The following is a 435,389-nucleotide window of genomic DNA, read 5'->3' as shown; positions in this document are numbered from 1 at the left end:
TTTCATTGTACTTTTCTTAAAAGTAAACTTAAAATCTTGTCTCACCTCATAGAAAGACATACTGTTCAAAATCAACTAAAATCCTGCTTCGAGTTAGCATACTAAGCAGACATTTTGTAGAAAAAAAGGTCAGATGTAATTTTCAAAAATTGTAAAGCAAAATTAAATGTAAAAAATGCGAATAAAAAAATACAAAGCCTTTAAAAAACAAAGTACGCAAATTATTCGGTCTATCAAATTTCACATTTTGGGCAAATAACAAAAAATGAATGACATATTTCAAAAGTCAAAAATTGCATCCTATTAGCTGTAAACGGTGTCAAATGTATGATGGCGTTCATTCAGTGTGTGCGTTTAGAAGCATTCCATATTTCAATGCAGAGAAAAAACATGTTTCGTGCTTGTGGCACTGAAATGTGATGTACAGTATTGGGGTGGGGCGGTACCTCTGCAGTGAGGCCAGGCCATCCGTTCCTATGCAGCATGGGCTCAGGGTGACCTCTACCATTGACAGCCCCTCAGGACCAAACAGATGCAGCCAAGGAGCGAAGATACGCTTCACTGCTGCAGAGGTAAAGCAGAAGGGGTCAACAAATGAAGGACTGTGGCACACCAACGTGAAACAGACGTGAGAGCCAAGCGTGCCTCTGCTGTCTTAATCTCCATGCTGCATAGTCAGCGTTCTGTGAAAAGCTTATTAGAAAGTTGTGTGATGAAATTGACTCGTTGCCAAAGAGAGCCCTCTCTGCTGACGCTGGCATGGAAACAGGAGTTCAGAATAGTCACAAAGAGATATCATCAAAAATAGGATTCCCCTGCTGATTTAGTCATTTTACTACGTTTTACCCACTGGAACACAAACTGGGTGTCATCAGCACCCTACAACACAGAGCTGATAATGTTCTCACCGGCCCACAGGCCGAACAGAATGAGCATTAGCACCTAAGGCATGCCCTCAAACCTGTGGTTACCCCAGCTGGTTATTTGAAAAAAGTCCATCTCGTTCCAGAAAGACGCAAAGCAAGGTGGATGAGGAAGAAGAGAGAAGCAGGCTCATTACCAGTTTTACTTTTACATGACTTTTTCTTTTAACAAGCACTGCATACCAGTATGCTTCAAACCTGGTAACACTTTGAGACAGAGGTTGGTACACTCCGAAGACAGGACACCACATGCCCATTAAAACAATCTGGTGTATGCTGTCCAGTGCAGTGACCGATGCACCCATTTTTACATTGGGGAAACCAAGCAGCCACTGAGCATGTCACAACACAGACGGACGGGCTAACTCTTCCGATCTACCTGCACCTCAAAGAGAAAGAGTACTCTTCTAAGAAAGAAATGTAGGCGTTCTGGACAGAGAAGACAGACCTTGGGGTGCTTCACTGGAAAAAGACTGAGAACCACTGGTTTAAAGGATGGCTGCACAGTAAACTACACATAATACAATGGACTATTACCCCATCTACTGGTAAAGATGAAAACAGACTATGTGAAAGTGGAAATTAGTAGAAAAACAAATGCTTGGGGCTGGTTTCTTATCATTTTTACATGGAAATTGGGCTTGCAGCATATGTTCATACCAACAAGGTTACAAGCTTGTCTGCTTTGATAGATTTCAGATGGAGAGGATTACACACAGTGCTGACTATGCAGGTATCATTGATGACTTGATTTAAAATGCATTTAATGGCCGCCGTGTTCCAGAGTTCCATGTCAGTCTTATCAAAATTAATGTTTTTACTGGCTGCCTGACACCCAGAAAGGGCCAGACGACCACTGACCTGGCAGACTTTGTGGAAAATGTGAGACTTTTGGCTAGGGAACATTAAAAAACTGCCGATGTCCACAAACTCAGGCACACCATTACTAACTATAGTGCTAGTTTGAGTATTTTCTGTATGCAGTGTTGACTGGTTTACTTCTATGGCGTTAACATTTATCAACCCAAAGGAAGTGATAGTAGAGGAAGGGAATAAAGTCAACCCTCCCTCTCGCCAACGCCAGGATCTCTGTCCTGCTTAGATAAGCCTCTCCTGGAGCTCATTTCAAGCAGAAAAGCAGGAAACGTGACAGCTGAGTTTTTCCGCTTCCATAAACAAGACAAGCCGCCAGAGTTTAGCCGCCAGTCCGCCTCTGGGCCGGGTCTCTCGGAGGGAGGCTGACTGACACACATGGAGAGAGAGCGAGAGAGTGAGGGGAGGAGAGAAGAAAGGGAGAGAACAGGAAAGAAGGTCTGCAGAAAGACAGGAAAATCCATTAAGATATAAAAAAAATAGACTAGAAGTTGGGGGGAGAGAAGCACTCAGATGACACTGCAGGCAAAGTCATGGCTGTAAACAACACTAATTTCTTCATGGAAATACTTCAGTCATTTGATGCTGGTGAGTTTTCTACAGTAAACGTTTCTTATCTTTCAGCAGCTCTTTTCCATGGGCTCTCTGAGGGGTATAAATGACAAGAAATATGAGAAACTGCCTCCATTTTTTTACCAGGTAAACATGGAAATGATAATAACAGGTGATTTTTAAACTTAAGTCCACTTTCTGCTTCCTCAGAAGCTGAAAAGGTTTCACTTTAACACTGGAATGCATTGACGAGAAATTGTTTAGTTTTCATAGACATCAGACATCCCAAGCGGGATTTAACCACCGGGTTCTTTCTGCGGTCTCGACCCAAAAGCAACGAAAACAAGTTTGGCTTATTTTCACTGGAGGATTTAAATGCAACCAGTTTGTTGCTGTGGCGGCCTTGGGTGTGCTGCCAGAAATTTTGGGCCCCGTGAAAAAAAAAATCACATTGGGACCCCCCAGGAAGCTGTAGTCGCCACTTCTCTAGTTTTGGAGGGGCCATTGGGAACTTTTCCCCCCTACACAGCGCCCCTGCTGAGGCCTAAATGTCAAAATGACAGGAAGATGCTGTTAGCAATCCTCCAATGTTTTGGATCATTTTCACTTGGATTGGAGTTCATATTTTTCTATTTGTGCTTTTAAAATGCTTGATGGGGAACCACTCCCCTCTTCACTGCCCTAAAGCGCTCCTGAAGATTAAAGCATTCATAAAGAAATCATTCCTCTGGACTCTGTAGAGGAAGTGGGGGAGAGAAGGATGTTGGCTAAGCTGACATCCATCATGGACAACACCTCTCACCCCCTACATGACACTGTGGGTTCCCTTAGCAGCAGACTGTTGCACCCACGGTATAAGAAAGAGAGGTTCCGCAGGTCCTTCATACCATTCATATCAGGCTCTACAACACCTGCACCACCTGAACCGTGTTGTAGTCACTATGTATTCTTTACTTGCGTATCTTGCTTGCTGCTGTAACAAGTGAATTTCCCTGCTGTGGGATTAATAAAGTACTATACATATATACATACATTTTATGGAAAGATCATGTAATTGTTGCACAGAGAGCTTCCAGTGGTGCAGCAGCTTGAGAAAAATAATGAAGAGCTACATGTTAAAAGCAAAGTGGGTCAATTTTTAGTTCTCACCGTGAGAAAGGAGAAAAAAACTTGATGAGTTAGTTAATGTAGAAGGATTTAGGCAGACTCTATTGAGCAGACTCACTGTCCCATACTTTGAACACCCCTGATCTAAATGTCTTCTTTCGTAGTGCCCCTGATCATAGCTTTCTGTGTTTCCATGGCGGTGGGCCTGGTCTTGGGCGCCCTGGTCTACGTGATCCTCACATGGTTTTCCCGACGCAGAGCAGGCTCTGCCAGCATCACGCGCACACCCCCTCGCCAGTCACGTACCGCCCCAAGAAACCACCCGGGGTTCAACCGCAGCAGCAGCCACGACCGGCGAAGCAACAACAGCCTGGTCAGCGCCGCTTTCACCTTCCACCGCCAGACCTCCACCCCGGATTCCCTCGACCCGCTGGGGTATAAGTCAAGCTTCAGGGCCTCCACCTTCCATCCGCTCCTTCACTGCAGCCAAATTGCCCGGGAGGCGGAGGAAGGGAGTCAGACATCGTTGCCTCGCACCCCCATCATGACAACCGCCGCCGACTCAGCTCATACAGCTGCCACCCCACCCCGACGCCACTCCTTTTGGGGGGACAGCGGCGTCGGGGGTTTCCAGGCTACACAGACCCCGCCTCCTGCTTACGAGAGCATCATTAGGGCATATCAGGAGACTCATACCTAGGATGCCAATGGAATGGAGTCCAAAGACTAAAGCTGCTGGTCATACTGTAGCAAAAAATATATATTTAAACAAGCATGACCTGAATGTTACTCATATCTTAAGTAAAAATAACAGTTTTACAATTAAAATTGTCACCCGGGGCTTAATAAACAATCCTGTCCCTTTTGATAATTTAAAAATGCTTGGGAAAAAAGCAGCATGAAAGACTTTTGGAGTTTGCGCTGTTCGGAGCCCAGAGGTTATGGTGTGACTGTAGCTTTGTAATAAACGTAAGCATCCAAAGTATGACAATGTGTATATATTCACATTTTGCATCCTCAATCCGGACCAACTTTGCAGAGCAGAATGCCATTTGTCCCTGAATTAATTCTGATTGTATAATAACAGCTACAAATAATAATGTAGGTTTTTACTTACATGAGGCAAATTAAGTTACTAATTGGGTATGCTGAAGACAAGCATTCGGCTATGTAAAGCAATTTTTTATATAAATACAAAAAAATATGCACAAAATGGCGTTGTCTGATCGCAAATATTTATGTAACTATAAACTTCAATATTTACATGGCAGCCGCAAGTTCACGTGAGAGGCGTGGATTCCACCGATGACGTAGATTCCGTGCGACACCTTCTGCAAAAACACAGCGCCGCATTAGTGGGCGAAACTCTTTCGACTTTTTAGAACTCGTCAAGGCAGAAATCGAGGAAATTTGGCAGTTTGACATCAAAAGAGTAAGTAAGCAACTAGATGAAGTAAACAAACTTGGCATTGAGGAGACTGTCAGACGCGTAGACGCCTTTTAAAGGTCGCTGGCAGGCAAGTTGGATTAGCTCTGTTGGTGTTTAACGCTCGACTATGGGAACGCAGGCTCGTTTTTTCGGTGACCTATTATCTTATTTGAAGGGCTACTCTAGGGATTGATTAGCCACTAGCTGTAGCTACATTTGGTGTTTTGGTTGGGTGTCTCATCCACGCTAGCCTCCTAATGCGAGGCTGTGTTAGCTGTGTATGCCTGTGGGGATAACTGCCACTCTCGCTTCGTCTTTCATTTCATTCTGTTACTTCATCTTCGAATACTGAGGATTCACGCTTGCAAACATAGCGCATCGCAGTTTTAGTAGCTAGGAGCTTTAGCGTAATCACAGAGGAGATTTAGCACAGGACGTTCGTTTTAGGACAATCATTTGAATAATCACAGGTTAGATCGATCGAAAAATCGATTTTGTCGCTACCGTATTTTTGTGTGTCACATTTTGCTAAATTGCTGAATTGTTCATTCGGTGATCTTGAAACATCCAGTAGTCTCGCCCACCGCTCTGGTTTGTGTGTTATTTTTATCCCAAGGGGACAGACAGGAGAAGATGTCTGCACCTGCCCTGTGTTTGATCCGCTGTAGGAGACTGAGTACAGTTGTGGTGCCCGGTCTCAACAAGGTGCTACGGTGGAAGGATTTAAGTGAGTTGTACATCCCCACTGTATTCCAACAGTGTGTTTTTTAGCTTTAGACAACCACGTGAGATTGTTTTTCTGCTGACATCTAGGGAAGGTTGCCAAGGTAACAGGCGCAGTCGTGTTCGGGTAAGTCACCAGTGAAACTTTGACTTGGGGACTGCCTCAATGACCGTGTGTCGTCATCACGCTTCTGCAGAGGCTGCCTTTTTATCACATACGAGGTGGCGGCCCTGGACAAAGCTGTGACCATTGACACGAGTGCCATTCTTCAGGAGAAGTACAAGTCGTACATTTATCTACGAGCCGGTCCCTCGGACGAAAAGGACAACCTCGCTGCAGGTACAGGATCAAAAACGTTTATCATGACATCACAGTGCAGAATCCAGTCCACGTGTAAATATTAGCACCACCAAAACAAACAGTATCATTTGAACTTTCTATCGGTTCAACACAAACTGCGATACGGCTTCCATTATGCTCTTACATTAAAAAATGCTGACGGCTTGATTGTCTCTTTCTTGGGTGTGCACAAAGTTGATTCCTGCTTTGTCCGGGTGCTCTGTGACATCTTCTGCCATCACTTCCTGTCTTTCTTCCTTCCTCTTTCACTGTCTTTCCTGCCACTAGTCAAGGTCAGCTAGGATGAAGTCAACCACCCCCTCTCATGTCAACACATACCAGCTGACATCATTTCAGTTATTATCATGTATACGTCCTCATAAGTTATCTCTTTTTGCGACGTGGCATATTTTCCAGGGCTCACCCACAAGACAAGGAGGGAACTTCATAAAGCAGCGAGACGGTTTCTAGAAATATCCTCACGGCTTCTGCTCCAGTCGTTAGACGGTAAGAAACAGCATGAATGAAACGACAACTTCCCCTGATGCATCCCGGGCTGAATATACCTGATTTATTCATTTTTAAAACGTGTGCATTCTTTTGTCAAGGCTAAAGGAAGGACCTGCTTTCCACACACGCATCCTGTTCTGTGATATGCACTCACCAGCCACAACATTTGGTACAGTGGATCCCCGCACAGTCGCAATCCGGCATTTGTGACCCTGTAAATTTGTGGCTTTTTGGTCAAACAATTCATTTTTTTAATGTCTTGCCCCAAAAGTAGTCTATTTTTTTCTGCAAAAAAAACACATCTCATTCATCCTAATTGAGTAAAAATGTATAAATGCTGCACGTGACATGTAAAATGGACAGCATACATGTACCAGCCCACGATTCGTACATGTTTTTTCACTAAGCGTTGAGACGTCCCCCTTTACATGGGGCAAAGCAAAAGTGAAACTTTCTCTGACATAGTCACAGCGAAAAAAACATCTTGGGGTGGGGGAGCCATGTGTCAAAAATCGTCATTTTTATGGGCATCTCAATTACGTGCGTTGTTTTGCCATTCGCCGCTAAGCCTGCTGTGGAACGGCCGGGGATCTACTGTATCCGTCTAATTCAAGAGCTTCATCATAAAATGCAGCTTTACAAAGATGTTACATTTTTTATATTTAAAAAAGTATAGCAACATTCAGCAATAGTGCATTTTTTATGTACGTAGAGAAGCTGAACATGTGCATTTTTTTTCCATCTTTAAAAAAAAAAACTAGCTGCCAAGTCCATGACACAAAGTCTGCTTCCACAAGGTTTGTAAACTTGTGTGTGGTTCTGTAGCTTCTGTAGGGTCCATGGGTAGAGTAGCAGATGCACTTCATCAAACAAAGAAAGTGGCACATAGTTGTAGATATGTACTGTGTTTGTTAGTGGTGTCACAAGCGAGATTAAAACATGACAAGATTTCTCGTGTCTGGTGGAAAGTAGGCCTGGGACGATAATAAACAAATTTATCACACGATAAATGTAAATGAATTTGATCATTTTGCCGGCCCCCAGTATATACTGGGGTCTGTTTTCCTCGTCTCCCGCCGCCAAGCGGGCAGGAAGAGGGTTCAGCACATTGGCGTGTTTGTTCCACAGAACAACGGCATGAACGAAGTGAGCCCTGTAGTCGGTCATAGAGCCTCGGCGTGTGGAGGCGGGGCCACTAGCATACACAGAGAGTGCAGAAGAGTGGAATGTAGTAGAAATTAAATTGGTAGATCGCAATATATTGTCTAGATTTTCAATATTTTCTCATTGTACTTTTCTTTAACGTAATGTTAAAATCTCGTTTCGTTCCCAATCTCGTGTATCGTCTCGTCTCGTGAACCGAGTGTGTCGCGACACCCCTAGTATTTCTGTATTTCTGTTTTCTTATAGAGCGGCTCAGTCATGTGGATGCAGACCCGCATGAGGTGGCGCTATGGGTCCTACTAAAAAGGACACAATCCGACAATCGGTCTGTCAGAATACAAGCTGTGAAGGAACTTGCAGAGAATCAGCACTGGCACGGTATAACAACGGGCATTATTCACCTAAACGACACAGACGTGAGTTGAATGTAATGTCAACCATGCAGACTACCAGTATCAGACCGCGGCCCAGGTTATAGACCAGAGAACCGCAGTGGGCCTTGCTCGGACTCCACGGGTGGACGTGCGATTCTTCCTGCCTCCGCCTGCACTTCCTGACCTTGATGATGTAAGTGCCGCCATGAAATAGTATCAGCCGGACTCTTAATTAAGACCAGCCGACCATTTGTCCTTAACTTCACAGGGCTTCTCAGCAGAGGACGGTTTGAGGCAGCTGCTGGCCTCTCTGCCGCAGTCTGAGGTGGACAAGTGTGTTCAGTATTTCACGTCGCTGGCCCTCAGAGAAAGCACCCAGTCGTTAGCAGCACAGCGGGTAAAGAGGACATGAAACGGCGTGACAGAAGCGATATCTTGTTTATCCTCAGCTCATCAGATGCTTTGTTGCAGGGCGGTCTGTGGTGCTTTGGTGGCAACGGGCTGCCCTACGCCCAAAGTCTCACCTCTGTCCCCTCTGAGAAGGTGGAGTCCTTCTGCCTACAGGCCCTAGTCCAGCACTCCAAGGTCAGATCAACGGAACGACCCGAATTAGGTAACCACATCAGGTATTAACATTGGCTTCATGCCCTGCAGGTTCAGAGCCACTGTGACCACATAGTGTCCAACGGGGGTCTCCTGCTCCTCCAGAGAGTTTACCAGCTCAGGAGAGACTCCCAGAAGATTCAGAGGAACATTGTGCGAATCATCGGGAACCTGGCGCTCAATGACAGCGTTCACAAGGCCATCGTTCAGTCGGGTAAATCTCTTGCGTCAAATTGTACCATAGCGCTTATGTTTTGAAGCTTTTCTGTCAAATGATTAATTTTTTTAATCAGATTAATCACAGTTTTCAAAAGAATTAATCACCATTTGCAACTATGCCTGAAATATGCCCGTGTTTACTGTCTTTTGTTAAAAGAAAGATAAATGACAGGACAAGATCATATAGGGCCCTATGATTTCGGAAACAGGATTGCGGAAATGGCCAAAAAAAAAGGAATCAATGGTTAGACGGGGAATCTCGTGGAAACTGATATAATGTCAGTGAAATGCTGTCATCATGTGGAGAAGGAACGTTTGTGGGGGGAAGTATTTCCCTGGCGGACTGCTCAATCGAGGCTGAATCTCGTCACAAACACTGACCCGCCCCCCTCCCGAACTACATGTCGAAACGGCAGCCTAAAACACCGGAGAAAGTTGACGAAAAAGCTTTGAAACTCCTCCCTTAGGGAGAATGAATGGAAGCTAGCTGGGTTAGCTTCGTTGAGCAGCGCATGCTAGTCGGCTCAGGCCGTGTGAGTGTTGTTAACGTAAGCAGGCCGACGATGTCCGCTTGCGTATCATTAAAAAAACTCTTCCGTTAAGAACGTAAATGGAATTGCACTGGTGACTACGTCTTCCTTAACCACAAGCACGGGCATTGCGGTTTATAATGCCATTTTGTTTTGACCGACCTCAAGGGTGGGTGTCGGTCCTGGCCGAGGTGGTGCAGTCTCCTCACGTCATGCAGGCGTCCCATGCAGCCCGCGCCCTCGCCAACCTGGACAGGGAGACGGTGAAAGAGAAGTACCAAGACGGGGTCTACGTCCTCCACCCGCAAACACGTGGCAAGTAGGAGAAAACACTTTGGTCGCTCTTACTGTTTTTTTGTTGTTTTTTTTTTATTTTCAAACCAACTCTTTGACTTCAATTGCAGCCAGCCAATTAAAGCAGACGTGCTGTTCATCCACGGTATCCTGGGGGCAGCCTTTAAGACATGGCGCCAGAGGGACAGAAGTGTGTTAGAGGAAGGGAACAATACAGACTGCGGGGATGATTACACTGAGTGTTGGCCAAAGGTAAGTTGCCATACGACTCCCGTGTGTCCTGTTGGTGATGATTGTTTGCTCATTGTCCTTTCATTGACAGTCATGGTTAGCTGCTGATTGTCCTCATCTGAGGGTGTTATCTGTGGAATATGATAGCCACCTCAGTGACTGGATGGCCAAGTGTCCCGCCGAGAATCAAAGGTCAGGAATACTTTACTATGAGTGCATCACATGACCTGTGTATAGTGGTGTCAATGCTGCGTCATACTCTTCAGTTTAAAAAAAACAACAAAAAAACACTATTTGAAGAAACACAGTAGCTGATTGTTTTCATACTTTTCTCTCCGCAGGAAGTCCTTGGCCAGCAGGAGTCGAGAGCTGCTCAAGAAGCTAAAGATGGCGGGGGTTGGTGACCGGCCGGTGGTCTGGGTAGCTCACAGTATGGGAGGTATGCCGCGTCTTTGTGAGGCTTGTGTTCCAACTACATCCATGTTTGACATGTTTCTTCATTTTCCTGTAAGGCTTGCTTGTGAAAAAAATGCTGATTGATGCCTCTGAGGACCCAGATATGCAGGAGCTGCTCAAGAACACCAAGGGCATTTTGTTCTACAGCGTCCCTCATCACGGCACCTTTATGGCAGAATACTCTGTAAATGTCCGATATCTCCTCTTCCCCTCCATCGAAGTCAGAGAGCTTTGCAAAGGTTAGCAATTAAAGTCCGAAGTTTATGTAAATGTTCTTACGACGCATGCGACAAATTGATGTGCTTTAATTAAGACTCGCCAGCACTGCGTGACCTTAATGAGAACTTCTTGAACATGGCCAAAGAGGAAGAAATCAAGGTACTAAGCTTTGCAGAGACGCTGCCCACAAACATCGGCCCTATGATCAAGATACTGGTGGTGCCAGCACAGTCGGCAAGTAAGTAAGACGGGCGTGCATTCAAGTCAACAAAACAGACTCCTCCTAACCTTGCCCGGGTTCTGGTTGCAGATATCGGCATCGGGGACCTGATTGAAGTGGATGTGGATCATCTGAGCATCTGCAAGCCAGAGAAGAAGGAGTCATTCTTGTACAAACGCAGCCTTCAGTTCATCCGGGAAACACTGCAGAGCGCCATCGGCCATTGACGACCACTGTTAGCATAGAACAAACATACTTGAACCAGCATCCTTGCCACACATTTTCATAAATAACCACAAATGTCATCATAGTGTCATGATAATTAACATGACTAACCAGTGAAGAGTTGCTAGTTGTAATAGTAGAAAACTGGATGCTTATCTCTCACTAATTTAATATTTGAAAGTTGATCATTACACTTTGCGTAAACGGTGTGCACCTGATTTTATTTTTTCCATCTAAATTAGACCTACCAGCTTATTTAACACCAAAAGTATTATTATTATAACATTGATGTACCTCGCAGTGTTTCAGATCAAAGTTACAGATTTGAATTTTATTTGTGTATTTATGCTTTTTATTGTTTCCTAACATCGTCTCTCAATTGATGCCTGACTACTGAATGGAATTATCTGTTTTTTGGTCATACATTTCACAAGATGACAATAAAATGTTTTGGGCTGGAGGCCTCATTTGAGTCTTTGTTTTTGTATTTTTTTTTTTATGAAATTATCAATAAATTGGCCATTGGCGGACCTGGCTACCAGCTAGGGTTACGTGTTAGCTCTTTATAGTGTATTTCTTGACAAGTCAAAGCAGAAGTGCACTCTTAATTTATTTGCTTGTCACAAGTAAATTCCCACGTTTTGGTTTACAATTTTAAAACACTGACATCACGTATTTTTCTCTAAACTTACCTCTTGACAAATGACTGTGTCATGCGTCAATAAACACCCACATACAGAAGCGCATGCGCAATAGAGCACGTAGCCAATTGCCCCTCAACAGACGCCGTACGTCAACATCAAAATGCAGCAGACAAGCTAGCGTTACCGCGTATTCGATGATTATAGTCTGGGTTGGTCAAGTACATCAGTTTCAATCAATCAAGAACTTTTGTTGCTATAGTTAGTTGATGTGCTGGTGCTAAACATTAAAATATCGAGGTAAATGTTTTAAATCCGGAGTAACATCCAGTGGCTAACACTAGCTTTGTATCGTTATGGAGCTACATTGTCGAACTAGGTTCACGTGCACTGTCAGTTTTTGTGTATGTGCTGTCTTTGTGCTGAATGCATGCTATATTTCTAATTGAATATTATATTTTTGTCTAACAGGTCACTTCAATGATCTTCCAAGTTAGCCAGTCAACATGGTCAACGTGCACAAAGGTGTCCTTGTTGAATGGTAAAAACAACACCTGTCAAAATGTTGTCTTTGTGAGCATTTTGTTTTTTAAATCCAACATATATTTAACCTTCCTTACCCAGCGACCCAGCCATGAAACAGTTCCTCTTGTACCTGGATGAAACCATGGCCCTGGGGAAGAAGTTTATCTTGAAGGACTTGGATGACACACACGTGTTCATCCTGGCAGAGGTGGTCCAAACCCTGCAGGAGCGAGTGGGAGAGCTGATGGACCACAACTCGTTTCCCATCACCCAGAAATGAGACTTTTTTTTATTTTTTAAAGACACATCCTCTTTGTTTTGAGCTTCTGAGTATTTTCTGCTTAGTTTATCTTGATAAGTAGACCCATACCTCTTTCTCTTTGCATCATTAAAATGGTGAAATGAACATTATCCTTTTTCTATGCCGCTTAACTGTCCTCTTTGGGGTCACAGGTAAACTGGAGCCTATCCCAGCTGTCTTTGGGCAGGAGGTGGGGTACACCCTGGACTGGTCACCTGTCAATCATAGGGCACATACATATAGACAAACAACCTTATATTCATTCACACCAATGTACAATTTAGAGTTTCCTATTAAACTAACACGCTTGTTTTTGGTACATAGAAGGAAGTACCTGGAGAAAACCCGCACATGGGGAGAACAAATGCCAGACTTGCTCCAACAGAGACGCGAATCCGAACCTCTCATATAATGTATATAATTACACACAAGAGCACAAAAAGGAAAAAAAATAGGCCTGTAGTGAAGGACGGGGGTGATAACTTTTTCAAGGAATATATTAGGTATGGGGTCTAAAGGTGAGATTGAACGATGTATTTAAATCAAATCGAAGACATACTTGTCAATTTAACAAGAAAACTGCACGGCAGCGAAAATGGCACCACTTGTCGACAAATACTTCAGTTATATTAATCACGAAAGTTAACGTAGTGTGCACAGCGTTTACGTGGTCGACATCGGCGGATATAAGTATTGATGACGTCGATATTAGTCAATTAGTTCGACGCTTCCCCTTGATTACATTATATTGATGACTCATACATTAAATGAGGCGAAGTAACGTCATTTCAACTGATTTAACGGACACGTATTTGCTACATTCGGTGACACAATGTAAGCTTTGTTTAACATAATCGATTCGATGCGAATGGTTTTATTGTGATATTTATACTTTTATTGTGTGGAAACCATACCGGAAGTTTTGCTCTCTAGTTGCGCTACTTCTTTCTTTGCACACCATGGACGAAATCGCAGAAGATGAAGTGAGTGACATATATTGATACAGTATAACTTATTTGCAATTACACTTGTGCTACTGTCTATTTATAACCTCCATTGCCTCAAACCGAGAGCGAAAAGTGTTTTTCCACAGTGAACGCCAACAAATGAAACGATGGTTACTGCACTCTTTAATTCTGTCTCACCAACAGACTACTTTTGTCGTGGAAGACGTGACCAAGCTAATAAAAGACGTAAGTGGGATAAAATAAAATGTCCAAAAATACAATCAAGTAACAATCTTATTGGGTTTTGTTGCTATGCTACAAGCTAACCGGTAGCTATCTCGTGTTTAGCTAGGTCTAGGTTGCTAGGATACGGTAACCACGAACGGTTACTACGTGAACGCAATTGGCTATTGAATTAAAAAAAAACGCGTGAAAGTGGTTGAATTCGTAATTAAAAGTACATTTTGGACTACAAGTGTGTGTTGTCGTGCTGTAGTCCATAGAAACAGTCATTGGAGGACACACATATCAACACATCAGAGTGAATCAGTGGAGCACCGGTATCGTGGAGCAGTGCCTCAGTCAGCTCTGCAAGCTTGGAAAGCCCTTCAAATACATCGGTTTGTGCTTTAAAATAAATCACCTTATGGCTTCGGTGCTATTTTAAAGACAATTGGTGTTATTTTCTTTGAAGTCACCTGTGTCATCATGCAAAACAACGGGGCGGGTCTGCAGACGGCCAGCTCGTGCTTCTGGGACAACTCAACTGACGGTACATTATTGTTTCCATTACGTTATACTTTACTGTAATGGGGGATTATAGTTGCCTAATGCGCATCTTGTCTTTTTTGGCAGGAAGCTGTGCGGTGAAATGGGAGAACAAGTCCATGTGCTGCATTGTCAGTGTTTTTGGCTTGGCTATCTAAAAAAACAATGTTTGGCCATATTGGCTATATTACCATTTTTGTGTCATGTGTAATCAAATATAATTCTATCAGTTAAAAAAAAAGCTTAATGTGCAGGTTTTATCCAATTTATTTGAAACACACCAGGACCCACAAGCTCATGAAACCACCCAAGGCTACACTCACACTGAAATACCTGTACATGTTCAATAAATTGACTCCTAAAAAGGAAGTTTGAGTATGTCAAGGGAAGGCACCACGTTGATGTGCCTTCGTAAACGTCTGACAAAACAAAGGGTGGTAAATGTTTGGCATGTTGGTGCAAGGAGAGGAATATGTTTATATTGAATAGAAAGGCAAAGATGTCTGGCCAGTGGTTTAACCATAATTATGTTCAACATGATACTTCAGTAGTAGATACAAATCCTGTACAGTATGAAATGTTTTCTAACAAATAAATAATAAAGCCTCCACAAGTGCAATTACAAAAAATGTGTTCACAGAAAGACACATCCGATTCTGCCACCACATTGTCATTTTTAAAAAAACATCAAGCGCAAATGTGGCTTATAAATGGAGCTTTGGCACTTGACATGATTTACAGTTCAGATGTGGCCGCTGCTTTTTAATCCCAACCATCAAAGTGCTTTGGTCAAACTTGGCAGCAGCTTGGAATGACCGACAGTACGGAGATATCAGTAGTTTAACAGAAAGGCATAACTACAGATTGGCTGTACAAGTACATGAAGGGAAAAGCAATTCCCAGGTTAATATTAGCAATTTTCCCCTTCCTTTGAAGGTTTTTTGAGTGTTTCAGAGGAGAATTGGGGCCACAGAGAGAAACAAACAGAACACTCCTGATTTTGCATTTTGAAGCTCTACTTAGTGCAAAATGTAAATTCTTCCAATTTTTCAACTGGTCTTCAAATCTTGATGAGGAGTGTATTAAATAAAATAAATAATAATAATGCTAATTTTTTGAGAATACAATTCATATTCTGAATACTACAATTTACAAACAGCAATAAAATTGTAATATAATAATAATGTGATATTCTGTCAAAAGTGTGATACATTTTGCAAGAATATAGCTGTAAGATTACAAAAAATGTTTACGTGGTTGAAGTGAAATAAAATATTAAACCTGTCTTCCATGAAAAATTGGTTTTGAACAATAATTTAATTTTCCCTTTCGAGTGCGGCGCTATTACTCCATGGCGATGAAGAAATGCTGGTTGTGCATGGAAAGAAAAGTACGTTTTGAGTGGTGGCACGCCACCGTTTCCAGTGAAATGACAGTACATTCTGGAGAAGTGGTCCTTTTTTTAAAAAATAAATTCATATACACTTGCAGTGTATAATTTGGAAAATACGTCTTATTTACACAAACGACAAATTCTTCGGTGCGTTTTCCAGCCAAGTCCAATCAGTCACTGTCGCTCTCGTCGTGGAAGTTGGTGGTTGCTTTAATTGCACGTCCATTTTGTAAAGCCATTTCCTCATAATCGCTCCTTTAAAAAAAAAAAAAAAAAAGGACAAAGAAACATTCGTCGTGTTGACATTGCTGCCCACTAAAGCAGGAAATTGACTGAACACGTACCCATATATTACGTCATCGTCCGAGTCGTTCAGCATGGAGAAAGCGGGATTATCCTTCAACTGGGAGTCTGACAGAACACATGCATCTATCAACAGCGCACTACTACGGTGGACTTGAAGTGGTGGGATACAACTTACCATAAAGGGCATTGTTGGAGGGAGAGTAGACGAACGCTAAAGTGTACAAGTAAAAGTTGAGGAGGCCGTAAAAGGACAAAAACTCGGCTGGTAAGTCTGGAGTTAAGGATGCCTTGCTACTAAAGATAAACAGTGCACATTCAAAGTACATCTTGAGGCTGTTTATTATGCACAAGTGACTTTTTAAGTGATGTTCTCGTGGAGAAAAATCTCTCCAACACGTGTTTGCGCCGCTTTTGAGCGGAGGCTTCACTGCACATCTTTAAAAAAGGCTGGCGCTCTGCTAACTATCAGAAGCCGGGAGCTGTAAGCTTGATCGTCTTCTTCAGCGAATCAGCTAACCTAGCAAGACGTTGCTGTTAAAGTGCGAGTGTAATGTTAGCACTACGCTAGTGTCTTGTGTCCTGCTGTCCCACTCCTTAATGTTATGTTGTTGTATGCGAAACATGGCATCTGTTACTTTGGACTAGTCTAGATTTACGGTGTACACGTAAAACGTGGATTAAGTGCACAATCACACTTCTTGCAGAAACACACACACACAGACACACATGCAGGCATGGACAAACACAGCTCATTAGCATTAAAGCTACAGACATACAAATCAGCATGTTAGCGCAGTCTAAATTCCGGCATCAACACACTTCCAATACACCGTTGTGTGAAAAAACAGCATAAAGGGCGGCCTTTAAAAGGATATAGTTTTGATAGTTGGTGGACAACTCAGCCACAAAGTTGTCCTGGAGCGCCTTGGCACCAAACCTCAAGTAGAGAATGACCAAGCTGGGATACAAACGGGAAAAGTAAGGGCATTCCAGCCTATTCTGATGAGCACTTTTAAGGTTGCAGCATTTGCATTATAACACACCTGATGGCGAGCACCACTGATGTCAGCGCGGTCAAAAACTTGAGCCGCAGATCTACACAGAAGTTACACAGTCCAACATTTTACACAAAAATAAACCGAGAACGTTGCACAAACATTTACTTAGCATACCTAATGTTACGTAAGGAGAAGGAATAATGCTGCTGTTGTGACATCATTTCAACTTGCAAGAAACGTTTGTTCTGGCAATCACGTCCATTACTGACACCAAGTGGCCAATGTAGAATACTACAGTCACAATTAGAATGCTTCTTCTGCCGTGTATTTGTGTTTTAGTTCACCCATCCATCTTCTATGCCGCTATATCCTTACTAGGGTCGCGGGGGTGTGCTGGAACCTATCCCAGCTAACTTGGGGCACATATAGTCATTGGGGACAATTTAGAGTCACCAATTAACCCAGCATACATGTTTGGGAGAAAAGCCAAGCACGGGGAGAACATGCATGTGAGATGAGAACATGAACTGAGATTCGAACCCAGACCTCCCAGATCCCCTGCCTGTGTGGCCAACATGCTAACCACTAGGCCACCGTGCGGCCCTTTAGTCATTTTTATGCTTGGAAATGCTTAATTTAGGCCAAGAATATGTAGAATTTGCTTATATGTGTCGGGGTTTGGTTGTTTTTACTAATAATAGGCCGTATTCAACCACAAAAAAGCAACTATTTATTAATTCACATTTGAAAAAGCGCGATAGACCAAGGGCGCAATGTTCAAACTGCAATGTAGCAAAGGACAGCTGTATTTCCATTGTTGCTATTATAGCATTAGAGTTAAAAAGAGGTGTGGCCATGCGTGATACCTGAGTAGGGCATGTTCTTGAGTTCCGAACAAGCTCTGACAATGAGGAAGACCAAGTAGAGGACGTACAGGACGACCACGATCAGGAAGAACACCTTCATGCTCTGTAGAGTCGATGAAACAACTTTCATTTGTGGCATCATGACAACCGCTGACCTCAAACAGACGCTCACCTGAAAGTTGTGTATGTCCACTTTATACTGGTAGGTGGGGTCTTGGAGTTCATTGACCCTAGAAGGGGAAGAGCCGGTATCGTCACTGCTAGTATGATTCACCGGCGACAGCTCAAGAGGACAAACTCACGTCTGCCATATGCCCAATATGACGGCTGAGAGCCACAAAAGGCCCACGATGACCAGCTTCAGCAGGTAGAACGTGAGGCATCTCCTCTCGCCCTATGGAATCAAATCACACACACACACACACACACACGTTAAACTGGGTTGTAATGAAGCCGTTGATGAGCAGCGATAACACACCAACACATGTTTAGAATTAATAGAAGCACAGTTGAATTAAACAATAGAAGCACTGTTGCTTGAACTTTGTACAGACAGGTTGCTTGTCTTCATCTGTCAGCTGCAGCTTGCTTCACTTACAAAGCACACACACACACACACTTTACTTTTATGCTATTGTAAAATTATATTTACATTATTGTATTTTTACATGTATGCTGTAATTTTATATATTTTTTTTACTTAATGTAAATATATTTAAATAAGTAAAAATTGTAATATATAAAAAATATTTTTACAATATAAAAAAATGTAATTTATAAAACATATTTTTACAATAATTTTATTAACATTTACCGTTGTTTACGCTAAATAATATAGTAATATATTAAAGTAAAAACAAAATGAATATTACTAACAAAAAAACTGTGATGTAGACTGACACGACGGAACCAGATAGAACAGGGCCGCACCATTGATCCATGTAGGGGAGCGGTCCCACCCCTGCTAGGGTGGAACCCGAGTGTAGGATATTGCTTGGACTCTTATGGTGGATGGGTTTAAGCCTCAGCACTGACCTTTGTGACATTTTCCAGACAATTGCTTCTTTAAAGATTGAAAATACAGAAAAGTGTGTTCAACTGATCTCCGTCCATCCATTTTCTATGCCGCTTATCCTCACTAGGGTCGTGGGGGTATGCTGGAGCCCATCCCAGCTGACTTCGGGCAAGAGGCGGCGTACAACCTGGACGGGTCGCCAGCCAATCACAGGAATGTGGGAGGAAACCGGAGTACCCGGAGAAAACGCGCACGCACGGGGAGAACGTGCAAACTCCACACAGAGATGCCCAAGCGGAGATTTCGAACCCAGGTCTTGGCGATCTCCTGACTGCGTGGCCAACATGCTAACCACTCGGCCACCGTGCAGCTCCTCGACCGCCCCCCTCCAGATAAACAAAGTGGAAACGTTTCCTACCTGAACGCGGATGCCGTGGTAGACGCAGAGCCAGAAGAGCAGCAGGGCGCATAGGAAGAGAGCCTGAAAGAAGTCATCCAGCATCCCAGGAAACCAGCTGTTCACCAGGAAGGATAATGGAAAAAATGGATCTGCATGACAAAATAAAAACATGATCGTACGTCACTGTTCATTTTGACATACTTGACCTCATGGACAAAAAAAACTAAAACTCAGCAAATGTGGAAAAATAAAGCAAAAAGGCATAATGTCACTTTAAAAAAAAGCTAAAATGTTCACACTAATAACTAATAAAAACACAAAGATTTGTCTTTGAAAATATGTATAATGTTGTTTTTTTATTATAGTGTGTGTGTATATATATATTTTATTACAACTATCCAAGGATCGCTTTGATGGAAATAGATAAACAAGCAGACGAGAAAAATACTATTATTATTATTATTATTATTATTATATATCATCATAACAGTGTTTTATTTGGTCTCAAAAGATGTTGACAATAATGTCTTTGAGCATCGTCTTGAGCATTTGTGGGACAACGACACCTGCTTTGTTTGATGTGCTTGCCTGGTTACTATTTTAATTTCCAAAGCAGCCCATTCAGGCAGCAAGCCCAAATAAATTGCTCCCCTGGCTAATATACACGTACTGTATATTGCTTCAAGACGCACGCAACATATAGTAACCTTACCAAAACCAAAATGGAGGGCGATATAAATGAATGCGGATTACCGTTGTACAGCAGCAGCAGAGGCAGTAGGATGGCCATCCACTTCTGCTCAATGCCCCAATCCCTCATGGAAAACTTTCTCAATGAGTGCGCAAAAAGACACTGGAAGAAGAAAGGCTCGTGTTAGAACCACCGCCTTTAATCCTGCTTGAAGGTATGAGGGTGCTTGAGGTAATGTCAAACCAGCTTCATTACCAAACGCACTTACCGTAACCACAAATGTCAACACCACGAAGACAAAGCGGAACCAGATCTCCACTTGGGAAAAGGTGGGATTGTAGGTTTTCCACTAGACACACATGTTACTTGTTCATCGCAAAGCAGGGCTCAAACGTATCGACAGATTGTGTGTGCACTTACCACAAAGTTGACCTTAAGATTGTAAGTGATGTTTTCAAGGCCCTTGAAGCCGACCTTGACCTTGTACTGGTTGTAGTTCAGGAAGCCCAGATGCAGCACGATGATCTCGTCACACTTCTCGCCGCAGTGTAGCGTTCTTGATTTGCTGTGCATGTTGTTGATGCGCATGACGCTGGCGTCCTGCACCACCCCCTTCAGCTCCACGTTGATCTCAAAAGGCTGCTGGAAGTCGCCCACTGCCACAGAAACAACAGCAAGCAGGTCATTCTCCGTGTCAGGGCTTTTGTGAAGCGTGTTGTTGCTACGGTTTCTTTTGATGTACTCTTACCATTAATGTGTTCAGCCTGCATCACACAAGTGAGCCACAGCTGCTGATGATACGTGGTTAGAGGCGGGGAATGTAAGTTGAAAGGCCCAGTCTGCAAAAAATGACATTACTACATGTACTTGAAATAATAGATGAATAAAACATTACTTAATACATTGGAATAGTATGTGGGCGTATTAGGGCCACACAAAAAAAAAATCATAACACCACAAAGAAAATTGTCACTGCGATAACATAATAAGCTCAAAAGAAGAAGGAGAAATGTGTGATATTACAAAAACGTCCAAATGTTACAAGAAAAAGAAGTTGTAATGTTGGAAGGAAAAAAACCCTGTGCTTTCATGAGGAAAAAGTCTGAATTTTATACGGCAAATGTCACATTTTTAAAGTCATACTAACATCATGAGGAACTAAGTGATATTTTTGCAAAAATAAAGTTGTGATGCAAGAAAAACAAAAACCAATGAGAAATAAAAGCAACAATTTCAGGGGGGAAAAGTCATAATACATTGAAGAAAAAGTCAAATTTATACAATTACAAGTAAAGATATTTTGAAAATCTTATGCGCATATGTGCCCTGCGATTGACTGGTGGCCAGTCCAGGGTGTACCCCGCCTCTCGCCCGAAGTCAGCTGGGATAGGCTCCGGCATACCCGCGACCCGAGTGAGGATAAGCGGCAGAGCAAATGAATGGATGGATGGATCTTATGAGCAAAAAGTCACAATTTTACACAAAAAAAGTAACATTATGAGAAAAGGTTGTAATTTAAGTGGACTTGTATGAACTTCAATTTGTGATAGCAGGACATAAACATAACTGTGCTTGTACAAACAAATGGGTGTCATGCTTTTTGGTAAATAACTATCAAAAGAAAACAAGGTCCACACGGCTGAAAAACAGAAGTCCCCCCCCAAAAGTCATAACCACACTGAACTCCAAAATGCACAGATGCCACCGCCCTCCCCTTGCCCCCCCACACACACGTTCTTCCCTCTATCTACAAATGTGCAATACCAAATATGACTGAAACACATCATACCACTACTTATATTCATTAACATATCACCCCAATCTTACCTTTCTGAACTAATATTTTATTGTACAGGTATGCTGTAAATGTGTACATAAAGTGTACGGTGTATATATTTTTTTCTACATTTTTATCCATCCATCCATCCATCCATCTTCTTCCCCTGATCTGAGATCGGGTTGCGGGCGCAGCAGCCTAAGCAGGGAAGCCCAGACTTCCCTCTTCCAGCTACTTTGTCCAGCTCCTCCTGGCAGATTCCGAGGTGTTCCCAGGCAAGTTGAGAGACATAGTCTCTCCAACGTGTTCTGGGTCTTCCCCGAGGTCTCCTACCGATCGGACGTGCCATGAACATCTCCCCAGGGAGGCGTCCGGGAGGCATCCTAACCAGATGCCTGAGCCACCTCATCTGGCTCCTCTCAATGCAGAGGAGCAGCAGTTCTACTCCGAGTTTCTTCCGGATGACAGTGCTTCTCACCCCATCTCTAAGGGACAAGCCCAGCCACACTACAGAGAAAACTCGTTTCGGCCGCTTGTACCCACAACCTTGTCCTTTCAGTCACTAGCCAAAGCTCACGACCATACAGTAGGTGAGGGTAGGAATGTAGATTGACCGGCAAATTGAGAGCTTTGGCTTTCAGCTCAGCTCCCTCTTCACCATAACGGACCGATGCAGAGTCTGCATCACTGCAGACGGCGCACCAATTCGCCTGTCACTCTCGCGTTCCATTCTACATTTTTACCTTTACATACGTGTCTGCACAGAGAAGGAGCTGCTTCAAATCTCATTGTACATGTGTATAGTGACATTAAATGGCATTCTATACCATTCTATATTGTAATTTAACAACCACCACAATGGTTTGAACAAGTGTAGATTTTTTATAGACCTTCTCATCTTACCTTAACTGAGACGTTCTTGGCAACGAACTGCACCTGCTCAGCAAGAATCTTGGGACCTAACAAGAAGTCATGCAAGAAGCAGCAAAGACAAGTTCATATTAGATCACCAACATGACAACCAACTATTAGCATGCGTTGCTGAACTATGGATGCAGGCAGTTTTATCACTCTCTACCTCTGTATGTTGTTAACTCAGCACTGTTGCTGCATTGTCATTCAGTACAATACCCTTACCTGCAATTCCAATGAAGACTGTGAGGCCGAAACAAGCGAGGAACACCACGAACACCAACACAAAATGCCTTTTAGACAGAGTGTACAGACGCATGGGCGCCAATCTATGTGGGGATAGATGTTATACAAATGATTCAACTTATTAAAACTACAAGAAACGGTCAACCTTGGTTAACAGAGAGCACCAGTAGCCTGTAAACGCCAGGTACAATACAGGCATGTCGACATACATTAGCTTACACGTTAGCTTCCGCTAAAAGTAGCATATGGCATAGTTGTCACGCTTACTATTCATACATTTAATGTGTGTCCGCTTAATAAATTCAACACTTACGGCTCCATTTATCCAGTTTGAACGGCCGTTTCGGCGGTGAGAAAAGCACTTGTGACAACATCCGCGAACTGCAACACGGAAGTTCAACGTCATCAAAGGGGGTGGGGTGACCGGGAGAGAATTTCGCGCATGCCTAATACAATGAAATGGCCACCAGTGATCTCGGCTCTTTTTAGAGAGATCGGTCTTTTGTCTCGGCTCACTAAAAGAACCGGCTCTTTCGGATCCCAAGTGGCTCCCCGTTTTTTTATGTTGTCTTAAATTAATTTATTACCAAATTATGTGTAATGTGTAAAATTAATTACTAATGTAAAAATACATGATATCAAATGTTCATTATTATTTAAATAGATTTATTTAAACCTCAATGAACAGCTCCAAATATACATTAAGTTACATTATAAAATACAACCCATCTCAATAGACAAATTAGGTCAAAATAGGTTCAATATTCTCATGCAAATTTCTCACGAAGTATAGCTCTAAGACCACCACAGCGTGTTTAACCCCGCCCAGAGACGCAGCCATACATTTTGACCAATGACATTCGCCTTTAAAAGAACAAAAGGAGAGGAAAAAACTAATCGGCTCCCATTTGGCACCGAACGACGCGAAGGGCTCCGGCCGCTCATCTCAAAGAGCCGGCTCTTACAGCCGATTCTTTCACGACCGACACGTCACTAATGGCCACCATTTGATTTGGGCTTTTTTTAATTCTAGCGCAGTGACTGGTGATCGTATAATGACGTAAAAAGGTTTTATTCTATTTCGAAAAAAATATGTAAATGTATATTTTGTGGTCCAGCACACACTTGGTAGGTACAAAATGAATTACTGGGCCTGTATTTTGTATTAAAAAGGATAAACTGTACAACACTTGACATTCATTTTATGGTCTGTCAACAGAGTTTTATTTCCTTTTTTCGATCGTGTTTTGTTGAATAATACTCTATTAAAACAACCTGGGGACAAATACCAATACATAAATGAAATATATGAGCTAAATAGCGAAATGGCATTGTGTGTGAGAAGGTGGCGCACCTGTAAAACCGATCATCTCGATAAGGTGTCAGGTCCTCCTTGAGCTCGTTGTAAGCCTCCTGTACTTTCCTGCAGAACTGTTTCAGCTCGCTATAAAGGGGATTTTCCAAGTAGTCAGTGGTGTCCATTATTCCACCGTGTCGAGTGAATGACAGAAATAAAAATGGCGATGGGAGATTGGGAGGGAAACAAGCAGCAGACACAGGAAAAAGCACAAGGACAACAAAATGGTTCGTCTGCAGTGCTGGGTTGTTGAATTGAGAGTGCAGCCAAAGCGGTTTTGTTGTGTGTCTGTTCAATGGTGGAGGAGAGAAAGGGAGGGGGAAAACAATTAGATCAAGTGCGGGCGGAAGCTAATCTACAAGAAAGGTCACGTGACAAGAGTTCAGCACGGCGGACAGAGGAATAACTGCTTCTGATGACGCCACCGGCCTCCCTGACACCTTTGCTTGAAAAAAAAAAGTTCCTAAAAACATTTTTTCAAATCACCTCTGGGCGTCCAAAAAAGTAAAAAAAAAAAAAAAAAACTCAAAAAAATCGAAAAATAATATTAAAAAAATAGGACCAATAATTTTGCTTAAAAAAGACAACTCACATGAAACCTGTATGCTTCCATTATTTTTAGCTCTTGATCCCCGGGTGCCACGAGACGATAGACGAGATTGGGTCTACGAGAACGGGATGAGACAAGATTTTAACTTTACTTTTAAGGAAAGTGCAATGAAAAAATATGACAAATTGCAGTCCACTAACATAATTTCTACTACGTTACTCTCATCTGCACTGTGTGTATGCTAGCGGCCCTGCCTCCATCCACCGAGACAAAGTATGACTGACAAAAGGGCTCACTCCGTTCATGCTGTTGTTCTATGGAACAAAGGTGCCAAGGTGCTAAAACCAATGCACAGAGTTTCAATGCACTGTTTCAAAGGAAAAGAGATGCACATCCAAATAGCAATATATTAAGACTGGCAAAAATATCGAGTTCATTTTCATTTATTGTGTGATTAATTAATTTATTATCGTCCCAAGCCCAGTGCCCAAGAGACATTTTTTTTCCTGAACGAGAGCTCTTGTCATACGAGATCGTGACACCCCTGGGATTCACACATTTACAGTATAAATTATATTCACTCAATGAAACAAAAAGCCATTTGTGCCTGCTTGATGTAAAGTAAACATTTCCATGTTGAGAAGACAATAAACTTTTTTTGGCAACAAAGATGTTTTATTTCAAAAGATGCGTGACATATACAATTATAAAATAATTTACATGGCATGCCTTACTAATTAATCCATTCACTAAAACGTTCAGTCACCAAATGATACTTGTCTTTTTCTTCCTAACATCTACAAATACAAAGCACATTTTTTCTAAAGAAAAGCCAAATTCTGCAGTATCTACATCAGGCTTTATGAGTTCATAGAGGCAGTTCTGAACTTGGAACTCAGTGGCTTGCACTTTGTGAACGTGTGACAATGATGAATGTGTCAGAAGCCTCAACACTGATGGGATTGGCGCACAAATGCACACACATCTCGACAGAAATACGCTACGTTACTAGTCTACACGTCCTCATTCGCGTCTTATTCCGCCCCAAACGTCACAAACCCACAAAAACCCCACCTAACAATTTGGGCAACACTTGAAACAAAAACAAAACAAAAAAACACACAGCAAAATGTTCAGAAAACTCCACAATATACAGTATGTATAGATACTATATCCCCTTTTGAAAATAATCTCATAAATAAAATGTACAGCAAGTTGAGATGCTGAACCTAACAAGAAATGTCAAAGTGGGTGGGTGGGGGTGGGGAGGTAACAAAGGATTACTTTCTCCTGGGGAAAATATTGCACAATTAACACAAAAAGATGGATTCTATACCATGCAATTTTTTTTGTCTTGACAAATCACAATAAGATGGTAAAATTCTTACCAATTCATAGAGCAAAATGTTCAAAAGTTCGTTTTTATAACCTCTTTTTTTTCTTTTTGTAAGTAGTGTTTTGGCACACAAATTGATCCTATGATGTCTGAAGCAACCGTACTGAATAACACAACTCACTGGCTTCATCCTTCATTAGAGTTATGACTTGAAAGGAAATCAAGCAAAAGATGATTTCTGTGTGTTTTTGTCTCTTGAAAACAGCATTAACGCGTTTGAAACACAGTGGTGACAGAAATGTCTGTCAGAGTCACCCGAGTCACTTTAAAACTCACTTTCACATGATATGTTTCTTATGCTAGGTGCTTGTGAAATGGTGTTAAGAGAAACACTTACAAAAATATTTCCCGGCACCTTGTTTCGGTGCGGCGCAGGCCCCTAACTTTGCACTTCACAGAAGTGACAAGAGGTGGCTGAAAACTCCAAACCTAGTTTGCACTTGCACGCATTTTGTCCCCGCAGTGGTACTCAAGTTTTGCGTAAATTGGTTGTAAACAGGTGTGAAGTATGTGCAAAGTGGGTGGGGCTCTTTTCAAGTAATTCTCAAGTAATTTCGGTAGCCTCTTGGATCTTCCTTGTGAATTTCTGTTAACAACTGATCATAATGCCCAAAGCCATGTCTCCTAGTCAGCAATTCCCTCTCCCACACTGTCTGTGCCTTCTTCTTGCTCTTTCCGGTTCAGTTGTGACATAATATACACTTACCTTCCCTTCCTGCAATGAGAGCTTCTTCTCTAGAGTTCATCATCTTGTAGGTCCCTTGCAAATGGAGCAATTAATGAAGCTGGGGTGATGCCTGCTGTTGCGCGAACAAGGTGGGAACAAATAATGCCACAACTGCGGGAAGTGGTGGTGACAACAATGTGCGTCCTGCGTACTACGTCGTACACTAATCGTAAACAGTACTTTGCTTAGGTGTAAATACTCTAAGTCATGCGGGAGGGTGGCATTTCGCCAAAAGGGAGTAAACCGGTCTTCAACCTTCTCAGGTGTGCCATACAAATGACATTGCCACGGCGAACTGCGGGACAATGCGAAGACAAAACGTGTGCAAGTGTAAACACCGCTTTGGATGGTTGGACGACGTAGTGATGTCACAATTCAGCCAACAATCTCCCAAATTAAAGCAGGTACGTGGTGATTATATTAACGCAAACACGGAGGGAAATTCATGTGAATGCACAGTACACATGTGTAACACATTTAACGCTCCTGCAAAGTGAGAAAGTGAGCAAAAGGAATGGCAAGAGAGCAAAACGTACACGTCCCTTCAACCTTCCAAAGGGAATATTAAAACTAAAAGCAAAAGCTGTGTCATATAGTGGTGAGTGTTTGTACAGCAATGGATTTGAGTGCCCAGTAGTACCTGTGTGCTCTGGAATAATAATAAAAAAACAACTCAAATCACCAGAGTGTGGTTTTCAAGTATTACTGCTGCTCCTTTTTTTTAGTCATTTTCAAACTGCACCTGATAAGTTCCTCTCCTCTCAGCTCATCTAAAAGCATCTACGACCTAAAGCAGCGTTTTATTTGCATGATGATCTCCGAAGCGCAGCTCCGCGTTGCAAAGGGGGCACCTCCGGCCGGCGATCACAAGCGACGCTCGTGGCACCGGCTAAAGTGGCAGCATCGTGTAGTGCAGCGGGATTGTATCCTCTCCTTGCCGTATGAACCCCCGACTCGAGTCTTCTCTGCAAAGTCAGCCCGTGTCGCTATTAAAATAAACACTCTGACCTCTCATTTGAGGCGTTGCGTGACATTCGCCAGAGCCACTGCGAAGGCTTGCACAGCAGAGAAGGGATACTGAAAGTCCAGGATGTAGGCGTTGCCATCGATCCGGCCAAACTGCATCACCTTAAAAAAAAAAAAAAAAAAAAAAAAAAAAAACAAGAGCAAAAATTGTATCACGGTTGACAAGAGAGCTTTTGCCAGTTTCATCGAACACATGCAGCAGAACTTGTTAAGTCCTTTGGAGTAAAAAAAGGTGACTTAAGTTGCTTGTACAGTTAACATCAAATGATGATTACGCTTTTTTTACATTTACAGTACTTCTTATGATAAAAATGTTTTTCCTCAGAGGTTCCACTGTACCAGAGTGTGCATTTACCTAAACCACAAGTGGAGAAGAGGCTGCTATTTCCTGAATTTGATAACTTTGCATTTTTGTCATTTAAATAATGACTTAGAGTGTATGAGAAAGTGGGAAAGAAAAGGTCCTGCTTCACTGTCAGTAAGGCAGGTGCAACACGCATGCGTTTCACACCAAGGGCTGAGTAGCACAAGCAACAATGTAACACGCATGCAGAGGTAGATAAAGCTGCTGGATGCTGACCACTCAGAATGCTTCAACTGCAGCGACAGTCATCTTGTGGAGTTAATGAAGGAGGTTGCCTAAAGCCACATCTCTTAAATAAGAAACTCAGTGGTTAATTGGCGTATTTACCGCACAGTCATCCCTCGTTAATCGTGGTTAATTGGTTCCAGACCTGACCGCGCTAAGTGAATTTTAGCAATGTAGGATTCAATATTAATAAATGGAATGTAGAACATAGAAGACCTGTTTGTGACTTTCTAAATGCAATCTTTGCCATTATCAGAGCCCTGTAGACATGACCTAACACTTCTAAGTCACCTTTACACTCCTATTATTCCTTGTTTACACCACAATGCTGAACTGTAATGTGCAGGCTATGGGATCAATGCAGGGACACAAGAGACTTTAAACATTAGCAAGTTATTCTAAACTTCAGGAAGGGTTTCAAACAGTCATATGGTATGCAGTGATCTTTCTTACCTGTCTGCCCTCGAGTTCAATCTGAAAGTTTTTGGCAGACTCCTGTGTGACGCGCCCACCGAAGTCCAGCTGGTACACCTGCGTGGCCTCATTCCACAGTGGCTGCTTGTTAGCCATGACGTACACAAAGCCCTGGCTGCCCAGCCCTCGGTCCTCCTTCTCGTTGGCCTTTCGACACTTCATCTCGTCCAGCTCGCTGGCCGCCCTCAGGTTCCTCTTACTCTTCCAGCCTTTCTTTCCGCTCTGGCACTGGTTGAGCAGCTCGTCCCCGCTGATGAACAGCTCCGGCTCACTTTCGGAGCTGTCCTGGAACTCGCTGTTGGCCGTGGCCTTGCTCAGCTTCTTTGCCTTCAGCTGCTCCTTCGGTCCCTTAAGCTTCTTCTTGTCCCTCCCTCCTAGGCGAGGACTGGAGATGAGGGAGTTGAAATCCCCCAGAGCCCTGCCCTCCTTTTTGGACTTGCTCCCTTCAGCCAGAGGTGGCACGTTCGCCTCCTCGGCCCGACCATCTGGCCTCTTGCGGTTTTTCTTGCTGAGCTTCTCGGAGCGGGATGGCACGGGGCTCTCAGCTAAGGACAGCACCTCCTGGTAACCTTCCACAGCTTCTGCCATGGCTTCCTGCAATCCTGCATGGTTCTGCAGTTCTGTATGTGGTGGTGGAGGGGGCGGCGGTGGTGGGGGAGGAGGTGGAGGAGGTGGCGAGAGGACATTTTTGTCTACAATCATATGGGAAGCTTTGGGTGGCAGGGGCACAGCAGGACTGGCAATAGGAGGGCATGGGTTATATGTACCCCACGGTGTGTGGAGGGCAATGGGAGGAATGGGAAGCCCAGCACAAGCACTTCCTCCGGGGTACATAGGCGGCAGCGGGCAGCAGGCCAGGTTGGTTAGATTTGCATGGTAACCAGCGGGTAAGAGGACAGTTGCATCCTGCTGTGAAAGAGAAACAGGTGCCACCACTTCCTTTGGGGAGGAGCAGGGGCGCGGCGACCCCAGGATGGGCTGAAGCTGGGCTCCAGGGTAGGCAGTGACTGGTGGGTACTGGAGAGAAATTTGGTAACCTGCTGCAGCAGCGGCAGCTTGAAAAGAGGCAGCAGCACTGGGGGCTGTTGGGGACTTTGGAGACAGAACAAAAGGCAGCCTGGAGACATCCAAGTGCTGGTTCGGGCTAAGAATAAGCGGAGGTGGTTTGTGTGGTCCTGGGTGGCTGGTGGGGTTAAGCGTTGCGGTCCGTTCCTGAGGCACCCACACCTCCTCTGTGGCAGATGGGTCCCACTGATAGGGAGGTGGGCGTTTGACAACCAGCCCTGATGTGTCAGCTCCTACAGCCAAATGCCTCAGCGACTGATTCAGTGCTTCATCCTCAGTAAACGCTGAATTAACATAATCAACACGTTCTCTGTTGCCACCCCCTCCTCCTGCTGCTGCTGCTCCTGCAGTTCCAGATGCTTCAAGTGAGCTCAGCAGGCTGTAAGAGGACTGGGAGGCCAGAGGGATGGCACTGTTGGAGTGAACGATAACTGTGCTATGTGGTGCTCCATTCCCTGGAGGAAAATCTTGTCTGATGATAGTCCCCCCTGCTATTCCATTGGCGCTCCCTGGGGATGTGACTCCAACACTGGACCCACTGCTACACTGGCTACAGGTGTATAAGGCTGTTTGCACCCTCTGCTGGTAGGAGGCTGCTAGTGCACTATTATTTTTAGCTTTAGGCGGCAGCGGTCTAGGCGGGTCCATCATTTGGGACACTTTGAGGTTTGCCTCCCGGCTGTTCCTCCTGAGAGTGGCGTGGATGAGACTACTGTCAAGCTTCTGTCCAGGATTCCTCCCACCATTCTGATTGGCCGGGTCCGGATACGGGGGAGGGTCTCCACTTGGTATGGAGTAGCGAGGTGCGGTGAGTCTGTTGAGGGTGGCCGAGCTGTAGGGCAGCTGGATCTTTTTGCCTTCTGCTGATGCTGTGGATGAGGATGAGCTGACCCTGAGAGTGGATGAGCTGCCGGGTCCCTGCAGGTTGTAAACATTCTGATTGCAGACAAGACGCGTTCGTGGACGGCAAACCTCTTCCACGTTCCCACTGCTGTCAAAGGTCGTTATCCTCTCATAGCCCAGTGGCGTTGGATACTGCCCTTGCGGCTGACCAGGGGGATAATGTGGGAAGTCCCCCTTCTTTGCACAAACATCACCAGGAGGGGGGGTTCCAGTGGAGGCCCCGACTGTTCCCGATGAAGCATTTGAGGCGGACATGGAAGCAGCAGCTGCTGCTGCTGCTGCTGCAGCCGCCGCCACAGCTGCAGCCACAGTTCCAGGATAAGGAGGAGGTGGATTCATCTTGCTGAGCTCTAGCGGTGCACTGAACACCACTGTGTCCCCCTCGGCCAGCTGCGGACCTGAACGTGACGTCTTTATTTTCAAAAGGGTCTCATGTTCACCCTCGACGCCCCTATCAAGGACCAAATCGGGAGGTGGGTGAGGGATCTGAATCTGCAATGCGCCCGGCGGAAGCATGGCTGCTGCTGATGACTGTCCTGAAGACATGGAGGAAACTGGGATTTGAATGTGAAGCTGCTGCTGAAGTTGATGGTGGTGGTGCTGCTGCTGTTGTTGCATTTGCTGTGATTGCTGCTGTTGATGCATTTGTTGCTGTTGCAGCTGCTGTTGTATTTGTTGTTGCTGTATGTGCTGCTGAAGCTGCTGCTGCTGCATGTGTTGGAGCTGCTGCTGTAGGTGCTGATGCTGTTGTAACTGTTGCTGCTGCTGTTGGACCATCTGTTGCTGCTGCTGCTGCTGCTGTTGGACCATTTGCTGTTGTTGTTGTTGTTGTTGTTGTTGTTGTTGCTGCTGCTGCTGCTGCTGCTGCTGGAGTATCTGTTGTTGCTGCTGCTGCTGCTGGAGTATCTGTTGTTGGTGTTGTTGCTGCTGTAACTGTTGTTGATGGTGCTGTAGTTGCTGATGGTGTTGTAGTTGTTGTAACTGCTGCTGCTGCTGTTGCTGCTGATGAGAGTGTGAAGGTCCTACAGTGAGGCGACCCATGTCCAGCCCTCCAAAGATGACCTGACCCGGACTGGAGTATCGGGTGGGAACTGTGTACTGGGCCGTAACCGTGGTGTCTTGGCTTTGGTCTGGACCAGCAGAAGCAGTAGCAGCAGCCCCTGGGGAGGTGGCTGTGGGGTTTGTTAGAACATCCAGCTGCACATTTTGGTTGGCTAGTAGGGATTGGACCAGACCAATGTTTTGGGCGGGTGACATGGCCTGGGCGGGACTGTGGATGGGTGCAATGGGGATGTTGACGGTGCAGGGCGGGTTGTCATCGGCGCCACCAGCTGGGCCAGTGACTGGCAGGTCATCTTCATCTTCGCTGAAGACGTTGGGGCTGAAGACGGGCAGATTGATGTACTCCATGGAGATCTTGCGCACCTCCGGCAGGTAGATTGTCATCTGTCTGGGCTGCAGGTGAAGGAGGCTGGTTTTGTAGATGACTGAGGAGAGAGAAGTGTAAAGTCAAAGGAAGTCAGAAGAACAGCGACCATTCAAACATCTGAATGAGTAACCAACGAACGATAACTAACGTACCTGCACCAAGGTTTGTCGGCAAGAAGGCAGCGAGCCCAACAATCTTGAATTTTGTCCCCCAAATATTTGATGTGACCTGAGCAAGGTAGTTTTGCTGAAATATATGAATTAAAATGCAATGATTAAAAATACAAAAAGGTACAGAACAGATGACAAGGTTCCACGTTGTAACAATATCAAGGTTCATTTGAATTTTGTGAACTGATTTTTTTTTTTTTACATGAAATTATGTTGACAATGTTGATGAACAAAAATGAATAAGCAAGTGTGGGAGTTTTAAAACCCTGTTTATTAAAATTTGGTTTGTTAAAATACAATGATTGAAAATTAAAATTCAGCTTATGAAAATTCAGTTCATAAAAATTCAGTGTAAATAACTTTAATGCTTTGAAACTCACAGATACTCTGCACTGTTTTTTGTCGAAGTGTCACGTGACTACACGCTTTACACCTCATTTTCTGGCTCTGAGACATGATCAGTTGCTTCAGCCTTAATTTACCGAAAGTGTATCGGTGACTTTTAAAACATCAGATTTATTTGCACTGATGTTTTTTTACAGTGAATTTTTATAAATGGAATTTTAAAACACCATACGCTGGCACACTAAATTTGAAAACATTGTATTCGAATTAACTGATGTTGTGCTGGCACATTTTTATTCAATGAAATTTTGGGCAGAATTTCAAGTAAAAAAATTTGCTTCACAAAATTCAAACACAAAAAAATGCCTTTCAAAAATGTTTCAGTGTCTAAAAGACACTTTGGGACTGAAGAAACAGATGAACTTTCATATAACGGCAACAAAGGAAAGCTGTACACCGGGAAGAACAAATACCTGAGTAATGTCATCTAAAGGAAATTCTCTCCGCGTCAGACTGGGCGATCCGATGGAAGGTTTTCGTATGGGTAACCGGGGTGACCTGGACACCTCCTGGGCGGCACGGGACAGTTTGGGCGATTTCCTGGGATCAATGTTGATTCTGTTGGTAAAGGGACAAACTAAGTCTCTACAGAGAAGGTAGCAAAATGGGGGAGGGAAAGATGGTTTAGGCATGCAGTGAAGCACAAAACATGTGAGTTGTGTTATGATCAAAGCAAATGACAAATTACGATTGTTAACAACGGGAAACAATTGTTGTGCTACAAAGTCACTGCCCTGCTTACCTGGGCAGCTTGGGGGACTTGCTACCCCTGGATATTTTTGGAGACTTTTTGCCCACCCAGTCGTCACTGAGCTCGATGTCACTGGAGTCTGAGCAATTGCAGCTGTCAATCATTGCAGATATCAGACTGCTGCCATAGATCTCATCTGAGGCGAGAGAAGGAACAGTTGCTCGGTACGCGCAGGTGACTCTGTAGTTGTAACCAGTGAGTGTATTTATGGCTATATTGTTTACAAAAACACTGATTTAGCACATTTACTAGCACATACACATAACACAAGTTTTACCTGCTTTTCCATCCATCTTGGGGTCCATAATGACAAACTCTGGACGCAATTTACTTATCCGCCGGCCTTTAAGGATTGGCACCAGACCCCCTAAATACTCCAGGTATAGAGTGTAGCAGGGACCCCCGACCTCTGGGTTATCCTCTGTACGCTTCATTGTACAGTGCAGACGCTCGTTGCCTGCTGTCGGGTAGCTCACAAAGTCACGCATGTTGTTGGGATCAGGGATGGGTGGCTAGGGGGGCGGAATGACAGCATATGCATGTGTTATATTCGTGTATGATGTAAATGACTTCAGTAATGAAAACATTTTCTGTCTTGCCTTGATTGTGGGGGCGAAAGCGGCAGTGACGTAAGAACAGAGGCGTGACGGCATGGTGAGCTTGGCTACGTCTTTCTCCTCCTTCACTGCTGTGGCGATGCCCTGCTGGCAGAGGAGCTGCAGGCTGGCAACACGGTGCTCCACGCGCACAACGTAGAGCGCCGGTCCGCACGCTAGGAAAAGACGGGAGTCCCGGTGGCCCCAGCAAAGGGTAGTGATGGAGCGCTGCGGGGAAACGGACAAGTTGCACTCGAGTGAGATTACGCTGCCTGGAGGAGTTGCCATATTGTGGATTTAGCTCGACTTCCCACGATGTCATCTACTCAACTAGCTCCAACAATGAATTCCACACAATCAACCGAACTGCACCTGTGCTGGTGTTTCCAGTGTGTAGATGTGTTCACCCCGGACGTTAAAAAACTTAACAATAGCATTCCTGGTGGGGGGAGGACAAGAGGGGTCGGGGGAGAGGAGCATCTTCTCCATGCCGGCTACTGAAAGAAGGTCCCCCTGCGAGCACCACTGGACGACCACATCTGCAGAGCAGAGGTTTGATGTTTTACAGACAATACGGTTGCGTAAATGACAACTGCCAAGTTGAGCGAGAGAAAGCCTGGATTACCTTTCAGGCCGGTGCGGATAAGGGTGGGTGAGAGGTCATCGTAGTTGTTCATCAGGCTAATGTCTCCAGAGGTGAAGCTGACCGTCAGCAGAGGTTTGTGGCTGTGCACTGAAATGACAACAGAAAGAAAAGCAATAAAATACACTCAAGATAACACTGCTGCATTTGTAGCTGCAGTCGCCTATAAAACCTGCAAACACTTCATAGTAAAACTCCATGTGCTCCTGCAGAGGCCATGAAATCAAGCATCATGGAAATGCATGTGTTGTACTGAACAGTGCATTGATTAAAAATGATCATCATGCATCATAATAGAGAACATCTGGCAGGTGGAGAGGTAGAAGACAGCCTAGCGTCAGCTTTAGACATCATGTCCAGCTCGGCCAATCAATTGTTATTGACTGATTATGTCGTGAGTTAGGGTATAATCTGGGATCCAGCAAAGGCAAGCACTTTTCAGCTGGGAGATCATTTGGCTCAATGTGGTCAGTGTGAGATGCTCACCAGTGCAACGCGATTCAGGGTTTTAACCTTTAACCTAATGATGCCTAATGCAATCCAGACAGCTCTCATGCCCATGGAATAAGTGCAATAAAAAGGGGTGGGGTGAGCTGACACATGGTCGCACACCTGCTTTCCTCCTCCCCTGCAAATGAAACAGCTGGACAAGTATACATCACTGTTCCCTGCAAACATGGCAGCCATTGTGGTTTCTTGGAGCAGCGCACCTTGCTGCGGTGAATATTCGTCCGAATCTGTGTCGCTCTCACTGCTGTCCTCCACCAGGAAGCTGGGGTAGTTCCAGGACATGCTGACGATGCCATCCGACTCATGCAGCAGAATGTGGGCCAGCATGCGGCCGTGGCAGTCCATCACTATCACCTGTCCATCGGCGGTGCCAAACAAAACCTTGCGCAGGAAAGGTAAAAAGGCTAGAATACAGAAACAAGAGAGAGGGATCGATGTGTGTCGTACCTGCTGGTCATCAGGAGTCCAGATACCGCAGGTGATTTGGCTCTCCAGATTGATCTCAGAAGACCAGTGCCTCTGCCCGCTGACTGAGCCCACCAGGACGAAGCCATCGCGGTAGGAGATGAGCGCCTGAGTGCCATCGTGTGACCATGTGAAGTCACTCACCTACAGTACAAAGCCACCCACAAACAGGACCATAATCACTCATATTTGTTTTACATCAGACTGGGTTTAGTTTTATACAAATACAGTCGTCACTCGCCACTTTGCGGTTCAAACATCACGCTCACACTATTTGGTTGTTTTTCTAAAATTAATAAATGGTTGCTGTTTTGTGGTTGACTACAGCCTACGAACAGTCAAACAATACGCATATTAAGCACATTTTATGTATTCTTGGCCTAAATTAAGCATTTTCAACCACAAAAATGACTAAAGGAACTAAAATACTAACAGTTTAAGGGATTAAAGGACGAACTGTAGTCTACACTGGCCACTAGGTGTCACTAGTAACACCATTGTTGTTGATCTCCTTCAACTAAATGGCTTATTTTCTCTAATTATATCTACTATGTTGGGTAATATTATTATAAAAATGACTATTATTATTCTATTCTATTGTTATTCTATGTCTAGAGGGCTTTAATAATATTAAAAACTGTATGTTGTAAACAGGTTTTGTATGCTCTAACTACAAAAATATTTGCTTTATAAAGAAGGAATCCTACTTCGCGGAAATTCATTTATCGTAGTCGGGTCTGGAACCAATAAACCACGATAAACGACGGATTACTGAACATGTAATGTCACAAAAATGTAATTCTAACTCCTATATATGCTATAATTTATTAGAATTGGTTTACCTGAACTGCAACTTTTTTTTTTTTATTTGAACAATGATTTTGGAGTGCATGAGAAAGTGAAAAGGAAAGTATAGCTGCACAACACATACTCCACAACACATCAGCAACAGAATGCTGCTGATGAGTTCATTGTAAACAACAGTATGATGTGTGTAACGCCAACCGCTGAGGAATAGCATTACTAACATTTTAAAGTGCATCCAGAGGGAAATAAAGCTGCTAGATGCTTACTACTTGTGATATTTTAAATGCACCTTTTGCTATCTTCATACCAAAATTACATCGGGAGGTTGCCGACAGTCATGGCAGTTAATACCAATGTTTTTTAACCAGGCGCTAATAGAGATCCTGGCAGTCATTTGCTTTTGTAGACCACGCATCTGGCGACTACAGGAGACTGAGTGGTTCACTGAATAGAGGTGTTTCGAGCATTTACAGGAAATTATTACAGAAACATCAAAGGCACAAATGTCAGGCCCAAAGTGGCTTTAGGTTGTAAGGAGAAGCAAAGCCTCCAGGGGCCACTAATGAGGCATGTTCATAAACCCAGCATCACGTCATCTTCAGTGTCAGTGTCAGTGCAAAGTATCTGTCTATCCAATGAAAAATAGGATCTTACCTGAGCTCCACGATCATTGACCAGCTCCACAGACCAGCGGCCCTCATACTGGATCCAAACAAAGATGCCTCCATCTGTATCACAGGTGGCCAGCTTCTGGAAGGGCTCGTTCCATCGCACCAGGACCACCTTAAAACACAAGCACACCAACACACAAAATGAAGGGGCTTCAAGGACAAAATGTCTTTCTTTCTCAGGTTGTTCCATACATCCAGCTGCAGGGAGCTACCAGTGGCCGCATTAGCAATGAGCTAAATCTAGCAAATGACTCTACTGTACAGCATATCATTGAGTGGGTTAACCTCATTTTGAGAAACCCTCAAAGGAGCTATAATCATTTGATATACAGTATTACTGACAGGAGAACTGCTTGAGGAACGTTTCATACTTGCACATGCAAGTACAGGAACACAATGGTGATTGTGGCCATTGAGCAGTGTGGATCATCTTAATCCATTAACACATCACAATCTCCAAGATCCTCAGTCTTTTCTTTCTGTGTGTGTGTGTGTGTGTGTGTGTGTGTGTATCTGTCTGGTCTTCTGTAGCGTGACTCAGCCTATTCCCAGAGGAATAATCCTAAGAAGGGAGCAGCTCTGCTCTCACTGAGCGGAGCAGCACGTGGGCTGGACATGCTCAAAGGAACAACACAGGGCAGGTTTTAGCTGGGCTTACAGTACACTTTCTGAGGGGGGACTCGTGAATGACCCGGCAACAGCGGCTACATTTCCATTTACCATGCCATCTCACCCGCAAACGCAACCTGATCTTTCTCCACTAGGACGGTTGTAGGTTTAAATCAAATCGAGCCCCAACCAGTTTATCTAATAATATATGTCTGCCTGCATGGAACACTTATTTTAACAGAATAGGTGACAGTCTGCCTCCTGGGTATTGTTTAATGAGGATCAAGACTGGTGCTGTGCTACACTGATTACTCTTCAGGGAAAGGGTCTAGCCTTGGTCACCGCAGAGGGACAGCATGTCGCAAATATTGCGTGCATGAATACACAATCAACAACAAGTCTCAATCATAATAATACTGAATGGCTCATTGCTCTCCTGGTGTTTGTTGAACCCACTGCTTAACAAACATATACCGTATTCTCCTGATGGTGAAGTCTGTGAAAAAACTCTGACTGACTCTGACTATTTAACATCATTAGATTATCTGTTTTCACCTGTATTTACGGTTAAAACAATGCAGTGAAAACACAATTATAAAACAAGTATCTCTCACCAAACCTGAAGGAAACTTACATTTTAGTCAAATAATTGCCATTAAAAAGGTATAAAATCTCTCACAAGCAAAAGCAACATGATTTGCCTCTACCTGCGCTGTCTGAGAAAAAAACCTCAAGTCCACTTTATGATGGTTTTGAGAAATTAACGTTAAAATAATGAGATTCTCTCTGTTCTCTTGCATTTACTGTTAAACAATGCAGTGAAAACATGCTAACATCACAAAACAAACCTCTCCATTGGTCACCAAAACTGAAGGAAACTTACATTTTTAGTAAAATAATTGCCATTAAAAGGTATAAAATCAGTCACTTTGTAAAGCAATGAAAACATGCTAACAACACATTATAAAATAAAAAGTATCTCCACTGGCCTCCGCAACTGAATGAACCTCACGTTCTTATGTAAATAACGGCCATTAAAGACATAAATATTGGTCACAATCAGGTGGCTAAATTAGTCATTTATCAATTATTTCAATGAAATGCTTTGATGACGTTGTGAGAGGTAAGGATGTCCTTATACCTTTCAGCCCGTTGTTCCAAACTAAAAGACATATAAACAGGAGACTTGAATTACAAATCTCCTGACCATGTAAGGTATATCATAAGAAACAACCATGCATTTATTTACACACACACTGTATGTCCAAGTGGCAACCAAAACAACACTAAATACTACATTGTGTGTGCACATGTCATGTCCTGCACCGGCATCTGCACAGAGGTGACAATAATCCATGCACGTGAGTGTAAATTTAGCAGGGGTGTGGAGATTAGTTAGCGCGAGCTGGTCCGGCATCCATCCCCTCCCAGCGAGGGAGACAGCCGAGCACCTCGCCGTGACACAGCGAGAGCTGGGAGATCAGACGTCACATGGCAACAGACGGGATAAGAGGAATAAGAAGCCTTGGGACAAGACTGAGGGGATCATGGGCAGAGGAGCCGCATGTACACGAGTAGACTAAAGGTTAGCAATTATCATCTGCATCATAACTACAAAAGTCTGACCAAAAAGTGTTGAACAAAAACATTATTTAATACATATTCCATCTATGAACCAAAATCTAATAAATAAGAGGATGCTTGAGGGCTGTGATCCCTTTAATCTGTGGCCAGTGCTTAGCCATTAATAATTCCTACTTGGAAACTGTTGGCACCATCTTTTAATGTGTGTGTGTGTGTGTGTGTGTGTGTGTGTGTGCGTGTGTGTGTGTGTGTGTGTGATGCTTTTTGTCAATTTGCTCCATCTAAGGCCGGCAGCTACGCTGACCCCAGCAACTTAAAAGAGGAGGCCAAATCAAACGAAGGGGCAGCTTTAGGGGCTGTGGTGCAGTCAGCAGAAGTGAAAGGACATTGTGCAGGGGGGCCGCGTCACATTGGCAGGAGGACGCAGGTCCAATGGCGACACGGGCCGCTGGCATGAAGCATGAACACAATGAATAAACTCAGCTATGAATATAAATTTGAGGATTTAAGATTAAGATTGTTTTATTAGAAAGTGAAGAGCAGCTAAGTGAGATAGGGTTCCCTGACTTGGAGAAAATATTAATCCTTCTTTCAGTGACACATTTGCTCCTAAAAAATGTTCACTTCCCAAAACTGCAATAAAAATGTTATATACGGTATTATATATTAATTAGGGGATGCCCAATATTGTTTTTCAAGTTTCAAAACTCTGCAGTGATATGAACAAGCCCCGGCGCCATAGAGATGCTGGCATTTCAGGTGGCTGATAAGGTTTATGTTTTGAAGCACCGCGTTTTTTTTCCCCTCATCGAGGAATGCTTCCAGAGCATTTTGAACATCTGGCAAAATGTCTTCCTCTGAAGCAGTGAGACGTCCCACACGATGGACGCCACCATTGTTTACAAGTGAGTGAGGTGAAGTTGCAACAGGCCATTTGCAGCATGTCACATAAAAGGAGCGCTTGATTTGCTCACGCTAACCCACCTACAGCACAGTACGGATAATGTTGTTTTTTTGTTTTTGTTTTTTTATCGGTTTTTGAAGCCTTTTTTTTTTCTATGGTATCGAATATAACGGTATGACATCACAATTGCTCATATCGGCCCGTTAATTCACCCTGAGATATACATATCAAATAGCTATTTTTAACCCTTTAAAGGCCAGTGTGTTTACTCTTACATCTATCCATCAATAGAGACACACACTTATTTCAGAAACAAGGCACCTTTTCGGAAAACAGTAATAAAGTGTGAAGTTTTGCTGCATGCTTTGAATGGGGAAAAAATAGGCCCATCTGGTGGACAAATATAAACATTTTTAATTGAAAGCCAGTCCAATCATAAAGGATTTGCATTAGGTTATGTTAAGATAAATGTATAACCAAAATGGCATGTTCAATGGTTTAGAAATCACTTGGCTCTCGCACCCATCGTTTAGGATAAAGATTGTAATGTGAAGTCTAACCGGATGCTGTAAGGGTGACAAGGAGGTGGTCGATCGACAGTCTTGGCTCTCGCAACCATCACTTAGAGGATAAAGTTCAGATTTAACGTCTAAACGGACGTTGTAAGGATAGCAAGGAGGTGGTCGATCAACCATCTCTCTTCAGTGCAAATACAAAACAGGCTACTGTCGGCCGAACCGCACCAAAACAACCTCAGCAAACTGAACTGTCCTCTGGGCACGCAGCCACACGCGCAGCCAGGACACATGTCACGTTCACAGATGGTCGGAAACCACAAAACTCTTTAACGCAACAGTACACATAACTGCCAGGTTGAAAAGCAATATCTACTGCCAGACAATCCGGTGTTGACAGTCTCCGATATTTATCTGTCACGCAGAATGAATAGGCTCTTCGAGACTGCACACTGTCAGGGGAGAAAGAAAAAAGCATCGAGCCGGCTTGTCAAATGAAGCGTTGCTCTATTTCGAATCACATCCCAGAGGGAATATTTTGTAGCATCGCAAGAGTGTAAAAATATCTCACGTTTTAAGTGCGGTACAACTGACGGAAAGTCAACATGCAAGTTGTTCATTAGACGTGACATTAAGAAAACATGCGGCTCGCGGCACATTTAGTTGAAGGGTAGGTCCAAATACTTCCGTCCCTTTCTAATTATCGCTGACCTAGGCAAATCACCACACAGGAGGAAACGGCCTATGACGGGTGTAGACCAGGCAATGGTGACATCATCTCATCTGGAGAGGACCATGGCAGGTATCAGACAAGGTCCATAACATGAGATGGTGGTGTGGGATGCGTCCAACAATGTTCCATCCCATGTCAATGAGGAGCCCCCCCCAACATGCTAACACTGTTGCTGTGCCTTAGCTATAATACAGCGATGCTGAAATTAGCTTTTCAATGCAAGGTGGTATTAACCTATTATGCAGCGTGACTATTTGTCCGCTGATTGATGTTTTTTGAGACACTTATCAGTGTGAAAACATTTTAGGTGAGATGATCACCTTTGTCTGAGACCCACTATTGGTTTGGTGAAACATTCATTCAATTTGTGAAAATGCAATAAAAAAAAACTAAACATTTGTATGTTTTTTCAGCAGCTAGCCCATATCACACATGGAGTTTGAAAACCACTGGATTTAGACTTGGATTGGAGTTTGGACTGGATTAAGCTACAGACCTTGAAGGTTCATAAAAACAGTTTGTGATTTGTGAAACCTTTATTCTATTTGAGAAAATGCAATGAAGGCACATGTATACGTTTTTTTCAGCATCTACATCATATTAGACCTGGTCCATTTTGAAAACCACTGGACCTAGGCTTCTCAAATCTGGACTAGATTCATGAAGACTCATAAAAATAGTTTCTGGTTTGTGAAAGCTTCATTCTATTTGTGAAAATGCGATAAGGCACATCTATGTGTTTTTTCAGCATGTAGGCCAGAGTAGACCTGGTCCAGTTTACAAACCACTGGCCATAGACTACTCAAATCTGGCCTGGATTAATGTATAGACCCCAAAGGCTCATAAAAACACAGTTTCTGATTTATGAAACTTTTATTCTATTTGTGAAAATGCTATAAAGGTGCATTTCTCGATGTTTTCAGCCTGTAGACCAAATTAGACCAGGTGCTGATCAAAAACCACTCCACCTAGACTTCTCAGATCTGGACTGGATCAATCTACAGACCCCGATGGTTCATAAAAACACAGTTTCTGATTTGTGAAACCTTTATTCTATTTCAGAAAATGCAATAAAGGCACATTCATGTGTTTTTCAGCATCTATACCATATTAGACCTGGTCCTCTTCGAAAACCACTGAACCTAGACTTTTCAAATCTGGACTAGATGAATCTACATACCCTGAAGATTCATAAAAACGCAAATTTCTGACTTGCAAAACCTTCATTCTATATGTGAAAATGCAATGAAGGCACATTCGTGTGTTTTTCAGCATCTACAGTAGACCGTATTAGACTAGGTGCTGTTCTAAAACCACCAGATCTAGACTTCTCAAATCTGTACTGGATTAAGCGATAAACCTCAAAGGTTCATAAAAACACAGTTTCTGATTTGTGAAACCTTTATTCTAGATTGAGTGGTTTTCAAACAGCACCAGGTCCAAAATGGGCTAGCTGCTGGAAAAAAGCGTGTAGTGGGTGTCAGGCAAAAGTAATGGCTTACCTACAATGTTTCCACACTGAGAAGTTGTCACAAAAAAAAGACAAACAGTCGCACTGCATATTAGATTAGTACCAAATTAAATTGATTGGGAGGCTGGCGAATCGGAAGCTAACTTCAGTGTCATTATAAAACACCACAATCTCCACATTGCTCCATTGGTCGGTTTTCTTACTGGACTCCATAAATCGGATTGGCTTGAAACTGCCACAATATACAGAAATATAAACACCAAACAGTCACTCATAATCTCCTTTCTGCAACAATTCCAGTGAGTATAAATGATAGTAAATATGTTGCATCTTACCTCACTATTGTGCCCTCTGAGGTTGAAGTTGACCCTCTGCGGGGTGGGCCGTTCCCGCCTGCAGTGGCTGGATGTAAACGTGACCCCGACGACTCCTCGGCCGTTTCCGGTGGCGAGCCAACCCTCCTCGTAGTAGCGCTTTCGGCACACGGGTTTCTCCTTCTCGCTTTTCGGCACTCGGCCTTTCCACGACAAGCACAGGATGTTGGAGTCGCTGCAGAGGACCGGGCCGTGCTCCACGGAGGCGAACATCCTTGCGGCGTAGGGTTTGTGATGCTTTTGAGGTCCCCCCTGTTAAAAGGCGCCACTCCTGTGCTGTGGTTACAGGTTTGATGATGGTTGTGAGACCGACATGGTGCATAGTATCTGCTGTTCCGTGGACATCAGTGAAATCTCTTTTAAGGATACAATTAACGTCATAAAAGTGGAGAAACAAGTGTTGCAAAGGCACTAGTCATATTTGATGGAATGGACCGATACAGTCAGTTGCCTCCTTTTAGAAAGTCACATCCAGGAACAAAACTGCAAATGCATCCACTCAACATGTCCTGCAGCTTCCAGACGATGACAGCGTCGGTTCTGTGCAGTTCAGCGTGTTGTCGTCGTGCTCTGTCCTCATCATCATCCAATCCTGGCTGTGAGTGTGAGAGGAGGAGCAGGGACTCCTCTCCATCAACTGTAATCCTGCAGGAGAACCGCCTCTCCTTGTAACGCCATAACGCCGGCAAACCTCAGGCATCCCACTGGGGGTGAGGAAAATATTTTTTTAAAAATCACTACACGGCTTTTAACTTAGCAAATCTCATAAATAAACACTGACATAAACACAGCAAAACGCCATTTCCAACTCCTTGTTTATAAATATTAATAACCTGGCCTGAATTACCCCTCATTGCCACTATTACTCACGTCTCCATGGGCAGCCACTTTATAGTTGGAGGACTATTCTGCTCAGCGGAAGGATATTTAACGAACAACTGAATTATTTAACACACATGTATCATTTTAGCACTGTTTAATTAGTGCGTCCCCTTGCGGCTAAAGCATGATAAAACTGGAGGTAAACAAGATGCAACAAGAATAGAAAAATGCAACTAATAATAACGATAATAAAAGTGGTCACTATGGAGATAGACAAATGTTAACAACCAATCAAGGCGCAACAAAGATGTTGACAGTCATATGCCAATACTCGACCCACTGTATCTGAAAATAATCGAAATTTGCATCGATCTAAATAATAGGTTACCTCCTCCACCGGTTACCGTAATAAAGACACATGTAGACAAAACCAAACCAGTATAATAAGACAAATGATGCTAAAACCGTATTGAAAGGGGCTACATGGCTAGCATTACAGCGCCGCATACCATCAGAAAACGTCTGGACAAAAAAACAAAAAACCTTTTTATTACAAAGATGGTGATGCTGCAGATAAAGTGTTTGCAGCTTTGCAGTCCTCATGATCAACAACAAAAACAAAACAATGCAAAAAACAAGGCGGCTAATCGACCGGCTAACGTTAGCTGACCCAGAACCAACACAGGCGGCGACTACGGGCTGTCCATCCGCTGCTGGCACTCGTCGCTACCCGGCTACAGCTAGCATGACAGTCGACTACTTATATGGCCTTTTTAACCATAACAGTGTAGCTACTTTGGAATAGATCAACACCAGTGGCCTATCGGGATGAGTGTTAGGTTTCTGGGTCAAATTTACTGTGAATTAAACAATGGAGACATCGGCAGTGAGAGGGGATCTTACCTCGGTTTGAAGGCTGCTCTGTTGTTGCTGTACCTGCAGTCACTCAGCTACACTGCAGGGCCCCGACAGCTGGGTCACGTGATGGTCATGTGACGAGCACTCGCCAGCTCCCTACCATCCTTCAAATAACAAGAATTCAAACTGTAAACTATTTCATTGATCATATCATATTTGTGGTAGTACAGCAATTTCCCTGCGTTACTTAGTATTTAATACCACATCAACGCAGTTGTTATGGTCCCTCCAGGACGGAAGAGGCAATAGAGCAACCATACCACTTCCGGTTTCACAACCTACCCTCTCTAAACATGGCTGCCTCCATGGCGCTCCGAAGAGAATTTTGCTCCCTAACAAGGATATTGAGTGGAATATCCAGTTCGGTAATGCTTAATGACTGCTTTTACATGTTATGTGACAGAAAGGAGTTTAAAAAAGAAAAGGATGCTTTTGTATTGTTGAACTAGAAAACGCAGTGATGTTAGCCGTAGCTTCCGAGTCATTTTAATTACCTTACCAGCTATTTGCATGTTTGCTTTGTAGGTACCACCCGTTCTGGGCTCTTGTGCAGCCCCTAAGAAATGCTTTGCAAAGCGGTAGGTAGCTGTTTTTGTCTTCTAACAATCGTAGCTTATCAGCATTATGTAATAGCTTAGCATAAAATAATTAAAATATCTGCAGGTCTCCACTTCCTTTGACCCAAGGCCCATCCTTCCACACAGCAGCAGCAGCACTGTCATCAACAGTGTCATCACCAGTCAGTTGTATTATTTGAATCGATTATTTGAATTGAAATGTAAACCCATATTCTTTCAGTGATCACAAACATTTCCTTTCAGATCACCATCACAGACCAGCCTGACACACTTTTCCAGAAGGTGACAGTGTTGGTTAAAGGTCATGATTGGGCCGTCTTGGATAGCTACGAGTACTTTGCTACCATGGCAGCGAAAGAGCTGGGCATCACCGTCAGCAACGTGTGGGTCTTTGTTAAAGGACCTCTTGATGTATTTCAGTTTTGGCATCATGGTAAACATGGGACTAAGTCCGTGTTCCCTCTGCTCCAGCTTTGAGCCCCCCAAGGACATAGAGAGGCTTACAGTCCTGAAGTCAGTTCACATCTTTAAAAAACACAGGGTCCAGTATGAGATGAGGACACACTACAGATGCATTGAGGTGAGATCACTGTGTCTCACAGATCCACAAGTATCATTAACTTCTTTAATTAAGGCATAGGCTTTGTGGGCAGTTGTCTCATCTAACAGGCTCCACAGCACAGGTGTATCTGGAGTACATCCAGAGGAACCTTCCCGAAAGTATCGCCATGCAGGTGACAAAGGTGAGCGTCTGTACCAGAAATACGTTGGCACAATGAAGCGTTCTCTTGCCTCATGATTTGGCTTCTTGTTGTGAAGATTGCTATGGAGAAAGTTCCAGATCATATCACTGAGCCAATGTGGAAAGATGAGCCCACAGAGGAAGCCCAGAAGCAGCCCAGCCAATAGTATACAATACGTATTGTCCAATAGAAGGACCTTTATTGTGTCAGTATATGTTTCTTTAATAATAAAACCTTCAAATTTTGACAATATGTCTTGTCTTGGATTATATTGTCACATTGTAAAAAAACAAACATAAAACACAAGACCAGCACACATTGGTTCTTGGCAACATTTTATTGAGCTATTCAAATACAAGATCATACCGTGTTTCCTCATGTGCAAAGGCCAGGTTTTATTTACTCAACTGCCTATGGTGCACGTGTTATGCGTGGTTCTAATTTTGTTTAGAGTGATATCAATGTTCCAGTAAGTCATTACAGGCCTGCATGGCATCTTCATAGTGTGGCCACCATATTGAGGAAATACAGTAAAGAGGAGACTCACCATTGTCAGTGAAGGGCTGCACTGCAGACGTCACGCTGCAGTTGGAGAGCTGTGAAGAAGGAAGGCCTGTGATCCAGGGCCGGGGAGATTAACTGTACTGTGTGCCTCCCTCCCCTTTCAGGAGACAACAACAGTCAGTCATGTTAGCAACAAGTGCAGGCAGAATGGACTGAAGGCGCAGCACGAAAAAGGTGTAGAAAGATGGAGAAAGGAGCACGGTGGGAGAGGTTGCAGCAGCTGATTGTGGCTATGGGACAGTGTCACACTTATCAAAGGTCTTATTTTGGAAGCAGCACAGCATAAATAATAACAGTAGCAATCCATATGCAGCTTTTAAATAAAGCATATTATGTATAAATATTATGTACATTAAAAGGCAAGAGATTCAACATTTAGTTTGGGTTCAAAAAAACATTTTATGTGGGATAACTGCATTCACCACTTTTTCCAATCACTAATTTACGCATACAAGATGCATTTTTGTTTCTCAGCACGCCTAAAACAACATTACATGCCAATGAATGCTTTCAATGATGTCATATACATAACCAGTTCTATTTGAACTATTATGCAAAGCTCTAGTGTGATTTACACGTTAGAAATGACAATGACTTGGTTATGAAAATGTGCTGACAAGTCAGGATTTGTTTGTGAATGAACCAAAAAGAGAAGTGGTTTCTTTTTAGTTTTATTTCTTTTCTTAAGTTGACAAAAGTTACGCTGTTAATTACAGTGGAACAAACGTTTTCACTTCAGAAAAAAGGAGAATAACTGTCACTATTTCTTCATTTACCACTACACAGTACTGTGTTGAAGACAAACAATGTTCCAAACAGTAATATTCGTTAAATAGTTGCACAAGAATAACGTTATCATCTCAAGAATACTAGACAAGTGGAGTACTGCTTGGTGAAGCTATATTACAAAAAAAAGATATCCCTAGGTAACAGAAAGTAGGGTTAGGAGGTCTAAACTGGCTCACAGGAAGTCAACATTGATCAGAACTTTCCGTCCTTTAAGGACGTGTGCATCACATTACATTAAATAAGATGCGAGGCATTGCATGTGTCCTCACTTTTCACATTACTACTCACTTGTAAAAAAAAAATAAAATAAAATAATAATAATAATAATAATCAAACTCTTTTTTTTTTTTTAAATAATCAATCAAGTTTTGAACTTTTTTCTTGAATAAGAAGAAATGGTCTTTTTAGTACTGTTTATAGGGCAGGCTGTACTAAAAGCGGCGGCCACCAGGGGGCCCCGGCCACCTCTGGCCTCTGCCAGGTGGAGGGTGAGGCGGAGGAGACACCGGTCCATTGTGGTAGCTGTGCAAAAGGATAAAATCACACATTGGATCCTCACCAGTAGAGAGCGCTCTCTCATCAGAGCAGCCAAGTCAAGTGGTCTCCAAGCTTACTATTCTAAAAAGGCAGGTATTTGTATGATAAAACAGAGGAATCGTTTTGGGACTGTCTTCAAAAGTTGGATTGACAAATAAAACAACACAATCAATTAAGAAGTGCAGGACAGAAGAAGCCAAGCTACAATAATGAGAGGGGAAAAGCTGCGCAGCGGTGTGACATTCTTCCCACTCACCCACTCAGCACTTACCCTCTTGGACCTCTGGGGTGGAAGTGACGCGGGGGCCCGGGGACTGGCATGCCACGGCCTCTGGGGTGTGGAAGACGCCCTCTAAAAGCCGGGTGACCTGGCGGTGGTAGTGGAGGAGGACCATGTCTACAGAGAGGCACAAGCAAAACTGAAACTTCCTATTCACTCTGTAGTCATTTGGGCATTGGTATGATAAGGCTACCTGGGCATGGGCGGGAAGGGCCCTGTGAGGTGCATGGGGGGAGGTGGAGGACCCATGCCTATTGGTCCATACCTACCTCGATGACCTCTGGGGTCAGGGTAAGGTCGCATTCTCCCCATTCCTCTGCAAATGAAAGGCAGGAATTATATGACACATGAGCATCAGACAACAAAGAACTTCTAATGAAAACAGAATCTGCAAAACATCTTCTCCGAGAGCGGCACTATTCACCTGGTGGCCCGTGGCCCAACTCCAGCCATTAGATAATAGCAAACTGGGCCACAGGTCGATTCAGTTTGGATTTCTTTTTAAATCCAGAAAAATTGAATACCATTTTTACCCCCTTTTACATTGACAAATGACAGTGTTCCCTCGTTTATCACAGGGCATAGGTTCCCGCAATAGCCCGCAATAAGTGAAATCTGCAAAGTAGCCAACTTTATTTGTTTACATTTATCATATACTGTATATTTTAAGGCTGTAAAACCCCTCACAGTGCACTTTATAAACTTTTCTCAGACAGGAATGAACATTTTCTCCCATTTTAAAACACCCAAAGTTCAAATTTAGTTTGAATTTTAACAATCAATCTACTAGACTGGACACAGTAAGTTATTAAGCAACTCCCCATATTCGCTGCTCTGACCGTGCTTCGTCCTGGCGCCGTTCGGCTGTAGCATTTTTGTATCCTTGTTAAAACATACTGCCCCTGTTGTCGTCCTCCTCCTCGCCCTACTCCTTGAACTGAAGATTCATTTAGTCAGGTTAGCAGATCATGCAGTTTGCTAGTGACGGCAAACTGGGCATACAGAAACCAAGGTTTGGCTGTACGTGAAATATGTCTGAAATAATTATACAAATTTGTTAACCAAAATATTGCTGAAGCACTTTCCTTTTAATTTTTCGTGTTGAACTCACCTCATACACCCCAAAATAATCTATATTAAGTCTGTATCAAGTCTTGATATAGACAATTTTGACTGTTGTCTCCTATGTTAAATAGACCATCTATGTTTGTGGACAGGACAATCACTACCTTGTGTTTTTTACACAGTCACACACTTGTAAAAAGAAGTAAACTGCTGTATAATATGGCTAAAATACAAAGTCATGCTACAATAACTTACCGTTTGTGTGTGTTTATAAGCAAAGTTCATTCCACAATACCTCATGGGGGAAAAGCCGTTCATCACTCCATCTTTGATTGTACCCCTCCCGTGAACAGGTGGCCCGACAACTTTCATCATGCCGCGTCCTCCTCCTCGACTCATTCGGCCCCCTCGACCATGACCTCGGAAACCTCGGCCCCTGCGTAAACAAGCGGTATGCGACTCGGTGTATTGCTGAAACAAGAATGAAATGCTGCAAAGGGACCATCCTACCAACCTGAATTTGTTGGTCAGTCTCTCAGAATCCCCCTTAGGAGCTGTCTTCGAGATGTCTGCCGCCTTCTCTTGAGTGTCTCCATCCATCTGACATTCATATGCAGTTCATTAGACTGACAAACACAATGCTAACACAATTGTTTTACATGACCCGGTGAAATCTGATGTAATTAACATGAAAAGCTTCCTTTCATCGGCACAGTGGCGCTTCCGAATGTGACCCAATGTTGTTCAAATGTCGCTTAGTTGTCGGAAACATGAACACCCCCGGCTCTGCATTCGCCGAATGACTGCATTGTTCCGCCGCAGGGTGTCAAGACTACAAGGCGGCGTTGAAGGTGACAAGTTTGCTGTATGACTACGGTATGACAGCATGACACGTTCTACCGCATTGTTGATGGTGGGAATGAAGGTGAAAGGTAAAAAAAAAAAAAACAAATCTAGGTGAAGCATAAATAAGCATCACAACAAACTTTTTACTCAGTATGCAGCCACAGTTGTTAACTGGTGTTAATTCAACATTATGCAGACGTTGTAGAGAGATGTTGATTGCAATGCATTGTTATTAATCCGCTTTTTGAGGATGTGTATATCATTAAGGACACATTGCCTGCCTGCAAGACCCAGTTATATGTATAATAGGCCTACTTGTCCTGTGGCAGTCAGCCAGTACTGTTACACATCTAAGTATTAAGGCAGTTAGCTAAGTGCACGCTGTTAGACGCCATATGAGACACATTACACATTACATTCACACACTGCTTACTTACTACTAAGTCATGGATGGCATTGGATTAAACACGAACGTAAAATTAAAGATGAAATATCGTTGTAACGCAACACTGTGGCAAACAGGGATTCGTCGAATACACTTTTGGATTACCATGAGGCGGATCCGTCTAATTCCTGGCCTCAATCAACACAAAATGGACAGCAGTTCGCCAAAATAACTGGTACGAGTCCCATTCAGACTTCCACTGAACCTTTCGTAAGTTAAATTGTGGTTAGAAGTGTAGCTCAAACGTGCATAAATTCTGGAATTCAACTCAATTTAGCGATTTGGGTTGATCGTTTGATGGACGGGAAACGACTTACAGTGGCTGGTGGCGAACAGACGAGGTAGAGCCAAAAATAGAGCAATATAGTTAGATGTGCCACTTGCTATGGAAAAATATAATATATTTTAGAAAATATAAAATGCACTAAAAATATCCGGCTTTTGGTTTGGCCCTTTGACGTTTGCACTGGCAGTTTCGTCACACTAGATGCGCTTTGAAATTTGGACCGTCTGGTGAAGAACTGCCACGCCCACCAGACAGTATTCTTAAACGTGATTGGATAAGCCTTCAACACCTACACTCTGTTTTGTTTACGCTCGCCTTGTGATTGGAGGAGCCGACTGACGAACCGACTGTAGTTCTTCAAACACAGATAGTTTATTCATTTCAAATATACTAAGTAAAAGAAACAGTGAAAAGGTGAAACAACTTATGTTTAATTTTGCACAAACGGGGAAGAAAAACGATGTCATATGAAAAACAGCACAAATACTGATTGACAGCATAATACGCCACAATAAAGTTATCCAGCTACTCAGGCCACAGACAAATACAAGAGCATTTCACCATAACGTCTCTGACTGAATTGCTTTGGTCAGTAATGAGCTAAAACAAACGAAAAATACAGGCTTCGTACCAAATATCCTCCAATACAAAATAATAAGTGCCCTAATATTTACACCATGGGCAGAAATAGCAAAATCACCAAGCAGAATTATTAATTTAACATGTAAAGCTCGTCGGAAATATAAAGCAAGCACTCAGTCCAAGATGACCTGCGTAAATGGGGACTTTTTACGCATGGCTCAGGATGTCCGAGAGCTTGTTGATGTACTCAATGGTGTACTTGAGGGTTTGGATTTTGGTCAGAGGTTGCCCCCTCTTGGTGTAGTCCGGCGGCAGGTAGTACCGGAGCTGGTGCAAAGCCTCTGCGAGACTCCTCATCCTCATCTTCTCCCTCTCGCTCGCCTTCATGCGTCTCTTGGTGGACATCTTGGACTTGTTCTGCCGCTGAGCCTTTGGGTCGCATGACGACCTTCGCCCCGGGAACACGTAGGCGAGGTCTTGGATCTCCTGATGGCCGCTGGAGAACATCTCCGGCGAAGAGCACACGGAGTCCATTGAGGAAGACTCCGGTGAGGAGGACTGGAGCTGCTCCTCCACAAAAGCTCCATCACTGACCTTCCACTCGGCGAGGATTTTGGACGTTATAGAATCGACGTCCATTGTAGGAAAATATCCCGGGATCCAGAGATGATGACAGCAGGCAAGATTCTCTCAATGATTTTTTTTTAGGCGAGAGACTTTTTTATACGTGGTGGAATCTCCGGAGGTTTATGGGTTCACAGCTAAGGCGGAAAAAAAAGTTCAAAGAAAACCACAAGTGGCAAAATGCGACCTTCCAGAAGGACGTCGTTCGTTATCACTGAGGTGTGAATAAGGTTAAATAGACGGATAATGCGATAGAAAGAAAAATAATTAGATTCCCTTTGTGGGAGATGACTCTTTAAAGTCTGCACGACGACAATTATCAGTTTGATGTGAGCTGTCTAATGAAGGTGCAATGAGACCCCAGCACCTCTGCAGGCAAAAGGTAAAAAAACATAGCTAAAGCAAAATTTACAAACAACCAAAATTGACATATATTTAGTTACTTCATGTCAACCTTATAATCACACATAAATAAATCCCAAACTAAAATAACCTGAGACAATTGAAACAATAACATTGTTAGTATTTAATCTAATTCCAGTAGATATACTGTAAGTGTATCAAACCTTTATTTATGTATTTCATTATCTATTTATTGATTTCATGACAACCATAGTGCAAAACGTATCGTGCAGCTTGAAAAGAGCCAGTACAACAGATAAAGTCAAAATACAACTGAACAAAAATCAATCAAATTTGCAGTGATGTTGATCAATATTTATTCATTTCATCACCCATTTATTTATTTTCTAACAACCATATAATTGGACATATCATGCTGCCGGAAAATGATGAAATAGATACATGAAATGAAAATAAAGTTGTTATTTTAATCTATAGTTATTTTTATATTTATTTCAGGACAAACATAATGCCTAACCAAAACTAAAATAATTTAAAATTGCATTCATATGGATTAAAATGTATTTATTTCCCCACCTATTTATTTATTTCATGGCAACCATATAATCAAACATATCGTGCTGCCTAAAAAAATGTGTCCATCTGAAATTGAACCTTCGCTTTTTATTGATTTGTTTAATAAACTGATATAAAAGATGGACAACTACAACAAAATACATGGCACTGTTGAAGAGGCATTATTGCTATTCTTGTTAACACATCTCACGCAGAACTGCTCTGTATTTTGTTGTGCAAGAATTTCTAATATTTTGTCCCACTCATGCAGTAAAATAAGGCTACCGACAACTGCAAAAAGTACGCCGTGTTATTGCTGAAGTACCAACATCTGACAGCAATTCTCCATGTTTTGAGTGTTGTCAAAGCACTTTGGGTGTGTTTATTATTAAAAGAAAAACACGCCTATACAAGTCTAGCAAGCAGTGAAGAGTTGTTATTTGGCCAAGAGGATGCAGCTGTCACCAAGCTCATGTCAGACCTTTCATGTCTGAGAAGGTGTGTAAGCCCTCACTCATGATCAAGGGGGGGACCAATACCGGTGGGGTTGTAAAAAAAAAAGCCACGTGCAGCGTCCTCTTGGGGAAGAACTGCCAAAATAATGTGTGTCAAATGATGTGAAATGGCTCTTGTGGTATGTTATTAAAACACGGTGCAACACAAGCTGCACAATCTAATGAGATCCGAGAGCAGTATATGAAAATCATAATAATGCTCAGGTGTCAAGGAGCCTGGAATATAACAGTATGTTTCCTATTGGGCTTTGCTTGCCATCTTACTGAGAGCTGTTTCTACTATTGTGGTTCCCTCAGCACCTCTACATAGGACGCAGTACAGACTGCAAGCAGGATAACAAACATTGTTAATCAATACCTCAGTGTCCATTACAACGGAGCATTATCACCTCATGTTTGTTAGGACTATGCAAAAACTATTTTACAGTGGAGGGGTGGGGCACAGGCCAAAGAAGAAGACAATTAATGGTGAAGAAACCAAAACGGTATACAGAATATTAAGGATTCCCCCCCCTGCTTTTGTACACATTGTGACAGAGCTCATGAGTTTTAATGACATCTCCATTATTATGGTGTATTCTGTAAAACTGCTCATTTGAATAGATATTTACACGAAATCTTTCACACGTTTGTGTGTGTTTTTATATGGGATGTGTGCTTGAAATTAAGTTTTTGTTGTTGTTGTAATTATCAGGTCTTCAAAGCTACATACTGTAAATAGAGCTCACAGGTACTTCATGCCAAAATGTCAAAAATAATTGAAATAATTTGTCAATTTACTAATGAATTTAAGGGGGGGGAGATAAAGCCATTATTGATTTCATTAATACAGCTCCATATTTAATTCTAATAATTTTTGCTGTTATTGTAGAGCCTTTCCCCCCAAATTTCTCAGTAACTAATGTATGAATTTCCAGTACTACATTCTAAATGATCAACTTGTCAATGAAGTATTGAATAAATATGAACTAAAAAATATATATTTCATGAACACTGCTCCATCCAAAATTATAGTGATTGTTGTTTTTATTATTATTATTTTTATTATTATTATTATTATTATTATTATTATTATTATAGTGCATTTAGCGCTATTTGCAAGTGTATGTATCTCTTGGACAAAATTCGGGCATATGCATCCTTGTAAAGGGGGGGGGGGGGGGGGGGGGGGTAATTCAATGTCATGTGACCGCACAGGTGTACCTAATATTGTTTGCAGTGAGTACGTTGAATTACGATGAAGCTTCCGTCCTGCATCCTGCTTTTGTCACTGCATGAACTTGAGCCTGAGTCTTTCTGCCAGCGGCAAAGGGCTGTCCCCCCCACAGACGACGGAATCGTCGCTGTCCAACACAGCGATGGGGGACGCCGGGGCGGAAGGGAACACGTCATCGAGAACAGCTGCTTCTACCGGGGAACCGCTTTCAGCGTTTACTGGATTCTCGAAGCTCCGCACACATTTGGAGGATTGGCCGCTGCCATCGCTGGGTTTCGGTGGTCCGCCAATAGGTTTCAGAGGGACACCTGATGGGATCCTTCTCTTGAGCTTGTGTAAGGGCTTTGTGGTTCTCCAAGTTGTCGTCGGCTGGTTCTCAGTGTCGCTGTCATCGCTGGATGGACACACGCTCACGCAAACGCTCTTCTTGGAGGTCATGTTTCTGTCTTTGCCACCATGACACGGATCAGAGTGGCACCTCTGTGGTTTCCACACAAATTTAGACTTGTGAGGAGGTCTTTTGTTCACCTTCGTCTGGCATTGTGCTGCTGGCTTGGCTGACGGAGCAGCTTCATCTGCCTCTATTTTGCTAGAAGATGGCTTCTCTGATGTCTTGCTGCCATCACTATCTTTAGGACTGTGTGCATTTAGTTTGAAAGCGGACATATGAGAGGGAATGCGCTCGATGTCGTCTAGTTGCTTCGAGACGATTTCCATGGTTTTGGTGGCATGCCTCAAGAGTAGCCTCTCCCTGAGAGGACACTCACTGAAACACCGCTCTGGCTGAGGTTCTGAGGTTTTCTCCTCGACGTCGTCAATGGTGGTTTTAGGCGGCGGGGTGGACGTGAAGGACAACGCATCCCAGTCGATGTCACTCAGGTGGAGAGCTTCGATAACGGCGGAGGCAGACGGCAAGGAGTCACCATGCGGCTTATTGCCTACAGGTGTGTTCAAAACCACCACTTCCTGTGTGTTTGGAGTCACGGCAGTTGGTGTTCGCTTTTCCGGAGAGCAGCTTTGGAGGCTCATTTGTGCCATGAGGTCCAAAACATCATCAGGTCCATCTGATGTCTTGTCCTTTTTCCTCACTGGTTTTCGTTCTGAAAGAAGAGACAGGGAGAGCATTTTACAGTCATCCCTCGTTAATTGCAGTTAATTGGTTCCAGACTCGACTGCAAAACGCGAGGATTCCTTCTTTATAAATGAAATATCTTCATATTTATAGCATAAAAAACCTGTTTACAATCTTCTAAATATGTTTTTTAACATTATTAGATCCGTCTAGACATGAAATAACACCCATGTAGTCACCTTTACATTCGTACTACCCAGTATAACCACAGTATATCAGGGAAAATACAATAGAAAAGCAAACGTGGGTACACTATAAAGTAGTCCGTGTGCAGCTTGTTTAGCATTATAGATTGACTGTCCACTGAAAATGACAATACAAATGAGTAACAATTAATCACTCGTTGTAGGAGCTGCACGAGTGCTGCGGTTCATCGAGTGTTTCATTTCTACGGTGCTGCTTCCTACTCTTATCATCGGGCTGCTAGCTCTGCTTCAAACGGGGAAATGAAGCGCTCCGGCTGTGACACACACAAGGTGGCCCAAAAGCAAGCACATGTTAGGCGAGACGGAAAGACACCTCGTGGCGGCAACCAGCCCTTTGATGTGGATCGGCCGAGCTGTCAAGCTAACATGATCAGGTGTCAGAGCGGCTGTAATCGCCTCGTTTGCGAAAACAAGTCAAAGCGCCAGGTGCCTTTGATCACCACGGAAGCTTGTGTATTAGGGGGTGCAAGGCCTCCCGTTTTTGCTCATATTCCAACAACAAAATACTATATTTTCATTTAATATGAGCATCGGTGTGGTCTTACTCTTTGTCTTGTTTTCTTCAGCTAAGGCTTTGTCCTTCAAGTAGCTCTCCACCACCTCAGGGAAGGCCACACAGAAGAGGGACTGCTCCTCCACTGACCTCACCTCGTGCTCATCCTCCGCCGGCCCATCCTCAGGAAAAACGTAATGATCTGCAGAAGGTGCACCAAGGCCACAGACAATTTGTTGTTTCACCATCTTGTTTTGTGAACGCGCAATTTAACACCGTCGTCAAACAACTAGATGCCTGTGTTGTCCAGCAAAAATACAGTTTAACAGTTTATAATAACAACAACAACAACAACTAAAATAAAATATTTAATTAAAAAAAACAATTTGAAAGCTAATTTGCCAATTTTTTTATATTACATACTATATTATGCTTTTGTTTCAATTCTGGGCAGCTAGCATATTAGCATTAGCATTTAGCCTTGAGATAACTGGTACAAGTGTGTCTTCAAAAAGTAAAAATACCCACAACCAGTACAGAAGATAAACAACACAGCCTCTTATATGATCAACTTTTGTTATTATGGTGAACGTTTTTGTTACTTTATCAACAAGGGCAGCTTTCTAGATGTTAACTGTGTCCATTTTTATGTGCTAAGCTCAGGCTAACTAGGCTAACTTGCCTCAGCATTCACATAACCTTTCCTCCGTTCCGCTTGTTCAAACAATCATTTATGCCTTTTATTCACTTTTACTTTATCCGTAATTTTCTTGTCAAATGCTTGGTACCTAATGTTTACTGTTATTCTTCTTAAAAATGATCAGTTAAGCATTTTTTCCTTAAATTAAAACCATTATTCCTTAAATAAAAAAAATAAAGAAAATATATACATAAATAAAATACTAACAAACATGCGCATTATATTTGATATAATATCTACAACATTTTAAAATAAATTTGAAATGTAAGAAAAATAAATGGAAACGTGGTGCAATAAAAGCCTATTAAAAGTTCTGCTGCTAACAGTAAAAATACATCCAACTGACTAGATTTTAAAATAGTATTTAAAATTTAATAACAATAATAATATCTATTGCGCGAACAGTCAGACTTTTTAACATTCAAACAAATTAATGAATTAACCAAAAAAAAGCGCTAATCCCTAATAATTCATATTGATCCTGGTCATTCAATTTTTTTTTTCAAATGGAAAACAAATAAACAGCGCTCACGTTCTCGCGGATAATCGTGCGAGAAGACCTTGTTAGTGAGCTAGACTCGAATATGACAGATTTCCCAGCCCGGGAAGGAAGCCGCTTTAGCACCTAGCGGCTGTTGTGAGCGATCCATCACCTCTGAAGCGCACCTCACAGCCAGTCACTAACAACCGGGTGACGAGCACCCCGCACCCCAACCTCTGCACCACGCAGCAGGCCTGTCACTCAAGCCCAGAGGATGTTTGTGTTGGAACTTGCCTGGCGTTTTCCAGAGGACTTCGAAGCAAGGGACCGAGTTTCTCACGCGTGGTTTCAATATTCTTTTTATAGGAGTGGAGAGAAAAGGTTTTTTTTTTTAAATAAATAAAAAAAACTGAATTCTCTATAAATTAGAATTAAATATAAAAGCAGTACCGAATGGGCTGCATTTGTGATGACATCGTTCTCCCGCCCGTCCTGTTCATCAGCTCTGCATAAGTCATCAGAGCCAAAACCTTTTTACTGGTGTAGTGCTTCGGCCACTCCATCTTGTCATGTGCAAATTTCTACAAACGGAAACACACCTTTCACATAAACACCCCAACACTGAAGTGGAGCTGTGTGCTGCACAAATGACCTGCAATGAGAGCATATTTGGCTGCCTCCTCTTGAACTTGGCAACGGGTTTGTCCTTACAAATCAAAAACTCGTTGATAATCTGCAGGGAAATTGTGATAAATGTTTAACAGCGGGTCAACAGGTGTAATCACGTGAGCTTTTGCCGTACCTCTGTAAATGGGAACTCTTGACTTGCCAGTGTTTTCCTGAAATAACACCAGAAATAATGTTTACGTTAAATAGCTGAGACGACAAGTCAGACCAGGGGTGTCCAAACTCTTTCCAGTGAGGGCCACACAGTGAAAAATGAAAGGCTGCAAGGGCCACTTTGATATTTTGGAAAGCAACACACGTAGATAACAGGAGGTGGCGCGGGTCGTCCAGAAACCAGGAGGTTGGCGGTTCGATCCTCGCTCCCTTCAGTGTCTGGTGCCTGTGCAAGACACTTCACCCACCTTGAATGAATGCTCGGTCGTGGTCGGAGAGGCCGGAGGCACGAATTGGCAGCCACCAGACTACCCCCGGGGCAGCTGTGGCTACAGATGTAGATGACTTTAGTCTCATCATATTCTAACTTTTTCCCCAACCTAATTTTCACAAAATTACAACTTAATTCTTTGTTGTGTGTTTCCCATAATAGTCCGGCTTTTAAAAAATAGCAAATGTGAATATATTTTTAATATTGCAACTCTATGGTTTTAAAATGACATTTTTCAAAATTGCAACTTTTTTCCTTGTGAGAATATTACGTTTTTTCTCGTCATATTGTGGCTTTATTCTCGTAAAATTACAGAGGTTTTTTCTCATTTCTGCTGGGTTTTTTTCCGATTGTCCACGTATTTCAATGTTCTTGTCAATTTTCTTCTCGTAATATTATTACTTTATTCCCGTAATGTAAAAATTTTACCCCTGATTTACAATATTAAAAATATCCTAATATTACAACTTACAATTTTAACTTTTATTAGACTGTAAAATTACTGTAAAATGACGACTTTTTCTCGTTAGAGTCCAACTTTTTTTAATTAACATTTTGACTTTATTCTTGTAAAATTACTGCAGAGTTTTCAATTTTTGATATTCTTTTTTAGTTTTCTTGTCAAATTATATTTTTAAAATGTTCCACGGGCCATTCAAAAATAGCCCCTGTGCTGCATTTTGGACACCCCTGATTTAGACGCTAAAAATGACAACAAAACTGCCAACAAAGTCACACACCTTTTTATATTTGTCTCGACGGACTGGACTTGGCGCGCCAGCTCGGACGGGTGCCAGTCACATGGACACTGGTAGTCGAAATCTCGAGGTTGGCAGAATCGGTGACTGTCACAAAGCGTGCAGCCGCTGCGTTCGTGCGCCTTGGCGGAGCCTGAAACAGAAAATATGTCTATGCAGAAAAATAGACAACTGGAGGTTGAATATTTTTGTTGTTACATGATGTGACTTAAAGCGCTGATATTACACTTTTATGGCAGTTAAGAACCATGAACGTGGTGCTGAGGAGTGTGTTTGGGTTTTTTTAAGTTATATTTGGTCTTTTTAGATAGCCGTTAGCTTATTTTTCAAACATTGCCCGTACAGGTAATAAAGACTTCACAGATTATTGCTACCATAATGGATCTCAATGGGAAAAAACTGCTTTTAAACCAGAGGTCAACCATTGTGTTGGACTCCGCTGTCGACTCAGTTTCAATACACATGCTCTAGACACCCACCTCCTTGTGTCCTCCCCCCTTACCTGGGCTACAAACGCAGGTCAAAGTTCAAAGCGGGGGAACCACTCACCCGGATGTCGACATATGTGGCAGTGAGGAACCTTCTTCACAACTGCTTGAGACACGCACGCCACCTCGTCCTTCCACAGCGTGAACCTGAGAGAATCATCACATGGAACATCATCACACTATCCTGTTTTTTTCTCCTTATAAGTTTTTTTTTTTTTTTTTTTTTACCTCTGCAGAAGTGTTTGTCCTTTCAGTGTCTGGATGAGCTTTAGAGCTTGCTCCTTACCAACTCCAGGGATTCCCTTACAGAATAACAAATGCCCACTGCTCGTTTATTTATATCATCAGAATAAATGATGAAGGTTCACTCCATACCTTGGGAATATAATCACATCCAAGGAGGATTGCCAGACCAACCAGGTTCTCCCTGGAGAGATGCACCTCTGACTGGACACGTGAGGTCTTGTAACAGTCCACCTGGGGGTCCTGCAGGGCACAAACACAAACATTTTCAGTGGTTATTATGTACATGCATTGCGTCAGATGTGCGTGCATACTTTAGAGCTCATATTGAAGTTTCTGTAGACGGTCCGTGCGCCATACAAGAAGACGTCTCCATCATTGGTGATGCAACCGTCCACCAGTCCATGTGAGTCCAGGTACGCACACATGGCCTCAGCCTCCCCTGCAGCTGTCACCCATGGCACACCCAGATAGTCCAACATCTCTGCACACTGGACAGGAAGGAAAACGGCTAGTTGTGTGCATATATGACAAGCACTGCTGACAGAGACCAACCTCTCTCAGCACGGCCTTAAAGCGCCCCCTGCTGGTGTTTGAGGAGCATTTGGGAGCACCTTTTTTGGGCCCTCCAAATCGGTTTGCAGTCCTCTGGCTCATGGTTTCGGCTTTCAGTTCAGGGGCCTCTCCTTCCATGACGAAGACAAGTTTCACTCCCATAAGAGTAAGGGAAGAGACCCGAAAAAACAGATTCCTACACACGCAACAGCAGCGTTACCATACAGAGGCGTTTCTAATATTATGGTTAGCTGCATGGAAACACACTTCTCCTCAACTGCAAACGTACTGCACTGTGCATATATCTCCAAATAAATGACCGGTGAGTGTGTTACCTTAGATGTGGCTTGGTGACTCTGCCCATCATTGCTTGGACGTGCTGGGCCTCACAGATCCATAAACTGAGGTCGACTGCTAGTGTCCTTCCGCTCAAACTGTACAATGGCACCGACTCCCGAACCGGTTCGATGATGGACCATAAGTCGTGCACACCCATGACTGCACAGTTATCTGCTTTATTTGCGGCAAATGAGCGACAAAGGTGACAGCGACACAACACATAACACAACAATGGGACGGTTTTTTCAAACGAAGCCGCCCTTTTGGCTGCGAACGATTTCGTTAACAGTCTCACCAACACTCTTTCCTTGTAGTGGCCTAAACGTTCTACAATTTGTAAATAAGTTATTTTGTCAGTAAAAATAAAATGACAACATCATGTAAAGCTAAAATATAATGCACATATGTAAAATAGTAAAACATTAATTTTCAAATTGATAAATAAAAAAGCCTGAGCAAAATCGGACGCAGCCAGTCTAGTTGTAATGACGTCATATTCAGGCGCCGTCAAATGCTTGTTGTCGTGGATACAAGGCTGCTGTTGATATATGCTGGGTTTCTGTTGAATTAGAAATTCGAATTTCACAAGTTCTGCTTGTGAAAAGCAAGTAAAGCATTTTATTAACTCCAGGATAGCAGAGATAGTTTGATAAACACATAAACACCATCTTTAAACAGAAATGGCTGGCTCAAGTCCAAACAGTAAGTGAAAGCTGCTGCGCAAACATGTTGTTTTCTTACCACTATTGACTTTTGGAGTGTCACCAAATGTGTTTTGTCATATAAGCATATATAAAAAATACTTGTGCAAATTCACCTAATGTGTTTGGTACATTTGAGAAAGTGTTATATTTCATATCATAGCATAAAGAATACAAGACATTGAATGTATGTATCCATACAGAATATTAAAATAAATCAAAATTAATTAATTAAAATTACTTTAATTGAATAAATTAATAATTAATTTGCGTAAAGTAAATTTAGTTTACACCCTGAAGTATATATCGAGGTAGCAGGGTGATTTACAATATAGCCAAACCAATATAGAACAACAGAAAAAGAGAGGACAGAAAATATGTGAAAATGGAATTTTAAACAATAAAAAAAAAGTAAAACAATAAAAACATTCAAACAAATGATTATTGAGAACTACTATAAGAATGAAATCTTTGAAGTATCGAAAGTCTCCATATTTTGATTTGAGAATCCAAGAGCTGGTATTGGCAGTGTCGGTCTTTCAGTGTCGATCCACACATCACCAGGGAACATTCCTTTTTTCCAGGCATGGACCCAAAGCCGCACATAGAAATCGTTGGCTTGATTAAAGAACCACATTTTCATGTTGCCAAGAGCATCACAGAGGTAAATCATTATTTATTTGTTTGTCTAATTATCATTGTTGTGGAATTTTTTGACTGTGTGTGTGTGTGTGTGTGTGTGTGTGTGTGTTTTTTAAACTATAACAGGGACTGATACAGAAGTTTCCTCGTGAGTTTACGGAGCCAACAATTCGCCCGCTGCTTGAATTTGACTGGCATGCCTATCTGAGCAACCAGAAGAGGGTACGTGTAGAGAAAAACTTTTTGTGTAAATTGTTACACAATTTCTGTAGCTGCACCTTTATCTAGATCTGCACCAAAAAGTCAATTTCCTACCCCTCTACAAAGTTCTGTCCTACTGTAATGGTGAATGCTGCAAATAATGTCATCCAAATCACCTTCAAGTACACCTAAAGCATCCAAACATCAATAGAACTTCCTACTGATGATGTCAACCCACCTTTTGTTGATGTGAAGGAGATGCGTGGCGAAGTATGGGAGTTCTCCAGCGGTGTCATGTGCTTCCTGGATGGACATTTCATCGGGGATGAGGGCGCTCTCGCCACTTGGGCCGAGAACCAGTGGGGCTTCACCTGCATAGAGCCACAGGCTTCCTGTGTGGGCGAACACTACCTAAAACACCTCCAGTCAACCGGGGCAAGTCTCCGCCAAGTCTACTGCATCTGTGAACGAGTTCATGAAATACCGTAATGAATCATCTGGAGGTAAATGTCATGCCAAGAAAGTATATTTCTTGTGTTTTCTCCTTCCGTTTTCAGCATAGGTTCGTCTTCATGGACATTGAGATTGGAGGAGAGGCAGTGGGGAGGTTGTTGTTTGAGGTGAATCATTCCGATTCATGTCTTTTAGCGAGCGTGATGTGCCTCACCGTACCTTGTCCTCACTCTTGTGCAGCTCTTCTCAGATGTATGCCCAAAGACGTCATGGAACTTTGAGGCCCTCTGCACAGGAGAGCGAGGCCTTTCGCCCAACGGCCACCCGCTCTGCTACAAGGGCTCCCTGTTTCATCGCGTGGTGCCCAACGGCTGGGTGCAAGGCGGAGGTCATCATAATAAATAAATACAAAATGAAATAAGACATTTCAGATGATTTTTGGGATCACTTCCACACTGACTGGGGTACAACATGGGAATTCTTAAAGCTGGAAACTCCTTGGCAAATAATTAGGGGAATATGGGGAAAACTTGGAAATGTGCAAACATTGCAGGTTTGTCCTGCGGGGAATTTAAACTTACCTTGTACTATAATATCAGGTAGAACCATTTTATGCAAATTTAATAGATTGTTTGCATTTAAAAAGATCCCTTTGACGGTGTTTTGCAAGGCACCATCTTTTTTTATTATATATTTTTCATGTATCATTCTGCTGCACGTGTCAGAACGCCGCAGTGCAGTTTAACATTCCTACAGACAGTAACAGTCCATTTTCGATGCGCGCCTTGTATTGGATTGTGTGGGTGTACCTAATGCTGTGGCCAGTCATAGCATCATTATCCTGCAGGGTTTTCAATGAGGATTTTTTTTTTCAATTTTATTTTGGCAGATATTTCTCCAGAACGGAGAGGAAATGGAGGGGAGTCCATCTATGGACCAACCTTTGAAGGTAAGGAGTGGAGCAGTTGTGCAGCGTTATTGCTATACCCACCACATGTCTGCTTTCAGATGAGAGCTTTGCTGTCTCCCACACAAAGCGGGGAACTCTTGGAATGGCCAATAAGGGCCCTCACAGCAATGGCTCCCAGTTCTACATCACCCTGCAGGCCACATTTTGGATGGACAGGACTTATGTTCCTTTTGGGTTTGTATTATAACTAAATGATGACATCTTGCATATACAGTATATATTTCACATATATACTTACACTGTGCATATTTTTCGCAAATTCTAGTCAAGTGGTTGAGGGTGTGGACGTCCTCAAGAGAATAGAAGAGACCCCGACTATCAATCAAAGACCCAAGCATGAATGTACAGTGGTGAACTGTGGGGTATTTAAGGTATAGCTTCTGTTATATTAAAAACACAAATAAAATGTATTGATAAAATAAAGAAGAAACAAAAAACAATGTTGTGACAAATAAATGTGTTTGTTTTTATTTTAAGATGTTCCTTGGTGGCCTTATTTAACTACAGACAGTATATGGGGGAAGCTCTTTCTAACACATTTTTACCCAAACACATTCAATCCAGTGCAGGGGTTTCAAAATTTGCAGCCCAGTGGCCATTGGTGGCCCGCGGCTCTCTTTTCATTGGCAAAAATGGGAAAATAGAGCAAAAAGGCACAATGCAAAGAGAAAAACTCAATACTAAGCTGATACTAATAATTAATAATGTTAATTTGTTGATCATGATTATAATCTGAATGAAACACAGGACAAATATTTAAGGAAAAGTTTGTATCGGCACGCTTATTTGTGAACAATTTAACAATGTTCAATACAACAATTTAAGACAATGGAACAAAAGCAACAAAATAATAGAATTACTCTCCTATCAAATTTATTGCATGCACATTTTTGAGTAAAATAAAGTCAATCATGCAAAAATAAGTAAAAATTACTATTGGCTGCCAAATCCTTGACTTTTTGCCCCCAGAACCCTCCTGTGTCCAAGGATTTATTCCCCCAGTATGGAAACAATATAGCAATGTACACCTAGGTACAATATATCGGAATAACACAACTAAAACACATATTTGTGAAAATAAGCATAGAAGATAACTCCAACATATCGGTCACAGCAAGCTTGTTTCGTCCCGATACCGATAATGCCCTAGTATCGACAGTATTTCTATCTGTATTGATCTGCCCATCTATACCCATCATTTCCAGTGCGGCTGCCGCAGTTGACGTTGCACAAGTCACCTCCCTCCCCCGCCCCTCTCTTAAAAGAGGTGTCACATGACCTGTCAAGTAGGAAGTGTCTAGTTTAGCCCTCCAGCACACAAACGCAAGACGAAGGAAGGAGCCCAGAAATCATCACCGTCTTCGTGTCGTCGTTTTTCCCCGGTAGAGATTGATATATTTCGCCGTTTCGAATTGAAGTCGCTCAATTAATCGTCCGCAGTCATGAACGGGAAGGTGTTTTTTTTCTTCGCCGCAGCCTTGGCTTTGATTGGCGCATCTGCCGCGTCAGACTCAGGTAAGTTTGCCAGCTAGTGCTGCTAGCAGCTAGCTTGAGTAGCCGTGTCACTCCTTGTAGAGATACATCACCACGAGGTATGAATTACGAGTCAAAAATGTTTTTACGGTCAAAATGTGTGGACATTAAATGTTTAACTTAATATTTTAGCTGTTGTCACTCCTTCATACTCCCATTGGCGGATTCATTACCACGCTGGCGGGTGAGGCGGCTTTTGCCTGAGGCAGCTGCGTTAGCTTTAGCCTGCTAGCAGCAAACTGAATGACACGGTATGACATATTTGAAATAATGCCCACGGTTGACCTTAACTGAAACATTGGACACAATAAGTAATCGTTGTGTAAAGCAAATTGCCCTCTAATGCACTGATTTGGTGGCAAGAGCATTTTTGAGCGTAGTTGTAAAATTATTTTTTTGTTTAAATAATACACCCATCCATCTTATGTAAAGCTTGTCCTCACATTGGTGAGCTGGAGCCTATTCCAGCTGACTTAGGTGACGGGAAAGACCATACACTGGTTGCCAGTTAACCACTCACACCTATAAGCAATTAGGCTCCAATTAACCCGACTTGCATGTTTTGGTTTGTGAAAGGAAGTGTACCCATAGAAGCACATGCGTCTTCCGTTTCCAATGGAAATTTGTTAAATCAATTCTAATGTGTTTGCAGATGGATGTCTTGCCCTCTCATGTGCTGCTTGTGAAAGCACGAGTGACTGCCGATGGGCCAACTGCACATCATGTGAGTATCTGTCCCTAAATACATGTCAGGTATGTGCAGAAACAGGCACAGGTTGGGCTTTGTGAGGCCTAAATTGTGCGAAGTTGACTCATGATTCCTGGGGAATGGAGGGAATGTATGGAAGGCGCTGCTGACTCCCATCTGATGTTCGAGCGACGTTTGCAAAACAACATAAAAAAAAAATGGGGGTGTGAAGCGGGAGAGGTTGTAAGGATGTTGCAATTGCAACCTACATTTCAACATTGTGTTACAGGTGATAAAGTAAATAGCTAGTAGGTTTTATTAGCTTGGAAAACCTGAAGCTCATTATCAGTATCACCAAATGGGGTCACATGGTTTGTGCATGAAGCCTGATGAACTCTTGTGAATTTGACGGAACGCGTACACCAGAGGAAGCGAGGCCATCTGTGGCAGGAAGCCTGCCTTATCTTCACGCTGTGGACCAGAGAAGAAGGAAGTAGAAACAGCATTAGCGAAAGAAAAGCGCAAGCTCATATGATCCGGTCATCCTGAGCGGTTTGAAATCCTGACACTGTTTCTGTGCTGAGGTTCACAATCGGCTTACTCGAATAAGACAAAGGTGGGCGGTGATCTCTTACGGTAGCTGACCAGTTTGACAACTTATCTGATGCTCAAACAGGTGTAGCCTCTGTTAAAATGTTGCATTTTAATGCTAAAAAGGTTGTCCTGTTCCTTTTTTTTTTTTTTTTTTTTTTTTTTTTTTTTTTTTACTCTTATAAGGTGACTTATCAGGACAGAAAAGGTGGAAGGCAGTGAAACCTTTTAAAATGGAACACAATCCTTTCCAGAATATTGGTTTGACCGCTGATGAATTTGGATTTTGACAAATGATTGTTCAGTGGTTGACTATGGACTATTATTAGTCAGATAACATTGAAAGAGAAGTCATGGGTAGTATTCTGGTCACTAGGTGTCAGTAATGTTACATTGATGATACATTACCTTACATTACATTACCTTTACATGTAAGTCAGCCATGGCATGTCCCACATGACTTGGTGAAAAAACGTTCTCCTGTTCCGTGTGGAAGTGCTAAGTTTTGGGGTTCTTACTATGACCTTCCTCGCCACTCTGAAACCCTTTTAAGTTTAGAATAAATAAACTGGGTGCTAACTAGTTAGCTCGGTATCTTGCTGTGCTTAAAGCGGCGGCCATCTGTGTCCCTGTGCAGTGGAGTTGGGCAATGTGGCATAAACAAAGAATAATAGGTGTGTAAAGATGATTCTGGGGTGTTATTTCATGTCTACAGGGTTCTAATAATGGTAAAAACATATTTAGAAAGTCATAAACAGATTTTCTATGCTCTAACTACAAAAATGTTCCATTTATTCATAGTGAATCCTACTTTGTGGAAATTCACTTATCACGGGCGGGTCTGGAAGCAATTTACCGCGATAAACGAGGGACGACCTTAGAGGTTTTTTTGATGTGGCAGTTTTACATTTGTCATGGAAATGCTCACACACACACACACACACACACACACACACACACACAAACAACAAGCATTTTCCCTTCAGCCAAAGCCTCTTTCCGGTTGGAAAATAGATTACTTCTTTGTTTTTTTTGAGCTCAGCAAAAAACTGCCAGTGTCAGTTTGGGCCAGTAGAGATGGCTTGTTGAAACTACACATTAAGCTAATGCCCTGCTACATTGTCATCGCTTCATTTATCTTTTGATGTAGTGATTTTATGTAAACAGCCCTTTGGCATCAGAAGTGACTATGCCGAGCTCAGCAACTCGGCTTGTTGGCACAGGCTATGTCTCCCGTGACGAAGCATCACTGCTCTGATTGCTGATGTTTGTAGGCCGAGACACCTGAGACCTCATATCTGTACTTTATGTAAGCTAACGTCAAATGTATGAGAGCTCGCACCACCTTTTGCAGCTGCCTGTTAGAAAGCGGCCCTCTTGACCAAGTGTGTGTGTGGGGAACCCATCCACCCTCACTCTGCCAAGTCCCCCCACCCTGAAAGGTGTGGAAAAATAGTTCAACCAGCATGTTAAAATTCTTCAGAAGGTAATTGCGTAACTAACCCACAGACAATAAGCGGGGTAAAACATTCCGTCTCATAAGGTGTCCCTTTTGTAAGGCAAATGCAAGCTGCTTTGTGCGTACTGGGGGTCAGCAGAGTGAAACAAGCGTTAAACGGTCTGCATGTCGTCGTTTTTGTGCATGCATTTTCAAGGTTTGGCTCGAAAGATCAACTCCACTTTGTGGTTGGTTATGATTCTTAAAATGGGAATTGATACTTGACCCCAAATGTGTTGGTAAAAAATGTGCAAAGAGGGTGAGTTTAAACCATTGACAGTGAAGACAATGCATGATATGCTGCTGGATACACGGCATCACAGGATGTTTGTAATGATTTATTTTGTTTTCCTTTTTTGTTAAACCACTGATATTTCTCCATTCTTAGTACCCAATATTCCTCCTTGGGTGATCAGCGAACCTTTAATAGACTTGACATTAGCAACATTCAAAAAGGGCGTTACAAGTGATCTGGTCTACCTGGATAGATTTGGAAAAAAATAAGACACAAATATAGGAACTACCATGCTATCGATACAGATGGATCAAAAGATCACAATAAAGTAGGATCAGCCTGTATTAGTGGCACAATAAAAGAACAGGTTAGATTACCAGACAGTGCTTCCATATACACTGCCCAGTTGTTGGCTTTGAAAATGGCTTTGGGTAGAATACAAAACACTGACTGAAAACAATTTGTTATTTTCACGGACTCTCTATCTAGTCTAATGGCTTTACAATGTAGAGATCTTAAACATCCCTATATTGTGCAGTTTCTAGAATCATTATACAAAGTCGGTGTATTATCTAAACTGGTATTTTTTGTTTGGATACCGAGCCACATAGGTATCAAAGGGAATGAAAAAGCTGATATGTTAGCAAAAGAGGCACTTAATATGGCTGTAACAGAAATGAAGATTCCCTATACAGACTTAAAACCAAAGATGAATGAATACATAAAAATAAAGTGGCAAACGTCATGGGATTTAAATCCCGGTAACAAACTCTACCAACATCAGCCTATAATTGAACCACGTACTACAATCCCGTTAGCTAAGCGACGGGAAGACGCTGTGCTAACTCGTATTCGAATTGGTCATTCTCGCTTATCACACTCCTATTTACTTGCAGCAGAAAATCCTCCCCGTTGTATATCATGTAACAGTACACTCTCAGTTAAACATATCCTTCTTGAATGCATTGAGTTTGCTCACATCCGTGTCAATTTTTATAATGTACCTGATCTGAAAACCTTGTTCAGCGAAGTTCCGCGATCATGCATCATAGAGTTTCTTAAAGAAATAAATCTTTTTATTAGGTTTTAGATAATGGAAACAGGCCCCTTGGCAGGCCATTTAATAATAATAATAATAATAATAATAATGGCAAAACATTCTAGTTAAAACTAGTGTCCGTGTGGCAACACGTAATGACTTCTTAACACAACTGCGAGAGTGAAAGAAGCACAGAAAGCAACCTGCAGGCAACATTTGGAGGCTCCTTGCATTCATCCTCATGTCAGGTCATACATGACACCAGGACCACAAAATATATCTGCCTGACAAAATGTTACACGAGTCGCTAAATCATTTATGAACCCCTTTGGTGAGAGAAAAGACCGGGCGGTATGCAGCCTCTCCTGGAGCTGTAAATTATGGGCAGCCATCTGGTGGGAGCAATTAGGTTTGCTTGTTAAGAGCGTAACAAGGAAAGGCGGCAGCAAAGGGACATATTGTATATGACTGTTATCCAACATTCTACAAAACAGACTTCAAAATGCTGTTCTGTAATGCTGTGGTTGGATATCTGGGTTCACATTTATTGGGGCTTTACTGTTTTTAAAGAAAGTGTCTCAAGGAATATATATAATATGTATACTGAAGGAAAGATGATGTAAAAAGGAGCCACAGTCACAAGGTGCCATCAGTTATGACTCACTAGGTGTCAAACAATCACACAATCAGTTTGTACCAGAATGATAATCATGGGTTAACTACTTCAACATGGGGAATGCGCCTGTTTTCATGTCATACACAAAAAAAATATGAGCAGTTCTGTGCCACTGCCTTGACTTCCTGTTATTCAGGGCAGGGAGGATTTATGATGGGGCAAAGTCCCATGTCATAGTTAATTAGTAATTTGATTGACCACGCAGAATAGCGTTCACTGGAACTGTTAACAAAAGAAAACAAAATGTTTACGTAAGCGGCAGTTTCTGCAATCGGCAGCGAGCGCTTTGACGACAACCAGGATCTCTGTCCTCGCTGCAAGGATACTTTGTAAAATCAACATGAAGCACGAATACATACTGTGAAAATATATTCTTCTGCATTTCAGCATCCCTGGGTTGCCACAATATTACTCTTGTGGAAGCAAACGACACCTGTAGCAACGCCAGCTGCTCTGGTAGGTTCCTTAAGGTTATATTACATTTATGCTCTTTCTGGACTTTCTCGATAATATATGCTTCCAAAGCAACATTTTTTTTATACTTTGCATCAATAATGTGAATCTTTTAAATCACACACTGCCTCTTCTGAGGTGTGGTAAGAGTGTATTTGATTGTGTAACCATTATTTCACATTCTAAGCTGTTGTTCAGGAGTCACATGCATACTGCTACGCTTTTAACATGTTAGCTCTTTGGGCTCTCTGTCTTCTCTGTGGTCTCTAACCAACTGGGAACTGACAAGCGTGGGAGTGTTATTTTTTTTTTGTGGGCATATCCTTGTGGTTTCAAAGGCTTTCTCCGTTTTAAACCCTTGTCTTGGTGATGGTTCCCTGTCCAGCTGTTGTGACGTCAACAGTCCAGACTGCCATTCCCTCATCCGTTGCCTCTACCACTGCCATCCCCCACACCTCTGTTGTTCCCACCTATAACAGCAGCAGCCCTCTGCCCACCACAGGTAAACCCCTGACTAAAAGCCGCAACCCCCTTCCTGCTGTCTGCATTCTGCTCCCTTATGGTGCCTTCAAACTTTCTTGGCAGTATTCTTCAGTAGTTTAGTATTCTGACTTTTTGATAGGAAGTAAGGGTTTACGTTTTCTATTTCAAAATACAGTGGGAACTCTAAAGTTGAACGCCCCTTCTGAAACTTTAGCTCATTGGTCCCCAAAAGCCACAAGTTTCGATTTTTTTTTTTTTACTTTAATGTGTACCAGTGATGGCAAAGAGGACATTGGTGTTTCTGTCCACAATACATTGACAATATTAAAAGAAGCACAAGGGACTGTAGACCAAAAACCAACAGATGCGTGTCAGACTGGCTGCCTGTAGGAATGTAAATCCCTTTTGTCATAGACGATTCTAATCTAGATCTACGATGGTTTGCGATATGATTTTAAAAACACGGTATACTTTAAAAACGAAACATTCAATACAGTGTACTGTACAAACTATACGATTAGATTCTACGGTTAATGTTGGTTGATGTAGACATTAATCTTACGTTATAAAATAAAGGTTGAAAGGGTCTCCAAAGTTCATCACTATTAGAGCTGTCAACTATTTGTGCTTTGTTTATGACCGGCAACCTTTCAGTTGGACACTGCTTTATTTACCAAGCACATCTCCACTCAGACAGTCCTTACGCTATTTTGTGGACATATGTCATTACATAAAGGGATAAAGTCTGAATTCAACAGTTGTTATAAAAAAAAACAACAAAAAAACAGAGTTGAAGCAAATATTCTTTGACCGTTCGTGAGCTACTCAAAATGAGCTGGTGAGATGGGAGACCCTTGTTATGGACACGCTATGTGTTTATGTTCATTAAACAATGACACACAAATGGTGTTTTGAGGACAAGACATCATTTGTGTCATGACAACAAGAGCAAAATTGCTCAGTGACACTAGAAGGTTAGTATGTACACCATGTACAGTACATCATAGCTACTTCCTCCTGGGACAAAAACGAGCTCCAAACTAACCACATAGCATGTTTGTTTTAAAAACAAAATGTCACTGGTAAAAAAAAAAAAAAAAAGACATTTGGAGTCCGAAGACGAGAAGCGAAGCGGATAAATCTCGCTAGCTAGTTGCCGCCATTGAGAGACTAAAGTTGACTCTCACGGCAATAAGGGACGGTGTGTCCCTTCTTGGCTCAATACGGGTGTTGGCAACCCTACGTGACCCAGCACACATGTGGGGTTTGCCACTGCACACCGATTTGCTTTAAAGGCATATGCTGATCATGTGTTTTTTACGGAAACCTGCCGAGACTAATCGGTGGCCAATCGATCAGAGCATCCCTACAAAAGACATTCTAAACTTTAGGGTGTTTTTTTTGGGGGGGGGGTTCTCTGACGCGTTACATTTTTCTCGGTGACTAGCACGCTTGCTGATATTTACATCCATTCTCGTCTTCAGTCATGGCGAGCTATAGAGCATGCGAGACGATCCTTTCTGCGGCAGCCCAGGTTCTCGCGTTGCTTGAAAGACGCCGTGTCAACTGATTGCGTCTCTCGCGATGCCCAGCGCAAGTCTCCACAGTCGGTTAATCTAAGGATTTATGGCTGATTCTGCTGCTACGAGTTGCATCGGTTTTATGGTTCACAACCCTACTGCCCTTTGTATCAATCAAGTGACAAACGTTCCACATCAGAGTTTCCACTGCACAGTCAAAAGTGTCTGTTTTGTGGGTTGCTGACGTTTATCAACATATCTAGAGGATAATGAACATTGCTTGAACCATATCAAGTGGTGGAAAGGCTAACTGTCACTGTGACTTAGCTACAGACAACACAACCAACATTCCCACTGCTGCTCCAACGCCCAATGTTAACACCTCCACCACCGCCATTGTGTCTACTGCGTCCTCTAATTCAAGTAAGTGTCTTTTGCTCATTCTGGTGCTCCATCCTGCACGATATACAAAGACCGACATTATCTGCTCTGTTTTTATTCCAGGCACCATCCATACTAGCGCCACCCCGGTCACATCCTCTCCCGCTCCCCATAAGAACTCAACCTTCGATGCCGCCAGCTTCATCGGCGGCATCGTGCTGGTGCTGGGCCTCCAGGCCGTCATCTTCTTTCTGTACAAGTTCTGCAAGTCCAAGGACCGCAACTACCACACCCTTTGAAACCGCACCGCACATTCAAGGTCCACAATCTCTCAGCTAATAATACCCCACATAGCAAATCTGTTCCATACCTTTCTCCCCCATCGTGATGGACTCAAACAGTGTTTCCAAACATCTACATCTTTGTGCAACTCTTGCTTTCCGACATCGGTCAGTATCAAGACACCCATGCATGCTTTGTTTGGGTGATTGCACATCTCATCAGGTATTATCTGATAGATATACTACATATACAGCAGCTTTGATTTGGAACCACTGTTTGATTTCTCAATGTGACAGCAATGGTTGAGCTTCGCGTTTAGCCAGTTGACTCCGGGCTTGATTATTCCCGCCCCCTTACACAGTTTTGTCTTGTATATGTTGGTGATAGATTATATAAAAGAGGATATCATCCCCACGAGGGGTTACAATCAACACACTTAAAAAGCCATCGATGAGGCGAGTGGCTCCTCTCTAGGAGGGCTGTAGATTTTCAGTTTTTGTGGTTGACTTTCTGGGCAAAGATCACCCAAAACGAGTTCTAAAGATAACGCTGCCTAAGGAGCAGTTTGATGCAATAAAACATCAAGTCCATTTCCTGTCTTATCACCTGGTTTGGTCGTCAAGGTAGTCTCTAAAGATTGTACAGTATTTTTAGGAATCTAGCGAATGTGCTCCATGTATAGAAGAAGACAAATGGAAGCGGCGTGCACTTTTCCTTGGTGTGGTAGTAGGTGGTAATAGGTGTTAAGTGCCTTTTAATGTCCAGTGTGGTTTAAGTGAGGGAAGGTGATTGTATTTCTACCTGATGGAGGCCTGAGTGTAATTAATTGTATCCCAGCTGGACTGAAGACCCTTAGTTAATGAAGACCATAGAACATAAGAAGCTTTAGCATTCAAGGCGTAGGAGTGTTAGTCATATTTAACATCTAGTTTAAGTCCCCCCCCCGGGTGCATGCATGGTCTTCTCACTCTGTCGCCTTCCAATGTGGGAGGCTTTAATAGTAAAACACTTGAGTATCGACAGGGTTTGAGTTACATTAAGGAAAAAAAACTAGTTGTAAGTGAGAGGTTGGCTGCTGCTGCGTGATTTTCATTTGGTCTCTACCCTGTGCTAATTAGTGTCTGGAATTGTAGCTGTGAAGTTCAGGGAAGGCTTAATGAAGGAGCATTGATCTGCATTTTTGCTTGTCATTTCATTGTTTTTGTTCAACCCCCACAAACACTTTGTTTTGCATGCTGGATGCATCGTTCATTCTGACACTTGCCGTTAAGCCTGAAATTATTCATACTGGGCTAATTTTGAGTTAAAATACATTTTTGGGACATGAGAAAATGTTCAAGACTAAGTTGCTTAGGGATGTAAAATATTTCCCATTTTCATTTTTTTGGTTTTGCTTTTTGATAAGTTCCACATCTAAATTATTCCTACCCTTTTATATCTGATTATTCTCAATCTGTAGTTGATTAGAATGGTCTCATGTACCTTTTAAATAAGTCATGTTTTGAAATGTACTGCACATAATGTAATGATAAAGAACACAGAAGCCAGGGATTTAGTACAGCAAACATGGATGAAAAGGCCATTTGTGCTTGCTTGATCATCACTAAAACAGATGACAGCATTGTAATGGACGACAAACATTTTACCTAAATCCAGATTTTTATGATGTTACAATTTACTAGCCTTTAAGAAGTGAAATATACCCATTCAATGAAAAAAAAAAAAAAAAAATCACTTTAGCTCCAGTTGTTTTTTTGTTTTGTTTTTTTCCAGTTTATGAATGACTTGTAGCTTAATTGTACATGCGCCTATGGATTTCACACTCTGAAAAACCACTTAAGTCGTAAGAATGCCTTGAAACAGCAAGCTGTACACCCAAATCCCTCCGTTTTGGCATGGAACGCAAGCGCTGCACTGACCAGCTTTGTTTGTACCAGTAGTACACGTGTTTGTATGGTTCTGCCAGGAAAAACTAACTAAAAAGCTTGTGTGTGTAGAATATTAACCCATCTGAATGATATTTTATGATAGTTATAACCTGGTGGCATTAGGCTACAGCCCAAAGACACACGCCTTAGCCGTGCCTCATTTCTGCTCATTCAGTGGCCAGATTTAGAGAAGTATTTGTTGACCGGTCACCATGCAGTTGCTGCATTCCTATGGAAAAAAAAAAAAAAAACCCATCACATGTTGCTGTCTGGCATCCAACACATGTTCATTGTGTGCTTCATACTCAGTCACCTGCGCATCTTCAGGAAAAGTGCCTTATTATTCAGTTCCATGTTGGTTTGTACAGCTCCATGGCTCTTCATAGACATGATAACCAGTACTTTCAAACCCATTTAGGTAGCGGTAGTGTGATTTTGTTTGCTCTGTCACGCCCAGCCTTAACTTTGAAATCATCTGCATGATTGTGAATGCAACTCACCTTGTTTAAATGCTGCTACAATGGCTGCCAAGAGCCACTGGGTGGGTGCCCACTAAAATATCTCCTCCAATCAATCAGTGGCCACTTTTTCTTTGTATTTTTTTTAATAGTGTAACTCATTTTGTCCCATCCAAAGTCACCAAGCGGTACGGTTTGGATTAGGTTTGCGTTTCCAGGATTGTCAACGCTCTTGCGTGTCTAGCTCCGCCCACGGCAAGCATTCTAAAGATGGATGATTTATGTTAGCTGTCTTATAAATATAAACGCGTTCCGAACCGATCAAAGCCCTTTTTCCACCAAGCAGAATGGTTCGGATCAGGTTTCCCCTAGATGGCGCTAGCTGTGCGAGCTATGGAGTGCGTGACTCCAATTTATGAAATCTATAAAATAAGTTTTGTTTTGTTTTGTTTTTTTGGGGGGGGGGGGTTCTTTCTATTCAGTTAATGGTGATGTAAAATAAAGTAACCTAACAACCAATCAGCACAGCATTGTGTCTAGCTCCGCACTCGACAAGCATTCAATGATAAATGGAAATAAAGAGCGTACCGAAACGTACCACTCGGTACAAAGTTGAATAACATGGGACAGAATGACTTCTCAAGCTTTAAGAAAAAAAAAAAATCAAACACTCCTGCCCCTTTCAGTCCAAATGCTTGCATGGCTTGATCTCTCTGACACACACACACACACACACAGACAGACAGACAGACAGGAGTGCCATCCGTTTGTTGCATTGCCTTATCAAAGCCATCAGTGAGTCATCTTGGTACGATTCTTTATGGCTTCACCCTGCTACGTAGAAATAAGCTCTTTTGTTGTCTTTCTCTCTCTCTCTCTCTCTCTCCATGTGTTTGCATTGTTTTCTAGTGTTGCCTTAAGTTCCAGCCTGTTGACCCAATAAAGTTTGTTCAATGAATTTACCTAGTCAGTCTTTCACATCGCAAGGTTAGCGAACAAGCTTTCCTCGCCATAGTTACAGTTGAGAGGCTAGTTGCCTGGATGACAAAAGGTATCGAAAGATGATCTTTGACTAGTGTCTGAAGTAGGTCCTTTTTAAAAACAGCAGTGTTATGTCACATACAGCCCGTCGCTACATCGCGGTTTTCAAAAAATAAATGGTCGCTCTTTCATGGTTGACTATGACCTATTAGGAGTCAGAAGATGTAGAACAACAAGTTCTATGTAGTATTGTGGTCACTAGGTATCAGTAATGTTATGAGACTTGATGTTAGATTATATTACTGAGCCAGCAGAGCTGAGACAACATGCCATGGCTGAGAGAGTGGGGGGAAAAAGGTTCTCTCATTCAGTGTGGAAGTAGTTTGGCTGCTTTGTCCTTCATCCTCACTCTGTTTGAAACACTTTCTTAAAGGGACAGTTAGGATTTTTTGACATGAAGTTGTCATCAAGAGCGATTTACCCCCCCGCTTCGTCCCATGAGCAGAGTTCTGGTCGGATTTCGGTGATGAGGAACGTAGTTCCAGTTAGTTGGTGGGGCCACTTAAGTAAAGAGTTTGGCTTCTCAAAACCATATGCGTTCAAAAGAGTAATACATTTGCATCATAAAAATGCTACTTCACTTGCAGTAAAGTATCGCAGTCGGGTCTGAAACAAATTAGCTGCGATAAAGGAGGGATTGCTGTAAAGATACTGTAGTGATGGATGAAACACTCTTCAGACTCCTTCTCAGATATGTGAAATTGTGCAAATGTAACCGTGATGTTCCACAAGGTAACTTGTTAAACATGTAAGAAACAAACCATAACTTGGAGGTAGCCGCTTAGCCGTAGCTTTACCAACTATTAAGCATTTGTTGCATTGTTTCCCAAAAAGGAAGCGCGCAGTTTCCAGGGTCACACAAGCAAAGCGTCTGCTGAGACGGCAAAAACAAAGTGAGCACGTGCTCAAGAGCCTCAGTGACCGCATTCTCTTGACTGCTTGTTTGTCCGGTTGGCCCACACACAAAAAAAAAAACCCTCATCCAAAACATCCGTCCATGAATGAGCCACAAAGATGTTAATTACTGCACAGCATAATCCTGAAATGGGACTGTTTTTGGTTACTTGGCTACACAAAAGGGGCAGAATATTACAACTTTCAGCATGACCCAGTGAGTATGTGTCCGTGCTGAAGCCGCTCGGCTCAACTAACCTGATTTGTGCATCCAGTCATTCGGTGTAATCTAATACGGGAGCAGAGAGAAACAATGCATCAGGCTCACACCCCTCTTTTCCCTTTTCTCTGTCCTGACCACAGAAACAAGTCAACTAGAAATGGGTCGCTGAAGACATTTGTCATGACACTGGGCCAGCACTGCCATCTGGCGGCATTGCCTCATATTGTGACTAATAATTATCAACAGTGGCAAAAATGTGTCGAAAATAAACTTTATTAAAATGGTAGAATACATAATGTACACAGATTATCTCAAATGTCATACCACAACCTCACAAAAGGTAAAACAGATTTAAAAACACGATTCAATGTAGTCATCCTTGGGGGAAAAACATCAAACCTCCCAGGAGATGTCGTCTTGTTTTAGGCTGTTGCGCAACTTCTGTGACTCTCTGAGAATTTGCAGGTTTTTTTGAGCGCCGACACATTGCTTGTCCTGCTGCTTATTCGGGATCGGAGAAGATGCCGACAGCCTGATCCCTTTTGGCTTCGCAGCCATCTTGTTGGCGCTCGGCTGCTGGGTCAGAATGTGGACCTGTGGAGCGCAATGAGGACGGGAACATAAGATGCTGCAGTTAGGCCTGTCATGATAAATTATGCTGGACGATAATTGTCCTACGGATGATGGCCAATAAATGATAACATGACTGTAATAATGACAATGTTAGTATATCAAAAACAAAGCATTTATTTACAATTAGATTTTTTTATATATAAATGTATCTTTTTATTTTCATTGCGCTTGAACATTTCCCGCGACCTGGTGGTCGGGGACCCCTGCCTTACAGCATGCTTGGGGATATGATGCCCATTTGTAAATACTGTAAGAATACCACTTTTATACAATTGGGTCCTTTACTTCAGAATGCAAGATTGTGTCCGTCAACAAATGTAACCATTGAATCATATTGTTTGTACACCGTATCGAATCGTTCTGTTTTTAAAATATATCGTTTTTGAATCGTATCAAGATGCATGTCGTAATTTCCCAGAGATTTACATCCCTACTGATTGATGAAAATGTCTGTGCGATTGAGTTAACTATGAACAAAATGCGATTATTCACGAAGTATTTTGACAGCCCTAACAATACAATATATACTGTAGTTTTATTTTTACCTTCTTGTTGCCTTATCTTTGCTGATTGTATGAGAAAAGTCACATGGCTGTGCTACCTTACAGTGAGGCTCATTTGTACCGAAGTTGAAATGACCAAATAGGGGCAACATGCAGGCAATATAGTTTATAAATTCAGGTTTTAATAATAAAATCCTGCATTGTGTGAGTGATGTTTTACAGACCGTCTGCTGGTGTTTCCGTAGTTTGCTGATCTGCGCTCCCTTTTTGTCCATTCTATCCACCAAAGCTTCCAGCTCTCTCTGCAGGTCCCGCCTCTGCTCACACTGCCGGGTGGCATCAATTTGATGCACCAGCTCCTGATGTTCACTGCCACACAAACACACGCACACGCTAAGCATCACAAAATATGACAACAGAATCCCCCCCTACTCACAAGCCCATCTGTCCCAGCTCGTCCTGCAGGGCCAAGAGCAGGTCCGACAGCGAGCCCAGCGACTGATCTTGGTGTTCCAGCTCTCCGTCGCACCGGGCAGGAGTTGTGCGAACGTCCATTTGGAGGCTCTTCCTTGCTCCGCAGCCTGACCGGTGCAGGGCGCTGACTCTCTGGCACAGCTGAGGCTGGTGGTGTTTCATCATGTGTAGAATACTTTGCACGTTGGCGTGGACAGAGTGGCTTGGGCTTGTTGACTGTCAGGAAAATGCAATGAATCCAAATATGAATGACACCGAATTCTTGAATAACGTGAACGTGAGAGTTGGCGTCTTACCGTCCCTGCTACAAAAGGGATTCTTTTATGCCTTGGTGACGTCATCTCATTATGTCTGGGGGTTTTCTGAGACACACACAAAAAAGCTTTATCTCAACAAAGTATTTAAAAAAAAAAGAAATTACAGGAAAGACGTTTTAAGGTTCAAAACATTACCACTGTGACTTTCTTTGTGGTCGTTTGTGGCTTTGCCTGCTGGGAAGCTTGTGAAGACAACCGGAGGCTGAGGTCCAGCTCTCTCTGCAGCTGAGGATGCACAGGTTAAGGTTTTTTTTTTATTTGTATTTATTTATTTTTTTAAATACGAAAGAGACTACTTGAGATCATTTTCATCAAACTGTAAACAACAATACACTGGCTCCATCTAGTAGTACATGACGATGTCACATTTGTTTTGAGATGAAGCTTAAATATGAATATTCGAGACACATACAGGTACATATGAAATAATTGTACGAAAACAAATGCATTAGCCAAAGATTTACTACATTTGATGAACTACATTGGAGCCCTTCTATGTCGTCAAATTTGAGACCCAAGGGCCCATTTCTATGAAAAATGGGTCCGTTTATGTTAACATGCTGTAATATTGTCAACTTCTTCATTATTGCTAGGCAATGTGAAACGACAACAGCAACATAACTGCAGTCGAGTTCAGTGGCGTCCAAAGTGCAGCCCGCAGCTGTTTTTTTGTTGTTTTTTTTATACGCCCCATGGCACGGCACATTCTAAAAATATAATTTAGAAAGAAAACAAAACTCAGCCAAAATTTAAGTAAAAGCAGCAATTTAAAACAAAAAGTATTAAGAAAAAAAATCTAATGAGAAAAAGTCATAATTCAACAAGAATAACGTCATAATTGCAAGTGAAAGTGCAAGCAATGGCTAGTTTCGAATACCCAAACAGGTTTGAAATTATGGAGGAGATGGAGGTGGTAAAAATACTTTTGTCGTGGTATTTGACATAAATATTTTGAAAAGCATTGCTTTATACACTACAGATACATTTTTAGCAAGTTAGCCAAGTAAAAGCACCATTTTGATGGTGTACTGACCTGGCCCGCTTTCTCCTGGACAAGTTTGCGCTCGTGTTCCTCCTTTAGGAGCCTCTGCTCCAGAACGGCAAGCTTCATCTGCCGAAAAGATCACAGCAAACACAAACTAAAGCTAACAAACTAAGAACTAAAAGATGAAATAAGAAGACTTACCTCCGACATGTTCTGGGTCCTGCTCAATTTGAGACACTCCGATTCCAGTTTCTCGAGCTTTTCCCGCTGAATTTGGTCATCCAAGCTGCTCGGCCACTCCTGCCGCTGTTGCGGAAAAGCCGAGGAGAGGAAAACATCACTGGACACTTCATTATTTCATTCATTATTATTCTTTACACTGTCTTTTCCTCAGTCCTTCATGTTCAATGTACAATACTTGCAACTCATGTTAATATCGGTCATATTTTATGGTGCTAAACTGTGGAAGTTGGTTTAAATGTGTATTTCTTAGTATGACAATAAAGCTAGACGTTTTTTCCCCTGAAGGAATACTACAATCCATCAAAACAGAGCATTATTATCTTTGTCTGACAGCTACTGGATCTTATATTGTGTTTGTTCTCTAGTTTATACCTCATTCTCCATGATTGGAGTGCCCTTCTCCTTCCTCGCAGTTTCCACCATCCTCATGATGTGGTCCAGCTGCTTCTCCAGCATCTTACAGCGAGACTCTGCAGACTGCAGCTTGGAGTCCAGCTCTGCAATCAACACCAAAATCTTACCATCGATGATGCCAACGCCTATTTGCCACTTTTTGGACTACTGATTGTATACATGTATGTACCTCTCCTGTTTGCGGCGTCTTGGCTAGTTGATGTTTGGCTGTCACATGATGTCGTCGTGACAGGCTGATGCTCCTCAGCATCCTGTAATAACGGTGGTTGGCTCTTCTCTGATTGTGCCCGTTCCTTCTCAAGCCGTCTGATTTTCTCCTGGAGGGTCCTCAGTGCATTCTCGACAGCTGTAGTGAGAGAGAAAGGAATAGAATGTGAGATCATATACAAGTATTTTACAGTGCCAAAAAACAACTTCAATAGCACCATACCCTTTCTGTCAATATTCCTTTTGGTTTGTGGATGTGCAGGACTGTCCGTCGGTAGCCCTACACCTTTGGAGGAGGGCTGTGCTTCTGCGGGAATTGGTAGTATCTTGTCTGGAGGCTGGTGATAGCTCCCGATGTAACTGTTTTTGGAGGGTGAGTCTAAAAGCTAAAGAAAAGAAGGTCACATTGGGATCGCAGCTACACATGACGTCCATTTGGTGTTTAACAACATGTGTATATCTATATGTACGTATAAATCAATGCTACAAGCTAAAGGTATAAAATATCAATCTTAGCACAATTTCCAGTGCCCTTCTCCTATTAAAAACTTCAAAATGTCCCAAATTCCCAGTTTTCCTGAAAGTAGCATTACAGACCACCGACAATCACAAGGAAGTTACTACACAAGGCCGCGGGTACTTGTCGTAAAGGAACGACAAATAAAACCGCTTTATTCAAACACGGTAACAATTTTACGTGTTAGATACAAGTTAAACTAGCGAGAGTTCGGATAACTTAAAGCTAATTAATGCAAAGCGTCGTAAAGCCACAGCTAATAAACAGCTAGCAGCACTCCTAGCCAAACGGCTACTTTCGAAACGTTACCTGATCGTGGCAAAACTCCATTCTGTAACATTACGAGTTATTCCCGAGTAGACGTTTTCATTTAATGCTCTTGAGCGACAGGATTGGTCGCAATCGATGTTTTTATTGCATTTTTTGTGCATCAACAGATGTTTTGACAGCGGTCCAAATGAAGTGTCCGGGCAGTTTAAATTTCCCTCTCTTTTGGAGGCTTATGATTCTGCACACTGGTTCCGCCGTCGCTAGTACTGTGTGACTCTGGTGGATTACTGTACTCTCTTAAAGGATGTCACGTCACTATCTCGTAAATATTCCTCCATAGAAACGCAGTCTTCACTCATGTCTCTTGGCAGAATATTTTATTATTAATATACAAGTCAAAGGTTGCACTCTGATCCTTGACTGAAATTTGGTACCTGGCAAATAGAACTAAAAATGCCAAGCATACATTTTACGTATGTTTAAAAAATAATGTACAATCTTGCAAAAATGTTTATAGTGCATAGGGGCTATGGCCAGCACTGTATTAACATATATAAAAGCTACATTATATGTGATTGGAAAATGGTTATTTGTGTTAGCACATCATAATATTCAAGCCTCTTTCCCATGTTGTCATCATGTGTATCCTTTCAGCATGACGTTTTGGCAGCTCACATAAATAGCAATGACGTTATTTAAACAAAACAACCCCGAGGAGGAGGGGGGTGTTTCATACCGCCCCTTTTTCTTCTGTGCTTTTCCTCTTATTTGTGATAAACAAGACGAAGGTGGGCGTGGTGCATGATGGGAGTAGTAGTTTCTAAAACGCCAACCTGAAGCCAAACAAATGTTAGGCTGGTTTAAGAGAACTGTACTACCCATAAAGCATTCCTCTGAATGCTCGTTAACATCCATGCTAACCAATCACGTACCAGAGCCATCACTGCCCCGCCCTTGAATAAAAAAACGCTTATCCCATTGGCCGATTGCCGCTATCAATCATTTGTTTACCATGTATTTGCTGCCTCCTTCTGATATTACTGTGAGCGGAGGTAGACTGGTCACTGCTGTCTGTGGAAAGGTGTCCCGTTGCAAAGACCAGTACCGAAGAATGTGAATAAAGTAAGTATTCTCCTCAGCTTTCCTTTTTCTGTCACACTTTGAAAGCGTTAGACGTCTTGTCAGCTCTACTGTTTTACTTGTACTGTGGCAATAAGGGGATTGAATGGAGCTGAGTGACAGGCTTCCTAAATTGTGCACTTTAAAAAAATCACATTTTAGCTTTCAAACTTGTGATTTACGAACACGACAGTTGGCAGGAACATTTGTAATGACGTGGGAAATCCTTGTCATTAAAAAAAAGCATACTTATTGTTAAAATAGCGGCAGGCAAGTATCAAGATGGTGCAGGAAGACTGGTAAACAATGTCCAGCATGATGTTGGTTTAAATCCCTCGCAAGTGGCGTCTAGCAGGTTTTAGAGGTCATTATAGATGATGTTATCTGACATGCATGTGGCCATATTTTTCAACATTATTGAGAAAGGTTGAAACGATGCAGTCCAGAGATTCCTTTGGATGAATTCCAACGCTATTGATGTAGCCCAATGTAATGCTCGGGACCCAAACCTGGCCAGCGGGCTCAAGTTTAATGTGTCGCCAATTGTGAACAAATGGCTAAATAGATAAATAAATAAATGAAAACGGAAGTGATATGTTTACGCTGGTGAAGGATCTCCATATGGCTGGAGCACTTTGTTGTTTTTAAGAACTTACTGCAACAATGCTAGTGAAACATCTCCTAAATCAATGATTCTCAACTGGTGGGTTGCGACCCAAAAGTGGGTGGTGCAGACTTTTTTGGTGGGTTGCGAGATTTTGCCTAAAATCTAATGAACCGGTGTCCGTGAATGCACCTTTTGTTCTTGTCTGGGCCATTGACTTGCTACGTTGCCACGAGGTGAATGCCATGTTTATGGGCGACTATGTCAAGCGGGAGAGGGAGGGGAAGGACATCGAGTGGGGACTCAACGTGCCGTCCGTCCGACACACAGCTCCAGATATCTGCTGGAGAAGAGCGCGCCATAAAGAGAGAGACAGCATCTCACCACTGCAGCTCATGTTGTGTTGCAAACACTCCCTTTAATTATTTGAGGTCAAACATTTCGGAAATTTGGGTCACCACTTGTCATTGAGGGGTGATGGTGGGTCCCGCAGCCAAACCAGTTGAGAACCACTGCCCTAAATGACAGGAGTGCTATTGTTTTTAAGGACCTACTGCATAAAACGCTAGCCAGAGATCCTCCAAGTCAGTAGTTTTCAACTGGTTAACAAAGAGCAGCGACTGAAATTGTGGACATTTTTCAATTCAAATTTCTCAAATGTCTCATAGTTAATTAAAAGACAGTGCAGTTTGAATTTGAGGTTGTGCATAATGAATTAGATGGCGGGCTGTGTAGCGTGTGGGGACGAGTAGCTACGACAAGGTTACCCAGCATGCCTTGCGGCTTGTCGATGTGGGTATAGCTTTGCATGTGTGTTTGTGTGTAAGCGTTTTTTGATACCCGCATAGTCCGTGTGGTGCAGTTGCGTTCTGTGATATTCTATATGGCAAGAGTGCACTGGTGCTTTTAGGAATCTGTATCACAAATGTAAGTTTCTCCCAAGCTTTGGACTGCATTTGTAGGCCGGTCTGATGTGCCGGATGAGTAGTCCTAGCTCTGTTCTTTGCAAACATAATACTTTCTAGCATTGATAATAAACGTGCAGTGTAACTCTTCATGGTTTCCTCCTGTGCTAATATTTGCCTAGCTTCGTTGTACATCAACAACACATCATCAGTCCCATATCAAAAGATGGAAGCACAAGACCAGGAGTCTCTGGCCAGGTGGGACGGGCTGGGTAGCCGCGACGTCAGCTCCAGGACGGCCGCCATGGAGTACATCCGCCAGGATGTGATGAGGAAAGTCGAAGCTATCGGGCCAATACCACCTTCACCCTCTCCAGCACCGTCTGAGTGCGTCCCTGGGAGCGACCTGAACGTCATCCTGGCCCATCTGCTCATGCTCACCAAACGGTGTCCTTTTGAAGATGTGAAGGAGAGATGCGTTCGACTTCTACAAGCTGTCCAGGTAGGAGAGTTTGATTATTCATGACAATAAGCCCCTTTTTGACAAAGCACCTTTATTGTAGTGCTTTTGGTATTGATCTTCTGCCATCTGCTGCCTCCTCATAAGCGTTGAGTCAAGTGGATTTCCATCAATGATGCCACCCCTCGACTCCCTATTGCCACTTTTTCTCATCCAAAACCAGGTACTTTGAGGTACTATTTCTAGTACCTGGTTCAGCAGAGGTTCTAAGCCTGCTAAACTGATAGCATGCGGTCCTTCAGATTTGTCATTGTCACGTGGTTTTATGTCTGTCGCTTTAATGATAACGAGCTGTGTTTGTAGCGCTACCATATATCACATGCTGTGCAACAACGCAGCATGAAGGAGTTGGACAGCACTCAAATGTTAGCACAGTGCTAACATTGCACTCACATTTTAACAGCAACGTCATGCTAGGTTAGCCTGAAGAAAAAACAAACGATGCACTGCTCCCACGTCTATACTGACGGACAGTTGGCAGAGTGCCAGGCCGCATTTTAAGATGTGTAGCGAAGCCTGGGGGAGGGAGTTTTGCCTCGAAAAGCCTCAAAGTCAAAACCCGGCGTCTTCTCTCAAAAGTTGAGCACACAAGTGAGTGAGATGATCGCTTTTTGTCACGGTTGGTGCTCATAAACTGGCGGTAGAGACGCATATCACTGTACTTTTGCATAAGAGGGGACCTTTAGGTCTTGTGTTACATAACATGGAGCGCCAACAGCACAATTTGTGAGTCACAGAGAAAATGTTCCGTAACGCTTGAAAATATTCCATAACGCTCGGCATCATCGGACATTTACAAAGTGATTTAGTGTATGTTTAACTTTGCTGGAAGCCGAGTGCAGTCGGTTTAGTCATTTAGTCCTAACCCCTTCTAAAATGAGTCTCACTACAGTATTTTGTTTATGAGATGGATAGATAACATTAATCATTTTAACCTATTCAACCTGAGGCCTTTCAACAGCAAACAAAGCACATGTGACATGTTGTTATTGCGAGGCTGCAAACAGTTTGATGCTGGCATTAATTCCGGTTTTGCGGAAGTGTTTTCGGAAGGTGGAGGATAGGGGCAGAGAGGCGGCGAGAGATGAAAGAGGGAGAAAGCTGCTTTGCTGGGTTTTAGTCGTGCACCATAGTACACACCGTCTGGTATTTTTGAATTATGCTAAGCTGTATTTGCCCAGGGCTTGCCAGAGACTGCTGTTATGAGCTGCCTCTGTTGCATCTGATGGCTAGCGGTCTTGCAGTCGACTCCCCGACCCCCCTGTCTCAACTCTCACACATACAAACATTTCTCATAATTGTCAGAAATGGAAGTGGGCTTTTAGGGAGGATGGAGGGAAGGGGGGCAGGGTTTTTTGTGTGCCTTAGACAGACTTTAAGGTCAGTCAGCTCCTCTGAAAATACACACAGCCTTCCTCCCTCTTTAAGAGAAACGTGTCCTGCTTTGGAACAATCATGTCTACTAGGGGTGTCACGAGATGATACACAAGATTGGGTCTGCCAGAACAAGACAAGACAAGATTCTAACATTGCGTTTTAGAAAAGTACAATGAAAAACTATCAAAAATATATGACAGTATATTGCAATTTACTAATTGAATTTGTTACGCTCTTCTGCACTCCGTGTGTATGCTGGCGGCCCCGCCTACACCCACCGAGACAAAGCGACTGTATGACTGGCAAAAGGGCTCACTCCGTTCATGCCATTGTTCTATGGAACAAACGCGCCAAGGTGCTGAAACCACTGCACAGAGTGAACCCTCTTCCTGCCTGTTTGCAGGCGAGAGACGAAGAAAACAGACACACATGCACACGGCAATATATTGAGGCCGGCAAAATGATCCAGTTCATTTTCATTTATTGTGTGATGAATTAATGAATTTCGTCCCAGGCCTCGTGCCCACGGGACATTACTTTTCTGAATGAGAAATCCTATCATGTTTAATTTGGTTAGGTCTTGTGACACACCTAATGTGTACATCTGTAAGAGTCGTACTTTGCTCTTGTCATATAGATCTTTGGCTAGCTTTTTTGGAGCGGGTCCTTAGGTCACGTTGTGTACCTTTTTAATGCCGAGTATGTCACTGTACCAGCTGTTGGAGAAGTCCTGTTTGTGCTGTTATGGTGCCCCAATAATGCTGAGTCCTGTGGGTTAAGGGTTATAAGGTCTGAAAATAGGCTTCTGTGTGCACAGGGTGGGGTCAGGTTCCCATGGGCTGTCCTTGTGTGTGGTGGTGGTGGTTGGGGGGGGGGGGGGGGGGGGGGGGGGTGAACAAGGGTCAAAAAATGGCAAGTGTGTGCATTTCTGCAAGTTTTGTCAACACGGGGTCAGAGTGTCATAGATTGAATGCAAATAGGCACCAGGATTACCGGGGAGCACGGCCACGGCAAACACATCCAAAACACACACACACACACACACACACATACAAATGAACAGAGACAATCGCTGGGATTTGTGTGGGTCTACGACGGGGGCGAGCAGACTCCATCACCCGGTCAACATATTCCCGGGCTGGATGAAAGGAGTCCAGTCTCGGGCTACTTGACAGGGACAGAGAGTGGGTGCTTTGTGTTATGTAATTGCAACATAGTGTTAGTCCTTTGCTCGCACTTGAATTAGCTCTCAAACGCCTTATTCATTTTGCACGCTGGATAACTGCAACTCCAACATCCTACTTCATTAGTGCCAAAACCCATAAAAGTCACGTGTCTATTTTTCTCTTTAGACAAACATCACCTCTGGGCGAGAGTTGAAGATGTCAGAGTCGTACGATGCGCTTCATTAGTGAACACTTACTTATTGGCTTAATGGTAGCCATTTAGCATGACTCAGCAACCGCCGCAATAAACACTTATGTGTCATTAATTAAGTGGAATGGCTTCCTCAGATAGAGACGTCCGGAATAACCTAGAACACGTGAGAGGCTACAGTGTTCTCCACTTATGGCGTTTTTTTGTCAGGATGCACTTCCTAGCCAGTATTTACCTAATTCACAGTACCTGTTTTTTTTAACAAGACACCACTTTTTCCCGTTCTTTGTATCTTGGGTCTCATTTTAGAATCAAGGACTAAACTAGATTCCTTGACCATGAAAACATAGCGTTAGCAATTGGATTCATAATGATATCAATATCAGTTCAGTAGTTATTCACAAAAAACGCATTTTGGCATTGGCGATTGGTTTTCTTCAGGATCTGACTCCCTGGCTTCTGGAGATACAACAAACCCAGATTGCACAGTGTGTTGGCGATATATAATGGTGTTTGTTGCATCTTTATAGCGTCATTTTTTGTCTTCCTGTGGTGAAAATTCCAAAGGCGCCCTATATTTTCATATTCTGGATTATAGAATCTGGTATGATTCCGTTATGTGGATCAGTCTTTGATATTGTACAACCTGTTGGAAACTTGTCCTGTGTTTCTTTCCCAAGTTTTGTGGAGTTATATTCACAAATGCTGAAAATGGTCCTGTCTCGCAATATTAAAGAATCCTTTCAAAAATTCCTGGATCCAGACAGTGATCCGCATCATCCCAAAAATGTAAGCACTTCTTCCATATCCCATTTCCGACAACTCTTGACACAAACAAACACATAAACGCCGGCAAAAACAAGCTTCTTTGAGCGAATACCCATAAAATGTAGTTTGCTTGTGTTTTTGTATGAATCCCTGCTAAATGGTGCTGAGAGCAGGCTGTGTGATTCCCTGAGCTTCGTGTGACGTGTTTGCGTCAAGGCCGCATAAACAAACATGACGCTCAGACTTGTGGAGGGACGCAATATTACTTTGTTCTGTCCATCGTGACTCTGCAGCAATTCGGAGAATCGGGGTGCTTTTATTCGCTCTGTCATAGTGTCAGGAATGTTTTGTCTTGATGGGTTTTGGAAGCTTTTGTGCTTGGATGTGTTGCTGTTGTCACTGTGCTTTTTTGTGCATGTTTATTGCCATCCTCTATAGAGCGGTGCTGCTTTACTGAGTAAACACAGAGGGAGAGCGGAGTGGGGGGGAACCCATGGAGAGCCAGAGCCTTGTGGTCTGCACAGATCTGCTTGGATTAGACCAGATCTCAGCGAGGGAACGTCGGAAACGGGTCATACAAATTGTACGGGGGGGGGAGAGAAAGCTCCAGAAGCAGCAGGCGCTGACCTTTGGCACAGTGACGGTACAGTCCAATGCTGTGTGGATCTAGAGAGTGTGAGAGACACAGAGCGGTGGATTTACAGCTGGTGTGTGTGTGTGTGTGTGTGTTGGCAGCTGTGGGACGTTGTGGTCTGCATGACCCTCCATGTTGCCGTCAATGTAGCACAGCTGCTTCATGTCTTCAAGTTGCTATTGTACAAGTGTGCTTGTAACTTTTGCAGCTTTTTAAAGTGTTACTTTCCAACAAACACCATCATGGGAATAGAAATAATCTGTTCCAGGGTCTAACTGTCACCTGTATTAACTGCACAGGCCAAGCTCTGTAGGGCCCAATGAACTCCGTTTGATTTTTTCCCCAATTGTTTTTTTAATTGTTGTTGTTTTAATTGTTTTTTATTTTACCAGCATAGAGTGTGCACATTTGAGACAGTAAATAATGTCCGTTAATTCAATGTGGAAATCCTTGCTATAACGCGCGTGCTTGTGGTTAAGGAAGACAAAGTCACCAATGCAACTCCAACTGCGTTATTAAAGCAACACCCCTATTTTGCTTACACAGTTAGGCAGTATGTGGCGATTTTGAAGGCCGGAAGTGTGTTTTGTGCATGTGTGTGTGGAATGTCTGTTGACGGTTAAGACGAGCTGGGAGCAAGAATAAACATGCCTCTTGTCCTTATTTCACTCAGAACTTGCACGACGTCAGCATCGTCGGCATAGTGAAATGCTCGCTTGCATGAACAAGTGGTCAAACACAGCACTGTGTAAACACACTCATACAGCCTGATTCTCACACACACACACAGCCACACTAGCATGCTCTGCTAAACTAAGCTAACCCCCTAGCTTCCATTCGCGCGCCGTAAGAGAGGAATTTCACTTTTTTTTTTTTGCCAACTTTTGCCGGTGTTGCAGGTCGATGTTTTGACTCGTTTAGTTTGGGAGGGGACGGGCTGGCATTTGTGATGAGACTCGGGGAAAATACTCCGCCACACAAACATTCCGTCTCCTCATGATGACAGCATTTCATTCACATTTTGTTCCGCGATTCCGTTTACACAGAAATCAGAGGGCCCTATTTTAGTAATGTTTTGACATAAACATACGCATGTAAAACACAAAAAAGGCTAATCTCTGTAAAATAAAACGAAATAAATTGACTCACCTTGTTGACAATCCATGGCTAGGGAGGTGAGTCTTTTCACATAAAAAACGAAACTCTGCGGACTTTTTGTGTTATTACAGTATTTACGACTCCGTATTGTACTGAGCAACCAAGGGAAAGGTGCGTATTAATCGATATATTGGATCTGTTCCAATAAAATATAATGACTCACTGTTGGGACATGGCTCTCTTCCCATAATGGCTCAACACAGCTGACTTTTTTTGTTATTATCAACTATTATTGACCGCCATGTTGTACTGAGCAGCCAGGGCAGAGGTGCATGTAGTCATCACATCTCCCTTTTTTTCCATCCAGTGCCCAAGCCAAAGAAAAAGCGGAATAAGCTTGTAGAGGTAAATCGTCTCGATGCTCACTAAACTGAAGTTTCACGAGATTTGCTGACATGAAGTGTTTTTTTCTAGGAATAATACGTTTATTTCAAAGCATGTGTAACACCCTAGAGAGGGAGCCGACACCCCAGACAGACCCCCCCTCCCAACCCACCCTCAAAGCCAGCGCAACATGCTTTGGCTGGAGACTAGATACAGGGGGCGAAGGGGGGGCATGTGGGATGTGTGCAACTAGGTCACTGTCAATCCGGTCAGCCTCAATAAATTACTTTCTTTTTGCTTTTAATGGTGATTGCAATATAAACCAGTACACATTTTTGCACCCAATTTCTTTAAACAACTACATCTTCTACTTAACAATGTAAAAAAAAAAAAGCTGCATTATCCCTGCACAGACGGAGGGACGGGCTCACGTCGGGGTTGGGGATTTTGCAGAGTGTAAGCAGTCGTCATGGTACCAGTGGCATGAGGTGCATTGGTGAGGAGGGGGTTGGTTGGTTGGCTGGCACTGGTACTTGAGGGTGGAGGAGGATGTGAGTATTTCTCACCACGCTGTTCAGGAATCAATGGAGAAGAGAAGCACGAGGAAATAGAATGTTGGCAAGGGAAGTGGAAGGAATCGGGGGCAAGGATGGTCTACCTTGTGATCAGAATGAATACATTGCAGTGTAAGATTAAGAGTTCAACGTCTCACAGGTGCCATCCAGGTACTTTATTTTACTTTTATAATACAGTTGTCCCTCGACACTTCACACTTCGAATTTGCGGTTTCACTTTACCATGTTTTTTCACAAATATATGAATAAATAAATCAAGCTGTTTTGTGGTTGAATGCAGCCTGTTATTAATAAAAAATATTATTAATAAAAATGTATTTTTTTGCCTAAATTAAGCATTTTCGAGCACAAACATGACTAAATGAACTAAAATACAAACACAAGGCATTCACAAGACGCATTCACAGACGTTGATGAAATGTAGTATTCTGCAGCGGTCACTAGGTGTCAGTAGTTTGGACTGTAATGTTCGAGGAGACCCACAAGGATAGGATTTGATCGCCGGAGCAACAGTGATCTCGCAACAGGCGCAGTAATCTAATAAAAGCACAGGCCACCTTTTGTTGCCGTAACCCACACAGAGCTGAACCTCAACTCGCTTTTATAATGTTAAAACCCGTATTTAGAAGGTCATAAACAGGTTTTGTATACCTTAAGTGCGAAAATATTCCGTTTATAAATAAGGAATCCTACTTTGCGGACTTATCACGGTCGGGTCTAGAGCCAATTAACGACAATAAATGAGAGGTACTTATTGAATTACCATTTTTCATTCAATATCATGGAAGAATATATAAAGAGAAGCATAATGAAACAAAAATAAAGCGTTTATTGAGCAGTCTATAAATAAAGCGTTGCCACGAGGTGACAGCAGTACTCTGCCAACACCTTCCTCTCCTTCCTCCATTTCGTGTCTCATGTGCCATCAAATTACTTTGTACTTTATTGTCATTTTATTAGACTTCTTCTTGTACTTACACAGAATCAGTCAAAGGTTTGGATACCATTTTTCATTCACTATCATGGAAGATTGCATAAAGAGAAGCGTCAACAAACTAAAAGTAAAGCTTGTCAATCTCTGATCCAGCAATATCTACAGAACGCGGTAACCCCCTTCAAAAAAACAGCCCCCATCATGTTTCTCAGGTGTCATCACAATGCTTTTACTTTGTTTTAGTTGTATCATGCTACACTTCACACTTTTATCCTTCAATATCATGCAAAAGTGTCCTCAAGCCTTTTGGTTTTTATACCTATGAGATGCGCCCAGGTGACCTCTCCATTACACGTCTCTCAAGCGCCATCAAAGTAGTTTTACTGCAGTTTAGTTTTATTGTATTTCTTTTTCTATTCATGCAGAACCAGTCTACATCTTTTCATGCAAAAGTATGTCTACCTTTGTGCAAACTGCTTGTCTGTGAAGCCCGTAACAAAAGTGTCACGATGGGGATGGTCGGAACAAAACAATTTGCTAAAACGTTATCCACAATCAGATGTCATTGTTCTGTCTCAGGAGGAGGTGAGAGCAGGCCCCGCAGCATCAACAAGCCTCTCTGATGTTTACACAGCAAAACCCGCCAGATGAAATTACATTCCAAAAATGATTTGTCATCGCCCCCTAATGCCTCCCGAGCGAACGCGTCTCCTGAGAATGCGTTAAATCCTCCCTTCTGTTGCTTCAGCGCCGCCAGTGGAAACCAAGCTGGTGCAATCATAAATCAGTTGATGGTGTTACTTTTTACGGTGCGACGCATTTAACATGCGGAGCCGTTCCAGGCAGGCTCACCTTCAGGCATCACCATTTTTATTCAGCTTTTATAGACACCCTCCTTTTTTATTTGTTTTATTTTAACAACGTAACATTTCGACCTGTCATCGCATGAAAACCGCAGGAGTAATAAATAACATAAATGATGGCGGGATTTAAGAGCTCCACTTCCAGGGCTTTGGCAAGCATTAGCGACATGCTTTATTGGGATACTAATGGAATGGAGCCATTATTAATGTTGTTAATCACACCCGTGCTTTGCTTGCCTTGATGATTGATGGTTAGAATCATAAGACAAGTGGTCAGTGACAATTAGTCCCGCTCGTGCTGTCCTGCAGAGACATTTTGCTTGGTGGTGGCCATGTTTTTCAACCAATCTTGCTGAAATTTTACACACATGTGCTTGACGTGTGCCATTCGGATAAACGCCCTACAGTGAATGGGCGTTTTGTAGAGCTCGTTGAGCTGCCAAACTGACCCAAAGTGTGGGCTTTAATAACGGCACCGAAAGTGAAGAAACGCTGACCAACACTGGCTGCATGCCCCGTCCAAGCCACTTAAACGCCGCAACCGTCATCAAGGCTAATGATGGCTGATTTGAGCATGTGAAAGGATCTGCTCCTATGAGATGGACAGTGATAAATAAGCAGCATGGTGGTCTCATTGTTGAGACGTTGTCCTCCCAATGAGCCTGTCTCTCCCTTCTTTGCAGCACCCCTTGTGTGTTGTGCATACTGTATTTGATCTTTTTCTTACTGTATCTTATATGTCCATTTCATGTGTCCTGTGTAGAGTGAATAACGTAGGTTCTAATTTAGCTATGAACCCTAAAACCTGACTTAAGAACAGAACTCGCGCGTAGCCCGAGGACCTTCTGTCGAGGCCTCTAAACAGACTTGCACTTCTCAACTGTAGGGGGACCCCTGGAGCAAAACAATGTCATTGTACACGTGCAATGTGGTTTTGAGAGTACTGTTTTTGCATGTATTCAAAGGTGGAAGGATCAACTACGCCACCGGCCAAAAGTAGCTTAACCCTTCCTAGGTCATTGAAATACTTGCAAATGCACAATAGACAGAAATAATGTTTTTTTTGTATATGGTACGTACAGTATTGTATTTGTGATGGGTACACAGACGATGCAGTGCACAGGTAGGCCACAGGAGGGCGCGCTAAGCCAGCCTGCTGCCTCCTGTTTGCTCGATGGGGGTGGGAATTTTCCATGCAACAGAGCTGAATGCTTGTCATGCTGCACATGATTTTCCTTTTGCCCTGGTCACTGGGATGTCATCCAGCTTGTGTGTACTTGTGTGTGTTTGTGCGGTTAGTAATTGCTGTGTGTGTGTGTGTGTGTCTGTGTGTGTGTGTGTGTGTGTGTGTGTGTGTGTGTGTTTACATGTTCTGGGAGATTTATAACAGGGAGCATGCAGGATTTACAGGCATCTGCGCGGATCAAGTCACAAAAGCTCGTCAGGTGGCTGCAGTCCAGGCCTGCACCCCCTATTAGCATACAAACCACACCAGCTCAACACTCAGCTTAACCGGCCGGATGCAGACAACCAAAATGTTAGGAACACAAGCTCGTTCTCCTCAGATCAGGCAATATTGTGCAACTCTTGCAGTTTATCCCTTTTCGGAAATGTTTACTCCCTTTTTCGATACTTAAGCCGTCACCTGATGCGTTGCTTCCCGTTCACTTGCAGTGTGTGCGTGGGTGTGCGTGTGCTTGCGTGTGTGTTTGCCCATCGCGAGCTTTGTCTTAGGCTGGGCTCCCATGTTGTTTCAAACGTGTGTGGTATTGTTTCAGCGGCAGTGCCGCGCTGCTATTGTCCTCTCCTCTCATGTGCATGTACGCTTGTTTATGTTACAGGCCCGTTTGTCAGAAGGGGCGACAGATTCGCGCTACGGGGGGCGGGCTGTGTTCCCACAGTCGTTCACCTCCGACCTCGACTCTTGCGGAGATGAAGCTTGTTCAAGTGTGCATGTGTGTGCGTGTGTGTCTGTGGCAGAGAGGGTGTATGCGTTTGTGTGACTGACTTCTGAATTCCACGTGTAATTGTATCATTGCTGGTGATACAGTAGTTGCATTCCTACACACTGTAAGCTAATTGCAGCATACATGTAAGTATAGTGGTGACATAATAGAACTCATTCCCACATAAGAGAAAAGGCATGTGGGAAATGGAAGACACAAGCAGATTTGCAGGCAGAATTAGGTTGAAAAAAGCACAGAAATGAGGTTATCGTTATAAATGTGGAGACCAAACTTACACAAAATACTGTAACTGTTTTAGAGAGCACAGGCGTCAAACTCAAGGCCCAGGGGCCGGATTTGGCCCGCCGTAGCATTTGATGTGGCCCGTGAAAGCCTGGAAGCCCGTCAAGTAGATACTTATTTTATTTTATTAATATTATTTAAAAAAAATATTTGTAAATACATACAGTATATGTATTTTTTAAAAACTTTATTTGTTTGACTTTTTAATACATGTATATTATATTTTTCTATTATTTTGTTTTTTATATTACAAAAAATCAAATTTTATATGTTATTGTTTTTACTTATGTAAATATATTGTATATTAATTCAACAATAATTTTAAATTATATATTTTTTTAATCAGTCTTTGTTGGTGCCAATTTTGACAGAAAAGTCATTTTTGTTGTTGTCCACTCCAATTTAAAAAGATTATTTTGTATTATTTATTAATGAATAATTAATATTATTATTATTATTATTATTATTATTATTGAAATGATATGATAAACGTATATTCAAAGTGAAAATGATAATAATCAAATTTGTCATATTACCACGAGGAGATTACAGGTGGCCCCGTGAGGGTCACCATAACTGCGATGTGGCCCACGTTGAAAACGAGTTTGAGGCCCCTGCGTTCGAGGTTAATTGAGTAATTGGTGCATTTACAGTATACAGTGCTGCACTAAAGCATGGTGGATGATAACCCTGACCGACTAGCCACTGTCGCCCATGTTTAACTCTAGCCTGTTATTATATTGGACCACACGTGTTTAACCTGACAGCGGACGGGTGCACAAAAGAGGAAATGCTGACTCGCTTCCCTTTTTTCTCGGGCGACAGTTCAACGTATTTTAATAGCTGGACCGAAACGGAAACTTGGTGCAAATCAAGTTCACTGCCTTGTTGGGGTTTTTTTTCCTCCGCACATTTTGATTTTGACCTCATGTCTCGGCTCATTTTTAATCGGAAGAGCTCCACTGTTTCATCGTGCTGCCGTCCACCACCCGTTCCAGGTTTCTTGGACGTCCCGTTGCGGCCGCACATTCCTCCAGCGCATTACAGCACGACTTTAGAGTGTCTCGTGTCTGCATTCCGCATGAGCGTTGTTGTCGTGCTTTGCTGACATGTTTTGCAGGAATCAGGGAGGCCACACAATGCCAGGCTGTCACTGAACAAGTAGCTTTTAGTGTGTAAACTCTGCTCTCGTGGCATGGTGTCATCTTGTCCACTAGAATCTGTTTTATTTATCTCACATATTGACAACTTTTTTTTTTAAAACAAGTCTTCAGTGCATAATTCTGCTAGATGTACAATTTTGTTTTGCCTCCTGTTTTTCTGTCCCACTTCTATCTCAGCAGTGACAAGGAAGCTGAATCAGCATTTACATTCCATCACCTCGGTACTGCGGATGACGAAGATTCCTCACGTTGTTTGATTTTAGCGGCTACCGAGGTGTTATCTTTCAACGGAATGTTTGCAAGTGAAGGATTTCCTTTATTCCTAGTTAAAAAGTTAACTCCTGATAGATACGCTGTGCTGTTTGACCATATTAGCGTGTTTTTCAACAATGATAAATAAGTGCGCGAGGTCCCACAATAGCGTATTGGAAGGGTGTCGGCTGAAATCTAGCCTTGATGCTGGAATTTACACCATTTTTAAGTGCTCCTAGTAAACCCTACTGCAGGGGTGTCCAAACGTTTTCCAGCGAGGGCCACATACTGCAAAATGAAAGGACAGAAGGGCCTCTTGGATATTTTGTAAGATATGCTAAGAAGTTCTATACATTTCAAGAAAACAATGCATCTCAGCTTTGTGATTTCGGTGAAAAAGCTTATCGTTAGTATGAACTTCCGTCTTTGCTTTTTTTTCCCATTTTTGCTGTTTTCTTCTGAAATAATCTTCATAATTTTTTTTCATAATATTATGACTTTATTCTCATAATGTTCTAGCTTTTCCCAAGCCTAATTTTTCCAAAAATACCGCTATATTTCATCTCTTTGTCTCAGAAATTACGACATTGACAAAATAACAGAATTTTTCTTGAATATTTCAACTCTATGCTACTAAAATGACATTATTTTTCCTCAAAATATGACCTTAAAGTTTATTTTCATAATCTTTTTCTCGTCAGTATTTTCACTTTATTCTTGTAAAATCACAGCCGTTTTTATTTGATTTCCTGCTGTGTAAACTTTCTTTTTGTACATTTTCGTCTTGTAATTATGACTTTATTTTTTTATATTTTCACTTTATTCTCATAACATTCTGACTTTTTTTCTGCAACCTGATAAAAAAAAAATACTATTTTACTGTTTCTCATAATATTACGACTAAAAAAAAAAAAGTTTTTTCTTTTAATATTTCAACTTTATGCTACTAAAAAGTTACCATGTAGTCACCTTTACACTTGTATTATTACCCAATATAGTAGATAACAGAAAATAAGACATAAATATGGCGTCACATAGACTCACATGTTAACATTGGGAGAGTTCCTTGTTTTTTTTCTGCGCAGTGTACTTGTGCGGTGGCTATTGTTTCATACGTATTTGTATTTTCGTTCATTCAGTCATTTTTATGCTTGAAAATGCTTACTTTAGGCCAAGAATGTGTAAAATGCGTTAAATATGCATATTTCTTGACAAATAATAGGCTGTAGTCAACCATGAAATTGCGATAATGGATTTAATGAATTTAATTTGAAAACCGCTAAGTGGTGCGGGACGACTATAGTGCACTGTATCCACTTTTTACATCTACGTTACACACTGAAACTCTGCCATATATCACATACAACAACATGACATCAAGGAGTGGGACAGGAGGACACAAACGTTAGCAACACTAGCATGGCTGTGGGAGCTACGGTGCTAACATTACACTCACATTTTAACAGCAGCGTCACGCTGGCAAGAAAAACACAATGATCAAACTTCAAGCTCCCGCGTGTGTAGCTGGCTGACGGATATTTGGCAGAGCTGCGCGTTTTATTTTCAGACGTGTGGTGAAGCCTGGGAAAGCATGTTGTTTTGTTCACAAAAGCGTTTGAGTGCCCGTTCTCTCAAAATAATCTAATATAGTTTTCTCACGTTTTGTGCTCATAAACAGGCTGTACTGTTCGAACGTCATTTAAAAAGTCGCGTTTGCACAATGGTGGACGTGTAAATAAGATGCAATGCTGCACAACAGCATTTCCAGCTTACTGTGACCTAACCGCTTGTCCGTGCTGGTGGCGATTACCAATATGAGCCCCTCCAAATCCCAATTGTAATCTCTTGAGGCCAAAGAGCGCATTAGACAGAGATCCAAGTATGAGCAAGGAGTTGGAAACAATGGCGTCTATTGTTAAAAGAAAGCAAACAAACAACTTCTCGGTAGTGTAAAAGATTGAGCAAAAGAGAAGATCTGCATTTACTGAGTCTTTTCCAAACGTTTGAATTACGAGTGGTGAAACTTGGCGGTACTCTTATGGGAGTCATTTCTAAGCCACGGGGAGATGGATGAGACGGGGAACCTTTTTCTGCATGCTTTGTGACTAGTCGGTGCTGGCGGCTTGCCACGCCTGGCCTGTTCCTCTGTATAGCTTCCTCAGGAAAGCAGGCACGCACAGGCTGGCAGACAACCAAACACAAAATATACACTCGTCACCCAGTCAGCTCGTTTTCAGTAGGATTTTCTTAACTTCCAGCCTTGATATCGCCTCAGGATCGCCATCATCTCGCTGCCAAAGTGGCAAAGGCCCCATTGGCTCACTTGTCGTCGTTCGACGTCAGGAAGGCGCGGAGTGGAAGGAAGGAACTCTACAAGCGCCTCCTTGTCATATTTACTTCATGCGACATCAGAAGGGAAAAGCAAACACGGTCAGTGAATTATGTAACCAGTCCACGTCCAGGCAACAAGTCAAAGACGATTCATCAGAAACAGAAATGGGTCAATTCCTTGCAAATCATTTTTTTCAACCGAGTGTTTCTGTCTTCATTGGCCATCTGGTATTTGCTTATCTTTCAGGAGGCTTTGCTTATTTTGCTTTGCAGTGTCCCTTGGCCGAAATTCAAGACGGCTCTGTTTGTTTGCCTTTTGTATCCTGTGTGCATTGCGATCTAAAGCAAGAATCGTGGTCATGCGCTATGCGACGTTGTATTTATAGCAGAATGTTAATATTTGCCTCCATTTTTTCAAACCACAAATCGCTCTTTTTTAGCCGAGAAAGCACACCTATAAATCTGCGCAATGAAGAAACACAATAATGAATGAAGTACTAACAGAGGAGATGATAAGCTTACTTTTTGACCAAAATTAAGCATTTTCAAGCATAAAAATGGCAAAACTAACTAACTAGATGAAGTAAAACACAAACACAAGGCAGAAGAAGCATTGAAGTTGTGAATGTAGTACTCTACATTGGCCACTAGGTGTCAGTAGTTGTTTGTGTCAGACAGGCACCAGCTGTGATCGCCAGAACAGGCATTTATTGCAGGTTTAAATGACCTCACAACAGGCACAATAATCATAACATAATCATCATCATAATAACACGGGTTACTGTTGACTGTGACGCACATGAGCAGGAGGCTTAAACAGCTTATTTACGCTTATTTTGTCTACTATATTGGGTAATACATGTCAAGTAAAGCCATTTAAAGCCGCCGTTGCAATACATTGATGAGACAAGAGCCACGGCAGGAAGTACGCTGTCCAGAAAAAAACAACAAGGAACTGCTAACATGTGAGTCTGTTATATTGTTTATGTCTAATATGTCTTATTTTCTCTGATTATACCTACTATATTGCGTGATACAAATGTAAATATAGGTGCTATTTCAGGTCTAGATGGCTCTAATAATGCTAAAAGCCATAGTTACCAGATCGTAAATAGTTTTTTTAAATAGTTATGAAACTATTCCATTTATTAATATTGAATCATACTTTGCAGAAATTCACTTATCGCGGTGGTGTCTGGAACCAATGAACCGTCATGAACCTTTGCCCACATTGGAACACGGGTCAGCAGGACGTCTTTGTACGTAGGTGAAGAAGGGCCAAAGAAAAGTAGGTTTTGTTGAATCAAGGAACCTCTGTGAAATGCCACACTCATCCGTGCATTTGGCAGGTGTGTAAAGGTGACAATCCCGCCGCTCAACGCTAACATTCTGTCATGGCTTCCCCCGCGTCTTCTCTCCCCCTGTGTGTGATGCTTTCACTCAACTTTGTGTAGGAAAAAACCCAGAACATTTTGATGCACTTCCATTTGAAAACGAGGGGGTGTTTGTAGTCCAGCGGTACCTCTGTTTTTATTATTAATTTGCTCCGGAAGGTTTGACGAGAACTGAAACATGCGAAAACTGACGCAATTTTCCCACAGGAAATAATGTAATTCCGATTCATTTGTTCCAGACACTCAAAAATATTAACAAAGATTTTTATAGGGAATAATTACTGCTTTTGCATGCAGAAAACAATGTGCAATAATTATAAAAGACGAAGGGTGGAACTTATTGTTAATGTGGGCTTCCCTGTATATTCTGGAGAGATTGAATTCAATTCTGTTTCTCACCTTAATCAGTGATAAATGTCTTTGACCCCGTGGCAGGTTATTTAGCACTCACACTCAATACCAAATGCACAGACACTGAGTCAGCAACGCGTAGAGGGTTTTGATTGGGGCAAACGGACTAGTTTGTTCCATGCAATACTATACGAAATCCAGACAGTGTATGAAAACCGAGGCAACATTTTGGCCGAAAACCGAGGCGTAACTGTACCTGGTTTCAAGCAGGCCGAGTGTGACGTGAACCATTTCTGACCAGTCATCGCTAGGCCAGATTTGTAACATTGTGACATTTGAGTCGGTGAGAAATGACCTAAATAAACACTAAAACATTAAGAAGCCCTCGTTGGACTCCATTGTGGTTGCTGGTGCCCCTTCCTCATTCCAAATCATTGCAGGTCTGTCACTGTGTCACTGTTGAGATATATTTTATTGCGGCACGGCTCAGGTGGTGGAGTGGTCGTCTCCCGTCCATCCTCCGTTCTCCAGTGATCATGTGGAAGTATCCTTGGGCAAGATACTCAACCCCCAGGTGCTCCTGATGCTGCGCCATCAGTAGGTAAATGTGCTAACAGTGTCAAAGCGCTTTGAGTGCTTTGGAGGTGGAAAAGCGCTGTACAAGCGAAAGACCATTTACCATTTTAACATTGGCTTACCCTGTTGGCGTGCCTTCACTCTGGACGCTTCAATGTTAGACTCCACAGTCTCCACTTTTACTGCAAAGCTCCATTTGTCTCCTCTTGGATAAAAATGGTCTCCTTATGCGGATTAGTGAATACACAAAGCCCTCGGAAGCCTCTACAGTGGAACCCCGGTTAGCGCGGAAGACGGAAACCACGAGTTACCTCGCCCATCTATGGTGTCATCAGCACTTGACTCTCAAAAATGTTAAAGCGAAACACGTGTTTCTAGTTTTACGTGCATAAAGCAATTCTACATGCATATAAATGGCAAACGAAAGGGATGAATAAACATTCAAGGCTACTTTTACCTTCACTGAAGACGTGGCGGTTCAAAGACACGATGTGAAGCGTGATGAGATCTACCGCCGCCACCGTCCACTCGTCAGTCACGTCAAGAATCACGTCTTCAGTGAAGGTAAAAGTAACCTTAAATGTTCATTTATCCCTTTCATTCATCGTTTACATGCATTTTCAATCGTTTTCTGCATGTAAAACTACAAAACCATGTTGTGCGTGAACATTTTCGACTTTCTGGAACGGCTTTCGGTTGACGTCCGTTTCGCTTAGAGTCTGACCTCCTGGAACGAATTAATGACGCCAACCGAGGTTCCACTGTGACTTTTTTTTTTTTTTTTGCAGGTTCCTGCTGTACTAGCGGGTATTGTCCCGTGGAGACGTGGCATTACGAGTGTTCCGCCACCTGCCCGTCTAGTAGGGCGGATTCGACCACTTTTCAGAATTATTGTTAACTTTAGTGGCGTTTTGTGCTCTTGATTTGAGAAATAAACACTGGATTTGTTGCTCAAGAGAGGGAAAAACAAACTATGAATGTTTTCTTTGTTTTGGACTCTGTGGTGGAGGCCTATGATGCATGGTTTTTTTGTTTTGTTTCCAGGGATGTTCAGAAACTTCGCAGAACTCGAAAAAAAAAGTGAACGCTGCTCTGGTGCTGTGTTGTTTACTGGCCTCATTGCCAAGCCTCCACACCCTGTGACCAGCATTAATCAGCATGTGTGTGCATGCGTGTCTGAGAATCAGAGTGGGGGGGGGTGTGTGGGGTGTTTATGTGAGAAGAAACAAAGTGCGGTCTGTGTGTGTGTGTTTCTTTTTGGGGGTGGGGGGGATTGAAAGATAGATAGTGATAAAGGGCATGTGAATGTTGAGCATGTTGTGTACTTCGGTGTGCACACAGCAGCCGAGCACACACACTTGTGAAATTGAGATCAGCCCCCACCTAATTGTGGGCGAGCACTCCGAGCCTATTAATGCCTGACGTCCTCTTTACTTCCCCCGTCCATCACTGTGACGACTCGCAGAAAACAGAGAAGGCAGCAAAACAACAACTGCCGTTGAACCAGAGCATCGGCTGCCGCAACTAGACGCTCTCATTGGCTCCCGTGCACCGCCGGGCCGAGCTGCCATTGGCGGAGGGGGGACACACCTCTAGAATCTGTTTATGTGCAGCCTGAAAGCAAGGAGGCGCGGTTTAAGGAAGCAGATTCAGCAGGGTGGAGGGGGGAGAAAATCTCTGGAAAACATTCATTGGAGCTTGTTCAAAAACTTCTAGGAAATCTGGGGTGTTTATTTGCTTGTGTGTGTGTGTGTGTGGTTTTAAAATCACAGCCTAATTTAGTCATGAGCCAGAAAGAAACAACACCTTTTTTCCTCCGTGTTCCATCAGTGAGACCTGTCTTTGCATGTTTGTCACACACACACACGCACACACACACACAAGAAGGTCGCTTTGAAGCATGCAGCAGTCGTTTGTCTCATGTGACATACGGCGAGGCATCACTTCAGTTACAGTAGACGGGGTCCGTTTGACGAGCCCCGTTGTTCTCTCGTCGCAGACGCCATGGGGGAAGTGGGAGCCTCTGTCTTTAGATGCACAAAGCTGTTATGCAAAATGTTTTAACCATTTTCTAACAGTCATACAGCCGTCCCTCGTTTATCGCGGTTAAGTTAAGTCAGTTTCCTTATTTACGAATGGAGTGTTTTCGTAGTTATGGCGTAAAAAAACCTGTTTGCGATCTTCTAAATGTGGTTTTTAACATTGTTAGAGCCCTTTAGACTCCAAATAACACCCATATAGTCACCGTTACATTTGTGTTACCCAGTATACTCGATACAGAGAAAATAGGACATATTAACTTAGTACGTTAGCAGTTTTTTGTTTTTTCTGAACAGCGCACTTCCTGCGGTGGCTATTGTCTCATCACTGTATTGTGATGGCGGCTTTAAATAGCTTTACACTTGTATTACCCAATTTAGTAGACATAACGAGAGTAAGTGAGCCATTTAAGACATAAATAAACCTCCTGCTCACGTGTGTCAGTGAATGTATTCCCTTTGGGACCTTAGTGGCAGGGGGACAGATGTCTGGAGGACAGGAAGTGATGTCGGAGGTTTGGAGTTGAGTTTTAGCTTGTCGAGGGTTATGGCCCCAACAGTAGCCCGTGTTATTATTATTATTATTATTATTATTATTATTGTGCCTGTTGTGGGATCATTTAAAGCATAATCATAAATGGCCGTTGTGGGATCACGTTTGGTCATGCAACAAATACTGACACCCAGTGGCCAATGTAGAATACTACATTCACAATTAGAATGCTTCTCCTGCCTTATATTTATATTTTACTTCATTTAGTTAGTTCACTTGGCCATTTTTGTGCTTAAATGCTTAATTTAGGCCAAGAATAAATACAATTTGCTTAAAGATGCGTTTTTTTTAAAAAACTAATAATAGGCTTCAACCACGAAACAGCGACCATTTATTAATACATTTCGGAAAAAACGCAATAGAAAGAGGGCGTGATGTTCAAACCGCAATGTAGAGATGGACGACTGTGTTCATACTGCGTGTTTATGAGCAGCGAACCTTGCAAACATCTATCATCTCCCTCACTTGTTTGCTCCACTTTTGATACAAGAGGCACTCACTCAAAAGGTTGCTTTTTGAAGTTTCATCTTTTCATGATGTCATGAAAGGGAAACCTTTTTCCGCAGGCTTCGCTACACATCTTAAAATCAAGCCTTGTGCTCTGCCAACGATCCATCTGTCAGCTGCAGATACCGTGTCAAAAGAACAGTGTAGCATTGCTCCGTCATCTGCTCCTCGTTATCCAGATCCTCATCCTGAGCCGTTAGAGAAGGTGATTGCTTCTGACCACTTACTCACTCACTGTCTTGCAGCGTTGTGTAACAAAGGAGTGCAGGGCTGGTGAGGGGCGCAGCTGATATGACATGTTGTTGCATCGAAGGTCCATCCCCCTTTTTCTACACAGCACAATTGTGTCCTTATGTCACATTTATTTGCATTCTGCTGTTGCGCACATCCGCTCTCTTATTGACATTAGCTCATGGCCATGGTCCATGCTTTACCCCTTCTGAATAAACACAGCGTAGAAATAAATATTTTATATATATATTTACAAAAAACCTTCTTAGCTCATTCAATCCCAGCCATTTTTCAAAAGACAACCCTTCCAGTAGCGGCCATTTTAGATGATTTTGACAGATTTTTCAAGCCACACAGAATATTGGGTTCTATGGCTATCAAAACATGGAACCTACCAAAAGAAAGATCAGACTCTCATCTTTCATCAGGGAAAAGTGTGTCTCTGCCTTTTTCCATTCTTTAGTAATCAGCAGTAGAACATAGGCAAGTTTCAGGCAAATATCAGCTCCTAACAAGAAAAGGGAGGAAAAACAGCTTTTTGTGAAGAGATACATTTCAAGCATAACGTTCACTTTGACACAATTTATTTGCTTTTTTGACAGCTCAAATACCTAAACAACTATACCACATCATAAACACAAAAAGGGGTCGTTTTACATCAAAATAGCAATTTATTTACAAATATAACACCATGAACTATTTGCAATTTTCATATTTGGAACTAAACTGTGTGTGTGCACGCGTGTGTGCATATGTGAAAATTTCCCTACAGTGCGTAACCTTCTGCACACTACACTCCTCCATGCTCTCCTCCTTCCTCGTTGCTGTCGAGTGTGTTTTTACATGCAAAAGATCCATGCCGAGCTCTAATCGAACGCACTTCCGCCACCTTGTGGCCATTTTTATGGCTTAAAACTGCTCTAACATTGAGATCTTTTCGTCATCACCTCTTTTTGCCTCTCGCGCAAAAATACGTTTGGGATTGAATGAGTTAAAAGTTTAATTGTAGCTTGTTAGATGTTGTAGATGCTGCCAGAGGCTTTCCAGTTGGAACCATGGGAAAGCTTGTGATCTTACAGCTCTACAGTAGGATGCTTCATGGATGTAGAGCAGGGTTTTCCCAAACGTTCCTGTCTAAAATACAGTAAATCATATTCATTATGACCAGAACATTGACATATGCAGACAAGCTACCATTACTTTATGGAGGGCAGTTTTGTACAAATAACTAAATAAATACAAATAAAAAGGCTTCGCAGCACATCTTAAAGCAAAGCCAGCTGCCAGCTATCTGTCCATCAGCTGCAAGCATAGGAGCCGTGATTTTGATCATTTTGTTTTGCTTCAGCAAATAGGCCAAACTAGCATCATCGCCTGTCCAATGTGACTGCAATGTCTGCAATGTTAGCCACTTAGGAGCAGGATCAATAGACTGATCAGGAGAGCGAGCTCTGTCCTTGACGGTCCTCTGGACTCCGTGGAGGAAGTGGGGGAGAGAAGGATGTTGGCTAAGCTGACATCCATCATGGACAACACCTCTCACCCCCTACATGACACTGTGGGTTCCCTTAGCAGCAGACTGTTGCACCCACGGTATAAGAAAGAGAGGTTCCGCAGGTCCTTCATACCATTCATATCAGGCTCTACAACACCTGCACCACCTGAACCGTGTTGTAGTCACTATGTATTCTTTACTTGCGTATCTTGCTTGCTGCTGTAACAAGTGAATTTCCCTGCTGTGGGATTAATAAAGTACTATACATACATTATCGGCCGCATGCCATTATCGTATAATACCATAAGTTGCACTGCGATTCAAGCCTTTAGAAGTAAAGACTACTTGATCAATTTTTTTAGTTAAGGGCAAGCTTATTGTGACATAACTAATAATGACATGCACTATTTTGTTCAGAAAGCCAAATCCAGGATGTAGCATGAAGTGAACTGATGAGTAAACAAGTAATATCATGTGCTTCTGTGTGTTTGCTCATCACCCCCCCGCAGTATACTGCTGCCGACAGACGTTGTATAACTCTCTGTCTCTCATTTCCACGCAAGCGATACATTCTATATACTGTAAACACGTACAGTACATAGAGGAAGCGTTGTCTGCCTCGCCACTAGGGGGGGTTTCATCCTGTAAATAAAAGATCTGCCCTTCTCATGATTGTTTGATATTTACACGTACTGTAGAACCTACGAGAACATTCCTGCCATCTCGGTCGCCATGCTCAAAGTTTATGGCTGTTAACAGAGGGATGTATCCATACAGGTGCATACGCAAACACGCTTACATAAGATCAATTGCAAGATGCTGCCAAATCTCTCCCATATGTGTGCAATGGAAAAGGACTGTTGTAATCAAAGCAGTGGTGTGTGCAGCAGTGTGTGTGTGTGTTGGGAGAGGTTTCTGTTGGCTGGAGCCCACTGGTTCAAACTAGTTTTGTGTGTTATTGTGGGCTACGCGGCTGCAGTCTTGCCACACAAAGCCACATAAAATAACAGACGTGTTTTTGTGTGGCGTGAAGGGTAATAGAGCATATGGAGAGAACACCACTGATGTTTTGTGAGGTTGACACACAAAAAAAAATAAAGGTATGAGGGTAAAGTTTTGTGTGGCAGGAAACAAAACCTGCCGTGCATAACCCCGCAGAGGAAGTACATCGAGTGAGTAAGGGGTCGTCCGGGCCCACTAGGAAACTTCCTAGAGCGGCTACTGCAGTATATTTCAATTTTGAATATTTGATTAGGACAGCTTGCAAGCATTAATGTACGGTAATCCCTCGCCACATCGTGGTTTAAATTTCGCAGCTTCACTCTGTCATGGTTTTAATTTTATTAAGTGATTCATTAATTTGATAGTAATTCTGGGTGAAAAATGTGTATTCTGCATGGTCACATTTTGATAAAAGTTTCAAGTGACCACTGATAAATAGGTACGTAATCATCCTACATACATATTTCTTATTCCACTGATAGATAGGTAAGTAATCATCCTAAGTATTTCTTATTCCAGTCTGATGTTGGCATCCTTCCCTTTGAATGGGTTGAATATGAGCTTCACTTTTTTTGTGCACTCACGATGGCTATGGTCTGCATATTAATTTAATACCAAAGTTTATCAAGGAAATCTTCAAGATTAAACACTCTTAATGCGCAAAATAATCACAGAAGTACTTATTTGTTCATGCGATGCACACAGAGCAATGAGCAACTTCATGCTCTGTCTCCTTTCTGCTCCGTTCTCCTCCTCCTCTCAGGCACACTCGGAATTGTGAGCCTTAGGCGCTCATTGTTTTTCACTTTTATCCACGCACCCGCATGGCAATTAGTGTGCCCCTGTGGGTACACGTACCCCACTTTGGGAACCTAGGCCCTAGGGAATACATTTACAGCAACACACACGAGCACGAGTCTCTACTTTTGTCTGAAATGTTTTATGTTCTGTTATTATGTCTACCATATTGGGTAATACGAGTGCATTTCATGTCTAACAATGTTAAAAAACTAATTTAGACTGTCGAAAACAGGTTTTTTATGCTCTAACTGCGAAAATGTTCCATTTTATAAATAAGAAATCCTAATTTGCGGAAATTGCCTCTGCTAAGTTTTGCTTGATGGTGACCATGTTTTTCAACCAATGTTGCTCAAATACTTGCTCACATACTTGTGCCCGTTAGTCCCCTAAAGAGGTGTGCCAAGTTCCGGCTAAACACCCTAAATTTACAGTATAACGGGCACAGAGAGCATTGAGCTGTGTGAGAAGTTTCAAGGCAGTCTAGCGAGGTTTAATAACGGCAAACAGGCAACACAGTCGGGGTGCATGTTTTGACAGATGTTCATCCTATTGCGTGCAGTGTTTCAGTCGCAGAAGCTTTAGCTGATTGCATGACGTTAGTGTTGGGCGTCCAAAGTGTGGCCCGAGGGCTGTTTTCGGTCTGCAGATTGTTTTTCTTTTTACTGGCCCTCGGCTTATTTTGAAAATTAAAAGAATTCCTTATCAGTATGGCGTATTATTAGATACTGCACTAATAACTATTTGTTTTGTCACCTATAACACAGATCGGTATCGTAATTGCAGCACATTTTTCACTTCAAACAATTTCCTGGAAAGCTTGACAGGCAAGAAAGGGTGCTGTTAACCTCAAACCTACGGCAAACAGACGGGAAGGGAATAAACAAGGTCCACACGAAACGACTGTAACTCACACAAGTCTGTTTAATGCAGCATTCTGGAATGAAACATACTTTGTGGCTTTTGCACTAGCTGTTACAGATCCAATGTACTGCCTCAAACTTGAAAGCTGGTCTTTTCCTGCACAGATTCAGTGTTTTCCTCCGCTCCTTCTCACGTGCACTCGTGGTCATTTGAGCTCAACGCACCCCCACTGACAAGGTGGACTTGTTGTTGTCGGCAGCTGACAGAGGGCTTTCCTGTCCAATCGGCCCAAACGCTGAGGTAGCAGACCTGTGGTGGTGAGAGAGAGAGAGAGAGAGAGGGACAAACATAGGCGAGGGTTTGGGCCTATGAGTGGGGTGACTACAGTGGCCAGGTTGGTGGGGCGGGGGGAGGCAGGAAATGGACATGGGAGATGGGTAAAGGACCATACACCTTTTCCCCTGCTCACCCGCTGGTGGGTATACTTTAGTTTTACATGCAAACGTGCCAATAGCATACCACACAGTATATCACATAAGCATGGGCCTTCACTTTCATAGTGTAGAAACGGCATGATGTTTTTCATGCCGTGGTATACGGTGTTTCCTCGCTCTTTTGCCGATTTGCTGTTTCGCAGAATTTTTTGAGTGCTTCTTTTTTTTGTTTTTATTGCAGTGTGTGAACGCTGTTGCAGGCCGAGCCTGGCCCTTTTAAGAAGAGTTGCATGGTGGGAAGTTAGGTGTCTCTCGTCCCTCGCTCGTCCGTTTGCGCTGCCTGATTGGCTGATTGATTGACAATCTCCTTCGTGCCGCCCTGCGTGTCTCCTGTGTCATCGCTGGCTTGCTTGCTTGCTAGCTTGTAAATAAATCTTCGGTTCGAAGGATGGCAGCAATATGTTTTAACAAGGATACAAAAATGCTACAGCACAGCGGAGCGGCGGCAGGACGAAAAGGCTCGGTCACAGGAGAAAAATACGCGTGAGTGAGTTAATAATTTCTTGTGCCCTACCTGCAGGTTGATCATTAAAAGTCAAACAAGGGTTTGAACTTCTTTGAGAGAAATGTGATAAAATGTTAATGCTTGTCAGAGAAAAGTGTATAAAGTGTATGGTGAGGAGTTTTACAGCCTTAAAGCATATATAATCATTGTAAAAAAATGTCGGCTACTTGGCAGCTTTCAGTTATTGCGGGCTATTTTGGGAACCTATTCCTCGCGATAAACGAGGGAACACTGTACCTTGAAACCGGTAACCGGCCCATGCCGAACCACACACAACAATGCAACGTCGGCTGGGGAAAAACAACATGACCAAACTTACAGCCCTCACATTTGTAGTCGACTGACGGATAGTTGGCATAGATGCAGGCTTGATTTTAACATGTGTAGCAAAGCCTCAGAAAATTGAAAAGCGAGTTTTTCTCTCAAAAGTGGAGCAAACAAGTGAGGGAGATGATAGATTTTCTTAGATTTGGTGCTCATAAACAAGCTTTAGGGAGACTGTTACTGTAAACATCATTAAAAAGTCACTTTTGCATTAAGTTCTCTTATAAATGTGTGTTTTTTTGTTATATAGGTTTTATAAACATTCTAGCTGTCTTCTCAGGATTTAACATGTTGAGGTGTAATCTGCTGAGGGGTCATGTGCTTCCAACCCCCAACAACGCACATAACGTACCTTGTCCCTGTGGTGTTATGTAACCCTTGGGGTGAAACTGACGGCTAGCGGGGCGGTTATTTCTGTACTCTTAACACTCATGTGAGACATTCTGCACGGACCTCTGGTTCTGTTTTCCCATCCCGACGCACACATGAGTGCAGCGAAACCATCTCAAACAATGACAATGAAAACACCCTGATGCTCGACACGGCGGTGGGAACAGCTAAAGGTTCTGGAAAGAGGAAAAGGGATGGATAAGAAAGTCTTTAAGATTAATTACTGGGAAGTAGTCACAGTGGGGGGGGGATTTTATGCATTGCAGGATTTTTCCTTCTCACTAACTGATACAGAGCAGACAGAAACTGTTTGGAGCAGAGCAAGCTAGAGTCACAACATGAACAATTATGTTCTTATATCCAACTGCAGCCATGACAGCCTCTGCTTTGATCTTTTCAAGCTCGCAGATAAGCTTCGTGCCTCAGCACATCTCAACCTCGTCCATACCTTGATCTTCTTAAAGGATACTAATGAGTGCAGCCATTATTCCACACCACAGTTTTAGCAATTTGGAGCCTGACAAGTGAGATTTCTGCAGATCTGCCTCACATAGTCAGCGAGGAAGACACTGGCTGAAGATAGTAAGCGTGCATTTACATCTGATGTGACAGATGTGAGGTACGGCTCGAGAGTTGGGGGGGAAAAAAAACGCACATAACACAATGAAACACAGAGCGATAGCGGTTTGTGTGGGAGTGGTTGTTTTTGGCACATTGCCTTTGCAGCTGTTCTAGACAAGGCAAAACTCACTCTGAGCTTTTTTTAACATGCTTTAAGGTGTGTTTTTGAAATACACATTTAAATACACTCGGTCATGACAAAGACGCTGTAATAAAAGTCGCTAAAATACTCATTTTTGAACAGTCATACTCATTTTTTTAGCCACTATTGTAATATCTTCTTTCACTGTTACGCTTATTTTGTGTGTAACGTCAATGTAAGGCTTCACCGTAGCTTAAAACATGGACATCTCCACACGGTGGACGGAAATAATGAGAAAGCCGGAAAATGTAAAAGGACTGTTAACAATAGTCACAGATCTCCTACATGACAGGAGCACTTTGCTGTTTTTCAGGACCTACTGCAAAATTGCTGGACAGAGATCTTCTGTATGACAGGAGCGCTCTGCTGTTTTTAACGACATACTGCCAAAACACTAATAGAAGATTTTCTTTATGACAGAAGCACTATGCTGTTTTTAAGGACTTACTGCCCCAAACACATTCCCTATATGACAGGCGCGCTGTGTTGTTTTTAATAACCTACAGAAAAAACGCTCGTCATCGATCCTCTATGACAGGAGCACTGCTGTTTTTAACACGCTACAGTCAAAACAGCAGTTACCGATCCTCCATACGTGACGAGAGTGCTCTGCTGTTTTTAATGACACACAAAAACAGACGCTGGCCTGAGGGGACTCTGTTCTGTTGACACTGAATTCCGAAGACAAAGGGGAATATTGGACGCAGCTATGGCAACACGCCTATTAACATGCCTGCACCCTGCCTCAACCCACGGCAAGCCTGCTCATTTACCCTGTGTGTGTGTGCGTGCGCGCATGTGTGTGTGTCAACATTTGTACCCCACAGGTTTTTGACGAGGATCATTGCTCAGCTGTACGTACTGTAAATATGTCCTCCTCAAGCTTTTGACTTCTACTGTACTTCCATTTTCAACGCTGACGCACACGTGATGAAGAGAAGAAGACCTCACATGACCTTTACAGTCTTGTGAAGACTTTTCTCCCCATTCATCCGTCTTCGACTATCAACTTAACATTTTAGCATTCACATAATATTGACTCAATGTTAAATTTGGTCGTCTCCACTGTCAACAAGCTGTTGCAATTGTTTGCAAAGCATACAGAAAATCAGGCATGTGCACACAAGCCACAGTTTATCTCCTGCATTTACGTCTCTATTTTTAAGTCTCTTTTACACCTTCAGTAAATCGACGTGTGACTTTTTGGCCTCACGCGGCTCCAATGAGTGTTTTCCTCTCAGATTCACCCTTCATTGCACACTTTCAATTTGGAAATTATGTATGGTATTGATATTGCAAGCCTTTTTTTGTTTATTTTTTGTCATTTTTCATTATTATCACTTTTATAATTTGCAAATAATTGAATATTTATAGTAAATATATATAATAATTTAATATTATTAAATAAATAAAATATTTTTTTAAATTCATCAGTGACCGACTAAAGAAGTGATGGAACTATTTTATTATTGTTTTTTTCCCCATGACATGATTATTACCTTTGACTGATTGGCTAGGAGAAATCACATGATTCTACCTTTGTAGTGAGGCATATGGGGTTTATCAACTCTAAAAACGTTGTAATGTGTCAAAAGTTGAAATGAATGGCCACATGATAAAAGTACAGTATGTCATAGCCACTGAAGAATTGGACGAGTGTGTGTGCGTCCTGTCCGTCCTCTTTTCCTGTCTGCTTCCTGTTCATATGCAGGGGTGTGTTCCTTTGACTTCCTCCCCCTGGCTGCAATCGGGCTCAGGCTTCCTACGTGTCTTCCATCTCGGGGAGGAAATCGTTTTCTTTGTTCGCTTTGCGGCACCAGGAATACGGCGCGGACTGGATTTCGCCGCGTCCCCGCCGTGTTTTGGTGTAAACGTAGAGCCGTCTGACGCCTCTGAGGTCACAGATTGATAACAAAGAGACAGCGTGTGACTTTCCCACACTACGCTGTCTGTCCCCGATCACTTTGATTCGTCTTTATCTTTTCTTCTACTACCCGTCTGTCGTCACCTGAGCAGACTTTGCCCTGCGTCAGCCAAGCCAAGAGGTCACATGACACTTCAACAAACTTGTTATTGTTGTCCTTATTAGCTTTGATGATGTTTTTTGTTTGTTTTTTTACAACATTTCACTCAAGATTTTTGTTGTTTTGACTCTTGCGTGCATGTTTAGCTGCTTATTTGAGTAGCAAAATCCCATTGGGCTGTTACGTAATCTGCATAGAAAACGACACATGTTGTTCGTCACTTTAAAGCACTGCTGCATGAAATGATACAATCACACTCATTGTCTTCTCCATTCTTTTATATAGCCTGTGCCTCGTACGTCCTACCTCGACAGTAGCCTGGTGTGGAGTCTGATGACAAATGACTAATCTTGCAAGATTATCTCAAGGGTGAGAGCGGAGGCTGAATCACTCTTACATCGCTCTGGTCAGCGTCACTCTATCTTGTTCACCTGGAAGGTTGCTGGTCTCTGGCTGAGCTAAAGAGATGGACTATTTCTCCGTGTATACAGCGTTGTCATAGCAACCAGTGCTGGGGGAAAAAGGCGTCCACTGCTCTTGAGAGCCACTTTAACACAGAAACACACAGCGAGAACTGCTTAATTTAGGTCACAAGTGATGCCCTGCATGGTGTTGTTGATAAAAGCGCTGAGATTCAGTCCAAAATGCAAAAGTCAGGGCGTAATAGAAACAGAAACGGGGCAAAACAAGACCGGAAGAAGTAAGTTCAGTGTGTTTCTGAATGTGATTTCAGCAAAAGCTGGCCACCTTTTACTGAGGAATTTTCACACACATGATTAAAACAACAGGCTAATCCCAAGCCTGGTTTTTTGACTCGATTATTATAAAACGCCCACCCTACCACCATTACTGAACCAAAACAATGCAGATTACATCAGCTCTCCTTATCAAATGTCTCATTTGCACACTGTGAGGCAAACATTGGCCCGAGGGTCAGTTTACACGCGTCTGAAGAAAGATAAAAGCGATGTTGTTGTGGCAGCTCGTATACAGAACAACAGCCTATTGACAGAATTCTGTATGTAAAAAGTACGCAGCCTGGACATGGATGAGTAAGTTACGTTGTGGTATGCTTAAAACGCACTGTAGGGTTTCTACGCAAAATGCTATCTACTGCCAACTAGTGGCCCGGCATGCAGGTCGTTTTTACAACTCTCTGAATGATGTTGCAACAGCATCATGTGTCCCTAGAGCATCAAACTCAAACAAATCTATCATTTCCCTTAATTGTTTGCTCCGCTTTAGGGAGAAGAGGCGCTCAGAGGCTTGAGACTTGCAAAACACTGACTTTGTCCCACCTCTGGCAAAGACTGTAGGCAAACATAGCATGGTGTGTTCGCACTGTAGCTCACATACAGTAGCTATGCTAGTCTTGCGAGCGCTTGCGTCCTCTTGTTGCACTCCTTAATGTTAAGTTGTCGTGTGTTATATGTGGCATCTTTTATGTTGGACAAGCACTGAGTTCCAGTGCGTAGTAAAAAGTGGATAAAGTGCACAACAGCGACACACTCAACATACACAGCTCATTAGCATTAAAGCTACAAACACACAAAACAATGTGCTCCCTGTCAGGCCTACTAAACGCACTTTAAACGGTCTAAATTCCAGCATCAAGGCTAGATTTTGGACAACACACGTCCAGTACACTCTTGGGGGACCTAATCCTTACTTACTATAAATTGGAGCGACATAGTACAGTACGGGACCAGGAATAACTTGGTAATGGTTTTACATGTAAGAGTAAAAGACTGGCTCTGCATTCACAGTGGGAATGTTGGCTAGCGAGACCGATCGATCAGGAGAAAAGACGCAAATATGAGGGCAGTGACCTTATTCAGCTGGAGAAAGTCACTACGGACTTGCTGGGTTTGCTTCACAGCGGGGGGGTCTGCTGGCAAAGCCATATAGACGGAGGAGTAAAGCGCGGGGGGGTTGTTTTCCACAGTCTGCTGTCCATTCATGCTGTGTGTCTGTACGCTGTTAATATGTAGAGCAGCCATGCAAAGCCTTTACACTTTTTTTCTCAGCCAGCTGACACATTTGGAGTTTGAGCCGTAGCATCTGTTGCTTTGAGGGGGCCTGCTATTTATCAAAGGGGGGCTCCATAGGGAGAGAAACATGGCGTCCTATATAGGTTACCCCTCCTTGCTAAACCCTCCCTCCATCTGAAGACATGTTATTCAGGGCTGTGTGGGATAGGGGTTAACTGATGGTGGAAGGGGGGAAACTAAAGATGGGATGTGGCCTACAGTATTTTTCCTCAGACTTTCTATACACGACGTCAGGTTTTTTTCTTTGTGCAAAGACTTGGCACTCAATATTGTTTTTCACGTCTGTTCAAATAGTTGAGCGCTGAGAGGCGGACTCGCCTCAGAGCTTTTTAGGAATCCAGCCGCATGTTCTTAGAAATGCTGTCAGGGAGAGAAGGAGCAATGCGTAATGCTGGCTATCACTGCTATGCTGTAGCTCAGGGGTGTCCAAAGTGCGGGCCGAGGGCCGTTTGCATCACGTGGCTTGTTTTTCATTGGCCCGCGGCACAAAGTACAAATCAAATTAAACACCAACCCCAAAAAACCCCAACATGAATTGGATAAATAGAGCAAAAACGCAGAATGTAAAGACAAAAAGGTGAAACGTTGATACTAATAACTAATAATAATGCAAATCTTTACCTGAAATATATTTTTTACAAAAAATTATGATTATTACCTTTTACTGATTGGCTAGGACAATAAAAAAAACATTTTTGACAAAAAATTGGAACTTTAAAAAACTTAAAAGATGGAGTTTTTACAAAGAAACTTTTTACATTTTGAAAAATACATTTGTCCCAAAAAAATGTGAAATTTGTATCAAAAATATGATTTTGTAATTTTTTTATTAATTAAATTTTTTAAAACAAAAAATACAATTTAAAATGTATTTTTTTATTTTCTTTTTACAAAAAATGTAAAAAACCAAATAAAAATGTTTTTTTAAATACATTTTTGCCATATAAAAAAAGATATATATATATATATATATATAATATATGTGTGTGTGTGTGTGTGTGTATATATATATATATATGTATATGTATATGTATATGTATATATATGTATATGTGTATATATATATGTATATACTGTATATATATATATGTATATATATATATATATGTATATATATATATATATATATAAATATATATACATATACATACATACATATATATACATATACATACATATATATATATATGTATATGTATATATACTGTATATATATGTATATGTATATGTATGTATATATATGTATATGTATATGTATATGTGTTTATATATATATATATATATATATATATATATATATATATATATATATATATATGTATATATATGTATATGTATATGTGTGTGTGTGTGTGTGTGTAGCTATAAAACGGCTTTATTGGACCACATCCCCCCAGGAGAAACAAGCTTGCATAACATGAATAAGTGTTAGTATTTTGGGCAGCAGTTGTCTCTCACCTTTTTGGCCAAATTTGCACACCCGTGCGGAACCCGAGATGCCCCCCTCGCGATTTAGCTCGTGCGTCAGCGGGCCCCTCAGGCGTGCTGTCAATCCCACTTTGACGACATTCTTTCCCTACTGTCCCATTGACAAAAACAAGCATCGGATAGCTCGTGGGCGGCCATGAAAAGAAACAAATGAATCCAGAGGAGGAGCTGAAATGGATAAGTATTGATTGGCATAAGCAGATTGGCAGAAGACTCCTGAGGGTAATACCTGACTGGATGGACGACTTCTTCCGGAGAGGAAAAAATAGCATACGTATGAACTCACCATTCTGTCCATGAACTGCTGCACGCTCAGGAGAGAAAATGTGACAAAAGATGCAGCTCTACGGTGCTCTACTCCGACTAATACACCTCATGGGGGCGCTGTCAGATTGACTTGAAGTTTCTCACACAGCTCAACAAAGCGCCCACTGTAACTCTAACGCAGCGGCGTCCAAACGTTTTCCACCGAGCGCCGCATACTGAAAATCAAAAAATGCGGGGGTGCACTTTGACATTTTAATGTATTTTTTATGTATTTAAAGACAAATCTTTGTTTTATTATTAGTATTAGTTTTAGTATTAGTTATATCTCTTTACGTTTTGCCTTTTTGCTCTATTTTTCCCATTTTTACGGGGGTTTTTGTTGTAATTTTATTTCTACAAGGTTCCGCAGGCCAATTAAAAAAAAAAAAAAAAACAAGCTACAAGCCGCACTTTGGACACTTTGGTGTTTTTAAACCAGATCACCAGAATATTTGGGACACACCTTTTAGGAGACTGACAAGCACGTGTGTAAAATATGAGCAAGATTGCTTGAAAAACATGGCCGCCATCAAGCAAAAGGTACTTTGGGATTTAGCAACTAAGCGTCCATAAGTCATTGACCATTTATCTAATGATCATAAAACCTACATGTGTGCTAGCATGTTTTCCCAAGCATCTTCAGCACAACCCCTAGGGGGCACCGCAAATGTCACCTGACATGACTGGAACTCACACAAACATGTTTTCATGACGGAGGCCCACCACTGCATACACAATGGATCCATTCATGCAAAGATGTTTTGTGCACTTAACGTCTTTTTGCATGCACACAGCCTGTAACCCCATCTCCTGGCCAGTCGCCGATGATATACCGTAGAAAATAGATGTTTGGGTTGTACGTCACACTATTAGCAGTGGTTAGCTTCTTATTACACTTGTATGACAGTCACAAATGTTACTTAATTGATTGTACAGGCAATGTTCTGTAGGTTTTATGAGGGGTACAGTTTGGCTTTGGAACAGATGATTTGAATTTACATGATTATTTTTCAGTGGTTAACTTCTTTGTACACTTGTATGACAGTCACAAACATCAAAATCTTACTTCATTGCAGAGTGTAGCCTCATGAGGAGCAATGCAAGGTAACAGTGGAAATGAAATTAGTCCATTGCAATGTATGTTGTTTCTAGATTTTTTTCACTGTACTTTTCTTAGAAGTAATGTTGTAATCTCGTCTCGTGCATCGTCTCGTCTCGTGACACACCTGTTAAAGGCGCATCTGTGATGGAAATCACCTCCCTTATTAGCCCTCTGTCATTTGTAGTTTAATGCAATGTTTCCATGTCACGCTAGTCACGGTGGTTCACTTTTATTTTTTTACACTTGTATGAAGGTCATGAATGTCCAAATGTTACTTTAAAGCTTTCATGATGGAGACACTTTGACTTTAGAACAGATGATTTCTATTGACATTATCATTTCTTTTACACTTGAAGAATGTTTTAATAAGGGTACAGGTTGTATGACCGTGACAGATGATTCCTATCTCCATGGTTTCCTGTGGGGAAAAAAGTATTTGGGATCCGAACAATTTGACAGTTTATCTTCTCCCTACATGACTACTTTTTTGTATGACGTTTTACAATACGGTTATGATTACGTTTGTCTAGAGGTTAGTTTTCGTCCCCTGCTAGTCCGCCATTGAAGACATCCGCGCTGAGAGGTAACGGCAGGTCAACAGGATATGAAACCTTCCTTTCTTGTTTTTTCCCCCACTTGTCTTCATGTCAAAAGTGACCTTTCCTCCACTTTTCCTCCTTTTCCAGCACTAAAAGCGCCTCTGGCATGCATGTTTTCACTGTGTTTACCCATGCCTGTGTTTGCTATTGTGGCTTTGGTTTGGACTGCTGGTGAACGAGAGACGCGTTCCGGTCTTGTCCATTCCTGGAGGATCAGTGTCTAGCTCATTGGTTTTATGGGCTATGGCTGAGTCATTGCCGTGTATTTGGTGAAAGGTGGAGCTCTCCCTTCTACCAACGCCTACCCCCCCCTCCCCAGCTGATGTTAGTGGAAGGGAAGATGACCATCTGCTGCCCCAGTTGCCCAGTGACTGGACAGCAGCCTTCCTTTATGGCACAGTTCCACCGTCCATTGTCTGCCTGAGACAACTCTGTGTGTACGTGTTCTTCCATGAGGAATTGTGCACTTGCCTTTCTTCCTGCATCTGTGAAGTTTGAGCATCCACCTGAAGGAGAGCCAAGTATTGTGCGAAGCCTTCCTTTGGGAGTCCCGCAGAGAACGCACGTTGTAGCGCAGGCTTGGTGTGTTTATTAAAGATGTAAAGGCCACAGAGCACAAAGCTTCCCCTGCAGACACACATGCCCGTATTGTGAAGAATGGTACCGACTCAGTTGAAGACAAATATCATACGTGGATCCCGTGTACCTTGTACATCCCTGCTAGGACTCCCCTCGTCCATTATAGACCCTTTCAGGCCACCATAGTTCTCCTGCGTCTGTTGACGTGGAGACATCATGTTGCTCTGTGGCCTCTGTCCAATTACAGGACGTACACAAACAATGCGAATGTCAGTCTTGGAAGGAAAAAATGAGCGCGGCTCAGGCCTCTACTGCCATAATTGGACAGACAGGGACTCTTAAACGGGTTGACGCCATTAAGTTGCCCATTGCAACTACGAAAGCAAATTTGTTATATTATATCATTAATATTATTCAATTCCTAAGATTATATTAAAACACAATTACGAGCACTATTAATTTTACTACTACTATTATATGCAATAGTAAAAAATGATGAAAATTAATAATAATAGTACAAAATAAGAATCTAATAAGAATTGTTGAATTATAATGTGTAAAATACATCAATTGCAGGCCTATGCAGTGTATGACATATTTATTTCATATTTATAAGGAGAGATACATGTCCAGTGTCCCATTGGGTTAATTACCCGTGCCTAAAAAAAATGTCATTTATAGAGAATATAATTATTGTAGAATAGGCACAGTAAAGACGTAATGCGTGGTTCTTCTGTTTATACCTAAAAATAGTAACAGTAATCATATACATTTAAAAAGATCCTTCTATATCCATTCATCCATCCATTTTCTATCCCGCTTGTCCTCGTTAGGCTTACGGGTAAGCTGGAGCCTATACCAGCTGACATCTCTTTTCTTTATTGTTTCATCTAAGAGATGCAAAATTTCCTTTTTAGGGAATCATTTTGCAACACATGAGCTCCTCTATCAACACAACAACAACAAAACTGCATGTCAGCCTTCTGTGCAGTCATCATTTTTAGCACTTGCGTCCAAGCTATCTGATGAAGATCACATGCATGTTTTTATGGAGAAAAGCCTCATTGTTGACCACAGGGTAAATGGACTCTCATGTGTTCACCCTGTCGGATAGATTCAGATGGTTGTTGTCATGGCCGTGAATGCTGAACATGAGGGAGTTTTGGTGCAGGGCCTTATTATTTTTGCTGTGTGACAGAAATCTGCTTTAGTAAACTATGATCCCCTTTTCCACTTAAACAGTGGGGCCCACACCACGCCGTGGCCGCCACTAATCCCATTATCAGCTGACTCGGCTGCATTGGAGCCGCTCAAATACTTCATCTTCTGTAATGTGTGCGTGTGCGTGTGCATGTGTGCGTGTGTGTGTGCTCTCAGGTGAGTGGGCCCAAAAAGGTAATCTAGTGTACAGAGTCATTGATTTTTCCCGCTGCGCAGGAAGTGGCTGGTTATTGATTCTCTGGGACAATGATGTCACTCGAGGCGGCGCTGGCTGTTTACTTATCCATGATAAGGCAGCAGGCGCTTTCTCCCTGCGCAACGCTGCTCAAATAATCCTCGCTCTCTCCGTCCTGCCACCTTTTATCACTTCTCTCATTACTCTTTCCACCTGCTGTCTTTTCATCACCACCAGTATTCTCTTTAAACCCCCCCCAGCCTGTACTCATGATCTGTGACATAATCACCGCCATAATGTAGCGTGTCAGTTCTCCTCTTTAGCCAAATTAGTAGGCCACAACAAATAACGGAATTCAAAATAATCTGTTCCCGAGTCAAACTGGGGCCATCATACAGGCTTTTGTTGTTCATTTACCCTTTCATACAAGTGTAAAACAAAGCCCTGTATTATAAGCCTAGATAAAACTCAAATAAAACACAGTTACTCAGCATTTCAATGACACATGGCGAACACGGAAGCAAGGAGAGTATAAAGACTACTGTATAAAGAGACTAAATAAAACAAAAACAAAATGCAGCAGCCTACCAGAAAAGTCATTCACCGCCATCCTCCTCCTCCTCCTGGGAACTAAAACCACTCAAGTCGTCTTCTTCATCATCACAATTGAACAGCCTCATAATTCCTTCATCACACACTTTGTCAGCCTCTCTTTCACTCTTTTGTTGTTGCACTATGTGTCACTTTTGTCACGAGCCATTAGCCATTTAGCTTGAGCGACAGCTCTTCATCACGCAGTAGTCCAGCCTTTCGAAACCCAGTGACAGTATGTGTAGTGCTTTCCTACGTCACAATAATTCTGTGTTTGTCAGCGCTTTTTGAGTTGAGCTTTTATGCGTCTTTTTAGCCATATTCTCCCCCAAATTACAAACCGGTGGCGTTGGGCTTTGGAGGTTCCACTGTTACTATCCTAATTTGTTTCCTTCCTCATTGCCATGTAAGTGCATCGATATGCACAGTCACTTCCGAGGGATACTGACTCAGTGGCAACTTAGCTGAGATTGCAGAATCGTCGCTTTAAATGGGCTCATCGTTTTATTCACCATGACGTCAGTGCAAAGCAGACTTCCTCATTGAGTTTGATGTGTTAAAGGCCCCATATTACAGTACAAAGTATAGTTTTGTGTGCCTGTAGCGTTAATGGTAATCAACTGCGTTGGCAGAGCTCCAGGCCTTAATTTAAGACATGTAGCAAAGCCTGAGGAAGGAGGGTTTTTTTCCATCAAAAAGGCACTTTTGCGTAACTGGGCCGCAAATGACTTTAGCGTGACGATTTTGCAGCGCCAGCCAAAGAATGACCTCACACTCTTGCTTGTTTACACGAAGCCGGCTGTAACACCACTGCTTGACAGCATGGCGGCGTTCCGTAACAGGCTTTAAGGCCATTTATTCTATACGTATAGATGTAGGAGCGGGACGTAGTACCCCGCCTTCATCCGTAAACTACTTCTTGGAGCTCCACATGAAAGATGCTCGGCGCGGGGGGTGGCGGCGGGGAGGGTTGTCCTTTTCTTGGTCCTGCAGGTTTGTAATAGATTAACCACAGTGCAAATATGTCTGACACTACCTGTGGCATTAAACAGAGACACACACTCTGCTGTCAGGGTTATTAGGTCCACGGGTGGTTTCTAAAGGTCAAGAATCTGCTACAAAGAAACCGTTTGTGAAATTGTTAAAAAAAAAAAAATAAATAGCAGTAGGTGTCCTGCCTGTAGATGGTAATGGCATGTTTAAGATATTCAAATGCTAATAATTGGCTTGGTGAGACATGTGCGTGAGTGACGTGCGTAGGCGAAGGGAGATATTGTGTCCAGCTAAGCATTTTCTACATTTGTCCACCGCGTGATCTCATGTCATGTGCTCGTGTTGTCATATTTGAGGAACTCTCCTGGGGTGCAGTCTCCAGAGGCCTGCAGCACGCGTATTTGTGTTTGTGTGTCTACTTGTTGCGCACAGCCAGTCCGGTGCGGGTGGCTTTGCGGGCCTCGCCGCCGTGGATGATGTCTCGTCTGTGGCACGAGCACGCCTGAGTGGTTCACCAAATGTTTAAATGCCCAAGAGAAGCCAGGGAATGCATCGTAATGTGTGCATGCGTGTTGCTCGGTTAGCTTGTAGGACCGCTTGTGTTGCTAAAAATGAAACAGGCGCTACCAGGATGGAACATTGGCCCGTATTGTCGCACTGCATCATCCGGAACTGTCATCAGTAGCACGCCCAGCGGAGCCGCGATTGCCTGCAAAACATGTATTCATGTGGGAGACGGCCACATCAGGGTGGAGAGTAAAAGCTACGTCAACAACTGCAGCTTCATTCAGAAAAACAAGCGGTATTATTATTGCTGGAAATGTTGCACATCGCAAACAACAACGGTGGCAATGAGCGGAGAGGACGGGTCCGATCGAGTTTCCCTCTAATCACGCTTGTCATAACAGATGAAAAATTAATAGGCCGCCCGCCGCATGACGTCACACTCCAATGAGGTCCTGTCTGAACGTTTTTGTCCTGCCATTCAGCACTGGAGCTCATTGCCTTTTAATGACGAAATCAGACACTGGGGGCAGCGATTAGGCCGTATCACTTCCTCACCCACCACCACCCAAAATCTCCAACAGTGTTGTAGTGTTGCAGTTGTGTTCATCTCAATGGAGGTTGAACAGATACACCAGGGGTGTCTAAAGGGTGGCCCGGGGCCACTTGCGGCCCGCAGCTGTTTTTTTTTTTTTTTTATTATTATTATTAGCCCACGGCACATTCTGAAAATATAATTTAACAAGAAAACTAAAAAAAAAATACATTTAAAAATCAATGAAGTCAAAATATTAAAATAAAAATGTGTCAAGTCGTAATTTTAAGAGAATGACAAAAAATAATGTCATGATAGTGGCATAAAGTTGAAATATATAATGAGAAAAAATACATATTTTTTTTAAAGAAATTCTAGTATGAGAAGCAAACAAAACAAAATAAAGCCTCAATTTTTGGAAAATGTATACAAGAATCAAGTCAAAATATGATGGGAATAAAGTCGTAATTACGAGAAGAAAATTTTATAGAAGAAAGCTTGAAATAGTTGGAAAATGTAAAAAAAACCAAAAAAAAACCCAGCAGCCACAATAGCAGAAAAAAAAAAGCTGGAATTTTATGAGAATAAAATCAAAATATCAAGAGAGAAGTTGTATTCTGACAAGAAAAAAACAATTTTACGACAATAAACTTGTAATATTACGATGAAAAATAATTTCATTTTAGAAGCGTTTTTTCAGTCGTTAATATTATTGACAAACAAAATAAAGTTGTAATTTTTGAAAAATTAGGTTGGGAGAAAAAAAGTTAGAATGTGGGAATAAAGTCGAAATATGATGAAAAAGAGCAAAGCGGGTGATCCTAATAACAGGCTTTTTCACCTAAAGCACAAAGCTGAGATGCTGATTGTTTTTCTTGAAGTATATCAAGTGTAACTTCTTCGCATATCTACCTGTGTTGCCACTACAAAGTATGGAAGCGGCCCTCGCATCCTTGTGAATGCACACCTCGCCTTTCAACGTGTGTTTTCATTCCAGTGTGTATTCAAGCTCTACATTGACTACTCTGAAGTTCATGTCTGTGCTATTGTGCCTTCAGATACAGTACAGTATATTAAAATGATTTCTGAAATGTCAGATACTGTGAATGGATGGTGCATGAGAAGACATGCACCATGCACCGGAGGAAGAGTCTATTTGAAGGCTTGTGATCTTTCCTGATGTGTTACATCAGACTTTATCAGGGTCTGTTGTGGTCTGCGGTTTTAAGCTGGTACTCTTCATTCTGGATCAGTGCTCTCCGGAATGTCACCTCTTCTGTTACATAAGGGGTGGACCCTCAGACAAGTTCCGCCTTGCAATGATAGAAGACATTTAGGAATCTGATGTTAAAATCACTGTAAATGTTTTTTTTATGTTTTAAATAATACTTGTGCGTGAATATGACATATCCGAGGTTGCAGCTCCAGATTAAAAAAAAAAAAAAGAGGACACATCTTAAAGCCCGGGCATATGCGATATATGGCATCTATTTAGTTTGAAACAGCGTATATTTAGAAGGATGACGTGCACAACGGGGCTTCTTGGAGACAGAGTGGACAAACACAGCTCATTAGCATGAAAGCCACCGACGACGACACGGCGTGTTCCCAGCAGGGCTTACCAAAAGCACTTTTATTTTTCATTTGAATTCATCAACAACTATTTTGGTCATCGATTCATCGTTTTTTCATTGAAACATGTAAATAGCCTCTGATTTCAGCCTCTCGTATGTGAAATATTTTTCAATTTCCTCAGTCATCCATGAAAGCAGACCTATTATCTTTGTGTTTTAGCCAAAATCCCACATATCAGCTTTGACTTAGGAAAACAGTGATGGGTGATATGTTGCGGCCCCCAAGCGCGAACTGCAGGTGTTTGCCTCATGTTCATTTGCTCCATCTACAGCCTAACCCATCAATCCATTCATTGAAACAGCAAGCTTCAGATTTATCGACTAAGAAAATGGTCATGATTGTATTTTTGTGTGCATTTATTGTTTTACTGAAGCTAGTTGGCAAACATTTACATTTTATATTATTTGACAATATTTTAACAGAATATTCAAGCAGCAGCCTGGCGATTGTGCACCTATTTGGTCTGTCAGTTCACATCTGCTACTGTATGCCTAAATAGAGAGGCTGAAATTAAAAATGTGTTGTTGTTTCTTTTAATCCGATTAATCGGTTCTTAAAATAATCGTTAGTTGCAGCCCGACACACGTCCAATACGTGGCACCTCTGAGACTTATTTAAAGAAGTGTTGGAAAAAACTATAATGTGAAAAATCTCTTCTCACCCATAAGACAACTTTTTCAAATGAACCGTTGCAGCTTCTATTGCCTTGCTGCGTATCGTGGACATTTTCATCACCAGTTTTGCGTGGTGACTCATCATGCCATCATGACAGAGAAACTGTTAAGGGTCACCAGCTTTTTGTGTGTGGCGTTGGGTGGACGGTGCCCGTGCACAATCATCGGCTGATCAACAACATTTTGGCAAGCCTCCTCGTGGAGATGAGTCATTTTGGATCAGTCAGCAGAGCCAAGAGAGAGAAAGGAAAGGGAAAAACAGCTGCTCATGCCAGGAGTTGCACACCAGCGTCAGAATGAAGCTGTTTACTTTGGGCTTGTCCGAGACCCTTTGCTGATATGAGGTCAGCTTTGTAAACCTCGTGTTTTTGGACGTAGTCGAGATAAGCTTGGCCTAGATTTGCAAGAGCTTGGCGTTATCTCTTTGGGGTTTCTTCATCGATCCCCTTCACAAAGGAGCCTGACATTTGCGGCTAAAGTTAGTAAGGGATGGTTTTGGTGTTTTCTGCTTTTCTTTCTCTTGGAGTCTGTTGTATTGTGACAGCTGCCCTGCCTCTGTTGGAATAACATCCCCGGGAACTCGCTCTTCCTCACATGCACATGGAGTTTGCAGGCCAACGCCTTTCCCCCCTTGATTGTAATGCTCCGCATGTTTCGATTATTTAGGAAATCAACTATGCAGGTTGACGCCTGCAAGAATAAAGCCATAAAAGAAAGCTTATCTTTTGTCCCGGTTAGATCAGCAGGTTTTCTATGTGCTCCCTGAGGCCTCTGAAGTTCCTTTGCATTTCGTGGAAACTTGGGAACGCCGCTTCCTCCCAGTGTTGCTGCATATCGGCCCGGGACTCGCTGGATTCGGGGGGGGCGCTGGGGTCCACACCTCGCTGCTCAGGAAAGTTGGCCTCACTCTGATAGCATGCCAGAAAACACACGGATCAAAGAGAAGACAACGGGGGGGGTGAAAGGGTTACAAAAGTGTCACCCGATTGCCAACACTGCATTTTCCCACACTGGTGGTCTCACATTGTAGCAAGCATTTCATTACACTACTGTATATCGGGGGTCGGCAACCTTTCCTATCAAAAGAGGCATTCCCCCACCCCCCCACCCCTTTACTAGACAAAAATAGTCTGGAGCCTCAAACGTAACACGAGTTTTAGTGTTTCTTTTTTCATTTTACCCATTAGAACAACAGAACACAGCAAACAGAAGTGCAGTGCAGGCCCTTTTGAGTCCTTCCCATATTGCTATTTGTAAAAATTAAAATAATAAATAATAAAATCAAATAAAATAATAGAAAAATGAGTGTTCTCATCTGTTTAATGTGACTTTCATTTGTGACGCTCAATGCTGATCTTCCCGATGTCGGGGCAGTGAATATTGATGACATTTTTTTCTTTTTTTAAATGTATTTATGGTTAGCTTTTTAAAAATTCAATGTTAAACTTCTAAGATCCAAGATATAAAATAAACCAAAGTAAACTAATTTCCGTGAAAAATCACGAGATCTGCATATGCCGATAAATGCGTTATAATGCCGATAATGCCGATACCTGCAGCCATCCTTTGGTGCAGTGCAGTGTCTTGACCTACCTAACGTCTTTGGCAGCGTCGTCCTCCCACTTTTCCCACAATAACAATCTTGTCTGCCGTGTGGAGCGTCTAACACCACATGCCACGGGGTGCAACGTTAAAAACCTTTAATACGGCATTTAAAGAACAAACAATTGATGGAGCGTAGTGAGTTTTCGAGTTTTTCATGGTGTGATCATCAGTCATATGGCCGCTAATGTAGTCGTGTGGCTAACACTCGCTCGTATGCATGTGACGGTCAGAAGGCTAAGCTAATAACCCCAAAGATCAGCCTGGAAGTTGCACTCTCACATCAAGTCTCCTCTGCAACTTTCACCAGTGATATACGGTATGTCCTCTTCAAAAAGTAAGCCAAATATGTTTTTGACCAAATGAAGGTATTTTATGCTATCATACAGTATACCCAGTAGCAGGGGTGCAGCCAGGAATTCTGGGTCCCATGGAGGAAAAAAAATCACATTTCCCCCCTCTTTACTAATAAAATTTGTCATTAATTAACAATTACCTATTTTTGGGGTCCCCTGGCAGTCAAGGGACCTTGGAATTGTCCTGAGTTTTCCACTTTATACATGAATACATTGAAAAATGTCTAATTATGGTTTTAGTCTTCGAACACGCTGCTGTCATGCAAACAAACGAACAAAACGGTGCAGTTTTGGGGGGGGGGGTAGTTTGGCACAAACAGCACAAGGGTGCAGGTTGAGGCCTGCAAGAATGAGCAGGTAAGGGTTAATCCTCTGGTGCAACTGTAGAGTCTGCAAAAAACAAGCACAACAAGGGAAACCGCGTCTCCTGTTGGTTTTGCTGCATTCTGTAGCTTGTTTGACAAATCCACCACTAAAATGTTCAATTTTCTATGAAACCCGCAAACCTCATTAGGCTGCGCTGTGAACTTCATACCTCTGCAGAACTTTTTTTCTTCCTTTTAGAGAAACAAGAGAGTGAGCGAGTGAGTGATTGAGAGAGCGGACGACATTGGTTCCTCTCGGTGTTGTCCTGCCCTGTGATTGGTAGAAGCCTGTTGCTGGGCTTGTGTCGAGTTTCCAGAGTTTTTCTTGCTTCCTCTTCGCCAGGCACCCATAGGTCAGGTTTGAACTGGTCTGGTGGACTTCTGCCACTTGTTGAACATCTCAGGGAAAGAAGAAGAGGGGGAGAAACCCTGCAGCATTCTCACTGCTTGACAAAACAAAAGGCGAGACACGTGCAGAGTTTTTGCTGGTTTGGCAGTGTGTCTTCACTTTTGTTTTTCTTGTTACTCGAGTCATCTTCCCGGCTGTCTGTTATTAATTACCATGTTACGCGTACGTCAACTAAATACATCTGTTGTCGTGTTTCGGCTATAAAAGTTGTCTTTTCGCACCTTGTTATAGCGAGTGATGCTATGCAGGCAATGCAGTTGCTATAAAAAGTTATTGTATTCTATTAAATAATTACATTGCAGTTGTCCATCGCGGTTCAAACATTGCTCGCTCACTATCGAGTTTTTTAAAAAAGTAATTAATTAATAAATGCTGTTTTGTGGTTGCCTGTGGCCTATTGTTAGTCCAAAAAATGCATATTTACACAAGTAACACTCGTAACACTTGATCGCCAAAGACAGGCTTTTATTATTTTAGAATTTTATCTCGCAACAGGCACAATAAATAACATAATAATAATAACAGTCATTATCATAATAACGTAATAACACAGGCTACTGTTGTGGCCGTACTCCAGCTAAAACTCAACTCTGAATCCCTGATGATCCCTGATTTATTGAAACACACACGAGCACGAGGCTAATCTATTATTGAAACTACTCGTGACATTTTTCACGTTATTTTCTGAAACAACAATGACAACAATGCATTCTGTTATTTGTGTTGGTGTGGCGTCTGAGGCATCATTTTTGTTTTAACCATTAACCATTTCACTGACATTAAAAATGCCCATGGCAATTAAATAATAAATAGGGATTATAAAGTGGGCCACTTCACGTAATGGCGTTTTTTAGATGTCATAGTTTGACACTTTTGAACGACTGCGGTGTTACTTTGCCTTGCAAGCAGGGCAGTCACAGGTTTGTGATTGCCGTTGTGAGTCCACATCTTCTACTATTCTACCATATTGCTGGACCAGCCAGGTCCACCTTATGCGGCGTCAATCCTTGCGTTACACTTCTGAGTTTTGTGCAACGCGTATTTGTTCATTCAGTTGTACTTCACAGTTGTTCCCTACGCCTACTTTAAGTACTGTTGGCCGATGGTACGTCAAAACAAAGCTTTGCAATGACACTGTGACCTCTAATCGGACTCGTTTACATGGCGTCACATCTCCAGGCCGCCGCCGCTTTGGCTCTTCACGTCCAACGACATCTACATGTGTCCCAGCAGGTGTGATGTTTGAACTTTGGATCAGCTTGTTTGAACATTGCCACACAAGACGTAGCTCGTGCTTTAGATCAATAGACGGACAATAGTTGTTCTGTTCTAAGCAGCGCTGTGCCTTGGAGGACACAAGTACAGTACATTCTGGCTGTTCTTGTAGCTCTTCTACCTGTTTGACATCTTTATGGGCGTATCAATTACTCACAGTACTATAGAAATGACTATAGAGTAGTCAGTGTGCAGCTTGTGTGCTGTACATTTACTATCCACTGAAAATGACAAAGCCATTTTGTCTAAACAGCTGGCAACACAAGCGAGGATAATCGTGTCTCCGGGTGCACGAGTGCTGCTGGGCACTGGGTGGGGGCTGCGGTTCATTGATCAAATCCAGCATGAACTGCGACATTGCTGAAGCGGACCTCGGGAAAGTGGGCTGCGTGAAGTAGCCAAGTATGACTCCAGAGCAGAACAGGAGTCTACTGAGTACATAAAGTTAGGAGTGTACCATAAAGTATGTGAAGACCAGGGCTGTCTTCGACTAGGGATTTTCATAGCCGGGTTTGATTAGTTAGATTTTGTCCATAGTCGACCCCTAGTCAAATATTGCTAAAACAACCATGGCATGTCCATTTCAGCCATGCCAGCATGTGAAAGGTAATGTAATGTAGCGCCGAATGACCACAATACTACATAGAACTTTTCCTTCAATATTTGTGACTAATAAAAGGCCATAGTCAACCAGGAAACAGCCATCATTTATTAATTAATCATTTAAAAAAAAAAACACGATATAGTGAGGGAGCGCTATTTGAGCCGCAATACAGCGAGGAACGGCTGTACACACGTAGAGTACGCACAATCACATTCAGAGCATCCCCATACGCTTGACTGTGGTTAACTTCCTTTTACGCTTTTACAGTTTAGAGTGTTTCAAAGCTTGAGTGTTTTTGTAATGTCTGTACATATACTGTACAGTACTATTAAGGGTGCTTGACTTATTTTCACACTTGTAAGGATGGGAAAACGTTAAAAAGTTCCTGTACTGGAAATGGGCACGTTTTGACCCGGGAAGAGAGTGTTAGTTTAGTTTGTTAGTGATTGTTGTTGACTATAGTTTGGCAACTAATTCGATGAATTTCTCGTGCTTTGTGTAACACACTCCACATGCTGCATTATTTATATTTCTGTCCAAAGCACGAGCTTGTTTTGTGCGGCTTGTTTACAACATCTGGTTTGCATGTGGCGAGCAAGCCAACAAGCCGCCTGCAAGAAGCGTGTGGCTGAGCTCTCAGAGGTGAAGAAGCGTCCCAATCGCTGAAACAACAGTCCAGCAGTCTCGCCCCCGTGGAATCATCAATGCGTGCACCCTCACAATAGCGTCCGTGAAGCCAGACTCCCGAGACTAAGCATTTTTTTTTTTTATGTGAAAGGGTGTTTGCTGTATCGTAAGCCCCAACGCTGACTAGCTCTCTTCTGCAGCTTTGCTGAGCCATGGGAGTGCTGACTCCAGCCCTGGGAACGTGTTTACCTCTGCCCTGCACCCCACCCTGTGGCAACAGGAGTTTAGAAGGGGTTGGTGTGTGTGTGTTTGGGGGGGGGGATCCATGACGGCTGGCTCGATCCACACAATGAACCTGCTGAACACTGTCAGATGTAGCGATCCATGCAGTTGCTTGCCAAACTGGCCGGGCAGGCTCAAAGTGCACGGAGCGGAGCTGCTCGTTGCACCAAATATAGCTTGTTTGTCTGCTTCTTTATTGGGTGACCCTTCACCCCTTCACGAACTTGTTGTTGCACACGCTCTTTTTGCTATTGTGCACCATATGGAGGTTTGTTCCTCATGTCAGCGCCGTCCAAGCCGCAGGGGAAACTACGCCGCTGCTTCCAAAACTGTTTGCCACCAAAAATCTGTGGCGATATGCTGTGCCTCGCTCCTAGTATTATAATTGACCTTCTCGCTGTGTGATAAAGCTGTAATGCAGTGTGCCAGTGTTATTGTCAGGCTGGGATAAACAAAGCCATAAGAGCTGGCCTCCTTATCGCTTACTCCCCGCCCCACCACCACCACCACCACCTCCTGGCTCTGAAAGGAGTCCTTCAGCTGCCTGATTAGTGGAAGGATGACATTATCTGCAGTCTGAGAGGCTGCCATGCACTCTGAAGTGGCCCACCGGTGGCAGGCAAGCAGACCTATTCTTTCTAGATTATTGCCCCAATTCATATAAATGAGGGCTTCTTGCAAGGCAAAGACTTCACACTGTTCTCTTAAAGTGATCCCTTCTACCTTGATTTGATTATTGATGACTATGATCGGCTTTTAATTAATGGCCGCAGACACAATGACCGCAGATTCAATCATGATGAATGGCAGCAGCGAACAAAAGAAGCAGAGAGAAGTGATGATGTTTTCTTTAAGGGGGGCTTGTCCTTTCCGCTCACGTTTTCGCCCCCTCCTTCCTCTTTCCTCACGCTTAGGTCCGCCCCTCCATAGCTCATCACAGGCAATTGGTCAGCGCGAGCGCGTTTTCGCCCCATGATTGGTCGCTGCGTGTGTCAATCGAACGAGCCTCGACTTATTTACCGAATGTATGCGCTAAGGGGGGCCAGGACTGGATTGCCTGTGCTGCTGCTGCTGCAACAACAGCAACAGCTGACGAGCAGGGCACTTAAACGCAGCGCCTCCAGGAACAAAGAAGGGGAACATTCTGGATCTTTTTTTCCTGAAGTAACGTTCGAACGAAGCAAAAGTGCAGCCAGGACACGACATGAGGCACGCAGTGTCACCGTCGGAGAACGTGGAGAATTGTTCGCTGGCGGTGACAGACTTGTTCAAGATATGTGCCCATTGTGAACGTCTTAGCAAAAAGGTAAGAAAAGCGTGCAATTCGGCGTGCAAACTCCACAAAATGTTACCTCGAAGCCTTCTGCCCGGGTTTCGAGTAGTGTCAGTTGATGGATGCTTTGAGGAGACCGTTTTTCCTTCGAGTGAATGAGCTGCAGTGCAGTCTTTTGTCCGGACTTGTTTGTCAGGCAAGTTTTGGGGCAACCCCCCCATTCGGACAGTACGCCGTCCATACGTTGAACAACCCACCATTCATTGTCACGGTCATTGTTTCATCGTTAATTGGGTTGTCAGAGCTCATTTAACAACATTTCTTGTTCATCTCATTCATCTATTTGGTGCCCAAGCCTGCAGAGTGGACATGTCCGGACACGACAAAACTGTCCCTTTTGAGGTCCCTTGTAAAACGAAGTGACACGGTTTATCCTAAATAATAAAGTCACACAAATTTTGGTCAAGTTTCATACAATTAAGCACCCTCGAGCCTTGTAAATTGATGAAAAGGTTACGATCGACTAAAATGAATCACGTATTGCCTGCAGAGTGGACATGTCCAGGCATGACAAAAAAACTGTCATTTTATTAGGTTGCACTTAATACCCTTGGGCCCCAAAATGGTCCATGTGAAATAAAAATAACCAATTCCTTGTCAAGTTTCGTACAATTAGCCCCTATATTGACAACCAAAACAGTCAATTACGCAAGAATGTACATGTTTGGAAGGGAAGGGTTCATAGATATTTTAAGGGCTTCGCTTTTTAACCCTTTAGGCCCTTTTAAAATGAAGTTAAACTTGTTGTCCTTCGGTCCCCAAACGACCTCTCTCATAAAAGTGCGTCTTGCATTAGAGAGGATTACGTAATTTGAAAAATAGAAAGAAATCCTGGTGAAGTGTCGTACATTTAAACACACTACAGTAAAGACTTCTAATTAATGCTAAGGTTATGATCAACTCAAAGGAATCAACTGGTCGTTTATCGCTTGACATGACAAAACCTTTATTTTATTTTGTCCTAAAGCGGCCCCTCCGCCCCTCCTCATAATGGTGCACCTTGCATTAGAGGGAATCATGGAATGTACTGTACATCATCACAAACATATTAAACCTCTATCTTTTTTTTTTTTTTTTTTTTGTCTTGCAGGATTTAGGAGTACGGATCCCAAGACCTCTCGGGAACGGACCTAGCAGATTTATCCCTGAAAAAGAGGTACGGTCATGCCCTAATGTGTAAAAAAGAAAAAGAAAATGAAGTGTAATTCTTGGGTTTATGCTGTGATTGTTTCCCTCCCCTAAAGATTCTCCAAGTCAGTAAAGTGGACACCAGGACACAGTCGATATTTGAGGATGCGTTCGCCGCCCTCGGTCGCCTTGACAACATCTCCTTGGTGATGGGCTTCCACCCGCAGTACCTGGAGAGCTTCCTGCGGACGCAGCACTACCTGCTACAGATGGACGGGCCGCTGTCGCTGCACTACCGCCACTATATCGGCATCATGGTACGACCCCAGCCCTCCTCTTTGTGACCCTCCTTGAGACCGGCATCTGATGGTCGTGCTGTTTTTTTTTGTTGTTGTTGTTGTTGTTTTTAATAAACCCAGGCGGCGGCTCGACACCAGTGCTCGTACTTGGTCAATCTGCACGTGAACGACTTCCTCCAGGTCGGAGGAGACCCCAAGTGGCTCAACGGGCTGGACGAAGCCCCGCAGAAGCTGCAGCAGCTGGGAGAGATCAACAAAATCCTGGCCCACCGTCCTTGGCTGCTCACCAAGGAGCACATCGAGGTGAGAAAATGGCTACAGTCTGGCCCGCGAGGTGTTAAAGTTCTTGTGTAACAGCTGAGATCATGGCTAGGGTGTTACAGTGAAGGTCAGATAAAGGGTAGCTTTAAAATATTCATATTCTTGCCTACTTAGGTGTCATATTTTTAACTTTCCTTGTTTTCCAGGGTCTCCTGAAGGCAGAGGAGCACAGCTGGTCCCTGGCGGAGCTCATCCATGCCGTGGTCCTCCTCACACACTACCACTCCCTGGCCTCCTTCACTTTCGGCTGCGGCATCATGCCAGAGATCCACTGCGACGGCGGCCATACCTTCAGACCCCCCTCCCTTAGCCAGTACTGTGTATGCGACATCGCCAACGGCAACAACCACGGCAATCATCATGACGTTCTCGGCAGCCAGGTGAGGTCACTATATCGCTATCAATAACGGTGTGGCGACCTAAAGGCGGGTCAGACCAGCACGAGAGCTTTGTAGCGGTTGCGATGCACGAAAATGAAAGTACAAGTAAATGGAATGCATTTTGGGGGGTTAAAATGTAGAATTTGCAAGTATTTTAAATGTGAGTGCGCTCTCAAGGGTACCATTTTTACATTATATTACTTTTTTTTTTTGGCCCTTTGCCCACATGCAAAATACATTTTAAGTAGCTGAATGACCTTTTCCCGTTTAACATGTACATCAGTGGTTCTCAACACATCAAAAATATTTTTCTTGGCAAGTACCACTGTTTTTTCATTTGGATTTCTACAGTTATTTAATGTGTTTGTCTCCAAATATAATCCTATGTTCATGTTCCGGAGTGCACCACTAGATGGCGCCCGCTTACCATCAGTTTGAGAATCGGTGTTGTAGATGTCCAAACATGACTTCTCCACTTCCTCATTGAACAGCGTCTATTGCAGACATGACTTTGTTAGCGCCAACTGTTGTTTTGACACGTGCTTGACAGCCTCCACATTTGTGTTTTTCATATCATAAATGGTTCTGCTTTGCCTAATTGAGTCAACTGTTATTGTGCCTTTTCCCAGAGACAACTTTTTCCAGGCTTTTGATTGGCTAGAATAGCCTTTTGTTTAGCACTTATAATTATCCATTCAAAAATACTTTTAAAGAAAGCATTTTGTTTCTGGACAAATGTGCTTTTTTATGGAAATGGCTGAAAAGGCCTTATGGTTAAGATTATATGTGAGGTTTTTAATCATCTTTTTACGTGGATGTGAAAATGTGTGCTCAGGAGGTGTGCGGCGAGGTGGAGGTGCTGATGGAGCGCATGAAGCAGCTGCAGGAGTGCCGTGACGACGAGGAGGCCAGCCAGGAGGAGATGGCCACTCGCTTTGAGCGTGAGAAGACCGAGAGCATGCTGGTGGTCACGGCCGAGGACGAGGAGTGGGTGCCCTCCAGGGACATCTCCCGACACTTTGAGGATCCCAGCTACGGCTACAAGGACTTCTCCAGGAGGGGGGAGCATGTTCCCACTTTCAGAGTGCAGGTAGAGTCCAAAGCACATGCATGCGTATTCTCCACCTATTTGGAGCATGAGTCATATATATTCGTACGTTTCTGCAGGACTACAGCTGGGAGGACCACGGCTTCTCCTTGGTGAACAGGCTGTATCCCGATGTGGGTCAGATGCTGGATGAGAAGTTTCAAATGGCGTACAACTTGACCTATAACACCATGGCCACACACAAGGACGTGGACACCAGCATGCTGCGCAGGGCCATCTGGAACTACATCCACTGCATGTTTGGAATCAGGTCAGCAGCAGCAGCATGAAGCTTGGACTTGAAACTTGTTGTTTCTCACCAAACGTGTGCCTTCTTCAGGTATGACGACTACGACTACGGCGAGATCAACCAGCTGCTGGACCGTAGCTTTAAGATCTACATTAAAACTATGGTGTGCAGTCCTGAGAAGACCACCAAACGAATGTATGAGAGCTTCTGGAGGCAGTTTCAGCATTCCGAGAAGGTGAGAGCCTCACTCCTCACATGAGAAGCCATCGGCATCACTAACTTCCTGCTTCTCGTCTCTCCCGCAGGTCCACGTTAATCTGCTTCTTATGGAAGCGCGAATGCAAGCAGAACTGTTATATGCTCTGAGAGCCATCACTCGCTACATGACATGAAGTGCTTTTGGCGTTTTTTTTTTTCCTGTTTTTTAAAAATAGTTTTTATTACATGTCATTTCTCAATGTGGGACATTTCAAGAAATCATTTGGTAAGGGTTTGCTTGATGGAGAAGATGGATGCTGAGAAGATCAGAACAAAAACATGTCACAGGCAGAGTTTTTTGTTGTTTTTTTGCCTGCAGTGCCAAAAGTGTCCAACAGAGGGCATCCTGGAAGTCAGGCATCCAAGTATTGAGTATTCCAGCATGCACCAGCCTCTTGACTGAAGACCCTTCTAGAAAGAAAAGCTGTGCTGCCACCACCAATCTGCACTGTCATCACTGTTTTTAGTTTCTTTTTAATATCTTGTTTGAGGATGCGGTCGTCGTGGTAACAGGCGACAGGACGCATCACATTTGGGCCACCGTACGTGTGCCTGAACGATCCAGCACGGTGTGCATATGCTGCAGTGTGCTGATGCTGCTGCTCCCCTGAATTTTATTCAGCGGGAGGGGGGGGGTCATATTGACCCGCCCCCACCCCACAAAAAGACCTCCCCAACCTTCAGTCATAGTCCTGATCCATTTGCAATCCACTGCATTAATCCCTTCCCCTTTTATCCCAAATGTCCGTGTAAGCTAATTCGAGTGTGTGGAGACTCAAAGAACACTGAGCCCTTTTTGAGTTGACCGTTTTGTATGTGAGAGAGAGAGAGAGAGAGAGTGCGAGTGTTTGAGAGAGAGAAAGTAGCTTTTTGAATTTCATGTGTCAAAAAAAAAACAAAACAAGGCGAGGCGCTTTGAAGGAGACTTCTTGCTTCTGCTGTAGCTCTGTTGTGATAACTGTACTTTTTTTCAACATCTTTATTTTTCTGGTAAGGAGGCGGGGATTATTGAGGAAAAAAAGTCAGGAACCAGGTGCTTTTTGCCCTGACGACACACACATACACACAAACACACTGCTGGCTGTCTTCCGCATTATCCCAGCTGCCTGGTCACACTAGGTTGTGAACTTCACCAGTAAAAGAAATACCTCTTCTGTGTTTCTCCAAAGTGCTCTTTGGTGAGCACAGACTGATTTAAAAAAAAAAAATAAAATTTCTTTTCTCCCCGGGCTGCCATTGTTCCGACTGCAGTCGATTTGGAACGTGAAAGGATGTAGCTGTGCTTATTAAGCCTAACTCGTGCAAAAGCAGCTTTTTTGTGATGAAATTAAGCGTTTGTTGTTTTGTTCACTAAAACAAGTACTGCATTTTTCTTTTTAAGGGTGGATTAAGAGAGATAAACGTTGAGATGGGGTGGTGACGACTAAAGAATGGTACCATTGGGGAAGTTGTTGGGGAGGAAAGAGTGGAGAGTTTTTGTTTTCCAAACGTCTGACTGATGTCAGTTACTGACACTTTTTTATATGAAAATATACGAAAAATGGACAAAAAAAATAAACTTATGATATTGAATTGTGTATCATTTGTAGTGTAAAGTTGTTTGATTCATCAGTGAGGATTGTACAAGAAAGCGCACTAAATGAGGTGCACGTTATGAAAAGTGGAAATGGGATGTGTCCATGCAAAATAGGTGATTGCACTGTTCTCGCTGCGCTCAGGCTAGTGTTGAGTTCAAGTGTCGGTCAGCTTGATAACCATGTGACTCATCCTGTCCCCCTGCCCCTGTGGCGTGATCCAGGTCAAAGTTTCAGGAGCTAGTGGAACAGCTTACTGCTTCTCCTGCACCTCACGCGGGGGAAGAAAAAAAAAGTCACATTTCCCTGTGTGAGAGAGCTAAATGAAACGTTTATGTTACGACATCATCACCAGCACAATCACCACCCCCTAAACTGCCTTCACTCGCATCTCGTTTATAGGATTACAAAGCAAACAACCTCAACATCAGCTCATATGTCATATCAGCCCGAGGAATTATATTTGTTCATGAGATGTAAAGAGTGTTTTAAGGTTTGTACACATAAAGTGCCGTTGCTGATTTGTTTTGATGTAATGTGACTGAAATGCTGTACTTTTAGAGGCTACTTGTAAGCACTGCCTGGGCCCCACGTCTGTGTAATAATAATAATAAAGGTTTTCCAGAGGCTAAACATTTCTCACTTCCTGCTGTGTTTTATTTGTTTTACAAGCATCTCACACACACTTAAACAGTTTGCTTATGAGGCAGACTCTCGAAATGACTCAGTTTCCATGACTGCATTTCCATAAAATTGCCAAACAGATTTAAGTTTGTTACATAAACGTGCAAAGATACTTGAAAAGGATCAGTTTCGCTTTAAAGGAATGGACTTTAAAGTGCTTTAAATAACATTCACATGACGCTAGAGGCTTAACTTAATAGCAGAACACATCAAAACAATCACATTTACCGTAGTACAGTACAGCTAGTAGACTAATAAAAACATGTTATGTTTACCTGAGGATGCATGAACCTTTGACCTGTTAGGAATCACCTGTTTTTTATCTCACAATTTCTGTCAGCAGTTTTTGGGCTACGGGTCGGAAGTCCAACTCCCAGGACTCTCTGTGGTAGCCACTCACGTCCTTGTTTCCCGCCCACTTCAGGACCTTGTCTTCATCTGAGGGACAATGAGCTGGTGAGACATCACACCCGTGTCCGGCAGTTACAATGCATCATGGGAGGATCCATTCTCTTCCTATGATGCATTGCAGCCGCACCAACCTAAGTACGACGTGAGGATCTCCAGCAGCGACCGTCCCTCTTGTGTGTCCAGAAGCTTCTCTGAGCCGCCGCTGGTCATGTTCCACAAGGCCTGACACACCTGGCCCGCCAGCTGCCAGTCACCAGCTCCGAAGTCTCGCAGACAGTCTGTTAGCCTAAAACACACGAACACACACTCATCGAATGACTGAAAACGGGGGAATGCGGGACTGTTGTACAGTTCCCTGACCGGCCTCAACACCATTTGCATTGTGTTAGCACTAGCAATAGCACTAATGTAGCTCATCTCTCTGTGAAATATAACTGTAATGATTCTGATGTTTGTAATACATGTGTCTAAAAACGGGGTAATGTTGGTTGGTTATTCATATATATATATATATATATACACTGTAAACATATATTATTTTTAAATACACCTTACGAATTTGTAAACGATCACGTTTTGTGGGCGTGCCTTACCTGGGACCAGAAAGTGCGATAGTTCGGCATTTTGTAAGCTAGCAGCATTACCGCCAAAAAAAGGAAAATAAGGACGCAAATTCTCCACGTGCAGTATTTTCATTTCTGGGTGGCGGAAGAAAGGTTGTCTTACACCAAAAAAAATCAATTAGCTGAGCTGTAATTGATTGTTTTAGGCTCCGCTCGCGTAGCAGCTGTTTGCTGTGTGCTTGTGGTTTTCACATTTCTCCCTGTCTTTCAGGTGGGTCAAACAGTTATTTCTGTATTTTACGGTTTTGTGAAATTGTGAAACATGACAAATATGTATGAGTGCAAGTTATAAGTACGTTTTGCGATAATAACGTTTTTTTAATTGCTAGCAAATCGCTAAGCTAAAACTAGCCCCTGTTGTTGATAAAGTGCAACCCGTGTCATTAGCAGCGAATGTTTTTCAGCTGATTAATATGCTAATTGTATGCACTCGTCTATTTGTAAACCGTATTTCTCCCTCTATTTGAAGTATTTTTGTGTGTAACATGTATTCGTTATCACAGTGGCTCAAAAGCCAGTAGACATTATCACAACTCCAGTGGGCACCCAAGAGACTGGCTTGCTGCTGTAACAAGTGAATTTCCCTGCTGTGGGATTAATAAAGATACAAGATACAAGATACAAGAGAGTTTCATTGTCATGTGCATAGTAAAACAGCAGTTATAAAGTACAATACAATACAATAATGCAATTAAGACCAAGGTTTAAATGGATACGTACTCATTGTGTAAGTTTGATCCAATTGGATACACATGCTTACTTGGCAGAAGCCCCTTCTAGTGAGAGACTGCCTCGGTAGGGAGGGTCCAGCGCCAGGTTGGTGAGGACCCCGCAGGCTGAGAAGCAGACATCAGGGTTCTTAGAGTCCAGTAGTGTCACCACAAACCTGTGCACTGACAGCCATGCAAGAGGAAAAAGAGGAGGCAAGGACACACCATTTAGCAGCCATGTTTATAAAAAAAAAAAAGATATATCAATGTGTGTGTGTGTTTTTTTTTTATAAACCTTCATTTTGCATTATAAAGTCCCGCACATCTTTGGATTGTGACAAGTTTCCATAGACGCGGGTGGCCTCCAGCATGGCGTCCATGTTGGAGCTGAGCATCAACTTCCACATCACTAAGAGAACAAACAGGACACTGGGATTTTTTAAAACTACATTTCTAAATGTATTTTTCACATTGATCTGTATTGTTGATATTTGCTTTTTTTTTGTCCTACAGTCCGCAATGGCCAGCTGACTGCGTTTGAGCACCGAGCTGTCTTTGTGGTAAAAGGTCAGGTTGTTGATGGTGGCGGCCACGTTCACGATCAACTCCTCGCTCTCCTGCACGGACCTCAGCTCTGACATGGACACACACAAGAGATGTCAGACGTCTTGTCATGGTGTGTAGATGTTGCATTTTGAAGTAGTTTTATGTTCAAATCTGCAAATCTGGATAAAAATATGGCCAGAAGAATTTATTTTCTATTTTCAAAAGTGTTTAAGCACTTTGTGCTGCCCTTGAATTAAAAAATGCAATGTCACCCTGTATCATCCTTTGTTGTGTACCACACGTTATGTTTTGTGTTGCCAACTCAGGTTTGTTTTTAATGTTGACTTCCATTGTGGCTACTGTTCCTGTCAAGAGCACACGCTGCTGATCGCAGAAACTTTTGCTTAACCCGCAATGATAAAATATGATACTCTGTTCTCTACTGAGTTGTTTGATTTTGCCGTGTGGGAGGGTAACATCAAAGAAAGCAAGAATTTCACACATAAGATCAGCCTAGCTTGGCCTGGAACTGTGTAACCACACGGGAGCATTTCACACGCACATAAATAGCCTGGGAGGTGTAACAGAACATCCTGATCTCAAAGCGCTATGACGCGCTTAGTTGTCAGACAATTAAAAAAACACAAGACCAGTAAATCAAAACATTTGGTTCCCAGCATCAGGGAAGTCATTGCCTCTTTTTACTTTTTGGAGCAGCTGCTTCCTGCTGTGACATCACTGACTTGTGTTATAACACTGAAATGAATGCTTAAGTCTCACCTAGCGTTTCCATCAGCAGCTGGATGCAGGTGGTGTTGCTGGCCAGCGCCGCGCCCACATCAGGATGGATGCACATGTTCGCCAGCACCCTGACCAGCTTCACCAGCACATCCTCGCCCTCCCGTACGCTGGCCGCAGTGGGAGCCGGCGAGTCCTCCCTCAGCTGGTAGTCGTCGTACAGCCGCAGGAGGGTGTCCACGCAATCCTCGCAGCGGAAGAGCTGCTGCCGAGCCTCGTCGCTTTTGGCCGTGAGGTTGCCCAGTGTGAAGAGGAGTCGCACTACGAGGTCCTGTGGGAGAGAGGTGATGCACTGGGGTCAGCTGCATAATGATCTACACCCCTATCAACTACAACCACAATAATAAACATCTTGTTAAATTAATACGTCAAAACTGAGCCATATTATCTTTGTAAAGGCAGAATTCTTCTACAGCACTCCTTACATTGTGCAGGTGTACCTAATGTTGTGGCCTGAGTGGATTTACATTAGTAGCTAAAGCTAAGTGTGTCGAGTAGCGCTACTGTCGGCCTGGTTTACTTTGCTCACGTGTTCGCAGGTGTACCGAGTTATTTCACACTTCCCAAAGGAGGCGACTGATAACTACCCGCATGTCCCGGCGCCGCTGTATCCGTCACATGGCAGCGCACACCTCTCACGCCAGGGTGCAGGGACAACAAGTATGAGGACAGGACAAACTGCCCTGTCAGGACAATGCGCACACAAGTGTGTGTGTATGTGTGTAAGAGTTAACACCCTATCAGTCATATTGCATACTCAAGGGAGGGACCCATTTGTTCTATTATTTATTTCCCCTCCTTTCTTGATCTTTTTGGGCTGAGTCAGTCTTTCAGGATTACTACACAGAGCAGAGAAAGAGAGGACGCTACACACAAATGTGCTTGGACTCATTGTACGTAAACATCTTGGTGGGAAAGTAAACAGGAACCGCAAGTCCTCCCAGGACACCCTGCCGACTCACCTGTTTATGGTGATGTTTGCTCAGTAGTTCTAAAAATAGTTGGTAGCAGTCGGGGGTCTCAGCCAGTGAGAGGCGGCACTCCGCATAAGAGGAGAGTTTACTGATGAGGAGCAAGCACAGCGAGCACCACATCATTTACTGTTTCATGCAGAACATGTGGGCCCAGTTCAGTGGCGGGTATCCAACTAAAGCATGCTTTCTACCTGTAGATTCTAGAAACATTGGTGCAGACATCTTGGTCCTGGCGATGGCGTTGCAGCACCAAGCAGAGCTGTGACATCAGTGCGTAGGAGACAAAGAGCGGACGGGCCTCAGGTTGATCAGCAAGGTTCCTCAAGGCGGCCGTCAGCTAAAGAGGTCAAAAGTCAGACAAAGAAGTGGAGGTTAGCATGTGACCACATATTTGAAATCCATTGTGGTGAAAAATAAACCGTTTAAATACTTTGGACCTAACTGTATCGGCAGTGGTTCTTTATTGGGGGTGTCACGAGGCACTCAGTTCATGAGACAAGACAATGCACGAGTTTGTGTCCAAACCTTTTTCACTGAGGGATGCACATGGAAAGGTCAAAGGATGCAAGGGACATTTTGCTACATTTATTGAAAGGCTAGAAAAAAGCTCTCCCCGAACGTTCCCCGCCCCCCGTTTTTTTTTTTTTTTTTTTTCTCATTTTTAGAATGTGCCCCCAGAAGCTAAAGGCCCCCGGGCCATATTTTGGACACCCGTGGTGTAAAGTAAAGTTTAAAAAAAAAAGGCTGAAATTTTTATGCTAATATTTTTTTTAAAAGCAACGATGCAGATGTTCTTCTTCTTAGTTTATTGGATTGGTTTTTTAGTCTTTCTGATAAAATGAAAACTATCAAAATGGCCCTGCGCATTCTTCGATTCAGTATGTGGCACTTGATGGAAAAAGTTTGGACACCCCTATCTTAAATGGTTGCACTGTATTTAAATGGCCAATGATGAAATCATGCCCTCTAGTGGCTGTGAGCAGCAGAGCACTAACAACAGAGCCTGCACCTGCACAAAGATGTGTCCGGCCATTGTAAAGTATGCGTCGTCAACGGTGCAGAGTTTCCGTATGAACTTCTGAGCCACTCTCATACAGTTTTTGTCCAACAGGAGGCGTACGATCGCAGCATTTCCTGAGAGAAACTTCAGCGTGCCGACACAGTAAAACAACGCTTCTCCAGATGTAGACACCTCCTCGCGGAGCAACAGTCCAAGTAGAAAGTCTAGATGGAAGGGAACCATCCAGTTAACCTTCATGTGGTGCCAGCCTGTGCTCATGAAACAGAATTGAGTTCACCTATGACAGAGTTGTTCTGGAAGAGGCTGTCATTGGATTCATTGCGGCTGGTCTGGAAGACGAGCTTACAGATGTTGAGCAGGTTGTTCCCGCTGACACGCAACTGAAATAAAAGATGTAAAAGCAAATAAAATGACAGGCTTTTTGTGAACAAGCATCCTAATGGAGGACTTTGAAGACTGACGGCGAGGCAGAGCTCGGCGACATGAAGATCAAGCCGCGAGGAGTTGAGGTCGATGAGCTGAAACAGGGTTCGCAGTATGGTGGAGCGCTTCTTGCAGCCATGATGGCCCAGCATGCCAGCCTCTGCCAGGGCGTCATGGAGATTGGCACACAAGTCACACAGACGCTCCAGCGAGGCCTCAGAGCTCCCTGGGGGGATTGTATTGAAAATAAGCGTCTGTTAAGTTTGAATGTATGTGAGCAAAACTGAATGAACAGTGTTGAGCTCTAACAACATCCTCCCTTTTCTAGGAAACGTCAGTGGAGTGGCACAATTCCAAGGGAAAGGGTGAACTTGTTCCTTGTTTTTGAGGTAAAGTAAAAAGTGTTTCGAAAGCGAGATGCCCCAATTACATTTTTTTTTATCACAGGACGTTTGGTAGAATAAATATTCACTGTTGATCTTAAAAGTTCCCACATTCGTTGTGTTGATCGACAGTTTGTAAAGTATGTTTATATTCAAGGCTGCCAGCAATTTGAAGCACACGAGCAAAAATATTTTGTTTTCCATTGAAAAGACATTGCTGCGTTCTGTGGGGGGGACTTTGATGATGTCAACATCATTTAGATCAAATAGATAATTTAAGGCCAGCGTGTTGCACAATATTGACTTTTTATCAGTTTTCACTTATTATTGTGTAGCTCTTACCACTTGCAGCTGTAGCCTTTAGCTCCTGGAGAAGAGGCGCTATCCTATCCCACTTTGACTCTGCACCTGTGCTTGTGGCGTTCTGTCCATCGCCCAAATCTGAAAGGTGGAAAGACAACGCTGCTTGTCAGTTGCTGGTGAAAATGAGAAGCGTGCATGCCTGGTTCATGCCTGGTTCTGATTTAACAATACAGTTTACTGTGCATATGACAATAAAACTCTTGAATCTTGAAGTGGAATAGTGATGGAAGAGTATTGACCGAGTCGTTGAAAATTCGTGAGTTTTTTACTGAACCGGGACTCACGGGTATTCATCTCTGTTAATTTGTTCACTTGCCCAGCTGCTGCTAGCTAAATGAAAAAGGAAACCGGGTAACATGACTTTAATTGCTTTAATTGTGCAACTGTGTTACTCTTAACTGCATTTGCAAAAATGTATTAACCCCATGGAAAAAGCAACAGATGTGCTCCTTGCCTCAAATCAACTCCATCCGTCCATCCATTTTCTATGCCGCTTCGCCTCATTAGGGTCGCAGGGGTATGCCGGAGCCTATCCCAGCTAACTTCGGGTGACAGGCGGGGTACACCCTGGACTGGTGGCCAGCCAATGGCAGGGCACATATAGACAAACAATCATTCACACTGACATTCATACCTACGGACAATTTAGAGTGACCAATTAACCTAACATGCATGTTTTTGGAATGTGCGAGGAAACCGGAGTACCCGGAGAAAACCCACGCACACACAGGGAGAACAGAAATGCCCAACGGAGATTTGAACCCAGATCTCCTGACTGTGTGGTCTACATGCTAACCACTAGGCAACCGTGCGGCCCTTGCTAGTCTTCAATAAAGGTAAAAGTAATTTTCAATGTTCATTTACCCATTTCATTCATTTAGACTTATTTTGCTTTGATTTCTGCATGTCAAACTATAATTCTGTATAAAATATGTTTTGTATTAATATTTTTTAGTGTCTGGAACAGATCCATTGGATTTACAGGAACATTTTATTGGGTTTTCATACGTTTCAGCTTTCACCTGACCTTTTAGTACAAATTCATGACGAGAACCAAGGTTCCACTGTACAGTATCCTTCTTATTGTGCGCGTAGTTTGCTGTCGGAAAGCTGCTCAGCTACATTGGCTAAGTTGTGCATGCAGCGGTTTGCTGCCAGTCACATGTATTTTTACCCCATTGCTTCTGTGCAACACAGGAAATTGTGGCTGCCTAAAGCTTCAGCTCTGTCCGCTATTTGCGGGTATTGTATCATGCTGGAGGTAGCTGTCGAAGTATGTGTGTGCCGTTGATAACTGCTGTGTGTAGCTTGGATTAACGGACATTTAAAGTGATCAGTTAATAAAAGGGGAAGCAATAACAAGTTAATTCTTGGACAATTCTGGACAAACCTGTTCTCCATTCCAGTCCACCCTCTGTGGTTCTGACTCTCGCATCGTCATTGGCCTGCGCTAGTCTGCTGCAAACACCAAGAGACACAAACACATAGAAGTCTGTGACATTACATCATATTTACATGACGGGACAGCCAAAAAAACCCTGATGAATTTAACAGTATATTTAGTCTTCCCTTGCTATATTGCATTTTTCAACAACAAAAAAAGTTTCATGACTGAATACGGTCTAATATTTGTTTTAAAAAAAAAATTAGGCATATTTAAGCAAATTGTACGTATTCTTGGCCTAAAGTCAGTACATGAACAAAATGAACTAAAATACAAGGCAGAAGAAACATTCTACATTTATTATTCTACTAGGTGTCGCCAGAACAAGCACTTATTGGTTTAAATTATCTCACTAACATAATCACAATCATAACAGTAACACGGGTTACAATTGTGGGCCATAACTCACGACAAACTACTCAACTCAACGCGGAACCTTCGACGTCACTTCCTGTCCGCTTGGTCCCCCAGAGAACACGAGCAGGAGTTTTATTTAGAACTTCAATTGCTTATTTACTTGTATGTCTACTACATTGGGTAATACCAGTGTAAGGCCATTTAAAGATGCCATTACAATACGGTGATGAGACAGTAGCCCCCGCAGGACATATGCTGTCCAGAAAAAAAACAAGGAACTGCTCATGTGTGAGTTTGTTATCTTATTTATGCCTAATTTTCTCTGTTTTATCTTCTATATTGGCTAAAACAAATGTGAAGGTGATTGCATGGGTGTTATTTCATGTCTAGATATTTTGAAGCTCGTACAGGTTTTCTATGCCATAACTACGAAAATATTCAGTTTATTAATACTGAATCCTACTTAGGGTCTGGAATCAATTAAACAAGGGATTGCTGTGCATATACTAGATGCTGCCACTAGATGTCCTTATTGCACCAGGAGATTGGACCGGTCATGCCCTCATCCTTGTCTTGGCTTGGTTTTGGTCATCTTGCTATGGTCATCCTTTAGACCCATACAGTGCTGTTTTATTGGCAGAAAGGAGCACGGTGGATTTTTTTTGTCATTATTTGTACGAACGAGATTTGGAAAAGAATAGAGCCAAATACCTTTCACTTTGGGTTCTGCGTGGACCAGGTTTGTGAGGAACACTGGAGACCTCCTTGTGGTCTCCACAGACCTGAGATTGGGCTGGCGGCAGCTTTCTTGACATGCCTAGTTTTAACCGTTCTTGTGCTTAAAAACAGAAAAGATGAGAGCAGAAAACTTAGAAAGTAGCTTGTAAAACGTAAGGCCAAAGTGCTGTTTTACCATCTGCATGTCCCGCTAGAGGAGGCAAAGTGGTGAGAGACGTCGCCCTGAGGAGACGCGCCCGTGACCCCGCCAGCCCCCCCCTCTTTGTGTCCACTGGCTCAGTGGGAGGTTTGGGAGACGACTTGGGAATCTCATCCTTGTTGAGAACTGCAACTTTGGACTTCTGGTGAGGAACCAGATACAGTATGTTGTGTACGTGGAAATGCATGAGGGTCAAAGGTCACTCACATGTTCCAGAGGAGAGAGGCGCGTCCCTGAACTTGGCCGGGAGTCGGAGACATCAAAATTCTGTGCGTGAAGACTGTCAAGTTTTTTGTTTTTGTTTTTTAACGTGACTCATCATGTGACCTGTCAGTAACTTTAGAAGATTGTGACAAACCTGAAGGTAGATGAAGGTCTGCTGTTGTGGTCTGCACGGATAGAGCTTCTTGCAAATAGTTGCCTCTGCCCATCCCTGGGAGTGCAAGGTCTCTGGGTGGACTGGGCTCGGAGGGTGCGTCTCGCTTCGTCCACTATTTCCGCGCTTGTTTTCAACGAGGGGTGCCTCCTTGGCAGAAAAGGTCCACACAGCTCATATTTCCTCTCCATGGCGCCCATTAGACGGCTGTGTTAGCTCAGTGGTTTTGTCTTCATTATGAGCGTTTGAGTATAATATTTTTGTTGGTGAGGTTTGCTTAAAGGAAGAGAAAACCACATGCTTTGTTTTGGGATGGATGACTCGGAGTAAATGAGAAGTTCCGCAGTGTGCTCCGTCTCCATGGTGACCACATGTCGCTGTGGTAGCGAGCACAAACAAACACGAATAGAAAACCTTGACATAAAAACCGCAAAATGTTGCTGTTGTATGACACATTAACATAATAGGATCCCCTAACTTACCGTGCACGTCGGGGAAAGTGAGCTGTGGTCCTTGGCGTTAAGTATTAAAAGTCGTCTTTCAGTAAACCAAAAAAATGTACATGACTCCGGAAATGGTTGCGGGTTCAGTGTACCGTCAAATAAATGCAAATTTTTAAAAATCCCTTGTTGCGTGCGATAGTTTTGACACGATAAAACAAAATTACGAGTGTTCAAAATATTCCGCTGCGAACGGAAAGCAGACTTCAATATATATGACGGCATCACCAGTCGTCGGTAGCATATTACGTAAACAGGCGCGACGGAAACTATATATTTTCGATATTCATCGTCATTGTTTTACTTTCTTGGACATGCATGTTTAGCTATTGGTCTACAGTAAATGTTAGAACGTGTAGTGAAAAGACTCCCCCTTCGTTTTAGCTCAATGACCTGCACAATTTAATGACAAAATATTACATTACAAATGTAGCACTGTAAACAATCATTAAGACATACGAAACTAGACCATCTTAAATAAATTTATGCTATACGAAACTAGACCATCTTAAAGTAATAAATTTATATTTAGTTCTGGTGAGAATAAAATTAAATAAAAAGACAAAATGCAATGATGAATTATCGATTTCAATGAAAATTGACGACCCAAAAGGGGAAACAAGTGCACAAACAACAAGACTTCATTCCATGATAAACATCTTTAAATATTTGAGATAGCAAATGAAGTAATTAAAAATAAATCACGTTATGTACTTATGAGGCAGCCAAGGAGGGTCGGAACAGTGGCGGAGGTAGACATTTTTCATTGGGGGACCAATGTGAGACTATTACTCAGGGGTGGCAATAAGTTGATACCTGAAATGTCTAGATGGCCAGTAGGGTGGCCAGAGAGTGACCAGTGGCCGCCCCGTAGCTGCGTCACTGGGTCACAGTATCCTGAATAGTGAGGTATTGAGGTAGATCACACTTGTCATGGTGTTATTCTTCATTACAGTTCTTTGGAGAGGAAGAAAAAACCCAAGCACTTCCACGGTTGTGTTTTTGTGCTATAGCACGACTCAATCATGTTAATCAAGCAGAGACTAAGCATGTCTGCTCCGGTTCCTGCTCCTGCTCCAGGCCGCATGCTTTCCTGATATCTTGTGGGTGTTCCAAGGCCGCGTGGATGAACTGATTGAACACACGTTCCATGTAAGTCTCGCCACGCGGGAACCAGCCCTCCAGGAAGGCTATGTGTCCACCGTGGGATGTCACCAAAAGCGCCACATTGGGCAGTTCCTGGGCTATGGCCACTGGGAAGGCTGTGATGAAAGGAAACTAGAATTAGATTTAGTGAATACTAACACACATCATAATCGTCCTCCAAAACTGACCATGTTGCGGAGAGAAGGGGTCGTCGGCCGCGTTGAGACACAAGATGGGCACGGCAATATAAGGCAGTTTTTTGTCGGGGCTGGCATCGTAGTAGTATTCTGAGCATGTCTTATAGCCAAACAGCAGTGTGGTAAAGCGTTCATCAAATTCCCTGATAGTACGGGCCTTTGAATAGGATGACTAGGATTAACAATCTAGAGACTGGAAGTGTGACAGTCAAGAAATGTTTTCTACCTGGAGGACGTTCTCAATGTCCACTACTTTCTCCAGAATCTCCCTGTGCCTGGAAGACATAGTTCAACAGCTTTATAGTCCAAGTGTTCTAAACCAGGGGTTCTTAAACTTTTGGCACCACAGACTCCTTACAGGAGAGAATATTTTCCCAAATCCTGCCATTTGTACTAGATGCCATAAGAAGTATTTATATTTCACACGTGCTTTCCAAGCTTAACCGCTTTGGCCTTTGCATCCTTTGATGAAGTGGATGAACTTCAATATTTGTCTATTATTATATTGACTGCAGACCAAGAGCAGGAGTTGTGTGTCCCGAGCTAAATGAGCCACTTACCTGCTGCGTCACAATAATGTCATTTTAAATTCACTAACCGTAATGTAAGGGAGAGTTTGTTTTTATTAGCCAAGCGGTTCCTACTCCCAGTTAAGCACTTTCTAATGACATGCCATAACGTAATTCACTTATTGCAAGAAAAAACATCACCATCCCCCAACCTATGACTCGTGGACCCCATTTTGAAGGCCTGTCCACACAGGAACATTTTCAGGTGGAAACGTTACGGTAATGTATTTTATCGCTTTAGCCTTTCATCCACAGGCAACAGCGTTCTGGAGCCCTGAACTGGTATTTTTTTTAACGATGACGTCACCGCCCCGTCGCGTGACCAGAAATAACTGGTTGTTTACTGCTGCCGAACAGCCAACGTGATATCTGAATATTCCTGAATATTGGCATGACTCCCAGTCGACATCCATCCATCTTCTTCCGCTTATCCGAGGTCGGGTCGCGGTGGCAGCAGCCTAAGCAGGGAAGCCCAGACTTCCCTCTCCCAGTTACTTCACTATTCAAAACCATTCAAATAAAACATTTAAACTGACCTGAGGACAGCATTACATAGTTCGTGCGTGAGTCGTTTGTTGAAGAGCAGCCAGTTGAGATGTTCCTCCATGGAGGCGTTGGACTTGAGCGCATCCCAGGGGACGGAGACGGTCAAACCCGCCACAATCCCAGACTCTGAGCCCTTACGGCCCAAGTAGTTCAGCAATAACATTCTGCACATGCAAAACAGATGGCTTGGTAGACAGACAATTCATGCATTAGCAGAAGACTGCGACCACTCACCCTCCCATAGAGACACCAGCACCAAATATCGGGGCTTGTGGGTAGAGGGTTTTGACATGGAGCACCACTTGTTCCAGATCTGAGGTGTTGGCAGCACAGAATGTCTTTGGGGTCTAAGGGACACAAGAGGAGGGACAATACAAATACAGTTAGCAGTGCATTTGTTGTGGACTACTTTCAGCAGCGGATTAACAAACGGACTCAAATTGTTAGAATTGTTTAAAAAAAAAAAAGTATTTTGTCAGACGGGGCCAAAATATTTTTTTTTTTTTAATGTTGCCATTTATTTGCTGTGATATTACTTAAAAAAAAAAATTTCACCTTAAAATTACAGATTTTTTTCCCTCTTTGAATGACTTTTCCATCATATAAAGCCATTTAATTTCATATTACAACTTTTTTCCTTGCAAAGTAATTATCTTGCAAACTTATGGTAAACTGTTTTACAACTAACCATGTTCTTTTACAATTACAAATAGGAATTCTCATAAAATTCCAACTTTATTTTGTAATATGACCTTTAAGATTACAACTTATTCTTGCTAAATTAGGACTTGTTGGTATGGCTTTATTCTGGTATTTAATGAGTTGCAGCGCGTCGCATGGATAGTTTATTGAGAGCTGTTACTGTATTTGTCCCTTCCATTGAGCTCAGTCACCCCAATATTGGAAACAGCTCTCAGTATTAATTGAAAACTACAACGATAACCTATACAACATTTTTTTTGCTATATTAGTTAACGAGAGGACTTACAAGCAGCTCTTCCCCTCCAAAGCCTCTGTTGTTGAAGACCACACATCTAGAAGGACAGGATCTTTATCATGTAACACTTCTTGCCTATATTCACAATATGAACACAACAAATATCTGCCAACCTGTAGCCATGGCTCATGGCCTGCTTGATAGCATGGAGCACATAAGGTTGCTGGCTGTTCCCCGTCAAGCCCGGGAGGAGGAGCACCGTGGGTCGGGTGGACGATTCTGGGTAGGCGGCGCTGGTGTGATTGTCCACCCAGTCAAGGGATATCTGACCACCATCAGCCGTGCGGATACGCGCACTGTGTGACAAAACAACATGTTAAAACAAGAGGAGCACAGTCTTTACAGGATGGATTTGGACCTACTTGCGATAGGTCACGGAAGGTCTGGACTTGATGAAGTAAGAGACCACGGTTTGAAGGCGGCCTCCCCAGCACCACGGCGTTGGACTGAAGCTCTCCATCACCACGGGACAGTGCTGCTGGAGGAAACCATGGAAAGCCTTGCTGCACACCAGGATGGGCCTCTGAAAGAAGACACACCATCTCTTTAATCTTCATTGCAAACTTCAGCTTTACGGATGCCACGTCTGCTCTACATGCTTCACATATGTCATGGTAAAGGTTATCCGGAGGCGGCAACTGCTCTTCAAGGTGAGATGTTTATTTATTCAGCTGGAAGATGCATTTGGGGAAATAGGGCATGTCCTAATGTTTGTCACATAAATGACCTGTAGCTTTTCCTCATGCACTCCTTTTCAAATTAATTTGACAAGTGGGAGAGCAAGTTTGAATTCCCCATTGACATTTATACCGCTGTTGGAACACATTGTTTCTTTTTAAGTTGCAGCCAGGTTGTTAACTTTAATACCACTAAATCAGTGTGCATATAGAGCAGGGGTCGGGAGCCTTTTTGGCTAAGAGAGGCATGAAAGACACATATTTTAAAATGTATTCCTGTGAGAGCCATATCATATTTTTTAACATTGAATACAACTAAAAGCGTGCATTTTGAAGCAAGGCCAACAATTGTAGAATACAATAAGTCTCTGAATTTATTCTTTTTAATAACATTGTTATACTGAAGCGATCCAATAATAAACAAAATACTTCTGACCATTAATGCGACTTGTGGTGCTGCATGGTTTTGCACCATAATCCGTACCTTTCTTTTCGCAATCTTCTTCACCAAAAGGGTTGGCTTTGCAGAATTAGCTAGCTGACTATTTGATTAAAAGGAGGGACGTTTACTTCTTGACCTCTCAATGACCCAGGTAGGCTACCGCATTATCCAGTAATAATCGAGTTTTGGTGTTTGACCTGGAAAATATTGGAAGGACAGCTGGCATTGGCTCTGGCCACCCAGATAAAATGGATTAAAATGCATAAGAAAGTTTTATATTTTGAATGGTATTTTTAACATTGTGATTTCCATAATGTTTTACTTTAAAATGTGAGCCAAAACTATAAATACATATACATTTTTATCGTGTTAAGAAATCAATCAATCATCAAAAGAGCCATATCTGGCTCCCGAGCCACAGGTTCCCTACCCCTGAAATAGAGGACTGGGTTTACACATATTATATAAATTGTGCAGTGTTGATATAAACGATTGCAGGTGGTGTAAAACAGAGAGAGCGTATCCTGTGTCGTGACACAGGGCAACATAATCACACCAATAAATAAGTCAGTTGTTGTGGATGTGTACAGGCGGTAACTCACCTGGCTCTTGCGGCCCCACAGGTAGCAGAGTGCGGCCGTGAGCGAGCATACGAGCACGGTGTCAGCTCTGGAGGCGACAAACTCCCAATAGGCTGTCCACAGATCCAGCAGAGACAGAAGCATGCCGGCGACCTAACCGTGGCTACCGCTCAGCAACGAACCGCACTCGATTTTACTCACGCGTCGCAGGCCAGAAACGACTCATGACCTGCCCTCATTGTGCACCTTAAACGTTTAAAGCACTCCCCGCGCAGCCGTGACGATGCCGGTAGCGTCAACTTCCTGCTTGGCAATGCTTTCAAATACAATCACTGTGTGTCTCAAATCAAATACTTCCGTCAGTATGCTTCACTCTGTATTCAGTACAATGTAAACTACGTACTGTACTTTTGTCCTGAGGGCGTAGATTTTGACAAGTGCCGTTTTGAAATGCGAAATGCAGCAACTCCAGTCCCTCCCCTCCCGCTACGTAACCATGATGGCGACAATTAGGGCGGTCGGGTTAGGGTTCAAGTCTGCACACTCACCATTTGGGGCGTATTGAGGGCAACTATAAGTGAACGATCATGTGGGTTCAATATTAATAAATGGAATATTTTCATAGTTGGAGCATAGAAAGCCTGTTTATGACTTCCTAAATAAAATCTTTCCCATCGTTAAAGCCCTGTAGACATGAAATAACACCCCTATAGTCACCTTTACACTCCAGCTCAAGTGTAATGTGCAGGGTAGCAGATCCCTGCAGAGACACAAGTCAGCCATGACTTTAACCATTAGCAAGCTAGCGAGCTAACTAGTTATCTTCCAGTTTATTGACTGTATTCTAAACATAAGAAAAGTTGTTAAAACGGAGTCACAAGGACAGAGAAGCCAAAAACATACTGTATCTGACATGCCATGGCTCAAAGTCTCAATAATGGAACATTACTGACGTCTAGTGGCCAACACACCATAGTCGAAGTGTGCGAATTGAGCCCATGTGTTCGAACGGTAGCAATGTCAGATGCGCATGCGCTGAGTATTATAATAATTATATGAAATAATATGATTTTATATTTAAAAGTTATGCTCAAGAGAGAAAGACTGTGACCAGATTGTGTAACTTTGCACTCTTTCTAGGTTTTCCTCAATGAAAATGGTTTAATCAGTGGACATATAACCTAATTGTCATCCCCAGTTGCAAGAGTATCACAATTACTCCTCAGGTGTCAAACTTAATGCCTGGGGGCCAGATCTGGCCCGCTACATCGTTTTATGTGGCCCGCAAAAGCCTGGAAAAAAAGTGTCAGAAATGCACTTCACCTTTTTCTGACTCAACATATTTGTTCTTTCATTTTGACAGAAAAATTGTACTGCATGCAGTTCTTTTAAACTTTAATATTAACTGATCCTGCAACAGGATATTCCAAGCATTTTTTGTAGTGGTATCATTGAATATCAGTTTGTCACCTTGACTTCTCATTTCAAAGCAAGTTATTTCATCAATGAAAATGAGTTTGACCCCCTGGTTCTAAACTATAGAATCATTACTATGCATGCATGTTTTGTTGGCTTCAGTGAAGGTGTAGTGACATGTGGGAGTTTGCAGTTTTCTGCATTGTGTCAATTAAAGGAAATGTCAAGTAATTATCATCCTCAATCAAAACAGTATTTTTATTACTTTTGTAGCTAATATGATCTGTAGCATCATTATTATATGTGCCTTACGGCATGTTTTGTCGACAAGTGGCTCATTGGGTGACGCTAGTAAAACGTGAAAGCAAACCACTGCATCGGCTTTAAATGGTGTGAAAGATTTGTGGTTGCGCACTTTCAGACACAGCAACTATAAAATGTGTAAACTACTGTAAAAAGTCAGAAAATAATGTGCAAAAGTATCCTAAATTCATGCTTTTAAACTCATGATGCTTAATATTCACTCTCAAAATCTAGTTGAGCGGGATTCCTGCCACCACCTCCGACTCGATCCCGCATTCATCACTTCCACGCTTGATCTTGAAAAAACCTTTTAAGGTGAAAACAAACGTGATTTCAGACCACCACATCTTTATCCGTTATTTGAATTTGATGATCTTTGCATACCTTTGTCCCCCCAGTCACTGTTCCAGGAGTTGGCTGCCAGCCAGTAAGGTGTCCCATCCTCCTGCCCCCAGCCTAGAAGCTTGATGGCGTGGCCCCCCAGCATCTCCCCTGTCACATGCTGGTACACACCTAAGAGATACAGTGCAATGCATAATGGTACAGTAAGTCTTTGTTTTATTGGGCATTTGTTGCTAGTCACTGCCTCGTTGCAGAGAAGGGACAGGGAGAACAAATGACTCTAATATACAAACATTATGAAGCACGTTTATTTATCCACACTAATCTCATTGTTAACTCCACTACTTTTTTATTAACTATGAACTACAATGTTTTTTTTCCACCACAGCGCCATCTGCTGGATGTGGTGGGGCACTGTGCCACACAAAATCAGCCCCCGAGTAAACTCACCAGTCTTGTACAGAGGAAAATCCGCATAGACAGTGAAAGCAGCCTCCACAGGTCCATTCGCGTAAAGCTCCTTCATGATCTGCTCCTGCTTGGAAGAGACGCTATACGCCCGTCTTCCTGTGGTGGAAGACGTGGATGCCAGGATGAATACATGGAATTAGCATGGTATAAAATATTGTGCTGTGTTGTACTTGGCCTCCATACCAAAGTGCTTGTCCTTGGGATAAGACAGCGAGTACCCGTCAATGCACTGCTCCACACATTTGGGAGTGTCCTCCTCGCCCTGACATAGAGGACGCGTTCCATTGACGTGATGCTCACACGGGGCCAGGGAGTATGGACGGCAGCCTGCACGCGGTCACCGTGAAGTCGAGAGAAAACTGAGTCTGGTCTTCATCACGTCTGGGATGAACTTACCCACTTTGGAGTTGTAGAGGCCGCCGGTCACAAGGCCCGTCTTTACCCAGAAGTCCCAAGCAGCGGAGGGAAAGCCACCAAAACACCTACAAACACAAACAAGTGACATACCAAATAGATTCCGGGCCTCAATTAATATGTGTTGGACGGACTCAAGCCTGACCACTGCCCAGAAGCATGGCATGCACCTCAGGGCGGCGTAGCAAGCGAACAGTGCAGACGAGAACGTGAGATGCATTCACAGACATTATTTTTTATCTCTTTCCCCAGATGAAGACCCATGACCAACTAAAAACTGCTCTGCGACCTACTTTTGCGCTGTGCTCGGCTATAAACACGTTTCCAACAAGCTAGCTGGGTTCAGTACACCACATTCTAATTTGGTTAGCGTCTCCCAGCTAGCAGCATGAGCTAACAGTTCTTTGGTTAAAAAAACAACAAGATTTTGAAAAACACTGAAAAGTGGGTTGAAAAAGAAACAAATCAATAATAAAATATGCAAAATGCTCTTTGGCATTGTCTCACAGCCATGCGGCAACTGCACACTTCACTATTGGAGAAAATATAGCTGACTTTTAGTCTCTATGCACTTCCTAAAAACCGGTGTAATTCAGGACAAGGAGCCCAAATTAGTCAAAAGTGTCAATTATGTAAGGTTTCAGCTGAGGCTCCTTGGTGCTCGCTCAATCTTGCAACAGCATAGCAAGGTTTCCCCAGAACAGTGTCACGTCTTATCGCTGCTCCATTTTGCCTGCCTGTGTTTGACCCAATACTTTTGTCCACATTGTGCAGCTGGACTTGTCTCCCTCACCCCATCCCGCATTCATCACAGCAGGAGAGAAGATCTTCTGCTGAGATCTCCACAGAGATTTTCCCACCACTGTGGATGCATAGTCTGTCCGATATTGCCTCAGCTGCCCCAAAGGCCTGTTCCAAAAAAACCACAGCACTACTACATGTTTGCTCTATTCAAAAAGGGGTTTTGTTTGCTTGTTTTTTATTCTCTCCTTTACCCAGCAGGACCCGCAGGAGCCCTGGTCTCGGATCTGCTTGACAGTGGGACACTTGGGCCACTGCTGGCGTGCGTCAAAACTGTCTGGAAGTTTTATGCCTTCAATGTCGTGAACTCTGAACGAAAGAGAGAGAGAGAGAGAGAGAGGACAATGATGGAGCTTTGCAGATAAGAAGCACCTGCTGATAGTCAACTGAGCAGGTCATATGATCCACCACACACACACAGATTTATAGATGTTTTTTAGATGAAAGTTACATTTTTGGTGCGTTGGCTGCATTCAGTATGGTACCACACAGCCCCTTCACATAGCTGATATCAACCTTTTGAAAGTTCTGCCCTGCCTGGAGCACACAGAGGAGATTAGCTGCAGTCACCGTAGCAAATGCAATCACTCAAATGTCCCCACCTTCCAGGTGGTGTTGGCCTTGTTGATAGCCGTTATCATCTCCATGGAGAGAGGTGAAAAGTCAGCCCAGGTGACGGACACCGCGACAAAAAGGAGGGCAAGTGAACGCATCCTGCAACAACACGCAACGCTGTTTTTAATCGCATTATTTCATCAACATGCAGCTCATCATTTCTATGGAACAAACGCATGAAGGTGCTGAAACCAGTGCACAGAGTGAACCTTCTTCCTGCCTGTTTGGAGGCGGGAGATGAGGAAAACAGACACGCATGCACATGGCGATATATCGAGCCTGGCAAAATGATTGATTCACTTTCATTTATTGTCTGATTAATTCATGACTTTATTATCGTCCCAGGCCGAGTGCCCCACGAGACTTTTTTTTTCCTGAACGTTTTAATCTAGCGAGATCTTGTGACACGAGATGTTGTGACACCCCCTGGTCACCAGGTTCCTCTAATGAAGGGTTTCCCTTAGGGTTTTAGCTCAAACCATTTTTGACATGACTACTTGCAATAGTGATTATTTATATTATAGATGAAGTGTATGCAGTTTTTAGGGTGGAAGGCATTACTTTTCTAATATTGTACTTTTATATATTTTTTTTTTATCATTTGCTCAGCACATAATGATACTTAATCAAAATATCTACTAGTATTACATGTATTATTGACATAATCATATATTTTTTCTACAGCATAGATGTCATGTATTGCCATAATGTGGGTATATATATATATATATAAATGAATGATAAATTACAGACATTGCATATTTATTGTAGTATCCTGTATTAGCATGCTGAGAGTTTGAACTAGTGTTCATCTATTACATGCTTTCATTGTATGAATTGATGTTAAATTAAATTGTCTCCATTAAATACACGATTAAAGCAGCAACAATATCAACATTTGACAAAATATTCGGCAATGGCAGAATCCTTAACATTGACTTGTATTGAGGACTTTTATTTCTCCAATTAAAATCATTAAAAATATTATGAAAGCTTAGATAAGACAAATGTAACATTGAATTCAACCAATAATCAGATAGATAAGAAGTTTACCTGTGTGGTGTCAGTCAGTGTCCTTGCTTAGCCGAGACAAAATACATTAAAAAAAAACAAATGCTCTGACTTTTTACTGTTATTTTTATAAGCTGCACGTCACTGAGTCACACGCTGGTTTAATGAATAGATTGTCATATGGCACGGCCCTAAAAGGCGCCATGCACCAAATATAATTCCAAACCAAAAATCCATAGTCCTATGTGTTCCACCAAAACCTTAAAAAGTCCTCCACTAATGCTCCCAATTGTAAAAAAAATACTTCAAACCAATGTGTTTACATCCTCTCACCATTTTATTTGCTGCAATATATTCATATAAATCTATTGTTCACATTACATAGCAATGTTTGTATAGTGTACTTTGGCTCTGGGTTTCTGGGTTTTTTCCTTTACAAAAAAAAAAAAAACTCAACTCACCAAAGCTCTATTAAGGACACTTCACTAGCAGCTTCAGAATACATAAATGTACAAATACATTTACGCAGTCTTTTTTTTTTTTTTTTATATCACCCCCTTTACATAAAACCCTATGAGAATGAATCTCCAAGGAGCTGGAACAAACACAGAGGGGATGCCTTGCAATATACAGTATATTCTTAGCTTTCAACTTCATTTGAGCAAAATAAGATGAAATGCGAAACAAATGAATTTTGGTTCATGAAGTGTTTTCCCTTATATCACATCACTATTTAAACATAAAGGGAGAAAATGATTACAAATGAAGCAAAACCAAATGAACATAAACGCCTAACAGCAAGAATCCATTCTATGCTGGTGATTTTACCCACACACAACTGTGTGTAAACAATGAATTCACGTGCTAGTGCTTATTTGCTGTTGTGCTTCTACCATTCACAGGTGAAGTGGACCCCCACAGCAGTGAAGGAGGTGTAATAAGTCTGTATGGGGGGCATTTACTGTCCCTGCATGTCGCCCTGTGCCTGCGCCGCTGTGGCACTGAGGTACTGCCAGCTGACGGCGGCCAGCAGCATGGCGGCCGACAGGTACATGGGCGACAGGTGGTGGCTCCTGATGGGGATGCTGGACTGCGACTTCTCTCTGATCAGGGCCAGGATGCGCAGGGTCTTGTCCCGTGACGGGTCAGTGAGGGAGACCTTGTGAAAAATCTGGAAAGGAAAAGCCAGCAAGTTTTAAAGTTGAGTAAACACATCTATCCTTGATTTAACCAGGTAAACCTCTTTTCCAAGAGTGACCTGGCCAAGACAACAGCATAAGACACAATTTAAAAACAGACACATTTACCGAGCTCATTTATTTTACGTTCTTTAAACTAGATTTCAATTCTCCTCAAGTCACAAGTTCAGATCAATTTAAGTCATTTTGCAAGTCATTTCATGCACAGGGTGCAGCATACTGGAATGCTGTCTTACCCAACTCTGTTCTGACTCTAAGAACCACCATCATCGTTTTTCTGAGAGCACAGAGCATACTGTTGTTGGTATTTATGCACGTATGTGCAGCGGTAAGACAGGAGGAGCCCAAGAATACATTTGGAAACATGAGGACAGTGGATAGAAAGAAACACAGAAAACATGGCCACCTCTTGGCTGTACTGGCTGATGATGTTTTGCACTGCTCGCATATTAGTGGCCTCCATCATGAGAGTCACAGCCTGTCCCTTTCGGATCTTTACCACTCCCTGGAACACCATGGGGTTGTTGTAGCACGTCGACAGTGTAGCTATTGCCATCACCTGGTCAACAAAGGAATTACACATTACGCAGAAATGAGTGTGCATGCACAATGACTGTACAGTCATTACATTTGGGACATATTCCATGTCTCACATGTGCCCTGCTAATAGGACCGACGTTTCAGTAATAATGTGCATAATTTCATAGTTTTATTAAGCAATAATATTTATGCAAGATGTTTTGTTTCCAAAGATGTTTAATTTCTTTGTTATTCACTAACCTGCAAGTCTACTTTTATTCGTTCATTTACATTGCACTTCAAAGAACATAATGGGGCTGGGTTTACGGTAATGCACCACCTAGCCGCCAGAGGGAGACAAGGACGCTCTTAACCCGAAGCTGTCTAGCTTTGCATACAAATATAATTAGTTTTACAATAGTTATGTTTTAATTTAGTATTTTCTTAAACAATGAATGGCTAAATTGGTATATTTAAACAGAAATAGTGAGAATAACCCTGGTGGTTGAAAGTAAGCGGGCAAAGTATGTCTTACCTGAGGAATAGCACAGAAATTGAAGACGCTCTGGTTGCGCAGGCGGGTCAGGTAGGCGATGACGTCTGGCACGTGGCGCAGAGCATCAGTGACCAGCAGGTTGAGACATGACAGCGCTGATTCCAGCTTCTCAGGCTGGGCCAAGTCCTCCAGTCGGCCTGCAAATTGGCTCCATGCCTTCCATATGAAAACAACACACCATTTTATTAGGCAAGTGAATGCTAAGGTTTCACTGGAAGTGAACATTTGAGAAGATAAATATGTTCTCCTCATGCACAGGTGCACAAAAAAAAGTGCATTTTCACCTCTTGTGGCCAGAAGGCACGTCCCTCCTGCGTGTCCTCCAGATAATCTCGGATGATGTTGGTCTTCTGGAGGAAGAGCCCCATGGAGTTTGCTAACTCCGTGTCCCAGCCCACCTCAGGGTCCTCCAGCAGTGACGCCGAGAACAGGCGCGAGAGGCCAATGCCCACAAGCCCTGCCACATAGTGGCAATACTGCACGCGTGGTTATCAAACACACACAGTCACACTGTGAGTGTATTTACATAGAAGCGTGAATGCTTTGTGAAAGAAACACAAAGACAAGGCCAACCTGGTCCCACTCCTTCATGGAGCCCACGTTCTTCTCTAGGAATTCAGCCATTCCTGCTCCCATTCGGTGGCAGATATCTGAGATAACCTCCCTGTATTCCTGAGCCAGGTTTCGGAATTCCAGTGATATCTGCTTGGCACACACAAGTGGCTGTCACATTTATCACCAAATTCACAAGAATGACTTGCCTTTATATAACAAAGCTGACATTTTTGTCATTGAACAAAATGTTTATTGCTGTGGTTGTCGTTTGCAGTGATGTACAACAGCACCGCAACACACTGGGAGCTGTTTCTAATATTTTGCATGTAGTCTAATACATAACCAAAACATAACGAACAGTGCAAACTACAATCACAATATTGTCAGGTGAATTCCTACTGACCGTGGGGAAGTCCTCCAAAACCTTCCGGTCTTTCTCCCGGCTCTCGCTGAAGCTCCAGGTGTCCTGGTACAGGTAGGTGTGGAAATCATTCAGCATGGGGACCTTCTTGTCCAGCGGGATGCTCATGTCGTCCTCCACCGTGTCCAGCGCCCGCAGCACCAGGTAGAAAATGCAAACGGCGTGTCTGAATGAGAGGGGAGAGTCGCGGGGACAGGAATGCTGATTTACAGAGTGGCAGAAAGAGCACACTTTAAATTAGACACACAGCTGAAGACGACTTCCCTTTGTGTCTTAACCACTCACTGGCCACTTCATTAGGTACACCTGCACTATATACTGTATGCATATACTTTGACTACATATACAGATTTTTCATGTCCTACAACAGCACAGCACTCCTGTCATGGATTTTTGGTTAGCATTTTTTGCAGGAGGTCCTTAAAAACACACAGCACTTCTGTCATATGGAGGATCTTTGACTAGTATTTTTGCAGTATGACCTTAAAAACAGCAGCACGCTCCTGCCATATACATCTTAGACTAGTGTGAACTTATTGCCAGGTTTGGAATTCATGACTTCTAAAAATGTGGAGGTATGGCAGATGGTGAAGGGAGAACCCCCCCCCCCAGTCCTTGGCTTTCTAAAATTGTGACACCCCCCTCCCCCAGAACAATTTACTTGATTAGCCCTTACTTACTTACACGCTGTTAAATTTGATTGACAAATTAAACTTTGACTACAGTAGTCTGTATTGTCCTAAGGATGACACGACGGGCTTGCAGACCATGGGGACACACCCCTTGCGGGAAGTCACAATAGTTTGTGTACTCACCTTAGCTCCCCATCCAAGGCCTGAATGACAGCTGCAAAACTCCTGCTGGTTTGATTGAGGTACACATAACACGTCCTCAGGCTCTCGCTCATGGACTCCTGGCAGGACAGACAAAAGAAGGCCGTGTGTCGACTGAACCCCGCTGGTCTGAGGGCGCTTGAGGGCCGGGCGGCCTCTTGTAGGCCCCGCTCTCCGAGTCTCCAGCCCGCCAGGAGGGAGCGAGGATGGGCGGGCGTTGAGCCCCGCGGTGCTACCGAGAGAGAGCGCTTGAACACGGACAGAGAGATGGGACACTTGCAGCACGCTCCGGCGGCCATGCGAGGAGCTCGACGACGACGAGAACGCCGCGGCTGGGCTTTGGACTGGACGTTTCGACGAAGACGAGCAGCTGGGCGAGGTGAGCTTCAACCTTGGAGGGGGGGCGCTAAACTAAACTTTGTGCATAGCGTGTGTGTGTAGCGTAGAGCCCCTCCTTCCTACACAACTCTCCGGTAGGTTGCTGTTTGTTTACGGCTCCATGCTAAAAGTTCGCCATGCACATTCGTAGCACTCTTTATACAGTTACCTCTAGTTTAGCTCACTATTTTTACAATGTAATCTTGCATACTTTGACGCTTGCACTCATTGGTCAAATTATTACCTACGTCCGCTCTAATACAAGAGCTGTATGAACAATTATACTGTAAAAAGAGAATGCTCTGCTTATACTTGTATGTTCCTAAATGCATTCGTTCGTCACGAGAGGTAATCCTAATATTCTCTCTCTTGCAGTGTCAATCAAAAGTGAGCATTAGTATAATTGGTAATGCCGCTTTGCATTGGATTGTGTCCCAGGTGTACCTATGCTGTGGACAGAGTGTTTTCAAATGGGGACATCTAGTGGCACATTGGTGTAATAGCAGATACCTGCACCTACTTATCTCATCCACCCAAACGATGCAGTTTGTGAGTACGTTTCCACGAAATATTACCAGTTGCAAAGAATTATGATGCATTTAATTAATTATCAATGTGTAGTTGATCATATCCGTTTATGTCGGCTTCAAAACGATGGCATTAGCGGCCAAACATGCGCCTAGCATCTTTCTCTGGGCTTGTTATGTAACATTTTGTAACAAGATAAGCATCCTCCTTCTTCCTTTTGCTTTTAGATGACATTTTATAGAATTGTGTCCTTTTACTCACGTAATCCAATTTGGGCATGACGGCTCTGCAGCCTCCCATCTTAAACTTGAAGAGGTTGAAAATCTCTTCCGGGTGGCCCAGAGACTTGAGAACGTCCATGTTGCTCCAAAATCAAATGCTGAATCGTAATCGTGTGTGTGGGGGGGTCTCCATTCAAAAAAGGATACAGAAAGCTACTCTCGCTGCTAAGGCCAGATCGACCCACGCCTGTGACTGGTTGGCGTCGCATGGGTTCAGCGGGCAGGGGCCAATGAGGGAGCAGAACGACTGGTGTGATAGCCCGCCTACGGCGACGTCACTGGAGATTGGCTTATGATTGGCTCTTAGTTGTGAGCCAGGAGGTTGAGGAAAGGTCGCGCAAGTGTAATCCTACTTGGCTACAAATACAATTAGGCGCACTAGCTAATATAACGCTAGCCGTAGATGTACAGTTTCACAAATGCAATGCTGTGATTGGTCCATTGATGAGAGGAACGCCCACTTCTGCAAGTCAAACCAGATGCCTTCCAATACGGAAGTTGTATTGAAAACATAGTTTTTGATTGCAGTTTGAAGTGGCAGAGAACTGCAATGTGTAATAATGAGAGGTGTTTCTCATATATTGGTGACCTTATTTAGCTCCATGAGAGTGGCCAGATATTATCCTACGATACCAGCCAATTAGATTACAACACCTAACACCTATTAATATGATGGAGTGCAGTGCTAAATCAATGCATACCAAAATGATAATATTTTATTAGAAGTCTTGCATTGGTCCTCAGTACGTTGCGCAGGTTATGGCCAGTGAATTTTGCAGCATTATAAGCTCACTAACCTTTATTTGCTCCAGTATAAGTACATGTCAGTGTGTATTATAGAATGGCCAGTACCAGTACATTGGACGTTATCCTGTCCACTTGATATTTGAAATTTGGCACATGTTCTCAGTTGTTGGGTTACTTTCAAACTCATGCCACAATAATAAACATACAGTATAGGCTACTAAAACTTGAGCATAATTATCTTTAGTGAAGGCATACATTTTAGTACAGCTCCAGTATTGACTCTCTTTCCGGACGTAAATAAAACAACCTGAATCAAGTGTGCGGTCACCTTCCCTTTATTAAATGCAAATGCAAACATTTGTCCTTGTACACCATGCATTTGCATCGTGTCCAATTGTGTACTCCGTTAAGAGCCACAGCGGCACCAGAGAGAAGGTATCAGGTAGTGTCATGTTAGTGCATCTCAATGCAATATAGCACAAATGGTGAATTACACAATTATACTGGAGTGGAGAGCCTTTACATACATGTAAATAAAGTTGCCGCTTAGCCTACGGAACGCAGCACAATATACCACATTTACACACAAAATACTGTACAGTCATGACACACAAGCCCTAAAATGAAGGTTACACAGGATGCTAATTAGAACGTAATGTCACTGTGGGGGGCACCTTCACAAATAAATACTAACAGGGATTTATGTAGCGACAGTATGGCTAGTAAGGAGGGGTGAATACTTTTGTTTTTTTCAGAAATTTGTAGGAAATGATACAAAACATGAAGCACAAGCACAAAATAATTTATGCCCTGGTCAAATTTTGAGTTAAAGGTCAATTCTTATTTGTTGAGTGGTAACTTGTGGTTGGAAATTTACATCTATTTTTTTTTTTTTTAGAGATATTAAGACATTGGACAATTTTCAGGCAACTCAAAAAAGGCTTTTAACCTCTAGAACAGGGGTGTCAAACTGGTGCCATGGAGGGCCGAGACACTGCAGGTTTCTTTCCAGCCAGTCACTAAAGCAGGTGATTTTAATGATCAACACCTTCAGTTTGAGGGAAGGAGCTCATCAATTAAATCACCTGCTGAAGAAACTGGTTGGAGAGAAAACCTGCAGCGTCTCGGCCCTCCAGGGTACGAGTTTGACACATGTGCTCTAGAATAAACTAGAATACTGAGTCTAAAAATGTGGTATGAGTAGTACCACACTAGAGGTACTCAAGAACACCGGAGATTTAAAATAAAAATAAATGTATATTAACACATGTTTCAAGCTAAACCTTGCAAAAATGTTTTACATGCAGGTTGACCACTGACCTGGAGTATTCTGTAATACTCCACTATAACCTTAGAACTTTGGATGTGCATGTACATATTGAATAAGTGTATGAAACATTGTGGATATGGACGTTTTTGTCCAAATGTATTTAGCTTTTTTATTTTTTTAAATGCATCATCTCATAAAAGTGTCTTACAGTCTTTGGTCCACTTTATAATAATAATTATTAATAATAATAAAAATAATAACGCAGTCATCCCTCCTTTAATTGGTTCCAGGCTCGATCGCGATAAGTGAATTGGGGATTAAGTATTAATAAACGGAATATTTTTGTAGTTAGAGCATAGAAAACCTGTTTCACTTTCTAATAACATTATTAGAACCTCATAAACATGAAATAACACCCCAATAATCACTTTTATACGACTGTTATTCTTCATTTACATCACATTGTGCAGGCTAAGGGACCACTGCAGGGACGTAAGAGACGGCTGCCACTAGCATAGCAAGATACCCAACTAACTAGTTAGCCTCTCCAATTTACTTACTCCAAACTTAACAAAGTGTTTCACACGTGGTGGGGAAGAAGGATAAAGAAGCCAAAAACTTACCACTTCCACACGGAACGAGAGGAGAACCTTTTTTTTTTCCACTCAAACTCAGCCATGGCATGTCGGCTCGGCTCTGCTGGCTCAGTAGCCAGTCTCCATGCAGTGTGAAAGGTCATGTAATCCAACGTCATGTCTCGTAACATTACTGATGCCCAGTGACCACAATACTGCATAAAACGTGTCTTTCTACATTTTTGGACAAATAATAGGCCATAGTCAACCACGAAACAGTGAAAATGTTATTTTTTAAAAAAAACAGCTACAATGTGAGTGAGCGATATCCGAACCGCGATATAGCGAGGGATGACTGTAATACTATATTTTGCTATTTCAGTGTATGTTTTTCCCCAAAAATGCGTCGATTAAAACCACAAAGCTTATTTTCAAGTCATTTAGTGGGTTTCTACTAATCACAACGTTACATTTTCCATCTAAATGCTTGCGAGAACAGGCTCAGGTTCAACGTTCATGTGGGTGCAATTTACAGTTCTGCCAGCAGAGGGCTCTACTTGCCTACAACGTCCATATCGCGTGTTTGCATTGTGCAACACGTTGGCCGCTGACGTTATCAATTTTAAGAGTAGACCCTGTGTCAATACTGATTGTATATTGAACTCTGACCTGTTTTGGTGTCACATATTGAACATAAATCAACTGTCAGGTATTTAAGTCAAGTAGAGCAGGTGGGAGTGACATAACCTGGTTTTTCATAGTCAGTCTTTTCTGCTCTTCAATTTGTCTCCATCCTGCCTTGTGGAGGATCTGCTGTGTTCTAAGCCAGGATGAGGTTGTTCCACGGCTCGGCTTTTGAGCTTGACGATGCGCCGTGCCCCCCCGGGGACATCTTGAGAGGAAGAGCCCCCCCTTGAGCTGTCATGTAGGCCGGCAGAGCTGAAACCTACAGTCCAACATAGACAAACCTGAGCATTTATAGGCAGCAGATCAATAGATGGAAACGATGACGTGTTAAGCAAGCCTACCTGTGTGTGCGCACTGCTGTGTGTGTACAAGATGGGCGTCTCTGGTTCTGTCTTAATGTGCCGGGCCTCCTCGGACATGGAGGAGGTGCTGGAGGAGGAGGAGGTGATGGAGGCCCGGGGAGTGCTGCTTGTTGGTGTCATTGGAGCCCCCTCAGTGCCTGGACCCCCTGCGGGGTACCACACTCATATTAGCACACAAACACAGCAGGAGGCTCACATAGGCCTTCTGATGACTGTGTGTGTGTGGGTGTGTGTGTGGGGGGGGGGGGGGGGGGAATGGTTGTATAAGGTGCATTTTTTTTTATTTTTTTTTAATTAATATGAATTTCTTTTTAAATAGATATCATTTTAACCTTTTACAGGCAACATTTTAACCTACCAAATTATTTCATATATTGTTCATCACCATTTAAAAAAAAATCTATCTGCTGTAATAATAATAGTAATATTGATGTATTTATTTTTGCTTTTTTTAATAGTGTAAAACCTTAACCCCAGAAAATGATTGTAGCACATGATGTCATTATTATTCAAATAATTAGAATAAAATGTGTTTGTAATTATTATCTTAACCGTTTTAGTACAGCGTTTTAAACCCACAACATTGTTGCAGTATGTTACAGTATGTTAGGAATAACAATAATTGTGTGTATTTTTAAAATTATGTTGACCTTTCACTGGGCAGGAAAACATTTGTAGCACTTGAGAAGACCTTTTCAAAAAATGTACTCCCAGTTATGATTAGATTTGTCATTTCCAAACTAGTATAATAGATTTTCATAATCGGTAGTTTCAGTGTGTTCAATAAGTTTAGTCCATATCAGCCCAGTTAAGTTTAGTTACCAAATGTGATTCTTTGCCCCGTAAAAGTCTAGTTTCAAAGCGGGGGTCGCCAACCCGTCGATCGTGAGCCACTAGTCGATCTTTGGGACTTTTCCGGTCGATGGCGAGAACGTTTTGAAAAAAATGTATTATCGTAACAGTGCCCTCACGTCCCGGAGAGCGACCAACAGACACGCATTCTGTTCACTGAACACGCCCGTACGCCTCGTGGCTATCCAGGCAGCAACCCGCAAACCCCAACAAGGAGCCCAGTCCCCAAAACCCGGCCGGAAGTACAGTAGTACACCCGGTAGCCTCCTGCACCGACTCGCCCCCCGCGCTAGCAAAAAGTTCGAGCGAGCGAGCGAGAGAGGGAGTGACAGCGCTGCAGTGATGTGCTTGCGCACACAACAGTAATTATTGCACGTTAATAGGGCTCAAAGTCTGCCTTTGCTAGCTCAAAGTTAGGGCACAAACGTAACTCCATACACGTGCACCTCCAAAAAAATCTGCTCGTGAAGTGCTGCCTATCGTAGCGCATTGACCAGCCAGCCCCCGTCTCCCCCATCTGCATAGCTCGTCCACTTCACTGAGCCAGCAAGCCTAATAGTTTGTGGTTTGCTCTGAAGCAGACGCCACAACCCAAACCCCGACCAAGAGCCACACAAGTAGGGGTTCCCAAAGTGCAACTCAGGGGCCATCTTTAGCCCATCGCTGCAGGAACAAAATAAAATTCAAGAAACAGCAAAAATAGTAAAAATACAGCAAAAGGATATATACAGTATATCCTGTTTGTTGGGGGGGGGGTTGGTAGATCTTGTGCAGGTTCACGGCCGAGAGCAGGGATCTTGGTCTCAAAGAGGTTGGTGACCACTGTTTCAAAGCTTTGAAATTCACTTGAACAATATTGAAGCTAACCAGTTTGGGTCTTGCTCAGGTTCTTAGGTTTGCGTTTGCGGGTCTGGATCCCCTCTTTCTTCATAGCCAGAGGTCGCGGGACCTGTCAAGAAGAGAGCATGGATGTGTTAAAAACAGGTAAAAAAAAAAAAAAAAAAAAAAGAAACTTTATGAAGATAAAAATGCTGTTTTGGTTGATTTTCAAATGGAAAGAGTACACGTCTCTTTTTGTTGTTGTTTCTTTACCCCGTGGAGTTTCATGTAGAGGCCACAGGCGTTGCAGACAGGCTCTCCCTCCGCATTTCGTCGCCACAGGGTGGTGGTGGTGGTGTGGCAGTTGGTGCAGGACAGGCCGACCCTCCTGGAGGCCGACTGGGTTGAGAGGTGGGCACAACACACGTCGGAGCGATATCAGAGACAAAGCAAATGTCCCAAGAGGAACCCTCGTGTTTTACACCCACCAGTCGTCTCTGGGGTTTGATGAGAGGTCTGTTGATGCCGTTCATCTTATGGTAGAGTCCGCAGGCGTTGCACAGGTAGTGGCCCGTGCCGTCTCGCCTCCACAGCGGCGTGGACATGGCGCCACAGTTGACACATTCTCGACCCTCTGCAAAGTCGTCAAATATATCTGAAAGGAGCAGAACAACTATGAATTTGATGAAAATGATTCAAAGTCATCTTTCCCGAACTAGAGTTAATTTGGGTCGATTGGGTAAAATGTTGGAAAGGTTCATGTTTTTAAAAAATCAAAGTCTTGTAGGCTATTATTTATTTCTTGAGCTGTTTCACAGCAGTCATTCTCACTACTGTAAAACTGTAAATACCCAATTTCTTTAAAGTGTTCCCCTAATTCAGGGAAGTTCAAAGTGCAGCCCAGGGACAATCTGGGCTAAAAAAAAACCCCAGCAAACATTTATTCAACACGACGGAATTCTGTGATAAGACAGCAACGGAGATCAAATTTCTTAGCAACGGATGGCTGTGATACAACATGAATATTATAATAAACATTTGTACAAATTAAAAAACGCATTCCTAACAAGTGCCGTAATAATAGCCGCCTGATACTCCCTGCAGTTGAGTAAATGAACACACATGACAGATGTGGCGTTGGCAGAGTCAGTAGAGTTCAATTCTATAGATTCAGGGTTTAAGGAAGCAGATTTCAGACTGTTTACATTGTTTATCACTTTTTGTCATTTTATTGTAAATTCATTGACTAGCTGAACACTTAAAAAAAAAAAAAAAAAGTGATTCTGCTGTGACAGAAAGTAAACATTTTGGCTTCGCAACATCCGACAAAACTCTGCAGCGCGTCAAAGAGGCTATTGTTCTGTAAGAATAATTCATTTCACTTCCAGAAGAAGAAGAAGTGGAGTTTTGACCAGCGCTGCAACAATTAATTGATGGTTAATCGATTAGTCAATTAATCGACATCTGTTTTGGTAAGTGATTGTTTTTTGGATTGAAATATGTAAATATTCTGATTTCAGCCTCTCAAATGTGAACATTTGTTACATTTCCTTAGTCATCCATGAAAGCAGAGCTATTATCTTTGTGTTTTAGCCAAAACAAGACAATCACACACATCAGCTTTGACTTTGGAAAACAGTGATGGGCATTTTTGCCTCTTTTCTGACACGTTGCGGACCCCAGCACTAACTGCAGGTGTTTGCAGGTGTGCTCATGTTCATTTGCTCCATCTACGGCCTAACACATCACTCCATTCATTGAAACAGCAAGCTTCAGACTAATCAACGAAGAAAACGATCATAATTGTATTTTTGTGTGCATTTATTGTTTTACTGAAGCAATTTGACATTTACATTTTTTATTATTTAGCATTATTTTCACAGAATATTCAAGCGGCAGCCTGGCGTTTGCGCGCTTACTCGCTCTGTCAGTTCAAATCTTCTATTTCTGAATAAAGAGGTGGAAATTAAAAATGTGTGTGTGTTTTTTTTTTAATCCAATTAATCGAAAAAAGAATCGACCTATCAGTCGGTTGTTGAAATAATCGTTAGTTGCAGTCCTGTAGTTTCGGCCTCCAGCCCTCGCCTGTGTAGTGGATGTGCATGCCGGCAGGAGGTGCAGGCCCTGCTGCAGGCCTCGCTGCTTATCTGCTTGCAGCTCCCCAGCAGATAAAGAGAGCGCTGCAAATAGAGCTCCATCACACTGAGACAAATAGAGACTCTGAGTCTCGCTCACTTCTCCCTCACAGATAACGTGACGTCTCACCACTGCTGCCCGCAATCTCCACAAGAACCACTTAGTTTGGCCCTCCTTAGCATGCTGCACTTGATGTTTAACATATTCAATCTATCAAAATGAATGACATGCAACCTATTTTGTGAAATAACACCGCCTGCTGCTAATCGCCAGATAGAGGAAGATCTGATCCAAGGCCGAGAGCAAAACAAAAGACAAGCCAAGGAAGGTATGACCTTGAGCCCGGAAGCTAGGGAGCCAACACATCAACACAAGACAATACACTTGTTGTGCTAAAAAATGTTATTTTTACGCGCCAATGTGTGTCCTTATCAGGGTTTAAAAACACTCCTTTAGCACCAAGAAGGACAAAGACTCATTGAATTGTATCATTGAAAAAGGAAACAATTTCACGTCGACGGAAGGACGGAAATGTGATGGAAGTGAAAAAACCACATTTGCAAATAAAGTAGAAATCAAATAAGTTGTGTCACTTTTAGGCTGGTTGTTGTCAGTGTCGTCAAGTGGAGAGGCCACTTTAGCGAGGCATGGAGTGTGACTGAAATCGTTAGATCAGAGGTCAGATTGGATCAATTCTCTTATCACGCTAACTGTTGCATCTCTTTCTCTTTTTTGGTTTTGTTTTTTTTCATCCAGGGGAACATTTCAATAAATCACCCAACTAACGAGGTGGTTACAGAACACGTATTTTACATCAAGTCAGCACTTTGTCATGTAATGGGATTAGCTGAAGGGTCGCACGTATTAAAAGGACACATTTACACTCCCGAAGAAACAAGAGCTTTTTATCACACTTACTCTTGTGAAACCCTTTATGGCTTTTAAATGAGTCGCGCTGTATTTTGACCAATTCTTGCTCTCATGGACCACAACTTTAACATACAGGCTGAAAGTGTTTATGTATGAAATGAATGTTATGAGTGTGACATAGATCTGATTACATGCAGTTCATTATTGCCATGACGCCGTGCTCCTTTACGGATCAAATGTTGGCTTAATTTTAAGGAAACAATTTGTTGTCACAGACTTACTTTAGAAAAATTAATTAGTAGTATAAATGTAACTTGTTTTTTTTAGCACAAAGTAAACGTTTAAACAGTTGCCATATAAGCCTAACTGAACTATGCAAAAAAAAAAGTTGTGCAAAATAAAGCTAATTTTTATATTCAATAAGGTGTTATGTAAAAATGGAATACACAAAATGAACATTGAAAAAAGTATATATTTCAAAATAGTCATAGGGCCTGTAGATAAGTGAAATGGACCATTTAGCTCCAGAAGTGTTTAAAGGTATAATGGTTTAGGTGGATGTTTTATTAACATTTTTTCACAGGAAAAATCTCAGGAAAAAAATGGGTTACTCTCATCGTTATTGAAACGTAATTTGCATAATTAAAGCAAACGTCAATCGTGTTTTAATCGGGTCATTCATTTCTTGCAGTTTCAGTATTTAACTCCGTGTTATTTGTAATATTTTATTCCAAGTAACGTTATGATGGAGCTGCCATGTAATTTAATGTAGTCGAAGTAGTGTGACTACTTCACGTTGTCACATCGTTTGTTTTTTAACGAAAAAAGAATGCTTGATATTTAACTTGAATAGTTAATTAAATCATTCATTGAATAAGAAGTCTTGCTCACCTATATTTGGGTGCCGTGTTGCTCCTGTTGGACCTCCGCTTTGCAGGCCGTGCAACACCGGGCTGTCAAAGGGTGACGCCGACCACGTTCCACCCACGTTCGGGCTCATATAGGCCGGGTAGGGGCTGTGGTATGACCCACCGAGACCCCGGGCGCTGTAGTGTTCTCTTCCATTCGCAGAGATGCCGAGTGGACTGCCGTAGGAGGCCGCCGCTGCCTGCTCCCTCGCCGGTGGGCTTGTGGAGAAGCTGAAACGCGGAGACACCGGGGAGTGGTTGTACGACGACACCGACTCGGCGCCAGGTTGAGCCCAGGCAGAGTGACTTGAGGCCGGCGTGCTCGTCTGTGACGCTCCGGGCGTCTGGAGGTAGGGCAGGGTGGGGATCATCGGGGTGACGACCCGGGTGGTGGGCACATAGACCGGGGATGTACCCGCGGAGTTGTGCAGGAAGCCTGCGTCGTAGGAAGGGTGTCCGTGGTTGGTGGTCATGATGCCCTGGTACATATCCACTCCTGGAAGATGCACATCCGTCTCAGGGTGGAAGGAATCACAAGTTTGGATGCACTTGTGTGTCGAGTGGCTTAATAAAATAGGTAAAAATGTTCTTTAATACGTGCACATCACGCTAAAATAAGAGCTGCTTTTGCCTGGTCCACCACAGCGATTTAATCTTATCAAATTAAGAATGAAGTGAAGGGGCAGAGAAAAAGAGGAGGAGTGAAAGACCTCCTCGATCAACATCTCTCTCTCTCTCTCTCTCTCCAACATATGGGAAACAGCATTTACATAATGATTAAGGCATCTTTATATTGCTATGTAACTCTTTTTATTAACAGGCAAAACAGCTAAATTACAATATTCCCACTGACAGTGTGGTGCAAATGATTACAAAATAATTCATAAAAAAACATAAAAATGTCCACATTCAAACATTTTAAAACATGCTGTTGGGTAAAAACAAACAAACCAGAAATTATTGTATAATTTTGTTGTGCTGCTCTTTAAAAAGCTGTTTTTTATTTTGCATTTTTCCGAGAAACAATTTCTGGATCTTATTTTTTCTTTCTTACAATTTCACGCCTAAATTTGTAGTTCTCCTGTATAATTATTCAGAATGTATTATTTCGAACACGCTAATTACGATTTTGTACTTTTTTAAATGTAATTTTCCTCTTTTTATATTTTCCCTCCTTGGGAAGGAGTCTAGTGCCTCACCTCAAATAAAAAGTTGGGTCAAAGGCGTTGGATGAACAGCTAAGTGTTTCTATATGAAGCGTGAATGATGTTGCCAGTCGGCCATGTTACGCAAGTATGCCAACGAGTGAACAAAACAAAACGTCAGCATGTGTGTTGAATTGCACAGCGACACACTGAGAGGTGTTTGTAATATTTGGGTGATCTGATTTTGGTGTTTGTGACATATCCATCCAAAAAAAGCCGACCCTTGCAGCGCAGGTCAAAGCAAATGGTGCAATATTGCCTCGCTGGAAATGGGGAACTGCCATCAATGTGTAACTGTGTGCTGATAACAGCTGCTGGCTAATAATATTAAGGTGTGTTCACATGCTGCAGCCTGAAAGGTATCCTTGTGCTCGTGTAGCTGCAAATAAGGATAATGGGTGTATTTTAGGATCATCCGGGAAGGCCAAATCTCCTTTTTCGCCATCTCCCTGCAGAAAAAGGGTGAAAAGTTTAGGAAAATACTCCCCAAAAACTATAGAGATCATCCTTTTTTCTGTTATTATTGTACAGTACAGTGTGTGTGTTTGTACATGCCATGGTGTATCACTGACACAGGCCAGGCTCCCCGTGTGTGTGTGTGTATAAAACTTGGTGCCACTATGTATGACTGAGAAAGAGTCGGATGAGTGACTTGATAGAGATGATGCTATGTGTATCTGTGTGTGTGTGTGTGTGTGTGTTGCATCCCTTCTATTGTATGTATTCTACACAGGAACTTGGACGTGCGTGAATGTGATTGATACCTTTCTCCAAGTAGCAATATTGTGGCTTTGTTGTCGTGGTTACCTCAGTAGCAGGAGCTGGAGCTGAACGGCGAGCTCCTTTTCCACAGTCCCGTGCATTCCAAACAGCACTGCCGACTAGAAATTGGGAAATACGAAAGGTATTCGGTAGTTCTAGCAGTTGTAAATACAACTCAAAAAAGGCCTCCACCTGTAAAAGTGTTGTCGAGGTAAGCAGATTGTTAGGAACAGCACTGTGTGTGATGTGGTGCACTTCAACACCACTGCCAAGTGCAACCACAGTACACGTTACTTAGAAATACAGTCATCCCTCGTTTATCGCGGTTCATTGGTTCCAGACCCGACCGCGATAAGTGAATTAATAAACAGATTATTTTTGGAGTTAAGAGCACAAATAAAACTTGTTTATGACTTCCTAAAAATGAGTTTTAACCTTATTAGAGCCCTGCAGACATCAAATAAACACTCCAATATCACTGTTAACACTCCTCTTATTCTGTTTACATCATAATGCGCAGGTTACGGGATGACCGCAAGCTACCGAGCTAACCAGTTAGCCTCTCCAATTATTCTATGTTTTTTCAAGACAGTGGGGAAAGAAGGACAAAGACGCCAAAAGCTTACCACTTCCACATGGAATGAGAGGAGATCTGAGCCATGGCATGTTGGCTCGGTTCTGCTAGATCAGTAGCCAGTGTCCACGCGGTGTGAAAGGTCATGTTGTCTAGCGTCAAGTCTCACAACATTACTGATGCCTACTGACCACAATACTGCATACAACTTGTCCTTCTAGATTTTTGACTAATAAAACTTGTCTTTCTGTATTTTTGACTAATAATAGGCCATAGGCAACAAACGAAACGGAATTCATTTCTGAAAAAAGGTGATATATCTCAAACTGAGGCCATTATAAAACATTTAAAGTAATGTTTTACTCAACACAACACTCAAAATAACATAAATGCAACACTTTTGTTTGTGCTCCCATCTTTCTTGAGCTGAACTGAAAGATGTGAAGCTTTTTCTGTTCTTCACAAAGCACTTTTCTCCTCTTTTGAGGTAATCCGTCCACCTCACACATCAAGATGCTGATTAGAGAGCGTGTTCATTGCACGCACGGGTGTGTCGTAGGCTGGCCACAATAAAAGGCCACTCCTCTTTGTAGCATGTTATGAAAACACTGATGGCAAAAGTGTGAAGATGCGCCTTGCACACATGACTTATTTAACATGCACGTGTAAAAAGAAGTTAAAGGGACTGACTGTATGCAGCGGCTTCCTCCGGCTGCGCCAACATTCAAAAGTACAAATATCATTGTATCCCGCCTCTTCCTGCTTTTGAGTACATAAGCTACACTGACATAACAGACTCACCCACGCGCAAGTTATGTTTGTTGTTAGCTAATGATAGCAATTTGGCAAAGTTTAGCTGTCACATTGAATGCATAGCCAATCACAACCACACAGTGACTATACTCTGTCAGTCGCACGTGACCGTATGCTGCTAGACAGCCAGCGAACCATTAAAGAAAAGTCCATACACAAGGCTTACTTTTTTGGCTTTAAGTAAGCTTTCTTTAACGTCTTTTATATCTATAAATGTACATTAAATATGCTAAACACACGTAGCTAGCCAAAACACAAGGACATATACTAGCTAACAGCTACAGCACACCAAGTTTACAAACATATTCAAAATAATAATTGAGGAACATTTGAGATAGCTATTTTAAGTGCTTTGTACACATAGATGCTCACAAATACGAAAGTTTCCCAAGGCTCGAAAGTTTTGGCGCAAACACAGCTTGTTTACGAGCTTTTTCCAACTTGGTTTCTACCATTGCTAGCTTGTGTCTCACTGAGAGGAAAAACGCCAAAGATTGTCTAATACGGAGGAGAGGACTCACTCTTGCTGTCATTGAAACGATTCTTTTTGGAGAAGATATGTCACTTTTAACTTTTTAACCATTTCTACTATACATTTTTAACTTTTCTATTGACCGACTGTGAACCCATTTACACATTTTAGATACAGATTTTGTTGTTGTACAATCTATTGCCATAAGCTACTCCTGGTAATGTATGCTAGCTGGTGGTGGTGTTGCAAGTTGCATCCATCCTTTTAACCAGAGTGCGATAAAACTAAAATAAAGTCAAATGACTTACCTTTTGATAATGCGAAGACAGGATTGTTCAAGGCGGGTGAATGTCTTGCCTCCTGCTTGTTTGTATACTCCTTTGAAAGTATGCTACCAAACGTAAACCCTGCATGACAGCACCAGTAATCACCACCTTTATGATGACAATAACGATGCTGGGCCCTGCTAGTATGATGAAGACTATGTTTGATACCTGTGTGACTAGAAGGGAGCTGCGCAGAGAGTAACTGTCGGAAGACACTGTGAGATGCGAGTGACTACAGGAGACCGGCGAGACCACTGGTATGTAACGGCTTGTTTCTTCCGAGATTTACTTTTCACACTGATTGTTCTTTACATCGCTAACCTTACTGATTTGGTTATCAACCCAACCCGACAAGCTTTTGGAAATATTATGAAAGCACTTTGCAGTCATACGAGTGTAAAAATGGGTCATGTTCTTCTTAAAGGGACCGGTTGCCCGGCTCTAACCGTCATACACGCGTACAAGAAGTCAAACATAATTAAATATATGTTTTTTAAAAAGTAAAACGTGTAATAACAGTAAAAGGAAGGTGGGTCAGCCCAATGCATCTTGGTTTTTGATACTCATTTTGACGGCAGTGCAAGTGCAAAAATAAACTACCCGTCCTCAACTATGATGATGCGAGTTTCTCAACTTGACGATTTCTCCGTGGTCGCTTCAGCCATATTGTTGCAGTTTTCTGGTTATCGTTGCACTTGTCGTTTCTGACAGCATTGCGTAGTGCCATTCTTTGGTGGCACTGAACACGGTCAGAAGAAAGAAAAAGCAAAACGCATGTACGGTTTGGCTGTTTTGGGCTTGACTGCGGTCTTTTATTTGTTTTTTTTTTTGTTTCAGCAAATGTTTACGTATTCTTGGCCTAAATTAAGCATTTTCAAGCATAAAAATGGATAAATGATATGATGAATAAACTAAAATTTAGTAAAATACAAATTAAGGCATTCATAAGACGCATTCAAATACATTGTGATGATATGTAGTATTCCACACTGGTCACTAGGTGTCAGTAATGTTAGCTTGATGGGTCAATAGCCTCTGCAGGAAGTACAGAACAGAACAGGGAGCTTTCCCAATGCTAATGTGTGAGTTATTTATGTCTTGGGTGTCTTATTTTCTCTTACTACGTCTACTATAGGGGTATTATTTCATGTCTAGAGGGCTCTAACAGTAGTAGATGTTAAAATCGTATTTAGGAGGTCGAAAACGGGTTTTCTGATGTTCTAGCTATGAAAATCTTGCATTATTCACTTAAATGGACTTATCACAGTCAGGTCTTTTGTGATTTTAATGTTTTCATATTTTAGTTTGAACTGGAAATTGTATGATGTTGACTTAAATAACAACAATTATCTTTGAAAAGGATTTTTTTGTCACGTCACTGGGCAAACTCTGTTGTGTCCGTAATTAATGAATTGTTGGTGACAACGTTTGGGGTCAAGGTAGTTGTTGGGGCTAAGCGTCCAGGAAATGTAAGGCACCAGGAAAAGTGTCCCCGTCCTGGCTGGACCAGAGACTCAATCATTTTGGGGTCACTGACTGACTTTGGCCCCTCTTCCCCACACACACACACACACACGCACACACACACACACACACGCACACACACAGTGAGACGATGGCAGACTCCTGGCTCCAGGAAGAAGACATCAATGCAAGAAAAGACACGGAGACACAAATACGTCTCATGTCTTCATGAACTAACCTTTCATCTCATTTTCTAAATCCGCTGAGCTCACCTGCTTGGCTGGCTTATCTGATGAGATTGATCATCAGCACACCGCTCTGCTGATAATGGTGGAACAGTGCTAATCAATATGAACTCACTGTGTGTCCAACGCTCACAAAGACCTCGAGTAGTTTCCGTGTGACTGATTGGACTGTCGGACTGAGGCACGTAACATCGTCTGCGTACAGCACTTCTTACTGTTCCATTCCCAGCCTCTCTTGCGCTCGCATTTTACGTCCTTTAATGAATGAGTCGCGCTTCAAAGACTTTAACATAAACATAAAACAAAATATTTAGTATATCACAGCATCTGTGTGACTGCTTGTGTCAGCATTTCATTTGTTTTTACAAAGTCTACACTTTTATTTAACGTGTAATGTCATCTTCATTTTTACAACAAGCATGTATCATTTAGTCTGAAAGGTTTAATGCACTTCCAGCTGTTGGTTATATTCATTTATTGTTTAAATGACTCTCTTTTTTGGAAAGATGGACGTAATAACCAGCTACTATTTAGCGTAGAAGCTCATTACGAATATTAAACCTAATCAAATGTATTATTATATACGTGTACATTTCAATTATTCAAATTAAAAAAGCTTTTTGCCACAAAATGATGCGCCTACACGCTTTACAATGAATATAATGTAATGAATGAATCAAATAATTTGACCTAAAACAACTGGTGACTCATTGAAACTGACCCCTGACCCATTTTGGGAACCAGAACCTAAGTTTGGGAAACCTTGGTACACATGCGGAATCGAACCGCAAATGAGTGCACAGCTCTCGGCTCCAATAATAAAATAATAATCCAGTCTCATTTTGGGTGTCACTTGATTGTGCAGGCGTACCTAATGTTGTGGCCATACATGCGCTTCATTCTCGGGCCTTTCCGTGTTCTGCTTGTGGCTTTAAGTGTGTTTGAGCAGCGGAGGTCGCAGAGTCACACGGCGACCGGACACGATCTCTCTTTTCAAATACCCGCACGCCGTCCACGGCGAGTGTGTTTTGGGAGAAATAATTAACTCCTCAGTTGCAGCAGGTTCTCAGTCGTGGCGGCTCAAGTGGCGAACTGTTTGAAGAGCAGCGCAAACACGTCTTTGCGATACTCAATGACGCGTGATAAGGATTCATCGATCTTTGCATGCAGATGCAAAACTTGTGGTGTCACGAGCATGCCAGGCCACTAGTTGGCGATGTGATATTATGAAGAACCACTCATTAGCACCTGCTGCTTGTCCTCCCTCGTCTGCATATATCTAATATGGCTAGCTAAGGCTGCTACCTAAATGTACTCTTAACTGATTATTAGCACAAATGCTGCTACTACTGTGATGGTTTGACTGTGATGCCCAGACTGAACACCATTTTTAGTGGCAAGACAAAAAAAAAAAGTCTTGTTTTTTGGCTCCAAAACCGCTGTCGTCATGTAAACAAACTGCAGGAACTAGCATATGGTGCAGGGATATGCAACTGGCAGCCTGCGGGCCAACGCCGGCCCGTGATTGACGCCGGAGCGGTCTGTGAGTTAAGTTGAAAATGTGGGAGTGACTAATATGTTTGCAGTAGATTCCCAAAAGCAGCAGAGTGCACTTTGAGTATTTTTGACTTGAGTCTTTGTAGTAGGTTTTTAAAATAAATAGAGGAGCTTTGACTAGTGTTTTTTCCCAGTAGGTGCTTAAAAACAGCAATGCTCCTGTCAGAGAGAGAATCTGTGGGGCACTTTTTTGTAGTACAAGTAGGTCCTTAAAAGCAGCAGTGATCCTTTCATATAGAGGATCTTTGACTCGTGGCTTTCACTAAGTCTTCAAAATAGCGTTAGCAAGTGTTCTTGCCAAGTAGGGGATGTTTTGACATGAAATTAAAAAGTCCATTAGCCATTTGGCATAAAAGTAAAAGTACAGCAGAGCCTTGCATTAACGTTATGTATTAGAATAATAGTCAAGGTCCTTGGGAACGTCCCTGGATAGACCTGATAGTGTACAGTAGAGTATATTTTGGTGGGCATTTATTGCGACAAGCCCACCTGTGTTCATACTTGAGTGTCTGTGAGCTATAGCGGGTGTATTTTTAGCATTTAAAGACGCATGCAGGGATCCCAGGTCCTCTGCTCTTGATAAGCGGTGACCAAAGTTCGCTCGCAAGCCTGAAGAACAAATAGGGAACACACACACACTCTAATGCAGTGGCAGTGTTTAACAGACTAACACATGAGGCTTACCTGTAGTGTGATGTGGCGGTCCGAGGGAAAGCCGCTTGTTTGCACGTGGAGGAGCAACCGAAGGGTAACGCTGGGGGTTAGCTAAAGGTGAGATGACGTCATCACAACAATGGCTGAAGGTGTCTGTGGAGAGGTCGCGCAGGGTTCACCAGGTAGGGTTAAAGAGCGGGCCAAGATGGCCATCTCCAACTCCAAATAAATAGTTTTCGTTGTTCATTTGTTCCACAAAAGTCAGACAAAATACCAAAACGTGCAAAAAGCTGTTTTTCTCGTAGCAAATCATGTAAATCCAATGAATCCATCCAAGAAGCCCAAAAATGCAACCATCCATTTTCTACGCCGCTTATCCTCACTAGGGTCGCGGGGGTATGCTGGAGCCTATCCCAGCTGACTTTGGGCGAGAAGCAGGCTCCACCCTGGTCGGGTCGCCAGCCAATGGCAGGGCACTTATAGACAAACAAGCATTCACGCTCACATTCATACCTACCGACAATTTAGAGTCGCCAATCAACCTAACATGTTTTTGGAATGTGGGAGGAAACCCACGCACGCATGCACGCACGCACAGGGAGAACACGCAAACAGATGCCCAGCAGCAACATGTAGAGCGCTTTGTTCGGACACTCAATTCAGCGGAATATTAATAATGTATTTGATTTTATGTAGCGCTTTTCAAGGCACTCAAAGCGCTTCACAGTGAAGCGTCGCTCCTCAGTCACCCACGGGTGGGTGGTAAGATACATCTGTAGTCACAGCTGCCCTGGGCTAGTCTGACAGAAACGTGGCTGCCAGTGTGTGCGCCTACGGCCTCTCCCACCACCACCATTCATTCATTCACATTCACACACCCATGCGGACAGCACTCAAGTGAAGTCTTCTGCTCAGGGACTGGGTGGAGGGAGCGAGGATCGAACCGCCAACCTTCCGGTTTCTGGACGGCCTGCTCTTCTACCTCCGGATCCACTGCCGCCCCCAGTGATGCAGCACAGGGCACACAAGCTAGTTTGTTACGTGCGATATTGTACGATAACCGAGACAGTGTGTGAAAACTGGCAACATTTTTGGGAAAATATCACCAACCTGGGGCGGAGGAAGACCGAGGTTTGACTGCAGTGGGAAATAGTGGGACAGGAGGAGCGCTGGAAAACAAAAGAGGCTCCACTCTCGGCCTCCTCTTATCTGTCTGAGGGTCTTATCCACCTCTGGCTCTGTTAGTGTAACCCCCCCTCCCCCATTCTCTCCCTCCCTCTTCTCCTTCCACCTCATTCCTCCAACCCAAATGGGCCCTCAACCCCCCCACCCCCACCACCACCGTTATCAGCACAGGGCTGACGTCAGGGGGCCCGCCGGTGCTGGGGGCCGGAGACGGACGCTGATAGCGCAGCAGAGGATGCCTCCGCACAGGCTGTGGGAACTGTGGACCCAGCCCACCTTGACACAGCAGTGGCCCCTGCACATCCATGACGTGCACTCACGTGCACAGCGCCGACCGAGTTATGGTGTTTTCTTAAAATCTGCTGTGCCTCGGGACAGGATCCGATTTCCTCTTAACTGGTCGGAGAATGATGATTTATTTACTCCAAATTCTCTATCGTTGTTCACCCAGCTATGCAAGCCACATACGGCGACAGGCAGTGACAAGCACCTTCCAGCTCACGCGTGCCCCCACCCCTTCAGGATGAGGAGAGTACTGCAGCGCCTCCCGTATGTCATTTCTGTGTGTTTCATTTTTATGGTCTGATTAGCGAGAATAATGACATCATGCTTCTAATGTATTTTGATCAACCATAGAAATGTGTTACCTTAATTTCAGGTCATAAATCAGCTTCGAGGTCGTTTCTGGTCCACCGAGCAAGGCCGAGTGACCCTGAAACCTCTTTGTGTTTTAAAGACGTGGATGTACATGAAGTGTAAAAGTTCACGGTGTCACAGAATTCATGCATCATCAAGGGAAACTCCCGAAAGATGCTGATAAAAAGGCACATCGGAGATATGATGAAGGGAAAGTCGGCTTTCACACGTCACTGAAGGCGATGAAAAAGCCTGAGGCCAGTCTTCGCCGCACTTGCTGGCTAATTTGTCTCCATGGAGGGCAGCAGATAGCGATGATGTCAGGGCGGACCACAGCATCTACAGGGGTCTGCATTCATACACTGGTGTACGGATGGGAATGAGGCTGTAGGCGCCAATTGGCGGCCACGTTTCCGTCAGACTACCCCAGGGCACCTGCGGCTACAGACGTAGATTACCACCCCCAGTGTGTGACAGCGCTTTGGGTACCTTGAAAAGCGCTATCAAATCTAATGCGTTATTATTACTACAGCGTTGGCAGATGTTTCTAGAAGGTGTTTTCATGTTTCTGATGGGTCATCGGGTGCAAGTTTGATCCGAGAGGGCCGAGACAGATGAAGTTTCACATCATTAGTTGCAGGTGCAGCGCTCCCAAAGAGTGCAAACACACCCCCGCCGACTCCCACAGCCCGTGTCATCTAAACCCTGTTAATTATCATCTCAACGTGGCTTTGTGCTCCCATTCGGACATTTCATTTGGCCGTTTGTTGCATTTACAGGACGGGACAGGACGGGACAGGACAGGGCAGGACCCAGGAGTCAATGCAGCCATCAATCTGTCACACATTTATTTCCACTTTTTCCTCGCTGCGTCTCATGTTTTCAGACATGGATCTCTCGGATGGGGAGGGGAGACACACTTATCAGTAGCTTGTCCCCGATAAGGCGGAGAAGATTTGTAACGGTTTCTCTGTGTGTGCGTGTGTGCGTGTGTTGACTATTGCTCTTTCCCGCTCTGACCTCTTCTGGGTCTAGCAAGTGGGAGGGTGGCCTTGACAGACTGGAGAGGAGGTTCTGAGGCGTAGCGTAAGAATGAGGCGAAAAAGAAAGAAAGAGCGCGTTGTTTGCGGCGCTCACTCCCTAAAAGTGCAGCCAGCGTCCTTGGGTGTGAAGATGTGCAAAAATAATGAGCAGGACCGGCTGTAAAGCTTGGAGGTGCGGGTTTGCATCCCCTTCAGTCGTATGTGCTAACTCAACAAAAATCAGCTTCTTCTGGCATCCTTCTCTGGCCCACATTTTGCATCTTTGAGTTGACACACCACACACACACTGACTGGTATCCACGCAATAATAGCAGACCTCATTAGTCTTCTTAATTGGTCCACAACTGTTGTGGTGGTCTGGCCAAATGCCCGGCTTAAGTAAACCCACTCAGTGGAAGGAGGAAACACTGTGCAGGCCGACCAGCAGATCACAGAGTGCAGCTTCATTCCTTGTAGACTAAACCACCTGAGGAGGAGCCACGGGATTTTTCTTTGGAATGAAACACGCTTGCAAAAATGTCCCGGTAGTCCTTTATCTGTGCAACTGCCCGAAAAAATGTTGTTTATTTGGGGCACACTGAAAATAGCGTGTATTATTAATAGTACTCTGGGAATAAAGATTATTACATTAAATTGCAAAAATAATGTTATTGTTTTACAAGAAAGGTTTACAGAATTAAACTCATAAACCCATTACAAGACAGTGAAATGACTTAGGTCATAATATTACTCATACTCTTACGAGAAAAAACCATAATGTGGAAATAACGTCTTGATTTTACATTAAGGTTTAAAAAAATACATGAATGAAGTCATCATATTACGTAGTCATAATATTAAAGGGGCAGTCTGGATTTTTTGACGTGAAGTTGTACGACATCCCCATCAGCATTGTAGTCCAATAACAGCGACTTACCCCCCATGATGCGTACATGGGTGTCCAAAGTGCGGCCTGGGTGCCATTTTTGGTCCGCAGCTCGTTATTTTATTAGCCCGCTGCATATTCTGAAACTAAAATGAATTTACTATGAATGAGTGAAGTTGTTAGCTCTTACTCTGGTTTATTTGCTCTCAAAGCTAAGTGGATTGGTTTCAACATCTTTATTGTACAAAATGTATCATCCTTGAAATTGTATGTACACGGCCCTCGCTGGGAGAAGGTTGGACACCCTGTTGTAATATCTCCACTTTATTGTGGTCACATGACCGCTCTTTTCTGGTAATTTGCCTTCTTTTCAGCTTGGCCGTAATACTCCTTCATACTAAACACTCCCTTCGTTTGACACACGATTGGCCTTCACACACGTTGACTTCTAACTCTGTAGCGTCACATACTAAGTGGATGTTTACAATGAATACGCTTTACTTGGCGGACATTGTTGCCACACGTACACACGTTATGTTGTCCGCTGCGTGTGTGTGGCTGTCAGTGAGCGGCTGAGCGTGCGTGTGGCGGCGTCTATAACATGGCGGAGAATCCATCAAAGCTTATCATTATAAGTAAACATGACAGAGTGGACAAAATGTCTTGTGTGCCGCCAGACTTGCTATCTAACCACAAGCCATATCTGTGATGATGGACCGATGTGGCGCTGGCTTGCTCTAAAGCAAGTGTGTGGGAGTGGGAAAACACACACACACACACACACAACAAGATCAAAAAGAACACACATCTCCAGACGGTAATAGCACGCTCAACTTACCTTTAACACGACCACTCAGAGGACTATTAGTAGCTCAACGGTGCATGAAAAGCTAACTTATCATACATGCTGTCATAAATCATACAGGAATTTATAGCTGTTGTTTAGCTAGGGGGTCATATTTGCACTTATGGACTGTTTTCTTTGGGTTTTTTTGGTCTGAAAAAGGGAGTTATTACAGTACATGGCAACCCTGTTTTATGGCAGGAGAGTTAAACAAGTGATTTATTAGTGTGCTTAGATCAGTGGTGAGTACCACCCCAAAAAGCAGGGAAACTGCCTTCCATAAACATCAAACAACGTTTCAGCAAAGGGAAATTTCATTTGAATTTTTGGTTTGTGTTTGTATTTTTATTTCACGTGTATATGTCTCAAATATTGTTTTATTATTTACTTTTTGACAAGAAGATTATCTTAATATTATGTTTAAAGAAAGTGCTTTTACGAGAATGAAGTTAAAATTTTACCGTTTCTATGAGAATAAGTTCTATAGCTTTCTGCTTCTCAAGACCGATTTGATACCGATGACCAATATCTATTTTTGCACATGTGGAGGTAAGAAGGACGTGAACAAATTAGGATTTGACCAACTGTACCTTTTGATTTGTCCCAATCAAATATGATGACATTACTACTCCCACATCGCTAATACCATCAGGAGAACCGGAGTATGGAGCGGAGGGAGCCGCCTGCTGTGGCCCAGCAAGGTACACTGTATTCAGACACATGTTCCGAGCAGCCAGTGTGACGCCACGGAGGTCTCTGGCAAACCTTTTGCGCTTTTCACACGCTGCGACGCTGGCGTTTCAGGTGGCTGATACAGTTTTTTGTGTTCTCAATGAGGTTTTTTTCTCATCGTGGAGCATTTGGTACAACGTCCTTTCTCTTAAAGTGAATGTTTGTTTACATGAGAGCTCAGGGGGACGTTACAACAGGCCGTTAACGTCACAGGCAGGAGATAAAAGGAGCGCTTGATTTGTTTTTGCTGTTTTTAATGTTATTGGATTGATAGGATTTATCCGTGTAACGTCACGATTCCCTGATATCGCCCTGATAATGATCCTGCACCCCTAATAAATAATATGTATCACACTTTGATTTTTTTCCCCGAAAATGTTTTTCAGGACATGGTCGTCAGTGGAAAAGGGTTGGACACCCTTGCTCTAAGTACCAGTGGTGTTACTCGTGCCACAGCATGACAGTCGTTATGTTATGCGCTAAGGGTCAATTAAGGTTAGCCCATACAAAAAAAGTGAAAATGTAGCCATTTATTGAATTTCGCATTCTCTTAGCGTCCAGTCTTCTACTTGTAACAACAGCAGCGATAAGCAGGGGAAACAACGCCGCACTGTTTGCTCCCCTGCCACAGTCATGTGATGGAAAAAGGGTGTTTATTTTCTACTTCTACTCCCATCTTTCTTTTTTGGGGGCACCCACACGCTTCCCGGAGCTTTAAGAGCTACAACCCCAGCGGTGATAACCTTTTGCCTAGCTGCTGAGTTCCTGGGTTAAAGGTGACGTGCCGCAGTGCCTGGCAGATTGACAGCGGCTGTAGTGGCACTGGATGGTGTACAGTAGAGAGAGGGGCTTTTTTAAGCCCTGTCTGGTCCTGCTGGCCAGTGTGAGGGCTAATTACCCACATGCTAACCCAGGAAGGGGGTCTTTCAGTCATCGACCACCAAGGGAGAGGCACTAACCTCCATCATGCAGCTGTTGCAGCCCTTATCACCACCTCGAAAGCATTAATAGAAAATAATGCTCATGGAATTTATTACACAATTTGTCTCTAATGAGTTGAGGAGGCTGCAAGGGAACATTGTTCAGTTTATTTTCCCATTTTCCAGGGTTAAAGTCTCTTCCCATCATAAAACCCGTTCATGTTTTAAGCAACATTTGCATACGGTCCGCTGGGTACGTCGCTATGGAGATCTGGAATGGGGAATTTTGCCCATGTGAGACATGAACACACAGCTGAAAAAGAGGCATCTAATCAATGCACGTAATGGGACACACCTATTCCGCCGACAAAGCCTGCTATTAAAACACCGCCACAAACCTCCAGCAAGGTTTTCTGCTTTTCTATCCATGCCGTTGTAACGGTCACATTCATGACCACATGGAATACTTCCAGTATTTAGCCAAACTTTGGTCACTTTCACCCTTACCGGAGCTTCTTTCCTGGGCGCATTGATTTCACATAGTGACACAAAGGAACGCTACACCTAGCATTAAATTTAATGTGCTGCAGGTTTATTCTGCTCCCCTACAAGGTCAACGGTCTTAAATGGCTTCTTTTCCTTCTTTATGTATTATTTTGGGTAACAGAAGTGTAAATGTGACAATATATGTCTTATTTCATGTCTGCAAGGCTCTAATCATGTGAAAAAACATTTAGAAATCTTAAAACAAGTTTTCTATGCCATATATTCAGTTTACAAAGAAGGAATCCTACTTTGCGGAAATTCATTTACCGTACCACGGTCGGTCTGGAACAAATGAACCGCGATACACGAGGGATTGCTGTATATTCACTTTGCTACTTTTTGTGTTTTGGGATTCATGTGGGGAACCTTCTGTGGTGCAACATCTGCTGCCTTTGCGGCTATAAATGAAACCCTAACCCTGTCACATATTTCTTGTCCTAATTTGCTCGTCACACAACAGCCTGTCAGCATCTTTATGTCTTCTTATAAACACACTCGGGGGGGGGGAAATGGAGGAACTGCCTTCTGAGTGCTGCCTTAACTGCGTTTCCTTCGCAGGTTGGCTTCATTAGAAAGAATTTATGACCCCCCCATATTTGCCATCGATCATCGTTTGTGTGACATAACTGTTTTGGGTGTTTAGGTTTCACGGCTTCCTGCTGCTGCTGCGTACTTGACGTTATCAGCCGTTGTAGTCAAAGCTGGACGTGTGTGTGACGTCTGGGCGGAATCATTATAGATCTGCTCAAGGCCTCTCTTACGCGTTGTTGTGATTGTAACGTTATCGGCGACATGAATAATGGTGACTTCGGAGGCGGCTGTCCTGTCCCACGAAGTCACATGATCATGTTGAGGGTCATGCCAGTGGGAGATGATACCCAGGCCCGCAGGTTCCCTGCCAACACAAACCCCTCTCTCAAGCTAATAACCACCCCCATAATCCTTTGCTCCGAGGGGTTTGTTGTAGGAGCACTTGATGTGAGGAGGAGGAACTCACCGGCGCCACGGCGATCCCAACAAAAACTTATCTCCTCTCGCGCAACGATAGCGCCTGTCAAAATAAATGCCAAGATACACACTGAACCAGCAACTGGTTAACTCCTGTACTGTCCAATCACAAGACAGGATGCTGCCGTGCCCCGCCTTAAAGGGTCCAACTTGAGTCAGGTCAAATAGGCCTAAACTCCATTGTTGCTCAGGAGAATCTTTATTCAAGATTCAAAGATGAACTGAAAATAAACGTATGTCCATTACAATAAAGGCATAGTGGAGCTAATATGTGGGCTCAATTATTATAAAGTGATTGTACTGATTTGGTAAATTGATTGAAATTTACTGTACAATGACACCTGATCAAAATCTGCAGCGTCCCTAAATTGTACTACTTGCTGCCTAAGGTTGCCCCCTGGCGACGCACCTACGGAAGCTACACACTAGTAAGACAATCAGATGTTGAGAATGAGCCCTTTCTTCAACATTCTCAACTGTCACGCAAGTATAAAAGAAGTTAGCTGGTAAATTCAAATGTAACCACTCACCCTGTGATGAAACATGACCTGATTTTGAGGCTGTAAGGTGAAAATTGTGCTTGAAAAACCACAAGCTGTATGCGATAAAACGATAAATTATGCAACGAGTGTTAATAAAAGGAACATTTTCTGCGTGTGCCTACGAAGAAGTGTCTTCACGTTACACAAACTGAACACTGCCGTGGACATAACTGTACGTTTATTATCTTTTTTGTCATATTTCATTGGGCAACCAGGACAAAACAAATCTGTGTTCCACTTGAAAGCCGACCTACTGACCAAATAATATCTGGACGTCTAATACATCAACATTGTAAGACCAGTTGAAAGACTGATGCCAGATGCCAGTATTTGCAGGAGGCTTGTGGGAATGTTGCTCCAGGTGGTGAAGATGGCTTCACGGAGGGCATCCGCCGTCTGGAACTGATGTCCATTTTTGGAAACCTCCCTTGCCACCCATCCCCAAATGTTCTCAGCTGGATCTAGATCAGAGTAACTCACAGGATGATCCAAAAGAGTGAGCTTATTCCTCTGGAAGAAGTCCTTTGTCAGGCGGGCATTGTGAGCTGCAGCGTTGTGCTATTGAAAAATCCCGCCATTGCCACACAGAAGAGGACCTTTAGTGGTGAGGGATGCCCCCTGCAGCATCTCCACCTGGCAAGCTGCCATTAGACACCCCTGCACAACCTTCATTGAAGGCTCATGATGGCACCTTCTCCACTGTGTTATGTCTCAGGTGGGATCTCCTTGTCATGCCAGTAACGTTGGAAGCCATCAAAACCGTCAAGGTTCCATATTTTCTCATCTGGTCTTCATCAGCCGTGTGCTTTTCGCATTTATGAGTGTTGTCGAAAAAAAAAGGTGTTCCCTGACCGGGAATCGAACCCGGGCCGCGGCGGTGAGAGCGCCGAATCCTAACCACTAGACCACCAGGGATGTGATGTATTGATTCGCCATCGTATTTATATAACTGCGCGTCAACTCTGTATTGCTGATGTCGAAGGCAGGTCAAATTACTCACTTTGTCGTATTAGACAAACCAATACAAACAAGATATGCATAAGATACAATTGCAACAATGACGTTGGCGACCGGTGTGTGTTATACCCTTTATTTGCCACAAGGGGGTGCCCAAGGTCGCGTCTTCAGTTTGACGTTAGCTTGGATGCAGGATGCACGCGAGGTATGTTCAGCGATTTTGGCGAAACTAATATTTACATTACCCTCTCATCGTAGCCTTTCTGTGCATTGTTGCACCTTAAGCGTTACAATGAATAGCATGGAACTACATCCGCTTCTTCAAAGACGGACGAGGAGGAGAAGGAGGACCGGCGTCTTCAGTTGACATATCCCTACTGTGTCCACTAGGCTTGCATTGTCTTGTAAACAAAGTAGCTAGCTAGCGAGCATTAGCAAGCATTGGCAAGCATCAGCAGCGAGACCGGACCTTGCTCTCTGTTTTCGATCCGAGCACGGCACAGATTGTTAATCTCAGTTGAGTCCGTCTCTCCGGTGAAGATTTGAATAATGTCTTAACGCCGATGCAAAGCAAGGAGTGGAGCTAAACGCGGTGTAACGTCGCTGCACGTCACTTTTCCCCAGTAATTAACATTAACCGTGTTATTATGTAACATTTTTAGGCTACTTGGAAAGTCAGGCTTGTTGTGACATGCTATTTTTTTAAATCGCGTTCTGAACCCTCTGAACACAGGTGATTCATTTTTAATTCACATGCAGGCATTCAGAGAATAATTAGAATGATTACATAATTGTACTTAAATCAGTATTAAGTAGAAGCAGTTGTGCATGTCTTCTTGCAGAATGCTAGTTTTTTTTTTTTTTTTTGCTTTTTGAATGGTCTCATCTTCCACTGAGCATGACGAGGCTTCTTGTGTTTGGGGGTATTGCAGTCAAGGGAATGTGGTTCATTGCAGGACAAGGAAGAAGTGTGACGACAACAACACAGCACTGTGAGGCGAGGGGTCTTCTCCAAAGGCTGCAGGCTAGGTGGGACACAGTGGACGTGGATGGTTTTATGGGTGTCCTCCATTGCATGCAGAATTAGCACCCAGGACAGATGGAAAAGAGGGACAGAAAGCCTGGATACTTTGCCAGGTAAGACCTGTCTATTTCTATACTATACTATACTATACTATACTATACTATAGGTATACAGTGGTACCTTAAATCATATAGAAAAAGTAGAGGAAATAGTGGACATTGAATTCAGTTGTTTATTTTTTAACCGTGCAAGCAATGTATTCATGTTTTAAGTAACATTAGCATTCCTAATCATCAAACAAGTGGAAAAACAACTCAACTAGTTCCAATACCCACCCACCCTTGATGAAACATGACATCATTTTAAAAGTTATAAGGCGTTATGAACATGTAGACTTTTAAAAACATTCTTAACAGGCATACAAGTGTAAAGAGAAGTTAACAGCTGTTTGGGAAAGATGAAATAAAATCCAACTACTCCCCCTTAAGTTACATGAAAAGGTTTCTCAGTCAAAATTGGAGGCGTTGCACTTTTTCTGGCATGCTTAACTGTCATACAAGTGTAGAAAGATGTTAACTGGCATATAATAACACTTACGATAGAATATACCAACTCACCCTAATTTTATGGTTTTTAATGTTTTAAAAGTAACAGCTGTGTAATAAACCAAATAAGTCTATTGTGTGCCCGCCATTCACATTTTTGAAAGGTGTGGGAGGATACATAGGGACATACGAGGATTACCAAGGAGGTGAGTGCCTCCACATCCTTGTAGATGCTGACTGAGCTGAAGTCCCAGAAGACTGTTTATGCGGCTTTTGAGGCATGTTTTTTCCAATAACGTTGGTCGAATTGCAAACGATACCGTAGACTTTTCCTGTATAGTGTGCATTATCACACTTCCCATTGACAGCCATTGCGTTTCGTGCGTTGTCCATACGTTCATTTAAAATAAAATACAATATTGTATCAGCACATCATGGTCCACTGCCATTTTGCACCCCTCTGCCAGGTGCGTCATCCCCTGATACTCTTGTCAGCACGTATTCCGACACAATAATAGCCACACCTCATCACTGTCGAATAGCTGCCCAAGGACGATGAGGAGGATGTTGATTGCAAGCTGAATGTTGGCTCCGTACTGAAACCTGAAGCCGGGAAGCGGGACTGGTCACAGCCACGCTAACTAGCCAGTAATTGTCACTTAATGTTGGACAAAGCGAGCCACACACTTTGGCAGGCGTTCATTGATTGAATCATGGCAGTAGGAAAACATGATTGAACTTTGCACTACTGCGTATGGAATGCTTTGTTTATGTTAGGTGGATATTCTTTAAGGATCTAGCCGTTCCAATTTGACTGGGGTTGGGCATCGGGTCTCCAGCATCGACAGCCACCGGCACTAACATTCCGATCCTCCCGAGGTCGTTCACGTTTTTTATTTCAATTCCTAGTTTGCCGAGCGAAGAAGAAGCGGCTAAAAGTTGGGCTGAACTTGATAAAAAACAGCACTCTGTCCACTGTCCACATGGGAACGTTCCTGTGATTTATTTGTTTATTCATTTGCCAGGTACAAGTGTACTCCTGTAAAAAGAAGCTTCATAACATTTATATTCAAGGTGAATGGTTTGATATTTGTGTACGGGTTGAAAATAGCCCTGGAAGAAACTGGTGGTCAAGTTGATAAAAAGTTGAAATCATTTTTTTTTAAAACATGGAGAAGTTCAGACATTTGTTCCAAAAAGAACTCTGGTTTGCGCCCTCATTTAAACCATGCAAACTTTTATGACCCTGCCTCTTTAAAGCATCGGATTTGAGAATCGTTCACAATCAGAATCGGACCCGTAATCGTTGAAACGTTGCCCAGCTCTAATTTTGACCATTCAATTCATCCACGTCCATGACTGCATGTGTTGTTTATGCATTCGTATTGTCAGCCTCTGTTACTCGGAGATCACACAAAAGTGTAGTAACAGAAAGGCCGTCTATGTTCTGCAGCTGTGCCTTTCAGACAGAACACAGCCACTTTCACACAGAATCGACATCCTGCAATCACTTTACCGTACATACTCGGATGTGAAACTTCGCACAGGCAGCTGCCTCTGTTACAGAGGCTAGCAGATATTATCTTAAAAGATGGAAAATTGCTTGTTATACAAAATCGTGTGAAAGGGGCTGCTGGTTTGAGCCCTCCTTGGTGTTTCTGTTGACTTCAGGACCAAAAAATGCTGGGTCATAGAGATGGATTCTTCTTTCATTATTGATGTAGCCTTGCTTGCATATTTGTTAGGAGTGAAGGTTGGTAGCGAGAAGGGCAGTTTTCGGGAAATAGCCCTGAGTGAAACAGATGGTGTTGTTGGGATTGCAGATTCCAGTGTTGGCACATCCAGTGTGCGGTGCATCAGTGGAAGTGGCGGCCCCAGGCTGTGGGAGAGGCCTTAGCGCTGTCTGCAGTCCCTATCGACCCCATCTTGCTCTCTCGCTCCATTAAGAAGACTTCTCTTTTGTTTTCTTTTAGCCTGGAAGACGCATCAGCCGCCCCGATCAGTGAAAGCATTTGGTAAATCAATGGAAGTCTTGTCCTTGATGACCGTTTTATACTCACTCTCAAGTTACCACCTTCCACTTTCGTTATCTTTTAAGTGCCGCAACAACCTGCAAGTCCGATTGGCTGCTTATGCGCCAGCCGCCCCCCTTTGTGAACCCCAACCGATGGCATTACATCACTGTGGTGCCTGTTAGTGATTACGTTAAACAAGGGCTGCCATAGCAACCTAGCAAATTAAATAGCTCCAGAAACCACAGCATTTTTTGACTATTCAAATTCCCACTCGTTCTATTCACCTTTGGAAGAAATCAGAACGTTTGAGCAACCACCCTTTACAAGGCAGACTTATGAATTGTTTACCAAACCAGTCCATAACATTCTTTTGAGGCATGGCTTGCTTTTGTTTTTTTGATGTTTCAGTGACTTTAGGTGTGGTTTAGTATTTTTATTCCAGTATTTCAGTGGCCTTTTATAATGGGAATGTAATAAAATGCCTACCAAACCAGTTTAGTAGTGTAGTTAGCTTAATAGAGTATAGACAGATTATGCTGAAAGGACTCAACAAAGTATTTATATTACGTTGTTTTGATTGAGTGACTTTAGATGCTTTTATAGCCGCTCTTTGGGTCGGATATATTGGGACCTTTTACAACGGAAACTCAATAAATGCGTACCAAACTACTCCATAGGTAGTTAGCTGGGAAGATTATTTTCATAACAGTCTTTTGAGGGCTGGTTCCATTTTGCTTTTGCAGTTTTGAGTGTCTTTAGCCACATTTTGGGTAGGCTGTTTTGGGACCCTTTAACCAACTGGTGGCTTGCGACCCAAAAATACTGTATATGAAAATAATCTCTTTTTTTAATGCAGTGGTGTATCAACTGTCATTAAGATGTTGATTGTGTCCGTCCCATCTCTTATTGAGCCCTGGGCAGTGCTTGCTTGTGAGGATGTTATGCTTACAGGTGGAATGTGATTCTAGCCTGCATCTTGGCTTTGTGTTCTTGCTGACGGAGTATCAGTTCTTTTTCTCCGCTACTCGTCTTTTGCATTTTTGTTGCTGTTTTTCAATTTTACAAATATTTCAACTATATGGCTGTGATTTTGTTCACAACACTGACTTATTCCCACAATATTTTCAGTTGATTCTCATAATATCACAGCTTTTTCCCAATTTTCCCACTTCGCAACTTTGTTTTGTTGTTGATGTTGTGAAAATGATTGAGGAAATCTTTGTGAAATGACATTTTTTCCTCATTGTATTACGAGTTACGTTATGCTTGTAATTTTTATCTTTTTTTATATTAATATTCTGACTTTATTCTAATATTTCTACTTTAGTCTCATAAAATAACTGCTTTTTTCCCATTTTCCTTGGTGATTTTGTTAAGTTTCCTTGTTTAATTGTATTTCTAAAATGTGCCGAGGGGCCGATTTAAAAACTCAGACACTGGCCTCACATGGCCCCCGGGCCACATTTTGGACACCCCTGTTCTAAGTTGTCTATTTTGTTGTCATATTTGGAGGTGTTTGAAATCGGCATGTGACATCACAAATGCTACTCCTCACTAGCGCATACATTTCATTGTAGAGTAGCATCGAGCTAGCACATTTGTTTAAGTGCGTTTCGTTCATGTTGAATGTCACAGGGACACTTTTATGTGTTGACATGCTTCATTTGTGTATGTTCAGTTTCGCACTGCTTCAGAGTAACTGCTCTGTAATCCTATGGGAGCCTGTTGGTTCTGTTGGTGTTATTTTGCACTACTTCCTATTGAAACGGCACTCATCTTTTCATGAAATGTAAGCCTTTTGAGAAATTTGAGTTAAAAACGTGCGCAATTTGGGTTGCCGTTTGTCATTGAGGGGTGATGCTGGAAGCGGTTGAGAACCACTGGTCTAAACTCTACTATAATGAGTTTGTACGCTATTTTGTTAGCTAGATTACACCAAAACCGGGCCAACTTCCGACAGGCTGCACTCATAACAAGCGTCCATTCCCTTTTGTGTTTTGGTCCATCAGGCTGAAGAGGCGGAGACAGCTCAAGCAGAGCCAATCAGAGAAGGTCGTGAACGAGCACAGCGCGGCGGTCATCTCCTGTCCGGACGTGCCGAATGACAATGAAGCCAACAAGAAGACCGGCCTGCAGAGAATAACAGCAAAGACACCCGCTGGGTCAGGTAAAGACCACGGCAGCAAGCTTATGATGTTCTGAAAATGCTTGCCATGTTCGAATTCTAACACTGTTGGGCTTTCACTTGACTATCTGCGGACTGATAAGCAACACAGAAATCCTTTGTTTCATGCGCCGTTTCTTATAATGACCTCATCGGGAAGTTGCATCACCCTTATCCTGTTATCCTGTGCTGTGCTGCATTTAGCACGACTGACCACTTTCTATCCGCCATTACCTTGCGTGTTGATAAGAATGCAGCAGCGCTGTTGCCTAAAGTCCACCGCTGCACACGTCCACAGCATACGGCCTTGGCCTCCCTACAATAAAAGCTAATGCTTCACCATTTATGAGCTCCAGTGTTCATTACAGGAGCTTTTGTCTTGGATGCTGAGTGCAGCTGGAGTCTAGCTGGAGTCTAGCTATCTTCTACAGCTCAGTCATGCCTCTCTGTTACCATGGAGGAGGCTGCTAATAGCTTTTGGGTCTCAGTTGGCAAGAAGCAAATGCAGACTGTGGACTTTGTCAGTGGTCAAATAGTGAGTGTGTTCGTGATAACCGAGTGTGTGTATGGTGTCTGGGGTATTTACATAATTGGGGGATGGGAATGGGGGTGGAGGGGGGCACTCTGTCACCTGAGGTTACCCTGCACGTACTTTATGGTGTAATAATTCTGCTATTTAGTGTTACATAAATTGTGAACTGTGCAAAGTTGCTGTCAATTTTACACATTTTGATGGATTTGTCATTCAAATGTGAATACAGCATTCACCCAAAAAATATAAATAAAGGAAATATAACCTTCTACTTAACCACCTTCTGTTCAAATGTACTTGTGCAGTAATCCCTCGCCACTTTGCGCTTCAAATTTTGTGGATTCACTCTTATCTGTTTTTTTTCTCCAAAATATATGAATGAATAAATCATGCTCTTCCATGGTTGAATATGGCCTGTTATTAGTCAAAAATGTGCATGATTCAGCAGGTTTTACATATTTTTGGCCTAAATCAAGCAAGGGAATTTATTTCCTCTAAACTTAAGAAGCGAAAAACCTACCACATCCACATGGAATGGGAGGAGAACTTTTTTTCACTCTCATGTGGGACATGCCATGGCTGACTTAAGGTAAGGTAATGTAATGTAAAGTCTCATTGTTTTGTGCCATTACTGCTGCCTAGTGATCAGAATACTACATAGCACTAGTATTTCCATATGTTTGGACTAATGATAGACCATAGTCGTCCACAAAACAACCGTCATTAGTTACTTAATATATTCTGAAACGCGATATTGCAAGGGACAAACACAAGGACAAGGAATCCTACTTTGCGGAACTTCGCTTATCACAGTAAATATATAAATAAATTGTAATTATTAGAATTGTTTCATTTGATTATTTCAAGCCTTTTTGAGTTTTTGGGATAGAACCAACCAACCTACAGTGGTGCTGGAAGGCAGGAATTTTATCGGTTTGAAAAACACACACACACACACACACACACACACACACACACACACACACACACACACACACACACACACAAGAGCCACCCAACGTTGGCATTACTTTAGAGGATGACGAACCCAAGACTACTATTTCATCACTAGCTCGTCTTGCAACATTAAAGCAAGGACGGTTTTGGGGAAATGACGAGGACCAGCTATTCCCACTCTGCCTTGTTTGTGTAAGACCAATGCTTGAAGTTTAAAAAGAACATCATTCAAAAGTTCAGTGTATAAAAAGCTTGCAAGAATAGTTGTTTTTACTGTAGGGGTGGCACACGGGTATGTACACTTTCAGGTGATACGCTGCCCTCTGTTGTTGTACCTTGTGGCCTTTTTACTTTTTTAGACAAGGGACCTTTTTTTTTATTAATTAGGTTTGGAAGGTGGACCCTTCAGATGGTCTGCGATGAGGCCTAAAAAACAAAAAGTTATAACCGAGACACAATTTTCCAGTGTAATAAGGAAGGATGATGACAGTCTTTCAATTCAGAAAGAAGTGACTATGAAAATATGTTTTTCTCAGATTTGTGCTTGAACTTTGTCCTTACAAAACACTGGGTTGATCTATTAATAACAAAATAGTGTCCTCTGTGTTCTTTTCTATGTTGTTTTCGTCACAGCTGATGGCTGTAAAAGCAACAACCCGGCAAAGAGGGAGAAGAGGAGGCCGCCAGGGACAGTGGAGTTCTTTGTGAGCAGAACTGCTTTTATTAACCGCATCATCAGTGGGTGCGTGTCGTTATTTTTGACATAGTGGACTTTTTTCAGGTGGGACCCAATGATTCCCTCAACAGCATCGCCCTCAAGTTCAACATCACCCCAAACAAGCTGGTCCAGCTGAACAAGCTCTTCTCTCACAGCGTCTACCCCGGGCAGGTGAGAACTTCAAGCCACTTGAAGATACTTTTAAATCTCCTCACCATCATAGCTAACAGACCAGCAACGTTGTCCATCACTATTACAGAAGCTGTTTGTTCCTGATGTGAGCCAGACCGATGCCAAGTCCACTGACCCGTCCCTCAGCAATGGTTCCTCTTTGGAGACGAAGCAGGTAAATCATCTAGCAAGATCGTTTATTTGTGTTCCACATGCTACCACTTCCTGTTAGTCTCAGCTCCTCACGCTCAGTTTGGAAATGAGGAAATTGAACTGAACATCAGTTACACCCATGTGACCTAACGAGAACCAACGCATAAGCAGCTCTTGCATTGGATCTCATTAGGTTGCCTTGCGTCAAAGTGGCCTCTATTGAGATGTTGGAGATGGTACGGTGTTCCCTCGTTTAACGCGGGGGTTAGGTTCCAAAAAATACCAGTGTCAAGTGGAATTCGTGGTGTAGAATTTTGTTTTTATATGTTTTTTCATTCATTATATATTTCTTCGTTTACAGGACATGTTTTTTCATTTACAGGAGATGTTTTTTTTGTTTATTATGTGTGTTTTAAGGCTGTAAAACCCCTTAACACACACTTATACATTTTTCTCAGACATGAGATAATATATACATACTGTATGTTGCGCATATGGAGGGCCTTGAAAGCGCAGCTCACGCCTTGGTCATGGGCTGAATCAGCGATGTAGTGTTTCCAAAATAAGCCTGTCTCATCCTGTCTCATCTTCGCCCTGGCATCCGCAGAGGCGGCCTCTCCGTGGTCTTGTTGCGGACAGTTAAAGCCGTTTTTGAATCCTTTGAAAATTGATTGCTGCTGTCGTCCTGATGTTATTTTCCTCCTTCTTTATGGGACGAACCGAAGATTAATTTATTCCGTAATGGCGCCCTACAGTTGTGTAAGTGCTACCTTCCTTCAGCATGTCAAGCAGTGCAAGTTTTTGTGCAATGGTTCGTATCTTCCTCTGCCTTTTTGGTGCAACTGCAGGTGCCTTTGTCTGTGCAGAGCGTTTGGTCAGCATTGTGAGGTTTTGTCGGGGGGAAAAGTTGCACACATACAGCACTAAAGAACCACACGGCTAGCGATCGAACAGTTATGTAAATTAGGCAAGTTGAATGCATTCTGTACTGTACAGGACACCTGGCATCTCTTAGCCAATCGGGACGCAGAAGACAATGCGTTCATACGCTGTTTAAAAAAAAGCATGCTACACTGTAAAAAAATGGCACACCAAAAAAAATCGGTGTAATAGCGAGGCCGCGTAAAGTGAACCGCGTTACAGCGAGGGAACACTGCATTGTGAAGTGTATGAGTGCTACATCTAACCAGCTGCGTGATCTGACCTTGCCTGCTAAAGGATGGCGGCCCAAACTGCAGGTCAGCGAGGTCAATGCAACGGCAGCTCTCCCCAAATTCAGAGGACGAGAGCCCGGCAACAGTTAAATTCATCAAGATGAGCTGCAAGTACTTCACAGATGGAATGGTGAGCACTTGAACGTGATGATGATGATGATAATAATTATATGTTCTATTTATTTTTGTAAAAATTACTGCTGATTTTTCAATTTTTGCTGTTTTATTTATTTGTTGTAGTTTTCTTGTTAAATTATATTTACAGAATGTGTCGTGGGCCGATTAAAATAAATAAATACGGGCCGCACTTCGGACACCCCTGCTTTACAGTATGGCTGTATAGCATAAAAGCCCAGGAGCCTACATGGCATCAGTTACATAGCAGTGGTGATGTTGTGCAGGGAGTAGTGGGCGGCGTGCTGATCGTGACCCCCAACAACATCATGTTCGACCCCCACAAGTCGGATCCACTGGTCATCGAGCACGGCTGCGAGGAGTACGGCCTCATCTGCCCCATGGAGGAGGTGGTCTCTGTGGCGTTGTACGATGACGTGTCACGCATGAAGCTGAAAGATGCTTTGCCGTCGTAAGCAACCCGTCACTATCATCATCTTCTTCAGGCAACACCTCGTCGCTCCTTTCTAGTTCCTCCTTCCAGTTTCCATGCTTGTTCTCATCTCCAACCATCTTCTCTGTTACAAGAGCACCATCTACCTTATTGCATTACGTACTTCTTTCACATCATCTATTTCAGTTGTGTGTCATTTGTCATTTATGTTGGGCTTTATGTTCCTTTTTTTGTTGTTTTTTGTTCCTTTCATTTCTCATCCTCACTTGACCCTGCCCCACAGCGACCTACCCCAGGATCTGTGCCCTGTCTACAGGCCTGGTGAGTGGGAGCAGCTGCCGTCAGAGCAGGACCTGAACCCCTTCAGCCGCTACAAAGCTCTGGATGCTAAGCAGCCCATCATCTTGGACGACATGGAGTCGGCCCTTTTGGAAACTGGTGAGAAGTTTTATTCCGTGAAGCGACAGAAGCAAATGCAGATGATGTTGCTTGATGACAGGTAGCGCAGAGGGCGAGCAGACTGACAAGTCTCCCTCTGATGAGGGCTTCACTGAGCTGGAGCCTACAGTCAACGGGAGCACTGAAGAAGCGCAGGCATCGTCCTGTGGACGCAGGGAACAGCGAGACCTCCAAGAACAAAAGAACACCGACAGGAAGGAATCCCAGGACACATCAAAGCTTTGCCAAACTGAAGGGACACGGGACGATGACGAGGATGAAGGCTTAGCTCAGAACAGCTCCGTAGAAGACGGCGAGTCCATCCAGTTTTCTGCAGAGATGGAAAAACCGGGGAAGTTGCACAGCACGCCGACAAGCCGAACGGAAACCAAAGAGGAGGAATCTAAAGCGACCGAAGAGGATGAGGGTATCAGGAAGTTGAGTGAGGCTGCTGAGCTGCCTGAAAACCTGGATGGTCCTAGGAGACCTGCCAAGGTGGAGCAACTCAGCGAGCAGGAGAGGCGGAGGAAGAGCTACGAGTCGGAGATGAAGTCGTGGCTGCTGGAGAGGATGCAGGCTCCCATTGAAGGTAAGGCTATTATGTCAGTCAACGTGATGGAAGAGCTGCCTCATTATTATGCACATCTTAAAGGCCCCATATTCTACTATTTTTCACACAAGTTAAATAAGAGGTCCAAAACAATGTATTAGAAGCGTGTTGACCAAAATCTAGCCTTGCTGCTGGAATGTAGACTAAAAGTGCTTTTAGAAAACCCCACTGGGAACACACTGATTTGTGTGTCTGCAACTTTAATGCCAACGAGCTGTGTTTGTCCACGCCCGTCTCCGACATAGTGTGTGGCCCCGAGAAGTAGGCTACTATTGTGCACTTCACCCATATATAACGGGGGTGTCCAAACGTTTTCCACAGAGGGCCGCATACTGAAAAATCAACAGATGCGGGGGCCACTTTTTATATTTTTTAAACCAAGCCATGTAAATATGCTGAGATGTATTTTTATCAGCTTTGTGTTGTGTGTTGTTAGTATAAGTGACTCTTTTCTCTTTATCTTACGCTTTTTTGCTTGTTTTTCCATTTTTGCTGTTTTTGATTTTTTTTTCTACAAATATTTCAACTTGCTTCTCATACATTTATTTTCTTAATGTGTCTTTATTCTCATAATATTTAGACTTTATTATCGTAATATTATAACTTCTACTATTATGTTGTTTCTCATAATATTACAACTGTTAAAAATAGTCTTTAATATTTCAAGTTTATGCTATTTTTTTCTCTAAATATTATGACTTTATTCTCTTATTCTTGTAAAATTACTGCTCTCTTTTTCAATTTTTGCTGTTGTTATTTTAGCTCTTGTTTAATTGTGTTTTTAGAATGTACTGAGGGCCAATAAAAAAAAATGGCCAAGGGCCATAATGGCCCCCAAGCCACACTTAAGGAGTGGGACAGAGGGACACAAACGTTACACAAACACTAGCATAGCTATGTCAGGTACTGCGCCAACATTACACTCACATTTGAGCAGCAACATCATGCTAGGTTAGCTTATTGGCTCAATGATCATGATTGCTGACGGATGTGATGGTTTTTCAGACGTGTAGCGAAGGCTGCTTTTTTTTTTTTAACCAAACAAAGGCTTTCTGTATCCCACATAGACATGCTTTTCTCGTCAGAGGAGAAGAGTAAGAACCCACCGATGTTCCTCTGCTTCAAAGTGGGGAAACCAATGAGAAAGTCATTCGCCACTGGGATGACCTCCAGCCCCGCCCACACATTCCGAAGCTTGGGCAAGCAGCCCGAGTACTGGTTTGCTGTGCCGCAAGAGAGGTGAGACAATGCCGGACAGATCGTCTCGTCTCATAGTGCTTCCTGTGTTCTAAGATACTGTGTGTGTGTGTGTGTGTGTGTGTGTGGTGCGTGTGCGTGTGTGTGTGTGTGTGTGTGCGTGTGTGTGTGTGTGTGTGTGTGTGTGTGTGTGTGTGTGTGTGTGTGTCCATCCTCCAGGGTGGACCATTTGTATGCATTTTTTGTCCAGTGGTCTCCTGACGTCTATGGCAAAGAGGCCAGAGAGCAGGGTTTCATTGTGGTGGAGAAAGACGAGCTGGATATGATCGACAACTTCTTTGGGGACCCCGCGTCTTGCAGCTGGGAGGTGAGAACGCACGGTGACGGACACTCCATTAGGAACACCTACACACCATGGAAATAGCAGAGAACCTGCAATAAATGAAAAGATAGGAATTTAATAAGAGTGTGTCTGTTATTGGAGTTTGCAGGGGTGCAGAAGCACAAACATCCTACTCATAATGTTTATAGTGTTTAATGATCTTATTTAACTACAAGACAATCTGTGTTTTTGATTTTGTACTCAGTTGTATTTTGTAGCATTTTAATTTTGTATTTCAAAGAAGAAATTGTTTTTTATAGCCTTACTTTTACGATGGAGTAGAGTAAGCCTTTATTTGGCCCCACAGTGGGGGGATTTGGGTAGATGGTGAAAAAGAAGAAGAGAATCTGAAAAAAAAGTAAAACATGAATGAGCACATTCACAGCATAAAAATGTATAACAAATCTCTGTTTGGCACTTCTGTGTGGAGTTTGCATGTTCTCCCCGTGTGTGTGTGTGGGTTTCCTCCCACATTCCAAAAACATGCATGTTAGGTCAATCGGCGACTCTAAATTGTCCACAGGTATGAATGTGAGTGTGAATGGTTGTTTGTCTACCGTATATGTGCCCTGCCATTGGCTGGCCACCAGTCCAGGGTGTACCCCGCCTCTCGCCCAAAGTCAGCTGGGATAGGCTCCAGCATACCCGCGACCCTAATGAGGATAAGCAGCATAGAAGCATAGAAGATGGATGGTTAATGTATAACAAATACAGAAAATAGAGAGAAATGTAGTAAAGAAGAAATGCTGCGTCCAACAGCACAATATCTGTCTAAAACTACTAATACTGGGGCCAAGTATTTCATAAGTAGGCTAAATATGAAATATTCTTTTCATATTTGGAGTAGTCAAGATTGACCCAGATCAACAAATTTTGTTCATTAATCTTTTTTTAGGCTTTAATGTCTGTGTTTGTTTTTTCAGATCATCACAGTCGACGAGGCCAAACGGAGGCAGAGTTTTGGCAGTTGTGAGGAGGAGCTGTGTGCGGACAGCCTGCCCTCGCTGAGCGATGCCAGCAGTCTGCTACAGGACACGCACATTGAGAAGGTGCAGTTTGACACATTTGAAGACAGATGTGAGGAGGGTCGGGCTTCGAGTCTCGAGCATCGATGGCAACCGGGACTAACATTGTGATTCTCCTGGGATCATTCATATTTTTTAAATTTCGATTCCTAGTTTCAATACCCGCTTTGCCGACCGGAGTGTACAGCTTGTATAACAGTGTAGATTTACTGTCCACTGAAAATGACTCATCTTGGGGGGGGTATTTGGGCTTATTTTCATGTTGGAAAACGGCCATGGAGCCAAAAGGAGGGGGTGCAGCCCCAGACCATGACACCACCACCACCATAATCACTTGTACTACCAGCTAATCAGACAATCCGGCTGTGTGTTGAGTCATTTTCAGTGGGTAGTAAATCTATACTGCTATATAAGCTGTACACAGACTACTTTAAAGCAAGTTTACTTTCTGCTGTATTGTCCCTGGAGAATAGTTGCTGAAATGTGAGTGGTATACTATGAGATAGCGGTTCTGCCTGGTCGCTCAGCATAACCCCTATGATGATCTTGTCTAGCTGGCCTGTCGCTTGCCGGCCCGTGTGCAGGGCTACCCATGGAGACTGGCCTACAGCACTGTGATGCACGGCACCAGCCTCAAGACGCTCTACAGGAACCTGGCTGACGTGGACAGTCCAGTGCTGCTGGTCATCAAAGACCTGAATAACCAGGTAGGTACAGAGTACGTGTGGATGGATGTCCACTCTATACTCGCCACTGGGTTTGATCTTGGTTTATTTTTCAATGTAGATCTTTGGGGCATTCTCCACTCATCCCTTCAGAGTGAGCGAGCACTGCTACGGCACCGGAGAGACCTTCCTCTACAGCTTCTGTCCTGAGATGAAGGTTTGTGCTTGTGTTTTCCAGGTTGCACATTTGCCCCGTGTCTGACTGGGTTTGTCTGCAGGTTTACCGCTGGACAGGCGACAACTCTTACTTTGTCAAAGGCAATATCGACTCACTGCAGATGGGAGGAGGAAGGTAAATCTTTTCCAGTGAGATACTTTATGGTCGTCAGTGTACCGTGTGTTGTATTTCTCCATATAGTGGCCGAAATGTTGTCTGTTTACTCAACTGCAGAAAGTACCAGGAATGTATTACGTTTGCATTTTGTTAGATGGTTAGAATAATGTGATCATGTGATCGTTATTTAGCGTATTATACTGTAGTTAGCTTGTTCTACAGCTATATTGTGGATAGTATATCATTATGAGTAAAATGTTGAAAATGAAAATATGGAAATACGATCATTGTCTTAATGTGGCGTTTATTTGCTCACATAAATGATGCACCCTGAGTTTAATTGCATCACAGCATCAATTAGAGCGGAGGCCACAAGGGATGTCCCGATCCACATTTTTTGGCTTCTGATCCGATCCGATTTTTTTTTTTTTAATGTAGTAATCCGATCCGATCCGGTACCGATCCTTTTTTCTTTTTTATTTTTGATAATAAGCTTTTGTTACAAACATCAATTTGTGGAATGGTTATGAAAATAGCTCTTCAGAGCATTAAAAATAATGCAACCAAAGTATTGCTGAATTTACTTTTTTATTACACAGCATGACCAAAAATATTATTTGGCTTTTGTAACAACCCTCTGTGAGTCAGGTCCCTCATCCAGTAAAAGATCAAATTGGAAAAAATGGGCGTGCAAAATACTTTTAACGTCAGCCTATTCATTTGACATGGTTGTAGATCACTTTGTGGTGGGATTTGGAATATACAGTATGACATTTTTTTAAACAAACTCTCTTCAACACAATAGTAATTTATTGACAGTCCCTAATATAAACAACCAGCGGTCAGAGCAGCACTTCCTATGCAAGCTCCCCGCACAATGACACAGCAGTCCGAGCACAGTGAGGGGGAACTACCGCTGTAGCTACAGAGTGGAATATCCAACATCCCAGGTGAAACTAACTTCACCACGGTACATTGCGGACAACCAGCTTTGAGGAGCATTACCATACCTACCATATTGGAGCGTGGCCCAGCGTTACGAATGTTATACGGCAACCGGATCGGGCCGATCGAGGTCACTATATTTACGGAAATAGGATTGTTGTGTCTAACGCTGACACATATTTGTTGTCGTTGTTTCTTCCTGTTTTTCCACTTCCTGGCACTGCAGTGGTCAGCTGGGTCTGTGGCTTGATGCTGAGCTGTACCGAGGCACGACCACCAAATGCGCCACCTTCAACAACCAGCCGTTGTCAACCCAGCAGGACTTCAACATCCACAGTCTGGAGGTGTGGTCCTTCGAGTAGCTCCCCGCCGCCTACCACGGACACGCGTCACCTTCTGGTCTCACAAACCCTTTTAAAGCACCGCTTGGAGGTAAAGCTTAGCTGCTCGATTTGATGCTTAATGTTCTGCGAGGGGGGTGGCAGAAAGCAGTCGTTTCTAGAAGGTGGGTTCAGCTTTTGTGATTGTAAGACCTCGACCTGACGCTCTCGGTTCATTAGCTGCCTTCCACCTCCAAAAGCCTCCAGCTTTCCCTCCAGCATGCAGACTTGCCTTAGTGCCACAACGTTGTGAGAAATGGAGAAAAAAATGAGCAGGGCTGTTTGTCCTAAAGAAGACATCCCACAAAGCTTTAGCGTAAAGTAAAAGCCATTGTATGAATGTACAGGAAGTGATTATGGAAGAAAATGGAAGCTGCCCAGAGAGGATTTTCAACCTTCACCATTTTATTTACCAGATGAATGCAGCACTTCCTCTCAGTGCCACCTTGACTTTTAGACTGAATCGTGTTACCTTTCATCACCAGGAACCACAACGTGTTTTCATTCCTTGCACCACCCAAACCACCATTTTTGCATTGACCAAATATTATTTGTGAATTTGTCATCTTTTGATATTTTGTTTTTACTTCTTTTTTTTATTTTCTTTGAGTAATTTTCTATGGTTGTACTTTTTTATTATTATTTGTGTTTACCAAACTGACGCAACCCAACAAGCACTTGGCGGGACAAAGAATTTTATCATTGTTTTTTTTTTTTCTTCCATTTATTGTTATTATATTTTAAAGCCAATAGAACAGGGGGTGTCCAAACTTAGTTTCCCGGGGGGCCGCATATAGACAAATGAAAGGATGCAGGGACCACTTGGATATTATTCACCTTTTTGTTTCTTTAGCACGCTAAAACCCATGTAGAGAAGAAATATGCTCATTTAGTATTAGTGATAGCTGTTTATTTTGTTTTCAATGTGGTTCTATGAAATCCCTCTCTTTATAGTCTAAATTTATTTTTAAAATATGCCAAGGGCCAATACTTTGTACTTTGGACACCCCCAAAGTAGAAGAATCATCAGCTTGTTACTTTTTGCACTACAGGATTTAGTCTAATGCTGTATGGGGGATTTATGTAAGCATTTCTTAAAGGAAAACAACAAATTGTTACTGAATGTTGTCCAAACACCACTACGAAAGTAAAGGGATCAGTCGGTGCACTCTTCATATACCACTAACTAAAACTTCAGATCACGCAACAATAGATTTACAATCATGTTATTATGTGAGTGAGTGCATGGATATAATGTATCCTCCATACACCGTTGTTTATGTTAGTTAGCGCTCCATGTGTAAATGAGCTGTGTTGCTGTGTTGTAACTGTGAATGCGCCGTAAGTATTATTTTCTTGTGAATCCCGAACTGCTGTCTGTGAGTAAGGATGTATTTATTATTATTATTATTATTGTGTTGTTATTGCAACTACATTTATACCTGAATGTTATATACAGTATATATACATTCATTAAAATGGTGTCTTACTGTATGTTGCGGTGCCATCAGTGTATTGTTGCAATGTAGGATCTAAGAAAACAGAGCGACAAGCATCTCACTGTAGACATAAGCCCCTTTTCCACCAAATGCCCAGGACTTGTTTGGTTCTTGTGTAATGGATACCAGCGTGGCGGAGCAAGCGTACGTTGGTGAAACCTCACTCCATCAGCATTAAGAGCTGCGTTGAACGCTCGTTCGACAGTCCGGGTTTTGGCCGAACGGTCAGCGCTCTCGTCTCTCATTCCGAAGGATCTGTGTTTGAAACAAGGTACGGGTAACGTGATGCAGGTGGGTTACACTTGTGGACCTAATATTGTCTTTTAAATTTACATGGCATCAGTGTAGAAACGTACCACTCCTTCATCGGTATGTGACCAGCCTGATTTCAATCAGTTATGGTTAAAAAAAAGTTCGTTGTAATAAAGTACTTGGGTTTTTAGAGGAAAAGGGGCTATTGGTGTATAAAGTATTATTATGTATTATAGTGTAGAAGTAACAGGGTGGACTTAACAGTAGGCAATTGCCTAGTACCCCGAGATTTCCAGGGCCCCCAAATGTCTCATAAAAACTATTTTTTTTTCTTCGATTTAAAGTACACATTACTGTTTTAGTCTTCACGTGCTTAAAACCACATCAAAATGCGTAAAGTATCAGGATCGTTTCGACCTCTCCCACGTCCTTTCTCATGCACGCTACTGGACATGTGCACATTCAGGAAAAGTCAGCGGAGCGAAGAAGGTGAGAGAAAAACTACCGAAGTTGTTAGCCTTTTTCAGTCACAACAAATGTAGACACACGATGACCGCAGCGGCAGCACTGCTGTCAGCTGCGGAGACACTTGCTTCTACAGATTAAGCTGAGCATGACGCTTTTCACCACTAAGTATTAAGGCGGTAAACTACATTAAATGTTCTTGTCAATTACAGTAAAAGTTTTGAGATGATTCACTTGTTAGGTAATACATTATCTAGCTCAGGAAATAGAATTTTCTCATCACACTTGTTAGTAGATAAGCATTAATATTTAAAGGGGGCGGTAAAAGCCCACATTGAAGACCTTGTGTTGAGGTGAGAATTAAATGTCAGTGCAGTCTGTGGAAAGCCCCAATGGCTGGGTTTTCCTTGGGTGCCCAAATGTACGACCCTGATGAGTAGCGTTTTGTGGATGACGCTTCAAAAGAACGTCTTTAATTTGTCTGTACTAACATGACATTCAATTTAAGGCACAGTTACTCATTCAACCCGGACACTCCGCTTCATGGTTCTCAACGATCTTTGTGCTGACGTCACATGTAGCGGGGAAAGCAGGAAGTGTCCTCTGTCGAGAAAAAAATGGACACAAACGACACGGAGAACGGTGATGAAGATTGGTGTAGTTTCTGTTTAATTGCCAGCGGTCAAGACGAAAAAGCGGACGTTTTACGAAAAGTAGGAAAATGCTATTTTTGATAAATATTTTTTGGAGGGGTTGTCTGTCGGTATCGCGGGTACATAACCAGGAAGTAGTAGAAACTTTATACTTTTTTTCTATTTCACTGCAATTAACGTATAGTCACTGTGTCTACTATGATGGATCAATCCATCCATCTTCTATGCCGCTTATCCTCACTATGATGTAGCATGATAAAATACAATAATTTCCCAATTCCTTGCCTGTACAAGGGGATTGTACAGTGATGCTTTCAGGGGCGGTGTGTAAACTAGCAATCTCTGTTCATTCACCCTTAAAGAATACGCAACTGGTGTGTTTCCGGGACATTTGCCCCGCTGCTCCTCATCATTACCAGGTTGTTCCCGTCCGGCACATAAAAAACTGTTACTCGCTGCACAGTGGACACATCAAACTTGGTCAGTGTATTTTACTGTAATATAAAACAATTTCAGACATTACTGTGAAACGCCAAACGTATGTGTTTCCCAGTTGAAGACATGGCTGAAATGGGGAGAGCAGTACTCCGTGACCAAGGTGTCACAGATATGACAGATATCAGGTGAAAGAAACCCCGTTTACACGAGTGCAGTAGAATATACTAGACATATTCAGGTGTTTTATTCATTCAATTCTTTTGCACAGGCTGGGATTCCACCAACCTCCTTACACTTCAGTGGATCACCTCCACCTCCATGTCCTCGCCCCAGCCAGTAAGATATCAGATCATATGCTGTTTAAATTCATACCCGGAACACAGTATTTTGTCAATGTAAGTATACTGGGGACAGCTGTGACTATGTAGACATTTAGTAGTAACTAGAATGGGTTCTAGTAGAGCCCAGACCGCTCCCAAGGCCAAAACGGAAAATTGGAATTGATAACACCAAATTGTACTCATCACACATCAAGATTGCTGTAGTATAAACGAAAATACACCAAACCATGCCGAAGCTTGAAATGTTAACGCTTTTCAAGACTTTAAAGAAAAATTCCAATGACGTATCTTTCAATTCTTTTCAATGTGTTGACTTTGTTTTTACAAGTTGGATTCACAGATTTAACTGGATTTGGGCCCAAACATGTTTTTCATTTGTTTTTCCTTGGTCATTGACCCCATGTGGTTTTGTCTAAAAACATCCTGTAAGATGTAAAATAGTCTTAGATTTGTGTCGGTTTTTAAATACACACCTTTTCAAAGTCGTCCTTTTTTCTGTCTTTCTAGGAAAAAAAGCTAAGGAAGCGCCTAAAAAGTGCTTCCCTTCCCTATTCTGCGGCTGCTACCAAGTACAATATACAACTGGGAGCTTAATGAGATAATAAAAACGGGAAGCAGAGAAGCAGAGAGAAGCACTTGGTAGCAAATGGGCTTGGGTAGCACTTGGGCACATTTCACAGAGCTATTGAACCTTTAGGGTAACAATAGACACTGGTAAAAAGAATGTGTTTTTTTAATATTTATTTTTATATAGCATACACACCTGCCTTTTTAAAACATTTGTTGTTTATTTTGCCCTTGACTTGCACATATTCAAAGCAAAGTATGCTTCATGTGTGAATAATAAAATGTGTTTGCTGTTATGAAGTGTATTACAGTATGGACTTGTGGTCAATATTGCATATGAAAATGTAAAACGTGTTTGTAAAGAACTGTCACTTGAGTGGGAGCACCTGTATTATGGGATTATTCTATCATACAACCGCTCTGTTATTAACTCTGACTATAACAAAGATATGTCATTATTAGTCCATGTCTTTTGGTAACAAAATGTTGAGCCGAGATAACATACAACGATTATGGAATTCCCGACGCCTTGTGAACGCAACAGCATCCGGGCTCGATTGGCTCAGTCAGCGATTGGTTGTCCTGCCCACAGACGCACCTACACACTGCTGGTTCCTCCCTCTAAATCAACTTTAAAAACATTCATGGCGACTCCAGTCGACTCTGGCGATGACGTCTGCCAGTTTTGTCAGATCGCCAACAGCCACGGCGACACAGAAATCCTCCTGAGCGTAAGTAAAGGTCATTCATTGTACTTTTTTTTTTACTGTCTTCATGCTTATTTGTGTGTAGGACAGTGAGCTGCTGTGCTTCCGGGATGTGAAGCCCGGTGCTGCCCATCATTACCTGGTCATTACCAGGACTCACATTGACAACTGTAAAGCTCTACGAAAGGAGAACATACCCACGGGTAAATGTTTGTGTTGTGTTTCCTTTCTCGTCCTATGGAGATTGATTAGTCAGCAGCCTTTGATCGATTATTGAGAAATGTCACGAAATGATCTGTTGGTCATCCTGGAGAGACAGTTGCTCCATTTTTGAGCAGGCAGCGTTTTTATTTAAAGATTGTTTCAGTGCATCTCTTTTGGTAGACCAATAGTGTTTTAAAACGTGACGTTCTCCCTTTGAGGTCATTTACCACGACAGAGTATTAGGGCCACAGCGAAGTAACAAGAGATTTTGAGAGTGAAGTTGTAAATTTACGAGAAAAAGTTCATAATATTACCTTTGCCCAAGGCCAAAGGTCACACAAGTGGGGACTTGTGTGACCTTTTCATTGCTGGCGCAGGCAATTCTACATGTACGACTTTATTCTGGAAATGTCAGATTTTACTACACTACACTGGACCTCAATTTACCAATTTGGCAGCACTCATTTAAATTCTTGGACATTCAAAGTTCTGAACCCCAAAAAATCTATTTGCAATACTTTTACTAACTGTTTTAAATAATGTTGATTTGTTTGTTGCTAGTGGAGCGGATGGCTGAGATGGGAAGGAGCATCTTAGAGAAAAATAAAGTGAGAGACCTGCAAGACATCAGGTAAATTTATGCCACGCACCCAATGATGTACATTTTGATCAAGCTGAAGTCACCTTGTAATATTTGCATCACACACAAACTGCAGGATGGGCTTTCATGTCCCTCCTTTCTCATCCGTCCCTCACCTTCACCTCCACGCTCTGGCTCCTGCTAGTAAGATGAATATGAGCTCTCAGCTCAAATACGGGCCACAGTCGCATTGGTTCATCACAGTGAGTGATGCCGCTGACACTTCATGTATTGTAAATGTCTCTTTGTGTGTGATGAATGGCTCATGTACTACCTTGTGTTCGCAGGTGGAGAAAGCGCTTTGTCAGCTTAGGACACGAGGCAAAATTAAATGAAGGGATGGCGCTCACATTGTATTTTTGTTGCTTTTTAGTTAAATGAAAACATTCCTATAATAGGAATCCTATTGTACTTGATGATTACATGCCGTGCAAGGAATTTCAAGGGGCTTTAGTCTAACTGTAGCACAGTAATGAATTGGATTAAAATTGTGTTGTATTGTTTATATTTATTTTGTATTTCATTTGGTTCAAGTAATTATGTTTGTGATTATTACATCACATCATTTGCTTTTTTGTATCAAAATTAATCATAAATCACTTATTAATCACTTATATACTACCGAAAAAATTACATTGGGAATTTGTGGGGGGAAAAATGTGAAAATGAAACCCACATAAGATAATTTTTACTTCAGATTTTTTTAAAAATGTGCTTTTCATATGAAAAAACTCTTACATTAAGATTTGTTTAAATATGCAATTCATTTTTATGAATATTTTGATATAAAATTTATTTAAAAAAATCTAATCTATTTTTTTTGCAAATTATCTAATGTGGGTTTCGTTTTTTATAATTTTTTCTCATCTAACCTAACCAACATATTTATAATTTACCTTTTTTTTTCTTTTTTTTTTACACCGCTTTCAGTTTTGCCTGTCAATTACAGCTCGCAACCGCATGGTGTCACTAGTGACTTCTCTTTTCCTACTGCGACAATTTTCTCAATTAAATGTACAGTACTCTTATTGTGTTAGTATCCGTCTCTGACCTGAAGATAAATGTTTATTATGTGCGCATACATGTTGTCCGGGTGAAGTTAAGTGACTGAATGTGTTATCAGAAATAATAAACAAAAAATGTCCCCCACTGTATTGGTGAGGCGGCGCGAAGGCGTCTGTTCACAGACTTGATTTGACTTGACGTCACGTTACGTCATCTCCCGAACGACGGAACGCCAAGCGTAAGTTTTTGTGACGTCTCTGACTACGAAGACATCTAAAAGCTTTGTACACGGTGACTGCAGGTTGCTGCTGCTCGGCAACACAACATAATGATAAACACCGCTACATTCTCACTTATATCCAAAGCAGGTGGACACCAAGATGCCCAGTAAACAGAAGCAAAACAAACGCAGGAACATCCAGAAGCACAAAACTCCTTATCAGAGGTCTTGCCAGCTCGTTACGCCCAACCAGGACCAAAACGAGGAGCAGAAAGCAGAACATGGACGTCCCAAGGGGAGACGTAAAACATCACGTCAGCAGCAGGTCAAGAACGTTCCAAAATCACAAGGTCAGAAAACCACAGCACCTCAGGAGAACCTGCCTGAACCTTGGGATGCTGCTGTAGCTTCTCTGGAGAAGGAGACTGCTGCAGAGCTTCAAAGAGTTCAAACAGAATCCCTACAGGAGGTGTGGCAAGATGGCGAAACTGCTGCATCATCACAGGAGGGTGACAGACCAGAGTCACCTGCAGGACTTCAAGAAGATAATACTGCAGCTTCTCTGGAGGATAGCACTACTGCAAAACTACAGGTGGCGGAAGCTGCATCCCAGGAGCGGGAAAGAGTCCCGCAGGAGGTCAAGATAGATGTTGGATCCGCTGAGCATGAGACTGTTGCTGCACTTCAGAACCATAAGCCTTTTGCATCAGCTCAAGAGGGTATGGCCATAATTTCTCATGAGGATGGGGAGGGGTCACCAAAAGATCTAGTGCCCCAAGAGGAGTCACACCTAGATGATGAGACCCCCGAGGGACAAGGAGGAGACACCACAATCACAGCCAGGCAGCAGGATGAGGTAGCAAATGATGGAACCGAATGGATGGAAGAGTCAGCTGCAGGAGTTCAGGAAGATGAGAACACAGCAGCTTCTCTGCAGGATAGCGCAACTGCAAGGCTACAGGTGGTGGAAGCTGCATACCAGGAGCAGGAAAGAGCTCCTGTGGAGATCAACACAGATGTCCAATCCTTTGAGGATGAGGCCATTGCTGCACCTGAGGAGCATGAGTCGTTTGCATCACCTCAAGAGGAGGATGTAACCCTAGCTCCTCTGGTGGATCACACACATGTTGTTTTTCTGGGGGACGAGGTCACTGTAGGTCTTCAGGAGATTCAGACAGAGCTAGTCACCAAAGAGGAGGCACTACAAGATGATGGGCCTTGTGCATCAGAAGAGGACGAGATCCATGAGGGATCAGCAGAAGATCCCCCAATGACAGAAAGGCAACAGGATGAAGTAGCAAATGATAAAGAATGGATGGAAGATAATAAAACTGCATTCCAGGAACAGGAGGGAGTCCCTCAGGAGGTCAGATACCATGAAAGTGAGACAGCCACTGCACCCCAGAATCATGAGATCTTTGCATCACCTCGAGAGGAGGATACGGCCCGAGCTCTGGAGGATGACGCAGCTGCATTCCACGGGCACATGATAAAGCAAGAACCTCACGAGCATGAGAGCACTGCTGCGTCCCCTGAAGATGAGACCGCTACATCCGTCTATGAGGACGCAACATTTGCAGGACTTGAGGAGGACCGCACAACTGCTGCCCATGACGCAGATGAGACTACCGCAGCGCTGCAACTGTTAGACGAGGGCGCTTTAGCAGATACACCACACACAGCTGACGATGAAATGAGATTTGCACATCCTCCGGGAGATGTGAGACAAGCAAGACTAGCGTCCTTAAACATGAAAAAGGTCATGATGAAAGCATGGCTTCACCTGGGGAAGATGAAGCTGCGACATCAAGCTAGCAAGCTGATGCCACCTGGATGCTACTTGGTGGATGACGCCACAACAACACTGGAGCTGGAGGATGATGAATCTCAGGAGGAGGAGACTTTGGAGAACATTGATATGTTTTTTCAAGAAGATGACAACGCAATTACACTTGAGATGGAGGAGATAGTAGCCTCGGTTCTGAAAGAAGCGACATCTGCAGCACTTGCGATAATAGAGGCAAATGCAATGACCCAAGAGGAAGCGATGTTTGCTGGACCTCAGGAGGAGGACGCAACTTTAGGATCTCATGAAGCTGAAGAAAGGGCAGCCCCATTAGAGGATGGGACTGGTGCAGCTCCTCGAGAACATGCCACAATTGGGGCTGAGGAAACAAGTTCATCATCTCGGGAGCAGTTTGAAAGAGGTGAGCCAGGTGAGGCACCTACTGGACCTCAAGAAGAGGAGACGCCGGCAGCACATTCACAAGATGAAACAGCTTTGGAGAAGGAGGACAAAAGGGCTGCAACACTGGTGGACTGGACACCCCACGCTGCTCTGGCGGGTGGTGCAACTACTCAACATAAGCCAGAAGAACCAGCTTCAGCATGTCGGGATGAAGAAACTCAGCAGGATGCAACATCTGTTGGACTTCAAGAGGAGGGCACAGGTCCTGCCACCCAAGTAGAACAAATAATTACAAACCAAAAGGGTGGAATGACATCAGGACATGAGATAGATGCTGAGATAGATGTTGCATCTCAGGAGGAACAGGCACACGGAACACCACAGGGGGATGACACTTCAGCATCACTTCAGCCGAACGCTGGGAAGGACACAAGTGCTGCAACTCAAGAGGATCACACAACTGAAGCTGCTCCAGAAGAAGAGAGAACTTCTGAATCTCTGACACGTGTGGTTCTTCAAGAGGATGGGAAGCCTGTAGAAGCCCAGGAAGTGAACAGTGTCATCCTTGAGGATGAGAATACTGCAGCACCTCAGGGGGAGGAGACAAACATGGCACCTCGGGAGAATGAGACAGAAGCAGCCCACCAGGACCCTGACGCACCTCAGGACGACATGACTGTCTCACTGGCTGAGGAGCACACAAATGCTGCACCTCAGCAAGATCATGTTCAGCATCAGGACAAGGAAACAGCTTCAGAATATGGCAAGGAGACCAATGTGGAACCTGAGGAGAATGAGACACTCATGCCACCCCAGGAGGAGGAGGGGGCAACTGCATTTCTTCTGGATGTTAAGACACATCCTGCACCTCATAAGATCACTCCTGCATACGAGGAACAGGGGTCTTCCTCAGTCGCTAAGGAGGATGAGACCACTATTCAATCTCGAGGAGATGAGACCCCTACACCATCTTTACAGAATAAGACAAATGTTGAACCTGGTGAAGATGACGTTAATACTGACCCTCAAGCAGATGTGACTTCTATGCCGACTGTGAGAAATGAAACAAACATTGAACCTCAGGAGGTTGCAGAGCTCCGGGAAGATGCGTCCATTACACCAGCTTTGCCAGATCAGACAAATATTGAACCTCTTGGGGACGATACTGCTGCTGCACCTCAGGAGATTGAGCCCACTGCACCAGCTTTGCAGAATGAGCTACATGTAGAAGAACCTCGTGAGGTTGGAACCATGGCTGCAACTCAGAAAGATGAGACACCCGTTGACCCTCAGGAGAATCAGACCACTACTGCACCTCAAGAACATGAGACTGCTATATCAGCGTTGCTGAATGATGTTGAACCACACAACGGTGAGAACGTGACTGTACCTGAGAAAGAAGAGACCATGTCTGAACCTCAAGAAAATCCGACCCCTGCACCAGCTTTGCAGAATGACACGAATGTTGAACCCCAAGAGGGTGAGACCTTTGCTTCCCACCAGGAAGATGAGACATCGGCTATGCAGAATGAGACAAATGTTGACCCTCGTCAGGATGATGAGACAAATGTTCAACCTGTTGAACATGAGACCGCATCATCATCTTTGCAGAATGAGATGAATATTGAACCTCAAGTAGATATGACCTGGGCCATACCTCAGGAAGATGACACCCCTACGTCAGCTTTGCAGAATCAGACAAACGTTGAGCGCCAGACACACGCTGCACGTCAGGAAGATCTGATCACCGCTCAACCTCAGGAAGATGAGCATCCAGCATCACAGAACGAGACGGCTGTTGAACCTCAGGCCCACGTGCGTCCTTCGTCCCAGGATGAGACAAATGTTAACCCTCGGGATGATGAGCGCCCGTCATCGTCGCAGAATGAGACAAATGATTCTCGTCAGAAGGACGAAGACGCCATGGATGAATTTGCCAAAGCCATTAAGTCGTTGCTGCTGACAGGGGAGCAGTTGGAGCAACTGCTTGGGCACTGGAAAGCCGAGATCGACAACATCCTCCTGTCTCGTGCGTCCCCTCAGTGAGAAAGCGGGAGAGTGTTTGTTATCCTATATCCCCTTACATATTGTCTAATAGAAAATAAAACATGTGTTTTCAGGAGTCCTGTCTGGTACTCTCTGCAGTTGAGTGTCTTTGAGGTAAGATGCTGGTGTGTTGAGTGATTAAATGTGAAGGCTTGGGTTGAGTGCTGGGTGGGGAGCGTGTCGCAGGGGTGGCAACACCCTGCTACCAACTCTGACAGTGCGCATTGTTCCCTGACCCAAATTTCCTGACCTGGAACTGCAGCGAAAAGGTCAGCTTGAATGTAACCCCGTCAACATGTCTTCACTCTCCACTGCACCTCAGTCCGTGGTCTGACATGACATCACTCAACTGTCAAAACAATATTTTGGCGCAATTAGCTCATCTTGAGGATCAAAAGACGGGGATGCTAGCAGATAGCATTGGAACATTTATGGCCTGCTGGTGTCTTTAACATGAAACTCATGTTGATGTCAATATATAAATACAAAACCAAAACCTGTTGTGCTGTGGAGAGGACATCCAGGACTGTGCAGTGATTTGTCTAGTGAAATAGACCAACCGTCTTCCCAAAATGGTTGCCATGCAGACCTCAAGAGACGTAAGTCAAGTTTTTAAGGGAAAAATGTAGCGTTTTTTGAATGCAGTGTTTACTCAGTGGTTTAATCAGTCATTTGTCATATTTAAGTCAATTGTCACTGCTACTAAAATGATGATGGTCGATGCAACAACTCACGTGTCAATACATATGTGTAATATTAAAAAAGAAAAACTGCTTCATGCAATATCATTCATGATGACTGAAAAGTGTGACCATGAAATTTACCCAACGAGAAAAGCAAGCTGACTTTTGAGTGCTTTTCTTCATGTCCAATGTTAATATAACTAAAAATTGAAACAGCAAACATATGTAACAGTTTGATTTGGCCTAAGTTGATTGGTCAAGCCCGTTGAGTGGGGCGCCCAGATGACGTCATGTAAATGTGACTGGTTAAGTTGCCGTGGAGGGTGTGGCTGACACCTGTTGTGTTGAATAAAAGGAGCCGACACGTCCTCTCCAAAGAGCACAAGTTCGTGAGTTTTGTCCTGCAAAGAGTGACGCATACGTCGTATACCTCGAACGCGACAGAGACAATTAGTGTAAATAATGTGTTGTTTGTTTTTAAATGTCTCATCAAAACAATGATAATGAGCGTTATTCACTAGGAGATACCGTTGTCCACTGCATTGCATTAAAAAAAAAACGAAACACATTTTTTGACCAAAAAATAATTTGGACATAGTGAAAAAGACGCAGCCGAAAATGTAAGAATGAGGTTTCTGCTGAGTCAATGGCGGCGCCTTGTAGTTTACGCTGCAATGCTACATTTACCCCAGCAGATGGCGCACACCTCTATTCAGGCCACAAGAAACGAAGAAGAACTTCCAAAAGTGTTTGTTTTACAATAGTTGCTCAAAGTGAGTGAGAAAGTCCTATAAATCACGTAGCTGCTTGGTATATTTATATATATATATTATTATATTTTTAAAGCAACTATTTAGCACCTAGCTGGGCTGTCAACAAGGCACGGGGTGTGCTCATTTTAAAACGTATATGTAGCCTCCTACTACAAAATAATGTTGGAGACGTTAATGCTAACGGCAGTGCTAGCTAGCTATTTGCTGGCTACTAGCCTTGCCTCCTGTTTTTCAATCAGGAGCCCGGTTAGTTTACTGGTTTTAATTATTGACAATAACTTTGTGTAAATTGTTGTATTTTAGTTTGTGAATTTCCCTTGTGTTGTGGCCAGTAAGGGATTCACGTTGTTTAATTTGTGAATGGTTGTGTTTTGGGTAATTTGTAGCAACATAGCTAACTAGCTTCCCTCCAATGTTGCTAGTGTGTGTTCTTACACATAAAGCTAACATTGTTTTTTTTAAATGTTTTTTTATCGTGTTCTAATGGTACAAAGTATTTATTTTCACAGCTGTCCATTTTGTGTCTCCTTAGGTCCTGTCCCGTCTGCCAAGCAACCATCCTAAAGCTGCCATTTCTCAAAGATAAGTACATGTATATTACAGTAGGGCTATTTTCAAGTCATATGTACTGGAGGCCACATTTTTCACTCAGTTAAGGTTGCTAGGGGGACTCCCTTCACTATTCTCATTGTTTTGTGCATCATGTCAACTTAAGGCTCTGTCATACCTTAAACATTTGACGTGCTGTTTTTAAGTCCCAATCGCAAAAACACCAGTGAAAGATCCTCTACCTGTATATGACAGGATTGCTTGCTGATTTGATGGCAGTGTTGGCTTACCTCCCATCCTTCTCCCTCTACAACCAAATGCCCTCTAATTGCTTTGATTGATGAAATGGGTGTTTTCCTGCACCGAAAGCGCAGTTGACTAGCATGCGTTAAAGTACTGTCACTTTTTTGAGTTTGTTTTTTTTATGTACACCTCATCAGAGAGTGCAAAAAAAAACAGTTTTATTGGAAGTGTCATCTAACTATGATGTTTTATTATAAATGCCGCTTGTAGACTGTTCATGTGTGTCTAATGTTGTGTATTCCTGCAGCATTGTCGGGTATGGACCAGAGGCGGGTACATACTGAGACACTCGCCAATATAGTCTAGTCTTTAGCCTGCTGCTCAGACTCATCCAGTGGCTTCATCACTTTTTATAGGTGTGTCTGGGAGAGGTCCTGTTCATTGTTTGCCCCCAGCTCTTCCTTAGAGGAGGAGGAGGAGGAGGAAGGAACAGATAAATCGAATTCTGTTTTTCATCACCCCGACTTCATTCTTCACAGCCCCTTTTTGATGAGACAGGGGAGCAAACGTGGGTGGAGTTTGGAGATTTACAGCTGACAAATTGTGCCGGCTACTAAAGCCAAGGGCCGCCACTAATGAACAGCCGCTGCAATCACGCAGTTTGTAGGGTGGAGGGGGGGTACGGTGTGCAAGGGAGCCCATCGATCCAGTGTCAGCCTTGGGGTGGTGTAAAATTGTATTCTGACCCTGTCACGTCAGAGGGCATTCAGCATCGTGGTATATTATATTTTTTCCTTCTTATGCCACAAGGAGACGGGACGTGTGTGCAAACAGGCAACAAAAGCCCTTCCTGCACGGTGTGAATAAATGCTGTCACCCCAAACACCACGCCATTATTTCCCCCCTTTCTTTTTGTACCCCCATGGGTATTGGCGTGCAGCCGCCGGCCACAGCTGTTGCCTGGTGGCAATGCACACTGCAGCAGGTTGTCATCAGCCTGCTAGCATCCTCATGGAAGAGAGGAGATGAGCGGCGTAATTAGCGGAGAATGAGGCCAGCAGCAAGCCAAGTGGTCCTCTGGGAGGACCCCCCCCCCCACTCCCGCCTCCTGCCGGGTCTCAGGGGACCTTGAGACGTGTGGCTAATCCACAGGGAGCTACCTGTTGGACTGACTGCTAGGGTGTTAACAGAGAACAGCTTCTGGGTTTAACTGAGCGTGACCTAGACGTTGCACAGAAGACATTTTCCAGGAAAATGCTAGTTAGTGGAGAATAACAATGATCGCTGGTCATTTTATTACTGTAGCGAACATCTACACACCAAGGAAACGTTAATGACGGTCGTGTAATCCTTTCTAAATGTATTCCATTCACATTACCCACAGGCAAGCCTTATTAGGAGACTGATTTATTCAATTAAATCTTCTGTAAGTAAACGCTAGTGGTGGAAAAAATCAATATTAATGCATGAGCGAGGTATGTTTTTTCTTTTAATGAGATTTTATGAGCAAGTAGATATATCGGTCCTTGTTATAAAATAGCTGGCCTATGCGTCGTTAATCAACACTACAATTAAGTAATTCATGCAACCAAGTTGGAAAGACGTTGTGCATTTGTAAAGAGATAGCAGCATTGTAATTAGTGGCATTCACCACCTGAGAGTAGAGCAGGCAGGCACCTACAATGTTAACACGTACACTTTTGCAGTAATATTAAATATTGTTGTACTTATTCTGCAATGTGGTATAATATTTTACAAAAAATATTTATTTTACAAATTATATGTTGAAAAATAAGATTACTTTAAAATAAATATAATACTGTGAAAAATAAATTTAGCTTTCTGGCTAACTTTCCTTCCACCTCCTCAGTGGACCCCAGATCGTTCCTTTGTTCCAATCCCTAATTCTGTTTGTGGTGATGTTGAAATGCTTGATTACAAATGTCACTGCAAACTTCAGCTTTACAGATGCCATGTCTGCTCTGCCTGCTTCCCTTTTCAGAGGAAAATATTTATATTAAGACACACAGTCATCTTGAATGTTGACATTTGGACTCTGCTGTTGCAATTGCTTCTCACGTGTGGCGTGCATGGTCGTGTATTCTGTGTCTGTGCGTTCCTCAAGCATCTCTTGTGCGTCTGTGTGCGTTGGTGTGTGCAGGTGTACGACGGCCGCTTATGTTCCATCTGCGTGTGCCGCTGATGAGTAAAGCCATGAAATAGATCCAGCTGGAGATGCGCGCCGCGCAGCAAAGCCTCCTGGGAAATCATCCGCACCGTGTCCACTTCTTTTAGCACCCGGGAGAACTATCAATAAGTGGGTAATTGAATTTTAAGCACAAACACTGCCGTCAAATGAGCACGTGTGTGTGTGTGTGGGTGTGTGTGTGTGTGGGGGGGGGGGGGGGGGGGGGGTTAGCTGTGTGAACACAGCGAGGCTGTCGTCAAGCTCTCTGGGGGACTGGAGCAGGAGGGATGAATGTGTAATCCATTAAATAACAATTACGGCCTGTGATGGTGCTGTACAGTAGCTTGTTTGGAAAAAGGAGGAAGGGCGGTGAAGTGCTCCTCTAAATTCTAAAATTGATTCTTTATGACAAAAACACCACAAACACACGCTTGTTTTAGCTCTCTTTCATTCTTATAAAATAAAATATAAAGGGAATGATTACTTTTATAGTGTCGTGTTTCAGGTGTTGCATCAAGCTCAAAAATTAATTTAAAAAAATGACATTGCCAACCAAAATATGTTAAAATATATCAAAATTGGACAACCACAAGTCATCCTCCTGATGACCTCTCCATCACCCTCTTGTCATCTTTCACGTCTTTTTAAAGTCCCGCTGAATGGAAATGAGGTGGTTCAATTTTGTGTGTGCATGATTTCTCACGAGACAACCTTATGACAAATGCCTGCGCTTAATGCTGCGTTCACTGCTCAGCTCATCAGTAAGCAAAGAATGCAGCAATAACAATGTTTTATTTATTTCGCTTCAGTGAACAGACTTCCACAGGAGCGCAGGTGTTTTCGTCAGATCGGGTCCCTATACGCATTCTTTGTTTTGGTTTTTTACGTTTTGTGTTTGTGTTGAATGGCAGGAGAGCGTCTCTGTCACATGTTGAACCATAAAACACTCGACTTGGTGCTTGAAGGCCTTCTAAGGACAAACTTGTGATTACTTTACGAAGATTAACCCCATCTATTACATAAAATGCATGATACCCTACGTACTGCGTCGCTTTTAAACAGTGGGCGTGGCATAGTCAAATATTGAGGGGGTAACACGGGGTGGCCATAACGCGTCGATCGCAAGCTTCCGGTCCATTCTGAAGGTAGTTTGGGTCGATCGCATAAACGTCACTGATGTCACATGACGGGTCACCAACCCGTCGATCTTTAGGACTTTGCTGGTTTAAAAAATGTATGAGTACATTAGTGCCCTCCCCTCCCGGAGAGTGACCAACATACACACATTTTGACCACCTTACACGACCCAGTCCCAAAAACCCGGCCGGAGATACTAGTACATCGCCGCGCTAGCAAAGGTTGAGTGAGCAATGTGCAGAAGGGTCGAGAGAGAGGGAGTGACAGAGCACAGTGATGCACCTGAGCACACAACAGTAGTTATTGCACGTTAATATGACTCAAAGTCTGCCTTTGCTACATCAAAATGAAGGCACAACTACTGTATAACTCCACAGACGTGCGCCTCCAAAAAGATCTTCAAGCTGCAGCTCGTCAGGGCTGACTATGGTAACACATTGACCAGTCTCTCTCTCCTCACCAGCGCTCGCCCACTACACTGAGCCAACAAGCCGAGTTGTAATTGTTCATAGAGCCCACGCCACAAAGTAGAGGTGACCAGCGTGCGGCTCGGGGGCCATCCGCGGCCCATGGCTCTTTTGTCATTGCATGACAGCAGAAACAAAATAACATTTACAAAAATGGTAAAAATAAAGCAGAAACCACAATGAGAAAAAGCGGAAATGTTGGATAATAACACAAAGCTTTGTATTAAAGACAAAGCTTTAAGTTTATATCGCTTTTTACTTTACTGTCTACAAAATAAAAAAACCTCTCTACAAAATAAATATAAATAATACATAAAAGAATTTGTAGGCATGCATATATACAGTATATACTGTATCCTGGTTGGTGGGGGGTAGATGGCTGAGACCGGGGATCAGGGCCTCAAAAAGGTTGGTGACCGCTGTCATATGACATCAGGCAGCTGACATTAAGCTCCCCTCCTGCTTCGCTGTTGTTGCCTGGGGGCAAAGATTAAGTGCTGGACAGACATCTCAACCTACACACAGAGATGCAACTTTCGTCTTTATTATTCCAATTGCAGATAAACTAACTCAGCGATAAGATGCCCGCCCATATCCATAATAAAAGTTATCTGTTCACTTGTAGCGGCTCGTTATGTAGAAAAAGAAGTGAATTGTTTGATGGCTTTGCTTCGTGTCATGAACTCCACTATAGAAATGCTTGTTTTCTACACTATTCTTAAACTTTAAACTATTGTTTCCTGATGAACTGGGAAAATGTGCCCATTGCTGAAACCTTTTTAATACTGTATGTTGCCTTGGCTTTGGCTGCATTGTCTTTTGCACAGTTGTTCTCATTTCTTGTATATCGATAATGTTTGATAGCAAATGCTAACAGGACAGGACGTAATACATGAATGGTGCATCTAATTAATGCTACGTAGCTATTTTGACTGACACTACTCAGGTTATGTACACAACTACTGAGGAATTCTGTGTAATTATCTTGATTGCCAAATTGAATTGAATTGTTAATTGTTTGTGAACGATATCAACTACTTTGATGACCTGGAAACTGTGAATGTGAAATACTAATCATTAGTATTTAGTGTAGTAGTTTCAAAGTTTACCGGTTAGATTTTAGTTCTAAGTTATATGTTTTATTGTAAGAGGGCATTTTGACTTGTAACCCGCCTGCTGAAAAAGTGTGTGCATCCGTGATATACATGCACAACGTACGTAAACACTCATATTTATCAATATAGTAAATATATACTGTATATTTTTCTATATTTACAGTAGGAGGTAGATGTTTGGGATTTGGTCATTTTAAAAGTAGCTTGCAGGCTGAAAAAGTGTGAGCCCCCCTGCAGTAACGTGTCTCTGTCCAGGCTGCTAAGTATAACAAAGCCAAATCCACAATCATTCCAGTAATAATAATGACGAAAAAGAATACATCATTTAAAGTTGCACGCCTGATCTAAAACAAGTTTGCTAGCTGCGGTTTTCTCATGGCGCTCGCACAATGGCCCGTGTATGGGAGCTGCCTGGTGGCATTGCTTAATTAGGCGAAGACTTGATTCATTTGCACCAACTGACAGCTAATTAAAGAAGTGAGGGCACATTGAAGTGACGTTCCATCCCGAGGCCAGAAGGCCCTCTCTTGACTGTGGGAGCAAGTTGTGGTACATTAAGCTTTTGTGAGTCCCACCTGCCTTTTTGCAACTGGCCTCAAACATATGTGCCAGTCTGGAGGCTCATTCTACAATGTTGAAATGCAACCTGTTGAGCCATCTGCTTTGTTAGGGGGCAAAGAAACTGAAAGTGAACCCGACATATGAGTCAGAATAACACTTACTGTAAGTGTTGCCCAAAATGCCCCACTCTGGTGTAAAAAAACAAAAAAAAGCGTAATGAGGCTGTCTGAGCAGCAACAGATGAAGTTCAGTGTTGTGTCTGCGCCTGCTTTCAACGGGACGTCAGGCCCCACTGTCACGAAACGTTAAAACCACTTTTCTGGACATTTGGGGGCCAAACATTAAAGGTCCCAAGCGAGTCAACTCCAATTTCTCCCTTTCAGAGGGACAAGGACAAGGCTCACGGCAGGAGTCCGGGACTCGGCGGCCTATGTGAATCCAGGGTAGACAATTAGGGGCTTATTAGGGTGTACATCGCGGGGCGTCCGCTCGCCTGTTCGGCTCCAGCGCAGAGCCGCTGCCATCGCTCAAAACAGTCAGGGGCATTGTCTCACCTAATTACGCAGAAAGCGGGGGCCCCCTTTTTGTATTGCCACTGCCATGCCTGTCCGATTCCCTTCTCCCGCTGAACCGCTAGTCCCTGTCCACTGTGGGAGCGTGCTAATTAGACAAGAAATGAGCCCGAGTAATTATGTCACTTCTGATTTTGCCCAACCACAATGACTACCACTTTTGAGAAAGTTCTGTTTTTTGGGGGCCTCTCTCCCATGAAAATATCCCGCTCATTACGCCAGCAACACATCTGCACATGCAACAGGGGATAGCAAAGATCTGGGTTCTAGAAATGGAAACGAGGCAATAGCATGAAGTTATTGCCCTAATTAATGTGTGGCGCCCGTAAAGCCGAACCGTGGAGTCGCCAGTGGCGCTTTTGTGAGAGCCTTTTGTGTCCTCACCTTAATGGGATGTTTTGATCAACGGCTGTTTGCTGACCCGCCTCCTCCTTCTGAATGGCCGACGCTGGGAAAAGGCAATTAGCTAGATTAGAGGAGCCATTTCTGGGCCCCGCAAAACAAAGGTGTTCAGAAGGAGCCGCGCCATGCTCCAACACTGACCTGCTTGGATGTTTTGGATTTTAAAGAGTTTCAGTGCAGTTCTTCCCCTTCTCGTGGTCGTGGCCTTCGTTTCCGTCAGTCCTGCCTTTTTATTAGGACTGCATGTTGATGCTTGTTTGCATCCATAAATACCTTTGAGAGTTTTGATAATATAAACAGGAATTATTTAAGAGTTTTGATAATATAAACAGGAATTATTTAACAGACTCCTTCTAAAAATGTTGTTTAAAAAAGACGTAGCCCACTGTCAAAAATATCATCCACAAAATCACATTCACCCGTGTTTGCCATTTCTGCAGCCTTGCCATCAGGACTCTTGTTAAACAAAAGCACCATTTGTAGTCGTCGTTTACTTATGTGTGTTCACTTCAGTCCTGCCATATCATGAACTCCATGATGTTTATTTGTATCAAACACTTAGAAAGCTTTGGCTTTTCAAGTTAAAGCTATACACGCAGAAAGGGAGTTTTCAGTGTAAGATTTTTTTTAAACTACGGGCATTTAGGAGTACACCATCTGGTCATTTTGGTCATTTCTGCAGCGCCTGCCAAACCTTTTTCAGTTGATCAATCTCATTGAAAAGAAAGGTTAGACCTTTTTATTTATTTATTTGTAGTCTCTGGCACTTCTATTTCAGCTTATGTTTATGCATTTATTTATTTATTTATTTTTGCTAACCAGGGGTTACATGTACTCCCAAGTTAAAGTGATACATGAAATAACAAAATTAGGGCTGGCAAAAGTAGCGTGTTAACGGCGGTAACTAATTGATTTAGTTAATTATGTGACAATTCTTTAGCGTAATTAATACATGCGCATCATGGCACGCCACGCCAGACGGAGGCACAGTGTAGCATCCCCACAGAGTCACACACTGTCTGACTGCTTTTTTTTATTATTTTATTCTGACCTGAACACATCGACAACAGTGCAATTCCAACACCATTTACAGTACAGGCTAAAAGTTTGGACACACACGATACAACCCCATGGTCCCAACCACATTAATAAGGCAACAAATTCCCCTAAGTACCCCTGACAAGGCACACCTGTGAAGTCAAAACCATTTCAGGTGACTATGTCATTGAGAGAACACACAAAAAAATTATGAGACATAAGATATAAGACATTTAGAGTTATTTCACACTTTCAATTTTTGTGAAGTACATAATTCCACGTGTTCATTCGTAGTTTCGAGAATCTACAATGTAAATAAATAGTCATGAAAATAAAAAAAACGCATTTAATGAGAAGGTGTGGCCAAACCTTTGGCCTGTACTGTATGTGTCTCCAACTCACAAACACGTTTCTAGTCCCTTCGTCATCAGAACAACACTTCCTCATTGTGAGGACAGTGAGATGCATTCACGGACACTCCAAACATTGCAACATCTTTATTATGCATGTATGTGTGGTCTAAATAAACAGAAATCCAAAGAAAAACAAGAAGTGGATATTCTCATCACTGGCTTTGTAACTCTTAATGCTGAAGTACAATTTGTTGCATTTAAGTATGCTCGGAATTCCCGGAAAATACACTCAAAACGTGAATTCAACTTAAATGATGTGGTGTCTTTGAACGCAACCCCTCATTGCGCATAATAACATGGTTAAAGTGTGATTCAAATGTTCTGCTACTATTAAAGAAACTATAGATTGTCGTACGTGTGCTCTATTTTGGCTTGATTTAAAATTTCATTTGGAGCTCTTAATATATAGAAATGTACATAATCCTGTCTTTTATCTTTCTTTCCATAAAATACAGTAAAAACTGTCATATTTCAGACATAGGTGCAAATGGTGATTAGTCATGATTAATTAATTTGAAAACTGTGATTAATCTGATTTAAAAAAAAAAAAAGTAAATCATTTGACAGCCCTAAGCAAAATTTAAACTAATGCAAAGCATCACACAAGGCTCGCCCGCCTTAATTGGCATTTATTTCAGCCTATTTTTAGTTTGCTGCACGTGGTCACAATATACATACATAGATAGATATGTTTTTTTTTTTTTTTTTTAAGATATGTTTGTTTTTTTTCCCCATTTTTACGTGTGTTATTCTGTTTTCCCTTTTGTATATGGCCACCAAGCACAATTTAAGCATGAAAAAAAGCATACCCAATTTCAGATAAGGCTACAGCAAATCCAAGTCTCCTTACAGTTTGAATGAGTAAATTAAGACTGTGTCCACTGCAGGGTCTGCTTCCTGGTGTGACGTCATCTGACGCGTGCCTGCAGTTGCTGGGCACAAAGTAACATTATCAAAAGCTCATTTGCATGTGGTTATTGACACTGTTGCACCACTATTCCCTCCAAAAAACCCGTGCACATATAAACGAACAAAATATTCCAATCATTCGTCGACGCTGTGAGGCCTGTACAGATGGGAAATGACGCTCAGTGTGAAGCGTCATCCATGATACCATCTCCTATCATATTAATCCATCTGTAAATGTGTCATGGGCCTCTTGTCAGTCCCTCGGGAATCATCTGTTTATTTATTCATTCCTTCTTTTATTCACAGTGCGTCCAGAAGTGTGCCACGAATCACGTGCAGTAATTGAATTAACAGCTGATTAGTGACGTAACCATCATGAAAACTGCACGAATAATTTTATATTGCGCTTTTCACGTTGCAGTGAAATCTCAGTGACAAATACGTTTTTATATCTCGTCATGGCAATTCTCCACTGTCTGTTTCCTATTTAGTTTTCCCCCTGGTGTGTCCTAAATACCCCAAACTGGGACGTTGGGGGCTAAATGAGAGCGAGAGGGGGGGAAAGGAGCTTAATAACATATCAACAGATGCACGGTCTATAAAGACAAAAGGTTTTATTGCTTAGACCTAATTAGAATATGCAAATGAGCAAGGCGTTGGGGCAGGCAAGAGGTCGAGTCTAACGGATCAATCACGTGTTGAATTGATTAATTAACTTCGTTGAGGTAATAGGGTTTGTGCAACAGTTAAATATTCAGTTATTACATTGCTGTGCATATTTTGTTTAATATATATATATTATATATAAATATATATTATAGAATATACATATAATATTTTTATTTACAAATGTAACGGTGCTCAAGTTTGGTGGGTTATTGTGGTTGTAGTGTAGCATAGCAGCGGTTTCTAATATTTTGCCTAAGGTAACCAAATTAGGAACAGACATTGCAATACTATTTTTAAAGGGATGCACATCATCTTCATGCAGATCTTGTTTTTCCATCTAATTTACAATTTTTCCCATTTTATTTCTTAATTTTGGAGTAGAATAATTTATTTATTTCCTGCTAAATTTAGAGCACCCTGCTTCATTTTAAGCTGATTTTCTCCCCCAAGTTAAGAGATTGTTCCGGCCGTTTGGATCCATCAGATGAGCTCAACGAGATGATGGGTGACAGTAGGGAAAGTATATAAGCTCCTTTACCCCCTGATTTATTTGCCTAAAATCATCTTAATGGGAACGTTAAAGAAAATACATCAGGGACGTGAGACATTTCTGCCCAGCAACAGAAGAGTGTTTTAATGCTAAGATACAAGATAAAGAACCTTACATTAATGCATGGCCAACATGGTGGAAAGTTGAATGTGGAATCTGTCCTCTGATGATTGGCTGCCTGATGCCTGCTGGATTAAAAACACACTAAGGGGGGAGAGAGTGGGAGAGTAACCAAAGGGGGGGTCGGATAAAGAGGAGCATCCCGCCTGCGGCAGACGGCAAACTAAAAGTGAAATCTCAGCATCATGACCGGGAAGGACGGCGCTGTGCTTTCAGACACCGAGAACAAACAGACACCCACCGGTCACGTAGGACCCCAGCAGCCGCCCCCTGCGTGGAAGATGGCCCCCACTGGGCACCGGCGCACCGGCTTCGGCATCCAGGAGCTGCTTGGCCTGAATAAGGATCCACCACCACCGATGACGACCACGACGCCGCCAGCTGCTACCACACCGAGGCGGCCGCTGGAGGCCTTGCCCCACAGGGCTCACGTCCTGGCCGCCAGGTCGGCCCTCGGGCACGGCGCTCTGGGTGTGGGCCTGCTCGGGCCCGAAGGCATCCACTCGTTCTACAGCCAGCCCGCCTTCCTGGAGGTGCTGTCCGAGGCGCAGAATGTGCACCTGCAGCCGCTGCATCGGACCTCGCATTTGGACGCGCACACCTCGGCCACCTCGGGTGATTACTCTATCAACATTTGTACAATTACACTTTTTAATTTTTTTTTTTCGCATTTTAACGAAATACACTCGAAAATACACCAGTTAATTTATATTTCTGCGTGTCGTATTCCGACTATTTTAATGTATATTATGCATATAATTATTCTTATTTTAAAAAGTAAATATGAGTACATTTTATTATTTTATATTTGTCACACTCAAGTGAACCAGAGTAAAATCGCGCTCCAACTGATATATTTGGAAGATGGTTTCGTTTGTCTTTTGTAAATATTTCATTGTAAAATGTGTTGCTATGGTGTGTAATTACTAGTTATTGTCCCTCTATTCCGCATACGTTTTGTAATGCGTATTCATTTTATTAGAACAGAAATTCACGAAGAAATATAGAGCTTCTTTCAATACCCTTCTGATTTTTCCCCCTCATAGATTCTGATGACATGAGTCTATCCCCTGGCGATAAAAAGTTCTCAAAATCATCTTTGAGCCAGAGCAAGAAAAGAAAGAAAAGACGACACAGGTAATAATAAAACTTCATTTAATATATTGACTTTTTTTTAAATCTGTATTTGCTCATTTGCGTTCCTGTTGCTAAATATATCAAGCAGCCATAAAATATTTATATTTTTGAATGATGTTACATTTTATCCATATAAATATACATATAGAAGTATTGATAACTAGTTCACTTCTGTGAAGGAAATGTGTTGTAACACTTTTTGTTAAAGCTCAACATGAATCATTTTCTAAATCCCAATTTCATGTGCATAATGGGGGGGAAAAGCGTTTGCAATTTTCCTTGTAATCGCAGGCTCAGACTTTCTAATTAGATAAAAATTTAGCATGTCTTAGTTAATATTTATCTTTAAATGTTTTCTGTTGATGCCCTGCACAGGACTATTTTCACCTCCTATCAGCTGGAGGAGCTGGAGAAAGCCTTCAATGAGGCTCACTATCCAGATGTGTACGCCAGAGAGATGCTCTCCATGAAGACAGAGTTGCCAGAGGACAGAATACAGGTGCGCCTTGGACGGTAGTTTTAAAAATAACACCTTTTTTTTTTTGCAGAATCAAACATTTTCTGAGAGAAAAGCGACCATCACTCACTCTGTCATCATCTGCACAGACGTCAGTGTAATTAGTTAATTGCGGCGAACTTATCTGACCCCAAAAATGAAAGCATAACTACACAAATTAATTAGCACAGGTCAGCTGGTGAGCGCTGCCTCCCTGCATGGCTGCCACCCGCTTTTTTTTTTTTTTTTAATTTCCCGGGATATTTTGCCGCCTGTCTCCTATCCATCGGGCCTGTGGAAATTAACTTATTTTTCAATCAGTCTCCCTGCCCTTGGGGTCACCTCTCTCATGCACACACACACACACACGCATGCGCGCACACACACAGGGAACTCACACAGCTGTCAAAAGCATGATTGCTCATCTGAGGCCCATCTTTTTATGAGATGGAGGTTATCATCGGATCTACCTGAATAGCTTCCCCCCTTCTCCGCTTTGATCGTTTTTAATCCCGTTTCTGCACAACACACACTCCCACACGCGCGCACACACACACATCATGACAATCTCATTCCACCTCCTGGGCCATTTTATGATGCTCGTTTCGCCTCATCCATATTCACAAGCTTGCTGAGGCTATTACGAAGTCTGGCTCAGTTAAAAAAAAAAATCAATCTCGGCACTCAAGGAGCCAGGAGGAGAAGAATGCACACATGTGTTGCACATGCTCACACATGTTGCCAAAAGACAAAATGGCAATACATCGAGGTTGAACACGGTCTGTTTCAGGATTTGTTTGTATTTAGAACCCATTTCATCAGAGAATTATAAATTTGTTGTGGGGTCAAACTATCCCCATCAGTAATGTATTACCTGTACAGGCAATGCTTTAACACCCATCCAAGTGAATCGCATGTCAATAATGAGACGCTGCTTATTGGGTTTATGAAGTAGATCATGTATTAACAGGAAACAAAGAAATCAGCCATCATTCTTGTTTTTTCAGCAGATGCCATTATTCTTTCACAGGGGTGTCCAAAGTGCAGCTCGGGGGGCTTTTTCGGCTCCCAGCTTGTTTTTTATTGGCTTGTGGAACATTGTAGAAATAAAATTTAGCAAGAAAAAAACGCCAAAGTGGGAAAAATAGAGAAAAAGGCAAAATGTAGAAGTTGAAATGTTGATACTAATACCTAATAACACAAAGATTTGTCTTGAAATATATATTAAGTTTTTTTAATCCTTTTTTTTTTTTTTTACAAAATTTACAAATACATAAAAATATTCAAGTGGCTTCTCGCATCCTTTGATTTTCAATTATGCACCCCCCTGTGGAAACAGTTTGGACACCCCTGTTCTATCTTCACCACTATTTCTAAGCAGCTGTGCTTTCATTAGGTGTGGTTCCAGAACCGTAGGGCCAAGTGGCGGAAGCGGGAGAAGTGCTGGGGCCGCAGCAGCGTGATGGCGGAGTACGGCCTGTACGGCGCCATGGTCCGGCACTCCATCCCTCTGCCAGAGTCCATCCTGAAGTCTGCCAAGGAGGGCGTCACGGAGTCGTATGCCCCGTGGTTATTAGGTGAGCGCTGGTGACGCACTGTCACTGTTGACATAAAGATGAGGTGGCGGATGATGAAAATAACTAAAAACTGTCGCGTAATATGTGATATGCATGCCAGGCTACTAGTTGGCGAAATCAATTTGTCAAGAAACACTATACACTTAGCATTAGCCTCATATGCACAACAAATACCAACGCCATTGCTATTTTGACCATGACACCTTTTTTTTGCCTCCTCCTTTTTTTTGCCACTCTTGTCATGTAAAAAAAAAAAAAAAACGTCTTTGATTACCAATCATACTGTGCACATTGCTCATTCTATAGAGATCCTAACACTATGTAGTGTATGTGTCTAAGTAGTGCACAACCAGCCTCCATCTGCATGCACAATTATTAGGCTTTCTGACCGTATCATGATTTGTATGCGTATTTCCCATTGAAGCACATCTGATGATGTGTAGTTTTGTAATGCAATGCCCCATCTCAATGTGCAGCCTTTTTCTCTGGCAAAATGGACCAAAAAAACTCATTTAACTCACTGTCTTGTTTATTATTCTGACTTTAACACCTAAAAACAATCAAGTGAGATAGGAAAATGTTGGTTTTTCATTTAGTTGCATAATAATTCTGTACGCTAATAAATGCCCGATAATTGTGCTTATGTAGATCTTCCCCTAAGGAGGCAACAGCACTTTTCCCTTAAATACTCAGATTTGAGGGCTTATTATTAAAATTTTGGGTTGACCGAGAGCACTGTCGTTAATAGTATAAAAAAAATGCACACAGTGTAGTTGATGTACACTCCCTGCACACATTAACTTTACTGAAAAAATATACATTATATTATAAGCAGGGTTATTCAACTGGTGGCCCGTGGGGGCCAAATCTGGCCCAGGGATGGCTTTTCCCACAGGACTACCCCTGCAGGTTGAGGGGGGGGATGATGATGCAATAATATAATTGTCCAATTTGCAGACTAAAGACATGAAACACAAAACAAATATGTTTAGAACTACAAATGAACTTTCTTCTCTTGCTTTTGTTGTCTTTTTGAATTTCACAAACAAAATGGAGTGGGAGGGGCCCACAGAAGCACTCGTGGAGAAGAGCAACACAAGCTTTCATGTCAGTTGCCAAAAGTCTTTTCGCTAGACTTGTCGCTAGTAGCTTTTTTGAAGAATAACATCTGAAGGGGTCTGATTACTTGCTAAATTTTGCGACAAAGTCTCACAGTTGGCAACACCGATCCCTCCTGCTACGTCTTCTTATTCACTGGCACACCAGGTGCCTTATAATTATTTCTGAGCAAGGGTGAACGAATCTATTTGAGGCGGGCTGCCACAAATAAATGAATGCCTGGGAAACACTGACAAATAACATCGACCCCATGAGACTGAACGCCACAGGGGACCGGTAGTGGTTTGTGGGCGGGGCTGAACCACGCCGAGGAAAAACTTTCAGAAGCAGTGATAAAAAATGTAAAAAAAAAAAAAAAAAAAAATGTAGGAACAACATTGAATTTTATGTAAATGCATATCAATTTTGGAAATAAGCACAATTATTTTATTTTAAAATATATACAAAGACATTTATTTTACTTTGACATTTAGGGGTGTCACAAGATCTCGCAAAATTAAAATGTTTCTAGTAATGATAATAAATTCATTAATCAATCACACAATAAATAAAAATTAACTTGATCATTTTGCCAGTCTCACTATATTGCCATGTGCATGCGTGTTTATTTTAGTATAAATTAAATTAAATTCTTCTCGTTCTCATAGACCCAATCTTGTGTATGGTCTCGTGACACCCCTGCCCGTTGTGTGTTTGTTGTGTGTGGGGAGAAGGTTGGTTGTTTTGTCTTTTCGTATTAAAATGAAAAGTACCCACAACTTTCAACAGTGGCATTGAAGATGTTGCCATTCCTGTCCGATCCGGTAAAACACGCCACAACTGTCCCCCACAAACATCCAAACATGCTGAGTCAGTCTTCACTTTGTGCTTTTCTTTGTTTTATACATCAGTAAATGACGATAGCATGAGATTACTATAACATCTGACCGCACCGCAACTCTGGTCCGTCTGGGCTTTCAGGGGTTTGACAGAACTCGAGCTGTGGTCCAGGGGCTCGGAATGGTTGGGGACCGCTGATATAGAAGCTCTTTGAGTGGGTCCTTAAAAACACCAGCGCGCCCCTGGCATATACAGGATCTTTGACTCGTGTTGTTGCAGTAGGTCTTTTACTTTCTGCTTGCCATGTAGTGTGACTGTTGCATTCCCACTGGAGGCACAGTGTAAAGAAAGGCCAGCGACTGTTAATGCAGTCGATAAAAAACAGCTGTCAATACCTTGATAATCCCACTTCATTACGACAGATTAGACCAGATCTCCCGTCATTCCTTGTGTCGATTGATTAGGTGAAATCTATCAAGCGGCCCCTAATTGATTAAGAAGAAGTCGTTATCTGTCCACTTGCTGCAGTCTTCCACTTGAGTCTCTTTCAAAATTAAATTTCAATGTCAGCTGAGATGTTCTAACAAAAAAAAAACCCCAACACATTTTTCATTTAGGTATGCACAAGAAGTCTGTGGAAACGTCACACGGACCTGCAGATAAAAACACATTGACGCCGCCGCCTACACAGGAGAAGGCGGCATTGGTGTCGGCGGCAGAGGAAAAGGAGCGGACAAACAATGACACGTCGCCCATCACAAAGGATGAACTGCGGGTGAACAGTATCGCCACACTGCGAGCCAAGGCGCAGGAGCACAGCGCCAAGATGCTCGGGACGCGCGCGCGCAAAGGGGAAGAGGAAGACGGGTCGACAGAGGATGAAGCGGCGGACATGGATGACTGAGAACACTTCTTAACTGCTTGAAAGGGGTCATGCAGGTTTAAGAAGTGAAATACTATATTTAATGTCTGATATTCTAAGCCAGCCCTTCGCTGCAACAAAGAATCTGGCTGCCTCCTGTTAGAAATGCTCCACGGGGGTATAAGCCAGAGCTAGTTTTGACCTTTGACCTCCACGTGACTTCTGCTCATCTCATTAAGCACAGTAGGAAGCCCTGTCACTGCGCAATACATACCCGCAACGCAATCGGTTCAGCTGGGTCCTGCACATGTGCAAAACGCGTCTACATCCGATCAGCGTATTTTTCGGCAGTCACATGTTAGGCATCTGTTTTACGACAGCAAGCAATATATGTCCCCCTCCTCGCCCAAAAACGTTATTAAGATAGAAATTTGAGAAATAACATAATTAATCTCTTTTTTTTTTGGTTCCATAAATTATTAGATTTTTTTTCACCACAAAAAATGCAAACAAAAGCATTTTCTAGGAAGATATGTATGGATGGATGGTGTTTCCCCGTCTAGACAAAAAAACTGAAAAAACTGAATGTCTAGATTAATTCATCATCGCACTCTACTTATGGTCGTTTACATTGAAATATAAACTGCATTCTATGTGTTTTATTCTATTTATGTATGTTACACGTAACCGGATATGACGTTCACGTCTGCGCTAGTGCATTGCGTAAGTTTTTACGTAGCTCAGTCTTGGATGTCATAAGACGATAGAAACATCCCCACGCTAAAAAAAGTATTTTAACAAGAGTCACTTATAAAATAACCTCCCAACATATTACATATATGAAGTATGGTTATTGACCATTTATGTTCATACACTTAAAAAATAACAACAGCACGTGACGTCGCAGAAGCGCTGTCGTAAAAATGAGCTAGAGCACATGTCAAACCGAGACGCTGCAGGTTTTCTCTCCAACCAGTTTCTTCAGCAGGTGATTTAATTGATGAGCTCCTTCCCTCAAACTGAAGGTGTTGATTATTAAAATCACCTGCTTTAGTGACTGGCTGGAAAGAAAACCTGCAGTGTCTCGGCCCTCCATGGCAAGAGTTTGACACCCCCATTTGCGTTCCGGGTACGTACTGCGCAGTGACAAGCCCCAGCAGCCCCTTTTAATGTGACCACGTGTGTACATACTTGATGAACTGTATAATAGTTGGATTATCTGTGTTTGTCTTTGTATATATGTAACTGCCATCTGATTAAAATTGAATATTTAACAAAAAAATCATACGTAATTTTTATTTTTGTTGTTGGAAAAGATGACTATTGCACATTGGTTGTGCTTGTACCGCCCTTGAACGCACCACAAGCCCAGCCCTCCCCCTGTGGAACTTATTGAGTGCAGTAAAAACAATGCCTCCACAGTGCAGGGAAATGCTGAGCTGTCATATTTCTTCTTAGCCGGATTAATTTTCACGTTGAGAATGTGGCTCTCTCACGGATGCGCCCAAGTGTCGTCTGTCAGCCGCCGGTTGCTGCGCGCGGTGGTCCGGAGGAGGAAGAGCCACGCAGCGTCTTTCATGCCGGAGGCTGCGGGCTTCGAGGGTGTGCGGGACCGCGCGGGGCTCCAGGAGTTCTCCGTCGCTCACACGGAGCGCTTCTGGTCTTGCGTGGCGCGTCACCGGCTCGACTGGATCAGTCCGTTCCACACCGTTTTGGACTGCGATCTGGACCGGGGCAAAGTGAGATGGTTCGAGGGAGGAAAGCTGAACGTGTCCGGTAAGGTTATGGGGAACATGCAACGTTCCTGTGACATTAAACGCACCACGCATTGTTGCTTGTACTGTATTATATATGATATTATGATGCAGTAAATTGCCTGGACCGCCATGCACACAGCAGCCCACAGAAGATAGCACTCATTTGGGAGCGAGATGAACCAGGGTCAGAGGTCAAGGTCACCTACAGGTCAGCCAGATTTAGCCACATGTCCCCCTTCCTCCCTCGCTGTCATGTGTTATTGTTATTGTTTTGCTTTCCACAGGCAGTTACTGGAGATGACCTGCCGCGCTGGCAACCTGTTGAGGAGGCGTGGCGTCAAGAAGGGCGACACGGTCACCATCTACATGCCCCCCTGCCCTCTGGCTGTGGCGTCCATGTTGGCCTGTGCCCGTATAGGCGCCACGCACAATGTGGTGTTTGCAGGCTTCAGTGCCGAGGCGCTGGCGGAGAGAATCAGAGATGGTGAGTGATGGACGGAACACAATCCGTCATAAAACCTTTATTTACGCCACACTGTTGTATGGTGCATTTTAACATTCATGCTCACTTTAAGTCAAATTAACTGTTAATAAACCCAAGTATAACTTTGAAGACGCCCGACAAGACGCATCATAGAGGGAACAAGAAGGTCTTTGGAGCGTTAACATCTACATGGTCAATGACTGTGATTGATGTATCCTTAATTGTATTACCCACATTGAACTGAGCAGACTGTTGCGTTAAGTTCCATTTCTGGTGCTATGGTTATCATCACCCTTTTCTGTCAGGAAGCAATTTGGGGTTGTGGGCTGAAGTCCGAAATGCAGACACCTTAGTGTGAGTAAAGGTGAGAGTTTATTGATGCTCAGAGTTGGGAATTGGGGAAGGAGGAAAATAACGTAGCTTAGACCTTAATTCTTCTGTATGATGAATGTAACGCATTCGTTTATAGCACATCAACGTGCAAACGAGTGTTCGCTAAGGGTTGTATGAATATTGGAGCAAAACAAAAAATCTCTCACTGATGAGAGCGTTGTGAAGTAGTTTTACTGCAGAGACTTTAATCAAAGGTCAACAAAAAAAGAGGAATTGTGTGACAAAATCAGGCAAATCCCAATGTCAGCTACAACAATAACAAGAAATCATGAAGAATCTAAAACATTAAGAGGGTGTATTGTTGCAGCTCTTCTGTTAATGATGTTTTTATTGAATCTTATTTTGCCAGACAAACCGGTGCAGTTTTATTGAACTTAAAAACAAGCCTCGTGTTCATCCGTTGTTTTATTATTAATGTGAAAGTTGGTCCCGTTTTCTTTGAAATGCAATTTACTGTATGTGCCCAGATAATAGTGTTGTATTGAAACAACAGGGTGATGTGAAGGCTTTTGTTACATTTCCTGTTGACATGAGCTAGTCTGCATGATGCAATTTAAGGCAAAATGAGGTTTGGCCCTTCGCTGTGGAAAAAAACAAGAAAAGGCCCTTACTCAATTTTAATCGGAGGCTCCTGCGTTAGACGCTAAGTGAGCTGAAGTCTCACAAGATTTGCCGACGTCTCGCGGGATTATGGTTTAAACTCCTAAATTTCGATTGGCTTGTGAGTCTCCAAATTGTACTCACCAGCCTTGAACCTCAAATTTGACTTCTCCACTGATTGAAAAAGTAACTATTCTGCTTGGGAGGGACATTTTAGCATCCACACAGAAATAATACTGATGCTCATTTATGCACCGTTAAAATGTGTTTTGAGGCTCTAAAATGTCGTTGCCATGTAAACAAATGAGTTTTCTAGCTGAAAATGTTATCTAGTAATGTCACCTCAAACACTAAATAGCTTATTTCCCTCTCCTGGTATCAGGCCAAGATAAGATAATCCTTTATTGTGGTCACAGAGGAGGGAATTCAGGTGTCAAGGTAGCAAAGAGCAAAGGCAGCATTGTCAAGACTATCAACTATCCCATGTAGCTGAACGCACTGGAGCATAGTATCCTTGGCGTATTCTTGGCGTTTAAACTAACAGGAAGAAACCTGGGACAGGACCAGCAGTACTGCTCCTTGTGCTCCTGGATGTCCTGCAGCCACGGTTTACTGCATGTGGGACGATGTGTTGGCAATAAGAGACATGAGGGCTTGGCACACATACCATACCTCAGTGGGTCCAGAGGTTGATCCAGGCAAGAGTTTCTTATCAGAGGGTGACCGTGTGTAGTTCCACTTTAAGTCATAAATCTCCACAGCAAAGCTTTATGGACCCTCGGAGCGTTTCTTGGTGACAAAGTGAGCCTTAAATGCTGACTGTTAATTTTTGGAACAATAATAATATCTCATCATGCACATTTTTGACCACTTTATGTAATTTTACTAAACACTAGTTTACTAGCTGAAGACTTTTTTTTAAAGCTCTAAAGTTCTGTAGGAAATTATGGAAGTAGAAAAAATCCGTTGTAGTTTCAAACTGTGGCCATCATGATACATTTATTAACTGCATTTTAACATGTGTAAAAACAAGTTAACTGCTTTAAAAAAATAAAAACTTAACATAATAAAAAAAACTGTTATCATCCTTATTGCATTTACCCGTAAAAAAAAGAAAAGCCAAAGATAAAGCAAAACACAGGTATGGAATCATTCCTATGCACATGACGGCGGTTCAACTTCTGCATTTTAGCGAGACTTTAGAGACATAGTCCCTGCAAATGTTCCAAATCATGCTGTCTTTTAGGGTCGTTCAACGTAAGACTGTGGGGTGTTCAAAGTGCGGCCGGGGAGCAATTTGCGGGCTGCAGCTGTTTTTTCATTGGCCCGCGGCACATTGTAGAAACAAAACAAAACAAAAAAACATAAAAAAAAAAAAACAGCAACAATGGGGGGAAAAAGATGTAATGTAACGAGGAAAAACTGAAATGTTGATACAAATTTTTAAATGTATTATATAAAAGTTTGATAGTATTAAAAATACCCTTTGTCACCTATAATCCAAAGCTAAGCTAAAAACAAATATAACTTGACTTTTCCATATGTGACCTTTGCTGGAAAAAGTTTGGACAAAAGTTTGCACTAAAGAAGTTCTGATGCAGACACGCCACACGCGGGCGTCGTATCCCCCAGTTTGAATGCAACTGTAATTCGTCATCACCACCACTAGGTAGAGCAACTACGCCCGGAAATTGTTCTTTTCATGAGAAAACACAGAAGATGTCCTGAAGGACATCAACTACACAGCTGTAGTTTTCTGCAGCCGCTAAACCTCGCTAATTGGTTCAAATCAAGCTTATTTCTGGCCAAACATGCATATAATTAGCTTATTATTGCATTAGAAGCTAGTAACTACGTCGTTTGTGTACACATGCAGCCCAGTCCAGCACCGTCATTACAGTCAACGAGGGCGTCCGAGGCGGCAAGGTCACCTGCCTGAAGAAGACGGTGGACGTTGCGGTGCAGAGCTGCCCGACCGTGCGGCAGGTGTTTGTCGCCATGAGGACGGACACGCCGGTCACCATGACGACAAAGGATGTCGCCATGGAGGAGGTGAGAGGGCACAAAGCCGATCCTAACGAACCGCGTCCCTTGTTTATCGTGGTTAATTGGTTCCAGACCTGACAGAGATAACTTATTTCCACAAGGTAGGATTCAATATTTATAAATGGAATTTTGATAGTTAAGCGTACAGAACCTGTTTGGCTTTCTAAATGTTTTAACATTACTAGAGCAGACATCAAGTAACACCCATATAGTCTCCTTTAAACTATTGTTTACATCGTTTACATCACATTGCACAGACGAAGGTGTCACCGCAGCGACATAACATATGGCTGCCGCTAGCATAGCAGGCTACTGAGCTAACTAGTTAGCCGCTCCAATTTACTTATTCTAAACTTAAGTGTCTCAAACGGAGTGGGAAAGAAGGACAAAGAAGCCAAAAATGTACCACTTCCACACGGAACGAGAGGAGAACCGTGTCCGTCTCATTCATAGCACGTCGGCTCGGCTCTGCTGTCTCAGCCAGTCTCCTTGCAGTATGAAAGGTGATGTAATCTAACATCATGTCTCTTTAACATGACCATGTCTGGTGACCACAATACTACCTATCACTTGTCTTTCAGTATTTTTTGACTAATGATAGACCACAGTCAACCACCACACAGCCATCATTTATTCGTTATTTTTTGAAAAAGGGAGCGATATTTGAACCGTGACGACTGTATTTGTAATAACCAAAGCTTGTCTTGGCAGGAGATGAAGGCGGAGGACACGGTGTGCGAGCCGGCTGCCATGGGCAGTGAGGACGTCCTGTTCTTGCTGTACACGTCGGGCAGCACCGGGAAGCCCAAAGGACTCGTGCACACTCAGGCTGGATACCTGCTCTATACCTCACTTACACACAAGGTAAGCAATGCTTGCACCGTGGAACCCGCTTATGTCGCCAACCCGTCTGTGTTGACCAACTCATCAAGCCCCGCTCCACCGCGTTCTTATTATTCCTCGCTTAGTGCTCACACGGAAATGTGGACGGAAGTAGTTTCGCTTTTGGTTAAGTAGAGAACCGCTTATGTCAGGGGTGCCCAACTTTTTCCACCAAGGGCTGCACACTGAAAAGTCAAAGAATGCGGGGGCTGCTTTGATATTTTATTTACATTTTGTGAACCAGGCCATGTAGATGAATATTGATAAAAACAAGTGTTAGAAGTGACATGGCAAACGTGTCCATAGCAACCTTTTCTTACATTTCACTTTTAACTTTGTTCTAGTGGGGGGTTTTCTTGTAATATGACTTTATCCCAAAATATTTTGACCTTATTTTTTATTTCCCAACATAATAGTGTCTTTATGCTTGTGAAATGATGGCTTTATTCTCCTAAGATTACGACTTTATTCTCATAAAATTACTGCTCTTCTCTTCCATTTTTGCTGCTTTTTAAAAAAAGTTTTCCTGTTTAATTGTATTTTTAGAATGTGCCGAGGGCCATTTAAAAAAAAAAAAAAAAAAACAGCCGCAGATGGCCCCGGGGCCGCACTTTGGACACCCCTGGCTTATGTTGACGTTGGTCAGCCAGGGGGGCCGCTGTAGTTCATTGTGAAGCACTGCATGTGTGTTCTTCCCGCTACAGTACGTCTTTGACTACTGTGACGGCGACGTGTTCGGCTGTGTCGCAGACATCGGTTGGATCACAGGACACAGTTACAGCGTCTATGGACCGCTGGCCAACGGGGGGACCACGGTGCTGTTTGAGAGCACGCCCATTTACCCCGACCCAGGTAGGACAGCTTTGGATCGCTGCACTGTACTGCGTGAAGCCTTTACATGGTGTTCAGACGGATGTTTTATGGCTTTCTAAGTATGCAAGCATGGGTCTCAAGTGGTGGACATCACAACTTGAGCTAAATTTAGGATCTTGTGTACGCACACGAGTCAAGACCTCGGTTGTGTTCTGTGTCACACAGCTGCACGTGGTCCAAAAGTGTGCTCAAGATGCTCTCGTGTGTCCGCAGGAAGGTACTGGGAGATGGTGGAGAGGCTTAAAATCAGCCAGTTCTACGGCGCCCCGACGGCCATCCGCCTGCTGCTCAAGTACGGCGACCAGTGGGTGCACAAGTACGACCGCTCCAGCCTCAGGACGCTCGGATCCGGTACAAAAAACACTGAAGACTTTTATAGGCCGTTGAAGATGGCTTTGTGTACTCTAATTGACACCATGCCTCCATCAACCACCTCATTTCTATTTATTACAATACAAAAGTCATATCATATTATTTGGGTGGTGTTATAATACTCTATGGGTATTATTAGGGTGACGAGCGCTTTTTTTAAACAATTAAAATATGAATATGACTATAGAATATGATTTATTTTAGCATTAATTTGTGCAAGAAAGGATCCAGTCACCCTCATTCACTCTAAGGCGTACAGAAAAAGGCCATTCGGCTTCTGTGTTTACTTTTTTAGTTCCTGCTGCAGGGGAAAGTCATCAGAGGAATTTCCTGCACGGAATGTCGAGTCGGGGTGGTTATTTAACATTCCCCAGTAAAGCCACCCCCCTCGCTCCCCCAAACACACCTCCATAATTTCAGTCTCAGCAGGACGTGGTTGACTGTACGTCTTACTGGTTGCCTTGTTTTCTTTTGTGCAGTGGGTGAGCCCATCAACACTGAGGCGTGGGAGTGGTACCACACGGTGGTGGGGGAGGGACGCTGTCCTGTGGTGGACACCTGGTGGCAAACAGGTAAGCCAATACCACCACCGAGCGTGACATAAGGTTTGTTTTGTGGGTTGTGGTCAAAATGCTTAATAATGGTCAATGACTTACAGACTAATAGTTGCTAACTCACGTCCATATTGGTCAAGTTTTCATTCAGTAACGTGAGAGTGTGCCAAAACTGTTGACGGATACATACAACACACACTATTATAAACATACAGTATTATAAACATTTAAAAACATACAGTATTATAAACATACTGTATTATAAACATTTAAAAACATACAGTATTATAAACATACTGTATTATAAACAATTGGAAGTGTTATTTGTCTTTATAAAGCGCAGAGTGTCCTATCACACAAGTGGTTAGAACAAAGGTTATTTAAGTCGGCAATGTGACGTGTTAGTCGGTCTTTAAGCTAAAAGCAGTGATGCATAAGATCAGGGATGTGTGCGTGTACAATGTTACAGTGCCTGCCAATGTTCCTCCCCTTAAACGCACCACCGGGACGGGACTGAATCAAACCAGATGTTTTCCTCGTAGCGCAGCACCGTAAACCATGCCGCAGAAGACGTGGCAAATGGAGCTCCATATTTAGATCTTTTTTTTTTTTTTTACCAAAAATAACAATCAAAGTGACCTTTCTTGGTTACTTTGCAGAAATAAAAAGCAGATAGATTACATGCTTTTTCACTGGGCGGTGACAAACTGTTAATAACAAGAACATGTTGTGATTACCGTACATCCGTGTGTCATTAGTGTACTTTAAGAAGACAACCCTACGGGCATTTACCCGCGATCATAATGACATGTTTTAGTAACAAATTAGCATACAATAATAACATAACACGATGGGAAATAATCTGGTTTTGCTGATAAACAAATGAATCAAATGAACAGATGACCGTAAGACCCGAGTGGCTGTACTGTATGTGCTGTAAATTAGAGTAGTCACCAAATGGCCAATATCTCTAATTAATTAACAGCAGCAGCAGCAGCACATGAGGTGCTTAGGATTCCCAGACACAGATAGAAGCTGAAATATCCTACTCTGCTAATGCTGTTGTTGTTTTCCCAGACTAATGTTTCCAATTAGGACTAAGTGGCTTTATTCATAAATTGACATTTGGTACATGTGGGAGCAAGTTAGCCTGTTCAGATGGTGCATTTGATGTTGATCCCTTGCTGGCATACGGACTCCCGGGACGGATCATACACGACAGATTGGAGGATTTCAGATATAGGTTTATATATTTGATTTGTACATTTACGGTATACCGCAGCCTATTAATGTGTATGTATCTGGATGTATATGCTGTATATTTGTGTGGGTATATGTATATATTATTTTGCATTTTCTTTTTATTTCTATATATATGAAAGTATTTACCGTATTTTTCATTTTTCCTACCCTAACCCATCCACAGTTTTAAAGTTATTTTTACTGTGTATTTTATTCAATCTAAAAATTATAAATTCTAAAAATGATATATAAAAAATATATATTTTTACACTATTTTACAAGGTTTTCTTATTGAAATTTCCTGTTTTTTTATTGTACAATTTTGTATTTTTGTTATTTTAACCCCCGTCCCATTTTTAAAAATGTTTCTTCCATTTTAATTTTTGTAATTTTGCAAAAATGTTTATAAAATTGTCCACTTTAAATTCCAATCCCAGCTTATGTAGAACCTCTCCCAGCCTTTTTGTAACCAGTCGGTATTTTAATGTTTTTCGCCAGCAAACTCCAGTTATGATTTGTATTGTTTGTTTTTAATGATTTGCCAGTTGCTATTGTAATGTCATTTGTTGTCCCACTTTAGTTAAAGCAGCAGCCATTCCCCCTCTTCTGCTGCTGTTTGGAACCATTTCCACCCGATTATCATGTTTAAGTCCTTGTGGTCCAGGCTGGCCGACCTAACTTGTGGTTTACTTGAAGGTGCAACTGTTCATCTTCAACGCTAGCATCAATGGCTCCGTTGTGCTATGTTACCAAAAATATCGTAAGAGCGCTTCTCTCATGTGGCTTGCGTTTGTTCTTCCTTCTCAGAGACGGGCGGCATCTGCATCGCCCCGAGGCCATCAGAGTCACACGCAGAGATTGTCCCGGGAATGGCCATGAGACCTTTCTTTGGCATTAAACCAGCGCTCATGGACAGCGAGGTGTGTGTGTGTGTGTGTGTATGCCGAGTAAAATGGCTGGGAACGTCCTGGATGTAGGGTCAGATGAGGATTATAAAATAGTCACCAGCTGTGTCACTTTTGATACCCGCCCTGCCCCCACACAAGTCTGTGTGTGTGCTTGAACCATCATCATCCTGTCACATAAAATGCTAATGTTAGCGTGTTTTAAAGCTGCCTCTGGGTAAAAGTGATGTTTTGTTGTGCTCCAGGGCAAAGAGGTGACATCCAGTGACGCCTCAGGAGCACTTTGTATCTCTCAGCCGTGGCCCGGCATGGCCAGAAGCATCCATAACGACCACCAGAGGTTCATAGACACCTACTTCAAAACCTACCCTGGTAAAGGTGTCCTCCAATGCAATCAAGTGGTCGTATTTGTGTGTTGAGACGATGTCACGACGGCTCGGTCACACAGGTTACTTCTTCACCGGCGACGGCGCCCATCGCTCCAAGGAGGGTTATTACCAGATCACTGGTCGCCTTGATGATGTCATCAACGTGAGCGGCCACAGGATTGGCACAGCTGAGATTGAAGATGTAGTGGTAAGACCGCTCGCTCCTTGAGTTTTGGTTAGGGTTGGGTTTAAATAGGCTTAAAGATTGCTTTATGGATTTCTCCTAATTGCAGAATATGTTAAAGGAAAACTTTGTTTTGGAATTTTGCCCATCATCCACAGTCCATGTGTGAGACATGAACACACGTCTTTCTCTTTTGTGTGCATGCGTGCTGAAGATGTAAAAACAGCTAAGAAGAGGCAGCGAAGAATGCCCGCTAATGCTTAAAATGAGCAAAGTCTGGCAAAATACTTTGAAGTATTACCTGTTATTATGAACGTACCTGTTAACTACATGCTCACAGCATGAACATTAAACCGTAAAACCTTGTTGGTGTTTTGAATTGCAGGCTTTGTTGGCGGAATGGGTGTGCCCCTTTACGTGCATGAATTACCTGCCTCATTTTTAGCTGTTTTTATATCTTTACAACGCACAGAAAAGAGAAAGACTTGAGCGTTCATGTCTCGCATAAGGAATGTGGACGAAGGGGCAAAATAAAAAATAAAAAAGTGCAGTTCTCCTTTAAGCTGTGCATTCATGCTACTGTTGTAATGTGGTAGAACCAATGTTGTGCAGTGGCCGAGTCTGCGGTCATAGGCTGCTCACATCGCATTAAAGGACAAGGTGAGTGAGCACACGCTTGTCATTGTGCTGACCTCCACAAGCGCCAACAGGAGTCAACTCACACCTCCCCCTTCCTGCAGGGGTCTACGCATTTGTGGTCCTAAAGCAGGACGTCCAAGATGTAGACCTGACTTCACAGATCAACAACATGGTCTCTGACAAGATCGCCAAGTACGCCTGCCCGGACCGCATCCAGGTTAGTTTGTGCGACACGTTTACGAATCACAACGGAACGTTTGGCTTTTCGTATTCTGCTTGCAGTTTGTCCAGCGTCTCCCAAAGACACGTTCGGGAAAGATCATGCGGCGGGTTCTGCGTAAAGTGGTGGAGCGCGACCTTGCTGGCCTCGGTGACCTCAGCACGCTGGACGACCCCGCAGCTGTTCAGGAGATCATCCAAGGTCACAGTGACCTCTGTGCTAAACAACAACAACCATGAATAGTTGTAAAGGACTTGTATTTGTACTCAACTACTTTTAATTGTTCATAAGCAATTAGTCTTATGTACATTCCACACTAGTCTACTTTTGTAAACATTAACTTCACTCGTTGGTTCTCATTAGCTTCAGTTAGCACAAACGTCCACCAAGGACAAACTTTATGAAAAAACAAAAGTGGCAAAAATTCAAGTGACAAATCTGCACCTTTATCCTGATCTGCACCACCACGGCAGAGGTGACAGCAACTAAAATGAAGCAACTTTTGGCGGAAGCCCACGTGGAGTCACCTTGTTAAAAGGCCTGTAGACACACCCACGATAGAAGACTGTGTGGACTGGAGTGTTTCCTCTTGTCCTCGCCTCAAAAGGGAACGATGAATGCCAAGGTCAGAAGGCCAAGACGTCGTCCAGGAGACTCCCATCGCCTCCTTTCAATCTGATCAACTCCCAACGACCGGCGCCGCATAGTTTCAACTGGACGTCGTGATGCTGTGAAGTACAAAACCAACATTTCTAGAAAATGACACTTAATTTGAACCATGCCAGTCTAACATACTATACAGCCGTCCCTCACTACATCACGGTTTTCATTGTTTGGTGAGACGGGCACCAGATGCCATCGCCACAGCAGGCGTCGACTGCAGTAATAACATCATAATCATAACAACACAGGCTACTGTGGACTGTGGACATAACCCACGATAAGCTAAAACTCAACTCTGAACCTCCCATGTCACATCCTGTCCGCCACCTGGGGAACACATTTACTGTGACACACATTAGCAGGAATTTTATTTACGTCCTAAATGGCTTATTTAGTCTTATGTCTACTATGTTGGATAATATGAGTACAAACCATTTCATGTTGGCATTGAAACACACTTGAGACAATAACCATGGCAGGAAGCACGCTGTCCAGAAAAACAAGGATCTGCTAACGTGTGAGTCTTATTTGTGTCTAATAGGTCTTGTTTTCTGATTATATCGACTATATTGGCTAATACAAATGTAAAGGTGACTATAGGGGTGTTATTTCATGTCTAGAAGGCTCTAATAATATTAAACATATTTAGAAGGTCACAAACAGGTTTTTTATGCCATAACTAAGAAAGTATTCCATCTATTAATATTGAATCCTACTTTGCTGAAATTCACTCATCAGAGTCAGGTCTGGGACGAATTAACTGTGTTAACGAGGGACGGCTATAAACACATCTATAGCTACCGTAAATACACGCACGATACAGTATGTTGAAAATGTACACAAACTAAAAAATAGACAAAATAAAATGAGCATTTGAACAAGCAAGTGAATTACTGTCCTGACCTTCTCCAGACTGCTGCGGTGTCCCACGCTGATCACAGTCATGCCCAGCTGCTTGCAGATGCGATACAGCTGAGACTCCGCCTCCTCAGTCAAAGCACTGGTGGCTTCGTCCAAAACTGTCACCATCAGTCCAACAACAAAAAAAAATCAGGGATAATACAAGACTTTTGTTTAAAGATGATGTTCTTTTACCAACACAATCCAACACACCTGCGTATTTGGGCTGCAGGTAGAAGAGGCGAGCGAAGCAAAGACGCTGCATCTCACCTGGAGACAGGACGTCGTACCTGCAGACACAAACTCGTGAAAATGTGTGGAGGAAAAAAAAAAAATACACAAGAGGTCTGAGGTTTCTTACCAGTTCCAGTCCACTATTTCATCCAGCCCACCTGTTCGCTTTATCAGACTGGACTACAGGGAAACAAAGCTAATTAAACTCAGCCACCATTTACAGGTTGAAAGGTTCAAAGTACATGACGGTAAAACAAAACATTGTCAAGTACAACCACAGTTCTAAAATTGATAAACACAAAAGACTACCAGTGATGGCAGCGAGGAAATGCACGATGATAACCATAGAATTGGAAAGATTATATATATATATATATATATACACACACACACAGTATATACACATAAATGATAAATACATTACTAACATTGGTATATACTATATATATATATATATATATATATATATATATATATACACACACACACACACACATACATACGTACATATGCATGCATATGAAAAAAAAAAGTTGATCATGAATACATAGTTACACGTGTGTATATGTACAGTATATGTATACTACTGTTATATATTACAACAACCGTATATTACTGTTATTTATTACAAGAAGCTAAAAACGCTGAACCTTATTTTAGGCTCATCTTTATATGAACTACTGTGTATTGTGTAACACCAATGTAAAGGTGACTGTTTCATGGCCCTAATCATGCTAAAAAAAAAACACACATTTAGAACATTGTAAACAGGTCTTCTATGCCATAACTATGAAAATATTCCATTTATCAAGAAGGAATCTTACTTTGCAGAAATTCACATATCGTGGCCGTGGTCCAGTCTGGAACCAATGGACCACAATAAAAGAGGGATGACTGTACCTAAAACACCTCAGTTGGTTACTTTTCCTGCACTTCAGTATGAGTGATGTTACTGACTGGAGATCAGTAACTTTATTTTTTATTTATATTTGATTTATCTATCAACTGTAAGTTCAGGCAATAAGAAGTGCAGTCCACGTGTTTACATGTCATGTTTCATGAGACTTGTTGAAGCGGTAAAGCCGCTGATTGGTTTGCATCATCACTGTTTGTTTGTTAGTTTGATTTCCGACTGAATTACATACTTAGGTTTACACCACACTGGTTGGCAGACTTCTGTTAAGTTGTTGTGGTGAATGCTTACAACGCCACAAGTCAAAGTATTTGGCAAGTTTACAACTGTAGCCTGTGAGAAAGAACAATTTCCTGACAAAGACATGAGACGAGAACCTTGACAAAATCCTCGCATATTAAATCACAATATTGAGGGGAAAAAATAGCAATGAGATGATTTTCCAAGTTGGTTCAGGTTTTGATTCATGATAAGATTGTTTGACCTGAGCACAGATGATTCCTATTTCCATTAATTCCCTGGGGACAACATTCTAAAAGGTGTCCAACATCTTTGGATGATGCAAAATGTAAACCTCACCACCCCTGCCAGCTCCAGGAACTTGATTATTCTGTCATCATCCACAGACCCTGAGAAGAAAAAATATCATCTTCATGGATGAATGAGAATCATACATGTGTAGCATGGCAATGTTAGTATTAGCAACTATAGCAGGGGTCACCAACGTGGTGCCTGTGGGCACCAGGTAGCCCCCCACGACCTCATGAGGTGCCCGCAAGCCTGCTTTCCATTCAGGTGTTCAGTTAATAATGAAAGACCAGTAGAAAGAAATACAACATGTGAGTTGTGGACACCAGCATTTTGTTCATGTTCTGGTAAAACAAGCATATTCGCTTTGTGTGGGTTTAAAATAAGCTCTGAAAAGAAATGTTACAAAAATGAGGTTGGTGGTTGGTGACCCCTGGACTATAGTGACGTCAGGTGTAAGTGCTGATACCTGATAGTGGGTAGATATCCTTCAGAGGGTAGATCACCTGTTGGGAACAGCCATTCAGTCATTCAGGCTTTTATTTTGGTAAGACTTCATTATTTAGAATGCATTCCAGAGAGGACCTGCTCGCGTAGTGTGCCGTCAGTCAGGTAAGGTTTCTGGGGCAGGAAGAGGGTTCCTCTGGGCCCAAAGCACGTGGTCATTTGGACAAAACCTGATGAAGCAACGCATAAACGCACATTTGTGAATCTTAACCACCGTCCAATGACTTTCGATGCGTGCGTGCTCTCACCGCTCTGTGCCTCCCACAGTCTGTTGAGGACCCTCAGGAGGGACGTCTTGCCGGTCCCGGTGTTACCCACCACCAACAGATGTGTTCCCTCTCGAATTGTCAGGCTCAGGTCCTCCACCAACTGCTGCTCTGAATACGGGGACTTGAAGGAGAGGTGGTCCAGGATGAAGGCCGTGTCCACGGGGCCCCCATGGATGTTGAAGTCACTGCGTGGACACATGAAACTAAGGTGACGACAATTCCTCGGTCAGAGGAGCACATACATGCAATCATTTTGGATCGAGTGAGCCCTTGTCCCATGCCGTCATACTCATCCTTTTGGAGAAAATGTTCTAAGTTGCATAATCCTGCAAACAAACCTCGTAACACAGAAAAGCTTCACAAATGTGACAAATAAATGACCCCACTGCAAGAAGTGCAAGCATGCCGTCAAATACCAAATAGTAGGCGTGTCACAAGATCTCGCAAGATTAAAACGTGCACTTTGGCGCGTTTGTTCCATAAAACGGCAGGAAGGAGTGAGAGCCCTTTTGTCATAGTCTGTCTCAGTGGGTGAACAGTGTAACGTAGCAGAAATGACAGTCAATTGCAATATATTGTCAGATTTTTTATAGTGTTGTGTGTGTGTGTGTGTGTGTGTGTGTGTGTGTGTGTGTGTGTGTGTGTGTGTGTGTGTGCTCCTTCCACGCCAACCTGTCAAAGTCGTAGCTTTCCCCTGAAGCCGGATCGTAGTCGCATTGCTCCCGTAGGATGTCATCCATCACCTCCCTCAGCTCTCCGATCCTGAGGCAAACACATGCGAGCAAGCGTGCAGTCAGCGGAGGAGGAGGAGGAGGAGGAGGAGGAGCAGACGGTGGGTGAGTTTACGCGTGCAGAGTGCTACCTGTGGGTGTAGCCTGCTACGTCTGACAGCGTGGTGGACAGGTCTATTAGCTGGGTGAAGCCATTTATCAGGTAGATGCACACAAAGGCGTTCTGCGTGTGGACAAGGACGGCACAGAGGACACGGCTGGTAAAACAGGAAACAAAGAAGCAGCACCTACTAATACAATACCGCACTTGCACTTTGACCACTCTGGTAATATGAGAGTAAGATCTCATTCCCTCTACTGCATGCACGGCTTGATTAGGAGAACAAGCCTGTGCTGCCACCTAGTGGTTGGGAGACATCATTGCGTAACTAAAAAGTGTTTATGTATAGTATACTCCAAGAGGCGTTCAAGTGCGCTTTCGACTGTGAAAAGAAACACATTCTATCACGTGAAACAAGGGTGTTCAAAGTGCGACCCGGGGGCCACTTTGTATTTTGGCCCTCCGCATACTCTAAAAATTAAATGAATTATGAATGAAATGTTATTTAAACAAATTCGCTACACCACAAATCCAAAACAAGCTTCCACTGACCTACAAGGGATAGCTTTTAGCATATTTCAAAGTTAGAATTGGCTCCCTCGTATCCTTTCACTTCCTGTTGGGACACCCCTGGTGGAAATAGAGGAAGTTCCAAAGGAAGAGGAAGCCTTACCCTGCTGATAAGGGCGCTCAGCTGTCCAGGCGTCAGACAGTCGTAGATCCCGCCGAAAATGGGAATGGCGATGATGACGTAGCTGAGGAAGCCGCCCAGGTAATCAAAGGTGTTCACCCCGACTGGGAGGGGACAAATAACAGCTTTAAGGTGACCCTTCAGCCTTTAGGTGGTGTGTGCGACTGACACTGTGTGTGTGTGTGTTTACTGTAAAGCCATAGCTCCTTGTTTATTAAACTTTGCTGTGTTTTCAGCAGAGCCTGCAGACGTCTGTTGGTCCTCATGTGCTCCACTTTACCAGCTCTGCAACACACACATTTACCCCGGATGGATTTTGCCGTACAGCTGAGAAAGGCTCCTGCGCCCACGTTGCATTTGGACAGAACTACAACACTCAGTCTTAACTTTATCAAGCTCACTTTCCTGATAGCCACACAAGCACAAAAAGAAAAACATGACGTCATCATTTATGATGCTCGCTGAACTGAGGTCTAAGTGAGGCGGCATGACGGCAAAAAATGTTTTTAACTTTGGGATGGGTCAGTAGATTGTTTTGATGATCTACGTGCTATTTTAAGGTGTGGCTTACCTGTAAAAGGCCGCTGACTCAGCATTGACTCGGATCTGCATGTGCTTGAATCTACATAAGAAAAGATCACACCGTGTTTGGCACAAACATGTTTTTTATGCAAGGTTATGTTTAAGTTCATGGTTTCCTGCTTGTTTATTTGGCAAACAACAAAATCCTCTGTTAAAAAAAAACATGCTTTTTCTGTGCTGGAAGTCATGTGAAGAACTTATACTTGACTCTTGTTTTTAAGGGTGTCCCGATACAAGTGTTTCAGGTCTGACAGCGATACTGCAGCCTTGAATATGTATTATTTGTTATTCACAATTAAACATGTTCATTTAAAAAATAAATACATACAAAACAAATTAAATAAAAAAAACAAATTGACATGCCGGCCTCTTATCAAGTGCACTTCTGCCACCTTGTGGCCGTTTTTATGGCTTAAATCTGCTGTAAAAGCTAAACATGCTAACATCCATGCATGTGCAGTTGTGTCACCTCTTTTTGCCTCTGGCGCCAAAAACCGCAACGTACAAATACGTCTTTGGGATCGGGTGTTTTTTCATCAAAAATGTACATTTGAAATAGCATGGATAACAGGGTGGTGGCGTAAAACGCACGTGTTCATCATTGCACATGCAGGCTAACGTTTTCTGATGACCTTTTTACTTCCTTTTAAAACCTGAGTAATGTCATGATGTGGACACAACAGCTGGAAATGATCCAATTAGAAGAGCAAAAGCACGGTAAACTGTACGTTCTCCTCCTCCTAAACCCGCCTTGGATCCAAGTGAAACTACATCTGTCCTTCAGGAAGGGTTGGGGTTCGACCTCCACAGCCTGTCTTATTTCCTAAATTGCCAAAATTACACAGATGCATCCTGTCCAGTGTGGGGCGGGGAACAGTAGATCCGGTAAAGTAGTAGATCCACTTCCTCAAATTCCAAACACAGTACCCTGGCCGTGCACACGCACGTACATGCACAGCACATACCTGAAGTCTCCCTCCAGTTTTTCTTGTTCAAACAGCGTGGACACAATGGGCCCCATCAGGATTTTATTGGCCACTGTCCCCAGCACAAAGTAGCCAAAGATCATCACCGGACCCATCCAACCTGTGCTGCAAGTATGTCATCACGTTACGTCACACACTCGCACAACGTGATGCACTTAACTTAACTTACTGCGTGTACTGTTCGTCCACGGCAAACAAAACAGAGCATTATTATTTTTGCACATTACGGAGGGTTTATACTGTAAATCAGGGGTGTCCAAACTTTTTCCACCGAGGGCCGCAAACTGAAAAATCGAAGAATGAGGGGGTCACTTTTACATGTTTTTAAACCAACCCATGTAGATATGCTCAGATCTTTTTATACTTAAAAACAGCCTGCATGTCAGCTTTGTGTTATCGGTGACAAAGCTTCAATCTTTACATAATTCATCATTGTTCATGAACATTTTTTTCCTGTCATATTCTGATGTTTCCAAAAATGTCAACTTTTTTTTTGTTTTATTTGTTTCTCATATTACAACTATTTTTTTTTATTTTTCAAATTTATGCTATTTTTGTCTTTATTCTTGTAAAATTACTGTTTTTTTCCCCATTTTTGCTGTTGTTTTTTTAAGTTTTCGTGTTTATTTGTATTTTTGGAACGTGCTGAGGGCCAATAACAAAACAGCCACGGGATTAAATGGCCCCCGGGCTACACTTTGGACCCCTTCTGTAAATGAATGGTAATAGAGTAAGTAAGAAGCCAGACTGACCAAATAAATGCCACATAGTGAGTTTACGCTACACTAAATAGACAAATATAAAGTACTTTGCCTTACTTACAATTCTAAATGTTCACTAATGCTTCAAAACAACATAATAATATTAATATTTGTTAGAAATAATGGTTTAATAAATAACGGTCTTTAAAGTGGTACCCAACATCAAAAAATAATAAGAATTTGACAAAAAAAAACATTACCATTACATTGCTCCAACTATATATGAGTGTAATTTACGTATATAATAGAATTTATAGATCTTTACTTCCAGTATATTTTCTGTTAGAATCACTTTTTATTGTCATCATTATAGCTCCTATTATTTCATTTTATTTAGTGGTGGACCACCATAAGCCAATACGTAGTTAGCACCACGGCAATGTGGAACTTTTATGCATCATGTTTTTCGTAGCTACTGTAGTTTCCATCAACCGGTGAATAGACACAGTAGAGAACAAGAAGATGACTACATATGGTAGAGTAGAGAGTGTATACACATGCAAACAATACCTGTAGAAGCAGTGGTAGGTGTAGTAAGCCAGCGTAAAAGGTGACACAAGCAGTCGGCTGGCCATGGTGCTCATCTGCTTGCACAGCCTCTCTGCGTCCTGACTGATCCTCTGGTCGCTGTGTGGGCAAACAGGCGCACCTCTTCGTCAGCAATACTGCTAATATCGGGAATGCGAATACGGCCGGCTCACGGGTTGTCTATGTCCTCTCGGAGCACGTTAAGGGTGTAGTAGACTCTCCCCTGGAAGTAAGCCGTGTGGAGGCTCTCTGTTAGCGTCTTCCTCCAGCTGATGTACATCTGGTTGGAAATGTACTGGTCCAAGCTTTTCAACTGTTAAAGGCAATGCGTAGGACGGTTATTTTGGCGCACGCTTTGTATTGCACTGTGTTTGCTGCACTGTGTAGTGCAGATGTACTGAATCATACCACTTACAGAGGAGTTGAGCACAATGACCACCATGGCAGTGAGCAGCAGGCTCTTGAAGCCTTTGCTGTCCTCGTCAGCCAGCACATTGTAGAAGCGACTAGGAAGGACACCCACCTGGTAAATGATCAGCTGCTCTGATGAGAGGAGAAAAGAAAAAAAAGATGTGTTAGCACCTTGTAAAAAAAACAAAATCATATGAAAATTAGGCAATTGTGAGGTAAAGGTCAGATGCAGACGAGTCACTTTGCTATCAGGAGTGAAGTTGCACAACGAGTTGATTACACTGACAAAACACAAAACCTGAACAAAACCTAGTGGCTTTGAGTAGCATAAAGGGTGACATCACAGCAATCTGATTGGACGCTTCAGAAGCACGGCCATGATTACTTTTGGTACTTTGACACGTTTATGTCCATGTTACACATGTTTTTTAGCTTTGCATTTGATCAGCAGTGTGGTGGTGAGGGAAAATCACACGCTTTTAAAATTCTGTCACAAAATTATGCCGTTAAATTATGGAGCACACAGAAAGCAAAGAAAAAATATTGTAAACATCTGAGAATAACACTGTAATATTATGAATTTGTCACGGACTCAAGACTTATGACTTTTATCCTTTCAAACTATTTCAAATGAACTTTTATCCGCATATCAATACGACTTTTATCCACATTTAGAAAAATCTTGTAATATCGTAACTTTTTCTCATAAATTGATTGTTTTCTCTGATAATAATAGGGTGGACGGGGACTTGGGGTTGTTCTGCATAGACGACGGGTTGGTGACAAATTCGTATTGGAAATGTTTCGGAATCCTAATATGTTAAATAGTCACTGCTAGCATAAGAATACTAGAAGGTTGCAGACAAAAAATGCTGGACTTTCAACTTTCACGTGCACTGTGTGACGCCACGTACTTCCGGGTTTGCGCTGTGTGTTTAAACTTACCAACTAACGTGACTCCAAGCAGCGTCCCAAACATGAGAACACTCTGGCTGCTCCAGGAAGGAAACAGAACCTTCTGGATGCTGCAGAACCTCTGCACAAACTTCCAGTCCAGTTTTGGTCTTCATTGAAATGACGAACATAAGAGAAAGAGAAGTAGGGACTCAACACCATTGTGATGACACAATGGTCGACTGTCCTGCAATAAAATGCAACGTTGACATTTCTTACCTTTGTGTTGTTCTTCTACCATTTGATTTTTCTAAGGGAGACATTTGTGCTGAAACAAAAAATAACACTAACTACAATCAAGCCAGTCGAGCTAACTTTGCCGTTGCCGCAGCCTGTAATGACGGCATTTACAGCATTCAGGAATTAAATTGACGGGGGACTGTGTCTAAAACTCACATTAAAGCTACCGTTACGATACTTTTCATTAAACTGCCTTTACATTTAAGACCAGCCGGTATAGAGGACTTCCTCATCTCCTGTCCTCTGTTGACTGTTTGGATCACTCGTCTCAAACAAACGCTTCACTTCCGCATTAACAGGATGTTGTGCTATTTCAAAATAAAAGTCTCGTTCAACGGGACCGTCAAAATCACTATTCCCACCTGCTAACAACGCTGCAAACAAACGTAAGGAGGGTATGACAGTCCGTCACGGTGACGACTTTCATCGCATGGCCTCTTTGACTTGGGTTACTCGTCATAATCAAATGTTTTCACTTCCGCATTTCAAAATAAAAATCCCGCTGTTCAACGAGAACTTCATAAAACGCGATTTACACCTGCTAACAAATCTGGAAACAATAGTTAAGGAGGGTAAGATTTTAATACACTTTAGTGCAAGGACTCCAAAATATCCCGTTATAATAAACTTTTTTTATACATCTTAAGATGGTATAGCCCATCAAAAATACTGTATATTATGTTCTAATTTCATCATGTCAGACGCCAGACCCAGAAAGCAGTTGACTTCACAATCAAAACAAGATAAAGGTGTACAAATGAACGGAAGCAGAGACATAACGCGGTGTAATGCAGACACATAGTGGTAATGCCTCAAGGTATAGATTTAAACAGCAAAGGGGGGGTCCTTGACAATTCCACAATACTTCAAATATACTTTTGTACACAAAACTGATTAATAGCTTAGCATCAAACAATAACGAATATAACACTGACATGATTCATTGTTTGGCTTATTCTTCAGAGCACGAGGATGGTGTTAAAAATACAAAAGATCCCTTACAAATTAATATAAAAATGTAAATAAACCAAACATTTGATTGATTCCAAGTGCTAAACACTATCTTAATACTCCATGAAGGATCGGAAACAGACATTTCTGGATTCCTTCCTTCTCCAGTGTGTTCTCATGTGCTTGCGCCTTTCAAAAAGAAACTAAGAGGACGTGAATGGTGCATTCTTTAGGACCGTTTCAATCAGCTGATTAGCTGTTGTCTAACTGTTGTCTTCACAGCAGCATTGCTACGAGAAATTTGAGCAACAAGAGAAACAATATGATGCACTCACAGAGGGAAAGACTGTCTAGCCAAAGCTATTCATGCGAACTCTTCCATTTGGATCACTGAATTTTGGTCTTTTCATGGGGAAAAATATACTGTACCAACAGAGTTAGCCTTAAAATAAGCTTGTGTGGTGCAGAAACAACACCCTGTATTTCAGCAGTGCATGACTGTTTACATGTGACGCTCACGCCAGGTTGACGACCCTGAAGAGGAGAGGCACCACACACACGCAGGTAAACCCAACAACACTGTAGACGATGTAACGGTACGGCAGCTCCACCTCCATGTGCTGCCTCGCCAGTCTCACGTCCTCTGAGGGCAGCCTGCACAGTCGACACAGGAAGGGGATGGTCACCGCTTTCATGACCATCCTGGTGACCAGGATAACGGCCACCCCGATGGCGAAGCGTAGCAAGGAGCAGGCCACCAAGCCCACGCCGAGCGGGGGCAAGGCGAGCGGCAGCAATGACAGCGGATGGTCTGCCAGCAGCCCCAGCTGATAATTGGCGTGGGTGGCCAGAGCTGCGCCGGCCCCGGTGCCCAGTGCCTGGGCCGTGTCCCCACGAGAGGTGCTCCAGGAGTCCAGGGAGAAGGCCACGAGTCCGAGGCTAACATGGGACAGCAAGATAACCAGTGGAGCGTACGGGTCGGTCATGTAGAAGTTGTCGATCTTGTCCAAAACTTGGTGGAAGAAGGCCAGAATGAGGAGGCTGTATAGGAAGCCAGTGATCACCTCCTGCAGCGGAAACATCAATTACTGTCATCTATCAAGGTGAAATAGTACACATTTTATATGACATAACCTTCAAATCAACCAGGGGTGTCCAAAGTGCAGCCTGGGTCTAATTCAGTTTTCAATGACCCGTGACACATTGTAGAAATATAATTTAACAAAAAAAACATCAAAAATTGAAAACATTGAGCAAAAAGCCACTATTTAAAAAGAAAAGGCTGAAATGTTGATACTAATAACTCCAAATAACATACATAATACATAATAGCATTAAATATATATACACAGCATGTTTGCATCATTTTCTGCATGTCAAACTATAATTATGGTCAATAAAAATGTGTTGTGTGTTAACATTTTTGGGTGTCTGCAGCGGACCCGCTGGAACCAAGGCACCCCTGTACAGCATAATGGGGTTTTTTTTGCCTCCTAACAAAATAAAATGTGCCCTGCGATTGGCTGGCAACCACACCAGGGTGTACCCCACCTGGGATAGGTTCCAGCATACCCCCGTCACCCTATCGAGGATTAAGTGGCATCGAAAATGAGCAGCAGGTTACGATTACTTTATGTTGGTATAGTTGACCTGAAAAGGTGAAGCGGTTTAGCTCTGAGCCTCAGGCACAACTGCCTTTCTGTTGCGACTGCCAGCTTTTGCTCTAAACAAGGCGGTTCATATTTATTGGTCACGGCAATGATCATTTCCTTTTGCAATCATAAATAAAACACACATTCTTCCATCTTAAATGGTGATGCAAAAAAGCCCTGTGTCCTGTAGGGGTCGCCACGTTCACTTGTTTAACTTTTAAGTCATTCCTGTCCAATCAGGTGGCAAGCTAACAGATTCTCACGTCTGGGTTTGATTTGAACCACCATTTACTTGTGTTTCCTAGCAACAAAACAATCTAATCATACCTGCTACCTGTTAAGATTAGAATGGAGTCAATGTTCAGGGAAGATTATTTTGTGGCATATGTTGTCATCAGATAAGGATTTGTGACGAGTTACTTGTTGCACCCTTAACTTTCCAGGCACTGTATGTCAAGAACAACCTTGCGTGTTGCCGTTTCGTCTCAAGATGTAGTGCTTGTGTATGCTTGCTGACACTTACCAGAACGGAATGCATCCCCATGTAGACTCTGCTGACACACACCAGGATGCTCCAGCAGAGGGCCACACACAAGCCAAAGAGGAAAGGGTACTAGGTGACAGCAAAGAACACATAAAAAGAGCGTTATTTGACCACACATGAGTCATTGTTGCATTCATGTTATTATACATTTGCTAACAACATGTGAAAACTTCAAAAAGTCTCATTTTGGACTACTCTGCTTGACAAATGAGGTTTTAACATCCTCCTCAACCTAACCAGAATGTGTAGCGCTAGTTTGACAAAACAGGAAGCTCCAGCTATTGTGTGTGAACAAAGATTAAGGCTTGAGAGGTTTGTTTTACCAGCAAGGCCGGAATAACATTATTATCCTCAGAAATACAAGCAAAGATCTTTGCAAAAACAGATTTTCAGCTCAGGGGTGGCTGCTGCCTTTGTCGCAAAGCCAAGATCTTTATCAAGAATGTCTGCTGTGAATGTGTCATAGATCCAAAACCTGATGGAGTCAAGCTGGCAGACAAAAGTCAAGTATAGCTGCATAACTGCGGAACCTGAATGGTAATATAGTAGATTAGGTCATATACTACATGCTGCTGCATTCATTTTTTAGATGTTATTTTAATGTGCATGATGAATTCATTTGTTTGGCTCATAATCTGTCAGTCTCTATAAATTCTCCATAGTAACAAGTGGCTACACAGTCTTCTGTGTCTGTAGCTTTCATGCTAACGTGCGGCAACAGCGACAAGTATGGATCCACGCAACGTCTTTGCTAGGTTATCTTATTTGCTGAAGGAAAAACAACATGATCACACTTGCTGCTCCTGCATCTGTAGCTGACCGACGGCGAGATGGTACAGCTTAATTTTTTTAAAGATGCGTAGCGAAGCCTTGCTTTGTTTCGCTTCAAAGGCTTCGTGGAGTGGTGGGCGTGCTAGCGGGGCGTCACGAAAAGCCAAAAAGTGCCACAAACAAGTGAAGAGATAGAGCTTTGTCACATTTGGTGCGCATTAAGTGGCTTAAAGAACATTATTAATACCTCACTTTTGCACTTGAAGAAGAAAAAATTATGTTGCTTGTTTTCCCTTCATAAATAACTAAACTAAATATAAATAACTCACTTCCAGATTCAACATGCCTGAAAAGGAGTAGGCAGAAGCAGAGTTGACTTAATCCTTCCCCTACGTTAGTGTACGTTAGTTATTTTAGTACCTGCCAGCGTCCATATGTGAGCATGAAGAGACAGAAGGGTATGGCAGTCCCAGTCATGGCGTGTGTGGACGGCATGCTGTACTCAGAGTTGTAGAAGACCTCCACCTTCACCACAGGCGGGGAGGCCGGCCGGGACCAACGGACCATGTCTTTGGTGGACTGTCCCACGAACAGATTCCAGGCCCACACCACAATGAGCCTGCGGCTGACCAGGGCGTCGATGTTCCAGAAGAGGAAGGGGAAGAAGATGATGAAGAACATCTCGTTGCCCAGCTCGGTGCCGAACGTGAACAGATAGAAGAAGAACTTGTTGTGGACCAGGAACTCCTGACCCACGTCTCCGGTGAGCGAGTTCCTGCGGAGGGGTTTAGCTCGGGTGGTCTCATCGGGCCTGGGGTCACCTCTCACCCCATTGGCATGCACGGCCGCGCCGTTGCTGACGTCTTCCTCGGGGATCCTCTGCCTCAGCCCGGGGCAGCCCGGCTCAAACGCGGCGCTTCCCTGCTCGTCGGTCGGTTTTTCCGGAAATGTCCCCCGGACGCCACACAAGTGCTGGAACTTGGCCACGAGACGGGGGTCCTGGAGATAACGACAAGTCTCCACAAATGTCTTGATGGCGTCCATCACCATAATGACAACCGGTTATTTTATGTGGCGTTATTCTACTGGGCTCATGATCTTCCGGTCAGACTAAAAAAATAATTACGTGGCGACTTAGAGGCTATCTCCCCGAACTCACGAATAGCGACCTTGTAGAGTGGAAGATTTGGAAGAGCAGCATCCAAAGTCCGTGATAGTGACGTATTACATGACGGAGTATCGTCAGGTTCAGGAAGGCCGCCGCTAACTGCGTCAAGACAGCCCGTTACGTTCAACGCGTTGAATGCCACTTCTTCTTCGATGCTTTTATGGTTTCTTCGCCGCTAGCTCCAATGTTTGCGTCTTGTGTTAGTGCCATCTGCGGACAAACGAAGCATTGCAAGTAATACGTTTGCAATAGTGGGCTCAGTAGAGGCAAAGTATTTCCTCAATCTTATTGGGACGAGAGTAAGTTTATGAATCAAGAACACAACAAACATATTTTAAGAACACTTAAACCGTCTAATCATATTAATTAACCCTATATTAACTTTATTTTGTTTCCGAAACGAATCATGTATTTCTCGTTGTAAAGCGAGAAGAAACCGAAAACGTATGTATGTGACGGAATTCCAAAATAAAATATTTTTTCGCACTACTTGAACATTTGCATGTGTATCTATTAAAGTGCCCAGCAAGTGACATATAGTTTTATTAACCTAATCATAACAACAGTCACACGATATTCGACTTTTCACAAAGTGTTGTCACCAATACAAAAGAATGTGACGGTCTTTATTTTGGAAGCCCAATCCAAAAACAGGTGCGAGCTCCAATGTGTCTTTTACTGCCCTCTGCTGGAGAAACACAGCATTGCAGGCTAATAAGTTTAGTATTTCAGTAGTGGACTGGACAGGCGTGGAATTCTCATCATGAATCAGATTTATTCAGACGAGCCGTAGTATTTGTTCTGTTTTGGACATGTGAACACAAGATACACATTGAAAAGATAAATATTTACATTCCATTTATGCTTAGCATAACATAAACATACAGTTTTGCATTTTCCCATTTACGTTTAGCATATCACCAGTATATATTTTTGTATTTTCTTTAAAACGAGAACACAAAAGAAACGATTTTACACATACTTAACCCCCAACAACCTCATTAATGAATCTTATTTCAAAAGCTAGATACTGTACGTGGAAATCTATTTCGCTCCCTGAAGAAACCGGACGTGTGGTGTGCCAAAATAAAAGGTTGCTTTCGCACAATCATTGTAATTTCTGCTTATGCACCTGAATTATGTGGCCACAGAGTGACATCTACTTTGACTCACACAATCCTCACAGATTCTGGGAAAGAGTCTCAATATTTAACCTGTTGCAATCTTCCAACTCTTATTTTGAAAAATCCCAATCCGGAAACCGGTGCTCATGTCGCTTCTAACTGCATGCACGCTGCCCCCCTCTCTGCTCACACTGTTGGATGCCAGCAGAGGCAGCATCCCGACCACCGTGCAGCGCCAAATCTCCACCCTGCAGCCTGCACCATGCACGGGGGCAAGAGAGGACTGGTGGCCCCGCAAAACACCTTTTTGGAGAACATCGTCCGGCGTTCCAGTGGTGAGTTTTACTGAAAAAACAGTTGATTTCATGTACGCAAGACTTTTATGCAAGGTTAAAACAATTTTGCAGTGCATAGAGTGTGTTAATAGATAACATTCTGTCTCCCAAACAGTATTTCTCCTCATGAAATGACACCTTTGAAGCACATACACTGAAAATACAGTGGCTGTGAGATAAAGTGCATTCTCATTACGCTTGCAGGAATGATCCACTCATACTTGAAGAGGCATGGATGTTGGCTTGCTCTTATGCCAGCTTTAATGCACTTAATGTTATTTGATCTGTGAGTGCTGAGTGATACATATCTTTAAAAAACTGCCTTTAAGCACAGCAGCAACTGTGTGGACGTGTGGCGCTTTAACATTCTTTGAAATTGACAGGACGAGATTTTGAAAAAGCACAATATTGGCGTTAAAGTCCTCCAAAAGAATCACACATTTTTGTTTCGTCTCAGTATACAAGTTGCTGCAAAAGTTGCATCATCTTCAGCGTGAGACGAAGAAAGAAATGAAATAAAGAACAAAAATACAAGATTGTTCCGCTCTTACCGTGCGCACGCACGCAGGCCTGAAGTGGTCCTGCAAAAATGTCCAATGTAATTAGGCGAAAAGGCCTTTACAGATTTCCTGCAATCAGCTGGAGAACTTTGCAGCACTTCATTCATTTTTCATCAAGGCCGAGGCTGGAGCATAAACATTTTATCAACAAATATTACTGCTGCTTTAAATTTTCATGCTTTCTTTTTGTCTGTGCCTTTTGTTTCTCTTCTATATGTTCATTCTAAGTGTGTGAATAGAGCTTAGAACACGCTATGCACTAGATCATTTTACTAAACATCGTTTTGTGTTGTTTTAGTCTTAACTACCAAATGGAATAATATCCAAATGGACCGTTCTAAAAGCTCATCATCGTTTTTTGGGGGTGTTTGGATCCAGAAACCAGCTTCCTGTTGGGGAACGCGCAGATCGTGGAGTGGCCTGTTGTGTACAGCAACGATGGATTCTGCAAGCTGTCTGGCTACCACAGAGCTGAAGTCATGCACAGGAGCAGCACATGCAAGTATGCCCTTAACTTTGGGTCCACTTGTACTATCATAGATATGATGCTTGTCATTACAGAGACTGTAATGTCTGCTACTACCTCAAAAACCAGCATTTATTGATTGACTCATCATCTGTGAGCTGCAAAGCTGTAGGCCTCAGCGAGACTTGAACTCACGACCCCTGGTTTACAAGACCAGTGCTCTAACCACTGAATCCCTGCGATTCTGCCCTCTAGTGGCTGTGAGCAGGGCTACTATGACCTTCTGAGCTCACTGGCCGCTTAGGAAGTGCTCTGATCTTCTGGCAATGCCTTGACGTCACTGCCCTTCTGACTACCTTTGCTCGTTCTGCAGGAAACCAGACCAGAATTTTTAAAAATTAAATTAGATTGAATTAAATATAATTTTATTAAATTACTTTTTAAAAATTCTTTATGCTTGTTTATTAAATATATATTTAACAAAAAATGTAATACTATTTTAAACTAATTAAATGAACTTTATTATCATGATTATGTATGAAATATATTTATTAAATATTTTTTTATTTCACAAAAATTGTAATACAATTTTAAATTAAATAAAAAAATAAAATGTATTATTGATTATTACATTTATTTATTAAATTCGTATTTTACAAAAGATTTAATTGAATTTAAAATTATATTACAAGTATTGATTTATTACTATTATTATTATCATTAGTATTATTTCTTAAATATTTATTTATTTTACTGCAATTTTTATACAATTTTAAAATAAAATAAATTAAAGTCTTGCAGCCAAAAAAACACTTTATTTTGCCTTTATGACCGTGACCTCTGAGAAACACAAATCTCCTTGTACATCCGAGTGATGTTGATTGCACACATAGCAAGCTCTATGATGTTGTTCTAGCAATGCCATGACCTAATGACCTCGGTCTTGTCCATCAAGCTTCATGTACGGAGACTTGACTGACAAGACAACCATCGACAACATCCGCCAGACATTTGACAACTATGAGTCCAACTTCTACGAGGTGCTGCTCTACACTAAAAACAGTAAGCGTCCTCATTTGTAACCTCTTGATCCTCTTTTACCGCCACGCTGGTGAGTCTTTTTATGGTTTGTTACCACAGGAACGCCCATATGGCTTTACATGCAGGTGGCGCCCATCCGAAATGAAAACAACAAGGTGGTGCTTTTCCTCTGCACCTTCAGAGACATCACGCTCTTCAAACAGCCCATTGAGGACGAAACAACGCGAGGTGAGACGCTTATTGTCTAAACAAATGAGCGCATCGTCTTTGCAATCCTGCAAAGTCGTGAGTTGGAGACCCAGCAGACTATCCAGCTGTCCAGGTGTTGCGTGTGCGGGTCAGTGAGCACGGGTGACTGTGGGTCCAACTATAGTGCCATGATGTCCCCGGGGCTTTAAGTGTGCCACGAAGAGCTTTTTTTTTTCATTCCATACATACAACCGACACAACAGTCTGACCACAGAAGGACAGTGGCACGCATTGTGCGAGGCGGCTGAGAACATGTGAATTAATGAGTTAACAAGATGAATTATGGATGTCCATCCATCCATTTTTTATGCCGCTTGTCCTCATTAGTCAAATATTTGTTTCTGGTTTTATACGTTCATTTGAAGTCGACTAGTCATCAATACATTTATTTTTTTTAAATACTTTTAAAGATATGTTTGTGCTTTTTATTGAATTAATTGGCCATATTCATAATTACAATAACTCAGAAGAATCTCGTCTGACCATATGCATCAAAATGATCTGTTCCGTCATACAACCTTCATGAACGCCGCAGACAATGCCTCACGTAACATTAGAACAGTCTTGGCTGGTTGCAGGCCCCCAGACACCCATACACTATGCCAGGGGTGTCCAAAGTGCGGCCCGGGGGCCGTTTGCGACGCGCGACTTCTAAAAAAACCCCCAAAAAACAACAACAGCAAAAATGGGAAAATCAGCATGTGTATCTTTACAAAATATGCCTCCTTTCATTTTTCTGCCATATGCTAAAGCGCTGCCTGCCTAATCGAGCGTGCAGACTACTGCCCCCTAACTTCGGTCCACTGTAATTGCAACTATCAATGCTGTGTGTTTTGTAGTACGATAAGAAAAGCAACTGAACCGTCAAATGTTTTCTTTGGGTCAGGATGGACAAAGTTTGCTCGGCTGACGCGGGCACTCACCAACAATCGCAACCTGGTACAGCAGATGGCGCCACTGAGCAAGACGGAGGTCAACCATAAGCCGTCCAGACTGGCCGAGGTGGGTGACACGCATGAGAAGTTGGCTTAAAGCAGTGCTTCTCTAGTAGGGGGTGGGGCGGGGGCGGGGGTGTGAGAGGCTTTCAATATTAGCGCAGACCTGCCAACATGTATGAATTAGTCGTACTCAGCATGCAGTTTGACTCTGGAATACGCTTGTTTGCTTCACTGCTCTCCATTTTGTTGCATTTCGCTGGTTTCAGTTTTGAGTTCAGTCTGTAGTTTATCAATAGTATTTCAAATTGGGGGGGGCGCAAAAAGAGAAAATAATGGAGAACCACTGGCTTAAAGGGTGACACTGTGGTCCTCCATGCATTATTAATTGGTCTCATGTTGTGTCTAACAAAAAGGCCCTCCAGCTGGGCTCCGACATCCTCCCCCAGTACAAGCAGGAAGCCCCCAAAACACCCCCGCACATCATCCTCCACTACTGCACCTTCAAGACCACGTGGGACTGGGTCATCCTCATCCTGACCTTCTACACGGCCATCATGGTGCCGTACAACGTGTCGTTCAGGACCAAGCAGAGCAACCTGGTGTGGCTGGTGCTGGACAGCATCGTGGACGTCATCTTCCTGGTGGACATCGTGCTCAACTTCCACACCACCTTCGTGGGCCCCGCCGGCGAGGTCATTTCCGACGCCAGGCTCATCCGCATGAACTACGTCAAGACGTGGTTCGTCATCGACCTGCTGTCGTGTCTGCCCTACGACATCATCAACGCCTTTGAGAATTTTGATGAGGTGGGTGAGCTCCGGATTGGGATTTGTGGTTCAGGCTGGACTTTTCTCCTCTTAAACCCTTTCTTGTTCCACCTTTGCTCTGAAGGACTTCATCGCATCTTCATCCACGGCCAGTCATCTACGTGACTCGTCAAACTTCCACAGAAACAGCACCAGGACGGAGGACTCAGTACTGCCAGTAAGAAAACAAATCTCTCAGGCTGTGTGGTGAAATAAATCAAATGATATTAGATACAGAATTAAAAGCAAAGTGTGGAAGTATTTTATGGCACGTTGGTGCCGTTACAGAATCTGATTAGGAGATGCTGTGCTGCTGTGTGAAAGTGCGTACTGCTGTGGAAGTATCGCTCTGAAGTGGGTTCTGTGTGAAAGGCACAGGCAGATAAATGCAGGATTTTCCACCATGGCTCTTCTGCAGGCCTTACATGAAGTCCTCGTCCTGCTTCCTCCCCACTGCAGGGTCTCAGCAGCCTCTTCAGCTCCCTAAAGGTCATCCGCCTGCTGCGTTTGGGCCGCGTGGCCCGCAAACTGGACCACTACCTGGAGTACGGCGCGGCCGTCCTGGTCCTGCTGGTGTGCGTCTTCGGCCTGGTGGCCCATTGGCTGGCCTGCATCTGGTACAGCATCGGCGACCACGAGGTCATCGACGAGACCACCAACACCATCAAGACGGACAGCTGGCTCTACCAGCTGGCGCTGAGCATCGGGACCCCGTACCGCTACAACGCCAGCGGCACGGGCCAGTGGGAAGGCGGCCCCAACAAGGACACGCTGTACATTTCCTCGCTGTACTTCACCATGACCAGCCTCACCACCATCGGCTTTGGCAACATCGCTCCCACCACGGATGGGGAGAAGATTTTCTCCGTGGCCATGATGATGGTGGGCTGTAAGTACCAACTTCAGTGAAGCGTAACAGGAAGCAAAGCTACCAACTGCAACGAGAAGCTGTCACTCCCATCCCTGAAAGTGAGCCACAGAAACATTGTCAGCGTTAGGTAATAGCGAGACAACACTTGCGCTCGTGTTCTTATTTAAGCTGCAGTCACGGAGACACAGCAACCCCGCTGGGGAGACTCCAGTGATGAAAAGTGACATGTTGAGGAGCTAATTAACCTCCTGCTCCTAACAGCCTATCAATGGATGCTGGACAACACCAGCCACCACCAAACAACCCCCACTTTGCTGGTTCTTTGGCAAACACTCTGATTTTACATAAGGAAAATGATTGCCAGACTTTGTCTAAAAATGGAAGTAGCTCCATCTTAAGGCTTTGTGGCTGGTTTCTTACATGAATAAATATCTTCATAGGGCTGTCGCGCGGTAACTACTGGTGTGCAGCTCGATACTGACATATTGATACTTGTGATACCAGCGCTTCACGCTCTAAAATCCATTCTCAAGTCAAAATACCCACACTTTTGATACTTCTGAAACGCCGAGTGATCGTAAACGGAGCCGCGTGTGAACTGTAGGGATGTAAATCTCTCTGTGGTAGAAGATTCCATACGCATCTAGATGCACGGGTTAAGATACGATTCAAAAATGATATCTTTTAGCAACAGAACGATTCGATAGAGTGCACAAACGATACGATTCGGTTGGATATGATCCAACGGTTGCATTTTTGATGTAGACATTAACCTTACTTTATAAAATAATGTAATGAACCCTTTTGCCAGTCAGACAGTCTCCTAATGGGTGGAGGCGGGGCCACTAGCATACACACAGAGTGCAGAAACGTAATAGAAATTAAATTTGTGCACTGCAATATATTGTCACATTTAAAAAAAATATTTTTTCATTCTACTTTTCTTAAAAGTAATGTTCAAATCTCGCGTCTCGTCTCGCCTCGTCTCTTGAAGCCCAATATCGGGGCTCAAAGTATGCGGGGGCCACTTTGATATTTTTATGTATTTTGTAAGTCTTAAAAAAACCCTTTATATATTTCAAGACAAAGCTTTGTTTTATTAGTTATCAGCTTCTTCTTCTATTTTTTTTCCCATTTTTGTTGGGTTTTTTGGTTTAATTTGACTTCCACAATGTGTCACAAGCCACACTTTGGACACCACCGGTTCAATAAAATGAAGTATTTAACTACAAACATTAGGAATGGCTCTTGGAATGATCTTTGTGCTGTTGATTGTGCAGGTGCGCGTATTGTTTTAAGTGTATAACTGAGCTACACACTAGCCTGAATATTTCATTAAGAAAATAATAATAATGTATGTAGCCTGCGCCTCAGCCAAAGGGTGGAGCGTTCCTCCGCCAACCTTTGTCCTCCTCCTGTGCAGCATCATGTCAAAAAGTGATGCAATAACAGCAGTGAAGGCAACACGGAGTGACAGTCACGCTTGGAGGAGGTTTACAGGCCACCACTACGCTGCCGGTGGTGGCGGTGGTGCAAACACGAATTGGCTGCGTCCACACACACACAAGTCTGGGATACAATTACGGCCAATAAATGTCCTGCTATGGATACAGTGATCATGCGAGGAGAGCGAGCCATCGAAGAAAGGCAGCGTTGCGCCTCAAGGCTCCATCCAGGCTGCAGTGTACAGTAGTGAAGTGAACATCATCACGTTAGATATGCATCCTAACCTCTTTCCCCTCCACTGGCTCAAAGCTCCCCATTAGGGACAATGGCTGACTCTTTGAGGTCACCGCAGGCAGCCAGGACGCCTCACAGGGACGCTGGACATTATGATTGATAATGTACAACGCTCATTGTCTGCTCACTTTTGGATAAAAAAAACTTTCTCTGCACTCTTTTTAGCCTCAAAAATGGCATCTACGGTACAGAGTTGGAGCCACAAGCTACATTCACAGACTGTCCCCTTGTAATGTAAACTTGAATGTATGGGAAACACTGTTTATATACTCCATACAGTACAGTGACGATAATTAGGGCTAGCAATCAAGTAAAACAAGTAAAACATTGGTCCACAACCTTTTTGGACCCACGGCCCGGCTCGTGTTCCCACAAATCTCCGCGGACGGGTGGGGGGGATGGGGGGGTCGTATTGCGATGTAATTGATCTCATTTAGTAGGTATTGTGTAAAACTAAGACAGGAACAACATCAAATTAAAAGCACAAAGTGAATACAGACCCACCATCCACCACTATAAGCTTGGAGTTTGTTTTTCCGAGAGAAGATTATAGCGCCGCTGTTTGACGTGTGTGCTAACAGGCAGTGTGCTAGCATGAATTAACTTGAAGCTGTGCACACAACAACTAACGTCATCAAACTTTACCTTTATGCATTCCCACAGAGTATCAGCATTTGAGAGCAAATATGAAGTGAAAAAAACCCAATAAAAATACAGTATAGTTGACAGTCTGTGCAGAGTGGGAGAAGGCTAGCGTAAGTACAATGGTGCGTTCAAGGACTGTCAAACAAAGTGGGACACTCGCAATAAACGACAGAAACATGCAAAAACTTCAAACTATATTCTTTTTTGAATAAAATCATGGCCCATATTTTCAAAATTGATATGCATTTACTTAAAATTAAAAATTTAGTTATTTACAAAAGTATTTTATTGTGTGTGTGTATTTTTGTCATTGCGCCTGAAAGGTTTCCTCCCCAGTGGTTGGGGAGCCCTGAAGTACAGCATTGAAGATATGTGATGTTACACATATGTTATCGTATCGGTTGATATCGGAATCGGAAATTGAGAGTTGGACAATATCGGCATATCGGTTATCGCAAAAAAGCCAATATCGGACATCCCTACTTGATAATAATGGGTACTACATAATAATATATTCATAAATTAAATAAGAATTCCCTAACTGTCATTGTGATAAAACTTGGAAAGTCCTTTCAATTAAATGAAATTCCCAACTTTGGTCTTCCTGCAGAAAAGTCTGAGTTTTAAAAATACAATTTATATATTAAATACAATCAAATACAATCAAATATGATCTTATTTTTTATCATGCAGAAGAAGCAATAATCAAATGAAATGAAATGAATAAATACTGTACTATAAAGTCAAGCTAAATGTTGACATTCCTGCAGAAAAAGCCCAGTTTTTGATATATAAAATAAAGCAAAATTAGGCTGTGATCAAAAATGACGTGTCCGGGTTAAGGCGTGTGTGATTTGCTTGCTACCTTCTTTCTTTCAGCGCTGCTGTACGCCACCATCTTTGGCAACGTGACCACCATCTTCCAGCAGATGTACACCAACACCAATCGCTACCACGAGATGCTGAACAACGTGCGGGACTTCCTCAAGCTGTACCAGGTTCCCAAAGGTCTGAGCGAGAGGGTCATGGACTTCATCGTCTCCACTTGGGCCATGTCGAAGGGCATCGACACAGACAAGGTACCGTTAGGCCTCTAGCGCACCGAAATCTGCACTCCTTCCTTTTTCACTTTTGCTCGAGGAATTCCAGTTGTTTTTGCGGTTTGACTCACGATGGAAGTCTTCTATTTGCCCTAGAATCAAAAACGGTACAGTCCTGTCATCATGCATCCATCACAACGATCCAGGAAGTAGCCTGCCAGCTCACAAACAAACACAGCCGTCCCTCGTTTATCACGGTTTATTGGTTCCAGACCCAACAGCGATAAGTGAATTTCCGTGAAGTACAGTAGGATTCAAAATTCATAAATGGAATATTTCGTAGTTATGGCATAGAAAATCTGTTTACCATCTATTATTAGAGCCCTCTAGACAGCAGTTCTAATAAGTGCCGTCCTTGTTTGTTGGTTTTTTGCAGGTGCTGTCCATCTGCCCCAAAGACATGCGTGCGGACATCTGCGTGCACCTCAACAGGCAGGTGTTCAACGACCACCCCGCTTTCCGCCTGGCCAGCGACGGCTGCCTGCGCTCTCTGGCTGTGGAGTTCCAGACCACACACTGCGCGCCCGGCGACCTGATCTTCCACATCGGCGAGAGCGTAGACACCCTCTGCTTCGTGGTGTCCGGCTCCCTGGAAGTCATCCAGGACGACGAGGTCATCGCCATCCTGGGTAAGACCTTGTATCTTCCTCAAACTTGGAGAAGCATGCTGATGGTCTTGGCGTGTCGCAAAGGTAAAGGAGACGTGTTCGGAGACGTCTTCTGGAAAGAGAGCACCATGGCGCGAGCGTGCGCTAACGTGCGAGCGCTCACCTACTGCGACCTGCACGTCATCAGGAGGGACGCCCTCATGAGGGTGCTGGAGTTTTACACGGCCTTCGCCAACTCCTTTTCACGCAACCTCATCCTCACCTGCAATCTACGCAAACGGGTAAGTGACACACACACACACACACACACACACCTAAAAAGTTGTTTTTTCCATTTTTAGTACCATTTTGAAAGAAATATTTTTTAATTGCTCGTTTTTTTAATGTTTTAAATTCCTGCGTTTATGTTGTGCTGTTATGCTTTTACTTTTTACTTTCATCATTTGTGAATAACACTTTAATCCACTTCTCTACCGGTGAAAAAAGGGCAGACCATTTTGGGCACATTTCATGACACAATGGGGGCAGCCAATAATTCTAACGCATTTAGAAAAAGTCCATGATTTGAAGTACTTTTAATTTAAATAATTAAACAAATTGTTTCTTGTTATTTTGAATGATGTCTTTTAAAAAAACAAATAATTGTTTGTGAATAACAACTGAATCCAGGTCATTACTGTTGAAAAAAGGGAAAAACATTTTCCTTAAATTTCTGGAATGGGGGAGACAAATAATTCTAATGTATTTATAATAGATAAATACATATTCATAAGAACAAATATTAATTATTTGTGGTTATGGATGTATTATTATTATTATTAGTAGTAGTAGTATTAATTGCGAACAATACTTAATTAGCATTTTTGTGTAAACATTTAAAAATCATAAATTTGCATAAAACTGAAGTTTTCGGGTACTGATTGGGCACATACTGTACATGCCTGTAAAAATGAAAATATAATAGATAGATATTACTAGATGGTAACTTTGGACTCCTGATCCAGCAGGTTTCGGGCCATCCAGCTGTGAGAGTGAATGTATCTGACATTGTCCCAGTCATGTGTTTGGACCCAGCAGTGCACATTAGTGAGTCTGAATGTAGACTTTTTTTTTTGTTGTAAAAAAGCATTAAAGCGAAGCTAAGCATTTAGTGCTGCTGCTGCTGCTGTGTTGGTTAAAATATTAAAGAAGCTGAAAGCAGCAATGCCCTGAGGGAGGTCTTTAATGGAACAATGATGCAATCATGGAGGCAACTTGTCACAAATGGAAGCAAGAAATGATGATTATTACTCTGCTACGTTGTCAAACTGGAGTTGGCAGCCTTCGTGTTTGCATGGTTGCACTTGCACCGGTAAATCAACGTGTCATACGTGCACATGAAGCTAATGTCATTAGCACATTGAAACAATCCACAAAGGCAAATGAAGGCCCGAGCTGAGTGCATTTTAAGTGTAAAACGTTTGAAATGTAAAAATAGAACACATTCCAAGGTAAAAAAAAAAAAACGTGTCAGCACAGTTTGGCTTGAAATTGGTCGGCTTCAGCGGCGTAGGATTACCAAAGACTTTACGTCAACAACCATGTTAAAATACGCCACAACACAAACATACATCGTTGTCTAAATTGACTGTTTTCCTATTTCACATGCATACATCAAATATTGATGTAACTTGGCTCCTGTGGGAATATTGCACATGTAAATCAACAGGGATGGCTTGAATATGGAGAACCTGCAGAGGCTCTATTAAATATGAACATAGTTTGCATAGTTGCGTCCGACACGCTAGCTCGAATTTCAATCTGCTACTTTGACTGGAAAAAACCTCAAATAATTGAGCAGTGGTGGTGAACGACCACAACGTACCCGCCTTGGCATGGTCACAATTATGCGGGAGGATGAAAGCACTATTAAAGTGTCTGTGCGCCATCTAGGGACACTGGTTAATTACTAGTCAAGGTTAAGGTTAGTTGGGTCTTCAAGAAATGGAGTAAAATCATAACGTGACATGTTTTTCATGTCTTATGACAAAGAACAAATTTATTCGGTATTCTTTTATTACTATCATCAGGTATTAAATGCCTTCCAACATTCCAGAAATGAAGATAACATTTGAACTGAAAGGAACTGGATTCAAGTATTAGTTACAATGCATCAAAATGAAATCAGTCACATTTTTTGACAAGATACATTTTGCATTTCGAAGCTCTACTTAAACCTCCTGAGATCCAACAGTGCAAAATGTCAATTCTTGCAACTTTTCAACTGGTCTTAAGGTTGTGATCAGGAGTGCGTGGTGTACTCTGACCATGCATGCCCGTCAGTGCCCTCATGGCTTCTCCCTCTCTCCAGGTCATCTTCAGAAAGATAGCCGATGTCAAGAGGGAACAGGAGCGTCAGAGGAACGAGGTGGCGCTCTCCATCCCAGACGACCACCCTGTTCGGAAGCTCTTCCAGAGGTTCCGGCAGCAGAGGGACGGCCAAACGCCGGGAGAGTCTCCCCCTTACCTGGATCGGAACTGCATCCAGGAGGAGCCGCCTCACTCCAAATCAGCTGCCAGCCAAGCTCAGCCTGTTGCTGCCCAGCAGGGCGGCGTAGGCTGCGTGGCCCCCCCTGCCGAGAAGTTGGCGCAAAACTGCACAACGGATGCTCAGTGTGGTCCTTGTGTGGAAAAGACGCAGAGTCAGGGGGTCGATAACCCAGCGCAGGGCCGGAGTGTGGGCGCAGAGGGGTCCGCGGGCCTTGCCACCCGCAAAGGAGGGGCTAGAGGGTGGGCCAAGTTTAAAAACGCCACCTCAGCTGCGCAACCTCCTCCTCCTCCTCAAGGGGAGCAGGAGAAGCCAGCAGAGAAACCGGAGGCTTGGACCAAAGGATCTCAGTCCTCAGAACTAATAGCAGCCCCCAACCAGAACCAGAACCAGAACCAGGAGGACAGCGGGGAGGGCGGCACCAACGCAGGAGAAGCCACCGCCCTGCATAAAACGGACTCGTGCGACAGCGGCATCACAAAGAGTGACCTGCGGATCGACCGGGCGGGAGATTCCAGGAGCTCCTTCGAGCGCAGCCCCTTGGAGCGCAGCCCCATGGAGAGGAACCCGTTTGGGGCGCCGGGGTCTGAGCGGGACCTCCTGCAGACCACGCTGTACGAGGCCAAGGTGGAGCTGAAGGGGGACATTCAACTTGTGAGTGGCCGGCTGTCTGTGTTGGAGGCTCAGGTGGGTGAGATCCTGAGGTTGCTGTCCATCAAAAGAAGACTCTCGCTGCCGCCCACGTCCTCCCCAAGACCCCGGGTGAAAGGTCAAGACTCTGTTACGGCCTCTGTTAGACCCAAAAAAGATGATGGGCCATTTTGAAGTGACTCGGTAGCTATCTTCTCAGGCAATGGTTCTCAAACTTTGTACACCAAGTACCACCTCAGATAGTATTTAGCTAGTACCACCGTTTTTGCTACCACCGTCATGGTTTAACTTGTATGCGCAGGTCACTTGCTTGGATACTTTTCTATACTTTTATTTAGAAATCTCTGGCGTTCCTGTGCCAGCTGGATGGCGCCCGCGTACCACCTGTGGTACTCGTACCAGAGTTTGACAATCCGACAAAAAAAAAAAAAGGGGTCTCCAGATAGCGCAAGCAAGCTGGCCTACCAAAGAAATGTCTTGCATGAAAAAAAAGACTTTACTTTCATTTCATGAAAGATTTTACTTATAAAGGTAAGACGCATGGTGGCCCTAAACGGTTAAAAAGGGTCAATAGTGGATTGGTAGACCCAGGGAGCAATACAGGTCTACAGACCTGTAAATTGCACAAAAAAAATCCACGAAACAGCGAGTCTGCGAAAGGTGAACCGCGATGTGGTGAGGAAACACTGTACTCCAGAATGTTATGTGTGATAACATGAATGGCAATGAATTGCAAAGTCCCTCTTTGTCATGAACATCAACTTAATCCCCCCCAAAAACCATTTCCACTGCATTTCAGCCCTGCCACAAAAGGACCAGCTGACATCATGTCAGCGCTTCTCTGGTTAACATCGCTCACAATTTTGCGTAGGAACACAGCGATGAGTAAAGAATGGTCCCAAAACAACCTCCGAAAGCAAACATCCAAGAACAGTTTAGTGACGAACAACGTCTTTTCCAAAAGTGGTAACTACGTGGCTTGAGGAACGACATAGTAACACCTGACAAAAAGATCTAAAAACACCGAAGCAACAAACCTTGTGAAAACTAACACTTTTGGCCTTGTACTTGGCCTTGTACTTGTTAGCAGAATGAGACGTCCAACAAGGCCCGGCAAGCCTAAATAAGTCCAGTTGCTGGATGCCGATGCTCGCTTCTCCACTTGTTTTTGCACTTTCAATTCTCACCGATTACTTTGCTCAGCACATGTGTGACACCTCTCCACTGAAATCAGTTTGTGTGCTTGTGACAGCTGTGTTGTCAGCCTGACGGGGCGCTCACGTGGAACCGCCGAGGTCGTCATCCATCAGCTTCAATGATCAATGAGCTAAATAAAGGAAATACATAGAAAATGCCGGCTCCCTTTTCTCGAGTCGGCATTGGTGCCTTACTTACTGAAGCCTCGGTAATGCTCCAGTATGCTGTGCTCTGAACACATCAGGGATAGTGGTGCAATAACTGGAGGATGTGTCCCCTTTATTAGTTGCCACATGCATGTGAACTACAAACGAGATGTGACTTTTCATGTCAACTGGAATGCAAAGACGTGTCAGTAACGCTCAGGTAGTTTTGCTGTTAACTGGACTTAAACCCGGCCTATTTTGGGAGAATAAATAGGAATACATACTGTATCAGGTTCAGAGTGAAGAATGTTGCGGATGCTGCTATGCAAATTTGAGCAGAGCAATCTTTACTGTGTGAAATTCAAAAAAGAAAGAAATAGGATGTAAGCATGTGACCTCTTCCCCGCTGTACGCTTCTAAAAAGGTCTCGCATGTCACCACGGAATCTTTCTACCAAGATGTGAATACAGAAAAATAACATGCCTGCCCACTGCCTGCTGTCCCGTCTCATTTGTCACTACGCAGCTTTTGAACAGATTTATGCCAGTCAGGGACCACCTTTACAGGCACAGGTACGTGCTGTATTGAACACAGTAAAACCAACCTCATGTTGGCCAACATATGACACTCTAAGTACGTTTCATTTCAATCTCAAGAAAAATAGCCTACAACTCAGATTTACGTTAGCGTTGACAAAGAAAATAATGATTAGCATGACATCTTGTGATATTCTACTTTCTATTAAGGACACTCTTGAAATTGCTTCATGTGTGCTTGTCATCGTTTACTATTACTATTACACCATTTTGGTTTGCCAGGACCATTTGGGGCGGGATTAGGGACATTTACAGTTTTTGTTTTCTGTGTGGGCCATGTCTATTTGCACAATACACCACAATTAATTGGTGACTCTAAATTGTCCGTAGGTATGAATGTGAGTGGGAATGGTTGTTTGTCTACATGTGCCCTGCCATTGGCTGGCCACCGGTCCAGGGTGTACCCCGCCTCTCGCCCAAAGTCAGCTGGGATAGGCTCCAGCATACCCGTGACCCTAATAAGGATAAGCAGCATAGAAGATGCATGGATGGATCAATATGCCACAATACAGAAGTTGCATTTTGGACACACCTGATATAAACCAAACATATCTTCATGGTGGCAAAGCCTTTCAGGTTTGACTTTCACATAATTTAATGGGCGAAAAGTAATCATCTATTTTGATTTTTTCACCACACAAGTACACACAAATCATTCTGTCAGTGTGATTACAGCAGGGCTATCCAAAGTGCGGCCCGAGGGCCATTTGAGGCCAGCAGCTGTTTTTTTATTGGCCTGCAGCACATTCTATAAATATAGTTTGACAAGAAAATGGAAAAAAAAAACAACAGCGGAAAAAATGGAGAATAAAGTCAAAATATTAACACAAAAAGATGTCATCTAAGGAAAAAGAATTGTAATTTTATGAGAATAACATAATATTATGAGAAAAAATAACACTTTTTTAGTATCATAAAGTTGAAATATTAAAGAAAAATGACGTTTTTTTAAGTTGTAATATTATGAGAAACAAACAAAACAAGATAATGTTGTCATTTTTGGAAAATTGGGTTGGGACAAAGCTATAATATTATGGGAATGAAGTCAAAATATGAGAATAAAGTCAAAATATTAAAAATATTAAAAAACAGCAGAAATGGAAAAAAACAGCTTTAATTTGACCAGAATAAAGTCAAAATATTACAAGGAAAACAGTCATATTCTAACAAAAAAGGTTGCAATTTTACAAGAATAACGTCATAATATTATGAGTAGAAATAATGTCATTTCAGTAGTGTACAGTCAAAATAGTAAAGAAAAATGTGATTTTTTAAAAATTTTAATATTATAACAAACAAAACAAAATCAAGTTTGTAATTTTATAAATATTAAATTATAAATATTGTGAGAATAAAAGTCATAATATTACAAGAAGAAAATGGAAGAAGAAGGAAACTGAAATATTTGGATTTTTTTTTTAACTATAAAAAAATGGGAAAAAAGAGCAAAGAGCGAAGTTGATGCTAAAAATGTGGACCTCGCTGGAAAAAGTGTGGACACACCTAGATTAGGCATAGAGGCAGCATATCTCCTTCCCGCCGCTTGGGGGCAGTAAAGCACTTCCACCAAATCAAGTCGATTTGCCAGCCCCCGGAAACCAGCGAAGAAGAAAAAGTTGCGCTTGACGTTAATTCTGCCAGGTAAGCACCAGTTAATTGGTCTTTTTGACTGCATGTCCGCCTCGTTTGCTGTGCTACGAATATGGCGATGGCGTCACAATGCTGTTCTTGTATATTTTAGAGTTGTATCGAGTTGTAGCGTTAAAATAGTACGTCAGTAAAGCAGTCAGTGCGTGTGCAGAGAGTACATTACAGTTCCCCTGACGATGATTTATTGCTGGTTGCATGTATTTTGACACTTCAGCTATTGGTTTGTCATGTTTGTTAAACGTTCCGCTTCAATTTGAAAGTGGTTGTCCCATTTATTAAATGAAAGTACGCGTCGCGAATACAAAATGTGATATTTTTGTTATTGAGATATTCTTGACTAAAACGAAAAAGCTGTACGATGTTTCATCAAATTCTAATAAAAAAAAAAATCTGGACGGTAATTAATGATCCAAGTAGCCAATTTAATAGTTACAGTAAATGCATCACATTCTACTACAAACGTACTACTAGAGTTACGTTAGTGATAAGAATATCCACTTCTTGTTTTTCTTTTTATTTAGGCCATATTAAAGAAATTATTGAGGTTTTCGGAGTGTCCATGAATGCATCTGACGGTCTAGTGACAATGAAGGAGTGTCAGTGTCGTTTGTCATGAAATATCTCCTGTCATTTTAAAAAGCGATGGATGTTCAGCTTCCACCACACGAGGGCGCCAAGCTCTCCGTGGTCGACATGCACACTGGTGGCGAGCCGTTGCGCATCGTCGTCAGCGGCTACCCCGAGGTCAAAGGCGGCACGGTGCTGTCCAAGCGGCGTTACATGCGGGAGCGCTTGGACCACCTGAGGAGGGCACTGATGTACGAGCCGCGGGGCCACTATGACATGTACGGCGCTCTGGTGGTGGACAGCGAGCTGGCGGAGGCCCACCTGGGCGTGCTGTTCATGCACAACGAGGGCTACAGCACCATGTGCGGGCACGCCGTCATCGCGCTGGGACGCTTCGCCGTGGACTACGGGCTTGTGAAGGAGCCACGCTCGCCCGAGACAGTGGTGAACATTCACTGCCCGTGCGGCCTGGTGAAGGCCTTTGTTGAGTATTCGGAAGGAAAAACGGGGGCAGTGAGGTTCCTCAGTGTTCCGGCCTTTGCCTTCGCTACAGGTGGGTTGTTACCTTCACTGGGAAGCCACCTTTGTCACCGCTGTGTCCAATGTGTCCACAGATGTGACAGTCACGGTGGAAGGCTTTGGCGACGTGGCGGTGGACATCGCATACGGAGGAGCCTACTACGCCTTTGTAGACGCAAAGAGGTTCGGTCTGGACGTATCCAAGTCCAGGACTCGAGACCTGGTGGATGCTGCCACAGCTGTCACCACGGCGGTCAAGGCACAGGTAATGTTGACATCAGAAGTACAGTGGAAGCGCTAAGATTGGATTTGTTGATTCTACACATTTTCTCATAGGAATTCATCCAAAATGTAATTCATCTGTTCCAGGGTTAAACCACCACCATCTGGAAACCTCTGAAGCAACATTTGAACATAAACTGATCCTTACACAAGTGTCAAATTCTAATGTACTTACCCTGCATTATCAAAAGGTGAAGCTCCACCATCCAGTCAGCGAGGACCTGGCCTTCCTCTACGGCACCATCCTCACCGATGGAAAAGATGACTATACCCCGGAAGCTACCGCCAACGTCTGTGTGTTCGCAGAAGCTCAGGTCAGTTCGTGTATGTCATGGTCATTCTTCACACTCATTTGGCAAAACATGTTTTTTACCACCAACCCGACATGAAACAACAGAAAAGGAGCAAGACGGAATGTCCGCTGAGGCTCCGAGCTAAAAGCCTTCAGTGTCACGTACAATACAAAAGTACTGACATAAAGCAGCTAAAAAAACCAACAATCCTTCCCCAGGATATCAAGCATGCTAACTTTGGTGCACAGGAAACCTCTCTTCATACCCTTTCCACTTGCCTGTGTCGTAGTTATATTGCATTATTTCCCTCACAATTTGTTGTTTTCTATTTGAAAGTCATCCCACACCAAACCTACTTTAGCTCTCTAGCTTGCATACTGGAACTAATAAAACTTTGTACTTCCTGGTTGCTCTGCAGCTTGTTTAGACAGCAAACTACTTGGAACTGAATAATGTTGTTGATACGAGTGACGTCAGTGACATGTGACAACAAAGATGGAGGATATTAAACATTTAAATGCCTCAGTTTAATACGAGAAAATACGCAAAACGGAATAGTAAGAAAGTGACGCCTGAGGCTCAGAGCTAACAATGAAAGTACACAAGCCATTGTTTATTTTTGTTTTTGTCCTGTTAGCCATTAGGGCAGATAGTATTGTTAATCTAAATGCCCTCACGTGCTCAACAGATTTTCTGCGCCAGGGAAAAGTGTGAGATACACTTCCCCTGTTATACAGAATTTATTTGACTTTGATGTTTTGTTGTTGTGCAAATTTGGAGCGGCTGGTCCAGAGAAGGAGAGGATGCAGAAGAAGAGAAAAGAAGACAGAGAGGGGAGCGCGGGGATAAGAGGGGGACAAAAAAGAGAGAGACAAGGACAACAGCAACAACAACAGTTGTGACAATAACAAAACAACAGAAACAAACAGGACTAAATCAGCAAAGTTCAGGACTACAATAAAGATGGTGGCTGTTTGTGATGCTTACTTCATAAATGTCGGTTCTAGGTGGACCGAAGCCCGACCGGTTCCGGCGTGACAGCGCGAGTGGCCCTCCAGTATCACAAAGGTCTCCTCCAGTTGAACCAGTCCAGGACGTTCCAGAGCGGAGCGACGGGATCTCAGTTCAGAGGGAAAGCTGTCGAGGTGTGTGGTGTTATGTTTTTTTTTTGGGAGACTTTCGGAGTCTTGAGTTCTCTGTCGTGTCCTGCTTTAGGAGACCACGTGTGGAAACTTCAAGGCAGTGGTGGTGGAGGTCGCCGGCAGAGCGTTTTACACAGGAGTTTCTAGTTTCGTGCAGGAGCCAGAAGACGAACTGACGCATGGATTTCTGCTGAAGTGAGCGTCCTTTCCACAGCGTTGTTCTCCGTTGGCCACTAGATGGAGCTGTGACTTCTCAAAGCGTACTGTATGAGCTTTCAGGCACAGACATGCATGCTTTACGTTCATTAAATATGTACCACCACGAGATAAACATTTGGATTTTCTCTTGCATTGCTGCCGCAGGTGAGAAAGGAACATATCACTGTCAGTGAAAAGCATATATCTGTATACCATATATCTATTTTGAGTTTTTTTGTGTTTTTTTCCACCTGAAACGTATGGAAGCCCGTTTCCGCCACTGAAAGAAAAAAAATATCCCAATGATAAGTCATAACTATGAGATAAAAAGTCATAATAATGACATAAAAAGTATAAATTTTGAGATAAAACGTCATAATTATGAGATAAAAAATTTAAAATTTGAGATAAAACGTCATAATTATGAGATAAGTTGAAATTATGACATACAAACTGCCTTCTTCACTGGAGCCTTCGTTACATGCGCAGTTTGTCAGAATTTTGACATTATCTCATAATTTCGACTTTTTATCATACTTCTGACTTTCTTCTCACATAATTATGACTTTGTCATCATTTTGACTTTTCTTATCTCATAATTATGACTATCATTTCGACTTTTTATCTCATAATCATGACTTTTTATCTGATAATTGTGACTTTCCTAAGTCATATGACTTGAAAGAAACACATTTTCTGAATAATAAAAAAAAAATGGCGACACAAACAATGTTAAAGAATAAAAGCATGTACTGAATTGGTTGGGTATGTTTTTTAATGGCATGTAGCATTGTACATTATGATTTTTAGATGTGCAAGTGTGTAACAAGCACGCAACCTTTTTATACAGATACAGTATACGTCCTCTATGACATTAGTGACTTTTAGGCCCAGGCCTGGAGAGTACCAACTTGACATTAAATCAACAGTTAAGGCCAGCTCTTAACAGGAATAAGTAAAAACAAACATGATCTGATATATATTTAAATATATAAATGCTGCACACGTGTGAAATAAAAAAAAGAAAAAAAGATGTCGCTTCTGTCAGCTACTTTTCTTGGAGTTAAAGCTCTGGTAAAATGCAGCATCTTCCTTCCTGGTACTGTAGACGCTCATGGCAGCAGCTTCCAGTTCAAAACTGAGTCTTTCTTCCCAAAAAAAGAGCAGCGACGATCCATGACATCACTTTGTACAAAAATGGCCCACGTTATTTTTTTCTTTGAATTTGAAAGGATGAAGCAGTCAGTGAGCTGCATGTACAAAAAGAGCCCATCCGATCAAACGGTGTCCTCCTGCATCGTCGCTGTTCAACGTGAAATACTCGCAAGGACGAAAAGAAAACTTAAGCACGCGTGACTGTGTGTGGGCCTGTTGCCGGGCAGGAACGGAGGAATGTGCATGTCAGGTCGACCCAGATATTTTATAAAACCTAAAAAGTACCTACAAGCGCAGAGCAGGACCTCATCCGCCTCTTAGAAGTTGAGCTTGGTGACGGGTCGCTCTCGGCTGGAGTCCGTGTTCTGGCTGTTGATGCGCTTGCGGTTGCGCTTCATCTTGGACAAGTCTTTGTCGAACACCTCACCTGAGCGCAGCGCCGACACCAGGTCGTCGAACTCACCGCCATCGTCCTCGCCGTTCGCCCTTGCTTTACGCGCCTTTCGCTCCTTCTCCCGCTGTTCTTTGAGCTGGAGGGACAGAAATAAAATGTCATGTTTCTATTCTAAAATGTTACTTAAAACATTGCCTGTGCCTCTTCCTGCCCGTTTGGACGCAGACATGCATGCACATGGCAATACATTGAGGCCGGCAGAATGATCGAGTTCATTTTCACTTACTTGAATTACGTGAATTCATTTATTGTCATCCCGGGCACAGAGCCCGAATGAGAATAACTGTCACGTTTTAATCTCGAAAGATCTTGTGACACCCATATAAACAACAATACGGAAAATATAACACTCAAGAGTTTTACACCAGCAGCTGAGTAGAGTAAAATTTTAAAGCGCTTGCAGAGGTAGATAAAGGTTGGGTTACAGGTACCTGAGCTTCCATTTTGGCACGGCGCTCCTCCTCCTCCTTGCGTCGCCGCATGTTCTCGTTCTCCTGCTGCGCCTCAATGAACGACTGCAGGAACTGGTCAAAGATGCCAAAGAACTCGTCGGGCTGCATCTTACTGGCGTCCTCGCCAAAGTGCTTTACGGCCTTCAGGAACTGCCAGAGAAAAGAGCAAAAGGGGGCCCCTCCTCGGGATTAGCAGGTTTTACAGAGGACTCGTTAGAGCCGAGCTCTTTGAAATGAGAGCACCAGCTTTGAAGACCGCGTGGAGCACGTTTGACCAGCTACTGATTACAGCCAAGGCCGGAGACGAGCAAATGAAGGCGACATGTTTGTTGGCTACTTTTCACAGCGGGGTAGAAAAGAAGCACATCCAGACGGGAGGACATGCTGAGAACTAACAGCATCAAAGACGTGCAACCTAATGATCACCGCTTCTCCAGCGTTCACGCAGTTTAAGCAGACACACAAAACTTTGCCACTTTGCTCAGCAGAAGAAGTGGAGCGCTGTTTCAAACACGGTAAATGATTCACAGAGACTAATGGTTGCCATGTGACCAGCTCACCACGTTGGGTCAATGTAGCACAGAGTGTGGCGGCGGAAACATGCTCAAGATAAAAACCTCCTGCGCCAATAAAGGAGAGCGTAAATCAGACATCAGCGTGTCCAGCTCTCTCCCTTAAAGGACAACGTGCTCAGGTTTCTACTTGTAAAGGTCTAATGGAGACCCGATTCTTGTTAAACTTCAAAATGTCTGTCTTTTGCCTTTAGTGACGCAGCTGTGTCTAACGTGATGCAGCCACGAGGTCTGGTTCTGGTTTGGTTCTTGTGCTGATGACCAGTAAGAAGTCCAGCATGTTAGTAGGCTCGCACGCTTCTGTTCTGCTTTTTAAGTCTTCCTGGAAGTGTGGCTGAGGAGGTCAACAACTTCTTGACAAGCGGCTGTTGATGAGAAGACACATTTCATCCAAGAGGAGACTGAGGGCAGCAAGAAAACAGGCTGCTGCAGCAAAGAGTAAAATACTGTGGTGCCCGGAGCCAAGGCACACTGGCAGCTAACAATAACCTTTGAGTTTTCTTAGTTCCTGTTAACGGCGTGCCACAAACAATAAAAATTAGGGGTGCCGATATGAGGGAATTATGACGTCATAACGATAAATCCGATAACATTAAAAATAGCTCCCATAATCAAAAAAACACTCACTGCATCTCTAATAAAAAACATTACTTACCAGATCTTTGGCCTCTGTAAGAGAGTCCTCCACATCGGAGAAGCTGAAGCTGGCCACGGTGATAAACTGGCTCACCACAGACACAAACTTGTCGCCCAGCTCCTGCGGCCGCTTCTTCTGGTACTCCAGCTCCTGGAACCCAAACCAGAAGCGATTCAATTGTCATCCATCCATGCACTGCACAAAAAGTGCCCATTTCAAAAGCAGATTTAAAAAAAAAGAAGACATACGCTCTCCACGCTTTTGAGGCCGCTTCGCAAGTTGCCGATGTCTTTCTCCAGCTCGGTCATGCTGCCATGCAACAAAGAAAAGTGATGCAAAAGGACATGCCTCATTATAATGCAGTAAAAACCATGAGATTTCTCCCAGCCAATTAGTGAAGATAAGAATGGAAGTTATAATTAACTCTAAAATTGGCATGATAACTTCTTCTATTGTTTACCATCTTGCCCGACCTCTGATCCAGTGTGTGTGAGTGACAGGAAGAAAAGCTTACAAAGTTAAATGCCCTTGATGGAAAAATATTTGGGCATCCCTGCTCTAGACCTTGAACTTTTTTTTTTTTAAATACCGTCTTATATTGGGGTAAATACTGTAATATAGCGATAATAATGACTTAATATTTTTTTGAAGTGACCAAAACGTGCCTTGCAATAACTGATCACAATTGAACAATTCTGTGAAGTTAAGTTGAGGAGTGTTCTATGGAGGGAAATTAAACAAACTGCAGCTGCTCAACCCAAACGAGACATGATTTAATGGAGCACAAATTGCAAATCTCTTAGAAATTACACATGGATTCTGAAATGCCCAAAAAAGACATCAGTTGGGGACAATAAAATGATAGTTCACAGTTCATAATGCAAATAGGGCATTATGGCTGGCCAATTAAAGTAAGTGCTATCATATTTCAGCTCATTCACGCAATTTGTTCTTTTAAGAAATGAAAAATCAATCTTTAAATCAATAATAGTAAGAGTCATTTTACGTATGAGAATATGCGATGATATTGTGTTGCAGGCTCTGCTTACTTGACTTTGGCTGCTTCAGGGACGCTCTGCAGGTCGCCCTGAAACTTGAGCACTTTGGGGTACTTCTTCTCCAGGATGGTGATCAAGTAGTGCAGGAGGTTGATGTTTCTGCAACACAGAGGAACCTTTAGATGCATCACATTCCCAACTTGCTGGCAACGGTTAAAACGGCGCTCTTACTTGTCAATGCTGGATTTGGTGTCGGCGATCTTGTTGAGGGAGGACACCTTAAAGCCGTACGCGTTGCCCCTCTGGCCCTTGTTCATGTAGTTGCCGAAGGCCAGCACCACCTCCAGGAGCTGCTTCAGGTTCCTGCTGTGTAAGACCTCTTTCGAAGCCTCGGTCAGAGCTGAGACACGAAGACCGAGTCTTAACTTCTGAAGCAGCGACTTTGGCCTAGCAAGAGTCACACTTTGCTCACCTTCAACTTTGGGTTTGATCTCAGCGATCCTCTCAGCAAACTTCTTTTTGAAGTACAAAGACTGCAGTCTCTGCTGGTAGTGGTTTATTCTGGAGGTGCAAAAACAGACATGAGTGTCATCGGGCAACAGCAAGGACACCTTGACTTTGTTGACTAAACTGAAAAGAAAACAGCATTCTTGTATTACTGGCGCCATATATTTATGGAGAATGATTCACAGACGGCCATTGTTTTCCGTTGCAGAGTGCCAATCTGTGTCACTTTGTCTATCAGCGGTGACAAACACATAACACGGGCTGCTCCTTGTCAGCAGACCTAACGTTCCAAGAAGCAGTCACAACAACTGGAGACAGACGGAGAGGGAAGCAAATGCGTACCGGCTCATCTCATAGAGGAAGCGGTCGGGTTTGGCCATGCGGTCTAGCTCGTGCTTGTGCTCCTCCAGGAGGTCCACGTCGCTCTTCTCCGGGACAAATTTCAGCAACTAAAAGGAGGACCATTCAGTCATTTAAGCTCATGTTAAGTTGAAGAGAACGGGGTCACAGGTTCATTTCACTGACATACCTGCTCCAGCATATCTTTAGGAAGGTCCTCCTGTTCATCCATGGTCAGGATGGCTCTCTTGATTTCCTCATTGGAAAGCTTCAACCTGCACAAACAACACATCCTTTCATTACATGGCATCTGTTAAGCTGATGTGTAAAGGTTAAAGAGAAAGTGCTTCTGTAAACGCTAACAGGAAAGCACCTGGGACTCTCTGCAGTTGATGCGGCTAATTTGTGGTCGCGTTCTGGACTTGCGACATCTCGTGTGCTTGGGAGCAGTCATTTTGTAGTAATTCGTGTGCACACCCTCATCATTAGTGATGTGCGATGCCACTGATTTCTTTTCCGATTCGATATTGAGTAAAATTCAGGCTGGTATCAGTGATACCGGTTCAATACCGATACTTTGTGCGAATAAACGTGTCGGGTACATTTTAAGAAGTCGTGTATTTCAAATCACAGCATAGAGCATAAAATAAAGAATATAAGTTATCAGAGGATTTCATTCATTTATTTATTTTAAACAACTGCATATCTTTTAGACAAGGTTACATTTCTAAAAGATATGCAAAATGGCAATGGGAGCGACAATGAAAGAAAAAGAGACCGGCGGCGTGTGTGGCGAGGGAATTCTGTTCCTACACTTAAAGAGGACGACTTTAGTGGTTTTAGTTCTCAGAAGGAGGACGAGGACAGCGATGAATGACTTTTCTGGTAGGTTACTGCTTAACCAGACTTGTTACGTGCACTGTTTGGGAAAAAGCATTTATTTCATGAAACATTTCTGTGCAACATCTTTCTGTGCCCTTAATATCCCATGTTACGACGTGGACACCTGCAGCTTATAGACCAGTGCGGCCTGTATGCAGTATGTACAAATCTTCTTTTGTTTTTAAATTTTGTGGGTGTGGCTTATATACAGGTGTGGTCTATAGTCCGGAAATTCCGGTAAATAACCATCCCCGGCCACTACGTACCTTGAGAGCAGAATGTTACAGTTTTGTGCTCGGCGCCCGTCGATCACGGACAGCTCCTTCACCTTTTTGGAAGTCAGCGTGTCGTCCTCTGTCTCTTTCTGTCCGGCAAATTGCGATAAAGGTGCCAATGAGACAGCATGGCGTTCACATTTAATATAATATGGATCACACACACACACAGACTATACAAAAAGGTCACAGTGGAAAGGCGTAGACAAAGTGCAACCAAATTATGCAAGCTACAAGTACAGCAGGATAACAGGTATACAGTCGTCCCTCGTTTATAACGGTTAATTGGTTAACGAGACCGGACCGCTATATATGAATTTCCGTGATATTGGATTCACTTTTAATACATAGAATATTATAGATAATAATAATAATAATAATAATATAATAGCATAGAAAACCTGTTATGGCTTTCTAAATAGGGTTTTTAACATTATTAGAGCCCTGTAGACATGAAATAACAACCCTATTACCATTACACCCCTATTATTCAAGGTTTACACCGGATTGCACAACTAGTATGCTACAGGGACTCTAGACGGCCACAAGCTAGCAAGCCAGTGAGCTAACAAGCTAGCGAGCTAACCAGTTAGCCTCAAATGTATTTCTTCTAAACTTAACAAAGGTTTCAAGCAGAGTGGGGAAGAAGGACAAAGTCAGAAGCCACAAAGTTACCACTTCCACACAGAATGGGAGGAGAACCTTTTTTCACTCTGCATCCATGGCTGGCTACATCGAGTGCAGGGTGGGGTAATGTAATAAGGATGGATTACTGCTGCCTATCACTTGCATTTCAATATTTTTGACTAAGAATGGACCAAAGTCTGCCACAAAACAGCGATCATTAATAAATTATTTTCTAAAAAACGGCAAAATGGCAAAGGAGCGATAATCAAACGGCGATATCGCGAGGGACGACTGTAACAACAACACACCCTTGCCAATATATTAGGTACATCTACATGCTGGTTTGCATGTTTAAATCTCCAGACTCCAAATATAACTTTTTTCTCGGCTGAAAACAGCGTCCTATATTTGGGCCAATACGGTATTTTTTTAACCGAGGTGTATCTAATAAATTGGCACGTGAGTGTAAACAAATGTTTCCGGACTATAAGACCTCTCTGTACGGTAAGCGCACTCACCTGTTTGTTGCTATTGATCGTAAAGAAGTCCTACAATGCAGCCGGGAAGCAGGGGAAGATGTAAGCATTCATTAGAATAAGTCAAGCAGTTGCGTGATGGCAGCCCATAACAACAACACAACACAAGCAAATCAATCAAAAGCTCATTCAGCACTCATGAGGCCAGCAGCCAGGTGTGAGTGGATGTTCCATGGAGTGACCATGCGTGATGATGACTACACACTAAATGGTTGTGCACGTACGAGATGTGTTATTTTTAGAAAATTACCAAAACAGCTCATGGACATTTTTATGTTCATTGCTGGAAACAGTCCTAATTCAGTGACAATTATTACAATTAGTGAGTGACTAAACAATCTGGAGGAAAGAAATACAGTAATTGATGCTAAGTGAATCAAACATGCATGTTCAGTCTCATGTGGCATTCCATTCAAATATGGCCAATTATTAAAGATGAAGTCAGTCCAATGAATGCCCCCAAACCACATGGATGGAACTTGTGGCATAAAATTGATGCATCGGACAGTACCTGCTGTCTCTGATAGGCTGAAAAGGTCTTTTCAATATCCTCCAGATCCAGGATTTTAAAAACCTTTCCGTCATCCACCTCCATCCATACGGTGCCTTCAAGTTTATTCTGAGTGGAAGAAAAGACATAATTTTCCATGTCGTATTTCAAATCAAAAAGGGTGAAAAGGACCCAGAAAAGCGAGCATATGAACATATGAAGTGTATTTCCTCACCTCAGCTAACTTGGACCAATTGAAGGACTTGAGTGGGTTGCACGGCTGTGGAATGTTCTTCTTCTTCATGGATGGTCCCAGCGGGGCTCCGGGCGGCAGTGGGATGCCTCCCACGGGTGCGCGCCCCAGTGGGGGCGGAGGGCCGCCCGGTGGAGGAGGGGGCGGAGGGGGAGGCATCATGCCACCCGGAGGCGGGGGAGGAGGCGGACACAAGCCCGAGAAGACGGGCGTGGGAGGGCTTGGTACAGGGCCGCCTGGGGGGCCGGGGGGCAGAGGAGGTCCGCCTGGGACAACGGCAGCTTGTCTCTGCTGGGCGGAGATGTAATATATGGTTTGAAACGGATGACAAAACAAGGAAACATGTCAAAGCGGATGGGCATCATAATCAATTTGTCATTGGAGTGCACTACTTGACTGCATCCAGCAGAGGCGCCGTTGATTCGGTCTCAACTAGTTTGCTGTCTAAACAAACAAACATGAGCTATGATAAGTTGAGCTACATGCACATGGAAGGAATGGAAGAAGGAGTTCAGAAAATTCAGGGAAAGAGTCTCTGAATGCAATAATTAATCAATCAAGGAAGTGAAGTGAAATGCCCATCCCGAGATGTATTATCATCAAATTGGACATACTGTGCTGAGTTCGTGGAGCCGCGCCGTGAGTTCGGCCACTTGCTGCTTGACATTCTTGTGCTCGCTGCTCTCCTTCTCCAGCTTCTCTTTCATCTTGTTGAGCGTCTGCATCATGTCCTCCTTCTCCTGCGTCTTGGCGTCACATTCGCGCTCCTTCTTCTCGAACCTCTGCTGTAGCTCGTGGTGCTCTGCGGCAAGAGTGGGTGAGATCGTCATGTGCATCACGAACCACACCATAAATGCAATTACACCCAGCCATTCATGTTCCTGAAGCACATAGAGGACGAGGCATTCATTGTAAACATAGATTATTTCTCAAATGTGGCATTCACTTCTTTTAACGTTAATAATGATTTGGAATGCACAATCAAGTGCAAAGCCATGTAGTCATTGATTAACAAGTATAATGCACACAACAGCAACAACAGAACCAATGTTGTAATGGCAGTAAAGGGCAAACTGCTGAGCCAGCATTAGTAGCACTGATAAGTTACTGTAATTGTAAACAACAGTACGCAACGTGCAACACCAACAGCTGAGTAGCTCAACCGACATTTTAAAGTGCATGCAGAGATAAATAAAGCGCACCACTTGTGATACTTCAAATCAGGGAAGCTGCGATCGATCGGCCACCAATCACTGTCAGCCAATTTCCGTAAAAAACACGTGATTGCCATATGCCGATAAATGTCTCTTGCTTTTAAAGCTGATCACAAAAAATGATCAGCGCGCGGCGGCAAACTCTATATGTGTGCAGCGTCACGTAGGTCTGCCGAAACCCATATTGAGCCAACAAGAGATTTCAGCGAGAATCAACACTAGTCTGTAAAACCAGAATGGCTTCAGTTTGACAGCTTGCCACAGGCTACAGCGATCAATGCCTGGTGATTGATCACTTCCTTATCAAACCTATTGTCCTTCGACTTTTCTTCCATCTTTGTTTACACGCTTTACTTAGCTGTCACTGGCGGCAGCTAGCTAGCAAACTAGCGAGAGTTAGCTGCCTAGCTTCTGGTCTTCAGACTCCAAATGCATCAAATTAAATTCAGGTTTGTGTCAAACAGTACAAAAATAATTTCACACAAATAAATGCAAAAAATATATATATCTGTCCAAAAGTTAATTTTTTTTAATAATTATTTTTTGCCAGAGGTCATTGGAATTGCCTAATGGCGGCCCTGGCCAATACCACTCATAGTTAATCCGTGTGATCGGTATCAGAATCAGCAGCGTAAAACCCTGATCGGAGCAACCCTGCTTGAAATGTAGCTACGGACTTGTGGAGTTCATGCTGATGTTTTGGACCATACAGCCGCTAATTACAGACCCTGGTGGTGACTTGCTTTTGTAGGCTGGCAACTACAAGAGACTCAGCTATTAACTTATGGTACTCACCTTTTCTCATTTTTTCCGCCTGCTCTTTCCACTGTTTGACCTCATTCTCGTTGACCAACCTGAAGAGGACGACGCACACGATTAGCAAGCGAGGACTTGCTGCTAAAAAGGTGAAATGCGAGCACCCACATCCGCACTACGTTCTTCACGTTAAAATTCTCCAGTGGCGTGACATCGGGGTCGTGACCTTTGTCATTCTGCAGCACCATCTGCTGGACGATACGGTCGAGCAGCAGCCAGTACTGCACCGTGTTACCACTCCTCTTGTCTGCGGAGATAAGACAAAGTCAGCCATGAGTGTTCATAATACGTGTCAGACACGGTGGCTGTGTTGCTGTAATTTACAGCATGCTGGCATTCATTTTTCACACTTTGGCGTGACTGAATGTTATTGAGCCTGATGCACTTGACAAGGGCCTGCTGACAGGCGTTTTGCTACCGATGCTTTGGGTGTCAAATGTAAGCTATCGCTGAAGAATCAGAAAAAAGTGACCTCCGGATTAAGATTAACATGTGAGAAAGTGACTACTGCAGATGTTTAACATAATGTTAATGGTGCATGCATGCAAGATAACGTGTTTACAGTTGAACAATTCATCATGTCTGAAAAGAGTAGGAAGAGGCAGAGCTTATTTAATCCTTCCCCTTCTCCTTTTCACAGCAATTATTCATACATTTATTCGCTTCCTGCACTCACTATATTTGCCACTTTCTTGTAATGATAGAATGATAAAGATGTGTAAGTCGAGTTAACGGTTTCTAGATCGCTATAACAGTAATAGCAATAAAGCATATAGACATGAATAAATACTGTAGATAACTGGATACACGTATGAAAATGTCATTGCGGAGTTATAGTTGACAGAAACATTGTTATAATACTGAATACTGTAATACTTTACTGTAATACTGAATATACAGTATTACGCTTTAAATGATCCTAAAAAATGAGGACTATATAGTAAGTACAGGGGTAAATTTGTCTTAAAGTGATAGTTGGGATTTTTTGACATGAAGCTGTATGACATCCCCATCAGCAGGGTAGTACTTCAACAGTGACTTACCCCCCAGTTGGTCCCGCGAGTCCACTTCTGGCTTCTCAAAACAACACGCGTTCAAAAGAGTAATACATTTGCATCATAAAAATACCTCAGAGAAAAGAATCTGACCTCACAATTTGCTCGGTGCGAGCGTCTTCATCAGATGCACAAGAATGGAGAGGCGACAGTGCTCAGGGACACGGCGGGAGACAAATATGAACGCCGAGCGATTAGTGAGGTCTGATTTTTTTTCAAGGAGGCATTTTTATGATGCAAAAGTATTACTCTTTTGAACGCATATTGTTTTGAGAAGCCAAACTCTTTACTTAAATGACCCAGCAACTAAGCGTGACGGAAATCCTACCACAACTGGACTCGCGGGACCAAGTGGGGGGGTAAGTCAACTGCTGATGTGTTACACTGCTGATGGGGATGTCATATAAAGTCATGTCAAGTCATGTGATTCCTCTTCCTTATACTTTGTCAACTCACATTTGAATAGAATTTCTTAAACTGGCTCATACTAGTACATTGTACAGTCCTTTTCATATTTTAATTCCACATACCGAGATGCTGAAGGTGTGTTTTAAGTTACTAAAATGTTACCTAAAGTCAAATTTCTCCTCTGTTGTTGAGGATAACTGTTGGACGTTATTGGGTAGCAGGTTGTAATTTGCTTGAGCATGACTGCAGCTGTTTGAAAATGTACCAGATCAGCGAATTTCAACTGATATTGGACGTATGCCCAAACAATCTCATGAATCTAACTTTGAAGGCTGAGGAAGTGCAGTCAAGCTTGGAATTCTGCACTGCCGTATCACTCCTGAGTCAACATACTTATCTTGTTGGACTGAAACCACTGGGTATTAATGTAGTGTTTATTTTCAAACGGGGCATTACCACTTTACCGCTACTGTGTTTGATAGCAGGCAGCAGCAAGCAACCTACGTGGCATGAGGAGACAGTGATGAAGGACGGACATAAAGTGCGGATATGCGTCAGTGTGGTTCATCTTCTTGCGGATGAGGTCAAACACTTGAGTGGCACTCTTGGTGTCGATGTGTACCTGCAGCAGAGTGGTACAGTCAAGATATTTTGTTTTTAGACGTGTATGCTGCACAAAAAGGAGGGTTTCTCTTGCTCACCGACTCAAAACGTTTCGACAGAGCCAGCTCATCGTCGTTGCGCAGCATCTCAAAGTAGTCCAAGTGCCTGCGAGAGAGGGAATGTGATGCAATATTGTTTTTTATGCCGACATTCTCTATTTGGACACTGGCACGACTTCTTTTCAGGTTTCAGCTCACCTGTCTAACGTGGAGTTTTCATGGGAACGTAGCTTATCGATCACAGGTTGGATCCCCAGCATCAAAAACTCATATCGCAGATGGATACGAAACTCCAGACTTGCCTGAAAATAACAGAACACACAGAACATTGAAATGGCGAAACAGCAATCTTCTAGTGTGAAACCAAGTGTAGAAACCACAAAGTCACCTCTCCTGCGCCTTGACTCAGCACTGCGTTAATAAAGGACATGATGGCCGTTTTCAGGTTGACCTCATCCCTGTAGCGTCCTGTACTTCGATCCAGATCATTTATAAGTGTCTGTGGAAGACAAGCCATTAAAGGTGTTTAATATCTTTAAAGTTGTACCTTATCTATCACCCTGACATCGTCCATTGCTGCACCTGAAAGCGTGTCCTCTCGCAGGCAAAGCGCTGGTAGTGCAGCATGGCCTCCAGGATCTTCTTGTGGCCTCCGGGGACCAGGCACACGGCGCCCATGATTTCCAGCACGGCCACCTTGGTCTTGATGTTCTCCGTGGCCAGGCTCTGGGCGATGATGTTGATGCTCTCGGTGTGCGAGAGCACGTGGGCGCGGCCCTGCGAGTTGTTCATCAGCGCCTTGATGCAGCCGATCAGCGACGTGTGGATCTGCGACTCGGTGGTCTCGTAGTCCATGCTCTTCAGGAAGTTGAGTATGCACGTCAGGCCGTCCACGTCGATGAAGCGGGTCACAAACCTGAGGGAAGAAGGCACAGTGAGTGACACTCAGTGATAATGATAATGAGCAGAATCAAGGTGAGGGGTGATGGTTATTTCATTGGTGTCCACCTCATAGGTTGCGTCCTCAGAGCAGTCTTCAAGCTCTCTATGGTCTTGTTCCTCTCCTCCTCATCTTCCTTCTCCAGAGCGAGAAGAGTCTTTCTCTGTGCAACACAAGAAAGCAGGGGTTTTCAAAGTTCTGACTATCGGAACTAAAAATCAGTTAATTGTGCCTTAAAGTTAGTTTAGAACAGGGGTGCTCACACTTTTGCAGCCTGCGAGCTACTTTTATAATGACCAAGTCCTAAGGATCTACCTCCTACTATAAACTTACTGTAGAAAATATATTTATATATATATTATATATATGCAATCTTTATAAATATGAGTATTTATGTACGTTGTACATGCACACGCTTTTTCAGCGTGCAAGTTACAAGTCCACATGATCTATAGCTTATCTAACCAGTAAACTTTGAAACTACTATGCTAAATATGAATGTTTAGTATTTCACATTCCCAGTTTCAAAGTGTACAGGTCATCAAACATAATTCAATTCAATATGGCAATGAAGATAACTAAACATAATTCCCCAGTAGTTGTGTACATAACCTGAGTAGTGTGTCAGTCGCCGTTCATGTATTACACCCAATTTGCTATCAGACATTACAGATATCCAAGAAATGAAAAAGATGATGCAAAAAAAGACAATGCAGCCCAGGCCAAAGCAACATATTCCAATTCAAACAATAGTTTAACAGGTGGAAGGGTAGAAAACACGCATTTCTATAGTGGAGTTCAGGACACAAAACAAAGCCATCAAACAATTGACTTTTTTTTTTTTCTAGCCGCTACAAGTGAACTGTAGCTTGAGCACCAGCTGGAGCACCAGCGAATCAGGGGGGAGCTTAATGTCAGCTGCCTGATGTCATGTGACAGCTACAAAGTGACGTTTTTGACCCAAACTACCTTCGTGATCGACCGGTAGCTCACCATCGACGTAATGGGCACCCCTGGTTTAGAAGGTTTGAAAAAGATGTTTTTCTTTATTTTCCCAAGCTGCTCCCCTGAAGTCTTTGAAAAGAGCTTCAATAAAGCCTATAAAAGGTTATTATGACCATCCCAACCCTTGATTCAGATTTGTTCATCTTTAAAAAATCACGTCACCTCAACAAAATAGGAACGGAAAACCTCTTGGACAAGGTGGAGAAATACCCAGTACCAAAGAACAAAGCCTCAGAGGACGGTTTCCGCCCAGCCGCAGTGAGCTATTTTACAACCAGTGATGAAAATATAAAGTTCATGTTGTGATGACTCACAGCTGCCATTGAATTGAGCTGATCGATGTAGTACTCCGGCCAGCTAGTCGCACTCTTGTTCTCCTCCTGCTCCTGAAAAACAAAATGAAAGATTGGGTGTAAGGGGGACCACATAAAAAAGTTTGATGAGCAACATAAGGTTGAAACACGGCCAAAATCTGAAAAGTAGGTTGACTCAGTTCTCTGAGAAGTTGGCGCTCTACAGCTGGAAGCACAGCTGCTTGAGAAAATCAGCAAAGATTAGCAAAGCAATGTGGATTGAGGACAAGGCTTCCTGCTGTTTTACTTGCAAGGCACCTTAGGGGACCAAACATTCTGCTTATTTGATCAATTTGATTTGCTGACTGTATAAAACACGGCCGGGATTTGTTTTAAAATCCCCTTTATTACAATAAAATAAGATATCGGGAAATATGCCTACACTCTTTACCCTCGGGACCGATTTCGTCCCGTGACTGCCATTATAAGCACATATTTTTGATTGGACCGTTTTGGGACCGGAGATTAAAAAGTGTTTTGGAACAATTAACTAAAAACAGAATAATGTATCATTCATCAATTATTTACAGAGTCATCAAAAAAGTTCCACTTTGCAGGTCATTTTTGGAAAATATTGCAGATTACATATTGAGAAAAAGAGGTTCTCATGACAAGGGCATAAAAACATTTTTTTTAAATGTTGTGAGTGAAAATGTTTCTAACATTTTTATTACACTTTCATGACACGACCGTTTTGGGACCTAAGGCTAACAAGTGTAACTGCATTTTTGAAGGTCTCCATTACCAGTGAAAAAACATCATACATAGACGTAGCTTGAATGATTTAGTTCTCTCTGTGAAGGAGACCTGGCGTGCACATAAAAGGCCTCCGGCTCGCGATCCCACTTCACGCACCATTAAGCACAATGCAAGCTGTGAGCATCGCACACTAATTGCGCGTCAGTTCATAAAGCGTTCCTGCTGAGACCCTGCCTGGACGCTCTCACAGAAAGTACAGCTTTTTTTGGCTGCTCTGTAAGGAGGAAGTGACAGCGAGGGAGGTGTTCTGACCCAGGCTCGCCGGCCAACTTGCCGGCAGTGCCAAGGCCGAGCGGGGTGGGAGCTGGAAGAGTCCATTAATGGAACAGATGCAGAGGTGGGAACAGTTCCTTTAGCAACATGAGGAGTTCGTGTTTCATTGGAGAGGTCAGACCTTAAACACTGTGATGTCTTCTGCACTTAAGATCATGGAGAGGGAGCCAAGTGCGAAGTGTATTCCGGTACAACTGACTTTTGGAGATGCATTAGCAAGCAGAAACACAGTCGGTTATTTATTGGTGGCCTCTGGCTGTTCAGAGGAAGGTCTTTATTGTATGATACACTCCATGGGTCTACCACACATAAAACACGTCTCTTTAACAGCTTCCACTTTTCCAGGAAGACTTTATACAAGTTTTTGGCTAATTGTACTTTTACAATGCCACTTTTACACTAAACAGTACCGCCTCATCTCTAGATGCCCCAGTTTTTGAGGTACAGTCGCCCCTCGTTTATCGTTTAATTGGTTGCAGACCCAAACGCGTTAAGTGAATTAACGCAATGTAGAATTCAACATTAATAAATGGAATACTTACGTAGTTAGAGCATAGAAAAGCTGTTTGACTTTGTAAATATGATTTTTACCATTATTAGAGCCCTGCAGACATGAAATAACACCCCTATAGTCACCTTTACACTCAGAATATTCTTTGCTCAAGTCTAATGCGATCACATAGCATGCTAACTAGTTAGCCTCAAATTTATTTATTCTAAACTTTAAAAAAGTGTTTCAAACAGAGTGGGGAAGAAAGCCAAAGGAAGAAGCCAAAAACTTACCACTTGCACACGGAATGGGAGGAGAACCTTTTTTTCCACTATGTCATGTCAGACATGCTATGGCTGACTCCATGCAGTATGAAGGTAATGCAATCTAATATTGTTTGGTTTGGTTTGGTTTAGTTTATTTGAACATGAAGGTTACAATGGAATACATCTCATGAATCATTCTTTGACAGTTCCACATGTCCAAAAGGAGTAGGAAGAAGCAAAGCTTATTTAATCCTACCCCCCATCCATTCTACATCTAGTACAGTACATGTAGTTCACTTCCTGGATTCCATGTCATGTTTTCAGTGATAGTCAGGATAACACATAATAGATAACGGTGAGATAGCCCTCCCCCCCAAAAAAGAGAGAACATTCATAATAATGATAATAATGATGACAATACTAAATAAATAAATAAGAACAAGGCTTTTTTTTTTCTTTTTTCCTTTCTTTTTTTTTTCCTTTCCTTTTTTTTTTTTTTTTAAACACAACAAAGAAAATTATAAAAAAATAAATAAAAATAAATAAATAAAAAATAAAATTTAATTAAATAAAAAATAAATAAATAAATAAATAAATAAAATAAAATAAAATAAAATAAAATAAAATAAAATAACAAACCTGACAGAACAATCAGGACTCTTCTGCCTTGTATTTAGCAAACATCAACTGCTTGTATTGTTTTTTGAATTTGCTCATCTCGGTACATTGTTTGAGTTCTTTACTCAATCCGTTCCATCATTTAATTCCACACACGGAAATGCTGTGGGTTTTCAGCGTTGTTCTCGCATATAAATGTTTTAGGTTTAATTTTCCTCTAAGATCATATTTCTCCTCTCTGATTGAGAAATACTTAATTAGGTTTTTGGGTAACGCGTTATTATTAACTTTATACATTATTCTAGCGGTTTGAAAGTGTACTAAATCTGCGAATTTTAATATCTGTGATTTTAAAAATAAAGGGTTTGTATGTTCTCTATACTTGGCATTATGAATTATCCTCACAGATCTTTTTTGCAGTACAGTGAGTGAGTGAAGATTGCTTTTGTAATTATTTCCCCATATCTCCACACAATACGTTAGATATGGTAATACTAAGGAACAGTACAGAGTGTGGAGTGATTTTTGGTCAAGAACATATTTTGCTTTATTCAATATAGAGATATTTCTCGCCACCTTTTGCTGTATATATTTAATATGAGATTTCCAACTCATTTTTTCATCTATTATAACCCCAAGGAATTTATATTCTTCCACTTTTTCAATATCCGTTCCATTAATTTGTATTTGGTCGTACGTGTCCTTTCTACTATTACCAAATAGCATTATTTTAGTTTTACTTAAATTCAGGGATAATCTGTTCCTGTCAAACCATGACTTTAATATGACCATTTCATCCTTGACCTTTTTAATGAGTTCTTGTGTGCTTTCACCAGAACAGAAAGCGGTGGTATCATCGGCGAATAAGACCAATTTTAAGTTGTTAGTTACTTTGCAAATGTCGTTAATGTACAAGTTAAACAGTTTTGGTCCCAGTATGGACCCCTGTGGTACTCCACACGTATTGTGTAGACTCCCAGATGTATATTCTCCTAGCTTTACAAATTGTTTCCTCTTTGCTAGGTAGCTTTTAACCCAATTTAAGACTAAACCTCTAATTCCGTACCTTTCTAATTTTGAAATGAAAATAGTGTGATTAATTGTATCGAAAGCTTTTGTCAGATCCATGAATACTGCAGCTGCGCATCTTCTGTTGTCTATGGCAGTAGTGATTTCCTCCGTGATTTCCATCAGTGCCATAGAAGTTGAAATGTTGGCTCTGTAACCATATTGACTACTTGCCAATAATTCATTCTTATTAATAAATTTGTCCAACCTATTATTAAATAGCTTCTCCACAATTTTCGAGAATTGTGGTAACAAGGAAACTGGTCGATAATTTGTAAATTGGTGTTTGTCTCCTTTTTTGAAAATTGGAACCACCTTGGCTGTTTTCATTTTGCTTGGAAATATTCCAGTCTGAAATGATAAGTTACTAATATTTGTTAACGGGTCTGCGATCTCATTGATGACCCTTTTAATTGTTTCCATTTCCATTCCATGACAATCAGTTGATGTTTTTGCCTTAAAATGGTTAACAATGTCAGTGATCTCCTTTTTGGTTACAGCAGTGAGAAACATAGAATTAAGATTCCTATCAATAATATCAATCCCTTCATCAATTGTGTCTTGTTTTGGAATTTCCTCTGTTGGAATTGTGTCTCATCATTGTAACGTTACTGACGACTAGTGACCAGAATACCGTTGGGCCCCACTTTTAATTTTTTAATAATTACCTATTTTTTGGGCCCAATAGCAGTCAGGGGACCTTGGAATTGTCCTAAGTTTTCCCCCTAATACGGAACCCCTGGCCAATAGAACTCATCACAAATACATTGAAAAATGTATAGTTAAACCAAGTGATCGATATCGGTATCGGCCAATTTCACTCATGGAATCGGAATCAGCAGCATAAAACCCTGATGGGAGCATCCCTACTATTTACAGTACAGCTTTCAATACTTTTTTGACTAATAATAGTCCATAGTCAACCACGAAACAGCGATCATTTATTCATTAATTAATTTTCAAAAAAACGTGATAGAGTGAGGGAGCAATGTTCAAACCGCAATGAAGCGAGGGAGGGACGACTGTAATTCCAGGTAAACCGTGCTGCATTGAACACATCAGACAGAAGGAGACACGCTCCTAGACCACAACGACGAAGGAAGTCTGATCACCATGTTGGCCGCGGTAAGTAGACATGTTTAATCCATGAGGTGACGGAGGGCAGCAAAAAAAGGGGGCGCAGCAAAGTGGGCACTGTGGAGAGTAGTGGTGCAGCAACAGGTTAAGCTAACAATGATGGGTTTGTTGGACAAATGACTGGTTTACGGAACAAGAAATACAGGTACTACATTGTAGTATCCGCTTTTGCTAATGGAAAAGTGTTGGAAGCGAGTAGAACAGTGTAGTTTGTCCCAAACGTTTTTGATGCTGTTCTTCCACACCAAGCTCCTTCACTCATGGCTTTACAGACATTGCTTTGTGCACTGCTTCAAAGAACAACAAAAAAGTTGTCTTTTAAGTCCGTCTCATCCCTTCACGCCCCATCCCTAAATCTGATAAAGCCTACACCTGTGCAAGCGCAGCCTTCCTGTTTGCTCTGGACGGCCCGAGCGCTTCCTTTTCCTCCCTTTTCATCGCACACTTTGAGTTCGGATGATGCGTTTATCTGTTTGGACGCGGGCCGAGGGCTTTCTGCCAACTCAGCTTTATCGACGTCTTTGTGTCACCACCCACCAACCCCCATACAGCAGGTCGATACTGCCATTCCCCAGTATGACACCAGCACAGGGTCTCTCCATGCTTTTGTTGCAGGTTGAGCTTGATTTCCAAAGTGTCATATGGAGCTATTTTGGGCTGCAGTTATCGCTACAATGAGGCCACTATCTGGGACACGGGAGAAACGGCAGCATACTTTTTCCATGAGCTGATGGCTGAGATGAGACATTATGAGATAACAGACCACACACTAAAAATGAGTGTAGAACTATATAAGGGTTTGCTTAAGGCTTTGACAATGAAAGAAGGTGAGCCATTGAGAGTCATGGAAACATTTGGGAACATCGAGAAACTGCCCAAGTGATGAAAAAAGCCTTTGCGTGTTCAGTGCTAGGTAACATTAAATTTCATTACTCCTAAAGGGGTGATTCAGAATGCTGTGTTCAGCGAAAATAAGCTGTAAATGCATCAACACCTATAATGTTGAACTGAACAGGAGAAATTGAGAATGACATCAGTACATCTCATCTCCTCCAGCTCGCCGTAGGAGAGGCTACGAGACAACGTCTGACTAACACACCTTAAGAGTGAAACATTAATGGGCGAATGGAGGTGCGCTCACGGCGATGTGTGACTACTCGCCGGAGGGGCTCAAGTGAAGCCTGAGAAAATAGGTGTGATGAGGTCGCAGTGATGTCAGCGTGATCTCTAATTCAAAACAGGCTGGGCACTTAATGAAAGACTACCAGGATACATGATGGGAAACTACGGGGCTGGTGTTTTTACAGCTTGACCCATTCTCTGGAGGGAAAAGTCAGGATGTCTCGCCTCTCTCTTTACTGCCGGATCAACGCTTTTATCACCAAAATTGCAAAGAAGTAGTCCCCAAATTGACCAAAACTACATATACATTTTGACTTAACTTTTACAAAAAAAGGTTTAGATACTGTATATTGTATTTGGACAATGACAGAGCTGTCATGATTTTGCTTTTATACACCAACAAATTAGATTGGAAATAAAATAATCAGGATGTGATTGAAGCTTGAAATGAAGATGTTCCCCCAATATATGGCATTTAACATTAAGGAATTGTCACTGCACCATACTGAGAGGTGTTGCTAATATTATGTCCCTCTCATCGTGTCTGCGTATTTGTCGAGACAGGATATCCTACATATGCACACCTACGGCCTTGACAGACACTGTCGGGTAAAAAGAAGAAGCGTGCAGGCGGCCATGTTTTCCTGCATGTGAAGAGTGAAAGGGAAAGCAGGCGGAAGCCATATAATTGCTACAAGAAGACAGGTCAAAGTAAATGTTCGCTCTACATACATTAGAATTCCTGCCACTACTTTGTTAGCGAATGATGTCACGCTTCGAATCTACCGTACATAATCCTGTAAGTGTTTTTTAAAAAACAGCTTGCACTCGATGGTACGGCAGTGGTGTACGTCCCACTGTGGGGGGAATGTTAGAAATGTTATGAGATATGTATGTGGTTTTGGTATTATCGATAAAAGCTGATGGACTGTGTAAACACCCGGGAAGCGAGCCTGGGAATCTTTGCTCCTCACCCACAGAAGCTGATAGGAATGTTGCTGATAAAACAAAACAAAACACAAAACAATGACAATTGCTTTTTCTTCTTTTAATTCAGCGCACTAAAATGTCTTTCAAACTGCTGAAATGAACAACAATAAACATCAAGCACGCTTCATAAGGCCACCCAGACAACTCAGTGCTGTGTTAAAAGCGTACATTTAAGATAAGGTACGCAAAAAATAATCAATACTGCATGGGTGTAGAAAGGTCTGGGTGTAGATTCTTCAATGGCACAATGGCACTTCAGGTTGTGCAGGTGCGTCAAATAGCAGACGGCTGTGCAGAGATGTTGCAGGGGGCATCCCTCATGACTGAAAGCCCTCGTCTGTGTGGTAATGACTGGCTTTTTCAACAGGACAATGCTGCACTTCACAGGGACTTCTTCCAGAGGAATAAGTTCAGTCTTTTGGATCATCCTGAGTTTTCACCTGATCTAAATCCCCTTCGCTCCGTGAAGCCATCTTCACCACCTGGAGCAACATTCCCAATAGCCTCCTAGGAACACTGGCATCAAGCATGCCCACACCAATTTTTGAGCTGATCAGCAAGAATGGCACAGCTACTCATTAGTGAGTCCTTTTTTGAAAATTTTTATTCCTATTTTAAAGGGGTTTTGGGCTACTTTGAGCTATGGTCTTAAACTTTTGATCAGCTGATGAACAGCCTATTTCAGTTTGATAGTTTGTTTGCAATAAATTGTAAAAAAAAATTAAAAAATGGTCTCACTCCTCTTTCTTCTTTTTACATTTTCAAGCTCTGCTTCATTTAAAATATAAATCTTGTAATTTTTCAACTGGCCTTAACATTTTGATCAGGGGTTTACATAATTGGACGTGGTTGACGTCACCCGTACGGTTTTGCGACCCTGCCATGTACTCAAAAAAGAGTGCCTGCTTTTGAGCGGCCGTGCAGTGGAACAGGGACATACTGCACAGCATGTAACAGACACAAATGTACCTTCTTTTTGCTGCAGTAGATCTGCCATTTCTTCTCGGCCGGCAGCGCGAACATTGCTTCCCGGTGCTTCTCTGTGAGGTCCAGCTCATCCTTTGAGACAGAAAAATGCAAGATTCTTAAGAAACTTTCGGGATGCTGTAACAGAGAGGACACATTGTTAAAATGATATCATTACAAGTCTTCCATTAAAAACAGAATGATGCAGTTGGATGACATCACCCTTGCATTGGTAAGATCCTAAGACAGTGATTATGTTGTGGTGTTACAGTGGCCTTGGGTTTTAACATAGTTGGAGATGCTGGATTGGATAATTCAATAGCACATCCATCAGTGTTGTTTTGTCCTCAAACAAAAAGCATATGACAGCGGCCGATGCGTTTCTCTATCTGTTCATGCGTCATGATGTGTGTGGGATGGCACCAGGTGCTCAAATCAGATGTCTTTCAGCCTGTGGACACATGAGTAATGAGCGAGAGATACGAGGCGTTGGCCCGTCTGTCTGACATGTGGTAACAAACATCTGGAGACAACATGCGTCCTGATACATAACACATATTTCACAGAGGCGCACGCGAGGGTTGCGGCTGAGGTCGGGTTTGAATTCCGCAAAGACGAATGGCGAATGTCTACATGCAAGGATGACAGAACAGCGGGGGGTGTGGGGGGTGTTGAGGCTGTAATTCTGCTCCTGAACCACTAAAGACACACTCACACAAGTACAGTACGTTTTATTTGACTAGCTCGATCGCAGCCCACGATTGCTCATGCACAAGCACTCAACCCAAATATGCTGCATACTCCACGTGATCCCTCTTCCTGCTAATTATTTATGATAACTGCGACCTTGCATATCAGGAATAATATGAAAGACTAGAAAAGAACAAAAATTGACTTACATAATTCTATTGTTCCTCCCAACAGCTATGAATGATAACCGCCACCTTGCACATTCGGAATAAACATGGTGACCTTAACACAAAAGTGAATTATAGTTCATGTGATGTAATAATTAACAGGTTGATTCATACCGTCTAGGAAAAGGAATCAGGATTTTCTTGAGAAGCATTCTCAACGATTCCTGATGAGCAGAGAGGGTGGCTGAACCTGGGGAGCACACAGGACTCACCTCTCATGGTGACATCAGCTGATGTGCGCAGGGTTCTAAACAAAACAAACCCACGAAAAGCAGCAGGGCCAGACAACATCTCAGGACGTGCACTTCGGGTTTGCTCATCAGAGCTAGCTGATGTGCTTGCTGACATATTTAACCTGTCGCTTACACAAGCATCTGTACCGACCTGCTTTAAGTCCACCACCATAGTGCCCGTACCCAAGAAGAGCAACGTGACCTGCTTGAATGACTATCGCCCTATAGCACTCACTCCTATTGTTATGAAGTGCTTTGAAAGAATAGTCATGACCCACATCAAAAAGAGCATCCCGGCGGCAACTGTGGACCCTCTACAGTTTGCATATCGCCAGAACCGGTCCACGGATGATGCAGTCAACACTGCCATCCACACAGCCCTTTCTCACTTACAGGGCCAGGACACATACGTCAGAATGCTATTTATAGACTATAGCTCTGCTTTTAATACAGTCTGCCCCCACAAACTCACAAATAAGCTCCTCACACTTGGCCTGTCTCCCTCCCTCTGTAACTGGGTGTTTAACTTTCTCACAGGCAGACCCCAGTCAGTCAGAGTCCACAATCGCACATCCAACTCAAGAATTGTGAGCACTGGGACCCCACAGGGGTGTGTGCTGAGTCCGCTCCTCTACACGCTCTTCACCTATGATTGCGTGGCCTCCCAGAACAACACCAGCATCATTAAATTTGCGGATGACACTACAGTCATCGGACTGATCACTGGTGGTGTTGAAACATCATACAGAAGAGAGGTGGCGGACCTCATAGCTTGGTGTCGTGATAACAATCTCCTTCTCAATACAGATAAGACTAAAGAGATGATCATCGACCCAAGAACAAGGGAAAAGGAGCCGCATAGACCCCTGTTTATTGATGAGACTGAGGTGGAGAGGGTGAAAACCTTCAAGTTCCTTGACACACACATCAGCGAGGACCTCACCTGGTCTCACAACACCCAACAAATTCTGAAGAAGTCCCAAAGGAGACTGTACTTCCTGAGAAGACTGAGTAAATTTGGCATGTCCACCACAATCCTGAGTTGCTTCTACAGATGCACTATGGAAAGTGTCCTTACCGCCTCCATCACTGTTTGGTACGGTAACTGTACAACACGTGATAGGAAGGCACTCCAGCGGGTGATCAAGACCTCACAGAACATTGTTGGGGCAGCCCTCCCCTCACTGCAAGACATTTATACATCTAGAGTCCTACGCAGAACACACAACCTCATCAAGGACAGCACACATCCACAACACTCATTATTCACACTCCTACCGTCAGGCAGACGCTACAGGAGTTTGAAGTCCAGGACCACAAGGCTGGCAAACAGCTTTTACCCACAGGCCATCAGGCTTCTCAACGAAGCACTCGCACACGCCGCACGCAACACACGCACACACTCATAGCACTTTATTTATTTATTTATTTATTTGTTTGTTTGTTTGTTTGTTTGTTTGTTTGTTTGTATTATTTACTTGTATTAATGTCTCTTCTGTTGTTGTTGTTTAATTTATTGGTATTTATGTTTATGTGTTTATGTTTCTTATGTTCTTATTCTTTCTTGTGTTTTCTTTCTTTTCTTGGGAGAATGAACAGAATAAGATTTTCATTGCATGGTATAACTGCTGTTTTACTATGCACATGACAATAAAACTCTCTTGAATCTTGAATCTTGAATCTAATTGAGTCATCATATCATGAAAAAGCTTTTTTGTAAATTGCAGACTTCATGAGGCTCCTCGACCTGCAGGATAAGGAGAACTTCATGTAAATTTCAACTTCAATGGACCACTTATCCCCTCTACATTGAGTCCATTTTGCCCCCCTGCAGCAAAATGGCCTTCGACTGGACGCACACACAAGGGCTCGCACAGAGTGAAAGAAAAAGCACGTGCGTCGTTTCCTTTTCGGTAAACACAGAAACTGAAAGCCTCCTTGTCGTCACACTCAATTATGTGCTCATAAAGGGACGCTAGACAAAAACAAGCAATTAGCAGATGGCGGAGGCCTCGACATGAGGAGCTGCTGAATGAGGTCCATTGATGTGCAAAAATGTCATGCTTACATTACTGTGGCAACCAACCAAGGGGGAGAGAAAGGAGAGCTTGGCAAATTAGAGGTGACAATAGGACAGAGAAAGAATGGCCCCGTTACTCACAAGACGATCTAAAATAAGAGGAAGTGACTGTTGCTGTATTGAAACCGTGCCAGGTAGGAAGTCTACACAATGAAGACCACAACAAAGACAAGCTTACCACCAACTCTGAGAACATCCCATCCAGCTCGTCGTACCCCGGCATGGGCAGCGCCGGCTCCATGGTCTGCAGGGCAAAGTCCTCCCGCAGCCTGTACGTGATCTCCGGGTGGTCGCTGTTGTTGAAACAGCAGAAGATGAAGGAGAGGCCTCCGCGGCCACCGCCACCGCCGCGCTTCCGGGGAGCCATGGCTCTCCTCGGCTGGTGAGGCTATGCCGGCAGGGAAGGTCGTCGGAGGCTCCTTTTAGGGGCCTCGTTGAGGCCTCCACCACCTCAGAGCTTGGCCTCCGTCAGAGGGTTCTGCACCAGGGAAAGACATTGAAAGACATTCAGTTCCAGAAATGTTTTCTTAGGGATAGCTGAACAACATACTGTATTGCTACTTTATTCATTCATGGTATTGACCCGTATTTAAGACGACCCTGGATGTAAACGACTCCACCATTATTTTAAAACTAGCATCATAACTCCTCCGTTGTTTGCTCAAACTCCCCACCCTTTGAGACATTTGTTTGGAGTGGATCGTGGCTGCATTTCTCCAAGACACTGCGTGTGTGAGTGACAGGAAGAAAATCTCTGACTCGCCTGGGGAGAAGTTGTTTGCTGCTACATCTTTGGGGCTGTTTCCACGGAAATGTTTTCAAGTCAAGTATTTTATCCTTTCATCCACACAGAAACGGCATTCTGGGTGCCTTGAAACGGTATTTTCTTAAAAATGGCCTCCAGAGTGGAAGCAAATGTAAAATCGCCAGCTTGTTGTTGCCATGGAGACAAGCAAACCACTACTTTCTGAAAACGGGGTGGTGACCTCATTGTCACATGACCAGAAGCGACAAGCTGACAAAATATCTGAATACTTGGGCTGGCATGACACACCCAGTCGACATTCTGCTGATATTTCTTTATCTTATACCCCAAAATGGCTCACAGAAGTAATTCTAATTCGTCGTCAGACTAGATGAGCCTTGGAAAGCAGAAGACGACGGACTTTACACGCATGCGTTATTTCTTCTTCTATAGTTTTGGTCTCTCTCTGCGTGTCTGTTTACAGCGCCACAAGTAGGCGTGCCTTATGTATTACATCATTTTCACCCAGTGACCCTTTCCTGTCTGGATGCAACTATTTACGAATCCGACAGTGCGGACGCATTTTTTTTCAACCCGGCAAAAAAAATAAAAAATCCCAGGAATGTTTCCATGAGGACAGGGCCTTTATATAAGACAAGTCTTTTTCAGATAGTCTTCTCAGGAAAAAAATACTGTCTATATTCAGGTCAATGCAATAGTTTAGGACGTTAGAAACAAACAGTCCCAAAAATGTCATCGAAAAAAAGGCAGTGTGCGATCCTTGTGTAAACAACAGTGGAAGCATAATCTTCCCTGGTAATGCAGAGCTACTGAGAGCTAGCAATGAACGATTCAATTACAACCTTTACACAATAAGGCCCTATCATGTTTGAAATGGACACCCAAATTTTCTGGATCAGACCTTTTCATCTCCCATTTTCTTTCCATTGAGCAGGGACTTGCTCGCGCTCTCTCTCTCTCTAAAAGGCCGGCAGTGATTCTATGGGCATGTGTTTTCGGTGGTAATAGCAGGAGGTTTGTCAGGACAAAAACGTCCTGTAAAAGCCTCAGACTAGTCACTGAATGATGAGTAAGCCCTAGCTCTCAATCATCCCCATTGTCTTCCGCATCGGACTTTCCCTTGCTGAGACGAGAGGGTGGATTTAGTTTGTTAGCAGCTGTCTTGGCGCTGTTTTAGGGATAAATAAAACAGAGAGCTCAGCTCTCATGGATGAATAGCATTGCTGAAAGTGCCTGAGCACATACTGTATTGCAGACTATGGTGATAATGGCCTTTACGGTTGATTTCAGTGGGTTCTCTAAGACTTTGGGTCGCTGAGTTGCCTGCTAAGTTTTCCCGCCTTTAAATCAGATTTGTTAGGACTCTGCTTCCTTTGATATGCGGATGTTAACAAAAGCCCCATGTCATGTTTGAAAGTATTAAGCACCAACAATGATAAATTTAATGTTAAGCTAAACTGTGCCGACAGTTAATTTAAACAGTCAGTCTCTTGGTCGCCAAAAAAACATAAACGAACGGGCAAAATGTCTAACAAAATAAATAACGCCCCATTGTTATTCTGTTGCTAGAATGTTTTTAAGGACCTGCTGAAAGTCTGTTTTGAATGATCTGTGGCAAAAAGCTAGTCAAAGATCCTCAAAATTACAAGAGTGCTATGGTGATTTTTAGGAGTCTTCAGCAAAAATGGCTCCCGAGTTTTGAGCTGAACTCAAGGGCTGGCAGCTGAAGAACCCTGCTATGGAGCGTGTGCATAGAAGGACGAGGGCAACAAGGCACGGAGGCCACACATGGAAGCACACCGCAGTCCCCTCTGAATCACATATTTATTTTGACACATCCTTGACTTTTCCAAACAGACTACCAGAGACCTCGGCAGGCAGCAGCTGCATGGTTTCACGCTCACCACCCGTTGGAGCGTGAAAGCCCTCTTTGACCATATTAGTCCACAAAAACGTGCCCATCTTTTCCATTAGCTAAAGCAGGCTGTAAACTTTGCACAAACTCTTGAGCCACAAGCGCTGATCCCCAGTTAGCCGCAGCGCCGTCAACACAAAGTCAGACGGTTTGAACATGCACACTGGACTGGTGTTTTTTGTGTGTAATTGTTAACCTGCGTGCGCTCTGACATTAGCCTCCGGAGGTTGTCTGTCAGGCGGTCAAGGTTCCTGACATTACACGGGCCTGTTGGAACACGAGGACATTCCTCTCAGAGTCAGGTGAGCCTTGTGACCCTGAACTACAAGCCAAGGACCTTTCAGTGTCACCTGCTCCAACGCGCAAGGTTATCTTGCAGTCAAACAAAAGCGTTCCTTTTGTAGAATTATCAAGTTATTTCAGAGGCTTGGAAAATGATGACAACAGCGAACAGATCCTCCTTTTGTACTTCTTCATTAATACGCATGCTGTATTTAACCCCGCCGACTCAGGCTGGAACAATCACGTCTCTCTCTTCTGCCCCGCAGGAGGTATCCCCTCTTTGATAGCCTTTGTTGTTGTCCTGACCATGTGGTTTTTGGAGGGTGAGCTGGCACGGGTCCAAACGGTCCAAATATCCCCAGTGTTTGCACGGCGCTGCAGTGCCTGCCCAAGATCTCTCCTTCAGAACTGTCAGGGCCGCCTGGAGACAAGGCAGGAGTCAAAGGGAGCATCCCAAGTCCAACACGGACGGGGGCTCACGTTACTCAACATGTGCGAAGGGAGGAGGAGGGTTGGAGGGTGCATAACCTGTCTCCGCACGGCTTTGCCAAGCCTTGTTTTTCCTTTTCCGTCCTTTTGATTTTGACCCGTCTGTTTTACTCATCTCCTCAAGCTCCCATTCCACTTCATTTAGCGCTAAGAGACAGACAGCCCGAAAACGAACAGCCACTTTTTTTGATGTCTTATTAATTGTTGGCGTCATTTTTCAACAATTTGGTGTGTCAGTGTTCGGAAATGTGAGGCCCGTTCTGCTTTGATTTAACAGGATGTATTTGGTTGTGCACGCCAACTCTTCCTCTCCTAAACCACTGCACACAAAAGGATGAACATGTATGGAACACCTGGTGGCATTATTAAAACCCTCAAGTGGGATCGAGTTGACGTTTGTCACACAGCTCAAAGCGTTCTACAAAACACCAGCTGGAACTTTAGGGTGTTTAGCCGAATCGCCACAAAATTTGGTGCACACCTTCAGGGGACTGACATTTTTCTCAGGTTAGGGCTCTAGGGACACAAACACGGCCGCCATCGAGTGGATCGTCTTTCCGGCGGCACCGGCGGGACTTAGCAACGAATTGGGCATAAGTCATTGACTATTTGTCTAATGATTATACAACTTTGAGGATATTTCTATTCCATTTACATGTACGCAAGCATGTCTGCCGAAGAATTTTGACCATCATCCATTGGGGGCTCCACAAATCTCATTTACAGTCATGCAGAAAAATTAGGACATCCATTGGACTGTCGTGAAATGACCTTTTTTGTACCCATAATTGATTTTTTAGGTCTTTTTAGAACAAACACTCCCCGTGTTCAGTCAAAGTACTTTACTCAACAACAAGCTACCTTTCTGAAAAGCCTTTGGGGGGAGTAATTGACTCCCCCCACTCCAGTGGCATTGTTGTGTCTGGCCATGACCTCATGTGAAGAAGGGAGTGTTCTTGCAAAGAATGAAACCAATACCAACTAACTAAGGGTGTTTTAAATTCTTACATGCTACTGATCCTGAGTCATGTCGTGTGGTGGTTTGGATGTACCTGAGATGAAGAGAAACGCTGTTAAATCCATGCTGGGCTATGTAAAGTGGAAGTGCAGCTGTGTTATGGGCGGGCCAGAAAGGCATTTACTGCATACTGATTTAATCTTCTTTTCTGGTTTAGGATTTAGGCTGGATCAGACTTGCGATTTGATGATCATCTCACCATGTTAACGTTTCTAAAGCAAAGCCACTCCAACTGTACCCGTTTATAGTTTGATTTAAATAATTGGAGTTTGGAGAATTGCTGCCGCAGCGACGGCACCACACAATGGCAGCAGGCCGCCTCCCATGCAGCCGACCACCACAGCTTAAAAAAATCCTAGAGAGAACCCTGAGATGCCATTATATCAACATCCTAACAACAATGTAACATTGAGGAGTACAACAGGAGGACACAAACTTTAGCAACACTAGCGTAGCTATCAGAGCTACAGTGCTTTCATTACATTTTAACAGCGACATCATGCTAGGTCAGTGATGTTCAAAGTGCGGCCCGGGGGCCATTTACAGCCCGCAGCTGTTATTTTACTGGCCCGTGGCGCATTCTAAAAATACAATTAAACAAATGAAATAAAAAAACAAAACAGCAAAAATGCAAATAAACAGCGGTAATTTTACAAGAATAGAGTCATAATATTATGAGAAAAAAACATCCATCCATCCATCTATTTTCTATACCGCTTCATCCTCATTAGGGTCGCGGGGATATGCTGGAGCCTATCACAGCTGACTTCGGGCGACAGGCGGGGTACACCCTGGACTGGTTGCCAGCCAATCGCAAGGGCACATATAGACATGAGAAAAAAACATAATTATTAAAATTTTAAAAAAGGATATTAAATAAATCAAAAATAAAATAAATTAAAATTAAAGTTGAAATATTAAAGAAAAAAGACGTTATTTTATAAAGTAATATTATGAGGAATAAAACAAGATATAAAGTTACAATTTTTGGAAAATCAGGGTGTGAAAAAGTTATAATATTACAAGAACAAAGTCAAAATATTATGTGCACGGCTCAGATCAAGGGTACCCAAGTGTTACATTTAAAAATTCAAACTGGTGGATAGACCTTGGTAATGTTATCAACACAAACTTCAAACATTGCAAAACACACACCCAACATACCAGAGCTGGAGACATCTTCCATTTCCCATAGCAACCCTACCAAGTTCACTCTTTCTTAAATGTAAAGTACATAACCCAGTGTCCACTCGGTGTTAGACTTTTGTTCAAATAATCTTATTTTACTCTTTTATACACAAAAAAAATCACTTTGGTTGCAGAGTTGAGTAATTATTCCATGAATATATACCATTGTAATCATCATGGGGTTTGTTTTTCCATGGAATTATGTTCTTCAAAATTTTCATTGGCAGGCGGACACGAAGGTAATGTACTTTTCACTAATGATTACACAACAGTTATTTTTTTTACACTGAGAATATTTGAATAAAACACATTAGAAACCAATTTCAGACATCATTCTTAAATTCTAAGTAGAAATCAAGACAAAATGATCAGAGAAAATATTGTTAATTTCACAACAAAAGTAGACATGCTTTCCATGTAACATTTCAATGTCCAAACAGAGACACGTTTTTACAACATAGCCGTGCTAGCGCAAAATAAAAACATGAACAGGCTTCATTTATGGTTTGGTAAGTTTCCTCTCTCTATAAACGTCAGAGTGATAGGGATAGTACACATTGTTAGAATAACAATTTCAAATACTACTCAAGTGAAGTTGAAGAGAGCAAAGGGTACCTTTGATCTGAGCCATGCACTTATGGGAATAAAGTCATAACAATACATGAAAAAGAAAATGTAAATGTTGAAATATTTGGAAAATAAAAAAAACAAAAATGGAAAAAGAAGCCAAAAAACAAAAGTCTAATAATGGAGAAAAAGTATATCACAAAGCTGAGATGCTGAGATGTTTTCTGTAATGCATATTAACTTCTTTGCATATCTACATGGCTTTACAAAATGTAAAAGTCCAGGCCCGGTCCAGTCTTATTTTTTCAGTACGTTTGGACACCCCTGTGCTAGGTTATCCTATTCGCTGAAGAAAAACAAAATGACCAAACTTACAGCTCTAATGTCTGTAGCTGACTGACGGATAATTTTAAGATGTGTAGCTAAGCCTGCTTTGGGGGTTTTTTTTCTCTCTCTTCACAAAGCTGTCCCCTGTGGGTCAGAGGTGGTATCGTGTCCATGCGGAAGGATCTTTTTTCCTTTGTGACATCATGAAAATCCAGAACTTCAAAAGATGACAGTTTGAGTGTTTCTTCTCTCAAAAGTGGAACAAACAAGTGAGGGAGATGATAAATTATTCTCACATCGGGCTGTGGGGACACATATTACTGTGAGAACAGAATTAAAAAGTCACTTTTGCATGATAGGAGACATTTATATAAACAGAGTGAAAAGTATAGTTGATGCTACTGTGAAATCCCACCAACGCTATTAGCATTTAGCTGCATGAGGCCTAACTGCACTGCGGTACAGTATTTCACTTTTTAACCCTAAAAACCACAGACCATACCAGCATGTGGTATTTTACAGGGAAAAATGTAAACCATAGCGCAAGCTCAGAGGTCAGGGATTGTAGTATTTTGCAGCGAGCCTCAGTTATCAACACAAGAGGCTTATGGGCTTTTGGAACCCCCACTGGACACACACCAAAATGTATCTTGGATGCATTGAAAGAGCGGTGAGCATAACGGGGTCAGGAGTCACATGGTGAAGGCTGGTGGTCTTCCTTTCATCAAGTCACATTTAGGGGGTTCATAGGGGCTTGGTTGAAGCTTAATCAAAAGTCCAATACTTGGACATGTGGCGGTTTAGTCGCTCCAAGAATAACAGCAATTAAAAGTGACAAAACAATGTCCTTCAAGCCCCAACACTGAAATCTACAATATTTCATGTAAATGTTGACATTGAACATGGCCTTCGGCGATGTGTAGCAAGGGTGAAACTGCACGGAGCACAGCTGGACGCCACATTTAACACACACACCACCAATTAACCCCCCCACCACCCCACAGACATTAAAGTACACTATGGATAAACACACACAGACTTGCATACACATTAGAAAATAACTGGGCCATGACAGAAATGCTGACTGGCAGGCAGGTTAAGAGGAGATTAATATCAGCCGCTGCCACTCAGACGGTTGAGGGGGCTGTCGCTGTCTCGCCACGGCCCACAGGAGGAGGTCTCGCTCAGGTATGGTGTGCGCTCCTGTACAGTACATGACCAAAGGAGTGCCTCTGGAGCACCAGAGTCCCATGGCTGATCAGGTAGAGCGCTCCGATTACAGGATTAACATACAGCGAGGAGGATGTCAGCACTGAGGCAGACAAAAGGAAGTATCGCTGCCATAAGCGGACACATTTTACACTTGTCGAGAGGCCCGCAGGTTTTGAGAAAGTCCTGTGGAGTGTTGTGTAAGGAAAAAAAAGTATGCCTTTCTGCGTGGGACATTCCTCAGCTGTTCTTTTGACATGTTGACAAATGGCAGAGAAACTAAAGCCGTTTCCCACAATAATATCACGAGTGACTGAGGGTGTATTGATTGCAATGGTGTCAGATTTCAGACACGCCTGCATTTTCTTCTTTTTGTTTCCTCACAGTGCTCATGCAATGCCTCAGATGCAATCATCTGGAAATTGACAAGTGCTCTTGGAGTGATGACATGAAAGTGACCTTTGGGTGTTATTTTGGACAAAACAGCAGCATTCCAATCACATCAAATAAACAAACACAAACTTTAGCTTTGCCCGATTTGATTAACTACAGTGGCGGTGAGTCGTCCCTCAGCCGCGGTCAAACAATCCTAATTTGCAACTTCACTTATCACAAACGCTCCAATTCACTCCTCCAGTCAGTGTCTCCTATAGTCGCTGGGTGCGTGATCTACAAAAGCAAACCACCGGGGGTCTTTATTAACTCCACAAGATGACAGGAGCTGCATTTGAAGCATCATGAGTGGTCAACATCCAGCTTTGTGTGCACTTTAAAATTTCAGTTGCGCTACCCAGCTGTTGGTGTGTAAAGCATGCAGGCCGCAAGGCGCAACAGGAGAACAAGGATATACAGCTCTCTGCATGCGCTTTAAAATGTTACACTACTCAGTTGTTGGTGTGAAAGTCACGTGAGCTACATTTGCTGTACTGTTGTTGACAAGGAACTCACCAGCAGCATTAATGCAGGCTAAGCAGTTTGCTTCTTATCGCTCTATTGCAATATTGGTTCTGTTGCTGCTGTGTTGTGCAACATACCTGTCAATAAACAACCATGTGACCAACAGAGCTGGGTTTTCCTTTCCACTTTGTGAAATAACCGCTTAGGAAAAATAATAAATGTCAGCAGTACGACCCGTAAGAGTTGGACCATCACTAAATTTGTTACTTTCCCCATGCTAACGACAAGGGATGTCATGAGACATCCAACTCACGGGACGGGACGATGCACAAGTTTGGGTCCATGACAACGAGCCAAGATGAGACTTCAATATTAATTTTAGGAAAAGTAAAATGGAAAAAAAAGAGTCACAAACAATGCAGGTGAAATGTTAACGGTAAATGTTAAATTAACGCTTAAAGATATTATTTTCAACATTTTTAGAGACCAAACAAACCACTGTTATGATAATATACTGTATAATAATAACAATAATACAGCTCACTGTCTCTCTTATATACTTGTCTGTCTCTTCACGTCAGGGCTGTTCAGCTGTTCTTTGATATTTATAATAAAAAAAATACCATTTATAATTAAAAAACAACATACACATTACACATACATATACATTTAAAGACAAATCTTTGTGTTTTTCTTAGTTATTAATATCAACATTTTAGCCTTTTCTAGTTACATTATGCCTTTTTGCTCTATTTTCCACTTTTGTTTTTGTTTATTTTATTTCTGCAATGAGCCACATATTCCACAAATGGCCCCTGCGCCACACTTTGGACACCCAGGCGTGTTTTTGCCAGGAAGGTGTGGTGCAGCAAGGCAAATTGTGTCCAAGCTCTACCTTCTTGGCGCTGTTGGTCAGGGGCTGACTTGCATTTGTGAGGGGTGATTACAGCTTTCAGACGTGCATTACGCGGCGTTACGGAGACGGAGCCCAATCCCGCTTGTCTGCTCGGCGGATTCTCCACTCATTCTTTGTTGATGGTTTGTATTTAATTACCGAATAAATGCATAACGCAAGAAACACTTATATGCGCACCCTTACTTGCTAAGTATAGCAACCATTTCGCTAAATTGTCAACACGGACCTCTTCTACTGTATGTATGAGGTGTGTTATGAAACAGAACCGGTGATGGCCGGTACTTGAAAGTTGGCGGCAAATGCAACGAGCGTCAGTAGAACTGCTTGGTGATCAAGGGTGCAGACAAGTCCGAACGTCTACATGGGGTGATCTGACAAATCTTGAAGTGAAGTTGATCAAATGTAGAATTGCCACAGCTTCTGCTTAGCTTTGTTAAAAAAACATCCACACGTCACATGCTGGCGCTGGGAACATCAAGGTAGGTTGGATTGCAAGGCATGCCTACAGCACTTACCGTAACGTACGCTTCCAATAATGCCTCTAGCACTGCCACTTCCATATTATCTTTATCATTCATAGTAGCGATGCCATTGATTCTCCAAAGGAGAAATCTCACCAATGAATGCTTCCTTGACCTGTGTCTGCCTACTGCCTACTAGGCCATTAAAACGATCAAGCTAGTGTACACAATAGGAATCGCATGGCATGATAGAAACACACAGGCGCCCAGCAAAACGAGAGCAGGAGATTCTATTATCCACGTTGCACAGAGATAATCTAATCATCTTCCCCAACCAACTCTGCAAACACAACTCCACCTTTCAGCATGTATCTCCACCCCACGCCAACATCACAGAGGATAACAGAGGAGCGATAACGTCTGTGATCAAGGAGAGCTGACCAGGTGACCGCCTTTAGGATTATCTCATGTCTTGAGAGGTCATGCTGCTCTTGCAGGGACAAAAGGTCATGCAAACACAGGGTTGATGCACGCATTTGGTGGTAAAGTTGTTAATTCCCAAAGTCAAAATGAACACATGCAAAAAGGAGGACAGAGATTAAATACTGAAGGGTCCTATCACAGGAAGGATTGTCAAACCCAGACACACTCGCTGCAAGTTCGAATTCTTGCTGGGGGGGGGTCAACAAGGGGAGGTTAGACTGGGGGCAAAAGGAGGAATTGTACCACTACATCCTCGCCAAGCATCATTATCGTTATCATCATCATCTGGGCTGACTTGGCTGTGCTCCAATCACACACACATGAAATGGATAGTTTAAAAATAGATCACATGTCGAGCGCCGCTCTCAACCACAGCACAGAACACAATGAGGAATGTTTAACACGCAGATCGCAGTTATGTGGAAGGATGTGGCAGTTTATTTAGCAATCACGCTCGAGTCTGAGCAATAAAATCGTCAGATTCTATGTGCGGCGTTTGGGGAGCGCCGTCTTACAGGAACTACTGGGGAAGTCATCTGCCTCGAGGAGTGAACGCTTGTCACATGTTATGACCACGCCGTGGTTCCTGTCGCTCTGCAAGGAGTAAAGGTGCAACTTTAATGGTCCTTTAGTTTTTTTAATGGTGTTCACACGGTAATGTGTGGGGATGTCACGAGACAGAAGAGATACGTTTTGACGCAGAAGATACACGTGCGCATGGCAATATATTGAAAATGATCAAGTTCATTTTCATTTATTGTGTGATTCATTAATTTATTATCGTCCCAGGCCTAGTGCCCAGGAAAGAGAAATCGTGCCACACTTTAATCTTGTGAGATCTTGTGACACCCTAGTAATGTGCCTCTCGAGCCAGTTTATGGGCACATCTTCCTTCACTCGTTTGCTCCACTCTTGAGAGAAGAGGCACGGGACAGCTTTGTTAGAAACAGGCTTTGCTACACATCATAAAACTAAGCCTGGAGCCAAATATCTGATGTGAGAGCTGAAGGTTCATGATTTTGTTTTTCTTTAGCGAACAGGTTAAAACAAACGTGCAAAAAGTGCACTATACTACTTCTTGGAGCTACACACTGTCAGAGGGAGGCGTGGATGGCTCATTCGGATTAAAGCTACAGCTCCAATACACCATTGTGAGACCTCTGAGAAATACTTCAAATTGTTGACAAATAGTTTAATGTAGGACCCTTAACCTGTAAAATGGAGCAGCGCAGTTATGAGCTTTAGGAGGACATTTCTAAAGATGCTTTGGAGCTGTAATTTCTCCACCACAGCACGAGCTGCAGCCTTCCCCCTCAGTTGCTATGGCAACCAGCGAGGTTGCCGACCGGTGCATACCGTGGTGGGTGATTTTATGTAAGCCGCCCATCACCCTCGGTTTTAATCTGAATGTTGATGGTGCAGAAAATACAGTTGTCCCTCTGATTTGGTTGAGAAACAAATATGATATGCATTATACAGGTCTGGAGCGGAATCTGTGATGAGGGCGTGGAAGCTGAGAAGGGTAGACACAGCAAGGTCGTCAAGGTGACTTTCCTCTTCATTGACCTGATAAGTTTCACTCCCTTCACACCTCCACATGCTGTGGATTGAAAAAAATGATGCCCTCCTCCTCTCACACTGCCATGACGGTAATGAGGGGCAGCATTCGCCAGAGAGAACCCGGTGGGGGGTAGCAGCTTGTACATTTAACATACACATCTAGCAGCAAACCAACCTTGTCTTTATGGGGCATTCCCTCACATACAGACAGATCACTTTCCAAGAAATCAACCTCAGTCCAAGCATCATGTCATTCGCCTCTCCCCCGCCATCATTTTCCACTCCAACACCCGCTAATTAGACCAGCGTGACCCAATCACCTGCGTCTCAGTGAGTGGAATCCAGAATGTATCCACAAAAAGTGATAATGCTGCCCCGAGCTTGTCCATGGACTGATAGCCTCAGAGCTAGAGTTTACCCCTCTAACACATTCCAGTCTGCAGATAGCCAGCCGGCTTCAGCACCCTTCTCCCATGCATTTTCTTCAAAGAAGAAGACATAGTCTTACCCTGTCCAGCAGCACCTCTCTTCTGTGCTGAGCATTCCCTTTTTTTGTTTGAAATCCTTAACTCACTGCAGTGTCCCACTTTCTGCACAGCACACAGCAGAGCATTTCCTTCAGCACGGTGTGTAATCCATGCGGCTTTGAATCCCAGAGACAAGTGCCAGCAATTAAAAGATGAGGCTTTCTTCTCTGGTGAGAGGATGGGTGCAAGCACGAAGGAGGCATGCAAGCACACAGCGGGCTGGCAAAAACTTGGTGTGTCCCGTCCTCTCCTCTCGTGTCTTTCTCTGCAGAATGCAGCGGGGGCAGAGGGGACAGGCACAGATGTTACTGGCTCCAGGCCACGCCCCTTTTCAACACTCCCTCGCCCTAATAGGATGCAGCCCTGACCGCCGCCCAGTTTGTCCCCCTCCCCCTGCCTCCTCTCTCGCTCCTTGAACGCCTCTGGTTAACTTGTTTAGGGTTTGTTTGGAGAGCTGCAGGAGGAAAACAAAGCCGAGGTGTGAAACGCGTGTGCCGTAAATGGGGGCAGCGAAAGTGTAGCAGCACTTTGTTGCAAATGATACTGTTTTTCAACAATTTTACATCAGTCTCAGAGGTCCCACAACAGTGTATTGGCCAAAATGTAGTCTTGGTGCTGGAATTTAGACAGTTTGAAAGTGCTTTTAGGAAGCCCTACTGGTAACCCTACTGCCGATTGTGCGTCTGTAGCTTTGATGGCCAGTTTTGCCACGTATTTCAGAGATGGATGCAGCTTGGTTAACTTTTTAAATGTGATGTCTGTCAGCTTCTGCACACATTGCTACAAAATCCTCAACAAAGTGTAATGCCTGTCGTGCTTGCGGTTAACGAAGACGTAATCACCAATGGAATTCCAATTGCACTGTTAATGTAAGATATTTTTTATGACACCCTTATTTTGTTTAGACAATCAGACAGTATGTGGCAAACGGCGCTCTTATTTTGAAGGCCGGAAGTGTATTGTGTGTGTTGAGAATATCTTTTGACGGTTAAGACGAGCTGTTCTTGTTTCACTCAGAACTTGCACGACATCAGCAGGCATCGTAAAAGGCTCATTTGCATTAATACAAGCGGTAAACACACTCATGCAGCCCGAGCCGCATACACACAGCCCGCAAACTAAGCAACCCCTTGCATATTTAAGCAAGTGTTACGTATTCTTTGCCTAAAGGAAGCATTTTCAAGCATGAAAATGTTCTTAATGAACTAAAATACTAATACAGTTTAAGGCAATACCGTACAAAACGTTGAACTGTAGTCTGCACTGGCCACCAGGTGTCACTAGTAACACGCACCAGACTTGATCGCCAACGACAGGCGTATTATTTTCTAATTATTTATCTCACAATAGGCACAATAATAACAATAATAATAGTCATCATCACAGTAATAACACGAGCTACTGTCATGGCTGTACTCCAGCTAAAACTCTGGATTCCCGACATCACTTCCTGTGCACACGTCCGGAAGATATTTAATGAAACACGAGCACAAGTCTTATTTATGTCTTAAATCCCCCATTTTCTCTGATTATATATACTTTATTGGGTAATATGAGTGTAAAGGTGACTATAGGGATGTTAGTTCACATCTATAGGGCTCTAATAATGGTAAAAATCGTATTTAGAAGGTCGTAAACAGGCTTTCTATGCTCTAACTACGAAAACATTCTGTTTATTAATATCGAATGCTTGAAATTCACTTATCGCAGTCGGGAACCAATTAACCGCGATAAACGAGGGACTGCGGTATCCCACAGGGCGGCTTTCAGTTGCTTACAATCAGCTAAAAGTAAAGTGTTGATTGTCTCTGAATATCATTGAAACCATAACGAGGATTTAAGGATAACAGATACTGTTTTTGGCCCTTGATGAGATCTCAAGAACTGTTACCGTTCTTCAGATGTTCCAAATAAAAGTGTGGTGTTGTTTTTAACACGGTTCACATGGGGAGGCGACACGAGACACAAGTCATCTACTTAATCCCTTTCTGGTTTCCACAGCATATATGTGTCACGCCTCAGTCATTCAAAAGTGACACAATCGCAGCATCTAATTTTTTGCGGTGAGAGCCATTGCGCAAGAGAGGCGCTGCTATTCAACAGTCGCACTCCACACATTGTGTCGGTATTGGAGGATCGTATGACAGCCAGACGATCAGCCTGTCATTATGAAGAAAAACCTCCCTCTGCCAAAAACACAAAGCACTCTGAGCATTATTTAACATTACAGAGATGAGCTCATTTTGTCCATTTGCCAGTTGAACACAAACCACCAGCAATTTGAATGGAATAAAAAGGATAAAAAAAACCTTATAGATAGCAGATGACACATGGTGTTTCAAGTTGGACTCCCACACTGTAGAGTGGCGAAAATGATCTGCCTGAAGTGTTTCCAGACATGGGGTGCATGGTTGCGCCATGCCAGTGCAGCCATGAATGGATAACCCTGGAAAAGCCGTACAGTGACGGGTAGTTGCCTCTGAAAAGAATGTCATGCAGCTGCAATAACAGACAGGTCTGGTTCCCAGGGAGGCCTTCTGTTCGGATCACAAAATAAAAAAGAAGACAGGAATGATGTTTTGGTTTGGCACCTGCTGATACAAATGAGACGACAGGAAATAAATTGGGTTCCGGTGGGAACGCCATAAGAAAACCCTGATCAGAACAATCCCTTTCCCCTGTAATGAGTCTTTGGGTTAACTGGTACACAGGCCAGAACCTGACGTTTGTTGCTTCGGTTCGCCTTTTTGTGACTTGATGTCCCATGTGTTGACAAAACAAGCTGGCAAGCAGCAGCCGGGCCAACAAGGAAGCATGCAAATAAGCGGCAGGACTGCTGATGACCCTGAAAAAATTCCACTGTGATTACAAGCCTGTTGACCACATTTGTCTGCATTAAAAAAAAGAAAAAAAGACGATGGTGATCGCTCGCAGTGTGGCACGCGGGGCCTGTCAGGACTCAGCGGAATGGCCTGAAGCTAATCTGAGTGATCTTGACTTTTTGAGACAAAATCCACCGCTGCAAACTAAAAACAATTCTCAGCTGAATCATGACTGACAGACAGAAAAAAGAAGGAATGTGTGAAGGCGGGGGGGACATTACATTACGGCTTGTATCATGTGGTGGAGGTCTGCGGGGCTGCTCAAGAACGTATGCTTCCATTCAGGGCGGGGACGGACCCATAAATTCCACCAGTGCGGCCCTTCCCTAGCAGAAGACCCCAACCGTCACACAAATTAAATGCCAAAAGGGCCCTATCGGTTTTCACCCACCCTCTGAAAGGCTTGTAATTACCCCCCAGGAAAAGTCTACATCCCACAAGAGGACACTTTTAACGTCCAATAATCGCTAGGCAACATGAGTGTGCAACCATGAAAAGGGAGCTAAGTTCGGCAAAACCACTTTTTGAGTTTGGAATAGGGGTGTGCCATGTCATCATACGGCCAGCGATGTTTGACTATAAATCCCCGTGATGATGGTAATCATGGGCCACACCACTTCTGGGTTTCTTTACTCCGTTATTTAATAAATTAGCAGGCCGTCACATCTCAATATAGAATGAACGTGCACTCAAGCACTACTTATTCAATCAGCCCTTTTGTAGAGAGATTACGGCACTGCAGAGTAGCTTTACGCCTTCAACATGACTCTTGATACAACCTCAGAAGACGGAAAACTGCCAGGTCATTCGTGTGCTGTTTCTACAAAAGAGTCACACAGAAAAATTGTGAAAAAATGGCGGTGTTACGGTTTTCTTGACATCATGGAGAAAAACATTGTCCTCATGGGAATGATACTACAGTAGGTCACCACTCTGACTCGCCCCTAACTAGGTGAGCCCACCCCGTGTATAGCCCGACACCAGGGGTGTCCAAAGAGCAGCCCGAAGGCCATTTGTGGCCCACGGCTGACTTTTTTTTTTTTTTTTTTTTTTTAAATCAGCCATGGGCACATTTTTAAAATAGAAATAAACAAAAAACTAACAAAAACAACAAGAAAAGTGGAAGACAGCGTAATAATTTTAACAAAATATTAGAATGAATAAGAGAAAAAAGTTGTTTACAAGCATAAAGTCGTAATAATGTGAGAACTACATTTTATTTTTGAAGCATAAAGTAGAAATATTAAAGAAATTTCAAAGTTGTAATATTAGAAACAGAAATAATAATAATATTGCAATTGCAATGAAAAAAATGTTATATTACAAAAACAAAGTCAAAATAACTATGAAGAATAAAGTCACTATTATTTATTTTTTTAATTACGAGAAGAAAGTGGATATATTTGTCAAATAGCAAAATCACAACAGGAAAAATTGGAAAAGGAGCAGTGGAGAAAAAGTTCATGGTAATAATAGACGTTTCGCCTAAACAAAGCTGAGATGCAGGCTGTTTTTCTTTCAATACATATCTGCATGGATTGGTTTTCAAAACGTAAAATATCAAAGCTCCCAATATTGGTTGATTTTACCATACGCGGTAGTTTGGACACCCATGGCCTACACCGAGGCTTCACTACACATCTTAAAGTAGAAGCCTGAAGCTCTGCCAACTATCCGTCATTCAGCTACAGACATGGGACCTAGAAGTTTGATCATTTTGGTTTTCTTAGGGCTAACCTAGCATGATGCTGCTGTAACAAGGTGACTGTAATGTTAGCAATGTATCTGTAGCTGTGCTAAGGTTGCTAACGTTTGCGTCCTGCTGTCCCACTTCTTAATGGAACGTTTTTGAGTCTTATAGATGGCACAGTTACAGTTGTACAGTCGTCCCTCGCTATATCGCAGTTCGAATATTGCTCCCTTACTATAATCGTGGCCTATTATTAGTCAGAAAATATTGCAAGACAAGTTATATGTAATATTGTGGTCACTACACATGAGTAATGTCATGAGACACGACCTTGGATTACATTACCTTTCACACTGCATGGAGACTGGCTACTGAGCCAAAATGCCATGGCTGAGATCGAGTGAAAAAAAGGTTCTCCTCTCATTCCATGTGGAAGTGGTACGTTTTGGTCTTCTTTGTCCTTCCTCTCCACTCCGTTAGAAACACTTTAAGTTTAGAATAAGTAAATTGGATAGGCTAACTAGTTAGCTCAGTGGCTTGTTATGCTAGCGGCAGCCGTCTTTTGTCCCTGCAGTGATCCCGTAGTCTGCTCAATGTGACGCAAACAAAGAATAATAGGACTGTCAAAGTGACTATTAGGGCATTATTTCATGTCTACAGGGCTCTAATAATGTTAAAACACGTATTTACAAAGTCATAAACAGGTTTGGGATTCTCTAACTGTGAAAATATTCCATTTATTAATATTGAATCCTACTTCACTTATCACGGCTGGGTCTGGAGCCAATCAACCGTGATAATCGAGGGATTACTGTATATGTAAAAATGTATAAAGTGCACAGTAGTGCTCTTGGAGACACACACTCTGTGTAGACAGGTGCGGACAAACACAGCTCATTAGCATTCAAGCTACAGGCGCACAAAAGGCGTTTTCCCAAAGCCTACTAAAAGTCTAACTTCTATTATAATGTGCAACATCCTTCCAATAAACTATTGTGCAACCTCAAAGACTTATTTTAAATTGATGAAAAAGAGTATACTTTCATGTTGGCCGTTGTTGGAAGTCACAAAGCCACAATACATTGTGGGACTGAATCAATAATGCTCAATTCTGTGGTTCCTAACAGACCCAAACAGTTGAAAGGCCTCGGCTGCAGCGAACGTGCTGGTAACAGATTGACAGAGTTTGAAGGTTGAAAGGCTGCGGCTTAACTTGTTGATCCCACCAGATGTAGGCCAAGCACACTGTGGCGGGAAATCTGTGGTTAAGGGCTTTTTTTTTTTGTTCCAGTGGACAGATAAGGAAGCGACTGCACTTAGCGAACAAACCACGATAGAGGGAACATTAATCCGATATGCTCATTAGCTAAATTATCACAACGGGGTGTTGTGGAAAAAGAAAAAGGTTTCGGATGCAGAGCTCCACACCAGTCGTAACTGGTCTATGGCCAGCAGGGCGCCAGCTGGTGTTGCTTGGCTGGACAGCTGAGCTCCTTATGTGCAGGTGTCATAATCTCAACCTGAGTGACGGGCAAAGGTGTGAGAGCAGAGCGATCCGGGAGAGGATGCTTCGGTATGTTTGCAAGTAAACTGGACGGACCTGACTCGTCTCTGCCCTGTGGCGTCGCTTGGAAAGCTGACAGGAGGCAAACAACGGGGATTAGGCCGCTTTTCAGGTAGATGTGTGGTATACAACCTACACAAACACCTACATGCCATGAAAATGCAGTGTTTCTACATCACAGCAGTGTGTTACATAATGACGGACAATGTTTGCCATCATGCCTGCACAACATTTAGCTGTTGACGCAGCTGCTTTGGTCTGACTGCGTCACCTGCCCGTTGCCCATTGCCTGTTTTGCCATCACATTGTGGTAAACCTGCTTGCCTAACGAGCTGCAAGAGGACCAGGACTTCTATTGCTTCTGGAGGAAGAAACCAGCAACTGTGAAGGCATTTTAACCCTTAATTGGTCCTTATTAATATCATTTTTATTATTAACATAACTTGTTTCAACCTTAAATCTTTTAAATACATAATTATATTTTGGGGATTTTAACCCTTTAAACCAGGTGGTGACCCACTTTTATGTCATTTAAAATTGTTATTGGTTTGTATTTTTTTTACAGTTTTATATATATATATATATATATATATATATATATATATATATATACACATATATATATACATATATATACATATATATACATATATATATATATATATATATACACACTGCTCAAAAAAATTAAAAAACACTTGGTAAACACATCAGATCTAAACTGGGGGAAAAATGATGTTGAATATGTTTCCTGATAATAAGTGGGTGATGTATTAGTAACAAAATGATGCCACATCATTTGATAGAAATGAAAATGATCACCCTATAGAGGGGGGAAATCAAAGACACCCCAAAAATGAAAGTGAAAAAATGATGCAGCACACTGGTCCATTTGGCTAAAATGTCATTGTAGCAACTCAAAATGATTCTCAGTAGTTTGTGTGGCCCCCACGTGCTTGTATGCATGCCTGACAATGTCGGGGCATGCTCCTAATGAGACTACGGATGGTGTCCGTAGTGTCCTGGGGGATCTCCTCCCAGATCTGGACCAGGGCATCACTGCGGTACCTGGACGCATGGAGGAGATTCCAGGAGACAGGTAGTTACTCCAGGAAAGCTGGACAGGGCCGTGGAAGGTCCTTCAACCCTCAGCAGGATCGGTATCGGCTCCTTTGTGCAAGGAGGAACAGGATGAGCACTGCCAGAGCCCTACAAAATGGCCTCCAGCAGGCCACTGGTGTGAATGTTTCTGACCAAACAATCAGAAACAGGCTCCATGAGGGTGGCCTGAGGGCCCGACGTCCTGTAGTGGGCCCTGTGCTCACTGCCCAGCACCGTAGAGCTGGATTGGCATTTGCCATAGACCACCAGAATTGGCAGCTACACCACTGGTGCCCTGTGCTCTTCCCTGATGAGAGCAAGTTCAACCTGAGCACATGCGACAGACGTGAAAGGGTCTGGAGATGCCGTGGAGAACGTTATGCTGCCTGCAACATCATTCAGCATGACCGGTTTGGTGGTGGGTCAGTGATGGTCTGGGGAGGCATATCCCTGGAAGGACGCACAGACCTCTACAGGTTAGATAACGGCACCCTGACTGCTATTAGGTATTGGGATGAAATCCTTGGACCCATTGTCAGAACCTACGCTGGTGCAGTGGGACCTGGGTTCCTCCTGGTCCACGACAATGCCCGACCTCATGTGGCTAGTGTATGCAGGTAGTTCCTGGAGGATGAAGGAATTGATACCATTGACTGGCCCCCACGTTCACCTGACCTAAACCCAATAGAACACCTCTGGGACATTATGTTTAGGTCCATCCGGCACCACCAGGTTGCTCCTCAGACTGTCCAGGAGCTCATGGATGCCCTGGTCCAGATCTGGGAGGAGATCCCCCAGGACACCATCCGTAGTCTCATTAGGAGCATGCCCCCACGTTGTCAGGCATGCGTACAAGCACGTGGGGGCCACACAAACTACTGAGAATCATTTTGAGTTGCTACAATGACATTTTAGCTAAATGGACCAGTGTGCTGCATCATTTTTTTCACTTTCATTTTTGGGGAAATCAAAGACATCCCAAACGTTTTTAGTATTTTTGAAACTTTTGTTTAAGTTATTTTTAATTTTTATTTATATTTAGTATTTTCTGTTGATTGACTATAGCTTTAAATTGTACATAAAAATGCCTGGCATGTTCTTTTCAACAACGTGCACAAACAAGATAATAAGAAAGTGCATGATGGACATTACCAGCTCTAATGATGCCAACTAAGTGAAAGGAAATGACATTATCAGAGTTAAAAAAAACAACCTACTGTATGTAGGGGACATCTCCTGGATAAGAGGCCTGGGATGAGCACTAATCGGGTGGGTCCACTTGATAAAACATAGAATGCAACGCTCTGTCTCTTTTGCCATGCTTCAATTCATGATATGAAAAAAGTCAGGAGATGCAGCCTAAACAAAATTCCCTGCTCTGCTTGGAGACAAACTTGTCAGAACTTGAGCGGGCTTTCCAGAGGGCGGGACAGGCATCTCTGGCGCTGGTCGGCTGCTGGATCTGATATCCGTCTGCTGTGTTTGTCGAGGTCGGTTACGCACGCTTTGGTTTTTGCGACGGGCCAAGAAACTTGCTGGCATGCCGTCAGGTTCCTTGAAAGAGATAAAACTACTGTAGCAGCGGGGCGTGCGGCTGTTCCTCCACAGCAACACACAGCGGGTGAATGAATGAGCCTGCCGGGGTTCTGTTGTTGCACGGCCTCTGAGGGCGTTCAGAAAACACACAGCACGTCACGTGAAGGTGACTTTATCAGAGATGTGGTGTTGACGCCTGCATCCCAACAACTTCCTGCCCTTTTCAACTTGTCAGTTTGTCCTTTTCAGCACCGGAAACATGTGAGAGCGGCGTGCCTCAATTAATTGCTGGGTGCGACATACACTTGAAACAATTAACAGCACACGTTGATGTTTACAGTGCAGGTTGTACTGTATGCACTGAATACATTCCAGAGCAAAAGCTGGGAAACATTGCAACACTGACGCCCCCAAAAAATGGAGATTGGGAAAAATAAATGAACAAACTGATACGTTAAAATCGTTACCGTTATTAATGCATGGCACCATGTCAAGCCACGTCTCTGTTATGATGGCAGACGGAGCCACAATGGCGTCCCCACAGTCACACAGAGTCTGCCACTCTTTAATTCATTTATTCTGACCTGAACACATCAATACCAGATACAGTATGTATCTCCCGCTCACAAACACGTCTCAAGTCCGACGCTTCCTCTTTGTCACCCAATGCCCGCGAGATGCATTCACAGACACTCCGCAAATCACAGCAACCTTTGATTATGTGTGTATGTGTGGTCTAAATAAACAAAAAGACAAAGATAAACAGTGAGACCTCTCACCAACGTAACTCTTACTGCGGAAGTACAATATCCTGCATTTAAATATGCTCGGAAATCCCGGAAAATCATTCATTTGAAAACTGTGATCAATTTGATTCAAATGTTTAATCATTTGACAGATATAAACAAAAAAATGAAAGGCTGATGTAGACTATAGAATTACTGTAAATGCTTTTAATTATTTCAATGAATATTTACGCTACGTATTTTTATTAAATTACACATCGATGAAAAATTAAGAAAACATGTAGTTCGTACTATTATTAACGAGTTAATTTTTTTTAATTAATTTGTACAAATAAATAATTGATGATTGGTACTCCCTCTGCAGGTGAGTGTCTACATGAGGACTTGGTTTAAGCCGAGACCACAACCCGAAGCACGGCTCCTACGGCCGGTCTACGTGTAAAACAACACAAGAAACGCACAGCAGGCGCGCGTGTGACGGTGTGATTTCCAAGTCGCAGACCGCCCGCAGAGGTTCTTTGCCATGTCAAACACTCCACGTACGTACTTTGTACGGCCAACGTGTGTCTTTCAACAGTTGCTGGTGTCAGGTTTGGAAAAAATGTCAATTTTTTTGTACGGCACACATGCACCCCAAATACATTTTCAGTGCAGCCAACGGACGTTGAAATGTTTTGTAGGTCCTCCATGCGTGTCGAGGGCTTACTCCTCAAAAACGCAGCATTTGGGGAAAGCCAAAAAACTGCATGGCCACAAAAAACTGTACGTCCGGTTTTGACCTACGCTTTACTGCAACATAACATGTGCATTAAAACACACACACACAATATGATTCTCCCCTCAAAAATACAATCATTTTCCAGCACTTCCAAGGAAGGTAGGGCCTTCATTGTCAATTTCATGCAGAAAACAAACAATTTCCAGCTAATTGCAGTACATATCTGAGAAAAATGCTTTTGCTTGTGAGAACAGGCTATTTACTGTGACGTGCAAAACACACACTGTTATTACCATACAAGCAGCGGCCTGAAGTGATGAGTACACACAAAATGTCCTGTCAGACAAATGGCTGCCATCCAAATGGCATCGCCTAAAATGGTAATAATAAACGGGAGGCGGGTTCGCAGAAGCACCCAAACCGCACGCGCTTGTAAAATATTCTAATTTCAGGTGTGCCCGCTCGGGGGGCAATTAGAAGTGAATAATTAGCGTGAATCATGTGAGTGACAGACAAAAGGGAAGGAAACATGAATCCCACTTGGCCTGTTAACCCTCCTCCCCTCCGCTCCTTACAACTAACACATGCGCACACACACACACACACACACAGGACAGAACTCACATGCTTTCTTTGTTCAAACGTCAGCGTGATCATCTGAGGTTCGGTCACTTGGTTTACTACAACTGAACAGCACGAGTAAACAAAACCTTTCTTGATGAGAATTAAAAGCAAGCAGAAGAAAAGCCTTGAAGATGCTCATAATGTGCACTCAACCAGCACAAAACTGTAAAGTCTTAAAAGGTTTACAGTGCATTAATAAGCATACTATGAAGTCCATCTAATTGGGAGCACACTGTGCTGCGGTCTCAACTATCTTTGCAGGCCTCTGAAAAGTAGTGCAGCGTGTACAACCGCAACTAGCTCAGATCAGGCCTAAAATTAATTTCATGGGTCACCCAGTTCTCGTTCTAGTTATAGAGCGCCATAAGATGAAATGAAAAGGCTTGTTTCACTGGAGGGGGCCCACCCTGAGGAGATGATACAGACAGTCAGGGTGACACACGGAAGAAAAAACACAAATAAATGGCAGAGGGGGGAGGCTAAATGTTAGACAAATGTCATGATACCGCGCATAACGTCAGCAAATCTTGTGAGATTTCGACATTTTACAGTGACGTAAAAAAGGAAAAGTGCGATGACGACCGTAGATCAGGAAAGTGTAGCAATAGCACAGCAGCAAAGTGTACACATACTGTATCTCTCCTGGCCGCTCAGTACAATATGGCAAAAGTTCACATCAATAGTACATTTCTTATATAAAGTTTTTATAAAGTTTTGTTATATAAACTGTTTGTTCATTAAGAATGTGTAAATGTTAGCTAAAACATCCCTAATACAGTTAATAGAGCCTGCCAAAGCTTGACCACATTCATGCATCGACCACCAAGGTGAACTTGACTGAAAGTCACACTGGGTAAAAAATGGTAAAATGTTCAAAATCTCCAATATTTTTCATTCTGATGCACTTTTTATGGCTCGTAAGAGCAGGGGAAAGGACTTGAAGGAGTGTCCATGAAGGTTCCATAACTCAGCAGAAGACAGCCCGTTCATTAAAAAAGTGCCGTCAGTGAGCCGCCGAGCTGCGATCTGAGTGTGTTGCCCTGTAACCCCCAAACAATGAGGAGGGTCAAGAGCCACTGGGGCTTGCAGCCTTTTGGAAGCGGGATAATCGGTGTGCAATCGCAGGCTTGGCTCAAGAAAAGGATATGATTTTCTTCTCATGTTAGGCGAATGAGATGATGGAATCCTGGAATGCGTTTCTGCTGCATTAGCCAGCAATGACTGATGTGCAGCAGGTCCCAAGCAAGCTAAAGGTTAGGCTGTGGCCGAGCCTTTCACTTCTGATGACAACATTTAGACATTCACAATTGCAACAATGAGCAGAATGCAACCGTGGCTCCTGGGCGTGACCAACAATGGCTGCCAAACCCCAGCTGTCCCAACAAACGGGGACAAGTGCAAAGCAAGGGGCCAGATTGGGGGCAGGGTGTGGCATGGCGGTATGGGGGTGGGATGCCATGGTGACGGACCCTGCTTCGGATGCTAAATGAAGCCATTGTTTGGCCCAAATGAAGCATATCGCACAATGACAGACACATTCTGACCCAAAACAAGTCCATTGTTAGCCACGGTGTTCGGCTCCAGCATCCATCACAAGTGGACATGAGAAAACCAAAACAGACATGGAAGAAGTTACCACCACACTGGTTCTCCCCCAGCGCACACACAAAGCATGCTGACATTAGGCAATGGTACGGGGGCTCAGCTGCACTAAGGCGACTAAATGACGTCCGCGGTTGAAAAAAATAATTACACACTGCTGCTGCTGCTGGCGCTTTTGTTTAGTCTTCCCAAGTGTTGCCTTTAATGTGAGCCAACCGTGAAGGACCATCCCCACCCCCCAATTCCCCTTCATGGCCACTTTTGGTAATTGTAACACTCAGTTCATTAACACATCGAGTACATTTGTGTGAGGCAGGTACAAAACGTTGTCACATTTTACTGACTTTTCCTCATATCACTCCGGAGGAATTGCTGATCTTTCCACTTTTGTTAACAGCCAAGGCTCATAGTTGTCTTTTCGCCAAGAACAGGGCCCCTGCAGTGACATTTTATTACCTTACTGTCAGCTTCTGGGCACCATCAGCACTCCGTGTGCAGGTTTGAGAATGTCTAAGGTGGTTTCCCAGCGCAAGCTGCACGATCGCAGCATCTAATTTGTTTTTTCCCAATGAAACTAATAACTACACTGGCAACCAGTAGGGTGTGGACATTTCCATCAGCATCCACACACTCCAGTCCCGTAGGTGGTGGTATTGCACACGCTCTAAAAAGTCTTTTCATTATGGTTACTAATCCTGCCTCAGTCATTTTACTGGTCAGAGAAAAAGTATTACAAAAGGCTAAAGACAAAGCAAAATACACACGTAGAGTTGCTGACGTATCACATGTGCAGCATGATTCCCGGAATCTTTTGGTCGGTTTTAGCAATGGAAATTAAAATTTGCGGCTCGGCTGCTTGCCAAAGGTTTTGCTCGATTGATTATTTGGGAAAACTCACAACAACAATTGACTGCCGTACTTTCTGGACTATACAGTGCGCCGGTACACAAGCCGTAGAAAGACAGTATGCTCACATGCGGAAGCAAGGCTTGGTTACACACTGTAGATCTTGAAGTGAGTTTATAAACACTGAAGCGAGCGTACCATAACAACAGTACGAATCGTCAAAGGCGCACGAAGGCAGAGAGAGACCTGTAATTCAAATGTCAGGACTTGCCAGCTCCCCGTCTCTGGACAAAACACCATCAGGAATCACTGGCGTAAAGGCTTCTGCATTGTGTTTACAGTGAAAACAGATCACAACACAGTAAGTAAGCCGTCTCACAAGGCGACGGCGGTGCACTGCAAGCACGTACAGGCCCCTCATTGCTATGCAATGTAATGATGGAGAGCATTTTAATTCTCGGGAATGCGGGCGCTCGCTGATAACCCGCCTGACTGAGAATAAGCCGACCCCCGGAAAGATTGCAGTGTGATAATCTCTCCCAGGCTAGCCTGTAACTCCTGTCACTCATTACACTTACAGCAAGGCTGTGTACAGTACATGGGTGACGATCACTAACCTGTAGTACTTTTTTGATCACACAGATGACCTTATTTAGCTAAATGATAGACACACCCATCTCTATTCCTCATATTAACCTAACATGGCAACGCCACACACACAAAAAAGTGGCAAAAAATGAAAACGCCATTTATTGCAACATAAACTAATGCAATCCTATATGTTAACATTTGGACTATTGCACTTCAATGTTGTATTTTTTTTTTGTTTTGTGCGCTGCTTTTTACTGGGTCTATTTACAGAGTCCTTGGGTTCCTTGAAAGGCGCTTACAAATAATATGCATTAATATTATTATTATTATTATTTTCATATTTGTCCACCAGATGTCACTAGTTTTTCCCAGTCAAAGCACGCATCAAATTTGATCACCTTTTGCTGTTGTTTGCAAGAGTGCATTTGTACTGAAATGATGTGGTCTCTATCGATATGCGTGTTTCTGTGTCACATCCAAAAACAAATCGAACCTCACGTCGCGGCAGCGTGAACCGAAAGGGCTGTGATTAGCCAGCTTCAAAAGGATGCGTCTGCATTGTCATGACAACAACATCCCTTCCAACAGCCACACGACCACGCAGAAGCATAAATCAACCTTAGAGTTTTGTTCAAACATTCAATATTTCAACTTTTTCTCTTTTCAGTTTAGCCCTTATCCTCTTTGATAATGTTTTCTCTATAGAATATGCTGTGGGCCAATACAAAAATGAGCCGCGGGCCACAAATGGGCCCCGAGTCACACTTTGGACATCCCTTGGCTGAAGACAACTGGGCTCTTCGAGCAGATATTTCAACATTTTGGATCATTATCAACAGGTACATCCAAATATAATAAAGCATTGCATTTGATATACACACACACATCAAAAGAAAATACGGTACAAGTATCTGCACTTTTCTCCTATCTGAATGGTATAAAAACAAATATGGCGGATGATGCATTTACTGTCACCTTGTTATATTCTGTTAAGTAGCAGTCTTTGAAGCTTCATGTCACGGAGGTTAGCTTCCCCCACACAGAGACAACTTTCACAAATAAAAAAAACATCACATTTAATGCAAATGTCAAGCATTTGTTGGGACTTTTGTTTTTGTTTGTTGTGTCAATAAAAGAAGCTAGCTTCGGTGACAACTTGTATTGACTGTTGGCCACACCGGCGACGACGTCACCGCGGAGCGACCAAGCACTCCCCGGCTTCTCGCGTCTTCTTCCCAAAGGTGACGAGAAAGAAAATAAAGGCGTGCTCTTACCTGGTCCTGCTGGACATTCTCCTTGTTTGGTCGGTGGAAGAAGTAAGACCGAAAGAGACAGGAATGGTGGAGAGACTGCAGTCCAGACGGCAGCAGCGAGATGGTTTTGACTGACTGGCTGTGGGACGGAGCCGCGCGTGACGTCATAGCTCTACTCCAGCGCCCACTGCGCATGCGTTAACAAGAGACCAATAAGAAAACTGAAAAGATTTTGACACTTCTCAGACGCAGCTATTCGTTTAAGAATACACTATAGAAATTGATATATTACATTCATTGACTTAATATTACTTATCTTATGCCACACATATCTGATGGTAGGCTTTTTATATTTTTTAGATCATGTATATGTCGGGTACATAACTTTAGAATTGACAGTAATGCTTCCTGCATCTTGTAACGAACTATCGCGACCGCTCAAAGACAGGCCGTTACTTGCACGCACATAAAATCATAACGTGCTTTGGCGACCCCAAGCGGCAGAAAAGTTAACTGCATTGTTTTGACGCAAGTGTTTTTGAGTCATGCCAGAGCTTCAGGTTTTATTGTTCACATTTACAGCTTTTTGTATGCATGAATACAGCATTATAGAGAAAGCCCACCTGTTCATACAGTGAACAAAACATAACATCCTCTTCACACTATGTACAGGTTTAAGTGGGCCATTTGTTGCACTTTGTATTACTGTATACTCACTCACTCCAGGTTGAAAACACACCGATGGACTGCAGATAATGTTACATGTACAGTAATATACCTGCATGGGATTGGTGATAACGGGAAGGAAAGAAATAACAAGACAATGCCTTCAAAGTCTTGACTTAACTGTTCCACCCTCATGAAAAATAACTTATACTGGATGGACATCAGCTGTGTTTGGTTTGTTGCTCCAGTGACATGAACATAAAAATAGGAACAGTATGGTGGAACAGTGACAGCAGCACCGTGTTGGTCCTGAGATTTAAAGGCTGCAAAGTCATAAAAACCAACTGGATAATTATTATGTGAAGTAAACAAAAGCTTCACCTATTTAACTGAAAATCAACGTATTTTCATTCCTATTCAACGCTCAAGTTGTTGTAACTGGCCACTGAAATTATATTTCAACATTAATCATAGCAGAATTTAGAGAAAACGATGCTGAATTGACAGAATCTCACAAGAATCCTGATGAAATGCAACTCGGGACAGTCAGTCAAATCAATCTATCCATGACAAGCTTCCTTTGTTGTGATGTGCTGTCTAAACAAAAGAATGTTTTTCCTGCAGCGGATTAAAACAAAAAAAATAGATTAAAAAAAGAAAACGTAAAATCAATTTTTGGCAGTTAAAATCAAACATTTGGGTTCATTCTTGCGGGACAGTTTTAAATAATAATTTAAAAAACATGACTACAATGAAAAGAGCAACATGAAAGTGAGTACGTGGGAGACAAAATACTGAAAAGTTGTGTTTTTTTTTTGTCATAGAGGTGTACTGTATATTCAGGTGGCCGATGGGATGGAAGGATTTAGGAGATTTTTCGCATTAAGAGTGCTTTTCTATCACGTAGGTGTGTAAATAAATAGAGCATGGCCGCCAGGAGAAGACGAGATGGCTCTTGAGGCTGCTTTTTTTTGTTCTTTGCTCTTGGTTTTGTCCCTATGCCATCTGGGGACGCTACGCCAGGGAGCGCTGGCGAGGTTTGATCCGTGGGTAGAGCTGCAAAAAGATGACAAATGCTTTAAGAGACTATTCCAATGGGAAGGAGGCAAAGTTCTATTAATGTTTCTGTATACCCCAAGAAGGTTCCGAGGCACGTAACCCTCTGTGTCCTCCAACTGCGCCCACCACCACTCTGTTTCGCTGTCATCCTGACGCCGCAGGATGGTGATGGCGTCCCCCTCGCTGAAGGACAGCTCGTCCTGGTTTTGAGCTTCATAGTTCCACAGGGCGTACACCGTGCCCTTGTTCATGACGCCCAGCTTTTCCTGAACGCCTGCATGTGTGTGTGTGGGGGGGCCAAAAAGAGTCAGCAATCAAAGATCACAGACGACATTTTCGCTATTAAGCTTTTAAATAAGGACTATAAGCTTGAGCTTAATGTTGAGGGGATGGGATTTAGTTTTTTATTTTAATGGTTGGGAGTTTCATGGGACGAGGTGATACACGAGGTTGGGTCTACGAGATGAGACACGATTTTAGCATTACTTTTAAGAAAAGCACAATGAAAAAACATAAAAAGTATATGACAATATATTGCAATCCACTCATTTAATTTTTACCATGTTACACTCTTCTGCACTGTGTGTGTACGACATCGTCCCCGCCTTCACCCACCCAGACAAAAAGACTGCATGACTGACAAAAGGGCTCACTCCGTTCAATGCCGCTGTTCTATGAAACAAATGTGCCAAGGTGCTGAAACCAATGCACAGAGAGAAGTTCATTTTCATTTCTTGTGTGATTAATTAATTCACTTATTATCGTCCCAGGCCTGGTGCCCACGAGACATTTTTTGTGAGATCTTGTGACACCCCCATTAATGGAACATTACATTTAAACAATCTGGAAGTCAGTTTGCCGTTGGATAATATTTGTCAAATAATGTTAATTTTTTTCAAAATATGTAAAAAATATTATATATAGAGACAATTTCATTAGAATTAAGATTTTAATTTTTTTACATGATGAAAATAATTAGATTTGAAGCAAATAATAGAAATTGAAAAAGTCCATCCCAGGGTCAAACTGTCTCATAATTTCTTTATTGAGCTGCACAGGTATTTTTAAAGCAACAAGGACCAGTCATGCAAGCGTAAAAATAAGGTAAGCTATTGTAATAAATGTAAAAGCTACTAACCTAAGAAAAGCAGACTCACTTCTTAACATGAAGTCGTACAAGTGTAAAAAATCATTAAGGCTCTTATAATAAAATATGAAAAGAATAAAAGGCTCTCCTCAAAGTAATGCCAAAGACGTAATGCCAAGGCGAGTGGCGTCTCTGATGCAAAGTAGACTCATTTAACAGTCTGAGCAGTCATGCAAGTGTAAAAATAAGTTAACCACTAACAAGTTGATGTTATGCATGCGTATTTTTCCACAAAACACGTTCCGGATTGTAGGTGTTTGCAAGGTGTGCTAATGCAGCTATTTACCGTATAGGAACTGTGAACACTGGATGTAGCCCTCTTCCATCTCCTCACACTTATCGGCGGCCGTCTCCACATCGCTAATGGTGCTGGCAAAGATGGCGGCGCCCGACTCCACTAGCAACTTGCAGAGATGGACGCTGTTGCAAGAGGCGGCACAGTGTAGCGGAGTCCTGATGGCACAAGGCGATAACGTTTAAGAGAAAGCGCAAAACACACAAAAGGTAAACAGGCGTGGGTGTTTGGACTGACCATCCGTCGCTGTCCGCCGCATTGACGTTCACGCCAAAATCCAGCAGGAACTTGACAATGTGGTGATGCCCGGCGCACACGGCGTTATGCAGTGGCGTGATGCCCTCATCGTTGGCCGTGCTGGGATTCTCCACCTGCAAAAGAGAAGCTGCCAGTTTAACACTGAATATCCACAATGTGAGCATGAACCGTCACTTCAACACACCTCATAAATGATTCTCTGGACCAGGTCAAACTCTCCTTCCAGCGAAGCGTCCAGCAGGAGTGCCAGAGGGTTGAACTTCACCCTGAAGCCGTGTCCGGTGCGCTCAGACTCTGGCTTCTTCAGGTTTGTGCGCTTCACGAGAGGAAGGAACCAAACGTATTAATTTATTCCTCTGAAAGATCCATATGAGTCACTCACACATTTTACCCTCGTGACAAAAAAAAGGTCAACTTCCTAAAAACCTCTGTAAAAAATAATATACGGTATTAACATTTTTTCCCCCACTTTTGACAAGTTAATCTTTTAAAATGATATCAGCATGATACCATATATACATGTCAAATAAGGATCATATTCTTTCCCTACAGTGTCAGAGCAAAAACCAAAACTCACACCCTAAGGAACTGGTTAGCTCGCTAGCTTGCAAGCTAGTCCCTGTGGCACAATAGTTGTGCAATCCTGTGTAAACAATGAATGATAAGGGTGTAATGGAGACTATTGGGGTGTTATTTCATGTCTACAGGACTCTAATAATGCTAAAAAAAAAAAACGTATTTAGAAATTCAAACAGGTTTTCTACGCAAATATTAAATTTATTACCATTGAATGCCATATCGCGGAAATTCATTTATCGCGGTCGGGTCTGGAGCCAATTAACCGTCATAAAGGAGGGACAACTGCATTCATTCAGCACAGTCAAAATGGCTTGAAAATGAAAATGTGAATGGCACAAAAAACATGCTATGATGTTTTTTGACCTAGCACTCACAGAGGGTTGCGTCATCACGGTGCCGCTCTCCTCTGGCGAGCTGACCTCTGGCACTGGGCTGGGCAGCAAAACCTCAGAGCTTCCCACGTTGTTGTTGTTGTCGTCTTCCTCCTCCGCTCCCTCGGCATCAGCGAGGTCCGCGAGTCCTTCTGGCGGCGGAGGCAGCGGTTGGTTGTCGTTGGCATCGGTAGACGGAGCCTCCGAGCCCAGCTCCTCTGCTTCTGGTGGCGGCGGTGGCGGGGGGAGAGTGTCGGAGGGAAGGTTGCCATTGTCTGTGTCCGCAGCTGGGTCGCCACCCAAATAGCCTGGAGGATGTGCAGGCTGGTAAAATGGCATCCCACTCCCTGCGCCGTTACCACCCCCAGTTCCTACACTTCCTTCAATGCCCCCTGCGAGGGTGTTGAATCTTTGATACAGCAGTTTCTGGATGTTAGGTCCGCTTGGCCCCTCTGGTTCCGTGATGGAGCTGCGCTTCTTCAGGGGCCTCGGAGCGTTGGCCAGCTTTTTCCGGAGCACCTCGAGGTCGGCGTCACTTTGGTAGCGCAATGGGGAGTGTACCATGGGTGTCAGCTTAGTTGGGCTGAGTGGTCGTGGGATGTTCTCCACGCTGGGAGGCGGTGCTGATGGCTCCATGTGGCGTAAGCCTTCGTGATCCTCTGCGTCGCCATCTAGCATATCCTCGCCGCCAGGTGGACCTTGGAGCAACGGGAAGGCTCCTCCGGGTGGAACGAAAGGCAGAGGTGAGGGGGGTGTTGAGCTTGGTGGGAGGACGGGCTTCCCATATACTGGATAAAAAAGTAAGCTATGTTAGCACCCATGTAATTCCTTGCTAGAGCTACACTATCATCATGCTTCTTCTTCACTGCCACATGTTGGAATTCATGTTTCCCCAGCGCGGCAGCTCTCGTGCAGCTCCAGATCGTGACACGACCACCATCGTGCAGCACATCATCTTGCTACTCACCTGTCTTAGCACTTCTTTAGACAATAATGGCTGTGTGTTTATCATTTTCAGTGGATCGGAAATTTATACTGCAAACAAGCTGTACACTGACTACTCTAAAGTGTGTGCATTTTACTGTAATACAAATATATGCTGAAAGAGGAAGGATGAAGAAGCTCGTACCTGCTTTGAGAGCAGGCTTGAGTGGCTGACTCTTTGGCGCCGCCTGCTGAAGGTACATGTGATAGATGGAGCTGGAGTTCATGGTTGCCGGGCCCTTTCTGGGCGACTGAGGCCGCGATCCTCTGTCCGGGATGAAGGGACGCACCGCTACAGCAGGCGGGGGATCCAGCCGCTCACTCATGCCAGGCGGGAAGAGTGGCGCGTGAGGCTGGAAGGTGGGACTGGGCGGCACTGAGATCCGCTGCTGGATCTGTTGCGAGGATGAGCCTGTGGAGGGAGCCACACGGGGCCAGGCAAGCGCCGGGGGGTTCGGTAGCGGGCGAGGCGGCGGCAGCGGTGGCGGCGCATCCTTGCGGCGCTCCAGAGAGCTGGCCGAGTTGGCTGAAGTGAGGTGGGAGCCATAGGGTGGTGGCTGGGGTTTGGATATGGAAGGGGAGGACACCGTCTTTTTGGAATCGAGCACCTGTAAGAGCACAAAAACAAGGGAAAAAACTCCTTATAAAAGAAAACACTGCTCAACAAAACTAGAAAAAACCCTCAGTACTGATTTAAGAGCATTAGAAGAAAGTACACTGACCTTTTCTGCACTTGGAGCCGCAGGGGGGCCGGAAGGAGGGGTCTTAGCCTGCTGCGTATCCGAGTCTCTTCTCTCGGGAGGCTTTAGAGATGTGCCGGTCTTACCCGCAGGAGGCCAACCAGCTTCATTAGCTAAAGCACAACAAGCAGGACGCAGTTAATTGCTGTGGAAAAACAGCAGCAGCTGTAATGACACATTATGACCACTAGATGTCAGTCAAAATGGTACACCATTAAACTGTATGTACCAAGTGGCTAGTTCAAAATGATATATCAAAGACGTCATAGAAGTGGATAGTGGATTAGCATTTGATATACCTGTACCTGTATATATATTATATGTAGTACACGTAAGTAAAAATTTAATTTTTTTTTTTTAAAACATGCATTTTATTGTGTTTATCTTTAATAAAGTTTTCCTTGGAAAAATACATCAGAACACAACACTACTAGAAGACAGCATGGAATGACTAAAACTGTGAAACATTGATGAAAAAATGAGCTGAAATAATATGATGGACCCACAAGGCTTAGTTTTTCCACAATTGTAGATTTAAAACAGTCCACATAGGGACTAACCCTAACCCTTCAAACAGAGCAATGTGGGCCCCAACAGATTATTTGGGGATCTATCATAAATACAATAACACTTAACTATGAACAAGTCATGTCAAGTGTTTTTGCAACTAAAAGTGAGTTTCGCAGCTTGGTCACTGTGACAAAATGGTGAGCGGGTGAGGCTACAACATTGGAATAAAATGAAAACAACTATGCGAGCCTACGCATGGAATGACAGCAGCTATAATGAACATTTGTGCATCAGTGTTTCAAGATGGCAGCAGCATGCTACGTTGATGCTACTCCTAATCAAGCTCCAGAGGAATCATGACAACTAAAAAGGTCAACGGGGTGCTCCCTTGCCAGAATTTTCTAGTTGATTCCCCCCAAAAAAGGCAGATGGTTAAGATTAGGAGTGAGTGGGAAAGCTGCAGAAAGTGCTGTGTTCTAAGAAAAACATGGTGCCACTCCACTGTGCACTCACGGGACGTGCCATCAGAGCCAGTGGAGGAGGCTCCAGTGCCCGGGTGAGACTCTGGAAGGGGCGGGGGTAGCGGGTCCACGACGATGTCTAAATCAGACACCTTCCAGGGGACCGGAGGCTTTCGCGCACCGTCTGTACCCCACCCCGCAAACCCAGCGAGACAGAAACATCACACACACACACACACACACACACACACACACACACAGGAGACACATGAGAGGAGAGAAGAAAAGTGGAGGATGGGGGAGGAAAGTCAAAGTGGAGACAACACAGCACACAGGAAAAGAGACAGGTTAGAGAGAAGGAAGGGGAAAAAATGCAGAATTTCAAGTGCAGGTGGAAAAATTCACCGGAAAGTCAGGTAGGAGGGAGAGAAAATCTGTTGTCACAAAGTTGTTCATGCAAGAGGTGCTAAACGCAATCATGGCGCGCAACTTTTGCCTCTGGGATATCATACACTCACGGGACACTTGATAAGGTACACCTGCACAGAGAACGACACCCAGTCCTACAGCCGAATGCGCATTCCTGCCTGAGAGGTCATAATATCAAAATAATTCATTATTGTTATTGTGTAAAACAGCATGCATCCTACTGAGGTGGTAATATTTGGTGGCCCGTAATCAGATACATGTGTACCAAATGAAGGGTCCAGCAAGTCTGTAATATAACATACTGTGTATACACTCCTGATCAAAATGTTAAGAGCAGTTGAAAAACTGCAGGAGGTTCTAAGTAGAGCTTCAAAATGCAAAAAAAAGACAAAACATTTTGAGTAAGCAATTTACTGCAAACAAACATTAGGTTGTTCATCAGCTGATCAAAAGTTTAAGACCATGGCTCAAAAATAGCACCATAGCATCTCGCAGATGCCGTCTGATGGCTTTTGGACTGCACTAGGCACCGTTACAACAACCTTTATTTGGGCCGAGGATGGTCCCGTGTCTTGACGGACAGCCAATGGGATCCTCTGGCTCAGGGCCCGGTGACATTCTTTCGGGTCTACCACTTGACTTTTTTTGTTCCATAACCCTCAGGATGTTTTGAAGAGGTTTACCAAATGACTGTCTTACCGTGTCCAACCTCAGCAGCTATGGCGTGCTGCAAGAGGCCTTGCTTATGCAGCTCAACCACCGTGTTCAGAGGGAAAAAGATTTTTTGCCTTCACAATCAAGAGATCATGACGGTGTGAATACCTGACACTACATGACATTCAATCCACACTTTTGCCAAATCTTGGCTTTTAAAGGCTTTGGTCTTAAACTTTTGGTCATCTGATGAACAGCCTACTTCACTTTAATGCTTGTTTGCAATAAACTGCTTATTAAAAAAATGGTTTCTGTCACTCCCATTTCTTCTTTTTGCATTTTGAAGCTCTACTTTCAACTGGACGTAACATTTTGATCAGGAGTGTATTACTACTTTTACTACTATAGCTTCTATTACTGAACCTGAAATATGATTTTTAAAGATGGAGACCAACCTGACTTGGTGCGGCCCTGGTTGGCTTGGTTATTAACACCCAAAGTCTGCGGTTTCAGCGGTTCGGGTGGCAAGGTGTAGCCCGCATCCTGTCGGGTCGGCACGGGGACTTGAATGTAAGGACCCACAGCGGCCACACGGCCCAGTGTCCCGGGTCCGGGCTGTGGGGAGGGCGGCCCGTTGGCCCTGTTGAGCTGAAGGCAGAGGAATATTTGATATAAATCACACGAATGCCAAGAAGGGCGCAAAAAACGAAAAGGTTTGGGGTATTTTGAGCGTCTTCTTTTTTTTTTTAGAAAACCTGATCAGAAATAAATAAGAGTCGTAGTGTTGAGATGTGTTGAGCGCTTCTAGTCTTACAGGGAGGTTCTCTTTTTGACGTGCCTCAGCTTTTTTCTTGTAGAGGCGCTCCCGCAGCTCGCTGATGCGCTTGTCCATGAGTGTCACCTCCATGTTGCGCTTGTTCAGAAGCTCCTTCTGCTGCTGCAGTTTGCTGTTCTGCTCCTGGTTCAATTTGTTGCGTATCTGAAAGGGGGTGACGGATTACACATTTCAACAAGCATTTTTATGACAGTACTATAGAAAGTGACCTTGCATATGCTAGAGAGTAGTCAGTGTACAGCTTGTATAGCAGTATAGATTTACTACTGTACCACTGAAACAGTACTGAAAATACAGCCATTTTGTCTAAATAGCTGACAACACAAGTGGGGTTGTGTTGGTGATGGTAATGTCCTGGGCTGGGGCTGCATGAGTGCTGCTGGAAAATGGGGAGCTGTGGTTCATTGTGAGGAAATCCAACATGAACTAGGACATCGCAAAGAAGTGCATGATGATCCCCTCACTTGGGAAACTGGGATGCATGACAGTTTTCCATCATATTAAGGGGTCCAAACACACCTCAGATATCAGTGGTTCTCAACTGGTTTGGCTGCGGGACCCGCCACCACCCCTCAATGACAAGCGGCGACTTACTTTGGTAAAATACTGTATATGTGTGCTGCGCAGTACCTGAAGCTCCTGGTAGAGCTTTCTGAGCTCCAGAGCTGCAGTGCCAGTCACTTGTCCGCCAAGTGTTGTCTGTATGCCATTGAGCTTCCCCCTGCGTAGATCCTCCAGCTGCACGCTGAGCTGCTCCACCCTCAGCACGGCCGCCTGCAGCTCAGCCTGCTTCTCTTGGAACAGGCCGCTCACTTGCTCGATCTCTGCTGCTGTGTGCGCCGCAAAGGGACAGCATCAACTAACGTCTTCTGTTTTCATGTGGTCATATCACCAAGAGATACATACACAGGTTGCCATTGATGACCTTGCTGTAGTCCACCTGGCCCCTCATGGCGCGGATCTTCTTGAGCTTCGCCTCCTGGCTCTCCACGCGCTCCTTCAGCCTCTGCAGCTTCTCGCTCTCTGTGGCCGTCTGCTGCTGACGCCGCTCCTGCTGCTTTAGGTAGCGCAGACGCTGCTCCTTCAGGCGAAAAGATGGGTCAAGAAGGGACACGAGGGCATCCTACATTGTGTACCTCAACTACTATACTGTTAAAGAGGCCAAATCTTTCTAGTGTATGCGCAAGTGTGAAGGCTGGGGGGGGGCGCTGTGGTCAAATGACTTCATCTCTCCATCCAACTGCTCCAGTTATCAGTGCTAAAATAGGAAGTGACAGGCGCAGGTTTCCAAATGACTGCAGGGCTTCGAATGGTCCCACTTTTCAGGCAGGCACTTAGCCACGGGCTTCCTCTCGCGTGACAAGCACTGCTGTGATAACATGTCAATGTATCGTAAAGAAGTTCAATATAATCTAGGTTACTCATGGTCAATTCATAACAAAGTGTGGCTGGTTAAAATTCCACCTGCACTTAATAGCGGGGCTTTTTGCAGCAATGTCCGTGCATGCATCCCTTGAAAGGACAGCCAGGACAAAACCAGCCCCATGAGTCATACTGCGTTCCACCTTCTTTGTTACGTATTCTTCGCCTGAGTTCTCTCTAAAACAAAATATGGTGGCCCCCTACCCCCCAAAAAACCCTGCAATACCTATTAGCTACACTGCACTTTTTGGCAGAGCATTAAAAAGCAGATTTAGGACAATTAAAATTTCAGGAAGATAATGCACGCTAGGTATGATCAGTGTGGCTTTAGGATGGACGCGAGGCTGGAAATAAAGCATTTACTGACCCTACCTTTGCGACAAGCATCTGCTGCTGAGCCTCGATCTGCTGCTGCTGCCGCGTGGCCATCTCCTGCAGCTCCGAGAGGGTGAGCTCCACGCGTTGATTCCCCACCTAAACACACACTTCAATGTGTTAGGCTGAAATGTGTAGTTGGGGTAAGGGGACGATGCCGGCCACGGGACACAAATTACAAAGCTTCTCACTGAGTGTGTCGCTCGGAGGACTGGTTGCCATTTGCGCACATAACTTAGTCTTTAAATCGTGGGTGACTACGACTTGAACTAACTGGACATGAGAAACTGCTTGACTAACAATTATTCAATGATGGCTGATGTCATCTGTGGTGTAGCCTTGAAGCTATGGAGGCATAATGGATTTCACTACTTAGCAGCAAGAAGAAGAGGGTGCATCTATTTCAGGCCCAATTACAAGAAATTGCAAGTGAAATTTCAACAAGAAGTAAAAGCCCAAATTTTGGAATGGGACTGTTTCGGACTACAGTCGTCCCTCGCTATATCGCGGTTTGAATAACGCTCTCTTATTATATCATGTTTTTAAAAAACAATGTTCATGAATAAATGGAAGTTTGTGGTTGACTATTATTAGTCAAAAAATATTGAAAGACAAGTTCTATGTAGTATTGTGGTCACCAGGCATCAGTAATGTTATGAGACATTACACTGCATGGACACTGGCTACTGGCCAGCAGAGCCGAGCCGAGCCGACATGCCATGCCATGGCATGTCTCATGTTCTCCTCTCATTCCATGTGGAAGTGGTACGTTTTGGGCTTCTTGGAAACACTTTCTTAGGTTTAGAATAAGCACATTGGAAAGGCTAACTAGTTAGTTCAGTAGCTTGCTATGTGGCCATTTGTTATGTCCCTGCAGAGATCCCGTAGCCTGCGCAATGTGATGTAAACAAAGAATAATAGGAGTGTAAAAGTGACTATAGGAGTGTTATTTCATGTCTACAGGGCTCTAATAATGTTAAAACCCGTATTTAGGAAGTCATAAACAGGTTTTCTATGCTCTCACTACAAAAATATTCCGTTTATTAATATTGAATACGTCACTGAAATTCACTTATCGCGGTTGGGTCTGGAACCAATTAACCACGATAAATGAGGGACGACTGTATTGCAAATGCTACTTCAAATGCAGCTTGTGGAGTTGACAACAACAACAACAACAGACACACACATCAGGAGGTTGCCTACAGCCACAGCAAGTTGACACAAACCGAAAAAAATCGAAGACTGTCAAGGTAAATTTACATTTTGTTTTGTTGTTTTTTTTTCTTTTTTCTAATTTAAAACAAGGCCTTTGATGTTCTATTTCACAGTAACGTGATATGAAATATAAAATGTATTAATTAATCAATATCATGAATACAAACTGATGTAATTAGAAAAATCTAATTATTCATAATAAAAATACAACAAATAATCTCAATAATAATCATAAACTGATAAAACGATTTTTTTTAAAATCCCTAATCCTTAAATGGCATTTGTTAAATCATTTAAGATAAAGGGACGTCTGACAAAGGAGAGGCGATGAGGTGACTCAACTGAAGCAGAGACAAGTGGAAAGTGGGGGAGGCTCACACAGCCACGCTCAAAAACGCACTGAGGCGACACATCACGATGATTCCCTGGAGGGAGAAGCCGACACACACCCTCAGGCAGCAGGAGAAAGACTGGAGAATCACCCGACTCATCCCAACACAGATGATGAGGGGAAGTCATTCCTTTGAGCGTACATCAGCTTCATTGTGGATAAGCAGCACATCAAAATGGGCTATTAAGAGACACTGGCATTTATCTAACAAGTAATGCCAGGAAACACTGTGACTATATCCAATATATCAAATATCACTGTCGTGTTCCCTTAGGCCACTTACGTTATTTACGAGATAGAGGATGGTGCGCTTTGCTTGGGGCAGACGAGGACCTGAGAATTAGAGCTGAATCGCAAACCAATGATCCTCTTAGGGACTGTTATATCATCCCGCAGGCAGACTGATATAATCCTTTAAATCGAATATTCACAAGGAAACCTGCACACAATTTAACCTTGCCACTTAGCGGCTCAAGCAGAGCTAGCTTACAGAGTTGTTGTCAGGAAGTGCTTATGGTCGCTGCTCAGAACAATCAAGCCAAAAGTTTTTGAGTGCTCTTGTGCAACCGCTGTTGTTTTTTTCTGGGATGGAAGCGGGGTCTGAACACAATCAGTCCATCCTGCACAGTGTACAACTAGTCTCTTTAGCTCGGAGGATGAATTAGTTTCGATTCCTTGACCGCATCACTTTTCTATTGTGAAATCTGGGACAGATGGCCGGAGCGAGAGAGCAAGAGAAGACGCAGCCCCGGAGGCTACTTTTATCAGACACATCTACACACACACACGCATCTGAAAGTTGCAGCTAGCGTCACATGCTTTCACAGCAAACATTACACCTGATGGGTCCTGATGGGGAACGACTAACAGGGTTGAGAGTAACGCCCAATTAAAGTAATGTACCATAAAGGCTCTAATTACAGCCGGGGTGTTTATGTACCTAAACCGCAAAGAGGACGGCGAGGAAACAGGCGATAATTGGATAGAGGCAGTTATTTATGAAGTGTGAAAACTCATTAAGTATAACAACTTCATTCTTTAACTTGAATAATGATTTGGAGTGCAGGAAAAGGTGAAAAGGAAAATGCACCACTCTTTGACCACATGGTCATTAGTTACCAAGTATACAGTAATCCCTCGTTTATCATGGTTAATTGCTGCATTTACGGCGCTACTTTTTGTATTAACGCACCCTTTCCATTGATAAACACGCATTTTAACCTTGTTGATGTTGATTATCAACAAGCTAGAGCAGGTTTCCAAAATCTTACCCCATTCTCATTGTGCTTCTCTCCGGCGTTGCCACTCCGCCGACTCGTCTGATCCTGAGACTGCTGACTCCCTGCGAGGACACAGCGGCCGTCAGTGGCAAGCCGGTTGGAAGTGAAGTAGGGTGATACTCACATACAGTTTCACAGTCAACAAGCACTGTCAGGAAGAGTCGCTGATGAAATTGCACATGACAGAGGGACTCAGAAACAGGGACAGGCAATGCTGACTAAAGCCATATAACTTTTTTATAAAAATAGGGAAAAGCCTGACGTAAACACCACCATGTATTATTCAAAAACTACACAGGCAAAGACGGAACACTGGCAGTACTTGTAGATTTGAACAAATACATTTACGACACATAGATTCTTTGTAACGCTGATGAATATTCATGAGTGTGGTGACATTCCCGGAGAGAGCGTGAATCGAGCTACTTAAGGGTACACATGTACGGGAAAAAGTCAACTGGAACTCCTGGCATGAGAGAGGAAAAGTGCATGCGGAATTCCCTGATGAGCCGTCCCTGATGGGGGTTTAGGGGGTTTGAAGACACGGAAAACTGTTGAAAACGCTCACCCTGATCGCTGCTCTCAGTCGGGGAATCTTCGTGGCGGAGGAAGAACTTGACTTCCTGCTTCCGGGGGCCCCATTTCTGGAGATGTTCGTACATCATGTGCTCGAAAGGGATCGCTCGCTCTGCAGGAAAAGGATGCAGACGCAATATCTATTTTACCACTCTTTATGCACTGTAACACAGTGGCAGGTACACCTCAGTTACTTTTCTCACCGGTGGTTTTCAACATTACAAGTACCACCTGATATCTTGCTATGGAAGCACTGCCTCTGCTTGTTTGGCTCCAAGGAACATGTGGCTTGTAACCACAGGTAATTGTGAGGAGTTGGACATTAACTCATTCAATACCAAAGACGTATTTATACGTTTCTATAAACCAGAAAGCCTGATCCCAAAGATGTGAGAGGCAAGAAGAGGTGACGACAACTGCACACTAATAGATGTCAGAGCTCGGCATGGATCATTTGCATATAAAAACACATTCGACAGCAAGGAGGAAGTGGAAGAGCATAGAGGAGTGTAGCGTGCAGAAGGTCACACATTGTTGGGAAATTTTAAGGCATACACACGCATGCACACACACACACACACACACACACACACACAGTTTAGTTCAAAATGGCTGGGATTGAATGAGTTAATATCTGAGCAAAGGAAAATGTTATTTTAAGTTCAGTTTCAGCAAATCATTGGTTAATACATTTCAACTGTACAATTATTTCAACATACAGATTATGATCATACAGATTAAAGAAAAAACAACTGCATAACACTAAAACAGGGGTGTCCAAATTGCAGCCCGGGGGATATTTGTGGCCCGATTCTGTTTTTTATTGGCCTGCAGAACATTCTAAAAATATAGCAGGTACGGCCGCTGTGGTGTCGCCATATTACTCATGTCGAGGGTCACCGAATGTGAAGATGTGATTCAGAAGGAGACAGGAGTGGAGGATAAGTGGTATAAACTGTATAAACTATTCTCCACTGAACAACAAGCAACAACCACTCAGCAAACGTCTCAGCTAAAAACAATCACATGACCCAGAAACCGAAGTTTGGGGAAAAGTGTGACCAGCCACTAAGAAATAGTAACGTAACATTACAGTTTTTTAAAATTATTTATATTGTAACATTCTTGAGCCACTTGTTGTTTTTCTAAAGTTGTTTTTCTGTTTTTTTTCTTTAACTAAGAAAATATTTATTAGGTTGCGACTTGAGCAGACTGCATTGACAACATTGTTTTATTTATAATGTATGTTCCACTTTCACCATGTTATATTATATGGACTGTTTTGACTTTTTCTCTATTCAATAAAGATACTTCAAAATAACACATCTTACACTTGTCAACCGTCAAACAGTGATATTTTTGCCCAAGGTTATCATACCGTCAGAATCTCATACCGGCCCGTGCCTAATGTGTAGGACACTGTGACTGGGCCACACGAGAGACAAAGAGGTTTTAGGGAGGTTTTAGGAGCAGACATCTGCTTTTGTCAGGCACTGGCCCAACCCTGACTAAAGCCCTTGGCTGGGATGTTGCTTTCAACAGAAGAGTGGCCCCTCGGCAAAAGAAATGCTGATAACACACGGTGTCAGTGCGTGGCGACGGAAGCAAATTGTTTGCATGGAATGTGTTGTGACGGTGCACTGTAATGGCACGTCATCTGGTCCTCACTTTAAAGTTTGTCATCTCAGAGGATTCTTTCTTTTGAGGCACATTTCATTCAAAGATATTCATGATAGCTTTTTAGCCAGGAAAGCTAAAGGCTACATGAGAGTCTTGTGCATGCAGGTGAAGTACCCCCATGGGGAGCAGACGTAGCGCTGCGGCAAATAAACAATCTTTTTTGGTCTTACCGTTGCCTCTCCAGACCTCGGCCAGGTGGCAGCCGCTCTCGCCAGGCTCCTTGCAGAACTCGACGACGTCACGGCATGTGGTCTCGGGGGTGATGGGCACCTCCGTCATGGCCTGCTCCCCATCGCTGAGGTACACCGTCAGTATCATCTGATAAGAAGAAGAGTCATGATGGTATATTGAGGGTACTTCTTTCAGAACCATATTGCATTATCTATACTTTATCCTTCCCAGCCAAACTTCAACTGACACTTTGCACACGTTAGCTACGCATGTCTGTGCACGCCACAAGCCTATCCACTATCATTTGGGCTTCCTGCAGCCTTTAACGTACACGGGTTGTAATCGAGATGTAAAGCACTGCAACACATGTCCATGCATGCTTCTGTACTCATGTATCAGCAGAGCACACACACCCTTTTGGGACAACACTCAAGACATTCTTGTATCTAGAGCTATTAGGAGATTCAAATGCAGCTTGAACGTGCACATAATCAGGCAGCGGAGCAGAAGGTGATAAGGCAAAGTCCAGGGGATTTAGAAAGTAAAGAAAACATGCAATAATCTGTGTGCAGGAGTGTGCACACCTTCAAACTACTACTTTGTTTTTGAGGAAGACCATAGCCTCTCCTCTTTAGATCACCCCTCAGAATTTCAACAGGATTTAGGTCTGGGCTCATTTTCTGCTTTTTCTGCATTGAAAAGCCATCGGTGCGTAACTGAGCTTATCGTCACACCATGATGCATTTGCAGCGCTCCTGAGTACGTCACGGACCGAGCAAAAAGAAAAATCAAAGCAACCTATAGATTTCTGCTCCAGGAATTCCTCAAAGTCAAAGTGACTCATTGTCAACATTTCCCGCGGCCGGCGGGCTTTTGATCCGAAATGCTTGGGTCTCTAAGCAAGGCCAACGAGTCAATAGAAATATAAGTATAATAAACTAGAGACTTGGGAGATTGGCTGATAAGCAATCCTTCTAAAACCCCTGGAGGGGCACCGAGAGTAAACACTAACTGTACGGAAACAACTAATAAGCCAGAAATAATCTTTTTAACATAGATAATAAGACTGTTGCCTCTCTTACTGGTGCATGGACATAGCTGCATGCATATAAAATTACATAGGTAAATAGCTGTATGCAAATAATATAAAATATTCAAGACTGCAAATGAAGTAAAGTCCAACATTGGACAATTCCAATGGGAGGGCATGAAGAGCACATAACATGAAGCATGCCAGGACACTGACTACTCCCTTGGCAACAAGCCACAAGCACTGAATAAACAAACTAAGACCCTAAATGATCAACTCTACCCTGCTATGAAAGATTAAGAGCAAAAGGACACGAGTGGTCCATCCGAGATACCGACCGCCCTCACTAAGTTGCGTCTGCCCGAGGTCTTGGCTCTTCTGAGCGCCCTCCTCTTCCTCCTGATCTCCCGCTTTGCCGGTCGGTGGTGCTCCTTGGCCCAGATGGGGCTCTCCTTGGACAGGCTGACGAGGCTACGCAACACGATGGTCACGAACCTCTTCATCCTGGACGCCTACAGCGGGAACGCTCAAGCCATGCCAAGCGCAAACTGACAGCAGGATGCTCTTGTTTGCGGAAAAGTGGCGCAGAGGAGACTTGGGAGGAAAATAACGTTGGCTTTTTTAGAGGGGATGGGAGGGGAAGGAGGGGGGTAGAGTGCTGGGAAGAGAGAGAGCGTCTCAGGGTGGTTGAATGTCGAGTCCAGTGCCAGGGACTTCCTGTCGTTTGGACTGACAAGTGGGCAGGGCAGCTTGTGTGTAGAAAACATGTGTGTATCTGGCGCCTAATTCGTGTTGCCATGGCGGTCTCATGTAAAGCTGTAGAATGTGCCAGCAGGGAGGAAAATGCTTGGCAGACCTCATCCATTTGTCACCACTTCCACAACTAATGCACACCAAGATGACAGAAGAAGACTCCAGATTGTCGTGCAGAAGAGACGGCAAATACCGGAATGACCCGATAAAACTGAGAAAAAAAAACCAACAACAAAAAAAAGACTTCTCGTCTTAGAGTATATTCACATCTAGAGATGCATACATAGCTCTTCTTATGGCACACAAAACCTGTTTATGATCTTCTAAATATGTTTAACATTAGAGCCCTATAGTCACATTTACATGATAGTAGATATAATCAAGAAAATAAGACATATTAGACATAAATAAGACAACAGACTCAGATATTAGCAATTCCCCCCTCTGGACAGCGTACTTCCTGTGGTGGCTATTGTCTCATCAATGTATGGTAATGGCGTTTTTAAATGGCTTTGCACTCCTATTACCCAATATAGTACATAGACATAAGAGTAAATAAGCCATTTAAGATGTAAATAAAACTCCTGCTCGTGTGTGTCACAGTAAATGTGTTCCGTACGGGACCTTAGTATTGGGCGGAAAGACGTGTAGAGGACAGGAAGTGACGTCTGAGTCTTAGCCTGTCGTGGGTTATAGACCCAACTGCAACCCGTGTTATTATGATGATGATTATGTTATTATTATTGTGCCTGTTGTGAGATCATTTAAACCTGCAATAAATGCCTGTCCTGACGATCACGTCTGGTGTTTGTCTCGCTGTCCAATTACTGACACCTAGTGGCCAATGTAGAATACTACATTCAGAATCAGAGCGCTTCTTCTGCCTTGTATTTGTATTTTACTTCATTTAGTTCCTAAATTTAACCATTTTTATCCTTGTAACTGCTTAATTTAGGCCAACAATAGGTCCAATTGCTTAAATATGCATTCTTTTTACTAATAATAGGCCGTATTCAACCGCAAAACAGCTGTCATTAATAACTTTTGAAAAACTGCGATGGAGTGAGTGTGCGATGTTCAAACCGTGATATAGCGAGAGACGACTGTATAGTGGTTAACTTGAACTTTTAACAACTGTGTGACGTGTCATGTAAATAAAACAAAAAAGACACTCAGTGTTTAAAGAGCAGTTATAACAAATTCATGTGCATTCTAACCTCGGATTGGGTTTTCGTCTCAAATTTTTGCAAAAAATGTTGCCTCCTTTTCATACTCTTGTATCAGATTTGGTAACAATTTAACAATTCTGCCCAAACAAAGCAGAACAGGTCTTTGCTGACTCTTTAAAAATTATTATTATTGAGTGTGACTGCTAAATAACCCGCCATGGGGCCAAACAAAGTTGCGAGTGCCAGCAATTTGATAAAGAAAGTGACAAACACTACTGAATTCCATCTCGGCAGGATGTACGGGAAGTCCGCATCAACAAGTCCCATCCGTTCGTCATTTATAATTACTTTGCATTGTTTTCTGCGTGTACAACTAGAATTATTCTATGTAAAATTTCATTTTTCGTCGTGTTTTTGGACGTTAAGAGGAGAAGCGGCATAGAAAATGGATGGATGGATGGAATTGGATTTAAATGATTTCCCATGGGAAGAATTGCTTTGGTTTTACAACGAATTAACAAGAAAAACCGACAGTGGTTGACTTCTTACACTGTACGGCCATTTAGAACGTTCAAAGGCTAAAGCTTAAAAGGGTTTATGATGGCGACTGTTTGCCTCTAGAACATTAGGTTACATCAATTTACATGATTTGTTCTGGGGAAAATGACGCTGACGATCTAATTAGTGATTCATTTCATCTTCTTCATAGCAAGCAGAAAGACTCCATGAGATATAAAATCCAGCATGTAAAGACGGCAGGTGTCCCTTAGATGGAGAGATGACTAATACGCTTTAAAGGCTGGCAGAGAGGAAGTCAAATGAATAATTCAAAGAAAAAAGGAGGCGGATCCAGCAGGCATGAACATTAAATATGTCAAATTTGATGACACAGACGAGCATACTTGCACACATTTCACATTCAAGACAAGACGCAGCATTTTTCTCCCCGCCATGGCTGTAAATCACTTTGCAGCCAGCTTCCGCCACTGAGATTAACGCCACTTGACAATCTACTCGGCTCCCAAGTTGCCCTTCACAACAGAGCACGGCTCCACTCAGCCACTGCGTGGATGTGTGCCCTCGCCTCATTGGCTGCTGGGATCACGTAGAAGAAGCCAGCGTCGTGCAACGCAGGCCTCGCTCTGCTATCTGCTCCACTGACTCTTTGACTCTGATAGCCTGGTGCTGCCACAGGGACCAACCGTCCAGCAGGGACACGCTGTGAAATAGTCCACCAGGAACCTGGATTTACAGTTGGGTGTACCCCGCCTCTCGCCCTGAGTCAGCTGGAACAGGCTCCAGCATACCCCCACCACCCTAATTAGGATAAGCGGCATAGAAAACGAATGGATGGACGATGGAAGTGGAACATATGTAATAAAATAAATGAATAAATGCAGTTCTTAATGCAGTCTCGGGTGGCTAATCCAGCGCCTCATGTCACAAGACCATCAATATTTTCTTACAAAAAAAAAAGCAAAATGCAAATAAATTCAATCGCTGGCTCAATCAGTGCCTCATAAAAGGTCACAACATGAATAATAACTCTAAAAACCTTGTAATGTTACGTTATCATTTCAGAGCAGGTAGTGAACGTGCAGGTCACAACTAGTCCAAGTGTTGCGGAATTGCTGGATCGTGTATTTGCTGACTTTTTATGAACCTGTGTGCGTCAGCAAGTTTCACTTCCGTTTCCGGGTCATGTGATTGTTGTTAGGAACTGTTGCTAAGTGGTTGTTGCTTGTTGTTCAGCAGAGAGTAAACGCTTTATAACACTTAATCCTCGGCTCCTGTCTCGTTCTGAACCGCATCCCCACACTCGGTGACCCTCGACTCGAGTAATATGTTGACCGACAACGATGGCAACGGCGCGGCCATAGCGGTGGAATGATGACACGTGTGCCTTCATGGAGTTCCGCCACATAGCGCTACTGCGCATGCTTATACACGGATACCTCTTGTAAATGGAGTAAATCTTCTAAGCGTGCATCCCTTTGAAGGAATCTTTCAAGTGAGTACAATGTTTTTACTTGCTAATGCTATATTAGTGTATTTTCTCATTTATTATATGTTTTAAGCTGCAACGTGTTTGTTTACACTACAAGCGATTAAACAAGACATATTAGGTTATGATATCCACGTTAGCACGTGGAAAATGCACTTGAATAGTGTAATGTGCTTACACATTAGTTGGATAGCTGCAAAGCCACGTGAAATACACACAAAGTCCTCACACTTCAGGATGCAAAACCCTACGAGGGCACACGAGGCCGCTAACGTCACTGCTGGCTACGTATGCCGCGACGGTTAAGTTGCCCGACTTTTGGCAACACATCTCAGGCCTGTGGTTTCAGCACATGGATGCCCAGCTCCAACTGTGAGAGATAACACAGGACATGAAAAAGTATTTCCACATAGTGGCCGCGCTGGACCTCTTCTTCCTCTCACACCGTAAGACGGTAAGACAGACTGTTTTAGCGGTGTTGAAACTGTGACTTCTTCAAACCGAGGTGTACCGTGTAACCGGCCCATGCATACTTATTATAAAAGAAAAAAAACTAATTACACTGGCGCCTTTATGTGACGCGACTCGCCTCAACAGGCACATGCAGTAATTTCCCTCATTGCAACTGCGGTTAACTTCTTTTTACACTTGCATGAAAAAAGAAGAAGCAAAAACGCTACCAAAGCGGAAGCGTGTTTGGCCGTAGAGGTTTTACCGTACATCAAATGAAAGACAAAAACATAACCTTTAGCAGAGATAATAACAACAGGGAAACCTAACCCACCCCACTTACACCTGTAGGGGCGAGGGTAACAATGGAGGTCCGAACAAAGCAGTGCCTAAAAAAGGGCTTCCATTCAGGTATTATGTTCTCTGCAAAAATAACAGCAGGGACAACAACACTATTGACGTAGCCAAGCCACTGCTACAAGTAAGGACGTACAATGATGTCCAAATGAGCACTATTGTAATGTCAACCTTAAAACGTAGGTCAACTTCAAAGGCTGACGGCGCATTTAAATCGCCACAATTGATGAACTGTTTGTCAAAAAGTTTACTCCAGCCTTTTTTTAAATTCATTTATTATTATAACTTATTTTTTCTTTTCTTCATCAGTGCATGAACAAAACTTTTGGACATGTTGAATAATGCAAATGTAACCACCGTCAATGTATAAAAAAAATACCATAATACCACAAGACAGCGGTACAAGGGGAATAACAATGTACACCTACTGGCATCATAGTGACAGGTCCAAATTAGACTTGCATCAGCAGTAAACAAATCCTGGATGGAACCACTTTTTGCCTGAGATGAACTGTGGTTACACTGAACCAACTGGGCCTCAGTCCTCTCTGAAACACACACAAATAAATGACATTTAATTACTTTGCTGTGTTATTTTCGGACAAGGGACACTATAATGAGAAAAAGATAGTGACGTAAACACGAGATTTAAATGGCTCAGGCGTGGCTGTGAACAGCTATGGTGGAGTTAACCCGACGTCCAGAAGCAATTAAATTAACGAACGAAATAACATGTTGGCATTTAAAGTGGATGACAGTAATTCTACTTACCAATGTCAAAGTGGAGTCATTGTTTCCTGGAGTGAAGAAATAAATGTTGTTAAAAGGCCAAACCAGCCGACTGTCATCCATCCATCAAGCTACCAAGCTAGCGAGCTAAACTAACTAGCACTGTCGCGCGAAGATGTTAGCCGCTCGAGCTGCTTCCAGCTGCGGCAAAAACGACTGCGATGTTTCCGCTCTGGTGGGCCGTGTAGCTCGGCGCTGGCTGGATATCAACACCCGCCGTCGACGGGGGAGGCAAAATGTCACCGAATGTTGTCAAGAAACGTAGCGAATCATCGTTAGCAGGCTAGCCCCGTGCTAGTCCGGCCGAAATCGACGGTGGTTGGTGTTGTTGACTTGGTGGAAGGGGCGGTGCTACGCAGCCCAGTGGCACGTCAACTTGGAATGTCAGGCATGTTAGGAAAACACTTGTTGGTCCATTTCATACATTCAAAGATCATTATTTTGCACTTTTTTTCCAGGGTAAAAGTAATGTGGGAAAAGGTGATTCAGTTATAATAGTATATTAGTATCAATGAGAGAAGTGAGAGAAGGATGTTGGCTAAGCTGACATCCACATGGACAACACCTCTCACCCCCTACATGACACTGTGGGTTCCCTTAGCAGCAGACTGTTGCACCCACGGTATAAGAAAGAGAGGTTCCGCAGGTCCTTCATACCATTCATATCAGGCTCTACAACACCTGCACCACCTGAACCATGTTGTAGTCACTATGTATTCTTTACTTGCGTATCTTGCTTGCTGCTGTAACAAGTGAATTTCCCTGCTGTGGGATTAATAAAGTACTATACATACTTGTACATACAATAGTCTTAGAAGTTGTGGTGGCTTTGCGAGGAACGCCTCTAGATCCACATCCAAATTGCATACTTTCAGGGTTCTGCTCAAAGTTATTAAAAACAACAATTAAAGTCTCCCTTAAAATTAACTACTTAATAACAAACACACTCGTATATAATTTTTGATAATTTAAGACTTCGACTTTGGTTCTGACATGAACGTTGCACAACAGCACCTTCATCTGGACAACTCCTGCAACTACAGACACCTCAAAAACAAGACAAATTCAATTGAGGGATTGTGAAGAATTATTTGTTTATAGGAGAGACGGTTTTTGTAAAAATCTACTTTATGTATTTCCAGGAAGTAGTGTGAATTTTTCAGAATTTGATTTTCTTCTGTATTTTTTGTTTCGTGGTTGTGTAATCATCACATTTTTGCATTTGTTAACATTATTCCAGAGAAACACATGGAAATGTTGTACATGCTTGTCTAAATGATCCAGTAATTTAAGACTGGAACGAAGCGCAAAGACAACTTTTCCACACGGAAGATGAGCACTTGAGTAAAGCATAAAATGAATTATGAACTCAACATTTTGCATGCATTTTTACATTTGTATACATTTAAGATTTAGGTGTTTCATGGATGTTTAAGAAGTGTATTTTTTATTTAATTTTTGTGACACGGTGTTCAATCCAATCAGACATTTAGCAAGCCTTGCTAAATAAAACACGCAAGTAAGGTCAAGTATTTACGATCTATGTATTCTTTTCACTTCCATTGTTTACAGTTCGTGATCTTCGGGGTGGTAGAGTTCGCTCATGAGTCTGTAGATGTAGGACGGCGCATGTCCGCCAATATTGGAGATGAATAGCGTGATGAGCTCAGGTGGGACGTAGTCAAAGACGGGACAGTGCGCATTCACCTTGGAGAGGATCTCGCCTACAAGACAGACGGTTTACTGTGAGGCAGAATACCAAAGGCTTGGATTTGAAAAGAAGGAGAAGCGTTTACCTTCAGTAAATGGAAGCACCTCGTGAGGAGAGACAAACTTATGGAAGGTGTCCTCCTCATTCGGAAACTAGGACAAAATGGCTGATTAATATCCTTCCGAACATTCAAACTGTGCAAAATAATGCATCTTCCTACCTGAGGCGAGAGCTTGAACATCGGAGCGCAAACAATGAGCGGCGTGGAATGGTGCTTAGCAGCCAGGGCAAGCGTGTGAGTCCCGTTGACGGCCCTGAGGCCTCCGTTGGCAAGAACCGTCTGTGTCCCGATGATCACCTGACACAAAAGAGACACACGGGTTGCGTTCCTGGCTCCGGCATCACTCTCCTGTTGCGTTGCATTACCTTGTTCACACGAGACATGACCGCAAATATGGCAGCGTCTGCAATTACCGTCGTCTCAATGCCAGCTTTTGACAGACTGGTCGCCATCTCGTGCCCCTGGTGAACACACAATACATGATCGTCTTGAACTAAGATATATATAGTATATTCAAATTACATCATATGTCAATAACAGGTCAAAAATCACAGAATTTTATATATCGGATACCAGCCAGTGTGGCTGTGCGGGCGTATGTTAGTAGACCTCACTTCCTTAAGATCTGCTGCTGGGCGTCTTTTTGCTTGGCGGTTAGCACGCCTGACTCTCATTACGAAGGCGGTGCGCGGGGCATGCAATAAATGATATGACTGTGCTGTTGTGTGTGCATAATGCTTTTGTGTTCCGGCAATCAGGTCTGGTGCTTGTGTGTCTCACCAAACATTACAGACACCTGGTGACCGGTGTACAATGCTACATATCGTCGCAGCGTCTTTGAATGCATCTTCTGCCATTCTTATGCTTGAAAAGGTGCTTCATTTAGGCAAAAACATACGTAAAATATGCTCAAATATGCATATTTTTTAACTTTTATTGACTTAAGAGGCCGTATTCAACCACGAAACGGCATGATTTATTAATTCATATATTTATGAAAAAACACAACAGAGTGAACCCGCAAAATTTGAAGCGCAAGTGGCAGGGGACGACAATATTTATAAATGATGAGTGCAGTACGGGCAACGCACGACCGATTTACTCGACACACATGGAGTCCGTGCGAAATATCTCAACATGCGTTGGCCGCACTGATGACATACGTGGAGTGCACATGTGGCGCACGACACACGTATGAGAGACACACGTCGGCCGTACGAACACGTACAAAGTGCGTGTTGCAACCTAAAAAAAAAACAAAAAAAGCAAGTGCCCGTAGAGTTTGTTTGACATGACAAAGAGCCTCTGCGGCCAGGTTACGGCTCGAAAATCAGCACGTCACATGCACGCCCTCTGTGCGTTTCTTACATGTGGACCGGCCATAGGAGCCCGTATGACCGGTTGTGACCTAGGCTTTATATTCAGGGTGGTTTTATATTCATGTCCATATCGTAAGTGCACCTCACCTGACAAAAAGGTGCACACTCTGCAACGATGACGTGGAACTTGCGCTTGCGGGCGGCGTCTTCCAGGAAGGCCTCCACGGTGCGAGAGCGTCCGATGGTCATAATGACCTCGTTGGAGTGGATGTGCTCCAGAGCCTGCATGGCGATGTTGTCGGTGGTTCCCTCTGGAATACACGGCGTCGTTAAAAGATGGATGTTGCCGAGGAGGCGGGGAAACCACTCACCCAGCTCTGTAAGCAACTCATTGATGGCTTCGATGACGTTAGCTTTGAGAGGAGCAAAATGCTGCCTGAAATTCTCCTCGCTGAGACCCCCAGACGTCAGCAGCTTGTGGAGGGATTCCTGCTGGTCCGTCTCCTCGCTGCTCCCTCGAGACCTGCGACAGAAAAGGAAAAGTATGGGTCATACTCAAAACAACTCATTAGCATTACAACTTCAGACACACAAAACGGCGTGTTCCCAGTCGGGCTTACGAAGAGCAAATTCCAGCATGAAGGCTACATTTTGGACAACACGCTTCCAACAAAATGACAAGGGGTCCAAAGCAGTCACCTTGCATACTCCTCTCTGATTATCTTCAGCACACGTCTGATCATGTTCCCAACGGTGGTCTCTGACGGTTGGGCATCAGCCATTCTCCTCCCCTCCTTCCGGATGATTTCCATTAGATCACCTGAATCGTTATTAATTACATGTTCTCACTTGCTCTCTGCCACGTACGTTATACATTTTTCAACTATACAATACATCAAACTAGGCGCTAACAAACGCATAAAGACATATATTTATATCTGACCGGACCTGCACTACTCCACCGAGCCTGGGATGTGATTCTGCGGAGCAAGGATGTCGTTTCCCGGGCTGTCTCCGCCGAGCCCCGCAGAGGTCCTATCCCGCTGCCCCCTCGCTTCAGGTCGGACAAAAAGGCCTCGACTCTCTCCGTCAGGTCCGTTTCTCTATCGCCTCCCGGCATTCTTAGATTAAATATGAACCACAATAAACAACAAATGAAGTTAACGCGTGGGTTTCTAGTTTAGCGACAAGTCGGCCATTTCAAACAGGAAGTGGTTAGCGAGTACCACCGGGTGACGGTGCCTGAGACTGCTGCTGATTGGCTGAAATGTCACTAACGGTTGCGTCATCTTGTCAGGCAGCAAGTAACGTTTCGGTTTAGGCGATCAAGAAATACTATTAATTATACATCGAGTCTGAAAACTTAAATAACTTTTTATTTGTATTTATTAACTCGTGATTAGAAAGCTTGTCTTTCGTGGCAAGTAATCCATCAAGGTGTAATATCCTACACGATTTTTTTTTTTTTTTTGGGGGGGGGGGGGGGGTCGACGATAGTTTAAATGAAACTAGCATTAACACTATCTTTTAAACTAAAAGCCCTTTTTAGATTTATGTTAGTCTACAATATACGTTAATATTCCTGTGCTGTGGAGTAATAATTGTGTACAACACCGATATATATATGTTTATATAAATAAAATAATTTTGACACAATTTTCACCATATTTATGTAAATCCATCCAATATTTTATTGAATAAAAGCCCAACACAAGTTTACAAAATTTCTGTCAACAAAATAAAAATGATAGTGCACAAGGCACAGGTTCACTGTTAAAAAGATAACTGACAGACGCCTTAATCATTAACCTTTACCAGAATACCATTTTTTGCCTGCTTCATGACAGATTTCCATCTAACCAAGCCTCCTAAGGAGAGAGAAAATAAACCAATACATTGGATGGATCTGCAACTACTGTAATTGGGAAGAGATTTCATTTACCAGTGTTTAACATTTAGGTTGGTCGGGCCACTTTACCTAGCTGTTAAATGCAAAAGATGACTTGATGAATGACTCACTCATGGGGTGTTTTGAAAACAGAAAAATAATCTACATGAGCAGTGACCCAAGTCAAAAAAAAAGATAAAGTGTAGATGTGACAAGGGGCCATTTACAGTATGAAAAAAACAAAGTAAAGAGTGTAACACGGCTAAATGCAAAGATGAAGCGACTTATCACAGAAGTATAGTGGTTGCCAAAGAAGTAACAACAAACCACAAGTTCATATAGCCTTCACTTGATAAAAAGGGGCACCAAGGACCTGGCGAACAAAGTGTTTATCAACAGGAGGGCGAAAGACATTCTCATGGCACATCCATTCAACGGGAGCTTGCCAACAAACATGACAGAAGGAACAAGCTCTGACTTGGAAAGCTGGAACAGAAGAGTGCAGACGGAAAGGTGACGTAGGTGACGTACTATGACGCGTCTCACAGTACATTTGTCCCCACGCAGTGCTTTACTCATGTTTCAAACCACAAAACAAGCAGGCCAATATTTGCATGTGTTTGTCTCCTTTCCACAACTGGACAACCATGTGGGAAAAAAAACAACAATTAATTTGAGCCCCCCCCCGCTAAAACTTGCCGTCCAAGCAGAATGGATGTTGGCCGAGCCCCCCCCCCAAAAAAAACAAAACAAAAGGAGCTGGAGGATGATCTCTACTCGATCAGCTTCTTTGCCTTGAAGAAGCGGCGCAGGTAAAAGACCTGCCACGTGGCCAGCCCGATGAGGCAGCACATGGAGAAGATGCTGAAGTACAGCACGCGTGTGTTGGTGGACTCTATAAGGGGGAAACCATTGGGATTATGTGTTAGATTTTCAATACATTTTAAAGCTATAATGACTTTAAGCTCACCATTGGTGTCCCTCATCTCCTCCTCTCTTTTCTTCATGTAAGCAAAGTCACTGACGATGGACTCAGACAGGTCCTCTAGTCTCCTCAATTCCACCTCCAGAGGCTTCAGCTTCTCCACCTTGGCAATCTGAAGGAGCAGCAAAAACACTCGGCAGCAATTCCATACTTGCAAGTGTTTTGAGTGCACAAGTGAGTAGTTGTGCAAAATGCAGCACGCCGTCAGCACTCAAGACACCCCAAATGGCGAGTGTGCAGCAAAGGCACCTAACCACCCTCAATCATCATCTTGGTTACGGGGCAAGATGGTGGCAAGGGGAGGGACAACTCCAGGGTGATTGCAACACAATTAAAAAGGAGAGAAGACGGTCATTTCCAGTAAGTGTGCAATGACAGTGATGGATTTGGGAAAACTCGCACCCCCAGGACCTAAGTACACGGTCTATATCGTATACATATTGAAGAAGACTGTCCAAAGTATTGGATTTGAGAGACAGACGCTAGTCAGACAACTTGCAGACACGCAAACATGTGCCAGCCATTACACGTTTGTCCAGCAGGTGTCAGTCTTACACTTTTCTATGCAGCAACAGGAAATGGCTTTCAGGTTCATGTAAATAAATGTCAAGGTTATGTTTGAACCTGAGGTATTTCTTGAGTCAAATCGTGTGTTAAAGCGTCATTGGGGGTATGCTGAGGGTCTGTACCAGCTGTAGCCAATCTTTTCCTGCAAAACTTCTAATCCTGCTACTCTCCAAAGAACATCAAATTCTGTATAGTTCATTTTAAAACGAAACGCAACAAACACATAAGTGCTTTGGTCCATTAGCATGGAAGCGTCAAAATCTTATTTTAAATTTTTTTGCAACTGCTGTGACGCAGAGCGCCCAGCTTCGACTCCAATGTGTGCAATTTGACATGACGTATTCACTAAACTATTTTTCAATTATTTTTTTCCTTTAACTTATGGTTGCTCCAGGTTTTCCTTGGCGTGGCCGAGCTCCCGGTGGTTGGCGACCCACTGTAATTGGTGGTAAATGGCCCTAATTGATTGGTTAAAAGAAAGCCACGAATGGCTCGCTGAATGGGTCACTTCAGCTCCTTACGCAGCAGAGACGCCCCCACAAGCGCTCACTGCAAACCCACAGAATTGCGCACACTTGCCGAGAACAGGCACACGTCATGTTGGTGCGCCATGTGTGGGAAGTTATATCTGATTCTCAGCGTTATCACTGTGGGTGTACTTATCAAGTGTTGCAACGTTTTGTGGCTAAAATAAGAGCTGTACCGTCAGCATTGTGCCAAATATCAGTGTAATAGATCAGAGACTTACAGGGGTGATATTCCAAGAAGGGTGAAAAAAATAATGGATGCACAGATAAAAAGCCCTACATAATATGCCTCTCACAGTTATTCAACGCAGCTTATATTCTGTTTTACACATGAACAATTACAGGCATGCAGTATTGTCTTTACAAAACATGCAGAGACAACATCATATCTTGTCAAAGCATCTTCCTGCTGGAAAATACTGAGTGAATTGACTAGTGAGGCTCTGCTGGACTCACAGCTGCAGCCCCTTTTCCCCTGCAGATAGCGCCATTAAAAACACTTTCTATTCAGGTTCCCATAAAAAACAACAACTTACAATTAAAGCACAGAAAATAAATCCATAAATATGCAGGAGAGTGAATGCTGAGCCGCAAATAGGCAGGGGTCTACTGTGTATCGGTACTAAACAAGTCAGTGGTTATGACCATGTAGCTCAGTAAGTGTTTAGTTGAAAAGCCAGGTGCTTGTTCGAAACAGTAAGGCCGAGAACTCTTACCTCTTCGTAGTTTTTGGCCTCCACACCGTGCTTCATGTCCAGGTTGACCAATTGGTCTGGCACTCTCCCAGTTCCTGTTTAAGAGCAACAAAGATTTTATTGGCTACATGTTGCTACAATTGTTACTTTGTGGTGCAGAAATAAGCAATGAGGTGGTGAAAAAGCACAGGGCACTTGATCCATCACTGGACACTTACCCATGGGGGATTTGCTCTCAAAGCACACCTCAAACATGTCGTAGTCCTCTGTGGTGAATGCAAACTTCCCTTTGGTTGCATCTTCCTTGGAGTAGAGTGTGTGGCTTGAGGAATCTGTGATCTACAGCATCCAAACAAAAGAGAAATGTTACATAGAGCATGAAAGTGCAGCACTGATTGGGAAATCGCCAAACTCAATGTATTCTTTACCGACACTTGAATACCTGAGAGTTAATGTAGCACATATGGCCCTTTCAACGAATACCTGTATGTGCATGCGGCTACAAACACGCGTCTGTTCTTTTCCCATAGACTATTTGTAGTTTGTACAATATATGGGAGTACGGCATTCATGGCAATGCAGCAATAGAATGTACTTTTACTACATAGCCCCTAAAGAGGTGTTTGCTTCATGTTGACGTGTATCTAGCTAGGTGGCTAGCGTGCTAACGTCACTAGCTAGCTAGCAGCTGCCATTTGAGGGTATCGTAAGACTGACGTGTACACAGCCCAAAAAATGCCTTTGACATTGTTTGACGTACAATAAAAGATCCTACAAATGATATGTGCATGAAACGACATTTGAAAATGTTAGGATGGTGCTGTAAAGTGTACAGTAGTGGTTTACGCCAGTTAGCTAATACTTATTATCGTATTAAACCAGGAAGTCGTAGTTTGGGGCCTGAGTTAGCGACAAGCTAGCCGCACTTTCAATTTTCCTTATCGCCTCTTTTCCCTTTTACTTTCAGAAGACTACTGTGGTATATTAGATACAACACTGAAGCCTGAGGTGCCCAGGTGGTTGGGGTTGACTTGTAGCTGCTGCTACTACTACTACTACTACTACTACTAGTAGCGGCGGCTCTTTCGCTCACCTTCAGGTTCGTTTTGGTGCTCGGCTGCTCGCTTATCTCGTACTCTCCCGTGACGAGCACGTCTTTGTGGATCTCTTCCCGTAAACACTTCCTCGAGTTGACGGGTAAAAAGAAAGAGATGGAAAACGCCGATTCAATGAGAACCGGTAACAGAAGTAACGCCGACAGCCGAGCCATTGCTACTCTGTCGCTTTGCCTCTCAGCCAACCAGCCTGTGCCAACGAGCCAGCTTAACAAAGTCTTCCTCTACACTGACAACCGCTTTCTTCATGGCTGCAGCGCCACTTCTGGCTTGGAAGAGAAACTGCACTACACGTCACACTTCGCCACATTTCATGTTACATTTTCTGTATTTCTGCGTACTGTACATGTAACCTAAAGAGATTGTGTGAACATTTGGTTTTATTTTCTACCCATTTTGATGTGTTCCATGAATACGAAATTTGCCAGCAGATATACAATTTTACTACTGTACATTTTAGCGGCCACATAACACAAAAACCAAGGCTTCTTCCTCACTAACGACAAAAATGAACCCATTGAAAATGCTGCTTTTATTCAACATTTAAATAAACGAATCCAATCTTTTATGCTGTTTAAATTTGAACTTGCCTTCAGTTTTAAATCTGCATATTTGTCCGCCAGATGGCGATATTTTTGCCCATTCAGAGCATGCAGCAACATTTCTCACTTTTTTACTGAAATAAGTGTGTGCCAGAATGATGTGGATGGAAAAAAAGAGAAGAAAGTCATTCTAACATGAAAAAAAGTTATTTTATAAGAATAACCTCGTAATATTTTGAGGAAAAATGTCATTTTATTAGCACAGAGTTGAAATATATATATAAAAAAATTGAGACATAATACTCTGAGAAACAGAACAAAACTAAATAAAATTGTAATTTGTGAGAATAAAGTTATAATTTACGAAAAGAAATTTGAAAAAAACAAAACAAAGTTGATACTAATAACAGGCTTTTTCTCCGATGCCACAAAGCTGGGATGCAGTTTTTTCTTGAAATATTCAGGATATAACTTGCTAGCATGCTTGCTTTACAAAATATCAAAGTGGCAAAGTCGCATCCTTTCATCTTTCACCCTGTGGCCCTCGCTGAAAAAAAGTTTGGACACCCCCGTCGCAGAGCTTCCTGCCTGAGGTTTAGGAGGTCAGTGTGGTCCTGTAAAAAGTCAGTTAAATATTAACTTGATACGGGTCACATTCAATGAACCATTCAAGCGCTTTTAGCAGTACAAGCTGATATCATCACATTCCAGCTGAAGTGTCAATCACGTTCATATTCCGTGGAGTGCATCATCCCGGTGATGGCTCTTCAAAGCCGCTGCAACTCAAGGATTAGGCAATTACATAAAAACTGTCCAGTTTCCACGGAGACATCCTTGTCCCTGCTGCCACGACACGAGGCGGGGGCACGCTGCCGAGTCCGAGTTATTGGACGGAGAAATCCCTCCCGTGTTCACTGCAGCCTAGTGCGTCAAATAGCTTCTAAGAATAGCACGTCTCGGCGCTACAAAGATCCTTAAATATCATATGCATCATATAACTGAAGCACCCACGCTCTCCTTCTCCATTAAGTCTCTCCGTTGCCAGGATGAGCAGTTTTACTTGATTTTCCTTTTATTGTACACTGGCACATTTGGATGACAGTTAGAATCTTATTCCATGATGCAAAAGTCCGAACAATCCCTAGAGCCTGTTTAGGAGATGCAAACATGAGAAAAATGGATCATCGCCTCAGTTTGGTTGCTCCACTTTTGAAACTTGTGTCAGTTACCTGTTACGTAGTTTTCATTTGACGTTTTATTGTAATGCAAATTTGGAGCAGCGGGACCGGAGCAGGAGGGGATAGAAAAGAGGAAAAATGGAGACAAAAGGGAGAGTGCGGGGAGAAGAGGGGGGTACAATAGAGAAAGAGACACCAAGAGCAAGACATCAGCAAATGTATGTCTATCCACAGCCACAGTGATAATAGAGTATTGAGACACTTATGCGTATTAGTGGGAACAGTAACCATGAAAATATGAACTATAATAAAGATAAGTGTTCTTATTGCCGATATCACCACCACTGCAGTAAAAATGACAACATGGTAGCACCATGAATAAGGGGGCACACGGCAAAAGTGGCCCCGCAAACACAGGCTTTATGCTCAAGATGCGGCTCAACAAAACCCAAGTTCAACGGTACCGCGACGGCGGTTATCAGCTTAGTTTGTCAAGTCGGGTTCTTGGCTCTGTGCTTGGTGTGCGTTCACATAAAAGGGGGCGTTTGACGTCATTTTATTCTACTTTGGCGCAAAAATGACGCAATGGCAGCCGGTGTGTTTCACACAAGATGAGCAAGTCATTATTATGGAGCGTTATGAGGAGTACAAAAAGATTATCACTGCCAAAAGCAACAGCGACGCTGCCAACAGAGTGGGGGAGGCAGAACAATGCTGAGCGTGTAAATGCAAACGTTTTCACTGAATGCCCTACTAGCCTTTTCATCTATCAGTGCTCAGCCTTGACAGCCTTTTGCACGTCAATCGGCCGTCGGAGCCCGTACGGCCGGTTGTGGAGTCACGCACTTGCCAACACGACTCATTAGCATTAAAGCTACAGACACACAAAACGTCTTGCTCCCAGTACGGGCTGACTACAAGCACTGTCTAAATGTTACGATTGGAAAAAGCGCCTTGCGGTCTTGATTTGAAGCCTGCGGAGGCCGTCATATCAGGATTGATCGAGCTTTTGCAGCACAGCTGTAATGTCACCGTGACCTATTTTTCCCTAACTCCCTTAAACGCGACGCCGACAGATACCGTCCAACTAATTTCACCTACAACGTGTCACGGCTGGACAGAAAGCGAAGGAAGACACAGCGGTGCATGATTGTAGCTAGCATGTGGGTGAAGCTCAGCCTTCCTGTTTCATCCTCGCTGTGCTCACAGTGACATCCAGTCTACCTCACATCATCATCCTCCTCCTCCTCCTCCTCTCTAGTCAACTAGGCTGACTGCTTGCTTCCTTCCCTCCCTTGGGTTTGCTGATGCCGACGCAGTTTGGCGTCATAAAGGTCTAATTTTACTGCTGTTGATGCTGATGTTGGGACAAAAAACAAAAACAGGCTGCTACCTGCTATTTCTGCTTCTTGCTACGTCTCCCCAGCCTCCCCATGGAGGTCGTGAGGAGGTATTAATAGCCACTTATTAGACGCATAGCAGCTTTGTTGAGGAAAAAGGAGGCTGACAACGTTGCGGTTATGTAATGACGCCTGCTGCTGATAGGAAGTTCATTCTATGTCATGTAAAAAAAAACAAAAAAAACACACACCACACGATGGAATTGCTGGAAATTTCCGTCCAATGGGTGTGTGTAATAGTGAGCGCATTCTTACACACACACACCTTATTTGGCAAGGCAAGATACCGTGCCACTCATGCATTACTTCAGAGCAAGTGCATTATTGACAAGTATAGTGATTAGGGAAGGGTGGGAGGACTAAAGTGTTTCACACACTCTCTTACACGTCTACTGTTCTAGTGGTTCACAAACTTTTTACACCAAGCACCACTCTTTTTGCTATTTTAACTTCAATTTCAGCACACAGTTTTATCCGCAGGATTAATTTATTTATTCTAATTATTATTTATTCATATTTTATCATGCATTATTTTGATTTATTTCCTTCAAACCACTGGATGAAGCGTGCGTACCAACAGTGGTACTCGCACCACATTTTGAGGATCAACGTACGATTCTTATCTATTCCACTGACTAACTTGCCCTCATTCTATAATAATAATAATCATTATTACTATTATTGTTAAAACCTATACAAAAATTGAGAGGCTACTAAGAAAAAAAATCTAAAACAACAAAAACAGAACATTTCTGTTCTGCTACAGCAAAAACTTCAAAACAATACCTCAAATGCGGTAATCTTACGTAAAGTAGCTAGCTAACTGGTTAGCCATCACCTTATAACAATAATAATCATTTATAGTCTGCTTTTCAGTTTGGTACAAATCAAAAGTTCTGATAGAGCAAAAATAGACAACTGAACCAGTAAAACCGATTAAAAATGACTTTTAAACTTGAAAACAAGACCTCAAACGTGATAATCATATGTAATATAACGAGCTAACTGGCTAGCAATAATTTTATAATCATAATTTGTAGTCCATTAGTTTTGTACATGCCCCAAGGCACAACTCAAAGTTTGGATACAGTAAAAAATAGATTTAAAAAAAAAGAGTAAAATTAACTTTAAACTTAAAAACAAGACCTAAAATTGTGAGATTTATATCTAACCTAGCTAGCTAGCTCACTGCCCAAGCAACTCAGTGGCCCCTAACAATCTTAAATACCACGCTGTACAAGTCATGACCATAAAACAGGTATGTTTACCCAATGACCTACTAAAACGCTGCACTCCGTATTTTACAACTAAAGAGTATCTGTATATGTTTGGTGAATTATTAAACGACACCGTGCTTTGCTTTATCTGTGGGCTGAGTAGACACTTTCAAATGAGGTTTTTACCGTCGCAAGATGGCGGTCGAGGCGTCGCTTTCAGATCCTCCTTGTGTTCCGTATTGCATAACCACGCGTGCCACGAACGTGCAGGCTCGTGTACACTTGTCATCTTTTAACTGTATTTTCACGCAAACTGGATGCAAATGGACGGTGTAAGTAAGCCTAAAGCGTTAAACATTCGTCTTTTTTTGTGTTTGGGTACGCAGCTCGTCTTGTTTTTAACCGCGCAGCAAGAGTCTGGTTAAAAGTCTACATTTGGTCACGGAAGTGTGACGTCATGACGCAGAGACAGCATGCGAGTGAAAAAAAAGCAAAACAAGCACGCGCTGACGTCAGAGGCCTGACGTTTGGCATAGTTTACCTTAGCAACACAGGGAACAATAAATAGAAAGGAAAAATACTGCAGACGTTTTCATTGTTGTTTGGAAAACTTTTGCACGCGTACTGGGCATGACAATACAAATATAATGCTGCGCTATAAAGTTAACAATGTTTGTTATGGTCGTAGTATCATACTGATTTTTTTGTTTGTATTATGTACAATTTGTAATATTTTTGGCTACAGAAAAGGGTTTAAATAAAATATTAATTACACTATCCAAAAATATAATACAAATTACACCCGCAATTATATTTATAATACTTTAAGATTTAAAAAATTAAAAAAAACAGACATTTTTTGAAAGGCAGCATACAACTCTTGTATTGAAGTGAGTGTATTCAAAAATGCATTTGTTTTATGTCTGCCAAAACAAACAAACCCACCAGACAAAATGAATCAATTGAAATATCACTAACATTTTATTTACACATATCTTACAAACATTCAACATTCACTCTTTTGCTCTGTAAAAAAATAAATGTAAATCTCATAAATTAATAAGAAGACCGATGTTTTCACAGAAAACTTCATACAAGTAAGAGAAAATAGACCACCTGGACCAATGGTTAAGTTTTCACAAGCATCTCATTTCACGCCGCAAAATCAAAACTATTGCTCTAAATAAGACAAACACTAATGTAGCACCGTTAAATCATGAGAACTGATAGATGACTTGGTGGTGTTAGCTGAAACATGCTTGCTACAATGGTGTCAAGGTATACAAAAGTCTTCCTGATACATCCCATAGCCCTGTGATCTGTGTGCTCCATTGGAAGAGTTCATTCATGAAGAGTCTCTTAAAGGGCCAGCAGCGTTGGCGAGCTGAGCGAATCGGACGACTGCTCGTTGCTGCTGCTGCCCCTCCTGTGGGCCACGCCGCACGTGGGGAAGGTGTCCGCCTCTGGGAAGGTGAACATGAAGGAGGACGTGAAGGTGGTGCACGCCGGGGTGCAGGTCACCACAGGTGTGCACAGGGGCTCGAAGTCGCTGCTGCTCACAGACGGGTGCAGCGCCTCCCAGTCCTGGGCGGTGCACAGCGAGCTGGACAGGTCCACCTCAGGGACTGACCTCGCCGACCTCTCCAGCTCAGTCTTGGCGAGGAGATCCAGGGATTCCTCCAGCACGGCTGAGGCGTCCAAGTCGGTCATCTTCACCATGTTGGTGCTGGTGGTGGTGGTGTTGCTGGAGAAGATGGATGTCGTGCTTGGCTGGGGGCTCCCAGTGGAGATGCAGGAGTGGGCAGGAGAGATGGACGCCACCGGAAAGTCTGTGTCCAACTCAGCTGGGACTTTGCAGACGGGCTGGTGGGCCGCCAGGATGAACTCCAGCCTCTCCTTCTCCTTCAAAAGGTTTGCAATGTCATTCTGCAGGCTGGACTTCTCCTCTTCGAGCTGATCAGTTTCCTGAAAAAGTGGATTTATTAGCTTAACATGCTAGAAAATGTTGTGAAATGCACTTCCATTGAAGAGGAAACTTACAGCTTGGAGAGTGTCTGTCAGCTCTCGCCTCCTGTTGCGGCATTTAGCGGCCGCCTGCTTGTTTCTCTCTCTGCGGATTCTCCTCTTCTCCTCCTCTTCTTGTGAAATCTGCCCACAAAATGTCCACACGTTAAGTGACCAGTGTGCAAATAAGCAACAGTCTTCTGTATATGGATGACGAGTCTTCTAAACACTCACCTGTTCCACTTTGCCCCTCTTGGTGGTGGCCTGAGGCCGGGATGAAGCAGCCTTCATGGCCCCTCTAGGGTAGGCAGGGCTGGGTCTTGAGCCGTAGGGGTGAGCTCTGTGTGAGGGGGCCACAGAGGAGACGAGAGGCTGGACCATCCACTGAAGGTCTGGGCTGGTGGAGATGGCTGTGACCGTGGGGATGAAGGAGGCACTTGTGGCTGTCAGGTCGGTGAAATCCTACAAGGAAAAAGAGAGGAGTTGAGGAGATGGGGAGACAGCGTTTTATGAATGAAGCTGAGGGCCTACTAAATATAGCCTTATGATGTCATCAGTGACGTCTCTATGGAGTTTCTGCAATGTGTGCTATTTCTAGACGCTATTTACACCCAACAACTAATTAACATGCATATTTTAATAAGTGCACATTGAAAAGTGACATACCTGAGACTGTGGGGACCCCATGCTGGAGTAAGATCCGGCAGGTGATGGGTAGTAGCCCACGTTATCACCGGCAGGAGACGCGGTGCTGCACCGGGAAGAGGAGTCGCACTCCGGGTTGAAAGCGTTGAACATCATCGCTGCAGCAGAAAAATAAGAGCCAAACAAACTCTACAGAAGCGAAGGTTGTCTTTTGTTTAACAAAACAAGTTAGGAGATCCCTTCCGCAGGCTTGTGAGGAAGTTCCAAAGTGTGTTGTTATCCTCCGTCGTCGAGCAAGTAGAAAATAAACTGGCGATAATGACAGCTCGCACTGCTTTTATAGGCTGGGAATGGGCCGGCCGAATGACGTCGACAGGACGGGGGGGAGACACTGGGTAGCGAGCGACACACACCCGGAAGAAATAGCGACTCTAGCACACCTCATCCCAATTAAAAACGCTTTAAACACAAAAAATGACATTTAAAGCAAATGTAAGCAGAATTATGTTATAAACCGCCGATAGTTATCATTAGCTTACCTCGCGCTCGCAGAGAATGGAAGATTCCTCTCTGGGATCCCCAGTACGTCATTTGCCAAATATGGCGCATCCTGTAGAGGAGGCGGGCTCTGCTGGGAAATCCGAGATTGGCCGACGTGACGTTACGTAAAAAAAAAAAGACAACAAATAGGGAGGCTGTTGTGAAAAGTCAACTGTTAGAGGTAATGCTCAGCAAAAAAGTACATCCTACACATACACACAATGTGAAGGACGTCAAATAAGTTATGAGTTGTTCCGAACGAGAGCATTTCTAATTTTAGAAGTGGTTAAATCATAATTACTCTTCTTTTAAATGGATGCATTTTAACAGACACATTTGGCATGCAGCAGCAATATGCAATTAACATGCAATTAATATAACTTTCTACTTTGGAGGATATGCCACATTCTGGCAAAATACATGATGAAAATAATGTCAATAAATAATCCCGGTTCGGAATCATCTGTACCGTACTTTGCACATATTGACATGTTTTCAACCATATTTGGTAACTTCCAGCTTTCTCCCATGACATGATAACAATGCAAAGCTAAATACAAATTAAGAGAAAAAGTACACATAAAAAGTATAAGGTATTTTATACAGATGTATCATTATTATCTTAAATTGTATTTAAAAACTCAATTTCCTATCAGGGATTAAAATGAAATATTTTAAAAATATTCAACAATATTGTAATAATAATTTTGAAAAAGTACTAACATCTTGTAATAATAGAATTCTACAAAGTATTTCTTATTTAATTATCATTTCTATATTGTTAAAAACTAATACCAAATATTCAAAATACATGCTGTATATATAATTGTCATCATAATTTTGTAATAGTCTTGTAATACCACAATGCAAAACCTTTCTGGGGTTAAAAAAATCATAAAAGTATTTTAATGGGCTAAGAATGTATTTTTATTTTAGTGAATTGTGTTTTTTCGTTATCGTTCTGCATAAGGACCCGCGCTGTGTTGGAATGTAACAATGAACATCACTATGCAAAACCTCCCATTGAAAAGTACAGCGTGTCAGTTTACGCCTGTCCTAGACCCTGGGGCAGTGCTTGTACCTTTATGAAAGGTGTGTCTATAGTTGCAGAGCAAGTGTACTTTTCCTCACATCAGAACATTGGCTTAAGAAGAAAAAAAAGGTGTTCCCTGACAGGGAGGGAATCCTGTGACCTCTGGCCTTTTCACCTGCATCATGAGGACATGCAGCTTTGATGGCAAACACTGGATTTTATTTGCCTTCACTGCATTTCCTGCTAACCAGCTTCTTATGAAATCATATTTTCATATATTATGCTGCTTTTAGGGACAGTAGACTTTTAGACTTGATTAATCTGCATGCAAATCATTCATACTGTATAGCCCTTTCCAACGGGCTAACCAAAGGGCTTGATCAAGGTAATACTAGGGATGCTCCCATCCAGGTTTTATGCTGCCCATTCCAATATCAATCATCCATGGGTGAGATTGGCCAATGCCGATCATCTGGATTAACTGTACATTTTTCAATTTCAAGGGCCCCTGGCAAATAGGTAATTATTACAACATTTACTTTTGGGCCGATTGCTTTTATGCTCATTAAACTACCACACACACATAGTGTTTTCAAGACAAACTTGTTCAGTGACACTTGAAAAAGTTAGTACGAACCACATGAAGGTTCCCCATCGGGCAAAAACGAGCTCCAAACTAACAGCATTGCTGGTTTGTTAAAAAACGAATTTCACTGTGGTAAAAAATCACTTTGGAGTTCTTAGACGAGAAGCTAGGCGGACAATTCTAGCTAGCTAGCTGCAAGAAAGAAATATGCAAGAAATGTTGGAGACCAATAGGTTTGATAAGGGAGCGATCAAACACGCTGGCATGGGTTGGCGTAGCCTGTGTCAAGCTGTCAAACCGAAACCACTGAGGTTATACAGACTAGTGCTGATTCTCGCGGCAATACGGGACAAAGTGTGTTCCTTGCAAGCCTACGTGACACAGCACACGTGCACATTCATGTCGTGTTTGTGTCGCCATGGCATGAATCGTCATGCCGCCGCCGCACGGCCATCGGTTTTTGAAAGGCATTTATCGGCATAAGCCGACCGCATGTTTTTTTTTTCTCCGAAAATCAGATGCTAACTGGTGGCCAATCCATCGGAGCATCCCTGGTTAAAAACACACGGTACAAAAACAATAACCATTCTAAAAATATAATTTCATTTTTTCAGTTTTCATCAATGTTCATTTTTTATAACTTGAAAAATGATACAAAATGAACATTCATACAACTCTTGTAGCTGGGAGTGCATTAAAAACTGATTTTATTTTATGCCACATAAACCTCTTTGAAACCTCTTACATCATAATAATAGGAAATATTGCAATTGTTAACCTTGTATGTTTACTATTTATGGTGTTAGCTTATAAAAGTGTTTTTTAAATAGATGTCATTATAACATCATGCAAACTATGAGATTGCACTTGTAACAAAACTTGAACAAAAACATAAAGCAGCATGTATCCATGAAAGTCATTTATTATTTAAAAGCACTTCAAGTAAACGGCTCATTAATATGTAAGTTAGAGGCTATGTGTTTTGTTTCCCGCGCTGCTGTTTTGTTGAATATTCCTGGTAGCCATAGCAACGCTCCACCCCTTCGCGGCAGTGACGTACTCCTGTCATATGGCAACCAAGATGGCTTATATACACACAGAGGTATCACTCAGGCGGGGGGAAAAAAACCCTGACACTCCTCTGGCTGGTTTTGAGACGTGACGTCAAAGAGAAGCTTCGAGAAAGAAGGCAGAGTGAGAGGTCCGTCGTCTCGTGTCTGCCTGTGTGTGTGTGTGTGTGAGAAATAGGACACCAGCAAGGCGATGGCACTGTGGCGTCTTGCAGTGTTTTGTTTGCCTGGTTGGCAGGAGGACAAGCTTGCCAGGCATGTTAGTTGTCAAAGTACAACTCTTTCATAATCGTACTTGGCACCGAGCGCAGGACATGTTCTGGTGTTGTACTAAAGAGTTGAGCCTAAATCATGACACATTCCTGCACTTTGAAGCGTCCAAGTTCTCACGCTGCTTTCATGCAAACGCATCTCTTGGGGTGACCTTTGACCCCAAGGCAGCCGACCACCTAATGAGGTGCCAGTAAACGAGCACCCCCCCACCCCCCGCTTAGAGGGGCAGCGTCTGCCGGGAAGCAGCCCCTCTGAGCGGGGAGAGGAGAGAGCCCCCCCCCCTCTATTCTATTCACTACAACGGCCCTGTGACTTCATCCACAGGCTAAAAATAGCCCGAAGGAATGGCGTCAGGGTAACACTTTAATACGCCATGAGACACATTTTTAGAAAGAAAAGATAAGGAAGGGAGGGGGCTTCTGCCAGCACTACTATTCTTATTTTGTTTATAATGTCAGTGCGAGGCCTCTACTCCAACTGTTACTTCATACTTGACTGACTAGTAGCGTCAGAGACAGAACCATTTCTATCATTACAAAAAGAAGCAACATGCTAGTCAAAGATTTCACTCTGCTGTTGCTATGGACCTATTTCAAAAATACTAGACAAAGATCCTTTATATGGACAGGAGACATCTGCTGCATATAAGGACCTACTTCAAAAATGCTACTCAAAGATCCTGTATACAACAGGAGCGCTCTTCTGTTTTGAAGAACCTGTTAGGAAAATGCTCGTCAAATATTCTCTATACATATAACACAACGGTTATCAAAAACTCTAGTCACAGATCCTCTATATGACACGAGTGTTCTGCTGATTCTAAGGACTTGCGTCAAAAACATTAGTCAAAGATCCTCTGACAGAAGCACAGCTGTTTGAAGGACCTGCTGCATAAACGTTAGTCAGAGATCCTTTTTCACAGTAACAATAGTCAAAGCTGAATGTGATTGGAATACTCTGCTATTTTTAAGGACCTACTGCAAAAATGCTAGTCAAAGATCTTCTATGTGCTAGGAACACTGCTGTTTTGAGGGACCTCCTTCAAAAAGGAAGGTCAATGGCACGATATGGCACGAGTGTTGTGCTGATTTTAAGAACTTACTTCAAAAACACGAGTCAAAGATCCTCTGTGACAGATGCTCAGCTGTTTTTAAGGACCTACTAGACAAACTCTCGTCAAAGATCTTCTATATAACAAATGTGGTCAGCTGATTTTAAGGGCTTACTTCAAAAATGCTGGTCAAAAATCATCTATTGGTCAGGAGCTCCCTTCCGTTTTTAAGGACCTACTTCACAAATTCCAGTCCAAGATCCTCTATGCGGTAGAAGCTCTATGGGCTTAATAGCAAAATGCTACCCAAAAATCCTCGACATGACAGGAGTGCTCTGCTGTTTTTGTGGACATACTTCAAAAACACTAGTCAAAGATTCTCTATATGACGGGAGCGTTCTCCTGTTTTTGCTTAAAAACCACCCGCCAAAGATCCCCTATGCGGCAGAAGCCCTGCTGTTGTTCAATACATACTGCAAAAACACCAAGTCAAAGATCTTCTATATCACTATGTGCTCTGCTGATTTTAGGAATGCGCTACAAACATGTCCAGTTGCTCCTTTCAGTTTGGAACTGGTACCTGTCAAGGGCCGGGGCATCCCTGCTTCAAGGGATGCTAAGAGAAATCTCCTTTTATAGACACATCATGACGTGAAAAGTCCCTTGAGTGAAACCTGCCAACTGTCACTGCATGTATCATGGAGCATTGTGTTGCTGTCGCCGCTTTTCTTCTCCCTGCTAAATAAAGCGCTGATCAATTAATGACGTCATCAGGTGCACACCTTAGCTGTCTTGTGCGGCGTGCTGTGTGTGTGTGTGTGGGGTGGGGGCCCTCCCGCAAAACGCGCTCTAAGCTGCGTTGCGCCCCTGCCTACCGGAAGTGCCATATATGGTAAGATGTATCCATTTGGCTATTGGTTGCTTTATCCCCCGTTGTGTCTGTTGCTGGAGGTCTCTTTGCACACGTAGCGGCAGGTGACAGACACTATTGATGATTTTACACTTAATTTAGTAGCCTTAAAAAATAATACGTGACATCGTTTGGTGGCGCGTTAAAAACCAACACTTCACACGCTTTTAGCAGAGGAAGGGCTTGGGAATGCATTGCAAGCGTGCGTGCTGCAGCGTTATGAGAAAATGGTGCGTGATGTATATGATGCAGATGCTGCATGCATTACGTGACGCAGCTCATTCATGCAGAGGGTCGCCTCTTCTACGCAGGGGGGTGTCGCCTTATACAATCACATTCTTTTGCCATACAAATTGAAAAAAGATACACTGCATTGTCAGTTGGTGATTTGTTGTGCTAATAAGATCCATTAAAGAAGGAATGGCACCCATGTTTTCGTATTTCCCCACCCCCTTTTCGCTGTAGAATGGTCCGCTCTCCCACATTTCATTCATAAAATTCCAGCTCACTATAAAAGGCGGGTCCTGCTCTCCACTCTGCACTCTACCATTCAATATCAGGCTGGCTAATGGAAGATAAGTGACCATTTTGTATTTATTTTTTGTCATCCAGCGCCTCGGTGTTTTAAATGCCCTGAATTGTTTTCTTTTCCCCCAGATATAAATACTAAAATAATAATAATAATAATAATGCACCCGGATTCCAGCGCTGAGTTCGATTCCTCGTCCAGCTGCAGCACAGCATCGCCTGGCGGGGACACCCCAGGGTGCAGCATGCATCCGTCTGACTCGCTTTCATCAGCAGCTGAGGTAAAAAAAAAAAAAAGCAAAACAGAAAATGATGTAAAACAAATGTTTTTAATTGCACATTCTTCACATATGTCGACGCGTGTTTGTGTGTGTGTGTGTGTGTGTGTGTGTGCAGGATGTCGACAGCGGTGATTCAGACTGTCTTGTCCCCACTGTAAGTGCGCTCTCGTCGGATGTGAAGTGCACGCTGCAGCCTACCCTGGTCCCCTTTGTCTCTCGGGGAAAACGTAAAGGTGGGAGCAAGAAGGCGAAGCCCCCCAGCGGTAGGAAAGGGCAGAAAGAGCAGGTATACACAGAGAAACAAAAGATGGATGTGAATTATCGCATGAGATGGTCTCATGTTGCAATGTGCAAAAAGGGGACACCGTGTGCCCGATCATAACAATAGCCTTCACGCATCAGACATGTGGTGCATGCATGCATCATTTAAATAAAAATGACTCTGCAGCGCCCCCACATCAGCATTCACTGTAGCAGTCCCCCCCCCCCCCCCCTTTTTTTTAAAATGGTCTACTTCTCCTTTTTGTCTGCAGCCTTCCAAAGAAGAGGAGGAGAGGAGGAGGATTAGGAGGGAGAGGAACAAAATTGCTGCAGCAAAGTGCCGGAACAGGCGGAGGGAGCTGATAGACACCCTGCAAGCTGTCAGTATAACTATCATATATAAAAGAGACAGCACTGTTTATCATTAAAGAGTTATTTTCTACAATACAGGAAACTGACCAGCTAGAGGAAGAGAAGTCCAGTCTCCAGTCAGACATAGAAGAGCTCCTGAAGGAAAAGGAGAGGCTGGAGCAGGTCTTGGCCTCGCATGAGTCGTCCTGCAAACTCCAGCAAACTGAAGAGCAGGGCGAGGAGGATGCAACGATGCTGCAGGATGCACCAGCTTCCCCACAGATGCTGCCTGAAAGCACCACAGGTCAAGAAACAGACCCCTGTATCCCAGCAGCGGCCATCTTGGGCAACTCCAACATCCTCCTGTGCTCGAGCGCTGATGAAGCAGCAGCCCTGGAGGACCTAAAGGATGATCTGGATGACCTGGTGCCCAGCCTAGAGATGGAGGAGGTGACATCCGAGGTGGCCGGTGCCGCGTTCGTCCCCGACATCATGGACCTGAGCGGGCCCCTCTGCCTCCCCGACTGGGAAACCCTGTACAAGTCTGTGGCCGGTGACCTTGAATGTCTGCCGTCTTCCAGCCCCGCTTGCAACTACCGGAGCGTCTTTTCCTTCAACCTCTCAGAGATGGATGCCTTGGCGGAGGGTGATGAGGCTCTCAAAGGCGGTCTTGCCGCGTCAGAGTTCATAATGGATGGTCTCAACTCTCCAACACTGCTGGCATTGTGAATGCAAAGAGGGTTTATATGCAATGATGCTCACATTGTATCCTAACCATGAGACGATGAATCTGTTTTTTTGTTGTTGCTGTTGTGTATATGTTTACTGTTTTATGGCAGGGTTGACTTCTTCCATTCTGATGGTGCAAGTGTCTGGAGTGAGAAAACATGCATGCAAAAAGACAACTTGTGTTTTATCCCTTAAATGTAATGTGAAGACGTGCTGTAAACAAACGTGTGGTTTAATGAATAATAAATACATCATAGCAGGGTTCCTAATGTGTAGCAATTAGATGTTCCAGCAATTTCCATGAAAATGTTGCTCCATCTATTTTGAGACGTATTTTATCATATTGTTTATTTTTATACCAAATATATCAGATGCAAAGAAAAAAATAAAATAAAAAAGTGGCATTAAAACATTTGTTGATGTCATAGTTATTTCTGGAAGCAAGATTGTATAAAAATAGACGAGCAAAACCTGTAAAAAATATATATTAAAAACGCTCCTAATTACTTATTCATTGTCGTCTCTCTGCTACATTACACTGCAGCGACGTCATGACGCCACCCAACGTGCAGCGTCACTTCCGTTGACCATATTTGGGAGAAATCGCGAGGCTGTTTTGTTTCTATGGCGACGTGTCTTCGCCGCCGGACTTCCAAGTAGCTGGAACGAAAGGGAGCTTTTTGTTGATGTTGTTGAACCCAAAACAAACACCACGACTTTCAATACTAATTTATCGGAACGACGTATTACGGCGCATGTCGGTGTTTTGGTTGAGAGCTCGCAAGCTAAGACGCTACACGATGCAGTCTTACAAGGTGCATTCAAGGTGACTCTGTTATCAAGAGCTTTCTATGCTTCTACGCGGTTGACCTCTGGGGTAGTACGCTGTATACACAGTAGGGGGCGCTGCTTGTGAGGCCAAAACATTAGGACGAGCTAAGAAGCGCCAACACATACAAATAAATTGTGCATTTACAAGACGATCAGCTCATGAGGCTAAACAAGGTACGCAAAATATTAGAAACAGTGCGGTGCTTTCAAGTTCCACTCCACCATTCAGTAATGAACACGCCTCAGAGTGCAATAAATCCTACAAGCTTGTGCAGCTGTACCTACTGTTGTGGCCGGTGAGGAGCGTACATCCCCTTTATTACGACTGTTTCCCCATTTCCCATTTTTAGCTCCATGATGGATTTAGCTTGTCAATGCTGCATGTCCTCTGACTCACTTGCTGTCCGCTTTGCTCCGCATTCAACTTTTTTTTTTTTTTTTTAGTCCAACGGTGCAACGCTTCTCACCTTTGCCACACAGCTGCAAAATATCACACAGCTGTTGGCAGGCATAACATTTTAATGAAATATATGGCGGTAAAGGGAAAGTGTACTTACTTCCATACAGGCGTACACAAATATCACCTGTAGGTTCTTGAAGATGGACACATGGTTGGTGCATTGCACCATATTAACAAAAGGTGCACACTACATAATCCTGCTAATTTTCTATCTTTCAGGCAATTAAAACAAAGCAAGTGACAACACAAGACTTTTGCACAGGAAGATGTTTGCGCAAAATGTGTGGTAGACAATTCGATATGCATATAGATGCATATGCATTTTAATGTTCACAGCCCTATAACAGACACCGCAATAGATCGTACGATCTCGTACAGAGCATAAACAAAGCAGCAGAAGTAAAACTGCCACAATGCATGGGCGTAAACGACCACAATATATCCCGCCAGGCATCCTCCATGATACTGTAATTTGAGAAAAATCCCCAAATTTGTCAACTGTGTTTTGTGCACAAAAATGTCTACGACTATGATGAATTCAATATACCCCCTCAAAGGGATGTACTGCTTTATTGAGTTTTAAGGAAAACCGGAGCTAACCTTTGACTATTTGTAACTACATTTTCATTGGAAATAGAAGATGAAACACATTCATTTAATGGTCTTGTCATGGTGTACTAAAGAAATGTGATTGTGGTTGTTGCTATGTACTGTTTTCTTGTCATTACCATCATTATAGTTGTTAGCATATTAATTCATCCCTGCTGCATGTCTCACATTTGCTATTATTTCTCATGCGCTCACTCTTTCCATGTCTCATTATCTCATCCTGATGTGCCGCCCAGACCGCTTCGCTTCCTGCTTTGCTGTTATAGTCCCAGGGAAGTGCTATATTTACACGGATTAATCAATGTCACAGGGCCTTCGCGCGTCACCTGATGTGACACAGGGCGGCATTGATGTACTGTATGTACGTGAGCACGCTGTCGGTTCAGTTACCTCCCAAAATATAATACTGCACTGGTTATGGTTGTTTGGAAGTTATATTGCAGCACTCTTTGGTCTTACCAGCAACTGCACAAATAAAATGATAACTTCTAGGACAACAATGCAAAACGACACACTATAGTTGATATCTTAATAGGCATACTTGCAGGCCAGCGACGTCACAGTCCGAATTCAGCAGAAACACAATCCACGGTGAAATGGCCGACTGATGATTGCAAAAGCCATGCAATGTGCATTATTGAGATTGGAATGAGTGTAAGTATTACCAAAATGTTATCATGAAGGCCTTACATTACTGATACATTCATCGCATAATGAGGTTTGCAGTGGCATGAGCTAATATTTTGACTCATGTAGCCAAATGGGGCAACCAGAATATTAGAAACAGCTCTCTAGATGATCCAGCACCGTTCAGCCTGACAGCAAAACGCACCCACAGTAACTCGCTGACAGTGCCAATCTAAAGTGAGCATTTTCCAATTCAACTCTTGTGCTAGGTCTCCATATTAGCATGTCTCCTTCTTTTCCTTCTTTTCCTTTCGGCTTTTCCTCGGCTTTGCCTCCATCTAACCCTGTCTTCTGCATCCTCTTCTCTCACACCAACTACCTTCATGTCCTCTTTCACTACATCCATAAACCTCCTCTTTGGTCTTCCTCTAGGCCTCCTGCCTGGCAGTTCCAAACTCAGCATCCTTCTACCTATATATTCCCTATCTCTCCTCTGGACATGTCCAAACCATCTCAGTCTGGCCTCTCCGACTTTATCTCCAAAACCTCTAACATGTGCTGTCCCTCTGATGTTCTCATTCCTGATCCTATCCTTTCTGGTCACTCCCAGAGAGCGCCCATGTTTTTTAGACATACTGTCAAGTTTACGAAGCTAACCTAACATGTTGGCACATATACTACAACTGAAAGAATGGCATATACAAGTACCTCAGTTATTCAATCACATTTTGGCTGCCAACTTCCTATTCTTCCCGCCATCCTGGCCTGTTATGACATAGAAAAACATTTGAAAATGTGCAAACATCAGGACATGCGTCTTGTCTGTCTGTACGTGTTCACTGACGTGGTCCATAAGCGTCTGGGGATTATTTTGAAAGAAGAAGAACAAAAAGGAAGGAAGGAAATTAAAAAAGGGACTGCTTGCCTTATTGTGTCTACAAAATCTGCAGTGCGCTGAGGAATGAGGAATGAGTCAGGACAAGTGTCTGGCGCTCCGGGTATTTCCCAAAGATGGGACAATGGACTACCATGCTGAAGAGAGATTTTAAAAAATAATAATCATCGACTGACCTGTTTGCAGCCAACAGTTGTAACCCCAGCAAGGTGACTTTCTGGGAAAGTCGCAAAAGCACGTGTTAAAGTCTGTGCAAACACCAGTGAGTAAACAGACAGAAAGATGGAAAAGATGGAAAATACATACAAAGTACTTGCTTTTTTCAGCAGGACATCTGACGACAGCACAGCAAGACATCTGTGAAAAAGGAAATGGATGATTCATTATTTTAAAAAATTGTTGAACCCCCCCCCGCAAAAACCAAACAAATAAAATATGTTCAAATATGTGTGTTGTTGGGTTTTTTTTACTGAACTTCTCATGACTACACAGCAAGACAGAACAATTAATGAATGATGAATTAAAAAATGGATCATTAATAAAATCTAAAAAAATACAATAAAAAAAACCCAAATAAACACAAATACAATAAATCAACTTTTTATTTTTATTTTACTTCTCATGATGACACAGCATGACATGAAAAGGAAATGGATGATGAAATAAATTGATCATATCTAAAAAAAATAAGTAGAAAAAATACATTTAAAAACAAATAAACAAAATTTAAAAAATCCATAAAAAGCCATTGTCATATTGCTGAACTTCGGATGACCCCCAGGCCGTTTCACCTTACAGCAAGTGAAAATGGGGGAAGGGATTGTATTTTTTTTTCCTTTGCAAACAGAGAGTGTGTATTTCCAGCAGTGATGGACATATAGACTGCATGTTTACATGCGTGAGGGGGTTATCAAACACAGCACATAAAACAAAGGGCAGGTGACAAGAGGAAGGCAGGGTTGTGCGATGTTGTCACTAAATGACAAATGGGCTGTATACTGACAAAAGACTATTCATCAAATATGAGAGGTCCTCGCTCCCTCCACCCAGTCCCTGTCGTTGTGCCCCTGAGCAAGACACTTCACCCACCTTGCCTCCAGTGCTGCCCACACTGGAGGCAGGTGAATGAATGTTTGGTGGTGGTCGTACAGGCGGTAGGCGCGAATTGGCAGCCACGTTTCCCTCAAGGCTACCCTGAGTATCTGCTGCTACAGATGTACAGTAGATGACCACCACCAGTGTGTGGCCGAGGAGTGAATCAATAGCGGGTTCACTTCATCGTGAAGCACTTTGGGTACCCTGAAAAGCACTATCAAATCTAAGCCATTATCATGAATATCATTATTGTTAGTGTTATGTAGTTGTGCTACATTGGAGAGAGAAAGAGAAAATGAAAATTGTATGTATGTGTGTATAATAATAAAAAAGGGTAAATTAAAAGTAAATAACAACAAAAATAGGATTAAATCAGACAAAAACAAAAATACTGATTGAAAAAAATACAAGTATTTATTAATACATTTTATTATTATTATTATTAATCATATTTATTGTTATCAATATTATAAATTATGATTATAAATATGAAGATTTATTATTATTAATCATAAAACCAGTTAACATTTATTATGTATGTTTATGGACTGGTTGACCGAGAGGCACAGATTGTTTGCTACTCACCCCTTGGTGAGCCCAGCCCACTGAAAGTTGGCAGAGCCTGAACACCCCCAGCATACACACCCCCACCCCAATTCTTATTTTGTCCCCTTTCCCATGGTTCTCCCTGCATTTGTGTGTGGTGCATTAAAGTAAGCATTAAGCTTACCCCATACTTCCATGTGTGGGTTTGTCCCCCCTTTGCATGCCTGTGCATATATACTGTAGTGCATTTAGAAGAGTGGTGGCGTGTTTGAGGCAGCCTTGCTTTCACGAGCTGTCACTGCGCTCTAGCTCAGTGCACAGTGGCTCAGTGACCCCACAGCGAGACATGACAATATCGGGACACCAATATTCACTTTCACCTTACAGGAAGTGAAGCGTTGTAAATAAAAGGCACACTCCAAAATTCATCCCAGAAGAACAACTGTGAGGTCAGAGATCACTGATGTTGGACTTTTATCATGGCTTCTCCGTTCTTCCACAACAAACGTATCCAAGCATACCCTTACGGACCTCACAATTGTCCAAAATGTTTTGAAAAATGAAGACTCAACTCCTAATTATTGGATTAGGAGGTGTGTCCCAACACTTCGTCCATTTAATGTATCAAGTTTGCGTGGGCTGCGTTCTGAATGAAATTCAATTTTCTGTATGCAGGTCCAGAGTGCACATTGGGTTAGATTTCATATTGCTTTTGGCCGGGGTCAGTTCCCGTTTAATGGTTTAAAGTGCAAAAAGAACGCGCGCCGAGTGACGTCTGGGGCGGTTTTCCTGCACCCAGAGAAGACCCGGGCCAAAAAACAAAACCTCTCTCTTACCCTGACTACACACGCATGGCCAGACGTCTCCTGTTTCACGATCTGTTCTGCTTTATTAACCCAGCTTGCCACCTCTTGAGACGTGTTCCACGTGTATGTTCGGAGTGACTGTGACGCACGCACGCCGCGGCGACCTCCCCTCAGATGCAAGACATAAATCACGGTGGAGCCAAATTAGAATCTAAAAAAAGGAATACAGTGGGGTATTTTTTTGTGAGCCTGCAATAACTCAGCAGCATGCACAGGGTGGAACAATTGAGATGGAGACTAAATAAAAGAGGGAAAGTGTCAAATTGCTGATGTAAAAAAAATGAGATTAGTGAGGAATCAAAGGCGAGAAATATAACATATAACGGCCAAGAGTGCTGTTTGGTGGACTCGCAGCAGTGCAGTGATGTGTAGTTACTGTGTCTTAACACTAGAGGGAAGCAGAAGGGGAAAGTGTCACATTAAATTTTCTGGAACTTTCTTCAAGTTTTCTCAAACAACACTGGGTTATGCCTCAAAAGTACTACTCAGATGGTGGTGGTTTTTGCCTCAAGTATAAAAGGTCCTCGTGAGATTTATGTCAGAGGCAGCTGCAATAACACCATGTTCAGTTGCACAGGAGGTCCCAGTCAATCAAAGGTGGGCGACTCATATCAGCGGGGAATCAAACATCTATAAACGGTGACCATGAGGGTTAAACAAAGCAAATGAAAGCGACTGAAATAACTTGTGCCTAACCTGGCAAATGCTTCACGCAGCAGGCAATAAAACAGGGAGTGATGGCCCTAAAAACCAGCAATAATATGCTATACTCCACCATGACTGTCTGATACACAGTAGTTCTTATGACTGTATGGGGGATTTTTTTCCCATTACACGCACATTCACTGCTGCAATAATGATATAATTCATGATAAATTCACCTGTGATTGACAGGTAATCCGTCCAGGGTGCAGTTTGCCTCGTTTCCAAAATAGGCTGGGATAGGCTCCAGCTCACCTGTGACCCTAAAGAGCAAAAAATGAATGATTACACAAATGATTAGATATTAAAATGCACAGGTGTCACGAGACACTCGGTTCATAAGACGAGACCAGGTACTGATTGGGTCTACGACAGCGAGCTGAAATGTTAACATTACATTGCACTCCTCTGCACTCTGTGTGTACGCTAGCCGCCCCGCCTCCACCCAACAACACAAAGAGACTGACTGACAAACAGGCTCACTCCGTCCAGACCGTTGTTCCATGGAACAAACCTGCCAAGGTGCTGAATGCAATTACACAGAGTGAACCCTCTTCCTGCCTGTTTGGAGGCGGGAGACGAGGAAAACAGACACGCATGCACATGGCAATATATTGAGGCTGGCAAAATGATCAAGTTCATTCATATTATCGTCCCAGTCCTAATGCCCACGAGAGACTTTTTTTCTGAACGAGGAATCTTGTAATGTTTTAATCTCGCAAGATCTCGTGACACCGCTATTAAAATGTAACCATGGCCTTATTAACATGTAAAATCAAGCATGAACAGTAACTGCTTACAATGACGTCCGGTATAAAGCAAAAGGCTTCTAGGTCAGTTTGTTTTCATATAAGTGGGCTTTTGATTCATGCTTGGTATATACAGTATGAGCATCTGTGGGTTTTCTGTGTACGCAGGAGATATATCAAACAATCTGTCATAAAACAAGAAAACATTTTAGAATTATTATAGGTAGACCTAGGACACGCTGGCGGGATTATGTCTCACAGCTGGCCTGGGAACGCCTTGGTTTCCTCCCGGTGGAGCTGGAGGTGGTGGCTGGGGACTCGGAGGTCTGGGCTTCCCTACTGAGACTGCCCCGCCACCCGGAACAAACAAACAAAAATAGTCACGTTTTTCACACATAATAACGAAATAACGTAATGTTCACTTTTTTTAGAAGATGCCTCGGGCCCATAAAAAATGAGCTGTGGGCGCAAATGGCCCCCAGGCACCTATTTTCTTGAGTCATTCAACTTCTCGTGACTTTGAATTGAATTCAGCATGAAAGTGTTGTGTGTAAGTAAGTATTTGTTTACACGTACAAACTATTGTTGAAAGTGTTCCTCTGGTGCTGTTTATGTTTTTGGTTGCTAGGGGGCGGGGCTTAGCCAACCTCAACCAGCATGCACGCTGACGTCTGGCTCCGACACTTCCGCATTCCTGCGCTCTCCCAGACCTGGCCCACTACATAAACGGGCTGATGCAACGACTCCAGCTAGTCCCCGAACCCGCTGCCGAGTCCTAAAATCCCCCCCCACACACAAATCCTCGTTTTTTTGCTCCGTCCTCTGCGGATTTTGTTTCGTTTTTTCAGGGCGCACAACAGGTAAGCACAGCGCGATCCGCCGCCTTGTGTTGCTAGCGTGTTGTTGGCTGTGTGGCTAATGTTCTTCTTGTACACACATGTTGTACATTTCTACATGTACTCTTCTTTTGAACTATTCATGTACTATACACATACGATATCTGCTCTCTCTTTTTTTCTCATCAGATCCAGCAAGAAAACGCGAATGTTTAATGACTTGTAAAGTTTGTGTCAACTAGATAGTCGTTACAAGTGTCACTTTTACAAGCTTGTTCTGTAACGGGACTGTTAGCTTAATGACAACTTGTGTGGGAACAATGTTTACATTTGGATGTATTATTTTATGTATATATGTTTATATAGTTATTTTTGTGTTACCCCGCGTGTGAAGATAGTTATGTAACATCGCTACTGCGCCAAACTGCACTCAATTTTCACCCGTTTTTAGATTTAAACCTATACAACCAGACTTTAATCATCAGCCTTTTACATACCGTAAGGTCAGTTCTGTAGACACAGATGTAACGTGCAATTCGGCTGGATCGTCTACTTATTTATAGCAATACGCTTGGTTTTAGCGATGATTAAGTTAAAGCAGGCGGACGATGTTCACATTGATTGAATGGGTTAGTCCGCCTTTAAAACCTTATTGCTTCCCTATTGCTAACATCCGATACAAACTCCTAAAATGACTTATGCTAATTCTTTTTCACTTTCCCTCCCCCCTCCACAGTGTGCAGACACAGTTGCACCATTGACAGAAGAACTTCTCTCTGAGTAAGCATAAAGTTTTGTATTTTAAGCAATAAGGGAGAGTTTAGCAATGAATGTGAGCTTTAGCTGGCAGTGTGTGACGAAAGCTAAGGATTTGTAATATAAAAGATTGTTGGTTACTTAAAGGCTGCATTGACTAAGTGAACTGCGTGCAGGAAGTGCATGGGAATTTGAATACATCTGATAACAGTTTAATTATTACACTTCCTCAACAACACTGTCGTGTTGTTTTCAGCACAATCCTGTAAAACGCACACAAACGAGGCCAACTGTACTGAGGTTCGTGTCAGGTTGAAAAGGCCTAAATAGTAATGGCCGCACATGGAATGGGAAAAATGATGGGACTGTGTGACTTGCAAGTTCATAGGTTCAGTGTTTTCCAAATTTGTGACGCAGTTGCACTCCAGCTGCTGCATGCCGCGTTTGAATGATGCGCGTACTTCCCCTTTGTGTCTTTATTTACATGTGTCTTAGGTGAACAAGGTACAAACTGCCCCCACAGCGCCTGCCCGGGCACATCCATCGGATAGTTTTGTCGTAAACGGAATGCCGCGGCGGATTCATGGGGAATGGCTTTGACAGGCAAGGTGCTGAGAGGCTGGACGTGGGCGCGCGGGGGGTTTATTTTAAGTAGAAATGCCTTCCAGTGCGTCTGCGGGGAGCTGGAATTGCCGGCGCTGCACCGCAGTGCACAGACTGCAGACGCATTGCAGGCGAGCCAGCCAACTATGCAACAGCAAGCTCACTGATACTAACAGTGGTGTTGAGAGGGAGGGAGGGGGTATCACATTATCAGTAGGGCATTGTTGGCCCCGTAAACCTTTCCACATGTTTTGTAAAAAGTGCTTTTTTTTTTTTTGCATAACAATATTATTGAGCATTTCTGACAAATGGGGCGCACAGTCCGGTACATTGTTTCATCAGAGTCTGCCTGACATATGACGAAAGAGAGGACAAAGCATGAAGCAGCATTAAAATGACACGTTACATAATCCCAGCCATTGCTTCAACAGGCAGCATTAAATCACATTTTCTGGTCTTGGTCAATATCTTATTGTCGGGGACTGCGCACTGGATTTGTTGCGGGTGTCAACGGCGTACGTTTGAAAATGGCTTTCTTATTTAATCCACGTCTGAGCCCGAGGCATTATCCCGACATGCGGCGGGGGACAAATGGTTATAATTCAACCGAGACCACCCAAGATGCAGAAAATAGACTTTCAGAACAGGCAGGAATCAAGCCAACCATCACACAGTAACGCACAGCCCTTGTGCTTTGTGTTCGGATTTGTCTGACAAAATGTTCTCGAAACGGCGCTAACCTCCGCATGCACAGAGCGCTGTGCCGTTGCTGACAATATTGCGAAGTTCAGTCCTGCGGTGGCCTTCTGAAAGCGGCGGCCTTCTGAAAGCGGCAGCTGCTCATAGCCGAGCCAACGCTGAAAAGGTGAAATTCAGAGACAGGTCCAATTTTCTGCTAATGACTTCATCGCCCACACACACCATCGCCGTCTCCATGCCTAATGACCACAGATGACCGCAGCGCCGCATCAGAACGACGGGTGTCATGGCAGCCAAAGAAAATAGGATGAGGGCTGGCAGGAATGTCCATAATGTATATTTGGATGTTTCCTGTCCTCAAGACAAAGTCTCTGCTTTCCTCGGAGGATTGCGAAAGGCTGAAAGTCAACATGAAGATGATGGCTGAGAGCTTGGCCACGGATTTGCGAGCAAGCGTGCCTTGGCTGCTCACCGGTGGCCATCAGGAGAACATTTCGTAGGGGTGAGAGTTGCTGGCGTGTGGCCCCTGTAAGGTCCTTTTTAGTTCACAAGTAGACCCCTCAAACAACGCTGGTAAAGCGGCTGATTGCATCTTGGAAAGCGTGTATGGATTTTCCCGTCAAACGAGAGTTTGGCAGCAATAAAATGCAACTTTTGTCTCGAGTAAAGGTAAATTAGCCGACAAAATACTTTTGTCTTCTGCGTTTCATCACTAAAGCTCCACTTGTGTTGTGGTACGGTTCAATTGACTATGCGTTTTTCAACGTTTCCATTGCTCAGTGTCCCAAGGCGCAATTAGCATGCTCGATTACACGTTTGTTGCTTTTTTTTTAATGATTCAGGGTGCGTTTGCTTTTGATTCATTGCCATTGTTACACTGTCTTGCTGCTAGAATGTACAGTCGTCCCTCGCAATGTCGCGGTTTGATGATCGCTCCCTCGCTATATCGCACTTTTTCTGAAATTAATTCATGAATAAATGATCACTGTTTCATGGCAGACTGTGGTCTATTATTAGTCAAAACATGCACATGGCAACATATTGAGGCCGGCAAAATGATGATGTTCATTTTCATTTATTGTGCGATTCATTTATTGTGACATTTTTTTTTCTGAACGAGAACTCTTGTCACATTTTAATCTCGTGACATGTTGTGACACCCCTGTTACATATACTGTATATATATTGCAAGTGGTTCCGGGTGTCCAGTTTTCCTCCTTGTCTTGTGTACTTTTGTGCCTGTATGGATGCGAAAAGGGTCTTGAATTGCATTCATTATGGTTTTAAAAAAAGTCTTAAATTTGATTTGTTGAAACCCGCAGAGATCCTGTATTTGCACTATGGTTCGGTTCAACTCTGCATGCGTTTGTCAGCATTTCCATTGTGTCCCCAGTTATCGTTAGCAGCGCTCTTTCCGTGTAGCACCGGATGGTGTATTACGACAGAGTTTTATACACCGTTTTTCTTGTTTCGACACAGTCTGTGTCCAAACCAAACCAAACTACGGTGAACCAAACTGTACCGCTTACTTAAACCTTTAGTGCCCCCCTCCACCCTTTTTTCTTTAAAAAAAAAAGCGTATATAAAAGGTAATGAGAGGCCTTTGAAAGCGCCCCTGTACCCCTCCTCATTCAGCGTGGCTATAGGGGATGTGGATAATAGGGGCTGCCAGTCGTCCTGCGGGCTATTGGGAAGGAATTCCACAGCGCTGCTAATTGTTCTCAGGAATGACTCAGGAAATGGACGGAGCTGAAAGTGAGCCGAGGGTTGGCGAGCGAAGCGATTTGTGCCTTTAAAGATACATACAGGACACACTGTCTGAGTACACACACACGCGCGCGCACACACACACACACGTCCAGCTAGATTGGTTTTGGGCTGCAGCCAGCAACGGCATTGAGCACGGTCCTCTATTTCACAGCTAATACATGACATTTCTGCTACACCCCTTTGGCTCGCGTCCTCCCCGTTCGACCCCAGAGAGACTGTAGCCGCCCACACCGCCGCTGGGCCTGTGTAGGTGTCTTTGTTTGAGGTTAGCGTGCGCCCAAAAGGCACGGCACGGGCTTTTCTGCTCGGCTGCAAAAGCACAGTAACACCGTTGCATCATCAAACGCTGACCGCTAAAACCTCGCTGGCTGGCAGGAAAAGCAAATACCCATCTTTATGAAAACAGGTTCAATCATTTGACACGCGTTTGGAGTTGATTGGCACACCACAGAGCGCTTTGTGTCTTAAGAGACGAAAGGGGAATTCTGAGACTCGCGTGGCAGTTTGAAAAGCAGAACAGAAGAAATATGAAAGGCGTTAAAGTGAAAAGCCGGGAGTTACAGCTGGAGTTATTATGCACTGCATTTTACAACATTACAATAACTCTTGCCGAATGGCACATAACTCACTTGTCGTAATTGGCAGCTATCTGAACACATGATCTGATGCAATGTTTGCGTACACCGCATGTATTTCCATGCATTTGGCCTCAATTTGGGCCATCCTTGCAGTCGGAATCTAATCTTTTTCAGGCTTTTGTGTTTGGGTAGAATGGAAACTACGTCAATGTTTCCACATGACATTGAGAAATGAGACATGCATGGGAGTCTGATTTCCATATACACACACACACACACACACAAAATATGATGGCTAGTGTGTCATCCTCCATCATACAGTGGAACTTGACACAATCTGTTCTGGAACGCGGGCTCATGCTTGATTTGTTCAGATATTGAAACAATTCTTCCCATAATCCGTTCCACCGGCAATCATATCATTACTAACTGTTTTTAAGAAAAATTAATATTATTATTGGTCATACAGGTGTAAAAAGAAGCTAACGACTATTGCTACTAAGACAAAAACAATTTGGCGATGAAGGCAAATGCACCTCCCATCTCAATTTTGAACATTCTTAATTGCCATGTGTAAAAAGAAGTTAACCACTGTTGATATTGACGTAAAAACAGTGCAAGGCTCAAGTGTTAGCTATTAAGGATGAAGGCAAAGCTGAAATGAGCCTCTTAATTGTCATAGGAGTGCAAAAAGAAGTTGAACTGCTGTAAAAACAACAAAACACGGTTCCTGTGCTGAACTCCCCAGTGTTGTTTTTGGCAACCAGTTTACTTTTAGGCTTAGTCTAGCGTAGCTTAGTCAGTTTTATCCAGCCATCCATGGTCTATGCCGTTTGTCCTCATTAGGGTCACGGGGGTATGCTGGAGCCTATTCCAGCTGGCTTCGGGCGAGAGGCGGGGTACACCCTGGACCGGTGGCCAGCCAATCACAGGGCACCTATAGACAACCAATCATTCACGCTCACATTCATACCGATGGACAATTTAGAGTCACCAGTCAGAGAAGATGCAAACTCCACAGAGATGCCCAAGCAGAGATTCGAACCCACGTCTTCCCGATCTCCTGACTGTGTGGCCAACATGCTAACTACCATGTGGCCTTTGTCAGTTTTAGTACAAACAAAATAAATCCAAAATATAATTTATTTATGTCAGTAAGTATTGGAAATTTGATGAGGAAAAAAACCAATAACTCTCTGTATACAAAATACACCTGTAAAAGTCAGCAGGTGTGACATAAAAAAGACAAAATTAAGTGACAGAAGACATTTCTAAACATGTTTGTTTCGCTTTTTGTGCTTCTTGCTCACTCCCCATTGCACCACCACAGATAGATTGCAGTCCTGCAGGAAAACATTGGGCTGTAAAAAAATAAGTGCATTTTATTCCTCTTGCTACCATATGGTGCTATGCCTTCCCTTTCAGTCTGCCTTTTTGCAAAACGAAAAGTCCTCGGCGCACGCCATTCCTACGCCCCTCCCGGGAGTTTGCACTGAGAGGCAATTTTGTCTAAGAAAGATTTTTACCAGAGCTTGTCTTGTTCTTTTCCCCCTCTGCAGAAAAAACAACAGGCGGCTGCCAAGCGCAGTGTAAATGGGAGTACACATGAAAAAGTGGACGAGAGGGAGAAGTCCCTAAAGAGGGGAAGCGAGGGGAGGAATTAAATAATAAAATGCATCATTGGAGTCTGGCTCGGCACTCTTAACTTGTCCTTGGAGCGAATTAATCATGCTGGCCAAAAGAAGAGGTCCCCAAAAAAATATGGAGTTGAACTACCGGCACAGGTGTACCGTCACGTGTCTGGATTAGTAATGCAGGACGCTCCATGGAGAAAATAAAAGTGCACAAATGCATGTCAGGCAGCCATCTTTCAGCCTGCATGCACGTCACAGTCAGTCTCCTCTCTGCTTGGCAGTTAATTCCCGTCCAACTGTAAAAACACTTTTGAGACCAGCCCGTAAGCTGGGTGGAGTACATTAGAATAGAGTTACATAACCCTTCCTCTATGGCTTTTGGAATAGAAAAAAAATAATCAGTATAACTTCCAATCCATCCTCGTCCGTCAGCTCGTCACCCGGCAGCACGGTCAGCTGTTAGAGCACAATGCACGCCTTTGTTGCTCCCATCTGAGGGGGGGCTTTGTTTGCCTCCCTGTGCAACCTGTCCTGGCTCAGATCTGTCCCAAAGCTGGGAGGTGGGGTGTCAAGTGGGGAATTTAACACTGGTAGCGTCCTCACGGGTGTGACTCGCAGTCTTTGCTGTTTGTTTTGGAAGGTTGTACAAAATAACGGTAAATTTGCAAAAATTCCATGTATAGTTTGTGGCGGCAGCTATGACGAAGTCGTCGCAGCAAAGCGTCATTTCCGGAAGTGACACGAGACAAGCATAGCGGTGTACGATACAGAGGATGTTTAAAAGGTCGCGTTGTTTAAAAGACGCACTGTCAACCGATACCTGGTGCATGTCTCCACAATCCAGTCATCTAAGGATTTACGACGGATTCTTATGGATCCAGGAGGCTGCTACCAATCTCTCGCTTTGTCATCGGTTTATCGTTCACAACCCTACCTTAGATGTTCCTTGACTCGACTTCTGGAGGAATTAGATAGTCCGAAAATGCTTGTGTGTTCTGTACTCACATGAGGTTGAAAGGAAGGACAGCATGTCGTCATGCATCAGCAACATGTGTTTCCCATCTCCTCTGCAGCTTTAAGATGTCTTCATTCTCCACCCTCCACATGAAATAAGTTAAAAAGAGAGTGGCGGTGGCAGGGTTTGCATTTTTAATACTGCAAAAGTGATCCAAAGAGCCACTTGGCATGCCAGAAGCATGTGTACCTGTCAAAACTTTGGTTTCGCGGCCATTAAATGATCTCATGCAGAAACCAGCTGTTATAGAGATGTTAGATGACAAGAAGACACAAGATGGTGAGGTCAGCGGCCAAGTGGACACTGTCGAAATAAGAGCAAAAACATGATGTCACTATGAGGCGGTTGCAAGCCCAGATACCTGCTGAATGTCTAAACACACCTTCTCTCCTCTGTGTCTCGTAGCGGCGGGGGTGGCCGGGTTGGACATGATGCCAGGACAGATACCGGACCCTTCGCTGGCGGCGGGCTCCCTGCCCAGCCTGGGCCCACTGGCGGGCATCTCGGCCACCACGCTCACCGACCAGCTGAAACTGGCAGACTTCCACCAGCTGGGCGCCATGTTCTCGCCGCTGCACTTCCTGGGGCGGCTGGGGAAGAGGCCGCTCGCCATCAAGACGGAGGTGAGCAGGGAAGAGAGAAAGAGGAAGCGGCGCCAGAGATGTTTGCCTAATAAGCACAGACAAAACAAAATCCAATGTTCATACAGAGGTGTCCAAAATGGGGTCTGAGGGCCATTTTTGGCACATAGCTCTTTTTTTTTTTTTTTTTTTTTTTTTTTTATGAATCGTCCCGAGGCATACTCGAAATATAAAATGAATTTATTATTAACTCAATACCAAAGACGAATTTATACATTTTTATTAACCCGAACGCCCGATTCCAAAAATGTATCTATACGTCTTTCACGTTTTTTTGCACACTAATAGATGTCACTTTTAGAGCCCTTTTAAGCCATAAAAAGTGCATTTGAAAAGAGCTCGGCATGGATCATTTGCACGTACTAACACACTCGACAGCACGGAGGAAGTGGAAGAGAGTGGAGGGTGTAGCATGCTGCAGGTTACGAATTGTAGGGACATTTTAACGCATGCACACGCACAGTTTAGTTCCAAATGTGAAAATTATAAATAGTTCTTGGTGTTATATTTGTAAATACATTTTTAAAATGTAAAACAACCCCTTTTTTGTGTTGTTTATGTTTGTATAGTTGTTAAGATATTTGAGCTGTCACAAAAACAAAACATATGTGTCAAAGTTTTGCTTGAAATGTATCTTTTCACAAAAAGGTGTTTTTTCGTTGGGAACCGATATTTTCCTGAAACTTACCTGTGTTCTACTGCTGATTCCTAATGAACAGAAAAAGGTAGAAACAATTTTTTTTCTGAGGAAAGACGAGACTCTAATCTTTCTTTTGGTGGGTTTATAAAGCCATAGAACACAGTCCAAAATGGCCGCTACTGAAGGGGTTGTCTTTTGAAAAATGGCTGGAATTGAAAGAGTTAATGAGATTTGAGATATTACACTAACTTGCTTTGTTAGCTGTAACACAAGCTAAGATGTGGATGTTTTGGTAAGATAGCTTAGCATACATTGACCTACATTGGTTTGCTTTTAACGTCTTCAATGGAAAAAAATGTATCATCCTTCAGTGTTTCTGCAAGAATGACTCGATGCTGCGTTACTCATATGTTTTGGTTTGAGGTTTGCACAATGAGCGCCAATCATGCCGTTATCTTTTATTGCTATGCAGATGGACGAAGATGAAGAGAGGAGGAAACGAAGGCGAGAAAAAAACAAAGTAGCAGCAGCGCGATGCCGAAACAAGAAGAAGGAGCGAACAGACTTCCTCCAAAGGGTGAGTTCCTCACGCAGCACTGCATACTGATGGGACTCCACCGCAGCAGCTGAGCTAAAACATTTAGTCAGCACAACCCGAGATGAGCAACGTGCACCAAGTCAACTTCTATCTTATCCTTCCAGGAATCGGAACGCCTGGAAATGGTGAACTCGGAGCTGAAGGCCCAGATCGAGGAGCTCCGCCTGGAGAGGCAGCAGCTCATGGTGATGCTCAACCTCCACCGGCCCACCTGCATCGTGAGGACCGACAGCGTCAAAACCCCCGACAGCGAGGCCAACCCGCTGCTGGAGCAGCTGTCCTCCGACGCCAAATGAAAGCAGCCAGGGACGGGAGGGGGAAAGCGCACCGAGTTATCCCCGAGTGCCATTTTACATTTCTAAGCAAGCACTTGAGCTCCATGCTGGACACTTTTTGGAGACTCTGCCCAAAGACCTACTGCTACACGAGCTGGCTCTGTCCATGACAAGACTGGAAATACCCCCGTTTCATCTCCAGTTTCTACGCCTTGTTGTTGTTGTTGTTGTTGTTGACACCTGCTGTGCCTCGTCACGACTACAAACCAGCTACCAAAAGGGACCAATGGACAGACTGCAAATGACGCTTACATCATCATGGTGCTCTGCTAATAAAGGCCTGAGCAGACTGTACGCCATCGCCTGTTTTCCTTTGTATGCTAGTTGAATATACAGGTGTAGTGTCAGGATACTCAAGTACACCGGACTTCTGAGAGTTTGTGTAGGCTGCCTGGAAACAATGGCAGTTTGCGGTTGATCCGACTTGTGGGACGCTGGCGTCATGAAATAGCACATATACGCAAAAAAAAAGTGTTTACACCCATGTTGTTTGTCCATTATTCTACTTGTTTTATACGGCTTTGTACACATAAACATGTAAAAATGAAATGTCAATCACTTGATGTGATTTATTCAAACTAGAGTGTGTCTCCTGTCATGTTGCGCTGTCAAACAGCTGTGAAAACGTTTCTTTTTCTATTTTCAGCTGAGCAGTATTTCAATGTCTGGACATGTATCTGCCTTGTATGACTCTGTTACCCCCACCCCCCAAGTAGATTAAAGTCTATTTTCTAACGACTCGAGCGAAGGTTTCTATTATTTTATCACCCTTGTGAAAGGTGTGAAGACAAAACTAACTTATGGATATTTTATTACATTGTAAAGATCACAAGAAACCTTGCACAATCGAGGCCAAATAACGGCACAAGATCAAACAAAGTCATTAAGTTAAGGCTGAAGGATAAAACCTGATCAAATTTTAATGTCATTTAACAGGGATGCTAAACTACTGCACACTGCTTCCACAATACACCAGCTAAGACGGGGGTGTCCAAAGTGCAGCCCGCGGCACATTTGAACAATATAGTTTAACAAGGAAAAAAATGGGAAAATCAGCAGTTCTTTTACAAGAATAAGGTCAAAATCTTGAGAGAAAACAGTCAGAGTCTAACAAGAAAATATTACAAGAATAACACTGTAATATAAACAGGAAAAATAACATTTTTTAGTAGCATAATGTTGAAATATTCAAGAAAAAAAGACATTCAGTTGTAATATTATGAGAAACAAAGCAAAATAAAGTTGTCATTTTTGGAAAATTAGGTTGTGGAAGGAGCATAATGTTGAAATATTAAAGAAAAAAACACATCAAGTTGTAGTATCATGACAAACAAAACAAAACTATGTTGTAATTTTTTGGAAAATTAGGTTTGGGGAAAGTTATATTACGGGAATAAAGTCAAAATATTATGGGAAGAAAGTTTAAATATTTGGAAAATTAAAAAAAGCAAAAATGGTGGAGAAGTTGATACTCATTTTTCACCAATATCACAAAGCTGAGATGAAATATATAACTTCTTAGCATATCTACATGAGTTGCTTTACAAAATATCCAAGCGGCAAAGCTGCTGCATGCCTTCATTTTTCACTATGTGGCCCTCGCTGGAAAAAGATACAAAGAGCTACTATTTCCGTGGCACAAGGCGCCATCTTCTGGATACTTTGTGAACTACCAATTCTGCTTCAAATCCGAACGGTGTCCCGTAACTTCGGGTAAAAGGTACACCTAAACAGCATTTTTAGTGCAATTTATGACGCCAGAAACACCCTCTCTTCTTTGTGGGCGAATGTGTAACTCTGTGACACCCGCCATAAGGGTAAGCATAAGAAAGCTTACTTATAATAATAAAGAACAGAATGGAGGGCCTTGGTTTGATTCTATCAGGTGTGTGAACAGACATTGGGAACAGCGCTATTAATGCAAGGGTGTCCAAAGTGTGGCTACGGGCGCAGTTTTTTTAATCGACCCTCGGCATGTTCTAACAAATACGATTAAACAATGATTAACTCATTCAATCCTAGCCATCTTTCAAAAGCCAACCCCTTCAGTAGCGGCCATTTTAGACGATTTTGGCACAGAATATTGTGCTGTATGGCTATATAAACATGGAACCTACCAAAACAAAGATTAGACTCATATTTAATCAGAAAAAAAGTTAGTTTCTACCTTTTTCTGTTCTTTAGTAATCAGCAGAAAGAAAAACGTCTTTTTGTGAGAAAGATACATTTCTAACATAACTTTCACTTTGACACAAATATATACCATTACATAAAAAAAGGTTATTTTACATCAAAACAATTTCTTTAGAAATATCAGCATGAACTATTTACAATTTTCACATTTAGAACTGTGCGTGCATGTGCACGCGCATGTGCATGCCTTAAAATTCTCCTACGATGCATAACCTTCTGCACGCTACACCCTATGTCTACGTGCTACACTCCTCCACTTCCTCCTTGCTTTCGAGCGTGTTTTTACATGCCAACTGCTGCCACCTTGTGGCCGTTTTTATGACTTAAAACTGCTCTGAAAGTGACATGTGTTGGTGTGCAGCTGCATCATCACCTTTTTGCCTCTTGTGCAAATAACGTAAAAGGTTTTTAAAAACGTATAAATACGTCTTTGACATGATTGTTTTGGGTTTGGCGCACCTGCGCAGTGTGAAGGAAAGGAAAGTGGGCGGGAGATGCTCACAAAAGGCTGCATGCTGCAATAGTACGCATCACAGGTGATCGGCGCTGAAAGCCATTTATCGGCATATGCCGATCGCGTGCTTTTCACGGAAAACGTTGGCCGATTGATGGGAGCATCCCTAGTTTTGTGTAAACATTTTTGTCTTTCTGGTACAGATTAATTGGATTTACATAATTTCTTATGGAAAAATGTTATTTCGTTAGCGTTCGGGGAGGCAGGCCTTCTGGAACGATTTAATGGCGCTAACCAAAGTTCCACTGTATTTGTATTTTTTGACAATTTTATTTATTGGATAATTACCCATTTTTTCCTTTCATTTCAAGAACTATTAAGGCTGTTTACACAAAAGCTAAGCAGTTTTGTTCTCTTATTATACCGCAAATGAAGTGCACCAAGACCTGGTTACACCGAGCTACGTCCCAGACGGTGATAATGGTGTACGGTTGTACCCCTAGGGTCTGGGGTGCGGTGAGAAGCACTGTCATCCGGGAGAAAGTCGGAGCAGAACCTCCGCTCCTTTGCCCGCTACGAGGCCTCAGGGAAGCCAAAATGTCTACCGAAAAATGTGTTTTTGGGGGAGCAGGGGGAGCTCCAAGCATTGTAGATTCTCTAAAGGGAGACTCACTGTGCCACACTTTGAAAACCTCTGTACTAGACAGGCCTCAGTTGAAATAACATTGATATAATTGTCTTATTTAAAAGATTAGGGGAGAGAAAAAGAATAATTTAGGTAAATGATCTCTCTGATGTGGCCTAATGGAAACAAACAGCCAAGCAGCCAGTGTGTAAAGGGCCTTCTTTCATGTGAACAAACACAAAGATGTCTTTTCGGGGCGGTTCATTGGAAATTCACAGATTTGGCCAAATTTTGAAACAAAAAACCTGCCGAGAACCCTTGAGATTTCTATGCTCCCACTGACACACGCCGCCCATTATTATGATCTTGGAAGCGCTAATGGAATCTTGAGTGGTAATACAAGTAAATAATGAAATTAAAAGGAACCCTTGTACCATTGTGTGCCCTATTCAGGCCCATTAGGAGCTCCGGTATTCTCATGCTAATCTCACATTCGCCTTTTTTGTGTCCACTTAATGAATTCTGTGTTTTTGCTTCCAAACCGTGTTGCTCAGACATTCGTGGAGGTGCTGGCACAGAAACAAAGACGTATTTTATGGGGGTCCTCATTGTTGTAATTATTAAAGTAAACACAAATACTGGAGGGGTGTTGACACACAGCTGCACACACTCGAGGCTGTGTTTGTACGGTGGCAGAAAGGACCAAGCAACCCTCAAGACTTTGTCCAAAAATAAAAGATCTCATTATTTGGCGCTTCTCAAGAGCGAGGCAGCAGCGCGGGATAATAAGCTTTGAAGACTCCCAATTTCATCTGCTGGGGAGATTTTGGCACAAGATAAAATGCTTTGCCTCTGCCAAAATGTGGCATGATTAAAATGGACAGCAGCACTATTTGACACTTTTTTGCTTTTAATCATCTAACAGTACTGCATTTGGGTGTTCAGGACATAAAACCCTTTTATGTGTCAAACTGTGCTGCCAAATTGTACCTACAACTTAAAGTTAAAACCCACATGAGAACATTTTGGTCCAATTTGTTGGTCCAATCGTGTGTTGACATTCAAATACGTGAGTGCTGAGGTGAAACGGCCTCCATGTGAACACAGTGAGCTGCACGAAATGTGGGTGTCACGAGATTTCGTGTCACAAGATCTTGCAAGATTAAAATGTGACGAGATTTCTCGTTGAGAAAAAAAACTATCTTGATATAATAAATGGACAAAACATTAAAATGAACTCAATAATTTTGCCAGCCTCAATATATTGCCATGTGCATGCCTGTCTGTTTTCCGGTGCATTGCTTCATAGGGCAACGGGAAACGGTGAGAGCTCGTCATATAGTCACATAGTCATATAGTCACATTGTCTCTGTAGGGGAGGCGGAGCTGCTCGCATACACACACAGTAAAAGAGTGATGGTCCGTGAGGAGCAACACAAGGTACTGTAGTAGAAATTAGGAGGGAAAAAGATGCTTGAAAACCCAAATGGCATAGCTCCCGTGTGGGAATAGTGAGGGAAGGAGCCCATCAACACGAACAAGCCAGTATGCCAAATTTATTCGAAAGTGGTAGCAACGTAAAAGGCAACCATATGAACTTGCCCACCTCAAACATATACATCCGACCCAGTTTTCCCATCTGGGAAAAAAAGTCAGAACTTCTTCCAAACCTAATTTCCAAAAATTCCAACTTTATTCTTTGTTACTAATATTGTGAAAATATTTGCTTTCTGCATTGTTTGCAAAAATTATTTATGACGTTATTTAATTTCTACTTTAGTCTTATAAAATTGCTTCCCTCCACCCCCCAATTTTCATTATTTTTTTGGTTTACTTGTATTTTTTTTTAATGTGCTGAGTGATGATAATCTGCCATGGGCCGCAAATGGCCCCCGGGCCCCACTTTTGGACACCCCTGCACTATACAGTGGGAGTTTCATTAGCTGAAACCACGGCATGGTGTACGGTGCCGATGCTTACATATGAACAAAAACTCTCACTTCAAGAACATGGTGGTCTATTTGAACATTGTCCTTGAATGACCTACCTGAGTGAGCTAGCGGCTGCTAGGCGTACCTGGCTTGACAACATGATGCCGGATGTCTCCACTTCTTGCCAGAGGAGGGGCAGGAAACACTCTAGCTGAAAGAAGGGGGTGGTACATGTATTAAAAATGTCAAGGCTTTAAAATAATAAGACATACAGAATTCAAGCATTTGTTGATATGGAGCAAAAAAGGGGATGGCCACCTTGTTTGGACACACCCCCTTATCTTTAAAGGTGGGCCCAAAGGAAGTCTTCCTCCATAGCTGCTACCCCCATCCTCCAAGAGCTTCCTCAAGGAAACCGGTGGATATCAGGTATCTTCTTTTTTTTCATTTATTAAGATGAATTGTGCAATTGATTTGTTTTCCTGTACTGCCTTAATCTAGCCAGCATGCATCTCAGCATGTGGAACAAAAACTTGTGTTCCAGGATGGATCACTGCACCGGCAAGCAACCTTTTGAGTCCGACTCACAAGTACCAGACAAGTTTGAACCTTCAGGAAAAGTCAGTGAGAAGAACAGGAAGTTACTGGAAAACTTTTATTACGGTAGCAGTGATTTGGTGTTGGGTGAGCACCCGTGCTCTCCTGCAGCCAAACCTGAACGGAGCGGCCGCCAAGCAAAGCGTGCACGAGTGGAGAACATCATCCGAGGCATGACGCCTGGTGATGGCCTCGCGGATGCGCAGATGAAGGAAGAACATGAAGCATTTGGAATGCAAGTTAGCCAGTCACGCATGGGTCAAGGGGGCGGTGACATCCAAAGTAGCAGATACCAGGGATGGAAAACGGCTAAGATGGGGAACTTCAGTTCCAAGCTAATGGCAGATGTTCTGAAGTACGAACTATCCCGAGCGGTCAGTAGGAGTGTTGACTCAGTTTTCAAAAGCATGCCCCTGCCTCTAAAAGACAGCGATTGTGCAGATTCCCAAAGAAATCCTTCCACGGAGTCCTCAGGTGGTGATGATGAAGAGTTGCCGGTACAGGATGTTCAAACCGAGGCGCTCTCTTTGGTGGTACAAGGGTCACAAACAGCCACAGTTCACCAGCCAAGGAACGATCCCACCGCTGTAGTCCTTAATGCCGTCCATCGCAGCGCTCTCGGGTGTCGCTCCGGGTGGGAATCTCGACAGGTGACATTTGACTCGCCGTGGAACTCCATCAAAGTCGGATCAAAGGTCAACTCCAGGTCTTTGAGGAGCCCACCCGGTCACATGATCAAATTGGATGCGATGCTTTTGGACAACCTTTGCCTCCCGCATGTCAAGATTGAGCCCAGCAGCCCTCTAAAGAAAAATGCTTACGTATTGAGCGTATCCTTTCTTACAGACCTGGATCGAGACGCACATCCAGTTTTTCTCCCCCACTTTCTAGCACTGCAAGACAATAATAACACTTACGGACTTCACAAGGCATATAGTGGATTGTCCTTACCTGTAGCACATTTAGGAGGGACTGACGACGACCCATCTGAAGAAAGCAAAGCTGATGTTCTTCTACACGCGCTATCCAAGCTCAATGGTGCTGAAGATGTGTTTCCGTGACGTGCAGGTGAGCAACACAAGCGGACGCCAAAATGCTTTCACAACTTGTTTTATTGACACATTTGCAGGACAACAGATAGAAACATGTCTGCCTGACCATGACTTACCTCTGTTGCTTCTCCCGTCCAGATGACACGCTGCATCACATCCCAGCTCATCAAGTGGTTCAGTAACTTCAGGGAGTTCTACTACATCCAGATGGAGAAGTTTGCCCGCCACATTGTCTTGGAGGGGGCGTCTGACGCGAGGGCGCTGTCTGTGGGCAGAGAGTCGGAACTTTTCAGGGCCCTCAATATGCACTACAACAAAGGAAATGACTTCCAGGTGAGGTTTGTCTTCCAAATGTAATGAAATCCCCAAATAATGCAGCATTACAATGGTGGCCTGAATCATGTAGTCCTGTCACAGAAGCGACATATACTGATTAAAAATGCGTCTTTATTTAGTCATGTAAATCTATGCAGCTAATGAATGCATGCATGTTTCAACAAAACAGCTCCTATCATGATTTATTCTATTTGCTGAAACTTAGTCATCTTTATGAGCCAAAGTAAGTTACTGCAATATCAAAAAATAGGTGAAGCTCACATGTATGGCAAAAACACCCAAATACAAATTTCCAAGTGCAAATTTTTGTCACATCACATTTTGACCTGGTACTATGTCGTGCAAAAACATAGCAAAGCTCAACATTTTTGCAAAAAATTCTGACACATCAAACCTAAAAAGCTGTATTTTAGTAGTATTTTTAGGTTAGAGAGATACCAAATCTGTAGTAATTATTAATAGTTCAAAAGTGTGAGGCAGGCCTCCACCGAGAGGCACAGGAAAGAATTTAGGGGTGAAGCAGCTTGAGAAAAATAAAGAAAAATATTTTAAAAACCTGTTATCAGTTGTTTAAAGCAGGGGTGTTTAAAGTGCTGCCGGTGGCAAATTTGTGGCCACAGCACATTTTTAAATAAAAAAAATAATAAACATAGCAAAAATGGAAAAATCAGGAGTCATTTTCCAAGAATAAAGTTAACATTAACAAAAATAACATTCATTTTACAAAAATAACATCGTAATCAGATCAGGGAAAAATGTCATTTTAGTTGCATAAAGTTGTATTAATCTTCAAAGTCATAATACTATGAGAAACAAAACTACATATTTTTGGGAAAATGAGGCTGTGGGGAAAAGCGATAATGTTACAAGAATAAAGTCAAAATATTATGGGCATATGAACTCATAATTATGAGAAGAAGATTTACAACTAGAAAGTTGAAATAGTTGGAGAATAACATAAAAATATTGAGAAAAGTCGTATTCTAACGAAAAAAAGGTCACAATTTTATGACTATAAATTTGTAATATGAGGAAATATGTCACTTTCATAGCATAAAGTTTCTTTAAGATTCTTTTGCTCATAATATGAGAAACAAAACAACAATGTTGTAATTTTTGGAAAATTAGCTTGCGGAAAAAGTTATGATGCCTGAATAAAGTAACAATATTATGGCATAAAGTCATAATTAAAAGAGCAAAATATACAAGAATAAAGTTGAAATAGGTTGGAAAAAAAAGCAAATGGAAAAAACAGCTGTAATTTTACAAGAATAAAGTGAAAATATTAAGAGAAAAGTTGTATTCTAATGAGAAAAAAGGTCAATTTACTGAGAATAAACTCACGAGGTGAAATATTGAAGACAAAATACTTTCTTTCAAGATTTTGTAATATGAAAAAAATAAAAATGATATAAAAATATTTTTTTTTTAGAAAATTAAAAAAAAGGAAAATTAGGTTGGGGAAAATGTATATTATGGCAATAAGGTAATAAAATTACAAAAGGAACATTTACAGATTATTTAAGAAGAACATTGAAAAACCAACTACCACGGAGATCACATCTGGCCCTCGCATCCCTTCATTTTTCAGTATGTGGCCATCGCTGGAAAAAGAGTTGACACCCTTGGTTTAAAGGCAAAATGAATTTGCTTCTAAGGCGAGCGTGTAAACAGACTGAGTTGAGTAGAAAACGCCAAAATATGCTCCAGAAATCTGGTTATAGGCAAGGGCCCAGATGTACTACATTCCTGGGGGATAGGCATGCTGTGCTATGCTTGGAAAACACCAGCATTAGTTGATTCAAGCACATCTTTAGTGAAATGTGTTTATTTCAGTCACATATTCAACTCCATATGAATGCTTCAAGTTTAGAGACTTGACATGCAAGAAAGAGGACACCAAACAAGTCGGATGAAGGCCTCAGAGGCTGTGAAATATGACGTCATAAAGACAGAATATGGAGTTGAAGATGTCGTCACCATGTGGCACTATTGCTAAAAACCTGGGTGCACAGTGTACATGCAAAAAAAAAAAGTTGTCCGCTCATTTCAAGAGTATACTGTACATCCATTCATCAGTAGTTCATTTCATATCATCATATTGACACTAATATAAGACAACTCTTTTTCAACACCTGGTTTTTGACAAATATTTGATACAGTTATGTTAACTGGGAGATTGCAATAAAAAATGGCTGCTGGAAAGTTGTATGACACATTGCTTGCAATCAGATACTTTCCCCCGCCGAATTTTCTCGGTCCCTGGTGTGTGAGCGACTGGTGAAAAGCTCTGAGTTGCTTGGGGAAAAATTGTTTGGCACCAGCTGTTGTGCATGTTTTAACCCTTCGTCTCTCTAAAAATATGTCTTGTACCCCCCCCAGCAGATCTCTGCTGAATCTCGCAGTCACTGGTGTGGGAGTGACCGGAAGAAAAGCTCTTGTTGTTGCCAGCTGTTTTGCATATTTTAACTTTTTTTTTTTCCTCTCTGAAAATATTCTTGACTGTGTCTTATATTCAGGTCAATATGACACTTACCTTGATTTACCACAGCCACTTCAAAGTACAATGAGCACTCTGTGTGTTTGTGTATATGCATAGCGTATAAATGTGTATACACACATGTACATACAAATATAAACACTTGCTTTTGCTCAGTTATTTTTCATGAGCTGAAATCAAAGATGTTAAAACTATTTCTATGTACCCAAAAGGCCGATTTCTGTTGCTCACAAATCTGTTCCACCTCACAGGTGAGGCATATCGAGATTTTAGTGAGACAGCATGATTGTTGAAAAATGTGTGCCTTACCAAATACTGTGTTCCACCTAACAGGTCTGGCATATTAAGCTGTTGATTAGACGGCATGACTGTTGAAAAAAAAAGTGTGCCTTAGGTTGGCCACAATAAAAGGCCACTACAAAATGTGAGCGTGAGGGGGAGAGGTCCGGAAGCCAGTCAGTACTGTATCTAAGGTGGACACCATTTGCCTCAAATACCACATATGCCGATCCAGAGCATTGCAAACATGACCAATGATAATTATGCTGGCCCATGAAAGAACTGGCATGTTCAGCTTTGAGGAACTGTGTGCAGATCCTTGCACCATCAGGGCCGTGCATTATCATGCTACAACATGAGGTGAGGTGTTGTGGAACAATGGATCTCAACATGGTATCTGTGAATTCAAAATGCACCTGTGTTATCGTCTGTAAGATATACAGGTGCACTCACCGGACATGTCACCAACTGAGCAGGTTCGGGATGTTCTGGACTGAGAGTTGAGGCAAATGGTAGTTGCAACATCAGATAGTGCTTTTCGGACCCCCCACCAATACAACTAAAAGTATACAATTTGGAGAGGCCATTCATTGTTGCCATCCTGGGTCACACCTATGCAGAGTGGTGTCTTTATATATTTGTTGTGGGTATAATTATGGATATTGCTTTATCTAAGATTTTAGAGTGTATTTGGTGCAAAAAGGTCTAATCATGTGTGCACAAACAGGTCCCGGACCGGTTCCTCGAAGTGGCAGAGATTACACTGAGACAATTCTACATTGCCATTTTTACGGGCAAGGATCGAGAGCCATCCTGGAAAAAAACAATCTACAAGGTGATCTGTAAACTGGACACGGACGTTCCTGCTGAGTTCAAGAGTTACGGATGAAATGCGATCATGCATACTACTACTTTACATTGTTTGCCACAGCGGTCACTCACAATGTGGACTTAAGTTCAATGACAAATATAATATACGTGAATGAAGGGATACTAGTTGAGAACATGACTGCTTCAATTATTATCCCATCCTGCAGTAGACTTGAGGAGAAAAATGTCATTTCCATGCATATATATGTACAGTATATAATATGACAATATTGGAAAAATTGAGTGATTTAAAAACATGTTTTATGTTATACACAAAATTGATTCTGGGTCCTGACATGCAGTGTCTGTTACTCCACATAACATTAGAAAATGAGTGTTGACAGAAAGCAGTTTTATTAGTTCTGCAATAACAGTTTCTGAGACACAGACTTAACAAAACAAAACACCATGAGTCAATTATTGTTGAATATTTATTGGCAATTGACATTTCCCCCCCAGTTTTGTTTGGTTTATCTGTTCTGGGTACACGCTTGACCAGCAACAATGGTTACACTTGTCTGTGCTCATGCTTACTTAGTAGAAATTAATCTGACGATCAATGCAAACAGAAGAACATCCTTAGCAGAAGGGTGCATTGTCTTTATAGGCAAAGTAGGGTTCTCAAAATGTGCACGCCAAGTGGTGACCCTGTTGTGTTTCTTTAAAACCTGTCTGCGTGTGAATGCAATTGATAGGTTATCTTGGAAATGTTGCAAAATAAGAAAATTATGTCAGAAGAGTTCTCGTTCAGAAAAAAACTGTCTTGTGATAAATTAATTTACATGGTAAATTAAACTGGATCATTTTGCCGGCCTCCATTAATTGCCATGTGCATGCATGCCTGTTTTCCATGTTTTGTGCCTCTTAACAGGCAGGAAGAGGATTCACTCTGTGCATTGGGTCAGCGCCTACAAACTTCATAGAACAGCAGCAAGCAGAGTCAGTCACACCTTGTCAGTCTTACAGTCTCCGTCTCCGAGGGAGTCTGGAGGTGGGGCCGCTAACATACACACAGCATAAGACTGGAGCTTCGTGAGGAGCAACAGGAGGGAACAGATGCTTGCAAAGCCAAATGCAACAGCCCCCCGTTGGGGTATATCAATAGCAATCAAGTTGAGACCATCGAAACAAACGACCCAGTTTTCCAATCTGGGAAAAAACTACACTCCTTCATCCCGACAGTCAAGACTCACTGAGATGTTTGAACGGCAAAGTACATACAAACAGAACAGCTTCAAAATTGTGTGCATTCACACAAAGTGTATTTTGCCACATTACAAAAGAAATGCTGCTCTTTACAGTTTCAAAGCCAGCATTTCTACAAGTAGAAATGCTGCAAACATTTGACAGGCAGTACAGATGGCCTGCGAGAAAATACATGTCACAAACACCAAGTCCACAACTTTACAGAGTGAAAGATGACTAATGAAAAAGGAAATATTGCAATATGATACGTTTATTGTATATTATAACAGTGGTTTATTTGGTCTCAAAACATGTTGACAATAATGTTTAGCATCAATTTGTAAAAAAGCTTTCAAAACGCGCCTGCATTGTTTTGTGACTCGGTTAATACAAAAATTTGTTCAGTCATTTCATTGTACTTTTCTTAAAATTAATGATACAACCTCGTCTCGTGGACCCTATCTTGTGCATGGTCTCGTCTCGTGACACCCCTAGTTAAATACAACCCCACCCATTACAAGTTGAAATAATTCTGTACTGTTCTCCATCTACTCACCATGACCTCCCACAGCAAGAGTTTGTTCTGCAGTTTTCAGTCTTGGGAGTCTTTCGCGTCGACAGATGAAACGTGTGTTCAGTTTGAGATTCCAATAAAATATTGACAATGATGATGAAAATTCCAGGAAGTTCTTCAGGTTTTCAAGACGAAAATGTTTCCTTGATTGGTGAAAATGATTCCAAAGTAAAACTTAAAATCTTCAAGCTTAATGAGGACGGATGTGCATTAGGACAGTGTTTCTTAAACTTACAGTATACAGTGGACTCGAACAGTTCAGCAAGTCGAAAAACGACCAAGACACCAGTATCCTGCTACTCACTTGTGTTGCCAGCTATTTGGACAGTGCATGTACTTTGTAAAGGGCAGGTATACTGCATTTTTTAATGTGACTATACCCTTTTTTACATTATCTCGACATCACTTCAAGGTTTTACGTGATGTCACAAAATGTCATGTCTTTGTAGACTGTCACCCAGGTTATGGTAATCCACAAAGGTTGAATCGAGGTAATTGGATTTATTTAATTTATTAAACCCGTTTTTCACTTTTAATACAAAGGGCTTCTTTCGTTCAAAATTTTAAATGTGGAGTTTGCCTATTGAAGTCTGTGGTGGGTGTGTCCCCTGGTCATAAGAGTGGTGGTGGTGGTTGCTGGGCAGGGCTGGTGAATGACTGCCCTGCTTAACAATAGGTCGTTCGCCTGTCTCTAGCTTGTTAGTGGCCACTCTTTCTGTGGCATGAGACACTCTTTGGGGGACACCGTTATAAGCAGACCATTCATTGGTGGTGGCGCAAACCTCATCCTCCTCTGTTTAGAGCGGGCCTTTCAGAAGATTCTACCAACACATGGCACAACATTGGAGAGCAGTTTCTTCGGAACCCGAGTCAGTACTTCATGTGCATCTCAAAAAGAAATGACTCCTTTGCTCACAACAATGTCCAAATTCTGCATAAGGAGGACTGCGGGTTTGAAAGGTGTATGGAAAAAAAGCCACAAGCTCTAAACAGAGAAGGAGGTTTGCCACCCATCTTTTCCCCAAAGATTGTCTCATTCTTCTCACACTTAGATTTGAGAACTAAAGAAGCCTTTTGGAATAAAAGGTAAAACATCTTCACACAGGATTGCAGACTGTGATGTCACAAGTTCAACAGGTCACTTGCAAACCACTTGGGGGGCCTCCAGTGGACCACACTTTGGCTACGTCCACACTGCAGGTCAATTCCGATTTTATTTGTTCATATGAGACCTGTATCTGATTTTTTTTCATGCCAGTGTGGACAGAACAATTCCTATTTTTTCCAAATGTGACTCAAGCCTCATTCGTATGTAGATATAAATCCGATACGTACGTAGTTGAGCTACTGCAGCCTGAACAGTGAAGTCGCATAAATACGACCTATACATCATCAAAAGCCGTGTATTTCCGTGCTGGATGAAAGCACTCACGATGTAGGGAGAAGTTATGCGTGTCATCCGAAAATTATTTCCAAAAAGTGTTAGCGAAGCGGCTCACGTCAATATCCCAACACCCCTGGCTCTGACATCCACCCACACGCTACTCGGAACAGATGTTGGAACAAGTTATCTACAGACCGCGTTAGCGAAAAGTTTCTTCTTAATCATTTAGTTAAGAAAATGTTGACTCCCATTGTACAAATCCGTGAAACTGCCACAAACGTGCCGAGAAGAGCACAAACTGAGGCAGTATTTACTTCTGTAAACACACAGCAGAAACATGTGATGTCCTGCTTTGCATCACTTCCCGGATGCTTTGCACGTACACATTAACACATCACTTTTTTTTTGTAATGTGACCACATAAAATCAGATTTTAACAACAACAACAAAAAAAACTAATTGGGCATCATAGCCTGCAGTGTGAATGTAGCCTATGAGAAACACTTGACCTACAACACACTATATTCAAGTGAGCAGCATCACATGCTTTGGGCTTCACAAGTTTGAGATGCAGATGGTCCTTCGACAATTTTGCATTTCCGTAGTCAAGATTGGGCCAAGGGATTGAATTCCCAAAACCAAACACACATAAATTCAGCAAAATGGAATGAAAAATGTCCATGGGATTTGACACAGTCAAGACTATTACCGGCACACATACACAGCATTTGTAACCCGGGTAAAAAAAACAACAAAAAAAAAAAACGTATTTCCTCCCTCTCATCCATTTTCACCCATCCAGTTGTATTTTTGGTCTGCTCAATGACGACGACATCACGTTAATCATGTCACCAAATCACATGACTGGGCCGGCCAATCATAGTCTTATATATTCCGGTAGTGTCGGTCTAGTGGGCATCAACTCAAGAGACATGCAAGGGAAAAGTTTGCTGCAGTAGCCATTGACAGAAGGCAGGTTTTATTAGCAATTGGCCAGGGTTTTTTTTTTTTTTTTTTTTTTTTTTTTAAATAAATATGGCGAGCTAAGCTAAGTGTGAAAGGAAAGAAGGCAAAAAGCCAGAAACCAACAGTGATCTCAACACAACCCAACCTTCCCCTTCACCTCACCTGCTCGGTAGGAGGCTCGCTGATTGCAGCCGTTTTTCCTTCTGGCCTTGCAACAGCAGGCTAACATTTACATACACCTATTACATTATTGCTCAAGAACAAATACACACACACTATTAATGTGTACATATGATTTTTTTCCCAATTTTTTGGAATGGCCATTCATCTTTTTTCTTGTATACGTGTTAAATATTGTATGAAATCACTGTTAATACTGTCTATGTCACCAAGCAAAAAAACCCCGTGTCTCTGTCCCTTACTCACTGCCAGAGCCGTACCACAAATCTAATTATCACTAGTCCAACTCATTTCACACAGTGCTTACAGTATCATACAGTATATGTGTATATATAATATACATGCTACATATTTTTGCCACTCCTGGCTCGCTAGCCAAAAGCATAATTTGTTTTGTTTTTTTACCTGGATTACAAACAGCATTTGGGGGATTTTTTTTGCTGCTACTTTTTCTGTTTACTGCTGGTTCTTAAAAACTCTAGTTCATCCAAAGCTAAGACTTTCATGATTTTTTTTTCCACCCCTTGACCATCAGTGTGATTTGGCATGCCGTCATCAGATCTATCACATAACAGGACAATACCATTTCAAGTCATCAAGAAAATGGTAACCAGATGTGTAGTGGGGAAACGCCACAATAAACCTCTAAGTCACATGTGTCAAACTCAAGGCCCTGGGGCCAGATTTGGCCCGCCACATTACCTTATTCCTTCTAAATATATTTCCTCTTCCATTTTGGCAGAGGAATTGTACAAAAATAAAAACGCAAGGACAATAGTGTTAACATCATGAGGTTATATTCCTACTTATATTCATAGACTGCGGTTCTCTGAGGGCATGAAAACGAGTTTGAAACCCATGCTCTAAGTGAAAATTCGCATTCAATGCAATATTTGTGATACAGTGAAGAACTACGTCACAGTCAACACATTATGGTACAAGTCAAGCCAAAGAACTCCCCACATTTATTGGAAGTGTGTGAAATTTTATTGTTTTCTTACAGTCTATATGCTTCAAGAAACAACAGTACAGGTGAATGTATAAAACATTAAAAAATGAATACATGACCAGAAGGAGACTTAAAATTATTTGCTATCCTCATTAAGGAAAATAAAGACTTGACTGACCGAGTCTTGTTTTTCACATTCTGGACACCTGCAGAAGGAAAAAGAAACAATGTTAATACCAATACACCAATACATTTATACGATACAATAAACCAATTCTTATTGACTTGAATATGAAAAATGTAACATTACTTAACACCCACTGTGGAACACTATGGTGACGTTACTTCAAAAAGTCAATACAATTTCAAGCTTGCAAATGAACAAGATGGTAGCTCTTTAAAACAATCCTAATGCTGTCGTTGCGTTAAAATTGAGACATACATACCTTGAAACAAAACACAAAAACAAGGGGTTAAGATGATCTTCTTCTTAGAAATATTTTGTACGGTTGAGTGCTTTTTGTGCGAGCAGGCCGCTGTCATCTGTAATTTTCTCCCAGTCCGTTTGGCCCACCACAAAGCCGATGGCACGCTTTCGATCAGCGTCCTTTTGCTCTTCCAGGTCAGCCCATCGCACCTAAACAACAAATAAAGAGTGACCAGGATTTGGCCTCATGAGCAGGAAATGGATTGATTCTGCTTCATATCATCACACTCAAATATTACGACATCCTGTACTGAAAAAAAAAACAAACAAACACGTGTACCAGGCATCTGTTAGGGGTATGGTATCATGGTTTGGTGGGTGTATTGGTGAAAATGCATTCTGTAACAATGTTAAATACTGTAATATTTAACAACTTTAAATTAAAATATATAAGGGTCACTACATATTCTAATAAATATAAACTGTACATTTCTCACTAGAAGACGCTACATTTTTTCCCCCACACGCTTTGAACCCTGCGGCTTCTGCAATGATGTGGCTAGTTTATGGCTAAAAGAACTACAGTTCCCATGATGCTTAGAGTCAAACAAATGAATTTCTGAAGCAACGCTATTATGTTCTGTCTTATGGGCGCCACACACGGGAGGTGACGCCGCCTCTAGTCCACTCATTTTCTATGGAACCTCCTGTGTGTGGAGCCCATTACACACCAATCATGTTTTGATCTGACAAATCTGAAGTAAGTTTGACCAAGTGTTGAATTACTCCTGCTTCTGCTTGGATCACGGCAGCTGTTAAAACCAATGGACAAAAGCGCCTGACGTCTCATCAACGAAGCCAACGAGTGACGCTGGGAACACCAAGTGTAGTTAGGTTTAGAAGGTTTATACCATGTCTGTCTAAATAGTCCATGTTACAATGTGGACACCTGCGGCTTACAGACAAGTGTGGCCTATATATGTATAAAATGTTTTTTTACTCTTTAAATTTGGTGGCTGCCTGCATTTAATAATATGGAATTAGCGGTACACATTTACATTTTTTTTCTCCAGAATGAGCCAGTCTGCTTTGATGTTCTCGATCGTAACACATGCTGGCATGACACGTTACAGTAAAAGGTACTGTGCGTTTACTTATTTTTAAGTGGACGACACGTTTGGCGATTTTTCACTGGATGGGTTTAAGAAGTGCTAAAGTTGTACAATATCGATTTGTGTGTAATCAAATCAGTGACTGTCAATTTACCCTTTTCTTTCCTGGCTGAGACATGCGGGTGGCATAGTCATCTGGCAGCTGAAGATAGTCCTCCATGCCTGCCATGTGCTCGCCTTCACGTTTCCTCTTCCCGCCGCTCCCCAGACCATCCAGCTTGTCTGTATAAATGTGATCAGTGCTAATCAGGCCACTTCTTCTTGAGACATGGCTTTTACTAATGGAGGGCTGTCTGTGCCGAGTTGTTCCAATGAAACTTTCCCATTCATTTCACTGGGAAGTGGGCTGGTAATGCCCCAAAATATCGGGTATATTTTCTCAGCATACGGTGCGGAAACAAAGTATTTAAAGGAAAACTGCACATTTTTTTGAATTTTGCTTATGAGAGAACACATGACCTTCTCTTTTCTGTGCGTTCTAAAGACATAAAACCAGCTAAAAAGAGGCAGCTAAGAACGCACATAATGGGATGCAACTATTTCACCTATAAAGCCTTCTGAAAAAACCTCCAATAAGCACCAACAATGCTCCATGTACATAATGTGACCTGCATATTCACTAAGTTACTGTTATGATTGTTATTAAAATTGTTACACCGAAGAACTACTTTATTGGCATAGTGAGACCTCGCCACACCACACCGGCGAGCTACTAGCCGGCTACCGACTAGCTTCACCACACACTCGCTCATAGCGTCGCCACGCTCACAATGCCTCAGGCTGCTAGCAAAAGGTAACGCTACATATTGAGAGCTGCCGCCACTGCTGCTGTGTTTTTGTCTTTTGAGTTTGGAAAAGTTAGCGTTCCTTCCTATGTTGCTATGTGAAATCAATGCCCACAAGAATAAAGTTCCCGTTGGAACGGAACGATTAAAATGATTTTAAAAGTATAGCAAAATACTGAAAGTATTACATGTTATCATGAATGTATGTGTTACTACATGGTCACAGCATGGATATAAAACCGTAAAACCTTGTTGGAGGTGTTTTAATGTAGACTGAATAGGCGTGTCCCATTAAGTGCATTAATTAGCTGCCCTTTTTTAAAAATCGGTTTTTATCTTTACAACGCACAGAAAAGAGAAAGACGTGTGTTCATGTCTCAAACAAGGATTGTTGGTCAACCTTCCGAAAAAAAAAAGTGCAGTTTTCCTTAAATCACCTAACTGATTTTTTAAAGTACTCCCCCCTTACAAACCTATCAACTGTCTAGATTTTTAACAGTAACTTTATTGTATGTTGAATGTAAAAAGAAAAAAAACATGAAATGCTAGGTTATAAATGTATTAGTAATTGAGGGACATAAGTACTTGTTCCCAATGCAAAATATGGTTTAGGACTAGGAAGCCCGCTTGTTGGGAAGCACTGAGGGGTTTGGGCTGCCAAGAGAAACTTTGGTCAGAGGGACTCATATTCAAACCTTTCTCAGTCTCGAACCTTTATTTTGGTCTAATCTGACCACATCACAGTCTCCCAAGCCTTGTCTGAGTCATTCGGGTGTTCTTTGGCAAACTTTAGACGGGCCTGTACATTTGTCTTCTTGAGTCCCTAACAGCCAAGAGTGTTACTGTTTCCTGACTGACTATGGTCCCGACTCCTTTGTGATCATTAACCAGCTCCTCCTGTGTATGTCTGGGCTGGTCCCTGTGGTGAAAGGAGCTATTTTTTCCATTTGTCATTTAGTCGCTTTCTCACCAAGCTTCTTGTGGATGGTCTTAAAAGTGCATTCCAGTCCTGTGCAGGTCTCCAGTCTTATTCTTGAGGGCCTCTGACAGCTCTTTGGTCTTGCCCATGGTTATGCAGAGGTTTGATTGAAAGAGACCGTTTCTGTGACAGGCGTGTTTTATCCACACAAGTTGAGCTGAGTACTCCCCGAAAGGGACAGGACTAGTTTGTGTGCTTCATTGGCACATAACTGCTCTGTAGGGGTCAGAATGCTTGCTGCTGCTCGGTAGGGGATCAAATACTTATTTCCCTCAATCAAATACCAATTAATCATCAAGTGGTTTTTTTTTCCAGCTGGGGTTCAACTTCATCAACTGATAAACACAACATAGCACACCTTATACATATACTCAGATATTCATCACCACCAATGAATCCACTAATGTCAGGAGTGATTACTACGAGTGTACACAATGAAATGATAAAGAACAAAAGAACCAACCTACCGAGTTTTGCTTCCGATGTGTCCATCTCCCATTTGCTTTTTGGAATGTAGCCCTATATTATGTAAAGAGACACTGCAGAAGTTAATGTAGGGGAAATGGAGGGATATGAGGAAAACAGGAGAGTAAAAGGGACTGGCTGCAAAAAAAAAGGAGACTGGTTCATGGTTGGAATTACAATGGAGGGATAAATGAGCTAACAAAGCAGTTAACGTGCAAATGTTTACTCTTCTGCCTTAAGTTGAGTGGAACAAATGTGTTTCCAATAAAAAAATAAAATAAAGGCATTTCAACCCTTTTTTTCCTTCATCAGAAATGCCGTACAAATGTCTAAATTACATGTGTGTAATATTTATTTCCAGTATTTTGCTTATCATTTGGGTTTGGTTTCCAAAGTACCGGTATGTATAATTGATATCATTAATGTCTGGGGAAATGTTGTTTTAATGTTATACACAGTAGTATTTCATATATAACTGAAACATACAACATAGACATAGTCAAACAATGGAGGCACGATTGACCATGTGCATTTAAAAAGTAAAACAGTCACTATTGACAAATATCACTGTTGGAAATGCAACTTTTGCTGGTTTTGGTTCAAGATTTAAAGACAATATACTGACTAAATGCCAAGAGGGTTCATGCAAATACACAGGTGGAACAAGTGTACAGTAATTCATATTCAAGCACATTTGTCTTTTACAAAAGTCAACAGAAACTGTGAAAATACATTTATGGTTCTGTCTACACCCTAGGGCGTGCAGACGTTTTCAGTGGCATTATTGCACGCCATTGCTATGCAAAATGCCCAAAATAAAATTACCGTAATGCATGAATATTTTATGTGAAATTTGGTAACTCGAACACATTTCCATGAGAAATATAGTCATTGCGAAAAAATGTTCGATTATTTGGGGTAAAACACATTTTGTGGATAATTATATGCAACTACTGCACAAACCAGAACAAAAAAATAAATTTTTGCTTGGTGCTGGAGCAAAGATACTGTAAAATTTCACACATGAAGCATCTTATGATGCAATGCACCACCTGCTTTGTAGTGCTTTGCATGTAAGAGCATACTAAATAAATCCCTTAATATGTCATCTTTGAAATTCTACCAAAACATAAGAAAAATAAGTATTAAAAAGGAACATTTTCTTTTCATTTTTCCAGTGATAAATGAAGGTTAAGATGTTGTACATAGTATGCTTGGGACACTGCCCGTATGAGTGAGTGCTTAGGGCACTTTTGATAGTGTAATGTGTTCAAAATTCAAGACATGTAAAATGCATTTAAAAAGGAGTCCTGTGTATTAATGGCTGCAAATTAAACATGTCGTCATTTAAAAGCAGCGTTAAAAGATTTGCACAAAACTACGTCAAAGCAAAGTCTTGTGCATCATCTATCATTAGTAAACCTAAACACTGAGAATGAATGACATGGTTGACTACTAACAAATCACATGCAGATTAGCTAGGAGCTTTTTTTTTTTTTTTTTTTTTTTTTAAATATAGTACACCTTCATACCTTCATTAGATGTTCTATCAGAACGTTAATTGTGAAAAAAGTGCTGTCCACAAAGCAGGTACGTGTTATCTAGAGAATTAGGCAAACGTTACATATCTTCTACATAGTTACAGATCTATTTCCCCCCAAAAATGATGAATCCAGTAATCTGTGCATTTGTTCACTGCTGCTACTGAACTGAAAAATAGCGAGAAGGGGCAGTAATATTTTGTTTACAATTACAATGATCTAAGAGACATCGCTTTTATGGTGAAAGTGCTTTGATCAAAAATGACAAAGCACCCTTGTATGGTTCATACAGAAATGTGTAAACAAAAGCCACAGGCATATTTCATGGTCAAGCCACTTTTACATCACCTGTGCAAGAATTCACTGTGAAATGGTTGATAATACATTGGATGTTTGGATGTCACTGCAACAAAAACACAATGACTAATACTAAAAGCATATTTTGGAAGATTTTTGTTAGTGTAGCTCTATCGATTGTGTCTCACAGCTACACTTCATATTTGCAAAAATAACTTGGCCAATTCAAAATCTAAACTAAAAAAGAATGTTATTAACTACGTCCAAAGAGTGGCTAATGATTCTATTAACTACAAGAATGTAAAAGCGCATCATTTCCTACCAGGTCACCCTCTTCTTCCTCTTCTCTCTTGGCTTCTTTGGGCTCATCCTCAGGATTAAAGTCTTCCATTTCCACCTAGTAACAGAAGCGTTTTAAGCTTAGGTCGCGCAACCGCAGAAGGACCCATCTTACCAATTATCTTCAAAAGTAATTTCCACATTTCCATCATAGGCACACTCATGCATCAAAAAGGGAGACTTCACCTCCTCTATAGCAGCGTCCTGTAGCAGGGATCGGACATCCAAGCGGACCATGTGACGAGGCGTGGACTCCCAGTTGTTGGACATCTACATATAAAACACGCCATCAAGAAATACCCCCAAAATTTTCATCCTTAAAAAAGCAAGCTAACTTTACAGACCTTCGTTATGTCCTTATGCGAGCGTCCGTGGGCATTTCTCTTTGAGCATGTGTGGGTGTCAGCAGTTATTTCAGCAATATAGACCTTGACATGACAAAATAAATATCAATTCACACAAAAGAAAGGGAAATTTTTTTTTGCATCTTGAATAAATGACTCACTTCAAAACCTTTTGTTTTGGCAGCACTCCAGAACTGATCAAAATGTTTAACTCGGTCATTAATGGTGTCTAATATGATGAAAGGGAAAAAGCCATCATCCAGAGTTTTCTTGAAGGTCTTAAGCATGCTGCTCCGGTACGTATCCTCCATTTCTGGCTCATACTCGTACTCGAGTACCTGGAAGACAACATATTTACTTTGCATTAGCTCTTAGCTGCTGGACAGTGTGTAAAATTCACGATATAACACCTCTTCTGTTGCTTGTTAACTTGAACCTAACTTTGGTTTCTGTGTATGTGTGTGAGTGACGGGGGAAAAAAAAACCCTGTCTTGCTTGGGGAGAAGTCATTTGATGTCCCTTGCTGGTTTGCATGTATAATTCTCCAGACTTGAATATAAGATGACCAATCTTTTTCAGATTCAGAGTCTTATACAGTACAGTCACCTTTACATTTGACAGAATCACAGAAAATAGACATACAGTGGTGCCTTGGTTAATGTCATTAAACCGTTCCAGAAGGTCTGGCTCTAACCAAAACAATGTAAATCCAATTAACCTGTTCCAGACAGCCAAAAATCTTAAAACAAAACACATTTTATAAACAATAATTGTAGTTTTACATGCAGAAAATTATGCACCAATAATTACAAATGAATGGATAGTTTAACATTTACCGCCACTTGTACCTCGTTTTGTTGGGAAAAAAAGCCACAAAACCATCAATTAACAAAATAAACATTCTGCTGCAACCACAATTTGCAAAAATGTAAAAAAAAAAAAAAAAATCTAATCATCAACGTTTTTGAACCACCCGGCCCACAATGCATTGCACGATCACGTGCAAGTACCGTGAGATTTTGTCGCCTGGCGACGTACACAAACGTTTTTCTAGACCAGGAGTCACCAACGTTTTTCCTTGTGAGAGCTACTTTTACAAAATGAAAATGGCCAAGAGCTACTCATTTTTTTAACATTTATTTTCAGAGCTTATTTTAAACCCAAACAAGTGAATATGCTTGTTTTACCAGAACATTAACAAAATGCTGGTGTGCACAACTCACATTTTGTATTTCAGAATCTTCTTTCATTATTAACTGAAAACCTGAATGAAAAGCAGGCTTGCGGGCACCTCATGTGGTCATGGGGGGCTACCTGGTGCCCGTGGGCACCACGTTGGTGACCCCTGTTCTAGACACTAAACAAGCGGGTGAACGCAAGCCACGGCAAAATTTTAGCAAAGATTTTGGATGTTAACTAAAAAACGCACTAACCGGGGCGGACGTTAACGGAGGTACCACTGCATTGGACATAAATAAGACAACAGACACACATGTTAACAGTGCCTTGTTTTTTTCATATTTCCTGCAGTGGCTATGTACTGTAATGGCGGTTTTACATGGCTTTACACTCGTATTACCCTATATAGTAGATGTAATAATGGAGTAAATGAGCCATTTAAGATGTAAATAAAACTCTTGCTCACGTGTGTCACAGTGAATGTGCTCCCCAGGGGACCTTAGATGCGGGCGGACAGATGTGTGGACGTCGGAGGTTTAGGGTTGAGTTTTAGCTTGCCCCAACAGCAGCTGATATGATTATTATGTTATTATTACTGTGCTGTTGCAAGATCATTTAAATCTGCAATAAATGCCTGCTCTGGCAATCAAAATTCAAGAGTTTTATTGTCATATGCATAGTAAAACAGGCAGTTATACTATGCAATGAAATTCTTAATTCTGTTCATTCTCCCAAGAAAAGAAAGAAAACACAAGAAAAAGAATAAGAACATAAACATATGTACTACAATGACAAAGTGACACTCACCTTTCTTTTGACCCTCCTCCCTGTGTCTGGGTCTTTCTCGACTTTCTCAACCTCGCTCATGAAATAGTCGTCTAAAACCAGAACTCTGGGTGGGGCGCCGCCGCAGTCTACCTCCTTGTCCTTAACAATGGGAACAAGGTTGACTTGGACTCATTACATTTGTGTGTATTATTGACGTATTTGTGTCCGAATGTGATGTCACTCACCCGTATTAGCTTTGCGACATGGCTTTTTCCACTGCCAGGAAGCCCTCTCATGATGACGACAATCTGTCAGCACAGACGTCAAATAAGCACTAAAATACAGTGATTCAGCAAGACCCCAAGCTAAAGTAAATACCCTCTCAGGTCTGGACTGCCTTCCTGGTGGTTTGAGGATATCATCCACGTTCTTGATTTCAGGCTTCTTCTCGACTTGTGGCGGTGGCTGTGGTGGTGGTGCAAGTGGTGCGGCAGGGGGCCCTCGGTCTTCTGGGTAACTTCTTCTGTCTACTGGAGGACAGTTTTAGGTATGCAGCAAAAATAATAATAATAATAATAATAAAATAAAAAATAAAAAAAAACAACAGCAAAGATTTGTTGGCAAACATACCAAAAGGTGAAGAGCCGTGGCCATAGCGTTCAGACCCACCACAGTCGAGGGCCGTGCGCTCATAGAGAGGTCTATCATAACCGGGCCGTCCATAAAGGTCCTCTCGATCACGGCTGCCACTTCGATCCCTCTCTCTAAGGTCACGGTCTCTTTCCCTGTATCCTGAATGATGAGGGGGTGCCAATGGAGCTCTACATGGAAGGAGACAAATAGCATTCATCGCGTTATCGCTTTAATACGGACACAAACTGTTGGTAAGGTATACATAAAGTACCTTTCCTCAACCATCGATAGTGTGCTTAATTTAAAACAAACAAAAACAAAATTACATACATGCAGAACTTGTCTAAAAGCTTGGAAAATAGGATTTGAGAAGGTGCTACCTTTCATCTCTGTTTCTTGGCAGATAACGTTCCCTCCCAAATCTCTCTCTTTCGTATTCAGGTGGAGGTTTTTCTCTGTAGAGCTCTCTTTCTCGGGAGTACTCACGGCGATCCATATAAGGGTCTGAGCGTCTGTCATAGTATGGATCCCTGCTGTAAGGATCTCGAAGAGGTTCTAGGAGCAGAACACAATACATCACTGATCTTGAGCCATAAAATGCAAACCAACAAGTTTTAAAATATTGTTTAGTGAAAAACTGGCTTTCTAATGATGTTCTAAAATAGTGTAAGTGTGTGACCATACACAGAGCCTGTTTATACAATACACTAGGTCCCCAACTTATGAACACCCGACTAGCGAACACTTGCGGATACGAACACAAGCCGACTGGTCTATATTTTATTTTATTTTGCCTTGTAGTCAGTCGCTCAATCAGTATTTATACTGCTACTGTACATGCTTGACCAGTAGAGGGCACTGTGACACTTCTAATGGGACCAAGAGGCAGCCTTGAGCTAATGAGACTAACAGAGGAAGCCTTAGATGCTGGGGAGATAAAGCTAAATGGAAAGCTAAATTGTACAACCCGGACAGAGCGTGTGATTAAAGCTTATGAAGAGTTAATAGGCCTGCTTAATTCTACACCACTCACAGAACACTACCTCTTTTAGAAGAGTCTAACCACGACGACTTGTCCTTTTTTTCCAATATCTCCTCCAACTTCTCCACAACAACGTATGCTCGGCCACTCCTCTTCAAAGGTAAATAACATTTATCATTACGTATTATTATATCACTTTTAGTATTGTTTTTTTCATCAATTATCCTCGTTTAATATTACTACTGCATCCAAACTCATTTACATACATACACATATACTGTATATGTATACACGTACATGTAGTACCTATATCATTGCTAATATTACCTTTTCCCCTACTAAAGAACGATTCAACATAAGAACAGTCGTCTGGAACCAATTGTGTTCGTTAGTTGGGGACTTAGTGTACTCGCTTTTGAAATTCTGGCTTTTCATCACATCAAGAAGGAAAAACTTTCTCTCACATAAGAGAGAGAGTCGTTCCTAATGAGATGAACAAAGCTCATTAGCATTAAAACTACAGACACACAAAACGGCTCGTTTCCAGTGGGGCTTACAGAAAACACTTAAAAACTGTAATTCCAACATTGAGGCTAGATAAATGATCGCTGTTGCGTGGTTGAATATGGCCTATGATTAGTAAAAAAAATGCTTATTTAAGCAAATTGTAAGTATCCACCTAAATTATGTATTTTGAAGCATAAAAATGGCTAAATGAATTAAAATACAAATATGAAGCAGTCAGAAGACATGGTATGTTGTGTAATAACTGACTTGTGTGCGCCTGGGGAGAGACGTGTGTGACGTCGGCAAGCTAGAGTTGACAGTTCTGTTTAGGTGATGGTTAGCAGCAACATCTTTGGTTAGCAGTGTTGAGCGAGCAGATACTGTCGAGATTTGTGGCTGACAGCAGCTCCTGTGTGAATGTTCACAGCATATGTGCTCTCCATGGAAGTACATCGTGAGTCGCTCCTTAACCACAAACTGTATTCTATACTGGTCACTAGGTGTCAGTAACGTTACATTGATAAGACAATAGCCACCCTAGTAAGTACACTGTCAACTAACGTGTGAGTCTATGTTATATCTTATTTATGTCTAAGACATATTCTCCATTATGTCTACTATATTACGTATTTCAGGTCTTGAGGGGTCTAGTGTTAAAAAGCGTATTTAGAAGGTCATAAACAGGTTTTGTATGCTCTAACTACGAAAATATTCAATTTCTAAAGAACTCCATCGCGGAAATTCACCTATCGTGGTCGGGTCTGAAACCAATTACCCACAACAAACATGGCATTACTGTAATATGGAATATTTAAACTCACCTTTTTCATAGCCCCTGTCTGGGTCAGGCCTCAACACAACTCTCTCGCCGTAAGCAATCCGCTCAACAGTGAGACCAGTATCTAAAACAAATGGTTACTGTCACCAACCACATAACCTTCACAGATTATATATTCCGGTTTGCTTTCACATACCATGTCCATGCCCGTAATCCACAGTCTTTGGAATTACTGCAGGCGCAAGTGCAGCAGGATTAGTATCCCAAGATGGAGCTGTCTGAGCAGCTGTAGTCATGCCCTGTCACATTTGGTCAGTGTTACAAACGACCATAAATAACAATCACAATATCTAAATTATTACCTTGAGAGCATTTCTGACTTCTGGTGGGATCTCCAAACCAAGGAGCCCAGCGGGGAGGTCAGGTAATATGTCAGCTGGTGCAGGCTGAGATTCAGTTTCAACAGGCTTGCCCTCCTGTATTTCCCTAGAAGGCGAAAAGCAGGACTCAATAACCTATTCAGGGTCTCGTTCAAAAGAGACATATACAACAATCTTTCGAGGCAAACTGAGAATGGAGCACGATGGAAATTACCTGATGCGTTTAAGTTCCTGGGCCGCTTTCAAGATGATTTCATGTTGACGTTGGGAAAGAGCAAGTACGTTCCCTCCGCCTGCTCCTTGTGCCGCTAAGTCAATTGAGCTCTCTGGCAAGTTTTCAGCAGGTTCAGAGAGTGGTGGCCTGTCCAAACGGGGTTCATCCCTGTGATCCCCATAAGATGGATACAATCTTTCTGACGGTGGGTGTCTTGAAGGTCGATCCCATTCTGGAGGACGCTGCGATGGGTCTTCCGGTCGGGATGGTGGCTCATCCGGATACTCTCGGATTCTGATTTCTCCTCTTCTTCGGTCGTACTCGTCATCATATGGGTATGGGTGAACTCTTTCTCTGTCATCAAGCCAGCGGTCTTCCCTGAAGTGCTCTAAGGGCGGCAAGCGGGGTGAAAAGTCCCGTTCCGGTGGAGGGCGCTCTGTATCCCATTCAGAGTCATAGAATCTGGCCTCGTGTCGGGGGTCATCAGGATGCAGTGACCGCCAGCGATCTTCTCCATGAACATAGTTTTCAACGTTAACCTCACTGTATACCTCTTCGTGTTCATGGGATGAACCTGGCCGCATCATACCTCTTGCCATTCCACGTCCCATCGGTCTTCTTCCCATTCCGCCCCTTTCCATGATCTCATGGGGCATTGGAGGACGTCTCCCATGGGGTGGCAGCCAATCCTGTTCATTCTCCATTTCTTCATGATAAAATGGCTCCCCGTCAGGACCCATTGCTTCATGGGGTGGGGGAGGCCGTCTGCCTCGTCCTCTAGCTGGGTGCATTGGCAAGTTATGCGGGTCATGCCCACCATACATGTAATGCTCTGATGGAACCATTTCCATATCACCAGTCTCATGGCCGAATGACTCCTCATCTATTGGTCCGTGTGCTAGATGAGGCGGTGGTCCTCGCCCCTGATGCATGAAACCAGGACAGCCGCGTGGTGGACGACGATGGCCAGATGGAAATGGTGGTCTCATTCCTCTCATTGGAGGCCTACCCTCTCCCCAGTAAGCATCTTCTTCATTGTAGTACTCTTCTGTCTCCGTTTCTTCCCATTGATCATCCATTGGTTCCCCTCCTCCCATGGGCGGACCTCCTCTCCCCATAGGTGGCCCTCCTCGTCCCATGGGTGGCCCTCCTCGTCCCATGGGTGGGCCGCCCCTAACCATAGGCGGCCCTCCTCTACCCATTGGTGGCCCTCCTCTGCCCATTGGTGGCCCTCCTCTGCCCATTGGTGGCCCTCCTCTGCCCATTGGTGGCCCTCCTCTGCCCATTGGTGGCCCTCCTCTGCCCATTGGCGGACCCCCTCTGCCAATAAATGGTCCTCCTCTCCCCAAAGGTGGAACTCCTCGACCCATGGGGCCACCTCCTCTAGCTATAGGGGGACGTCCTCTCATCATCGGGAACCCCCCTCTCCCCAAAGGAGGTCCTTGCAATGGTCCCTCATAATATTTCTCTTCTGTTTGGAAGTGATGATCCTCAGGGATCCACATTTCTTCATCGGGTGCCTCGAACGTCTCACCACCAAACTCCTCAACTGAAGGATCCTGCCATTGGAAGTCTTCCTCTTGCTCCTGCATAAATTCTTCTTCCTCGGGTGGCATAAAATCATGCAACATTTCGTCAATCTGTCCCTCAGGTGGTACAAAGTTTTGTCCCCTGAAGTCTCCATGCCCCCTCTGCTCTTTACCCCGTCCTCTACCTTGCACAGGGCTGGGGTGCTGACCTCGTCCTGTACCCTGCACAGGGACCGGGGGCTGACCTCGCCCTGTACCCTGCACAGGGACCGGGGGCTGACCTCGGCCTGTACCCTGCACAGGGACCGGGGGCTGACCTCGCCCTGTACCCTGCACAGGGACCGGGGGCTGACCTCGCCCTGTACCTTGCATAGGGACCGGAGGCTGACCTCGTCCCCTCCCTTGCACGAGTAATAGGGGTTGACAGTGTCCTGTACCCGGGGGAGGCCGTACAGGATCAGTTTTGGACAGCTGTTTCTCCGTTTTTTTCTCTGGTACTACTGGAGGGTTGTTATTTGTGAGCAGTCCTTCTGGTTTGGGAACATTTGGTGCATTAGTTTGTTTTGATTCCAGGGTAGTAGACGCAAGTTGGGCTGGCTTACTGTCTAAAGGCTTGGGCTTGGGGCTACTGTCAGGAATATTAGAACTATCATTGGTTTCCTCTTGCATTTTGGTTTGCGGTATAGGGTCACTTGGGATAAAAAAATTTTCACCTTCAACCATGTCATCCATCATGTCTTTATCGGTGGTACTAAATTCAGATTTGCTGTTTTGTTGATCCGACTGTGGCAGCTTGACAGATTTTAATGAAGAATCCACACTGGGAGGTGGTTTAAGAGTTTGTTCCACTTGAGGTGGGGTTTCTTGCTGTTTTTTTGAGGGCACTGGTGGGCCTGTCTGTTTTGGGGGCTGATCAAATCTGGATGACCTTCCAAATCGAGGTGGATTAGCTCTTGGTTGCTGGTCAAATCTTGGGGGACCATCAAAATGTTGAATGGGTTGGTCAAATCTGGGAGGGGCTTCAAAGCGCGACCCTGGTTGGTTAAAGCGGGGGGGACCATCGAAGCGTTGATGTGGTTGATCAAAGCGAGGAGGACCATCAAAGCGCTGTGGGTGCTGATCAAATTGAGGTGGAGCGTCACAGCGTTGTTGAGGTTGAGGCAAAGGATGGGGGCGGTCAAAACGTTGTGTTTGTTGATCAAACCTTGGAGGTCCATCAAATGGCATATGTGGCTGGTGGAATCCTGGGTTGTTTCCACTGAGAAATGAAGACGGAAAAAGTAAATATGATTAGCAAAAGAGTAAATATTCCATGCAACAATATACTGTGTGTGTACATGTTATAATCATGTTTTCTATAACAGCGGTTAACCTTTGCCCAGGACAGTTTTTTTGCACAAAAAAAAAATAAATAAAAAAATGGTACTGACCGTGGACCCCCAATGTTGTTAAAGTTTGGTGACGGAACACTGGGATGACCTGAGAGTCCAACCCCAGCAGGGGGACCTCCTGTGTGGAGGGGGGCGGCAGCTGGAGTGGGCGGCTGACCTTGGAGTGCAGGACCGGCAGTAACTGCATTGAACTGCATACCCGGATTTACTTGTTGTGGCTGCATTTGCATGTCCTGTCCCGTGTACGCTCCATATTGTCCAATAACTACATTATTATACTGGTTTGCAGCGTATGGCACCATTGTAGTCAGAGTAGTGATCCGCTCAAGAAGGTGGGCATTAGTGGCATTCATCTGATCCTGCCATTGTTTCCACTGGTGCTCATAGTCATGCAGTTGGTCTTTGTGAGGATACGTTTGGAACTGCTCGAACCACATCCTGAAGGAAACCTCCCAGTCTTGGTATAGAGGAGTGAACTGCTGCTTTTGCGTTTCATAATGCCTCAGCTGCATTTCAGGTGACATTGTCTGCAAAAAAACATGAACAACTCAAATCTTTGGTCTGACAGTAGGAGATTAAAATAACTATTTACAGCAGGAGGGTGAGCATGTGTGTTTTTATCTACCTGTAAGTTTGGAGGTTGCTGAATGAGCGGCTGATACTTCTCCAGTATCTGTTGGAGCTTCTCATGCTGTTGCATAAGAGCCTGGTAATGTAAGCCTACTCTTTGCTGCTGAACCTGCTGCCACTGAGCCGCTGCAGCCTGTAACTGTTGGAGACGGGCAGTCTCCTCAACATCTTGCTTTGAGTCCGGCTTAAAACACAGAAATAAAGCAAAATTAGAGCCTAGTGTTGGCATCATACACAACTGGCCAATATATAAGAAGTACTATAGAGGGGCATTGTTGACTTCACATCGCTTGAAACCCTTTCCTACCTACAGTACCAATCATTTTAAAAAAGCTCACCTCCGGTGGTGGGGGCGGTGCTGGGGGCTCCTCCTTCGGAAGGGGTGGAAGCGGCGCACCTGTGGGTGTTTCGGATGGAGGCGGTGGCTGCACGGCTTGCCCATTGGGTGGCGCCGGCTGCGGCATAGCAAAGTTACCATCTTTTTGGTTCCGTTTCTCTTGCCTCAACTTGTGCAGGTTCTGCAGATGTTGCTGGTACCAAAGTTGCTGTTGATTCTAGAGTGAAAGAATCATAAGGATTTTAATTAATTATTAATTGAGGCGCATGCTGAGCTAAACCGACATAAGCGATGGGCGCATAGGATCAGAATAGAAAATAGGCAGCTAAATTTAATAAAAATCATCAATATTTAGATACAGTATGTGCACCTGTGCAGTGACTACTTGATAGTTGTATTTACCATTAGTTAGTAGTACATTTCAGAATGTGGGGAAAACTTTTACACTTGGTTTATCACACATCAAAATATGGTAATCCAAGGGGTTTCAAAATGTGACATATTGAGCCCCACACCTCCAGAAAAAAAAACTTGGGCATACAGTTGCAGTTTTAGACATTTTCACGTTACTGAAATGTGATTTATGTAAACGTAACAACAGTAATCTGTAATAACCAGAGGAGGGGAATTTACCTGTAAAGGCAAAGTTTTGTCGTCTTTATTGAATGCATCCTGTGTTTTCCCATCGGTAGCAGCGTTGGGTTCCGTAACTTTCGATGACTGGGGCTCTGGTGGAGGGGGAGCTGGCTGAGCTTCAGCGGCGTGCGTCTGTGTCGGCGGCGGCTGCTTCGACGGGTCCGGTTGTGTCGATAACGTGTCCCCTCCTTTTATGAGAGAGTGCGTCCCCATACCGCTGTCCAAATTGACCGGTTCTGTTGACTGCCACGACGACCCCGAATACCCACCCTGGTGTCCTCCGCCGTACGGTGGAGCCGTGCTGCCGTGATGCAGCACCGTCTGGAGCTGTTTCTGGTGGAGCATCTGGAGCTGCTGCATCTGCTGGAGATGCTGCTCTTGCAGGCTCGAAAAGAGAGTGCCGCTCGGCGAGGCCTGTAAGCCGCCGAATCGCGCTTGGGGACCGGCGAGTCCTCCACCCGACATGTTGCGTGGGCCAGACCCTCCGTAGTTTTGCGACGGAGGTGCACCAAAATTTCCCCAGGAAGGGTACATTTTTCCGATGCGAGGCTGAGGGCGCAGCCTTTGTGCTCACATTCAGCCGGGGCCTCGATGCTAACAATGTTAATGCTCACGCGGACCTAGCTAGCTAGCGAGCTAGCTCGCTGTGGTGCAATCGTTAGCTACATAACCAACTGACCAATTTACCCACATTAAACACGTTCAAACACCACACCCTTTTACATTAAAATATATTTAAAGACTGTACTTTCAACCGTCGGTAAGAGTGGCTATGAAGTATGAAGTGGCGGCGTCCACAAGATGACGACGTGACGTCACAGATCTTGGGTGACCACTTCCGGAAAACCTACTCGACGTGAATTAAACATGAAATAAAAGTAGTTATTTGTGCAGTTTATAACCCCGCCGCCTCTGAAATATGTGTGATTTTTTTTATTTAATTATGATGGGTTTTACCGTATTCTAATAATTACTCAAACTCTTTAACTCTTTCTTTCATCTTTAATACTCATACTAAAGCTATTACTGCTAAAAATAAAACCTCTTACATAACGCCAGATTTAATGACACGGGTTTGCTTTCATTTTATTTTTCCTTTTGGATCTTTTTAAGGTTCCCCCCTCCGCCCCCAACTATAGTAGAGGTGTTATAGGTTTCTACCACAAGGGGACGACATTTACATAAACATTTCTAACTCAAGAAGAAGAAGTGACAATAATTACAACAATAATAACAATAATGTTCTTCATCATTATTATCACCAAACTCGTGATCATAACAATCAAATCTCTGTGGTTTTGCCTGTACAGTATCAGTCGTGTTCACCATTAGATGCTGTTAAAGCCGAAGTTCATGTAAATTTTAATGCTTTCTGACTTGGCACTAATTAGATT

The 435,389-nt window shown here is 42.9% G+C and overlaps 37 protein-coding genes, 1 long non-coding RNA gene and 1 other non-coding gene across 84 annotated transcripts; 19 read left to right on the top strand and 20 right to left on the bottom strand.

Annotated features, from left to right (window-relative positions):
- Nucleotides 1-1,545: 1,545 nt before the first annotated feature.
- On the top strand, nucleotides 1,546-4,572 carry myct1a (myc target 1a). 4 transcript variants are annotated; one of them, XM_054761904.1, is made up of 3 exons: nucleotides 1,546-1,656; nucleotides 2,424-2,495; nucleotides 3,620-4,572. In XM_054761904.1, exon 3 carries the CDS (start codon nucleotides 3,649-3,651, stop codon nucleotides 4,153-4,155), a length of 507 nt encoding a protein of 168 aa, XP_054617879.1. In that variant the 5' UTR covers nucleotides 1,546-1,656; nucleotides 2,424-2,495; nucleotides 3,620-3,648; the 3' UTR covers nucleotides 4,156-4,572. The 4 variants fall into 4 exon arrangements, with proteins under 4 accessions (XP_054617879.1, XP_054617880.1, XP_054617878.1 ...); XM_054761905.1 differs by lacking the exon at nucleotides 1,546-1,656 and adding an exon at nucleotides 2,099-2,335; XM_054761903.1 differs by lacking the exon at nucleotides 1,546-1,656 and adding an exon at nucleotides 2,099-2,335 and having other exon boundaries at nucleotides 2,421-2,495.
- A 55-nt stretch (nucleotides 4,573-4,627) lies between these two features.
- On the top strand, nucleotides 4,628-11,464 carry serac1 (serine active site containing 1). Of its 2 annotated transcripts, XM_054761899.1 has the most exons (18): nucleotides 4,628-4,887; nucleotides 5,501-5,611; nucleotides 5,698-5,734; nucleotides 5,805-5,947; nucleotides 6,365-6,454; nucleotides 7,219-7,254; nucleotides 7,868-7,999; nucleotides 8,067-8,188; nucleotides 8,264-8,392; nucleotides 8,467-8,580; nucleotides 8,650-8,812; nucleotides 9,516-9,666; nucleotides 9,752-9,893; nucleotides 9,964-10,064; nucleotides 10,214-10,311; nucleotides 10,385-10,567; nucleotides 10,642-10,785; nucleotides 10,858-11,464. In XM_054761899.1, exons 2-18 carry the CDS (start codon nucleotides 5,518-5,520, stop codon nucleotides 10,992-10,994), a joined length of 2,016 nt encoding a protein of 671 aa, XP_054617874.1. In that variant the 5' UTR covers nucleotides 4,628-4,887; nucleotides 5,501-5,517; the 3' UTR covers nucleotides 10,995-11,464. The 2 variants fall into 2 exon arrangements, with proteins under 2 accessions (XP_054617874.1, XP_054617875.1); XM_054761900.1 differs by lacking the exon at nucleotides 7,219-7,254 and having other exon boundaries at nucleotides 4,632-4,887.
- A 288-nt stretch (nucleotides 11,465-11,752) lies between these two features.
- Nucleotides 11,753-12,569, top strand: gtf2h5 (general transcription factor IIH, polypeptide 5). 2 transcript variants are annotated; one of them, XM_054761911.1, is made up of 3 exons: nucleotides 11,753-11,845; nucleotides 12,105-12,174; nucleotides 12,258-12,569. In XM_054761911.1, the coding sequence occupies exons 2-3, from the start codon at nucleotides 12,140-12,142 to the stop codon at nucleotides 12,436-12,438; spliced, it is 216 nt and encodes a 71-aa protein (XP_054617886.1). In that variant the 5' UTR covers nucleotides 11,753-11,845; nucleotides 12,105-12,139; the 3' UTR covers nucleotides 12,439-12,569. The 2 variants fall into 2 exon arrangements, with proteins under 2 accessions (XP_054617886.1, XP_054617887.1); XM_054761912.1 differs by having other exon boundaries at nucleotides 11,776-11,933.
- Nucleotides 12,570-12,721: 152 nt separating this feature from the next.
- Nucleotides 12,722-15,425, top strand: dynlt1b (dynein light chain Tctex-type 1b). Of its 3 annotated transcripts, XM_054761908.1 has the most exons (5): nucleotides 12,722-13,442; nucleotides 13,611-13,652; nucleotides 13,903-14,026; nucleotides 14,101-14,178; nucleotides 14,262-15,425. In XM_054761908.1, the coding sequence occupies exons 1-5, from the start codon at nucleotides 13,419-13,421 to the stop codon at nucleotides 14,330-14,332; spliced, it is 339 nt and encodes a 112-aa protein (XP_054617883.1). In that variant the 5' UTR covers nucleotides 12,722-13,418; the 3' UTR covers nucleotides 14,333-15,425. The 3 variants fall into 3 exon arrangements, with proteins under 3 accessions (XP_054617883.1, XP_054617885.1, XP_054617882.1); XM_054761910.1 differs by lacking the exon at nucleotides 13,611-13,652; XM_054761907.1 differs by lacking the exon at nucleotides 12,722-13,442 and having other exon boundaries at nucleotides 13,480-13,652.
- Nucleotides 14,424-24,511, bottom strand: tmem181 (transmembrane protein 181). Of its 2 annotated transcripts, none has more exons than XM_054761901.1 (16): nucleotides 24,133-24,511; nucleotides 22,758-22,861; nucleotides 22,524-22,579; nucleotides 20,592-20,682; nucleotides 20,264-20,499; nucleotides 20,112-20,192; nucleotides 19,906-20,005; nucleotides 19,171-19,301; nucleotides 18,040-18,131; nucleotides 17,910-17,967; nucleotides 17,738-17,840; nucleotides 16,917-16,968; nucleotides 16,749-16,831; nucleotides 16,049-16,138; nucleotides 15,912-15,978; nucleotides 14,424-15,822 (listed from the first exon to the last, which is right to left on the bottom strand). In XM_054761901.1, exons 1-16 carry the CDS (start codon nucleotides 24,258-24,260, stop codon nucleotides 15,738-15,740), a joined length of 1,557 nt encoding a protein of 518 aa, XP_054617876.1. In that variant the 5' UTR covers nucleotides 24,261-24,511; the 3' UTR covers nucleotides 14,424-15,737. The 2 variants fall into 2 exon arrangements, with proteins under 2 accessions (XP_054617876.1, XP_054617877.1); XM_054761902.1 differs by lacking the exon at nucleotides 24,133-24,511 and adding an exon at nucleotides 23,092-24,105.
- A 724-nt stretch (nucleotides 24,512-25,235) lies between these two features.
- tulp4a (TUB like protein 4a) lies at nucleotides 25,236-45,367 on the bottom strand. Of its 2 annotated transcripts, none has more exons than XM_054761823.1 (14): nucleotides 45,228-45,367; nucleotides 43,464-44,206; nucleotides 37,296-37,424; nucleotides 35,817-35,978; nucleotides 35,570-35,750; nucleotides 34,842-34,949; nucleotides 34,589-34,755; nucleotides 34,220-34,444; nucleotides 33,898-34,132; nucleotides 33,612-33,756; nucleotides 33,283-33,454; nucleotides 32,447-32,540; nucleotides 28,877-32,352; nucleotides 25,236-27,936 (listed from the first exon to the last, which is right to left on the bottom strand). In XM_054761823.1, the coding sequence occupies exons 2-14, from the start codon at nucleotides 43,713-43,715 to the stop codon at nucleotides 27,820-27,822; spliced, it is 5,463 nt and encodes a 1,820-aa protein (XP_054617798.1). In that variant the 5' UTR covers nucleotides 43,716-44,206; nucleotides 45,228-45,367; the 3' UTR covers nucleotides 25,236-27,819. The 2 variants fall into 2 exon arrangements, with proteins under 2 accessions (XP_054617798.1, XP_054617800.1); XM_054761825.1 differs by having other exon boundaries at nucleotides 25,237-27,936; nucleotides 33,283-33,427; nucleotides 45,228-45,343.
- A 126-nt stretch (nucleotides 45,368-45,493) lies between these two features.
- Nucleotides 45,494-46,804, top strand: mrps10 (mitochondrial ribosomal protein S10). Its single transcript, XM_054761828.1, has 7 exons — nucleotides 45,494-45,607; nucleotides 45,768-45,820; nucleotides 45,906-45,981; nucleotides 46,064-46,203; nucleotides 46,292-46,400; nucleotides 46,474-46,563; nucleotides 46,640-46,804. Exons 1-7 carry the CDS (start codon nucleotides 45,536-45,538, stop codon nucleotides 46,727-46,729), a joined length of 630 nt encoding a protein of 209 aa, XP_054617803.1. The 5' UTR covers nucleotides 45,494-45,535; the 3' UTR covers nucleotides 46,730-46,804.
- Nucleotides 46,805-47,005: 201 nt separating this feature from the next.
- On the bottom strand, nucleotides 47,006-51,602 carry si:ch211-51e12.7 (uncharacterized protein LOC336335 homolog). The gene is made up of 6 exons (XM_054761829.1): nucleotides 51,407-51,602; nucleotides 50,313-50,398; nucleotides 50,094-50,234; nucleotides 48,927-49,049; nucleotides 48,725-48,850; nucleotides 47,006-48,438 (listed from the first exon to the last, which is right to left on the bottom strand). The coding sequence occupies exons 2-6, from the start codon at nucleotides 50,396-50,398 to the stop codon at nucleotides 48,348-48,350; spliced, it is 567 nt and encodes a 188-aa protein (XP_054617804.1). The 5' UTR covers nucleotides 51,407-51,602; the 3' UTR covers nucleotides 47,006-48,347.
- A 562-nt stretch (nucleotides 51,603-52,164) lies between these two features.
- On the bottom strand, nucleotides 52,165-52,596 carry msgn1 (mesogenin 1). The gene has a single exon (XM_054761830.1). The coding sequence runs from the start codon at nucleotides 52,594-52,596 to the stop codon at nucleotides 52,165-52,167; it is 432 nt and encodes a 143-aa protein (XP_054617805.1).
- Nucleotides 52,597-55,174: 2,578 nt separating this feature from the next.
- On the bottom strand, nucleotides 55,175-62,040 carry LOC129172268 (flap endonuclease GEN homolog 1). 2 transcript variants are annotated; one of them, XM_054761826.1, is made up of 13 exons: nucleotides 61,733-62,040; nucleotides 61,398-61,593; nucleotides 61,157-61,333; nucleotides 60,975-61,085; nucleotides 60,828-60,901; nucleotides 60,661-60,746; nucleotides 60,094-60,244; nucleotides 59,045-59,081; nucleotides 58,895-58,975; nucleotides 58,693-58,823; nucleotides 58,537-58,598; nucleotides 57,114-57,263; nucleotides 55,175-56,330 (listed from the first exon to the last, which is right to left on the bottom strand). In XM_054761826.1, exons 1-13 carry the CDS (start codon nucleotides 61,891-61,893, stop codon nucleotides 55,282-55,284), a joined length of 2,466 nt encoding a protein of 821 aa, XP_054617801.1. In that variant the 5' UTR covers nucleotides 61,894-62,040; the 3' UTR covers nucleotides 55,175-55,281. The 2 variants fall into 2 exon arrangements, with proteins under 2 accessions (XP_054617801.1, XP_054617802.1); XM_054761827.1 differs by having other exon boundaries at nucleotides 61,398-61,528; nucleotides 61,733-61,866.
- A 222-nt stretch (nucleotides 62,041-62,262) lies between these two features.
- ppil6 (peptidylprolyl isomerase (cyclophilin)-like 6) lies at nucleotides 62,263-65,116 on the top strand. Of its 2 annotated transcripts, none has more exons than XM_054762101.1 (9): nucleotides 62,263-62,438; nucleotides 63,022-63,101; nucleotides 63,206-63,301; nucleotides 63,536-63,715; nucleotides 63,838-63,900; nucleotides 63,984-64,121; nucleotides 64,623-64,682; nucleotides 64,742-64,877; nucleotides 64,969-65,116. In XM_054762101.1, exons 1-9 carry the CDS (start codon nucleotides 62,417-62,419, stop codon nucleotides 65,004-65,006), a joined length of 813 nt encoding a protein of 270 aa, XP_054618076.1. In that variant the 5' UTR covers nucleotides 62,263-62,416; the 3' UTR covers nucleotides 65,007-65,116. The 2 variants fall into 2 exon arrangements, with proteins under 2 accessions (XP_054618076.1, XP_054618075.1); XM_054762100.1 differs by having other exon boundaries at nucleotides 63,974-64,121.
- Nucleotides 65,117-65,965: 849 nt separating this feature from the next.
- cd164 (CD164 molecule, sialomucin) lies at nucleotides 65,966-77,426 on the top strand. 2 transcript variants are annotated; one of them, XM_054762769.1, is made up of 6 exons: nucleotides 65,966-66,218; nucleotides 66,889-66,960; nucleotides 71,351-71,419; nucleotides 71,802-71,918; nucleotides 73,747-73,842; nucleotides 73,924-77,426. In XM_054762769.1, exons 1-6 carry the CDS (start codon nucleotides 66,146-66,148, stop codon nucleotides 74,097-74,099), a joined length of 603 nt encoding a protein of 200 aa, XP_054618744.1. In that variant the 5' UTR covers nucleotides 65,966-66,145; the 3' UTR covers nucleotides 74,100-77,426. The 2 variants fall into 2 exon arrangements, with proteins under 2 accessions (XP_054618744.1, XP_054618745.1); XM_054762770.1 differs by lacking the exon at nucleotides 71,802-71,918.
- A 1,464-nt stretch (nucleotides 77,427-78,890) lies between these two features.
- On the bottom strand, nucleotides 78,891-83,431 carry cep57l1 (centrosomal protein 57, like 1). Its single transcript, XM_054762768.1, has 11 exons — nucleotides 83,229-83,431; nucleotides 82,626-82,788; nucleotides 82,365-82,541; nucleotides 82,154-82,278; nucleotides 81,740-81,844; nucleotides 81,587-81,664; nucleotides 80,689-80,778; nucleotides 80,533-80,598; nucleotides 80,199-80,452; nucleotides 79,987-80,131; nucleotides 78,891-79,220 (listed from the first exon to the last, which is right to left on the bottom strand). The coding sequence occupies exons 1-11, from the start codon at nucleotides 83,247-83,249 to the stop codon at nucleotides 79,020-79,022; spliced, it is 1,425 nt and encodes a 474-aa protein (XP_054618743.1). The 5' UTR covers nucleotides 83,250-83,431; the 3' UTR covers nucleotides 78,891-79,019.
- A 738-nt stretch (nucleotides 83,432-84,169) lies between these two features.
- On the top strand, nucleotides 84,170-139,893 carry sesn1 (sestrin 1). Of its 2 annotated transcripts, XM_054762766.1 has the most exons (10): nucleotides 84,170-84,311; nucleotides 86,000-86,319; nucleotides 135,049-135,114; nucleotides 135,203-135,403; nucleotides 135,506-135,688; nucleotides 135,853-136,086; nucleotides 136,922-137,176; nucleotides 137,254-137,444; nucleotides 137,514-137,658; nucleotides 137,729-139,893. In XM_054762766.1, the coding sequence occupies exons 2-10, from the start codon at nucleotides 86,044-86,046 to the stop codon at nucleotides 137,813-137,815; spliced, it is 1,638 nt and encodes a 545-aa protein (XP_054618741.1). In that variant the 5' UTR covers nucleotides 84,170-84,311; nucleotides 86,000-86,043; the 3' UTR covers nucleotides 137,816-139,893. The 2 variants fall into 2 exon arrangements, with proteins under 2 accessions (XP_054618741.1, XP_054618742.1); XM_054762767.1 differs by lacking the exons at nucleotides 84,170-84,311; nucleotides 86,000-86,319 and adding an exon at nucleotides 133,628-133,931.
- armc2 (armadillo repeat containing 2) lies at nucleotides 139,711-150,021 on the bottom strand. Of its 6 annotated transcripts, none has more exons than XM_054762764.1 (18): nucleotides 149,788-150,021; nucleotides 149,288-149,682; nucleotides 149,137-149,209; nucleotides 148,906-149,071; nucleotides 148,704-148,830; nucleotides 147,582-147,649; nucleotides 146,171-146,269; nucleotides 145,484-145,671; nucleotides 145,300-145,402; nucleotides 145,011-145,225; nucleotides 144,193-144,338; nucleotides 143,990-144,089; nucleotides 143,010-143,298; nucleotides 142,195-142,317; nucleotides 141,979-142,092; nucleotides 141,734-141,866; nucleotides 140,482-140,636; nucleotides 139,711-140,392 (listed from the first exon to the last, which is right to left on the bottom strand). In XM_054762764.1, the coding sequence occupies exons 2-18, from the start codon at nucleotides 149,503-149,505 to the stop codon at nucleotides 140,259-140,261; spliced, it is 2,451 nt and encodes an 816-aa protein (XP_054618739.1). In that variant the 5' UTR covers nucleotides 149,506-149,682; nucleotides 149,788-150,021; the 3' UTR covers nucleotides 139,711-140,258. The 6 variants fall into 6 exon arrangements, with proteins under 6 accessions (XP_054618739.1, XP_054618740.1, XP_054618734.1 ...); XM_054762765.1 differs by having other exon boundaries at nucleotides 139,711-140,377; XM_054762759.1 differs by having other exon boundaries at nucleotides 141,979-142,317.
- On the top strand, nucleotides 140,938-146,232 carry LOC129172733 (uncharacterized). Its single transcript, XR_008567070.1, has 6 exons — nucleotides 140,938-141,184; nucleotides 142,197-142,359; nucleotides 143,029-143,311; nucleotides 144,199-144,372; nucleotides 144,972-145,040; nucleotides 145,113-146,232. It is a non-coding gene; the product is annotated as an uncharacterized LOC129172733 (long non-coding RNA).
- Nucleotides 150,022-150,312: 291 nt separating the features above from the next.
- LOC129172335 (phospholipase ABHD3-like) lies at nucleotides 150,313-155,322 on the bottom strand. Of its 2 annotated transcripts, XM_054761955.1 has the most exons (9): nucleotides 154,982-155,322; nucleotides 153,623-153,783; nucleotides 153,374-153,556; nucleotides 153,252-153,297; nucleotides 152,498-152,610; nucleotides 152,254-152,427; nucleotides 151,375-151,423; nucleotides 151,140-151,305; nucleotides 150,313-151,067 (listed from the first exon to the last, which is right to left on the bottom strand). In XM_054761955.1, exons 1-9 carry the CDS (start codon nucleotides 155,102-155,104, stop codon nucleotides 150,838-150,840), a joined length of 1,245 nt encoding a protein of 414 aa, XP_054617930.1. In that variant the 5' UTR covers nucleotides 155,105-155,322; the 3' UTR covers nucleotides 150,313-150,837. The 2 variants fall into 2 exon arrangements, with proteins under 2 accessions (XP_054617930.1, XP_054617931.1); XM_054761956.1 differs by lacking the exons at nucleotides 151,140-151,305; nucleotides 151,375-151,423.
- Nucleotides 155,323-156,847: 1,525 nt separating this feature from the next.
- ctsbb (cathepsin Bb) lies at nucleotides 156,848-159,420 on the bottom strand. Its single transcript, XM_054761820.1, has 9 exons — nucleotides 159,310-159,420; nucleotides 159,159-159,244; nucleotides 158,902-159,016; nucleotides 158,700-158,815; nucleotides 157,889-157,974; nucleotides 157,676-157,819; nucleotides 157,472-157,588; nucleotides 157,064-157,192; nucleotides 156,848-156,986 (listed from the first exon to the last, which is right to left on the bottom strand). Exons 1-9 carry the CDS (start codon nucleotides 159,418-159,420, stop codon nucleotides 156,910-156,912), a joined length of 981 nt encoding a protein of 326 aa, XP_054617795.1. The 3' UTR covers nucleotides 156,848-156,909.
- A 1,231-nt stretch (nucleotides 159,421-160,651) lies between these two features.
- On the bottom strand, nucleotides 160,652-165,801 carry fdft1 (farnesyl-diphosphate farnesyltransferase 1). 2 transcript variants are annotated; one of them, XM_054761609.1, is made up of 8 exons: nucleotides 165,584-165,801; nucleotides 164,399-164,496; nucleotides 163,566-163,749; nucleotides 163,181-163,309; nucleotides 162,892-163,083; nucleotides 162,587-162,763; nucleotides 161,939-162,091; nucleotides 160,652-161,504 (listed from the first exon to the last, which is right to left on the bottom strand). In XM_054761609.1, exons 1-8 carry the CDS (start codon nucleotides 165,680-165,682, stop codon nucleotides 161,292-161,294), a joined length of 1,245 nt encoding a protein of 414 aa, XP_054617584.1. In that variant the 5' UTR covers nucleotides 165,683-165,801; the 3' UTR covers nucleotides 160,652-161,291. The 2 variants fall into 2 exon arrangements, with proteins under 2 accessions (XP_054617584.1, XP_054617583.1); XM_054761608.1 differs by having other exon boundaries at nucleotides 164,399-165,756.
- On the top strand, nucleotides 164,387-209,724 carry LOC129172148 (nuclear receptor coactivator 7). Of its 6 annotated transcripts, none has more exons than XM_054761606.1 (17): nucleotides 164,387-164,795; nucleotides 193,136-193,316; nucleotides 197,773-197,930; nucleotides 200,050-200,120; nucleotides 200,198-200,305; nucleotides 200,394-200,480; nucleotides 201,677-201,802; nucleotides 202,074-202,258; nucleotides 202,524-202,678; nucleotides 202,740-203,267; nucleotides 204,356-204,527; nucleotides 204,705-204,852; nucleotides 205,791-205,916; nucleotides 206,447-206,599; nucleotides 206,679-206,774; nucleotides 206,836-206,909; nucleotides 208,063-209,724. In XM_054761606.1, exons 2-17 carry the CDS (start codon nucleotides 193,279-193,281, stop codon nucleotides 208,196-208,198), a joined length of 2,361 nt encoding a protein of 786 aa, XP_054617581.1. In that variant the 5' UTR covers nucleotides 164,387-164,795; nucleotides 193,136-193,278; the 3' UTR covers nucleotides 208,199-209,724. The 6 variants fall into 6 exon arrangements, with proteins under 6 accessions (XP_054617581.1, XP_054617579.1, XP_054617580.1 ...); XM_054761604.1 differs by lacking the exon at nucleotides 164,387-164,795 and adding an exon at nucleotides 192,265-192,384; XM_054761605.1 differs by lacking the exon at nucleotides 164,387-164,795 and adding an exon at nucleotides 192,485-192,802.
- On the bottom strand, nucleotides 166,670-175,595 carry gata4 (GATA binding protein 4). 2 transcript variants are annotated; one of them, XM_054761611.1, is made up of 6 exons: nucleotides 174,813-175,583; nucleotides 171,404-171,570; nucleotides 171,189-171,314; nucleotides 170,964-171,045; nucleotides 169,224-169,390; nucleotides 166,670-169,141 (listed from the first exon to the last, which is right to left on the bottom strand). In XM_054761611.1, exons 1-6 carry the CDS (start codon nucleotides 175,315-175,317, stop codon nucleotides 169,016-169,018), a joined length of 1,173 nt encoding a protein of 390 aa, XP_054617586.1. In that variant the 5' UTR covers nucleotides 175,318-175,583; the 3' UTR covers nucleotides 166,670-169,015. The 2 variants fall into 2 exon arrangements, with proteins under 2 accessions (XP_054617586.1, XP_054617585.1); XM_054761610.1 differs by having other exon boundaries at nucleotides 166,670-169,390; nucleotides 174,813-175,595.
- Nucleotides 192,066-192,137, bottom strand: trnae-cuc (transfer RNA glutamic acid (anticodon CUC)). The gene has a single exon. It is a non-coding gene; the product is annotated as a tRNA-Glu (tRNA).
- A 1,278-nt stretch (nucleotides 209,725-211,002) lies between the features above and the next one.
- LOC129172238 (adenosine 5'-monophosphoramidase HINT3-like) lies at nucleotides 211,003-212,855 on the top strand. Of its 2 annotated transcripts, none has more exons than XM_054761788.1 (5): nucleotides 211,003-211,145; nucleotides 211,448-211,565; nucleotides 211,639-211,708; nucleotides 211,792-211,859; nucleotides 212,372-212,855. In XM_054761788.1, exons 1-5 carry the CDS (start codon nucleotides 211,050-211,052, stop codon nucleotides 212,464-212,466), a joined length of 447 nt encoding a protein of 148 aa, XP_054617763.1. In that variant the 5' UTR covers nucleotides 211,003-211,049; the 3' UTR covers nucleotides 212,467-212,855. The 2 variants fall into 2 exon arrangements, with proteins under 2 accessions (XP_054617763.1, XP_054617762.1); XM_054761787.1 differs by having other exon boundaries at nucleotides 211,792-211,918; nucleotides 212,372-212,839.
- A 72-nt stretch (nucleotides 212,856-212,927) lies between these two features.
- LOC129172236 (adenosine 5'-monophosphoramidase HINT3-like) lies at nucleotides 212,928-214,674 on the top strand. Of its 2 annotated transcripts, none has more exons than XM_054761786.1 (5): nucleotides 212,928-213,162; nucleotides 213,224-213,341; nucleotides 213,904-213,973; nucleotides 214,128-214,185; nucleotides 214,270-214,674. In XM_054761786.1, the coding sequence occupies exons 1-5, from the start codon at nucleotides 212,944-212,946 to the stop codon at nucleotides 214,315-214,317; spliced, it is 513 nt and encodes a 170-aa protein (XP_054617761.1). In that variant the 5' UTR covers nucleotides 212,928-212,943; the 3' UTR covers nucleotides 214,318-214,674. The 2 variants fall into 2 exon arrangements, with proteins under 2 accessions (XP_054617761.1, XP_054617760.1); XM_054761785.1 differs by having other exon boundaries at nucleotides 214,059-214,185.
- A 5,755-nt stretch (nucleotides 214,675-220,429) lies between these two features.
- On the top strand, nucleotides 220,430-239,080 carry LOC129171997 (visual system homeobox 2-like). Of its 6 annotated transcripts, none has more exons than XM_054761288.1 (8): nucleotides 220,477-220,579; nucleotides 221,430-222,105; nucleotides 223,851-224,006; nucleotides 231,611-232,445; nucleotides 232,877-232,967; nucleotides 233,343-233,466; nucleotides 234,860-235,040; nucleotides 237,596-239,080. In XM_054761288.1, the coding sequence occupies exons 4-8, from the start codon at nucleotides 232,016-232,018 to the stop codon at nucleotides 237,880-237,882; spliced, it is 1,113 nt and encodes a 370-aa protein (XP_054617263.1). In that variant the 5' UTR covers nucleotides 220,477-220,579; nucleotides 221,430-222,105; nucleotides 223,851-224,006; nucleotides 231,611-232,015; the 3' UTR covers nucleotides 237,883-239,080. The 6 variants fall into 6 exon arrangements, with proteins under 6 accessions (XP_054617260.1, XP_054617263.1, XP_054617262.1 ...); XM_054761287.1 differs by having other exon boundaries at nucleotides 221,430-222,257; XM_054761285.1 differs by having other exon boundaries at nucleotides 220,430-220,509; nucleotides 221,430-224,006.
- A 94-nt stretch (nucleotides 239,081-239,174) lies between these two features.
- Nucleotides 239,175-250,907, top strand: acss1 (acyl-CoA synthetase short chain family member 1). The gene is made up of 14 exons (XM_054761278.1): nucleotides 239,175-239,616; nucleotides 239,709-239,805; nucleotides 239,882-240,081; nucleotides 242,951-243,126; nucleotides 243,832-243,984; nucleotides 244,707-244,854; nucleotides 245,089-245,226; nucleotides 245,727-245,819; nucleotides 247,851-247,963; nucleotides 248,194-248,320; nucleotides 248,397-248,524; nucleotides 249,097-249,160; nucleotides 249,241-249,356; nucleotides 249,422-250,907. The coding sequence occupies exons 1-14, from the start codon at nucleotides 239,322-239,324 to the stop codon at nucleotides 249,596-249,598; spliced, it is 2,025 nt and encodes a 674-aa protein (XP_054617253.1). The 5' UTR covers nucleotides 239,175-239,321; the 3' UTR covers nucleotides 249,599-250,907.
- Nucleotides 249,598-259,667, bottom strand: abcd4 (ATP-binding cassette, sub-family D (ALD), member 4). 2 transcript variants are annotated; one of them, XM_054761279.1, is made up of 19 exons: nucleotides 259,337-259,667; nucleotides 259,109-259,227; nucleotides 258,168-258,295; nucleotides 257,926-258,065; nucleotides 257,735-257,851; nucleotides 256,443-256,568; nucleotides 255,467-255,517; nucleotides 255,086-255,180; nucleotides 254,878-254,999; nucleotides 254,236-254,327; nucleotides 254,046-254,135; nucleotides 253,353-253,558; nucleotides 253,183-253,274; nucleotides 253,067-253,103; nucleotides 252,649-252,698; nucleotides 251,284-251,336; nucleotides 251,136-251,212; nucleotides 250,926-251,041; nucleotides 249,598-250,087 (listed from the first exon to the last, which is right to left on the bottom strand). In XM_054761279.1, exons 1-19 carry the CDS (start codon nucleotides 259,378-259,380, stop codon nucleotides 249,986-249,988), a joined length of 1,857 nt encoding a protein of 618 aa, XP_054617254.1. In that variant the 5' UTR covers nucleotides 259,381-259,667; the 3' UTR covers nucleotides 249,598-249,985. The 2 variants fall into 2 exon arrangements, with proteins under 2 accessions (XP_054617254.1, XP_054617255.1); XM_054761280.1 differs by lacking the exons at nucleotides 257,926-258,065; nucleotides 258,168-258,295; nucleotides 259,109-259,227; nucleotides 259,337-259,667 and having other exon boundaries at nucleotides 256,443-256,563.
- Nucleotides 259,668-259,930: 263 nt separating this feature from the next.
- LOC129171996 (sphingosine-1-phosphate phosphatase 1-like) lies at nucleotides 259,931-264,618 on the bottom strand. Its single transcript, XM_054761282.1, has 3 exons — nucleotides 263,696-264,618; nucleotides 262,484-262,573; nucleotides 259,931-261,375 (listed from the first exon to the last, which is right to left on the bottom strand). The coding sequence occupies exons 1-3, from the start codon at nucleotides 264,323-264,325 to the stop codon at nucleotides 260,824-260,826; spliced, it is 1,272 nt and encodes a 423-aa protein (XP_054617257.1). The 5' UTR covers nucleotides 264,326-264,618; the 3' UTR covers nucleotides 259,931-260,823.
- An 827-nt stretch (nucleotides 264,619-265,445) lies between these two features.
- Nucleotides 265,446-280,124, top strand: LOC129171992 (potassium voltage-gated channel subfamily H member 5-like). The gene is made up of 12 exons (XM_054761277.1): nucleotides 265,446-265,902; nucleotides 266,841-266,964; nucleotides 267,884-267,990; nucleotides 268,069-268,197; nucleotides 269,105-269,220; nucleotides 269,570-269,962; nucleotides 270,048-270,140; nucleotides 270,422-270,851; nucleotides 274,098-274,297; nucleotides 274,695-274,947; nucleotides 275,011-275,207; nucleotides 277,277-280,124. Exons 1-12 carry the CDS (start codon nucleotides 265,731-265,733, stop codon nucleotides 278,276-278,278), a joined length of 3,216 nt encoding a protein of 1,071 aa, XP_054617252.1. The 5' UTR covers nucleotides 265,446-265,730; the 3' UTR covers nucleotides 278,279-280,124.
- Nucleotides 280,125-281,639: 1,515 nt separating this feature from the next.
- On the top strand, nucleotides 281,640-285,680 carry LOC129172116 (trans-L-3-hydroxyproline dehydratase). The gene is made up of 6 exons (XM_054761537.1): nucleotides 281,640-281,684; nucleotides 282,334-282,813; nucleotides 282,875-283,044; nucleotides 283,253-283,375; nucleotides 284,362-284,499; nucleotides 284,570-285,680. The coding sequence occupies exons 2-6, from the start codon at nucleotides 282,336-282,338 to the stop codon at nucleotides 284,693-284,695; spliced, it is 1,035 nt and encodes a 344-aa protein (XP_054617512.1). The 5' UTR covers nucleotides 281,640-281,684; nucleotides 282,334-282,335; the 3' UTR covers nucleotides 284,696-285,680.
- On the bottom strand, nucleotides 285,452-338,167 carry LOC129172115 (disheveled-associated activator of morphogenesis 1-like). 7 transcript variants are annotated; one of them, XM_054761529.1, is made up of 26 exons: nucleotides 338,023-338,167; nucleotides 310,422-310,721; nucleotides 307,017-307,106; nucleotides 299,286-299,357; nucleotides 298,035-298,129; nucleotides 297,609-297,942; nucleotides 297,415-297,525; nucleotides 297,225-297,328; nucleotides 297,066-297,132; nucleotides 296,869-296,986; nucleotides 295,010-295,148; nucleotides 294,881-294,939; nucleotides 293,486-293,673; nucleotides 292,854-293,162; nucleotides 292,640-292,747; nucleotides 292,111-292,140; nucleotides 290,957-291,054; nucleotides 289,999-290,083; nucleotides 289,812-289,918; nucleotides 289,435-289,523; nucleotides 289,194-289,362; nucleotides 289,014-289,121; nucleotides 288,213-288,273; nucleotides 287,983-288,114; nucleotides 286,735-286,905; nucleotides 285,452-286,379 (listed from the first exon to the last, which is right to left on the bottom strand). In XM_054761529.1, exons 2-26 carry the CDS (start codon nucleotides 310,608-310,610, stop codon nucleotides 286,167-286,169), a joined length of 3,246 nt encoding a protein of 1,081 aa, XP_054617504.1. In that variant the 5' UTR covers nucleotides 310,611-310,721; nucleotides 338,023-338,167; the 3' UTR covers nucleotides 285,452-286,166. The 7 variants fall into 7 exon arrangements, with proteins under 7 accessions (XP_054617504.1, XP_054617507.1, XP_054617506.1 ...); XM_054761532.1 differs by having other exon boundaries at nucleotides 292,854-293,159; XM_054761531.1 differs by lacking the exon at nucleotides 338,023-338,167 and adding an exon at nucleotides 331,303-331,650.
- Nucleotides 338,168-338,534: 367 nt separating this feature from the next.
- Nucleotides 338,535-356,193, bottom strand: ppp1r13bb (protein phosphatase 1, regulatory subunit 13Bb). 4 transcript variants are annotated; one of them, XM_054762106.1, is made up of 18 exons: nucleotides 355,471-356,193; nucleotides 354,102-354,249; nucleotides 352,244-352,363; nucleotides 351,667-351,737; nucleotides 348,784-348,885; nucleotides 347,896-348,070; nucleotides 347,620-347,816; nucleotides 346,969-347,133; nucleotides 346,610-346,802; nucleotides 345,124-345,255; nucleotides 344,083-344,213; nucleotides 343,506-343,968; nucleotides 342,380-343,164; nucleotides 341,611-341,742; nucleotides 341,406-341,539; nucleotides 341,160-341,326; nucleotides 339,801-340,000; nucleotides 338,535-339,723 (listed from the first exon to the last, which is right to left on the bottom strand). In XM_054762106.1, the coding sequence occupies exons 1-18, from the start codon at nucleotides 355,633-355,635 to the stop codon at nucleotides 339,682-339,684; spliced, it is 3,522 nt and encodes a 1,173-aa protein (XP_054618081.1). In that variant the 5' UTR covers nucleotides 355,636-356,193; the 3' UTR covers nucleotides 338,535-339,681. The 4 variants fall into 4 exon arrangements, with proteins under 4 accessions (XP_054618081.1, XP_054618082.1, XP_054618080.1 ...); XM_054762107.1 differs by having other exon boundaries at nucleotides 346,993-347,133; nucleotides 347,620-347,819; nucleotides 355,471-356,192; XM_054762105.1 differs by having other exon boundaries at nucleotides 347,620-347,819; nucleotides 355,471-356,152.
- A 4,100-nt stretch (nucleotides 356,194-360,293) lies between these two features.
- eif2b2 (eukaryotic translation initiation factor 2B, subunit 2 beta) lies at nucleotides 360,294-364,974 on the bottom strand. Its single transcript, XM_054762109.1, has 9 exons — nucleotides 364,695-364,974; nucleotides 364,446-364,566; nucleotides 364,118-364,269; nucleotides 363,894-364,057; nucleotides 362,793-362,888; nucleotides 362,587-362,724; nucleotides 362,452-362,518; nucleotides 360,638-362,379; nucleotides 360,294-360,414 (listed from the first exon to the last, which is right to left on the bottom strand). The coding sequence occupies exons 1-8, from the start codon at nucleotides 364,864-364,866 to the stop codon at nucleotides 362,222-362,224; spliced, it is 1,068 nt and encodes a 355-aa protein (XP_054618084.1). The 5' UTR covers nucleotides 364,867-364,974; the 3' UTR covers nucleotides 360,294-360,414; nucleotides 360,638-362,221.
- Nucleotides 364,975-365,402: 428 nt separating this feature from the next.
- Nucleotides 365,403-369,746, bottom strand: tmed10 (transmembrane p24 trafficking protein 10). Its single transcript, XM_054761721.1, has 5 exons — nucleotides 369,502-369,746; nucleotides 368,627-368,747; nucleotides 368,430-368,503; nucleotides 366,605-366,731; nucleotides 365,403-366,529 (listed from the first exon to the last, which is right to left on the bottom strand). The coding sequence occupies exons 1-5, from the start codon at nucleotides 369,676-369,678 to the stop codon at nucleotides 366,408-366,410; spliced, it is 621 nt and encodes a 206-aa protein (XP_054617696.1). The 5' UTR covers nucleotides 369,679-369,746; the 3' UTR covers nucleotides 365,403-366,407.
- A 5,078-nt stretch (nucleotides 369,747-374,824) lies between these two features.
- On the bottom strand, nucleotides 374,825-377,726 carry fosab (v-fos FBJ murine osteosarcoma viral oncogene homolog Ab). Its single transcript, XM_054760990.1, has 4 exons — nucleotides 376,531-377,726; nucleotides 376,099-376,326; nucleotides 375,901-376,008; nucleotides 374,825-375,825 (listed from the first exon to the last, which is right to left on the bottom strand). Exons 1-4 carry the CDS (start codon nucleotides 376,663-376,665, stop codon nucleotides 375,220-375,222), a joined length of 1,077 nt encoding a protein of 358 aa, XP_054616965.1. The 5' UTR covers nucleotides 376,666-377,726; the 3' UTR covers nucleotides 374,825-375,219.
- Nucleotides 377,727-382,462: 4,736 nt separating this feature from the next.
- Nucleotides 382,463-384,612, top strand: LOC129171900 (protein c-Fos-like). The gene is made up of 4 exons (XM_054760991.1): nucleotides 382,463-382,781; nucleotides 382,897-383,067; nucleotides 383,315-383,422; nucleotides 383,493-384,612. Exons 1-4 carry the CDS (start codon nucleotides 382,662-382,664, stop codon nucleotides 384,120-384,122), a joined length of 1,029 nt encoding a protein of 342 aa, XP_054616966.1. The 5' UTR covers nucleotides 382,463-382,661; the 3' UTR covers nucleotides 384,123-384,612.
- A 7,586-nt stretch (nucleotides 384,613-392,198) lies between these two features.
- On the top strand, nucleotides 392,199-402,350 carry LOC129171901 (jun dimerization protein 2-like). The gene is made up of 5 exons (XM_054760992.1): nucleotides 392,199-392,362; nucleotides 393,075-393,118; nucleotides 399,799-400,016; nucleotides 401,147-401,251; nucleotides 401,377-402,350. The coding sequence occupies exons 3-5, from the start codon at nucleotides 399,822-399,824 to the stop codon at nucleotides 401,566-401,568; spliced, it is 492 nt and encodes a 163-aa protein (XP_054616967.1). The 5' UTR covers nucleotides 392,199-392,362; nucleotides 393,075-393,118; nucleotides 399,799-399,821; the 3' UTR covers nucleotides 401,569-402,350.
- Nucleotides 402,351-407,200: 4,850 nt separating this feature from the next.
- LOC129171898 (prospero homeobox protein 1-like) lies at nucleotides 407,201-413,392 on the top strand. The gene is made up of 5 exons (XM_054760989.1): nucleotides 407,201-407,239; nucleotides 407,312-408,237; nucleotides 408,374-408,475; nucleotides 408,598-408,792; nucleotides 412,302-413,392. Exons 2-5 carry the CDS (start codon nucleotides 407,317-407,319, stop codon nucleotides 412,461-412,463), a joined length of 1,380 nt encoding a protein of 459 aa, XP_054616964.1. The 5' UTR covers nucleotides 407,201-407,239; nucleotides 407,312-407,316; the 3' UTR covers nucleotides 412,464-413,392.
- On the bottom strand, nucleotides 408,736-434,817 carry ylpm1 (YLP motif containing 1). Of its 3 annotated transcripts, none has more exons than XM_054760985.1 (22): nucleotides 433,993-434,817; nucleotides 433,361-433,576; nucleotides 433,018-433,206; nucleotides 432,432-432,919; nucleotides 429,473-432,259; nucleotides 429,241-429,364; nucleotides 429,075-429,177; nucleotides 428,922-429,002; nucleotides 426,992-427,166; nucleotides 426,883-426,906; nucleotides 426,609-426,799; nucleotides 426,357-426,508; nucleotides 426,224-426,286; nucleotides 426,018-426,137; nucleotides 424,193-424,369; nucleotides 424,032-424,115; nucleotides 423,874-423,957; nucleotides 423,671-423,745; nucleotides 421,513-421,564; nucleotides 419,376-419,503; nucleotides 418,129-418,319; nucleotides 408,736-417,888 (listed from the first exon to the last, which is right to left on the bottom strand). In XM_054760985.1, the coding sequence occupies exons 1-21, from the start codon at nucleotides 434,527-434,529 to the stop codon at nucleotides 418,173-418,175; spliced, it is 5,997 nt and encodes a 1,998-aa protein (XP_054616960.1). In that variant the 5' UTR covers nucleotides 434,530-434,817; the 3' UTR covers nucleotides 408,736-417,888; nucleotides 418,129-418,172. The 3 variants fall into 3 exon arrangements, with proteins under 3 accessions (XP_054616960.1, XP_054616961.1, XP_054616963.1); XM_054760986.1 differs by having other exon boundaries at nucleotides 426,357-426,505; XM_054760988.1 differs by lacking the exon at nucleotides 426,883-426,906 and having other exon boundaries at nucleotides 408,737-417,888.
- Nucleotides 434,818-435,389: the final 572 nt, after the last annotated feature.

Source organism: Dunckerocampus dactyliophorus, chromosome 19 (genome assembly GCF_027744805.1).
Source record: "Dunckerocampus dactyliophorus isolate RoL2022-P2 chromosome 19, RoL_Ddac_1.1, whole genome shotgun sequence".
In the NCBI taxonomy this organism is placed as follows: domain Eukaryota; kingdom Metazoa; phylum Chordata; class Actinopteri; order Syngnathiformes; family Syngnathidae; genus Dunckerocampus; species Dunckerocampus dactyliophorus.
This window is presented reverse-complemented; position numbering and strand designations above follow the sequence as displayed.

Excerpts from the sequence above, each read along its gene's own strand:
- LOC129171996 (XM_054761282.1), bottom strand. The coding sequence starts at position 264,325 with ATGGTGATGGACGCCATCAAGACATTTGTGGAGACTTGTCGTTATCTC. Across the intron at positions 262,574-263,695 it reads TCACATATGGACGCTGGCAG|TACCCTTTCCTCTTTGGCTT; the intron begins GTACTAAAATAA and ends GCTGTCACCTAG. Across the intron at positions 261,376-262,483 it reads TGGGGATGCATTCCGTTCTG|GAGGTGATCACTGGCTTCCT; the intron begins GTAAGTGTCAGC and ends TTTCCGCTGCAG.
- ppp1r13bb (XM_054762105.1), bottom strand. The coding sequence starts at position 355,635 with ATGAAGAGGTTCGTGACCATCGTGTTGCGTAGCCTCGTCAGCCTGTCC. Across the intron at positions 345,256-346,609 it reads CCAGGGCCGCACCAAGTCAG|ACGGTGCGCGAAAGCCTCCG; the intron begins GTTGGTCTCCAT and ends GGTGGGGTACAG. Across the intron at positions 343,165-343,505 it reads CAAGCCTGCTCTCAAAGCAG|TATATGGGAAGCCCGTCCTC; the intron begins GTACGAGCTTCT and ends TTTTTTATCCAG.
- armc2 (XM_054762759.1), bottom strand. The coding sequence starts at position 149,505 with ATGGGCGCCATGGAGAGGAAATATGAGCTGTGTGGACCTTTTCTGCCA. Across the intron at positions 145,672-146,170 it reads AAAGGCTACAGCTGCAAGTG|GGAGCTCTGAGGCCTCGCTG; the intron begins GTAAGAGCTACA and ends CAATCCCCCCAG. Across the intron at positions 143,299-143,989 it reads GCAAACATCACCATAAACAG|GACCTCGTAGTGCGACTCCT; the intron begins GTGAGTCGGCAG and ends TCTCTCCCACAG.
- LOC129172116 (XM_054761537.1), top strand. The coding sequence starts at position 282,336 with ATGGATGTTCAGCTTCCACCACACGAGGGCGCCAAGCTCTCCGTGGTC. Across the intron at positions 283,045-283,252 it reads CCACGGCGGTCAAGGCACAG|GTGAAGCTCCACCATCCAGT; the intron begins GTAATGTTGACA and ends CATTATCAAAAG. Across the intron at positions 284,500-284,569 it reads TCAGAGGGAAAGCTGTCGAG|GAGACCACGTGTGGAAACTT; the intron begins GTGTGTGGTGTT and ends GTCCTGCTTTAG.
- LOC129172268 (XM_054761826.1), bottom strand. The coding sequence starts at position 61,893 with ATGGGTGTGCACGACTTATGGTCCATCATCGAACCGGTTCGGGAGTCG. Across the intron at positions 61,594-61,732 it reads GTCACCAAGCCACATCTAAG|GAATCTGTTTTTTCGGGTCT; the intron begins GTAACACACTCA and ends TTGCGTGTGTAG. Across the intron at positions 61,334-61,397 it reads TTAAGGCCGTGCTGAGAGAG|TGTGCAGAGATGTTGGACTA; the intron begins GTTGGTCTCTGT and ends CTTCCTGTCCAG.
- LOC129172148 (XM_054761606.1), top strand. The coding sequence starts at position 193,279 with ATGGAAAAGAGGGACAGAAAGCCTGGATACTTTGCCAG. Across the intron at positions 193,317-197,772 it reads AAGCCTGGATACTTTGCCAG|GCTGAAGAGGCGGAGACAGC; the intron begins GTAAGACCTGTC and ends TTGGTCCATCAG. Across the intron at positions 203,268-204,355 it reads GATGCAGGCTCCCATTGAAG|ACATGCTTTTCTCGTCAGAG; the intron begins GTAAGGCTATTA and ends TATCCCACATAG.
- LOC129171898 (XM_054760989.1), top strand. The coding sequence starts at position 407,317 with ATGCATCTCAGCATGTGGAACAAAAACTTGTGTTCCAGGATGGATCAC. Across the intron at positions 408,238-408,373 it reads AAAATGCTTACGTATTGAGC|GAGGGACTGACGACGACCCA; the intron begins GTATCCTTTCTT and ends TAGCACATTTAG. Across the intron at positions 408,476-408,597 it reads TGTGTTTCCGTGACGTGCAG|ATGACACGCTGCATCACATC; the intron begins GTGAGCAACACA and ends TCTCCCGTCCAG.
- LOC129171901 (XM_054760992.1), top strand. The coding sequence starts at position 399,822 with ATGATGCCAGGACAGATACCGGACCCTTCGCTGGCGGCGGGCTCCCTG. Across the intron at positions 400,017-401,146 it reads CGCTCGCCATCAAGACGGAG|ATGGACGAAGATGAAGAGAG; the intron begins GTGAGCAGGGAA and ends ATTGCTATGCAG. Across the intron at positions 401,252-401,376 it reads GAACAGACTTCCTCCAAAGG|GAATCGGAACGCCTGGAAAT; the intron begins GTGAGTTCCTCA and ends TTATCCTTCCAG.
- acss1 (XM_054761278.1), top strand. The coding sequence starts at position 239,322 with ATGTGGCTCTCTCACGGATGCGCCCAAGTGTCGTCTGTCAGCCGCCGG. Across the intron at positions 245,227-245,726 it reads CCTCAGGACGCTCGGATCCG|TGGGTGAGCCCATCAACACT; the intron begins GTACAAAAAACA and ends TCTTTTGTGCAG. Across the intron at positions 247,964-248,193 it reads CAGCGCTCATGGACAGCGAG|GGCAAAGAGGTGACATCCAG; the intron begins GTGTGTGTGTGT and ends GTTGTGCTCCAG.
- dynlt1b (XM_054761907.1), top strand. The coding sequence starts at position 13,566 with ATGAAACGATGGTTACTGCACTCTTTAATTCTGTCTCACCAACAGACT. Across the intron at positions 13,653-13,902 it reads TGACCAAGCTAATAAAAGAC|TCCATAGAAACAGTCATTGG; the intron begins GTAAGTGGGATA and ends GTCGTGCTGTAG. Across the intron at positions 14,027-14,100 it reads AAAGCCCTTCAAATACATCG|TCACCTGTGTCATCATGCAA; the intron begins GTTTGTGCTTTA and ends TTTTCTTTGAAG.
- fosab (XM_054760990.1), bottom strand. The coding sequence starts at position 376,665 with ATGATGTTCAACGCTTTCAACCCGGAGTGCGACTCCTCTTCCCGGTGC. Across the intron at positions 376,327-376,530 it reads TGGGGTCCCCACAGTCTCAG|GATTTCACCGACCTGACAGC; the intron begins GTATGTCACTTT and ends TTTTCCTTGTAG. Across the intron at positions 376,009-376,098 it reads AGAGGGGCAAAGTGGAACAG|ATTTCACAAGAAGAGGAGGA; the intron begins GTGAGTGTTTAG and ends TTTTGTGGGCAG.
- tulp4a (XM_054761823.1), bottom strand. The coding sequence starts at position 43,715 with ATGTTCGCCTCCGTGGAGCACGGCCCGGTCCTCTGCAGCGACTCCAAC. Across the intron at positions 34,133-34,219 it reads CTTTCGCCCCCACAATCAAG|CCACCCATCCCTGATCCCAA; the intron begins GCAAGACAGAAA and ends CCGCCCCCCTAG. Across the intron at positions 33,757-33,897 it reads CAAGATGGATGGAAAAGCAG|ATGAGATCTATGGCAGCAGT; the intron begins GTAAAACTTGTG and ends CTCTCGCCTCAG.
- sesn1 (XM_054762766.1), top strand. The coding sequence starts at position 86,044 with ATGGAAGCACAAGACCAGGAGTCTCTGGCCAGGTGGGACGGGCTGGGT. Across the intron at positions 86,320-135,048 it reads GACTTCTACAAGCTGTCCAG|GATTTAGGAGTACGGATCCC; the intron begins GTAGGAGAGTTT and ends TTTGTCTTGCAG. Across the intron at positions 137,177-137,253 it reads TTCCCACTTTCAGAGTGCAG|GACTACAGCTGGGAGGACCA; the intron begins GTAGAGTCCAAA and ends ACGTTTCTGCAG.
- ppil6 (XM_054762100.1), top strand. The coding sequence starts at position 62,417 with ATGGCTGGCTCAAGTCCAAACA. Across the intron at positions 62,439-63,021 it reads GGCTGGCTCAAGTCCAAACA|GCATGGACCCAAAGCCGCAC; the intron begins GTAAGTGAAAGC and ends CCTTTTTTCCAG. Across the intron at positions 63,302-63,535 it reads ATCTGAGCAACCAGAAGAGG|GAGATGCGTGGCGAAGTATG; the intron begins GTACGTGTAGAG and ends GTTGATGTGAAG.
- LOC129171992 (XM_054761277.1), top strand. The coding sequence starts at position 265,731 with ATGCACGCTGCCCCCCTCTCTGCTCACACTGTTGGATGCCAGCAGAGG. Across the intron at positions 267,991-268,068 it reads GCTGCTCTACACTAAAAACA|GAACGCCCATATGGCTTTAC; the intron begins GTAAGCGTCCTC and ends TTGTTACCACAG. Across the intron at positions 274,948-275,010 it reads CGAGGTCATCGCCATCCTGG|GTAAAGGAGACGTGTTCGGA; the intron begins GTAAGACCTTGT and ends CGTGTCGCAAAG.
- LOC129172236 (XM_054761785.1), top strand. The coding sequence starts at position 212,944 with ATGGAATTCCCGACGCCTTGTGAACGCAACAGCATCCGGGCTCGATTG. Across the intron at positions 213,974-214,058 it reads AGAGACCTGCAAGACATCAG|GATGGGCTTTCATGTCCCTC; the intron begins GTAAATTTATGC and ends CACAAACTGCAG. Across the intron at positions 214,186-214,269 it reads AGTCGCATTGGTTCATCACA|GTGGAGAAAGCGCTTTGTCA; the intron begins GTGAGTGATGCC and ends TTGTGTTCGCAG.
- tmem181 (XM_054761901.1), bottom strand. The coding sequence starts at position 24,260 with ATGGACACCACTGACTACTTGGAAAATCCCCTTTATAGCGAGCTGAAA. Across the intron at positions 18,132-19,170 it reads ACCACGGCATCCGCGTTCAG|GGCGAGAGGAGATGCCTCAC; the intron begins GTAGGAAACGTT and ends TTGATTCCATAG. Across the intron at positions 17,841-17,909 it reads TGGACATACACAACTTTCAG|AGCATGAAGGTGTTCTTCCT; the intron begins GTGAGCGTCTGT and ends TCGACTCTACAG.
- LOC129172335 (XM_054761955.1), bottom strand. The coding sequence starts at position 155,104 with ATGCTTCTGTCTCTGCTGGATCTGTGGACAGCCTATTGGGAGTTTGTC. Across the intron at positions 152,428-152,497 it reads GCTGGTGTCTCTATGGGAGG|AATGTTATTGCTGAACTACT; the intron begins GTGAGTGGTCGC and ends TTGCATGTGCAG. Across the intron at positions 151,424-152,253 it reads CTATGTAATGCTGTCCTCAG|GCACAGGGAGATTCTGGAGA; the intron begins GTCAGTTTAAAT and ends TATGTCTTCCAG.
- fdft1 (XM_054761608.1), bottom strand. The coding sequence starts at position 164,715 with ATGGCCGCCGGAGCGTGCTGCAAGTGTCCCATCTCTCTGTCCGTGTTC. Across the intron at positions 163,750-164,398 it reads GCCTTGGATGGGGAGCTAAG|ACACGCCGTTTGCATTTTCT; the intron begins GTGAGTACACAA and ends CCTCTCATTCAG. Across the intron at positions 162,764-162,891 it reads GTGCCTTCTGGCCACAAGAG|GCATGGAGCCAATTTGCAGG; the intron begins GTGAAAATGCAC and ends TTCATATGGAAG.
- myct1a (XM_054761906.1), top strand. The coding sequence starts at position 2,330 with ATGGCTGTAAACAACACTAATTTCTTCATGGAAATACTTCAGTCATTT. Across the intron at positions 2,385-3,619 it reads ACTTCAGTCATTTGATGCTG|TGCCCCTGATCATAGCTTTC; the intron begins GTGAGTTTTCTA and ends CTTCTTTCGTAG.
- cd164 (XM_054762769.1), top strand. The coding sequence starts at position 66,146 with ATGAACGGGAAGGTGTTTTTTTTCTTCGCCGCAGCCTTGGCTTTGATT. Across the intron at positions 66,961-71,350 it reads ATGGGCCAACTGCACATCAT|CATCCCTGGGTTGCCACAAT; the intron begins GTGAGTATCTGT and ends TCTGCATTTCAG. Across the intron at positions 71,420-71,801 it reads TAGCAACGCCAGCTGCTCTG|CTGTTGTGACGTCAACAGTC; the intron begins GTAGGTTCCTTA and ends TTCCCTGTCCAG.
- serac1 (XM_054761899.1), top strand. The coding sequence starts at position 5,518 with ATGTCTGCACCTGCCCTGTGTTTGATCCGCTGTAGGAGACTGAGTACA. Across the intron at positions 8,393-8,466 it reads AGTCGTTAGCAGCACAGCGG|GGCGGTCTGTGGTGCTTTGG; the intron begins GTAAAGAGGACA and ends GCTTTGTTGCAG. Across the intron at positions 10,065-10,213 it reads TGTCCCGCCGAGAATCAAAG|GAAGTCCTTGGCCAGCAGGA; the intron begins GTCAGGAATACT and ends TTCTCTCCGCAG.
- LOC129172115 (XM_054761529.1), bottom strand. The coding sequence starts at position 310,610 with ATGGCTCCCCGGAAGCGCGGCGGTGGCGGTGGCCGCGGAGGCCTCTCC. Across the intron at positions 307,107-310,421 it reads GGATGTTCTCAGAGTTGGTG|GATGAGCTGGACCTCACAGA; the intron begins GTAAGCTTGTCT and ends TCTGTCTCAAAG. Across the intron at positions 299,358-307,016 it reads TCTACTGCAGCAAAAAGAAG|GAGCAGGAGGAGAACAAGAG; the intron begins GTACATTTGTGT and ends TTTGTTTTTCAG.
- eif2b2 (XM_054762109.1), bottom strand. The coding sequence starts at position 364,866 with ATGCCGGGAGGCGATAGAGAAACGGACCTGACGGAGAGAGTCGAGGCC. Across the intron at positions 362,889-363,893 it reads AGTGTGCACCTTTTTGTCAG|GGGCACGAGATGGCGACCAG; the intron begins GTGAGGTGCACT and ends TGTGTTCACCAG. Across the intron at positions 362,725-362,792 it reads TCATGTCTCGTGTGAACAAG|GTGATCATCGGGACACAGAC; the intron begins GTAATGCAACGC and ends CTTTTGTGTCAG.
- gata4 (XM_054761610.1), bottom strand. The coding sequence starts at position 175,317 with ATGTACCAGGGCATCATGACCACCAACCACGGACACCCTTCCTACGAC. Across the intron at positions 171,571-174,812 it reads AACACGGCACCCAAATATAG|ATATATTTGACGACTTTGCA; the intron begins GTGAGCAAGACT and ends TGCTCCTTTCAG. Across the intron at positions 171,315-171,403 it reads TCAAACCCCAGAGACGACTG|TCGGCCTCCAGGAGGGTCGG; the intron begins GTGGGTGTAAAA and ends CTCTCAACCCAG.
- LOC129171900 (XM_054760991.1), top strand. The coding sequence starts at position 382,662 with ATGCACCCGGATTCCAGCGCTGAGTTCGATTCCTCGTCCAGCTGCAGC. Across the intron at positions 382,782-382,896 it reads CGCTTTCATCAGCAGCTGAG|GATGTCGACAGCGGTGATTC; the intron begins GTAAAAAAAAAA and ends GTGTGTGTGCAG. Across the intron at positions 383,068-383,314 it reads GGAAAGGGCAGAAAGAGCAG|CCTTCCAAAGAAGAGGAGGA; the intron begins GTATACACAGAG and ends TTTTGTCTGCAG.
- ylpm1 (XM_054760985.1), bottom strand. The coding sequence starts at position 434,529 with ATGTACCCTTCCTGGGGAAATTTTGGTGCACCTCCGTCGCAAAACTAC. Across the intron at positions 433,207-433,360 it reads CACCGCCCCCACCACCGGAG|CCGGACTCAAAGCAAGATGT; the intron begins GTGAGCTTTTTT and ends CTGTGTTTTAAG. Across the intron at positions 426,907-426,991 it reads CCAAGAAACAGAGATGAAAG|CACACTATCGATGGTTGAGG; the intron begins GTAGCACCTTCT and ends TTTTAAATTAAG.
- gtf2h5 (XM_054761911.1), top strand. The coding sequence starts at position 12,140 with ATGGTCAACGTGCACAAAGGTGTCCTTGTTGAATG. Across the intron at positions 12,175-12,257 it reads AAAGGTGTCCTTGTTGAATG|CGACCCAGCCATGAAACAGT; the intron begins GTAAAAACAACA and ends TTCCTTACCCAG.
- abcd4 (XM_054761279.1), bottom strand. The coding sequence starts at position 259,380 with ATGTCTCCCTTAGAAAAATCAAATGGTAGAAGAACAACACAAAG. Across the intron at positions 254,136-254,235 it reads GTAGCAGGCTACACCCACAG|GATCGGAGAGCTGAGGGAGG; the intron begins GTAGCACTCTGC and ends TGTTTGCCTCAG. Across the intron at positions 253,275-253,352 it reads ACTGTGGGAGGCACAGAGCG|GTTTTGTCCAAATGACCACG; the intron begins GTGAGAGCACGC and ends TTGCTTCATCAG.
- si:ch211-51e12.7 (XM_054761829.1), bottom strand. The coding sequence starts at position 50,398 with ATGGATGGAGACACTCAAGAGAAGGCGGCAGACATCTCGAAGACAGCT. Across the intron at positions 50,235-50,312 it reads AGACTGACCAACAAATTCAG|GGGCCGAGGTTTCCGAGGTC; the intron begins GTTGGTAGGATG and ends TTGTTTACGCAG. Across the intron at positions 48,439-48,724 it reads CACCCCAGAGGTCCAAGAGG|CTACCACAATGGACCGGTGT; the intron begins GTAAGTGCTGAG and ends CCTTTTGCACAG.
- ctsbb (XM_054761820.1), bottom strand. The coding sequence starts at position 159,420 with ATGCGTTCACTTGCCCTCCTTTTTGTCGCGGTGTCCGTCACCTGGGCT. Across the intron at positions 159,245-159,309 it reads AGGCCAACACCACCTGGAAG|GCAGGGCAGAACTTTCAAAA; the intron begins GTGGGGACATTT and ends TGTGTGCTCCAG. Across the intron at positions 157,589-157,675 it reads TCCCAAGGACAAGCACTTTG|GAAGACGGGCGTATAGCGTC; the intron begins GTATGGAGGCCA and ends CTTCCACCACAG.
- cep57l1 (XM_054762768.1), bottom strand. The coding sequence starts at position 83,249 with ATGGAGTTTTGCCACGATCAG. Across the intron at positions 80,453-80,532 it reads TCCCTTTTGTAGCAGGGACG|TCAACAAGCCCAAGCCACTC; the intron begins GTAAGACGCCAA and ends TTTTCCTGACAG. Across the intron at positions 79,221-79,986 it reads TACGGAAACACCAGCAGACG|GTCCACATTCTGACCCAGCA; the intron begins GTCTGTAAAACA and ends TGCGCTCCACAG.
- LOC129172238 (XM_054761787.1), top strand. The coding sequence starts at position 211,050 with ATGGACACAAACGACACGGAGAACGGTGATGAAGATTGGTGTAGTTTC. Across the intron at positions 211,146-211,447 it reads AAGCGGACGTTTTACGAAAA|AATACGCAACTGGTGTGTTT; the intron begins GTAGGAAAATGC and ends TCACCCTTAAAG. Across the intron at positions 211,709-211,791 it reads ACAGATATGACAGATATCAG|GCTGGGATTCCACCAACCTC; the intron begins GTGAAAGAAACC and ends TCTTTTGCACAG.
- tmed10 (XM_054761721.1), bottom strand. The coding sequence starts at position 369,678 with ATGGCTCGGCTGTCGGCGTTACTTCTGTTACCGGTTCTCATTGAATCG. Across the intron at positions 366,732-368,429 it reads AGGCCAAAAACTACGAAGAG|ATTGCCAAGGTGGAGAAGCT; the intron begins GTAAGAGTTCTC and ends CTGCTCCTTCAG. Across the intron at positions 366,530-366,604 it reads GGAGATGAGGGACACCAATG|AGTCCACCAACACACGCGTG; the intron begins GTGAGCTTAAAG and ends TCCCCCTTATAG.
- msgn1 (XM_054761830.1), bottom strand. The coding sequence starts at position 52,596 with ATGGACGTCGATTCTATAACGTCCAAAATCCTCGCCGAGTGGAAGGTC.
- mrps10 (XM_054761828.1), top strand. The coding sequence starts at position 45,536 with ATGGCTGCCTCCATGGCGCTCCGAAGAGAATTTTGCTCCCTAACAAGG. Across the intron at positions 45,821-45,905 it reads AAGAAATGCTTTGCAAAGCG|GTCTCCACTTCCTTTGACCC; the intron begins GTAGGTAGCTGT and ends AAATATCTGCAG. Across the intron at positions 46,204-46,291 it reads GGCATCACCGTCAGCAACGT|CTTTGAGCCCCCCAAGGACA; the intron begins GTGGGTCTTTGT and ends CCTCTGCTCCAG.
- LOC129171997 (XM_054761285.1), top strand. The coding sequence starts at position 232,016 with ATGACCGGGAAGGACGGCGCTGTGCTTTCAGACACCGAGAACAAACAG. Across the intron at positions 232,968-233,342 it reads AGAAAGAAAAGACGACACAG|GACTATTTTCACCTCCTATC; the intron begins GTAATAATAAAA and ends TGCCCTGCACAG. Across the intron at positions 233,467-234,859 it reads TGCCAGAGGACAGAATACAG|GTGTGGTTCCAGAACCGTAG; the intron begins GTGCGCCTTGGA and ends TGCTTTCATTAG.